Source organism: Tinamus guttatus, unplaced genomic scaffold (assembly GCF_059628265.1).
Source record: "Tinamus guttatus ecotype Peru unplaced genomic scaffold, ASM5962826v1 Tinamus_guttatus_pri_ptg000150l, whole genome shotgun sequence".
In the NCBI taxonomy this organism is placed as follows: domain Eukaryota; kingdom Metazoa; phylum Chordata; class Aves; order Tinamiformes; family Tinamidae; genus Tinamus; species Tinamus guttatus.
Genome location: NW_028288684.1, coordinates 1,880,942 through 2,457,657, shown reverse-complemented (window position 1 = coordinate 2,457,657; position 576,716 = coordinate 1,880,942). Strand labels below are relative to the sequence as shown.

General features: G+C 39.7%; 6 protein-coding genes across 7 annotated transcripts; 3 read left to right on the top strand and 3 right to left on the bottom strand.

The window, feature by feature from the left end:
* Window positions 1–114,459: 114,459 nt before the first annotated feature.
* Window positions 114,460–231,967, top strand: FREM2 (FRAS1 related extracellular matrix 2). The gene is made up of 24 exons (XM_088522143.1): window positions 114,460–119,596; window positions 126,831–126,920; window positions 182,192–182,338; window positions 184,726–184,956; window positions 187,998–188,123; window positions 189,007–189,258; window positions 202,239–202,388; window positions 203,871–204,080; window positions 204,264–204,461; window positions 204,812–204,976; window positions 205,062–205,244; window positions 207,226–207,356; window positions 208,573–208,731; window positions 209,793–210,096; window positions 211,050–211,181; window positions 212,367–212,698; window positions 221,699–221,891; window positions 224,003–224,107; window positions 225,244–225,371; window positions 225,469–225,603; window positions 227,828–227,954; window positions 229,303–229,490; window positions 230,369–230,515; window positions 231,406–231,967. Exons 1-24 carry the CDS (start codon window positions 114,460–114,462, stop codon window positions 231,916–231,918), a joined length of 9,483 nt encoding a protein of 3,160 aa, XP_088378269.1. The 3' UTR covers window positions 231,919–231,967.
* An 18,879-nt stretch (window positions 231,968–250,846) lies between these two features.
* On the top strand, window positions 250,847–288,184 carry LOC104570586 (complement C4). The gene is made up of 41 exons (XM_088522296.1): window positions 250,847–250,965; window positions 251,537–251,729; window positions 252,722–252,905; window positions 253,738–253,808; window positions 254,250–254,335; window positions 255,122–255,204; window positions 255,991–256,078; window positions 259,367–259,472; window positions 259,660–259,783; window positions 260,400–260,515; window positions 261,262–261,429; window positions 262,085–262,282; window positions 262,686–262,877; window positions 263,845–263,994; window positions 264,347–264,473; window positions 264,830–264,901; window positions 265,816–266,019; window positions 266,435–266,549; window positions 266,760–266,830; window positions 267,216–267,355; window positions 268,111–268,323; window positions 269,476–269,527; window positions 270,016–270,096; window positions 271,073–271,276; window positions 272,667–272,742; window positions 273,189–273,345; window positions 273,780–273,878; window positions 275,014–275,182; window positions 276,216–276,382; window positions 276,805–276,963; window positions 277,565–277,624; window positions 278,095–278,188; window positions 278,965–279,127; window positions 280,798–280,885; window positions 281,407–281,481; window positions 282,356–282,464; window positions 283,313–283,402; window positions 283,790–283,882; window positions 284,654–284,737; window positions 286,938–287,070; window positions 288,006–288,184. The coding sequence occupies exons 1-41, from the start codon at window positions 250,901–250,903 to the stop codon at window positions 288,142–288,144; spliced, it is 5,058 nt and encodes a 1,685-aa protein (XP_088378422.1). The 5' UTR covers window positions 250,847–250,900; the 3' UTR covers window positions 288,145–288,184.
* A 1,820-nt stretch (window positions 288,185–290,004) lies between these two features.
* Window positions 290,005–296,527, bottom strand: STOML3 (stomatin like 3). Its single transcript, XM_088522158.1, has 7 exons — window positions 296,434–296,527; window positions 294,143–294,246; window positions 293,259–293,331; window positions 292,383–292,465; window positions 291,090–291,293; window positions 290,345–290,479; window positions 290,005–290,207 (listed from the first exon to the last, which is right to left on the bottom strand). The coding sequence occupies exons 1-7, from the start codon at window positions 296,525–296,527 to the stop codon at window positions 290,007–290,009; spliced, it is 894 nt and encodes a 297-aa protein (XP_088378284.1). The 3' UTR covers window positions 290,005–290,006.
* A 3,761-nt stretch (window positions 296,528–300,288) lies between these two features.
* On the bottom strand, window positions 300,289–414,166 carry PROSER1 (proline and serine rich 1). 2 transcript variants are annotated; one of them, XM_088522221.1, is made up of 13 exons: window positions 414,142–414,166; window positions 315,635–315,773; window positions 315,019–315,087; window positions 314,430–314,524; window positions 312,427–312,520; window positions 311,787–311,897; window positions 311,049–311,132; window positions 310,040–310,118; window positions 307,574–307,669; window positions 307,377–307,421; window positions 303,463–305,227; window positions 302,688–302,835; window positions 300,289–301,933 (listed from the first exon to the last, which is right to left on the bottom strand). In XM_088522221.1, the coding sequence occupies exons 4-13, from the start codon at window positions 314,495–314,497 to the stop codon at window positions 301,811–301,813; spliced, it is 2,613 nt and encodes an 870-aa protein (XP_088378347.1). In that variant the 5' UTR covers window positions 314,498–314,524; window positions 315,019–315,087; window positions 315,635–315,773; window positions 414,142–414,166; the 3' UTR covers window positions 300,289–301,810. The 2 variants fall into 2 exon arrangements, with proteins under 2 accessions (XP_088378347.1, XP_010215907.2); XM_010217605.2 differs by lacking the exon at window positions 414,142–414,166 and adding an exon at window positions 318,931–319,018 and having other exon boundaries at window positions 315,635–315,700.
* NHLRC3 (NHL repeat containing 3) lies at window positions 319,755–325,643 on the top strand. The gene is made up of 7 exons (XM_088522183.1): window positions 319,755–319,805; window positions 320,547–320,690; window positions 321,571–321,718; window positions 322,288–322,488; window positions 323,661–323,752; window positions 324,738–324,850; window positions 325,349–325,643. The coding sequence occupies exons 1-7, from the start codon at window positions 319,755–319,757 to the stop codon at window positions 325,575–325,577; spliced, it is 978 nt and encodes a 325-aa protein (XP_088378309.1). The 3' UTR covers window positions 325,578–325,643.
* Window positions 414,167–425,595: 11,429 nt separating the features above from the next.
* LHFPL6 (LHFPL tetraspan subfamily member 6) lies at window positions 425,596–565,001 on the bottom strand. Its single transcript, XM_088522289.1, has 3 exons — window positions 564,427–565,001; window positions 440,597–440,695; window positions 425,596–425,810 (listed from the first exon to the last, which is right to left on the bottom strand). The coding sequence occupies exons 1-3, from the start codon at window positions 564,809–564,811 to the stop codon at window positions 425,692–425,694; spliced, it is 603 nt and encodes a 200-aa protein (XP_088378415.1). The 5' UTR covers window positions 564,812–565,001; the 3' UTR covers window positions 425,596–425,691.
* Window positions 565,002–576,716: the final 11,715 nt, after the last annotated feature.

Sequence of the window (576,716 nt, the reverse complement as noted above, 5' to 3'; positions counted from 1 at the left end):
ATTTCAAAGTCTCATTCCCTATATAATATATGCATTGTAGAAAAAAGGTAAAATGCTACAGAAAGACATGCATTTACCAGTCCATTGCAAAATGGATCACCATTTGAAAAAGATCTTGCACATTCATATGAAAAAAAGAAATGGCAGCTGGGATGGAGGTGGATATAACTTTATGTGAAAGATGGAAACACTATAGAGGAAAAGAGCTATTTAAAGTCAAAGACAATGTTGGTACAAGAAGAAATGGCTACAAAATTGCCTTGACTAAATTTAAGTTGGGATTTAGAAGAAGGCTTCTAATCTCTATGTTAGAAAAAAACAGTTGTGGAACAAACTTGTGACAGGAACCCAAGTAGTTGAAGCTTTGAGCTAAATCTTTTTAGACCTCGTTCTGATTGATCCCCAAGAAAGGCTGAAGAGCTTTTAAACTCAAAAAAGCCAACTCAAAGACACTAAGTAAAACATAATAATAATAATAACAATGACATTAATAATAAAAGCTGCACGCACAACTTTTCCTTGTTTGTGGCATCCTGTTGTGACAGGCCTTTGTTTCCAAACAGCTCAGTGGTGTTCTGAGTTGTAGAATATCCATCCCTGTCCATCGCTCTGTTCTCAGGGAAGCTTTCCCAGGTTTCTGAATAGATGCCTGAACCAACTTAATTGCTAAAGTTCCAGAGGAAACCTGTTTGTACTCAGTTTATCCCGTTAGATAATAGTTTAGCCCGTTATCTGCCACTGCTTTGACTTAGTAATGAAAAGGACTAGGACATGTATGAGGAAAATGTAAAGACTACCTCATAGCATATATGCAAAAAGGAGTAAAGAAGTCTCGTAGGAAGCCTCACTTTTAGCGTTTCATAAGTTGGCTTTACTATATTAATCTTAACATTATGTTTTCAGTGTAGCCTAATGCAGATAAAATACCCTATCTTTACTGATTATGGAGGTGTGCAATACTGATGTAATAAAGCTTCCATACAAGCAAATATTTTTGAAAGTAAACTCTTTCGGACAGGAAATTTTTATTTTCTTATTTTTAAAATTTCATTAAAATTTGCTTCATGTCTTCATGTCCACATTTGTTTTTTTGTTTTTGTTTTTGTTTTTTTTTTCCTGTAGTGTAGCTTTGTCTGCCCTGTGTTGGCCTCTGCCCTGTCCCATCTCCATCGTCACAGAAGGGTCCAATAGCTGGAACTGAAGCTGTCGCCTGCTCCCCCAACCTGCACTGGTGCCGCAGAGGGACGAACACCCTGGGATGGACCAAGGTTTCAAAGCCCCCCCAGCTGCTTCCAGCTCCCCATCCCTAGGGAACAGCCGGCCCTTGCTGCTCCCTGACAAAATCTTCATAGGCTTGAGTCTACCCCAGAGATTGAAAATTCTGCAAATATTATGTATATATATATTTAGTTATTGGAAATGTTTTCATACATGAATTAGTTTATACTGCTGTGGAATTCTGTTGACTTGCTGCAGTTCTTAGGATATGCTTCAGATTTAAGCTAGTAACAGTAAGGAATTTAAATCAATATACATATGATATTTCAAAAGTAGCACTAAGCTATTTCCAAATGTTATACTGTATGTTTTTTCATTATAAATATAATTCTATTATTGCCTCGTGGGAATCTATTCAGTGGAGAAGGTACTAATAATTAATTATAAATCCACATGTATCTAGATTTGTTATGCTGGTCAGATTGTTGAATAACTCAGAATCTAAAATATTTACAAGTTTTTTTTCTCTTTCAAAAGGATCCAAAGTTTGATTGATATTCTTCAGTTATGTATAGCTATTTTTATTTTTTCTATGACTTCTGTACTTGTGAAATGTGCCAAAGCAATAAAAGTGGATAAAGAATGCTTTCATTTATTTTCCATTTACTATAACTGTCGACGTCACAGTGTTTGAAGCTAGAAAGGACCAAGTCATGCAGTCTGTCGAATACAGATCATATTAAAAATACAAACTTATATGGTTTGAGAAAATCTTCTGCTAGGACAACTGACTTAGCTTAAAAAAAAACAAAGCAGCTTTCAGGTATATGACTGCTTCGCCAGATTTGTCATATAATTGTATTCATTTTTCTCATGGAATTGAAATAAACTACCAAAGAAAGAAAGAAGGATTGGAATTTTAAAAGAGCACTGCAGACAGGCCTTGACACTTAGATGATTCAGCTACCACTGCCACAGCTTGCCCAGATCAGGGGAAATGGTTGTTCTCTTAGAGTCAGTACAGTTCAGTATTCAGTTCCCATTTGTAGCTCGTGAAAGAGGATCCTAAAGGGTGTTATGCTTGCTAACAGGTTTTTTGCATTTGATATTCTCAGATGACTTCTGACCAGTTTATATTTCTAACACCTGAACATTTCTTTTGAGCTTTTTGGGGTGACTCTGTATAACATAAACATACAGTTGTTATTCTCATGATTTCTAATACCATTTTTCTTCAAAACATTTCTTTTGTAACTCTGTCTCTATATCGGGCAGCTTTTTACCATTTCCGTCCTTTTTTTTTTTTAATTTATTTGTCAGAAGAAAATTGCAATTTAGAAAGCATGATTTACTTTTTAGGACCGTCTGCTTTCCACAAGAAAGGAGGTGTCTTAACTGGTCATTTAGGTCTTAACTGAAAAACTTAAGTTGCTAAATTGGTTGATTGAAAGTTAGATAAAAATTTAAGATTGTTAAAGAGTCAAATACGAGCAGCGTACATTTTAGATGACACAAATGTAGAATGTTATTAGATGTTTGTAGCTACATTTTTTCCCATCTTTGGGAATAAATTTCTAACAGACTTTGTCTGGTTTGGCCTTGATACAACTGTTTCTGATCTCTTCTTTCGCTTGTCTTCTCACTGTATCTTTATTATTATTATTATTTTGATAAGAAAGAGTCTCACATACACTGACATTTTGATCTGCAACACCAACATACCAGTTCCAAATGAAGTCTTTTCATACTTACCCACAATGAGATCTGTAATTTCTAGGACATAGAGCTGGTCATGCATGCCACTATGCATTTCCCATCATGATCTAATTGTATGATTAGAGAGAAAATAAAGGATAATTTCTTGTTTGGTGTTCTTTTTGTTGGAACTAGAGAATCAATAGTAGTTAAGGCTTGTATAACATATAACATAATAGAGGAGAGCCTCCTGTTCACTGCAGTCGAGTAAGGAAAAAAACCCTGTGGTCTTCAATGGTGTGGACATTTGGTCATTTTGTGTTTTAAACATCAGCACACAAGGGAAGATTTCAGCAAATGAGAAGAAACTGCCATGTAAACAGACACTGATCTCTGTCTTGTACAACACTGAAAAAGTCATGTATTTACCCCTCCCTTGTCTAAGAACCTGCACAAGATAAGTTATTTTTGAACTAAGATTGTATGTTAGGTTTTATAGGTAGTTGTAAATCTCATGTTTTATGTCCATGGGTTTCTATTAAGGATTTTCTGTGCTTGCGCCTTGGCTCAACATGTTGTGTCAAGCAAAAGACAGGTTGGTATGAACTTAAGGTATTTCAAGATACTCTAATGATAACATTAAACACTGCAATTTGCTAAAACCTCTTCTCTCTTTATCGGTTCACATTTGTAGTAAAACACTTGGAAAATGCAGAGCCATATACTTGAAGACACTTTTGAAAATGGCTGGTTTACAACCTTTAGAAGTTACCTAGAATATTAATGTATTCTTGGCATCTGCTTTGTTGAGGGGGGTTCTCTTTATATTTTGAGGATGATTTTATTACATTTTCTGCATGCATTTTGAGGCATGTAAGAGATGAGTGAAAAAAACAAGAAGTATTTTTAAGTAGTACTGCAAGAATTAATGAAAAGTAGTGGAATTCTGAATTACTGAAAAACCTGAAGGGAGAAGAGATAATCGGGCAGTTTATATTCATATGTAATATTAGTAAATCACTAAAATAATATAAGTGTCACTGTAAGGCTTTACCACAAAATTAAAAACAAGACGGAGCCATTGAATCTGCCTGAAGGAGGCCAAAGGAATGACAGTAAAATTCCTTGAAGAGTACGTTTTTTATTGCAATTATAGAAAAACAAATGAAGAAGCTTATTAACTTCTATGGGCTAGGTATGTCCTGTGACCTCATTTACTGCTACTCACAGCCTCTCTGCCTTCGTCTCTTCTTCTTCTTCTTCCTCTCCCTAGTGCTCCTGCTCCAGCTCCCATCTTGTCCTACCTGCATCCCCAGGCATTTTTTCAGGGCTGATAGTGGTTGTGGGATAGCTATGAATCAGTCCTGGGAATTGAATTACAAAGGGAAAACTATAGGGTGATGCGAATTGTGTGGAAACTACAACATAAGTGCTGTGAATGGGGAAATCAGTGTTGTGTGGCAATTGTGGAAACACTACACTGTGTGGAATGGACTGTTTGGAACAATTTTGTGAAAATGTATATTAATGTGAAACTCGTCAAAAGCATCTGAGTGTCACTTGTAATGTCTCACCAAACACTTGCCCTCAGAAAAAAAGAAAAAGTATATTCCTCTGAATCAGGGGAAATCTCGAGGAGAGAATTTGAAAAAGCATTTTGATTGTAGCAACAAAAAGCAAGAGTTAGAAGCCAGAGAAAAATAATTGGATATTTTAAAATACAGTATGAAAATTATGCTTTCTTGGTAAAGTGCTTTGAGATCAGGAAGCAAGAAGTGTTAGAAAACCACTATCTTATATTCAGCTATAAATATGCTTCCTGGAAAAAGCTTTAAGTGTCTGTCATGTTACAAATAATTGTTCTTGCATATTTATTCCTGAGGAGAAAAAGGGAAGAGTCAAGATCCACTTAAAATTAATTATTTTAAGCCTTAAAATGAAGCTTCACCTTCTGAATTTGAAACTAGTGAAAACTGAAGCTAATTTCAAGCAAATGTTATTTAGACCTTCTCCTGCAGTCACTTTCAGTGGTTCAGAAATGCATGGTTTCTATGTTAGTTTATGTAATTTGGGATTCGCTGTGTTATACCATCGGTTCAATAGAAACATTGTGAACATGATAATGTTAGCAGAAGTCTCATTCCAGTTGTCCAACTGATGATATTTATGGAGGGTGACAAAAGTACCATATAAGCTTACTGAGAACAGAACAGGACCCAATGTGCACATGGTAAAGAGAAAGAGATCTGTGACTCAGAATGAGCTGTGGAGCTCAGCAGGGCTCAGAAGTAATTTCTTTCAAAGCTAATGTCCTGCAAATGAGAAGTATTTCCATATTGAGGCTAAGATAGGATGAAGGAACAACGTGTCCTTGTTTTTGTGCCAAATACATTTCTCTTTCCTCTGACCACTCCGAAGCATAGAGGTACTAAGGTCAATATGTGCTTACAGAGGTCTCCTTGTACTTGTAAGGACATCAGAAATGGAAAGGAAAACCCTCTCTGTCATTCATTCCATGACCCATAATGTCCATGCTTACTATGACCTCAGTTATTCCCTTGGCACTGCTGCATATTTCTAGATGAATCAGGAAAGGCGACAAGTAAGTTCTAGGAGGTTCATTATAGTCACTATATTCTTTGTAATTTTCTTTTTCTTTGTGATACCGATCAATAGGGTCCAAATCTCAGACTCTGTCAACCAGAGAATGGTTCTATTTTATCAGGTAGATACTGCTCCCAAACTGAATTCATTTTCTATTATTTTTCCTTATTTTCAAAAGCATTTCCACACCCACGTCTTACCACCTGCTTTTTGTTGTTTGAATTTAAAAACTAATTTTCATTATTTGTATTATGTGATAAAACAGCAGCTAATAAAAACAAAATCGTGAAATCACAATAGGTATTATTCCAGAAATCCACAGAGTTCGGGAAGACTTTTCATACGTTTTAATTCGTTAAACATTACTATATTGAAAGATATGATTTCTTTCTTGTTAATACATTTTTGTCAGTACTTTTTCCTGCTTTATCTTATCATTTCTTTTATCATTTTACTCACAATCAGAGGATTATGGATTTTCAGAGAGGTCAGAAGGCTTTTAACTTTTATCCTGCTCTAAGAGGCCAACCTTGTCACTGTAAACACCATTTTATCCACTGATTGTATGGATAGCTAATATTCATCTCCCAAAGACAGCATGTTTTTTGAATCATTCATTTATCTGCTGAGTCACTCACAACTCCTAAATTACACACCTGCAGTCTGGTAGTGTGACAAAGCCCCAAGTATTTAATACATTTAGAGGCCAGTGAGAAATTATTAACATGGAAGTCTACAATTTTGAATCAGAATTAGAAAATTTAGAATTTGCTGCTGCAATATTCCTAAAGTGATTGTATCACAGCCTCCTTTTCGCATTATTGAGTCTCGCCTTGGCTCCATGTTGAATGGTTGTTCTTGAAGTAACTTAGAGAGAATGTAATCTGATTAAAGATAAATCACTTTTTAACATGAGATTAGTTACCTTCTGAGCTCTGTTGAGTATAAAAGTTAGACACCTAGGACTATGGGAGACTTTAGTAAGCTGCAACAGGAAGCCTGATTGATAGGATGTCTCACAGCATCTCAAATGATACCATACCAATTAAATTCTGCCCTGCCTCTCCACTGATTACAGGAGGTGCTTACGCATCCTATCTACACCTATATATTAGCAGATTAGTCAAGAGGAATCTACATCCGCCTGTAGTTATAAGATGCACCAGAGGAATGCATTAGGGAAGGTGGCATATCCAAAGGTTCATGACCAGCATATTGTATGTAGCTCCATTTTCCAAATACCACCACTAGTTTCTTTGCTGACCCAAATGACTGAAACTAAACACATTAATTTACAGACACTAATAGATGTCATAAAATAAAGGTAGGGATAGAAGCTCTTGCTCTTTCAATATATTACATTAATCTGTCTAGTTTAAAATGGCCTTTCTTGAACTATTCTCTCTTTTCAGCTGTTGAACCTTCTGGTGCTTCTCCATATCTCAGATAATCTAGATTCTCTCCCTCTTTCTGATGAATGAGTGAACTGCTAATACAAGAAAACAAGCGAAGGTGGAGGTTATGACTACTTTCAAGGTCATACTTACAATACAGTCCATGTAGATCCTGTTTGAAGGATTATGTTGCTGTAGAAACCTTCCATGCAAAATGTATGCTATTATATTTTTATTATAGAGAAAGCCAAATTATTATTTATTTTATAAAAGTACATTAGCATTTGCCAATTTTATTTTCAGTATGTGTGCATAGCAAAAGTTGTTTGCTCATTAAACCTACAAATGATTTTTAATCGGGCTTTTTCTCATCTCAGATAACAGCAAAATTCTTTCCTGTGTTTTTTTCAGGTAAATGAAATTAAAAACTCTGGGTAGATATAAATGATTTATTTACAATGCCTCATCACTATGGTTGAGATCCATGTCCGCTAAATTTAGTCAGCTGCAACACAAAACATCTGAATCGCTTTTCCTACTTTATAGGCAGTGGAGAAAAAGAGACACTTTTAGAAATGCATGTTTATTATTTCCCTTGATTATAAATGGACCTTGCAGTGACTAGCTCAGATATATGCATTGGCATCATGTCAAGCACGGCTTCCTCGAAGCTCAGGATCGGTGCATTCCTATAAGAAAGAAGTCAAGCAAGGTGGTCGGGAGACCTGCGTGGATGGACAAGGAGCTGTTGGGTAAACTCGATGAGAAAAAGAATATGTACGTAATGTGGAAGAAGGGCCAGGCCACATGGGAAGAATATAGAACATTGTCAGAGAATGCAGGGATGCAATAAGGCAGGCCAAGGGCTGTTTGGAATTACAGTTAGCAAGAGATTATCAGGGGCAACAGGAAGGGCTTCTATAAATACATCAGCGGCAAGAAGAAGGCTAAGGAAAATGTTAGTCAGCTGCTGAATGGAGGTGATTAGGAGTCATGTTTGATGAACCTGATAGGCTCAATGGATGATGGGAGAGCTGTGGATGTTGTCTACCTTGATTTCAGCAAGGCTTTCAACACTGTCTCCTATAACATCCTCATGGGGAAGCTCAGGAAGTGTGGACAGGACGAGTAGACAGTGAGGCGGATTGAGGAGTAGCTGAACGGCAGAGCCCAGAGGGTGGTGATAAATGGGGCCGAGTCCAGTTGCAGGCCTGTGGCCACTGGTATCCTGCAAGGGTCAGTGCTGGACCCGATGCTCTTTAACTTGTTCATCAATTACTTGGATGAGGGCACAGAGTGTAGCCTCAGCGAGTTTGAAGATGATACCAAAATGGGAGGAGCGGCTGACACTCCTGAGGGCTGCGCTGCCATTCAGAGATACCTAGACAGGATGGAGAGTTGGGCAGAGAGGAACCTCATGAGGTTCAACAAGGACAAGTGCAGGGTCCTGCACCTGGGGAGGAATAACCCCAGGCACCAGGACAGATTAGGGGTCGACTTGCTGGAAAGCAGCTCCGCAGGGAGGGATTTGAGAGTCCTGGTTGACAAGTTAACCATGAGGCAGCAATGTGCCCTTGTGGCCAAGAAGGCCAATGGGATCCTGGCCTGCATCAGGAGGAGCGTTGCCAGCAGGTCGAGGGAGGGGATCCTGCCGCTCTGCTCAGCTCTGGGGAGGCCGCACCTGGAGTATTGGGTGCAGTTCTGGGCTCCCCAGTACAAGAGGGATATTGAGCTTCTAGAGAGGGTTCAGCCGAGAGTGACAAAGATGATTAAGGGAGTGGAACATCTATCTTATGAGGAAAGACTAAGTGAGCTGGGCCTGTTTAGCCTGGAGAAGCGAAGGCTGAGAGGAAACTGGGTCAACATGTTCATGCACCTGAGGGGCGACTGTAGGGAGGATGGGGCCAGGCTCTTCTCTGTGGTGGCCAGTGAGAGGATGAGGGGTAACGGGTGTAAGCTGAAACACAGGAAGTTCCATCTCCATGTGAAGGGGAACTTCTTTACTGCGAGGGTGACAGAGCCCTGGAACAGGCTGCCCAGAGAGGTTGTGGAGTCTCCTTCTCTGGAGATCTTCCAAACCCACCTGGATGCCACCCTGTGCCACGTGCTCTAGGTGTCCCTGCTGGAGCAGGGGGTTGGACTAGATGATCTCTAGAGGTCCCTTCCAACCTTAACCATTCTGTGATTCTGTGATCATAAACATCTAACATGTTTGTTGCCAGCAAGGCAGATTGCCACAGGGTCTAGGCACCTTTAGGAAAACCTCAGTATGCTTGAAGAAAATTGAATATATTAGGAATTCAGTCAGCATACATATTCTTCCTTGATGTTGTTCTAGGATCATGGGGCTATTCTGTCAAGGCAAAAGGTCATTTCTTTGGGCTCATCCAGGATATATAGCAGATGCTCTTGAACTCCCATAAGTCTGGAGATCAAAGTTTCACACAGGATGGTTCTGTTTCACTGTGATTGATCAAGAAGCCTGGGGAGCATGCCAGAGAGCTGTCTAAGCTTTACTGTATTTATGGTCATGAAGGTAAAGTTGCTTTTCCTCTGTCTCCAGTAGGGTTTTCCACAGTGATAACTAGCCTGAATTAGCTTTTTTAAAGGCAATGTGTGTTTTCATCTACTGATGACAGAGATTAAATACAAGGTGACAGCTTTATGTACTCAGACAAGTTGTATGCATTAATAATACTTTTACCATTAGCAGATAGCACATGCACTCTCTAAGGCCTGCATGAGTGATCTGACTACAGTAATAGCTGTTTTGTTGTGACAAAAAAGTCTTGATTTTTAAATTATTTAATAATATCTAAGTAAACTGACTTTCATAGTTAATGTGTTTCTGATGTTCGTGACCTATATTTTCTGCTTCATGAAGTGAAATCATGGAGGAGACGACCAGTTCTCCTCTTAATTTGATACATGTGAACATGAAATAACTCCATATTCAAATCAGTGCAGCTGCATGTAAAAAATGGGAACAAGATAAGGAGGCCATAAGTATACATCTCAATATCCAGCTGCTTTCTATATCCGAAGTGTGCACAAAGGATTCCAGCTTTACATCTTGAGATGAAATTAAGAAATGCAGCATAGTTATTCCTAATCTAAAAATGTTTTAAAGGCAATTTTGACTTCATGTAATGATTTACATTTTTAAATTAATTTCAGTATTTAGGAATATGATGAGAAATAAATGATTTAAACAAAAAAAAAAAAAAGAAAAATCATAGGCACTGTTTTCTTTTGGGTGCAATGTTAACTGGGCATAGTTGGGATTCATACAATATGCACATACAATAAAACTGTTAACAGAAAACTTTGATATATATCATTCATTAAGAGTACAAACTTTGCAGTCTGCCTACTTGACTTAAGCTGCCTATTTATTTGAAACAAAATCATTTAGTAACATTGAAAGACAGAGCTGATGGAAAATTTTGGATGTTATATAAAAGCTGAAACTGTTCCATGGAGAACTCCTCTAATAACAGTGACAAATTTGAGATTCTGAGGGATTTTTATGGTAAGAACATGGTTTTTGTCATAAAATGAAAACCACACTCCACACGTGATGAAGAGAAACTGATTTTAGGTCCTAAATATCCCAAAAAAGCCATCTTCTTTGGTGTCATCCATCTCAATATTAAACAGACCATCCCTGTAACATCCTTGATATGTGGTATCATCCTTGGCTTTTCTATGATGTTTCCAAGTAGCTCTGGGCAAGTCAGGACTTCATCTATATTTTTATGGAAAGCTACTGACTGCATGTTCCTTTTTTCTGGGCATCTCCAGGATGGTTTGGTATGCATGGACTCTGCTCTTACATGGTTCTCTCGGTAACACAATCATCTGCCCTCCTACCAGCTGCAAAGAGGAGTAACGGAGGGTGGAGCAGAGTGAAGACACCTTGGCCAAACTCTGCTGTGTTCCCTGTGCTGTGCCACTGATATGCTGCACAGTAGCGGTCCAATGGGAAATATATGATAAGATGTCCAGTGCTGAGCCAGCAATGGTGGCAAATCACTCCTTTTGGATGAACTCTGCTTGAACTTTCCTCATTATAATCTCATTATAGTGCCACCACACACCTCCATCCCAAAAGTTACCCGCCTCCAAGGTACGACTGCTCCTCAGAGAGCATGGTCTCTAGATTTTTTGATTGACTATACCTTTCAAATGAAAACCAGAGGCTTTTTCACTAATGAATAACAAAAGTAAGTATGACAACAGTCACTCAAGCTCCACTTAAATATTAAAAAAAAAGTATAAAAGGTGAACTAAGGAGGAAAGAATGAGAAGGGAAGATTCTGTCGTAACTTCTGCAATTTGTTGACGAGCTGAACCCCCTTTCCTCCCCTCAGGTCAGGACACCGCCTGAGGAGACTCCTTGAGGCTGAGAGCCCTCTCTTATCTTCTGGGGTGAGCAGTGATTGCACATTCATACACTAAGTGCTAGCTAAGAATCCCACACTGTACTAGAGAATTTCCCGTAGTGACATCCGAAATCTGCTTTGTAAATATTGCATTCGAATAAATCATACTATTTGTGAACTCAACTACTTGTTTGGAAGGCAATCAGACCTACAGCTGACAGGCTGTTCATGAATCCGATACGGCCAGAGTCGGGCCTATAGCTACCACAGTATTCGATATCTCTATCAAGAGATACGTCCAGCCACCCCTGTCCCTATAACGTCCGAGAAGCAGCTGGAATGCAAGGGGATTCATCTCTGAACAAATTACCCCCCCTTCAAACTGCATCACATAACTTCCAGAGAAGCAAAATAGGGGTTAACATCACCTTTTATGTCTCTGGGATGTTTGAAATATATTGTAGTAGTGCATGCAGCCAGCTACAAAACAGTAAGAAGAAAATAAGAATAACTGTTTATTGAATTGAATATTACAACTATTGACTGTTGTGCAAGATATGAAGGCCTTTTGATAATATGCAGTCGTATATTTGAAGACAAAATTGCTAAAAAGAAAATGCTGGCAGTTTTCATTCTGTCACTTCCCTTCTTTTGCGTGCTAGGCTTTGTGATTCTAATCTTGTTCTTTTGATGTGGGGGTTGGGTTTTGTTCTGCAGCTTCAGCTGCTAAAACAATAGACCCTACTTAGTGCGAAGCCTCTGTTTTCATAGGATGACAAGCAGGAGTTGTGTCATTTTAGGACACGGATTGAGTAAGGGATAAAAAGAGACAAAGGAGTCCTTTTCTGTAGTATCCATGTAGTCCAGATCATCATCTCTGCACTGTCAGAATGAGCGGCTCTTTTTTTTTTTTTTTTTTTTTTTTTCATGTGTGGGAATATAATTTTAACCTCAGAGGACAAATGTTTGTTCTCTCTGTGGTTAAGCGTCTGGTAAGTGACTGGTAAAAGTTCAGCCACATTGCTTCTTTCTTGTTTTTTTCCTCTTATCATAAGCACATGTACAAGCTTGTGGGCATGGTACCTACCATGCATTCTCTCTTTTTTAATACATGATTGTGCTATAATTTATACTATAAAATGTGATCCAAAAAGCAAAATCCAGTACTTTCCTTCTCCAGGAGAGTGTTCCAACCACTGGGGTGCAGCTCAAACTATCCTGTCATTTATTCTGGAGGCCAAAGGGATAGGTTTGAATCCATGGACTAAATTACAATTTCAACTCAAGTCCCCCACTGCTTTGTTGAATGCTAACATAGATTATGATATAAATGATAAGTTTTACATTCTCCATCAGTTTTAAAAGAGGAGGGAATCTGTTACTGCTTTCTCTGCAGAGCTCGATCCTGCTTGTGCATGTAAAGAGTATTTGGAAACTGTTTGGAGAGTTAGGATATTATGGAAACAAGGAGGATTAGGTTTGAAAGCGAGCTAGGACTGAGGCAGGTCCAAACAGACACATAGTCTCACAGGAAGGTCCAAGGAGAGCACAGGTGCCTCCAGCTTTCAGATGAGGCAGATATTTAACATAGATTTAAAATATTGTCAAATTCTCTCCAAGTTTTCCTGTCTCTGCCTACTTTGGATTTATTGGCTACTACCCTCTGCTGTTAATCTGCAGTGTTCCAGGTAGGTAAAATTTCCCAGATATGTCAGCTACAGGTGCAGACTGGAGAAAAAAAAATCGGATCTTGAGCAACCTCTGCTGATTTTGTTGGCTTAGCTAACCTAGGCTGTGTATTTAAGAAGAAGGGATGCTGTAATAGCCTGCAAGCAAAGAATGCTATATCTGTATTAGGTTGCTTTTTGTTTGTTGCTCTCCTTTAGTCTAAGTCACTATAGTTTACAGAACAGATACAACTGGCATTTTTTTCCATCTGTATAGCCATTTAGACTGTGTACTTCATAAAGTATTTCTCTTCCTTACAGTGAGCTTTAGCAAACAGCACACAGGTTAACTATTGACACACTTTCAGAAATTCTGGAGTTTAAAGCAACCTCTTGTAGCTCTTAACCAACATGTTCTTTTGCATATAATAGTAAGGCCTTTTGGTCCACACTTCTTCGTACATGACGTCATTGCACTTGTGACTTGTAGTTTGGATTCAGTAGACTCCTTTGTGAGCAATTGGAATCTATGTGTATACCCACATTAATTTTTAACCTCATTCTGCTTTGGATGGTGAGTTCTTACAGTCACAAGTCACAATATATTGGTATCCTAGATACAAAAGTGGCTTAATGATGTTAATCACAGTTCGTGTTGGATCTTTTCAGCACGAACAGCAAATAAAACCCACACAAACAGCAAATAAAAATCCTATATTCCCCAGGCCCATTTCAGAAATAAAATAGCGATATAATGAAAGTCTGATAAAAAGGTTCCAAAAAATGGAAGCAAAGGCATAATTCCTTAAAATTAATGTCATTCAACTTTGTTCCTTGTGGGGTTTTTTGCCTTTTATTTTTTTAAATTTAACTCTCCAAGAAGTCATGGTACTAAAATTTCAGGTCATTGAGACTCCATTGCTTTCAAATCTGTTAGCTTTGGTCCCACTCACTAACCCCATCAGTCTCAATTATGTTTTAGGTGTAATTAATTTTGAAAAGTGCACTGTGTTGAATAAATCATATGATGCTTTTATAGATAACCATTGTTATTTGTATCTATCTTCCATTCATCCTTTTTTTGCAGTGCAATGTTTTAATCCATCCTAAGGAAAGACGAAAAGGTCAAGAGAAACATCAGTATTATCAGAATGAAATTACCTTGTAAAAATAAAAGGGAGTCACAAGTTACTGGCAGTAATGGGAGTGCTTTGACAGTGGAGCCTGAAAGGGAGAGGTTCAAGCACTTGGGGACATTCCAAGGAAGAGACAGGAGGGAATAAATAAATAAATAAATAAAAAGGCACGAGATCTGAAGTGAGATATTGAATATATGGGTATCCCCATAGGTAGTATATGGGGCATTGGGGCAATATATGCCCCATTCTCCCACCTCTTCTCCAGAGGTGAAGAGCCTGCGGGGAGCAGAAAGGGGTTAGTCCTGTCTGATAGTCCTGTCAAGAGACTGCATCCTGCAAGTCAGCAGCCTAGATTTATTAAAGAAACAAGATCTTATTAAACAACAAATGTTTAATGTAAAAAAAAAAAAGTATTCTTAACATCATGAAGCTTGGCCCTTTCAAGTCTTTGACAAAATATGTCTCACGGCAATGACCCAAACGACATCAAACCCAGAACTTAACAAAAATTGAAAAATACTTGGACTTAATATTCCAGCTCAGGCTCAAGTCTAATTTGACTTCACACAATAACAGTAGCTTTCGGGAAATCTGTATTTTTGTCCCAGATGAACACCATATGGAAAACTGCAGTTCCATGTGATTCTTGGTCAAGGTACAAACTATTTGCCATGGCCCACAGGTTTTCCAGGCCTGTCACCATGGAAAGCATGTGATGGCTCTGTAACACAGCAACATGTCATTACATGTCCCAGACACGGCAGCACAGTGTTAGCAGGGTCTGTGGGTCTTAAAACCATTCAAGTTTTAAATTAACTTAAACCAAAGTTAATTTGCCATGTTCATATAAGGGTTATGGTAATAAGACTTCAAACTGTTCGCTACAAAATCCACCTCCTCACCCAACATACAGAGAGAAATCAACTCCTTCTCAAAAGCATTGCATAAAGTTTGTGACTCACAGAAATTGTCTAGTTTACAGTCATCCTACATAGCTGAAATTTAAACAAGCCTGAAGCCTGCAAATTTATGTATGTCTTTACACACCACTCTGCATTCCACTGAAATTAATGAGATTAAATGCTAAGCCCATGTATAAGGTCTTTGTTATGTCAAAATTGCTCATTTTCTTTTTTAAGAAGTAAAACTTGAAGGTCTAAACTGTTTTTTTCTTTTTTTAACAGGTTTAGAAGGTTTAGAAGGGAGATATTTAAAACTGATCTTGGCTTTGAAATTTGGAATGTCATAAGACTCCTGTATAAATATCTGTAAGGCTTTAAATAAAAGGAAACTCTCTGCTAGGTCCCTGTGAAGTGAAATTGCAGAGCTTTGCAGATCTTGGATGAGGCTTTATCCGAGACTCTAGGTAGTATAAAACAGGATCCTTTTACCCTTGCTGGATAAAAGGATTAAAACAGTGTCCATAGTATATGTTTAGCTAGCAACAAGAATTACTAGATATTATGGGACACAGCTGTAGGAGCATTCTTATGCTCCTACATATACATACACAGCATATCTCATGCCATCCTTGGCATACAACATATCCAGGAGACAGAACTATGATAAGGAAGAGAGGGAATGGAGAGACAAGCCCCAAGACACAAAGCTATGAAGATCCCAGGCAATGCACAAAGGGGATTACTATAATTTATAGGTTGCATATATATTGACCTGACCTACTATCAGGCTTGGAATACTTCCTTATTGCAACATATCCTCACAAATACATGTCCCTAGTGGGTTTAAAAATTGACTGCAGTGTTTGAGTTCCAGCTTCTGGAAATATTGGCCAGCACTTACAGTTACAGGGGAAGCAGCTACACTGGTATCCATCTTGCTCACATGGATGAGGATTCTTGCAAATGGATCCTTGCAAATAACACAGTTTTCCAGTGGTTGAAACTGTTCTACAAGAATATTGTGGACTTTTTCTTTTTTGTTTTTTTCTTTTTTTTTTTTTTTTTTTGCATGTGAGTTTGTTTTCTTACAATAGGTGAGATATGTTTACGTATATTTAACTGTTTCTGTTTTTGCTTGGGAGATCTGATGGCAGATTGAAGGGGACACACAACTGTTAATATCAGAATCCTCCTTGCATTCAGAAAGGAGGTGATTCACAAGGTTTGGAGGCTGGAGAAAGCTGAAGCTTAACAGATTAATGGATAGTCCATGTAGACAGACCCATAGAGGGCTCTACCACCAGCTAAATAATAACAAGATGGGAGTAAGAGGTAAAGCCCAAAGCCCTGGGTCATGTAAAAGCTGAGTTTTAAAGGGATGACAAAGTGGCTTGAAATGTTCATCGGTCCTTTTCCACAGCTGCACAAGTCTCCATGTGGGTCATATTACAAGGCCTCTGCTTTGACATGGCTTAATTTCTGGGAGTATTCTTCTTTTTTCTTTTTTTCTCCAGCTGGACTCATTTTCTAAAGCTCAGAGGTATTTGGTTTTACATACAAGGAAAGAAGCGAGTCTCTGAAAAAAAAATCCAAGAACACTAAACTGAAATTACAGATAATACGTAACTGATTCTTAAAGGATATATTGCAGAAAAAGGCAACATACCTCACATGAATATCTGTCACTATGTCACTAAATGTCACTATAGACATTTTCAGTCTGATGATGCACTTAGCTGTGCACTTAGCTGTGTTAGTTCATGTCCCTCTTTCTTGAATGTAAGACTGTCTACAAAGGACCCATCAGAACTGACATTACTGCATCTAATTATTTAAGTTACAATTACTAGTGTTACAGCTACTAGTTGGGTAATGTCATTATAGGTGTTTGGGGCTGAACCTATTCTGAGGACAAGCAATTTAAAAGAACTGACGAAAGGTCACTATTTCTGGGTAAGAATGCAACAGCAGAAAAAAAAAAGAGAGAGAGAGAGTGAAGAAAAAAAACAAAAAAGATTGGTCAACATTTTTAAACCATTCTGGAGGCAGGAATAAGTAATAGAGAGGAAAAGAGCTGTTCCAAGGGGATTTTTGTCAGTAAAATGCTGCACAGATCAATGATATTTAAAACATAGGTGAGCTGTATTGAGAGAACTGTTTGCACAGAAATTCTCCCAAAGAAAATATCTCTACTTTTCTTATTAATCCAATTTAAATTGTTGTATTTAGAGGGAAATACGTGGTTTCTAAAGCTGCTGCTGCTGTGTCAGTCACAATGTCGCTAGAGACTCTCTCTGCCGCATAATCCCACTGCAGCCTTGCTCTCTTACAGAAATCTTTGCCTAAGAGCTGCAGTAGTGACATTGTTTTATATTTCTTTAAGAAAAATCACCTCTACAAACATCTGGGCAAGCAATATCTTCTCAGCTGTGTAACTAATAAGCCATTTGCCATTGTTAACAATTCTTTTTACCGCTTTTAAACTCAGATAACTAAATTAAGTACAGGTCTCCAAAAATTAAATCTGTTATTGTACAGTTAAATGCCAAAGAAACACAATCTGTTCATAAAAAAACAATGAAGAGAGAACAGTTTTGAACCTTGCAAACACATCATATATTCCAGTGTATATTTACACAGCCTTAGTTTCAAAGGCCCAAGCATCTGACATGATGGGAAGAGCATATCTTCAAGAGAGATACGGAGCAGATCAAAAGCAGGAGGATTTGGAAGTTTAGTATCCTGAGGTTTTGTGGCCCATGGTTGCAATACCCAGTACCTAAATAAATGTAAGTTCCTATCATATCTGCTCCTGACACTGGGTTATCTAATGTCTAATAAAGTAGTTTAACTGACACTGCAGTATTTCTTTAGTAAGATAAAGCCTTTCTCTTCTGCTTTGCTGTTTATCTCATGAACCTCAGTGTCTAGTGCCATTATTCAGAGCTGTCCTATTTGGCTGAAACTAGTCAACAATTTCAACAGGAATTATTAGTGGGAGGCAAATAGACAGTTTCATGGAATGACTGCATATATGCGATTTTCTTGGCAAAATGTCAATTTTCCTGACCTGAAATGGGATTCAGGATCAATCTGCTGTTAGACTTCTAATTTTTAGTATCAAGATGAATGTATCTCTACAAACTAAGAAGACAGATTTTAATAAAATGAATAACAATAATAAAAACATTGACTTTTTTTTTTCTTGATATTTCTTAATTTCATTTTGAAAGTTACACAAATGTGGACTTAGAGGTAATTTATTCCTTTGCATTATAAAGATGTTTAATCAAGAATTCTTTGTGAGATAATTTATATATTTTCTTAGATGATTAAAAAAGTGTGACTGGTTTCTTGTGGAGCACAAATCAATTGTTAAGTAAGTGACTTGTCAGATATAATATGCCACTAAAGGAGTTTTTAATGCATCTTTAGCTAGACAAACTAAATTATGTCTGTCCTCTATCCTCAAAATAACTCAAAAAAAAGCTTTTCTTCAGGAGCACATGTTCCCTTTCATTGGTTATTCACACCAAATTTCTTAGATGTTTCCATGTATTATCTTTTCAACTTTGTGGTCAGACATTACCTACGCTCGATCTTTAGCTACTCTCTCCCTATCGTTTCACAGACATGTTCTGCCCAATAAGCATAAGAATTATTAGTCTCTCTTTTTCAGGGATTTCCCACAGGCTACTAGCTTCCTAAACCCAGGAGTAATTCACTGGTGTTTTATCCCAGGACTTTGTTCTTTGAAGATATTCAGCAGTCTTTTTCCTTCTTCATAGATATCTAGGTCTTAGTCCTGCACAAAACAGACTTTATTGTTCAGGCACTGAATTCTAAGGTTTGTTGTACCCTTTGCAGAACAGAAAACAATTCAGCATAGACTTGGTTCACGAACTTCAAGCACATTTATTGTTTTATTGATCTCTGTAAAAGCTCTCAGGAAGCAGCCAAATATAGCACTGAAACAGAGCTGTGGATAGCATGTCAATTAAATAAAAAACAAAATGCTTTATAACAAAGCATTTAATTCTCAGGTTCCTCTAAGGACTCATTGTTGAAGGTACACACTGATCTTTTGCAGCCGCTCTTTCTCTTCATTATCCACCTGATCTCTATTTGAAATGTCTCCACTAGTAGCAGCTAGTCCTACTGCCATCTGCCCAGTACACACAACGGTGGAAGTATCAAGAAAATCCTAATCCAAAGCAGTAACCATAAGCAGCCCTGTTTCTAATAACTGTTTCTCATATGCTGCATAAAGTGATGAATGTGCAAATGGAGCCTGCTGTAAAAGGAAGCAATTGCAGAATTGATGCTTGAGGAAGAAACAAGGCAGATGATAGGGATTGAGGCAGGGGATCAGACACTGGCATGAAGGAGGGATAAGAAGTGGTTGAGTTGGCTACTGAGCATCGGGAGGTTGAAGGCATATTTCCTTGTATTAAGCTTTAAGTGAATATTTGAAAGATTATGAGAGCAAAGCCAAAAATTGATCCAAAGTCAAATGTCCATATCCCCCATGCTTATCCATGGATAAAGGCTTTAGCCAGTATAGCAATAGGCTTCCAAGAAATGCTCAATAGGAAATGACAGATAGGCTGGCTCAAATCTATTCTCACTTTTGCATGAGATCAGTCAAATATCAAGAGAGAAAATATAATGCCCAGTTTGGAGTTATCTCTTACCATGAAGTATATAACAAACATTTAAGCTTCAGAAGAAATTATTCTAAAACGTGTTATGAGTACATGGGAACAGAGTCATTTAAAAAAGTAATAGACATGTCAAATTTAAATTTTAAGGATTCATGTACATCTACAATATATGAAATTTGTTGGGGAATTCAATTCAAATGCTGTTAGAGTGCCATCTGCTGAAAAGCAGCTGATATTAAAAAGTCATTGGTAATTCTTGCTAAGAGCTCTTTAAATTCTTTGTCCATCCGGGGTGCTTTTCAGTCTTTAATGCCCTACATTATCACAACACTATCTGTAGCCCTGATACATGAGGAGTTTCAAACACTGCATTTAGTTGTCAACGTTATATCAAAGATTTGTTTGAAGGGTGAGCACATACCTAAGTATTCCAAATAAGAACACATTGGTGATGCTTAAGGCTCCAACCAGCTTACGTATATTCATGGAAACAAACAAGTATCTATGAATGTATAGGCACAGCTAAAGATTTTGACCCTCTCTCAAGTTGGCTCTGATAAAGCAGCACAGGTCTAAACTCATTAAATACTATTAACTCTAATATTTAAGAAATTGTCAACTAAAATGTGTTACCTAATACATTTTTAAATGCACTCCAATTTGCAGTTTTAGAATAGCTTCTCAGGCATGGGAATAAGCCCTTTAAAATGAGCAAGACAGACTGTATGGATTAAGGTAAGCTTTGATAACAGCCTCAATTTGGAGTATGAATCAGCAGTGATAGCATCCCCAAAAGGTCCTTTCCCACCTATCTGAACTCTTTTTTTTTTTTCCCTTTCTTCTATTTTAAAATCAGAAGTTGTTCTGAAGTTCAGGTTGGTTTTTAATTACAGCTGAACACTTTTTGTGCTCCCTGCTTTGTTAAGGGTATCCATCTTTCGTTCTTTTCATGCTTGTTTATAAATTCCTCTGGTATGTGATTAAAAACAGACTGCTGGCTTCTCAGTCCACATTTTATCAAATAGGTCTAATCTAAGATCTGGTCAGTAAGTTCAAAGAAGTAATGTGCTTGCATCGCCATCAGAATTTCACTGGTTATTTGGTAAAAACGTTTGTACTATATCCTGTCAGTGAAAATTAGATTTTTTTTTCCACCTCAGAGTGACATTTAGAAATGCACTGAATTTGGCATTTTTCTCCTGCTTGAAAAAATTGCAGTGGTCATTCTGAGAAGAGTAGTAACAAAAGCTATTCAAGCAATAAATAACAAGCTACATACTGACACAGTGGCCATTTCATAAATAACCCAAAGGCTGAGATTCATTTGCATAAGTTCTTCGATGAATAATTTAAGCATGTAAAAGCAAAGTCAATCAGTACCTCACTGAAAATGAAAGAGGCTGAATTTCAATTGACACAGTCAACCAGCGTGACTAATTCTACCCATAGTTAACCTATGTAGAACATGCAGATGTTTTGCTCCTAAATCGTGAATGCTGTCTCAGGATCTGACAGGTAAGGATGCTCAAAGGTGCTTATAAAGGCACGTGTGGGCCTTTTCACTAGTAAGTGATACTGGGTCTGAACTGCCCAAGCTCACCAGAATTAAGTAGGTGTTTTTCAGGGTTTAAGTTCACATGTAACTTCACCTGTTAACTGGGTTCAGAGACCTGAGCTAAATTGCTATATTCCGTCTCTGATTATTGTAGTAAGTCACAGGACTTCACAGGGTGAGTCAGACCTGAACTTCAACTCCATGACTGAGCTATGTTCTGAAAAGCCTCTCACTGTTCTTTTCCCTCTCTTTGTTACAGAGGAAGTGTGGGTAGATTAACTTCTGGAGGCTAAATGTTAGGCATTCTGAATGTCCTTTCACACTCCTCCCTCTCATATGTTTTCCCTGCTTAAAGCCCTAATAAGTAGTGTAATGATAAATAGCACAAAGTGCTTTAGTAAATGTACCTTATTTAACTCATAACAGACTCTTCCAGTAGCTGCCTACTGCCATATTGAAAAATCACAACCAGCTTGGGGCAAGACAATCGAGATGCACACAGATATCAGGAAGTTTTTGAAAAACGTGACAGATGCCTGTGTCTGAAGTCATCTACTTATTCAGAAAATTGAACCCAGATTTCAAAAACAAACCCAATCCTGAGTCAAGAGGAAATATTGACCATTTTGCTGAACAGAGTACTACCTTTAATAGGTAGAAAGATATCATCAAAGCAACTTTGTGTGACATTAATCTGTTGGCTGGACATGATGAGTCCCAAAGGTCCTCATTATAGGTTTATGGCAATTGAGTATTTTTATTAATCATATCCTGAAAGAAGGCTGCTTGGCTACAAAGCAAGTAGTTAATTGACAACCGCTGTATATTCTAGGAGCTTTCTAAGGACTGTGAATTGACTATACTCTTGCAGCCAGACTGATCTTTCTTTGGCTGTTTGTAAAAATGGATTATGTCCAATGGGCACCATTTTGAAAAATGCTTTAATTTTGGTATTGTCCTAATAAGAATAATGAAAGCAAGTCTGACTGCATATTTTGTCTCAGAGAAACAACAGAAATATAAATGAAGCTGATGGAGAAAAAGGAGTATTATTCCAGCAAATTCTGAAATCTCCTGGAACACTGTAATATCTAAAAAGGGGAAAAAAAAAAAAAACCTTCTGTATCATGACCATTGCTTAATATGGTGTCTGAGCCATATGTTTGATTTCATTTAGATTCAATAACTTTCACACAATTTTAGGACAGGATCTAAAATTTACTGAAATTCTTTGGACCAGTTCATTTTCTACCCAACATTACCCTACTTTACAGGGATCAAAAACATCAGTATTTTGCTGTGGGCAAAGTAGCAACAAAATAACTGGAAATCTTGATTCTGAGTGCCTATTATAAGATATTTTGGAATTTGATTTTCATCCAACAATCATCTGAGAGAAGAGATATCAGGTACTTAAGACATAGCTTTGAGATTCTACGGACCTGAGTTCACTGCTGCTTTCTCCATGAGGGTCCTTGCTTAATTTGTTCAACTCACACTCTATAAAAATGTTACTTATTATAAAATCTTTTGAGTCTAAGGTGGAAAATTTGATGGGAAATTCAGTGTACCTTACATATAAGTATATATAATAGCTGTGTTGCTTGGAACATACAGATCGTTAGTGTCTAAAAGGCCACTGAAGGTCAGTGGAGATTTTTGCGTATCACTTAGCTGGAGAATTTCTTCATTCCTTCTTCAAATGGAATTAATAGTCTTCACTGCCTCAAAAAATAAAATAAAAGTTGTGCCCCCAAATGCAATAGAACTTTTGCCTCAAATATTCTTTGTTAGATAAACAGTCCCAAACTGTCTTATAGGTTGATGCAGCTCTATGGAAACGTCAGGCTTTCATTTTGTCTTGTCAGAATTTGTTGTTTTAAAAAGACAACTGACAATTTTATAAAGATATCCTTTATGAAGCACCCTGAAGATACTCCTTTTAAAGGGAGCAAGTCAAGTCAGTTTCATCTGTATAGGTTGCAGACTTCCTGTATTGGCAATCAATTCTAGAAGCACATGCCAGAGCCCAGACATTGCATGTGATTTCCACCAGCTCTCAGGAATTCTCCATGTTCTTAGACAGCTGCTATTCTGCATTATGTTATCTACAACCTTGCTATCTTTAAGGAGATAAAGACTCAGGGTTAAAATTTCCTTGTCACTTTTCAGAAAGGCTACTTTAATCCACAACTCTGAGTCTAGGGCATTTGCACTCCATCCAGCAATTTTAGAAAAAACATACTATTCAATACTTAATCAAATCATCTTCCCCCTCTGTTTTAGGCTAAAGGTCAGGAAAATAGAGTCCTTAAAAAAAAAAAAAAAAGTAATTCACTAATTACCCAAGAGACATTCCAGATTATGGTTAAGAATCAGAGCTCTTTTACTGTTCTAAATATCACTACTGCAGACTTTATCATTACTGTTGTTGTTGTTGTTGTTGTTTTCTTGTTGTTTTGCAGCAATGTGCAAAGTAATCAGAAGCTCGACAAAAATGGGAGAAATTCTTCCTCTCAGGTCTTCTCCAGAAGGCTGCATGCTGTGTTGTGCAGTTAGCCTATGCAGCAGATCAATGTGCCAGAGAGGAAAAGTCCAAATGAAACATACTTTCAGCTTCAACTTCAAGGCTATGGTGTGCTCCCTTTGGAGTGAGAAGTGAACACCTGCAAGCTTTACAGCCATCCTTGTAAAGCACTGTTTTCCCCTCATCTTAAACTCCTTCCTATTTGTCTTTCCAATAAGACCTTCCTGATGTTTGCCTCAGGCAAAGTTTGCCAGGAACAGTAATATCTTTTTGAACACAAATAACATAATTGGGCTCTGAGGATCACAAGTCCTTCTTTGACACAGAAACCTATCTATCAGAAGACCCTTGTGTTAAATGGAAGTTTTTATTTAATCATGTTTTCCTTTGGCTTAATAGAGGAAAGAATCATTACCAGAGGAAGGGGAAGCAGAGGTTTTTACAATCTGGCTCTTTAGGAACATTTGCATTGTTTTTGTTCTAACAAATTAGATCCATTAAAATTTGTCTGCTCATTAGTAAACATAGATTTATAGCAAGCTGCTAAATAGGAGATATCTGAGGACTCTGGGCTTTCATCTTGGCAGAAATCAAGAATTTTATTGGCCTGTGATCCAGCTGGGCTTTGGAAAAACTTGTGGCGCTCTCTCATACAGAACTGTGAAAGTACTAAGGAATCAGGTATGGAAAGTCCAAGAGGACTGGAATTGGATCTTTTACTTGATGTTTGTGAACTTTAAAAAAATACAAACTCCTTTTTTTTTTCTTTTATTTCTTTTTTTTTCTTTTTTAATGCAACAGTTACTTAGATGAAGATTTGCTGGGAGTCTCAATAGATTTTAGCCTTCCCTTTAACAGCCAACCTGCTATGTCCTCCCTCTCAATGTGCTGAGGTTGCAGCCTTAGACTCTATCTTTTCTTGGTCATTCATATCGATCTTACACAACATGCAAGTATAGCATGCCTAAATAAAATACTGCTTTATGTTCCAGTGCAAAAAGGGCAAAATTTAAGTATTTTGTAGAATTATTTTTTTAATTATCTTTCAATCTTAAAATCTAGATCTCTATTAAGATATTAAGGATAACACTACTTTTTATATTCCTGTAGAGAGTAGGCAGAGTATTCACATCAGGCCTCATTACTGGCTGGCTGGCAGTATTAGCTGAAGAATTTGCAAAATGGACTCACTGATAAGTTACAAATGATCACTGGCATAATGAGTTGTATGAAGAGCAACTTTCTCCAACCCTGCTTGTACTTACTTTGATATAATCTAGTGATAAAAAAAAAAAAAGCAAAACCATGCATGTTAAGCATATCTTGCATTTTACACTACATTTTACTCCCCGTATTAACCTGAAGAGATAGGTATGAATAGAAAGCAAAGGATAAGATCCAATCAGTGTTAGTGCATGAGACTTGAATTGGAATAATGGCTGTATGAGGTAAGCTCTAACCGTTTGTTGCTAATCATCTAAATGAATGAAATTATTAGAAAAATACGCTAGCATGTATGCTTTCAAAGCTTTCCAAAATAGTGTATTTTTCTACTTAGTTTTTTGAAATTCTCTCTCTGTGTGTGGTCCAGGTCCTCACACATTTTCATAACAGTAATATTTAACCCTATGATAACATTTTATATTTTCCTAGCTGCATGCAAACAGTTACCGATCTGCATCATATTGACACAAATTAGGCCCACATGTGGCTTTATCATGCACATCTCTGTCATTTAATCTCAGTCCTAAATGACAATTTTGGAATTTTCAGCCTCTCTAAATCTGCATTTCTCATTGAATTTAAATGGATCTCAAATCTATAAATAACTACATCAACCCTGAATATTGCATTCAATTACTTAGAGTTTGCTGCTGTTCGCATGGCACTCATGTCGGGCTTTCATACTGTTTGCATCAGCAAATCTCTTCTTTCTAAAATAACCTTCTGTATTCATGATTAACAACGCAATCCAAGATTGATTTTTTTCAAGCCTTTTCTCTAACATGTCTAATAGAGTCACTTTTCAAAAAGGTATCAGTGGTGGCCTGTAGTTTTAGCTTGGCAACTGTTCTCTTAAACAAGAGTTTATCTGGAGATATAATGGTTAGAACCAGTCTTGAACGCATAATGTTGGACTGCTTAGCAGAAAGGAAATTGAAAGGTAGCACAGAATTATAGTGAGAATAATAGCGGCTTGTAACAGGCAGCCAATGCATGCAGGTGCACGGTAAGAGAGGGTCAGATTGTGAAATGCTGGTTTCAGACGATTGCTGCTTCCCACTGGGAACAAAACTGGTCTCACTGGTTATGCCTACACTGCTGGAGTATGGAGTGGCCCTGATCTGGGAACCAGTAGGAATTTGCTGGTTTTGATTGTAGCAGCACCCTCACGGCTGGTTATGAGGTTCTCTTGGTGTTTCTGCTTCAAGAATCTCTCCCGGTGCTGACTGTACACAAGAAAAGGTGCCTCTCACCACCATGGGGCTGCATGGTAGTACCTTGTCCTTAAGCAAGGAGACTATCTATGCTGTTTGGTCTAGCAAAACAGGCCACATGCTCAAGGAGCCATCATTCTGGGGGGAGAGTGCTGCTTAGCAGCTTCTCACCATTATCTTCATCTACTGCTAGAGAGAATACGTTTTGTTTAGATTGCTTATATCATTGTGCATGTGTGGAGCCTGGTCTTCACGGTGCCCAATGTTTCAGGTCAAGGAAAACCTGTGGGTCATTCCTGGAAACACATTACAACTACCAGCAGCAAATAGGATAAAATAAGAATAAAATCATATTAAAATTAGAAATAAAACCATATTTAAATTAGGACAGAATGATTTTTCTCACCCACTATATTTTAAGAAGCATATATTGTCTTATAAAAAACAACGGGGCATCCAGAATGAAGTATGAAGACTTTAACTGGCTCTCCAAAGTTTCTTTCCTCTCCTCTTTTTCTCACCACCTCATTTGTGCGCAAATTTCCTTTTTGTTATATGTGGGCATGTAACCCTAGGTACACGGTGGTAGTTAACGCAAACAAAGAAGTCATTTATTTTTCAAGACAGTGTAGAAATAATAATCAAATAAAACCACACTGTGACTAGGTGAGACAGGGAGAGAGACTTTCATTTTTTCAGGGAGCTGCTTTCATTTTTCAGCGTCAGGTTTGTTTGGGCAAGTGTTCCAGTGTTCTTCCTAAAAGGCACACCAGCTTGTTGGTAGCTACGAGAGACATGCCAAAGACTCATATCCTCTTTGTGATCCACTTCAGATCTTCTTTAAGAGTGCTAATGGGGCCTAGACCTACCACTAGCGCTCTTCCCTTTCAGTGAAATTCACTTCAGTGCAAAGAAGGGCAAACATGGCCTAAGTCAAAAAAAAAAATCCTTTCCTCTGAGCCCCAAGCAAAAATCAAATAATTGTGCTATGAGGAGAATGCTTCTCAAGGCGCCGTTCCCATAATGATTTATAAACAACTGCCTAATATAAGCCAAGTGTGCTATGAGACCGCTAAAAATATTTAAAACATACCCTTGCTGTTATGGTAATTAAACATGCATGAGATGGAAAATAACAAAAACACAAAAATAGTCATGGTTGCCACAGATGACTAATAAATATCGTAAAGAAAGAGCTGCATTTAATAAGTAAACCAAAATAATATGGTGACAGTGGGGCAAGAACATAAAGTCTGCAGAAAATAATGTGCTGTAAAGAGCAACAAAAACTTAAGTCTAAAGGGCACAAAATAATGATGAATAACAGTGGATGAGAAAATAAAATATTGGTGAGCAAGCAACTTGAAATGCTCAAGGCTGCATGAACAGCGTGATTATCCACTTTTTTTAATAAATCTTCATTGTGATTATCCATACATCTTCTTATAAATCTTCACAATGCCAGCAGCATTTAATTCCTTTCTAAGAAAGACTAACAGAGCATTACATAGGAAGAATGATTAGCAAAGGCTTTAGATAGACTTAAGAGGTTTGCATCACTTTCAGATATTTTTCCTCCAGTAATTGTGTCATAGAAATAAAGCTGAGCAGGGATTTGTCTCCAGTACAGACTTTCAGGAAGAATGGGAGGGAATCCTAAAGAAGTCCCTGAAATAAAATCTCTCCTAACATATCAGTCCTATTTTAGAAAGTCTAGGTCTTTCTTTTTATTTATAGACACTTTTTACACTTTTTAAAGGGTTATTTCTTTCTTGCCAAATGTGAATTTCTGTCTATAAGGAATAACCTCTTCCTATTCCCCAGTGTGGTGAAATTATTTCCTTCCACTTAGCATGCAGTATTAAAAAATGGGGGGAGAGGGTATGTAGCTTTGTTTTGTGTGACAGAAGAATTAATAGGCCAAACTTCAGATGCCTGAGAGACTGTTAAACAGTGAGCAAAAAGCAAACTCAAGAGGTCTTACAGACTTATCCCTTTACCCTGGGTAATTTCAAGGTTCTTATGCCTTTTTTTTTTTTATGCTTCTGGAAGATAACTTACTTACGTAATAAAAACCTTCAAAATGACCAAGAAAAATAGCACTTATACCGCTCAGTGATTTCCATCGTCTTGGTTTTCTTTTTTTAGTATATCTATGTACATGTAAGAACATACATACAAGTATGCTTGTATATAAGAATACCCAACCCCAGGTGTACTTTTACATAAGTGTGTAAAAGTATATATAAGAACTTTAGTTGAGATAATCAATAAGTAAAGTCAGAGGACAAGACAAATGAATCCTCAAGTTGTTTCTCCTTCCCTGCTTGAGCTTCATAACTATTGTTATTAACACAGAAGTTAATTGTTTTATTCCAGGCACAGATCTACATAGATAAAATATTACTTGTCATAGCATTCTGGTATCACCAGACAGTGACCACGCACACACACTGTGTGAGAATTCATTTCCGTATTTAAAAGTCCTCAGTTCCTTAATTTCATCAATCTGTGTTGGAATAGACAGATTTGGTCTATCTTGCTTTCATGCTGGGAGCAAGAAAAACATCCCAAACTATCTTGGCTTGCTGATTCAAAATAACCTCAGCAGAATTAGTCCAGAAATCCTCTTGAACACAGCAGAAAGTTTGAGGAATGCTGTTGAAAAAGTGGAAGCTTTAGCTTTGCAGAGATTCATGTTACTGCTTGCTTGAGTTACGTGTGACAAGCCTTCATTTCATTGTCAATTGAAATGGATACTGAATTCCCATGGAGTTCATTGCTACCATCTTCCTCCTGAAATCTTCTCAAATGGCTTTGGCACTTGTTTTCACTTCCAGTGAAATTTCTTAGAATCATAGAATCATAGAATGCTTAGGGTTGGAAGGGACCTCTAGAGATCATCTAGTCCAACCCCCCTGCACACGCAGGGACACCTAGAGCACGTGGCACAGGACTGCATCCAAGCGGGTTTTGAAGATCTCCAGAGAAGGAGACTCTACAACCTCTCTGGGCAGCCTGTTCCAGTGCTCTGTCACCCTCACTGTTAAGAAATTTTTCCTTAAGTTCCTATGGAATGTTTGATGTTTCAGTTTCCGGCCATTTTCTCTAGTCCTATCAGTGGCCACCACTGAAAAGAGACCATCCCCGTCCTCTGCACTCCCTCCCTTGAGGTATTTATATACACTGATTAGATCCCCTCTCAGCCTTCTCTTCTCCAGGCTGAACAGGCCCAGCTCCCTCAGCCTCTCCTCACAGGGCAGATGTTCCAGGCCCCTGATCATCCTTGTGGCCCTGCGCTGGACTCTCTCCAGCAGCTCCACATCCCTCTTGTACTGTGGAGCCCAGAACTGGACACAATACTCCAGATGCGGCCTCACCAGGGCTGAGTAGAGGGGCAGGATCACCTCCCTCGACCTGCTAGAGATGCTCTTCTTAATGCAGCCCAGGATTCCATTGGCCTTCTTGGCCACGAGGGCACACTGCTGCCTCATGGTCAACTTATCATCCACCATGACACCCAGGTCTTTCTCTGCAGAGCTGCTCTCCACAAGGTCGGTCCCCAGCCTGTACTGGTGTCTGGGGTTATTCCTCCCCAGGTGCAGGACCTTGCACTTGGCCTTGTTGAATTGCATGAGGTTTTTCACCGTCTTGTTTTTTGCTGAGAGAATGCGACGAGACTTAGAGGGAAAGAGAGAGACAGACAGGCTCTTGACGTGCTGGTCAATCTGTTGGTCATAGTCTACTAAGGACACACACCATACGGAATAGGAGACAAGGAGCAAAGCTCAGGCAGGGTCCCAAAAGGGTGGCACTGGTGGCCCACAGCATTGCCCGGGGAGGCACGACTGCTACAGAGGTCAGAGAAGTTGAGAAGGCAGCCCTGGGAGGAAGCGTAGCTTGGGATTTGGGGAACACTAGCACAGTCTCAGGGATGGAGCACGGCCTGGTGGCAAGGAACAATTTACCACAAGCATGGGGAGCAAAATGCTCTACAGCAGGATAGGACAGAGGGGAGACCTTGGCAAGGACTGGAAGAAAGGAGAAGGAAGCAACACCAAGAATTCTCCAACCATGGTCGACAGCTACTAAAGTCAGGTTTTCACATGGAATATGGAAAAGAAAGGGTTGAATCTTGCTCAGGATCCCAACAGGAAGATACTAGATCTCTAACTTCCCACTTCAGTGTCCCACTTGGCCAACCTGGTTCCAAATGGGTATCTTTCACTGCAATGGATACATGCCTGGAAATGTTTTTTATTATTATTTATTATTTTAACAGTTCTGCATTTAAATTATCCCACTCAGTTCTAGAATATGGCTGGTTTCAGTAAATAGCTACCATCTGCCCAGACTTGCTCAGGGCTGTTTCCAGCTTTGCATGAGATTTTAAAAGCTTTTTTGAGTAACCTGCCCCAAATATAGATTTTGTAACTTTTACTCTATGGTGCTTAGCTCAAGTTTGATGGTTATGTTACTCTACTAGTTTAGTAGAGTTAAAGCAAAATAAAATGGAGTAACAAATAAAATAAACATTTCTAACAACACTTTAAGGGTTTAAAACAATGACACAAAAAACACAGTTCATAACCCTTTTAAAAGGGTGTATTTATCCATGGATTGCAAAGTTGGCTGCAGGAAGAGCTTGTTATCTGAAGGACACAGGATTTCCCAAGTCCCATGCCAGAGTGCACATGCAGTGGAAAGAATCCAGACTTGCGGTGGAAGTAGTTTAAGATTCAACAAAGCGGAGAAAAACATTGTGGTTTTTTGGACAGATCAAAAATGCACTATTTCAAAAGATACCCGCTAGCTAAACCCATTTTGACAGACTTAAATTATCTGGCATATTTAGTGTTCATGCAGTAAACTAGTTCAAATTACATATATATAATGCGTTGCAACAACTGAATGAGGAAATTTCAAATAGAGAATTCTTAGCAAAATACATTGTCTTCAAAAAAGAAACATAGGAATACTTGGAATATTTAAGTTTTACTCAAAACTGACAAAGGTAATATGCATTATTCACTAATTCAGTTTGCTGTGTTAATATTAAATTAAAACTTAGTTTCTCATACAAATCCTGGTTTATGGGACAATATATCTAGTAGAAAACTTTTGCATTCAGATAAGGCTCTTAGCAACACAGCAGTTTCATCTGTATTCTCTGAAGACCAGGACCAGAACAAATCTCTCCTCAGCCACTTTTCTGTTTCTAGGACTAATTGAAAGTGTATATATCTACAAGCTTTGACACTAAAAGTGGCCAGGTCAGAACTGCAACGTGTTACGTGTGGGCTATATTTTCTTATGTTGTGCTTAAGCATAATGTCTATCCATGCCTTTAATATATGCTCCTGCCCAGTACTCCTGTCATTAAATAAAAGCCAAAAGAACAGTAGCTGGCCTACAAGCAAGAAACAGCAAAACTGATAAAATGGATGGATAAAGGTCATGGTTCAGAAGTTTGGGCTGGTATACAGCAATATTTAGAAACAGACTGACTTCAGAGTACATCAAAGATTCAGAGATGAAAGGGGAGAAACTGCAAGAGACTAAGTTTGGGCGTAGTGCTTGGAGGAGTGGAAAGTGGGAATCAAGGGACATTTTCACTCTAGTTTCCAAATATGAAGTGCAATAAAACAGAGACAGTAAGCTAGAATAAGAAATGAAATTCTTCATAACCTCTGGAGGAAGGAGGTACTACTGTATCTGTGAGTTCCTCTGAGTAACTCACCTTTTCTACCGATGTAATTATTCCTAGAGATTTCCGTAGTAAGTGGTGAGAACAAGTTCTACAATACACATACTGGTACTAGTATGTAGAAAGGAAAAAATAAATAAATAAATAATGCAATGTACTTTTGAGCCTTAGTGGTAAGGCTGACACTTCAGAATATTCTTGTAATACAGATCAGGGTTTCAGTGACTGCATGCAATAGCACCTCCCAACTTATCTTTGGGGAAAAAAAAAAACAATCACATTCAATGCTGTTTCAAACACAAAAGCTTTCTAATGATCATGATAACCCTTTCCATGGCATAAAGAGATTAAAGAGATCTGAGTAGCTTTGTGCAATGGCACCATGGGCTAAAGTTCTTGTTTGCTATTATTCAGGGGACATGAACATTAACAAGGGCAAAAATCTTTCCTGCCTGCCTAACCTTTCCTCGTTAAAAACAGGTGGACAGAAGATGTCAGGTTAGCCCCAAAATATTACAGCTGATTTCAAATGTGCTAGGGAAGGGAGGGAGGAAGTATCACAGATTTCTGCTGGTGAAGGCCACTACCAAGCTATCTGCCTCCTGAAGAACAGGAGGAGAACAACGTGACTCCTAACCTGAAGACTTCCCATCTCCAGGGAGTTGTCCACATGGGATTTGTGCTGAGGAGGTTGGCTATCCCTCACACACAACCTTCCTCAAAATGATGTGAAGTATTGTTATCTGATGTATGGTTATCTGATGTTTGCATGTGCTGAAAAGGGACTGGGGTTCTGTTCCTCATTGGGCCTTGACTCAGGATGATGCCAGATGACCAGAGCGGCTGTAGGCAAGGTTCACTCATCCACTATAGCGGGCAAGTAATTTGCCACCTTAATTTCCCCCTCCATAAACCATTTGGTGATGCTGCTGTAGAGACAACATAATATCCCCTCATCTTTTATTACGTCATCAAGTTTTGAATAATTCTTATTTATAAAATCCTTTAGATAAGAGAATAGCCATAAATCTGAAATAATAAATACTTTATTCAGCATATATTATTTTTCTTCCTCTGTTCTGCAGCTAGAAAAATACTGAGGAAAAAAATACTGGAAAGCACCCATTTCTCACAAGCCTGAGACAAGGGTATTACTCTACTCTTCCCTATTTTGGGTGCCTTCATCTGTCAGCCATGCAAAATTGTGTTTGCCTGTTTCCCCTCAGCAGCACAACATAGCTGCATGGGTCACCACAGAAGCAGGATAAATCATTTCACACTGAGCCCCTTGATGCCATAGTTCAAATGTTAATTGCACCCAAGCTCCTTATTTCTAGCTCTGCCTATAGTTCTGAATACCTATACCTGAATACCCCATGAAACCGGGCTGCTCTTTGGTCTTCGAGGAAAGTGCTATAGCACACTTATGAATAAACTATGAATAAAAATACAGTTGAAAACAGAATTTTCCTTTATCACTCTTTGTGCATTGTGGTTTCACACTGGCTACAGAAAAGGTTCTGTACAATGTTGATTTTCTAAAGCAGATGGCAAACAATGATTAACCAGTTCCTTCCAACTGCTCATTAATGAGCAGAAACCAAGTTACAAAATATATGAACAAAGTTTTGTCCCAAAAAGTAGTCTGGTTGTTACATGAGCAAGATGTACAATAAGATATAAGCAAATAAAATCTGGATTCTACCAGTAGTATGTCACAATGTTTCAATAGTAATAGCATACACTGGTGTTCTTCTGCACTATACAGTCTTGAACTGGAAAAGCTTTAATGATAATTTAGGTTTTGGGTTTTTTTTTTTTAATTCAAATATCTATGTCATGATCACTTCACTAAAAGATTTTTTTGTATTATTATTAGTTGGGAATCCCTACAGAAGCTGAAATATAAATGGAAAAAAAAGTTCAGACAACTTATTTCACTTTTAGGATGTCTTTATGTTGCTAAGAACCTCTGCTTACCTTAGCATTCAGGACCACCATATGACACTTCAGTTTACCAAGGATAAGTATTTTAACCTGCTAGATATCCTTAGCACTGTATTCAGCATCTGGACAATGAAAACAACTGTGGCATCATTAATACTATAGAGTAAAATACATTAAAAACTCATAGAATGTGAAATTTGATCATGAAAATTGGTGAGAACCTAGAGCTTTCAGCAATGATATGCATAGATGTTCTGTTTTCTTAGTCTTACCTATATTGGTAAGGATTACATTGTTTTCTGCAGAAAATTACTTTTTACATTTAATAACCTAATTACACATTTTACATTGTTCTCAGTTCTGGTGAACTATTAATAATTAAATGTTTCCAGTTGCTCTTACTAAATTCAGTGGAATTTACTGGAAGTAAAGGATATTCCTAATATTACTTTGGAATTTTCTTCCTTTAAACATCCTAATTAAAAAAAAAAAAAAAAGTGCTGTTTTTAATGGTGGAATAATATCTTGTACTGTGGTCAACCTGTGCTCATATAAGGAAAGTTACACATACTTCTCATGACACAGGACATAAAATTCATGAGATCTTTGGGTAAACCAGATAATCTCAACTAAAAGTCTGCAAAATTCTGCAAAATATGTCTGTGAAATTGATGGAATTTATGCTAAAACTGCACTGTGAACAAAGAAGGACTTGCAGTTCTATCTGTTTGGCATTTTGTGTGCTTTCCATAAACGCTTAAAAATCCTTTAATACCTAGTTCAAATGGCTATAGATTTTTAAATGTATCGTCATGACTGTTCCATGAACATATATTTGGGCTTAATCTTAAACCAGTACAACTTCCTTCATGCTGAAATACATTAGTATCTGCCAGCCATAATCAGTTTTGGCCTCTCTGTGGGGTATTTGCTGGAAACGAGCTCTTTGCAGATTTTGCAGCTGCCTTCCTTGAGTGCCAGATTGGAGGCTGCCCGGGTAGCAATCTATCAGTACTTTGTCATCCGAAGGACCATGTTCAGAGGAGTTAGAGAAAAGCAAGACTTTACCCACTACTCTCATGGAATGCAAGTGTGTCAGGTCTTCAGAGCACTTTTTCATCTGAGATATGATTGTCATAGATATTTTTATATACTGTATCATCTAAGGGTTATAGAATTTGGTTTTCCACCAGCTCTGCAGATGACTGTTTTAAACCCTAGGGTGAAATATTGACCTTGGTAGGTGTTTCACCCCTGGGATTTTAACCATAGGCACTAGATGAGAAAAGTCTCCGTTAAGTAATAAAATATGCCTTGTAACTTCAAGAGTATACTTTCTAATTTTATTATTTATCAAATAAGTTTTAGAAGCATTAAGTGAAAGGATATGTATTGGTAGTTCCCCTCCCCCCCACACCCTGCTTTTTATTTTTATTTTTTGTCAAACTATTTTATAATTTTCTTCTTCTTGCTCTTGGCTGTAAAACCATGTACCAAGGAAGATCCTTCCTCACTTTCAAATGCTCGTCCCTTATCTCCTATTTACCATTGCTATCTATACTTGACACTCTGTTGTCTTCATTGCCTGAAATCCCAGCAACTCACCAATGCTTAGAATGAATGCAATGGTTCAGAATGTCAGGTGATGTAAATTAACCTTAATCTCAGGAAAACTATGTGTTTTTAACACAGATGAATCAAAAGACCCCAGTTTTCCCCAATGATCAAAATCACAACCTAATAGAAATTTCAAAACACTTGCAAATTTCATTAAAAATTATATTGGGGTTTGAGGAAAGTTTGAAAATTAAATCATTTATAGAAATATAAAATGCTGCATGAGAAAATAGCTATAGATGTTTATCTTTTATGATTATATCACTATAAAATCATACCCGATCTACTGCCCACCATCATCTTCTGATCCTTTTTGTTAATACATATTTTAACCCATTTTATTATTTATTTTATCATCCATTAAAATAATGTCTTGTTTAATTCAATACAGTAGAATTGTACTCTTGAATAGAAAGCATAGTAAAATTATACTAATTTCTTTACAGAATTCTGCTCATTTAGAAAATTGGTTACCCAATTTCTCTTGGCAAATATTTAATGTTTTCTCTTTGAAAATAGACATTATACATGATTCCTGTGAAAATCACCATGGGAACTCTTCATTACTGTATATCTGTGACAGTTTGAAGGGCCAGTTTGATGGCTGGCCATCAAAGTATAGCTGAATATTACCGAATTTTAAGTGCTGTAAAATTCTCTTTTATTATGTCAAAATGTAAAATTCCGATCTGATTTTAAAATAAATTATACATTTTTCTTCATAATAACTCTAAGGAAGTGAATAAAAAAATAGAAATGTGGTATGGGGAAGATAGCTAGTTGCTTAACAATGAAAGCTAACTGAAGCAAACCAAAGTGCATTTAATGTATAAAAACTTTTGACATATGTTGTATAGAAAAAAATACATATGGATCAAATTTTTATTGTATCACTGACCTTGCTAAACTCCTTTTCTGATGAAATGCTGAAAATATATAATCTCTAAAGCTATGACATACAATATGTTTTTGTACATTCAGTATTAACTCTGTTAGATTAATATATACAATATTCTAATATATATAATATTCCAAGTTGTTATGACGATACTGTACTTCAAGTAAGTACATTTCTGTTGTCAAATTCTCTATATGTGTACTATCTATCAGACATATGGAGCCCATTTCTACTTTAACAGGAAACAAAATCCTGCAGTGAAGTTACAGGAAAGTAAAAGTGAATCTGATGTGTTAGATATTTTATTTATCATACAGAGTCTGGGCCTGTTTCTCTTCCGTCCTGCAACTTGAATAGTTGTTTATAGCTTTGAAATAGCTGTAAAATATTAACAAACTGAGAACATTAGTTCCAGTTCTTAACTTTGGGATGTGTGAATTAGAGACGTGTGACTGATAGCCTGTGATACTAGGCAATGATGAAGCTGGTGTATCTACAAACAGCTGCCTTCTAAAAAATGGTGTTTCCTGATGTCATCAAAACAGACAGGTTCAGTATTACATTTGCTAGCTCTCTTAAGATGCTCTTTTCTTTGCAAAGGATTTTATGTTACCATGGTTTGACTCACTTAGAAACTGCCTGAAGAAATACCTTTATAGTACTTATGTCCTGGACATTTACAAATTACATCCGAAAAAAGTTACTAAAATTCACACTGACAGCCCTCAGCAGCATCTATGTCTGTCTATCTGTCTCTCTACCTATTCTATATTCTTGCTAGTGAATACAATAATTACAATGAAAATTTTAAGGCTTCAAAAATACAACAAAAAAAGTTCTCTCTGAGTTATTTATCTAATAATACTCCATTATAACTGGTCCTAGGCCTTCCTTTTGATTCCTGTTGGTTACTCCAAAACAGCATCAGAGATTTTCATTTCCAAAGAACAGAGCCTAAGCAAACTGCCACATAAGCACGGTTTTCAGAAGTTTGGTATGCTCTGATTCCTCAAAGCACATTGAATTAAAGACTGGCTGTGGGTGTATCCTACAGAAGGATGCAGAACCTAATTCTGATCGGAATCTTTTTGTTCCAGAGCAATGGAAAAAACTCTGCAGTAGTTTTTGTTTTCTTCTTTGCTTTTTAACGTCAAGGGCTGGTTGATTTGTTTCCTCTTTATTTATTTATTTATTTATTTTTGTATAATTATCCTTTCCCCATTTCTTTGAAAGAGCTGCTTTCAAATTAGACTTACATCATCCCATGTCTTTTGTTCCTTCTCATCAAAATGAGCTCTTTCCACAAATGGTTTCTCTGGTCTCCTATCACATTCTTCTAAATGCTTTACACCGTTAAATAACACTGGTCTTTGCCATCCATACCTAATTGGTAGTCTTTCATAGTAAAGATTCACAGCCTCAGAAAACAGGCGTCTGCCTACAGAAGGAAGAAAAGGCTCTCTTTCCCTCCCCATATGGAGTCGTGTGAAATGTAGGTGCTGTTGAGATTTGAGTTGAGAGAGCTGAGATTTAAACACGGGGAAGGTTGCTGTAAAAAAATGGATGGGAAATAAGAGCTAATAATGTAAAATGACTGGAGTGCTCATTTGTTGACTATTAGGCCAAATCAGTTTTTTCATGTGCATATAATTGGGCTTTAGCATTGTTATCTATGAGACTGTGGGCACAACAAAAAGGAGGGCTTCAGAATGGCTGGTGTCTGAGAGAGAAAGTGGTGGGATTTAATGTGATCAGAGATTTGTGCTTGCACTGAGCCTGAACTCAAAACCACAAGTGTTCTCTCTGCCACAGCAAATACAGTTTCAGAGTTCAAAAACCTTCAGCCTCTGGGAAGATAGAAAATAAATGTTGAGCTTGAGCTGCAAAACTGGATAACGGCAGAGTGAATCCACTCAACTGGTTGGGAGCACTTTTATGCATTGCTCAGACATACCTTGTTACTCTTGAGTTGAGAAGTTTTGCCTGTCTACCAAACGCGGAACAATCTAAATTGTGCTTTTTGTTTTTGTGTCATAAAGTGTAGGTTAGGCACCATACATGCATTTTAAATGCTCTCTTTCACTGCAGCACAATAAGTTTCTGTAGCTCCTTGGTAGGAGCAGTCAATATTTTACCTCCTCCTGCTGAATACTTATACTGGCCATTGAAAAGGAATTTCTCACATAATGTTAAGATAGGAGGACCATGCTCCGCCCTCATGCATCTAAGGGTGAGAGAAGAGACAGGGTGCAAAATATTATGGCTATATCCATGATGCTAAATAAATACACTTTAATAAGTGATTACTGCACATAATATTAAGTGACGTGAATGACCGCCCCTTCTTGAGTAAAATGGCCATGTCACTCTACAAAGGACTTGGCTTTAGACGTGCACTGAATCTCATTTGGTGCTCCTTTGCCTTAAGAAGTGTGTGCATGACTTTTATTCAGAACATCTTATATAATACAAGGGATGTGCTGCAACTTGTCAAGATGGTGTTTTTACAGCACAAAGTAGATGATTCTCAATGCAATACCCTGATGTATGCTATGACATGAGTAGGTGTTTCTGGAGGCCAATGCTTTTGTGGCCATGTCAAAAGACACTGCAGGAGTCTCTGCAAGGGGTGCCAAGCCTCCAGGTGCAGAGAGGGCTCATGAGCTTGTAGCCCTTGGTGTGTTTCTGTGCTTTTGTGAACATTCAATGACACCAGCAAAGTCTGAGAGACAGTATCTACCCCAGCTGGCCTCACAGCAGTGCCGTATGACTGTGACTAGTTGGACAAAGTGGTGCTCCACGCCAAAACCTTAATACTGTTTTTTTTTTTCCAAAAACAGCTGATGAAAAAGTAATCTGTATCTGATGGGGGAGACTTTTAAGTATGCCACGAAACTGGTACCATGCCATTTCTGTGTTCATTATCACAAATAAAGATCTCAGTAACCCTGTTATATCTCTAACATTAATAGAAAACCTGGGTGCGGTCACTTGTTAGGCCAGCTACCAGCCACCTCCTCAAACTCTTTACCTTTGTGGGCAGAGATACGAATAAGGACGATAGCAATAACAGACGGTGCTTATGCATTCTGAGTCCTAGATTCTGGAAAAGTGAAAAATAAGATATTAGTCCACCAACCTGCCTCTCTTTTTTTTGTTAATTATGTGGACTCATATGTCCAGTCACAGTGAAGCAATTACAATGGGACAGATGCACTGTCGCACGTCTGCCCCTTCCAACATATTTGATCATCCTGAAATGTGGAATCCTCTGTGCCTCAGAAAAGTACATGGGGCTTTGGTTAGAACTAGAAAGCAGTGTTTCTTTCTGTCATTTTTTTCACAGCTACAGGGGGAGAATTAAAACTAGCTGGGGAAACAGCTGGCATGAAGATTCCTGATGGAAGATGGAAGAGTCTGAAATAAATTGCCCACCAACGACTGAGCAAGCATGAGAAGAGTGTTTTGGCAATAAGCCTTTGCAAAAGGAAATTGATAAAAAGCTTTTCAGTTTATCTCATTTTTAAGTAGAGCTTTCCTTTACAATGCATGCAGATGCAAACTTCTGCAGTGCTCACAGAAAAGGATCTAATCATATTTACTACAATTAGATGAAAGATACTGTATGTTTATGGCTTCCAGAGTCTTACTGATTAGTAAGACTGAGATTCTTAATCGAAAATTATTACCAATTTAGACTGCTTGTCTCTCTCAGAAAATAGTTTTTGATATATTTTGAATGACCTTACAGAAGCAGAGATATTTCCTGTATGTTTGCCAAGCTCTCTTCAGACTTCATTTCCCTTGTCAATTCAGTATTATTTGACCTTCATTGGGCAAATAAATCCCTCTCTTGATTTTTTCTGTATCACATGTCTTTGAAGAACCCATCTTTAGTAGCTACAACATTCTGTTTTGATTTTCAGCTTCAAGCCACATTTTCTTAAAAAAAATAAAAGCCTGAAAATGAATTTTAAAAATTTTAAACATGTTTTCTTGTCAGGTCTGTTTTTTGAATATTTTACTGAAAATTGAATTTTCTCAGTATTTAAGAATTTTAGAAATACTGCCAATATTGAATAAATATTAAAGAAAGAACTCATCTTAGGCAAATGACTAATATTTTTAACATGTTAATCTAGGAAGAAATTGTCCCAGCTGTCTAAATAAGAGCTCTCATTTATCAGGCCAATGAAGGCAAAAGTCTTTTCCTTCCATCATTGCTGTTTCTAGTGAGAAATGGAAAATCGGCTCTTATTTTCCCCTGTTGCTAGATGAAGGGGTCAGGCAGAATATGCTCCTGAACACAGCAAGTGCTTCATAAGTCAAACTGGTTGGCAGTGTACATTACAAACTGATCCTTATGACAACCTGTTACAGCTGAAACCGTTAAATCTGTTGGTAGCTGTGACAACAATAGCAACAACCCAATTCAAGCTCTGCTTGGTTATAGAAAGAAAAATAATGCTTCCATTTACAAAAACTTATGACTGACTAAGTGTTACTGTTGCACAATATTTTCCTGTTTGTTGAGACTGTGCAAAGTTAAAATAGAATTATTAAAAAGAGAAGAATAAATCAGTTGGGGAAATCAAGCATTTGACTGCATAAATCTAGCATTTACTGAATTCTTGTTATTAGAGACAGGAGTGCAACTTTAAAATGAAAATCCTTGGAAATTGACTTCTGCTTATTTTTATTTCATTCATGAATGTGTATATAGTTGTAGGAAGGTATGTTTTTAGCAAACCATCTCCTTTATAGTTTTTAAAACCTAGCTCAAAATGTTGAGGTCTCCTCATCGCTGAGAATGAGACTTGAATGAACTAAAGCAGTAGAAGATCTCTATCTTCAAAATTCATAGGTCATTTGCAAGGTCTTTTCCTTTTTTGAACTGCTTTTCTGAGGCAATTTCTGAGTGGTTTGCTTTTCAAAAATATCTTCAACTAGGAAAACACCAATATATCACAGATCACCCTTTAAAAATGCAACCTGAATTAGAAGATCTGCTGACAAGCAAGCGAACACTTACAGAGAGTTGTTGGTTCCAGTATGTTCTTATAATTATACTAAAAGGGGTAGGATGAGGGATTTTCAAATAAATTTTGATGAAATCTCTTTCAGTGCTCAGAGGATTTAGAGTTTCTTGCAAAGACATTTATGCTATTACTATGCCAGGCATGTCTGTTCTCATTTAGAGCAAGGAATGTCTAAAGATATTTGATGATAATTAATGCAGAATGGTAATATTTATAGCATGAGTTTGTTTTTAATGATGGTGGATTCAGAAATTAACCACATCAGGTAGCAAGATCTCCAAAAATCCCATATCAACTTTCACTAGAACGCATTTTTAACCTGTTGAACATAATTTTCAGTTATTATAAATTGCTCAGAGAGGGAGGGAGATAGGGGAGGAGGGAAAGAACTGTTTTTCTGTAGTGCAGGGACAAATATGTCACCTCCTTTTTTCTTCATCTGGTTTTGTTTTGTAATGAAAATGATTTGATATCTTTCATTCTTTCTGTTGAGCTCAGTTCACCCAGATGCCCTAGACATGCTCAGAGCACATGTTCTGTATTATCACCTTGAGGGAGGTAAGCATAGTTTAATTGCCGTATTGCAAAAAGCATTGGGAGGACCTCAGAACAAAATACTTCCGCATAAACACAGAAATTTTAGTCTTTAGGGATTTTTCAGGTCTGTATACATTTAGACCAAAACAAGCAGCTGCTAGCTGATGAGATTTTGGGATTACTTTTTCAGATCTAGGCACCTAATTCCTCTCAAATCTGGTTTTATTAAACAGTACAGCTATAAAGTACTATCAAGTAGCCAGTATCCATCTAGGTCACTAAATAGGTATCACTATAAAATTAATGACAGTAAAAAATGACTGCTGATTGAATCCGTAATGAATTTTATCCATGTAGCAACTTTCAGAGCTACAGTAGTATCCTTATGCTAGAGGTGGTGGTTTGAGGCATGGAATAAATTATTTCCTTGAAGGATTTTCTGCCTACCCATATCAGCACTCCACAAGCAGAGCTCTCTGAGCTATTTCCTGCACTTCTGTGCATCTGAGTTCCTTGCATTTGCTATGGGCATCTGACGATAACAGGATTCTGTGCCACTGAGCTGTAATTTCGCACAGGACGACTGCAACTGAAGTAGCAAACAAAGTCCAAGTTCTGTGACCTTAACGCTAAAGTGTCTCCCAGGGAATATAACACTTCCTGGCTTTCAAATATGTTTCTCCACATTTTCCTGTAAAAAAAAAAAAATATTCAGGCCTTATGGCTCCAGATGTGTGAAATGTCAAAACAAAATATGCCATAATACTGGCCTATATTGAGTAGATCTTTACTTTATGTTTTTTATTCAGAGAGCACTTCTGCCTAGTTAGTTGACTTGCAGATGCTACAAAAAATCATATTCCATACTGGAAACCGGTAGCTTACCATAACATTACTCATGGTACTAGAATTGCAAACACTGCAGCTCTGGACATAAAGTAAGAGTTGCTCTGTGCTTTGGTTTAGTTAGTGTTCCAGAGGAAAATGAGCTATAAAGACACGGTTTTACTGATTTCAAACAAAATAAGAAGATTAAAATTCTGTTGTTGAGGAATATATGAGATCTGAGAAATCAAAAATTCACATGTAAATGTTTTTCTTGTTTGTTCCACGCATTATTCTAAGCACAGGCTTGGGGATAGCAAAGGTTCTGCTCTGGAATTTGGAGATATGTGCCTGTATGTGTGTTGAAACTTGGCATTGAAATCACAGGCTCAGCTGTGCCTTTATCTTCTTCTAATAAAAGACACTTGCAACTGGGTAGCCTTTTTTTCCTTCTCCATCATTAAGAATGATGAGGATTAAAAAAGGAGTTTGGAAATAGCTCCCTACAAGCAGAAGAGGAGCTTTAGCTATAAAGCATCATCAGGGACAGAAGTAGCTCAGGAACAAGGGACGGAGTCATGGACACATTAGTCTTTGTTCTCCATGCCCTGCCTATCAGCATAGCAGCGCAGAGGGAGACACCACCTAGAGCTCATTCAAATTAAGTTAATGTCAGATGAAAAAGGGAGCCTAATGCCACTGCCAGCAACTTGGCATTTGGACGTTTGTACCCAATTGTGCTGGCTCTAATGCTAAAAATTAGCTGTGATCTTTGGGAATCCATCCTGCACTTATGCAAATACAGTTCTCATTGGCAAAAAAAATCAAAGCTACAGCAACCTTTGCACTACTCAGCACTGTGGTGCTTGTCCATCCAAATTACCTAGTAAGGGACTACTAGTTGCTAGAATTGCTTTCTGCAAGGGTACCACAACAGGAGAGATCTGTACAAGCCCAGCTTTCAACAAGCCTCCTCCAGGCCCCATAGACTCAGTTCATAGTATTTCTCTGCAAATATAGTGACATGTCCAAGATGATGGTGGAGTTAATCACCGGGTCATAGCTCCATACCTTCATCAACACAGAAAGAGCTTAGAAGATGCCTTGCTTACAGCTCTTAAATCCCAACTTTCTGGGTGGATATTTACCTCCCACTGTTCTCACGCAGAATTCCCTGTCTTCCTCCATGTAGTAAGCTAGGAAGATGCTTGTTTCTTCTGGAGATTTTATATATCACTGTGAAACTTGAGAGAGAAAGGGGCTTCTGTGGTTAATTATTTTAAAAAAGAGGAACGATTTCAAGTACAAAAGAACTATACTCAGCTTCAGCTCTCACAGTGCACGAGCACACTCTGTTGGATTGTCCTGATAATGACTGTGCTCAGGAAATGGAAATATTATTTAAAAGAATTGAAACCTTTGTTTACAAGAAAGATGTGAGAAGTCTAAAGTAGACCTGTAATTAAATATATTCCAAATTAAAAGTTCTGAAACCAAGCTCTGGAATTATTAAATGCAGACAGAGAACATGGATTGCTATTAGTAGAGAAGACATCAAAAAAGAGTATTTTCGGTACTAGCCAAAAGTCACATTGTTGTGAATGCCAGAAAACTTTAATAGTTTCATTGCATTTCAAAGTCTCTATTGATTTATATATAATGAAAAATATTTTTCACAATGGGTTCAAGTTGATAAAAAAAATGATTTGCTATAGCAAACATATTTCCTTTTTTTCTTCCACAGGGCTAAAATCTGTGGAGATGCGTATGTTGTAAGAGCAGACTACAGATCTAATTTACCCTAATGTCTTCCTAATTTATTATATGGGGAAATGGGAACAGGGCATATTCATTTAAAGGCTAGACGATGAACTTGCGATTTGTTCCAGTGAATGTACAAATGTCCCCAGTGAGGTCATGCCCAGATTTCACGTCTCTCGTCATTCCTTCTTACTCACTTCAGGATAGGACTTGTGGGAGCAAAAATGGTAACAGCCCCTATGGGCTAGCATTTGGCCTTGCAAACACAAATGTTTTGCTGAATAAGGATAGGGTTAAAATTCATCACATCCGTAAGCACTTACAGGGCTTTAATGGAACCAAGGAGATCTAGTAAGTCTTAAGGTGAAATTAGACACTGATATTGCAATACAGGTGTAGTATCCAATTGCTACATCCTGTAATTGCAGAATACTTGCTATTGAGTATCTTTACTTGAATTAAGGGTAATGAAGTTTGGAAAAAAAATCCAGCATGCACTTTTCTTAAGCACTTCAGTCTCAGTAATTAATATAATCAAAAAACAAGTAGAGAGAGCACCATATTTTTTCTTTAAAAGAATAATAATAATTACTTAATGAATTCAATGCATTGCTCAAATCAATGCATCTAATTTAATTTTAAAATCATATTACATATGATTCAGTATAGCAGGTCAGTACTGTAGTCAAGATGATGCAGTACAGCCCTGTAACAAGACAGCCATGCTCGTATGCAGCTATGCAGAGATAATATTTGAACATTTTTGTATTAATGATTGGTGCTTTTTTTTTTTTTAATCTGGAGTGAGAGAAACAAATCCAGGGTGTCTGATCCAGATATCCAGACCTGAATATCCTTCCAAAATCCCCTTACCACTTAGCTTACAATCTGTAAGAATAAATGAGTACTGGCAGTTTGATTTAAAATCCATTTGCTCTCTCCTGTTTTATTTTAACTATTAAACAATATTTCATTTCAAAATGTTGGCTGCTCTATTCCTTATCATAAAAAAGGGCTTTTCCATTTGTAAACACCCTGACCCTATCCAGTCTCCAGATGAGAGACTGTTAATGAAGTACACTGGTCTCTGTCAAAGAAGTGGTGAACTGTGAGATTTGACCCAGAATAGGAAAGGACAAGAGATACAGTGGATGTGTGAATTCACACTAATACAATAGTCATGACACCAGGGCGGAGCTAGGTTCCCATCTCACCTGAGGCCATCAGCCTTCTTTGTTTCCCTTCATTTCCAACAAAATGCAAGACCTCGATTCAGACTTTGGAGGGAATGCATGGAAAACAAGCTGAAAATACCATACTTCATTTTAACACCACAGATGCAAGGCTGGACATGCTTCTCAGCAGAGACAGCACACAGCAGAGAAGCATTCTGACTTTTCCCTGAAAGCATTTCCCACTTTTCCCTGAAAGCATTTCCCACTTTTCCTGGTTGCCCCTGCAGAAGATTGCTTTCAGCCTGGAGAGATTGAAAACAGTAAGATAGATGAAAAACAGATGTGGGAGAACATACTGCAAAATGGATATTATACCCAACACCTGATTAGACCATCGTGTATTTTTAAGCTAGAGCAAAATGAAGAGGAACTCATTTTATATGGGTTTAGTCCAGAGATGCTTATTCCCATCCCAGCAGATGTTCTCTGGGTTCTTCTGTCACATAAGCACTCTCAACTCTTCTATGATGGTCCTCCTGAGAGAGCCAGACCAACGCCAACTCTGCGCACTACCAGTCCCAGTTCTACAAAACGGGATTTTTACAGGCCTGGCGACTAGTCTTGTGTCCGGGCCTCGCTGCCTCCTCTGAGCTTTACACCCTTGCTACGCAGAGGGGCTGCTAAGGTTTCGTTATGGACTGACTCCAGTCTATAATGTTTGCCGAGTCTGCCCCGTGTAATTTTGTGAGTCAGAATCAAAAAGAAGGCATATGCTGTTGCCTCTATCTAACTAACTGGCTGCCATAGACACTTTTGTCTTGTTTTCTTTAATCTAAAATAACAGTAATTTTGCCTGAAAATATATGGTTCTAGGGAAGAACACAGGAAAGCTGTTATCTTTCAGATAACATTCTAAATATATTTCTTTGTAAGTTTGTACAGCTATATATTTAGATAAATAGTTAAGGTCTGCAACAACTCTAGTTTTATTAAAAAAGAACAAGAAAAGCCTTGCTATTCACCTTGAATGAGGATTTAATCTTCAAAGATTTTAACTTGGAATACATTAATATTTTACAAAGCCATAAAACACTCTTTCTTTGAAAAAATAACATTTTTATTAATCATAAATAGAATTATACATGTACATTCATAATGCTGGTCATTGTCTCTTAATTAAAAAAAGGAAAAGGAAGATTTGCACTGTCCTTCCGAAAGATATATTGGCATGGAGATTACTGTCTGGGCTAAGTCTGGAGTCTTAGGAGAAATGTGCAGCAGTTGAAACTGTTCCTTAAAAGGCATAGATTCATCTCACAGTTCACCCAGTAAATTTTTCACAGCTGACTTCAATAGTAGTTGGACCCATTTCTAAGTAAGTAGACTGTGCAGAAATCTGAACTGTCATGGGCTCTGTGTTTGCTTTAATTTTAAACAGCAAGAGATCAACCATGTTTTAAAATGTATTAATCGTTATAAATACATAAGAAGTGAGCGATGTTTGAAACACATTTATCTTTCCTAATTAACCACTTATCTGTAATAGCCTCAGCTGTTTGATTTCCTTACTGCAATTACGATGAAGCCCGTACTGACAGATGTCAGTCATTTCAATTTCAACTGACAGGAGTGTAATTAAAATTCATGTTAAATTCAGTGATTTTAAAATGATAAGTATCATAATGAGGATTTTTTCCAGTAATCATTACAAAGTAATTATAATTATGCACGTTGTTTACCTAGATATACTACTTCGGATTGAACTTTAGTTCATATATGTTATGTTCTAAGTCAATTTGACTGATATGTCTTCCTTACCATGGTTGGGTTAACAAAATTTATACTGCTTACAGAACTAATGAAAAATCAGATTTCCATGGGCTAGCAAAGAAGCATTTTCCATATCCACCTGAAAGGATGGATTAAAGCTAAATATAGTCTATCTTGGAAGAAGAAAAATCAGTATTTGCCATATTCTTTTCCCAGGGAGAAGGTGTATTAACCTGCCAGCACAGAGAAAAAAAAATACCTGACCTTGATACATTATCAATAGGAATCAGGAAATTTCATAACATAGAATCAACATAAATCTATTACTTTAAAAGTCAATTTGATTTTTTTTTCATGAGATTCCTGTTCTTGTCATTAGACCAGGATGGCACTTGAATGCTGCCAGTATATGGACTAGAGTATTCAGAGCATAAAACTCTGAGGATCATTTTTACAAGACAGAGTAAAACTGGGTGGCAGAGGAGACTCAGGATTCCTGACCGTTAATCGACAAGTTTGATAGAAGTACAAAGTGTAGCTGGGACCTACATAAGATGAGCAAACACAACCGTAATATCAATCAAGTCAGTAACCTTTCAAATCCTGGGCTGAGTTTAGCAGGACTAATTTTTTAAAGTATATTGTTAATCTGGAAGGTACAGAGATCTGCTAATGCTCCATTTTCATGCTGTGACTGTATATAAATGAAAGTGATTATTTCTCTGTTTAGAAAGCAGCTTTTAAAATGTGTCTTTTGGTATATTTATCTAGAAGTAAACATTTTATTCTGTTGGTGTTTAGGTTCATTTTAATGTGATTCTGTTTTAAACCTAATACGTTAGTAAAAGCAATTATAAGGAAAAAGGAAGACATTGAGAGATTGCTGTTGCTATGTTTGTCTAGGCAGTTTTAAGATTTCTCTTCCTTTTTACTTCTCATATTTCCAAGTCTGCCAAGATTTTCAAAGACTTCTTTCAAGAGGTCTTAAGCAGTCTTCCTCCCTCCTGCTTGAAAATAAAGCCTTTTTGGATAACATAGAACATTTTAAATGTAGATAATAAAATTTTGATTCATGCTAGAAAATCTTGGCTCCTTTCAATGAAACCATTCACACATCTTACTGAAGGATGATGACATCACTGAAATCTCCTATATCCTCAGATTAATACTATCTAAAATTAACGTAGAACTGAGACCCAAATACAAACCTTAATACAAGCAAAGCTGCCACTGGGATTAAAACAAGGCTGCTATCACTGCCCAAATCATGCACAACCTCTACATGCACAATATGTATAGCCATGAGGTAAAGTCTTCTCTACTCAAGAAAGCTGTGAGCGATATCCCCAGATACAACCGGCATGATTTGCATTTGCAGACAGCACAAAGTCTTAGGAGAGAAAAAAAAAAAAAAACAGATTTTAAATCTGAGAAACACTATTTATATGGATATTTAGGGTCTAGGAGTTTCTGATAGATTTTACTAGTGTTGAAAATAATGCCGATAGTGAAGATATTTCCTGAAAACAAATAATGTTAGATCAAGTGTGTCAGTTCGAGAATAGGAGGATTTAATGCTAATTTTCTAAGAAGGAATGAACTTGAAGTTATATCTGCAAAGCTGATTTTAACCCAGGATTCCAAGATCTATCTCGGATAGGTCAGTCATAGATTAATGCAGCAGCTTCTGTCCCAGCCTTCAATACTCAACATCCTCTGCATGCAGTGATGCGCAGGCACATATAACTGAGACTACCAAAGGCAATTTATTGCCCGTGACTTCCACATTCTTTTGTTCTGTAAGGTGAACTGAACATAGGATTCAGGAAAACCTGGATGAGCAGGGAGCCACTGGCAAATGCTGAAAGGGACACCTAACCCTTAGGTGAAAGAAATCACTGACTTTCTCTTAAAATTCTCAGCCATTCACAGTACTGAACCCTCACCTAGAGATAGATATCTAAATATGAGACCAGATCAGTCTCTTGCAAAAACCTAAGAAGATAGACATGTCCAGTTTTATCTCCTGGTTTGTAACCAGAACTTGTCTATATGCACCATGTGTCTATAATGCACCACAGTAAAATACCAAGAATAGGGCTGTCTTCAGATAGGAACATCACTGTATCCTTTGGAGCTGTGTTAAAACTGCACTGGCTCAGAGCTTGGAGCTGGGGTTGCTTGCATTCCTGCTGTTAGGAAAAATCAAAGCAAGTAGTGGTTTATTTGAATGGAGCTTGATTTTGATTTATGAAAGGGACTGAAACTCTTTCATAAATGGTTTAAACAATTAGTTCTCATGCCAGGATGCAGGATGTATTACTCAGTAATACAAGGATCCCATCTGTTCCCTCTTACAGTGACTTCAGAAGGCTCACTGAAAGATTGTTTTCTTTTTACCCAACGCATACACCAATATTTTATACCAAACAGAACAGCTTCAACAAGAGACATAGGAAGAGGGTTTTTGCTCTTGATTTCTGCACACTCAGTGTAACATACAGAATGTCTTGTAGGAAAGATAGCCTCAGATCTCTATTCCAAAGAGCAGACAGATATGAACCTGCTCCTCTCCTCTCCCAGCTGTAAACTCTAATCCCTATCTTATCAGCAAACTCACAGTTTAGCTGTCCTATTTGTCTGAAAAAAAAATTACTCTTTTTCTTTTTATATATAACTTGCATTTCTCAGTGCAAAAGCAGAGCCTGTGTTCAACAGTAACTATTATTACCCTTCTCTCTTTAATTACTCAGAAGTATCTTCACAGTACTTTTATACTTTTTTCACATCTCTGTAAGTACAGTACAATACATCAGAAATGTACTGATTGCTAAGTTTTAATGTACACCCTTCATTAACATAGCAATGTGAATTATTGCTTCCACAGCCTTGAGTTACTTAATTGGTGCCATTTAATAGAATTAGCAGTAGAGAAGCCATTTTATAGCAACAATTCATCTTCTGGATAAACCATGCAGCAACAGAAAGGACTCTTCCCAAACACTTTTTCTCACAAACACGTCAAATAACTGATGTAACTTCCAAATCTTCCTCTTTACTGTCTCTGCTGTCTAGGCTGTACCAGATGTCACTCTCTGTTAAAAAGTTTGCAGGCAATTTTCTACTATTTGACTCAGTGGAGGTTATTAGATAAGTCCAGATGACAAGTTTTTCAGTTATATTTTGGATTTCTTTGCTAAAAATGAAATATTTCAAGACACTGGTCCTAGTCTATCATTGAGTTATTGGAGAAGAAATTGAGAAGTGTAGTTGTTTCAAATAACATTTATCTTTTTTCAACAACAGGTTTACCCTCCAATTCAGCAATTCTTTCTAGTCAGTAGGAATACTACATAAAAACACCCTTCACTTCCTCTGAAAACTTATGAAGTAGGGATGGCCAGCCTTCTGCATACATATGGCCAGGTACAAAAAGACATGTGCTAGTCATCTTAGGGACTCTGGAGCAAAAGGAGTTCTCAGAGTGATTCCCAAATGGGAGGTGACTCTTAGGCCAGGAATCAGAGGGCACTTCTGAGCTCCATGGACATGGGCATGCCATCTTCCACCCTCCATATCTGTATGAAGCCCATATGGACATCTGTTGGCTGTTTTTCCAACCTTGGGCTTTGAAGAAAGAGAACAAGATCAAGTTTCAAAGCCTGACAAGTAGGAAATTGAACTTCAGTGCATGCTGCCATAGACCCTTTACTGCCATCACATACTTCCCAAGGGCATGATCTTGCCATGATAAGGGATCCAGGAGTAACCTCACACCATGAGCTTCAGCAGCTCCTGGTCAAGGGCATCCTTTCAAGCCAGGAATTCATATTGCCTGATAGGCAAGTATGGTGCAGCAGCACCATACTTCCAGCCATGTGACATAACACCACACTGGGAGCCGCATTTCGACAGCTCTTGAACCTAAGTCATCTCAGGACACACAGGCTGGTTGCCTTTAGGTGAAGGTGCAAGCTAGCTTCCCCAAAAACCCCTCAGACAAGGCCCTGATGTCCTATGGGCCTGTACTGATTCACCAAATGATTTAGGCATCTAAATAGGGACTCACTTGGGATGGAAATATCATTAGGGTCTTAAATACAAGCACAAAGCTGTGATCTTCAAAATTCCTCTTGAGCTTCCCTAGAACTCAGAAATTCCTCCTTCTTTGATGCTGCTGTTGGAGAGGCATTGCTATTGCATGTCTGGGCACTTCTAGAAGCACCTCTGTCTCTGACAGAGGCTAAAGTGCCCAGGTCTATCTCTGAAATATATATGAGACTTTGCTTCAATTTTGAAAAGAAGAATTTGTACAATCCTCTTCTGAACATGCGATTCAAATGTAATTTTCTAGCTCGCAAGGAGATATGTAAGCCCAGAAGGATGATGGCATTTGACTCAACCTCTGACTGCTGCTACTCCCTTAGTGAGTGTTACTCCCCACTGTGTCTGCTCCTAGTTCGAGCTATCTTAATCTTCTCAATGACCTCCCGAGGTCTGGGTCCAAACACTCAAGCCATTTTGTGGCCCTGAGTGTGCCAACAGGCTCTGCAATCTCTTCCATTTCTCCGTGCTTTGATTGTGGTTGCTCAAGGCCAGGGTAGGCACGTTGTGGCTATAACCTTGGGTCAGGCGGCTGGGAAAGAACCACGTGTGGAAGAGTTGTGATAAACCTCATCTGAGGTCCTCCCTAGGCACAATTACTGCTCACTGGTATTTTTCAAATGTTAAGTTCCAAACGAATACAAACAGGCTTAAATATAGTCCTTAAATAGCACTATAGGCTATTTATAGGCACAATCTAGGCTTATATAATTTGCATATTCGATACTGATTTCACAGAATCACAGAGTCACAGAATGGTTGAGGTTGGAAGGGATCTCTAGAGATCATCTAGTCCAACCCCCTGCTCCAGCAGGGACACCTAGAGCACGTGGCACAGGGTGGCGTCCAGGCGGGTTTGGAAGATTTCCAAGGAAGGAGATTCCCCAGCCCATTGCTGACAACAGCATGTGAGAAGCAATTCACATTTAGTTTTCAAGTAGACTGATCAAAGCCATTTCAGCTTCCAGGAAGTTATCATATCTCAAACGTTGCAGTTACAAAACAGAATCTATGTGGGAATGTGCAAATGCTAATCAGTTTTAACAGGAAAAGGTGATAATTAAATCTGGTTTCAACTTTCCTTCTATATTTTATATTCTTTCTATGCTTCTAGGTTCTTCCCATAGAAAGAAAAAAGGCACAGAGTGGTCTTGGTATTCTTTAATGAAAAGTGATGACAAGTGCTAGCTAATTTACAAATTTAGTTTCCAGAGTTGTTCTTGTCATGTACACTTTTTTTTTTTTTTTTTTTTTTTTACATTTTTAAATAATGTCTTTTATTCTCCTTTGATGTCTTCTTTTTTCATTAACAGAAAAAAAATCACATGCTGAAGTTTTAATGTATGATTGTAAATACGGGTGTACAAATTCCCATGTTGTATGTTTTAAAGAAAGTCAAGTTAAAGCTACATTCTAGCAAATTGCAGACTTAGAACTCTAATCCAAAATGTTATTTGTTATAAGCGACATGGACCTATGCCTTTACAACACTGACATTTCAGCCTATGTGTTAAGAATTGGTATCATCTGCTCTAACAAGCAGCAAATTCAGGGCATCCTGCCCTCTGAGGGCAAATGTCTCTACTGAGATCATGCTAGTGTCTTAAGTTTGAATTAGGTATTATTTTCAGAAATGAAACAAAAAACTACTTGATGCATAAAATAAAGCTAGATGATAGGTATCTGACTGATAGATTGTTCTATTTCTTATGTAACAAAGAGATATTTTGCCTTTTCTGTATCAGAGATGGAGATTTTTTTCAACACAAATTTCAGAATTCAGATCATTCAGTAACAAACCTGTTGAATCTCACAGCTAAATTGATAATGTTGTCTTCAGCAATGCACAGTTAATTTCAACAGCTATATATATTTACAGCTGTGACATACCATACAAATTCCTTTTGCTTCACTGTCTTGGTTTTCTCTTTCAGTCAATAGGCAGCACATCAAATAACTCCATTAATCACAATCTTTTTAGAGTCCTACCATTCTTTGAGACTTTGCAGCACAGATTGTAGTGCCTGTAAAGAGGGTTAGCTCACCCCCAGTGAGCCTGGTACTTTTGTTGGCACAAATTCTAAGCAGGTGTTAGTGCATTTAAAACAAAAAGCCCTTTTACTCCTTTTTCCTTTCTGGACCTTCATTATCTAGAGACCTTCAACCTATGTCTTTACTTACATTAGTAAGTTTACATTAATAAGAGAAGTGACAGCTATTTATATATGTGTATGACCTATGTATTAGAGAACTTTAGCATCAATCATGTATTTTTCCAGAACAAAACAAAACAAAACAAAAAAACATTGTACTGTTATTCATCAGACACTAAGCGTTAGTCTGGTAGGCCTGAACTAAAATAGCACAAAGCAACCTCATCAGCAAAAGTCTATTGAGAAAACTTATCTGCCTACACTGTAACCACACAATTTTAATTGGTATCCAGACATGCCTCACTTTAAAAATGTTATTATTTCAAACACGTTTCAATGCCTGTCTAGATATTTAATTTGGGCAGTGCTCATGCAGCTACTTGTTCAAAGCTTGTTTTTCTGCCTAGGATGTTTATCACTCTGAAACTTGTTTGTATCTATGGAGAGGGCCAGAACACTTGCATTTTGTGCTGACATTGACATATGATAGACATTCTGTGAAGGACACGAAACATGCTTAGTGCAGCTCTCCATATCTTAAGAATGGTGCTGGCAACTAAATTCTAAGCTAATCTTATGTGATGGCATCGCTCAAGCGATGCAATCCAAACTTTGCCCCATGGGAAGGATGAGCTGGATTGCACAGAAGTTGGTTGATGAACAGATACTGGATTTTTATCATGGTATCAAGAGATTGGTTTGAAAAAATCTTACAGAAATGAACTTTCTATAGGAATTTCAATTATTGTATGAAGTGCTAAAGTGTGAAAGTAATTCTTTATTGGTATAAAATTCTTTGAATATCTATCATTTCTATTAAGGTCTAGATGGCACTGCTATAGAGTGTAATAGAATATACCTCATTTAATTGATTGTTTTCACTTCTTTATTTTGGCTGCCAGGTACCTAAATTGTTCCTGGATAATTGCTCGTACCTAATTGTTCATACCTAAATCCTTCTGAATATTCTATAAAGTAAAAGTAAGGAGTCTAAATATAATTATAACTAAATATAATTATAAAAACATTGCAAGAACAGAAAAAAAATGTTACTGCAAATAGCCCTAAGAATTTGCCTACTTTTATAATGTAAGAATGAAAGTAGTTTCTTTATGTATTCATTGCCATTTGGAACTATTCTTGAAATGTAAATTACAATACTTCTGGGTATATCCCCATAAAGTTCCCCTTTTTATATATCTTTTGCAGCCTCCTAGATCTTGATAAATCAAAAGGAATAGAGAACATCTTTTAAAAATTTATGAGGAGGATCTGTCATATGCAAGGATTTGGAGAAGAAGCTGAGGTTTTCAAAGAGATTCCTCTCCTGCATTTGTTTCTAATATGCTGAGCAGAATCTATGGAATTAAATGTCACATTTTGATTCACTTGAAAACATCAAGAGCAGAAATGTGGAAGATGGCAACCGGGTGAGGACAGCCTAACACTTGACAAACTGTTCATAATCAATACAAAATCCTGCAACACTTGCTAATAACAGTCAAATGTTGCATTAGAATGTTGACACTACCAAACCAGGTGTCATAGGTAGAGCTAGTTTTATTCTCATGGAAGGTCCCTTGAATAACTTTGTGCTGTCTTTTCTGTCTCTCTTTGCCATTTACAGATCCACAGTATGTTTCACAAAAGAAAGTTGTTGAACAAACACTGCTGTCTGTAGAAAGGATTTGAAATGTGGGTTGAATTTGATTCCTGCACTGCTAAAGCCAGTTCTTATGTATCCTGCAAACTAGGTTTTTCACTGTCTATCAGCTGAAATGTGGAACTCTCATGTACTCTTACCTTCTCATTTCTGAAAATATCATGCCACTTTCTTGGCATGATGATCACTCTCCTGACCCAAGAAGAAGGAGGCATTTTTTGGGTACAGGATTCTTGAGATATTATGTTTTGCTGTGGCCCATCCAATGCATTTTCTGTTCAGATCTGTAAGGAGTGAGACCTGAAAGATCCAAAAGATAAATTCCAGGCTATAGTCATAGATTTCATGCACTTCTATTTCAGTGGCCTTTCTTCTAGGTCCCTCTTTTCCATATATGCACAACTGCAGAGTTCTTTTAGGAGTAAGTGGCAAGCGTAGCGCCAGTGCACTGACATGGAAAATTGTACATAATTCCAAGCAGTCTTGTGGCCACATAGGCTTTTACAAAGATGATAGGAATAAATATATAAACTGAAGGAGAAGTGTTTGATATGGAATTTGCTGGGTAATAAAGTGGGAAAAAATTATCAGTCACCTCTAGTGACAATTCTTTAATTTGAAGCTCTTCTTTCTTCTTTTCCTCTCTTGTAAAACTAATTCCAAACATTAGCTAACATCCTCCTTTCAATTTTTGTGGAGATATTTTGAGTGAATTGTTTGTTGTTGTTCTTGTTGTTTCTTTGCTTTCTTTCTTTCCTGAGGTCACTGTTATGCTTAGAAGAAACAGTTTTCTCCAGTAGTTAAAATATCATATATTTTATCTATTCTGATGCTTATAGAGAATATGTCAAGAACAGAAAAGAGCAACCATATAAGCCACTGTGTAGTTAACTGATGTTATCAGGTAACATAAGATAAGGAAATTGGGATGATTAAGAGTTTACAATTAAGATAACCCTACTTTAATCTAGTTAGAGCAAAAAATAGGAAACCCTGAATATTTATACAGCCATAAACAGTCACAAAAGGTGAAGGTGAATGTATTTACTGTTCAAGAGCAAGTGAGAACCTGATTTCTAATGTGATTGCATTAAATGATTATAGTTTCTGGATAGAATCAATCTGTGGGGAGGAAAATCCGTAAGGATCTATCGCAACTGCAACTCAGCTTTTCTAGTAACTTGAGAACTGGGTGTGATACTGAAATGAGAAATAGAGAAATGAGAAATGAAAAGCTTTTTCTGGGTATAGTATAATGAAGCAAACTTTGAATTCTAGATACAATACAATAAAATAGAGTCACTTTTTTTTTTTCCCTTGGAAGAACTCCTAGATAATATTGTAATAAATATAAAAGCAATAGTGAAGATAGATGACTATACTAGTGTTTGAATTTCTGAAGCAGTGATGATCAACCTGAACACCAACAACTTATAGGTACATTGGACTGCCTGTATAATCTGCATCAAACAAAATGTCTAATTCTCTTCTGATGCCTGGCTATTCCTTTCATCAGTGGAGCATAGCATAAATTGTTCAAACATTTGTAGCTGCTCTACAAAATGTTTAGTAATAAAAGTTCTCGAACACTCATGAAAAATGTAAATCCTATACTGCATCAAATTCCCTAGTGAATCTACATAAATACAGCCTTTAAGAAACAAACTGGCAGTATAGAAAGAACAACACATTGCTAAATGGCTTACTAAATAAACTGGAGATCAAAGGAGAATACCTTGGTAGTCCTTCCAGCTCATGAAGAACAAGTAGTCCAAATGCAGCCCAGCAACACATCTTCCTCAGGTCTTTGTGATATGTCTTAGAAAATAGTAATCTTGACCATAGAGGTTTATCCTTCTGAGGGAAATCTAAAGTCATCCTTAAGTTTGCTACCAGCGATGTAAACCTATGACCTATCATAACCTATCAGTAATATTCCTATGAGTCTGAAATACGTGGCGTGGCTGACCATCAGCTAAAGTATTGGGAGCTATAGGATAGTGCTTACACTGCCTAACTGAGCTGTTCACTTATAACACCTAATGCAGAGAGTCTGGTTCCTTATACAATAACACGGAAAAGTGAATGTTTCCAGAGTATAATCTGGATCAGTAAAATTGAATATACAAAGTTACCTAGTGTGATTATCTGCCCGAAACCTGCAGGACCAAGCACAAAGGATGATCACATACACTTTAAAAATCATTTTGCCTGAAGAGGACATTGTTTTCTACAGATGACCAGCAGAGGGAAGTATTTATCTATTTTTTGAACTCATGGCCTCTGAGAAAGTTGGGATAGTCTAAGCTCACAGTCTTAAAAGAAGCTACTGCACAGCTGAAATAAAATTGATTTAAGAAAGCAAGCTGAAAGAGCTCCAGTAGTGTTTGCTTTGCTATGGGGCCTCTGTGGTGACAGGACATTGCTTATATAATTCGAGGTTCACATACTTTAAAATTTCACAGGATAGCATGGGAAAAATTCTCTCTAGAGAGGGAAATAGCTGGATATAAAGTCAAACTTCTTGGAACACTGTGATTCAAACATTTCACCTGATTGTTATGTATGACTGTGAGGAAAAAAAAAATGCATGGCATATGATCATCTGGCTTCTTCCACAGTATATTTCTTTGGGCAGGAAAGATACTGGAAGAAAGACACAGAGGGAACTACTTTTCCAAGGCAAAGCTTTTCTTTGGTCTGAGGTAGTAACATACATGTGATGGTGACTCCTTATCATTGTCCATGACTTTGCCTTCCTCATGGCATCTGGACATGAGCTTCGTGCCCTGTCTGCAGACATCTGTGAGAGGGAGTAGGAACACTCCTGTGGCCTGGTTTGGAAAGACAAAAGCATTGCCTCTTTTCCTGTCATTGGTTGGAAGTACTACTCATAGACCACTCATTTGAAATGACAGTCAGCCTACCAAAAATTTGTTAACCACTCCCCCAGCAGTGCTTCTGGTAGTGACTCAGAAGGGAAGATACTGCTCACTGAAGAGACCAGGTTTTGTTTCTGTTGCAACCTAGCAGGAAAACTGCTGTCAAGATCTGTTATACCTACTCCATCCCAGTTGTGGTAATGCATGTGATCTTAGGCTAGGGAACATTTCAATGGCTGGTACTTAATGAGGAACACTTTGGTGAGAAGTACTCTTTGCTTCCATACATAAAATAATAAAGATATTCTATGACTGGAACTCAACTGCCCAGAAGGCAGGTGCTGATCATCAACAGGGAATGGCAGAGAATTATATATTCTTCCTACACATTGACTGATCATAAATGAATAATTTCTCTATTCTTTTAATGTATCATGGATCAAGACTTTTAATGTATCATGTGAAATCCATAGCCAAACTTCTTTTTTTAGAGGATCAAAATGTTTATTTCTGGTAAAGACTCCTTACTAAGAAAAAAAGATTTGTAACAGCCTTATATAGAGCATGCATCAGTGACCCTTTCTTATTGCTGCTTGGTTGTACCATTATCTTTATCTGTAAGTCATACACTTCTCTGAATCAAAGGAATGGAGCCCTATTTAACTTGAAGGGGATGATATTTAGTAATCTTACGCTTACAGGAATAATTAATTAACAGTTCTTATAATATTATAAAGTTATGAACTATGCTTCTGGAAGCTCAGGTCATCAGCAGCAACCAGCAGCAAAGTGAGGCTTAAATTGTCACTCATCAAAAAGATAATGATGCTTTGGCAAGACTCCATCACTTGATCACTAGTCCTGGTATTAGTTCTGCTAAGTACTTCTTTGGCCAAGTGTCAGGTTTAGCAAACACTGTGTAATTTAAACCTTCCAAGTAGATTGTACAGGAATGCACACCAAATAATCAGTGCTGGGGAGAAGAAAGAGAGAGACAAAAAAACGACTTGGTGTTGGATTTCACTCATGTATTACTATCACTTACAGAGTCTTTGTCTGTGAATGAGGAGTATTTGCATAGGCTGCATCTAAAAACTGGGCTGTTTATCACAGCTAGATCTTGCTGCTCCATTTCTTTTGATAGAATGTCTGCTTTCACATCTCAAGGGCCAGTCTTCCAATGCTTGGTTTCATGGCTGATTTATGGACAGTTTTACTAGGTTGCAAAGGAGGTCATATGTCAAGAAAAAGTCTGAGAAGACTGCCAGAGAAGATGAGTTCCAAAGGCAGGAGATTAATAAATGAAAGCTTTTAAAGAGGACCTGAGTTTCAGAGATAAGTCTGAGCATGAACCTTGGACTTATTTACCTCTCCTGCTTGTGATTTAAACAAAGTATTTTCACAAAGATATACCTAAGATGTCATACCTAAACCAGACCTTCATGGGCACAGGCACTGGTTCTCTGGTAACTACAGAAGAATTGGTGTTTGTACATATATATATATACAAAAGAATGTATTAAACAGACATAATTCAAGGCACTAGGAAAAGTAGAGACCATTACAGTAGTTAGGGATAACTGGCTGCAAAGATATTCTGAGTGCAAATGGGAGTGTTGCACAAAATGAACTGTCCTTGCTCTGGGCCTGCACAGTGTTGCCCTTCATCATGGACAACGCTTTTGAGTGTGTCAAAGACTCTGAACCGCCCAAAGCATTCCTCCCCTTTAGAAATATCCTTACTAGGGAAAAGAGACATGACCCCTGGATGGTTTGATTTGTTTTTCTCCAGCCAGAAAAAAAAAAAAAAATGATGCAGTGCAGACTTCTCCAGTGTTTATAGCAAATATTTATCCTTAAAAAAGCTGTATTTTAAAGCTTCTTAAATCCTTACTGACTAATGTAAACCTTCCAAATCATTCATTCCTGAGACCATGGATTAGAGACTATGTTCTCTAATCTCTAGGAAGAATACTTACTTTTCTGAAGGCAAAATGCAGTGCGAACAGTAGCTCTTGTTCTTTCAGTTCCTGTCAAACATGAAGCCACTCTATTTTGTAAGTAAGTGCTATGTTTCTCTTCCTGAGATTCATAGTTTATTCTTTACTGTGTGACTACCTAACTTCTTGGGCTTTTCAGGTGTCACCACAGTGCAAGTGTTACCCAACATAGCCAAGACAGGCCAGGCTGGCACCTTGCATTAGCATTGCAGGGCCTGGCAGAGCTTCTAAATGTTAGGGAAGATTTTCTCTAAGGAGACTAGCTTGGAAAAACTTTTAGAAGAAGCTTCCAGAAGTTTTCTGAGATGGGTATCTGTGTTATGAGTAACTGCTTAGCTCTGAAGCAAAAGATAGTCTTGTTCCTTTTCCTTCATTACAATGAAGCTAGTTTTGAGGCTCATTATATGCAGTTTCTGTGCAATTTTATTTCTTCTGCACCTATATTGGTAGGAGATAAGCTTTACAGACTTACCTTTGCAAACAGAGTAGTGGAGATGAGATAGTGGTGTTTGAGCCAGGACAATGGAGGTGGATGTTCTATTTCTACATCTCAGTCAAGTGAGGAGGCTCATGTTAGTGACAAGCTCTGCCAGGTAGCACTGTGGAGGTGCTAAACTACATCCTAAATTAAAATTTACATGATTTCTGGATTTCACAGATACATATCACACCTTTTTCTAGCATCTTAGACATGCATACTCATTGCTACCTAAGTCTTCAGAGCTTTTCTAAGTCTAGGTCTTAAGGATGAAGCCCTAATAAGTCTGGAGATGTCAGATTATGTTAGTCACGTCATACATCTGAGATGGAGGACCATGGTGCTCCTGCAAGGAGCTGTCCTGCCCCAGGCTGTGTTTTGCTGTTGACTCCTTTGCACTAGCATTAGTGATGGAACTGCCGTGTGGCAAACTAGATCAGACCACTGCTCAGACTGAAAAGATGCCTGGTGAGGAAAGCAAGCAAATTAGCCAGCTGCTCAGCCATAATACTGCTCCTGTCGGGGTGGGAAAGTTGGAAACACATAGCAGAAGAGAGGCAGGAAGGGAAACCTTTACACTGACCTTGTAGTCTTTGACCAACTTGCACTGGTCATGATCTTGTACCTAGAGACCCATGTGCCTGTATCCCAGCTCTGACTTGAGTTACTTCTTTATGTGAAAAGCAGCTCCTACTAAAAGCACAAGACAACCGATAAAAAGGAATGTCAGCTTGTTAACCACTACCATAGATCTATTTGGAAATAAGAGGTAGTAAAGCTGGCGGGGGGGGGGGGGGGGGGGCAGTTGTTTGTTTTGTTCTGTTTTTGAAACCAGCATGAGGCGAATACTTGAAAATTATGTCTTGATTTCAATTACAGCATCAAGAAAAACCTCCAGCTAAACACACTGATTTCCATAAATGAGTATGTCATTGTTTCTTTCTCCAGAACAAGACACCCAGGGACCAAGAAGACCAAATGTGAAGTCACAGAATCACAGAATGGTTAACGTTGGAAGGAACCTCTAGAGATCATCTAGTCCAACCCCCCTGCTCCAACAGGGACACCTAGAGCACGTGGCACAGGGTGGCATCCAGGTGGATTTGGAAGATCTCCAGAGAAGGAGACTCCACAGCCTCTCTGGGCAGCCTGTTCCAGGGCTCTGTCACCCTCACAGGAAAGAAGTTCTTCCTCATATGGAGGTGGAACTTCCTGTGTTTCAACTTACACCCATTACCCCTTGTCCTGTCACCGGCCACAACGGAGAAGAGCCAGGCCCCATCCATGTACAATTATCTCTCAGGTACTTGAACATGTCCCCATGAGGATGTTATGAGGGACCTTGCTGAAGTCCAAATAAAGGTCACAGTTTTGTTGCAAAGATTACTGAGTTATTTCTCAATAACTAGGTAGGGCATTTCCTCTGTGCTAGGGTTCTCTGTGTTCTCTCTTTTTTGAGACTTGAAGAAATACATACTCCTTTTCAGAAGCATCTTGTTTAATTCAGTATGTCACTACCAGCTTCTCTGAAAGTGTCAAGGTGAGGTCAGTTCATACCACTGCAAGGTATATTTAGTTTTTAAATCAGTTTAGCATAATAGCATGTATTGAATTGCTACTAAAAGCCACTTACAGCATTTAATTCTTTCCTTTCGTCTAAATTCAATAGAATGTTTTTAAAAGGGTAAAATTACATCAAGGTAGATATGCCAAAGATTTCACTGTAAAGGGAACAAAACTGCAAAATGAATGCTTTAGAGAAAATCATGGAAGTGTCAGTTAGTGAAAATTAATATCTTGCAAAGGTGCCAAGATTTACTTTGGTTTCAGCTTGCATTTATTTCAGAATATACATTATAGTGAGCTAGATGAGTGGCTTTTTTGTAAGTATTCATACATACACAGTAGTGTCCAAGCCATTTATTGTTTTACAGGTATGGTCAAAATGAGTTATTTTTTGATTATGGATATTTCCAGGAAATCATTTAGTTCATGCGTTAAATTGACAAAAATGTTCAATATTTAACAGAGAAGAGGTAAACTCCTTTATCTAACCCATTCCATTTCTAAGTAAAGACTTTGTCAGAAATGATGAACAGTAATTGCAAGATATTCCTATTTTATATCATCTCCCTTTCCTGAATATAATTTCTATCATATGTACAACTTTTTGAATTAGATATTCTTCCTTCAAGAAGAACATGACTCCTGAGACATCATTATGCCTGTTTCAGATGTATTGGGTGCAGAGGAATTAGGGATGTTCAGGTTTATATTATTATTAAAATATTAGATAATGATATAAAAATAATCTTGATGAACACAGCACAGGGATGTCCCATTTTTATAGGATGTATGAGGAAGCAACAGCCTGTCTACATAGTTCTTTCTATAAGAGATTCTTCCCATCTGCTTTTTTTATGTCCTCTTCTTCGCATTCTCTTTTTCATTCTTCTGTAATAACTCAGATGTAACTAAAATCTCAAATGTCTCTGGATTTTAAATCTCTGAATTTTTTTCTTTCCTGGCTTCTTCTATGACTTCTTTCATATTTTGACTCTCCCTAAATAATTCCTCATCTTGCTGCCTCCTGGTCCTTCATCCTGCTTTGTTTTCATCCACCCTTACCCTACCCTTGATCTGAATATTTCTTTCCACCAGATAGTTAGAACTTGGATTGTTTACATGGTTGTGCAGAAAAAGGAACTTCGCTATCTTAGGGTCTAGCTTACTAAAATAAAGACAATTCTTATCTGAAAGCCTGGACAAAAGCCTGAATATACTTGGATTCAATGAGCAGCAGGTCCACTACTGATCTCTGCTCTTCTATAAAGTTCATGATTTGGTCACAGCTTCAGCTCTCTGAAAGCTATGAAAAGGTAAAAAAGAAAAAAAAAATGCTTCCTCAAGAATGAAACAGGCTGGGGCTATCAATGTAAAGGGAAAATTAAGAGGAAAAAGGAAGAGGTTTTGCAGAAATAGCAGGATGAAAGACAGTCTAGAGAAAGATGACTTTGAAGCTTCTTTGGAGGATTAAAAAAACAAAAAGGAAGAAAAAAAAATGAGTAACAGCTGTTGCTGAAAGAGCATATGCTCCACTAAACAGTAGCTGTTGTCCCATGGGTCACAGCCACATTTTGGCAGCATCCAGCCCAGGATCTTGGAAGTCTGACACACTAAAAAAGTCAAGAAAGCCATGTCATTAGATCTCAGAAAACAATTTTCTATCCCAAATACTTCTTAGTGTGCTATGCCCAGATCCTATCACTTGCTAGGGATCATTGTGGACATCAGTATCAAAACAGTCTGCCATCTGCGCAGCATGGAGGGAAGGCAGAGGAGTCCAGGTCTACCTGCAGTGCCCATGGAAAGGATGCTGTCATCCTTAAAGCACCAGGAGCTGTGCTGAACCCTCCTTTGCATTTGCATGCCTACCTTCCCATGGCTTCAGCCAGAAGTGAGTGCTATTTCTGACCTCAGCTGAAAGGGCTGATCAGCCTAATACATAAGGAAGCGTCAGGTCAGACGTAGTTAGAAAATGAAGATTTACTCAGACAACGCTGTCATAAGGCTGTTCCCATTTGTTTGCCATCACTGTTTTGCAGGAAGTTCTATCTCGACCAATACCCAGATTTGATAGTCAAACCTGAGAGCTGTTAAAAGTATCAGAAGAAAAAATCAAGTTATTGAGTTTTAATCTCATGTAGATATTGACAAATGCAAAGTAAGCTGCAGCGTCAAATGCTTTACAGTGGAAGTAAAGCAATTAACCCACATGCAGTCTATCTTCTTTAGTAAACTGTCACAGGCTTTGTGTGTTGGGATATGATTCTGCATTTGGACGAGTATCAGCTTTAGTAGACAATGAAAAAATTTCCAATAGGGTCATATTCCTTCTTTCCACATGACTGCTCTTAAATCTTGAATATCTGTTTGTCTGACTAGAGGAAGCTAGAGAAAGGGTAACCAGTTATTGCTGGTGCAAGTGCACCCAACTCCATTTGTTCCAGGGACATTTTTGACCCTTCAATTGTATGAAAATCAAGTTATGACATGTATATTGCACTTTTGATTCATGGGTTTTTATCAAGGGATCTTCTCTTTCAATAATGCCTTTAAGGAGGCCAGCCGATATCAAAGTGCAGATATTAAAAAATAAAATATAAAACTGTAGATATAAAGTGAGATAATTTAAACACATCTGCCTTTTATAAGAGTTTCATCGAAGAAAGCAAAATATTTCACAGAAGCTCTACCTGAAAAACTGAGTAAAAAAATTAAACAATAAATTGTTGTAAATTACATGGCTGTGGGGAAAAAAGAAACCTGCCTATGTGAGTTACCATTTTTTTCAATAATACATTAACTCCCTCAGTTAATTTTGGGGCTTCTTGATCTATAATTTATCTGGATGGGTTAGGCTATATCATGTTTTATCTCTAGGCTTTAAAGCTCCCAAACATTTTGGTGAAAAGCAATAAAACAGTGACAGTAAGAGTTTACACTTATGTTATCATGGTGTGACCTCTTAAGCCCATGCAACGAAGAATTCAGTCTTGCTGGAAATACTCCCCTAGCCCTCCCACAGCATACCTGGGAAATCAAAGGAACTGAGAGCCAGTAATAGAAACATTGGGCAATTTGATGTGTAGTTGCTGCCTCCCACAACTCCACCATTCTTTGATATATTATTATTATGCAGGTGTTTTTGGAGGAGTTAGAGCCTACAGTGAAATACTTTTCTTTTTTTCTTTTTCTATTTTTATTTCCTATAATTTTTGTTGCTTTTATGTTCAGTGCTCAGGAATGCCAGAAAATGTATTCTTGGGCAAACAACTTTGCTGAAAGGAGAAAATGCCTCATAGGAAAAGACATTTCTTATAATAATGTGCACAGTTCTGTGTGATGTATGGCAGAGAGCACTTTGCAAGCCTCATTTTGTGGGCGTCAGCAATGCAGCTCTGCATGTCTCCTCCTTAGGCAGGCATTTCCACAGGCAGTTTCTGTGGCCACCTGTTTTTTGCTCTTGCTATTTAGAAAACTATTTTCATTTGGGAAGCATTGTATACTCATTTTGCACAGTTAGACGTTGCTTCACAAGGTGAAAAACACAGTGGCATCAGACCCTTAGTATTTGAAGTTTCCAAAAATTACTTGGTGTTACTTTTTGAAAAAGTTAGAAACTGAATCATCTATGCATATCATGGAGAGATGGATAAGCAATTAGCTTAAATTGTGTTATTCAATTATGAAGTAGAATCCAAATTTTAAGGAAAAAAATGCTTCAAGTGAATGCTTTTACAGATTTTCACCTGAACTTTCTTCTCCCGCAAATAATAGATGTTAACGCAAGGCTTGTTAAGATCAAATAATAATATTAGCAAATAATTAGAAGTCAAACCTGAAGGCCATATTCCACTCCTGGTGTGGCAAATGTGTAGAAGTGGAAGACTGTACAAACTCACCTCTCTGTTCCTTTACTTGGACATGTCTTTCTGAGCTGATAGGTAGGGAGAGACTATATGAGAATCACCTGTGCACTCTCTGAGCAATCACCAAGCCTTGGACCTGTAACATCACAACAGGAGCCAGCTCCTGATTTCAGCAAGTGGCTTTTCCTTGTAACTGTCATTCCATGTGCATGGTTGATCCATGGTGGCACAAATTCTATTCAGTGACTGCTTGTCTCTTTCAGGAGCCATTCACATGTCTTGGCAGTGCTTGGAAGCTAGGAAGCTTTGTTTGAAAGCTATCAGTCCTGTTTAAGGTTATAGAGGATGGTGGTTTCTGTTGTTCTTCAGTCGTCATGTCGGCTAAAGACTCACTTGGAGGCTTCTGTGGGCCCAAAAGGAGAGAAAAAAAAAAAAAAAAAGAGCATTGGACATCCTGTTCTGCACTACCAAGAGCTTCTCAGCCTCTCCTCGTGATAATGACAACTCTTCAGCTATTTCCCCATGAAATTCTACAACTGGGGTCTGGTGGCTCATTTCTTTCCCAAGAAGTCAACTGTTGGAACTGGCTAGTGGAAAAGGGAGCTGCCAGCCTTCTATATACTGTTTCTATTTCTGACATCCCTTTCATTACTGAGTTATGTTTTAGCCCCAAAAGTGTTAGCCAATGCTTTTATACATCCCTCCTGTAGACTAAGAAGCTTACATCATGGCTGCTGGTAACTCACCTGCCCCAGCTCAGCTTTTAAGTTCCTGGACAAGAATTTCCAGAGACTCTGCCATCTGGCTTTCCAGCTCTTCTTTCTTTAGAGGATATCAGGATCCTCTGTCATAACACTGTATGAAAAGTCATCTAACATTAGCACATGTTTAATGTATTGTACTACATGATGGATCAGATTTTTACTCACGATGTTGCAGAAAAGGTGTGCTGTGTTACGGAGAGACTGTTCTCCCTGTCTCATGAACTCTCTCTCTCATTAGCTCTAGACAGCTCTCAAAGCCCTCTCCTCTTCGTGGCATATAGAAAAGAGAAACTCATTTTCACAATCCTCAGAAAAGCAAACAGAAACAAAGAGAAGGAGGTCTATGTTATACAAAGCTTCCTTGTAATATGAGAGATGTTTTTAATATTACATGCTTGTCCATAAAGAAACTCAGTTTAAGCAAGGAGTTTAAAAGAGTTTTCGAAAGCTACAGGATAAAAGGATTTGCACAGAATTTGTAAAAATGAAGGAATTAAATTTTGTTTTCATTCCTTCTTCTAGTCTTGTTTTCTAATGAACATCATGATGTCAATCTGGGCTAGTTTAGAGCTAGCATGTGGCTTCAGCATTCTTTTCCCCGTCTAGACTATGTGTGCAGACTAGAACATTTTCTTGGTTTTCCACTTATACTGCAGACCAGTCAAAAATTCTGTTCAAACAGGCCAGTTAGTCAGCCTGAGTGATGCTCAGTGAATACTCTGTTCACAATAGCTCCACCAGACTTAGGCAGTGAGAACTAAATTTTCTGAAAACAGTACAGGCTCAGCTCTGGAATAATCAGTGTACCCATAATAAAACCTGTGACGTTATGAAGAACCTGCATCCTAATGTTATAATGACACATGCTAGCAACATTGGGCTTGTATAGGACACAGGAGAAGATACTAATATTTGAGACGTGAGGGATGCTGGTTAGAAATACCACAATTCCAATAATAAGGGAACCAGAAATATCAATATAATAAAGGTAGACACGCACACACAAAAAAAAAAAAAAAAAAAAAAAAAACTGCTGCAGGAGTGGGCAAATCCTTCCAGACTGAGGTTGACTGGAGTTGTGTTTCATTTGAAAGAGTTAGTGCAGCTCAGAAAGGTCTGAGTTTGAACTAGCTCGGCTTTATCTTGTCTAAATCTCATTACAAACCTGAAATAAGATTCAGAATTAAGGAAGTTTGCTTCATTGCTGAAACCTCAATGAAAATTAGTACTCTGCCTTGCAGATTAAAATATTCAGAAACAAGGTGACTGGGGCTTTTGCATAGATAAGAAACTGTCCTGGAGAAAATGAGCAGAAACACTCTTATTGTTTTCTGGTATTAACTCCTGGGACTAAATATGTAGCCATGTTATTTCCTTGTTCTGTGACTGTCTTTCTGCATATTTAACACTGATGCAGTATGCCTGAACATAGCCTTTAAAAATAAAGTAAGAGGGGAAAGATTCCACAAAAGCATGGAAACAAACAAACAAACAAAAGATAGACATTTAACTAGCTTGGTATTATGGCTTTATTCTGATTTACCACCTATTCTTTCATGTAATCTTGATTTATAATGTGTATTCTCTTATTCTCTACTATGTAATTAAAGTTTGTCTAGTTTAACAAACAAACAAAAAAATAGAGTCCTGTATGTAAAGAAGAACTATCAGGCCTTAAATTAAAAAAAAAAAAGGCTGCATTTCACATTCTCTAACCCTAGCCCGCTATAAACTAGATGCCTAAGGTAAGTTTGCAGTACTGCAGACTTCTGCAGTAGTTGTCATAACAAGTGGTAACATTGCTCTCTGGGCATGTATTTTAGAATGAAATAAATTGTCCTTTAGAGGTGTCTCTCTCTCTCTTGGCACTAAAGACTAAGCATAAAGACTAAGATATCTAAAATGATTTGGGTTAAATGATCTAGACTCTTTTTAAGTATACACTAATTTTAGTGAGGCATGAGAACTTAAAAATTGTTGCCTAACTTGTTTTATAGTTCTATACTATGTGCCTTGAATCCCACACTTTTAACTCTAAGAAATCATAGAATTGCTACGGTTGGAAGGAACCTCTAGAGATCATCTAGTCCAACTCCACTGCACACCCAGGGTGACCTGTGCATGTGGCATAGGATTGCATCCAAGCGGGTTTTGAAGATCTCCAGAGAAGGAGACTCCACAACCTCTCTGGGCAGCCTGTTCCAGCGCTCTGTCACCGTCACTGTCAAGAATGTTTTCCTTAAGTTCCTTGGAACTTTTGGTGCTTCAGTTTGTGGCCATTTCCTCTAGTTCTGTCAGTGGTCACCACTGAAAAGAAGCTGACCCCATCCTCCTCACTACCTCCCTTGAGGTACTCATAGACACTGATCAGATCCCCTCTCAGCCTTCTCTTCTCCAGGCTGAACAGGCCCAGCTCCCTCAGCCTCTCCTCATAGGGCAGATGTTCCAGGCCCCTGATCATCCTTGTAGCCCTGGGCTAGACTCTCTCCAGTAGTTCCACATCCCCCTTGTAATGGGGAGCCCAGAACTGGACACAATACTTGAGATGTGGCCTCACCAGGGCTGAGTAGAGGGGCAGGATCACCTCCCTCAACCTGCTGGAGATGCTCTTCTTAACGCACCCCAGGATCCCATTGGCCTTCTTGGCCACGAGGGCACCCTGCTGCCTCATGGTCAACTTGTCCACCACGATGCCCAGGTCCTTCTCTGCAGAGCTGCTCTCCAGAAGGTCAGTCCTCAGCCTGTCCTGGTGTCTGGGATTATTCCTCCCCAGGTGCAGAACCTTGCACTTGGCCTTGTTGAACTTCATGAGGTTTCCCACCACTCAGTGGTCCAGGCTGTCCAGATCCCTCTGGATGGCAGCGCAGCCCTCTGTGGTATCTGCTACTCCTCCCAGTACCTTGTCATCAGCAAACTTGCTGAGGGAGCACTCTGTGCCTTCATCCAGGCCATTGATGAATAAATTGAACAGAACTGGGCAGAGGACTGACCCCTGGAGGACACCGCTGTCCACAGCCTTCCAACTAGACTCTGCGGCACTGGTCACAACCCTCTGAGCTCTGCCATCCAACCAGTTGTCAATCCACCTCACCATTCACTCATCTAACCCACTCTTTAGGAGCTTGTCCAAGAGGATGCTGTGGTTGTTTTCATTTGGTCTGTGTGAAATTATGTGGAGAATTTGTTCTGTGTTTATGTTCTGCATAAGAGGCAAACCCCTAAAACCAAACCCAAAACCAAAAAAAAAAAAAAAAAGATTATTCTGTAGTGTTGTAACACTGATGACTCTATATCATTTCTGAGAAAAGCAAATATTAGCTGCACTGCTTGGAGAAAGCCCAGGTGGACAACAGAAAGGACTTGCTTTTTAATCTGTTGATGAAATTTTTAGTAGTACTTCTCTGACCTATGGAAGCATACTAGTAACTAAGTGGCAAAATGGTAATAATATCAACACAGCTTTTAAGGACTCAAGACTGGCTTGTTTTTCCAGGTGAATGGTAGCACCTGTAACTGCTCTTTTCAGGAAATCTGCGGGTTAGGAATTAATAGATTTGGTGTGATGTCACATTGACACAGCAGTGGATGCGGAGCAGCACTCTCCTTCCAGTCCTTCAGAAACACATCATAAGTCTTGAAGCAAGAGGACAGGAAACAATGCAATACATCAGGAACTCAAAATTCTTGTCCTTTCAAACCTTATCATTGCTCAGATCAGTGAAGGTTTAAATTAGCACAACACGTCACTTGTTGGTGTGAGAGCACATTCTTCAGCTGGGTAAAGAAGAGATATATTTTATTAGAAGTTTGTATTTTGGCATAAGGAGAAAGAAGATAAAGTTCAAAACGTATGTGCTACCTACTAAATTTATTGATGTAGCTGGAATTACTGAAGTAGCTACTGACCAGCGTCCAGATCAATGACTTCCAGAGTTGTGAGATGTCTCTGCAACATGTTACTGCTTCTGTCATTCAGTTGAATAAGTAAATTTTTGTTTAGCTTCTTATCTGATAAAATTTATCTTCAAACAAAGTCCGGATAGAGAAATTTGTGTTAATATGTACACATGCAAAAAGAGTGCTTCTAGACAGTTGTTTCAAATGCATGTAAATGCTTCTCTGCAGCAACCACAGCTTTTGTCATGCAGATGTATTTCAGAGTTTAGTTAGCCACGTTCAAATTCTTTCTTCATATGTTCTGTCTTTGTATGTTTTGTATACACAGCTAAGGTATAAAGTCATGGCTCTTTATCTCACGTTGCTTGTGTTTGCTATGTGAAAAAGCTATTTACTGTCGTGAGGGGCCAGGGGTGACAAAAAAAAAAAAAAAAAAAGGAAGCAGGTAGAAAACTACTGCTGCATTATATGCACATCAGATGTGTGGAAATTTGGTAAGGAGATTTGTATGCATGTCAGATTGACAGCTACAGTGTGTGGCCCAGCTAGTGTGGGCTATGCATAATATTTACTAAGCCAGAAGGTGGCATCAAAGACTGTCTCACATCAGCAATACAAAGATCTGAAATGGCTCAGCATAGGAGCACACAGTAGAAAAAACTTCTATTTAAACTAAAATATGATAAAATCATATGAGCATGGAGCATGACTGTCCTTTATTTCTCACTCTTAGGACTATGCAGACTACTAGGCAGACTATGCTTCTGAAAAACTCCCTGGAGATAGTATCTCAAGTATTATGATTTACTGAACCCAGATGAATTTATTTTTTGTGAATCATTACAAAAAAGTCAGTTTATTGAGTATTAGTAAATGGAAAATTATTTCCTACTGTTGGTAAAAATATTTATTATTTACAAGAGTTCAATTAATTCTATGAGCAAACATAACAGTGTAGACTTTACCTAGGCACATTATCTATCAGTCATTTAAACTGGATTTTATCACTCTTCAGATGGATTATCTTCTCTGAGGCCTGGATAATGCAAAAGGACAAAGCATGCTATTGGATGTGTGTTGCAAATACACTTTCATACTTTTGTAACAGAAGCATTGAGAAAGTCAATAATAAATGTCTCTCTGAATTTTTCAATGTACTTTCTGATAAAATTAATTTAATGCTTAAGTTTTAAAGAAAATTCTTTTTTCCAAAAAAAAGAGAAACTTTTCTAAGGTATTGTTTTGCATAGTAAACAAAATTATATTTTTTAAAATAAAATTCGCATTTTTAATATCAGCTTCCTTCCACATCTAGGTAGTCTGATAATTCATTTTTCTGTTGTACTTAAAATGTTCATATCATCTAACTATTGAAAGAATATTCTTTACTGGAAGCTTTGCAGCAATGTTGGCAAAAAATATGGTCTCCAGGCAATATCATTGTGTTCAACAATTCTCTGGCCAAAGTATTTAAAATTCCAACTTTCTCACATTGATGATTTGCTACTATCCAATAAAAATATTTAAATATGTTTGGAAAAACTAGTTAAGATAGTATTTAAGTTTTCCTCCAAGTGTCCTTTGAGGTACAGTAACCTATTCATTTTCTATATTACAACTATTACTTTTGAAACACCCTACAGAATCATTCTCCTCTGGTAGCTTACTTGGCTGGTCTTCAACCATCCTCCCAGCAGAAGCTGTGATTAATCCAGTTTTCCTTCCACTAAAGCTCTTCAAGAGATCATCTTCCACTAACAGGCATAAGTAATCCTAAATTTGCCTTTGTGGACAGGACTTCCCTATGTTCTTCAGTCTTGTGTTTTCTGGTGCTCATACATCACTGAACTCAAATATAATGTCAATTAATTTTAACCTGTATTTGAGGTAATACCTTAACTAGTCTCTTACTTCTCCACTACTTCCTCTTTTGGCTACTGTGGAAATCAAAGCTACAAGGTTTGCCTCTTCCTACTTCAATTTCAGGTAAAAAATGACATAATCCACCCATGATAATCCTGACACATTATCCACCATGTTATTTATTCTCTGAAATTTAAATCTTATTTTTGATTTATTAAAGAAAGATCTATCCCATGTCTCCATGTTTCTATGTCTTTGTGTCATCTTCTGGTGGACTTACTGTCTTGAATTTTGAGCTTGTGCTAGCATAATTTCATAAACTTAAAATGGAAAGTTTATTGGTATATAAGATGTACAGTGCATATTTTAAGGTGTATAATTTCCTTTTTTTCTCTCTCTCTTCTCCTTAGAACAAAATTTGAAGTGCTGGTAGACGATTTTACAATCTGAAGAATTTACAAATTAAATAAAATTTGCAGAGTATGCTTTTAACTCCGTTTTTGTGGTTTGTATCACTGGCCTGGGAATACTGAAAAAAAATAAAAAGCTCTTAGCAAAACTTACTAACAACAATTCTAAAACACACAAGAATATAGCCTTTATCTTCCTTTTTCTAAGTTAATCTTTTTACTTTATCTTCTATACTCATTTAGTAATATACTCACACTTCTATGTTTTTAAATTCAAATATTTTGAGTTGTTAAACACCTGCTACTTTTAGTCAATTCTTAGCCAAACTACATAGGTTTCTTTTAGTGTTCTGTGATAAATCATCTGTGTCTCTTCATCATTTTTATTCTGCTCCTCTAAAATACCTTGAGCCGCGCAGGATCTTTCTAGTAAAGTGATGTTCAGGAACAGAGACTCATAATTCTAGGATTTTCTGGTATTAACTGCATGGTTACTTAGGGCAGTGTATTTTGTCTGCTCTGTTTTGCATGAAACTGTGTAAAGAGATGAAATGCAAGGATTAGAGGGCTGCAGTCTGTCAGGGGGAAGGCAAAGAGACCCATCTGCATTCCTTTCCTAGCAGGCACATGGAGAGAGCTCGTTGAGACAAGTACGTGTTTACCGTGCACTAGGCACCACACTAGCATGTCAGTTATTAAGGATATCATCAGATAATAATATATGGTAAAGCATGCTTTTTGCAATTATTTCAGAACAAGCATGAAATGATGAGGTAGTGAAATGTAATATTGGCTATGAAGTCATTATTTGGAAACTTTTCAAGAAATATTGAAGGAGCTTTATTGTCAATTTTAGTGTTAAAAGTCTGAGTTTGGTAATATGGTCTAAAAAACATTTGCTTCAAATCTGTTAAAACAGCTTTCTTGAATTGCTGGTTTTCCCCTACTGTAGTGTAGTTTTCTGAAATCATTTGTCAGCAAAAAGGCAATCCAATGATCTTCCTGAATTTTCCTTAGATTTCACAAGTATATAAGAATTATTGTCATTAAAGAACCGACATTCTCCTAATTAACAGAACTACAGTAGTGTCTGAAAGAATATTTCTTCTTCACGTAGATGAGGTTGTCCAAGATCTGATAGCAGTGTGAGGCTACTATAGGTAAATACTGACTTGCTTATTTTGGCCACATCAAAGGAAAAAAGCAACCGAGATTCTAAAAGTGTTTCTCTGATGGTACCACGATGGGTTTTAATAATGCTATCAAGCGTATGTGTGTGTGTGGTGGGGGGGAGTGCACCAAAGAAATCTATATCATAGTAATTTCTGTGAACTTCTTGAGTTCAAATTAGCCATCTAGCTTAAACTACTTGTTAAGTCAGCCTCTAAAGTTAATAGAGACTTGTAGCTCTACAGAGCACTTTATCCTATCTGAAGATAAACATCCAAGGAAAACTCTTCAGAGATACTCTGTCTCTCTTCACATTTACTGAGTACTTTAGACTAAGAACTTGACCTCTAGGCAGACAAAGTTAGGTGATTTGAATAGATCTGTAAATATTTAAGCCTTTTTATTTTAAGAAGAAATCAGATATAGATACACTTTGTTTCTAACACAAAAAGCAAAATCAAAGAAAATTGGGGACATCAAAATTGCTGATATTCTAGGAACTGATCTCCTTACTCATGAAGTTCTTCAGAAAAAAATGAACCACCTTCTTTGAGGTTGATTAATTAACAAAAACAGATTAACTTTATTGGTAATATGGAAACAATCAGGAGCTCAAGTTATGTGCTGGAAATAGAGTAGGAACTAGCAGTACATGAAAATAAAGAACTGACCAGCCCAGCAGGAAGACAAAATTGATGCTGCTTTCTGAGTGTGACATATTATTATTAAGACATTGTATATCACATGCAGAAAGAGGCTTACCTCTTGTTTTAAATGATTATGTCTTGAGATCACTGATTTTAGCAGCACAAGAACCTTTTATTAGAAACCTTTTATTAGATGGTTTGCTTATGTTCGATGCTGGTCAACGAGAACTTTTTCATTTCAGAATGAAGTGACAGCACCATACCAGAAGATAAATTCAGATTTCATGATATTCAGATATCATTTTTATCATTTTCCAAGTTCTTTGGTAGAACCAAAAAAAAAAAAAAAAAAGGACTTATTTAACCCAGTCTGGTTTTCTATTTGTTCATTCCTTATTCCCTGAAAAGCATCTCCTGTACTTTTTAACTTAAAATTCAATGTAACACAAAATTTTTGAGTGAGTTGTGGAAAAATGTATTTCGTGTTTTGCACTTTTATCAGTTAAAAAACAAAGCAGCTTTTGCTTTCATCAAGCTCAAAATAGCTATTAGTTTTTTAGGAAAAAAGGGAAAAAAAGAAAGAAAGGAAAGAAGTTGCTAAACTTTGTAGATGCAGAGAAAATCTTGATAGTGTGGGAGAAGATTGCCCTAACGGCTTCATAATCAGCGAGCAGCTAATACAATTTCAGAATGCTTTAATAAAAACCTGCTGAATTTAAAATGTGTTGCCCACAAGCAACACATTGTGTGTCCCAAGCACTTCAGTCCTTGCACCAGCACAGCCGGGCACCCGACTCATTGAGCGTTTTCTGAAAGCAAAGGTCCCTGAACAATTTCACAAACCTGCACCCAGGTCACGCACCAGCTGTCTGCATGCACTGGCCATGTCTCTGTGCTGCAGTAGGATCACTTCTCCCTTGAGCATACAGATGCTATAGGCATTTGCTTCCTTCTTTTCTGGTTTCCCCATTCTCTTCAGAGGACAGTATAGGTGAGCAAAAGGCTATCATGGAAGGAACTATCTTTTTAAAAGGCAGGACTAGATGAAAGAGAGGAAAAAGAAAGAGAGAGCAAAGATAGGGTAGGTGAAGAATATAGCCAGGTGAATTTTTTAGTTATCAGATTATCTGAGAGACAGCAGTGCTTTCGTTATGCCCTCAAATCCTTTCCATGGAAGTCTGCCACACAAAATGAGTGTTTTCTTTCTCTCCACATCCCACTATTGATGAGGTTTTAAGCAAAAGTCTGTAGAGCTTGGCTTAAATAAAGAGGTTTTCCATGAATTCCTGGGAGGCAGAAATCTATATTTCTGTCTGTCTCTATTTCTCTGTTCTGCTGTGCCTGCACAGGGAAAGGGGAGCAAGGCAGAAGAACAGGACTGGAGAACAGTGGATTGAGACAGCGAGAAAGTGAAAGCTTTCCTTCCAAGGTTTCCACAAGTCTTGAAGAGCTGATATGTAAACTACGTTACATATGATTTAGGGGAATACAGCAATGGAAATTATGACAATCATCTTAGGTGGACCTGAAGCACACCTGGACATACTTCAGCTTGCTTTCACTGAGCTCTTATACTATATTACTGAAAAGTCTGGCATCACACAGACTTCAACCCAGACTAGTTGCATAAGGAAGGGCCCAGGGTACTGAACGAATTTGTGCATGTTGGCTTGAGCAAATCTCTCGCAGTTACGATGCACTCCAGCTGTCTGCAGGATGATGGATTGGATAGTTCTCTGAGTGCTCTTCCCTTTCATCTAAGGCTACTAAATTTAGTTCAAGTGGCACCAGGACCCAGTCCTTGACAACCTGCTCTAGCTGATCCTGCTTGAGAGGTTGGACCAAACAATCTCCAGAGGTTCCTGCCAACCCCAACTATTCTGTGACCTACTCTGAATTGCTGGTGGTAATGGGGACCAGAAGGTATGTAAGCCACATAGTTAATACCTTATATTTATATTGTTTCTTGTTGCTGTACTCACAAACGACTATATTCAGTCTCATATCCCACAGCTCAGTGAACAGCTGACATAGTAGCAGTTAGGAGCTTCTCTTTTCAGATGACAAATGTTTATTACAGTTCAATAAGCTCAGTTCGAAGAATGTATCCTAGTAAATGGCTGTTTGCAAAACAGAGAATCCTGTTTTCTAAGATTTTCATACGTAACATTTTTGCCCAGAGTGTTTACCACCGGTCTCCCCTGCTTTCCTCTGTGCCTTTGTGAAGTCCTCAGCATAAATAAAATTTCACTAAAAGCAGAGGGCCTTTGTCTTCTGTACTTTAGACGCTGTTGTGTCTGCACAGTCATAGACAGTTTCAGTTGAAAAGGGAGAAATTAACTGTTTAATGGATTTTTGGGGGCCAGGAGCTTTTTCCCCACTTTCTCTCCTTGGATTCTGTAGAAGTATTTAAAAAAAAAAAAAAAAAAGAGATTCTCTTCAAGGAAAAAGCATACAGAAAGCTAACAGACAACTAATAAATGAACCAGAAAGTGTGTTTCAATATATATCTTCTCATTTCTTGTCTCCACCTTAAACACACTCCTTTTGCAGATTTTTTTTGTGAGAGATTTGTCCCAAAACATATCCCAAATAAGTGAATTATGTGATTAAAACCATTGATATTTTTGCTTGTGACTTGTTTGCAATTCTGTGGAATGTAAGTATTTTATTGAATAAGCCTAATTGTTGTGTTTAGGTGCCAACTCTCTGTAATGTGGTGCAAAGCCTTTAAATGGCAAACTGTAGCTGAGCTGTCAGATGATAATAAAAACATTTAAGTGTATTGAAAACTGGGGAGGAAAAGGCTTTCCTTTCTCACTTGACGTGTTCTGAAGTGCATTCGTAGAAGTCATTCAAGTCTGAGCATTCATGCATGCACACTGAGCTCAAGATCCACAATTAATTCCAATTTCCACCTCCCCCACGACCAGGGCTATGTGTTGTGTTTGTGCAGCTCAATATTGGTTCATAGCCTCTATGTTGCTTAGTGCCCCCAAGCTACATCTGCAGCTTCTGCACCTTATTCAGCAGCCCTCTGTGACAAGTTGGGCACAGAGACGTGGAGAGGGCTTTGGCACTGTGCTGGAGCCTGCAGCTCTGCGACATCGCTTTGCTCCATGCTCAGAGGACCCCATCAGTGACAGCCAACCACTCTTCAAAAATGGCACCTGGATCATGATTTCAAATGCAGAATGAAGATGATTGAAAGGCCTCAATAAGATATGTGCCTCACTCTGGTCAATTTTTCTTTCATACAAACTATAAATAACTTACTTGCTCTATATTTATTCCAGTCTATTGACACCTCTAGTCACAGGACTAAATGTGCCAGAAGTGTTCTGTGTTTTCTGACCTATGGCAGTGCTGCCCTACATGTCAGAAGAAACTCAGCATCTTTCACACACTGACTACTGAAATCTTAAGTTGAAGTCCATATGCATTTTGTAACAAATTGGTAGAGTCCGTACAATGTTGAATTTTGAATTTTGGCATTGGGGAAAAAAAAACAAAAGGAATAATTGGAAACATTTTAAATCAGTGCAGAGGCATAAAGTCCATATTTATTCCAGGCATTGGGAATTTTAAGGAGTTTCCACTGACTTGAAGTTATATCCTTTTTCTATAATATAGCTCTGATTCCTATGCTAGGAAAGTGTATCTGCAGAAACTGTGCCCAAAGACAGAGCTGAACCTAATGTAGCCTCTCCCATTTTCAGCTTTGCTGAATTTGGCCTTCAAACCATCTGCATAAATATCAGTAAAATGCCCCACAAACAAACCTTTAGGGGGAACTGAAAATTGCCTGCTCATGGCAGATCACAGCTTGTCTTTGTTCCCATTCAAAGAGAAATTTATTAACAAAATGATCATGCAATACAGAAAAAAGAAATCCACTTCATGTTTTATGTCCTTCTTGTTGTTTTTATGGCCAAAGGTCTTGGGAACAGGAATTCTTTATCCAGAAATATAAAGCTGATGTAAGATATTTGTCCTTCGGACAGACATCCTCCTTCAACCCATTCTAAGAAATTTATCTGAGTTGCTAAGATGCCAAACACTGGGTTTGCCATAGGTCACACTCCTAAACTGGGAGTCTCATCAAAAGTTCTTTGAAGTTAATAGGATTTCTTTTCTACTGGATACTGGCTCAGACCAATATTATGGAAGACACTGAGTCTCCATCAGCAAAACTTATTTCAGGATAGGAGAACCTGAGTGGTCTTGCTGTTTCTCATTCTCAGAATCAAGGACATCAGGGAAGTAGCTCCCATTCTCAAACATGTAGGGATGTTATAACTTAATAATTTCTGAATTCCACTTGGGTGGATCAGAGTAACTTCACGCAGGTCTATGGATGTATATGAGTCATCTATTGTGATTTTGCCCATCTTCAAGTTAAAACTGCTCGTGGAAATCAGCTTGCAGAATAGGATAAATAAGTGCTTGTGAATAGGATAAATAAGTGCCTGAAGAGTTATGTATCTAAGCTTCCCATACAGGTATAGAAGACCTATCTGCTCTAGTCACTGAAGCCTACAGAGGGATTCAGCTGAGTTGTCACTATGTTAGTGTGAATTTACTTGTTTCCTAGTTTTCAATGATATTGTTGACTAGATTGTCCTTAACTGTAATCAGAGCTTAGTCTCCAAGAACACATACGTTATAATATGTTGACACCAAAAGTAAGTGTTTTGGCTTATGAGCTAGTGCCACTCCTAGCCTAAGCTAGTCACCTTGGCCTTTTCTCCAGTAAACAAAGACAGAGAAACTCCTCTTGATGTTAACTCAATCTGTCTTAAGACGATAGGGATGAATTGGTTCTACTGATTACAAAGGAAACTTAAGCTTAGCCGAGACAGCTGATCTTTAAGAATTGGTGATTAGGAGAGCTGAATTCTAACCCCACATACTTGCGTAAGTTTTGGAAACTGGAGTCATGAGAGCAAGCAGAACTAAGAAAAGTATGCCCTAATGACAACAAGCAGGTCGTCCAGTGGCCATTCTATTTTATCAGAGGGGATTCCACAACCAGCTATGAGTGTGTCCATTCACTCCAAGCCATTACTATGGCTCTGTCCCCTACCTTCAAGGCAGCCGAGGGCTAGTGTGAATCCCCCTGGCATGGGTCAGACAGCCGCTGCATTGCCCCATCCCAGAGGCTAGTATGGCACTTCTAAGATTTGTTTCTCTGAGAGAGCCCAGGCTCTTGCACCTCCCACCCCCAGGCTGCCTGCTGTCTTCTGCCATGCTGGATGTGGTGGCAGCTGTGATCAGTGGTGTGTGGTCAGCCAAATGCAGCACATCATAAGCATGGAGATCACTCAAGCAAAGCTGGCAGCTCTTGCCATCCAGAAACTGCCAGTTGCGTGCACATGTTTTTCTTACTGATTTATCAGTCTGTGTTCTCTAACTCAGGCTCTGCAGTGTTTTTCTGCACTTTATCATGTAAAAAGAAAGTCTCTCATTATATTGTAATGGGAAAACTTCTCTTCTGCTGTACCCTAAGGGTGTGATTGACAACAGTTCTATGCCGTGCTATTTCTGGCACTTTTTGCTAAGACTGTACTGTTATATGTGATTTACAGGCAATAAAGGCAATAAATGACTTCTGGCTTATACCTGACTTTATCAGTGGATAATATATCAAAGATTTTCAGGGCATATATAAATAATATAATAATATTACCAATATCAAAGAGCTGTTTGAGATTTTAACCACTGGCAGCAATACAAAAATATCTTACAAGTGAATGTTAGGAATGAGTCTTATGCTTGCTCTCAAAAGATTTTGAATATTGCTTAAAAAACAAAATTCTGAGAACAAGTGCAAATCCAGTCTTTGCTAAGTATCCTTTCAGTGCTGACACCATTTAAAACAGTAGTGCTCAAACTTGTTCCTTCAGAGTGGTGAAACCACTGGTGTAAAAGGAAACAGAATTTTGGTTTGCTGAACTTTACATATCTTGGGTAGATTCTCAGCCTCTTCTAGCTTAATAACTTTTACTCCTTTTTTTATTACCAATATCAAAGGATATTTGATAACAAATATCAAAAGGGGTTAAAAAATGCCATTTCTTACTATGATAGCAAAAAAGCTAGTCTTTTCTCAGCTATCTCAGTGTAATGAAGTGCAGGCCTTCCGCCTTGCATCTGAGTCATTCATAACTTTTACAAAAGTTATCCATCTTCAGAGAGGACTGTGTTGAATTTTAGCAATAGGACTATGTAAAAAAAGGGGCCAAATTCACCTCATTCCCACTATGTAGCCTGGCTTTACTAGGATATCGCTGCCTATTTCCATCTCTTACTTTCATGGTTTCCCTCCAGAACTAACGTTGAAAGTTAAATGACTGCAAGATGGGCTCTCTTGGAGATGTCCTATGAGACAAGAGTTTGGATGAGCTAGCAGATCCTAGTGCCTGGTCGGTCTGTGGTAGTTACTTTACTGTTGCTGCTAGACATAGAGCCTGAACCGTCCTTCTGGGGCATCATTCTGTATATTAAAATACAAAGCTAGCCAAGCATGGAAGACCTTGAGAGTAGCAGGGATGATGGCTGCCACCACATGCCACAGAGGATATTATACTCCAACATGCCACTCATACAAAAGTACAAACAAATTTGTTAACTGCTCATTCTTTGGAGATGACGGCATTCTGGAGTCTTATCAGTCTACTAGCTGAGAGATAAGCAGAATCTATCCCATTCCTCAGAGAAGGCTTTTTGTTATGCTTTTAAATTCACCACTTCAGGTGGAGGATAGGACGTCCAGATTTGCTATTATTTTTTCTGCCTTTCCTGATATGTACCATTTCTGCTTTTCCTTTAGTAGGAAGTGGCTTTTGCAGCGTGTAACCAGGTCGAGCTGTATGCGTGAGCTCCAGGGACCTCCTAGAGGTGGTTCTCTCCCAGTCCTTCCACAACCACAGCAAAAGAGGGATCTCAGTCTAATGAAGTCCCACCAACACTTCCTGCCCTAAATACAGAAAAGCCTCTGAAAACTATTTCACAACTTTGTGCTGAATTCCAGAGGGCTATTCTTCACAGGTGGATGAATGCCATCTTGCTGCTGTGTAAAAAGGTAAGGAACATCCTATGAAACAGCCTTTTAGTTTACTTTACACTTTTCAGGGGCAATGTGCATAAATGCTACTACCCTTCACTAAGCAACATGAAGCTGAACTGTAAGGGTAGGAAAAATTCAGTTAAATCTTGCATTTTTCTCTCAAGCTCTTTCAAAGAAAATAAAGGACTCGAGGATAGGGAAAAACAACTTCCCATTAATGATGGCAATGACAAGCCATTACTGCAGATGAGCTCAGTGTGGAAGTGGAGCGAAAGGGCCTGGCTGCTCATCAGTCTGAAGGTACAAGGCATTAAAGAGGATTAAACCAGTGCAGTCTTTGCCAGCCTAATCCATTTGGCACCAATGAGCTGTAGGGAGGCCTGGATGCTTTGTGCTTATGGCATTTATAAGGAGGCTTAAAAGAAAAGAACTAGTCAGTTTAGTTGCTATGGAGGTTTTTGGTGGTAATTGACTTTTGTGACCCTCTTCCCTCTTCTCTCTCCCAATCTTCTCTCTCTTTTTTCTTTTTTTTTTTCTTTTTTTTTTTTTTGGTAATTGCTGATTAGAAACTATGCTGCACTCCAGTGTAATGTCCACAAGGCAAAATAAACCTTTATTTCACAGTAAGGAATCAGAGTTTAAGGACAGAAGGAAGTCTTGTCATATGCTGGGTATAGTCAGAGTATTGCTGTAGCTCTTTGTTCTGCATCCACTAAAGCAGGTTCAGCTCCATTAATTGGTGAAAATACTCCATGAAGCTCAGTGAGACTGCAATTGGAGCCCCACAGCCTTCCGCAGTACCCAGAGCACAATATATGACAATCTCAGGACTGCAGCTTTGAGAAATGCTGTGTGTACCACAAGGATGAAGGAGCAGCAAGAGAAGAAGGTATTTTCCATGGTGATTTTGCTGGTTATGGAGGTATTTTCTATTCTGGCTGCAGGTGATCTGATCCCATTCACATGTTTCACACTGGACCACAAAATGAAAGGCTGTTTGTGTTGAAGAAGAAAAATAAACCAAAATTCTGTATAATCTATGCATAGAAACACGCTCCTTCCAGAAATGAGTAGAGGAGGAGACTGGCTTTAGGTGTTTCACTTACCCCAGGTAGAACTATCTCTCTCCAATGACTCTGAACGGTTACATTGACATTACTAGTAGGGGGTGCCCTGAGCAGTGTCTCCAAGGAGAAACATAAAAGAAATGATTTTTTTTTTCAAATGAAAATTACATAGTGTTCTAGCTACTGAACAGCAGTTGATTGTAGACCAAATCAGAGGACTGCATATTTGGTTATCATATTTTCTCTACTTCTTCACCGCAGAAACCTAAGGGGTGGCACATTTCAAACTCACTGCAGCAAGTAATATGACATGCTGACATTAATTAAGCTGTCGCACAGATCTGAAATCGGCGTGACAGTGGGGAAAGGCCTGGAGCAGTAAAGTATTTGCTAAAAGCTAATTTTTAGGGATTACTACTACAAGGACACTGAAGACCTTTCCTCTTTTTATTTTGACTTCAGGTGTTTTCTGTCTGAACAGAGTTTTCTGATTAATTTTTTGAAGAATGCAACACAAAATCAGTACACTACACCCCGGAAAAGAAAACTTCATTTAGAATAAGAAACTTTAAAAAAACCACTGCATAAATTTATTTGTTGAGCTGAGGAGAAAAGAGAAATACAGCACAAGAAAAAAAAAAAGAAAGTCTTTTTATAGAAGCAAAGACATTTGGAAGGCTTTCATATATATATATATATTTTTTTTACTTTTGGAGTGACCACTAGGCATGTGAAGATAAAAGATTGTTAGACCAACATCAGTATGTGACAGAGAGGCTGCTCTTCTGTAGCACATCAAGCATGCAATAACTCAACTGAAATTCCCACAGAGGTTAAACAATAGTCTCCTGTTTGTAGCTGCCTCCGGTTCATTTGGTAGAAAATGTATAACCCAAGTTTTATCAGATCCAGTTATAAAGAAGAGGTGCTTGATATTTCCTGTGCTAAGTGGAGTTCTTTGATCCATTATCCTGCTAATTACCAAATGGGTTGACCTCTTCCTGGATTTAACTACTCTTGCCCATTTTTTTCTGGCTCCCTGTATTTGCTTAATTAGACACAGCCATGAATGCCCCCACAGTGCACTGCATCCTAGAGCACTTAGGCTTGTTTGTGCAGATCCTCCACCCTCTGAGTAGAGAGTCCGACCTGCTCAAGAACTAGAATTCAAAGGCCGGGGAAGTCAAGGGGAGTCTTTAAGTCACTCTCAAATGGCCAGGCCCTAGCCTGGTAAACAAAACCCAGCAAGAGTCCACAGAATGTAACTGGAGCCAGGCCAGCTTGTACGAGGGGAGGATTCGCCCCAAAGCTTTACTGTCTAATCTCCAGTTTATAGAAGCAGTGACTAGGAGACATAATGGACGTAGGAGAGGCAGAATGCAGTCCTGTGTGAGCACTACATACATGACATGCTAAAGAAGAAAAATGTTTCACTGTTTTCACATGATATATGCATGAGTCTTTGTAGGAGACCTGATTTTTCAGAGTATTTATGACTGCTTTTTATTTTTTTGTGTACTTGTTGACAGGCCAGGAAGGGACCTTGAAAGGTATTCTTCTTCCTTCCCCAACCCCAAAGAAAGTGCAGTTCTAATTGTGTCATTACTGACATGTATTTATCTACCCCACTGTTAAAAACATGATTTTGATATAATATAATTTATAATATAGATATTATACTTTTCCCATTCTCCTTTAGCAATCTCTTTCTGTGCTTTCCCTTGCTAGTAGTTTTCTCTTTTTGCTAACATCTGTCTCCACAGCTGCAATGTAAGCATATTAATAATTGTCTTCCCACTGTATTTGGAGAAAGATTTATTCCTTTTTTTTTTTCTTTTTTTTTTGGTAGTATCCCGTTATATGCTTGAAAATGATTTTCTTCTCTTCCTATATTCTTCTCTTTCTAGACTAAACAAACTGTTCTCTGGGTCATCTTCACTGCTATCTAGCCAGGCAATGTAGAGGACAGATTTTTTCAGATCTTGGTGAACCAGAGCTTGCGCTGTGCTCAATCTGGGAAGTGCAAAGGCCCTGTCACCTGTGGGAAGCAGAATGATCTTTTACTTCACAGTAAAAGCTGAATCTGGCCGCCCACAGTTATTGCTTACCTGAACTGGCCACCTGGCCAGCAGATTTTGCTGATAGTTACAGAGGAAACAGGGCGCTTTCACCTCTTAAACCCCTTTACAGTCCCTGGGCATCGTGAAGGCTGCAGAAAGGCAGAGTGAGTTCTTCATAATCAGTTTGCAGACCCTTAGGCAAGGGGCAGGCAGCACCGAGTACCTCTTTTATGAGATTTTATTTTCTGTGTGATTATATCCGAGCTAGGATAACTACTTTTCTCTGTGAGAATAATGCATAGACTGTCTATTATAGAACAGCTCTTCCTCCTTTCATTAAAGATAAAACATTATGTTTCATTATGGTTATGTTTCATTAGGTTTTCCCACTGCTGGCAAAATCAGGTGTGGATATTCAATCTGTTTACAATTTTGTGTGTGAACTTTTGTTAGAGAAAAACTTTTCATAAAGCTTGGGATATCTCAAAGACGTTTTTGAGATAGCCACAGGGTTAAAAATGGAGTGTTTTGGCATCTTCAGAGCGCTTCTCTGGTTTATTGTCTCTACAGTATCTTAGGCTTGAAGCATAGACTGTTCATATTTGGCCTCAGTTAGGATAATGTGTTTTTTTTCCACTGACTAGAGTGCATTTCCCACTGGGTAAGTTTATGTTTTATCTATATTTATGGATATATGTTCAATTTATTTAGAGTTTAGAGTTTATGCATAGTTCAGAGAATCTGCATTGCTTTGTTGTATCACAGGTCAGAGTTTTCTTTAGGAAGCGGCGCATGCTCTTGTGAGCTTTCCAAAGTCTGTAAAGAATTACTGGAAAGCAAAAACCTTGTGTACGTTTTTACTGTGTGCTAATCAAAATCCCTGAAAGACTTGCTAAGACACAGAACTCAGAGGATGACTCACTTCTACAAGCAGCTTCTACATATATATATTTCTGATCCACAAATCACAGTGCTTATAAATACAAGCCATTCCATTATAACTCTCTGATTTTTTAATTTCTATTTCAGAAGAGGACTATGTGCCATCATGCATGTGTTTACAAAAATATAGGCAAATACTGGGCAAATTTCAAAGGGGCAGTATAAAGCTATATGGTACGAAAGTCAGTATTGACTTCTGAGTTCTTCTGTTTCCAGAATTTTTCCTGTCTCAGGCAATTTTGAATCTCAGATATGGCTAACTCTTAGATTTCAGAAAGTGTAACATTAGCTTACTATCATTTTTAAAATTTAAGCATTATAGTCCTTATGGAACTACTTGTTCCATGTCTTTCCGTGGATCACAGGTGCACCATGAAATCACTGCTCCAGACAGCATTTTCCTCTGCTGATCATGATTCTGTGAAACATAATTGTCTTTGTGAAAAGCTGTTTCGTGCATTTAAAATACACTTATATGAGTCATTAGCACTTAGGGAAGATGTGAGATTCTTACCTTTTCATGGATGAGAAAATTATTATTCAGAGAGATTACGTCTGAATCCAGACGCTGCTATATTAGTCATGGCTTCTGATGCATTTTTGATATCTGATATTTAGTCAGTATTCAGTAGAGGCTGCCTCCTGTCCTGCCATTATGTTGTCTTCCCTGCAAAAAATGTAAGCTCTCCAGCACACTTTTCTAGATAGAGTCCATCTGCTGCACCGTTCTTCTTTATAGTTTGTGTATTAAGTGCCCACACTCCAACCAGTATCCATGGTATTTTTAGGAAAAGATTGAATGAGTAAAATGTGGGATTACAGGGAGCACACCATTTAAAATTGGAGTTATCTTTTCCTGAGGCAAGGACAATAGAGGAGCAAGTTATCCTCAGTGTTCATTCATCACAGGTCTAGCAGATATGCACATATGTCTGGGGCATGCCAATCACACAGGAGAACAGTGCAACTAAGTTGTTCATTTGTTTCTAGTATCTATCTGAGATAGCATTGTGGGAGACTTCAAGCTGAAAGATAATGCTGAAGAGTCTGATGTTGTTAATAATGCAACATCCATGGAATTTTCAAAACATGGAGATGACAGTTTCCTAATTGGAAAGTCCTACAGCCAAGACAGGGGAACGCTGAGCCAGGGTTCTTCCCCACAGATAAGGAGGCAGTGGTTACCAGGTGAATGTGAGCATTGTTTGGTTATTTTCAGCTGTGAAAAAAGTAGAGCCACAGTCATTATGATTTACAATGAATATTGCTCACAAAGCTAAGAATGATCATAACTAATATGAGGTTTAGAAGACAAAAAAAAATATTTCTTGAAAAGTATTACAACTTTTTATTTGATGTTCTGAAAGTAAAAGTTGGAAAAGCAAGCAAGAGACAATCCTTAAAAAAAAGGAGAAAGACAAGCCCAACAACTTGCCTCAGGCTGAAGTGGAATTATCGGTTGTGTAAGACAAATGCAAACACATAAAAGTGAAAAAAAAAAAAAGGAGAGAGAAAGCTGATAGTCATGAACACAAATTAGAAACTAGTAACTGTGGGAACCAACAAAGAGAAACAAAAACAGATGAGTATGAATAGATTGTCAGTGTACTTATGTACCGTAAAAATGATTTGAATTATTTTTAGTTATATCTGAATTAAAAGGAACCCTAGTAGTAGTTTTCATTAAAATGGAAAGGAGGAAGTTATCAGTACGATGGAAACAGCAGAAGTATTGAAATATTCTGTTCTTAATCTCGCAAAAAAGCACAACATATTCTTTCAACATGTAAATACTCTCCATTCAAACAAAAAGTGATGAGAACATAGCTTAAATCACAGAATCACAGAATGGTTAAGTCTGGAAGGGACCTCTACAGATCATCTAGTCCAACCCCCCTGCTCCAGCAGGGACACCTAGAGCACAGGGCACATAGTGGCATCCAGGCAGGTTTTGAAGATCTCCAGAGAAGGAGACTCCACGACCTCTCTGGGCAGCCTGTGCCAGGGCTCTGCCACCCTCACAGGAAAGAAGTTCTTCCTCACATGGAGATGGAACTTCCTGTGTTTTAGTTTATACCCATTACCCCTTGTCCTGTCACTGGCCACCATAGAGAAGATTTTGCCCCCATTCTCTTTAGATTCTCTCCTCAGATATTTGTACATGTTGATCAGATCCCCTCTCAATCTTCTCTTCTCCAGACTAAACAGGCCCAGCTCACTTAGTCTTTCCTCATATGATAGATCCTCCAGTCCCTTAATCATCTTTGTGGTTGGACCCTCTCCATAAGCCCCATGTCCTTCTTGTACTGGGCAGGCTAGAACTGCACCCAATACTCCAGGTGCGGCCTCACCAGAGCTGAGCTGAGGGGCAGGATCCCCTCCCTCCACCTGCTGGCAACGCTCCTCCTGATGCAGCCAGGATCCCATTGGCCTTCTTGGCCACGAGGGCACATTGCTGCCTTGTGGTTAACCTGTTGTCAACCAGGACTCCCAAATCCCTCCCTGCGGAGCTGCTTTCCAGCAGGTCAACCCCTAATCTGTCCGGTGCCTGGAGTTATTCCTCCGCAGGTGCAGGATCCTGCACTTGTCCTTGTTGAATCTCATGAGGTTCCTTTCTGTCCAACTCTCCAACCTGTCTATGACCCTCTGAATTGCAGCGCAGCCCTCTGGAGTGTCGGCCACTCCTCACAGTTTGGTGTCATCTGCAAACTTGCTGAATTGATTTGCTCTTCGTTCCCTACATTCTCTCCATGGGACTGAAGAGCTACATTATTCATTCTATTATGTGCATCACTCTCACAGTCCAGACCACTCGTAAGCATTCCTAGAAAAAGACTGCCACTTGGGTACGATACCAAATATATACAGTAGCATACATGTAATGTATTACTGTGGAACAGATACATCTCAGTCCATTCAGTCCACCTAGGAATAATTTGTGGTTGTAAGACCAGCAAATACTTGTACCATATTAAAATGAGGAAAGTTGTAATTGAATTTGGTCTTATTATATTATAATGATATTCATTATAATTATTATTATAATTATATTTTTAATTATATTATTATAATTAATTATATTTTAATTATATTATATTTTAATATAATATAATAATATTATATAATATATATAATAATATAATATAATAATAATATTATAATTATATTTTAATTATATTATTATAATTATTATTATAATGACATTTATAGCAAAAATCAAAATCATTTGAATAAAAATGCTACTTTGATATTCATTGTCTTATTTCAGTAAAGGATCTTACCTTGCAGAGTGAGGGGATAACCTTTCTAAAAAGTGATAAAATGCAAAAATGCTTCAAAAGACTTGGTAAATTTCAGATTTGTGATTTTTACCTCATGTATTTGGAACATTAACTTCTTTGTTCAGAAATAGTGTAAGGACCAATATACACACTGCATCATTTAAAGAGCAATTTGCTTTTGGCCTGAGAAACATGCTTTATAAAGAATATGCTCTGGAATACCAGAAGTACGTCCTGTTCAAAGTCCGTAGTAATAACAGTGATATGCTGGAGCTCTCTCAGCAGCTGGGTGGTTGTTATAGGATATGCTTTGCACCCCCTGTAATGTGGCAGGACATAGATAGGTTTTTCACTAAAACCTCCTGATGTTTAGCTCCTCATGCAAAACTATCTGCAAAACCAAGCCCAGCTGCACCTTGGAGACATCTAGTCTGAGTAGTCCAATATAGAGCCAGAGAGTGAATTAACAGCTTTGTAAAAGACAAGATGCAACAGCATGCAAGTTCATTGATACTCTTGTTTTTTGAGAAGCATAAACTGACAAAAGATCAGCTAGTTTGCAACCATCTCAAATCTCTTATACCCCTTAGAGTCATTAAATTAATTGCTGTTGGTCTTTCAGTATTAGGTACTGGTTAACATACAGTTTGATGGGTGGCTGATAACTCAGCGTAGTCTTCTTGCCATGAGTTAAGCAATGATGAAGTTCATTAGTATCCTTGTCAAACATTTCAACTAACAGACAAATGATTTATTGGCCATTAAGGATGATTTTCTATCTTCTCTAAGGTGTCTTCCACATCTTCCCATCTAGGTGGAAAAGAGGTGGTATTACCAGATGCTATAGCCTGTACTATTGCTGATTTACCCAAAAGTAGAGAGGGAATTTTTGTCTTTCTGTGATCATTAAACATGCACTTTATAATGCTTAACTACAAAGTATCCTATTTTCTCTTTCTAATTTCTTTTTAAACATTGTGCTCAAACCTGTGTTTTCTGGCATCACCCTATGGGCCTGAGAACAGACTCTGTGTGGTACACATAGCAAGGCAGCTGACAAAATGTTTGCTAATCATATCATGTTATGAACTTCTGAAGAGTTCTAAAGTATGTGAGACTGTTAAGCTTGGGCAGCAGTATTATTTGCCCCTCCAGTCTAAATAAAGCAGTTATGAAAGATCAAAATAAGAGCTCCCAGTTTCGACTGCAATGTAATATTGCATTAAACATTTGCTTGTCTTTAAGTCTTGGGAACACAGTCTTTTGCTTCCACTCAGGTCTTCTATTCTCATGCATGGAGTTCATGGGGTTCACCTGTCAGTTCATACTCCCTCGCACTCTTATCGATATGTCATTGATATACTTCAGCTCTTGTAGTGTGGATGCTCTTCTTGCCTCCACAATCATATCAAAATCAAACATCAATGAAAGATATTTATAAGGCTGTTTCTCTTTAGAAAGCACATGGATGAGATTTTTACTCTGAAAGGTTTACAGTAAAATTCATATAGATTTGAGAGTATGGATGGCAAACAATAACTCAACAGAGGAAAGTTAAGCAACAATTTGAATAACTTTTGATGTAGTAGGAATGAAAGCTGATAAGAATGCAGTTGGGATCAGAATGGCTGTAAAACATCTACAGGAAGTGCACAAGTGCTGGCTTTAAAACAAAAGCATAGGAGATGATAGAATAGAATTTTGAGGTGGGATACATCTCACATAATGTTGATCATCTAGAGGTGATATAGGACATCTAGGCACATTGTGCAGATTGATCTTATTCTAAAAAAAAAAAATCTAAAGAAGGAAGGGTAAGTCACTGACTCTGTGAGTACCTGTTTCCGCTGGGAGAGGCAAGATGTTTAACTGTGTCTAAGTGCTTAGTTTTGGGGCAGTGAAAAATGGGCGAAAGAAATATATCTTGCCTTCAGGCTACAGATGCACCTAAATGTAGCGAGGGCTTCTTCTCTCTTCCATGATAAATTTATTCTTTTGCATATTCATAAAGTCCTGATTCAGCAATATATTCTGTTTTAGAGAAAATCATGAGATACCACTGCTTATGTAGGACCATATCTTAGAGACCGCAGTCATAGGATCCATTCAGCTAATTGTGTGTGTCTGTGTCTGATATATTTAATGTCCTAATATAGTCAGGGGAGAGCTAGTAAATGGAGTGAGATTTGTCTACCCAAATGCAGGCATCTACTTTAATAGGAGATGACTCCTGTTCATGATGGACTTGATCTCCATTGACCAACAAGAAATCTGCACAACAGGTTTGGATATTGGCTACCTGCAGTGCAGAAACCCACACCTAAACAGAACAGATCCCACCTTTAATATGTTAACACACTTTTACTACTTGCAGGAATATCCACAGTAAAGAAGAACATTTGCAATACCAAATAAGCACTTTCTTCCTGAATATAAACTGTCAGTAACTTCATTATTTGCTGGTGAGATGAGGTAAAAAATCTCTGGCAACAGATGATTCCTTTTTGAAAGTAAAATAAAGAACTCACCAAAATCAACCAGTAAAAATACTTTCTGTCTTTACTGAAAGACAAAGATCTAATCCTGCACAGTGCTAACTCCCAGTTCTCAGGGACTCAGCATTTGCTATTCTCTTCAATGAGGATTGTACGTGCTGAATCATTGCCAAGAAGATATTTAACTTAAATGTTCCAAGGACCTTGTATTCTAGGCTAAAAGTATCAAGACGCAGAAAGCTTGTTCACTATAGAGCCTGAATGCCAAGCCATTAATTCAAATAAGCTTCAGTGACTTAGAAACTTTGAATAGGAAAATGTCATTTTGCCCAGGAAATTGGGCCTCCCAATTTATAACCTTGTTAAATATTTAATAACAAATTAACAATGTGTAATGCCACACTCTAAAACATTCCATTTGAGCTCGGAGATCAGAGAGCAGAAAGTTTATTTGAGTCCTACTTGACAAGATTTGTAGCACACATTAATAAGGCCAGTTGGTATATTCACAAAGGCATGAAAAGCTTCTTCCTCATGCAGAGATACACATCCCATCCATCTTATGATGCCTTTTAATTCTAGTATTTTCAGAAATATATGACCTGATGCCAAAACGTGCTTGAAGAACACTACTAGAAATACAGACATGAGAAAAAAGTCCCTAAAAAAAATGAGGTTTAGTTTATCATCACTTTCAAAAAAATGGCTTTTGGTAATTTGAGCAATATGTTTTAATTATTAAAACACATCCATCAGAGATTGTGACAGTAGTGTTTTTGGAGCTATGTATATTCATCCAAGGATACTCCTGAGTGAAACAAAAAAAAAACAAACAAAAAAAAAGAGCTGAAATAAAGTTATCACCTGTAAACATTTTATTAATTTCCTATTGTTATCTTGGATGAATTAATGCCTGGTCTGTATACAAGATTGTTCTGTGGGAATATGGGCAACCTACCATATAGACCTCTTGTGGGTTGGCCAAAGGTTTTTCCCACTATCTAGGGGCAGAAGGAACCTGTCTGCCTTTGAGTACATAGGCAGGTGGCAGGATAAGGAGAGGTTTCTTCTCCTCTGCTGCAAAAAGCAACCTTCATCTTGGGATTTCCTTACTAATGAATGCTTGACTTTGCAGATTTATTCTTCTATTAATCTAACGATAGAAGGAGAAGGGGGAGGAAAATGTTAATGGAAAAATCTTAGGTTCTTAGAAAAGGAAACTGACCTCCTCCAGGAAATCCATTATGTATCATCACAATGACCCATGTGGTTCATCTCAGAATTTAAGTCTTTGAATCCATTTGAGTTAATGTAGTACATTTGTCAACTTCTCCATAAATCAAGAGGAAGGAAAAGAGACATATCTTGCCAGCAGTTTTAAAGTTGACAATGCTGAGCAATGCTGAAGCTCAGGAATCCTGAATCAGTTCCAGACTCTGTTTGTTATAGACCCTTCTGACCATGGACATATTTTGTTGCTCTTCCTCCTTTATCCAGACAGGATGGAAAGCTATTCTTTCCACATTTCTCTTTTATTCTGGTCACCCTCAGGCAATATTTGCTCTCCTCTCAGCCCGCATCACTTTCTACCTCAGTCATTTTGTTTCTGCCTTTTATCTAGTAGCAGGACCGACACAGCCTTCTCAGTTGTGGTGCCCGAGAGCTCTTAGCAACCAGGGAATGAAATGTCCTTTCCATTCTATACTTGAACCTCTCCTTCCCCTCCAAGCAACATACTTGGAAGAGGCTTTTGTTTGCTTTTCTTGTGTTTCACCCTGCCACTCTGTGCACCCCCAAGAAATACCTAGCTTGGGACAAGCATTCAAATCACCTTGGGATAAAGGTTTTCTACACTAAGTCATGCTGCTATGAAGATTGTTTTCTAACAGGAGGGACCTTAACTCCAGCCATTACTCACAGAATCAGAGGATCACAGAATGCTTAAGGTTGGAATGGACCTCTAGAGATCATCTAGTCCAACTCGCCTGCTCCAACAGGGACACATAGAGCAAGTGGCACAGGGTGGCATCCAAGTGGCTTTGGAAGATCTCCAGAGAAGGAGACTCTACAATCTCTCTGGGCAGCCTGTTCCAGGGCTCTGCCACCCTCACAGGAAATAAGTTCTTCCTCATATGGAGGTGGAACTCCCTGTGTTTCAACTTAACACCCGTTACCCCTCGTCCTGTCACCGGCCACCACGGAGAAGAGCCTGGCTCCATTCTCCCAGCAATCAGCCCTCAGGTACTTGAACACGTTAATCAAATCTCCTTTCAGCCTTCTTTTCTCCAGACTAAACAGGCCCAGCTCGCTTAGTCTTTCCTCATATGACAAATACTCCACTCTCTTAATCATCTTTGTGGCTCTCCACTGGACCCTCTCTAGCTCAATGTCCTTCTTATACTGGGGAACCCAGAACTGCACCCAATACTCCAGCTGTGGCCTCACCAGAGCTGAGCAGAGGGGCAGGATCCCCTCCCTCCACCTGCTGGCAACGCTCCTCCTGCTGCAGCCAGGATCCCATTGGCCTCCTTGGCCACGAGGGCACACTGCTGCCTCATGGTTAACCTGTTGTCAACCAAGACTCCCAAATCCCTCTCTGCGGAGCTGCTTTCCAGCAGGTCAACACCTAATCTGTCCTGGTGCCTGGGGTTATTCCTCCCCAAGTGCACTTGTCCTTGTTGAACATAATGGTTACTACCATAGCTGTCTAGAACAAAATAGTTAAACATTTATATTATTGACAATAGACTCAATTTGTGGGATATCATTAACAAGTATGTGTATATATATTTTTTCTATTAACTAAAATTAGGGACCAGTGTTTCCCATATTCAGAATTCACAATTTAAGATAAATCATGATTTTCTGTGCGCATAAGCTCAAAAGAGACTGTTTCTCTCTTCTGTGAATGACATGCACTTCTATCTTCCGAGGAAAGACTAAGCAAGCTGGGCCTGTTTAGTCTGGAGAAGAGAAGGCTGAGAGGGGATCTGGTCAACATGTTCAAGTACCTGAGGGGTGATTGTAGGGAGGATGGGGCCAGGCCCGTCTACGTGGTGGTTGGTGACAGGGGGAGCGGTAACGGGTGTAAGTTGAAACACAGGAAGTTCCGCTTCCATATGAGGAAGCACTTCTTTCCTGTGAGGAAGACAGAGCCCTGGAACAGGCTGCCCAGAGAGGTTGTGGAGTCTCCTTCTCTGGAGATCTTCCAAACACGCCTGGATGCCACCCTGTGCCACGTGCTCTATGTGTCCCTGCTGGAGCAGGGGGTTGGACTAGATGATCTCTAGAGGTCCCTTCCAACCTCAACCCTTCTGTGATTTATACTGTGACTGTAGATAATGATTTTTCCAAATATGAGTGAGATTGTCTTTTTTTTTTGCCAGATATAAAAGTTAAGAAAGGCTTATATTGCCAGTATTAATTTTAAAACATTCTTTTAGTAAATTACCCTTATCGTATACCAGATTAAAAAAAAAAAAAAAAAGAGTTGTCTGGAATTTTGTTGGTTTAAAATGAGAAAAATAAATAAGCCATCAAATGCATTTGGACTTAAATGTCCAAAAGAGAGGCATATCTAAGCCTTTGTATTGCACATTCAATTTCTGTTAAGTAAATTAGGCCAGTCCCTTGCTTGTTCCATATCTGAACAAATCTGCAATAAGTCTAGTGAAATTAGTGCTTGTTTTAGAATTATAGCTTAATAGATGAGATCATATTTGGGACAATTAGCTCCTAGAATTATTTCTTATTTCCCCTGTTGCCAAGAATATTACATATTATCATGACATCATTTAGTGATCCTAATGTTGAAGCTAATGAGTTGCACCCTTTAATTAGTTTAATAAGAAATGAGCTCAGCAATTTCTGGGCTTTGGGTGGTAAAATTTGCCATATATATTTTAACAAATGAGAAGCAGAGCCAGTATACTAAAGTCAAGGTATAACAACCTGCGCATATTGTTGCTGCCAACACAGCTGGGGAAAAAAAAAAAAAGGTTTTATCTGAGACAAGGGATACAAAGGAGAGATCCTTGAATTAGCACTGTGATTTGAATGAATCCCTTTTAATTTGGGGTACCTCAGTTAAGAGAATAAACTTAACTTGAATCTCTCCATAAACAGAAGAGTTGGGCTTTTCCAAAGATCCAAACAATGAAGTTAAGACCAGAATTGCTTTCTATTGGTGTTTGCTCCTTTCCAGCTCAAAAAACATTGACTCCTTGAATAGACACAGAGAGAAATCATTGCAATGGCTAAGACAGGCACCTGTCTTAGCTTATCTGTAGAAGCTTTTCTGGAAAAGAAAAAAAAAAAGGGATTCCCTTTACCCATCTAAAAACTTAGATTTTCAGTCTAAGTTTGATGCACAGGTTCCTCTACAGTTAATAAAGAAGGATGAGGACTTTCAAAAAGCAATTAATCCCATCCTAAGACATGTATTTAAGGCAGTTGGAATGAATTGCCCTCTAGAGGTATCAATCTTCCTCCTTCATTGTAGAAGAGCTGAAGATGATTGTGTTCTTAATTCAATCACCTTAAGTAATGGCTAAGTTTCAGTGGAATGAATCCTAATCACAGCATGCTAGTTTGTAGCACAGAGTGATGTGGGTATGCTAAATCACGTCCCAAAGCACTATTAATGTTTTAATGTGACAAGGCAAATAAAGCCTGCAATGCAGCTGAGAGAATTCGCAGTGCTTCATGGCATGCAGATATGACCATAGGGAAGCCACTGTGCTGTGCCTGTTCTTGAGACTGCAATTGCAATAGCATGTGTAACTCTGAGCTGCTCCCTTCTGCATGACATAGAAGTGTATTAAGGATTAAGACACACTCTCCTGATTACTTTGTGGTGACAGGAATAGGGCAAGGAGAAGCGATGCTGCTCTTGACATTACATGACATTCCTGTACACTGGTGCCACACATCAGAAAGCACCTGACAGTTTCCTGTCTTCTCCATCTGCTCAGGGAAAAGGAAGGAAGCTACTTACAGAATGATGCCATGAGATTGGATTCCACAAGATCCACAAGTATGGTTAGTTATCTGTCTATGTTCCTCTGTATTGCTGGTCCATAGCAACAAACTTTGGCTCACATAAACTGTGTGCAAACTGGATAGCTTCAGGGTTAATGCTTTTAAATATTAAAATTTAACTAACATATACATAAGTTACAAACCCTCTTAATCAAAACCACTGAACAATGTGAAAAGACATGGTTCCAACTCCAAAAGATGAATATATAGTCTAAAAAAGGCATTATAATCTTGTAGGATCACAATCAGATGGCTTTCTGAAGGTTGTCTGTTCTCTCTAAAATTGAACAAAAAAGCTCTGAAAGTCTGTCTCAGTTCAATGCTGTCATTGTCACTGGATCGCTGTGTGTGTGTGCACATTAAAATGTCTATATGTTAACAGCTGGTTGCAAGCTAGCATGTGTGCACATAAAAAAGAACAGAGCTTCACTCTAAAGGCACTGATAAGGTTATCAGGCTTCCCACTTATTCTTGTAACTATATATGGGCCTCTTAGTTACTGTACAATCCACACCACTAAACAAATTTTGAAGAGGATACTCTGGAGTAATAAGTTGGGAAGGAACAACCAAGTTATTTGGCCAAATTAGTTTAAAGCACTAAAACATGACATCTAGGATTGCTAATGCTTTTTTTTCCATCAAATTATGCTTAATGAGAAGTTTCTGTTGGCTTTGCTTGGCCTGGATATTTAAGCACAAAAGAAAACATAAGTGCTCTACCTCAATTACGAGATATAACAGCCATAGTCCCTGTTATGTTTAAAAGGACGCAGACACCTTCATTTTTTCATTGTAACAGTTGTTCTTGAGCCCTCTGCTGGTCTTTCTGTAATAGATATAAGAGGAAAAGAGTGGAAGAAACAAACCATCTATACATCTATCTTAAGTATGATTCAAATTGTAATCTCATATTACCTCTGCTGTAACTCCTGTGTCAGAAAAAGTGCTGCTTTCTATTGTTTTTTTAGCTATCCTTAGCCATTTTTTCCTCCTATTTTGAAAACCTATCAACATTTTGTAGGCAAGCCTAAGAGCATCATGAACTGTTAACACTCGAGGTACCCGGTCCTGCTTTCCATTCTCCACTTCCACTTTCCCTGCTATTTCTCCTTCTGCCTCCTCCTGTTGACTCTGTTTATGCAAACCTTAAGCTATATATGTTATATTTATACAACTGACTCCAGCATGCAAAAGTTTCCTCTGTGTCCTCCTGACTGCTGATCTTGGCTGGCTGACTCCAAGGAACAGACTGATATTGGACTGAGTAAAGAAATCCCTGTACTTTTTATTTATGAGCTTCTTTCAGTAGGTCGTACTTACAGCTCTTAGATAGCTGTGCTGAAACTGTAGCAGAGTAGTTGACTCTCATCATGGTGTAAGAGTGAAGAACAGAAGGAAGAACAGAACAACAGTTACTTGTAGGAGGAAAAGGAGACAGAGCTGTAGGGCAAAGTGGGAGCTCACCCGTTTCTTTAGTTAGAAAAGGTAAAAGGAGACTCCTTAAAGAGTTTTTTATAACAAACCAGTGCAGGAGGAATCAGGTTTTCCTGAGATCAGACAATTGCTGATCTTGTTGTCTCCTAAATTTAGCAAAAGTGGAGAAGAGAGGACTTGAGTCTCTGGCCTGAATTTTGCTAATGAACGTTCCCCAAGTGAAGAGAGTTGGCTTGTCTGTGTTTTGGCAAGTACTCATAAACCACGCAGGAAAGGGAGATCTGAGACAATATGAAGGACTAAGATTTGAAAGCCTAAAAATGCTCCATTACTTTATTTTAGATGCCTTTATGTATTCTTTCTCCTGGCTGCTGCTCCAAAAAGCTCTTCCAGAGGTCCCACTTACCACCATCATCCCAGTGTGTTGCCTTAGATAGTGTAGGACACTTAATTAACACTGGACACCTGTGCTTAGGTGCTTCAATCACTCTAAAGGTTTCTATGCCACAAGTCTAGGCAAGAAAGAACATGGAGCCAAGATAAGAAGTACTAAATAATTGATTTTCCATCATTTTTACTTTATTTTTTTTAAAGTAAACTAGACTTTATATCATCATTTCCTGAGAGGTTGTATATTATCAGTACGGCATGTAGCACAAGTATTTTCAAAAGTCTAACAAATAGACAGACCCAGCCCTGAGAGATAATTGAGGGTGGTCAGAGCAGCCATCATTCCCTCCAGAAATGTATGGCTTGAAGTAAAAGTAGACCACATTGGCGAGGCTAGGTGTTTATATGTATGTATGCTTATGTGACAAGAAAAAAGGAAAGGAATTTGGTGTTTTACCTCCTGATTCCTATAAATCTTCTGATGCAGTTGGATCTGGGTTCTGAGATTCTTCCAGTAATAATAGAAACTTTTGCTCAAGATTAAGGTGGTGAGGTGTATGTGGTGGGGAGGTAGGTATTCACTAGAAATCTTGGGTTCAGCAAACAAATCTATTTTTCAGATTATCAGCTCTTTCCCAGACATACTCTTTACCTATGGAAACAAGATGAACTGCATTAACAACTGCCTTAACAACCTCTGAGGTCACTGAGAAATCAGTCTTACGACATGAGTGTGCATATGTTCAGGCTGGTATACAACCAGGCAAAAGAAAAAGCAAGTTTATGCCTTTTGACCAAATGCTGGGCACAATTTGGATGCTCTGTGAGAAGGTAGGACAGTAGAGACCTGGAACTATCCCAGGATGGTCTATACACCCCCTCCAGCCACAAAACAGGATGTCATGATAATTGGAATGTAATGCATGAGGCTAGAAAGGACTGCAAAGATATATATCTAAGAGCTTTAAACAGCATTTCTGAAATACAGCTTTGAATCACATATTTGCACTGAAGCTGAGCAAGATTAGGCTACCTTTGTTTATGTTTTATCTCTAGAGCTGTTTTTTTGGGGGAAACACTGATATAGTGAAATTAATTTAGAATTTGAAGTTAAAAATAACAAAACTCTACTTGTCAATGAATCCATACCTACGTACATAATAAGTTCTGTATATATAGCAATAGATTGCTATGAAATAGCAATTTCATACAAAATAGATTTATTCTGTGTTTTGTTTCCTGTTTAGAAAGTAATGATGGTGAATATGAAATTTTGCAAATGGGAAAGCATATCAATCACTAGAAGCAGCAATAACCAAAATCCTAGGAAAACAATTCAACCAATGGGAACATATATGTCTTGTGCTTTCTGCAAAGTCCATTTAGAGGCTGACCTTGATCCTTCATGCACGCATACAATGTCGGGATATAAAAGGATCCACTTCCAATGCAACAGATTTTTCATTAGCTTTCTTTTTTTCTTCAGAAGGATATACTATTTTAAAAGGAGGAAGAGAACATCCTTTTTCACCATGACTTTATTTCTTATATAGATAGATGTCCTTTAAAACAGTTCTGAGTAGAAATTTGATTTAGCGTAGGCAGCGTTCTGTATCACTGCCATCTCTTCTGTAGCACCACAAGGCATGTCGTACAGATCTGTTTTTATCAAAGAGCATTACTGACATCTCAGCCTTTACACTGTATCTTTAGGGATCTCTGAGATTTAAGTTGTCCCTCCTCGAGTGCAAAATGTGTGCGTGGTTGCTTGGAGGCAAAGTGAGAGATTTTGATCTGCACTGTCTCTATGATTGACTAGCAGAGATTGCATGACTTCCCCAGGCAATTTCTTTTGTTGGCTTAGAGAAATAGGTATTTGGCCTAGGTTGAGTTAATCCCACCCTGGGGCAGGGAGGTGGACTACTTGACCACTTAACATCCTTTTTAGGCCTATTTTTTTCCTATGATCTTGTGATCCTTTCCTGATAAGCATGCTTCTGAGCTCTCCGCAGGGTAAAGCATTGGAAAGTGAAGATGAATAAACACTGATCATGCAACCAAAAAATTTAGAACCTTAAACTTCATTTATTTCTATAGAAGTTGTGTTCCTAATTATTTCTGTAGACTACAGGCCAAGACCAAACTGGAAATCAGTTTATACTGGGCAAATCAATAGAGACAATGACACAGAAAACACCTTTGTCTTTAGGATCTCTTAGCTCTTCAAAAAGATTTGCAAAACCTCTTCCTAGAGATGTTCATCCGTTACCAAATTAATTGATTGCTCAATATCCTATCAATGAGATCCATCTGTAGATAGTCACTGTGTCAGGATTCATCCAGGTTTTATTGAAACAAAAATTTCATTTTCTACTGAAGTAAAATCTTTAAGCTCACGAACATTATGTAGGCCAAGCCACATATCACTCTTTTAAGCTTAAATTTCATAAATTCTTGCATTAAGCATCTATATCTTGTCTCTTGTAGCTCTTAGTTTATCTCCTACCTTTTAATAGCTATTTCTTTTTGCAGGTCAAAAATGTAATCCTTTTAGGAACCTAACGCGTGGTCATCATACGCTTCCTTTCAGTAGATTACTTTCCCAGAAACATCTCATATTTAGGATGTTTTTCTGCATATTTTCAAAAAAAAAATCTTATTATTAATTAATATTTACTGATAACTTCCACTCCTCAATGACACTTGTCTTCTATTCTCTGTAAATGGGTTTATATTTTAGCCCATTTTCCCAAATGTTAGTCAATAAATTGCTCTTTTAGTACTTCCCTATGAAATATTGACTATATTCTATACTCCCAGAATATAGAATTTTCTTTCGTCATTTTTCTTTAGGCAAAATGATACCACAATTTGCAAAAAGATGGAAAACCTCAAATATCTGGCCACCCAGTTACAAGCGATGAATAAAATATGAAGGAGAGAGGAAAAAATTAAAAAAAAAAAAAGATCTTGAACTCAATAAGAAAGGCTGCAGCATGCTGGGATCTCAGGGACAAAGAATATGTGTGCATGCAGCACAATTCTTTAATCCTGGATTCAGGAGCTGATTACCTAGGAAAGAAAAGGTTTGGTTTTTTGCACTGAAAAACAAGCGTGGTATGTGATCCTACATGACAACAGGTTATTCTGGCCACATATCTTGAAGTCTTTCTATGTAGTCAGACTGATTCTGTGTCCTGTGTCTCGTGCAGATTGGTATAAATGGATTAAAACAATAAATACTTTTTTTTTTTTTTTGAAGTAGACCTATCTGAAAGTCACCTGGACTGAGAGAATGCCAACTCAGCCACATGAATTGCATCTGGAGTGATTCAATGTCAGTAAAACTACCCTTCAGAAACTCTCATCATATCTTTTAGACCAACATCACTGGAAAATTGAAATTTTTCAGTAAAGTGTTATTATTTCCAAATACATTTTGCTTATGGAATTTCTTTTCGAAGAAATTTCACACAGTGCTTTCCTACAGCACCCTAGGACTAAAGAATGTTTTCATTTGAAGTAGAAATCTTGAGCTTTGACTAGGTCTTTGGAAGTTTTTCTCTAAACCGATCTATTTATAGACCCACTATGGAGTTGGTTATGATCTAACTACAGCTTTGCAGTATCTCTTCTATTTCGTTGTATTTTTTGTACTTCATTATAGCCAAGAAAAGTTTAGACATTCCTTTCTCAAATAACATCTTCATATATTCAGTTTCTCCCTGAGACTTGCTATTGTTCTGTTTCAAGCTCCCTTTACCAATGATGCTAAGTCTCTGCATAGTCTCCAAGTATACCTAAGCTGCAGTCAATGAAACAGTCAGAAATTGCCAAGCAATCTATAGTTCCAGTAGCATTAAAGCTGTAGAAGCAGAGAGAGATTATTATCTAAATTGCTTAAGAAGAATCGCAAATTATTTTCTGTTAAGCTCCACATTGTTGCAGTTTTCAGGTAATAAAATAACTCCCATAAAGTATAATGCAGCTTGCAATGCAAGAATACTCACAAATAAGTATAAAGGAAACACAATCTATCTTCTGACAAATGACAGGATGTAATCTCAAAGCAGTTTCAGTAATACTGTAGATAAAGATTAACTGGGACCATTGCACTTTTATACATGGCAAGACAGTCAAGCATCCCGGTTAAACTAGACAGACAGGCTTCAGCTCTGCCATTTCAGTTATTATCTTGTTCCTGTTAATTAAGTCCATTATTTACAGTTTGTTAAATTTCCTTTCATTACATTATTTGTTGTTGATCTAAAGTAGATACTATTAATGCTGACATACCTTTAGCTTTCATTCTAACAGACGAGTAGATTTGTTAAACTACATGGCTGTGTAAACACCAGAAATCGGCCAACACAATTAACCTGCTTCACTTTTGTACAGTCTCTGAGTTTATTTCCTTAAGGTATGATAAGGCAAAATAAATGTATGTACAAACATGAAATGGGCAAAAAATCACATTCAGTCATCATGCATCAAATCATGAATATTAAAAAATGGAAGAAAAACAATGATATGAAATGTAGTGTGGTGCAATAGAAGAAATTTACCCTGTGAAATTCAACACTGATTTGCTTCTCTTGAGAAATATTTGCTGTGATTACTGCAATTTCTGAGCTCTTCAGAGTCTTCCAAATTTTACCTCTCTTCAGAGTGCTATTTTTTCCCATTTTATAGCAGATAGCAGAACAGATAAGCATATTAATAACTTTAGACACATAAGAGTTAGGCATCTGATGTAAAAATTAGGCATCTGATGTAAGTGATGTTGTTAAACTCTCTACTGTAAATAGCTGAACACAGCTAAAGGGCCATGCAGTCTGAAGGTCATCGATCCCATCTTTTAAGCTGGAAGGGATCCTCTTTTAGAGTTGTCTGTCTATTTTCAATCCCTATGTTGCATCTGACCTTCTCACTCACTTCTGCTGATGTCAGTAGAGATAGAGATGCTTTCAGAACATTATTATCTTCTTCTTAAGAAGACATCTAAGGCAGAGCAGAGGAATCACAATTGAAAGCACCTTTTCTTGCCATTGATAATGAAAGGATCCTGGAGCAATGAGCACATAAAAAAGCATCTTAACTGTAGGCCTCTGACGTTAGGTGACATGAGGTTTCCAATCCCTTCAGGGGAGGCCTGGAAGTGTACTCTGCTGCAGAGGATTGGTATGGGGAGGAACGGTTTAAAACCTGCCTGGCTGTGAAAGCCTAGAATCCATCTCTATGGCAGTCTGAGTGGGAATGCTATCCACTAGTTTGTTTGCATGTATCACCTGATTTATCTCTTCCAAACAAATATGTAGACAAAAAAATATTGGTATTCATCTTTGTGACATGTCACTTACCATCTGTTTCTGGCAGCTTTATATAAAATCAATAACAACAATAAAGTCAGAGTTCTAGAGTGAAGAGAGATCTGTAGGTTTTTTTTTTAATCTGTATATATGTTCTGGGATCATTTTGATTTATTTTGGCGCTGTCTATTTATTTTATTACTTCTGTCATTATACTATATTCTGGGCTGACTAGTTGCAGATCTGAGAAAGATTAGGTTTGCCGATCAGGTTTGCATCTCAGCTTAAAAGTTCATAACTGAAGCTGAGAACTCCTACTGTAGTCAGGGGAAAAAAAAAGCAGAAATATAGGAAAAGTTCATGCCCTAGAGGGTTACAGGTTTAAAAACTATAACAGGTTGAAGATACAGGATAGGTGAATATACATGGTATGACAGAAGGAATTCAATTTTCAAAAACCTGAAATATATCATTAGATGATATAATGCATTTTTTGGAGCATTTAAATGGCTTTTGAACTGAGAATGACCACTCAGAGTATGTATTGTGTTCATTGGTACAATGTTCATCTGACTACAAACACTTATTTAGCTATCTAAAGCAACTGGCAAGATGTCTGTAGATGTATAGCCCAGTGGGGATCTTGCTTTACCTACCTAACTGCAGGTGTATGTGCAAGAGTAATGTTTATGGTGGACCAGGTACTGGAGACCTCTGACCCTACCCGTCCTTATTTGGTACATGTACATTTGCTAACTGAACTGTTAATGGGAAACTACTTTTTTTTTTTTTTTACATAGTTTTTTTAAAGCTAACTGATTTTAAGAGTGGGGAACAGAGCTGCACATTTTGTGTGTTCTGTCAGTAAGTGGTCCAGAAGCAGACATTCACTGCAAAATACTGTTTGCTCCCTCTATGAAGTGCCTATTGGCCAAGCATAGCCCTTGTAGGGAACCTTTGATTTCAGTGGGCTTGTGTCAGGGATGAATATGGCTTTCCAAGTCACGTAACACAGGGACATTACAATGGTTGGCAGCATTTTGAAACTGATTGTTAACTTTTTTTTTTACATTCTTGTAAACAAGCCACTCAGAAATCTCAAAGGTCACAGTACCAGCCTTGGAACGTGCTGCAGCATCTATGCTTTGGATTCCTTTCCATGTCAGAGCAGTAAAGGGAACCTCCTCACACGCAAGCCTGGGGGTGCTCACGAAATTTGGCTGTTCCAGGAATATGCGTACATATGAAACGGTAGTTTGGGAAAATGCATTTGTAAAAATGATAAAATAGAAAATAGAAACCCTGGAGCAAATACTCTTAGGGTTTTTTTTTTAGTCTATGTTAATCTGGAGTGGCATTATTGCACCTAATTTCAAAACTGAGAAGATAAATAGGCATCTGGTCTAAGCCAAGCATTTAAGCTTCCCAATACTCAGGATGGATGCAGGAATGCAGGCAGCTCTCAAATAATCTTTTATAAGACGAGGTGTATCCAACCTTCACCTCCCTCGCTGATTATAAGAGTATCTATGGTGTGGTGTCTATCTGATAGTTGTAAAAATTTCATCATTTCTAATGTTATGTAAGCACTAAATGATTCAGATCTGTTGTGGCTGCTTGGACCCTCACTTACCGTAATGTCAATGGAGGGGAGAGGAGACATCTAATTTAGACAATTAAAATAAATGTTTGGAATATGTCCTTGGAGACCAAATTGGTGATGAGTGCCACAGAACACTGGATTCAGAGGAGGTTATTGAATATATTTCGATAACTGTCTCCTTCCAGAAATTCCAGCAACTCATTTTCCTCCAATATTTAGATTAAAAAGAAGAGTCGAATCAAAGGCTCTTTCAGTGTGGGAGGTCACATTCTACCACTCACAATCTACTCAGACGTGTTGAGATGGGAAACCTGAAAATGTCTCGCTCAAGTTTTGGGGTTGTGCTTAAGGACAGCCAGGACAGTGTCTGTGTCCCAGCTCAGTAAAATACAAGGATGCATGCTGAATCCTTCCTCAGTGATTGGTAGATCTGGAGATGATGCAAATATCTAGGAACAAGTCCCAGCTGTTCTTAGACTTTCAGTTAAGGTTCATGTCCCTCTAAAGATGACGTTAGGCACTAAGTAATTACCTTTCCCTTAATTTTTTTCTGCTGAAATAAGATTTGCAACATAAAATCAGGATTATTATTTCTTAACTGTAAGGTTTTTGTCTGTAGTGAATACTTTTGTGTTACTAGAAAAGTAATATCAGTTCGATCCAGGGATTCTACAGTCACCAGAATGGCTCCTATTTCACAGCATATATTGACACTAAGTGGTGACTCATCCAAATATGAATAAAAGTCTGGAGGATGGGTTTGAAGCAGATTTACAGAATGGCCTGGAGTTCAGCTTACAACATTTTGAATGTCTCATTGTAATAGGCCTGTAAGTCCAACAGATATCCACATCCTCATGAGTCTCACGCATCAACAAAATCCTCGACGGTCATGTTTAGGGCTGCCTGTGATTCTTATCTGGGCAAAACTTCTCAAAGACAATATATGCTTTGTTTAAGTAGAAAGCAAAGAATCAGACCCAAAAGGTTAAGACTTTTCTGTATTCATCCCAGTTGTGTATATAATAAGAGTAAAGTTAACATTGGCCAATTTAAGGAAATCTCTGTGGAAAAAGGAAACACAGTAAGTGGTTAACATCATTACCTTGATGTGAGAAGGAAGGGTGCTGTTTCTTGTCTTCTTCACAGTCTTAAGCTTTAGCTCTCATTCATTTTCTGGGATTTGGCTGCCTAACGCAATGGCTGGTAGTTTATAGTCTCAGGAAAATGTGTGTGCATTTGGCAGCCATACTGTTTGCATTATAATACGATGAAACAGCCTGTGTGGGGTGGGTTTGTTATGACAACTGCAGCTACAAAGATTAGGTAAAATTTATCTTGGGAAGCAGGAGAGGGAAAATTACAGTGAAGGGTGCTGTAAGTGCTTAAACAATAGTTTCTTCAGCTTTTGATATGCAATTTTAATAGTTATCCAAGGTCAGCACAGAGACAGCAGGATCATCCTTCAAAAGAAATTGTTTCTTTTTATGGCACATACCATAGTGCCCAGAATCATTAAAAGCATTCAGTCTGGGAATACCTGACAGTTTGTTTGAGGGAAGTTCCGGACCTAGTTTAACAATCTTTGTCAAAGAACATGACTGTATACTTAATAAAATGCATATATGTCGTGTATATAACATGACTGTGTATAAAAAATACTTAGTTGATAAAAAGAAAGCTCTCTTAATAGGCAAAAATCAACATCATTCAAATAATTTCAAATTCTAAATTCTAATTCTAAATATTATTACTAAACATAATGTGCTGTCAGATGTAGAATTACTGCAATGTTATCAACAATTCAATGTATTCACTTATGGGCAAACATGTCTACCTGTATAAAACCAGCAGCCAACCAAAACACATCAAAAAGACAGCAGTGTGCCTCTCGGGACTGCTGCATTTGCTTTGAGAAGAACAGCAACAATATATATCCTATTAAACACGTCCTTGCTCTCAACCAACAAGATCACTATTCTATAGAAAAATGGATTGCGTCTTAGAATGGGCTGCAATTACGGTCCAGTTATACATGACCGTATAACTTGGTGCAATACTATCTCTTCCCACCATTCATCATTCAACTAAAGCTGGAACACATGTAGAAAATCATTAACCATCATAACCCATACTGGAGGAAGATCATCCTTTTCAGTATCCTACACTTTCATATTTTTCTTTTTTTTTTCTTTTTCTTTTTTTTTTTTTTTAATTTCACTTGGCTGACCAGCTTCTTTTTTCTCAAATTGATTAATGGAGCTATTATAAGAAAGTTATTTTTGAGCAAATATTCTCAATTTGCTCTTTCTGACTCAGGCCAGGAGATAAGATAGGCTTGTCAAAGGCTCTTCCATTTCTCTCTCCAGTAATTTCTATTAATACTATTAGACAAAAATTTTATGCAGAAGTTTTATTATGATTTAAAGAGATCACCTTAAATCATCACAGCCAAAATAGCACTAGTCAAAGACACTGATCTAAAGTCAATGGCAAGAGAGACAGACAACTTAAAAAAGTTTCATCTCAGCCATCTTTAACATCATCACAATGAAACTAATCTTTTTGCAGCTGGCCATAACGGGGACTCAGGAAACAACCTTACATTAGATTTCTAGTTCCTAGTCAGCTCACTTCATTACTTTGTGTTTGAAGAGGAAGATTTAGTTAATGCATCTTTCTGCAGTGTGATTTTGTACAGTGGCTGTGAGTTTAAGACAGAAAGGAGTAATTTAAAGACTGTGAAAGCTAATGCAGAGTAGGTGTTTGGACAAGGTGAAGTTGATCCCCAAATGCTAATTTCTGGCCTTTCTCAAGTTTAGTTTTTTATAGCATATGGTATCTAGACTTAAAAAGCCTTAGCTCAACTTCAGTTATGATAAATTTTGTTTCCCTTTCAGTAGTAAATACATTTTTGTATAATTGAACATTTACTGAAACATAATTTTTAAGGTTTTGTTCTCTGTGTGTGTGTAGACAGAAGACATCAGAAGATTTCTGCATATTGGAATTTTCTTATATTGGAATTTCAATGACCTGTGAATAAAACGGGACAATATAAATTAGAGTTGATTACCAATAGAGACAGTTTCAAGCTTTTTAAAGAATACTGGCACTTCAAATAAACCTACAAAATGGAGGCTGTAACTGTGTTGACATCCACCAGCTATTAGGTATCAACCTACAACTAAATACGTTGTATAGATGTTTAATAAATATACTGATTTATGGCAATGGTAATTGCCATGAATAAGCTACAACACAATACATACCCATACCAACACATACCTATTCTGATTTGCATGCTGAAATGAACTTATCAGTGTCAGTGCTGATAGAATTTGATCTGTTCCACAAAGAACTTTTCCATTCATTCACCGATTTCACCCAAAGGAAATCTGAGACATCTCCAAGAGACTACTTCCCTAACTATATTATTAGAATAGTTTTTGGTTAGAGTGACCTTACAGTTGCCTTCAATAGACATCAAAGAGTCTGTGTGTGTGTGTGTGTGTATGTACATACAGAAGAAACATTATAAATTCCACAATCACAGTAAAAAACTTCAAAGAGTCCAAACACAAAACATAAACTGTAGGTAAGGAAGCTTGATGGAACTACTTATTTAATCTAGCTAATTACCAAGTCTTTGCTTATTGTTAATAGGAGATCAAGAAGTTTTATTTTGGCTTTGAAACAAAAGCAGTAAGAGTGATCAAAAGGCCTAGGAAAAATGAAAAGGAAAACAAACAAACCAAAAAGCCGATGGTGAGATCTAAAATGGGAAGGAGCTCGAAGAAAGTTGCCCTGAAAAGCAGATTTTTAAAAAGACTAGGCTGCAATGAGCACTGGGGACAGGGAGGGTGGGCAGAGTGCCAATGCTAGGCAGGTGAGAGCAATCAGTGAGGGAGTCTGGGGAGAAACATCATGCAGTACAAAAACAAGAGTCTAAGAAGGGCTTTAGAAGTGAAGAGGGTGATTTTGGATTGGGTTTGGAATGAACATAGACTTGGACATGTGGTCCCATTTGCTGTATGTACATGAGAATGCAGAAATACTGCAGAAATACTTGTACTAGCATCAACACTATAAGGTTTTGAGAATGGATTGTGAAAGCATTTCAATAATAGAGGAATTCAATTTTATCCTAACAGAAGCCAGTGACATTTTTTCACGCTACTACTGAACCCCTTTGCCTGTTGCAAGGGGACAAATAGGTATCCAAGATTTAGTGGGTTTGGACTTTAATGAACATCTCTGCCTAAAGGGCAACAGATCTGTTGCCCTTTAGGCAGAGATGTTCATTAAAGATTGTAGCAGAAATCACGGAAGAAATGAAGGTCAGGTTACAGAAAACACCACATTTGTAATGAGTGAGGGAAAAGAAGAGATTTCAGGAGGAAGAAAGGGGATTCTTGAGAGTTGGAAATCCGTTTCTTTAGATTCTCAACGAAAAAAAAAAAAGAATACGTGAAAGTTATGGCTTAAAGATAATCTTGTTTATATCCAGGTAAATGAGAAGACCCAATAATTTATAAATAGCCACTTGAATCATAGTTTGTCTCGATAACTGCAAGAAGAAGTAAAAGTGAGATGCTGGTAAATGCTGGTAAAGAAGAGCAGCTATACCCAGGGAATTTAGAAGCTTTCTCACTGGGCTCATTTAACATCTTCAAATCTTCGTTCTGTTATAGCAGTCTATACATATGGGATTGCTCTTTGATCTTTGTTGACAAAATCAACTATCATATGTACTGTGGAGGACAAAAAACTTTCTCTGTGTCACAGTAAGTACACAGTAAGTAAGTACTGAAAAATCCTTTATGCCTTGGTCTTACATATGAAGCAATTAAACATGAGTTCATGGAGTTTCTCCAGCTCTCAGAGAGGAAGACAAAGATGGGAGAACGAAGAGTGGCATTTCAAAGCTGAACGGTAACAGCAAAAATACTTATATTATCAGTAAGCATTCAAACGTCCCTTGAATATCATTTGCTGATCCCATCCTCTCCTTGGCAAGATAATTAATATATACCAACAAGAAACTTTGTGTTTTTTTCGTGTTTGTAGACACCTGATTCAAAAACCTGATGTTATCTACTTAAAAATTCCTTAAAAAAAAAAAAAAAAAAAAACTCTGGATGTTATATTTGGTCTCTTTCCTTCCCTTCCCAGTACTTAATAATCACAATTACTTTGTTTTTGCTAATTTATTTTAAGAGAATTTCTGAAATTAATTCTGTAACTGATTACTAAACTCCCATGAAAAGTACTGTAATATTAAAAAACATGCTTGGCAGCAATTAACATGTTAAGAGTATTCCGCATCAACAGAGGGCAGACTTTGATAACTAAACATTTTTATTCAAATTAGTGGGCAGTAAAATTCTGAATCTCTTACATAGGAACTGGGAGTTGTAACTTCAGTAAGGAATATAAATCTACGATCCATCATCAGAAGCCAGATACCCTCAGAAATTATTCTATTTAAAAGAACGGATTTCCCAGAATTGGAATGGTCAAGGTTGGAAGAGACCTTTAGAGCCCATCTAGTCCAAGCCCCCTGCTCAAGCAGGGACACCTAGATTTATATTCTTTTGTAAAATAAATGTCTGAGACTATAGAGGACTCATTGATTTATCGTGATGGACTTCACAGGTAATTTATTTAGAAGGAAATGTTCCTCAGTAGAGTTCCATGAGCACCCTGTTAAATGAGCAGTTCTTTTTTGTTTTAAAGCTTTGTTTACATTCAGAAATATATTTTAAAAGATTACTCAGTGTGGTAGAGCTACAAGCATTCTAAAAGCCTCCATCCTTCCATGCCTCCCTAGTCAAATACCAATCATTTTATTCATCAACAACTTATGTTAGAGATCAATGGAGCTGTCACTAGACCCAGCTTTGATTCAAGGTCCTTTGGACTGATTTGTTACACTGACTTCGGTGACAATTGATTAGACACTTTGGATTTACAGCTGCGTAATTGGAAGAGAATTCAGCCCACATGAATTTTCTTCAAGGAGGATTTGCACACCAGTTTTGGCACAAAAAAATCAGCCAGCCATCAAGGCAAGAAAAAGCTCTTCAAAATTCTAATAAACTCTGTAAGTTGAGAGACTTAAAAAAAAAAAAAAAAAACTTGGACTGTGCCTCAAGAGCTCATTGACTTGTTTGACAAGACAACGATTGCTAAAAATAAAGAGGACTGTTCCTGTTTGCATGGAGATTTACTACTTGATGATGGAGAGGATGGAGATCAAAGAACCTGACTCTGTATCCACTAAATTCCAGTAAAATTAGAAATTTCTGTATCAGAAACTGCTGGTGAATTATATCAGAAGGATCAATCCCATTCCCTCACCTTTTTTTTTTCTTTTTTCTTTAATTAAGAATTTGAGAGACAGCTTTTTAATTAATTTGTTTAAAATGCCCTTTTTCCCTTAGCTTCCGCATAAGTACTTCAAAATGTGTTCTTCAAGCATCAATCACATTTCACAACTCTCTTTACCAACTGAAAAGAGATGCCCTAGGTACGATCTTTAGAGAAACCACAACAAATATTGTGCTGACTGGGAAATAGAAGAGACCACTCTATTACAAATATAATTCAAAGACATCACCATTAAAAAGCAAATATTTTAAAGATACATCTTTACCTGTTATCCCTAGCACTGTAAGACTATTTAAAAAAATGCACCTTTCCAAAGAGGCCTTGTTTCTTGACAGTAAAAAGTTAAACGATTTTTTTTTTGTAAATGATTTATTACTCATTTTCACTTTCTAACTATCTAGATACACATGCACATATTCCACAGATACACACATGATTTGAGTTGGAAACTATACAAAATAGAGCTTCTTGAAAGAAAAGGATAATCTGATTTGAAAATAATAAAACATTTTTACTGAACATATTTTTATAACTTTGTTTTACCACAGCCTAAATTTGGAATCAGATTTATATAATACATACTTCTTTAACAAGAACATATGAATGTATTAGTCATATATTTAATATATCCATGCTGATGAAGGTGGATACTCCTTTAAATTACACTAGTGCTATCGCCTGTCTCTATACTAGTTAGCTTATGAGAGTTTGGGGAGTTTTATCTTTAAAGGGAAGCCAAAACTTGTCACTAGATCATTGCACCTGGGTAATTCCAATCATACTGCCTAGCAGAGATACTAACACCATGATCATGAGACGCTCCCAGGCTCTAGGATTTTTTTTTTGTTTTTTAAATTGAATTAACTCTCCTTGATTCTCAGGAAGAAGACATTTAACTTCCAAAACACAATGTGAATCCCATATAGGGATGTGTAAATTGGTATTACTGCTGCTGAACTTACTAGCTAGCTCTCTTAGTCCTACTACTACCTTTGCAGCAGTATTCAAGTTCAGGGTAACTTGTGTAACACTAGTTTCTGCAGCTTTCTGCAGGCATTTCAATACAGAACCTCCCCCCCCCCCCCCCCCCCAAAAAAAAAATACTGGGATTAAAGTAATCTGTATGAGAAGATGCCCATTATCCCAAGTCAAGTTGAATCATTCATGGGTATTAAGAGCTAGATGCAGGCAGGATTGACCATGTCTACACCTCATCTTCTAACTTTGGCTTCTCCATGCAGCGAAGAGGACTGCATGTTATAGTCGTGTTTTTGCTCTTCTAAACCAAATGCATCACAGCTTCCCACAAAGTAATTTCCAAGCAGCCTTCTTGGTCCTTGAATCTGCCCATCCTTAGCAGTTCTGTTTTTCTGCTATTGGAAACCTTTTTAAAACAAACAAACAAACAACAACAAAACAGGTTATGCATCACATTTCACTAAGAAGGAAATGCAGATTTAGCAGCTGAGGAGGATGAATAAAAGTCAGTGCATGCCATCAGGAATTTTAAAGGCAGGCAGTTCTTCCATGCTCAAAACTATAATCGTAGTGTTTCTAACTGCAAGCACAAGAGGGCAAAAATATTGTAAAGCTTTTATTTTCCCCACCGTTCTGACTAGTCACCTGCGAGGAATGAAACTGGATATTGGCTAATGTGTTTTGCCCGGGAGATATTTATCAGCGCTCTTCCTGACGCGAAGAGACGAGACGCCGAGAGGCACCGCGGCGGCGGGCCCGGGGCGCTGCTCCCACCCGCGCCCTCCTTCCCTGCCCGGCGAGGGAGGAAAACCGGCGGCCGTTACCCTCGAGGGGCGGCCGTTACCCTCGAGGGGCGGCCGTTACCCGCCGCCCCGCTCGGCCGAGGGATCCCCGCTGCCTCCCGCAGCGGCGCCTCGGGGACGCCCCCACCCAGCTCCGCCCCGGGGACGGCCCGGAGAGGCTGAGGTGAGCGCGGCGGCGGCGAGGAGGGGCGCTGCGCTGCGCTCCCGCCGCCCCGGGCTGAGGAGCGGTGCGGGACGCGGGGCAGGCAGCGCCGCCCTCTCCTCCGCCGGGGGCTCCGGGCGGTCGCTGCTGCCGCCAGGGAGAGCCCCGCAGCCGGCGCTCGCCTCCCCGTCCCTCCCGCTGCGGCGCGGCGGGCGCCGCTCCCCGCGCGCCTTCCCCCCGCAACCTGCAGTACAGCGGGGGGGGGGGGCGGCTTTCGGTGTGCAGATTGACAGGTGCCGCTGCCCAATCCCGGCGCGGCAGGGGCGCTCCCGCGGGTGCTCATTGGCCGCGCGGGGGGCAGGGGGCGGGCGGGCGGTGGGCGCCTCTCGGCGCGGGCGCGCCCCCCGGCAGAGCGCAGCGTGCGCGCGGGCTGAGCGGTCGCCGCTGGCCGCCCGCAGCAGGAGCAGCGCGGAGGAGAGGCCGCTCCCGGCGCTTCGCTCAGTCCCGTCCCGCCAGCGGGGATCATGCCGGCTCTCCCCGCCGTTCTGCGGCGGCTGCTGCTGCCCGGCTTGTTGCTGCTGCTGCCCGGCTGCGCAGGGGCGCAGGCGCCGCAGCCCCCGCCGGGCAGCGCCGCCGCTTCGCCGTGGTCGTCGGAGTTGGCGCCCATCGTGGTGGCGAACCGCGGGCTGCGGGTGCCCCTGGGCCGCTCCGCCTGGCTGGACCCCGCGCACGACCTGGTGCTGCGCGTGCAGCCGGGGGACCGCTGCCACCTCACCGTGCTGGACGAGGACCCGCTGTGGCAGCGGCCGGGCCGCCTGAGCCCGCGGCGCTTCGCGTGCGACTTCGGCGCGGGCGAGGTGCGTTACTCGCACCTGGGCGGCCGCAGCCCCGCGCGGGACCGCGTCCGCCTGCAGCTGCGCTACGACTCGCCGAGCCGCGCCGTGCTGCTGCCCCTGGTGCTGGAGGTGGAGGTGCTCTTCACGCAGCTGGAGATCGTCACGCGCAACGTGCCCCTCACCGTGGAGCGCCTGCGGGGCACCAGCAACCCTCTGGACGCCCGCAGCCTGGAGTTCGCCTTCGAGCCGGGCCGGCAGCGCTGCCGCGTGGGCCTGCTGCCAGCGCTGGCCGGGCTGCCGCGCTACGGCGAGATCCTCAACTACCCGGCCACGGCTGGGCAGGAGCTGGCAGGCGACGGCAGCCCCGTGCCCGCCGCGCTGTGGGACTGCGAGGAGTTCCTGCGGCTGGGGCTGCGCTACCGGCACACGGCGGCTGGCGGCTCCCCCAACCGCGACCTGGTGCCGCTGGTGGCCGAGCTGCGGGATGTGGCAGGCGACGGGGCGCTCCTGAAGCGCGAGTTCTTCCAGGTGTTGGTACGGATCCGGGCCGGCGCTGAGAATGTGGCTCCCAAGCCCAGCTTTATGGCCATGCTCATGATGGAGGTGGACCAGTTTGTCCTCACTGCCGTCACGCCTGACATGTTGGCGGCTGAGGATGCTGAGTCGCCCCCAGACTTACTGCTCTTCAACATCACCTCGCCCTTCGGCCCTGGCCAGGGGTACATGGTCAGCACCGATGACCGGAGCTTGCCCATTTCCTCCTTCAGCCAGCAGGATGTGAGGGAGCTGCGCATTGCCTACCAGCCACCCGCGGAGGACTCGGATCGGGAGCGGCTCTTTGAGCTTGAGCTGGAGGTGTTGGACCCTGAGGGTGCTGCCTCAGAGCCCTTTGCCTTTGTGATTGTGGTGAAGCCCATGAACACCCTGGCGCCTGTGGTGACTCGCAACACCGGCCTTGTGCTCTATGAAGGGCAGTCACGGCCTCTCTCAGGCCCTGGTCCCAGCCCCAACCTGGTTATCAGTGATGAGGATGACTTGGAGCAGGTGAAGGTGAGCGTGGTGGCAGGGCTCAGGCATGGTCACCTCACTCTGCTGGAGGATGCGCCGTTGTCTGCTGTCCCTCGTAAACACTTCACAGTGGCTGAACTGGCAGCCGGACGGGTCATTTACCAGCATGATGGCAGTGAGTCTCCTCTCAGTGACAACCTAGTGCTGCGACTGGAAGATGGTGGCTCCCGCCACCGTGTTGAGTTTCTTTTCCCCATTACCCTGATACCCACTGATGACCAGCCACCACTACTCAATGCTAACACGGGGCTGGTCGTGGCTGAGGGTGAAACGGTGCCCATCACCACTCGTGCTCTTAGTGCTACTGACATAGACTCACTGGATGCTGTCCTGCTCTTCACAGTGGAGTCTGGCCCAACTGCAGGGCAACTACTCCTCCGTCAAGCCCAGCCACCTCCTGATTGGGAGACGGAGGAGGAAGAAGATAAGGCTTTTTCCTGGAGGAGGGTGCCAGGTTTAACAGGGAGCTCCCTAGTCTATGAAAAGACAGTGAGGGAATGGCTGCAGCAGGACATTGTGGAAGGGCGACTTTATTACCGCCACCTAGGACCTCACAGCCCTGGACCTGGAGTTGTGTTGGACCAGTTCATCTTTAGGGTCCAGGATGACAATGATCCACCGAACCGCTCGGGCCCACAAACTTTTGTGATCCGAGTTCACCCCATAGACCGATTAGCCCCAGAGCTACATAGTGGCAGCAGTCTGCACTTAATCGTTGCAGAACAGCAGGTGACCCCACTGCGGAGGAAGCACTTGTGCTACACAGATCAGGATTCAGGGGACCGTGAGTTGCGCTACAGAATCATCCAGCCCCCCACTGACACTAACCACCCTCCAGATGTACTTGGATCCCGCCTTGGATCCCTCGTGCTGACTGAGGATCACTCTGTGGAAGTGTCCCGCTTCACCCAGGCCCAGATCAATCATCACAAGATCTCCTATCGTCCTCCGCAGGAGGAATTGGGGGTGGCCCCTCACTTGGTTCAGTTCCAGTATCAGGTAGAGGATGCAGCTGGCAATGCAGCTGAAGGGACTTTTACCATTTACCTGCAGCCTGTGGATAACCAGCCTCCTGAAATCACGAATACTGGCTTTACTGTGCCTGAGGGAGGCAGCCACGTGCTTAGTCAGGCAGAGTTGGATGCCAGTGATACAGATACTGAACTCGCCCATCTCCGCTTCATTCTGACCCAGGCTCCCCAGTATGGCCAGTTGCAGCTCTCTGGGTATGGTTTGATTCTAGGAACTGCCTTTGGCCTGGAGGATATCAGGCAAGGGAGGGTGGTATATGTACACAGCGGAGCAGAGGCCAACAGTGATACTTGCAGTCTCGATGTGAGCGATGGGGTTCACGTTGTGCCCATCACATTGAAAGTGAATGTGCAGCCCGTTGATGATGAGGTTCCTACCTTACGGTTGCCCCCAGGCACTGTTGGTTCCTACTTGGATGTGCTGGAGAATGGTGCCGCTGAAATCACTGCTAACGTCATCCAGGGCACAGATGAGGATACAGATGACTTAATGTTGACCTTCATTGTAGAGGATCCTCCTCAGCATGGGGACATCCTGGTGCAAGGGGTGCCTGCAGAGAGGTTTTCCCAGAGAGATCTGTTGGATGGGGCTGTGGTATATGCTCATACTGGTGGTGAAATAGGCCTTCTACCCAAAGAAGATGCTTTCAATCTTACCTTGTCTGACCTGTCAGAGCAGTGGAGCATCAGAGGCAATGTTGTTCAGGGAGTCTCTGTCTTGGTGACTATTCTCCCTGTTGACAGTCAAGCTCCAGAGATTTTTGTGGGGCAGCAGTTCATGGTAACGGAAGGAGACAAACAGCTCATTACTCCTGCTCACCTAAGGGTTGAGGATGTGGATACTCCCTATGATGATATACTCTGTACCATTGTTGCTCAGCCCACGTCTGGATATGTAGAGAACATTTCTCCAGCCCCAGGCTCTGAAAGGTCCAGAGCAGGTACGGCTATAAGTGCGTTTACCTTGAAAGACCTCCGTCAAGGTCATATTTTTTACGTCCAAAGCATACATAGAGGTGTGGAGCCTGTTGAAGACAGATTCACTTTCCGCTGTTCTGATGGCATTAACTTTTCTCAGAGGCACTTCTTCCCCATTGTCATTACTCCATCCAATGATGAAGAGCCTGAAATCTTTATGCGTGAGTTTGTTGTGATGGAAGGCATGAGCCTCGTTATTGATACCCCTATCCTCAATGCTGTTGATGGGGACGTTCCTGCTGATAACTTAATGTTCACAATCACCAGGTTTCCCAGGCATGGCCACATTGTGAACCAGCTGGTCAATGGAACTGTCCTAGTGGAGAGCTTCTCCGTGGATCAGATAACGGAGAGCTCTAGCATCCTTTATGAACACGATGACTCTGAGACAAAGGAGGATGTTTTTGACGTGAAACTCACAGATGGTAAATACAGCGTAATGAAAAGGATATTCATCATGATTATTCCTGTAGATGATGAGACACCCAGAATGGCCATCAATGACGGTTTGGAGATCGAAATAGGGGAAACTAGAACTATTCATAACAGAATATTGAAGGCTACTGACTTAGACTCTGAAGACAAAACTTTGACATACATCATAAGATACGGGCCAGGACATGGCCTCTTACAGAGAATAAAACCTTCAGGAGGAGTTGAGAATATCACAGTGGGGATGAATTTCACCCAGGATGAGGTGGATAGAAACTTCATTCAGTATATGCATTTTGGACGAGAAGGAGTTCGTGACCTTATCAAATTTGATGTGACAGATGGAATAAATCCTCTCATTGACCGCTACTTTTATGTGACTGTAAGTAGCATTGACATTGTCTTCCCAGATGTAATCAGCAAAGGGGTTTCCTTGAAGGAAGGAGGTAAGGTAACCCTTACTACTGATTTGCTTAGCACGAGTGACTTGAATAGTCCAGATGAGAACTTAGTTTTCACCATTACCAGAGCACCTGTTCGTGGTCATCTTGAATGTACAGATCAGCCTGGGATGCCCATCTCCACTTTCACTCAGCTTTTGTTAGCAGGTAATAAAATTTACTACATTCACACTTCAGAAGATGAGGTGAAAATGGACAGCTTTGAGTTCGAGGTGACTGATGGCTATAACCCTGTTTTTCGTACTTTCAGAATTTCAATTAGTGACGTGGACAATAAGAAACCTGTGGTCACAGTGCATAAGCTGGTGGTGAGTGAAAATGAAAACAAACTGATAACCCCTTTTGAACTGACAGTAGAGGACAGAGATACACCTGATGCATTTCTAAAATTCATCATCACTCAAGTACCAGTTCATGGTCAAATCATGTTCAATAACTCCAAACCAGTCACCACCTTCACGAAACAAGATCTGAATGAAAATCTAATCAGCTACACCCATGATGGCACAGAATCAGTCGAGGATAGTTTCTCTTTCACTGTTACAGATGGCACTCATACTGATTTCTATGTCTTTCCCAACACTGTTTTTGAGACAAGGAAACCTCAGACTATGAAGATTCAGATAATGGCTGTGGACAACAATGTGCCTCAAATTGTAATAAACAAGGGTGCACTAACCCTCCGTGTTCTGGCCACAGGTCACACAGGGTTTCTGATCACCAACAAGGTACTCAAAGTAGAAGACAGAGACAGTTTACACAATGCTCTCAAGATCAGAATCACAGAGGGTCCTCGCCATGGCTTCCTGATCCACCTGGGGAAAGGCAACCATAGCATCAGCCAGTTCACCCAAGGTATTGCAATACCACATGCTTTCTTTAGGTCACTGGAAACATTTTTGGTCGTGTTACACTCCTTAACAATTTATGGGAGAACACTTCCAAAAAGCAAGTACAACAGAAAGGATTTTCTTTTAATTCTCTTTATGTATGTATGTGTTGTGTTTATGATTGCATAGGCAGGAAGGAGGGTCCACTGGATAAATGGTGTAAAGAAACGTCTTTGCTCTGGAGAGTTTACAGACCAAAGAACTTGGAAGCCCTTAACTTGTATTGAGCACTTAGTGATACAAATGCAAGTAACCAAATTGGGCTGTACATGATACTGAATCTTTAGAGGCCAAGGGTTTTCTTTAAAAGTTTTATTTAGGAAATGCTACAGGAGTGACCATGCTATTCTTAACTAGTGATCATACCATGGCTAGGATATCAGCTGCTGTACAGTCTGAGTGCACTTAGCTTTAAAAGAAAAATCATTTCCCAGGCAGAGGGTGATAATATATCATGACTGCATTTGTTGCCTTAATTACACAAGCCTTAACCACAAAGTGTTTGTGGTAAATTAAGTAATGTAAATATTTCAAAATTATGTCAGTGGTACTAACTTTTTACATGGAACTAAGATACTGGGTGGTATAAATAGGATGAAAACCACGTGTGCTCTATACACTGAAATAGAGCCTTAAAACAAGGCTATGCAGTAACTTTCTTTAAATGAAAGGAAAGCATTAGCTATTCTCCAGAGAAAATTCTGTTACTTTGTAATGAGTTAATAGCTGGCTAATTAAAAGTGAAATGAAGTTTCGTGGTGCCTGCTCCAGCTGCGGAGCGTGCAGGCAGCACAGCTGCATGGAGAATCAAAAGCAAAGAGGCACGGGCGCGTGGGCTGGGTAGGTGGCAGGAGTGGACAGGAACGCTTTGCAGTCGGCTGCGCTTCGTTTCACAGAGCCCACAGTGGTCGGTGATCCCCGTTACGGTCTTGGTTGTAGTGATGTTCTTGGCAGAGACATGAGATCTTGTGAACAGGCCTGAAGGACCTTTGAATGGTGGGTATGCGCTAACTGTTGCTCTGTTAGTGATGCACTAGGAAAAACAAAGAGAGGGTGAGGAGAGACCAAGCAATGTTTAAGCTTTGGGAGTCAACAGCCCCTTTAAGTGTAAAGCCTCAGTAATGAACTGCTAGCTGTATTATGAGTGTCATTGAAAGTGTACATGAGAAACAAAAGAGAATAGGGGTGAGTAAATAGATTATGATTTCTTTCTCAAGGGATATTTTCCTCTTGCATTGGAGAACAGAATTACTGATTCCTTCAAAACTGACCACGGCACAGCATAGTGATAATGATAACCCCCATCTCTCTTTGGGGTACTCACGACAGGTACATCTCATCTCTTTTTATGCCATGTGGCCACATGTTTTTCTGCCAGATGATCAGGTGCTTTCTGGTCTCTGGTTGGCAGCTCTGCCACATGGATAGAAACCTCCAGAGCTGGTGAGAGAGCATTCTGGTCATATGAAAACCAAAGTAGGAATGTCCAGGCTCCTGGGAAGTGGTGGGGGCAAGATAAACCTGCAGGTCTTGTGGCAGGCTAGGCCTGAGCCACAGGCAGGGCTGGTATCCCAAATTTCCTGGGAGCTGGTGTTTACACCATGTTGCTTGCTCTCTCTCCACTACTTTGCATTGAAAGTACTTGGCTGTGTCCCAGAAGACTGGGAGTGGAGAGGATTTGTGAGAAATGAGGCCAAGACATATACTTTGAGAAGTCTGATTTGGACCTTTGTAGCAACTACTTTCATACTAGGTCTAGTGATGGAAACAAGGCTGTAAGCAGGTATTTACATGAAGGACGATACCAGAGTGGATCAATGTAAACTTATTTTTGATCAGCAAATAGGAAGACTTTTGTAATTAACTTTATCTTATTTGATGTTTATGCTCTATGTTACTTTCCTGCAATACGTTTTTCCTGCAATACGTTGATGCTACTGTGCTGGACAAGAACTTTTGGTCAACCCTTCCCCCTATATCCTCGCCCCTGCAATGTGATCAAGAAATAACAGCCTCTTCATAGTTGCTGCTATGATATGCTGCTATGATATGCTGACATATCTTTATTTGGAAAATCTAGTAGCCACCTAATGTCTCTGCAAATGTCTGTGAGACCTCCCAGCTTACATTAGATGGCTATTAGTTTTTCCAAATAAAGATATGTCCTCAGCATCAACTATGAAGAGGCTGTTATTTCTCTCACCAACTTCTGTAATTTCTTGGGGCAATCTGAGCTGGATGAAAAGCTTGCAACCTGAGAGAAAGTTCATCTTAAACCTAGTGGGGGTCCTGAGACAGTCCTGTAACTTCACAAGTTCTCTGATGGTATCAGCACAAGGTTGTGTTGAACTGGGGAGTGTTTTTAAGAAATAGACACTATTCTAGTATTTCTTCTTTGACCTCTGTAAACAAATAATCCTGAGCATCTAAATTATGTCTGTGGTCTCTCTTTTCTACTGCCTGAAGACTTTTTAAAATGCTTTATATTTTAGAAAACAAACACAAAGAACTGTTCTGTGAATGCAGCCCAACCACTTGAGGGAGAAAGTGAGGTGATTGGAAAGGCAATGTGAAAGCTAGAAAACACTAGGCCCAAATGTGGATAATACATCTGTTAAGGGTAGGGAAAGAGAAGTTATTGGAGGTCACATAGCTAGGGAGTCAGAGTCCTGGGTGAAAGGGTGCTCTCTTTTTCTTTCCTTTCCCCTCAGATGCCCTCCGTAGCTGTTTTGGATATGGGAGAGGTTGTGAGTGGCAGAAAGACACAAATTCTTGGCTGGATCTCGAAGGCTACAGTTTTTCAAAGTAATATGAGATGCTGAGGTCTTATGTAGACCAAGCAGCGTACTCAAAACTCTGCCTGGAGTTCACTGTTGTTCCTTATATGCCACTCCAATTAATATGAAAACATTGTCCAATTTGAGGTAGTTAATTCATGCATATTTTATGCTCATGCTGAACTGAAACAATTATCTAATGCTCAGGGCAGGAGTAAATAAGACCTTTTTTTTTTTTTTTTTTTTGTCTGTGTTCTTAATGAGTTTTTGGAAAATGGAGGTTCTGTAGCCAGCCATGGATGGTTTTGACTTTGGGATGTTCCTCTGCTGACTATCAAGCCCACTTGTATGCCATCTTTTCCAGTTTTCATCTTTTTCCAGTGTAAAGGCCCCATCCTGCATTGTGGAACAAGCTCTTATGAAAATACTGAATGTGTTCTGAATTCATTGACAAGTGTGGGTCCTAATGGAGCTTGTAAAGCATCTTCACAATCTTACAAAGAATTATAAAATAATTTAGGTTGGAGAGGATGTCTGGAAGTCATTGGGTTTAACCACTGGGCCAGCTGGGCTGTCTCTGAAGTCAAGTCAAGGTCATACACAGTTGAACTTTGAGAGTTACCAGTAATGTGGGATCTGTCCTAATATTCTTCCACCTCATGTCCCCATTCCTGGTATTCAGGCCATCTTTGTATGAACAGATAGGCTGACTGCATTGAACCGAGGTAACACGGATTGAAAAAAGAGTCATTGTGAGAGCAGCTTGAGCAGACTGTCTGATCTGATTACCTACAACTGAAAGAGGGGGCAGACAGAATGTTTGACAAACAGCCTTGTCCTTTATGTTCAAGATTGCTTTTCAGTATCTTATCAAGTGCTAGAAAGGAAATTAGCCTAGCTCACAAGATGAACTGAAAGGCTCCAGTGAAAACGTGGCTGTGCAGAATGCAGTATGTCTAGGAGATTTGTTCCCTGTTGTGTATCTTGTTCAGGCACAATCAGTATGGGGATCTCTGAATAGTATACATGAAATACTCCTGCCAGAAGTACGGTGGGTAATCTGTAGCTCATGAGGCTCATAGACTTAACTAGGATTATTCAAACGGTTTGTCAGTGTAGCACAATTAAGTCCTCATTTTTATTTTATTTTTTTTAAGTCCCCCATACTCTCCAAATATCTGATGCTGCTTTCTATCTTTTTATACATAGATATTAAATTGATCTGAATAAGAAAGACACAAGTAACAGTAACAAGATAAAATATTCTTAAAATATATTAAGGAGATTCTAAGTTTATTCAAGTACTAATGCTTCATATTACACCTGAAAGCAGCATTTTCAATTCATTACTACTTCCTTGTGCTGCATATTCAAAATGTAGTAAACACAGAAAAGATTAAAGAAAAACACTTGCCACATTGTAATTTCTAGTTTCTATGTTGTCCTAGTATAAAAATATATATAAAGGCAAATATATACGCACAACTGTACTACACTTGCAGAGGCAAGTCACATCTGGAATTAGTTCATAGCAAATATTCATTAAGGTTAGAGAATTTTTTTTCGAAAAAAGGAGAAAAATCTACTAATGGCTGAGTCTTTCTCATTCAAAATTCAGTGGTATGTAACAAATAGATATTTAGTGTTTGGATATACTTTTTTGAGTGCACCAAATGTGATGAAGTTGCTGAGTGTTATTTAGAGAGTCTCCAGCGGTCAGGTTTGTGAATAAGGACTGGGCTGCATCCCTTGGCTTTGCAGGGGTACTGAGGGGCTGGAAAAAAAGGGAAAGGGATAGAGGAGAGTAAGAATCTGCTTTGGCAATAAAAAAGCTTAAATAAAATCTTGGTGCTCAGTGTGTCCTCCTGAGGCCAAAGATACATAAGTGGCTATTCCAGCCAAATATTCAACACTTGTGAACCAAGATTTTACTCAGACTTCATTCCTGACAGTGGGTTTCATCTTCCTTTTCTGGCAAGTGTTTTCAGACAGATGAGTGAATTATATTTTCTAGTGCACTTAAAGTCTATATATTTATAGGAGAATAAAGAAGACTTTAATAGCGAAATCAATTTTGGATAGTTTTGCTTGGAAAAGCCATGTCCTAATATAGTATAAATAAATTATTATTATTATTGTAATAGGAGAAATCTGCAGGATTTCTAATGACAGGAGAATTGCAATGTCCTTGTGAATGCTTAGCAGGCATTGCAGTTACACAGTAATGAATTGTGCTTGCAAGTGAGGAAGAGTTAATATAGACTTAGTCAACTATGGCAGGAAAGTGTAACATTCCTTAAGTGCCTCTAAACGTGTTCTAATGAACAGGAAAAAAAAAAACAAAAAAAAAAAAAAAAGAAAAGAAGAAAGAAAGAAAAAACAAAAGAATGTCATTCTTCTGTGATTCTTTTGATTAAAAATAAAGTTTTTGGATGACAGGTGGCTTTTTTCATGGGGTGGTCCTGCAAACATTGACTCAAGTGGAAGCATTGATTTTGATAAGGCTGCTCACATGGGCACAGCTAAGTACTTGCATAAGTGTTTGCAGGAAGAAAGATTTATTTGCTACACTGGCATAAAAAGGTATTTGTTTGCATCCTCTTTACAGCCCTATTAATTTTTGATCTTTAACTTTCTTTCAAACATTATAGAAGAGATTCTTTAGTGACATATACCTACTGATAATGTTCTTTACTTGTTTGCCCTTGATGTCTGGCTACTTTTGGAACTGTAGATTTTGAGGAGCTCTAATAAAAGAGCTTTTGGGTTCTTTTTACTAATGTACCTGCCCTTATGTGGAAGGAGATTTTCTGTAGTACTTGGGTTCTACTTTAATGGTATGCATTTCCCCAAATTTCCCTTAAAATCAAATAAAATAATTTGCCCCATGCCGTTTGAAGCATGGGAAATGGATTTTTACCAAGTCATCCTTTCATTCAAGGAAAGTGACAAAAATAACTTTTAATGTATTACAATGCTCAAGGAAACAAGTTTGCCTTTTGCTTGTTTTCTTTATAGAAATTGATGATTTAGAAGTATGAATTGAAACTTTTGTTGTGGAAGTCTGGTGTGTCTGCTTTAATAGCATCTGTGTGGGCTCTTAAAGCAGAGCGCCTTGCTGTAGTGTTTGAGCATGACTTACGATGCCACAGTGATGCAGATTATATGCCAGGTCCTTTGCAAAGATGCTGATAGGAAAGATGGTCTGGTAGAGAGGGCACGTCGACAATTTAAGAGATAGTTATCTCCTTACTACAGAATGTGTGGATATATCTAAGACTACTTTAAATAAGCTAGGTCACATGCCAGCAGCAGTCTAGCTGTAGAAGCAGGGGGGATGTGTGGGCTAATTTTTCATGCCTCTTGAATGGACGGTAGAATCAATGGAGAAAATACCATGTATTTTCCTCTCATTGCAGACAGAGATTGTGACCTCTGACAAGTCCCTTGGGGTAGAAGGCTTCATACTTCATGTCAGAAAGGGTAGATATCTGCCTCTGAACCTAGTGCCAAGAGTCTTTCTCTAGTTAATATAGATGGATTAGCCTTTTTAGAGTGCAATTGGTCTGGCTCATTTTAGACATCCACATTAGGATGAAATAGGCAGAGATTTCTCTGATCAAATTAGTCCCTCTCTGAGTCCTATTTTATTTCACTTCTGCACTTGTAAAATACTCTTTTATATTCTGCTTTGAGGATACTGTTTCATAATGTCAGTTTGAGTGCCTTAGATACTCAGTTACTTTAGTGGTGAATGGGCCATAGTATCAAGAGTTTATTTGCCTCACAACAGAATGGAATATGGCTATTGTTTTTCTTTAACACATACATGTATTAGAAGACAAAGTGATAAAAATATAAGTGCATTCTTTATTTCCTCCTTTTTATTTGCTGGTTTGTATGTGTGGGAAAGCTGTGGAATGTAAAGATTTCTTAGCAGCATTTTCTTAGGTCAATACCATGCAACTCATTGGGCATCCCCACGTAGCCTAGAACAGGCTGCAGTAATTGTCGGGATGAAGGACAGCGGCTGAGCCAGTGCCTCAGTGAGGATAGTTCTGTTTAAGAAAATGCACACAAAAAAGACGTGAAACAGCTCTCACTGTTGAATCTGTGTTCTGGCATTTCCTTTAGGTTCTGTTTATCAATACATTCAAGAAGGGCGTACTTCTTACTTACTAGGGAAGTAAGTAAGGGAAGGTAATGAATGATATTACTTACTAGGGAAGGTAATGAATGATATTTGCTAAACTTTGAACTCTGCTAGAACTGAAATTCTTGAGCTATGCTGGAGAATCTTGACTGCTCCATGTTGAAATTAATCTATTTGAGACAATTACTTACATATATATATATATACCAGTAGTTTCTTAGCTGTGATGTTTAAAGTGAAATATATTTTCTCTTTGTTTTTTTTTCCAGCTGATATTGATGATATGAAAATATGCTATGTTTTACGAGCAGGTGACAATGCCACCAGTGACATTTTCCATTTTATGGTTGAAGATAGTGGTGAGTACTCATTTATAGGAATTTTGCTTTTGTTGTTCTTGAAAGAGAAAAATTTTAAGTATAAAAGTACTGAATTTGATTAACAATAATCCGTGTTAACTGCTGGACTGCAGATTACTTTTTTTCTTTTGAATATTGTGAACTGTGTTTCTGGTGACTATAAGGAGATGTTTTGAAGAAACATCTATCAGTAAAAAAATGCTTAACCTACTCTCACAGGTGTCTGGGCTTTGCATCTTTACCTATGTCTTCTCTACCCAGACTCTATACACATTAGTATCTGTAAACATGGTATGATGAATGTTTCCATATTTTGATATGCAGTTATAGTTGCTTGCCTTTTTTAAAAGGTCCAGCTGTAAAGCTGCTTTTCCTATGTCCATCTGGGCTCACTATATTTGGCATACTTGTGCAAGTCTAAGCTCTGCTTCTATTTCTGACATGCCAGTGCTGTTTTTTTATATTAAAGATCTTCATTGAGGGACTGATGAATTCGTGTCACTGATAATATTTTGGAGGGTTCTGGAAGACGCAAGAGGGGGATCTTTAATATCTCATTTAAATACATGCTACATAGCTCTAAGAATAGCTGGTGATGTGATTTATTAGTTACTAGTTGATTTTGATTTATTCACTTTAGAATGATGAGTATATTAATCATCTTATTGGTTGATGTAATAATAATGTTAGGAAAAAAAATGCCAGTTTCACGCCAGCTAGTTTACAGCTCTTGTATACTCAGCTTGTATTTTTTTCACAAGAAGTACAGCTGACTGCAGTATTAAGCTCAATGCATACAGATCTATCCTATCGCTTATAGATTGCAATTATTCATTGCTGCAAGAGGAGACTGTATCTCTAGAGAGCATTGAAAATGTGTTTGGAAATCTCTGCTAGCTCAGAATAGTAGTGAAATAAGTTTGCAACACAGTCTGTTTTTCCTTAAATATTTTAACCGAAACACAGGTTAGAGAAATTGAAAGCTAAGGATAAAGCAACAAAGACAGAAGTACTTTCATCATAATACCATCCTTTCTCCATGACAGATGTGAACACATGGTGACATTGCACATAATTTTCAAGTTGTTCTTTTAGTAGGTGAACAAATACTCAACCTTGATGTTTCAAAGATTCATGAGAGGAGCAATTCAAGTAGAGCAAAGTTTACTCTCGGGAAACCGTCTGTTGACATCAGTTCTTAAGGCAGAGTTGCTCCTTGAAGATCTAACATTTGTAATGGTTCCCTTGCTTTTATATGAACACTTTCCAGTGGCAAGTATGTAGTTAAAATAAATAGCACTTAGTATATTCAGACGCTACTGACAATTTTTCTTTACTGGAAAGCTGACCTACTATGTGACATGTCTGCTGCTGCAGTGTGTTTACAGCATCTCATTGCTTATAATACATAGAATCATTATGACAATGAAGTACTTGCTGACATTTTTAAGAGCCTTTGGAAGCTATGAAGCCATTGTCAACTCACGCAGTACATAGCTAGATGATAAGATGGTACTTGAGTACTCCTGAGTCTGTTCAATGACACAATGAAAAATGCTGAGTTATGTTGAGTTTCAGAATATTTCATAAGATTTGCTTAACTGAATATGATAAACTTATATTTAAAAGGGATAAAATTGTGATCAACACTTTGATGTTTGTCTGCTTGAAATGACTCAGTCTTGTTAGCAGTGTCTTCAGAATTTAGAACAGCATGAAAAATCCACCAAGTTCTTTGTTTTTCTGCCCTCCTCAGAAAAACATCAAAGCCAATGTTCTGTAACTCACATATGTTTTGGCAGAATGGTGATGGCATCAAGAGTATTGTTTTAATTTGCTTGATTTTAAGCCAGATCCTTCTAAGAGAATATATACGAGATCAGGGCGAAAGATTCAGCACAAAGTACCAGCACCTACTACAGTAGAGTTGTGTGTTTCAGAGTTCTTCCACTTCCTGTATTAGGAATTTTGCAGGAGTAAGCAAATTTGTGCTGGTCTTTAATGCTGTAAATGAAACAAATCAGATTTCACTTACGAAATATGGCACAGTTAAGCTTAAGTCATCCAACTGAAACCAGAAGAGGTTTTGGAATTCCTGATGAATGAGCATTGGTTCACATTATTCAGCTAATGTTACTTTGAATACGTAAAGAAATCTTAAGGCACATTCGATGACCTAAGCATTTCATATATTCCAGTTTTCTTGTGTCTCAACCAGTGGAGCCTACAATACCAGTCTCATCTGTCTCCAAGTAACATGAATTAGGATACTGTTTTGCCCCTTACCTCTGGAGCCACCCGGAGCTGCCGTAAAGCACTGTTGTGTATTGCAATATTAGTTTGTGGTCTGTGAATAGGACAAGCAGATCCTCTCTAAATCCATCTTCTGATGGCTGATCTGCCCCACTTACACAGTGACTTATTTGTCAAGGTGGAAGCTGTTTCCTCAGTCTCTTTTAAATGGTAATAGTCTGAGGCTGTTATCTCAGCCTACTATATGGAGATAGGCCAAGTACAAGGAAATATTAAACTGCTCTGGTGTGAAGTTCTTCTTGGATCTGGGATTTTGTTTATCCTATTAAATGTGTCCATCATTTGTGTTTAGCAAGTTAAGGCCACAGTAGAACAGGTGGATATGCTTATTTAGAGTAGAATATTTAGAATATGTGTTTGCTCCTCCTCTTCCTCCTGTCTGTCAGATGAAGCTTTTGCAGTAGTGAACCGTAACCATCCATAACATTACGTAGCTCTGCTTTTTGCTGCAAGAGGCTGGTGTCACAGTGTGTCTTGCATTATAGATTGAGCCCCATAACATGTCCCATTTGAGGGGGAAAAACAATTTTTTTAGCTGCTAACCCTGATTTGGGACAAGAACTTTTTTTAAAAAAAAGTGGTGGAACCAGTTTTCTGTGTAGCCTTAATTTGAATCGTAATCTGTCCATCTCTTATCTAACTGCATTCTGTGATCAATGAATAGTGTATTCCTCTGAACTGCTGTTTTCTTAGACTGCTAAATGATATCTTGTAGTATAGTGTCTTAAGAGTAGAATGATTTCAAGGGGAAATAGTGACAGAGCTTTCCTTCCTTTGGGAAGGAAAATACTTTCTTTTAGTGCTCTTTAGAGCACTCTTTGGGGTTCAAGCCAAAGTATTTCAACATCAAGACTCACAAAAGGGTGATTTACATTATTGGCTAAATCTCATTTAAACTTTTTGTTACAGATCTGTAAATACCTTAGCACAGTACTGCATTTTCCTGTACTAATGTTTACTTAAATCCTCATCAAAATAAGAATATTTCAAAAACAATTCCCTGAGGTAAACCTTTAATTTCTGAGAAAACTTCAAAGACTTTTTACAAGTATGTTTGTGCAAGAAATTATGCTTGTTAAAGGAACACTCTTTGGCTGTTTAGAACAATCTTCCATTAAGTTTGTGAAATATAATTATTTCATCTCTGTAACTCCTTATTTTACTAACTGTAGAACATACTTCTTAGGGATTTCACTATACTAGTATGCTTTGTTCTTTTGTAAGAGAAGGATATGATGCTCCTGAGTATAATTATAGAGCTAAAACAGGTGTCTGTGCCATTTTTCAAAGTTGTAACACTGATGTTTTCCAGGATGAACTATAATAATAGTGGAGGGGCAAGCATTTGGAGTTCAGTATCTGTCAGTTCTTGAAGAAGCAGACTACTAAAATACGGCTGGGAATTACTTGCAGGATCCTTCCCTGGCCCGACATGCGGCTTTCGGGCACATCAGTCTTGGCAAGAAACTTCAATTGCATTCATCTTTGGCTTAAAAATGGGGGCATGGCATATTTGGCAGTACTTTCAATCATTTACCAGCTACAGAATAGGAATGTGATCTGTTGCCAGGCTTGTTGCTGCTGTTTTAATATACTCTAGTCTGGAGTCCAAACAATTTTCCACATGTCACAGTTCTTACTGTAAATATTACAGGAGGATTTAAATAGTAGTTTGACGCTACAGTTAACAACAACAACAAAAAGGTCTTCCTGTAAATAAATGATTTGTTCATTAGTTCATCACTCTGTTGCTGCACAGCTTGGCAAAATGAAGATCTAAGCTTGGCAAAATGAAGATCTAAGCAGGACAGCTTAGAGTCTTTAGGAGTAGCTAGGCATTTTGACAAAGCTGATTAAATGGGGCATGTAAAGTTCTTATGCAGGTCCTACAGAAGATAAGGAAAGCCTTTGCATTGACTCCAGTATCAGATGGATTGGTTTCTTTGTACTAGCATGCTAGCTGGTGGAAATAAATGAATGTTCAGGTTGTTCCTTGAACCTTATTTTCCAAATATATGCATAGAAAATAAGGTCTCTGTTTTTTTTTTTTCCCCTCAGCTAAAGTAAAATGCTTTTTGAGGATGAGGAGGAGAAAAAAAAAAGTAATTGCTTGTCAAAGTCTTGACAAAGTTTTTTTGTTGTTTATTTTTAATTATTACTGTTTGGGTTCAAAAGTTGATTTTAGCCAAAAGCAAAGCTTTTCCTCCACCAACTCCCCCACCTGACTACTGGTTACTTTTAATAAAAACAAAACACTACAAATGAAGGAGTAGATTCTGAGTGCTGCGGCAATTGTGTTGTGATTTCCTTTTGCACAGCAGTTAGGGCACTTTGATCTTGCGTGAAAGGCTCAAATGCAGTTCTCACCTGCCTCTCAGAGGATTTGAACCCATATTCTAGAGTTCTTGAATAATGTTCCCCCACTTATATTCTGGGCAGCTTTGTTTTCATTTTATGTTTGCCTCCCTTTTATTTACAATTTTAAACAGTCTTTAGAACATGTCTTGGGCCATGATAAGCCGTATTCCGAATGAGTATTTTGGAACAGAACTACCAATTTTTTTTTCTCTCTCTCTCTTCTCTTTTTTCTTTCTTTTTTTCCTTTCTTTTTTTTCTTTTTCTTTCTTTTTTTTTTACTCCTCTTCTTTTTATTCCTTTTCTGCTAGCATCAAATATGTTCCACAAAATAAAAGAGCTTGAACAAGCAGATTCAGAGCAGTGCATTCCAGAACAACCTTTAGACAGATGGTTTAGATCACTACTTTGTCCAGGGAGAATTTTGGTTCCAGTTCTCTTGAAATCAGGGTCAGTAGCCTTGTCTTCCATGTAGAGTGTCTTCACACCTTCTCCTTGTAATAGACACTTCCATAACTTTGAGCCGAGATCACTTGATAAATAACCACATTTCTAGAGAAAAATATCAGAGCAACTAGAAAGAAATTACCAGGTCTGCTCTTGTAACTGAATCCTGCTTGCTTTATCCAGCTGAAAAGTCAACTTGATTTAATTTGACCTGTTCAGGTGAGAGGCAGGGAAGATTGTTTGCTAGATAGCACTCTTAAGTTCTTAGCAGACTTTTTATTTCAAATAATAATATAAAAGCTTAGTTGTTCATTATGTTACATAGCAAGGCCTAGCTAGCAACAAAAGGAGAACACCAACAAGCAGTTAAATTAGATCAAAATGCAAGTATTAAAGAAATGAAGGAGGCACATGAGGCCTAAGTGGAAAAATGAAACTATTTCCAAGAACCCTTGGAAATAATACTGAATGCTAGTTACATGAGAACATACAGAAAGACATGAATTCATAAAGAAAGTTATAATAAACTTATAATAAACTTATGAAATAATATTGTCTGGTTGAAAATATTTTTGGCTGGGAGAGGCTAAACAGTTCTGTGGAAAAATGAAGTGACATAAGCTGCTGTCAATAGGCAGTGCTCACAGCAGCTCAGCCTGTTTGGTTTCACATGCTGTTTTCACCAAGGGATTCAAACTTGCCTTCAGGATGACTCTTAGCATTTATCACTTCACTTATCATTAGCAGTGTGTAGTCTCTGGAGTTTCCATAATAGTTAATCTGGTAAGTAGATGTGTCTGGAAAGTTTCCTGATTTTTCTAAAAATCAGATTACCTTTTATTCAAGAGGGACAAACACATCTATAAGTAACTGCAGTTTTGTGAACAGCTTTCAATCAAGCAAAGTCAGTGAGTCTTAAACTATGAATATACACTAGATCTAGCTAAATTCAAAACGGAGAAAATCTAATGGCAGCATCCGTTGTAATTAAACTGTTGCAATTTGTGCATCTTAAATTAAGTCATTCCCGCTGTTTTAAGAAACACTTTCCATGGAAGCCCAACTTGCATATCAGTAAAAGCATGGCAGATTTTATTGTCTCTTTAGAATCTTAAATCAAAAGCTTATTTGTATTATATTATGTAATTAACTAACTTCTGCCAAATCTTCTCTGTGGGCCGACCAGGCATTGGGAATGTGCCGAAGCTGAAACTTTATATAACCATTGAGTGATGGGGGATTAGCAGCCTCCTTGAAGAAAAGGGATCCAATCTGTGTACCTAGGATTTCCTGTACCAAACCACGGGTATGATGAAAGCCCCTATTGCGAAGGGTTTGATGTTTGCTAATTTAACATTACTGCAACAGAACAATGGAGCTAATTCAAGATAATGAATCTTATTCAGAGTTTTTTGAACTCTGCAAAAGTTTTTAGAGAAATTCTTTTAAGAAATACAATGCACTTGGAGGCCTCTCTTCTGATCTGGTCTTGCAAAGTACAACACGTAACGCTGTGGGCTGAGAAGGGATTCTGCTGGGAAAGGAGTTGTAAGGACTAGTACTTTCATGTATTGTGTTTGCATTGCTGAATCATTTCAACATAAGGACCACTCTTGCCTTATCATTCTCTTCTGGCAAAAGGAAGACATTAATTTGACATTATAAAAACATGCTGTGTTTGGATGTTGTTCAGGTTTTGACTATATGACTTTTCTTCCTCTTAAATACTTCAATGCCAATTATATATAAAAAAGTTAAGAGCCAGGAGTAATACAAGCAGACTGAAAATCCTCTTAGAGTAAATTAATGAATGAATTTGACATGTGTTGGTTTTTGTTTGGGTTTTGTCTAGATGAGAATTTCGTAAGTCAGTATATCGTGGCTTGATTTCCATGGGATTTTCTTCAGTTAATCTGTCCTTTACAGACTTAAGTAATTAGATTTTAGTGTTAGTAATAGCATGTATTTCATTTATCTGTAAGCCCTTAGGAAGCTCTTTAAGAAGAAGGATTTCAGCTTGTTTAAGATCAAGTCATTAGTAAAATATTAATTCATTCAACTTGATACAGCATTTCCCTGAATGTTTGCCAGGATTCCAAACTCAGTAACTTTTAACTTAAGTACCAACACAGCACTTCTGTTGCTTGGATGTGTGAGAGGTGTATTTTCCTCAGTACTATAGGAATGCTATTGCCACACACCTTGCTGCCTTTTCAAAGCTTTGTTACTTGGATTGAACATAATAATTAATAAGGAAATTGTAAAGATACCATTAAAGACACATTTGAAGCCTGATTTAAAGCCCAGTTCTTCCAATAAGGCTCTTCGTGCCTAAAGGCATGTGGTTTGATGCTGCATTAGCAAAACTATAAGAATTTTTTCACCAGCTTTGGTGATTTTTCAGGAGTGTGTCAAATCAGAAAACTGATTTACACTCAAAAGACTTTTATTCCAGGGCCCCCAAAGCATTGGATTTCTTATTCCAATAAAGAAGGTAGAGCTTTTGAATTCAAGAGCTTGAGCCACTGTAATCAGTTCTTAATTATATATAGATTTTAGAGTTCACTATATATATTACATGGGATTTGTGGAGTATTAATTCACTATCTACCCTTAATAACCTCAGGAGTGCACGCTGGGCTGACTCTTCATTATGAAGAGGACTTCCAGTATCATGTGCTCCAGTACATGTCTCCTGAGAGGACTGTATTGAGAACGGTTTGGATAGAGATGCAAGAGCCTCTTGAAGAGAAAGCTGATTGTTACTCTTAAATGTTCTTGCAGCTGTGTGAAAGGCTGAGGACTGAAATGCTCTGAAGTCTCCTTCTCAGGGATAGGTGATAGACCACTGTGCATTTTGAAAAGATAAAGCAATCAAAATAACCCAGATCCTGCATGGCTGCAGATTGAAACAGCAGAGCTTCTCTAGTGGACACTTTGAGCAAGATTATGTCCCGGATTCTTTCTACTTAACTGTAGGCCCTTAAGCCCTTATAAATTTGGATTTCCTCCATGATCAGTATCAGACACCTCTAGAGCATGATTAGATTTAGATGTAGTGTAGGAACAATTGCTCTGAATTCTAATTCACTTCTGCCCATAATTCCTTTTTCACATGAATATAGGATTGTGTGAGTCATCTTAGTATTAAACAAGCTAGATTTAAACTCTAGCAAGGTTTATAGGTCACCTGAGCAGGTAGACATGCTGGCTGTTTTGGGCTTTATGCAAAATACAAAAAGAGATGATTGCTACTGTCCTGCTTTTACCTAATAGCTCACTGCTTATTGCAGTCATACTCATCCTTAAGGCTTGTGCTCAATTTTCTTCTCTGCCCTGGGGAACTTAAAGTATTTCATATACAACTGCTTTAGTCTGTGGGCTGTAGGAAGTGTGAGGTGAATCTCTCTTATTGAAGCTGTTTCATTTTGCGTGGAATACATATATGAAACACAGTTAGGGTTCCCTGTCTCTTTCATCAAATTCAGGCCCTCTGATTTTTGAGCTTCTACTCAACTCAACTCAACGAATTCTCTGCTCCCTCCAGCCCAGTAGAAAACGCTCTTCTTTCCTCTGAGTCTTCCCTCATATGGGAGCCCAGCTCCCTGGTTTCCTTGCCCAGCTTTCCCCTCCCCAGGGGCTTCCACTACCTTTGTGTGAAGGGATTTCCCAGGTAAAGGCTTGGCTCTCTGTCCTCCAAGTTTCTATCTCAGCAACCTTCTTCCTTCCTCTGCCCCTTTCCCGCCTCCTCTTTGTTGCTGTAGCTTAGCTGTACCAAGAATCAGTGGTGGCTAATCAGGCGGCTGGCAGGTGAATAAGATCTGGGGACAGAGGGGAAGGAAGCTTTTCCTAGCAAGCACTGGGGAAAGCTAAGTTGTCCTGTGCTCCAGCACAGTATTTGCTGGGAGCCACTTGCTAGTCTGAATGGGGCAAGGCAAGCGATTGCTTTCAGCACTGGTGCACACTCCTGCAGCACTGGGTAGGGGAAAGGCTAAGGCTCATGTGCGTGCAATTAGTATGTACCTTGTGCTTCCTTTCAAATATATTGCTTCAGGTGCATAGAATTGTCTCCTCCTTATCTGGAGGACAATTGGATTCAAATAAGGAGGACAATTTTCACCAGCCAGTGGTTCTGCCTGAAGCAATATGATTTGTTAATACTTGGAGTTTAGGATTTCAAAAAGTTAAGAAACAAATCACAATAGAAAAATGTATTTACTAGAAAATAGTTCTTTTTAAGTAGTCTTTTTTCTTTAGAGAAAAAAAAGCCTCAATACTCATTCACTTCCTCCATCTAAAATCTGTTATCTACTGTACGTGTACTTGCTGCCCTTCACTGACCTATATCTTACACTTCACGGAAGAAGACCTGCACTCACTCCTGTCTTGGGTCACAGCCCTGAATTGCACTAATGCTTACTCTCCTTTTCTGAAATTTTGGGTTCATAGCGCTTGTAAACTTGGGATAATATGTTTTATTTTGACTCTAGATAAACCCATGACATAATTCACATGGAAGATTTTTTTTTTTTTGGAAAAACAACACAGAAAATTAGCTTTACATCATACCCAATTAATGACCAAGCATGTTTTATCAACATTTTAGAAGAGAGGACAAGAAAGGGAAGAGAAACATTTTTTCATGAGGTCAGTCTGGTTTTTTTTTTTCCCCTCTCTGAATCTCCCTGTTGTTTCCCCTGAAACAGCCTCCACTTAACTAATCCTCCTTTTCTATCATCCCAGGGAATTAAGTTTCTGTGAAAATGCTCCTTGCTACTCTTGGATTATGTAGAAATTGAAAAAGGTCTCAAAAGAATGTATATTTAAGAAATACAAATCAGTTTAATTAAATTTTTCATCTTAATGATGTAGTAATTGTGACATACTAAGCAATAAGCAAATGTGGTTTTAGTCTACTAGTTTCCATATAGTTACTGCTATTGTTTGAAGTTATAATATCTTCATAGAAAGGCTGGGTCTCATGATAATGTTAAGTGAAAATCATTGCTGGTGTGTTCTGTGATGAAATTCTTTCCTCTTCGCGATTGCTACTACTATTCCCTACTGAAACAAATATTTCTAAATATGTAATTTATTTTCCTTTTTACCCTGTTAACATTATCGGACTTTATTTCTACTTCCATCATATACCAATGTAAATAAAACCTTACTGACTATCTTGAAGTTCCAGTCTCTGAGGGGACTAAGTTACTGGGTAGGCAGCACTGAAGCACTCTCCAATTAGTGAATTGTTCAGACCTCAGGTGACCACATCTGGAGCTCTTTGGCTCTAGGGACACTTCTCTCAACTCAAGTACCTTATGGTTTACTCCTATGTGGGGTGGATCTGTTCTTTCTTGACTAGGTAAAATTCACTGTAGTTTGTCCCTTGGCTTCCACAACTGAAAGAGAATAGATCTGTTTTTCCTGTGGGTTTGTCTATATTTGGGGTAAGTGTGTGTGTGTGTGTGTGTGTAAGCTCTTTGGGACAGGGCTGCATTTCTTCACAAGAATGTCTTTGCAAATGCATATATGCCTTGATTTTTGCTCCACATGCCTTTGCTTGATGATCCTGTTGTTGATAGACAATGTATTATTTTAGTCAAAAATACATATTCTGTGCATTTTTTTTCTGCATCGCTTCTACTCACTCCTTGTGTTGAACAGATGCATTAGACTAGATGTAGTGGAATGCTTTAGTTAAAGATATACACCAAGAGTTCCCATAGAGTTTTTTTACAGCATTTAACACAGATAAGTTTTGTGGTATATTTCTGAAACTTTCAGGCAAAAATGAGTTATATTTTAAAAATGTGACAGTATTTGACGATTATAATTCTGTCAAACAGAGTCTGAGTAGTGACTCTGCTGCTGACAGTTCCTTGAATGCTAGATTTCTAAATTTCACCTACAGCAGGATGTGGCATAGCCATGGTTGGAAGCTGAATGCATACTGACCTACCCTGAGAACTCTGCAGAAGTAATTAAGTGGTGAATTCTCCATCTCTTGCTGTACAGAATGAATGAAAATGAAATGCTTAATGAAAAATATAGTCCAACTACAGCCAACACAGATATACTGGCTGACATTTTATATTCTTTTAATATGGAAGATCAAGCTGAAGAATTAGAAATGTTTCTCTGGGCCTTGAAATCTATGGGGAAAGAACTCGCAGAAACTCAGCTTTTACTGCTTTTATATTCAACTAGGATCAGCAGCAAAGCTTGCTTGAAGTTCAGTGAGGAAAATAGAACATACTGCTTGCAAAGTATGCTGTTTTTCCAAATTCCATATTTAAAATACAAAAAGTACTACTTCCTCCCTACCGGTATCCTCAAGGAACTTCAGAAATGGTTGTATGAGTTGAATAGAAGGACATTTAAATAACAGAGCTGGGGAATCGAGAGTTAGAAGACAAAAATCTGAATGGTACAGCCTTCAAAATCTCAGAATTGTTATGTATATTCATATAGCCTCTAGTGATGTTTTGCCTAGTATGTTTTTAAACAACTTAATCTTCACTCACCCACCCACACACATTCTTGTAAAGTATATCTTATTAGTGTTACCTTAACATTTTTTCGCACCAGTAACTTTTATAAGAAATTCTAAAAATAAGCAGTTCTTAAAAAAACCAAAAACTTTTACCAGTCTTGCTAATTTTAAAGAAGCAAGTTTTTGTATTTCACAATTAAAGAACGTTCAGATTTGCAAAATTGTTGATCACATGCCAGTTTCATTAAATAATATCACATATAAACATAATTATATACAATATAATTTATATATCTATAGATTACATATTTTAAGGAATTCCATGGTTTATTCTGTTCTGCTTATTTGAATCAGGGTTAGGCTAATACAATAAAATGAAATAAGAAGTTCTATTCTTATATAAGTGGAAGTAGAACAAGCTAAGCCAGCTTTTCTTTTTTCCCCCCTACAAAATTACTCCCACAGAGTTTATCCAACATGCCTGATTAGTGTTGCTCAGAACAGTTCAGCAGATCAGAATACAATTTCACCTTCATCATACTGCTGGCTTCCCTGCTCACACACTGTTGCATGATACCAAATATGATGAAGTGAATGACTTTATGCTTTGATCAGAACCCTAGAACTTACCCACTCATGTAGCTCTCCTGTGATCTGTGCACAGTTAACGGCACCTTTCCTTAGTTATGCCAACTTGGGCTGATCACCTATAAGCTAAAGGTTTTATAGTCCACCATCAATCCTTTGAACCAGGTAGTTTCTTTGAATTGATACAGCAAATACATTTTAAAATATGATACACACACATATATGTATATTTCTGGTGCACTCCTATTCCTTACAGCATTAAGGTGAGGTAGCTTTAGTAGGCAGTGCGGTTCACAGCTAAGTCTTGAACTTTGAATTCTTGACATGCCTGAACTGGTTTTCTACCTAAAGAAAAGCACGAAAACTCCTTCAGTGTTTAGCTTTGCATAAACAACTCTCTACCCTGACCTTTGCATATAGATATTGTAATCCAGTCAGCCAACTACACTGGAAGGAGACAGAGCATTTCGTTTTAAGCAGAAGTCAATTATAAAATGTGCATACACTGTACATTTGTTCTGTATAGGGAAGAGTGTAAATCTGGTGGAAAAGAACTATTTGGTGAAAATATAAAGACATCAGGAGATAGTTTCATACTTTCAAGGAATACTTTTTGGATCAACATTTAACTTTCACTGTTCACAATATCTGAAACTAGAACTCTCAAGCCGAACCCACCGCTTCACTGTAGAACTGATAAGAGATCATCAAGAAGCTGATAAACACAAGCTGAGAGATTAAGAGGAAAATGAAATATTTAGGGTGGGTTTTCAGTGCCAAGTGGTACCCATGAATAAATTTGGGACTGTTCTTTTACATACTCTTTTTTGGTCTTTTTATTTTTTTTTAATCTTTTAATTAATTATTCTGCATTTAGTAGTACTTGCCTTATTCTTTGCTAACATGAAAAATCTCTTCTTCCTTTCATCTCCAAAAGCATGAGAATTCCCTCTGGGCAATGTTGTTCAGCTCTTTTCCAAAGTACAGGGCTGTGTTAAATGCCATTGAATTAGGATACATAAGAGTAACAAATGTATGATTAATAATACATGTTAACCTACTTGTTTTACTTCAAACTGTTGCATAGTTTAAAAGGGGAAGCAGAAGGCATGGCATAAATTTTAGCATATGTTAATGCAAGCATAGATGCTCTGGAGATTCTGGATGCACATGCTAAATAAATAGCCAGCACTGACCAAATCCAGGTTACAGTCAGTTCACTGCTCATGCTTGGGTACTAATGAGGTCAAGGTAGCACAAAGATTTATTTTTTATTTATTTTTTTTAACTTTTTTTTCTAACATTTTTTTTTAACACAGAGAGTCATTACTTAAATAGGCAAATATATTTCAGTAGTCTGTCCATTTGTTATAGCAGAATTATTTATAGCAGAGAAGGCCTGTCCTCAATGTACAACAAAATTTTGCTCTTTGAAATTCAGACATAAACCAAGATGGATGAGAGAGATTTATTTTAGCTTAGGTGTCCAAAAATTGTGCTTCTAAATCTAATGCGAATTTGAGGGATTACTTTATAGGCAATGGAGTTCTTCATCTGATTTATTAAGGTGATTTATATCAGTCTTAAGATTTAAAAACGATCAACTGAATTTCTCTCTTGAACTGCTTGTTTCTCCATTTACCCTAAGGAGAGCCAAGGATAACTAGAACAGATTTAGACATCTACAGATAAGCAAATGAATCCTACTCCTCAGCAATTTTATTGGTGAAGGCAGACTGTTAAAAATAACATTTAAAAATAGTTTTTAAAATATCATCTGAATTTGGATTAAAATATCATAGTTGCATAAGCTATTTTTTATTTTTAACTATGGGGTATAAATATTTGGAGCTGTTTATGTTTAAATCTTTCAAGTACAGTAACAAAACAGTGCAAAATCTCTTGGAGTATAAAGAGTATCCCCTTAGTGATTTCCTTTACTAAACATTTTATTGTTAGACAAGTACCTGAATACATTGATATCAGTGTGACCTTTTGATAGAATCCTAGCTGCCACAGCAATGTTTGTCATCTTGCCTTCTAATACATTCATTTTTTTTTCCTTAACTGGTTTTAGAATCAGTTAATGTCTTTGGGCATTGACATTATGACTTTATAATTCTGCAGTCTGGCGCTCCCTTTCTCGTGCTCTAGAACTATGTATGATACATAGAGAATAGTAGAGAAAAGCTTTTAACTCTTACTCGGGCAAAGTGTTACTAATGGGGATGCTACATTCTTTTCATGTAGAGCTTATGGTATTGGAGGCAGTCTGTAAGCTTGAATGAGCGGCAAGGAGGTGTCTTTACAGATGACAAAACACCGAGAGTCTAGAAAATCAAGGAACTCCAAAGGCCTGGGGGAAAAGAGATGGTTGGTATAGTTCACTTATGATGTCTTCAGGTCTGTTATGTGTCTTATTTATATCCATTAAAGTGCGAGATTGAAATTCTCTTTAAAACAAGGAATATAACTGGATAGAGCTAATAGTAGACAAGGCAAACTTGTCTAATTTTGGCACTAAGTTAGAATTGCATATGCAATATACCTGGAAGTATAATATATAAGTATATATATAAATATATGCAATATAGCTGGAATATTTCTGTGAGTATTTCTATAATCTTTTCCTAGCTAAGAAAACCACAGTACTTTTAATCTTCATGGTATTTTTATAATGGTGCTCTCTCAATTTCAGAGCCCATCAGACATGTCTGTTTACCAGTTTTATCAAAGACTGAACACTAACCAGTTAATTTAATGAGTTTTTTAAATTGCTATCCTAGCTAATCTGTTTAAATAGTAATTTAGGTGCATTTATGTACAGTTTATGTGTGTAGTGTACATAAACATTTGGGTTCTGTTTTTCACCTGTTTTGGGAACTGGAGATTGTCCTGGTTCCACTTTACTGCTCTAAAAAGATAATTGCTGCAACGTGTGCTGTAGGTACTGAGAACAGATTTAATGAGCTGATGGAATTAATGGGTGCAAGATTGCGTTATCTTTTATTTTTCACTGTAAATTTGACAAACCATTTTCATAGGCACTGACCATCCTTTTTATCTAAATACTTGGGAAAGAATACAGAGATAATTGCTAGTGAAGTAAAATACCAAGAAGTTAAGATTCAGATAAAATAAAATGCTTAGAGAGGCAAGTAAAATTTTTATCTACTGCATATAATCCTTTAATATACAAAAGATTAGAGGAAATAGGGAGTTGAGCATTGAAGATTACAGAATTGAAAGTAAAATACTGCAAACACTTCTTCATAAATATTTTGCTACATTTCTGTTAAGTGCTGGTGTAGTATGGAATGCCTTGATAATGTAACTATGTGTGCATGTATGTACAAGAAGTGCAAGAATACTAAAAGTTATTAAGTTAGGGCAAAGATACTACGGTTATATTGAATAGTCTCAGTTTTAGGTGCAAATAAATAATATGATTGGAAAATAATACAATGTTTTCCTAGTCTTTTTGTGTCTCTAAATGGAGAAAAGTGGCTTCGTGATGAAGTTTTTTGAATGATGTTTTGTCCCTGGTTTTTCAGACTATATGGCCGCAAGTAAGCCATACATTGACATAATAGTCACGGATGGAAGGGGCCTCTAGAGATCATCTAGTCTAACCTCCCTCCTCAAAGCAGGGCTAAAGAAGGTTGCTCAGAGCTGTGCCTGGTTGACTTCTGAATATCCTCAAGGATGGAGATTCCACAGCTGCTCTGGGCAGCCTGTTCCTGGGTTCAACCACCCTCATATTAAAAAACAAACAAAACAAAAGCTCCATTTAAATAGAATTACTTTTGTTTCAGTTTGTGCTCATTGGCTCTTGTTGTGTCAGTGGGCATCACTGAGAAGAATTTAATTCCATCATCTTTAGTACTTAGCATGACTAGTAACTGCTAATTATAAGGAGAGGCATCTTATGCATCTTACAGTAGCATTGGTAGAAAGTTCATAAAAGGCTGCTTCAGCAGCTCGCGTGATTTATTAGTGTTTAACACCCTGGCTCATGGTGTAGCAGCTACACACTTTTTTCCTCTCTCCCTTTTGTATGAAATGAGTATTACGTGCTTGAACATAGACATGCTTATGTACAGCAGTGGGTTAAATTAGAAGAATCACAGAGCTAGCAGGAAAAGTAGATTTTTTTTTTTAATTTAGCTATCTAGGGGGGCATCAAAATAATCATTCTCAAGGAGCATGGAATAGTATTGTGAAAATGTATAAACTGTGATAAAAGTGTGCTGCTTTACGGTTGGAATGAATTCCATCCCTATTTTTTAATTTAGTTTAATGAATCAGATGTTGATCAACACCAGGGAATGAGGAGTGGAGTGGAGGGAGCCCATGGGGCCATGGCGGCTGGAGTGGGGAGTTTGTAGGCCACGACACCTCGCTCTCAACACCTCAGTGTGATGCCTCCAGGGCTTTGTCATCTTAGGGAACCTACCTACCTTTAGACAGCCTTTCAGATGGGACTTCCTAGGTTAGGTGAGTGCTGGGACTTGAACCAGGGGGCTGACAACAGCAGGGTGCAACTGGAGATGGGGGAACAGAGGTGGTGGGATGGAAGTGAGGTGGCTTTGAGGTGTTAGATGGGCTCTGCTTAGCTTTCCATCCACGCTGTTTTTGAGCTTCAGTTCAGGTGGGGTTTGCAGAGTGCTGCCTTCAGCAGGGGAGGTCCCACAGCCTCCGTGTGTCCGGCTGCAATTTCCTTCTCTCCGCTGGCGCTGGCGACGGTGCCGCCACACACAGAGGCAGGGCTGTCCCTACCTACATCATGCAGTAGTTAGTTAAACAAAAAACAGCTCTCAAACTGCTGTTATGAATGCTTTACTAGAGATTTTACTGACAAGTAACAGTATAGAAAAAGTGTAGTAAAAGATTATTTTTTTAAATGTTCTGAGTCCTTTACTGTGGAGAAGGTCTTGCAGGATAACATCTCCTTTATCTCTTAGAAGGATTTCTGTGGGAGGTTGGAGAGTGCCATACAAGATAGCATATTTTTAGATAATAATATAAAATTTAAAAAGAATAAAATAATAAAAAGAAGCGTGAAAAATTACACAGCTTGTGTATATATAGCCTTATACACATTATAAAATATAATAGATATTGTTTTTTCTTTGTATTCTGTAGAAGCTTTAAAGCATCAATGTAGATGATGGATTAAGATGTGGTTTCAACAAATGATGAGATATAACATACTTACTCTTGTGGGAGGAACATAGTGTTACATACTGGTTAGGTTTTATTCATGGTAGCAAAAGTGAATTAAATATCTTAAGAAGAAATCTAATTCATTTTGAGATAAAAGTTTTTTGAATTCCAGAATGCTTATACGTTTTCTATTGAGACATGCTTTAAAACCAGCGTGTAAGTAATTATCCGTATTGTGGAAGGCAAAAGAAGGAGCAACATGTGTAGCAGCGTGTTAGTGCATCAGTATCGTTTTAGTGCTGGGGATGAAGTCAGGAGTCCTCACTGCTAGGCCTGTGCCCAGGGGCTCCTGCAGAAAACTGCAGAGAGGACCCTGCTTCTGCCCTGAGCCTGTCCCGAAGAGCCTTCCTCTCCCTGCACAGACTTCAAGGAAAGTTAGGGAGACTGCTCTCCTAATCGTGCACCTGAAATTTGCTGATAAAATTAGACTGTGCAAATAGACCCACAAAACTGGGGGTCTACTCCTGTCCTAGAGGTTCAGCTATCCTGCGTTAAGGAAATCAGTGTTATCCACCTCTATCAAAACATGTTTTTCTTTTAAAGTACAGAGTTCAGTGTGCAAGGAAAGCTTGGGATATTCTCTGCACAAATTGTTGTTCTTGTGTTGCTTCTTTTTCAGTTGGTAACTACCTTGCGACATTGCCCTTTCTGAAACTACTAGGTCCACTACAAAGATTTTGCTATAATAAAAGAAGAAACTGCAGCATGTTTGTTCAGACAGGCATCTGTAGTGATGCCAACCTGCTTTGCCATTTTGCTATCCATTTTACTTAACAAACAAAATGTTGCCTCTGGATTTTCTTTCTGCAAACACCTTTGTTTAGAGAGCACACGTGCATGCAGAGTTTCCTGTTTGTGTTTGCTTTGAGGTTGTGATTTTTCAAGTCTAACACAATGTCCCGTGATGTTCAGCAATCACAGCACAGCACAATATCGCAGCAGTGATGAGATGTTTCCAGTTTCCCAAACAGTGCAGTGATGAGGCATCGTAAGGATTACCGAAGATGAACAGAGCATCTGAAAAGAATACGTCACAGTTAACCTAAGTTGATTTCCCATGGAAATAAAGTGTAACCTTTCTGCAGTTCTAGATAATATGATCTGCTGAGTTGACTTGTAATGCCATTTTGAATGACATACATTAAGATTCTCGGCTGCATCAGATGTTCCTTAAAGCCCCTAGTCATGATGAAAGCTGTAGATAAATTATAGCAGGCTCATTGCAAGGCAGAGTAGTGATTACAAAGACCTGAGGCCAGTTGACTAACTGGCCCAAGTACTGATAACATTTTAGCCTGACATTCAGCTTGATCCACAAATGTGCTCTGGAGAGTCCTGGAGTAGTTGTTTGTGCTGAACTTTGCATTACTACTGCCAAAGGCTCTTTAACTATCTGGTTTAAAGCTAAGTGCAGTTTTATCTGTATTTGCTGCGGTTGCCTAATTGGGTTGCAGTACATGACACCAATGCACGGTACCAAAAATGGACCAAAAAACTACACTTCCTCTGTGGTGTGAGAGGGTTCTGCTCTGGTGGAGACACTGGGACATGAGTAAGGAAAGGGAGAAGACAAAGATCTGGCCATTATTGGTTAATTAGCCCCCCCCCCTTTTTTTTTTTTTTTTGTTTACAAGCTGATATTTTTGTCTTTAATCAAATATGTCTACTTGCTGGTGCCACTTACGAGTTTTGCCCCTAAGCTCTTCTCAGAGATGTTGGGGGTTTGCTGAAGTTTGCTCAACACAGTTTGCTGACTGTGTTTTTTAAAAAGAGCAGTTTTGACAGTCATTCACTGCAGAACAGGCGTGGTGGTTTAATGTGTTACTAAATCCCCCTGCGCGAGAGGTAGGTGCCGTGCAGCAGAGTCAGCAGAGTGGAATGCACATGGGAACCCGCCGGTGCTCACGGCAGCCTTGCAGCAGTTTAAGGTGCCGAGCTAGGAGCTGGGATGGTAGAGGCACAAACACATACTCCACACCACTGATTCTGCTAAAGCTCTGCCGATAGCGTGGCAAGGAGGTGGGCAACGGGGAGGTGGTGTCTTAAAACTGCTACTGCTCCGGCTGTCTGAAAATGTTACGAGGTCCGGATCTGGATCAAAGCATACACTATGGTGCAATACATTAATAACCTGATTAATCGATCATTTAAGAATATGTTTGCACGTATGGGCCTGTCCACGTTGTTACCTGCTGTGTAGGAGTCTGCTATCCACGTGACGCACAAATTTAAAACACTATCCTGACAGCCTAGGTGTCATTGAATCCAACAACTGCTAAATTAATTGGGGCATTTCTGCATTTTTCATTGCAATTATGGTAGTTTGCATGTTAGTACAGTACACATCATGAATAACATGTTAGGAAAAGCACTGCTGTGATTTAGCAGACAGAGAACTTATTTGGACATAGGGGCCAGCAAGTACAATTGTGAGGTGAACTGAAAATACTGTATAGAGTAACATATAGCATAAAATAAGACTTGATGAGTTGTGAGCCAGTGGTTTGGAGAAAAAGGGAAGATTTATTAGTACAGATGCAATTGTACATGTAAAAAAAGATTGTAATTCAATTTCCAATTATGGTAGACAAAGAAGAAGGACAAAAAAGGGTATTAGAAAGAAAGAGAGGCTGAAAAGAAGGTGTCATACACCCAGAGACCCCTTAGAAAAGCTGGCATTTTGGAATTGTTATGAAATTAATTTAAAGAAGTCATTTTCCTTGGAGGAACACCAAATTGCAGGGCTTTCTGTGGTAGTGATAATAAGGGTAATGATTTAAGAAGTGTTCTCATAATATTCTTTCTTTGCTATTTGGAGTTTCAATGCATATGTACTTAAAGATAGTGTGGAGATTCTAATCTCTTCCATGACATAGATTATGTACTAAAATGCACATTTTTTTTTCCTTTAAAAACAAAGATGTAGTGTGAAATATCAGAGTGAAATATCACTTTTAATGTTTTGCTTACATTTTACATATTTCTTTCTTTTCTCTTCCTGTGTTTTAATGAGAGATTTTTGAGATCTGGCAGAATTATGTTCCTGACAGTTTGACTTTAAAAGGAAAAATGTTTCTTTATGGAGTCTTTGAAGCAAATCCGTTTAATGTGTAACTGAGAAGATCCTTTGGCTTGTATTTTCCTCACTAGAAATATAATACACTCCATTCCAGCAATGCCAGTGTCTAACACTGTCTGGTGAGTACTTTCTGCTTTTGACCACCTTGTTACTGTAGCTAGAAGGGCACAGAGACTTCATGATATGGCATCCTCAGAAAGTGAAATAAATTTTGGCATGGTGATCATGTAGCTTGAGTGCAGAAGAGGCAAAGACTGACAGTTCTCTAGACGTAGAGGTGAGCTTCTAATGCACGTTGCAAAACTGATATTTTTGACAAGTTTCATATTGACTTTCTTCTTGAATAGTACTGTGAAGCAACATATCACACTGAAATTATTTAAGCTTTGCATGTACTTGGGTGGGTAGCTGCTTAACCCCACCAGTTCCCTGAACTGTCTTTGCTTGTTATCAAGTGATTGCAGTATTAGGCATCCCTAGAACAAACAAACCATGATAATTAGGAATTGTACATAAGGAAGTAGATTTAACTAGAATTTTTCGAGCGTCTACCATGAATGTTTGTTTATACTAGTCTGCAAATCATAATATCAGCATCTAAAAAAAAAGGCATTTTGGACAGGGTTGGGGGACTTGTGAGGTGTTTGCTATTTTTGTTGCTGTTGTCTGTGGCATATGCTGTAGTCATTGCAAAGCCTAGAGCTTTTATTACACACTGACAAAGACTCTGCTGATTTCTTTGACCAGTATGAAGGGTCTCCTGACAGGTACTGTGGTCGTTGCTTTACACAAAAGCAAGGAAGTTTTTACATCTTTGCATGGCAGGAGAAGTAGAAGCTGCCTGTGTAGGTGCTCTTGGCTTATGGGACTAGAATAAATGATGATAATTCGTGAAAATTTTGGCTACAAAACCTCGTGTTTCTTTTCTCAGCTCATGTCCATAAAATAAGCAACCCAAAGAAACAAACAAATAAAAAATAAAAGTAGAAATAAAACCTTGAAATAGTGCATGTCTTGCAAGATAGCGGGAGTTCTTCGTTTTTCTAGGCAGATACAGCATCTTTTTATTTTCATGCCATTTGCTCAAAGCAGTTGCCTCTGTGCTTTATAAGGTTGAACTGGCACCTAGCTATAGTAGGAAGGGAGAAGTTAAGAAAGGAATTCAGTATTAATTATATAAACCAACTCTCCACTATTTGTATGCCAAACTAATTGCTCCCACTCTGCTAAATTTGACCCCATGCCCTATGAAGTGGCTTGCCTATAACCACATCATCCTCCCCAGCATGTCTCATAATAATGTTATTTTCCCTTTTTCTGGGCTTTCCCAGGCCCCTTAACCTTAAACCATGGATGGCACAGAGATAACTGTAATTTTGTAGTAGAAGGACTGCATTTTAAAATACATAAAAGGGAATATGATGCAGGTTGTCCAGTCCGAAGTCCTAAACCTTTATACTACCTGATTTTTCTCCAGGTGACAGAAATGTCACCAAGCTGGTCTTTTGTCACAGGGTAGATACAGTTATATGGATATCTAGTGTGTATGTTGTAGAATAGGATTTTTTCAGTGAGCTGATTAAGAAGTTATTTAAAAAAAGCATTAAAAGCTTAATATGAAATGGATCCTACTTTAGGCAGTTGAAATCAAAATAATTTATTTGGAGAAATGAATCTTCTCAAGTTGCTTAAATGTGGTCACAGAGACAAGTATCAAAAATATAACTCAAAAGTTTTATGAAATAACTATCTTTCAGGAAGGGATTTTATTTCTTATAACTCAGAAGTTTATTTTGTTTTAGTTATCTATTTTGAGCTGAAGTGACTCCTATCCTTTTTCTCTGTTGACTGCAAAGAGAGCTTTAATCAACTGAATTATAATGTTTACACTGTAGATTTCTACCTGTCTTCACAACTTAGTATGTCCTAGAGCATCACGATAGATCTAGAATAAAATTATTTGACTTCCAGTTATTATTAACAAACCTCACCAATGGAGGCAGATAGCATGTGCACATTCCATGTTTATATGAATAGGAAGATGCAACTTTTTGAAGTTTTCCTAGGACTTTCTGGATATGCAGGGATAAAATAATATGATGGGAGGAAAAGATCCAGAAGTTTATCGAAAATTTAGGATAACGTTCTTCAGTGTGTAGCCTGTTAGAAGTGCTAAGCTTCACATTTTGACCAGAGCACTGGGTTAAGTCTTCAGTGTCCGTTTTGTACCTGATCAATGACTTGTACCAGACCTGCTGGTTCCGACTGTATCTGATGTTTACCCAGGGCAAGAGCAGGCCGTGCCCTCTGCATACAAGAAAGGAAAGAATCGTAAAAGGTCAAAAGCCCAAGGCTGTGTGGAAGCTGGCGACTGTGGTACTGCCTTTTATGATCTTATCACAGTCTTGCATGTGGAGCTGGTGGAGGGGAGGTCTGGGCAGGGGGGTTGAATCTTAAAGCTCCTCTGTTGGAACGAAGAGGTGATGAGAAAATCTGAGCTTCCCGTTTAAGTGCAGAAATGCATAAAGTAGAGGTGGAGGATGTAGGGAGTAGAAAAGGAAGACTTAAAGCTCAGAAGAGATATGAAAATGCAAATTAAAAGTGCATTTTGTGTACAAAATGACATGTCTTTTATTTCTGAAAATCCAATTTTAAATTCAGGCTTCTGATTTTATTTGTATCATAAATTCATGTATTTAAAAAGAAATATAAGGAGCTGCCAGTCTTGATACAGCCTTTGGGAGGAAAAAAAAAAAAACTGAGAACTGATTTGATGGACTGTTTGGAAAGCTGCTGTTTACTATCCAGCGAGGGAAGCAGAGGTGGCCATGGCAAGCAGAAGGGCAACACAGAAGGTTCAGACGAGATGCCCCCAGCGCAGTGAGGTCTGTATGGGACATCCCCAGAATGTGCTTTACTGAGGGGACTTATGCGTGGCTTTGAGCCAGGAAACCTCACCTTTGGATGGCTGCGCTGGACCAGAACGGTGCTGGGAATGCTTGTTTGATTTGCTTAGTGAAACTCAAGGGCTGTGGTGGACACACTTGTGCCATATCTTACTGGCAGGCCTGGTCAAGGGCTTCTCATTTTGAGTGGAACTCATTTTGGGGAACTGCCAGAGGGTTTAAACCTTGCTGAATGCCAAGGTGTGAGGAGCCCTGAGCACTCAGGGAGATCTCTTAGTCTGGCCATGTCCCATCACTTGGTGGGACCTGTCAAGTCCAAGGATAAGAGATGGGCTGTGACACTAAGATGTTGCTGGAGAGCACATGTTTTAGTAGGGCTGCTTTGTTCATGGCTCACTAGTAGGTTGTACCCCTGTGACTGGAGCAACCTCCCTCTTACTCTGGCAAAACGAGCAAAATTCGGTCACTGACTGAAGGTCCCATGGTGCTGTTGAGCAGAGAGAAGAGCCAGGACAAAGTCCTGCAGGTGTTTAAGGTACAGGGTCAGCCTTGGGGATAGTGCAGTGGGATCTGAGTATATTTGCCTTCTGCCTGCTTGAGAAGGTCTGCACTCAGAGTAAAGCCAAAGCTTCCCAAAGAGCTAGGATGCTCCTGGTGGCCTCTTAAACTGAGGCTGCAGTGTACCCAAGTGTGCTATTTTTGCGTAATTGCACATTGACTGACATTTTGTACTGTGTCCTCTTTTCCTCCTTTTCTGTTTTATTGGGTGTATATACTCATGGCCATTGGAAAATATAACTCTAAACTCAGAGCATTGTCCAGTATTCAGAATCTAATATGTGGTGTTTACCATTTTTGGGCCAGGTTTTTGGGCAACTAGGCCAAATGAAGGAGATAATGTCTGGATTTTTAAAAACCTGAGCATGGCCACCTGTTTTTCTGAGTCAGAATCACAGAGGGAATGTTCTGAAACACAAAATTACATGTTTTTTTTTTTTTTGGCTTTGTAATTAAAATCATGCTTAAAAATCCTCCCAGAAGCTTCATGAGGATAAAAGAATTTCTTTTTCTAGGTAATGCCATTAGCATGAACATCAAAAATATTTGTAAGCAAACCAACAGATGCTTTGTGAATGACACCATTTCACACATTCCTTGTGAAGAACACAGCTTAAACATACAACAAGCAGCAGTTTTAATTTTACTCTCCTGCCCCCCAACTCCCCTTTCTGACATAAGGTGCATAAACAAACCTTGAAAGATAATTTTTAACCTAGGAGTTACCCATTCATTAGCAAAGCCGAAAGCAGGATACATTAAGTGGTTATTTCCTGAGCCGGGAGAGAAGCACCGGTGCTTTCAGATCTGTGTCCAGTAATTGGTTCTACCTAGGGGGAAAAAAAGAAGAATGAAACTACCCAAACAGGCTGAATGACCACTGAAGGGTGCTCCAGCATAATAGCCAGCTTCTGGCAATGCTCCTGTTCATTTGACAGAGCTTGAAATAGCTTTTATGTTGCCAAGGAATGTCTCCTACCTTCAGTCTTTAAAAGGTCATCGTTGAAAACCGGGAATAATAATTAGTTGGTGGCTGAATCTTTAATGGTTGTGTTCCTGTTGCTGCCAATAAATGAAAACTTGGTGGGGAAGATTTAATTTTCTGAACTTTAACATCTGCAGGTGCACCAAACAGCTGATAGCAAACTCTACTCTTCAATTACAGGAAAGCTACTTTTTCTGCAAGTTAGGACGCTCAACCTGCATTTAGTTTGCGTCTTGCCTATATACAAAATCTGCTAACTTGAGCAGGTTAGTGCTTTCACCTTGAGCTGCCTGGCTTGGCAGAGAAGCACATTCCAGCTCCATTTAGTGCAGCTCATCAGCCACTAACACAATGTCTTTGTCCTCCAGGAATCTTTCTAGAGCTCCTTTGTTTTTGTCCACTTTCATTTGGTCTAAACCGACTTGAATGGAATGAACCCGATTATAATGTGAATGACATGTCAAGGGAAGAATAACACTGTAACTGTAAGGAATGCATGATGGTTTGGGAAGGTTTAATATATATTTTAAAAGGAATGCTTGAGAGGTGCTTTCAGTTGCATTCTTATATTGCTGCTGTAGCGTTAAACTCTGAGATAAGTAAACATGAGGGCATTTTAAAATTCTTCACTGATTTTTTTCCCACTTCATGTAGTTTTGTTTGTATTTTATACTTCATGTAGCTTGATTAACAAAACTAGACATTTTTCCTGAGCTAGGACTTGCGTGTACCAAGAGTGTGAGCAGGCTGCGCTTTCTGTTTGTTCAACTGGGCAGCGAGGAGAGGGCAGATTTGCTGTGAGAGCCCAAGCTGCAACAAGCTGCATTGTGGAGGAAGAGACAGTTTCTCCCTTTGTGCAGAGGATCCAAGGCCCAAGGATCCAGTATAGGCAAGGAAAGACCCTGATGATGTTTTGGATGGAGCAGCTTTGTTCAAGGTGCAAGTAGGAAGCAGGTGCTGCAAGCAACACATGCTGGGAGCCAAGATGCAAAGTTGTGGAGTTGGAGGGGAAGATTGGCTAGACTGTGGAAAGGGTGGCTTCATTGTGGTGGACGGGAACTTTGAAAGAAAAGAAATATGTAGGTACACAGCTCCTAGAGAGGGGAGGGGAGTTTGGCTTGTATACTTTCAGCAGGCTAGAGAGGGAGGTTAATACACAATGGTCATGGAAAGGGGCAACGACAGACGCTTTGCATAGTGTTCACGCTTGCAGAACAGGCGAAAATAGGACTGAAAAAAGGCAAAACTGGAAAAGTGCTAAAATAAGCAAATCTTTGTCAGCAACACATCCCCAAAATAGGCCCACACACCTCTTTTGCATCTTTACTGTATGGAAGAAGACAAGATATATAGTCAAAAGAAGCTTCAGAAGCAGAGGGAAGAATGAATTTGTCTAGATTTGCCTAGAACTTATGCTACTTTCTTTGTTGTTATACATCTTCCCTCTGAGTGTGGATGTGTCACATCCGTGAAACACCGAGAAATGGAGAATGTTGGATCAAGCTTCCCTGGAAGTGGGTTGGTACCTTTCTGGTTAGCCAGTAGATGTCATCACACGACTGAGCTGCCTCCTCATCGCGGTGCAGCGCAGCGCCCTTTACTCCTTCCTCACACCTTTGGCTGCTTGTGGCTCCCACAGGCTGCAGGGCAGCGCTGGAGGTCGCCTGGACACGCTGGTTCCAAGTGGAAGTTCCTGCTGCGGGAGAAGTGCCACTCCCTGAGGCACAAAGAAGTGATTTTCATGGTGCTACCTCCAGCGCACAAGAACTGTTTGCATGACCATTTTCAACAGAGGAAGGTATCAGTGATGCCTGTGGGAATTGGATAGTGGTCATCACTACATACTCACTAAGGGCTCACAGAATCACACAGAATGGTTGAGGTTGGCAGAGACCTCTAGAGATCATCTAGTCCAACCCCCCTGCTCCAGCAGGGACACCTAGAGCATGTGGCACAGGGTGACATCCAGGTGGGTTTGGAAGATCTCCAGAGAAGGAGACTCCACAACCCCTCTGGGCAACCTGTTCTAGTGCTCTGTCACCCTCACAGTAGAGAAGTTCTTCCTCATTTGAAGATGAAACTTCCTGTGTTTTAATTTGTACCCATTACCCCTTGTCCTATCACTGGCCACCACCAAGAAGAGTTTAGCCCCATCTTTACATTCTTCCTCCAGGTATTTATATATAACGATCAGATCTCCTCTCAGCCTTCTCTTCTCTAGGCTGAACAGACCCAGCTCCTTTCCTTATAAGATAGATGCTCCAGTCCCTTAATCATCTTTGTGGCTCTAGGCTGGACCCTCTCCAGAAGCTCCACGTCCCCCTTGTACTGGGGAACCCAGAACTGCACCCAGTACTCCAGATGTGGCCTCACCAGAGCTGAGCAGAGGGGCAGGATCCCCTCCCTCGACCTGCTGGCAACGCTCCTCCTGATGCAGGCCAGGATCCCATTGGCCTTCTTGACCATGAGGGCACATTGCTGCCTCCTGGTTAGCCTGTTGTCAACCAAGACTCCCAAATCCCTCTCTGCAGAGCTGCTTTCCAGCAGGTCAACCCCTAATCTGTGCTGGTGCCTGGGGTTATTCCTCCCGAGCTGCAGGACCCTGCACTTGCCCTTGTTGAACCTCATGAGGTTCCTCTCTGCCCAACTCTCCATCCTGTGTAGGTCCCTCGGAATGGCAGCACAGCCCTCTTCCCAGTTTGATGTCATCTGCAAACTCGTGTCTTTCTATGCAATGCAATTCATGAATCCACAGCCACAGAGTGCAGCCTGTGTGCAGCACTCCTGAGAGGAAAGGCGGCCCCTTCAAGAGTGTCTATCAAGAGCATAGTTCTGGCCATGCTGAATAGTGATAAGAATTTTTCTCTTGATTTCACTAGAAGAAAAAAATAAAAAACTCATTTTCCTGCTTCATTTTTGTAAAGGCCTACAAAGAAAAAAAAAAGTGCTTTAGAAACAAGACTGCACCTATGAGTAGAGATCTGTGAGGGAGCTCCTGGCCTGCAGCTGCCTCTCTGGAGCAGGGCAGGTTTTACATAGCTCCCACGTCATGTCTGCCAGCCTGCACAAATGTTTGGTACCCATAGGCATCTTCATTGCACTAGATGCCACTTTAGGCATCTGAATCCCACCAATAAGATTATTTTTTTCTTTCTGAGCCTGCAAGCATGCTGAAGCAGTTGGCACGAAATGTGTGACCTGCCCCATGTATGCACTTCTGTAAGTTAACACTGAGGCCCTCTCAGACAATCATTGCAGAAGCAGCTGTGGTGGCTTAAAATATTATTGTCCTTCAGCTGTTCACTACTAAACTTCTGCTACAAGCTGCAGCGTTATAGAAAAGACAACAACAGCTTGTCTTCATCTGCTTCAGTATAATGTCATCTTGCTGACGAAAGGGATTTAAACTAATTTGGTCAGTTTGGGCTGGAATAGATGATGGGAGTTCATGAGAATTTTTTATTTGATTTCCTAGAGGGATGACAGCCCCAAGCAGAGACAGAAATACGCAGCCAAGGTATATTAGCTTCTAATACCATCTCAGCCATCTCTCTAGTGGATGTTTTATTGCAGCATAACACTAAAAATAGCAGTTTAAATAGCTACAGTGGTTTGGCTAATCTCCTTCATATGCTCGTTCTGGTATTTTACAGTATTGTCTTCATCCAAGATCAAGTGGACACCAAAATCTCTATTTGCGTATCTCAGCACTTCCTGCTGCCCCTGTCTAATAAGTGCAGGTATACTGCATGTGTACAGTGTTACTTAAGTGCCTTGAAACCAAAAACTGTGGAAGTGACATAAAATATTCCACAGTTGGCATCATAGCCTTATAAAACAGGAATTTCTTGTAATTATTTTTACCAGAGTTCATCAGAACTCAGTAATCCCTTGCAGTTCTTTACATGCAGCTGCATCCAATAGATTGTACCTGGGGCTGCAATATTTAGGGTTTTTCCTACAGAATCTAAATCATGCTGCCTTGCAGCATGTAGCATTTTGCTGACCGACCTTTGTCCATGCCGTGCAAAGCAGCAGCGCCCGTAGAGATTCCGGCTCGAGAGAGAGTCCTTCTTTGCTCTGCGGTGCCAGTTATTCCCTTAATGGGGGGGCAAAGACTTTCTTCAAGCCCTTCTAGGCTATCTCATAGAAAAATCTTATGTTACAATTCTGCTGTAATTTTTTTTTTTACATGGACATAATTTGAATTACCAGAGAGCAATCCTGACATCTTTACTAGGTAAAGATTTAATTTAGAGTTTGATAGACAATTTGGTAAAAGACTGTAGAATTTGGTCCTAAATGCACAGACTTTACCAGCAAGTTCTTTAAAGTGCAGCTTATTGCTATTGAAACTGTCAGTTTGAGAAATGTTATGAGATTACAAGGTGAATTATGACAAATATTTTGTTAAATGAAAACATATGCAACACAATAAAGCATTCAGCAAGAAGTTTTATTTTTGTTTGTTCAGCATGTAAAATAACTTCGTGACCATTTTGCAAGACACGGAGCATTTTCACACTGTATTTAGTTTCATTCATCCATCAAATCAAGTCAACTGGTCTCTTTCTTTTCTCTTATTTTATGCCTGCAGTCGGATAAGGAGTACACAGATGTTCCTTGTGATAAAACATGCAATTGTCAGCATAAGGCCAGTTAGACTGACACTAGAGAATACACACTATCCTTTAAGATCATTTTTCTGGCACAGGATTAATACAATAATCTATTTCTAAATAGGGATGAGTATTTTAACAAATTTTTACAGATTACAGGAATTTGAAACCCTATCAAAAGCATTAAATTGATTTACATATGAACAGATGTTCCATATAGTAGTCAGCTGGCTTGAAATTAGAATGAAAGAACTGATAAAACCACAGAAATGTATTCCAGAGTAAGAAACATAGCAGAAAAACTGTAGATGGCTAATAGAAAGTTCATGTGGAAATTTGGGGATCTTTATGTTTAAGATTAAGCGTATTGATAATACACTTTACTGTCAGTATTTAGATTTTTTGTTTATTAAGAGTCAAGCCTGATTTTTTGCAGTGTTGCTAGGTTTATGAAGGTGCCTTGATGGATAAGCTGTCAAGTTAATTTACTTAAGATGTGAGCTTGTCGAGATGGCAAAAAAAATGTGTTCTTGATAAAGCATGGAGAAGGGCCTCGGGGCAGGGAAGCAGTTCTCGGAGCCGTGTCAGAACATGAGTGATGGTTGGGGCTATTCTCTCTGTGCTGGTTCTTGCTGCACTCTCCCCACCCCATTCTTGCTGTATCCAAACACCTCTCAGTAGTACATGAACTAACATGATTAGCATCTGTCACAAAATGTTCTTTTGCTCATCCTCTCCTGGGGGCTGAGCTGTGTGTACAGGGTGCTTTGTTTTTTAATGTATATGCTGTGTATTTGTTAAAGACAATTCAAAGGTGTGTACTCTGACTCAGTTTGGAAGATTTGCGCTAGTTTTTCGTTGCTGGGGGGAGTCATTTCACAAACCCAGGCCAGCTCCCAAGCAAGGTCTGTCACCTGCACAGACAGGTTTTATCTTCAGGAGGAAAAAAAAAAAAAAAAAAAAAAAAACGTGCCTGAGGAGTGTTGCATTGCCCACTGAATTGAAACTTTGAGCAATATTTTAAATGCGCTGGGTCCAGAATAATAAGCCCGTTGAAGATAAGAGAGTTTTTTTTATTTTATTTGAACTTGAGTCAAAGTTCAATGGAAAGGCAGCAAAAAGAATATAGGGTAGATAGACCCATAAAAGACAGTTCTCAACAGATGAATGGCAGTGTTTAGTACCATTTGGTATTTCCTCTAGGCTGAAGGCAGCTTGGTAGAGATAGATACATCACTGCAAGCAATGATGTCATCATTCCATGGCCAAAAAAATGCACTGGTCTGGTAGAACCTGTGCTAGCCAGCCCTTCCTGGCATTATCTCATCAAATCTTCTTTAGATTAATATTGGAGAGAGATCTGAAATTTCTTTACCAGGCAAAGTGGAGAGCAGTAATAGTTCCAGAAGAGCTATTACTTACTATTGCTTACTACTATTACTATTACTTACTATTACTATTATTCCATTGAAGATACAGAGATTGTGCACAGTGGTTTCTGATATCATTCTTCTCTACCATACTTGAGCATTTCGCCATTTTAATCAAATTTTTATTGTTAAAAAAACTACGATAACCTAAATGACACAGGATTCCAATATTCGTATATAATAACAAGAACTTCAAAGCAAACAATCTTCTCATTAGAACTTAGCTTTCTTCTTTGACTTTCTCTAAAGTTTGAGAGTAAAAGCTAGCTTAGCAACATGGTCTTCATGAACTTGTAGAACAGATAATTCCTCATCATATCCAACCTGTAATTCTGTAATTCAGGAAGAATGATTCAGGTTTTGCTTTGAAACTCTTATTTAGCATTGGGAATGTGACATAACTAAATACCACATCTCATAAGAGAAAAACCCCGCAGAAACTTAGAGGCTTGTCTTGCCTTTACATTTCTGAATTTTGATTTGGTCTTCATTTGTTGCTGTAAACAAAATATGATTTGCCTGTTTAATTCCTGATATTTCAACAGATTTGTTTAACCAAGGAGATGCAAAATATAGGGAAACAGGTGATTCTAAAATGGTCAGGTAGCTAAAAATTGGCAAAGGAAGGACATTCAGAAGTATAAATACTCAGAGCTGCCTGGATTAATTTTTGAATCATTATTAATATTTGCTATCACACACAGAATCACAGAATGGTTAAGGTTGGAAGGGACCTCTAGAGATCATCTGGTCCAACCCCCCTGCTCTCTTTCCCACTTAGTCATTTTTAATATGACAAAGATGGCCATGTGTGAAGATGGCATCTCTTGCTAGGTTTGAAGCTATTAGTAATATAACTAGAAGAAACAGATTGACTTCTGCAGGTTACAGAGGGCATTCTTCAGATCTGTTGCTTTGTGTGCCTAGAAATCTGCCACTTGATTCAATTGTTTCTAATCAGTTCTGTTAGATCCAGTAAAAATACTACTCACTATTGCTCACTATTCTTGCCGTGTGTAAACATCAAGAAATGTACAGATACAGCAACTTTGTCAAAGTCTACGTTGAAGACAAATACATTTTGCTGCTCAATTAATATTAGTCAAGAATGATTATGCATTAAAAGGAAGGCTAAAAAATCACAGAAAGAAATTGGGCTCTATTGTGTAGCAAATTACTCTGTACAATATACAATATAATCTAGATAAAAATTGAGAGTTTAAATGGAGGCTGTTTTTGGTTCTATGTTAGGTTTCAGTTCCTAACTCATTTCCATGTGAAATAATAATTACATGTTAAACACTGTGCAGCCTGCAGAGTGTTTCTTCACAGATATGTAACTAAGGTGAAATGCTTTTTAATTCTGCTTTTTAATTTTGGTCCTTTGCATTTAGAAGGTGTCTACATTTCCATGTCATGGCAATTAGATTAATTTCAAGGAATATCCTGATTAAACATTGTAAAATTTGTATCAAACACTAAACTTCTTTATAAGAGCTTCGCTATACTGTCCAAACCCTATACAAAATATACCATATAAAAACCTAAAATGTATATTATATTGTTTTGTAGTTTGTCAAGTATTAGAAGTGAAATATTAGAATATTTTATAGTTCTTAAAATATATTCTACATCTCTGATCAAACTTCTCTGTATTAACATCTGTCATATTGCTTATAGTAAAAAAATTGACATCTCAATTTTTAAGCCTGTAATGTGACTTCAGTATATAAACCTTACATTTAGCTACTTATGTGGTATTTTACGAATAAAAGGAAATGGACTGTATGAACATGAAGAGTTAGGTTGTCCTGTTTGCTTCACTCAGTGATTCGGCAGTAGCAAGATGAGCAAAATGGATCCTTATGTGCTGTGTTATGTCAGCACTGGTTACTGCATCATCCAGGGTTGGATTAATCTATGTAAAGTATCTAAAAGCTAGTCATTTAGTCTAAGTGCTCGGTGCATGCTAGGGTAATTTTCTAAGACAAGTCAAACACGATAAATTGTTCTCTGTTTTCTTGTTCTCTTAAAAGATTTATTGTCCACCTCAGTGTCCACTTCTGTAGTCCATACTTTAGTTTATCAATAAGATTGTCATGACAGACAGCATTAAAAAACTTACTAGGGTTGCTCTCCCCTCATCCACCAAGCTAGTCATTCTACTGGAGAAGGCTGTCAGCCTTGTTAGCATTATTTCCTCTTCACAGATCTATTCTGACTACTTCCTATCCTCATCTTTGTAACATACTTGGAACTATTTCCAATATTTGCTCCATCACCTTCCAAGGGATCAGTGGGAGGCTGGCTGCTTGCAGTTCTCAGAGCCTCCCCCTTGCTTTTCTTGAAAGTAGGAGTGACTTGATACTGTAGACAGAGTTGATCACAGTCTTGGAACCTGACTATGTTGGTAAGGATTGTGGAATTATGCCTGAAGATTTATTAAACGATTTAGAAATGCAGGAAAGCTGCAGCCATAGTACTTAATATTGTTAATCTCAGAAAGCATGTAATGACACTGCAGCAAAGATTGTCTTGACTTCTTACCGTAAGGTTAACATTAATGTTATTGACTCTGATCTTCAAGCTCTAATTTGCCAATGATTTTGAGGTCCTGCTCAGTGCAGAACTAGCCATCTTTCTTCCCTGAAGCATTTTAACATCTGAAATTGGTGAGTTTTGTGTTAGTTACATGAAACTAGAGCTCCTGGGTTGATGGAAGAAAGGTGCTTTAATTCTCTCTCCATCATCGTTCTGGGGAAATCTGAAATTCCAGGATTTTTTACTCCACAGTCTTTACTTTACTCCTTATGTTGTTGCATAAGGACACGTGCCAGAAGCAAACAGAAAATTCCTAATTTAAAGTAGAGGAGTCTTTTCAGAATGGTTGGCCTTGTTTAGCTGGTTATACTGTGTTTACTATTTCTATAACTGAATCCAGAAAAAAAAATCATAGGATTGCTTGCATTTTAAAATACAAACTAATTCATTTTCATTTGTATGTAAGAAATCAAAAACCTAAAAATGGTACTGCAAGCCAGTATGCCAGGTTTGATAAAATGAACCTGTAATGAGCTAATATATAAATTGATAAATATCCGATAAAGTTCTTGCAAGCAAAGCAACTAGGAAGGTGACTTGATAAAATAATAAGGTCTGTGATCTAGATGTTGGTCATCTCTTTACTGTGCAGCACTGAAGCATCATTCTGAGGTCCTATATCTCATACATGCATAAATATCCTTCAATTTTTATTGGCTTTTTTTCCCTCATTCACAGAGCTATTTTCCTGTGTGTCTGGAATGATTATCATCACCTTTTGTGTGCAGACTGTACATGTTTTAAAGATGGATTTTTATGTGCCCCTGCTGTTATTGTGTAAGCAGGAAGCAAGCCTTGCTTTATTGTAGGCTCAGATTAGTGTAAAAAACAGTGAAATTGAGTCAGATCTGAGATTGTTTCCATACCCTCCATGACCTTCCTGCAAGAGAATATGGTGATTCTCTTGCATGCACTGTCATGTACTATTAAAACATCACCGCACTTAAAACGAACTTGAGCAAACATGAAATGCCAAGATAGTTTAATTGGTGCCAGAGGTTAATATTGTGTGTATATGTGTTAGTTGCATTTACTGTAACAAGACCAAGAGGAACAAAGAAAACTAAAGAACACATTCAGATTCTTACTCAAATGGAGACTGCAGCCTCTTCACTGCTTTTCCCCTGATATCTGTCGCATTGATGTGTTTATTCTCTAGCATGTAAGTAAACGATGAAAGTATTTTCCAGCAGTCAGCCACATACAGCCATTACCTATATGAATAGACTCGGTATCAGTGAGAATACTACACCACTTGTGTGTTTTCAGAGTTAGCCTGGATATAAGGGGCCCTTATTTGAAATATTACAGAAGAGAGCAGCTAAAACCTTGGTTTACATATGAGCTCCACATTCTTCATCTTTCATTTTGTATGGCAGCTCAAGATGCTGAATGGGTTAGTAAATGTTATACAATTACAGACACATTAAGCAGTGGCTGCTTTAACACATTTCACAGGCCAATGGGGTCTGCAAAAACAGAGTATATTTTGTATATTCTAACGCTTATCTGGATTTTGATCCTTAGCAGGTTGTTTTCAATGGCACATCATTAATCAAAGAGAAATTCCCTTTTTTTTTTTCTGTCTCCTGCAGAGAAATTGAAACTGGACTTTCTGTTCCTTTCTCTTCATGTTTTAATCTTGCACACATTGTAGACAATTCTTATAGGTGTTGTGGTGATTGTACTTGTGGGTGTTACATGTGTGTGTGTTACAGGTAAGTGTCTGTGGGTATGTATGAAAGCATAAAGTTTAAGGGAATTAATTTTTAAAGTCTTAAGTTTTGACAGGAAGAGGTTTTGTTTTGTTTTGTTCTGTTTTGTTTTGTTTTGTTTTTCCTCCTGCTAGGACATTGAATTCTCGCTTTCTGAATTGTGTTCTTGTCTATAAAGTGGGTGGCTGCTGCGCTACATCAGTTAGATGCCTCAAAAATCAAGCTGCAAGATTTCAGGAATGGCCAATGGACCTGATGGAAGGGAAGTCCTGTAGAGAAATGCTGTGCTGAGAATCTGCACTGTGCTGGGAATCTGCACTGTGCTGAGAATCTGCACAGTGCAGACTCTCAGCACAGTGCAGACTCTCAGCACAGTGCAGATTCTCAGCACAGTGCAGATTCTCAGCACAGCATTTCTCTACAAACTCCAATGAAATTTCTGCAGGATAAACTTTTTTCTCAGTGGAATTAATATGAAAAAATACAATCTTAGACATAATGGCTAGATTTGCAATTTTACTGATTTATACAAACAAAAATGATTGTGAAAGAGTATTTTTCAGCACCTACCATTGCTGCCAGCAGCAAAGCTCTGCTTTCATAAGCAACGCTTAGTTTATGGTTGTTGAAATCATACCCGAAGCTATGTCTGAAGGCTGCAGTTTACCTGTCAGTTTAGGCCAATCTGAGACTAACACCAAAACTGGATAGCACTCGTTTTGCTTCTCTCTCGGTGGCGTGTTCCTGTGTTGTCCTTCAGGCTGCCTATTAGACACAGACAAACAATCAGACCTTCTGGTTAAAGCTATGGAGCAGGGATGTAGCATTTGCTAGGGCTTGCAAATCTTTCTTCTAGCAGTAGAGCCGGCTTCCATGTAGCATGAGATTTATTCTTCCATCTCCCTCCCTCTGTCCCAGAGAAAAAAAAAAAAGAAGGTTTAAATGTGAAGTGTACAAGTTTGTGCTGCATTGAAGATGCCTTAAGTTAGGTATCTAAATGCAAGTATCTGAATGTGCTTAAATGTTTAAGGTCACACTAGAGGTCACACATGAAGATGTAGTTAATACAGTCAGGGGAATTACAGGACTATTCAGCTGACGAAATGCGTCTGCTTTATGGTGAGCTGGGTACTCCTGTGGACAGCATGGGGTGGGATCCAGTTGCCTCAGGATTGAGTGCATTTTGATCAGCTCCAGGCAGCCTGCCTGAGCTCCGTCTGCCCCTGCAGGAGGACATGGTTTTTTGGTCAGTCCTGTCATGTCTGCCAGCCCTGGGCAGATGTCCCAGATACCCGGAAGGGTCTCAGCGTCTCATTAAGTACCTATCTTTAGGCAAAAAAATTCTAATACATTCACTGAACCTTCACTGACTACAGTGGATCCTTAGGATGACTAGCTTAGGATACTGCTATCTACAGTGTCTAAAGTTAGGTGAAAGGGATCCCAGAAATATCTTCTCATAAAACCCTGTAAAACATGGGTTGACTGTACATGGCTGTAATTCAAAGTAATAATGTTGCAGAGAGAGTTCTAGAGAGAAGGTGGGATAAAACTTCCAGCTGCTGCTGCTAGCAAAGAACAGACCAGGAGCTGCAACTAGCAGGTCTACAAACTAGATCACTTGTAAAAGGGTAATGATTTCGGCTGTGGTTACAATTATGAGCTACTCATACTTGCCCAACAAAGGCCTCTGCTGTGAAATATAAGTCTTGTCACCCCAGAAAAGGGTTGCATGAGTATGTATGTTTAAAGGAAAAAAATGAATGCCATATGTACTCAGTAGGGTTTTAAACTTGTGTTGAAATTTGCACGAAGAACCACTGTTTTTTTTCTTTTTTTTTTTTGCCAGAACATGGTCCTCTGAAAGATTTATTTATTTTTTATTTTTTTTGTTGAGATGTTTCTAGCAAGGAGCATGTCAAGCTGTGTAGAACCAGCAAAGGCTTAGTACTTTTCAGCCTAAAGACTTAACATTTTCCACGTGAAAATATGAGTAATGGAAGATGACAGCTCAGTGTGTTATATCAATCTAAACTGCATTATGGAAGGCAGGAGAGATTGTCTGACATTAATGTATTGGGAAGGGAGCAGTAGAAATTTCTCAAACAAGAACAGAGTACTTGCTCACAGAAGGGAAAATTATAAATGTGTGTTATGGGAATCTATATGAGGTGGTTTCCTCTGTGTGGGTCGTAGGAGCCTGTAGCAACCTTAGGTAAGGATTACCAGGGTATTGGAAACACACACGGGTATTAGACCAGTGAGAGGCAGATAGAAAGGAACCTGATAGCATGGGACATGATTCAGATTGCCTGTAGTTTTCCTCACTTTGCTGTTGACAAATTGTGTTGCCAGGTAAAGGAGTCACAGGATGAAGTCAGTAAGCTGCATAGCATCCGAGAAGATCAGCAGATAGGGTATTCTCAGAGACCATGCAGCTCCAGGTGTCCTAACCCACCACAGTAGTGGAGTTGCTGGAGAGCTCTGTGCCGTGTGACACGGTACGTCATAACACTGGTCACTTCTCATAGGAGGAGAAAGGCTCTCACTCCTCCTGACAACCTGCAGTTGATGAACAGGTTTAGTGCTCTCCAAGCTGGGGAAGAATTGGGCATGGCTCCAAGGGAAGGAACTGGGCCAGCAGAACCTGTGCCATGCAGGAACACCTGGAAGAAGGGGGAGCGATTGTTGTGGGTGACTCCCTGCTGCAGGGGATGGAAGCACCAATCTGCCAACCTGATCTCTTGTCTAGAGAAGTTTATTGCCTGCCAGCAGCTCAAATATGAAATGTCATGGAAAGACTTCCAAGACTTATCCATGCGTCAGACTATTACCCTCTACTGTTTTTCCACATGGACACTAATGATACCAATGGCAGCTTGAGAACCATCAAACAGGATTTCAGATCTCTGAGGAAAGTGATCAGGGGTCTGGAGCCCAGATCATTTTCTCCTCAATCCTGCCAATAAGGAGGAAGAATGGGAGGAGGAGGAGGGAGATTTTCCAAGTTGACAACTGGCTGTGCCACTGGTGTTGGCAACAGGGTTTTGGTTTCTACAACCATGGGACCATGTTTGAAGATCGACCACTCATAGGAAGAGATGGGATCCACCTCACTAAGAGAGGGGTACATGTGTCTTTGCCAGCATGTTGGCCAGTGCAGTAAGGAGCACTTTAATAAGAAAGATGGGAAAAGGGGAGAATTATAGTGTAGTCAGCAAAACATTGCTCAAGTTGGGATGCCTGCAGCAGGTGCATGCAGCCAAGGAAGTATGCACAAGATATCACTATGGAAGATCCTCTTGTACTCCCCTGGAAAGGAAAACCTGCGGGCCCAGTTACCTCCCTGAAATGCCTGTACACCATTTCACATGCACGGGGAATAAACAGGAAGAATTAGAGATTTGCATGCAGCCACAGTGCCATGATCTCACTGCGCTTACAGAGACTTAGTGGGTTAGGTCACATGACTGGAATGCTGCCATGGATGACTACGTGCTTTCTAGGAAAGACAGGCCAGGAAGGCAAGGTGGTGGAGTTGCTCTTTATGTGAGAGAGCAACTGGAATGTATGGAGTTCAGTTGAGGGGTGGATAAAGAGCGAGTCAAGAGTTTGTGGGTAAAGATTAAAAGACAGACCAAAATAGGTGACACTGTTACGGGTGTTTAGTACACCTGATCAGGAAGAAAAAGTCAATGAGACTTTCTACAGACAGCTGTAAGTATTCTCACAAGCACAAGCCCTGGTTCTCATGGGCAACTTCAACAAATAGGCCAGGAGGTCCCTGCAGAGCATTGATGCTAACTTTTTGACACAGGTGATGGAGAGGTCAATTAGGAGAGATGAACTGCTGGTATTAACAAACAAAGAAGGAGTGGTTGGAGACTTGAAGATTGGGGGCAGCCTTGGCTGCAGTGACCTTGAAAAAAAGCTCTGGGAGATTTTTCCTAAAACTTAATGGAAAAATGTAAATCTGCATGAACTGAATGTTTACATCTGTCATTTGTATATACCAGGTGTGAAGTTGTTTAGCATTAATAGTATTTTCCATGTTCCACACAAGCTCCACAGTGTTAACATTGACAGTCATATTGCATGTTTATTGATAATTGCATTTCTCACTGCCTATCAAGTAGATTCAAGCCACAGATGTGAAAGGTGAACTTCAGTTCACTGTTGGTGTTAGAAAAAGAGTATGCTGAAATTCTAAGTATGGAGAGAATTGTGGAAATTATACTCACTGGAAACATAAATGTTTATAATTTTTCATCTCCTGTACCTGACAAAGGTTAAAGCATTATAAATATTAGTTTTACTACAGTCGGAAGATTTATACCTTTTTGGGTATGTCTCTTAAAGAGTTCTAAGTACTGTAAGCTGTTTGCTTGACATATCATTTAGATTTTCTAGGAAGATAATGAAAGTTTTCACATACTGTTCTCGTATTGACCCCAGTGCTCTAAATTGCTTGACAGTGTAGGATCTAAACTCTTTCAATTTTTATCCTCTATAATGACACAAATAAAATTTTCCTAAATAACCTTTGGAATCAAATCTTGCAGCATGGTGAAGGATACTGTAGCAAATTCCCTCACAGGATGTCTCACACTCCCCATCCCTCATGTTGTGTATTTATTGGTGTCTGTTTTGTTTCATGGTTTTAGGTTACGAAAAGGCACATGATATTTTTCCTATGGTAAGAAGTTTGATCATTTTGCCATTTTGGATTCAATATATTTAATAAATGATGCTGTGCCCCTAGATTTCAAATTTCCTATGAAAGTCTCTGAGATTTATGAGAGAACATTACAAAAAATGTTATAAGTACCAGAAGCCATAAACTAAGTAATCACTATTTTTGAACATGATGCTCATTGGTTAAGCTCTTTCACAGATTCACGATGCTTACCCAAAATAAATACCCACTGTTACTTAATACGTGTTTGGGGAGATCTAATGCTCTTTTGGAGAATTCAGTAACAGTATGTTTGTTTTTTATTACTTTTATATTTATTTTGATTTCAAAAAGACTTCAGTTTTTTGTTCATACTTTATAAAAATGCAATATTCAAAGCATCATTAAAATGTATTCTTTTTTATTTCACTATCCTATCAGATTTAGTTGTCTTTCCGTCACTATATATTATGATTCTTTTCTCTTTACAAAATTTCCACAGGACACTTGATCAGTTATCACTTCATAGGTGGTGAGATTGCAGAGTTCACAGGGACAGGAGATCATAAAAGTTTTTTGATATTTATATTAATATCTGTTTTTCATTTAACTTTTGCAAACAGTGGGTTTACTAGAAAGTTAGGTGAAGGGGTATATTCTGTGATGAAATTTGGTCTAAATAATTTAGATCTGGAAAATAAATGTATTTGTTACACTTTCTTCTTTTCTTTTGATACCATGCTCATATAGGAAACCATTATTTTAATTCCTGTTCAAACTTATTCGTTTTTTTATGTTTTTCTTTTCTCCCTTAATACTCTTGTGTCACATTTTATTGAGATTTACTGCTTCAAGAGATGGATTTTCTGGTATCCTACTGAAAGGTACTGAAGAGGCTGTATTTTAAAACAAACCCAGATCAACTGAAGCAGATAGATTGACACTAAATTCTAATTATGGAGCAAAGTGAAATTAAGTTTCAGTTTGGTTATAAAACAAATCTATCAAGAGTATTAAGACTGTAATTATGATACAATATTTGTATAAAAGAGATGAATGGTTTAGAGTCCTTTTCTACTAAGACTCCCTTGCAGGGCAGTTGTTTTATTTTGGAAAATGTCAGGGAAGATCATCTGTGGGAATAAAACATTTTCAAGGTAATATGCCTTCTTAGGGAAACAGAACAGAGAGAACATATACTTTAGGATTTTCAAGGAACAAACAGTGCAGTGATACTCTCTTGCTAAAATGAACTTCCTACTTTCCAGATATTGGATATTAAATAGTTACTCAATTAAATAGTTGCCTAATTAAAAAAAAAGATGAAAAATCATATATATGTCAACAGAAGTGCTAGTGAAATTCCTTTTATTCTGGATTTTGGTTTCACCATAAAATCTGACCACATATATCAGCATAAAAGATAACATAGGTGGCAGAATCACCAAAGAAATAGGAGTTCTCTGCCAATAAATTCTGGCCTACTTGCATAAGGACTTGCTCATGCCAAGTCTGTCCTTAGATGTTATATCTACAGAATACTCTTCTCCAGACATCCTAGGCTTTTTTCTCACGTAAAGCTTTTATGATCAGTTGTTGTATCAGTCCTCAAAAAGTGGAGAGTTAATGTTACAAAGCCAGCCTTGATAAGCTCTTCATGGTTTAAGAGGAGATCACATTTGCTTTAAAGTTGAAATATAACATAGCTATTAATGGATATATTCAAACTTCTTCTGGAATATTACCAGAATTATAAGAATCTCTCTAAGAAATATCTACATGCAGTGAAAATCAAAACATCATCCTGTGGATCTTCAATGTGCTTATGCATAACATTTTTTATTCAGAATACGTTGTATATTTGATAAGGGAGCAAAATATTAGCCTTAAAGGCTGTAACTTTCTCAGGTAATACACTGTGTGAATCTCATTATCCAGCAGTGTTTGAGTAGCTGTGTTCTGAGATGCCTTAGGGAGAAAAAGATCAATCATAGTCCAAATGAGACCGTTCTGTGGCAGTGGAATGAAGGTTTCCATCCCATTCTGCAGTACTTTTAAATAGGCTTCTGTTCTGTTTATCAAAAAGTGATTCAGAGGAAGTGGTGTTCTGTGAGGATGCTCCCTAGTGTGAAAATTGGCTGTAAATTTGTCTGACAAATTCCTCAAACCTGTACTTGTCTCTAGTTATTGAACAGTGCCAAATGAAAACTTCAAAATAACTGGAAGTCTTGGCCAATATATCCATAAGCAGTTATGAATTTACAACAAGAAGGCCATGGCAGACCAGACGGAAGGTGTTTTTTATGGTCACGGATGGGTAGAAAAGAGAAGAATTTAACCATCAAGCTGTAGAGCACACTGTGGAAAAATACTGAGAGAATCCAAGATAAAAACTGTCCAACTCATTTGTTTCCTAGTAGCCAAAATAAAACTTTTCGATCTATAGAGCAGCACAATCCTTGCTGAGTTGTTCTGGGTAGATCTTAATCTAGTCTACCTAGTTGCTCAGGAGTTGGCAATCAGCAGGGCTGGAGCAGAGCACTGAACTGGAGAGGTTCCGTGTTGCTTTTGGCAGGACCTGAGCTTTGTGGCATTCCACTCTGTGCCACGTAGACATACCAGCTCAACTGGAGACAGCTTGTGCATCTCTAGAATGACGCAGCACTCTATCTTGTCCCCATTTTCATGTACCAAATTACAGCAAGTGTGTCTTCATTGAACAGGTAGTTTTTGAGACAGTACACTCTCAGGTTTCATCTCACCCCTCCCTCCTATGTTCTTTAACATAAGGACTTTTATCAGACTTACCCTGAAAGTTGCCTATTAACTAAAGGAAGTGAAAATAAGGTGTTTTCCCACGATCATGTTATGCTATTACTCTTACTAACTTTACAAGAAGCTACTGTGTTAGTAGGTGAAGAGGTGAAGAACAGAGCTCACATTCTGGCAGTTGAGGATTTTGCAACATATATGAGCTTTAATAATAGAAGATCAGAATCATGCCCATAGGATTACTTAGACAAAGACTTTCCAAGATCAGATTATGTTCTCTTGACATTCTTGAGTCAGGATATTTGGAAAAAAAAGTGTGAGACATCCTCTGGACTGCAGTGCCCAATTTTAGTTACTACTTTTTGAAGAGCTGTTCAAACTGTACGAGTTGGAGAGAAGGGCAAGAAGTCTCTGCCTTGCCGAGCTGGAAATTGATGAGCTTGTGACGAGCAAGAGGATTTTCATTCTGGCTGTCTTTGGCCATTGCGGGAAAGATCTACGTGATCCTAGACAGTGATCTAAGAAATCTTTCAGTTCAGAGGTAAACATCAGAATAGAGATCGCAGATTGTTACTGGAATGATTGCTAGAGATGACAAGTGAGTTTGGACTTAGAGGGCAAAGGCTATGTATGGTTGCAAACCTATATGGGTATGTGTAATGTTGCCTTCTTTTCTGATGTGAAAAATAGCTAAAAATAACTGGAATAATTAACAGATTAATGGTTATATAAGAACAGGTGGAACCCTCCTCTCAATAACATAAACTGATCAGCACTTTTATACTGATACAGCTGCACGTGCTGGGGCAGAGAGAGTGAAGGAAGTGCCATTTAAAAATAATAGCCAGATTTTATGTATTCAGATTTTATATACTGTTTGCATTCATTGCGCTTTTCAAACAAAAGGCCTAACAGGCCTAGGTAGACAAATAATAAACAAGCAAACTCCTTTTAAAAAGTTATGTCATAGGTGGGAGTTTGGAAAACTAGTAACACTAGAATCCAGTCTCCAATTGGCAAAATAGTATTCTGACCATATTGATTCTTTGAAAGGGTTAAGGTAGGAACATTTTTTCTAGCATAGACAAAGCTATAGCAGATAGAAAATCGATTAGCAAGGATGTGGGCATTTGTATGACTTTAACTTGCATGTGTGAATATTGAAAATATTGAAACTTCATTATATACTACATATTGTTTCAGATTTTTCTCTAAAAAGATAGGAAGTCATAGCCATATGACTTGCTTTAATATGTATGCATCTAGAGTAGATTATTTTGTACAGAAGGGAAGCTGTGGATTGTTTAACCAGCTGACCAGCTGGTTATCCATAGATGATCTCAGAATTTCATTTTCCTTGTATGTCACACAGTGGCCCCACCATCAGTGGCATTTTATGACACACACAAGTAGCTGTGTGAAGAGCAGACTCTTCCACAGTCTGGTCTGCTGATATTAAACTAACTGACAACCATGCCTGTTCAGGCCTATTAAACAGAGCAAGAAACCCAATCTAAGTTAAGTGTTTAAGTTTTACACACTTCTAATGAAACAATCCTATAAATAAGTGCCTAATTTTCTTCTCTAATCAAAGGGCGAAGGAAGAGAAGTGCCTTTGCAGTCATCCAAGGGAGAGAAGCCAACAGTTACTTGGAAGGATTTGAGTAGTCCCCTAAAATTATCTGGCAGAAAGGCTGCTGAGACTGATTGTCTGAGTTGCCCTTTGAATCTGCTTGTGCAGATGAGCTTCATCGTCATGTCTCCTGGGCCTTGTGTGCCCATCTTGGTTGTACCACAGTTCTTCACTGCCTGGCACTTGTGGGCATTTTCCTGGTGTTCCCAATGGGATGAGTCTCCCGAGGCCCATGGCTGCATCTCCTGCATGGTGCTGCCTACTACAAGTAATAGCTATCCAAATAAGTAGCAAAGATACTATCTTTCTTTTTTGGCGGGGGGAGGAGGATGTATAAATGTTTTGAATGGCCATGAAAGAATTTTAAAATCACAAGTTTAACATGGCCAACCAAGAGGAGGATAAGCGGGGTCTGAGAGCTCAGCCCCAGGAGCTTTCCTAGGCACAGCATGGGCGCCCTGGTTGCACTGCGAGGAGGGAGCGCTCGGCTCTACATGACAGCCATGACGCCGGCGCTGATGGACGACGTTCAGGAGGCTGCGGTCACGTCCCGACAGGACTGTGCTGCTCCCCTTCAAACATGTGGCAACACCTTCTTCCATAATGCGAGACATTTGTGCTAGTTGGCACGTTAGAACTCCTGTGGTCACACCTCCCCACGTCTCTGTACAAAAGCTGAGGGGAAATATGTAAACTTGGGACCGCAGATCAACCCAGGCCTTTAGCTGCCTGCGTGTGATAGCCAGCACTCTCAGTGGGAGTCGGACTTGGCTGCTGGTGGAAACTTGTTCCCTTGCCTTTGGGAAAAAGCTGAAGGATTTTAATTTCTGAAAACATGTAGGAGGATGGTCTCAGAAATCTTGATCAAGGACTTCCCAAAAGCCCGAGTGATGCCAAGTTTATTTCAGCTTGGCTTGTGAAAAAACTTACATTGGTTATTTAAGGTCAATATGTAATTTTATTAAAAAAGAATTTTACCAAATGTAATATGATTTTAGGCTCTTGTCAGTTATCAAGATGTTGCAGTATTTTGTGCTATTTTACAAGTATTTGAAGACATACAACAGTACTTGAACCTGCCATCCCCTTTAAAGCTGAGTAAAATGTGAAGAGTTTAAAATTAAATTCAATGGTATTGTCACTGAAATGGTTCTATGTTTTAAATTTTATTAATTTATTTAAAATCTCTTCACATTTAATTTTTTAAAAATTTAATTTTAAAGATGGAGTTTTTCTATTGACAGCTTTCATTCGATTGCTTAACTGTCTCAAATCTTCGAGAGATGATGTAGAGAGATTGAAAGAATGTGTTCTTTCAATCCAGAATTCACATTGAGTTGTCATAATTTCACTGTCACTTCTGTCCCCCGTCCCTCTGAAGTATTTGGGTTGAGCCTGGGCTGTTATCTTGGGAAACTCCCAATGATCATGCAGATTCTGCAGTTAGTTCAGAATTTCTTTCTTTTCTCTACTTAATTTTGGTATTTAGACAGACCTCTTTATACTTGGATGTGAATCTTTGAAGGAATTTGGGGTTACTCCCAAATTTTATTTATATATACTGTGTCTACAGCATTAGGAACATGAGAATATAGGATAATATAAGAATGGAGGAATGCAGTTGAAGTAATTTATTGAACTCATATCTACCTCCTTTGCAAGGCATGTTTTAAGGCAAAGTTATAAATGTTTAGAAAGGAACCTGTTATTGTCTTTGTAACGGTAATGGCTGTTTTATTTTTTATGTTTTGATGTTTTCACTTTGTCCTTCCTGAGTAGGGTTAAATCACTGTAAGGTTAAAGGATTGGCATAGCTTAAAAGAGATCAAAACCACCACAAAGGAGTTTCTCCAGTCAAATAAAATTTAAAGTCAAGTATTCAAGATTACCCAGTACAATTAATCTGAAATGAATTAAAAGTAAAAGTTAAGTGAACTGCCTGGCACTTGTTCTCCTCTAGTCAGTCAGGCATTTTATTTGTTGCATTGCCAGAACAGAAAGTTCCAAAATACAAATCTGTAGAAGTAAATTCTTAATAAAACACTAGTTCAATCACTTTGACATGGAGTTAAAGGAGTAGTTTTCCTATAGGTGCTCATTCATTTACAACAAGAATGCTGCCCAGAAATCAAATTGTTTAAATGGAGAAGCTATTCCAATTTATTTATAGTAGGTTTTGCAAATAACAACAATGTCTTTAATGCATCTCATACATTTTTTGTTAAGACTGTAAATCTGAGATTTATGAGTCTGGATTGTCATCTGAAATGGAAAGGAATTCTCCGCAAAGACATCATTTAACATTCAGAGTTAAAAAGTTCAACTAGCAGACAAGTTTGCCAGTTATTTTGCCACAAATACTTATTTCAAATTCATTATGAAAAATTAAGGACCTCAGGTTCAGGTGGCACCCACTCATATACTCAGTACTCAGAAGCATTGAAATATTAGGCACTCACACAACAGAGTTTGCTGGAATAGGGCCTGAATGAAGGAAGTGTGATTTCAAAAAAGGAAAATCTTCTTCGACCAGGCTACTTACTGACGGTAATTTCTTTGTGAACTACTGTGTGTGCATGATACTACTCTATAGGTATAAACAAATGAAAGTCCCATATAAAGCAGTACCTAAGCAAGCAGCTCTCTTTTCTGATAGAAACATGCTAGTAAACCCACTATTTTCTGATAGAATAAATCAAATCTTGCTCAATTCAGCTGGAGTCCGCTGTTTGGGAGTCGTCTGGCGCCGCAAGAGGAATTAGCGAACAGAAACCTGAAAACTACTAAGTTTATTTTAAGAATGTGTTGCCAGAGATCTAATAAATTTACTTACCGCTGCAGGCCATGCATTCATGCAGTCTTACTGATCCAGGTGGTGTTTTTTTTTTTTTTTTTCCTTTTAGAGGGAGGCACAGGGTGTGGATCCTTAGGAAAACAGGTATTCTGCTTTAGGTAACAGGGGTATTGTTTAATGATAGACATGACAGCCTGAAGGGATGTTTGGGTTTTCACTACTACTACCCAACAGAGAGCTTAAATTATTTTTCTACTGTGAAGTTAGTTACACAAAACAGTTATCAGTTTAATGGCAGCACAGAAATAGTTATTTAATGAATCAATAATTCCTCCAAATCAAATATGTATATTAACATATATCTATAAAAATATTTGGAAGATGAATTTTAAAGTGTTTGAATTTACAATCTGCAGATTTATCAGTTCAGGACTGGTTGTATCTTTGAGCTTTCTCAGGACTCTTTGTGCACCCATGAAAATCACAGTTTTATGTATCTGAATGTAAGCTGTCTGCCTGGCTCTGTAATCTCCTTTCCTAATCAGCAGAGTGAGCCAGATCCTTCCAGGGGGCAATCCACTTCATCCTATTAGAATTAAATATAACTACATTTCCTGGAGAGGCTTTGCTTTCAATTGGTTGTGCCTGGACAGCTAGCTTTAATTATCTGTCTTTTAAATGATAAAACTAGATTAAACTAATCCTAGCCTTAGTGACCGGTCTCATCTTTACCTGTTCTGGAACAGAAGCCAGTTATTAGATTCCTCTACCTGGGACCTGGCCAAAAATACATTGCTTATTGGATGTGACTATTCAGTGGGAACTATTGAATTTAGCCGCTCTGATTTTTTTTTTCTGTAGAGAGGCAGTGGTCATCAAGTACAGAATACATTTCAAAAACACCATTTCAAAATACAGAGTTATCACAGCTGTACAGCAAGAGCAACTGCTGAGTGCAACTAATACAGCAGTCTGCAGACAGCTCTGCTTCCTAATGTCTTCCGTCTTCTGTGTCAGGAGGGACACTGTTGTTCCCTGTCCCCTTTCAGAAGTTTCCTTTGCTACCCGTCCCCTGTTTTGGGGTTTGTCCTGCTTCTTTTGAACTTAATTACATGAGCTGGGTCTCTAGAAAGGAGGACAGGTTCCCAAGCAGTTGAGGCTTTCTGTTCTTTTTCCTTTAGTACTGTCAAATCAAGGCTATTAGAAGTGCTCACTACTTGCTGATTAGTTAAATTGATCTCTAATAACTGGCTAACAAACAGAGGAATATCAATCAAGAGACAGATAGCATATTTTTATTTTCTATTTTGTCTCCTGTTCATCAGTTCAGAAGCAGTAACGGGACAGAATAAAGGTTTTCTTCATTTTTTGTGTCCTGGTATCAGCGGAGTGTTCAATACAGCATGAACTTTGGCATGTGCTTGCCAGTTTCTTTAAGGTCTGTCATCCAAATAGCAGCCTGTCAAGGACTGTTTGACCTCAAATACTGGGTAGGGGCAGGTTCATTCAGTACAGCGTAACTCCAAGCTTTCACAGTATATATTCATGCTGTGTGTTATTTGTAGTATGTCCTTATCCCATAATACGCTCACTTTCATCCCTTTAGATGTCTCCTTATGTTTTCCTTTTTGTTTTTCCAATATTAAATGCCTTCTGATGGATCAGAGTTTCATTACGAATTGTTTTGAGCACATTCTATTATGACCATGCCACTCCTCTCAATATTCAGTGAGACAAAGTATTTCTTGAAAGAAATACTTGTGAGTTCTGATTTTTCATGAGAACAGATTTGTAATTATTAGTAAGTCTGCCTTCCCTGGCAATTTCCAAAGAAATCTTTGCATATAAACTGGATGATGATCTGTCCATTATGTCAATGAGATTTAGATCAGACTTTTTTTCATTGTTGTCTTCACAATAACCTGTGTGGCTGCACTGTGTACGTTGCAGTGTTTTAAAGTGATGTAATATTTTCTTCTTGGTATGCGCAAACACCAAATATTGTATCAATTCCTTTCTGAAATTGCCAATTTGTATTTTCTGTGAAATGGCTAATAAATGTTTGTGTCTAATGAGCTGACAGTGCTTTACATGCAGTTTGCTTTTAATTTCACTTAAACTCTTTGCCCTCTTACAAGAAAATCTAGGCTGCCTCTGACCTAGTTTAAATGTCCATCTCAAAATAAGATGAATCAAATTCTAGAGTGTGACTGTCTGAGGAAGTTATCGTCTAAGGTGATCCTGTGAATACTGTTATATACATCTCCCCCAGCTATACATTTTGGACACTTACTAAGTATCTGAATGGAGAGAAGCAATTTTCTCATCCTGTGAAAAGCTTCTGAGATATTTTTATCTTGAATTACATCAAAAAATCAAAATTCTTATAATATTCTGCAGAATAATTGAGCAGATTACAATGAGAATAAACTGATTGCAATATTAATATGAAAAGCTATATACACCTAAAAAACTCAGACTATTTAAAACAATGAAATTCAAATTTCATTTCAAGCAGTACTTTAGGTGAAGAGAGTAATCAAAGTCAGTCTTTCTTTTTGTGAACAGTTTGTTTTTTGATGGATTGGTAGAAGATTGGTAGAAGAAGAAATAATATTTGTCCTGTTCTAGTTTGTTTAGTCTTGCTAAGAACTTTCAGGGTTGCCTGACGTCTTGCATTTCATTAAGGACACTTTCTGCAGCGCACATAAGTGTATGCACAAGGATTTCAGCAGTACCTCTGAATCCATGAAATTATTGCATAGTCACCAGCCTGAAGTGGAGCTGTAGAAATGGGAAGTTTACAGAAAAAATAAATTAATAATAAAACCACTAGTGATCTTTTCGATTCCCTTGGAATCAGATACAAAGCTAGCCACTTAGTAGCTCTGCAGGCTTCAACTACGTGTACTGCTCTAGCATCTGTCTTTGGTGATTCAGCCAGGGTTGATAATGAATTTTCCCTACTCATTTGTCTGTTTTGCTCTTTTCTTTGCTCCTCTCTTTGAAGAGAGGCTCCACAGCCTCTCCGTGCAGCCAAGAGGATGAAGGTAGCCTGCCTCTTGGTAAACTAATTTATACTGAGGTTGATTTAAACTGAACTTGCTGTAAAGCTGGGAAATGCTGGGTGAATAGTAACTGAAGAGCTATCGCATGTTTGCCTCCACAGTTTCTGCTAATGAGAACCTGGTTAATCTCTTAATCCCAAACTGGTTGGTCTCCATCAGAAGAACAGGACATAAACTCCAATTGGGAATTCCTAAAATTAACCCAGCATGAATCTCAGCCTGCGCTTGGATACCTCCTTAGTTACGCTTAGCTGAATTTTACAGGATCAGAATTTAATATGCACTGTCTAGCTTTTCCATTCATGTCTCTTTTCTCACTTCCTCATCTGTTGTTCTCATAAAGCAACCACACAGTATTCTTCAAATATTTTTTCTACTATGTTACTTGAAGCATTTGTTTACTCAAAGCAGCCTTTCCAACTTGTTTCTTGGGGTAGACATGAAACAGGAGCAAAAAAAGGTTACAGAAACTACTGAAAGACGGAAACTGTCTGCAGTTCATTGGATACCAGCAATTACACTCCAGGCAAGCCAATTCCATAGCGCTGGGAAGTGTGTGTTTTCTCATGAGAAGTCAGAGAAACCATTGTTTTAGTTCCTAATCACTAGGGGCTATTTTGGGGGCTTGGGTTTGGTTGTTCTGCAAATATATTGAGTTACAGTGGCAGACAGAGTGCAGAAGGGTGCAGAGTTCACTAAGTTATTACAGTGATTGGATTCCATTACGGTACATTTGAGAAAGACTTGTAAAGATGAAGCATTTTAATGTGTTTCTAATTGGATACAATTATTAGGTTAACTTACACATGGCTGAAGTCAATTCAAAGTATTTTAATAAAAGTTTCTACATGCAGGTCTTGTTTGTATTTCGCTTCTGCAAATCATTTTTCTAAATGAAATTAGGCAGTTTTACAAGATATAAAGGCAGTTTTACAAGATGTGTTATTTCTCAAGATTTTTTATAGCAGAGAAAACAGTGCATAATGTGTTGTCCAATGCATTGAATAAAGATTATTTATGATCTATTTTCTACATTTTTATACAAACTATTAATTGTGACTATCAAATAGTGTGGGAATCAAAAAACATAGGAATTGCTGATGGTGAAAACAGGGAGCTTCATGGCTAAATGGGGAATCATATTTGAGACGTTGGAGACAGGTTTCTACATTTCATATCAGATTCTACTTCTAATAAGACTGTTGAAGTAACTTTATCCTTGTACTTAGTAACTAGCTTGGCTTGACAGTGAAGGAAGTGGCAAATGGAGGTTGAAAAAAATGAGAGAGATGTTTAAAGATGGAAGATTTCCTTTCTGTTCTCTGTCTCTGAAAATTTGTTTGCATTGAAGGCTGAGTTCAAGTTCAGGAGTGGATTTTCATTTTCAGATACTTCATATACCTGCTACATTGAGGAGATCCATAGCAAGGAAAAGGAGAGAGTATCACAGAATCACAGCATCACAGAATGGTTGAGGTTGGAAGGGACCTCTAGAGATCACCTAGTCCAACCAGCCATGCTTAAGCAGGGACACCTAGAGCACGTGGCACTGGGTCGCACAGAGTAGTGACAATTTTGGTAACCCTGACTGGAACATCCAGTGGGGTCAGATATTCTGAGCCAAAAAGGAAAAGCTGCAGGTCTGTGGCAAAGAATGGACAAACAGTGACAGGAATTGGAAAGAGATGGGGGAATAGGGAAGAAGTACATCATATGTTAAGATGTCCTGCTATAGTCTTAGTTACGCTATACAATGATTCCTGAACTATATAGGTGGGGTAATGCTGTATTTTGCTACTACAAGGCATCTGCTTTGATGCTCCCAGGCAATTGCAGCAATTAAGATATGCTGGTCATCCACTCCTTTCCAGAAAGCCCTTGGACGCTATTCTGAGGTACCATAACTTGCCATATACTTCAGTATTTTGAGCTGATAAGGCATGTAGTTAACTGCAAATATAGATCAGTTCAGGTTTGAACTATTTGAGACACTAAAGCTGAAATGTGTGTGAGTTGTAGATTGTGTGCTTGTGTCCACCACATATTTAAACCAGTAGTTCTTTGCGCAATGGAACAACTGATCCCAGATTTCCTTTGCTTTTTGTCCTGTGGTTGGAATCTCTTCTGTCTCCACCAATGCAAACTCTGATAGATGCTTTTTCTTCAGGCATTTATTCAGATATTTATATTTTTTCTTCATTGATATTCTCATTTATGATATGAAATGAACTCATGAAGCAGCATCCTTTTTTTTTTTCTCGGTAGTGATAGAAATTGGTTTTCTATCTTCTAGTGGTCAGACAATTTTCTTCACTTCTGTATCTTAGAAGCCTTTGTCAAATTAGATTTAAATAGGCCAGGGTGCTCACATATTTTTTTTTTCTCAGTAGATAAACAGACAAAAATTATTCTTGTACATTTGTCCCAAGAAGCTAATTTGAAGAGAGATACTTATGGAGGTAATACAATATGGTTAAGGTAAAGTAAGTACAGCTTTAGCTAACACTGTGGTTAGTGGTTTTTTAGTGGCAGTGCTCACCACAGGTTTTGGTCTGTGAACTTGTGGGCCTCCCTTTTCTCTGCAACAATAGAGATCAAAAGAGCAGAAAGAAGCAGGGCAGGGAGTGAAGTATAACACTCTGATAACCATTCCCCTCCTTTCACTTACATTGCCTTTAAGTTGGAGAGATTATACAAGTAAGTAAGTCCCATGAAGAAATAGAGAGGCTAGTCTTGGAAGCAGAGTAGAAGTAAATGAAAAAGTTGCCTATTTGTTCAAGGGAATAAAATGGAAGAAACTGGAAAGAGAAAAGCGACCTTCCATTTGCCCCTTCCTACAATAGCTCAGCTATGAATGAACTGAAATACTTAGATATATTTCTCTGCTATTCAGTTATATTTTTCTCTGGCTTGTGTGCAAAGGTCTTAAATTCTGAAGAGATTTATTTGTACATTTCTGATAATACCTGAACAAATCTTGTTCTGTAGCAGCACCTTGTGGGAAGGGAAGGGAATCAGATTACATCCTTTCACACAAACCAGCATTCACAAACGATAGTTGCTAAAAAAAACCTTATGTCTTCCATGAGCTAAGCAATTTATTTTATTCTTGCTGTGGAAATGGTAGCATTTTCCTGACCAAAGGCAAACACATCCCATGGAATGATACTCAGGACTTGACTGCTCCCTCTGCTACTATCCGTGGCATCCAGAGTTCCTGCACTAACAAGAAGTGCCTTTTTGCTGTGCAAAACTAGTAAGCAGCTGGTAATAAAGTACACACGAGAACGTAAAGTTGTGCTATACTTTGTCAGAGATGTGCTAATCTGATTTGCTGTTCTCCGTACAAATACTTGGTTTAGGTGAAATGGGTGAAATGGGTGCTACCTCTTTCAGCTCTTATTTTACACACTGGGAAAAAAGTGGCTTTTCCAGCCAGGTCTTCAACCATATGTTTACCTTAGTTGTTTCTGTAATATTTTTTTTTTTAGACTAAGATAAACACTATATATTCTGTCATTTGAATAAGCACTTATTACTGTTTTATGGTTGTATGAGTAGTATTAAATGTAAACACAGAAGCTTCATCTCTGCTGGGGGCAAAAGATTAAGCTGAGACATGCTCAGTTTGCAGGCAAGTGCTGTGTTTTGCTGGAGTAAGTGGCTTCCAAATCAACTCCAAAACCTGCTGCATTGCTTGGGCTTCAAAAATGAGCCAGCTTCCGATGATGATTATACAGATATTTTTGTTTGAGAAGAAGCACTGTGAAGGTTCTTTCCATCATTTGGATATGAAATTTGATCTTCCACTTTATGGGAAAGCCATCATCCGGAGCCCATGGCACATGTTAATCATTCAGTTTCCTCAGCAGTGTAGTGCTTTAGTGAGTTTTCAACTTCAGTTGAGTACACAAAAACTATCCATCTCAGTGAGCCTGCAGGAAAGCTGTTGTGAAATGGCTGAACTAGAGACCTGGGGAAGGATCCCTGGAGTTCACTTTCTTCCCAGGACTGTGGTACTACAGGTGTGTTCGGGGGAAAAAAAAGGTTAAGGACTCATTTTGATCTGTTTGAAAATTTCCCTTGCAAAATGCTCAGCAGCTCAATTAGTTTGAGGCACTCATGGTGCCATGAAGACAGGTTGTTGCAAGGAGAATGCTAAAAAGGGATCGTTTCTCTCCAAATCTCTTTACTGACACAGATGATCACGCTTGTGTGATTAACCCAACGGTTACAAGCATGTGAGCTTAGGAGGGCAGATGCCTTAGCTGTAAACTGTGACATGTATCAGGAAAGACTTAATCTTGCAGAAACCATTTCCTATTAAGTTTATGAAAGCTATGTCATAAATGTGTTATATCATGCAAAGTTGATATATAATTTATAAACTAACAAGAAAAGGAGTTGATGGCTTTGGTGAACAAAATACTTGGTTTTAGAGTCAGGCCGTTTGGGTAAATGGGTTAATTTCATACATGGCAGGAATTAATTCTGTTTGCAGCTTTGAAAGAAAATCTCATAGAAAATTGCTTTTACAGACCAAAAGATGATAGATACCATCTCTGATCTTTCAGGATATTAAGGGCCTTCTTGTGCTTCAAGCAATCTAATAATATCTAGGAAGTTCCACATGTGGCCTTGTGGAACATGTCTTTTGGAAATACAAAGACAGTTGTGCAGAACCATGGATCAGCCTCAATTTTTGTAATTTTTTAGAAAAGGGATCCCAAATATGTTTTCACAAACTCATAGAAAACTAACATACTTTGGCCTAAATGCAACTGAGATAAAGTTCTAAGAGAAAATGTATTCCTATGGGTACCAAATACCAATACAAGAACTTTGAATACTAGTTACTACTTAGTTTTAAACCTTTGCCATGCTTGGATTTTAATGGCCAGTTAGGATGTGTATCTCATCTAGGATACAAGGTATGTTAATCTCAAAAGAAAAAAACAGTATTTGACAAAAAGGGAAAATAAATAAATTATTTTATCGTTTTGTTTTACAGGAGGCAATAAGCTGAAGAATCAACATTTTCGCCTAAACTGGGCTTGGATCTCCTTAGAAAAGGAATATTATTTAGTGAATGAAGACTCCAAATATCTGGATGTTGTTCTTAAACGAAGAGGTTACCTGGGAGAAACCTCTTTTATAAGTAAGTTCAGTTCTAGTCTTATCAGTCACTTCTATACTAGGCTGGCAAGCAAATTCTTGAAATGCATCAATGCAGCTATATCCTTTTACTGATGTATACCAAATAATTTGAATTAGTTACCTAGAACGTTGCTTCTCCTAAAATAACTTCATTAGTTAAGTTGAATCTTTAAAAATATTTAAATCATGTAAATAATATTTACTGAATATAATATAAAAATAATAAAAATGAATGCATAAAATTTATGATGTTAAAATGATGTTAAAATAAGAATAGTGCATCAAATTGTCCTTTTATAAATAAAAAAGTAAATCTTCAAAGTGTTCAGAAATCATGAACAGTCATGATGCAGTCATAGAAAATTTTCTTGCCAAGAGGGATTGTGAAAGGACTGAATATCCCCTTTGAAAACTGTGTGTATACAAACCCACACATCTAGAGCTCTAGCACACAGATTTATTAAAAGACCAGTACAAACCTTAACTAATATTATAAATAAAATGAAAAGTTTTAATGAGAAGCAGTGTTAATTCATTGCCTGTACAGTTTGGAATTATTTTATGAGCAGATACCTAGGTCTGGTACCAGTATTGTATATTTTTCACAGATCCTTTCTGGATTTTTTTTCTCTCTAATAAGAAAACATATGTATAGCAACTTGGTAGCAATCGTGATACTTTTTCTTTTTGGAATGCTGTTGTGAGCTGGTCTGATTAAGCAGTGACCAGCAAGTGCGCGAGCAGTAAGCTCATTTTCTTCAGTCAATGTTGGCAGCCAATTGAGGCTGATACAGGAGGTGTTGAAAGCTGCTTGCAGTGTCTGGAGACTGAAAAGGTGAAAAAAGATTGTGTTATCACATTCTGCAACCTTACACCTATCTCTGGCTTCTGGATCTGCTTCCATTCTGTTCCTTCTCCATCCATACTGTTGATGCATTTGGACCAGCAAAGATTATTCTTGAATAATTTCAGGTTAAAACTCCTGGTGGGCTCATACTGCTTAGAAAAAGCTCTCAGTTTGAGGCTGATTTTAGGCAAGTATGTAAGCATTTACCTGACGTGAAGCATAGACTCTTCCTTAGAAATGGGGCTTCTGTTATAGGCTCTTTGTGAATTACAATTTCAGTTTCAAGTACTGAGATATAGTTGGGCCACCTAGCTAGTTAGGAAATTTACAGGAACTAGGTATTAATTAAATGAATCTAACTTGAAAGACTCTGTTTTGAACAGTTAGTTAACTTTGATAATGTTTGTATGAAATAAAGTAAAAGAATGATAGAGATAAGGAAAAAAGTTAAGGATGTGTGGTTTAAATTAATTACTGATATTGGTTAACAAAAACTGATATGACTTCTGACTTTCAAAAAATAGTGTTTACATTTTTTTTTTCTGAATTCAGCAGACTTGAACTCCAAAAAGAGAACTGACAAACAAGGGTAACAAATTTGAATAATTTGTCTTTGGTTGACGACCTTAGTCATGCAAAATGGATAGGACAAGAGAAAATAGCCTCAAGTTGCACCAGGAGAGGTTCAGGTCAGATATTAGGAAAAATTTCTACACAGAAAGAGTCGTCAAGGATGAGAACACGCTGCCCAAGGAAGTGGTGGAGTCACCATCCCTGGCAGTGTTCAAGAAACGTGTAGATGAGGCATTAGGGACATGGTGTAGTAGGCATGGTGTCGTGGTGGGTTTGCTGTTGGACTTGATGATCCTGAACATCTTTTCCAACAATAATGATTCTACAAAAAGAACATAGAAGATATTGAGTAAGATACTTACTAGCCTTTCTGATCCATACACAGGGCTGAGGGGCCTGAAGGGATATAGAGGTTAAATAAAAGATTGGTATGATGAAGGAGGAGAGCAAGCAGGAAGTGAGAAAGGCAAATTTGTAGGGAGAGGTGGTAACTTTTAGTATATTAAATGGTACAGTTGGAAGAAGTGGAGAAGGGATGAGGTAAGTTTTTGAATTCTTCTGAGAACCTTTGACATTTGGGTGGTGCTGTGGCATTGGAACAGAAGCCAGATGCATGAGTTGGAGACAGTTCTAAAGGACTGATTTGCACAAAGGACTTTCAGACAGCCTTGAACCAGGGGAGAAATGTCAATTAAAAGCTGTTTTAGAAAAGTAAACTTGCCAGTCAGCTCAGAGAATGGAGAGCTTTTCTAGCATTTTGCCTTTAGTTAAAATAATTTGTCTGTTTTCATCTTTATTTGTGACACTCGTATAGAATTGATCAAGAGGAACACGGTTAGCTTGAGCAGTCTTAAGTTGGGAAAATTGTATTTTTCTAAGTTTTCTTTCTTTAAAAAAAAAGCTTTTTGAAGTAATGAGAGGAAAATACAACTGATGTTTTTAATTATCTAAATTTCTGTTTTTGGCAGGTATTAGTACTAAAGATGGTACTGCCAAGAAAGATAGAGACTTCAGAGGAAAAGCCCAGAAACAGGTGCAGTTTAATCCTGGCCAAACTTTAGCTACGTGGCGAGTACGGATTTTAAGTGACGGTGAACATGAACAGTCAGAGTCCTTTCAAATTGTTCTTTCTGAGCCTGTAATGGCAGTCCTTGAGTTCCCTGATGTGGCCACTGTGGAGATTATTGATCCAGGAGATGGTAAGAACCTTTTCAGTAATGTATTGTTAATGTATGCATATACCAAAGGAATTAAAGAGTCAACAGTGAAACTGCTGTTTCCAGCTCCAAAACCATCCAGTATGCTTGCAAACATAGAGCATATCAACATAGATGACAGGAGGCTACTTAATTTACTCTTCTATGATAATTCATGTGAGAGAGAGTGGTACAGGAAAGAAGGCTAATTGACCGCAAATCACTTCAGGTGCAGATGCAGACTAGTTGTGTCAGTTAGGCCTTAATATCAAGCTGAGAATCTGCCAAAGCAGAGTTCAATGGACCAAGCACACCTCCAGGCTAGGGACAGTAGACGAGATCAAGACATGAGTTTCTACAGCTATGTGGTACTTTATTACATTATGAGCACTTACTGTATTTCTAGTGGAACAAGGTCTTTGCACCACATTATTTCACTGAGTGCATGGCTGCTGTCTCCCACAAGCTGCCTTTGACAGCTGAGGAGAGGAGCTACATACACCAAATATTTTTTGCAGGTGATGAACAGGCAGAGATACTGTCCTACATAACTGCTCTCCCACCTCCCAATACACAGGCTTAAAAATAAGTGATACCTACAAAATTAGCCTCAGTTTTCTGGCTGCCCTCTTCCCAGCAATCTGCAACAGTTACTATGGCCCTTGCCATAGTATAGGAAGAGAAAAGGCAGGAAGTGTGCATGTCCAAATAGTTTTCATTCAGAATAACATTTAACAGCTGAGGTGTCAAGCAGATATAAAATGACAGTTAAATGTAGGTGAAGAATGAACTGATAACAAAAAAGAAAAAAAAAAAAGTGCTCTGGTTGCAATCCGTTGGCTTTGCTTTTCAGCTGCAGCCAGACACTTGAACCTGTGGGTCATGATCACACAAAAACATCATTAAGGAATCCTGCAGGAGATAGAAGACCGTAGCAGCTTGTTCTATATAGTCTTTTCTAGTTAACATCTGAAGAGAACTGAGCAGGAGAACTGTCAGATTTTTTTTTAGTACCAATACAAGTTAAATCAAAGGTTATCTGACAGTCATATTTAGTCACTGAGACAAGGCGTGCTGAAAATGAAATGTAGAATGTGTGAGACAGAAATGGCTTGAAAATATATCAGATCTATTTATATATATCTCTATGTATTTATAATACCTTTGATCCATGAAAAGAAGAAAAACTGGGATAGTCTGGGGTTTCCTAATGCCAGCAATAAATTTGCCTATTTCATGGATCGAGATAAAATATTTATAGTTCCAGAAAACTTGCAGTAATCTATTTGCAGTAGTTTTATAAACAAACTAGTAAATTACATAGGAAAAATCAAGTGCATAATCAAGTAATATCTACCAGGAAATTATAAATAGCCCTTTGAGGGAAAGGATTTGGTTTCTCAATGATCTTTTACAAAGATGAATAAGCAAGTTCAGATGCTAACTGAATAGGAACTGTCAAGAGTTTTATCCTCTTTCCAATGAAGCTGACTTTTAAACTCACTGATTTGAGTAGTGCAGTCCTAGTACCAAAACATGGGAACCTGTACCAGCCCTTTGGTGCATAGGAAATTAATTAATGCTTTATGCCATAAAAAGATTTCACAAGGATGTATTTTTATATGCCAGCTGAGAAGAATGGAGATTAAGCCTTGATTTTTAAATCAGTGGTATAGATTGTTCTTCTCTTATTCTTTATGTTAGTCATAAGGTCTGTTAAACTTATGGAATGTGATTTTATTCCTAATTGAATAATTATGATAGAAACAGGAAGCACAGAACAAATCTCATTTCTGTATTTATTCGAAAGATAAAGTCAACTTAACTGTAAAGGGAAAAATAAAAGGACAAGTGAATTCTTTAATGTTACCCTCTGCTTTTAACTTAAAACAAGAAGATCAAGTTTATTTGTTTTTTTTTGTATTGATTTTTTGACTTCCTGAAATAGTAGAAATGTGTAGATCTTATCATACCTGAATTACAGCATTTTTAAGGCAGGATTTTGACATTCAGTCATGCTAGTAGTATCTTCCACTTTGAGAAATAAAACCTGGAATATCCCTTCAGAGAGATCACAATTTTTTTTCAGAAAAATTGTTTGCAAATTACTCTGAAATAATTAAATATTTTCTGCAGTCAGTAAATGCTGTTTGGTGTGATATTTTGCAGAATTACATTGAGTATTAAAGCAGACTTAATTAGATTGCAGTTGTGCTATTAGAATTGTAAATGTGCTCCCTATATAACTGTTCTTTGTTCCTGAGATTTTAAGGAATCAAGAACAAAATGGATCCTGAATGCCAGCGACATGATAAAGCATAGTCATCTGCTTGTATGAGTATAAAATAATGAGTTGAAAAATAGGATCCTGAAAATTAGTATCTGGCATTCTTGGGCCTGATTTTTAGGAGACAATTAATCTGCAGGCTCCACTGACTGGATAGATCTGCAGATGTGGCTAGATCTGAGTAAAATAGAAGTGTAAACACTTAGCCAACTGAAGTCAGAAAGCCGAGTCAGGATTTGAATCTCATCCTTATCATCATCCTCAATGCTGTACCAACACATTCCCTCAAAATAAGAAGCAAGTGCTACATCTGTCTTTATAAGTATCCTCAGTACCAAATGATTGCCATGGTTGTCAGCATGTAGTAAGTTAGAGATTAACTGTACCACTGCCTGTGTGTGATAAATTTTGTGATTAATAGCTCATGAAATAACATGGAAATAATCATAGGCTAACCCTGGTGAATCAGTCTTCCAAACATTTCTTGCCTGATTGACCCTAACTAAGTAAATTAATAACATAAAGGACTACTTTGTAAGAAGTTGTGAGATCAGACCTCATGATCTGGCATTATTTTTATTTCTGAGTCAAAAAGACTGTTTCTCTCACCCTCCAACTTTTTATTAATGTTAACTCTATTACTGATACATTCAAGTTATTTGTTGCATTTAACATATTTTAAGATGCTTCTAGCTATTTCACTTGTGTCTTTCTGAGGCCATAGCACAGCATAAACAAATGTGTCTGATCTCTGCAGAATCAACTGTCTTTATTCCTCAAGCCACCTATACCATTGAAGAAGTTGTTGGTGAATTGTTTATACCAGTCAGAAGAAGTGGAGATGTGAGCCAGGAACTGATGGTTATCTGCTACACACAACAAGGTAGTAGAATCAAAAACAGGAAAAAAAAAAGTGAAAATGGAATGAATTGTTCCATCTATTGCATAATGTTTATACATCTGATAATGATTTTTTTTTTATCTAAAGATCTTCAGTTTCAGTTCCATATATAATCATCTTCACAATCTGCCGTAAAATCTTATTCAATACAGCCAAAAGTTATCAGGTTCCAAATTGCTGCTTCTTGCTAGGAGGTGATATCATCTATGTTCTTTATCATTTTTCAGTACTTTTGTATACACCTTCTACTATCTGAAAGTAATTTAATTTGAAAACACTGCAGTTGTTGCCCATGGTAGCCTGTATCTGTTTCTATCTTTAAAAAAAATGGTTATAGAATAATACTACTTAATATCTATCATTTTCCTTCCTCTCCCCACCAGTCTTCCATTAATTACACCCATATGGAATTTTTCTAACCACATATGTTGTATGCTGTTCTCTCATTACTTTGCATTTGTATAAATAAGCAACATTTTTGATGAGGTGATCTTGAATTAAAATAATTTCTTTTTATCAAATTGTATCTAGATATAATTAATTTCTTGTCCACTAGCAACCTCCACTGATAAAATACACTGAAGAAGTTAATTTGTAGGCCTTTGTCAGTGTATGTCTCCTGTGATAAACTATAAAATTCCTTCCAGATGAAATGCTGCAGATGAAATTGAGGAGTCATATGTCTTCTGTAGACATTTTATACAGTAGAACTAGTTTTCCAGAGAGTTCAGAAATGTAGCCTGGTCAGAGATCTCAGCCCATCTTATCAAATAAATTTAAAAGATAATGAAAATAAAATTCATCCTCTGTGAGGAGATCATTATAATTGCTCTGTCTATGATGACTGTTACCTTTTATGCCACAGGAACTGCATCTGGCACTGCCCCAAGCTCTGTACTGTCTTACTCTGACTATATATCCAGACCTGAGGATCACAACAGCGTTCTACGTTTTGACAAAGATGAACGAGAAAAAATGTGTCGTATAGTCATCATAGATGATTCCTTGTATGAAGAGGCTGAAACCTTTGATGTTTTGCTAAGCATGCCAATGGGTGGAAGAATTGGTGCAGAATTCCCAGGAACTCGGGTTACCATTCTACCTGACAAGGACGATGGTAAGGCTTTTTGTAACAAGGTGATATTCCCAGTGCAAGGCAGAAGCTCCAAGCATAATCACACTAAAACTGCCATGTAGAAGTTGATTTCTGTATTTCCCTGGTAGTAAACATCAAAAGATAGGAAAATATTGTTAGAAAACTATGTGATTTTTTTAAGTATATAGTATAGACAGTTTAAAATTTGAGCAAGTAACATGAGCAAATTGGGAGTTAGGGAATGTATCTTTTCATTCTACCATAGTTAACAGGTGTAATCCAAAATGTCATGCTCCGTGGGAATCCTTCTATGTAAGATTTTGAGACTGTGTCCACAACATGTTCAGGTTCGTTGATCACTGTTCTCTCAGTGGTCAGCCAAGAGCTAATGATGGACCAGAAACTATGGAGCAGTTGCTAAGTGGAAGACTATGTTCGTTCTCATTTGATGTTGCGTTTGCAAGTATCCGGGTGTGGTTTCTATGTCCTTCTAATAAATCAAGTAATCGAAAGATTGGAATGCTTTAGAAATCCCCATCAGGGAGGGATTGTTAACAAAATTTTGTCCTTTTTAAATGTTATTACTTTGAAAAAAAAATCTAGCAATGAATTAGGAGTTTGTAACCGAGGAAGAGTAGGACGAGTGCAAAATATATTACCATTTGCTTTGAAAAGTACATATCATCACCATTACAGCCTCAAGGCTCTTCTTCATTTCTGCTAGCACTGATGGAGTAAAACTGTTTCAAGGAGTGTCAGCAAAAAGGTATCCTGGTGCAGTTGCCTTCATTTATGCATGGAGCTGGTGGAAGTCGGAGGCTAATCCTTCGACTATAAAATGAGGGAAAGGCATGATGAGCTTTTATTCCCCTCCATGAGGCTTTAAACCACTGACTGTGAAGCTGTCGTATTTCCGGAGGACTGACATGGGGAATTACATAGTATGGCACTCTTTGGAAGTCTAACGCCAAGATAGACTGTTATTATGAATACACAGTGATTTCTCCCTAATTAAGGATATGAAAAAGTAGCTTTTAGAGGCTGGAAGTTGGCACCCATGTAATTGCATCATAAATACTTGGTCTACCTGAAGGGTAATTCCTGCGACAGAGGTGACTGTGTTTTCTCTGTGAACATTTGAGTAAGCGGATAGAGAATTAATGAGGTGCAGCAATTTGAAACACTGCTTCTTGTAAAGTTAAAGAAAATGTTTCAAAATATAAATGCCACGTTTATGTGACTTTGTTGTCATGTTTATCCCAGCAGTTTTCATATAATAACTTGATTTTTGAATAATTTTGTTGAATTCATAAACTTCACAATTTTCACATCACAGAGCATAAAATATCAAGAGGGTATTATGGACATATAAAATATGCCCATGAGTAAGCTGTTTGCCCAGATTTGAAGATGTCCTTCCCATTTAAAAATATATTGAAAGTTTCATGGATTGGTAGGAGATTTTTTCCGCAAGAGGCTGTGAAAAATAATAGAGTTGTGATCAGGGCATCTCCCATCTTAACGCAGACCTTACTGTCAGTGACAGAACAGTTTTAGATACTGCTTTATCATCTAGATTAAAATGTTATTACTCCTAGGTTTCCACACTCATTTTAATGGTAACCCAGACTGACTTTGAATAAGAAATGATAACAATTAATGAATCAGAACATAGTACATTTTACTGAATTCTATAGTCCCTGTTAGTCTCTTTATTCCATATTTATTGCTGTATTCTTCTTATTATTTCTTCGTTTAAATTCATTTTCTACTTAGAAAAGTTTATTTGGACAAATATGCCACCATGTCATTAAACTGTGATTTCTGCAAACACTGTGACTGAATTAGCATCATGTATCACCTTCTTCAGGCACCAAGATGCAATCAGCAAAGGTCAAAGTTTAATAACACTGCATCAGGTGTTTCCTATGGAAGCCGTCAGCATTATCAATCAGCATCACATTAGTTCCACTAGCACTGGATGCAATTTAATTAGGAAACATTCACCTTTGATACCTATCATCGAAGTCTTTCTCCTTTTATTTCTAGCAAAGGCCCCTAGGGTCAACTACTATAGCTGAGTTGCTATGTAATCATCACAGTAAACAGAAAATAAGAGAGGTACTCAACTTGCTAGGGGAACCAAAGTATGTTAAAGAAATTCCAAGGAACAGAATGCTTTAATTAGGACTTACACAGTTGTGCTGTGCTGACAAATAAAGCTTTGAAAAAAAGAAATCATAGTATGTAGAACAAGCCCAGGTATATTTAGAAACTGAGAAAGGTAATTTTAAAATCCACAAGAGAGCTTTCCTTTATAGTAATATATTTTTAATGTAACTATTCAGTAAGAGATTTGATAGTGGGTATATAAAGTAATTTTAGGTTTTGGAATAAGGAATAAGTAACTTTAGGTTTTGGAACAAGGCTTAATTCAGTGAAGTAGAAAGATACAATTGTTTAAGGAGAAAATCTAAAGAAATAAATACTGAAAGAATGATTCAGAAGGTACTTAGATGCTCAAAATAAATTCCAAAAACAAACAAGCCTGACCATTGTCTATACAAATACGACTTGTGCTAATGCATCTACCCAGAACTGACAGATTGAGCTCCTCGTCTTCATGCCTCTCAAGGGTTTAGGGAGTGAATAGAAATCCCTAAACAGGATTCAGTTTAGGTCTGTTGATGAGATCAAGATGTGCCTATCCCACATAGAGAGTACAGAGCTCACCATAAAGCTCATTTGGGGAAGGCAATTAATAGATTAATATTATGCATCCAGGAAAAGGGAGATGACGATGCTGTGCACTTTTCATTCATGTTGGAGTGAGGAGTCCTAGGATTTAGTCTCAGAACCTGAAAATCATCAATCTGCAATCTTCTATAGTAATGCCTTAGTCCCCAGGCACTTGGCTAAGCAAGACCAGGCTGGAAGCTCTCTGTTTTTCTTACTGCAGCTGTGACTCTGATGGCATTTCACATAACTGAAGAAAAAAATCAGACTAAATTCTGTTGCTAGTGTTCATTTTGGAGCCTGTGATTTGGTTCTGACATGTAGTAGTGCTGAGACACTGTGTACAACAAGTCTGATACAAATACATGAGTAGTCCCTACAGAGAGTCCTGCAGCGATAGCTCTGCATTCTACCAGTCAAAAACCTTGATTGCTGTGCTACTGATTTGCACTCTTTCTTGCTTGTTTTGTTGTGTGTATTCAGTGCAAATTTAAAACTGTTAGTTTGTAATCACATTCAGAAGTCATAAGAGACGCGATGTGATGAATGCAGGATTGGAAGTTTGCAGATGAGAGGTGAATGTTTACATTTATTTTGTGTGTATCAAGTTTTTGTGAGCCACTATCTCCCCAAGTGATTTTAATTCCATGCTCTTAGTATCTAGTGTTGCCATGAAAGCACACTGCCTTACTGCAGGGCTGGCAAATATTCTTCTTGCCTTAGAGGAATTGTTGAAGCCTCATGCTGTTCACAGCAGGAAGTACATTAAATACATTTGTTCCACTTCATTCATATTAGATAGGCAAGCAGCCATTCAGACTTCTGCATCCCCTCCTTGCTTCTGAAATTTTAACATCAAAGCTGGGAAGGCAAGAGACTCAGGTTTACACTGGAGGTTTTTTACCTTATTCTTTATATTTCCTCAGCAGAATACATCACTCACATCCTTTTACAGATAATTAAACTATGTGATCATATGATCTGGTCATGCTAATTCAGAAAAGCAGTGTTAGAGGTCAAATGGAACAAATGAATTCTTGAGTCTTCTCAGGATTTCTTCAAAACACTTCCTATCACTCACCCTGCAGATAAGTGAACTGTGGAAATCCTTAGGCCATGTTGCAGAAATCAGTAGCCACTAGAATTTGTCCAACTTGCTTGGAGTAGTAAAGGGTGCCATATGGACATTTTCTGTCAATAGCCTGAAAGGATGCAGAAAATCAGCAGTGCAATGCTAGATTGTAAATACATGCTTTACATTAAACCTCCCAATAGGCAAACAGAATTAACGAACTTTCAGTGGGCACATTGAGCCAAATTTTGAGCTGCTGATAATTAAATATTCTGTTAGTAGGATGGTTCATGAGAAGAACATCCTTGTCTCACAAGGCTACCTGGCATCTCTTTTATTCTACTGCCTCTGGGAAAGGTGATCCAACATGACCTTTCCTTTTTGAGATTGGGTGCGCCACAACTTTAAACTGAATGGGTGATTGGTTGATCTTGACAGCTGAATTCGTATCTGCTAGTCTATTTGTCCAATTTTAATTATAACCCAAACCATCTAGGCAAAGCATGTCCAATGTTATATCAGAGACTACAATCAAAATTTCGCCAAATACCCTTCACCCTTTTCTGGAAAGAATCAAAACAAACTAGCCATTCTTTCATCCTCTGTATAGACATTGTATTTCTCCCTTTTCCACTTTTACAAATTGCTGTGATTCTCATTGTTCCAGCACTTATAACTCTGTATAGCTTTTAACATTTTATTTGTCCTGTTTTTAGGTAAAATCTGCACATGACCCCTCCCCTTTCCCCAGTCTGTGGCAGGTGGCCACAGGGGGAAAAAGTGGATGATGGTCATTTTATGGCACATTCCTAGTTTTCTTTATTTTTTCTTACTATTGTCAGTTCAACAGAATAAAAAATGTTCGGTTTATAATGATAACCTTAAAAATTTTGGAAAGTCCCTGTTTGCTGTCTGTCACAGAAATAAATTGATGTCAGATCTTATGGTAGGACATTCTGTAGGGACAACCAGATGCATTTATGATTTGAGTTTCTATTATCCATTACTGTCAGTTATATATGTGTATACATGTACACACACACTATATACGTATAAACTACAAGTGTTAGATCAATCTCATCTTCACTTTAGCCACTTAACAGTTAGGCATGTAGTCTAATCTTACAATCTCCCTTGATATTGAAGGGAAGAGAGAGTATGACCTCTAAACAGTGCTTTATCACATCTATTTCATATGACTCCTTTAAGATAGATGACTCAGCTGCTGAAATGGCATGTCAGAAGCCTTAACTATTGCAAATTCTTAAATTATCTGATTATATCAGTTTTATGTGCATTATAGTACTCTTTTCAGAAGGGTATTTAAGTATGGAGAACCAGTTCTGAGTTTTTTACTCAAAGCGCATAAAAATAGTTAATAAGCAGAAGATAAGAAATTACAGGAACTGTAGAGAATTAGTATTTCCTGTTAAATCTAGAATAATTTAAGTGAGATTGTACTTTTATATGTACTGATGTCATTTGCCAGAGGCTACCATTAGCCTCATATGAGAGGCTAAGTGGGTTGTGAGAGTTCACTGAAGAGAACATTGAAAACATTGAAAATGCACAGTCATTCAAAATTAAGAATGTTCTTATCTGTCTTGTTTTACAGGAGCTTTTATTTTTGTGGCTTTGATCTTTGTATAATAGTTCTTGTTTTTATTAATAATGTTTGAAAATGAATGCCTTGCAAACAGCTCTAATTGTTCTTAGTTGCTTATGACTGTTGGGAATGGGTCTAGTGATGTAGTTCTTTCAAGTCTTTGCTGTGTTTAAAGTTTGGTAACTCTAGGATGAATTGGTGCATTCAGTTTTCTTCATGTTTTTTTCCATATCGTTTTGCTTCTCCTGAAGCTGCTTATATTGAGATTTTGCCGTTTTGCTGATCACCCTTTGAGGCCTCAAAGCATTCTTGAAATAAGAAAGTAACCAGTGCACCTCAATGGTGCTTTAATGGGTTAGTTCTCTTTTAGAACGTGTAAATCCTCAAAAGTTATTATCTCATATTACTGTCTGACAGGTAGTACTATACACTACTTTCTCCTCCCTCCAACCAGAAGAGGGGTCAGAAGTCTAAAGGAGAGAGCTCAAGAACTTTTAAAATTCAGCAGAATGTATTTCCTCTCCTTCCATTTCTGCTTTGCTGAAATAATAAGGGTATTAAGGGTAATAACTCAGGGTATTTATTCCATGTCCATTTCTGTTTTTCTGCTGAGAAGGTTAGCTCCTCAAGGTTATGAACAGTGTGGAAGATCTCTTACATATTTTTCTTGCCAAACAGCAGTGGGATAACTGCATTCTCAGTGCATCTGGAGGGAAAATCCTATGGATTTTTTTCTCTGCCAGCAAGCTCAGTATAATAAGCATCATGACTGAATAGTAAATACGCAAAATTCTAAGACAAAATTGGCATATTGACTTTATCATACTGTCTTATAATGCAGTCAATCTAGAAAAAGCTCTGTATCCCTAAAAGCAGAAGAACAAATTTAATAATTATCCCATCCATAAGAATAGAACTGAATGAATTAACTAAATGTACCCAATGAAACCAAACACATTTGCTCTTTTAAGAGAAATGCTGTGTTAGATATTTTAAAAGAACAACAACTTGGATAAGATTCAGTTTTTTAATTCATTTGGTTAAAAAATAGTCTCAGAAAAGGCACAGTTCAGGCTTTATTTTGGTTGATAGAATATTAGTATGATGTTTTCCGCAATATATGATGGCTTTCACTGTATAGGAACCTTACCCATTTTTAGCAAGTACTCACTTTTACAAAAGTCAGAGAATTCTGGTTTTGCCATCAAATGTCCATGATTTTCTCCCCATCAGCTCTCATTTCCAACCAATAAAGCACAGGTATGTCATTCAAAAGGATTACTATTACTGCTTGCTATTCAGTAAAAATCTCAGCAGGAGAGAAAAGGTTCATCCCTAATGATCTTGGGCTTTACAATAGTGAAGATCATAGTTAAAATTTAGATGAGTGTTGTTACAAGATATTATAAAGAAAGCATTCACAGAATGAGCCATGGTGATTTTGTAGTTATGTTTCTTGATTTGATCAGCAGACTGATTACAGAATTAAAATAAAAGCAAAAAAACACATTTTACTAAGAAATGGTTACATACTACAGCTCTATGGAACCTTATTTATAAAATAGCACTCAGCTTCTCCTACCGCTGTTTGTACGAGTTCCAAATAGTTATCTTGTGTGTGAGTCACAGATGGAGCTCCTTGATGCTTGGCCTACTTGTGAGGTGCCTTGTGTGTGGTATCTTTAAACACTACTGCCAAACCATCTCATTTATCTACTTTCCTCTGTTTCATCAGTTTGTTGAGAATTTGCTGCTGATGCCATTTCCTGAACCACTTCTATAAAAACAATCTCATTCTTTTTTAAAATAGAATATTTAGAATATTCTGAATTGGTTTCGTGTACTGTGGGAGGTCTAGCCAAGAGGAAAGTACTACGTGAACGAGATAGTTGCTGCAGGCAAATCCATCACATTTGGGTGTATCTCCAAATTCCAAAGGGCTTATTTCTTCAGCTATTAGTCTTTATCTTTTTGTTCATATTGGTAAAGGAAATAATTCTCCGGATGCTTGCAGACATTCATGGTGATGTGCAGAAAAGGGACAGCAAGGAACATTTTCCTGAGACTCAGCTGTCTTTCCTGTCCCTGCTTCAGACATGACTCTATAGCCTATCTAATTATTACCAAACCATTATGAACTGCAACCTGATATGAAAGAAAATTAAAATTACCTCAGTTCTTCAGGCTGTGAAGTAGGCTGCAGGCTGTCCTCTGCAGCAAGATGGAACTGCCAAAAAAGAAGGAAGACTAGAGAAGCAAAGAGTGGGTAGAAGTACAGCTGTCTTAACTGCAGCTCTCCGAGTTAGGGCTCTAGTCTCCTTCCTCCTCTGCGCTGCTCTGCTCACCTTTGATTTTAACTGCTTCATGTGTCAGGGGGGTTAGATGTGGATTCCAGGCCTGCTGGGGCATTAAGGCAGTCTTGTGATGGCACTGTGTGTCAAAGAGATGAAGCATGGGTGCACTTCAACAAGGGATTTAAAATGTAAAGATCTGTACTGAAATGATATACAATATGAATTGTTTAAAAGTGAATATAACATATAAGTGAGTGTAACAGCTGTTTACAGCAGTTGTAGGTCTAGAATCACACTGTTACTCTACTGAAATAATGAGTTAAGCTGCATAGAATGAACGTACTGTTGTGATGAAGCAGACTAATAAGTGTATGCATTTGCCTCTGGCTTGCAAAATTCAGTACATTTTTCTTACAAACAGAACTGGATTTGGGAAAGATTGTGTTTTAAGTTTGTGCTTTTACATATTAAAGTATTACAGTACCCTTTAAAAATTATGTTATGATACAGAACAGAAATGGGTTGTTGACACAAATAGAAATGCAGGCATTATTTGCTTGAGATAGTACAGTCTCAAGTGTGACAATTTGGCTGTAACTAATGATTTTGATTCTAAGGTAAATTTCTTTTTTGATTGAAAAAGTTGTGACAACAGTGCTAAAGGTGAAAGCTGTTAACATTTACAAAGTACAAATTTGAAAAGTAACTTGATTTGACCACGTTAAATAAAAAGCTATTGGCATTTTCACAGAAGGTACCTTCTGCTGAATTGAGCTCTGACTGTAATCTTGACCCTGGCTCATATAGCACTTAATAAAAATAAATGACTTGGCAAATTAAATTTGCTGTGGTAATTGCTCGTTTGCTTGCATAGCTTCCAGTATGTATAGTCACAGAATGGTACTACCTCGTTTCCAATGTAAAAGTCATTTTTGATAATTTAATAATATAAACTTTTTGTAATGAACTGGATTTTGTCAGTTTTTCCTTTGTTCCTATTGACATGTATGGGAGATATTACAGTTTGATCTTTGCTACTATTAAGCAATTAAATGCACATATCTTCCCAAATATAATGGAACTCTTGTTCTTAACTAACCTATCTACAACCCACCTACTTATTCCATGTTCTGAAGAGTGGAGTCTCCTGTATTATATATGGACTGACTCCAACTCAGTCATTTAATTCTAGCTGAGATACTGAAATGCAAGTGAGCTTGGTGTAAGGATACATGTGCTGCCTGGGTACGAGCCAGGACAAGCCCGGAGGAAATCTGGCCATGACTGTGTTGTCATAACCAAGGTAATTAGCTGTATTAGCAATCAGGGCTCATTACTCTGGACTCAGTGTTGCACTAGCTTGTCTGGACTGTACCAGAACGAGCTGGTAAGCTTCCAGACCTTGCAGTTTTGCACCTTTTGTGTTACCACAACGGAATTATGCTAGCTTTGACAGCTCATCCTGTTCACATCGTAGCCTTGCTTGTACTATGCATGGAAGCGAGGGAGGAAAAAACATGGTCTAAACCCACACACATACACACACACTCATACACAGACACAAACATATATATATATGCACATATATGTTTGTGAAGATAGAGGTGCTTGTGTCTATGTGTATGTGTGTATGTATATATGTGTGTCTGTAAATATATATGTATTGCTGAAAACGTATATCACTGAAAATCACTTTCCCATTAAGACCTGCCCAGGGCCAGCACACTTCACTTAGATTGCAGGGGATTTAGGGTGGGAAGGAGAGTCTCTTTTAACGTCTGTCCTGACTATCCTGCCTTATCTACTGTTTGCACTGCTAGCTGGAACTAATGGTGACACCTTTTCTCTCCTACAAATGCCTTACTCTTTTAACATGTCTCTCTAAAGTAGTTTGTGAGGATACCATTTTAAAAACATAGGCCTCCGTGGAAAATAAATCTTTTTGTGCTGATTGATTTCCTGATATATGTTCAAAGATGGCACTTTTTCTAACAGCATGAGAAGTGTTTTTGTTTTCCTGTTTGAATACTGACTAGTGCAGAAGCTGATACACACTCTTAAGGAGGTAGGTGGAAAGGCAGAACAAAGATGTCATTTCTGTGCCAAGAAACCTGCAACTAGAGCTCCTTCCTTTTCTCCTGTGATTACTGTAGCTTCAACCAAAAACTCGTCACAAACTTCCTCTTATTTCTGAAAGAGGAATAATTAAATTTGCAGCAGTCTCTTTCCAGAGTGATTACTAGATTAAAGAGCTGCTGTAATTGAGCCCACAGCCATCGAGCAGTGTTTGCCAGCAGCACCTGAGAAGGACAAGGCTTCCCCTGTTTGTAACTTGGCTTCATTGCTGCCCCTGGGGAGCTTCTAGCATGGCTTGCACAAAATGAACTTGCAAAACATCAATAAGGATTTGTTTCCTAGGATGAGTGCAGAAGGTATCTTTTATTGAAGATACATGACTCCAGAAGTGTGAAAAACTCGTTCTGGAATACAAGGCCGCCTAACTTTGGGCTTAGGCAGTTCTGTGTTTGGCTGTGACTTGTGGGCAGGAACGAGCAGCGCATGGGGGTTCTTTTCCAGCAGGGGTAAAGCTGGCGTTAGGATATGTTACAAGAAACCAACAGCATTTTATGTCTTCCATCTAGTTTAAGGTAGGTCTAAGCTCCTTGTATAATCAGTGGGTAGAAGTGAATGCTTCCAGACCTCCTCAGATTTTATTCACTGCAGTAGGGAATCCATCTCACCTTTCATTATGTTATGCCAGTTATACTGGAAAACCTTTTGGAGTTGCCTCTACCTGTCTTTCGATTCCTGAGAGCAAGCTGGCTGTGCATGTGAGTACCTCTCACTGAAGTGCCTAGAGGTAGATGGAACTGAATGCAGGTTAGATTCCATTCATCAGTACAGAGAGACCAGGGTTATGAGAACAAGATTAAGCTTGGGAAAGTGTGCTAACCTTCAAATACAGTTGTTTAAAAGAAACATGTATTGGTTTTGATAATATTTTTATCTATCTTTAACTGTTAGCACATTCATAACTGGTTCTAGTAGGTATTATGTGTTTTAACTTCTAGAGGTTGGACGAGTCTTTGTCCACCTTGAGAATTTTAGAAGACCAATATATGTTTGAATCTGCACATTTCTTTGCAGATCTAATATTCAGTCCTGCAGTCCCCCCAAAAGTAGAACTCTCATCAAAGTTATGAGATGCATAATGTTATAAAGTTATGCGTAAAGATGCATAAAGTTATGTATGCACATTTTAATAAATGAATAAAATTTTTGAAGTGGAACTGAAAGCCTCTCCATCTACCAAAGACAGACATTTGGCAAATTTGTCTTTCATCCTGCCAAGGTTAAGACCTTGAGAATGCCCAAATCAGTATATGGATCTGCATTATTGTTCAGTAAATACATTCTGTTCAATCGGTTTTTTGGAAAATAGGATTTTAGTTTTAGTAGGTTAAGTAAGGAGTTAGCTGTTTTCACCGGTGTGGAATATTAAGAGGTTTTGGCTGCTTGTTTGTTTTTAATCATTTATTTTGTCAGTTGTGAAATATAGAAAAAAATCTTGAAACCAGAAGAAAAAAAATCTGTTTTACAAAACTTCAGCAGTAAGTCCTGTACGTATGCCAAATTCCAAAATACATAGGAACTGATGCCTTTTTCCGTCAGGTGAAGTTTTGTCTGAGTAGCAATTCAGTAACTATTTTATATTACTCCTGGCTAGTATTAAATAAAATCTTGTTTCACGATATTCAGTTTTCTACAAAAATAAATAAGCAGTCTAGCAGAGGGGAAATCATGGTTATACACTGTGTCATCAGGCAGATTGACCTCTAGTCATTCAGAAAAGCCATTTATTATGCAAACCTCTCCAAATCCTCTATAACACAGTTGCTTCATAATATTTGTTTTTACTCAGTTGTAGTCAGAAGCAGGTTCTTCAGTTCCAAAATAGTAAGTGTATTGTAACAGAAGTCATAGATTTTGCAGTATACGTATTATTTTAGCAGAATTGGACTGTATCATGAAGACATTGGGCCCAACTTGAATTTACCTTTAACAAAGCTTTGTATCTCCTCTTTCATGTAACCTATACCTCTTCTATATGCTAAGCATAGCTCTGTAGCACCATAAACTTTTGAAGTCATTTGAATTTGCCCATGCATTCTGGTGAAAGGGAAAAATTCACAGCACCACTGATAGAGCAGAGCTAATTCCTATGGTCTTTGGACCTAAACCTAGCTGACCGTATGCTCTGTGGTCTTTTCAAGCATGTTTTTGATATTTTAACATTATGACTATAATAGATTCATATCATGCAACTTAAGAAAAATCTAAAGAGAAGGAAAGAGGACGGTAGATAGCTACCTTGAGGAAGGTAGGTATCATTTCTACTGCACAGTGGGAAAACTGAGGCACTGCCAGTGGTCACATAGGTGTGTTTACATTTATGTCCAAAACAGGGAGGGAAAGGAGAGCAATGGGGAGCTCTTACACTCTCAGGCTATATCTAGGCTATGTGTTCAAGCGTTCTTTACTTTGCAAAATTGCCAAGGATAGAAAAGCTGAAAGGAGGGAGGAAAAAATAAGATAAAATTTTGTCTGTATGTGGAATATCACTTATCTTCCTTTGCTTTTTGCTCCTTTTTTTTTTCCTTATAAGCTGTTGGACTTTAATAATAAGATAAAAGACTGCTCACATTCCACTGAAATGAACTAAGATTGATTTTGTTTTAAAAGTTGGATGTAGGTAACTACAATTAAGTCTTTGCCCCTTTGGTTAGCTAGGAAAACCTTTGAAAAAGCAGCTCCAGTTATGTATCATGTTCCAGTCTGGTTTCAACAGCGGCAATCTGTGAGAACATTCTATTTAAGGTTTCATTATCTATGTTCACCTTTGTCTGTTTGCACTGAAGTGAAAAATGCAAGGAATTTTCTGCCTTGTGCATAGGACCCAGCTCAAATGAGTTTAATGAGATAACACACTTGTTTTTGCACACACACTCATACCTACTGACACACAAAGTTCAAAGTGCAGGAGGCAAGGAAAAGAGCATGATGCAGGTAAAACAACCACTGCCCAAAATAAGCCAACAAATCCTCAAAATGTAGCCTTGTGTTAAGTTGAGAATCATAAGTAAAAATTCTAACGCTTTTTTTTCTAAGTTTTATTTTACTCGCTGAAAAGAATGAAAGGCTTTCCACTCTCTAATGTGAATATTATGCTTTTTTTTTTTACTTCGAACATAAGATAAAGAACCATTAATGGACATTATTCCCCTTTCCCCAGAACCAACATTCTACTTTGGCGATGATGAATACTATGTTGATGAGAGCGCTGGCTATGTCGAGGTCCGTGTCTGGAGGACAGGAACTGATCTCTCTAAAGCTGCCTCTGTTACAGTGAGGTCTCGCAAATCTGAACCCGTAACTGCAGAGGGTAAGTTACTGTTTCACTCTAGTTTCATAACACACCTCCACCACAAATGCTAGGATATTTGATCACACTTGGATATAGGTTCAACAGCGTGAGATGGAATTCCTACACTTACGCTGAATATAAGCAGACAGGAGAGTTCATCTGCTCAGCTTATTTTCAGATAGGCCAAGTTGTGTACAACTTTATTGTTACAGCAGTGTCCTGGGAAATCTAAACATCTGCCTATAGCACATCATTCTACATTTGTATGCTTTATCTTGAAAAAGGAAACTTAGAGAGAAAGTACATGATGACTTAATTTTTGAACCTTTACAGGGCTTTTTATTATGTGTGTTCAAGTCTTTATGTCATCCTAACTCTTGAATTTATTTTATTTCTGTGGGGGGAAAAAAAAACAAAACAAACAAAAACAAAAAACAAGCACACTGTCATGCAATCGGAATCTCGATTTATTGTGCCAGGATTTTAGCCTGGCCCTGGAGCAGGGAACCAAACTTCACAGCTGACATGGCTCCCAGGCTCTAGTCTGTTGGTCACAGCCTGGAAGCTCTGATGTGCCTGTCACTTCCAAAAGCTGTGAAGCTGCTTCTCAGTCTTGATAAGTGCCCATCAAATGATGGCCTTGCTCTAACCAACTTTTGTCAAATTCACAGAATTCCAGAAAAAAATATTTAAATTTCTGTGAATCTTTATTCCCTCCAAAGATTTGTTTCCAACAGCTCTGCTGCTGCTTAATCTCCCTGAAAATGTACATTAAAACTCATTCTTCCACTGGAGACCCAGAACCTGTACAGATTTGATTCCTGGACACGGTGTTGTGTCCTAATCAATATATGTCCGTTTGCTTGCTTCTCATTGGTTTGTTTTAGGTTGGCTTGGTTTGCTTAAAAAACAAAGCAAAAACAAACAAACAAGCAAAAGCAAACCAAACCTAGATAAAACTGTCTTTAATGGCAGAACGCACTAAATCCCACCTGACAAGGTCAGGGAAGAATCTGATTCTTTTGGTTTCCATTCGTACTTGTTACACAATTCCTCTGAACAGTTAGCTCACTTTGTGCTTCCCTTTCTACATTAATTGCAAAATTTGCAGCTTCATTACAGAATAATTTTATTTTTATGCTTTATTTCCAGATTCTCTCTCAAGGCTTTATGCTTAGTTTCTGTTCTCACAACAAACTTTACTAATTTCACCTGAGTAATTTTGGATTAACACAGAAAAAAATCAGGCCTGTTTATATGACTTATATCACTAAACTAAAAAATGACCTAATCCTATTTTTTTTATTTTGTAGTCCATCTTATATTGTCAAGAGATATTTTTGCTTACACGAATTCTAAAATTTGGCAATTTTAAAAAATTATATTTAGAGAAAAAAGAAATGTACCTTTTGTTAAAGTTAGCTGTCTAATCAGAGATATTTGTATACTGTATTGCATGCAGTGAAATCTGATAATGTTCCATCTGGTTTCTCTTGGTAGCTGGGGTAGATTATGTGGGCATCAGTCGTAATTTGGATTTTGCCCCTGGAGTCAATATGCAGACATTTCGCATTGTTATTTTGGATGATCTTGGACAGCCGGTGTTAGAAGGAACTGAGAAGTTTGAGCTTGTGCTAAGAATGCCCATGAATGCTGCCCTCGGGGACCCAAGCAAGGCTACCATCTTCATTAATGACTCAGTCTCTGATTGTGAGTATTAATTATTTGTACCGTTTAGCATTTATTTTACAATGTATTTCCATGCAGGAAGTGGAAGTCCGCTGTGATTTTATATCTGATGCAATATAGCACAATAAAATTTAAAATAATACATGGAAGATGTGATAACTTTTGCAGTCATATTTTATACATTTTTTATGTTTTTCTGCCCAGTGCCTAACATGCAGTTTAAAGAACCCGTATATACAGGCAATGAAAATGATGGAGAGATTTCTGCCATGATATACAGGAGTGGGGATATCCAATACACATCCACTGTGAGATGCTATACAAGACAAGGTTCTGCTCAGGTAATGATGGACTTTGAAGAACGGCCTAATACTGACAGTTCCATCATCACATTCCTTCCTGGTAAGCTCTTGTTATTTTAGAAGCTTGTTGTTTTAGAAATATTTTATTTTTGTTGTTTGTAAATCTATGCCATTCATTTTGTCAGGGGTGTAGGAATCATCCTTTTGGTGATGAGACTGCTAAGCATAACATTGGGATCCAGATACTCTATATATTACATAAAACTTTTGTTTGCCTTGTAGAAGGCATAAGACAAGTCTCTCATTCCCAGGGTCTCCAAACATTCAGTGTGCACACACACATACGCACGTAAGTGTGTTCATTTGGACCAGAAGCAGCCTGTCCTTGAACTTGGAGAGATGTGCTGTAGTACAGCAAGGTACATGATATTACCTTCATACTAATTGCAGGTGAGACGGAGAAGCCTTGCACACTTGTGCTTATGGATGATACTTACCATGAAGAAGAGGAAGAACTACGTCTAGTTCTTGGTACTCCAAGAAGTGATTCTTCCTTTGGTGCCTCTGTTGGTGAACAGAATGAGACCCTGATAAAGATTCGTGATGATGCAGACAGTAAGAAATCATTTTGTTACTATAGAATTGGTGTCTGGGAGTCCATTTGTGTACTTCTCTAAAAACATTTTTCCTCTAATTACAGAAGCTATTATTAAGTTTGGTGAGACCAAATTTAGTGTGAGTGAACCAAAGGACAGTAGGCAAGTAGCAGTGGTAAAAATCCCAGTGCTTCGTTTGGGAGACAGTTCCAAGGTTTCCATTGTGAGAGTTCATACAAAAGATGGGTCTGCTACTTCTGGAGAAGACTATCACCCTATATCAGAAGGTAAGAAAAAGCCCCTGCATTTACTCCAGTGAGTTTCATATCTTACCTTTTTTTTTTTTTTTATTCATGACTATTGTGTGATGTCTCAAGAATTAAATAATTTTGTAAATAAAATACCACAGCCACTAATATATTTTTCTATTCAAATTCAAAAGGCCATAGGAATAAGATGCTATTCCTTTCAGACTGAATTTGCAAAATACAGGTGTGCAATGTTCTGTCTGTAATTAAAAGTGGAGTCTTATTGTATCTTGTGCAACCGCTATACTAATAAATGATATAATGATTTGAAATGCACTCCACTGTTTTCGTAAAACTTCTAAACTGAAATTTGAAAAAGAGATTGTATTCATAGAATCCAATAAACAGTGGTTAATTAACCCAATAATTCCAATCTGTAGTAAAGTAACATTTGAGAGAGAGAAGGTAAAGCAAAATATAGGAATTATAAGAGTAAGATCTGTGTAGGACAGAATTGTCAGTAAGTAATGAGAAATGTATTTTGCAGTAAAGAAAAAAATGACTACACGCAACAAGAAGAAAGGCTAGAAAAGACTACCTAAGCTAGTGAAATGTGTTTCATGTGGGTCTTGCAAATGAGCTCCTCAGTTGGGCTCACACCTGCTAGGTCTGTCATATTTATATGTGTATGGCTGTAGTGATAGTGTAACTCCACTCCATGCACATATTTGTATGTGTATGGCTGTAGTGATAGTGTAACTCCACTCCATGCACAAATTCAAGAAACCTGACGCTATCAACTCATCCCATCTTAACAAGAGATGACTGCAGAATAATTTGCGTGCATCTCTGATAAAGGCATTTGATGGGATCTGAACCATCAGTCTTCTGGAAAATGTTCCAGTTGTTCTGTTATGCTTTCGTGATCTCTGTAACAGATCCTGGATTACAGCTCCAGCTCATATGCTATAGGGTAAAGCATTCCCTGAGTTTCCTGCAGGTACTTCCCTACTGAGCCCAATAACCTTTGGTTAGAGAGAACAAATGTTTCAGAATAGGCATCCAGTCTGGATTTCAAAGTACTGGAAGATTATAAATTTGTCTTAGTGTTTTATTTCATTGGTCAGGCCCTATCATTCTTTATAATAAAATTGGTGCCTTCTTTCCTATTTAAATGTATATAATTCAGTTCCCATCCACTACTGCTTATTATACCTCACTCTTTAGAGGGCAGAGCTCATTAATATTTGCTTATTAGTATTTTTTCTCTATGTTGGTGTTTACATATACAAATCAGCCTGTCACTTTTTGTAAGGATTTTTTTTCCTTTGGTCCTGATATAATTTTTATTTGTTCTTTCTGTGCCATCTGCAGTTACATTGCATTCTTTTAAAAATGCATCTGTTGTTTTTGTATCACTCTCACCCATTCTACAGAGAAATGTTAGTGGTTTCCCATTTTTTTTAGTAGCTAGTACATTCAAGAATAACAGTGCCCTTATAATACTGTTAGCTAAGATTGAATTTTTCTTCCACCATCACCTCAGAGGTCTTTTCAGCAATAATGCTTTTCAAAATATAGTACCTCTTTTTATAACTTTGGGTTTGTGCCTTATTTTTTGGTATATAGTGTTGGTATATAGTGTCTATAGTTTGGTATATAGTGTCTAAACCCCAACAACACTATTTATTTACTATTCTATAAACTTACAGTCATTCACATATGTTACCAATAATGATTTAATAATTAGTCATATATCACTTTCAAAATATTCAGTTCCCTTAAATGAAATCCTAGTCATGGCAAATCTCTTTTATGGTGATGAGGTTACTCCATTTGCAGTGATTTTTGTGTGTGACTATTATTTTTAGCATCAATAAGAATAAACTAAATGAACTCATATGAACATTTGAAATTTGAAAAGTAAGTATTAACTGTGATATTTTATGGCTGAACCTAGAATTACACCAGACTGTTTTCATTAGAAGTTTTATTTTTAAGTATGTAATTACCTTTTTAGAAATTGAATTTAAGGAGGGAGAAACACAGCACTTCGTGGAGATTGAAGTTCTCTTTGATGGAGTTAGAGAGATGAGAGAAGCCTTCACTGTGCACCTGAAGCCTGATGAGAACATGGTTGCAGAAATACAGGTAAATAATTGATGCAAAATTTTCAACAGCAAAATCTAGTAAACAGATCTCTTTTTGTTTTTCAGCTCAAAGCTTTATTGTTCCTATAAAGTTTATATATGCCATAGCTTCAAAGCCAAAGCAGATCATCCCAGCTGACACTGTGGCACCCGAAGTATTTTGTTCACATGTCAATAGGGTTCACTGAATGATAGAAACAATGAGAGTGTATATAGAACAGAACTCTTCAAGATATTCTTCCCGATAAATTTTCTTCATCAAATAAGTCCTAAAAACAAATGTCCTCTTGGACACACTGGCTATTCATAAGGTATAACCTCTAGGCTGCTAATTCAGCAATCATGTGAAATATACCAGTGTCAAAACAGTGTTAATGTAATGCATGTTGTGTAAACTGAAATAACCACACAATCTTATAATCTGGAATTATATCATACATACTTTTAACACAAAAATATTTTCTTCTGGTTCTCCACAAAATATCCTTCAGACTTTTTGGCCCCTCCATCAGGATCTCACTTCAAGAGGTCTGCCTCCAAGGTAGCCAGACAGAAAAGATACATCCCTTATTAATGATAAAAACACATTTCCACCAGTAAGTTTAATATAGTACAAATCAGAGTTCAACAATAGTACTTAAGTAATTCAATAATTCTGAGTCACAAGAAGTTAAATGGTCTGTTATCTTCGGTTGTCTGAATAGAAAAAGTTACTTTTAAGGCTTGCATTTATCATCTGCAAAATGCTTTCAAATCTATATGTATACCCACGCACATATATATATATATATTTGTATGCACAGACATACGGGTGTGAGTGTATATAATACATATATATGTATATATACATACACCCCCATATGTACATCTGTATACACATACACACATGTATAAATATATATGTGTGCATATATAAATACATACATATGTACATAAATATATATATACATGTATGTATGTATATTTATGCAAACACACTTCCCTGCTATTTGACCTTGCTTTGGGCAGGGCTGGGGGACCAGTAGATGTCCACAGGCCATTTCCAATCTCAGCTATTCTCCGATCCCAAAGACTCAATCATTGTTCAATTGCTCGGCAGTCTGAGTTTTATACCTTGTCTTTGGGACACTGTTTCAAAGACTAGACGTGTTCTGATCAAAGTTCGGCTAGAATATTTAAATGTTCCTAAAGATCTGTTTATGCCTCTTCGTTATCAGTCAGCCAAGGCCATTGTGTACATTGAAGAAATGAACAGCATGGCAGATGTCACCTTTCCCTCAGTCCCTCAAGTCGCTTCCCTTTTGATATATGATGATACTTCAAGAGCTAAAGACAGAACCAGTCCCATAGCAGGCTACCCTGTCATCTGTATCACAGTGAGTAACTGTGTAAAGATGGTATAAGATCAGGATGTGGATATGGATTTGTCTGATGGAGAAATGTGTGTGTTTTTTTTATTATCTGGAGCGATTCATATGGGAATTGCTGTTCATAGGAACAATGGGCTTATATATTGCCTATGAGATGTGGTAAAGGACTATTTCAAAGTAGGACACTTTCTTCATATAGTATTTTTCTCTATAGAGCTGAAAATAAACAGTTCTGCGTCTCTCATAAAGCAAATGCTTTTTTTGACCAGGATAGAGTTGTTCCTTATAAAAGTATGTGCCATGAGAACTGTGTGATGCCATTTATTTTTTTACTTTACACAAAATATTCATGTAAGCAATATGTAAAATAAAATGGTATCTGATTTAAAACTATTTCCATCTGTCATTGCCTCATAAAAGGAAAAGCTTGCTTTTAATTTATCAAATAAGTTTAAGAAGTTACCCTTTCACAGTGAATAATTGGAAAACAAGCAAATCAATAAATGCCAAATATAGCCTCAAATCTTGTTTGTGTTCATTACAGGTCCAGGTTAATAATACACTCATATTCCAACAGCTAAAACTATAAAAATGTTTTAATGGGGCCATATCATTAAAAGTTGTGCTGAAATAGGGAGTCTTTGAGCTACTGCAGTATAATCATCGATTCACATATTTTTCTTACTGGAACAGAAAAGTACACGTGAGTTTAAAGTAGAACTGGTCTAAGACCTAATATGATTTGTTTGAATAATAAATCAATTTTCAGGATACAGAAAGCAGAAAAGTATGTTTCACCTGTCTATTATCAAGAATAGTCACGTGGTGTCTATGATTATATGACCACTATTTCCTGGATTGCCTTGACTTAATTAAGATGTAATTTATACTGTTAAAATCACTGGAGATAACAAATGAGCCACAGTTTTCAGTTCAGAAAAGGTGTTTTCTTAAGAGATTTTGCTGAAGTTATCGGTTCCGTGTTGCTGAGTTTCCTGATTCTAGATAAATTAAAATACTTTTGCCATGAAGCAAGTACAATGTTACACATCTGCCTTGTTTTACAGGCTTGCAATCCTAAATATGAAGACTTTGACAAGACTGGTTCAATATGTGCCAGCGAAAACATCAATAATACTCTTACACAGTACCGGTGGCTTGTGAGTGCACCCACTGGTCCTGATGGTGTCACGAGCCCGATGAAGGAGATTGACTTTGATACCTTCTTCACTTCTTCCAAGATGATCACTCTAGACTCCATTTATTTTCAAGCTGGCTCTCGAGTCCAGTGTGCAGCTCGTGCTGTGAATTCAGATGGGAATGAAGGCCTTGAACTTATGAGCCCTATTGTAACTATAAGCGTGTCAGAAGGTAGGACATCATCACCTGCTGCATACCTCCTAGACTGCTTTTTGATTTCGAATTCCATCCTAAAAAATTCTGGTGATTTGGCAAGAAGTTTTAATGTCACAGGCTTACCTCTTCTGTATTTGTTCATAGAGATAGGTTTCCAGATTCAGAAAAAAAAATAACTTTGATTGCTAAAGAAGAAAAATATCCTTGTAGGCATAGAGAAAGCAGGAAGTGATGCAAAATATGTTTTCTCAATACACAGAGAATACACAGTGTGTTCTGGAGGACAGTATTCAGTATGCTGACAGTATGCTTTGGAATTAATGAATCCTTCCTTCTGTTGGCTTTGGAGCTCTAGTAATGTTGCAGTATGATGTCGTATCTTATTAAGCACTGGAGAGTCCACATGGGAGTCCACTAGCTAGAAGAAAAGGCTTCATTTGGCATTCATACCTGTAAAGTGAATTAGAATCAGAGATTAACTTTGATTTGATTTGGTCCTATTATTGGAAACAACTGTTATCCAATAACAGGATGAGACCCTGCGCTCCTCCTTTCTCATAACTCCTCAAGTGGGCAAAGAGCACATAGACTAAGAGAACTGTTCTGAAGTTTCACTTTTGGTAGCTTCTCTTAAAGGTCTTTGAGATCCTTTAGCCATCCCATGACAGCATACCTGCCACTTACCTTGCAAGTATAGTGACATGTGTAACTTGCAAGTACAGTGTCATCACCTGGTTTTAAAAGTATGATCCAATTGACGAAGTAATGGTTTCTATTTGAATCATCATTTGCAGAAATTCCCTTTCAAACCTGTGGTAAATGCTGCCCAAAACATTTATGTGTCATTCCAGGAAACTGTCTGTGTTTTCAAAATCCATATGGTGGAAAAACTGCTTCCAAAATCAATGCATTGTAAAGTGTGGATTATTGTGTCTGAATATAAAATTGCTTCTACTCTTTTCCATTAGGTCTTTGTCAACCTCGAATGTCAGGAGTAGTTGGAGCAGAACCATTCTCTGCCAAATTGCGTTATACTGGCCCAGAAGACCCAGACTACGTCAATCTCATCAAACTGACAGTCACGATGCCGCATATTGATGGTAGGATAAAATTGGATGTGAAGCATATAACAAGCTATTTAAGCTTTAGTTATTTTATTAGTCATGTTATTTTAAATAGCCAGGCATAACCTAATCTTTTCACATGTGCATCTAGAGAAATGAACAAATGTCATGAACAAATAAGTCTAGTTTGCAGCAAGGTACATAAGATACTGTATTGATACATATTCTTTGATCTGAGGATTAAGTGTTTTCAGATTACTTGTATAGTTTACATAAATTGGGCTAGACCTACACTTCGTAGAACACCTTTGAAGTGCATAGAGTTATACCAAGGAAGAATTTATCGTGTGTAGTACTACGTGTCCTTAGACTTGCAGACGTCTAAATATTGCTGCCCTTCAGAGAACAGATTGATATAAGCTTAGGAGTAATGCTTATACAAGCTGTAAATGTCCCCTTAATAGCTGGGCATGTATAGTATGCCCTCTCAACAGAGACAACTAAAGCTCTCCCATGCAAAAATATATGGATCACTGCCTGTTTGACTTGGAAATAATTGTTTATCATGGTCATATATGTATAAGTTAAATATATTTGTGCTCATTCAATTCACTGGGTTTTAAAGTAATTCTATTTATTATTTATAAATTGTTTTGTCAAGTTGCACTAGACACAGTATAAACTCACTAAGTTGCAATAACTTCGGGGAAATCAAAGCAAAATAATTAAAAAAAAAAAGACTTTTGCATAAGGAAATGTACTTATTTTAGCAACTATTGTTCAGTTTTAATTAGTTGAGAACCATCTTTTATGTCCTGTCAGTAAACTACACTGTATTTGGGTCTGGCATGAAAGAATGTAATCTAAAATAATATTTCTGAAAATGGACCACCAGTAAAGTTATCTTTAAAAAATAAATAAAGCTTTTTAATCACTTATATGCTTCTGAAAACTTCACACCATCCCTATTGAAAAAATATCTTGGTAGATCTATAAGTTTTTAGATCCTTTATTGTAATATAAAGACACAATTATTGTGGATAACATTCTCATATACACTTAAAGTATCTTTATTTGAATTCTAAAGTACATTAATTACTACAAGTTCAAAATACAGAAATACTTAATGACATGCTTGGTGGTTGGCAAACTATGAGGTAAATCGGAGAGCTATGGCCATTGCAATTTTGCAATAGTGCTGTAATTTAATCTTTTTTTTAGGAATGCTGCCTGTTATTTCTACAAGGGAGCTCTCCAACTTTGAACTGACACTTAGTCCTGATGGAACTAGAGTTGGAAACCATAAATGCTCTAATCTGTTGGACTACACAGAAGTGAAGACTCACCATGGTTTCTTGACTGATGCTACAAAAAATCCAGATGTGATTGGAGAAACCATTCCCTATCAATACAGCCCAACAATCAGAGGCTCCAATACCTTACGTTTCTACCGCAATCTGAATCTGGAAGCCTGTTTATGGGAATTTGTTAGCTATTATGACATGTCTGAGCTCCTCACGGATTGTGGAGGCACCATTGGGACAGATGGACAGGTACAAAATTGTTACTTGGTTCTTTAATGTGTTCGTAAAATTTAAGACTTACATTTTAATGTACCTATGCTAGGAATTAGTGATTTTAGTATTAATTCAGTCTTAAAAGTGTTCTCTTTTTCTTTATAAAATATAGCATTCCCCTACGTCCATATTATTTCTTAAAGGTATGAATATCCATTAAGTACATGTAGACTCTGTGTGATACCTTGGTCCAATTGAAATTAAAGAAATGACATCTCTTAACTTAAACTTCATAGGATTTTCACTCAATGTAATTTTACAGTATATTAGGACAAACATCCCATTTCTACTGTATTGTAAAACACCTTACTCTTTTAAGACTTTGCTGTTAGATCATTGATAGAACTGGACTACTCTAGTATACTATTTAGTATCAGCCCTGATGTAAATATCTTAAAACAGAGGGTTTTTTTTGTTTTTGTTTTGTTTTGTTTTGTTTTAAAAAGGAAGGTAAAGAGCCTTCCTCTTAATAGCAATGGACTGTACTGTCCTACCATCCTACCGTTAGCCTCGTCCTGTTAATCTCTTGCTCCCTGTGAAACAAAACCTGTCAGTGCCAACAGCACTGTGGTGTCTCATTACCCAGTAGAAAATTGCTTAGGCACAGAGCAAAAAGAAGGTTCCAGTATGGTGGGATGGCTAAAGAAAAGAGATGTGAAAGTGGTTTGAGGATTGAAACAAGGAAATTAGAGAGATATTCAGGTGCCCCTTGGAAAATGCTTAGAAATCTGTAGTAACATGAAATCAGAAGGATGTAGCATTTCCTCTGCTGCAGTGACAGCAAAGTTTGTTCCCTGTCTTCCCTGTACAATCACTTGCTTCATAAGATTGTTTGGAGACTTCACAGTCTCCAGAGTACCGAAACTCTATGAAGATCAGTACTATATGGCACAGGAAAATTCCTTTGGGCAATAATCCTACAAGTGAAAGAAAGATTGGAAATGAAGTACCTTATTTCAGAAATGCTCATCCACACCAGGATGGCTGTGTGGCAAGGCTAGTTCACTCTCCTAGGAACATCTCATCTGGAGATCCACTATGGAAGAGATGGGCCCGTGTGTGAAATGGCCCCACCTGCTGTGCTTTTTAAAGGGTATTCATCTTGCCCATGACCCATGTGCTTATCACTAGGTTAAAATGGATAAATTTATCCGTCCCAAACGGCATGGGGCTTTACACATGAGAACAGTGTCGTGTTGCCCAAAGAATCGTATGAGCAAGTACAGCAGGCATAGCTGTTTTATTGCTAACAACATAGGTGCCAATGGACATTTAGATAGCCACTCGCATAGTCCAATTTTTCTCTTCTTTTTATACTGACATGCCTAAATTTTACCTTATTCTGTGGGTTCCCATTTTTCTTCCTTTTCTTCCTGTTTTCTCTAGAGACTGTATACTCTGTAAAAAATAAGACCAGAACAACACAGAACTTGTCCACTCCTTAGATACAAAGACCTTCATGACTATCTCATTTCAATGCTTTCTTCTCTGTACTGGCTCCTTTTCTGTTAGAGAGACCAGGGTACTCTTCCTGATGTTTGAAGCTCCCTGCTGGTGCATCTCCTCGGGCCTGCCTCTCTGCTGCAGGCACCTCCTCCGACAGGTACATTCCACTGGAACCATGACCCTGTCAGAGCAGGGGAGGCCTGCGAGTGGGGGATGCAAACCTTCCACATTCCCACGAGATAAAAATGACAGCAGTCTTCCCAGTTCTCAGAATGATTTCATTTCTTCAACTCATCGTTCTTTTGGTTATCTCTTTATGCCCAAGAAGACATACAGTATTTGGCCGCACACTCTTGTTTCCCACACGACACGATCTCAAGCACACAGAGCTGCCAGCTGGTCCTGTCAGCTCTGCAGGCCACCTCTCCCACAGTGTAAGGAAGGAAGACATGTTTCTAATCCTTCCCATTTTGAGTTCTTTTGTGAAGAAAAAAAAAAGAGAGAAAAGACAAAAGGCTGAGTAGGTGTTTAGACAGATGTGAGGCTAAATAAAACCTACATATGTCTAAATGGTTATGGCAGAGGAGAAAATAAGAAGCATTCCCATATTTTAGTGAATGAAAAAAATATATATATTGATCTGTGGGGGAACGTACAGTGGTAGAGTGACCTAGGAGCAGAGATTCACTCGCTTTAAGCTCCAGAAGCTTTATTTATCTTAGGTAAGATCCTCCTCTTAACCAGGGGATGAACATGAGCCACGAGAGCCAAGGACCTGCAGCTGAAGTAATCCCTTAATGCCTCAGAGGATGTGGCTAAAAGGTTATAGCTTGTTGAGTGAAATATCAAGCTGAATTACTTCTTGCAGGCAAGCATCGCCCCACAGCCAGTATGCGCTTCACTGCCTTCCCTATTCCCTCCACCTACTTTTAATTCTTCTCCAAGTTTGGTCTTTATCTTCACATGACCCCTCCAGCTGAGAGGGGAGGCAGTCACTGCCCTGGCTCTGTGGTTGTCACCATTGTTGGTTTTCTCTCCTCCAGTGAACAATTAATAATCCTCCTCTCTGAGAGCAAACCTGGCAGCTAGGGCTTTCCCCGCATTTTTTAGCCCACAAAGGAAACTTAAGATCTACCTTATACACAGAACAGATAAGGAAATAACCAAAACTTTCTTCACCGCATTCTGTTCTCACTGCAAATTTACTAGCTTGGTATCTGAATTTACCAGAGATTTTGACTTTAAGGCAAATTTCTGCCCATCCATGGTAGCTCTCCTGTACCTCTATGGTCAAACAGAGAGACACAACAAAAGCAAGTGGCAAGAGCCTGGCCATGTGGAGCTTCACTTTATAGCCTTCCTCCTATAGCAAGGGAAGGAGATGAGGTTCAATGAACAAGTGAGGTGGCAGACCTGCAGCTGGTTATTTCCTCTAGCAGTGCTCCTTGGGTTTGCTGCAGCTGCTTTAGCTTGTTCCCATGAACTCATGAACTGCTATAATACATTCAGGGCATTCAGAGAAGGTTTTAGTTTTCCTTCTTTTTTTTTAACATGTGATCCATTGTCTTTCTCAATTACTCAGTGCATGAGCAAACCCTGTGTGAGTTACAGGCAGCAATTTTTTTAAGTATATAGCCTGATGCTTAGCTCCTGGGATCTGCCCTTTTTCACTATATTCAAAAATCAGGCATCTATTTATCTAAATACAAGTTTAAACATGCAGCTTAAGCAACATATATTAAAAAATAAACTCCCTAAACTGAGCCAAATCATTTGGATTAAACTTTTTTCTTGTTAAAATTAACGTCAGTCTTGATGATTATCAGCAACATTTTTATTTTACACAACCACCACACTCAGCCTGAAATTCAAGTGAAAGTCACCGGCATGAGAGATTCCTCCCTATGAGGTAGTTGATAGAGGTTAAGCTGTGATTTCTGCTGTCTGGACCTTACATTGTAAGTGTCAAGTACTAAAGGCATCTTGAATTCTCAGACAGAGATGATAAGAAAATGGCAAATATTCTTGAAATAAAATAAAATAAAATAAAATAAAATAAAATAAAATAAAATAAAATAAAATAAAATAAAATAAAATAAAATAAAATACTGGTAAGTGATTTCCTTTAATGAAGCATATATTGAAGTGTTGGCCAGACTTATTTGGTAGAGTGTGAAGTGTTATTTGATCTCATTTCCTATGGTTGTAACTATTTACTCTCTCTAGAAAGTTTGGCATCTAAAGGATTCTGTGTGGTTCTGGCCAAGTATTTATCTGTAGAAGTTACTTTCGTTCCAGTCCATTGCCAGACTTGGCATAGAGACCCAAGGAAATTGCCATTCAAACGAATTTTACAATACCAAACAGTCTTTCAACAACAACTAGTTAAGCAAGTCTTTGCCAGAAACAACAAGATGAAGAATATATAGTGAAGTATTTTAACATACAGCTTGATAGTTACTGTAGTTGAGTACAGCTGAACAGGGTTTTTTTTTTAAACCCTATCGCAAAGTTACTTCTGGCCCAAACTGCAAATGTGTCTCTTCCAGTACGTTCAGTTCCTATTTATGCTATGCTATGTCATTGAAGAGTTTGGAAATCCCATATGAAAATAGATTTTAAAACAAATAATGTATTGCCTCAGTTTATACAAGGAAGTTCATAGAGTTATGCTTTTAATATAGAAACAGTATATTCCCAACTTTACCGAATCTAATTTTAATAAAGTCAGATTTCATGGAGGAAAGTCAGATTTTCTGGAAATCTCACAAGATGGTACAGTTGGACAGAAGTTTCTATTTTCAAATTTTTATGTTCATGTCAGCTGTCACAATCAAGTTTAAGAAAACCCTACAAATCATATTCCTTTGGCATGGAAGCTTACTAACATTTGTGGGTTTTTTTCTTCCGCCAGCTGCAAACAGATGAATTTAGTAAGCACTAAGAGGAAAAAATATATATGTATATATAGTGAAATTATGTACACCGACTGTGTAACAAAGTTGAAAGTTAAACATTTCAAGGAGTTGGCATTTCAGGACTGTATTGCATTCTCACCTACATTCTGATTTCTTTGAACAAACCTGCTTTGCATTTCACTTTTGACCTGCCTAACCATCTGCCTTTTGAGGGGAAAATCTTAGCTTTCCCATATTGTTTGTGTATAAACAGCTGACAACACTGTTAAGGTTGTGTGACTCATCCACAGACACAGTCAGGCTTGGGATAATTTGGAGGACAAAATTGCAGTCCTCGTGAAAGCCAGAGTTCATTAAGAGATACAGTATCAAACATGAAATCGTGTTATTTCTGATTTCTAGTTCTGATTTTATCAGTATTATCAGTATTTATCAGTATATTTTATCAGTGTGGGCCCGAAAACACATGCGAACATACACACTGTCCTTTCTGTTACCGGTCACATTCTGAAGTTACAGGACCATTTTCCTGGTCAGTGTTCTACCCTTCAGAAATCTAAGCCAGATAAATTCAGTACAAGTGCAGAATAGGGTCTGTTCAGCTGAAGGTCGTAACTGAAAATATGTTTTTTTGTTCTATACAGCTTCTTAAACTAGTTATGAAACTAGTTTCACTTGATGAAGTTTGCCAGTTGCCTTATAAAAGGGAACAAACAAAGAATGTAACCCAACCCCAGCAAGGTTTCCGGAGTCTCAAAAGGGAATTGTCATTGTTCAATAATAGGCTTATAGTCTAATAATTTATCTTACAAAAAAGTGTGTGAACCTCTACTGCCGTAACTGAAGTTTGATATAAATCATGTTCTTCCCTCATGCAAACAACTTTTGTGATGAGCTATTTGAATATTTTCTATCAATATTTTAAGGTATTAATTTTAATAGTCTATTCATTGCTTGGAACAATTTTTGCTTTCCATCTGCTTGGTCTCTCTAGACGTGACATTGTCACAGCATATTAAATAATTTTCCTAATTCCATAATCCTTTTGCTTAGGCTCTCGTGCAGCTGGAGGATCAGTATTCTCTAGCATCACAAGGCTGAAAGTCACACCAACTGAGTAATTTTATTTTTATTGTATGGAATCAATGCTAATGAATAAAGGTTCGCTAATACAGCTGCTACAATCTCCTATACACTGAATGCACACATACATAATGCACCTGTTCTGTCTCTCTCTAACAGTTAAGCTGATCCTGCTACTTACATAGCTCTAAGTTACCATTTTGGTTTCATCAGTGTCACATCAAGATAAAATATGAACAGCTGGCTACTTTCATTATGCTTTGTAGGCAGTGCTGGAGAATAAGATAACTCCATGGAAAGAATGTTTTTACATGTTCAGCTAAATGGCATTATTAATAGGATCAGAGAAGTAGAACTTCTCCATCATATAACACATTCCATTGATTCATTTGCAGGGAAGGGTTCTGCTCACTTACTCTGAAACAGTTTTCCTTTACAGTAAATGTCTTCTTCATATTTTAATCATATCAAAAAGATCCTCTGTATTTCCAAAATCTTGAGATATTCCGGTTCTGCCATCTCAAGAGTCATATTCTCCTCATCGTGTGCTACTTTTCATCAAGAAATGAGTTTTAATTTACTCTTAGGATATAACAGATAATGGTTCAGTTAATCTTACTCGCGCTTAGTACTGTAGATTTTTCTCCACACTTCTGAATGAATGCCTGAAAAAGGGCTTGTGTGCATTAAAATTAAACCAGTTCATCTAGCAAGAAATATTTCATGTTCTTATATACCATGAACCACACATAAGAGCAGCTACAGTGATGAAAGCACGTAGACATTCATAAGAACATGAATAAAATTCCAGGGTGGAGCAAGCAACCCTACTGTCCAGACATATGTTATGGGTTTTGCTAAGAGAGAAGAGCCTTTACATTTTTGGGTATCAGCAATGGAGACAATTCTTTGGCTCTATGGTTTCATATTTTCCCACAGAGCGATAGTAATGTATGACAAAGTAGCAATGTTTCAGACAGACTTTCCCCAGAACGAATTCCCAAATGCTGGATTTCCGTAGGTACAAATAGATTGAGCTCACTAAAAATATGCCCCTGTTGAATGGAGGCAAAATAACCCTAAAATGTTGCTTATAATCTCCATTAATGGATTGCCTTATATACTGTGTACCTGAATGATACGAAATACTTGCCATTCAAGAAAAGGTTGGAAAAACAGTGAAAAACCCGAAGGTACACAAGGTACAGAACTGGAGGGGTTTTCTTCACTGTGTCCAGGCCACCATACACAGTCTAACCGTGGGATCAAAGCTGTTCCAGAAAATCTCTCACTGGTGCTCTGTATGATGGCATGAAGGCTTCCAATTTCTACTCCATTCCTTAGTTTATCTTAGGATCATAGCACATGAAACAGGTTGGAAGGTCATATTTATGATGTGATCGACTCACATACCAAAATCTATTTCCTTCTCTATTGTTGCTAAATAATGCCTATCATTTCCAGCAGAAATTCTGGTCATTCAGTTTCTATTACCTTGTACTTTATACTTAAAAAAATTCATCTCAGTTCTATTCTAGTTCTCAAGGTCACTATATTCTCCCTGTCTGATATTCCAGCACTTCTCTACACTTCTCTATCACATGTTTGTTTCTTTTCAAGAGAATAATTGAAATACATCTTATGTTACATCTTCTTCCATCTCTCTTCATTTTTTCTGTCTTTTACTCATAAGCAAAATGAATTTTATATCTTTTACTTTAATATCTAATTCTTAGTGTACAACATGCAGATGTAAACCAAAAACACATTGAGAAAAGCAGCATAGTTTGTCTGGGGTGACTTTTCAATAGTTTGGCATGTTTGTTTTGCAAGCAAACTTATTTGGCCCATGATACCACTTCAGGAAATAACAGATGTCCGAGATTGCTTTTGAATGAAAGGCAAAACTGGATATACTGTGGAGTTGCATCACAGTTGTATTTGTGATGTTAGAACTAAGCATTCCATGTTGTTACTTGGAACAATTTAGCAAGTCCATGTTTAAAGTAACCACATAAGTACCAGTGCAGGTATCCCAAAGATTAACTTGCCCCTCTTTGTGTTCCTTTATTTGGGCCGAGGATGATAGTTCAGGGTAACATCGTTTTCTCATCCAGTACATAGAGGGAGGAAAACTAATTTTTATTTGTTTGTTCCAGAGAAAAATTCTTGATTGTGTTTGTATAAAACCAACTAAGAAGCATTAATATAAGAATACCTGTAACTGCAGTGTCTCCTATTATTTGTGAGGAGGTCTTATTGCATGGTACTTCAGAGATCTTGAATGAAAATTTTGGTGTCTGTGAATAACTGCTTATAGTAATTTGTACTATATAAAATATCTTTCAATTATAAATTGATTTCTAGGGCACATTTTTTAGCCCCAGGAGTTAAAAAAAATGGAATATTGTTTGGTTAAAATATCCTACATGCAACTGACTCAAATGGCCTTTTTGTTGCTCTCTGATTTTAAACACCGACATTTTTAAAGGTTCCTCTCTATAGGAAGATTATTTAAAAAAAAAAGGACAGAAAAAGACTTTCCTTTGCACGTGCTTCCAGACTTTCTGGTATCTAAGTACTATTTGTGTGTGTATGTGTGATTTGTGTAGTTTGTGTAATGATTAAGACAAAAAGAGTTGAAGATGTTTTGGTAGGATAATGTATAGATCAAGGAGTGTCATGTGTGAAAGTTAGATGTTGTAACCACAAATATTTGCCATAACAAGGTCCTTAATTGGTTCAGAGTATTCAGTCAGTGCGGGAGAGTAACTGTTAAATTTGTAGGTTTATGTTACCAGTACGTTTTGTCTAGCATTTGAAAAGGTAAAGCAGCTGTAAGGTAATCGACATTCAGCTCTTTTGACATATCACTAGGTGAATCTACAAACAATGTCTTTAAAATAGCTTGCAAAGTTCTTTAAATGTTCTTGTTTATTATTTTTTAATAGTCCAAAATACTCTTTAAAAGCATTTAAATAATCTCACCAGACTGTGGTAAATAGTGTGATTTGTACGTTTGCATGCAGTGTGTTACATAGGATCCATGAACAGAGAAAGAAACAGTTCTAGAGATGAGAAAGTACAACCCAAGGACTTCATCTTGCAATGACCTCAGGGCAAATTCAGGGTCATGTTGTAGAGCTTGTTACATGATAGTAGTGTGAGAATGTAAGCAACAGAGTTGGTTAAGGGAGAAAGAACAGAAGCAGAAGGATATTTTTAAAAACTTCTAATAGTCTCCCTTTATAATGTAAACCATAATAATGAGTCAAAATTTATGGTTTTTGTGTACCAGAGTGAATATTCCATTTGAAATACAAAGAAGGAACTTGAGAGGTTGTAAGATCACCTGAAATCTATTGAAAAGTGGTGCTTTATTCTTCATCTGTAATTTGGAAAATGCGAGAATTGATTCGGTTGCAGTAGTTCAAGATCTGTTTTGTTTTTCTCTCACATTAAGATTAGCTGTAGAATTCTGCCTTTTGTTGCCACTAACCTAAATAAACCATTTTCTTTTTTTTAATAGGTTCTCAACCTCGTTCAGTCCTATGTAACCCTGAGAGTCCCCTTGTATGTCTCTTATGTCTTCCACTCCCCGGTGGGTGTAGGAGGCTGGCAGCATTTTGACCTTCAGTCCGAGCTCCGGCTGACTTTTGTGTATGACACTGCCATCCTGTGGAAGGATGGGATCGGGAGCCCACCTGAAGCAGAGCTCCAAGGTAGGTGTTGGGTTTTCATGCATCTACTCATTGTTCCATTACTAAGAGTAGTTTGCACACAGCAGGATGATTTTTCAGTCATTCTAATACTACAAGAAGATTTTATATCATTTATTACTAGTTGCAAATAACCTGTCATTGCCGAGCACTCAAAATTCTCTGTTGGAGTGTTGATGTAAACCGTGTTAAGCTGACAGCAGTACTTTTATTTCAAGAAAAGATAACTACCTTGTTAGGTTTCAAGTATATATGCAAAAATTAAAGCATTCCTTCTTTTTTCTTTTACATTACCTCAGTGTACATTATATATTAATATTCTGTTGTCACACAAGATGGTTGTTTCCATTTTAGTGAAAAAAGGAAGCTTTTATGAGATATTTTTATTATTTTCCTTGCCATAAATGTACAATTTCAGAAACTTGCGGTATTTTAAAAATGTTGATTTTGAAAAATTCAAAAGAAGCAGAAATATATAACGCGTATAATCAGTCTCATGTGTTGGAGTAGTAAACTGCAAAAGTAAAATATTCTTTAAGTGTAACAGATACATGTATATAATATATAAATATGTAGTTTTACCTATATACAAATTACAATCACAAATAATAATTTTATCTATATATGTATAAAAATAGGATTTTTCTTTGCCAAAAGATGACATGTTTAAAAAAACCTGTGACATACAGATATTTAGGAAAGATTAAAACGTATAGTTAAAGCTGTAAGACACTTTGTTTTATATATGTGAATCTACTTAGTAGTCCCTAGCACTAATCTTCAGAAATTCCATGTATGTCCCAAGCACATAGAAAATATAGGAGGTAGCTGTGATTATGTATGTATACTTAACAATCCTGGGACTACAGTGTGAATATAAAAGCATTTTTCATTTCTGAAAACTCTGTATCTGAACTACAGAAGTCACTGTGAGACTGTTCCTGTTCTTATGTTAAGAGGAAAAAATGAGGAGTGGCAAGGAGAGTCTGCCCTGCGTTAGAAGATAAGCACATGCCCTACCATGCATAAAGAATAAACCACATGCCACGAATCATCTGACATACTAGTCACTGAATAACAGCCAAGCTAATCCTGGGTCTCAGCAGTTGTGTAGTTCATATATGTCCCCATTTTACTGACTTTAATGCCTTTTTTTTAACTCCCTCTTCTTCTCCTTTTTTTTTCTTTTTCTCAACCCTTGAGGGCCAGCATCAGGAGGTGCTGAACAATAACAGCTCCCTTTGAAAATAGCAGGAACACATGATAAGCATAGTGATATAGTGGAGGATAGACCTCCAACATATCCTGATCTGATTCAGGCAGTATGGAGTTAAAAATTATTCCTTCCATGCCTTGCACAAGGGACAGCTGTTGTTCTGACCAGGGAAGGTCTACTTTTCAGATTATTTCCATAGCACTGGTTACTTAAAATTGGCCTACACAAATTCTATGTAAAATTTTAAAGGAATCAAGGTCTTTAATTTCTAGGGGACCAATATATGAATTTGGCTCAGGTGATTTTAAACAGTTGGCACACATTCACATTGGTGAATGTGTTGGATTTCTAATGCAGCCCTGAAGGAGCATTACTGTTTTCTTCCTGCTCTTACACACAGGACCATGCCACATCACTGGCTCTTTGTAAGGGAGCAGTGAAGGAAATAGCTATAAATTTAGGAACTTTGAACAGTTCAAGAGAAAAAAAAAAGGCCCTGAATGCAAGCTACAGCAATATATCACTTTTGTCATATAAACAAACCTTGTAACCTGAAATTAGGAGTCCGTGTTTTGGGATAGATTCATGCTAGAACTGCTGTGGGCTTCTCCCAGTCTAGCAGAGCATCTGTGTGGATGCTTGATAATATATGTAAAGCATGACTTTGCAGAGAAGATCTGTATGTGCTTTGAAGGACTGAAGCACTAGGAAAACTCTAGGCACCTCTGTGTAACTTGTTGCTTGAGAAGAACATTGAATCAACCCCAAAAATAACAGGAGGGCCCTTTCCACATAGCAGATAAGACAAGGGTAAATGGAAGAGTTTGTATTAGTAAAATTGGGACTTAATTGTCATCTGCAAGTGAAATTATCTGTATGGATTGGCTTCTGCTGGCAGGTTCTCTGTACCCGACCAGCATGCGAATCAGCGACGAGGGGCGCTTGGTTGTCAACTTCAAGACTGAAGCCCGGTTTCATGGTTTGTTTGTGATGTCCCATTCTGGTAAGCTTAATCTACATTTTGGTAGGTGATGTAAAAAAGATATAAAAACCAAGCAATCCCCTAGCATTTTATACTGCTCATTTTTTTTTCTTCTACTGAAATCAGAATTCCTGATGTATTGTGCACTCCAGCTAAGGATTTATTCTGTATTTAAAATTTCTTACTTGCCTCTAATGATAGTGTTCAGACTGGCAAACTTAATGAAATATATCTGAATCTGATGCCAAGTTGAGACTGATTTATGAAAAGTGAAGATCTAGGCCATTCTGTCCCACAGGGATCTATAAACATACAGTTTTAATCCAAAGGCTAGAATTACCTGTCTGTTTATGTTCCCCACTGGACTTAGTTAGAATTAAAATTTCCTTTATAACTTGCAGCCTTTTTATGTTATTTATCCTGTTTCCAAGAGTAAAAAATGCTCTTGTAGGATCATTGTATCATTGTTGAAAAAAGGTGCCATTCAGTTAGTCCTTGCCAAAGACCTGCTCCTGCAATTTAACCCATTTAAACTCCACTGGCTTTGTTCAGAATAATCACAGGTGTAAGACTGTCTATAGACATATGTCTGAGCATGAATGCTGGTATTGGAAAACTTTATCTAAATTAAATTTGCTGAACCATAAAGGGAAGGTAAAAATAATTTTAAGAAATCTCACCTAATTTAACTTGATTTTATTGACCCACAAAACTCCTTCACAGTGATTCCATTTTTTAACAACAGTTTTTTAGCATGTTAGATTTTCCATATGATGCAGAGCTGAAAGAGTTACACTTCTGAGAGAAATTATTTTATGTTCTCTGTGTTCAGATAAGTTCAGATAAGTTAAAAATAGGTGGGATTTTATAGATCTTTGCCATTGCACTCCTGCTATTTTACTTTCTGTTGCATTTAATCTACACACAGTTTGTATTGCCCAGAAGTAACTTTTTCATAGACACCTAAACAAGAGTTAAGGAGATGCGGCTATGTTGATTGCAGTTGGCTTTGTTAGTTTCAGTTAATAAAACCCAGTGGCATGTAAAGGTATTAATATTGAATTTGGTTTATGAATTATTGGGATTTTTTTTTCAGACTCTGGGAATCTGCAGCTAAATATTAAAGCTGACAAACCTGTCTTTTGGCATGTTTCTAGCTTCACCTCTGACTTCAATGGTCCTGTCAGCCGATCACCCAGGCCTGACATTTAGCCTCAGCCTCATCCGAAGTGAGCCAACATACAATCAGCCCAGACAGCAGTGGAGCTTTGTTTCAGATTTTGCGGTAAAACCTCAGTATTCACCTTCTGTGTCTTCTTTTACCCCAGGTTGATATTTAGGATGTTGCTGGAACAGCCATGCCTCTGTCTCTCTCTCTCCAGGTTCGTGACTATTCTGGAACCTACACTGTGAAGCTGATAGCTTGTACCACGGCTCCACATCAGGAGTACAGCCTGCCAGTGATATGCAATCCCCGAGAGGCCATCACATTTGATCTGGATATCCGATTCCAGCAGGTACCATCTCAGTGTTACCTTTGTCATGTTTACTTTTTATTTTAATACTCAGATTGCCCTTGGTGGTCCATATTGATAGTGTTAGAAACTGAATTTGCATGCTCATCAACAAACCTAAGTTCTAATGGATGAGAACTGTACATATTCTCTGTACATATTTTACCAATTTAATCACACTGGAAGGGCTAATGTAGGAGTACCAACATGTTCTGTCCTGTATGCATGGGCAGTCTTTGACCATTCTTCATTGACAGCCAGTGAGGAAGCTCATTGATACCATTTTGGATGTTACTGTAATGTGAACTAATCACTTGCAATTTCAGAATCATTATCAAATTTGCTGTGACGTAGTTTTATTACAGAATAAAGCAAATATAAAGCTGTTATCAGAATGTTTTTATCTTACACAAAGATCAGAGAACAGCTTTTTAATATTAGACTTTTCATTTTCTTGGAAACTTTTCATTCTAACTTCCTTCGCAGCTTTCACTGTATATGAGTGAATGGCCATTTTAAAAAGCAAACATCAGAGGGGTCTCTCCCCTGGAGATTTTGTTTTATCATACCCTTTAACATACATATGCCCATCTCTTTTTTCCTCTGTCTGGCTCCAGAAGAGGGAAGAAACACCAGTGAGTACTGCACTGTCATTGTCCTTGTTCTCAGAAGCTTTGCACATTCACAGCATTCAACCTTGCAGCTCTGCTTTATCTGCTTTATCCCACTCCTTTCAGTGTCTCCTAAATGCCCATAACTATTTCCAGAAGGAAGCAGCTCTATAATCAGGATCTGTGCTGCACAGAGATGGACATACCTCCAGGGCTCTGCTTCTTGAGGTACCATGTATCTCATGCACTATAGTTCTATGGAGGGAGGGATGTCCACCATCAGTGATCTGTATAATCCCTAACTGTCCATATGCAAAATTGATGCCCATAGCAAATAGGTAGAAAGAGTTGACACTCCTCCTCTCACCCAACAAATCCTAATGGGTTATGTTTCCAATAACTCATTTACAATATCTCAATTGTGCATAAAAAATAAATATATTTAAGTACATTGCCACTATGAGTCAGCACTGGTAGCACAGAGGCTCACATATGAAACTGAAATAAAAATAGTAAGTTAAAACAGGATGCCTAAGAGACACATTCACAGGATTTGTGTAATATTTACCCAGGCCACTGCTCTTGCCATTGCTGTAAACAGCATGGCTCAAGTCCAGTGCTCATGGATGAATATGCACTTTTTGCTTCCTCGGTGAGGCCCTGCTTGCCTTTCTTTCAAAACCACATCTGGTAGCCAGCTGTGTCAGTCAGGTGTTTGAAGCTGTGGGACTTGTAATCCAATAGCCTGAATCCAGGCATTTAGAAGGAAGCATTCCAAACAGATTAGAAATGATGATGATGATGATGATTGTTATTTCTGTGAAGAGGCTATGGGCGTAGTGTTCCTCTCTGCAAAGAGAAGCAGTGAGTCTATAAAAATCATTTCAGCTATATATTCGTGGTGCGTAACATTTTTGCTTTATATTTTGGGGACTCTACTATGGAAAATGGATTCAAATAAGCATGACAGGTGAATAACTTTTCGCAGTAGCTTCTGTTGGTCTTGTTATATCTCATTTCATCATTCCCTTATCCATGACTCAGCAAGAATATTTTCCTTTATGTTTCCTTTTCTTTTTACCCACACATATATACCTTTTTATGCATAAACATGTGTATATATATGTCTTTGGAGGCCTCTTGTTCTTGGCTCTGGGCTCTCCCCAGTACTCCTGCCCACTATGTTCTTTCCCTTATGTTCTTTCCTTTAGCTACAGGCTAAATTCTGTGCCTCTGATCATGACATTCAGAGCTCTGCCATCCCGCCAGTTATCAATACATCTCACTGTCCACTTCTCTAGGTCACACTTCCTGAGCTTGCCTAGGAGGATGCTATGGGAAACAGTGTTAAAAGCCCTGCTGAAGTCAAGGAATGCAACATCCACTGCTCTCCCCTCTTCCCTCTCTTCTACCCAACCAATCCTCCCATCATACAAACCTATATACATGAAAAATGTTGAATATATACCAAGTACAAATAATTCTCTTTTATTTAAACTATTATTACATTTAGGTATGCAAAACTGATGAATAGAGCACATGAGTAGAAGACTGTGCTGTATTTTAAGAGTTATTAAAGAATGCACGTTGAAGAGCGTTATGCTACTGTGTTTTAGGTCAGTGACCCTGTGGCTGCTGAGTTCAGCTTGAATACCCAGATGTTTCTCCTTTCCAAGAAGACCCTGTGGCTATCTGATGGCTCAATGGGCTTTGGGCAAGAAAGTGATGTTGCTTTTGCAGAAGGTATAATTGTGCAAGATCATAGATATTTAATGCAGTCCACACTGTCAGGACTTGATGTTTGAGTTCTTTTGTATTTGCGTTTTCTCCTTTGCGTTTTACATAAGAGCTGTTGACCAATTTGCATTCGAACTGTTATGTCTGAAGTTTGCAACACTGGTTCCATTTCTCATGTGCTGAAAACTTCATGAACATTAGTTTCGCTGATGCTAAAAACAGTTGCAGTTGCTAAGTTACTGTTATACAATCTTTTTATTGTGTGTGAGGAAGATAAATTTGCACAACAGAAATCAAAGTCAAAATTGAGATGAATACTCAGAATTTCTTGCTTAATACTGTGTTCAGACTCAGAAGAGGTTGTTTAAAAAAAACAGTGTGAAACAGTGAACCGAAGCCTAGGTTCGGTTGATGCATCTATCAGTGATTTGTTGCTTGACCTTAAACAATCTCTTCAATTCTTGTTTTCTTCATGTGCTTCATTTAGAATGTCAGGACCTTGAATCTATGGTTTTCTTTTGTGACTTGTTTGCCTGGTCCCTTGAACAGCAGAGGCCTGGTCTCTCTCAAAGTCCACAGTTGCTATAAATAGTTGTTAAACTAATGCCTCACTTTTTTTTTCTCAAAATTCTCAGCCTTCCTAACTATTTTCTGTTGTATGTGTTTGACCACAGCACATGGTATCATTTCCTGCCCATGTAGTACTGGTCTAGGTTATTTGTATAGGCCTCGCAAGCATGTTTTTCTTAAATCTTAACAGCCAGCAGAACTTCAAACTCACAGTAAGGACCGAAATCTCAATAAATGTGCCTGTGACCTGTCACTCATGCCATTTGTACTGTATTAAATGTTGCCAATCTGACCAGGTATAACCAAACCTTTATGCTCTCTGAGTAGAGTTCTGTGACATAAATAATTACATCTCTTCAACAAGGCACATTATCAGGAGAACAAAACCTGCATCCTACTCTATTGTAGAGGGCTAGAAAACGTAGTTTTAAGTCAATTTTGATTGAAGCTCCCAATAAAACGCAGAATTTGGTACTGCCTCTGAACTGGCTTAGATTATAGCAACACTGAATGACCATCTACGACTGTCCTGTGACCCAGAGTTTGTGGAAGAGAGTACACTCATGACCTTTGGCAAATCCTTAAAATAGAAGCTTTATAACCAGATGTCACAAGTAGCTTTTGTATATAGCTGTGAGCCCATTTGAGAATCTTCACTTTGGATCTTTGAGATGACCAGAAATTACAGCCGCATTGCTCTGCACTGAGCTTCTTCCCTAGATTAATTAATTTGGCCTTAATACTGTGCTACATATTACAGTGTGTGAACTGTACTTGTTTCCAGGTGATATCATATATGGTCGGGTGATGGTGGATCCAGTGCAGAATCTGGGTGATTCCTTCTACTGTAGCATCGAAAAGGTTTTCCTGTGCACAGGAGCTGATGGATATGTACCCAAGTATAATCCATCCAACACTGAATATGGTTGCCTCGCCGATTCTCCATCCCTTCTGTACAGATTTAAGATTGTGGTAAGTTTTCTAATTCTGAGAAGATGTACCTTTTGGGGTTTTGTTTTGTTTTGTTTTGTTTTAATTTACTTATTTTCTTTGTTATCCACAACCAACTTTTTTTAAAATGTCCTTGACAGCACTAGTCAGAATCAGGGCTAGACCAGTTCTAGTCTAGCATGTGCTGGTAAAGGTAGTACCTTACCTTTCTGCCTCCTTGTTATATTCTTCATCTCTCTGGGGGCTCTCATCATCTAGTATTTGACTTGAATTAGAATCCCCAAATAAACTTTTCCTCTGCATTTCCTGTCTTCATTGATCATAAAGAAAGCCTAAGAATATGAGCCAGTAAAATGGGTGTGTAGGCTAGATGGATTTTGTCTCATCTACCTAAAACTTACTCAAAAAACGAGTGCATAATATAAAGTTAGACTTCCGAGTCAGTAGTCATTTAGAAGCTAGCTTACAATATCTAAGACAGCACAGATGATTTGTTTGATCTGTTTACTACAAATGAAAGGTAAAATCTTTAAACTGGGAAATTAATTTCTGACTTCTATTTCAGACCATATATATATATTTCATTATACAAACATGGCTGTGGCTGTTCTCTAGATTTCTTTTCCTTTTTATTTCTTAAAAAAAAAATCTCCAAGCAAGAGATTTGTTAGAAGTTAGTACAAGTCAGATGTGACCACAGTTGCTTCTCAAATGTTTTTTTTGTTTGTAGTATTACATTGGATTGCAAAATATACCACGTCAATTGCACTCCTAGAAATATATATTTTGTATAAATATTAGAACTTGTTTCCCTGAAAGAAATGAACATGCTTTTTATAATTGTTGATTTTTTGTTTGTTTGTTTGGTTTTGTTTTTTTTTATTTCCACTATCATGCAGGACAAAGCTCAGCCAGAGACACAAGCCACAAGCTTTGGAAATGTGCTTTTTAATGCAAAACTTGCTGTAGATGACCCTGAAGCAATTCCTCTAGTTAAACAACCAGGCTCTGATGGCTTTAAAATGGATTCCACTCCCCTATTTCAGGTAACGTTTCTGTAGGTTAGTGCTTGGAATACTGCACCAAGATCTCTTTCTCCAGAACACTTCCACACAGGAGCTTTAAAAGCTAACTGTCATGTTGAAAACAATAGGAAATTACTTTTGATTTCAGTGGCAGAATCATAAATCCTCTAAGTTTTCTAAGTGTACTTGAAGCACTAGAGAAAGATTCCTACGCAGGTAATAAGCTTTTCTTTCATTGTTTCCATAGTCTAACAAGAAATGATGCAAGTGATGCCTATGCATTTGTTTTAAGGACTTAACTTTTAAGTTTCTTGTTTTTACTGCTTTCCATCTCGCTTGTCAAAGTCCAAAAATAAATTAAAAAATCAATATTTGTAGTGTACTTCACCCAAATTTACTTGATATCCAGCATTTTCTGTGCAAGTATTTTCTCGCAAACTTGTATATCCCAAAACATCTGAGCACTGGAAGCCTAGAAATAGAAAAGTAAAGGGTGAACTTATTTCTAAAATCCATATAATTTCTTATCTGTTTGTTTTCATCCTTTTGATCTATATGACCCAGTCAGTAGTTTCTTTGTCTCTTCAGTGTTTGCAAAACTCAGAATTGCAAATTACGGGAAGAAATACTGAAGACTGTTTATTCCTACTGCAGGCCGTTTCAGTATTGTTAACAGTCTCACTGTAAAGAAAGGAACATTTAAGAGAACAGCCTACTTACCAGCATAAAAAAGATTTCAAAAATTCTCCCTTCTCTTAATCTTAAGTCAGAAAAACTGACTCTTCTGGGAAAGATCTTGAAAATACTGTCCAGGCTATCGATAAGAAGCAATGATTGATTTCCATTGTTTATATTGCTGTCCATATCCTATGTATGATTGTTTTTAGAAACAAAATACTGTGTCTTTCCAGGTATCCCTGGGTAGGGAGTGGTATGTCCACACAATCTACACTGTACGCTCCAAGGAGAATGCTAACCGTGGGATTGGCAAGAGAAGCGTGGAGCACCAGTACCACTCTGTGTCCAGTGCTGGGAGCCCGGGAGCGGCCGCGCGGAGGCGGCAGAAGAGGGATGTTGAAGGAGCTCCAGAGCTTGCGAAAGATATTGGTGCAGAAAAGAAACGAGGAACAAACATACAGCACGTAGCCCTGGACCGCGCCAACAAGAAGCAGGTGCCTCCAAGGGAGGTCGTGGTCAATGGCGTTCTCCCCAGGGAGCTGAGTAACCCAAGCCCGGAGGTCAGCATCGTCACAGTCACTGGTGGCACTGCTGCGGTTTTGCTTGCCATTTGCTTAGTTGCAATCATAATTTTGCTGCTAAAAAGGAGACAAAGTTCTGAGAAGAAAGACGCTACGAAGGAGTCAGGAAGCAGTGAACCAATGATGCTGCCGTATAATTGTCCCAGCGACAGCTCGGAGGTTTGATTCCAAGTCCGTGGGATTCAAGCCAATCTCTAGAGTGCCTCAAACAGAACTGCACTTTGTCAGCAGCAGATCACCATGACTGTTCATACGTGTCTAGGTCTACTTGAATTTTTTTTATCCTGGACTCTTACTGCCGTTGCCAACAAAAGAGGAGGAATCCATGCGGAACCTCCCGCTTTGCACGAGAGGTAATCCTGACATCCTCCTTACAGCATGCACTAATGCTAAGAAGCAATTCAAGGAAGTGCGTTGTGAGGGAGAGGTTTTTATTTTGTTTTTGTAACTTCTTTCTTACATTTCAAAAAAGAAGAAACTATCCAAAGGTGCTATTGACCTTGTCTGTAAAAAAATGAAGTCTTTTTCTTCTAAAATGGAGAATACTTGAGAAATGCTTACACTCCTCAGTTAAATTTTGTACTGTTTCTCACAAAGAACTCAATGTTTGCAATTAATCTGAAAGGTGATAAAATGCCTCAGTCTTGACTCCTCACTCTGTTAAGCTTTCGATTTCTCATAAAATATACTAGTGCTTTGCTTTTTTTTTCATTTATGCTTAACTGAACTTTTCCAAAAGACAGTCAGATTAGACAGTGCAACAGGATAATCAGATGCATGTAACAGGATGCAATACATGCTCTTTGCCACAGATTCTTACTCAACTATTCAATGGGAGTTTTTTTTTTTCCTTATTTTTCTCTTATTTATGTCTATATAAAGCCAAAGAATACAACAAATCCTGGAGAAATCTTGTTTTTCACAGAAACTGGGTAGTTATGTCTTCTTAAGTTTATGATGCATCACAGAAATTTTGTAAGGTAAATTATATTTGCCAGTGCATACTCACAGCTGGGAAATACGAGTATTAGTATTTCAGTATGTAGGGAAGAGGATAGAGTTAGATTCAGAATAGAGAGGACGAAGTTCTGCCTGAACTGAGCCTAGGAGTCATGATCCTGGATCCAGCATGTGATGTCAGTTATCATATTAAATGGCAGCAAAGTAAAAAAAAAAAAACAGAATTGGAATCAGGTAGTATTTTTTATGGTGTAATTACAGTACCTGACGACAAACATGCTGGGTGACTATAGGGCTTTTTCAGTTAATAATTGCTTTTGAAGGAGTTATTCTGATTTTCTGTTTTGACTTAGGTAATATGATAAAATGATATTCTACAGAAGTTCGTAGCAGAGGTGCTCCGTGTCAGATCTTACCCAGACAGGACCTATTCTCTCCCCAAAATACCCTGCCAAATGCTTGCCCACAAAAGCTGTGTAATCTTCAAGATTGTCCCGTTTGTCATGCTAGAATTATGTGTAAGTCCCTTCAATTCCAGGAGTTAAACCATATGAACGATACAGAATCTGAGTCAGGCTGCTGAGCCCGTTGCTAACACGCTGTTTCCTTCCACCACCCGTGGTGCTGGGGTCAGGCAGGCCCTAAACTATCTGCAGCTGCAGCTCAGCATTTGGCAGGCTGAGGACCATGATGCAAAGACCTGAGTTAGCTGGACACAAGCCACCTTGGAAGCACTGTAGCCATCCACGCAATGCTGCATCTGAACTAAAAAGTCCAGCCAAAAGACTTAGTAGCCTGATTGTAAAATGCTGACCTTGTAATTCTGCACAACTGTCAATAGAGGTCAGAAATGTTGGGCTTTACTAGCTTGGGAATGTCTGTGCTACAGTTCCTGGTAAAGCATGAATATATCCACAGAGGGATGTGTTCTGATAACCTTTTGTTCTGGGTTTGTATAGTTGTGATGTCATCCATTTCGTTAGATTTCATCAGTTTTCCACCACATGAATCGGGTTAGAATCTATCCTCTCTTTTCTGTGTTCTCTCTAATTGGGCCTGCTTAACTGAAAGATGTTTTCAATAGTCAAATTTCATTGCAATCATGCAGTTATGCACGCCATCATCTTTTATTTTAATTAACCTGAGTTCTATGATGAAACAATTTTCTGCAAGATGTGCCAATACATTAGGCTTTTTCCATGGTCAGCTGACATTAATATGTTCTTTTAATGAAGTTCCTGCTGTTGTGATCCATGTGTTATGTGTGCAAGGTTGATGAAAGAGTTAATCCACAGATATTTTTATATTAAGTTGAAGGTCAGAACTAGGTAAATTGCAATTGTAACCTAGCATGCAATTTGCCTTTGTGCCTTTATTCCAAATCATTGTGATTATGAGAAATGCATTTGTCTCCTAGAACCTGCGTATTTAGATAAGAGCAGTTAAAGATTCTACAGTAAAATGGGACACATGTAAATAATAGAACATTTTAATATTTATAAAATTCCTGTTTTGTATAAGCAGAGAAGATCTTTTAAAAATATATATATAATAAGTACAGAAATTAGGTGTTTATCAGTAGAGATATTTTTCTGCTTTTAAAATGTAATTAACTGAAATAACCACAAAGTTACTTGCAGGTATCTTTTTTTTTTTCTTATGAAATCACATCAAAACCCATGTGTTCTACAAACCAAATTTTGAGCCCACTAGACAAATTGATAACTGCTTTGAATAGCATGTGATTATACCTCTGGAAAATACTTAGGCTGATGGGGGATTATCAGACGAATATTTTTCGAAGGTTTATATCAAATAATAGTATAATGTTATGATCACAAAGATAACGACAAAATGAACATTGAAAAACTAGAGAAGAATAAGTGAGATTCATGGGTGCATTCCTGTGTCTGGGGTAAAACATAGCAATGTTTTCAGTAAGACCTGCTGGATTTGTCCTGTTCTTAAGCAACTTTTTTTATATATGTAATTCAGTGAATATAAATGCATCTGTAACTGCATGCCTTTTGTATTGTGGCTTCAAGGTTTGGGATTTCAGCAAAATGTTTTGAAGGCTTATTAACATTTTCCTTTCTACTTAACAAGTGGCCTTGTTTATACTAACCTGAATAAGTGCCTTGTTCCCAGTTATGTGCACAAATATGTTAATATTTATCCATTAAATAAACTGAATATGTTATATTTAATCTCCTTCCAGATTATGTTTTCAATCCTGCTTTCCCTGGAGATGCTTATTCCGGTGGCAGTAATACCCTTTGTGAAGCCCTTTAAACAGGAATTACGATGTTTAAATTTATTATCAAGCTGTGAGAGATCTTTCCACAAATATTTATTTGGAACAATTTCTTCCTTATGTCTATGACTATGGTATTTGGTATTTGCATCAGAGAAAAAAAAATAAACTACTTTCTTCTGGAATGGTTAGTAATGAAATGTTATGAAAAACTAATGAATGAAAGGGCAAACCTGCTGTGTCTGCAGTAAATCTCTCTACTTTGTTCCTGACATTATTGTTTTCTACTCATTAAGTGTTCCAGGCACAGGTTGCTTTTTATTGCCCTTATGACACAGAACAGAATTCTTCATGCAATTACAGAATGTCAGAAATCTCTAGAACTTGTAGGTATCACCCGTGAGTCTGCAAATCCTTTCTAGCTTTTATTTTCGTGTTGCTGTGAGCTGGCAGGGCTGACTGTACTTTACTCATTGACAAGAAGGCTGTTCCCTTGCTTCTACAGCACGGATGTTATTATCAGTCATTTCTTGTGCCAAATTATGGGATTTCCTTCCCAGTGGCAAATATAACAGGTCAGAAATATCTGACATGTAGATACTTAGGACTAATCTGTTAGATACACTATAATGCAAATGGAAATAGCTCTGAACCTTTCTCCTCTCATCCCATCCCATGTAAAGTGGTCAACACTGGTATCTGACTGCTGTCTGAACAGAAGAATTCAAGAATTCTTATTAGTGCCATTTCTGTCACTGTCAAAGAGGACACAGCATGTGGGTACAAGGCAACAGCACAAGACAACACTTAAGAGTATGTCTAATACCTGCTAAAAATAAGATTAAATTACCAGGGAGTGATTCCTGCTTTGCCAGGTTTGTTTCTTATGACCTAAACCTGCTCATATAAATTATACTCTTACCAGTTCCTCAAACTAAATTGAATCGTTTACTTTAACATCTGTAAGCTACACATCACAATTTATGCCAGCACGAGTCAGGATGGAAGTGTTTCTTACTCCAATATAAATGACTATGTAAATTTTAAATCAAAAATCTGATCACAAGAATCTGTCAATAAATCAAATAGCATTAATTTACCAGTCTGAGGTTGTCCAAGTAGTTAAGTCATGTTCACGTTCATTTTGACACTTAGTAGAATTCGAATACTACCAGGAGTCCAAGCATGTTTCATCAGATCCAAGCTGGCTTTTTCTTTACAGGCCACATTACAGGAGTTTATATTTTTAATGCATCCTCCCAGTCTTCTGAAAGAAAGGCTCCTTAAATTCAGCTCTTTCTTACCACTGAATGCGTTAATTTTGAGAGCTGTTACATAAATTGCTCTCAAGTGATTAGCTTTTCTGAGTTTTGCTTTTCTCATCATGTATCTCACAAGATTGCCTTCCACTGCTGTTGCTTTGCGAAGTGAGCATTGATTTCCAATAGAAATGGATGAACTGGATGGAAGATTCCAAAATGATGCAGCTGGTTTTATCTGTGGACAGTGCTTGAGAATGTACTGGATAATTGCTATTTTAACTTGCATTTTCATGGTAGATAGCTAAGCTTTCCTATAATTTACCATAGTGTAAAGCATGAATTTGCAGCTGCACAAGTTAAACTGCTCCAGTTAAACTAATGGTGCTGGGAGATCAGGTGTAATGGTTCTCATCTGTAATGTCTATTTGTCCATCTGTGTGCAAAGTATCAGTGGCCATGGAAAAGGAGAGGAAGCATTTGGCAAAAATGCCTGGTGCAGCCACTTCTGCAATAAGGAATTAATTTCTGCTTCTCTCCCTCCCATTCCCATCCGAAAGAAGCATTTAATGGAATTAAACAGGACACAAAGAATGATAACAAAAATAATAAAAGGTATGAATATCTTACTGATAAAAAAATATTAAATAGGCAAGGTTCTTTTCCACTCTTTAGCACAGAAAAGAAGTGCCCGTGAGGGAATGTTGCAGAGGTGCATTTGATCCTGAAGGTTATGGAGACAGTGAGCGGGGAACAACGATTTGCTATTTCTCCTACCTAAAGAGAGAGGTCCCAGACAGCAGTTTTTCTCTGGCTAGAAGGATGAAACAGAGTAGGCAGGCAGAGCCTTGTCACTGTCGTACAATAATGTGGATGCCAGACTACGGTTGGGTAAAAAAGTAGTGAGCAAAACCCGTGTAGAAAGGTACCATCAAGGCAGGAATTTGTTTCAACAGGTAGTTCAGCAAGTCCCACCTAGAAAAGGCTGAGAGGGCTGACGAGAAGGATCAGACTGTTAATCTTCTCTCTCGTAGTCCTTCTGTGTAACACTACCTCTGGGCACTGCAAGGGGCAGATACCCGGGCCGAAAAGGCTGCACTCTTGCTCCAGCAGTCATGAGCACAGAGAACTAGCAGGCCCAAGCTTGGAGTTAACAGTATGAAGCACAAAAAATCTATTTTTTTTCCCTGGCGTGAGAGGGACTGAAAGTTTTCGTTTGTCAGCACCCTAATGTTTCTGAGAGCTGGTTCACCCCTACCTCACATCTGCCTAGAGCTCCTGCTCAGGACTGCTTGAAATGCTGTGAGGAGCTGCTGGCCGTTTCCTTGCGCATATCCGATGAAGACATACGATCTAAATAGGATGAGGTAAAGAATCAGGGGAGAGGAAGGCAGGAGGAGAGGTAAAAGACACTGCTGGTGATTTTATTTACCTTATAAAAAAGCTCCTTTTATTCTCTGCTATTTGTAACAGAAGGTTAAAAGAGTATTTCTGAGGCTATCAAGTATTTCTGAGGCTATCAAGTGTCTCTTTCACGGATGTATTTTTTCTTTTGTTTCTAATGGCACCAAAATGGTCCTGGTAAGAGAGAAATGTAAATAGCAAGTTCTGTAAACTTAGTAGCTCATGGGGATGTGGCTGAAGTTTTCTTGGCAAGAGATTGGCTTCTGCTTGGAACGCCCCAAGCCTCTGCATTTGAGGAAAAGCTAACTGTGATATGTCGGCATGTGGACTTCATAGAAAGCGGATGTGTCTTTCCTTGTCCGTATCGCAAAGCGGAACACATCACAGAACAGGGCCACGGGCCAGCCCATCAAAGCTGCACCTGATATAGTCTCTTGGAGACACAGTTAATTCCCAGCTTCACGAAGATTCTTCACATCTTCAAATCATCTTTGCAAATGTGGCTTCGGGAGCCCTTGCCACGGCCAGTAGAAATGAGCCTTTACTGTGGAAGGAAGAGAAGGGTTTGTATCCCAGCCTCCACCCTCAAAGACCATCAGCTGGAGATAAAGATTTGTAAAGGATTTCTGGGCATCATAGCTGTCCATGTCACGTCAGAGCAATTCTAATGTGTAGAGGACTGTGCAGCCCTACCACATAATGCCCCAAATCTCCTTGCAGCCCTAGTGCACTGCCTGGAGGGAGCACCGGTGCCCCTGGGGCTCCTCTGCACCCTCAGAAACCTCCTCCATCCCAGAGTGTGATATCACCTGCCATGGTGCTCAGGGATAACCCTGTTTTTTCTAGGTTGCCAAAGACCTCAGGGGCATAAGTTACAGCAGGCCTGGTTCATATCTGTTGAACACCCCTAAACACCTAAAATCCTAACTTTGATGAACTTCAGGTACCAGACTCCAGAAGGAAAGGTTTGTGCACTATTGCAATGGATACGGAAACTCAAAAGTTAGGCATAAACAGTGGCCACAATGTCCACGCTGATCAGGTATCTACATCCCTTATTTGCTACCAGGGAAAATCCTGATTCCTACAACTTGCAGACTGTGCACTGGGTCATAAACCGCCTTGAAACTGTTCCTGTTCTGCCTTCAACTTTTATGACCAGATTGGCTTCTCCAAAATGATAGGCTTCAAAAGCAGAACCTACTTTCTGTCTTTATGTAGCTAGGCAAAGCACAGGCAATTCAAAAGCTCTCAATGTCAGCACTTTGTGTACTAGCCTTGATGCTAGAAAGCTTGCCCAGGTAATTCAGATTGTGTTACCACATATTAGGCTGAGGAGTTGGCAGCTAGACTCAAGAAGAGTTGGAATAAAATAAAGTATATAAAATAAAACTTTAAGTAGAAGCCTCTAGAAGTGAATACAATAAGGCGACACTTCTCCTTAAGCTACAGTCTCCTCAGTGGTACTCTCAGTTGAGTTTTCTCTCAGTTGACATGGTTTCTGTACCCTGCATCACCTTGCTTTAGAAAACAGCATCTCTAATAACAGTTTCTATCTATCATCTGAGCTGTTTTGGCTTCTTGCAGTGCAGCTTGGAGTTTTATTCTGTCCAAATAGCTCTCAGAATGAAGTTGCTGGGGAGATACTTTTCCCTCAGAAAATTTTTGTTTCCGCAGGATCTGTGCACTAGATCTCCATAACAGCATTGTGAAGGCTAGCAGGGATGCCAAGAACTCAAAGAAATGCTTGCAGCTTTTAGGCATTGCCTGCAATTCCCATCTGGAGCTGTCAAGTGTGACAATATGCATTATCCCAGGCTTCTTGAGAAACAAACAAGAATTTTTATTCTTTCACAAAATGATTGGTTTCAAAATATGACTTCAAAAAATCACACACACACAGCCTGTTTTTTATTGTATAAGTAGTCCGTAATATATACAAGTATATTTAAGAGTTTACATATTGTTACATTTAATATTTATTTGTGAATACTACATGATTATAATGGATATAAATATACTAGAAATGGTATATATTTTGTGTGGGGAGGTTATCTTTTTTGCATTATATAATACACTTTTTTATTTATACGTAATTCCTTGGAATAATGTCACAAGATTGAGGTGGTTTGAGCTAGAATTCAGAATTCCAGGTGCCTAGGAAGGGGTTGTAGCAGCTAGAGCTTTGGCCAAAAGCTGAGCAGGCACCTGCCAGGTCCCAGGGTCAGGGACACAGGTTTGATCTGCTCTGCTTAAGTTAGAAGCAGGCAAAGCAGGGGCCGTTCAGGACTGTCTTCCAGATGGCAACGCGAGCAGCCATCCCTCCGGGACCAGCAGCTGCTGTCCCTGCTTCCAGCTGGAGTCCTTCCGTCACGGCCAGCTGCAGCGTGCGAGCGTGGCAGGGCCATCCAAAGGGCTGGTGCTCGGAGAGCCGCAGCAAACCGCAAGGAAGCTCTCGCACAAGTCAAATGACGCAGGTTCTCTGCAAGTCCCTGCTTTGGTGCTTGTTCTGTCCGTTTTGTGTCACCACGCTGCAGCAGCAGCATTTCCAGCCACCTTGCACCCACAGCCTGGGGGCTGGAAATCATCAGCGGGAGCAACAGCTTCTCCTTGGGTGGCTGCTGCTGCCTCCGCTGCCATTCCCCAGCTCTGTGCTCTGTGCACTGCTCATTAACGCAGTGGCCTGAAAATGCCCCCATTTTCAGGGCAAGGCAGCAAGCTCAGACCTGCTGCCGGCATCCGAGCTGCCTGCGTCCCTTCTCCCAATGCCTCGGGCATTTTATTAGAGCCTCCTTCATTGGGCGAAAGTATGAAGTTAAAATCTCATCAGCTTCCCAGGGACCCAGTGAATTGAAACAGAGAAGAGCCGTCTGCTGTAGGGCCAAGTCCAAGACCCCTCGAAGGGACAGCAACGGTGCAGCTTTATTCCTGAAAGCCACGTGAACGTAGCCTTAACTCTCCAACAGCTCATGGCACCCCCTGGAAAGGCAGAGGTTGTTTTGGTCTGGCTCAGAGCAGCCCTGCAGGGCTAGGACACCTGAATTCAACGTTCAGAAAAAGAGAGAGACACAAGGAGCATCCTGGTGAGTCACAAACATTTGTGGCAAATGGGGGTTTTTTTCACGCTGCTGTCACTCAGTCTGTGGCCAAACTGCTGTTTAAAGCAGATCAATAGGAAAGGAGAGAAATGTTTCCTTTAAAGAAAAGTAGACCGACCAAAAGGACACCTGCAGGTTAAAAGCACTTGTTTAAGGTAATGATTTTGCAAAGCCACTTTGACTGTCCAGAATGATCATAATTTAGTTACTTAAATATAAACAGTTCCATCATCGTCTTCAATCTGTTTCTTTGATATTTTCACTTCTTAATTTTCTGGGAAGAAAGAGGGAAAAAAACGGAAAAATCACAAAAATAGGGAAAATAGTCTTCAATGTTAATAAGATTGGTAAGTGCAGAGATTTATCAAGTTGGATATCATCTGAACATAGCTCTTTCTTTTTATATTCTTTTACTGTTTTTCATGCCTGTATTTCCTTTCTGTACGTTTTTGGCTGAGTGAAAATGTGGAAAACATGCCACCTCCTGTTCTTTTCAGCTATTGCACAGTCCCAAGGAAACTCTTGTAACCTCCAGGAATCTGTGCAATGCACAGATCCGTGCATGTGTGGGCACACGGATGTATGCAGGCACATGTGGATTTGAATGCAGACATTTGTAGTCACTCATTTCTTAACTTCCTGTAAACTATCAACTTCTCTCTCACCAGTTTTTCTTCAGTGATGCCATTCGCTCCCGAGCTGTTACAATAAACACTCTCTGAAAGGTTTCCAAGGAAACTGGAAAGTAGGGCAGCACTGACCACTGGCCCTGAGCAGAGAAGCGGGAGGATGAAGGTGATACTTCATCCAGTATCTCTTTAAAAGAGGCCTTACAGAGCGCTGCACCTGCTTTACTTCCTACCCACCCTGGGCTCCCTCATCTCCACATACACTAACCCATAAATCCCTCTCTCTAGAGATGCTTTGGGAAAATCTCCATCACCTCCTGGCACCGATGCAGAGATGCTGATGAGATGCTCTGGTCGTCCCTACTCACACACTACCACAAGAAAGGGGAAGATCCAAACACAAGCCCAGTCCCAAAGCTTCACCTTTTTTATAACTTTTAACCAGAGTTTCTATATTGCTGATGCTTCCTTTCCCTTAAAAGAGCATCAGAGGTATTTATTATGCCATTACTGCCTCCACAGGTTAATCCCATGATCTTAGTCTTCTATTGCCCTAAATCAAGGGGAACATTTTAGATACGAGCAGACCTCTCTGCACAGATTTTCCTACCTATATTTCCTCTATTGCCATTCAAGGAGCCACCAAAACTTCATGTAAACATGGAATTTGGCAGTCTGCCTGGATGGTTTACATATGAGGAAAGATTTATTTTCCTTTCTCTGACTGCTAATGATGAGTGGCATGCCTTTTTCTAAGAAGCTACGGCTGTCCTCAGTGGCCTTTTAGTTTCTTTTCATCGAATTCTTTGCAGTGGAAGACAACGTGAGCAGGACAGATTTCTGCTCTATATGATAGGCGCTAAGAATAGTACATTGAAATCTGCTTTTCTAATGATTTAACAAAAGTGAGTACAACAGTAAAACCTCTCCAGGGCGAACCCAGAACATAGTTGCACCATCTATGCACTCCTGTTACTTGCCAAGCCAAGCAATGAATGAGGTGGGGGATCTATATAGCCACACAAGAAGTGTTTGTGGGTTGCTTGGTGGAAGACAGGACATGGTCGGGGGTACCTCTCCCGGGGTTACAGCAAAGGCAGTAGTACAGCTAAGCCAGTCTTCGCGCCTGCTACAAAAACCCTTCACAGAATCCCAGAATCTGCAGAACTCAAAGAGGAATAAGTAATAAGAGTGAGATAAATATCCTTAATAACTATGTTTTTTCTCTATGTTCTAGTAACTTAAGAGACAGGTGTTATGATAAGAGAACCAAAGACATTCTCTGCCTATTCCTGTGTACCAGAAAGGTGTTAGCATTCCTAAATAACTGATCTTATTTCACAATACCTTCAGGTGCTTTAATTTGTATTGGAAGTCAAACTAGCCCCCTGCTTACCATGAAATATGAGGAGCTTATGGTGATTTAAAGTAATATTCTCCCCTCCATTCTAGTTGGAGGGGAGAATTTAGCTGGAACAGAGAAAAGGTGCCCCACATTTCCAAGTCATCTGTTTTCACCAATAAGCTCTTGAATCCCAGGCAGTAGGAAGAGAAGAGCGTGTTGTAGTAAATCAGAAGGTCCGTAAGTCTTGGAGTGGAATCAGGTGATAACTGCTTCAGAAGGACACAAATGAAGTAAGCCCCATTCTTGGCAAAAATCTGTGGTGGTCTCAGCACAAACCATTTCATCTTGCCCTCCAGCATCTAACACCACGAAACAGATATCGTTGGGGAGCACATGATGCTTCTGACTGACTCTGAACTGCTCTGCCAACAGAGAGCACATTGGCTTTATAAAAAATTACCTTCAAAATATACCTTGAACACTACTGCTTTATCTAGTGCTTTTTTTTTTTTTTTTTTTTTTTTTTTTTTTTTGAAAAATAAGAGACTGGACAGCAGACTACAAAGCTGGACAGAAACCAGAACTTGTAGCCAGGCAAGTTTATTCCAAAGGCAGATGAATTAAGGTAATGGAAAAGTCTGATGCCAAGAGCTGAGTCCTTCCCAGTGTCCTGAAGTGAATTCTGCCAGAAGTGTCTCAGAAGATAACGTGTGTTTGACTCTGAGTTGCCAATGGGTTGGACCACATTTTGAGGTTTTGCTTGCTTTCCTTTCTTTTTTGGGCGGAGGGGGTGGGGGTATTTTTTGTTATTTTTTTCTTCCTTTTTTTTTTTCCCCCATGCAAATGTTTAAGCAATCCTTTGAGCAGACCAAAATAGGTGCCTCTTTTAGGGTAACACGAATTGTTTTTCAGACAACACTTGCTGTTGTTATTTGTCATGAGAGCTCAAACACTTGAGTCGTTCATAAGGAGACTGCACTGCAGGCAGCTCTACCTGGGCATATGGATCTGGCGTGAACTCCATGTCCTGCCAACGGCATGAGCTGCAGGAAGGGCTCTCAGAAAGCAGGACGGGCAGTTTCACAAATGCTTGGGAGAATTTGCTGATGTGGTGGAGTACACGGCTGCCCGCTGGATGGCACCAGGACTCCATACGTACATCAGGGCCGGAGGCATCCACCTCCCCTCCTGGCCTCACCGGGCTCTTCGGTGGTGCTTCACAAGCAGGCACAAAGAGATCCCTGGAAGGGAAAGGACAGACAGAAAGCACAGATGAGGAAGCCAGCACAGAAGATGACAAATGTTGCCTAGAGGATATTGTAAGAGGACAAACCCATTTATGCACATGCTGCAGCATTTTACAAAGATGGGATTATTCTGTAAAATATTTGAGTTGTTGGCCTTTCCATACAGGCTTCAGTTTATGAGTGCACAAAGAGCATACTCTGTATTTTGAGCCTTTTCTAGCAATATAATAGAGGGGGAAAAATATTTTTGGACTGAACTGCTCTAAAGATTCTTTGATGCTGTTAATGACAGCAACAGACACACACTGTAAGATTTAACAAATTATAGTTAGTTGAGAGATTCTTTGTCTCACAGCATATTCACATTGCAGATATGAGCCAGGTCAGAGGCACTGATGCTGACACAGTGAGCTAAAATGTTTCTGTATTTCAGTGGAGAGCAAATGCAGCAAAGCCATGACAGATATTTACAGGGTAATTTGGAAGTAAATCCAATTAGTCAGTGAGGTATCTCCAAAGTAACTGAAGCTGGGCATAGTCTTAAATATTAAGCGCTGTTAATTACCAAAGCCAACAAACTACCAAAGCCATCAAAGAAAAAGGAGGTGTTTGGAAATTTAGGGTTACTTTACATTACTTTGTTATACTTTCACTGATGACTGTTTATTTATTTTTAATTGCTCAAGCAGAGATGTAAATGTCCGTGAAATGGGAGATGACCCCAAATTAAATTACAAAATCTTCCAGTAGCTGCAAGGAACAATAAAAAAGCCTGTAAGTCAGAGCGGAACAGCCCAAGACTGAGCTGCTCGATACAAACTAGGCTTAATTCCCTCTTGCTGCCCATGATCTTGAGGAGGAAACTGCCTCACTGATCAGCCTTGGAGCTGATGGGCTTTGAATGAGGGATGAGATGATGCCCAAGCAGCCCAGGAACAGCATGAATGGAAGGTGAGTTAGGTCTATACGAGTCATTGCCATCTTTGCCGTGGGAAGAAGGCCCCTCAGGCCTGCAGTTTTCCTCCATCACCTCTTCTTCCAGCACACCGAGCAGAAGGCAGACACAAATGGGCAGCCCCCAGCACATACAGAAGAAGGAGAGCCAAGGGATGTGTCCAAGAGCTCTGCTGTGCCAACAGCGATGGCAGGAGACCTCCAGGCCCACTTTTCTCAGCAGGGAGGGCTCATGCAACCATTGCAGACATGGTTGATGCCAATGATACCATCATTGGTATCTGCTGCTGGCAGGGCCACAGATGCAGTGTTATTTTCAACATCACTGGATCACAGCATCTTCATTTAGGAGATAAGTAAAAATCCAGCACTTAATGGCCTGGAAATGTAACCCCCACGTTATCATGGCCAGATCCTGCCTCCCTTCAAGATGTGTTGACCAAATAAATGAAAACATCATTTGTGTTCACATTTTATTATATTTTCACTTTTTTTTTTTTTTTTTCCTGTGGAAACAATGAGTAAAGCAGTATAATTTAGCTGGAACATGTCTGACCATGGCCCCCCAAATACCATTACTAGGGTTTTGGGTATATCCAGCCCATCTTCTGAGGACATCAATAATTCCCTCTGCACCAGCACCACTGAATCTTTTGCATCATTTTGCTGGAGATGGTTTTCTTCAAAACTGGGTTATTGAAAAGAGAAGATTTCTGTTCTACTTGCCATATCTGGGCTGAATATGGCACTTAAGATTATTCTTCCAAGTAGCTACCTGGTGGCTGCAAGGGATCTGAGTTGCCTGAGTAACTGTCCCACTGAGCTGCTACAAAAGTAGTTCGGATTTAACTCTATTATAGCAGGACGGTAAATGTTCTTCCTACACCCCAGGAGACGCTGCAGCACTGAAATGTGCTACAACGGAGCAGCTTCTCATTTACGATAAAAATAAAACTCTCCTGCCAGTCATAGTCTTTTTGAATCTTACCCTTGAATGTTAACATCAAGGGATTAAAACAAGTAGGACAGCTTTTGATCTGACACTAGAGCTGATTGCCGCATACTCTAGTGCGACGGAGTTCAGAGCAGAGCTTGGCTTGGCTCTGAACTCTTAGGAGAAGTGAAGAGTCTCCCTGTGTCTGGCGTGTGGAGCTACTGAGGGAAACAAAAGTTTTAAACTTAATTCAGAGATCAGAATAAGGGGAGGAAAAAAAGAGAGGAAAAAAAAAAAGCTGCCTGTGGCAGATAGAGACACGACTAGCAGTTCCTTGGGATTTTATGCAACTTTCTTCCCTTTTTGTTGTGAAACATTTTGGAGTGTAATTGTGAAAATGTCAAAAAGTTAGAGTATCTCCATTGAACAGTTAATTGGGAAATGCAGGGAATAAGGGTCAGGAATATTTATAAATTACATCTTCTAAATTCTGCACTGGATTTACTTGATTTCATGCTGTGCTCCCAAATCCACAGCACTGCATGTGTGATACTTATTGGCTGGCTGAAATCTCTTTTTTTTTTCTGCTAATATTACATGTTCGGGATGTTTTCCTCTTTTTGCTTTTGCTTACTTTTTTCCTCCCTCCCCAAAAAAGAGAATAAAGAAATCCCAGTAAGAGACAACTAATTTTAATTAAAGTTTGGAAAACTGGAGAAAGGAGGAAAGTTCAAAATATTTGGAGTATGTCAATTCTGTAGGTAATATGGTTTTGTTATCATTGCTATGGAGGAAAAAATGGGTTTCTTTTGACCTTTTTGATGGAACTTGCAGCAACAACAAAAAAAAGTGGATTGGTGACTAACACTGCCCTTGCCTCGTGATGTTTGAGTGTAATGGTAATACCACACATCCCTGGACATGACGATCATGGCCAAGCTGTTTTCTTTCTCAGCTCCTGTAGTTTTCTGCTTTCTCCTGACTGAGAACCCATGAGAAAAAAATGATTTTTTTTTGCATGATCTGCCCCCAACACACATGCACAAACAAACCCAGGCTCCTCAGTGAATGCACTGGCATTCTTCTTTTAAAGAGAATATATGTGTTTTTTGAAGCAAATAGGAAATCTAAAACACAGAACAAATATTGGTGAATATAGCCATTCTTCAAAGCAAAAGCAACTAGGAACCTAGATTAACTTTTTACTATATTGTCGAGATTACAGTTAAGAAGAAAACGAGTAATTTTAATCTACATCAGTGTTAAGCTAAAGTTGTCCTGCCTTTACGAGGGCTTTTTTGAATTACACCCTCATGGTCTGCTGTTGGAAAAAGATTTCAAAAATCTACTCTTCTGAAGTACCAGGAGTGCAATACTGAGTTTTGCATGTGTTGCAATTTGTATTTTAGCAAAGAGGATATCACTGCAAAGCTTATTTGTAAATGTGCTTTGTGAAGTTGTCCTTTGTACCCTCCGACCAGGCAGAGGTGAAAGACTAGAGCTAGAAACCGAAAGCAGACTTTGATCCTATTAACATTCAGGCCAAGGAAGGGGGAAAGTCACCTTGGAAGGGCTTCAAGCTGGAGAACCAAAACTGTTGCTGGTGTTTGAAACGCAGTGAAAACCTGCAAAGTTGAAAATGAATTTTTGAAAGGAAAGATAGCATATATTCAAAGTAAATCCAGCCAGTCTTGCTGAGCTAGGGCTTCACTAGTTCCTTTTTACACATACCTAAACCCCAGACAGCGCTTTCCACACACTGTGTTGAACTGAGGGTCAAATCAAGAATCAATATTGTACTTGACAAAAAAAAAGTTGATGAATAAATATGAAGGGACTTCGACTTTAGAAAAAGACAGGTCACTTTGTTTAGGGATTTTTTTTTCGGTTTTGCTCTTACATCGATATGCTGGATACTTTCAAATGGCAGAATTTTATTATATTAACATTTAATGTGAAATAAAGTGAATAATGTGAAAATACATTTAATCGCAAAAAATATAAATGTGAAAATAGACTTACATTTATATTAATTATCTGTACCTATTATGTGACCTCCAAATGAAATATTATATTTTGTGATATATTAGAAATTACAGCCAGCCTGAAAGGATCTGCAGTGCAAAACTACTCATGCCATGATCATTTTATACAAATTCAGAGCTGGACAAATAACAGCCTAAGAAATTCTAAATTTAGTTGTATAAATAATTACTGGACTAAATAAATTTTCATGTTGGTGAACGAGATTGAGAGAATCCTTATTTCATTACAGTTATAGTTTGATATTTTGAAGAAAAAAAAGCTATCACCAGCATTAACGGTTACCAGTTTTGCAAACTGTATCTGCAGACAGCCTTTACTTGCGTACATCTGTATGCGTCATCTTAATACTCCACCATCTCTCAGCATTCCTCACAAGGAAGCAACAGTGTGTAAATCTAATTAAAAACAAATAATAAAAATAAAAATAAACAGCTTTTGCAATGTCCACATGATAAGTGATCCACAAGAAGGTCTCTCTGTGAGTTCACAGGTTACAGAGCTTAACACACTCTTAACTCAAACACTTAACAGACTCCAACCCATTCATGTAGCCACATAAGCAGATCTCACTCCCCTGACCAACAAGCGAGACCAACAAAGGAAATACCCTGTCCTGTCCTCTAAAAGGAGAGGGAAAAGACTGAGGTTTTGGTGTGACCCAAGTACAACGTTTCCTGTCCTTTGCCTTCAGGATAGCACATCGCAGAACCCCCAAATGCCACCAGCACTCGGGTCAACTTTCCTTTGGCAGAGCTCAGAAAGATTTCTTCCAGGAAAGGGCCATGAGTGTGGGGTGCAGGTTGTGCTTTTTTGTTTGTTTTTTCATTTGCCTGGAGCAAAACAAAACAAAATAAAACATTTTGTTTTTCCACTGTAAGCGAGCTCTATTAGTCCTGTAGCTGATGCCTCCTGAGAAAGCCAAATCCATGAGTATCACGGGCAAGCCCAGGTATCACTTGCTGGTCTCCTTACAATTCTTTCCCAGCTGGATTCTCTCCTTCATTCAATACCATGAGACTATTCAAATGATCCAAACCATAATCTGGGCAATAGATTTATAAGATTTACTATTTATATTAAGCCTAGTTTTAGAGATAGTAGCAAATAGAACAGATCAATAGTAATGCCACTTGCATGGGTCTAGTGTCTGCCTCCCACAAACAATAGGGAGGAAGAGCTTTAAGGCCTGGAGAATGCAAAGAGCTGCCTGGACCCGGATTTTTCTTGCCAGATTCTCTGCAACTCCCTAACATCAAGAAAAAAAAAAAAAAAGTAATTACATCCAGCTACTTCTGACAGGCGTCTCTTTTGCACCTGGAATTACCTTAGGCTGGGATGGGAAGCCAGGCACCAGAGTCAGTGCCTTAATGACACGTCTCCATTGTCATCTTCACATCGTCATGGCCGACATTTCAGTGGGTCCACGATTCCATTGGCTATTTGAAGTTGGTCATCTTTGTCCTTTGGCTTGGTACTTATATAATTTGGTAACATCAAGAAATTAACTTAATTCACATAATTAAAAAAATGTAATTCTAAGCACACAGAAAATAATATTTTCATACAATATTCTACATATTTTATTTTGATAGGCATGGTAACTCCTGCCTTTCTCAACTGTGGCATAATTCCTGCCCCTCCACAACATACTAATTTTACCACCTGAAGCTGTAAGAAGCCTTTGACCTAATTTGTCCAGGTGCCAGAGCTGTTCTGGTCAATTTTTAGGCTCTTGGAAGAAATCCATGGCTACAGTGGACAAAGTAAAACAACCTGTGATGTTCTGAGTTTGAAGCCAGAAATACACTTCCCTTGTCTACCAATACGCAGGAAGCCGTCACTGTCCATCTGTGTTTTTCCTGACCTTCAGCCAGGGCCCATGTTGTGCCTTGGAGTTCACCTTACAGATAGGCTTGCTGGTTGTCCATATAGTTTGCTTTAAGGCATTTGTTTCTAATGATTAAGGACACCGGCTTAAATGCACCATACCAACTGGCAGTTTATCACTAGAGCTGTCGGACAGCTTTGTGATCACTTCTGGGATTTGAGCTGTAGATCAGATGGGCATTTTTCCATTTTCATGAGTCAACAGAACTATGTTTGGGAGGGTAAATCTGGCAAAGGTTTGAAAAATGAGTCCTGACTAGAGTTTCAGTTTGTTCCTTCCTTGCCTCTAGTAAAAACTGATTCCTGTACAAACAGCTCTTCTTCAGACATGTATAAATATATGTTCTTATTTTTGAATAACCTGCTTTTTAGGGTGTTTTGCGCCTTTTGGTGCAGCTGGGAAATCCTGCTGCTGTGGAATCATCTCATACATTTATATTAAGATGAGACTCACTACCCTCTGGGAAAGCCCTCTGTCTCAGCCATAAGGGAAACCTGGGTAGATCAGCTCACCCACAAGCATCCGTTTCCTCAAATATTTATGTTAAAGCAGATGAGCTCCCCTGTAGCACTACAGACTCGCACAGGCAGATTTCCACTGCAGCTCCTTTTGTGCTACCTAAACCAGAGGGTTTTCCTTCACTCTTGCTGGACTAAAAGACATATCTGGAGCTAGTAATGTCATAGAGTGTCATAGAACAGGGACATATTTTTCACACGTGTCCCCATTATGAATTGCTTTAGAGCCACTGCTTTAGCTGTGGTGTCGTGCGTGATTTTAGGATTGTCTTTTCTGTACTCTGAAAACTTCTCTGTGCGCATGATTTTAAATTACTAACATGTGGAAATACTGCAGCTTGAAAGAGAATGAAGGAATAATCAAACGCAGAATTCTGGCAGTCTCTAGCATGAATCTCCCTCAGGCCATGAATCTCCCTTTGTATGTCGCTAGCATGTCAACCATTATTGGTTGCATCGTTTTGCAAATTATTAATAAATAACCCAGAGAGGTAATGCTCTTTGCTACCATGTGCCACCAGCCCATTTCCTACAATCTGAATCTCAAGGGTGGATTGAGAGGGGCTTTTTGATATTTCTGTTTTACAGCACCAGTGCTGTAGAGGCTTCCAATGGAAAGGCTAATATTTTTGATGAGCTTTTGTTCGCTATTATCCAACACACTGCAAGCACCATCGTAAGTACATTTTTAAAAATTAATTTTTCACTCCTAAAAAAAATCTATTGAAACAGAAAGTAGGAAGAGTTTGTGTACTTGACAGGTAATCAGCAATATCCTTTTCCTGGGACTCTGAAAATTTGTAAAGCCTTAAAGAGGTAAAAAGTCTCTATAAAAAGTAAAATGTTTTTCCAAGGAGAAAGCTCTCCACTCAATAAGGTATAATCAAAAATGTTCTATTAAAGCATGATGTACATGCTTTTATTTTGGCTTGTTTATCTCTAGCATTCTGACGGTTACTAGAGGATCAACAAATCTTGGAAAAGAATCACTGACCTTTCTGTAACTGATTAAATACATTGCAGAAAGCAAAGTTTTTCTATCTTTGGGGTTATGATGTGCCTCTTCTCTGTTTTAGTGAAGATTTTTATGTGTTAGTTCATCTAATTGGACAGTTACCTTTGGGGAGAAAATAAACATTATAAACTTTCTCTAAAACTTGTATTTTCTGGACATCTGTGTGAAAATCTGCCAACATATTGGTCAATGTATCCCAGATGATAGTACATGTATTTCTATGTGGTTTTAGATTTCTTATTACTGCCCCAAATGTGGTGCACTTGGGCATACCTGAGACAGTAACAGTTCAAGTTCACGGAGCCCAGAGCCCTGTCGAAGTTACAGCATACTTCAAAGATGAGACAAAAAACAAGCTCCTATCAGCAAGGACCATCTTTAACCTTAACCACGGGAACAACTACCAGCAGATCAAAAAAATAACGGTGAGTTGGCCATTTTAATAATGTAAATCATAATCTTAAACCAATCAAATAATCTGGGAATATATTGGAACAGAGAAAATAGGTATTGTTAGAGGAAGATAACAAAACACCAATCCCAGTGGAAGCAGCTCTCTATTCACCAAAGCCGATATTCACTGATAAAATAATGAACAACAGGGAGTGCTCTTTTATACCCAACAAGCAAGTCCAAGGTTTTTACATTTAATTTTTGGATCTGATTTCTTGTTTTTACCATTTCTCTGGCTCTTATAATGCATTCATATCCATTGCATGCTGGCTATTTCACAAAATAGAGAAAACCTTAAAAAATGCACAGTCTCTCAATCCACAGCTTGTGAATTTTATGTAACCTTGTAACTTGATTAACTGACTCTACTTTACACTCCAATTTGCACAATTTGCATCTTTTTTTTTTTTTTGACCTTATTCTTTGAAATCTTAGAGTATTTGGTATGGTTTAGTTTGATTTGGGCTATTGAAGTCAAAAGAAAAAAGTACACAGCAAGTGCCTGTTTAGCTCTGACTAGTCCCAAAGCGAGAGCTGAAGGATGGAATCAGGTTTCTTTTGCACAGGATGTTTTCAGACATCCTTGCCAGGAGGCAAGGATCTAATTTCATGATGAAGATTTTAGCAAATGAAGGATTATGGGAGGCTGCTACAGCTGCCAAATGGCATGGTAACCAGAATATAACATACCCGTAGAATGAAGAAAAAGTCACTGGGCTTGATTTATTGTCATTGGAAAGGAAAAGGTGTCGTTTTCCATAGTTCCACATCATAAAATGGGGAAGGAAATAATATTTTGCTGACAAAGAAATATTTGCCCAATAGAAAGACATAATTGATTATCCTTCTGTAGAACAGTACTATTAAAAGATATAAGTACTTTACCTGTTGCTTGGCCTCTCGGTTGACATACCTCCAAGTTATCTACCTGATTCTACAGGGTTTTTTCTCTCATTGTTTTCAGATCAATCCGGAAAATGCGAATACTGATATGTTCAAGAGGACAAGGCTGCCCTATGTTCTGCTGGTCACCGAAAGCAGGCACCTTTTCAGGGAGGCCGTTCAAACTATTCGCATCCTCCTGTCTTCCAAGAAAGGCTACATTTTTATTCAAACAGATAAACCTATATACACGCCAACTTCCAAAGGTTAACACACAAACGCTGCATTTCAGATATTGAAAATAGATATAACAAAAGCATAATTGTAAAAAGCAATAATAGGTTGATTTTTCCAAAATAGGCCGCAGATATTTATGTGTACACCACACTAAATCTTAAACCCATGTTTTGTGGCCAGGGCTTCTGCAGGCTCTGCACTGCCCATCATGGCACCCTCACGTCACGAAGTACCAAGGCAGTGGAGGAGTCTTTCTATATTTCTTTCTTTCAAGAGCCAGAGTAAATCTTTTTCCTGAAAAACAAACAAACAACAAAAAAAACCCAACAACAACAACAACAAAAAGACCATAATCATGATGTTCCTCAAGAAAACAAGATAAAATGGAAGATTTTCCCACCCTCTCCCCCCAAAAAAAATTTCCTTTGTTTTGCAGTTCCTGACATAACATATTTTGCAACTTGCGGTCACAAATGTTTTACTGCTTTTAACAATTATATAGGTAAAAACACTAGAAGGTCAAAATTTAACAAACTTTACCTTTAAAGTCAAAAAAAGCAGTTGAGTTTGGCTGCAGTCCTTGATCACAGAAGAAGTACAGCACTGAGGTGATATTTGCCATATATTTTTCAGAAGTTGCTTCAAAAGGCCTAATGTATGTGGTCACTCATGTAATGCTCAAAGCTTATGTAAGAATGCAAGTTCTGTCATTGAAATTTCTCACATTTCATTTCTTGAAGAGAAGGCGTTTTGTCCGAAATTCAGAAACTGAGTTAAAAGCATGCAATAATTACTATCTAGAAAGAGAATAGAGAGGCTATAAATGAATATTACAATGCATTTTATTCTTCTGTTACACAGTAAAATACAGGGTCTTCGTTTTGGACAATGCTATGAGGCCAATAACTGACTCCATTCAAGTTGCTGTGGTAGTGAGTATGCAAAGAGCAGTTTTATCGAGTGCTTCTTTACCATATTCACCATTAGGAAGCTCTACTAGATCCAAAAGTGGGACTATAATCACGACTCCTCTCCACATTGCTCTTATTTTGCCCTCGCATTGTGAAAAATATTTCACCGAACCAGCTCCATGGGCAGCTTTGCCTCCGCTTCCCCTCCCCGAGGCATAGAAGAACAGTACTGGTTTATTGGACAGTTGTTCTTCCTTTTTAAATAAGGAGTGGCATTTGCATATTATGTATTTACATATTTCTAGTGATTTTGGCCAACATCAAGAGTAGAGAGGGAGGGGTGAATAACTGGGTAAGAATATAATAGACCACTCTCTCGTGGTCTCATGGGCTTGAGTTTTTGGCCATGAATGTTTGGCACCTTCTGTATAAATTTGTATTTGCTTGTTCTCTCCTCAACAGAACTCAAAAGGAATGGTGGTTCAAAAGTCTGAACGGAGAGTAAAAACAGTGCTTAACGAACGTTTTGAAATACCTGATATTGCTGAGTATGTTCCTGTGCCTTGCTTACGAAAAAAGTCCTATGGCAAAATGCCTCTTTGCAGCAAAACTTTCTTCAGGCTAAAAATGGTTTCCAGGACAATTCAGGGACACTGTTTTATTTCATTTATTTTATACGTATTAGCACTTTTTTGGAGCAGCAGAGAAATACCAAGTACATTAGAGCAGCTAATTTTGCTCTGATCGCTTGTGAGAGCAGCTGTGGTGTGGAATTAGAGCCAGTGGTGGCTGCTAGATATCTGCCTTGATCATACGACTCCATTCAAGGAGTACCTACAAATTCCACTCGGGAAGCCTATCTGTAAGGGTTCCAAGTGTAATTAAATGACAAAAGAATTAAGCCTTTACTTAGTATTCAGTGTTCAATTGTGAGCTAGAATAAAACTGATCTCATAGCGTAGATAATTAAAAGCCAGTATAGAATGAGCTCTCTCTTTCTGTGGGCTTTTCAGAGGTATAGCATGTTAAATGCAGTCTCAAGCTATGCTACCTTGCTGTTTCTCATAAATGCTTGGATAATGGTATCCACTATATTTGTTAATACTTTGTTAATGTTAATAATTTGTTAATGCTTGCTCTCTCAAGCAAAGCAAAATTTGTTAATAAATTGGTTTTGTATATGATCAAAGCAAGCAAAATACTAGTATTCAACTTACTGGGGAATTTTCAATTTATTGGGGGTTTATTTTTCATATTTAGAGATAATTTAAATATATTAGTAAAATACAATATCTGAGAAGTCTTAATTGTTTTATGCAAAATCTGAACTTTAGGCCTGGAACCTGGAAAATCACGGCCCGGTTTCAAGATTATGAAATGTCAAATGCTTCAGCTGAATTTGAAGTTAAAAAATATGGTAAGAGAATATTGACTCTGGAATATAAATTTATAAAACCACCACTACTTGTTAGAAGATATACTGCAGTGATTGTAAGTGGTTCTATTTAGGTACTACAGGTGTGATTCAAGGAGTTCCAGTTCATCATTGCTAAGTCTGACTGATGGAATAATGACTTTTAAATCTGACAGCTTAAATTTGCTACAAGACTTATTTCTATATAAATTTAGTAACTTCAATATTTTTTGGCAGTGCTTTCCTAGTGCAGAAAAAAAATGCAGAATATCTGTGAAAACATGTTTCCAATAAAAATTGGAATAATAGAAAAGTGATGATGAGTTTCTTAGCAGTAGACTGCAGTTGCTACATTGGCTGAAGCTGTTGCCACATTCCAGTGGAGATTTTTGTAGGGAAAAGAAAAGAGCATTATGTAAACAGTCTAAGTGTAGAAATTCAAAAAAAGTGGAAATAATTACTTGATTTCTTTGTGCTGAATTAATGTTTTATTTTAAAATTCGGTCAGTTTTCCTTTGAGACAAGAATTATAAGAAAATTGTATTTTTACAAAACAAAGATTTTGCTTTAGCAAAATCTGGTGAGAGACCAGTAGAAACTACTGCAAGTTGTCTGTGCTCAAGAGCAAGCATCTCTCTGGCTACCTTTATAGCAGCAAGTAGTGTAGCTTAGTAAGAGCACATTTGCAGAATGACACAGCTGCTGCTGAGGACCCTATGTCCACACTAAATATATTTTGGGATGGAGGGGGATATTTCAGACTGGTTCTGTTTCTTTTTTTCTCTGCAGAGCTACCATCTTTTGATGTCAAACTCATCCCACTCCAGCCATACTACCACATTTGGAACCAAAGCTTTGTCTTTGATATTGAGGCAAAGTAAGTGTACTCAAAGCAAGGCCATTTTAGGAGGTACATGGACAAACATATAATAAACCCTGCTTCTTCTTCCTGTCTTGGTCATTAATAGTTAACTAGTTTCTGGTTTTACTTGAATCTTACTTTCGACTCTTAGACTATCTGTTTCTACTTTGCTACTAATTTGGGACAATAGTGTAAAATGCTATATAAATCCAAGTGGTGGTGATCAAAATTATACCAGATTTTCTGATTATTTTAGGTTATTAGTAAAACAATGATGAGTTAGAATTCTTTTGGCAGATGCATCTAGTGGTAGATGAGACTCTAGAGATAGGAACATTTTTTTTTATCCATTTTACTTTAAACATTTCAAAACATTCTAGAGCTTCAGATGTTGCTTAATGTAATTCAGACAGAGGCAGTCCAAGTTTGGAAATGAAATTTCTTCAAAGTCCAGTGAAGTTTGGCTATAACAGGCAAGTTTTTAATTGAGATTAATGTTGTTGTTGTTTTTAAGAAATACTATCAGTTGAATAAAATAGTTAGTCTCACATAGTTTGTGAGATCTTTGCTGTAAAATGTGCCTTACTGCATTGACCTGTATAAGACAAGGTTTCACAGCTCCCAGATTGGCCAAGCCAATTCTACTCTGTACAGCATAAACCTCATCCCATATCTAAATTAGGATGTCATCAATATTCAGTATCTGATTACTTCAAAAGACACTCAGTGTCAATTTAACCTATCAAAATATTCTGAATACCTCTGAAGATTCACATTGAATCTGTACTGAATCATTATTTTATGTTGTGAAGTTCTATTATTTCTGAGCCCACACTGACAGACCTAAATCTAGTTTTACAACACGATCTAGCAATATTTCACACATGTATCAGGCCTCCCTGGCAGTGGAGTTTTCAAGGCTCTTAATAGTGCAAATACTAAGTAACTGCATGTTTGGAGCATGGTCTTGCTTTATTTAGTGCCCAGCTGGAATCAGAAGGAATTGGAAATATCTTGGCCAACTTCTGTATTGGAAAGAGGGAGAGAGAAATTAAATAGTTTTCTGGGGACACAGTGATGTATTTTGTGTTTATTAAAGCAATTATTCTTGTAACTGGACTTGATGATTTTGGTAGGATTTATTTATATGAGATTTGCAAGTCCAGGATTTATAAGCAGGTCATTTAAGCCAAGTGGTTCAGTGTTGCATTAATTCAGATATTTTATATCAGATTTAAAGAACCTCTGTGTAAGTAGTTGGGAGAAAGAATTAACGAATTGTTGTCTCTCTGGTGATTAAAGTAGAAGATGAATAAATTGTATGAAAGGAGCTCAAGTAGCTGGCCTTCTTTCATACTTGGGAGAAATTTTTTCAGCTTCAAAGGAATGAGGAGACTGTCCATCCTCTTGCTCACCTATTTGTTTTCTTAGCTTCTATGTATACTTAATTTTTGAAGATCATAATACTAGCAAGTATTATCATACTGGGTCCTTTTTTTTAGGATATTGCCAAACATACCATAGCAATGATATAGAAGAGATACATATCCTGAAATCAGATACTTTGAATTATCTAAGTAACACTAAAATAGTTATTCTGGTTAACTCTCTGTATCTAGATAAAATCTCAGATTTATTCCAAGGCAATTTTGATATGTCAACAGACAGCTGAACATGCAGTATCAGTAAGAAATGCCAGATCCCCACTCAGAACAACTCCTAAGAAATAAGTCTTCATGGCTTTTTGAGGTTGATTCATCCATTTGAGTCCTTATGAGTCCTTAACAGGAAAACAGCAACTCAGTCATACAGAGTTATTTTAGTTAAGGTTAATACTGTAGTTAATGTTAATATTAGATAGTTGGCAAATTTTCTTGTATTACAGTGATACTGCGACCCTGTGCCACGTGCTCTAGATGTCCCTGCGTGTGCAGGGGGGTTGGACTAGATGATCTCTAGAGGTCCCTTCCAACCACAGCCATTCTGTGATACCCATGACAGTAGAAAGAGAACTGTGTACTTTTTATTAAATAGTCAATTTTCATAGTTGAAATCCGATAAAGCTTATAGTATCCACTTACTTTCAGGATTCTGATTTTTTTAATGATTTACAATTATGTTTTGTATTATATCTGAATAATAACTATATATATATGTAGATACCCGTAACATTTTATGTATAGGAAATATTATTGAATAGTGTACATATAAGTAAGTTATTTATAGGTCACTCTTGCATAGTATCTTTTATCTAGTCTGTTTTATATTGGGCTCTGTATCTGATGGGCACGACAGGGAGGAAAATGTTAATACAGAAGGGAAAAAGATCCTTGCATAAAATCTGAACTTACCTTTATGAACTTGCCATGCAAGTAATCATTAATTATTGGATTTGTTGACTGTTGCTTCTGTAGTTGCTAGAGAAATTTTGCCATTTTAAACAGCTTCCAAAAGAATTGTCTCTCAGTCCTTCAAATGTTCACTGGTAAACATCAGTACAAACTGATGAAGTCAGTTCATAAGAGACTTTGTCCAAACAAAAAAAAATCCATTATAAAATTGAGATGAAGCAGGATTTCCCCAAGCAACAATCACCACATGGCTGTGGCACGCCAGTGGTTTGGTGCTACCTGCTCTGCTGCAGGAGGATGTCACCTCCAGGGTTTATTCAAGAAACGAGCCTGCCAGATGCAGTGTCATGTCCTGTTATCGCTCTCCATGATGGGCCTTGAAGACTCATCTGCTATGTAGAGCAGAGCAATCTGATGGCCAGGTGCATACGTTGCACATGGCATCGTGGCAGGATGCTGTCTTTGGAGGTCTGCAGGGCATCAGCTGCATCAAATAGCTCTCTCATGGGATTCTTCAGTCCGTTATTTTAAACTCTGCATGAGGTAACCAACCAAAAGGAATTATCTGTATGTCTGAATTAAGCAGAGTAGATGTCTTCTCCTGTTCCTGGGGAAGGGGATGATTTGTGGGAGATCTCGCATATCTGTGAATCTGAAGTTCTCTTTGATCTATAGCATTTTTGACAGAAGATGTTTCCATGTATGATTCCTACAAAGTAATTTTCTCCATACATTTTTCTGTATTTGGAATTACTGTCTTGTATATGGAACTGCAAAATTCTTCATATTCGTTTTATTAGTGGTGGGGACTATTTTTCATTCTCAAATCATTAGTTAAAAAGACACAATGCCCGTTAATATCTATATTTTATGTTCATCATAAAACAAATAGTTTAATTTATGTTTAGTCTTTATTAATGTGGTGATCATCTCACTTTTCTTCCTTGCAAAGACACTCTTATGGAAAAGGGATTGACGGTATTGCATATGTGCGATTTGGCATAGTGGATGAAACTGAGAAAAAAATCTTTCTTACAGGCCTGGAACAGCAGCTCTCAGTAAGTACCAGAGTCTAATGAAATTGACTTATCCGAGGAGGACCGAATGTTATCAAAAGTTGTTAAAATATGAATCACTGTCCATGTCCAACTATTTCCTAGTTTTGCTATGAGCAACATTTTTTCTAAACTGTAGAGTCAAGAGAGCAGAAAAGGGAATCATTTTTTTCAACTTTTTTTTTTTTAGATCCAAAAAGGAAAAGGACGAGTGACTTTAAGTACGCCCATTCTGGAAGAGAAATTAAAAAAGAATATTTCCGCTCTCGAAGGGTTTCATTTATATATCGCTGTTACAACTGTAGAAACTGCAAGTGAGTACACTACGGTTTGGCTGATAAACCCTATAATATTTACATAGATCTTTCTCTAATGTAATCCTTCACATGGGAAAACTTGGCTCATTGGACAAATCTTCCCTGCAAAGCTTGCTCATGCTGCATCATAGTGCACCATATTCTCTATTCTCTGATTCCTTTCCAAACACTCATATGAATATCTGCCTGTTCCAATGCTAAGCACCTTGGAAAGGTCATCACATACCTTAGCACTACCTCCAAGGGTGCTGAGTTGAACTGAATGCAGCAATCAAGGGGCTACTGAGTTGTTACAGGTGCTATTATTACTCATATGAAGCTAACATGAGAGCTGTTACTTGAGTGTTGATCACTGAAGTTAAGTCTGCCATGAAGCTGACCCTTCAAACATGGCCAAGATCTTTCCTATTGCTGTCTAATAGAAACTGGTCCCCCATCTGTCTATATCCAGCTTTTCCTTTTTGTACAACTGAAACTTTTTGAGTGAGGGTCATCTTTTAGTTGCCCTACATTGCTTAAAATGCAATTCATCTTGAAATTAGAAAGCAGGGATGCTATATGCAGGCATGTAATTGTGGCGCTCATGGAAAAACATGCTGCTTGATATTAACAGGTGGTGAGATCAGGGAGGAAGAACTCAGTAATGTGAAGTTTGTGAAATCTCCTTATGTTGTTGATCTGTCCAACACCAAAAAATATTTTGTGCCTGGAGCCCCCTTCTCTGTTTTGGTATGTATTATTTAGCCAACTGTGTCTGCTTTCCTCTGTACAAAGAGATTTACATCTGCTCAGGCTACGAAACCTTTATTAAAACCTGTTTAGGAGAAATACCTGAAGAAGTAGTTCCAACATGGAGCTAGTGTTTTGTATTTCTGTTTTGTCTCCTTCTCTACACACAGAACCCTCAGAGGGAAAGGAAGCCTGAAAATACTGTGGTTCTTTTCTGGAAACTATGCATAAACTGTTGGGGTTTGTTAGCCTTGTAGCAGCCTCTTCTTCACTTCCATATCAAAAGACTGGAATAATAACATTGTAGATTAACCCTATATCAAATTAAATTTCTGAAACTAAAATACATAACATTGATTTTTTAAAATGTCACTGAAGTTTTTGAGTTTTCAGACTTCCATGTTTTCAGACTTTTCTACAAAGAAGTTTTATACAAAAAATTAAGAACAGATTTTTACCTAAAAAGCAGTTGAAGACTGAAGTAGCTGGGAGCTGCTAGGGTCTAATGCATGCTAAATGAGGATGTGGGGCAGCTGTCAATCTACACTCACAGATTTTCATGTTGGAGTCCAGACTGTATCAGCTGCTACCCCTTGTCTCAAAGCACAAATTTTTGCATGGTCATATGTGTAGTTCCATATTTCCTCTTGGTTTATAAAAATATTTTCTCTCATTTGGGGGCCTTTTTTAAAAAAAAAATGCAGGCATTTTCTTGAAGTAACTGAAAGGACTTTTTTTTCCATTAGGCATCCGTCACTCTGACTGATGGGTCTCCTGCTGCCTCTCTGCCTGTCACTGCTACTGTTACCTCATCTGGAACCTCCCCAATGAAAAATACTGCACTTTCTAATAAAGAGGGTCTGGTTCCCTTCACATTCAACATCCCTGGAAATGCACAGATGCTTCAAATAAAGGTAAAAAAATAATAATTTTTAAAAATATATTGTTGAGAAGAGTTCATAAAACAATTACAAATGAAATGTTCCATTTTCATTAAATTAGCATATAGAGTAGAAAATAATTTCTTATAATATCTGCAAAGCTTTCTCAAACCTGTATAAAGTATGCTGTACAAGTGCATTAAGGAGTACTTGCATGGGTGGTGATACCTTCTTGTTTTTTTCAGATGTGTATTTTCTAGGTATGTAGTATAGGAATCATGCTATCCAGGATATAACCATGAGGAAGCACAGAAAAGGATAAGAAAAGAATGAAGCAAAAGTTCCCAAGCAATATAGACTGAAGGCTACATCTGAACACTCAGATGGTTCACTTATGTGCATAACAGAGAGAAAAAAAAAAAAGCTGTCGTAATACCCCTTAGTGATTTGGAGCCTTTGATTTTGATTAAGAAAAAACCATCCCTGGAAACTATCAAACACACATGCAGAAATAGACAAAGTAGGGTGAGAGAATAAAGCAAAGAAAATCATGGTTTTATGATGCCAGGTTCTGCCAATGAAGTCTCAGTGGTGATTCAACTCAGATCCCAGCACTTGGAGAGAGATGAATTATGAGTGAAGCCTTATATTGCCTCTTGAGTGACCTTGTACTTGTCTTCCATCACAGGTAAAGGCTGAAGAGGGAAAAGAAAAATTAGAATCACCTGAAGCCAGCATCCGAGCTGAAAGATACAGGTCTGATACTCGCAACTACCTCAGCATCAGTGTCCCACATACAGTCTTGGCACCTGGAGATACTTTACGTGTTTCCCTGAATGCTGTTCATCCATCTGGCAGGGGAAAGATTGACTATTTCTATTATATGGTAAATAGGTTATTAGCATATTAATAGTTTGAGGGTTTTTTTTTTTTTTTTTTTTTTTTTTGTTGTTGAAAAGATGTATCTATATCCTGCTGGGGCTGAAGACATACAGAAGATGGAAGTAGTTATGCCTATGATAGTCTCAAGCCTGGGCTGCAAGACTGGTGCTACAGAGACTTACCTGCATGCTACTGTCTGAGCGGTGCTGCATGCTAGCAGCATGCAGCATGCAGCACCGTACGGATATACAGTTCATTCAGCCAGCGAGTTAATATTGCTAGATGCTATTAAAAATAAAGTGGCCTGAAAATATTTTATATATGAATACAAAATTATGCAATATACTACACAGCCAAGTGCACATTCACAGTATTTGATGTGCTGTGTGCTTGTTTCTGCCCTGCAGGTTGTGGTAAAGGGGCAAACTGAGCTTTTGGGAAGGATTCCCTACTCAAACAAAATAATAAACCTACAAATCACAGAGAAGATGGTGCCTGCCTTTCGCTTGGTAGCTTACTACTTCGTTGAGAACGGTGGTCGTAAGGAGATCATTGCTGATTCTGTATGGGCAGACCTTGTGGATGTCTGTGAAGGAAAGGTACAGAGTCTTGTCTTTTGTTATTGCTGTTTGTTATTATTGTTATGTATACTTCTGTTATTATATTCTAAAATAATTTTTAAAAAGGGTATCTGTGAGCAGGTGAATGCAGTTATGCTTCAGTTTGGAGTTATAAAGCATCAGAAATGTTGGAAAATTTCATTTTTATTGAAAAATGAAGTCCTTAGCATTCTTTGCTAGAAAAGCATATCTAAGAAAGTTTCCAAAGAATGATGGCAGAGACTATGTCCTTCTGTAGGACATATTGTACTTGAAAAAGACAGAAAATATGGTTTTAGTGAGTTAAATTTCTCCCTTCAAATATTTAGATAATAAAAAGCTAATCTCTAATTGTCAAAATAGCCCTTTCTTAACTTATCAAATAACAAAACGCCATTTAAATCAGGTTAGCATTTTTATTAATGGTTCTGCTAAGTGGAAAAACACCGCGGTTATTTCAACCAAAACTACAGAAGCGTCTACATCAGGTACGCACCCAATCTGAAAACATCATGTCAAAAAATTAAAACGGGACATGTAAAGGAGACAATCCTATTACAAACTGTATTAAGTCAATTCTTTTATATATTAATGGATTGTTTTTTCCCGCATCTATTTTATGGTGATTTTGTTTCCATCAGAGAATAAGAGTATGATGTTGAAGGCCATAGTTCAGCAGAGCTCTTATGCATAATTTTAATCCCCATTGATGCTTAAGTTCTTTTGAAACATAGGACTGAATATCCCACACAGACACACAAGTTTTTGAGCCTTCTCTTACTTGCCCCAGTGGGAGATGCCTGTATCTATATTTCTCAAAAGGCAGGATCCCAAGCAGAAACTCTGTGAAACACAATGTCCCCCAGTCTCCAACCACTGACAGCCACAGTTGAAAGTATTCCCTGGCCCAAAAGTATTTGCATTTATTAACAAATATGACATTTTTGTTTACATATTCTCTCTTTAGGTTAAAGTGAGAACAGAACGTGAGAGATATGAACCAACAGACAACATCAATTTACTGATTGAAACAGACCATGAAGGAATAGTTGCCTTAGCCGTGGTTGACAAAGCAGTTTTTATTCTGAACAAGCGAAATAAGCTTACATCCAGAAAAGTAAGAAAAGTATTAACTGTATAATCAAAGTTTTGATAATCTTATCAAGGTTTTTATTCTTGCAATTTGCAACATATTTAAGACCAGCTACATGGGGGATTTCAATTCTGTGACAGAGTGTTTATAAATTAACATAAATTAACTGAAATTATTCCCCAGCTAAAACTTTCCTCAGCTTTCCTCTCAATATTTAAGTGTAGCTTGTACCACTACCTCTTCTACTTTGTCTTTTCTCTATAGGAAACTGCCCAGTATATTACAATATTGTTTTTATACAGACAGAAAAAAAAAGAGAGAGAGAGAGAAAAAATTTACAAACAAGCGTCATCCACCTGTGCTTTTTATTTGGCAGGTCTTTAATGCCATGAATTCCTACGATCTTGGGTGTTCTGCGGGTGGTGGTGCAGATAGTGCTCAAGTTTTTACTGATGTTGGTCTTGCCTACTTATCAGACACAATTAAATCCAGTCTGCGGGATGGTAGGTGCAATTTGTCCTTTATTTTAGACATTAGTACAAGATCACAGCCTATCATCTGGGGTGGGTTGACTGTTTAAAATTTAATTTACAAAATTTTTTATTATTGTACTGTTGTGAGACTTCTGTGTGGCTGTTTCTTTTTCTGCTCTTCCACCGAATGCCACCAGTTCAGGTAGCTCAGCTCTTGGCTGTTTGTCCTTTGGCACCTAGTTCAGGTAGGGCAATCAGGGCTATAATGTAACTCTGCTCACTGTAGGTGTTTTGTGGATGATCTGAGATGGGTCTGCTCTGACTTACCTGGTCAGACACTTAATATGATAGTATCATAACCAAAGCTTTCTATTCTGCCTTCCCAGGCTATAAATGCCCCCAGAATACCAGAAGGCAGAAGAGATCACTGGATTTCCAGAAGATAACTTCAGGAATTTGTATGTCCATGTAGGGAAGTGGCAAAGGGAAGTGGCTGGGATTTAGCTGGCAAGAAGTGATGGGATTGTGTGGGACACCAAGATACTCATAGCCTCAGTTCTTGTGTTACATGATATAACCTCATACAAAGGTGTATAAAATTCCCTGTAACCTGATGCATTTATCAAAAAAAAAAAAATCAAACAGAACCAACAAAAAAATGGTCTATCTGTAAATGGAAACTCATTCACCATCTCCTAAGTCCAAATGCAAAGTTCTACTAGATATCGTGTCATAGAATGAGATGGCTTTATAATCTTCAAGATCTGTATTTAAGAGGAAGGTTATTTTTTGAGAATTATTTTTATGGCTAGAATTTGTTTTCTAGGTCCCATTTTTCTGTGACATTCTGCCTCCAAAATTGTTCCAGCTTTGTCACTTAGCACTCCATCTTAAAAAAATTAATTAATTAAAATGAAAAATAAATGAAATTAATATAATGGAATTAAATGCATTTTTAAAAAGCTTTCTCTTAGATCAGTTTGCACAAATTGATATTTTCTCATCAAAAGACACTGCACTTGAAGGCAGCTCTTCTGAATTTTGAAACTGATCACTTTCTTCAACAACAGTGCTATGACTGTTACCATCAAGATATCTAATTCTAATGCATTAAGAAGACATTTTTAATTCACAGTCTCCATGTGAAAAAAAAAAAACTTAAACTGCAATCTCTAGGACAGGGTAAAAGTCCAGATTTTGCTCTTGTGTTCAGGTTTTATTTTTTAGGATTAACACAGGTCCCCAACTGCAGCTAAACTACTGCAATACTAGTCAACATTAACTGCAGGGAATGATAGGAATAAATACGATGAACACCTTTCTCTCTACTGCTGATTCCACAGCACTAATCCTGGGCTAAATTATGTTGCAGATAACAAATATGAAGACCCTGCTCTACGAAAATGTTGCCGCGATGGAATGAGATTAAATCCCATGAAGTTTACTTGTGATAAAAGGCTAACGAGAATTGCTGGTTCTGCTGAATGCCAAAAGGCTTTCAAGTTCTGTTGTGAGAAGGCTACAGAACTCAGGAAGGAGCTGGTGGCGCGAAGAACTCGAGTTGGATTGGCACGAAGTAAAGATTGGTGAAATGCCACTATCGAAGGAAAATATCCTTCCTTCCAGGGGCAGGGGAGAGCTAAATGGGGATTAAATGCTGAAAGAGAGGGAAGAAGTTCTCATATGAGGGTCTGGTCATTTCCACGTGCCCCTCTCTAGTTGTGTCAGTACAACGGAAAGGACAGCAGACATTGAAGGTGAGAGAGGATGACTTCTTGGAGTAAGAAAAGGCAGAATTGCTTTAGCAGCCTTTGACACCAGAACTGTTTCATCATGGAGCTATTGGACTCTGCCCATACCCTGAGGGTGCAAATGGCTGAGCAGAGAAATGGGGTGATCTCTGCTCACGACGCTGAGCAACTTTGTCTTTCTTGAGTGTTTTACTAGTTTTCTTTTTTACAGATTTTCTAATTCTAGTTTCTGTTTTACAGATTTTGATCTTCATGAAGATGAAGTGTTTGATGAAACTTCCATTATCTTGCGTAGTTATTTTCCAGAGAGCTGGTGGTGGAATTTAAAAGAATTGAAACATCCTGGGAACCATAGGTAATCACCTGAATAGATCAATCTACCTTTATTTGTATAATAAAATCTATACTTACATCAGTTTTACATATTATCTGGTACAAAGAATTCAGAAAATTTGCAACAATTTTGTTTCCACTACTGAGGGAATACTTTTTACTTTATAATCCTCAAATATTTGGTTAACATTTCATGCGTTCTTTTTAACACATTTTATTTTGTGCTTCTTAGCATAAGAAGTGTTGTTCCTGACTCTATAACTACTTGGGAAATTCAGGCAATAAGTATATCTCCTCAAAAAGGTAAAATATTATTACTGTTATTTTATTGGTTTGCTTTGTACTGATAAGTAGAGAATATTTATTATTTAAAACATGCAGATGCAGTGCTAATCTGACAGAGCTTGACAGAGTGTCTATATTGCCAAATGCAAGGTCTTTTGACCAGGTTATTTAATCCTGGATATATGCCATATCAAAACTCAACTACAAGTTAAGAGCTACATATATACGTATATAAAGAAAACAAGGTGAAGGCGCTTTTGGGAGATACCTGTCTCCTGCACGTGACCTTAGAGAAACCCTAACATTGAGCTTTGACTGGACACCTGATTTTCTAACAACTACTGGTGTGTTTGTCAGCTCTGTCTTTTTTTTTCTTTCTTTCTTTCTTTCTTTCTTATCCCAGGTTTTTGTATAGCTGACCCTCACACTTTTGAGGTTTTCAAAGACTTTTTTATATCCCTGAGATTACCATACTCGGTTAAAAGACATGAACAACTAGAAATAAAAGCAGTGATTTACAACTATCTGCCTGAAGATCTCCAGGTAGTATTGCCACTGACTACTGTGCTATACAGATCTAGCTAGCTATATAACTATCAGGATAATAAAAATGACCTGACTGCCATTCCTTGCCCTCCTAAAACCTGAACACCATGCTCTTGTTTTGAAAGTTTCAGCCAGATAGGGTCCAGGTCTGCTTGTCGGTCATACTTGCTGTATACGACAGATTTCATTTACTGTATTACGCAGCCAAATTCCATGTCTTCTGGACACACATTCTCCCACACATTATTGAAACAACAAGCTGCTCTTTTGCTATTTGCCAGTCTTGGCAGCACACAGCTACCGCTGTGCTCAGGGCTCCCAGGTTCCTTGGGCTGATTCTGCTTCTTTTACCTCAGGCCCAGCTGGCTGGCATCTTCTTCTGAACTGTGTTGAAAGGAGCAGACCGAGAAGAGCATACTATCCTTCTTACTTCCCTGTAAGATCCCGTCAGGGATCTTTCAAAACTGTGTTGCATATTCCATGCAATGGATACATATTAGCTAATTTACCTTCACAGCCCGCCTCAGTGTTGATGTATGTTAATAGGCCATAGGATTGTAGGAGAATTCGGGTTGGAGGGACCTCTGGAAGCCTGCTAGGGGAGGGTGCAGGCTGCTCGTGGCCTTGCCTAGTCAAAGAAAGGTGGAGAATAAGAAATCTGAGGGAGCTAAGCGGAACGCAATTTCTGTCTTGCAGAATTTCTGTCTTGCTCTTTCTGTCTCGCTTTCTGAGCTCAAGCCATGTGTCTGCAGGTCACAGTGAAGATGGCTGCAGAGAAGGGGCTGTGCACGGCAGAGACAACAGAAAAGTCTGTACAGCTGAAGCTGACGGTTGTAGGGAACTCGGCGACACCGGCCTATTTCTCAGTTGTTCCTCTGACTGTGGGAGAAATTCCAATTACCATCACTGCTTTTGACCCAATTTCTGGGCACAGTGATAGCATTAGGAAGATCCTCAATGTTGTGGTAAGTATAAGCAGCAGAGGGCAGGCACATCATTAATACCAAATAAGATTATGTCTTATGTGCAAAGATCTTGTGAAGAGAATGAAGTCCCAGAAACATAAGGTTGGGTGCAATCATCTCAAGCAATCTAATTCTCATCAAGGAGTGAGAGGATGCTATAGCACAGGGAAGAAATTTCACCCTGGGGTGGGCTTGTGACTACTGCATATGGAAAAAAATATGCCACAAGGCAAAAAAAAAAAAAAAAACAAAAAAACAGTTGTTACATCTCTCTTTTTTTTTCATGCAGACAATGGTTCTTGCTTATCTGTATGGTCTTTAGCTTCTGTATGCTTCATCAATACTTAAAAAAGGCCTTTTTTTCCCTTATGAACCCAAGCTTGAAGTTGTTCATCTGCTGATATTTTGAGAGGAAGATAGTTTCTGCTGATCATAGTATTTAACTCTGTTGCATAGGTGGAGAACATAAAGGCAAAGAATGGTGCTGTATTATTTATTTAATCTTCCTGCTCTCTTTTTAAGTAATGAAAATGAGATGTCACTTTCATAAGTCAGGGCTGAGCAGCAGAGACTCATTGCAGCACATCAGAAGTACACTGAGGGCCACATTTAAATTACACAAAAACAGAAGTATATGTCTCATGCACCATTAATGTGAAGGAACAGTATCACCAGTAAGGATAAGGCTAAGAGTGTTGGGAAGCTGTTGTTACAAACCATAGCTTTTCTAGAGATCGACACAGTCTCAGAATTTGGTGCTATACCAGTACAAAGTCAGATCTTGATGAACTTCATAGAAGAGCAGTGTATAAATGAAATCCTGCTGATAACTTGACTTGCATGGTACACTGAGTCGAAAATAAACTTTAAGGTTTCATTCTTCTGGGTTATTTTCGGTTTGCTGTATTTCGTCCAGAGAAATGTGTCAACAATAACAAAAAAAGTCAGTAAAGTTCATTAGCATTTCATGTGGGAGACTGAAATTCTGATTTCAAGTTTCAGTTTTACCTGGGAAGAAATCTCACTCCAAAACAAACTATATCTGCCATCTGTTGGTTAGTAAGGACTGGGACCTTGTTTTCACGTAGCTTATTTTCAGGCGTGAAAGCCTACAAGAGATTTGACTTTTTTTTTTTCCCCTCAATTTTACAGGCTGAAGGTGTTTTACAGAGAGAAGAGCAGACCATTTGCATTAATAATGACTGTAAGTTACATAGAAAAGTGAGATACAGATGAGGTTTGGAATAGGGAGCAGTTTTTCTACGGCTTTGTGTGAACATTCAACAAGTGTGAAGTATTCCTTAACACAAAAAGGTTGCTTTGGGTTGACAGAAACCTGTCACAAATCTCTTTTCCCATAAAATGTCAAAGCCAAATCATTTAATTCTAAATTTTTAGAATAGATTTGTATTATTTCTGTGTTTCAGTGTATCATTCTTTTATTATTATAGCATCTTAATCAAATGGTTAAAAAATGAAATTAAATTCCTCATGTTGCTCCAACAAACACTGTGGATGTCTGAAAATTAAATAAACATATGCAAGATAAATATCTTTTTTTTTCATAAATTTCCATGTAACTTTTTTTTAATGTTTCTATCATAACTGCAGTCAATTGTAAGACATTTCATGAAAAGCCTATTCCCAAATTACAATGTTATTTTCATTCAACCAGATATTATTTATCCACAGTTAAATCCCATACTCTGGACCTGAAAAAACCAGCTAATATGGTACCAGATTCTGACAGTCATGTATTTATTAGCCTGAAAGGTAAGTGCACTTTAATTCTACTGACTCCTGAACTCTTCGTAGCTATTCTTTCTTAGGTTTTCTGCCATGATCCAAGTATCTTGTGCTATGTGTCTAAGTCATAGATAAAGACAACCGCAAAACTGCTCCAATGCTTTACCCTTTCTAATTACTCCTCACCCCTGGAAGTAGATAATAGCTTCATGCAGTCCATTCTGCCTCCCTGTGCCCAAATTAACTATGCCAGAGCCAGAGAATGAGGAAGGTATTCATCTACTTAACCCTATTAACCCTACACAACAAATAGTCCTTTTGACACTCCACTGAATTCTTCAGAAATAAAGATGTCAGATTCTGATCTATAAATTCTGGAAAGGTCTGTTTTTTAAATGAAAAATATCTATAATCATATATTCCTTTGATCAAATACATATATACATGCATACATTTATTAATGAAATCTGGCATCAAATATACATATTAATTTTAAAACAAAATTCCCTAGGAACTATAATATAAAGGCTGTCTACTTCCAATCCCCATTCCAATCCCCATTCTAAAGTCCCATACTCTAAAGAGGGATGCTTGAGCTCATCAAATAATAAAATAATAGAAAAAGATGCTCCAAATGTCTGACATGTTTAGGGCCATATTCTTTGTGCCCTGTGGGAGGAACAAATCTGGTTTGACAAGAATTACCCAGTCTGAACCTGAGGCACCAGCCTTTCTCCCTCTTCTTGCTTCTCTGCCTCCAGTAGCCCCAGGACTTTCTCTCTTGTGCTCCTTCCTTGCCTCCTTCCTCCAGCATTCCAAGGACCTGTTCTCTCACTCTTGCTCTTCTCTAGCCTTACAGAGTGATAACTAGCTGAAAATAGTGTTTTGTAATTGGAAGTGTAGGCCTTGCTAGAGTGTCAACCTAAAGTAAGTATCGCATTTTATTCATTCTGCAACAGACAGCTTTAAGTAGCAGTATTTTGGCATATGTCTTTTACTACAGGGGGCATTATGGGTGACTCCACGGAGAATTGTCTTACTGCTGATGGAATTGATAAGCTTATCCAGTTGCCAAAAGGCTGTGCAGAGCAAACAATGATGAAAATGGCCCCTACAGTCTTCGCTATTGAGTACTTGGATGTAAGTGGCCAGTGGGTGAACCTTAATCCTGAACGGAAGGATGAAGCCATTAGGATGATTGAACAAGGTATGCAAGGGGAAAAAAAATCATAAAGCAGCCTATACTGGCTTGTTATTCTTTGCATTGAATATTATGCCTTGTTCCTTGAGAAAGGACTGAGCATTACCTTAATACAGCCATGCAAAAGTACCATAAGTACTACTGACAATCTGTAGACAGACACAAAAAATAAGATTTAGGTGTCTAACTTCTTACATGTGACATTCCAGTAGTATTGGCAGTCACAGTCACCTCTCTCTCCTGACTAATTTAGAAGCAGGATTCCTTGGATCAAAGGAAGAGCTGAACTGATCACTGTCATCTCTCTTCATAGTTACGAAACAGAAAAGGGCAGTTGCAAAGCGTGAATCATTTCATCCTGATATATAGCTGCAAAATGGGCCATGTCCTAAAAACACCTGGTTCTCCCCTGCGCTGCAGAAAGTGCTTAGCATGACCAGCTTAAATGCACATGGCCCTGCTGCAGGTGTCTATCTTTGGCCAGAAAACCATCACTAAGGAAAGTCCCAATGGGAGAGACAACTGCTCTTACAGTCATCCATATTTACCGCATGCGCGAGAACGGCTCTAACAACAGCCTTGGATCAAACCAGGGATGGAGTTTCCTTCAGGAGAAGGCAACTGTAACGCTGCTTCTTGAAGAGCATTAAACATTGCAAGTCCATCCACAAATGGTGTTTTATACACCACAAAGCCAGGGTCATAGCACATGGAAGTGGAGATGTTCCAGGCAGGAACATCTGATATAGCAGGTACAGCTGATCTTTCCAAATTATAACGGTGTGCATATGGCTTAAAGCAATATAATGCACCTATGAGCTTCAGATCCTATGCAATACAGAATTCATCAATGAAGAGTAAGGATAAAAATACAGATGAAAAGCGCACGCCAACAGTTACAGTGTAGAGGCCTTTAGTCATTTGCCTAAGGTTGCCTAAAGCAAAATAAGATCCTGCTGATGAATATTGTTATTATCAACTGTATTCAGTCCCTACATTATCTTTTAATGACACTTACTAAAGAAGTTCACTGGGACAGAAAAAGAGTTTTATAGAAACTATAGAGACTTTCCCATACAGATTGTATGGGAATAAGTTCTCCAAGATTCACCATGCAGAAAATGGCTTGGTAATCACATACCTACAACTGTCTGCAGTTTTCAGGTTCTTCTCGTAGCTCGCCTTAGAACAAACAGCATCTGCTGGGCTTAGATTTTCATCTGTTTAAAAAGTCAGCTAACCCAGTCATTTCTTCTTTACCGTACTAGAGAACAGCTTCATGTACTTTTCCGCTGGTCAATACTTCATGTCTTCTTGTTAAGACAAATGCTGTATGGAAATGCCTGACAAATGTTCGTGTTCTCTGAACAGTATATACGCTGTCCTGTTCATACAGGTTATACTAGGGTGCTTGAGTTTCAAAAAGACGATGGTTCCTATGGAGCATTTAAATCAATCCCCAGCAGTGTGTGGTAAGTGTATTTTTCACAGTTAGCCTTTTTATTCCTTTATTTTAAAATATAATTTTATGTATCAAAATATATAAATATTTTATATTTATATAAATAAATATTTATATTTATATAAATAAATATAACTTGATGTATCAGAAGTTTTGTTTGAGGGATTTGGACTTGATTTTCAGAATCTGGTGGGCATGGTATTGCCTATGTATTTTTGTCACAGATGGTCAGCCATGTAAATCTCTAAGCAGGTTTAGTCCTTGATAACAGAGGCGTATATATAGCCATGGATTAATTTGCATGTGGGACAGGTAGGAGGGCTTGCACTGTCATGGCAGCTATGATGGTGCATGGGTTCCCAGGAGCTCACTAGGTTGCATTTGAGTCTATGTACAGAATATGGTCATCCAGACATGTCAACACAAGTTTGTAACTTTTTTTTTTATTTCATGTAGGTTAACTGCATTCATTGTTAGAGTATTCGCAAGATGCAGAGAATACATTAGTGTGGAAGACAGTCACATGCGCAAATCTATTACCTACTTGCTTAATAATCAACAGGCAGATGATTCATTTCACGATCCTCACCCAGTACTTGACAGGAATATGCAGGTGGGTCTTCAGGGGTTTGAAAAATTCATTGCACATTTAGGGTTCTTCGGGATAGAAGGGAATATTCTTGTTTGTTAAGTACCAACTAATTTATCCAAAATAAAAGAAATCAGTAACTTAAGTACAAAACCAGTAATCAGTGATGCAATGCTCTAATAAAGATACAGTATGTCAGAGAAGCATAGCTAGCACTTTAATGCCTGTATTTTTTGATTCAGTCCTGGGTAATTGTACACTTGACCTTGGCCTCCTTAGGCAGATAAAAGTTATTGAGCAAAATGAAAAGGGGAACGCAGGACCTATAGTCAGACAGTGTAACAAGAGAAGCTTTAAGTCCATGAAGAGTGATTTTTCTAGCTTAAAAGTGTTTATGATCACATTAATAAGCACGTGCATGTATGTTTAATTTTTCCTTTACATGTGTCATCTTTTAGGGTGGCATTAAGACAGCAGAAGAGGATCTGGCTTTGACAGCCTTCGTAATCATTGCATTGCAACAGTCTGTACCTGTTTACGATGAGCCAGCGGCTGTGGTAAGAAGAATGACTTTTTGTGCTTAAGCCTGAAAGCCATTGAACAATGGCACATCCACCCTCCTCTTAAAAGTATTGCGAGAGTGTAAAGAGTACTTAAAGTACTGCAAGTGGAAAGGGAATAGTCTGTTTACTGCATCAGAAATGGGCAAGAACAGATACTGAACAGACTTAAGGGCAAGTGCAAGGTCCTGCACCTGGGGAGGAATAACCCCAGACACCAGTACAGGCTGGGGACCGACCTTCTGGAGAGCAGCTCTGCAGAGAGGGACCTGGATGTCATGGTGGATGAGTTGACCACGAGGCAGCAGTGTGCCCTCGTGGTCAAGAAGGCCAATGGGATCCTGGGGTGCGTTAAGAAGAGCGTCTCCAGCAGATCGAGGGAGGTGATCCTGCCCCTCTACTCAGCCCTAGTGAGGCCACATCTGGAGTATTGTGCCCAGTTCTGGGCTCCACAATACAAGAGGGATGTGGAGCTGCTGGAGAGAGTCCAGCGCAGGGCTACAAGGATGATCAGGGGCCTGGAACATCTGCCCTATGAGGAGAGGCTGAGGGAGCTGGGCCTGTTCAGCCTGGAGAAGAGAAGGCTGAGGGGGGCCTGATCAGTGTCTATAAGTACCTCAAGGGAGGCAGTGAGGACGATGGGGCTGGCCTCTTTTCAGCGGTGGCCAGTGATAGGACAAGAGAAAACGTCCACAAATTGAGGCACCAGAAGTTCCACAGGAGTTTAAGGAAAAATTTCTTGACAGTGAGGGTGACAGAGTACTGGAACAGGTTGCCAAGAGAAGTTGTGGAGTTTCCTTTTCTGGAGATCTTCAAAACCTGCTTGGGACACAATCCTGTGCCACATACTTGAAGTGACCTTGTATGTGCAGGGGGATTGGACTAGATGATCTCTAAAGTTCCCTTCCAACCTTAACGATTCTATGATTCTATGACACAGTAGCCTAACATACAGCAAGGTGTTTTGAGTTAGGCACTCCATTTTTAATGGTTTTAATCACAATGTAAAAATTATTAAACTTATCTCAAATACGGTCACACTGAATTATTCTGATTTCCTAGTATTCATATCAGCATTATTGCTTACTAGCTTTGAACCACTTTTTCAAATGGTTCCCTTCTGTTTTCACAGATGGACGTGATTACAAAATCTGTGGCTTACATGAAAAACCATCTTTCAAGAAACCTGAATTTCTATTCTACAGCCATCACTGCTTATGCTCTGACACTTGTTCAGTCCTATAGTGAGGAAGCCAAATGGGCTACAGAAAAATTAAGAGGGTGTTCTTCTTTTGATGAAGGTACTAGTAACTTTTCTTAAAAATTAAACTTGTAAAAAGGTCTTCCTAATTAAAACACTTACTACACACTCTGCTACATGAATAATGCAAATTCAAGTAAACAAAAGCCATTTAATGTCATAAAGTGTATATGTATTTGTGTAGTATACTCAATTGTAGAAACCACATAATCACATATTTTGATTTTTTAAATCAATATGCTTGAAATATGCTTGACATCACTTTAAAGTAACAGCTTAGGAATCTGAATTTTGTGTTGCAATCTCACCTGATACTAGAGTTGGAAGAAAACCATAGTAAATAATCAGATGTTTCGTGCTTCATCATCTCCATTTCCTCATTGCCTACCAAAGTTTCCACTCCCTGGAACTGCAGCAGGAAAAACACTCATATTGAGCTTTTCATCTGAGAAAGATGAATCCTTTGGTGGCAGCAGGATTGAGCAACTACATGTGGGAGAAGTCTTATGACAGATTTGCCAACAAGGGCGAACATGTCTGTTCCAGTCCACCTGCTTCCAAAATCTCCCTCCAGTCCTAAGTGCTTTGCTCCCACCCCACAGAGGTGTCACTTCTTTCCATCTGGTACGCAGCTGCGGTCAAGGCTGAGCTGCTTCGTTTTGTGGGTGCATAGCAAAACTATCCATTTCTCAAAATGCCTTTGGTAAATCTATCATGGTTTAATAGCCATAGTTTAAGCATAGGGCATATGCCTCCCTTAATCAAGCCCGGACTTACAGAGATAATTATAATATTTTTGGTACCGTCTGAGACAACATTACCGCTTAGTTGGATGGACACTTCTCTACAATGGGAACAACAGTCTGTGATCATTAGATAAGACAGAATTGAAAACTTAATGTGTTTATCCTTTTCTATTCTCTCTGCTTCCAAACTGATTTGTTGCTCTCATGATAGAATCTATGATTTCCGGTTTATCACTTCTGTCACACAAAATATCTTTTGTGCAAAATCGTAGTAATTTTTTGCAAATGTCTTTGCCAACTGGATTGAAGCTTGAATTACTCTTGCAGAAAAGCAGCAACGCTACTGGGGAAATGGCAGAGACACAATCTCAGTGGAAGCCACTGCCTATGCATTGCTTCAAACATTGCTCCTGAGGGACATGGACTATGCAAGGCCTATTGCTGCGTGGCTGACAGAAAGGAGGAACTACGGTGGAGGATTCTGCTCCACACAGGTACCTGACCATAAGCCCGTAGAATTTGAGAGGGTGAAAGAAAAGGGAGATTCCATAAAGATTTTATCATTTTCATTCAAAAGCATTTTAAAAAAAATAATGATCTTGAATTTCTTTGGATTTCCTCAGCATGTGAGGCACCAAAGATTTTGGACCTGTAATAAAAGATTTTAGGAGCTAAAGGAGATTCCTCGTCTTTATGAAGATATAATAATTGTTCAGGCCTGCAGTGTTTATAGGATTTTAATAAGGAAAGAAGAGGGTGGAAATTTAAATGAATAGTCTGTGCAGACAGGAACAAACAAAAATAGGAAAATTTCAAAGCAGGAAAAATATGAAACAGAGGAATATCCTCAGGTGATTGATCTTGTCTATTTTTGCAATAATGCATATATATTTTTTTCCATTCCTGTCTCACCTAGGACACAGTGGTAGCCCTGGAGGCTCTGTCAGCATATAGCATACAAACATTGGAAACTTCTTCAACCAGCCTGAATGTTAGAGTAGAAACACCTGGAAGGCAAAAACGTTACCTGATTGCTTTGACTGATAGGGATGAAGAGATTCAGAAGGAGTTAGAGGTACACAACCATCCATTGCTCTGTGATTTTCTTTTCCTCAAACAGGAAAATACTGGCTCATCTCAGCTTGCTTTCCTACTATGAAGCAATCATGATGTAGTTGGGTAATATTTTTCAATAGTTTAAGCTGTAAAGAATCGGTATTTCTAAAGATTTTAAAAAAACCCACACACACACACAGGTGTTTAGCTGCAAATTCATTGTATTTATAGGGTCTTTTCATGTCAGTGTCCTGAATTTTCCCCTGTAGTGAAGAAAAATCCCTTCAAAGTCTTCCTTGAGAATGAGCTAAAAGGAAGCAGGGGAATTGTCTGACATACAGGGTGTTAGGATCAGTGAAAATACCCAGTCTTGGCTGAAAAGGAGAGAGTAATATTGGGGAAACATCTCCTGAGCACTGCAATAACCAAGTAAAATGTTCCAACCCTGGAAATGCAGTCTTCTAACTCCTTCCATAGCTTTGAGCAAAGTACAGATTTCTCATACCCCAGTTCTGTTGGGCAGAGGCAAGAAAGACTGTCAAGACAGGAAAAAAAATAGCTTATATGCTGAGTACACACTAAATCTCTATTTTGTTTTTTTTTTTAACTTTCATTTGCAGTTTGATCTTGGGGGCCAACTTCATGTGTCTGTGGAAGGGAGAGGAAATGGGACTATGAGCGTAAGATGTGTTTCAGAAATTCATAACCTACTTGGACTTTTTACCTTTTGAAAACAGACCAAAAATAATTCCCATAGCCTCATCCTTTGTGTTCCTACCCTCAAAACTCTAAAATTTAGAAACTGTCCAGATATGGTCAATTTTACTACTTAATTTCAGAAGGTACCCATTGAGAATAGCCCATTGGTAGAGGTGGCTGGAACTTGAAAGATCCCTTTGCATTGGGAAGGGGAGATTTATCTCAAAGGGCCTGAGCCATTTGGGACCGTGGGAACATAGGGGTTCTATATCCATGAAAGTCCTCTGAAAACAGCCTGCGCCTCTGAGAGTATGAAGAGGAAGTGCAGTATGTGTTCCTCTTCATACTCCCATGTCCTATCAGCAATTTCCTAAATAAAAGTCCTAACTGAGTAAAATCCTTGTCATTTAAATGATATTTTTAGGGGGTTACTGTTGTGTTTTTGTGTTAGATATTAAAAATGTACCAGTCTTCTGAGCTGAAGGAAAGCAAATGCGATGATTTGATTTTGACAGTAGAAATGGAAGGAGTCGTCAAATATGCTGGTGAGTAAAAAGGGCAAGTGGTCTCAAAGGTGCAGGCTCTGTCAACTGCTAATAACACCTGATGGGTTTCTGACCTTGTGGAGTGGGAATAAATGAAGCAAGGAAGCAAGGAAATAGAGAAGCCCTGAAACCTGCACAACTATTGATTTTTTTGTTACATTCAGTTTATTAATAATTTTGAATGGTTTAACAGCTCTCTGGACAACTGCAGATGCAGAGTTTACCTAATAGATTTATCAATAGTAATAGCAACTCCTCCCAGTTGCTTCTGGGAGGAGAGCTAGGTCATCTCTCTTGATCCTGACTACCACACAGGGAAAGCTCAGCTTGGCTCCCTGACTGATAAGGGGCTTGCTTTGTGTCCTTAAAAATTATTTGGTATGTTATTGATATTGATATGTTATTGGTATTTTTTATATTGATGAGAATGTCTTTTCCCTTTCTTTAAACATGGCATCATCTGCCTACATCCGCATTTACTTTTCTGTTGGAATCATCAGCTCTTTGAGGAAGGGTTTGTCTTTTATATACTTATGATTGGCCCCATTCTTAGCTAGATCTGTTGGTATTAACCAACAGATAATAACAGATAATAATGCCATAATCACCTCTAAGGTTTTAACTTTAAAGGTATTAGAAATAATGTAATGAAGAACAGCAAGTCCATGGAGATAGCATGACTTCCTCCCCTGCCTCGCTGTCCTTACCATTATACAGGAAAAGGAGACAAACTAGCAGCTGAGGCTAATTAGGCTGATTGTGTCTATCGCCTCCAGATGCTGAATATGAAAACTATGATTATGAGGAATTCTCTGTTAAAGAACACAGCCCGGATGAGCCACTGCTTGATATAGAGTGGTTTGATATCCACAGCAGAAGGAAAAGGGATGTGGTCTCTTCCAAGAAAACAGAGGCCCTACGCTACAAAGTCTGTGTCAGGTAGGTCTGCAGATTGGAAGACTTTATTAGAAAATGCATTCATTTTTGTAGGGAATTTGAAAGGTCACACTCTTCAATTCAATAAGCTGGGCATCCAACTTGCAAGTACATACAACATTGAATCAACATTTTCTCTTCCATGGCAAGAGAGCCAATTTCCATGCAAGGTACGAGATTTAGTCTGTTTGCACAGATCATGAACAGCCAATTCCAGATTCTGCCCCATCTAGCTCACAGGTGATGTCTGGCTCTCTGAAATGCCTGATTAGCTAATCATTTGAAAGAAGTCCTCTGTCAAATAAATGAGATATAATAGGGATACACTAATGACACATTTACAATTTGACTGCTTCTGGGGGATAGGTTGACACTTAGAGGCTGCAATTTGCCATCTTTGTGGTCCTAATTTGGCCTCATGAAATAGGAATTGTCTATTACTATTTGCAGGGAGGAGATGACTGAGGAAGGCAGGTATGAAATCCTTTTATTGTGGTAATCAAGACATCAGCAAAAGCAGAGATGGTGAGAAAGAAATCCTCTCATGCTGAGTAACATTCACATCCACTTTTGTTCCCTTCCATAGTGGCAGGGCCTGCAGAAACCTGCAATGATGGCATTCACTCACAGGAAAATCCATTTTCTGCTGGCTTTTGACAGAGCTGCAGAAGTGTTTGTTTTTTTTTTTTTCACCTTCACAGATACCAGCAAGAACAATAGCAATTGGAGGGCAAGAATTACCATTAATTCAAGGATTTGCTCTCCCTAATTAATCTCCCTAATCTCATTTGTCTTCACTGAATTCTGCCCCCTGATTGAGGCAAATTTTTCCTCATTTGTTACTATGAGAATTTTATCAATAATCAAATCCATTGTTCTGCGGATCATTGCTGAGTGCCAGGATGAGGCTTCTCATTGCTGTGAAGCTCCCATTGCTGTAGTTACGACAAACTCAAGACACTGACTACATCACCACAGCTATAGAGCTTCTCTGCACTACACTACATCCCTTACAGGGAATAGAGGGTGTCAAAGGAAAAATTGCTGAAATACCACTGTGTACCATGGCAAGATAACCTATGTGAGTGCATAATGCCCTCATTACCCAGCAGTGACAAAATAATCTGATATTTGAAAAGATGGAAATAGAAAAAGACTATATTTAAATGTAAATATGTATATATATTTATATATATAAATGCATAACAGATAGTTAGGGCAAGGAAGATTTGGGCCTAGAACATCAAAGGTAGGAGTAGTTTATATAGTTTCATCCATTAAGAATTAGGACAAGCAAGTTTATTGGCCTCCCCTCTAGGTATAAAATAAGAAATAGATGTTTTGCAAATGCCACTTATCCTCCGTATCTTCAACAGTGTTTTATTGTAGGTTGAACTGTGCTTTGAAGGTGATTGTTTCTGTCTATCATCTACATTGCTGACAAGGCAGGACATCTTGGCTTTAGATGACTAGCTGACTGGTTTAGATAACTAATTTTGCTTTGTAACTGTTTATTAGTCAAGGAGCTAAGTTTCAAATTATAATCTGCTAAAGAAAGCTAAATTGAACAGGACCCTTTGCTTCATCATTAGCAAAGCTGAAGAGCTAAATTCTTCAGACCAGGACTAGCTGTTCAGTGTAAATGTCCACTGATGACAGTCTCCTTTATAAAGGTCTGCAAGTGCCAATGTGCCAAAGATGTCTCTTGTTGATCTCTCTCTATTAAGTGGCTTGGAGCCTGACACACAGGATCTTGAACAGGTGAGAAACATGCTTTTCTGTGCAATCTTTTATATCCCTTTCTATACAAATTTCACCTGGAAAGCTTCCCAAAGTCCACAGAATAACAAAAGGAAAACTGAGGTTTTGAATAGACATATTTTCACTGTTCTTGTATTGACTGAAAAAAAAAAAGGAAGAAAAAAAAAAGCTGAATAAGCTGAATATATGCACGAAAAGATGAGGCGAAGATGTAATTTTGGTAGAGTCCAGCCTTCTTAGGGGATTTCTTGTAATAGAAACGAGGACAAGGCTCAGGAGGACATGTAAATATGTGCATAGGTTTACATATATTACTGTCCTCACTGATTTAAAACACTTCTTCACCATATTTACTTAGGTTCTGTATCCGAATAAGATTCTTAGGGACTGTTTCCTGTGGGGAAAAATAAACAAGGAAGCACCAGTTAGAACAAAGCAAATCACTATATAATGGATGATGGCAATGGCATTTCTGTTCTCACAGGATTTTTTTGTTTTGTTTTTTGTTTGCATTACTGCAGTTGGTAACGTCTTCAGACAAATATATTCAGCACTTTGAGCACAAGGAAGGAAAGGTTTTGCTTTATTTTGGAGAGGTAAGCAAAGTCAATGCTTTTTTTCAACCTCTGACAGTTCCGATGATAGCATATACACAATGCAGCCCACATTTGAGATTTGGGCTTTCGACAAAAAATGTAAGGAACCCTTTCTAGTCAGAACAGTTGCTAAAATACAGCAGGTCCTTATGTCCCTGATTACCAAAGTATTAACTCATGGTCCTGTAAATTCCATAGGGATACCTTGCATGCAAAGCTCAACATTTCTGGATCAAGATCCATACAGTAACAAACAAGTGGAGTCATCAAGCTCCCCAATATATATTTCTCCATATTTTGGATTATGGTTTTGGATTATACCGTTTTGCGATGCTCCACTGCTGTAGCCAATAGTAGGTGATCCCTGCTGAAGGCTTACACTGCTCTTTTAAAGATAAGACAACAGACAAAGGAATAATTTAAAACGTTATTTCTGCTAAGACTGCCCTAGAGAAGCTGTGTAGATCAAAAATTCTGTTAAGTAGGTCTGGTTAGGTCACCCTGACCTTACCATTGTTTGGAAAGTGTGGAAAAAGCACATAATGACACAAAACACAGTACAGGATGGGCTTTGACCATATATTTAACCTGTACCTGTTCAAGTAAACTTCAAATTAGTGATGATCTGAGGCAGGATCAGCAGCTGTGCTGCACATATCCCAGAAAACTGCCTTTTCCAGACTTGGCTCACCCCAGAGATCTCCCAATAATCCTCCAATGGGAGGAAAAAAACAAAAGGTTGTAAGGATGAAGCAACAGCTGCTAGAGTTGACTCACCTCCACCATCAGGAACAATCGTTCAGCAGCTTGTACAGGCACAAGTGGAAGAATCCATTTATTTACTCATTGCAGCTTTCGTTCCTTTTCCCTCCAGATCACAACCGGACCAGAACCTGACTGCATAGCATTTGAAGCAAAGCAAATCAATCCCATGGGCCTTGTTCAGCCAGCAAATGCCATCCTTTATGATTTTTACAGTCCTGGTATGCTAACTTAAGGGAACAGAAAAGCAAATATGCCAGTGTTTAGAAAGAGAGACCTTCAGGAATCAAATCCAGTGCTTTTAATGGAAAGGTGAAAGGTGCTTTTAATGCAGTAAATGAAACAAGGTGACTTTTTTTCCAGTGGAAAAGAACCTGTCCTGAATATCTTCTAGAACAACAGTGGTGTCAGCTCCAACATGGACACCATTTTCGGAAAGGTCCATCATTGCAAATATATTGAAAATATGTACCTTTACATTCATGATTTTTTTTTAATTAGGTTTCTCGACTTCCTGCTTGTCATGGTGTTTTTAGGGATGTTCCATTTACATTATCTTTCATATCACATATCCATATCACATTATGTATCAGTCTGTCTATGCATCTAAGAACATCAGAGGTTTGGCTTAAGTGTTTCTGGGGAATCAACATCATCCACTATTCAAGGAAGATTAGATTCAAACTTTCCTCATTTTCCATAATCATGGAAATAATACAGTGAAACCTTTACTTTGACTGAAGCTGAGAGATTCCTGACAGTGTATACCACCCACAGCTTGGTTCATGTTGACTTTTCTCTCCGATGGCTAAGAGTACCAAGTGCAAGACACTGATGCTGAGCCCATTTCCTCCTTCTAAAATGGTGAAGGACCCACAGCAATCCTATGGTCTACAGAGGCTTTTTAGATGGGTACTGCAGTTCTTTGTAGACTGTTGATGTACATCTAATTCCTTGGTGCTCTGAATTCTCTGGACCAGGGATAAGTCTGGCTTCTGAGGTAGTTTCTGCTGCTTAATCTCTTCCACTAGAACTTTCTAAGACAAGTTATTCTGTTTCTTTTCTATAGAAAGGAAGTGCAGCGTATTCTATAGTGCACCCCAGCACAGTGCAATGCTTTCAAAGATGTGCAACGCAGATGTTTGCCAGTGTGCAGAAGGTAATGACTTCCCAAATAAGTCAATCTAAAAGAAGATGGCTACTCCTGAAAACCATTAATATGTGATTTGTTAAGTCTGAAATGAACAATCATGATCTCTAAATTTAAGTCAATGCATAACACATGACACAGAGCTTGTATGCTACACACTAGTATGCTTGGTAGCACATTCATAACTGTTATTTTACAGATATTCAGGATCTATATGATACTTACATATAATGTGTATATACATACATATGTAAAAACTCTCCATCATAGTCCTAAAAAAGCTGTTCTGTTTTATTATACTCGCTGTTATAATGTTCAGTGGGTACGTGTGTGTTGCATCTGTCTAAATATCTATACCTACAGAGATAAATACATAATTTATATTGTTCACTCTAGGTCCCTGTCCAAGACAAAGATCGACTTTCAGTAAAGGTGTAACAACAAGCGCACGTGTGAGCTTTGTGTGCTACAACCCTACTGTGGATTATGGTAAGGCATGAAAGACAAATGTCAATATATTTAAAACGTATTGCTTTTTAAGGATAAGGATAAATAACAAGTTTCAGGTCTTATATGCAGAGACCTTCCCTGAAAAAAAAAAAAAAAAAACAACAACAACAACACAGATTCTCTATCTGGCCTGGTGGTTGAGGAGATGAAGACATGTGCTACAGCATCCCTCTGGGGAGGAAAAGGGTAAAGGAATAGTCTCTGAAAGATTACATTACAGGTGTTAGAAAAGACCAGTGAGTACCACCATCCCCATGATCTCTATGTTTACTTGAGGGCCATAAGCACTAGGTTGCAGTATATCTCATAGCTCTGTAGCTTCTTCTGCTACTATTTTCTCCTTTGTTAATTTACCTTTTTGGCCTCTTCCTTGAGTGAAAATTTGGAAGAGTTGCTGATAGAAGACTGACTCAGCAGCTTTGGTGAGCTAGATACTGACAGAAGGATATAGAAAAAAAGCAGCTTTCTCTGTACAAGTGGAAACCTACACATAGAGTAGCTGCCCCTAAAAGAAAGTGACAAAGGGAATACAAATTCTAGGGGCTGTTGATTAGTTCCCATCTTTCTGAAAGTGTAGTAGGTACACTAAAATACTATCCTATTGGCTTTTTTTCCTTTTATTCCCAGGACTGGTGAATAGGTTTTTACCTATGGGACTGTACTGATAATGGTGAAAGTGTACTTATTTTTTCAGCTTTGGACATAACTTCATATTTTCATCTGGCCTCACACAATTGTTGTCTGTTGCAGTGTATGAAGTAGAGCTCCTCAACAGCACACAAAAGAATGTTTTTGATTACTATGAGGCCAGAATCCAGAGAATCCTTAAAGCCAGTAAGTATCAAATGCTTGGGCACTTGCATTAACCTATAGCAAAACTCTATTAATCAGCATGACAACAATCCTGAGACATGTAGATTCCATTTGCTGGAGAAAATAGGGTCAGAATCTCTTATATAATAAGCTTTCAAGAAGACTTATTTATTGAAAGATTTGCTGGATGAGCCTTGTTGGGTTTAGCTCAACTCAGGGGTAGGCTGACCCCTTACCATACTCTGGTTCACTTTGTGCAGCAGTACCAGTGCATCCCTTCAGACTAAGCTGAACCAGAAAGCACCTTCTGGCTGTTAATGGGACATTCATAACAGGACAGGGGATCCAGCTGGAACTAGTCTAAAATAAACTCTCTGAAAATGTGCATAATGTGGATATTATGTCCTTAGCACTAAGTATTTTACTCCATAAACCTCTGTAACCAATCCACTCTTTTCCTGATGTAGATGTACCCAATGACCTCTATTTTGATGCTGAATGAAGATTTGAAGAGCTCATTACTCAAATACTTAGTAAGGACTAAGCACTTGTGCTTAGGCGTGTGACCGTTGTGGAGCAGGCTGAGAGTTCTCACACTGACTTGCTTGAAGCCAGTGAATACAGGAAAACTTCCGAAACTTTGATTTAATATTTGTGATAAAAACAAACAAACAAAAGACCTTTTTCTGTTCCTTTGCTTATCCCGTGAAAACTGGCACTGTTCGCAGGCAGTGTCCTTTTGCAGGCCCACCACCCCAGCTGTGCCAGGATGAACTTTATTTTACAGGCAGCATCAGTGAACACTGACATTCTTCAAGTGTCAGTAATTTCTGAAGAAGCTGGGAGATGACATTTCAAGCTTCAACCACCATGGTATCATGTGGCGGTCTGGAGACTGCCTTTAAAGAAAGTTCCCAAATTTTCCATGCCTTAACTAGAATAATTATCTCACTCTTTGATCTCTGCCCAGAGGACTGGTGATGTCACCACATACTTTATGGTAGAGAACTTGTGATTCTTACCCAAAGGCCAGTTACTGTGGGAAGATCAAATCCAGACTTTATTAGTCCAGAGATGCATGAGTAGCAGCCAGTGCTTTCTGTATGCAGAGAAAATGATAATGTACCAAGTGAGCATCTCTGGGAGATTACAGTACCTTGATAGAAAGATTCACGAATCTCTCCAGAAAACCTAAGTTCTAAGAAGTTATAGCTCTGTGTCTCATGGTTTTTATTCTTACAATTCACAAGCAATCATTGGAATGATTTTTTTTAAGTGAGAATGGCACTTTGTACCTCAACTTTCACTAAAAAAATGACACTAAATACTTTCCCTATTCCAGCTCATACCTTTCCTAGAAATAAAGGTATGGTCTCTGGTTAGCTAGCTAAAGTCAAGTCCTACCATCCAGGCTGTAGTTTCTCTCGGAGTTATTGGAACAAACTAAATGGTGATAGCGGGGAGCAGAGTAAGGTATTTTGGCGACATTTTGCTGGCACCAAAAGCAGATGAGAATTAGTTGGGCGACATCTTGTTTTGTGGACCCCTAGTATTATTTCAGTATCAATCCTTGGGAAGACAACACTGGTTCAGGAGAGATATGGAAAAACTTATTTGTGCTTAGGAGTTATCAAAAGAGAATTTTGGGCATGTACACCCCTCAGATTATTCTGATTATTATAAGAACTGGTATGTGTGTTTTGAATTAATGTTTATGCTGTCCTATGAATCTGTTAGAAGAATATTGTAGCCCTTGTAATATAGCACAAAATCAGTTTTATATTTCTTATTATCAATTCCAGGACCTGAAAGAATTATTCCAATTTAATTCTTGTATAGTTTGGATCATTATGGTAATTTACATTTATCTTTGTTTTAAAGAAGAAAATCTATTTTCTATTTGAAGAGTCTATTATACTATTCTATACAATTATATTATTATTTTTTCTGGTGCCTCATGCTTTAGAAGGGATTCTTTCCCCAGTAACAATCAAGGAGGCCAAGACAACCAGATAAGATTTACTTTTAATTAGGTAATGTTGAGGGCATAATATCCTACCACAGGATTGCCATTTACTCTCACGTCAAGCAGCAACTCTTGAGTGAAATGTTACCTTTCGTTGGAAGCATTGTGCAGAATCATATGGGGTTGTCCTGTGGGTGATGGTCCTATTCTTTATTAGAAAATGGGTTTATGGAGCTTCCTTTTTTCATGCCACAGCTGCTGATGAAAGCATCAACGTGGGTGCCCAACGGCAGTTTCTAAAGCGCTCCTCTTGCAATTTAAAAATGGAAACGGGCAAACGGTACCTCCTGATGGGAAAGGATGGGCAAACAGTTGACTACAACAACAGGCAAGTGCAGTGTTTTCTGAGCTGTGGCTGCTGCCACAGCTAGTGTATCTAAAGCGTACCCAAACTGTTGCAATGCCTCCAGGAAGCAAAGGGAGGGCCAAATTTCTTAGAGATTGATCCTACTGGCTTTACCGAAGTGCTCAGAATACCACTGTGTATAGGCAGACGGTAAACAAAAGGGTAGCTGCCCTTGCTCTGTGGGGAACAGCATGGCTAGCCAATCTACCAGCACATCTGAGCATGCAGAGGTTGGTTCCCACACTTCTCAGCATCAAAATCTGGCTGTTGTTTTACTGGGGTAAAATGTCTCACCATCTCTCTAAAAAAAAAAAAGGCCAAAAAAAAAAAAGCATATTGGAAGCAGACCTTCTCTGTAGATATTTAAGCCTTAAGGGTTCCCTCTCTCCACCTCTGTTTGAAAACCACATGAGTACTTAAGTTAGGAAGACTGTATGAGCAGATGCCTGCTAAGGTCCTGACACTTTTTCAGGAGCCTTTGAGGCTTTCTTCAGTCCGATTAGAAAATATCAGAAGCGGCATGGCTTCTCACCACATAAAATATGTAACATTTTGAAAAAATAGGAAAAATCTTGAGATGCTCTGTTGAAATACATGCTCCTTCACTCTGTCTCATTGTTGATGATTGTGGATTTTTATGACTTTCCACAGAATTCTAACAAATTTAGCCCAAACTTGCCTGGTGTCACCCTCCAAACACAAGCACACCCAAGCTTGTCATGGACCTTTCCTAAACTTTTTTCAAAGCTCAGTTAACCTGAAGATGAAACTAGATCCAGGTTTCAGGCAGGTCTCTTGGCCAGTGCAGCACCTTCACCTCAGAGATGGCTCAGTGGAAGGACACAACATCATGGGCCTCACGCTCTCCAGTTGCTCAGTAATGAATCACCTCCTTTATCTTTTCCGTTTTTACTTAGGCTCCAATACTTCCTCGATTCACAAACCTGGGTGGAGAAAATTCCAGGAAACAACATGTGCCAAGCAACCCTTCAGCGGCAAGCCTGCATCCAGCTGCAGGACTTCATAAACAGGCATGACTCCCTGTGCCACTTCTGAAAAACTGCGCGGCTCCCCAAATCCAATACGTGTTTCTGCAGTTCAGCTCCTCCTCCTGCTTCTCTTGCAAAGCCTGTAGATGATAGAGACACCTAAAATGTGACAGAGCTGCTTTTGTTGCTACCTGTCTTTGACAGAATGGAATTGTTGAATGGAATACCTTCCTGTTAATGTATATGTACATGAATACCTTGTCAAAAAAAATGGTTATTCTACTAATTATTGTGTTTATTGTCTCTGCTACTGATGGAGAACAATTCCTGTCTCCCTGACCATTATTCAACAATGCAGTTACGAGGGATCAAGTGAAAAGGAGGGTTTTTTATCAGGATTTTGGTAACTGCCCCTGTCATTGGCATACTAGAGGCCAATAAATTTGCATAGCTTGGAAAGAATGCTGGTCATTTGTGAGCTTATCATGTACACCTTGTGTGAAAATACTCCTGAAAGAAAAGTGACACTAACACTCATGCTTCAGCATGTGAATTCTTTTCTAATTTTAATAGTGGGACAAATACCCGACTTGTACCTGCAGTACAAGTGCACTTCTGAAGCAGCTGAAACTGGAAGTGGCTCAACATCACGGACAGAGAACTGGGCAGGATGTGTCCTGTATCAGACCCAGGAGCCCTGCACAGGCCAGTTAGTGCTAGTAGCTCACCAAGGGCACAAAATACTTCTTAATTACTCTCTGTATTCTGATCTTTCAAGTTTTTCTTTTCTTTAGAATTTGCATTATATTAAAAAAAAAATGAAGCAATCCATGGCTGTGTGGGCTCAAAAGCAATGCTGCTTCTGTGGGAGGCAGGGAGCACTCATGGAGATGTAACATTTGTCAACAGGTGGGGAGTTTTGATACCACAGTTACAAAGGCTTCCACAAATAACATATTAAGATGCCATCGAAAACCCCCAAACCTTTCTTTTCCTAGAACAGCAGTGTCCATTAGAAAAATGCATTGATGCATATGGTAGGATGACAAGTGGATGTAGGTTTTACTTGGAGTCCTGCCCCAAGTGTATGAGATGGTCATGCATGAGACAGAGACAAATGGCAGGGACAAGTTGTGTTGGTGGAACAAGCTACCATCTTCAGATGCTAACACCACTCCTCCTTCCGCTGGCTACTGTGTCCACAAATTTGTCACCTGGACTGCTGGTGTTATTCTGTAGTTAAAATAAGGTACTTTTGTGCAATACCTGAATTGATAGGTCAAAGTTAATCTGGCAATCTGATGATCCTACCGTGTAGGAGGGGACAGTGGTGGGCCATCTGAGGATGAGACACAGAGCAACCAAACCACAAAAGCATGCAGATTCATTTGCAGACCACCCAACAGCATATCAGAAATGTGAGCTGCCCAGCCATTTTTGAAGGCTGTGAACTCAGATGTTACCAGCATCCCCTACTCAACTGCCAGCATAGCACAGGTGAAGGATGGGGAAGTCTCACACTATGAAAACCAACTTGTACCATCATGTTATAACAGCTGCAAGAAGGATAAGAAAACTCCTGTGGGACAGAACAAAAGATACTTAGATTAACATAGGGCAATTCAATTCCCTCAAGGTTGGCTGTTTTCAAAAGTTTAAGAAATGTGACTGTAATACACAGACATATATTCTCTTCCTTTTATTACAGAGCAGATGGAAAGTTCAGTGATATGGCAAAGAGCATATAAAGCAAACTCTTGATTCTTACACAAGCAAAACTCTGTTGAAGCCAGTAAAGCAACTGCTATATATTACTTATGTATGATAAAGAATTGGCTGTTTTGGTCACATGCAAATTATTCAATAATTCTGCTAGTATTTCTGGAATAATATCTCTAAGCTTAGGGGACAACTAGCATGAAACAGTGTTTATCCCCCTCTATTTTTCTGCCCCAAGCCCTCAAGCATATTTATAGGCAAAGGGAAGACAATGGTGGAATTGTTTTCTGCTGCCAGCGTAGTTAATGTTTGCAGGTAGCGCAGCTGCAGACCTGCTGGAGACTCGGTCAGCACCATGGAGGCCTGCTTGAGGGCTTTGGAAGCATTCATCTCTCCTTCTGCTGCCACAACCTGCAGAGCAAGAGAAATGGAGACAACACTGTGATGCTCAACAGTAGGGAAAAGACACCTTTAGGATGGAGAGAAAACAAACAGGCACCTGGATGCCCAGGACAAAAATATATGGTGAATATTGCCACAGGCCTCACCTTAGCTCTTGCCTCTCGTGCGGCCTCGGCTTCAGCTGCCATCGCCCTCTGCATTGCCACTGGAATCCTGACATCTTTGATTTCCACACGGGCTACTTTGATCCCCCAGTGGTCCGTGGCACTGTCAAGGATAGTCTTAGAGACAAACAAACAACCCAACAGTAGCAGTGACGCAGAGAGAAAAACGTGTGATTTACCCTGCCTCTTAGCTGGGAATGCAGAGGGCAAATCTACCCAACAGAAACACAGAGCACATCTGGGGAAGGAACATCAGAGGTGGTGTGAGCATGGCAGGTAACGCAGCCCTGTTCTTTATGGCTCTCTTGTTGGGTGGTATCTGTGTCCAGGACTGGGAGAGGGCAACTCAACTTTCTCCTTTAACAAGAAAATGTATCAGGACACCTTCCTGTGTGGCTTCTCTAATAACAATTTAAACTTCAATCAAAGACCATCTCAAGGTAGAGCTTCTATAAGCAATAGGTTTCTCTCACATCACTCAAAGACTACTTAGAGTTTCATACAATTCACTGGCTAAATTCAAAATCTTCATTATTTTTTGACAGGAAATAACTCTTCTACAAGAATCTGGGAAAATTATTTCTTATTTTAAGAAATGAGATATATATATAAGAAGACTTGAATACTTTTTAACCAATATTAAATTAAAAAAGAGGGATAATTTCTAAGATCCTGCCCCCTGTAACAAATTCCCATGCCTGTCAGTGATCTCAAGAGCTAAATTTACCTGGATATTGTGTGCAATCTCTTCACGACCTGCCAAGAGCTGAGCCAAGCTCTTTGTACCCAGGACATTTCTCAAGGTTGTCTGTGCCAAGAGGAAGGTGGCTGAGTGGACATCAGTGACGTTAGCGACAGCACTGACAGCGCTGTGGATCCTATAGTACACCACCCCATCAACTTGGGTAGTAACAGCATCTTTCGTGAGAATCTGCATTGGAGAAATGTACAGAACTAGAAAAGAAGCCAACAACCCTTGCCACAGAAGGGGAAACTTTTCTTTTAGGGAGGGATGGGCCTCAATAACTAAAAGAAACTAAGAATTTCTTTTGGTTTCTTTATCATTCCCCTGCAAAATAGCTTCAGGGAGGCCTCTCTGGAGATGATGATGCTCCTCCACAGCATCTTTGGCCTACAATTAGGTGCTGTGCAGAAAAACTGCAAACAGCTGCTAAGCCTAAATGCCCAAGTGCTTTAACCACCTTCCTCTCTACTTTCCATTCTGAGGGTACCACTTTTTATTTTGCAACATGTCCTCTACAAACTACATTGTCAGCTTCTTTAATAAAAATGCTTTTTGTGATTAAGAAAGGAGAACAGTAGAAGAAACCACTCCTGGAGAACACAAGAGAGGCTCAGGGATCTTGGCCACTCTGCTCTTCCCTTTGCTTAAGTAAGGGGACAGCAATGCCAATTCCCCAAGCAGAAAACATTGCACCATACTGGGGTCAGAGTCTCATGCTCAGGGACTGGTTCTTTAGGTTAAATTATTAAATTAAATCAGTTCTTTTCTACAAAAAATGCTTAAAGATAAGCCTCTCCATTTTTACTAGGATAAGAGTTTTTAGAGGCCTATGAATTACTTTAGGTTTAAAGTGATGTATTACATATATATAATTTGCTTTTAGGACATATATAGAATGTATATACAAGCAGTGATAACGACCTCAGTGAAAGCTTTCCGGAAAGGTTAGTTGCCAGATCCAGTTTTATCAGCACATCAATTTCTTCTTACACGAGTTTATTACTTCATGTACATGTGTGTGATATAATGCAATTAGAAATTTTTGAAGTTCCTTCCCTGTTCTTCTTTATGTTTTATCGCACAGTTCTGAATGTCAGCATGAGGAGGCTGACATCATTGCTTGGCCTGCAATGATTTTTCAGAGTCAGAAGATACAGCAAATAAGCTAAATTCAATATAGGAGAGCAGCTGCAAGAATACAAAATACCTGTATTATCCTTGATCATGCCAGAAAGCAGTACTATGTTTTATTTGCATTAAAAGGCTGCTAGTTACCTCTTGTGGAGGAATTTCACAGGTGACAGTTCTGAGATCAACCTTAATAAAAATATCTGTACAGGGAAGTATCAGGATCAAACCTGAAAAATAAGAATACATAAGATAAGCACATTGTGGTAAGTCTGGATTTCCCTGAGAAGGAGTCCCCACTATCTCCATTCCCTGGAGAGGCAGAGTTGGCATGACCACGTTTCTAAGCTAGGCACTTGCTTAAGTTCCCAGGGCCAGGCAGAACTGCTCCACACTGCCCTGCCTCCTCTCTGGACCACGTGGCCCTTAAGGAAGGCGAGTATCGCATTTTCTCCTCACTTGCACTTCCAGTTTGCACAGTTTCACTGAGCAGAGGTGGTAACCACACGGATGCAAATACCTCATGCTTTTGGTTTTGATTTGTAATTGCAATTTGTAACCTGATCCTAGGCAACTGCTCCAAGTCCTGGATAGAGGCAGAATACAGGGAAGTCCCTGCCCTTGAAACACTTAACTATTTGCAAGGCAGAAGACAGCTAAACAGTAGCCAAAAGCAGTGTTGGAATTACAGAGCAGTCCCAGTCACTCCGGAAAAACTGGTGGCAGAGTTAAAGGCAGAATTTAAACCTTCTAGGTCACACTTTAGCACAACTATATCTAGTATCAAGGTTTTCTATTTTTTTTATGTTGTGTGGTGATAAGAGGATGGCATCATCACCTAACCAGGAAAACAAACAGCACAACCACAGGCTTGTAGGTAAAGGAATCACAGCAGTGAGGTCCTTTTCATCTGCCCATGCTATGAAGGATCTTACAGGTCTTTGCAATTCTCTGTAAAATAAGAGCATCTTAGTAGAATAAAACCCAGCATTATCTTAATAGAATAAAACTTCTTGCATTTACCTGGTCCCTTTGCTTTCTTAGACAGTATGCGTCCCAGCCGAAATACAACAGCACGCTCATATTCTTTGATGACCTTGAGGAATACTTTAAAATTAGAATTCAGTAACTAATTCTATACTTGCTTTCTTGCCTGACTTATTTTTAATCTTTGACGTACATTTTAAAGGTGATAATAAATACTCTTAGTAAAGAAACCAAAAAAATCTAGAAGTTTAAACATTTTACATCTTCTTCTCACCTCATTCTTTGCTGGGAAAAGTCAAGCCCTGTCCCTGCAAATAGTTACAAGCCAGACCAAATACACAATAATTGCCCCTGATCTAATGGAGCTACTCATGGCTTTGCTTCAAAGCCATGAGGAGGTGTAGGCAAAGTAAAATATCTCTCACATCATATAATTTACCCACCTATTTCAGTCAGGATAATCACCCTAGAAGCTCAGCTCTAAAAGATTACTTTAAATTAATCATATTATGCCCATGTGTTGGACTGTAGCCTTAAGTCAAACAGGCTCTGAAGACAGGGACTTGCTCCTGTTTTCATCAGTACTTGCGTTTATCACTGTTGCTGGCAGCATGAAATCAGTGTTCTCTGGAAAACTTTGTAGATTTAGTCAAGCAGTATTGTTGTACAGCAGGGAAGTCTAACTGGTAATGGAAGCTGAGATGAGGAGAAATTAAACAACCAAGTAGTGGTGATACAGGAAGTCTGTGGAAGAACTTGAAGCTCTTTGCCTCAAACACACAACTTCAGTGTAATATCTTAAGATTTCCAGAAAACAAATGTGAAATACTTCCTTTTAACAAAGTAAATAAATCATAACGTATAAGTTACAATGATGATTATAGAGCATTCTTTATGTTCTCCAAATCCTTATAGCATACCTTGATACAGGTCCAGATGGAAATAGGGAAGGTAATAAGCACGAACAGGAAAGAAAGGGAAACCAGGATCCATCCACAGATACCAAGTCCTTCCCGCCTGTCAGCTACAGAAAAGTGAAAAACAAATACAAATTTTGAGATGAATTATCTGAGGGACACAGATGTAGCTTGCTGCAATAAGGAGAAGCTGCAGTGTCCAAAGGCTCACTCCTGCTTTCCTACATGCACAAAAAGCCATAAAGCACTGAAATAGACATCCAGACAGATGCGCAAAGGGCTAAAAGGTTCAAAGAGTACATTTTACAACAGGAAAGGAAGACAAAAAGTGAAAAGCATTGCCAAGACTGTGAGGATTAGGAGAAATAAATCAAGTAAAATATCCATGGACATGAGTAACTGTCAGCGCGCCAGGTCAGTACTAAGCAGGAAATAGAGAGAATGGGAGGAACTCCTGCTATCTTTAGATGAGGAAGACTGAGGGACCAGTTCATCCTCTGGAAGACAAGCTTCCAAATCAGCTCTTACCAAAATGCACACTCATGCTTCAGCCAGTCCTTTCACCTTGTTCAAACTCTTCTCATCCCCAAATATTAACTGTTTTATTTCAGTGTCTGGAGCGAGAGCAGTGCCGAGTTCTTCAAGTACTACAAGCTTAGAAGGGTCTTTTGTAGGGCACAGGGGATCAAGGAGCTGCCATTCAGAAAGGGAAGAGCAGCTGGAGCTGCTGAAGCCCTCATGAAAGAGGTCTGGAAAAGGGACAGGAGTGAAACAGGACAGTCCTGCCACAGAGTCCTGTGGCAGAGTGCTGAAAAGCCATATATGTGTGTGCATATATATATATATATGTATATATATGCCTAGGATTGCTAGAGCTGCTATGAAAAAAGCCAAGGAACAAGCTCGTGCACTGGGCATAGCACACTTGGGGAGGCCTGCCATTATGTTCATGGGAGCCCCCATACAAGACTGTTTCCTTTCTTGTGTCTGCTTTTGTTACGAATAAGCAGTCAAAAATTCTTGGTGGTTTTGGATATGCTACTTCCGAAAAAAAAATTGGAATTTCTGACATTATAGCAAAATCAGATATAGATGGAAACGGTTAAATAAAAAGGTCGAAGCACTTCATAGTTTTTGAGAAGTACTTGTCATCCTGTGAGACAGCATGAGGATATCTGGTGTGTGAGGCTAGGTCGAAGAGGAGAGGCCCCTGGGGAGCACCAGCAGAGCTGGACTGACCGGTTTGTCTGGGTATGCCGGCAATCCCGGAAGGTGAGACACCAAATCCTCCTTCTCCAGCACCTTCCTCTCAGTTGACTTGTGCCTAGCTGCAAGGTCGCTGCAAGAGCCCTGCACTCCTTGTAGATTCTCCCTTGGTACCTCTGAGGTTCCCACTCCCCATTTAATCACTCACATATAAATAAGCTTCTGCTCAAAAGGGCCAATTTCAGGCCTTCCTAAGAATGCTTTCCATGAGAGCTGGGGGCGTAACTGTTGTCCTAGGAGTCTGACTTTGGTCCTGACTTTTTCCAACAAGCAACAATTTGAAGTCCGTGTTTCTTTACTGAGCTACCAACAACGCTTCTGTAGTCGCGCACAGGAATGAGCAGTTCACTTGAGTAAATTGCCACACAAACCTTAAGGCCATATATTTGAAGACAAGACTTAAGATTCCGTGTGCAAACGTCACACTTTGACAGCTATTTGACACCCTGATCTTTACTAGTGGTGTGTTAGGCTGCAGCAGTACCTGAATTACAGCAAGTACAAGCATCTGAATAGCTCTTCATCAGTAGAAAACAATCAAAGAAAACCACAGAATAACAATTATGAATAATAACATCATTTATAATTACTAATGCAAAAAAATAGTAATCACAAAGGGGTGCTTTGAGCACCAGAACACCATGTTCTGTGCTATTTCACCTAAGCTACTAGTATACAGAAAAATGTTTGGAAGTCTTGTTCTGCGGTGCCAGACTCATCACCCAGATGATCCACAGTAATTTTGGATTTTAGCATCATGTACCAACATCCACCTGATCATATTGTGAAGATCCCTGATCCACAATAGAGATAACACTACCCTGGGGAAGAAATACACATCCAAAGCTTGACAAAAAAACAACTGAATCACTCTCCATAAAGGCTGCCCTAGAGTTCCCAATCTCACCACTGAAAACTTCAGTTCCCGTGAGAAAAGCAGGATATGAAATATCCTTCTAAATAGAGAAGTTGGGCCTAGGCCTTCAAAGACCACCACAAGTATGCTCTGATTAGCCCCAAAGCTTTACCTTTTACCACAAAATAACGGAATAATCTAGAAAAACGCTTACCAATGAAATGCTCTGTGCTGCTTTTCTTGGGTGCCTCTCTCTTGGGATCCATCTTAGCGCGGGCAGGCCTGGTCCCCTCACAGCTGAGAGGGCAGCGTACCCGCAAGCAGCATGGTGCTCACGCACGGCCTGGAGACAGGGGCTGGAGAGATCCCCGCTCACACGGCTGCCCTCGGGGACTTAGTTGCCCTGGCGAGGAGATGTTTACAAAAACAATGTCACGAGACGGTTGTGTCTGATGTAACTCTCTGGTCCTCTGTGGCCTCCAGTCAAGAGTGAATTTGGTCCGCTTGGCTTTGCCCCTGGCAATATACAAACTGAAGATGATTTTTTTTTTTTATAAAGAAAAGAGAAACAGAGAGAGAGAGAGAGAGAGAAAGTACTGTTCCTCTGCCTAATATTATGGGGTTTAGTTGCAGCTCCAATCCCAAAGAAGGCGAAGTCTCTATGGTGCACTAGTTAACTCACGAGAGTATTTTACATCGCAATAGGACTTAAAGACCCACCAGGTTGAACTCCATCATGCAATTCAAAAGCCCTGGAAGCATGTCAGCTCCAAATCTTCAAATTTTCAAAGAAATAAGAACATGCATCATCTCTCAAACATCTTTTCTTTCAACATTGAGCTCAAATCCATCAATATTAAAGCACTAACATTTCTGAGTCATTTATGCAAATCACAGCAGGGGAGGGCAGCCTTGGCAAAAAACGCAAAACTATGGCACTCTATTTGAGAGACGTTTTTTCATATGTAATTTACAGCTGTGACATATAGTGGCCTTAATGATACAGATATGGTTTCTGGGGGCATTCACCATGTAGAGTATCCTGGAAGATCTGGATCCAGCTTCATTTCCCTCAAGTCTCCATCCTCCTCCATAATCATACTGGTCCCCGAGGAGTCATTCAAAGCTGCCTGCTCCCTAGAGGATCCTCTTCTGAGCTTTACAAAGAGAGGAAACTAAACCACTGAACAGATGCTTTTAATCACAAGGAAAACCACAAGCTGCTTGCAAAAGGGGAGCTCATGTGCTGATGTCAGTATCTTCCTCCACATGTCACAAATTCTAAAGTTACCTCCTGCATTTTTCCAATTATTTGATCTCTTGTGCTTAGCTGTATGACCAAACCCCTTCCTGACATATGCTTAGTAAATGGGCAATATTTGTGTACAGTTAGAAGAAAAACCTGCTTTTAAGCATATCCAGAAAATGAAAACAATTTGCAAAACTATCGTAATCTTTTATTTTCTGTTTTTAGAGTAACTCGGTTTTATTGAAAATCATTTCGTTTACTACAAGCCATTTGGATGCTGCAGCCTACATAGATGCTTACACCATCAGATAGATGAGGAAACAAATTGAAAATCTAACAGAAAAACATGTTCTCCTGCTGTTTATTGAGAATTCTTTAGGGTGCTTGTAAATATATCCCTTGGAAGAACAAAAAGTGTTTTTGTTTTACCTTCAGGAAAATAGAAAAAAGCCATACAAATGTTAATTTCAGATGCATTTTTATTTTGTCTTTACTCCAAATATTGAAAGTCAAAGGCACTGCAATGTCAATCCATTCTCCCAGGGATATGCTGGAACATGTGGATAACAGAGTAACTACATCTCACATCTTCAAGTGCCAAAAAACACTCCAAGAAGGAAATACGCAAGCACTCAGGACCAAAACAGTCTCCAGGCTGCAAGTTCACAGCCTGGTGCAGCTCTGGGGCACAGAGCAGTGCTACGAAGAAAACCAGAATAATCCAAATAATAATCCAACAGCCCCTTCAGCAGGACTAGACACCTTGGGTGCAGCCAGCTGCCTGCGGCACCTTGCCTGCAGCAAGACTCAAGTAGGGCAGGATGGCCAGGAAGCTGCATACGGGCACCAACCAGCCCAAACATACAAAACATGACCACCTCTTCACAGTGTCCCTTCTACTCTGCTACCACTCATCCCATCACTCCGTTGCAGAGATCTAACCCTGTAGACCAAGCACCCACTGCATGACTCCTTGTTAAAAATCACTGAGAACAGTGACTCACACGCAGGGCTATTTCTTAGCAGCGCTGACCGACCCCAAAGATCCCAGGAAAGTCATCAGTCAGTCCTCACATGAGATTTGTGGGTAACTTTTGGGTTCAGTCGGTTCAGTCTTTTTTTGGGCCATCTGCATTGCATGAGGGCTGCGGCTCCCCCAAGGAAAAGGCTGTTCTTTCCCTGGCACTGAGTTCTACCCCCGGAATATACACCAATGCATTTGCTCTGGGCTCCTCATTCCCCTCCTCCAGACTGAAATGTAGAAGAACCAGGACAGGGAAGATTAACATTTACATCCTATTACTTGCAGGAATGTCCCCTATATTTTTTTGTTCCTCATCTCAGGTGAAAATGGCATTAGCTGGTAGTAGCAGAAGATGGAGGAGACAAGTTAGGGCTTCTTTTGGGCTACACTTTCCCAGAATATGGCTATAGAGGAGAAAATCTGCCAAAAGGCAGCCAGAAAGAGAGACAGTTTGCAAGAAAATAGGAAATGTCAAAACAATAAGTCTTTTTCCAGGCCTGTAGTACAGAACACAGACTTTACTGCTGAGGAGGGACAGGAGGGAATTAGAAAAGTGATTTTACAGTGAGAGAGATCTTAAATGGAATTTTGTCTTAATCCCAATAAATAGAAAGTTTAATCCTTTTCAATATGATTTACCAAAACATAAAGAAACAAAGATTATTTTGGAGAATAATTGCTGAAAGTTATGCTGCTCCTTGCCCTGTTTGTTCACTTCTGAGTTTGAAAATAAAGGTTTATCTAAAAGTACCTCAGCTGTACATGTAATATACTTTTTGATAAAGGACATTTCCCAGAGGTAGGCACCAGTGTCATTCATAAAGTATAGTTTCAGGAGAATAGTGTTTAATACAGTGGACATTGACTACTCCTCACTTGACTTCATTTGGGAAAGCAAGGCTTCACCTTCTTAGATATCTTTCAGTTGTCCAAAGTTAATTTAAATATAAATAAATACATCTAAGCAATCAGATATGTGACCATGCAATGCATGCTTTAAGAATAAGAAACAAACTGTTTACTTCTGGATAAATGACTGCCCAGCAGATGATGTGCAGTACTTGACTTTGACCACAGTAATTCTAGAGCAATCTGAGTTAGCTTAGCCATTTTCGATTGCTTTATGGGGTAATCAAGGCTCAGAGACCAAATTCAGCACCTCAGTAAGTTTACAAAATGCTTACTGATTTTGAACTACACATATATTCAAGTCTAACTACACATATAGTCAAGCCTAAGACGCAAACACCAATTTCCTTTTGACAAGAATATTTTCATTTGCCCCCTCTTCAACTGTTCTACAAACCTACAAAAAATAGCTCATTAAAAGAAAGAGTAGAAAAGTGTCATGAAAAACAGTACAGATTTTGTGCATGTATTTCTTAGTGTGAATCTTTAAGGCACTGCTGTAAAAGCAGTTCCAAGGGAGAATCATTATAATTTAACAGCTTCTACAAAATAAAAAATTGCAAAAGTGCATTACATTTTTACTTCTGTGTTTCATTATTAAAATACATGACTACCCATGGGTTGGCAAACTAAATAGGGCACTGTTTACATTTTCTAAATACTTCTATCAAAACACTTCAACATTTCTATTTATCACTCTTTAGGGAATCTATTTTACAACTTAGTATATAAGTTTGCATGATTAAAAAAGAAAAACAAGATCAAACATTAGAAGGCATCTTAGTAAAAAGAAATTTATTCATCCGTTATATAAGCAAATAGGTAAATAGTCAGCAAAGCCTCTGTGCCATGACTGTAAACTTTTTATTTAAAAAAATTGTGTTAAAAAGCAATACAGGAATTTCCATTAATGTTCTAAAAAAGTTTGTTCACATCTTGAAAGAAAATACATTAGCAACATCTCCCAGCAGAATTCGTTTTTAAAAAAGTAAAGCTCTAGGTGCAGAGCTGTTCTACAGTATATTATCCTCTACATTTTAATTTAATCACAGGATTGAATATCACTCATCTCTATTGTCTCCAGAACATGACCCAAGAGCTTATCTTAAATAGATGATATTCAATGATGTGTTTACACATTGCCACAGGTACTAACATTATTAAAAGAGTGCACAACTGAACTTTACTAACAAAGCAAGACCTTTTTATATACTGCGTCATAACCTTTCCTAACCAATACAGTTAACTTAGATATCTGCCTTTAAAATCATGTACGTTTTCCAAGGAAAAATACTAAAAAAAAAAAATCCCATGGTCCAAATTCTGCTCCCCCTTATATTCACAGGATAACATAAGCACCATCAAGTTGAGGATTAGAGCCAAAAAGCTTAAAGAGAATCGGTGGTTTTGTGAATATAAGAGAGAGAACAACTTGACCCATGTCTGTAAACATTCACAAAAGTCTGCAGTCAAAAGTGCCAGATAGGCAACCTACCCGCAGGAGAATTATTTTATTCACAGAGAAGTACAGGGGCAGGGAGGATGTTATGGAACATTATCTTAGAGATGAATTAAAAGGCTTTTACGTGCTTCAGAAAGACATATTACCAGCTAGCTAAACCATACTCCAATAAGACATAATCCACTTCTATCCACATATAGTACAGCCTCATTTCCTAGCTCTCCTGTTCAGATTCCGACAGTGGAGTACTCAATTCAGCAGCGAGCCCGTGACAGTACTTCAATGCATAAGAAACCCCCCAAGCACCTCTGATCTAAGTCTCCTCTTGACATACTAGCAATGCTAACAGGAGATCCTCACGCACGTGAAAGGATCCTAAGAACCATAAATTGATCTTGATCCATGCACACACAGAAGGTGTGCATCTAGACTAAAGATCACCAACTTTAGCTTGAAGTATCTAATTCCACTCTAGACCTCATTCTACATTAACCACATATACCATACAAAACATAACAGAAGAATAGGCAGGTATACACACTATTGAGTATACTTGTTCTCCCCATTCAGTTTGACAGCCAATTGCTCTATTTACATATATATCTGTTTGAACCGTCCCAATCCCGTAAAAATAAAAAAGCAAACACTGAACTCAAACTATGCAGAGAGTCAAGGATGCTCAGCAATTCACAGGATCAGACCTTAAATCAGTTAAAAGCAATCATAACATGGTTTGCAGTCTGACACAAACCATTTCCCAGAAGCTTTTTATCCTCACGTTTCCCCTTCTTTCCCCCATCCAGATCATGCTCCAACTGAAGCGGAGTGCAATTATGTCAGCCTTCAAAGTAAGCAGGATCAGGCTCTGTCAAGAAACTACTGCAGTCTCTAAAAATAGCTGGTATTTATTGCCATCCACTCTGGGGTAGACTTGTCTGCAAAGAAAATGGTGTTCCTGGTGTTGATGAATAGTTAGCAAAACCTTCAGGCTGAGCTGTATAGTTCTCCAGAGCAGAAGCAGAATGTGCCTTAAGGAGAAGAAAAAAAAAAAGTTAGGCAACGACACTGGTAAACAAAATAAAGTAAAACTGCAGACAGAATACTAGTCCTACTCAAAAGGTAGATTAAATCTATCTAAAATACTAAATACAAGCTCTGATGATAGCTTCAAATAACCTACATAGGTCAAGGACTGAAACAAGTTGTTCCATGAACAAGAGACATGCTGAAACTACACATTTAAAGCCCCCTTTATCCTTTAAAGCCCCACATCTAAAGCCCCCTCAAACTTGCATAACAACTACAGTACCTGTGGAAACTATCAAAGTAAAGGCACAACCCCAGCATAAACAAATTCAAGGAAATCTGAATTTTGTGTGCAGGAGACATGTGACCTACGGTAAAAGAAAACTCCTTTAAATATTCAAATCTCAGATTGGAACTAGGTCCAGATTTTGCAACTAGATGGTCAGTTCACTAAATTTATAAGAAACCCAACACTAGCTCTACTTCTCCTTTTTTCTTTAAAACGCTCACTGCTTTACCAAGAATTTTCAAGAAGGGCTTCATGACACTAATAACCTCCAGAAGCACTGTACAATCATCGGTCATCCTTCAGCAGAAATTGAACCCAAGTTGTTCCTTATCAATAACCAGTAATCAGTTCTCAAACAAGCCAGGGATGCTATTCATTTAAAGGAATCTCCAAAAGTTAACACCCAAATAATAAGCTCAAATAATTGCTGAAAGCAGAACAGTGTTAACAAATCGATAGCGTGTTACCTGTAGTAGTGCTGACTGTGCGGCCGCACTGTGCTGCAGCTCCTGTAGGGAAGATTGTGCGGCACTTTGGGGAAAGCCAGGGATACCAGGGAGAGATAAAAGACCAGGAAATACTGTGTTTCCTGGCGTCTGAAGTCCAGAAGATAAGCTGAAAGAATGAGCCAAGATATAGCTGTTATTAGGAACATCTGTATCTCATTTTATCCTATGTTTCTGTCTACATAAGCTTGTATCTACATAAATTAAAAATCTGTTTTTCTAAACCTCAGAAAGGCTAGAATTTCTAAATAGCCTCTAGCCACCTAGAAGTTAGTCGTGCACATAGAAGCTAAGACTATCTGGAATACACATGCACCTGAGAAAAGAAGTCAGAAGCCATAGGTACTTGGCTGTACCTATTGTTTGTATACAAAATTTAAGGCTCCCTAAAATCATAGTAACATCTAGCATGTTGTCTGCTGTGATCTGACGGTGTCAATGGATGCCCACATGGGATCCATTCTTGTAAAATACTGGGGGGTGCCATCTGGGAAATAAGGTCACTCAGCACCTCCCTGGATTAGACTCTGTGAAAACTGGGACTACTGAGAAAGATAATTTAGTCAGTAGCTATTAAGTTTCTAAAGACAGGTGGAAATCTACTGGTAAATTAAGTTTAAAAATTAATTCTACTTGCTAACTACAACTGAAATTAAAGTCTATGCCTAAAGATAAATGAGTGTTTTGCTTGGAGAGAAAGAAAAGATTCTGAGCTCCTTCAGAAACAGAAACATACCCAGCCTGTGCCACCAGTGCAGAGTTGAAGTTTGAGCTAAAGGCCGAGGCAAACCCTGGCAGGACCGGAGCCGGAGATGGGGCTGTGGCAGCTGCCGGCAACGGTGCAACTGCTGCTACTGCAGAAGATGCCTGGAGGCCAGGGAAAGAAGGGAGAGCAGGAGTGACAGAGGGTGTGTTAGAGACAGGAAAACCAGGGAAGGATGGGTTTGATGATCCCAGAGGTCCCTGGGCGACAGAAAAAAGGGAAGGGACGGCACTGGACAAGTTCAGCGAAAAGGGTGGAGCAGAGACTGTTGCTGAGGCGGCGAGTCCCGAGAGTACAGCTGCTGTGGTGTTCACATGAGGGGCGGACACAGCTGAAGCGGTTGTAGACGGAGTAGCTAACAGAGACCCGGGGAGAGTGACAGGGGGCGTAAGTGCTGGGTTACCAGTAAAAGCAAAGTTACTGGTTAGCGACGTAAAAGGAGGAAGCCCATTAAATACGGGGGCAATGGGAGCGGGGGAGCCATGGGGGGCAAGGGAAATGGAAGCCAGAGAAGTGGGGTTGTTTAAAGGAGCGCTCAAAGAGGAGAGACCTGACAGCGCCGGATTCAGGGAGCTGGGTAAGCTGCCCGGCGCCGAAGCTGCCGACGTGTACGCGCGCCCGAGCGCCGACAGGCCTAGCGTGCCGTGAGAAGGGCCGGCCGAATGAGAAGGGCCTTTGAAGGCTGAAAGGGTAGGACTCATGGGTTCCGTTTTGACCAGAACTGTGGGGATACCTGTGGCAGCTGGGGCTGAGGAGAGCTGCTGATCAGGATTAGTAGGGCTTGTGCCATGCAAGAGGGAGGCTGAGGAGCCACAGTTGACTGGCAGAATAGACGGTGAAGTGGTTAGAGGCGACTGTGCAGGCAATGTCGGAGGAGTGGAACTAGAATTGGCCACGGATGGGGATGGAAGACCTGGAAAAATGGCCAGCCCGGGTGTGGAGGAGCGCTGTGGGGTGGGGGTGGCTGATGGAGTATAACATTTGTTGACAGAGGAAGCAGGAGGGTCGGAGCTTTGGTTAGCAAGGGCGGACAAAGAAGCAAGCTCACTTGACATAGCAGAAGATAAAGCAGATGAATTGATTAATGAAGTGTCATTTGATGTCAGAAATCCCTTTAAAACGGACAGAATCGGGTTAGGCAAACTAAGTGAACCAGGAATGGTAGTGGCAGGGGAATTAGCGACTGTAGAAGGCACAGGACTAGAAATGCCTTGGGGATTGGGTGGCAGGGACAACGGGAGGCCAGCAAAAACTGATGACAATGGAGCGGGATTATTAGCTGAAGCAACTGAAGAGGCTGCAGAAAAAGGGACACTAGCAAATGGTGTGGAAGCAGATGCAAAAGCTTCATTAGGTGCAGGTGTGGCACATGGTGTGGAAGACCCTTGCGGCGCTGGCGTCGCAGTGGGTATAGAAGCCAGCCCAGAGAAGACTGCAGGGACAGGGGTAGAGGTTGCGCTGTGGACAGATGTGACAGGAACACCAGGCAATGAAAGCGACTTGATGACAGTAGGGGTTGGGGTTGATGGCTGAGATGTATGGATGGAAGAGGAGACCTGTCCTGGGAAAACAGGAAGGACAGGGGTAGATATGTTCATCCCAGGGATGAGTGGAGTTGCAGGTGCTAATGGATGGCTTATTGCCTTGACAGGTGATGGGGTAGGGACTGGAGTAGCAGCAGGTGTTGAAGGATTAGAACCATGAGGAGTAAAGAGCTGATTCGCTTGTGCAGAAAAAGCTGCAAAGAAACAAAACTGGTGAGAATACTTGAAACTGTCAGAAATGCTTGAAATCAACACAAACACATTTTATACAGTATTTCAAGATATGATACATAGGCAATACACACAATGTCTGTATATAAGCAACCCACACTGGAGCCTATGAAGGCAAAATAAAAGGGGAGGTACAAAGATGTAACAGAAGCTGTACATTGTGCGGGTTACAACTTCTCTTCAGAATTCTTCATGGAATCTGTTACCTTTTCATGGTCTCATGCAAGATACCCAAATAGACTTGGTAATAATCTCTAAGTGATACAGATATACCCCTTTTCTCTAACCCCTAACATCTAGCTATACCCAAACTAGATCTAACATTCTAGCAGCCTCATGGGGCCCCCTCTTCATTCACTTTCTCTGAAGGTCAGGATTTTCTTCAGAACCACCCATACCATGATTTCGGAGTTTCATCAACAACTAAAGAAAGATAATTTCAAGTGACAGTGCTTTTCTTCTGTCAAAATTGGGTCATTCTCATCACTATTTTCTTCACACTTTAATTCTAAAAGGTGCACTTTTAAATTCATGCTTCACAATACAATAGTAAGGTCAAGTGCCAGTGGTAGCTTATAAGTTTTAAGGTATCTGTAACAGAGGCAAGCACCTGCCACTACAAATAGGGTCTATGTCAACCCTACAAAGAGATACCAAGCTGTAGGAGACCCGGAAGGCACACTACTAACGGGGACATAGGGGTTAATGGAGAAAAGCTGCACTTGTGAACCCTAGCACGTCAAGCTTTGATATCTTTACATGTAGTTCCCTAGAACTGAATTTGAAGAATATTAATGTTTTAATCATTCCTCTCAAACAACTCATTTATTTTACTTTGGCAATAATCTGCTCAAGTGCAAACAAATCACTGATCCAACTAGCCAACATAGTATACCTATGTGCAGTAAACTGGATTTACCTCCTGCTCAACACATGCACATGCCCCTAAAACAAAAACAGAATTTTTAAACACTGAACTCTAAGCTGATATGACAAAGTTTTTTTTTTTTTTTTTCCCCATCTTAAAACTATAATATCAGTCAGTTTGTAAAAAACTTCCTTTTAAATATTCCTTTTCAAAAAGTTGAATCCAGACTGCTCTGGACTTTTCTCTACCTCATCCCATTTCCAAACTGAAGAATCTCCGAATGATCACAGTTCTTAACCCTGACAGCAACACTAGCTACTGTAATATGTAATGAAATGCAACTGTAATAGAACCTAGAGCTATTACTGAATTTTTCTCAGACTTTGTCTTGCACTTTATGGATTTACTTCTCTAAGCTATCTTGTAAATACATGCATATGCACTTAAAGGACATAGATGCATGAAACAAGTCTTTAAAATGTGGAGCAAAGACAAAACAAAAATCCCCTCCTCAGTCTTCGCCCCTCCCCACATATTTACAGAATTTAAACTTAACATAGTCATTGGGTATTTGCTAGAATGCCTGACTTAATACACATAGTAGTCCTCAGTTTCTATTTCTCAAAACTAACAAAGTCTTATCAAAGTAAATATATGTAGTTTGGAACAGGATTTAATTATTGTTTGTATAACTAACACCCCCAAACCAAAACCCAGTATACTAAGTACTACTCAAATATGGACCAAAATAAATTAGAAAAACACTGTTATGCAAAAAGAGTTATAGCTATAAGGGAATGCAGAACCATGCTGCTAGATGTAACAGTCTGCAGTATTTATATTGCAAGTTTTCCATTGCAATTTGTGTATGAAAGAAATGTGAGTGGGTTTTCAAATAGACTGAAGTTCAGTGTTTTAACACCTTCAGATACTAATGAAATGCTTCAGTGCTTTACACTTCCAAATATATTTTGATTTAGCTTTTACGTGATTTCTCAAATGTATATATAGATGCTCAAGAACAGAAAAAAAAAAATCAATGCAGTAACTCAAATGGCCAGATTTTAGTGTTTCAAAACCTCCAAGTGCCAAATGCCTGAGATGACTTTTTCCTTAACTCTGAAGGGATCTTACTCCAATAAGCAGTTAAATACTTAGATGCTTATGAAAATCCCACCAAGGAAAAACTATTTACATTTTCTGAACAAAGTTAAAGTCTACACACAATCGCCCTTGCAATTTACCTTGATTTTGGGAAGGTTTTGCCTGACTGGAAAGGTCCTCATTTTCTAAATAAAGAACAGCAGAGAGTTATTTATAAGATGGAACCCCAGCAGAAAAAATGGTCCTTTTACAATAATGGAGGGGAAAATAAAAAAAAAATACAAAAAAAAAATCAAAAAATCATCAGTAACATTTTTAAAGGCCTACAATACCTTACCTGATGTAACTTGATTAGCAGTGTATGGTGGAGGAGCTGGTAAGCCTGGAGCTATGACATTAGCCATTGGAACTAAGCCAGCATTGTTGTAAGCACCTAAAAACAAATGCAACGTGCAGCTTGCTATCAAAAGAACACACCTGAATAAACTCAAAAGTATCTTTCATTAAAAGCATATATTCAAAGTTGTAAAATATCCCTCCAGAAAAAAAAAAGTCAGAGTTTATTATCCAGACTGTTGTCAAAGCCAGCCCAAACGACATGCACTGTGATACAAGTTTTAGTAAGGACAGTTCCCTAACTATTTTTTAGTAACAGAACCAAGCAAGAACTAAAATGTACTTTCTGCTCCTTTAAATAGCCTGAAAAAGCCAGGCTTCTGTTGCTTTCAGTGCCATGTTGACTGAAAAACTGGGGGGGAAAGGAGTGGAGTGTCTGCAGCAGTATTTGGTCTGTTTCCTGTTCCTAATTTAGTCTGTGCAACTCTTCCTTTAAATGTTAAAGCCTTTAGAAATCAAGATGCAAATGCAAAGCAGTGATCATCTGCCAATCTTTCAGTACTAGTCAGAAAATTAAGAGAAAATGTCCCAATACTGTGCACATTGAATACTTAGCCCATCATCCTTCAATATCTTGTTAAATATTAAAAATCTTAAGTAGGATAGCAGATAACTTTGATACAAAACAATTTTTTGGGGGGGGGGGGGACTCAAACTGCAGTCCTATAGCTATGACATATGGTTCTGAAGAACTTCATCAGAATTTAAACAGGAATGCATATGGTACAACGACCCTGAACAAACATTTTAAACATATGCAAATTTATGCTTCCTGAACATGAACAATATTCAGAATGCAGTAAGATGCCATACAAAACTCCTTCCTGATGCAACACTTTTACAGCAGATCTATCTAAAGTTAGATTTTTGCCATGACAACTCATGATTCAAATTCAAAAAAGTATTAACAATAACTGTGCTGCTCTGGTAGATGTCCATGTTTATGGGGAAGAGAAAAAAAATCCATTGTTTTTGACCATTATTTAAAAACAGTCAAGTTGTACTTAAGAACACTCTCTCTCCACATACAAAGTAACATGCATGCAATAGTCAAAAGCAATAGAAATTAATCTGTTCCCACTTTGAAATACACTTTTAATTTCCTAAGGAAACATAACTCTCAAGAGCCAGATTCAAGTAAACCATTAGTTCCCCATTAACAAGGGCCCTTTCTTTACAAGAAAAAAAATTACAGCCTAATAAGGCACCAAGAGCTCATATGTTATTTCATATTCTAAAAACTGATATTTATGTCTACTCAGAAGCCAAATTTTGTGCTCTAACTTAATTTTGATAGGACTAATCTAATATAAATTCGAGTCTACAGTCTAACAAACCAAAAGATCTCTCAACATATTTTAGTCACCAGCAGTTTCCATTTTTCTGAACTGATGATAACAAAGGGATCTGTAAACATCAGGCTGGTGAAATGACTCACCCTTCAAAAGCCACACTATTACCATCTCAAACCAGCTCTAGCACACCCTATTATCACGCATCTGGAAAGCTCCCTGAAGCCTCTAGCACCATGAAAAGCCTCTAAAGCAGCGCACTCTTTGTTATGTAACACAGAATGGCATGGTCCCAAATCGCTTTCAAGGACTGCACAGAAAGCTCAGAGCCTGATTATGTTATGTACTCCAACCTATTCTTCTAGGTAAGTGGCAACTCAATAGCACTGCCAGGAAAACCCCTGTCCCAGTATTTAAGTAGCCAGATTCAGCTGCATTTCAGTTGCAGATGAGAGATGTGCTGCTAAGCACCCTTGCTCTCTTCCACAAATGTCTGGAATCAAACACCTGATGTAGCAAAGCAAAGGCAAAAGACACTTTGGCAAAAAAAAAAAAAAAAGCCAAGTCTTGCCTGAGGCACAAGGCTAGGAGGAGTCAGAATCAAACACTGCACACTGCAACCACTACCTCCCTTCTGAGATTGATGTAAACATTTTTTTTTTTTTTGGATAAAAGGAGCTGTGTTCCACTATGATGGGGAGAAAGTAAGACAATTTACTGTAGATAATTGAGGAACAGATTAGGTGTGCCTGACCACATCCTAAATCTGACACAAGAGCAACAGACTTGACAAGCCAAAGCCCCAGATTTGGTCAAATGTTAGTGAAACCCTGCCTAGTCTTACATGCATAATGCCTCCCATACATTAAATATTTTATTGTTAGAACAGGATTATTAGTTTTCTCAATGATGCGGATGTTGGAAAAAGCAGCCCTCACTTTATTAACTCTGTAATCATGACAGGAAGAGGCAAAGACTAGTACCCAGAGCATGCTTAGGGAGCCCAAGCCAATTTCAGATATGATCATGGTCAGAGAAACTGCACTAGACACTCTTTACTTAAAAGGAAAATGGATGAAACAATAGCATCAAGCTAAAACATAATAGAAGCTTACTTGGTGCAATAGTTGCATGTGGCCGACATGGTGGGATGGGGTATGGAACTGGTTTGTGTGGATTGTAGGTTGATGGAGCCTACATAAAACAAAACAAACAAAAAAAAAGCAAGAAGCAATAGTGAAAGCATTAGGCAATGTTTCTCACACAGAAATTTAACATTCAGATGCTGCACAGGTCACTTCATGAGAAAAGCATTATGATACTAAATTTTAGGATAATCGCTACAGTGGCTATAAATGTTTCATACCTTCCGAAGAGAAGGAAGCACACCCCTTTATACCTTTAGATTTTATCAAATGTAAGCAGGAAGAAGGAACTCATTCCTGCCTTGTAGTCTTCACATCCCACAGTCTTTGTGCTAAATATTTAGTACATTTTAAAATAATTATGAAGTTATCTATCCTTTCAACATATTATGGTTCAGTGGGGAACACTTCAGAAAAGTGCAAATAAAATATCTGGACAATACTTCATAACTCACAGTAGAACTCGTATCAAATTCAGTGAATGTTTGTTCTACATGCTTAAAATGTTAGAAATACAGATCAGCTGTGCTGTCAAGAAACAAAAACTTCCTCATAAGGCACCCCCTTAATTCACACTTTCAAGATGCATGCACTTCACTTGTTATAACTCAGTATCAAAGAGTCTCCCACATTTGCATGAATTTGTATCTAAAACTTCCACTAGCTCATGATGGGCTCCCCAAATTGCTCTTAGTTTTCTCTTCTGCTACTGTGATTTAAAATCTGCCCTTGAATGACAGCATATTGTATCCATTAGAGATTCATATTCCCTAAGGATATACAATAAAACTTGACTCCTCTCAAGTTACATACAGAAATACCATGTCATTTAAAATTATTTTTTAGATATTAAGCTTTCTTCAAATTGCTATTCTGCATTCTTCCTGTAACATAACAGCCTTCATAAAAAGCCTTATGAATTTGGTTGATGATTGCACTTTTTTTCTTCATGTTTCCTGTATTCATTTATTAGACGTACTGGTTTGGATGGTCCGAGTATACGGGCTGCTATTCCCTTTCCTTCATTAGTACACTCTTCTGTATCCTTTTTGATAGGAGTTCCCTGGAGAAAAAAAAAAAAGCTATTAAGCATTAAAAGCGAAATTTGCTACAGATTTCTTTTTGCATATTTATTTCTAAATTACAGTCAAATTTCTGGATATTCTGAATATGATAATTGATCATGCTTATTCAGAATCAAAGTGTGTTCTATGCTTGTAAAATGTTAAGAAAGAGCATTCCTGAAGTTTGATTTATAACACTGGACTTCTGTAAAGTGATGCATATTAAACAGTCCATGTTTTACCACAGGTTGTATTTTGTCTCTCAGTGATCATAAGAAATATTTAACATAGTTATTCAAGATTAACATTAGGATTAACAGTATTACAGTAGTGAGTATATTAGGTCATCTCACCTACCTACTATTAGGGATATTTAAACCTCTAGTTCCTTCATTCTGCTAAATATACCTGTAGTTTACAATCTTTTCCATACATGAATCTTATGCAGTAGTCTTCACACAAATCAAAACAAAAAGAATGTGCAAATAAAAACACTGCAGGTTGACTAAGAACCCAATAATGGAGTAATTTCAGAAAGCAACAACATGGCTTTTAATTCCATTCTTCCATCCATGTATATAAATCCTGGTTTGATTACAACAAATCCCAAATCAAGGATGCTATGAAAAGCCCAAGGAAATGATCATGCTTACTGGGAAAATTCCATTTATGCGGCTTGGTTTGCCCTTGGGATAAGGATTGCCTGGAATCATGCCACAGGATGATATCATAGCATGAGGAGCCTTGCAACCTGTTTTTGAAGCCTGCGAAATAATCAAAGAAAATATATTATCTGCTATAAATTTCCATGTTTTAACAAAATGAATTACTATTCCATGACATTTCGACTGAATTAATCCATCTCTGCAGTACAATACAAAGTTCTGTCTCTCCTGGATGTTGGGTCTTCTTCCCACATAATCTTCCCTTCTGAGATTCTGCCAAAGACCCTTGTTTTGAATAACTCAACCCTCCTCTGCTTCTACAAAGCTTAGGTGCAAACACTTGGTGTTCTTTAAAGCAAACTCAGAGTATGTCCTTAAGAACTGGCTACATGTCCATGCCCCTTTTCCCATCTGATCCTGATACTGGACCACACCCTTCCCCCCTCCTTTTTTTATTTTTTCACACATGCATTACATGGTTCTTCTTTTTGCAAATGCTACTTTCAGGTTGTCTCCAGTGAGCAGTTTCTAGCAACTCTTATGGTAAAAGACTTCATCCCACCATGACCATAGGATGGAAACAATACTTTATTTTAAAGAATCAAGAAAACTAAAGCATCTTAAATACCTGCTCAAGAATTCTCCTGCATCTTTTTTTCTCTGACATATTAATTCTGAACAGATCCTCAATAAGGCGATAATTCTGAGCATCAACAATGTTGCTAAAAAGGAAGATATTTACAAACAATTACTATTATTTCATATGCTTACCAGAAATAATGCACTACAGAAAAAAGGAACACTTATTCAAACAGTATGCAACACAGAATAATAAGTTCAAATCATAACATTATCAATATTAAAGTAAAAACCTCAGGCTTAATTAAATATGCATCTCATACATGCAAGTGAAACATGGTATTAGGATTATTTATCAGTCATTTGATTAGGACTACTTATTAATCACTACTTACCAAAGTAATGGACAGTGATTAAGCTTTATAGCAAAAATAACCATATTGACAAAATGACTTTTGCATCATAGCAGTTTGTTAGAAAGCTTTAATTGCTACTAGCAAACAATTCCCATCACAGAAAAAAAAAAAAAGCAGCCACAAGGTTTACTGTCTATTTACTTTGAATGAAAGAGATGAAGTCCTTGAGATTCTCATGTCCTGCAATGCTAATAAAACTCTTTAGATAGCTCGAAAAAGTAGCTTCCCTTCTCTTTGCTCTTCTCCCCAAAATAATGCCAGTTGCATATAAGAGAATAAACAAACAAAAAAAATCTGCAAACACAGTAGACAGCCTAATGTCTGATTGTACACACCTGCTTCGACCTGACCACAGCACCTTCAGTGCTGCCCAATGTCCTGTCTGCCCCCACCCAAGCTGCAGGAACTGCAGCACAGCCCCTTAAAGGAAGGCTTCTCAATGGTGGAAAATATTAAAAGAAATTGAATTATCAGGATGTTGAACAAAGACATGTCAAATACCTTAAAGAATGGTATTAAGATGTGAATGTACTTTTGCTCTCTTCTCTAGCTTTATTTAGAAAGTAAATTCAAAGACCTTGGCTGGGATTTTTATTTCACAATGACTCCCTTCTGTTCTTGCACTGCAGAAGCTCAACACTTTAAATAGTTGCCATATGCACCGCCCCCACCAGCTAAAGAACAGCCACTAATCAGCCCTAATCCCATTTCAAGGAAAATAAAACAGGTTAGTTTAATGTACTGCTGAAATTTCTTCAGGAATTTACTTGATTTCCTTCCGACAAACAGATTTGGAGCATCACACAGCTTCCTACAGATCAAATCCAAAGGCAAGACCATGCCTACATCCTCAGTCTTATTTATTTACATAAATTTATATCGAGAATTTGTAAGAAAATGTTTGAGCTAGCTGTGATAAACAGTAGCTCATATGCAGGGCAGACATGCTTTATAAAAAAAAAAAAAAAAGGCAAAACAAAAACATCAACACACAGAACAATTGTTCACCAATCATATTGATTCATATGATAAATCAGAAGCTTTCTAATGTAAACAGATGTAAATGCCAGATCCTTTCAAGCAGCTATGTTCAACAGAAGAAATCTTGTTGCACAAGTTTACACTTAAAATAAAAAACTAATGTCTATATAAATTTTCCAGGTAAGTCAAATGAGCCAAGTTAAAGCAGGTATTTAGTTAATGTTCACAAATATATATTTTTACAGAGGTTTTCAAGTGCAAAAGTGTTAGTGAACAGACTGCACAGCTACACCTCTACTCACTCTGTTCCCAAGCCTTTTGCATTTCATTGAACAGAAATAAGCATAAGGACCTCTTAATTATTCTAAAAACTTTGGAGTCTACTTTGAATACAGTGGTGAAGTGGCAGATTTCCAGCTGGCAGAAGCCTGCATAGCACGATGTTCAAAACTCAGATGAATTTGAGAATTTTACACATAATTCTTATTCTTTTTACAGCCCCAATAGTAATGAATTTGCAATTTGAGTAAAGAGTTGTCCTTTACCTGAACTAGTCATAGTGTTTCCTTCTAGAAGTATCTTAAGTTTTACACACTCCAACTTGATTAAAGATAACAATTACATCTTAAGGAAATACAACACAAGAGGTACTTACGAAGCTAAGATTTCTAGGGCAATAAGCTTGTCCTTACTGAACGTGAAACAGTTGAGAATATTAACCATTTTTGATGCTGGAACAGCTACTATTTTCTGTTGAGTAAGCAAGAAAAAAGTTTACATAGCATAAGGCAGTACAATTGCTTTAAATTCATAATGCAAGATGGTAGCTGCTTTGTATCATGTACTGCAATGTATGTTTTACAGTTGGACTCGATCTTGAAGGTCTTTTCCAACCATAATGATTCTATGTTTAATATTTTCTCCTTTTCACTGGGAAGAATATACGTGCTAAATGCTGAGCAAACAACTCTGAAAAGCACTTGCCCAAAACAAAGAAGACACAAAAGTTGTTAACAGTTAAAACAGGTAACAGCTGTTCTTGTGATAAGAGAGGAAGGTGAAAGTTCAGTAAGAAGAGATGCCCTGTTTAGAAGTCTGACACCTCTTATTATGATCCCTTTGAAAAAGAAAGGGGAAAACAGAAGCTTGAAGAGGAAAGGGTGGACACATCAGTTGGATAAGTATACATAACAATTAAAGGCAGATTAGGGAGGCAAATACAAGGTTATACTACTAAAACTTACATGCTGCAAAGCCTTTATCGCCTTGAGCTGTGGTTCAGCCCAGGAAAAGTATCTCAGTAACTCAACAACCTGCAACAGAAAGGACTTCAATTAATCCTTTATGTTGATTCAAAATTTATGCTAATGTATGCTAAAACATGTCCATCTGTGATATCGGACTACCTCAACGCAATCAAAGGAGTTAATACGCTTTTTGTTTAAAGTAAGTTCTTAAAAAAACTGCCTTTTGAGATTTTTTTTTTTACAAAAATATTTAAAATAGATCCTTGCGGAAGTAATCTATTACAGTTATTAAAATGCCTTCTCACAAAAGCTTAGAAATATTCACTACCTCAAACAATATGACAACAATACACAAATAAATCCACACAGTGACAAAATAACAATTGGCTGTTTAGAAACTACATCCAAAGTAACTGCTAATCCATGACACTTAATTTTCCTACATCTGAGAAACTAAAAATGTAATAGTTACTAATATAACAATGTAGATTTAAGTCACTTCAGTTAATAAAAAAAAAGCAAACATGAGTATGATTAAAGAAAATGTATTTGTGTACTACTGGATATGCAAAACCAAGAATTCCCTTGAGCTCAAGTTCATGTTGACTTTTACCTGTTCACTTGAAAAGTATCCATGAACATATTCAATAGCTTTTAACTTGTACTCAGTCAATACAGCCTAAAAGAGAAAAGAGACACATAAGTAGCCTCTCAAAAATTATAGCACAGTCATCTGCTAGACAAATGCATTACTAAAAAAAAAAAAGTCTGATCCTACAAAAAATTATACTGAAATATTTCTAAGAATTGTCTAAGGATATGCCATAGACCACTAAGCAAACAATGAAAGACAGAGAGGACATCTAATTCTTCTGTTCACGAAGCCACTCATTTATTTGCTTCATTTCACATTTTTTGACTTAAAATTGTACTGAAAGATAATCATCATTCCCTTTGCTTCCAAAGCTTACACTAACTTTATTTTAAATGAGATAATACAGGTCATTATTTATACAGCATTTGCAAATGTTTCCTTTAATAGAATTAGCAGAGTATCTTATTTCAGCACATTTATGAAAAGGCTACATCAGCAGCTGATGCTGAGCTTATTCAATCACACAAACCAAAGGAATCAGAGGGGTCTAATGTAGCACTGGCCACCACTTCTGACTTAGCAGCAGGACACAGTTCCAATGGCATGTGGGCCATGCAAGAGCCAGGCCTTCCCCCTTCTCCTCACACTGAGGACACTGGCACAAATAAAGAGCATTAAAAAAGGGGCAGGAATTCACCTGGGACCATCCTAGCTGGCACACACTCCCTTCTTCACGTACGGCCCTCCTCCACTGGTAGCTCTCATACTAACCACTCTCAAAACACCCTTCTCTCCCCTTCACCCACCACACCTGTTTCCATCTTCTTCCCAGCTATTCTGCATGGGCCTAAATCCCATCTCTGTTCTCTTGCTTCCCCCACGCCACCACTCCACCCTGACAGCCTTGCTGTTCTCTCACTGCAATCCAATTATAAATAGCATAGGTGCACAGAAAACCATCTGCACGCTCTGCTTGGCAACCCTCTTCCTTTCTGCGTCTCATTGCAAGATTGAGACCACCAGAAATGCTCAAGTTACAGGGCAAAATTACCACTTCTCTCTTCACACTCTTTTTCTTCTCCCCGTTTCTTCTTTTCATATATTTAGGAGGGGGAAAAAAAAAAGTCTAGTATCTCATATAGCAACTCCTTTATCAAAACTAAAATTTTTCTTACTCCTTAAATTAACAACTGAATGACTCACACACACAAAAAAAAGCACTGCTATGTGCATTTTGGAAAAAAATATAAATAATCACAAATTAACGTGGGGAAAGATGCAAGTAAGCCTCATACTAAGGTGTTTAATCAATGGTTTTCCTACTAAATGTAGGACTGAAAATTCAGTGTAGTGGCAGGATTACTTGCAAACAACAGAAAAGAGGTTTTACTACAGGGCTAGAAATGAAGTTTAAACGAAGACTGAAAAACAGATACAAAACAAGTGTTTGAAAAAATGAATTTTAAGCAGCAGAAATGTTAGCAGCAGCTAGTATTAACAAAGCACAGTATTAAGAATTAACAGTAAGCTTGGTTTGTAAAAATACAGGAAAAGCATGTAATTGCCTAAAATTACATGTCAAGAAAACCTTTTGTCTGAAAAGTACTTATTAGTCATATGGAGAATTTAAGTGCTGCACTGCAGTACTAGTAACATTTGAAACAGCACTCCCTCCCCCTCCAGTTCTCAGAGAAAATATGTCACATGAAAGCTGTTTCTCAGTTCCCCCTCCCCCAAATTCCCATAAAACATGTGAGGGTGGGAGGAAATAACACACCAGCTCTTTCTCCCGTTTAGGAAATTGTCAGCCTGACCGATCACACAAATGGTGCATCCTTGTTTTATAAAGAAGGATTTCTGATAACGGTCTCATGCAAAATCACTAGTGGGAGCAGTTGGGGTAACAATGGCTCATCCGTGCTTAACATTTGAACTACAGTAAAATCCATAATTGGAGGTTTTTTCCACCTCTCATGTCAGACAGTTAATTCCAGAGGGTCTGAAGGATGCGGACATTTTTACGGCTGCCTTCAGTTTTCCACCTCCTTGGCCATCCCCAGGGGCTGGGAGAACTGCCAGGACAGCTAATTTCCAAGATTCATGTTAAAAACAGACCTCTATGCAGAAGGGCAGGAGAAGATGACCAGGGTCACAATCTCAGCTTCTCACACCAAACAGGTATTTTTTTGAAGGAGTTTTCCAACAAGACAGATCAAACTCCAGGATTTTACATTACATCTAGGATAACGTGGGTCTGGGTTGAGAAATTTGGTTTTTCAGCATGGACAGCTTAGGACTCAGCCCTCCAGTGCCTTAAACATGCGTCTTCTAAACCATTATATATAAAGTGGACACCTCACATTGCAAGTTAACTTCTCTAGTCACATCAAACAAAAAAAGCCAAAAAGCAGTATTTTATTTCATGTTCTCTTCCTCAAAAATGCAGTGATAAATTGGTTACTTCAAACAAGCATTTTCCCTTCACATTTTGTCAGGCAGTGCAAAGAGCTTAGAAAAATCTCAATCTCCTGAGAAAAGGTAAAAAGGTTTGAGCCAAAGACCCACACTCAGAAGCAACACTTCAAGAGAACTTTCAAAGGACAACAAAATAACACACAAAAACAACGACAGGTCAACGTAACCATCTAAATTTCCAGGAGAGCTTTCATCTGAAACTCCTACAGAACCTCCCAGCTGAGCAGAGCCTGATGACCTGGCTTATCACTGCAAAGACTGGACCTGTCTTCACACTCGTCCTGTATATGGGCAATCACCGCAGGGCAAAAGTGACCTTGCAAGCAGGTGCTGTTCAGGAGCATAAAATGCTCTTGAACATGGTATTATTCAGGAGAACTAAAACTAATTACACGATGGAAGGTTAAATGAGACAAGAAAACTGAGGAGTCACCTTTAGCACACAGGGCAAGAGCCAAGAATATGATGCACAACTCCGACCTTTCAACTCTGTGCTTTAATTTTACAGTTATCCAATATGCATTGCAGACTTTCCAATGGTAGTTTAAAACAAGTCATTTTCTTCGTCCTAAAAGGCCTCAAATCTCGTTGCTTGGTTCTTTACGGACTCCAAGAGCTCTGCATCTCACTGCGTGCTCAGCACTCAAGGACAGCGAGCACAGCACAAAGCCTCAGTGCCCCACGCACGAAGGGCAGCGCCGGCGGCATCCCCAGCTGTCCCTCTTCAGGGTCAGAAACAATTTAACACTTGTTCAACTCCCATGCGACCAATAACACCAGAAAACACCTGCACCAGCCCCAACCAGAGGGTCAAACCCACATGCAGAGCGAGCTGTTACCTTTCTGATTTCATCCAGCACCGTTTCAAACGACTTCTTATCCATCTTCACCGGTTCAGTCAACGTAGATATTGAAACAGAAGGAGGAAAAAAACTCCAGGGCAAATACTTTAGGGATTTTTTTTAAAAAAATATGGAATATATATAATCCAAATAGAAAAAAAAAAAGCGGGGGGGGGGAATGGAGCGAGGCGGCCTGGGCTCCCCCCGCGCCGGGGCTTCAGCGGCGGAGACAGGCGCGGAGCGGCAGGCGGGGGAGGGGGTCGCGGGGGCCGGTGGCGCCGCTCAGCGCGGGCCGCCGCCACCCCCCATGTCCCTTTGTTAACGGCGGCGGCGGCCGCGGAGGCCCGGGCCGCCCCGGGCGGGGGCGCGGATGTAGCGGCGGGGGGGAGGAAGGCGCCGCGAGCACCGAGGGAGGCGGTTAAAGGGGGGGGGGTTGGGGGGACCGCCCGAGCCACCACAGGGCGCCCTCGCCGCCGGGCCTGCCTCCCGCTGGGCGCGCCGCGATGACGTAACGGCGCGCGCCCTCCGCACAGGGCCCCTGCCTGCCGGCTGGCCGGCCGCCCACGCCAATGCCTGCACGGAAACGGCGGAAGCTCCAGCCGGACGCGCCCTGCTGCTCCTTCCTTAGAGGCAACCCCAGCGGTGTCCGCTCGGCGCGACCCTTTCCACGCGCCGCCTCTCTGCCGGCCGCCGCTCGCTGCGCGGCAGGCGCTGCCGGGGCGGCCCAGCCGCGGGTGAGGGCGGGGAGGCCCCGGGGGGGGGGGTTGAGGGGCGGGGCCACGGGGCTGCCATGGCAACGCCCGTGGAGCTCGGCGGGCGCCATGGCGGGCGCGGCGCTGGCGCTGGGGCTGGCGCTGCTCGCGGCCGCGCAGGTGCGTGGGGGCCGGGCCCGCTCCCGCCGGGACCGGGACCGGGACCGGGACCGGGACCGGGATCAGGTCCAGGCTAGAGTCCGGCCGCGGCCGCGGCCCCTTCGTTTTCTTTTTCCGGCTCTGTCTTCCGGGATCGCGGCGCGTCGCTTCCCTGTCCCGTTTCTGTGCTTGGGTCTCGCTCTGGTCTTGTGAGAAACCTTCCTCATCTAGAGAAATAATAGGAAATACAGAAGCGAAAGATTTTTTTCACCTTATGCTTAACCACATGGATACATTAACTTCGGTTTTGCTAACCTGAACTTCCTCATTTTTAGGTTGTTTTCCTTGATCTCCATTTTCTTATTGTTTATTTGGTATTTTTTTGTGTGTGTGATTATTCTTTTGAGTTGGGAACCATGTCTGTTTTTTTAATTATTATTATTTCTTGGAACGATGTGCAGATAATTTCAGAATGAAGTTTAGTGTTGTTGTTTTGCCATAGAATTCCAGAGCTTCCCAAATTCATATGACTTCTGTAGATAATTTATTGTCAATTCTTCTGTTTTGCAGGCTAAAACCATAGCTTTAAAGCAGTATCTGTTTATCTCTCCTCTTTGCTTAAACTGGACGAATCAGTGTGTCATCTTCAGCCCGACATTTCTTTTTATCACTGGTTCTTTTGCCCATTCATTTACAGTGGATCGAAATATTTCTTCCTTGTGGAATTCAGCTACTAATGGGTCTTTGTTTTTGTATTTTCAGTTTTTAAAAGCATTCGACTACTCTCCTTGGAATGGTTACTTGTACAAGCTGGATGTAGGATGGCCTAAAGCTCCAGAATACTTCACTGGGCAACCCGTGTGCGTGGCTGTTGACTCACTTCGTGGTTTGGTCTATGTTGCACAAGTGAGTGAGAAAACTTAGACTTCTCTCCTAGCTGATAGAGTGTCTGCTTACATACATATATATATGTATGTATGTATATATATGTAAGTATTAATGTGTCAAAAATAGAGAGTATGGAAATACAAATCTCACTGCTATATATGTTTTTAAAAGTAGTTCTGGGACCATAGCTCTTTAATGCTTTTGAAAGAATTATATTTTGGTGATGTGGACACATGATGTAACCTAATTGAGGTACAGTAGCTCTCTGTCAGCTGAGAAGCCCGGGCTCTGTATTTTCTAACCCTAAGGTAAAATTCAGAGAATATGTTTCTGGGACAACTGGCCAGTCTCCTTCCTTTCTTTCAGCCTTTTTTTTTTTTTTCCATGAAATCAAAAGCATGCAGCTCTTGCAGGCAGTTATAGGAATTACAGTTTTGTGTGCTGGTACTGTTAGAACATGGGTAAGATGTTTCTGTAGCAAGTGGTGGGTTTTGCTTATCAAGATATCCTAAATACTTAGGATATCATGCAGATAACAAGTACAGTTGCAGTCTTTGTGCATCATGCTTGGTGTATCTTTCAGCAAGGGAATAAAAACAGCATTCAAAGTGAAGAATCAAGATTCAAGCTTCAGGAGCTTGATGGCTTTGAAAGTTGAACTAGCTCTGATTCAAGTGGAAAATCTAGAATGAGCAGAAGGTTCTGCATGCTAAACTTAGACTCTTCTCTCTCCTTCCCTTTTGAGATGGAAAAAAATTGAGATCCAGCAGTATATAACAATCTCGGCACTCTTTCATGAGTGATAAAACATTACAAAAACCTTTCAAAGAAGAACTTTCAAGAGTATAATTACTTGGTTAATATATTTTAATAGACCTTTTTCCCCTTGCATTTTCAGAGGGGCGATAACATACCCAAGGTACTTGTGTTCTCAGAAGAAGGCTATTTTCTTTACTCATGGAATGATACAATTGAAATTCCTCACGGTATCTTTGTATTAAGCAACGCAACAGATAGCTCTGTATGGATTACAGATGTTGGAACAGGTATGTATGGTGCAGATGTGAAAAGGCAGGGGAGAAAATGCTAATACTGCAGATACTACTTTAAACAGCTACTTTATTTAAACAGGGCACTCGAGCAGGGCTGAGCCAGTTTTGTGCTGCTCTTACCCTGCACAAGCTGCTCAGGTTCTGCACAAAATAATTTGAAGGCTCCTGAGTTATGTTGTGTTTCTGTTTATAGCCTCTCAACATAGCAAGCATAAATTTAGTTGTTTGTCTGGAAGAAGGGACAGTAAAAAAAAATGTGTTTTTTGTTGTTGTTTTGTTTTTTGTTTGTTTGTTTGCTTGGCTAGACTTGTTCTTTGCCATAGGTTTGGTGACCCTGTTACAACAGATAAATACTGTTACAGCCTTTGGATTTACTCACCCACAATCATATTCTTACTATAGAATATTGTCTGTTGAGTTATTGGTCTCTATTTAAAGTATCGGGACTTTTTATATTTAATCTTTGTAATCTGTTGTATCATTTATTATTTGGCTTTGTTAATGTTAAGAGAGTCTTGTCCTCGTTCCAATTATTTATTTATTTTATTTATTTATTCATTCAGGGAAATATGGGCATACTGTGAAAAAATACAGCCCTTCAGGTAAACTTCTGCAGATCTTGGGCACCCCAGGTAGTGCTGGTTCAAGCTTGTACCCCCTGCAGTTTGATCAGCCGGCCGAGATCTTTGTAGAGGAATCTGGGGATAGCTATGTTGTGGATGGAGACGGAGGGATCAATAACAGATTGCTCAAACTGACCGAAGGTATGGAGCAAGGGAACTTGCACACAGCTGACAACTGTATTTTGACCATTGAACTTTAAATAACACAACTTCAGAAAATTGGTAACTGGGACTGGGTGTGGTTCTCATTTAAAATTAGTCTGAAGAGACTAGATTAGAGACTGGTTTATTACTGGTCGCTTCAGGAGAAATTTTCCTATGGCAAGAGTCTGAGAGAACAGGTTTGTTCAGTCTTGGGAGGGCTAAGAGGAAATGGTGTTGCTATCTTCAAGTTGCTAATGGGAAAGTGTAGAGTAGACCGAGGAGTATAGAGGAGACAGAGCTACACATGGTGAAGAACAAGGGGGCAGTGGGCAAAAGTTGGAGGAAGAGATGGATTCCAGTTGCTTTTTGGGGGAGAAAAAGTCTCGGGGTGGTGATCAAATGTTGGAACAGTTTGAGAGAGTCTGTGGAACTTTCACCCTTGGAGATGCTCAAAACTTGACATGAGCAACCTGATCCAACTACAAGGTTGGATTTCTTATCAAGGTTAGTCCTGCTTCGAGTGGGGGGTTGGACCAGATGAATTCCTTTATGCTGAAATTATCTTGTGATTCCAATTGGTTTGCTCCTGTCCTCCAGTGAGGGACAGTGAGTAGATAGTCAGCTTTGGTTGGGGTAGTGAGTGAGAAGTCCGTGCACATCTGCGCTTAGGGACTAGAAGAGGAGTTGCTCTTACTGCCCTCTTCGTTATATAGCCAGCTAACATACAGTTTGCAAAACAGAACGGAAAATAGACTCCAAATTGTCAAGTAACAAACTTTTTTTTTTTTTTTAAAAAAAAGCTCACAATATACTAAATGAATATCATAATCACTCGGGTGTCTCACAGTGTTTTACACAATACCTGGCATAATAGAGCCTTCAGCTATGCCTCCTGAGTGCTGGCGGTTGCATTTTTGTAACCATAATCCTGAACTACTAATAATAGTGCAACTTTTACCATAGTAATGCTTGTGCTCTCTTGAATTTATGTACCAGGAGTATTGGGTCTAAAAATTTGGGGGTTAAAAACTTTTAAAAATATCTTAAATATATATCTCTTAAATGTAACTCAAAATAGCCTTGCCAAAAATTACTAAAAATCAAAGCCAAACATACTTGTTTCCTTACCATGATTTTTCCTTTTATTTTTCATATCATTCACTATTTAGATTATAAAGAGATGTGGCTGCGTGGACCAAAAGGGACTGGCATTGGTGAGTTCAGGATTCCTCACAGTGTAACAGTGGATTCTTTTGGACGGGTAAAGATTAAAAAGACTTTTTTCTTTTCTTTTTTTTTTCCCTTTTTTTTTTTTTAACTACAGAGTTGTTTACATGTGTTAGAATAATACAAATTTTAATTTCTTAAATCAAACTGTTGAGGTGTGTTATTTTATGTGGCTCTCAATTTGCAGTGTGATAGCAGCCTGAAGTTTCATACAAAAGATCCTACTGAGGAAACTGGGTTCCAGCTTAAGAAGCTGATTCTGATCAGTTACACTGCCTTAATGCCTTAGTGCCTTAATCTGCTTCAGATCTGACTTTCACTGGATAGCTTAGCTAAAAGATATATTACTGACTTGAGCTAATTCTGTTGGTGCTGACAGCTGCTTCTGACAGAACTCAGGCAGGAAGAAATGGAGGGAAATGGTAACTATGAGGTGAAGAGTGAATGTGAGTGCATATATCCACAGACAGCGGTGATGGCCTAAGATCTTACTGCCTGGGTTAGAAACCATTGTCAGTGCCAAAGAAATCTGCAAGAATGCTGTAGTAGTGTAAAAAGTAAGAGTAGTAGAGTGAAAAATAGTGAACTAGACCTGTTTATTCTCTTTCAGGTGATATCCTGAGAAAAGTATAAAGTTTACTTATCTGACTGAGAGGCTGTCAACAGCCAAAGTTTCAATGATTGTAGTAAGTGAGATGTTTTCATTGGTACTGTGCAGTGGTGTTGCCTAGCTTGTTTGTGAACCTAGTTAGCATAGGGTGAGACAGAAAGAAGTCAGTCCCCACCAAGCTGATCAGACAAAACATGCTGAAAGCGCCCTTGGTTTTTAAGCTGCCCAATGTTTGTAGTAAGATTAGGCATTTCATAGTTATTTGCAGATGGAAATCTCATACACCTAGGTCATGAAATGAGACTACTATGTTGAAAAATCGAAATTGTCAGTGGGTGACAAAGTGCTGTTTTTACAATTAAAATTTGTGTTCTTTTGTATGTAACCTCATTTTTTTTGTGCTTAACAGGTATGGGTTGCGGACCGAGACAATAAGAGAATCCAGGTTTTTGATAAAGACACAGGGGAATGGCTGGGGACTTGGAGCAGCTGTTTTGAGGAAGATGGTCCAAGCTCTGTCAGGTATTATTGAACAGTTCTTCTAGAAATACAGTTACACAAGTGTGCACTTTTACTGGGGAAGTGCGAGGTTGGTATATAGTGCCTGATCAGAGAGCCAACCAACTTAAGCTGGGCCCTGATCTTAGGAAAGGGTTTGCATAGGTGAATCCTGTCATGACATGGGAATGCTGACAGCATAACAAGATCCATGGACTGGGAACTTAATTTTGATATTTTTTTTCTGAGTAGGATTTTGTTGTCCCTAGTGTTGCATCCTTAGCAAGAAGAAAACTTATCTTGACTGAATTTTATGTAACATAATCTGACTCAGGGAGTAGCAGCACTTAAAGCAAAGCTTGCAAGTAAATTATTTACTTTTCACCACAGTTAGTTTGTTTAAACCCTTATCTTAAGAAAGTGTTTTTTGGTTTGTTTCATTTAAAAGTTCATGACTTTATGTTAACAAAAGACATCATATGGAGCTCATTATTCAACAGTGTGTTTCTGTCTTTGTCATAGATTTACTCCCAACAACAAGTACCTGATTGTAGCTCACCTGAACGTCAGCCGGTTATCCGTGTTGGCAGCCCCGCCTGTTGGCACTATTGGGAAGTGTGTGATAGTGACCACGATCCAGCTGGCGGATGAAACCAAACCGCACCTGGTGGACGTAGACATGAAGAGCGGAGCAATCTACGTGGCGGAGATTGGAGCCCAGCAAGTGCAAAAATACGTGCCCTTAAACTGATATTTCTCCACAATTCCCGTGGCACAAGCTGTATGGCATGTAAGACCTATGATCACATTCTCTCAAGGTTTCTGTACCTTGTGTTTGCTTAAGACAAGTGCAGAACATTGTGCTCACAGATCTCTAGGGCTCGCAAACTGCCCTTATTTGGAGAAGTACTTGGTCTTTGGGCTGTCACTTGGTTTAGTGACACTCTGTTTTAATGCTTGGATTTGGATAATTTCTTTAATAAGTATCTTTCTTTTATAAAATTTTATAAACACAGCTGTTGTTTTTCAGTGTCTAGAGTTTCATCTTGAGACTCCTGACCCATCCTGTATGCGTTGCAGAGCTGGCTGGGAGAAGTGGTCTAAATAGTTGATTTCCTGGGATTTCCTCATTTTAATATTTCTTCGTATGCTTAGGATCTTTCTGCCAACACTACCCAATACTGAATAAAATGTGAAATTATGTTGAATGAGATGCTGCTGGATATTGATGTCAGTGTTGACACTTGCACTTTTTTAGGTGGTTAATGAAATCAGCATTGAAATCAAAGCTTTTAGCCCCAGCTAAAGCAGTCAAGTTTGTAACAGGTTGAAGTTAAATTGCTATCAGGCACTTCAGACTAAATTCAAAGTATGTGCAGAGCAGCCAAATACCTATTCGTAACGAAATTAATTCTTGATCAGATTTGATTTTTATCAGTGTGAGTTTTCTGTTGCCCAGATTACATAGTGGAACATATTGAAGTTCAAGTCATTTAAATTCCTCCAGATAAACAAAGCAGAGTTTGCTAGGAAACTTACACAGTTTTAGTGACCTGGAGACATATAATATTCTGCTCTACTTACTGTCTTGAGGCTCAGTCAGAAACAGCAATGAGTCTGTTATGGGAAAACTTTGCTGCTTCATGTTCTATCCTTAGATTTCGCTTACCCTATCAGCAACAACTCCATTAAGGTCTTTTAATAAGTTTCTCCTTTTGAAGGAACTTATCCCAATATACTTGCAGATGTCTCCATGCTCTGTTCTGAAAAGGTACAGTCCAGCTCATTTTCAGATTTTGTGCATTTGCATACATATAAATTGCTCATTTTTACATTGCTCACATACAGTTCAGAACTCAAAGTGCACAATTACTTTGCATTTCTCAATAAGAAAACTAGTTCAGAATCCCCCTGGAGTGGGAATAGGAGAGCTCTAACTTTACATGTTGCTGGATGGTTTTAAATTTGTTCATTTCACAGCATAGCAAGAAAATGGGGGTAGGAAAGTGGGGTGGAGGAAAGGACATGCAGGCTAGACTGAGGCAGAAATGTCTCATGGTTAACAAGTGAGTTCCCCTCTAAAGCTGTGGACCCACATCTCTAAAACCATCCTTATTCATCAACTTACAGTGAAAGCTTTTCTAAATGCTTGGGAGGATTTTTGTGTTTCCACACACTTACTCTACCAGAGGGACTATTTCAAATGCCAATTACAGGCTAAGAGGCATTTTATTTTTTTCTGCTTTTCCACTTCCTTAGGTAGGGATATGGGAAATGTAATTACTCTGAGAAATAACCACTTGAGTGAATCTCATCAAAAGCAAATGCGTCTTAATTTGGTGAGTTTCAACGTGTGATCTACAAATTTCTTGGTCAGTAGGTGAGAAAGCTGACCAGGAAAAGCAGATTTATGTATGTTATGGAAAGTAATTTAGCTGTGGAGCTGAGCTTGATGTCCTGATTTCAATGCAACTATAGATTGATTTAGTAGTTACAAACGCTTTGCTATTGCCTATATCCGCAATAACAAAAGTAGATCTAACCTGTCTGCCTTTGTGCCAATCTGAGAACAGGGAGTTCAGGGTTATGCACTAGCAAATGTATTCATGTGGTGCTCACTGGGAGCTTGTAAGCCTGATTTATTAGCTGAAAAGGTAGCAGTACTTCCTCGACAACTAATGGGCTGGCTCCGAACAGTTTTGCAATGTGTTGTGTGGATTTCCTGATTAGGTCTCCACTAGCTCAGGGATCTCTGCCAGGTGTCATGTAGCTACTTCTTACCTACATGATGTGATTAAAATATATATATATATGTTTGAGCATATCTTGGTGGTATAAGGGATCCAGATACACCCACTCTTCCTCAGCACCTCCCCTCCTTATTTATTTGCTGTTTGTCACATCCATTTAAAACTGGGCTAGAAGCTCTCTGGGAACAAGCTTCTCTGTCCAGTAAAGGACTGGCATACTTGTAGATGTCAACAAGTAACATTTAGGTCTGATGCTTTTTATTCACCTGATTGCCTGACTTCACTGAAGTAGACTGTGGTGCCAAAATATCTACGTTACGTGTAGGCACTGGGTGTCTGTGGTAAGAAAGGGAATTCATTAGTGACTCATATGAGACAGACTCCTTTTCATCTCTGTGTATATGAGCAGCCTGAGAAAATGATTGATTTGTGCATTTACTTGCTATTTTTCTGAGGGTTTTTTTGTATATGAACTTGAAACTGATCTCTGGAAAATTACAGTGAAGAACAAATTGGTAAAATAAATTTAGGATTTCCGAAGGTGAAAGTTTTGGGCTCTTTATTTCTGTTCTAATGTCAAGACGTTTTATTGCAATGGATTACTTTTCTAAATATAGGATCTGTAGCACTTGAATTTTAGTATCAGAAATTATTAAATACTAACACCAGATCTAAAATTTGTGTTGTCTTTAGACATTACTATTTCTGGGACCCATCTATTTTGCATCATTCCGATTTATGTATTAAACAATGTACGTAAGTCTCCCTTGCAGATATTTTCCTTGGAGTAGTTAATAAAATAGGATGATGGCTTACATAAGTGCCTGGTAGTTAAATAGTAATGGTAACTTTTTATAATAATAAGGAAATTAAAAGCAAACCAACAAAAACACTCCTTAATATAGAATCAGGATTTATTTCCAGAAGAGTAATTTATTTCAGTTTAAGATCAAGAAGGGACTTGTTTATGGGATAGAAATACTTGCACAAGAAGAAAATGTTCCACTGACCAGTGTTTGCTGAACAAAGAAGAAAACGTAAAACTATGTAATTGCTAGAATCTAACACATTTTAATGTAATTATGAGATGCCAATATTTAAGTTAGACAAGTTATCATTGTTGTTGACAAGTTATTCAGCATGGGTTCACCAAGGGGAAATCATGCTGGACTAACCTGATAGCCTCCTATGATGGAATGACCAGCTGGATAGACGAGGGGAGAGCAGTGGATGTCGTCTATCTCGACTTCACCAAGGCTTTTGGCACCGTCCCTCACAACATCCTCCTGGGCAAGCTCCGGAAGTGTGGGATAGATGAGTGCACAGTGAGGTGGATTAGGAACTGGCTGGATGGCAGGGCCCAGAGAGTGGTGACCAGCGGTGCAGAGTCTAGTTGGAGGCCTGTAGCTAGCGGGGTCCCCCAGGGGTCAGTCCTTGGTCCAGTCCTGTTCAATTTATTCATCAATGACCTGGATGAAGGCACAGAGTGCTCCCTCAGCAAGTTTGCTGATGATACCAAACTGGGAGGAGTAGCCGATACCCCAGAGGGCTGCGCTGCCATCCAGAGGGACCTGGACAGACTGGACAACTGGGCAGTGAAAAACCTCATGCAATTCAACAAGGCCAAGTGCAAGGTCCTGCACCTGGGGAGGAATAACCCCAGACACCAGTACAGGCTGGGGACCGACCTTCTGGAGAGCAGCTCTGCAGAGAAGGACCTGGGTGTCATGGTGGACAACAAGTTGACCATGAGGCAGCAGTGTGCCCTCGTGGCCAAGAAGGCCAATGGGATCCTGGGGTGCATTAAGAAGAGCGTCTCCAGCAGGTCGAGGGAGGTGATCCTGCCCCTCTACTCAGCCCTGGTGAGGCCGCATCTGGAGTATTGTGTCCAGTTCTGGGCTCCACAGTACAAGAGGGATGTGGAGCTGCTGGAGAGAGTCCAGCGCAGGGCTACAAGGATGATCAGGGGCCTGGAACATCTGCCCTATGAGGAGAGGCTGAGGGAGCTGGGCCTGTTCAGCCTGGAGAAGAGAAGGCTGAGAGGGGACCTGATCAGTGTCTATAAGTACCTCAAGGGAGGGAGTGAGGAGGATGGTGCTGGCCTCTTTTCAGTGGTGGCCACTGACAGAACTAGAGGTAATGGCCACAAATGGAAACACCAAGAGTTCCACAGGAACTTAAGGAAAAATTTCTTAACAGTGAGGGTGACAGAGCACTGGAACAGGCTGCCCAGAGAGGCTGTGGAGTCTCCTTCTCTGGAGATCTTCAAAACCCTCTTGGACACAGACCTGTGTCACGTGCTCTAGGTGACCCTGTGTGTGCAGGGGGGTTGGACTAGATGATCTCTAGAGGTCCCTTCCAACCTTGAGCATTCCATGATTCTATGATTCTATGATATTTGACACATCCAAGTGAAGGAAAGTAGAATATTCCAGCTTATGATGTCTCCAAACTTGCATTTTAGTTATTTACTTATTTTCAATTGATCCCTACCTTTAAATATGTACTGCATTGTGAATTGGAATTATGTTCCTCATAAGTCAAACCAGGTCAGATCGTAAGAATTACTAATACAGTTCATCTCTTTTTATATATATATATATATAATATATATATATACATACATATATTTTCCTCAGCGATGGTCACAAATCATTTTTTGCTAGGTATTATGTTATCGTGATCAGGAATTGATTAACTATATCTATTTGGTCAAAATAAAATAAATCTGGTAACTTTTGTGCCAGGAAAGATCAATTAAGTGAGGCTGAACTAGCTCAGTAAAACCTGGAGGGGAAGGTGCATGCAGATAGTTGTGTGTCTGCTCGTTCCTGTGAGTAAAGTCATTTCATTAAAGTGACTTTGCACCTTTTTGATGCATAACACTGTTAGTTTATACTTACTTTCTTAACAATTTGTAACCAGAGGAGCCTTCACGAGTGATCTCTTTGTAGGTGGAGAGTGAGGAAGTTTATGGTCACTGAAGTTGCTTGTTAGAACGTAAGAGGGCACCAAACCCCTGCTCATGTAGGGCATAGTCAGCATAATCATATACTGCTAAATGTAAACAGATGATAATTTCTGAACATTTAATATAAGTCAGCAGTAATAATGAATTGCTCCAGACTTCCTTTCACTTTTCAAAATAGACTGCTTTGAACATAAACAGATAATTGTATTAGAGTCACTTTGGCACCTTGCTACTGGATGTACGTCCATCTTTTATTTATTGCCATTATTTTGCCTAGTTTAAAAAATTGCTAATTCAGTGTCCAGAGACTATTTGGTATGAGAATTGATTCTTCTCTTCCTTTTGCCATTGATTTCAGTGGAATTATTCCTGATATGTAGCTTTGAAAACATGATAATTTAATGTTATAACTGTAGCAGTGCAATTATAGCAAAAGAGCAATGCCAGTTTATTTCCCTGTAGAGATGACCCTGAGTGAGATTAGAGCTAAGCTTAGTGGCTCCGATTCACTAGTTTCATTGTAGCCCTCCTTTTTCAACCTTTGTGTAAACCTTGTTATGGTGTTTTAACATTGTTATTAATTTATCCTACATTTGGGAGGTTTGCATCTGCAAAACTTGTTTTTGCCAATGGTTAGTGCCAGCAAATTTGAATACAGACATATTACATAATGTAAATATTTTAAAATAGGTATTTCAGTGTTCATAAAGCATTTCTTAATGTGATTTTGCTTACATGAAATTTGAAAGTGAGAGCGTATTGGTTTATTCATGCAAGATATTTTGTAACTGTATTAGAAATAAAGTAACACTTGTATAAATGAGACATGAATAAATCTACATCATAAGATCATGAGTTTTGAGGCTTAGAAAACTACATATGTTTGTGAAACTGGATTTGCAAAACAGGAATGAAAGAACCTTGGCCAGTCACCTCAGGAATAAACCCACTGATTTTATCTGAGCAACTCTGATCTCCTACAAGCACATTCAGTCTTCAGAAGTCTAACCCTTTTATAATTATTATTATTTTTTTCCTAATGGTCAATAAACTTTATCACTGTAATGGGAAGCATTTATTTTTCAGTCTGGATTTATCTGGTCTTGAATGTTAAACAAACCTCCTTTCAGCTAGATTAGATACCTAATAAGGGATTTTTAATATTTTTTTCTTATCCTCCATGGAGTCATTTACAGATGATGACAGATGATGACTGGAGTCATCTCTTGCTCTGCTCTTTGGATAAGCTGTCTAGATTGGAAAACTTGCCTGACAGTGGAAAACTAGTAAGTTATTTCTGTTGAAAATGGATCCAAAGGAATTTCTACTGCTTGATAGGAAGCATGGAATTGAGAACCATCTGCACTAGTGTGCTATACAGGGGTAACACTGTAATAGGGAGGTAATACTACCTCCCTATTATTTGTTATTCCTTGAATTTCTTTCTAGCTCTCAGCGCTGTACTGTCTGACAGTTGTCAAAAGATCTGAAGTGACTTTAGTGGTTATGATTTAAAGCAACCTCAAATAAAGAGTAGACTGTAAGAAATGTAAAGTGTTCATCTGTGCTTCCTGGTGAAGAATTCAGCAAAATTTTCAAGTCGTAACACTTTTTGACAGGGTCTTTATCAGAGGATCTGACTGAAATCGAAGTGTCAACAAAAAGACTTATTAAAAAAAAAGTGATAAAGTGCTAGCAGGTGTTTATTTCATTAAGCATTTTCAGAAGATTTACGAAAAACTAACTTCTAGTTAAAAATGCCATGGTGTTGGAGGAACTAAAAATGGCAAATATGGTTTAAAGAAGTAAAAAGGAAATGTGTGAGGATTCTGGGCAAGACCAAAGGAACTGATAGCTCTACTTTCCTAGTTGACATAAATGCAATAAAAGAATACATGTATTATATCCATAACCATGAAATGCTGAAGAAAAGTTCATTTTGCTTTTGAAAGGAGAAACCATGCCTTGCAAATTTGTTGTGAGCTTTTGGAAGAATCTCTGAGCATGTATGTAAGGAGGATCTGGCTGATACAATTTGCTTGAATTTCTGGAAGGCTTTCAAAAGCATCTCTTGCCAAATGTCCATAAATAAACTGTTTGAAATGAGGGGCTAATTATGGATGAATAATTAAGAGATTAGAAATGAAGTATATCAAAAAGTAGTTCTGTGCTGCTCAATATTTTCATAAATATCTAGAAATTGACTTGGGAAGTCTAAGACAGAATTTACTGATCACACCAAATTATTTAGGCTAGCAGAGACAAAAAAAAGCTGCAAAGAATTGCAAAATGATGTCATAAAATTGAATGGACATTAAACTGGCAAAATAAATTTATCATTAACTAATATAAAGTCAGGTACAGTGGGTAGAAACAGACCTAATTTTATGTATGTTATGACATCTTCGATCTAGTATATTTGGAAATGACCCTGGGATCATTAAAGATAGTTTTAAGAAAAGAATCTGGTCAACAAATCTGCCACCCTTTTGCTCTTTAGGGATCTAGAAATGGTACCGAGAGGGGATGAAGAGTCTATTAAGAAACTTTGACTATATCCAACCATCCATGTGCTGTATCGTCATCATTTCATCATTTAAAGCACCTGTGTCAACTTCTCCACTACAGCTGCTGCCCTGAGCTGATTTGGCTTCAAAACTTTGCATGTGAGTGCTACCCGTCAGCATGAAAGGTGGGCAGCATGTGGGCTTAGGTGGGCTTAGGGGCTGGTCGTGTCTACTGTGCAGGACAGAAGGTCCACTGAAAAGGAGGGTAAGTCTTTGCAAATATCCTGATGCTTTAGGGTCGAATACACTTTTTGAACAAACTCTCTAGTCACAAAATCTATCCAGACCCAAAGTAATGAGAATCTCTATACTTGCTCTATCAGCAAAAATTGCAAAGAAGTGGTTTTTGTTTTGTTTTGTTTTTGTTTTGTTTTCTGTAATACAGCATCACCCCTGGACTGACATAAATGTGAGGCAGCACAAATGTAGATGCAGCCCATTCTTGTCAATAGCTGGGAACCAACAAGCACATTGAGATACAAGGGTGCTGCTGCCTCCCAAATGTGGCCTCTTTTTATGTCCCAGGTTCAATACTCATAGTACCGAGTGACTGCTCTTTAAGCCATATTTATCTCTAGAGTGATACTGTAAATAAGCAAAAGAGGAAGATATGATCCCGTTAGGGGAATATGCCTCAACAAACTCTATATCTTACAGTAGAAATACATCTTTAATCAAGGAAAATCCTCAGGGTCAGGGTGAGCAGGGAAGAATGAATCTGCCTCACGTATTCCACAACAACTCTGTAATAAAGCTTGCAACATCTTATTTCATGCCCAGTCTAATTGCAGAGCTCTAAAAAATGGTAGAGAATGTGTGGGAGTGAGAGATTATCCTGTACCTAAGGGTTGCCGTGAAGTCCCTTCAAGGTCTTGCATTAATGGGGCTTTGTGACAGATAATGCTGCCAGACAACACCAGGAGAAAGAAAGTTTGCATCATCTATAAAACAGTTAACTAGCTGGAAGAATACAAAAAAACAGAGATAATTTTTTAAGGTCACATCTTTTGAATTAATTTGAAAAAGATATTCTGTATTGCTTAGGGAAACACAGGGCCCAGCAGAGAGGCTGTGATTTGTGTTCTGTACAGTTCCCTTTTCCCTCGTAGAGGATCAAGTCGGGGGAGACACAGATCACAATCAATATTTAGGAAACACCTTTTACTAGTTAAGCTGTCATTATTAATAGAACCTAGCTGTTATTATTAACAGCAGATAACTAACTATTCACAGTGCATTAACCTACCTGCTCACACAATTCATGTGCATGGTTACGCAGTTGGAGCACCCTCTGGGAGGCCACCCCAACCAACTGTGTGGATGCAGAGGGCCACATCGATGCCACAGAGTCTCTAGGATCAGAAAGTCTCTCATGGGGTCTTACCATCAACCCGTTGTTGGTGGCAATGTGTGGCTGGCAGCCCTGGATGGAAACGATGAGCTCTTGATGGCCTGTGTTTGTCTGTTCATGTGGGTCCAGGCTTATCTCCAGAGCTCACCAGGCCATGGTGAGCTTTCACAGATCACCTCTAAGCATGCACTTCCCTTCTCCACAGCTGTCTGTTTTCTGGTCTGCCCGCACACAGAGGTAGCTATGAGCCACATCCATACAAGATCAGCTTGCAAATAGAGCTTGCTTGCCACCCGCCCCAAGGTCTTCCTCTCCTTGACTTGACCAGAGTGAGGGATGTGGCGTGTTACACTCTGTGAAGTTCTAGCTTCAGAGTTTTGTGACCTGCCAACCCAATATTTAGCAACGTAAAGCTCTTCCTCCCTAAGCACGGGGACCTGGTGCAAGGAAGAGGCGGGTGGACTGTAAGCCAGTACAGTCTCAAAGCAGCTGAGTACCTTATGTTAAAAGAGTCTCTGTTCTTAACCAGAAATCCCAAAGACAGACACAGCATGTCTGAAAAGGCAGACTTGCTTTTAATCTTAGGGAAGCCACATCCAGAACAAACCTGGCTGCCAGCTGGCCTGGGATATTAGGGTAGCCCCGTGCATCTGCATCAAGTTTGTCTCCCTTCTGTGCCCTTCCAGCTCTGCACTGAACCCCAAAACCCTTTAGTCTTAGTGTCCCTGAGCACCATATTTATTCTCCAATGGAGGAAACGACCTTGCTGCTACTATAAAATTCTTACTGATCTGCAGACATGAGCATGACAACATTTGCAAGGGGAAATAATACCTTCCATTAGCCCAACTGTCACAGTTGGAAATTGGAGAAAAGCATTTGGCTCTACAAGCCCTCATGTAATTTCTTTTTACAACTTTCTCACTTGGTCTAATAAAAGATATTACCTCCCCCCGGCAAATCTCAGCTTGCTCCAGAAAGAAGACTCATGTAACAAATTTGAGATTATATATATAGCATCTGCTAAACACATACACATGCTAATACATAAATGTAGCAGGAGGGGGTATATGTAGGAGATAATCTACCATTTAAATATGTATAGATAAATATATACATATATGTGTGCATATATATATATGGAACATGTATTTTTTAAAAATTATTATTTTTTGACATAAGTCTTGGTAACAAAAATTTTGGGAAACAAATACTGTGGACTGGAGCTGTCTAAGCCACCCAGTGCCACCTGTGTTACCTGCGGTCTTGCCCTAGGAGCATGTGGAACACAGTCCTTGGCTTGGAGGATCCATCACCAAAGATATGGAGAGGTGTGAAGAAAAGCAGGATATGATTCACTAAGACAAATGTGCTAATCTGAAATCTCCCTGCTTTCGAAAGGAGGCCCATTTGGGCATGAGGGAGCCATTATATCAGCTCAAGTGTCCTAGAAAGTGCTATTACATTCGTCTTACTCACAGAGTTAATTCCAGTGTTAGAGTTTTAGTGAATTTTATGGCGTTGTCAGTTCTCACTGTTCTGCTTGTGGGAAATGTCACCTGGAGTAAGGGAGGGATAACAGCTGCATGGCTCAAAATCCTTATTGGAAAATAAACTTTTGCAGCTTGATTAAAACACCTCAAAGTTCATTATTTAATTAAAAAAAAAAAAGGTGTTCAGGACTATACAATACATGTGATGAAAGCCTGTAACCTGCTATATCAGCATATCACAGATATGGGAAAATCAACAGGATATTCTGAGTATCTTCTAAAAATAGTATTGCAAACATTCTTGTAAGTCTGCAGAAGGATTTATTTTTCACTGTGATGTGATCAGAGGGAAGTTCAAATGAATGCAGAATTCAAATTTTAAATAGACCTTCAGTTACCTTTAATGAAGGTTTGAGCCCATTGGAGAGGCTGGAAACATCTTTTTTCCTGGACAGCGCTTTACGCAAGCCTGGTCCAATTAAGTGTGATTAACAGGGCATATTTTAAAGAGTGAGGCGGACACTTTCCCCCTGACAGTGATTTCAAGCCCAAAGAGCCCAGAGGCTGCAAATCAAGAATGGCAAGGGGTGATATCTGAATAAACACGAGCGCACCGGGCGGCTCGGGAATCCCCAGCCCGTCGCCCGCTCGGCCTCGTCTCCTCCGCGCGCCAGAAATGGCGAGTGGCAAAGCTGGATGCGTCCTCTGGAGCGAGAGAATTAAATGGGCTGAAATCCGAGCGGATGAGCGCTCGAAATGCAAATGCCACCGCTTTTTATAAATCCGTCGAGGAAGTTATTAGCCTCTTCCACTGATTACGAGACCCACTGGGGTCGCGATGTGGGGCAGAATTAAAAGCACGCCAGCAACCTTGTTTTGCTCTTGCTTCCAGATGAGGGTATTTCAGAGGCTGCAGTTGGTGTAGTTGCCTGGCCTAAGTTTTTGAATGGATGAAAGCAAATGCAGAGTCTTGTGTTGGCCCCTTCCCTTCTGTTTTCCGCCTGGCACCATAAAGTGAGGGAATACACAGGAATGGAAAGGGGGCTCCTGTACCCTGCGGGAATGCAGGGATCCTCCAAACATATGAACTGTGTAAAGCTGAATTGTGTCACCAAGCTGGAAGTCTTCAACACTTGTCCTTCCTGGACACTGGCTGTGTTTGCTTCCAATTCCCCAAGCTGAACTTTCCAAGCTGGAATCATCCATGCCATGGATTTGCTTCAGCTTTTGCTGATATCGGTGACTTTTAAGAAAGTATAGCCATTCCCACACATTTAAAAGACTTATAATACATGGAGAAGCTGTAATGCCTTCTTACTAAATATGGCTTTATATTCAGCAAAGGGCACGGCCTCTGCATGAGATAATTTCCACTTGTTATTCCTGTGGAAAATATGTGTGTCTGGCTGTGCAGTGAGCCTGGAGAGTGCCGGGAATGAGGGGACTGTAGGACGAGCATTCAGCAGAGGACACTGAATGAGACAGGATCCCCTGGGGAAAAAATAAATCACGCAATCTTATTATTAAATACTGTAGCCATGATGCATGTGTGGAAAGGACATATTTAGGGTAACAGAGATAACATTAATTCTGGCACTTTGTAGTTTTTGCCTGCTTGAATTGACAGACCTAATAGGGTTTTTATTGCCTGTACACATATGTAAAATAATATTTTTTTGACCATGTCCTTTTAACATGATAATCCTATTCATAAATCAGAATACCTTGAAATACAGCATAGTTCAAGGAAAATAACTATTGTGTGAAATGAACCCTGAGACCTAATTGAGAAATGTGTAAAATTGCAATGAAGAGAGGGCTTTTGGTATTACTGCAGCAGAAACAGCCAGTAATCAGCATCCGAGGAGATAAGTTTCTTGTTTGCATCATAGTTGCTATTTGCAATTTTTCTTAGTGCACTGTCCGATGATGTTTGCAGTTTATGTGCTGAAGTGCAGGGGGTGAAATCTGTTTACTGGGCACCTCAGTCCACAGTAAAACCTCCTTCACGGTTTATCAGAGAACATTCAGTTACTCATTTTTGTTAATTCTTAAGTCATCTGTATCTTTTGTTCCCTCTTAGGATTAAATTATCCTTCTTCCCTCCTGTCCATACACAGATAGGTATACAACGCAGGTCAGTGTCACCTCTCACAATGTCAGCTTTCATAAATAGCTTTCTAATGAAAGATTCTTCCTGTCTTTTGCCCATAAAGATTGGACTCGGAGCTATGACAAGAATTATTAAACAAATAATATTCTATACTGAGCCATAAAAGGTGTTTTCCTCTTTACACTTCTGTTAATCATTATTTGATGAGCTTTTATATGCTTAGGATGTTTCTCCAGAGCATTTCCCTAGATTCTGGTGATCAGAGTTATGCTCTGGCTGGTCCTTTCATCTCCCTAGCATCTTATTATTTTATGAGTAGTCCCTATCTTGCTAAAATTTGCAAATCAAATTCCTTTTAATTTAAAAGAGGATGATATGATGGTGGTATCTGTTGGGCTCGGTTGAAATAAATCAAAACAGGCTCGCCGCAGCTCAAATGGTCTTGAAAGCAGGGAGGCAGTTGTGCTGTAAATCCGCGGGGGCGGAGGTGATGAATCACACCGTGAAGGGAAACGAAAACCAGATGGCACTTGTGAAACCCCAACACTGCGCTGTTCTGCCGTCCTGTCCATGGAGGTACATGGACCTGCTGCCCAGAGCCCGAGCAGGGGATGAATTTCACCTAGAACCAAAGTGCTGCTGACCTGGGGGTCTTGTATGGCTGAGATGAAGTGAACCCAGGAGCAGAGAGGAGGTGAAGGACGAACGCGGGATAGCAGGAGGTTTGAAGTCCCAGTCTGCAGACTGTGATACCTCCTCACGGACCAGGCACCACTTTATGCTTGAGTCACTTGAAAACCACGACTCGAAACACGCTATGAATCCCAACTTGGCATAAGAGAAAAAAAAAAGTTGCAGGAGAGATTAAAATCCTGACTGCACTGCAGTCGGTAATAAAATTGCCACCGCCTGCTGCAATAGGAACAGGATTTGACCTTTTGCAAATATACCACATTCATGCTAGGTCACCTGGGCACTTCAGGCACAACCAGGACCCTGATGACAAGGACTGTAGCAAACAGCAGCTGGTAAAACCCGAAGATGGAGGAATTAATTCCAGAACAGGGTTATTTCTGCTGCTTCAGAGCACTTGTGGTTTACAAGCTGGGGAAAGGAGCTGGAGGTGAAAGGGAGCTTTTGCGCAGAGAGTTATTGCTTATTAAATGCTGCTCAAATTTCCTTGCAGCTTTAAAGTAGTTTTTCCAATCACCAGATGAGTCATCCTCCTAATCCTCTTTATTTTGTCGACAGACAAGTAAAAAGGCCCAGCTGATATACAGCCTGGCGTATGCCATTTTATGAATCAATTTACTATTATAATTGTTTGTTGTTCGGCTTTGTTTATGTGAAAGTGATGGATTATAATAATTATTTTGCATATTGTATCTATCTTTTAGTCCTTAGATTTAGAAAGGTATTTGGAAAACGTTTCTGTGCAGCTGAACCACAGTAGGAGCATGCCGTTTTTGTTTAGAAATATCTAGTTTAATCTTTATTAGCAACATATGCTTTTAGCAACATTAAGAAAGAAAACCAATTACCAAGAAAATCTTTTTGGACAGTTTTCCATCTATGAAGATAACAACACTACAGGGTTAAAACTTGATCATCTCTACCTGACAATTTTTGCTGCTGTTGCTACAATTTAAAGCATCCTGAAAAATGGCCAAATATGTACTCGATGACTCAATTAGATGTTTTGTAGAAGTTATGTCCCCTTGGGCAGGTTTTAGCACACCCTAAAAGAAAGAATGATGCTGCCATTACCTAGGCATGCTCCCAGAAAGCCCTGCAGATGTTCAAGGTGAGCCTGGGGCGTTTTGTTCATGGCAGCATGTGGCACAAGGACGTGTGCTTGTGTCCTTGTGTCACCTGTGTTGGGAGGGTCAGAGCTCTCTGGTTGGCTCTGGAGGACCATGAAGGACCACCCATGGTGCCCCCTCACCCGGAGTCAGCAGCTCATTTTAGCTGGAAGAGTGTCACCAGTGAGCAGGAAAGGAGTGACAGGAAAGATATCCATCACTCTTTCACTGCCAGGAAGCAGCAGTCCCATGGGATCTAATCCAGAAAAGAAAAAAAAAAAAAAGTCTGTCAGGGAAGCAATCTCTTATCTCTTAAGTTAAAATCCTCTTGGGACTTCTCTCAAGGAACATGGCATGCACCCCAGCTCCTGCTCAAGGTCTCAATCAAGCTTACAGTTTCACTTCATGCCAAATACACTGATCTTTTTTGCACAATATTGAAAATGTATATTGTAGGTGTGGAAGTTGTTCTCTTTCTGACGGGCTCGTCTGCCTGACTAGGAGATAGTCCTTCAAAGGAAAGCTGCCCTCAGCTTGGTTCTTCCACTGCTTCCAGCCCAGCAGAGAGAGAAGGAGACTCTGGCAAAGTCCAGCTCTCCCTGGCAATGCTCAGTGCCATTGAGCAGCATGTAAAGACAATATCATTATTTGTTTATTTATTTACTGACCTACCATCATTAATCTCTGCTGCACTGCTGCCTGCTCTCTCTCCTCACCAGTTTAAAAGGAATGCTACTTTTTTATCCCTCCCTCTTTTTTTTTTTTTTTTTTAATGTCATTAAGGATATATATTGCCAGCTTTCGAATAAAGCGATACAGAGCAATAGCTGGAGATAGCCGAATTTCTTTTTAGGAATGTTTTATTTTCAATTGCTTCTGCCATCCTCCTCTATGTTTTTCTCTTTTAATAATGTTGTCTGCAGTCCTCCAACTCTGTGGTAGTTATCTGTTGTCATCATACTCTGTCTGTCTTAAGGTTAGTTCTCATAATCACTTTTCCCTAGGGATGGCTGGATGGGCTAAAAAGGGGAGGGCAATGGTGAATACAACCAGCAGGGCTACATCTACCAGCAGGATGAAATTCAGCACCATTTTTGGGGTAGACACAAACTCCCCAGATCAGCAAATACATGTATTTAACTGTGAAGCAGCCTGCATCCCAGAGCTGCTGCTGAGTGCAGGTGCTAATTCACTTTTGACACAGCCTGCGCTGTGTTAATATGAAAATGTAATGCTGATTTTGTTTGTTTGTTTGGGGTGAGGAGATTGATGCTAAATTCTCCCTTGTACATCCAAGAGGACTGTTGTGGTTGGAGGTGATTGCACAGCTCAGCAGAGCTGTTAAACTGCAGTTGATCCTGGCACTGCGAGCCCGCCTTCCACGTGCCTCAGGTTCCTCTCCTGAAACCGAGAGCCAGTTTGCTCAGCGATCAATCAGTTATTTATTTATTTAGATGTAAAAGAATCAAGATGTGCTCCTGAGACTCTAGGGGGCCTCCTATAATAAATCATGCCAAAATACGATTAAATTAAACCTCAGCAGGTCAGGCAGCCACCTCCGTTGCCATTTAGAAAGCATGCTGCTACCTCCTCCGAAAACCCTCTCACACAAACGTCTTTTCTAGCTTGCCTGGAAAATCAGCAAATTTGATCTCTTCCAGCAGAAAAGAGGAAAAATCTCCAGAGCCAGCAAATATATCCTGCAAGCTGCCCCAATGCTTTCCCCACTTTCTGAGTCCTATCACTTCAAAAGGAAGGATATTTCTTAGAGTATCAGCATGAGGCCACAAAGGGATTTTTTTATACACACAGATGTTGATGATATGGGGGGTATCTTTATCCAAATTAATCAGCAAAATCAGTAATTGGGAATCAGTAAAACAGCAAGGGAAGATAGTAACTGTATTCTGCCTGCTTTCCCAAGCAGACATCAAGGCACTGACTGCAGCTCGCGAGGCACTGAGGCCATCTATTCCCAAACACGTTTCCTGGATTTCAGACCCTGCTCTGCACGATGTGGACTGCAAACATCTCCTCCCAAGGTAACCATCATATGGTTCATGTTGGCAGCGTTTGTGTCCAAGAGGGAAATCTGTATGCTCTGAACTAGACATATGTGCTGAAAACTGGATGAAAAGCATGCTATCGAAAGAAGCAAAAAAGTTATAAATAGGGTAGGCTTTTAAAGCAGAGAAATTATTTTGATGAGGATTTACTCTGTAAAAGTAACTCCTGTAACTCCCGCTTTGTCCCCCAAAGTCTAATTCCCGGGAATTGCCTAAATAACTTTGCAGCATCTTACTCTTTTTGCCAGTGCTCTGGTACTATGATCAACAGGCACAAAATGACCTGGATCCCTAGAATTATTATTATTTTTGCCTCCGAAACACATAGCCACATCCAATCTTTCTATTAGCACTACTGTTTTACCTGTGCTATCTGGCAGATTGTGCTCAAGAATTGTCTGTAAAAGTGCTTATTGGCCTGGACCAAATGGCACCAATTCTTTGTGACAATTCAGTGAAATTCAGCAAACTTAGTCACCCAAAGCATTTTTCTGCATTCAGTGGAGAGCAACAAGACGTTTTCAGCCACAGACATTACCTACCCTGCAAAGCTCCCATGTTATCAGTCTCAGGCTCTTTGGCTGAATAGGAGCTTTTGGCTCACCTCTTTGGTCACCTCAATTCCCGTGTCTTGAGACAGATTCTAAAAAGAGCCCAGGCAGATGAGGATCCCAGGTAATAAATGGGCACACAGCACGTTTTAACAGAAGGGTAGTGGAAATGTGACTGAATGGACTTTAACCAGATTCCTTAATCCTATTTTTTCCTGATCTGACCGCTATATCTTACAGTGCCACATAAAACTAAGTGTAAACACTTTTAGAAATCAAAAAATTACAAGCTCTTTGGAAACCATCCTCTGCAGGCTTCAGCCAAGGTCACATACAAAATGGGGAGAACTGCTGTGTCTCAGCATCTGTCCTTTAGCTTTCCTGCAAAGAAGCAGTTCCAGGGGAATTTTAAAAATCCTGAGCCAAATATTGCTTATTCTTTCATGCTGAGAGCTCACATACCATTTTCAGTATTTTCCAAATGAAAGATTTCTTATAATGTGGAAACGATGTAGACTGTTTCCACATATTCAAGATTTTCAAAGTCAAAAGCAGGATCATCTGCTTAAACATCCTACTAACAGTGGCTGGATATTGCAGTTTCTAAGGTGGCTTTGTGGAAGCCTCTAAACCAACTCAGCCTTCAAAGCCAGCAAGAGCAGCAAAAGATTATTCAAGGATCAGGGATCACAGTCCAGGGAGATAAAGTAAAAGTGCCTGTAAATGGTTTTGATTAAATTACCTGCATGTGTAGTTAAATCACATGTATACATGCTATAGGTTTCAGCAAAGTTGTTTTTAAGTTGCTTTTCTTCTTGAGAGAGAGGCTTTAAGATAGCTCCATCTTTCCCACCGGTGAATGTAATTTAGATACGCCGGTAGGTAGAGTAGACACAGCAGCTGCAGGTTTAATTAAACGTTTGCCTAACCATGTAAAAAGACAGTGATATATCTTCATAGCATCTGGCAGTTTAACTATTCACTAGTCATCCTATAATTAGCATGCTGGTGAATTTAATAAAAAAGTGTTCTAATGTAGTGCCAGATGGTTCTTCTGACTGACAAGAGGAATGGCAATTTCTGCCATGTTTACTTCAAGGGTAACACAACAGCAAGGAAGATCCCCCTTAGAGCACAATGCTGATGAAATAAGAGGTCATGTTTGCTGTCCCTTGAAAGCGATGGCTTTGAAGGCTGTTATACAGAATAAACATGATTCATGGACTTCCCTCAGAAAGCTTTCCTTAGCTTTCCTTGTTTATTTCTCTTGTTCTACAAGGAAATTAGCCTTCTTGCTAAGTTTGCTGAAGAGCTTTGTGTAAATCACTGTTAGCATCCCAAGGTCCTGTGAGACAGGAGGAGGTGGAGGAAGTAAAAGCAGTGCTGAGTCAGCTCCATTCTGCAGAGAGGCTGGAAGTCAACCCCTGACACTTTCAGTGGAGTTTTAAATTAGCCCAAACACCAGCGATTCTTAGCTACAGCTCCATTCATTGGAGAAATTAACTTTGACTAGGGAACTAGTGAAATGGCAAGGACATTAAAATGAGGAATGTCCATGAAAGAGGAATTTAAAAGACAGAGGACTTTATGTTGTTGATAAATTAAGATAATTATTATACAGCTAATGGAGAATTTCAGTGAAGTTCAGTATCATTGTGGAGTTTATAATGGACTTCCACGGAATTAGTAGTCAGACTACAGCAATCTTGTTATCACAGGATGTCTTGTAACTAAGAGATTCTGGGAGAAGATGCAGAGCATGACGGATAAATTTCTATAGTTCTTTCATTTTGAAGTTGGATGTAGGCTGGTAGGCCAAAGACTCTTTCATGGCTGGTATTGATCAAGTTCCAGCTAAGCTCCAGCTAACATCTTTAACATTAAAACTTACTGACTGTTTTTCATCCAACCCGTCTCTGTTCAATCCCTTTTTCTTAAATAATAAAAGTTTGACTGATCCATCCATCTATTCTGTCAAAATGTCAACATAGGAACTCATTATAGCAGACATTTACCCTATCAGCATGAAAAGCTCATTCCATCCTAATATCCCAAATCCCCCTCTTCAGAGAAGAACTGTTCTTAGTGTGAGGCTCACTCAAAATGTACTCAACTGCTTCTGTTGGATTTTCATATAATTCCCCTTTTTTCAATAGATGATCTGATAATTTAACATCTATATCTGAAGTTTACAGTTAAGAGGCTAGAGATGTTTGTCCCCTAATTGCAGTACTGTTGCATACCAGTTAGTTATTTTGCCTTACTTAAGATGAGAACACCTTGACCTCCTGTGTTGATAGATACCACAGAGGTGGTAGTCAGAATACTGAGAAGCCTTCTTCATTTTTGCCTCCATTTTTGAACAGCCATGTCATGCAATGTGTAAGAACTGATATGAAGCAATTTCCTTCCCTTTATTGCTGTAGCCCTTTGTGAATAAGAGAGCGTATCCCAGCATTGCAGTCCAGTCCAGGCTGATCATTCCTTGGCCTTTCCCACTCTGGAGACAGCTCTCAGGATGTTGCTGTCAGTGCTCTACAGATCACAAAGTCCTCCACCGGTTGAGCTGATAACATCATTCTTTCCTGTAACAGGAGGGTCTTAGGCAAGCAGAAGAGACTAATTTGTTCTTCTCCCTTCCACCTGCAGTGGAGAAGAAACCTAAATAAGCTCCCTTTCAGAGTGGAGTTCATTGTGGAGGTAGGGCATACGTATATATATGTATGTAGCAGGGACAAAAGGGTGCATGTGCTACATGTGAGCGTATTCAAAAATCATATGTTTTTATAGTTGATCTTTCATTCTCAACAGAAAACAGGTATTGCCTAGCTTAATGGGTGTGATGGTTTGAAATTTCCATGCATGGTGTTTCACATTCATTATTGAAGTCAAATGAATTACACAATTAGAAACTGAAGCTGGATCTCACTGGTGCCACAGCCTTCACACAAAAGAATTACAAGACTCATATTCATTACAGTTGCAGAAAATTATGTATTTTGCTATCCTGACAGGAGAAAAAGGCAGCTATAGCCTCAGACAGCCACTTACTGCTATAGCTGAAGGAAGGCTGAGGTAGACTACACCAGCAGCAGTTGCTAGAGTCTGAGGGGCTGAAGACTGAAGGCATCCTGCAACAGCAGCATTTAAGACAAGTGGAGAAGAGATGAAAAGACAGAAGAGGAGGTAAAAATAGGAAGAGGTGGAGTTGAGTAAAACTAGTGTATGGGCCAGATGAGAAGAGTCTGGCCAAATTTACAGGCATAGGTGAGATGTGAAAGAGAAAGTGTAGTCAAACAGTAACGGCGCAGTGAAGCCTGAAGCAAGTTGAGGAATAGCATTATGTTTGAAGGCAGTGCAGCAATCATTCATAAGACTGTTTCTGTCTCTGAAACCTTTTTATGCTGACATTCAGATGGAAAATGCCTCTATATTTACCTTCTGCCTGCCTTGACTCAGCTTGCTTCACTGAACTGTGACTTAAGAGAAAAATAAAGTTCCAGAATGGCATTAATCTGTTCCCCTTACTGTCTTTACTCTTTCCATGGTGAAGATTACATTGAGCAGGAAAAGATGAAAATAACTCAAGCCAAGTAACTCCGTTCTTTGGCTCTTCACCCACTCACCCCTACCCAAAATCATGGAAGTTGTTGAGTGGTTAAATATACTGTCACAGAATGACCTGTGCTGCTTAACGACCAGAGGTCCAGGTCCTCAGTAGTCCCCCTTCTCAACAACCTTAGTTAGTTCAGGGAAGAAGCAAGGACACAGAAGCAGTGTCAAGAAACAGTTGTAATCTTTTTTGTTTCTGGCTTCCTACTCCTCTAGGACACTCTCCTAACTCTGATTTCCTCAGTGAAGTGTTCTGGAAGAAAGGATAGTCTCAGAGCCTGGGATCCAAACTTCATAGCTCAGAGCCAACAGCTATGTGGCTTCCTTGTTCTTTCCTTTTCAGTCCCCTTTGCCTCTTCCCTGTGATGACTTCAATGGAGCCATCCAGAAATGAGGAATCCAGAACTGTCCAAGGAGCACGCACGATCAGGGCAGCAATCATCTGAACAGTAGAAATTACTATTAACATCACCAGTAATCTACTGCAGTGTTTGAAAGAGTACATGGAAAGTCAAGAAAAAAAATACCTATTTAGTATTTGGAATATTTCAAATGGTTTCAAAGATGTTCAAAACACTCTTAGAGATTTTGGGCTGATGTCATGCCCTATTGCCTTAAGTTGATTATTGCTGTGGTGGGCAATAAGATGTCAAATGTGCTGTTTAATTTGCAAACATTTTGTGCTGAGCGATGGAAGTTGCTATAGATATACAAGTTATTAAACTTTGGTAGAACATCAGGCATTAAGTCTCCATGTTGCAGAAAATGGCTTTTTTTTCACTGATATTTTAAATTTCACCTGTTGTTTTCAAGCATCTGTATCTCAGTCTGGTTTAACTCACAACTCTGCTACATCTTTTCTAAGAAACATTCATATAATAGATTAGATTTACTACTATGCTGTGTAGTCGGCAGAGACCATATAACTCTGTTATGATGCTCCACAGAAACATTGCAAATATAATACATTCATAAATTATTTCTTACTGATGTAAAAATCCCATTCCTTTCCACTTGAACTCACCTGTGCTGTGAGAATAGAGTGGGGCACGTATTTCCCTGGTAGCAAATAGCAAAATTGTGCAGCCCACTGAAAGACGTACTGATAAATTAGTTTGCTGAAGAATTAATATTTGCAAACCAGTATTATTTCTCATCATTTTTAAAAACATTCAGTGATTAGAATTTAAAAAAGGACATTCTGTTAAATTTATTTCCCGGACTATATCTATTTCTTCTATCACTTATTTTTTAGCTAAGAAGACAGAAAAAAGAAAATGCTGTATCACTATGCCACCACTCACATAACCTATTTCTATTTGTTGAACCCTCCCTTGGGAAGTCACAAAAGAGACCACTATTCTAATCACTTTTGTTGGCTATAAAAGAACTCAGCTGTGCGAGCCAAAATGAGAAATATCAAAGCAACTTTGATCACTTTATTAGCTGTCAAGCCCCCTCCAAAGCCAGCACTGTCTGCTGTCATGGATTATATTACTTTCAAATGTCATATTTAATGTCTGTTCCTTCAGATCCCTGATACTGTCTGAAGTGCTGACTGTGTAGCATAACACTGAGCACCTTGCAGGTGAGTTTATTAGTGTCCATGTGCTCCTGTTTCTCAACAGTATGTGGTTTAATTGCAGGATTGGTGAAGCAAGGGCATCGCAAGAATCCATCTGCATTTTTCTCTACGTGCACAACCACGAAGGCATACTGCACATTTGGATGAGTTATATGACCATAAAAAATACTTCACTTCACAAGGCCATCAGCTCTTTGTCATGATGTAAAAACACCTGCCAGAAGAGTTCTATTCTTACTTGATAATAACTGCCCAAATAGACATGCATGGGACAAAGACATCATTTAAAGGGATATTTTTAGGCATCAGGGATGTTGCACAGCACCCGAGGTCTAAATTTAGTTTCTAATTAGAAAAACGCTTTTCACAAATGTCATAAATCACCCGACAATCTGAGAACTGTCTCCTCTAAAAAGGCAATATTAAGTCTATTAGTAAAGTAGCTGCCACAGGAACTGACTTCTGTTCTCCAGCAGCTGCAGCAATGAGTCATTATTCATATGGGTATGTTCTTACTCTCCACTGATAAAATTAATTATTTGGTACCCTAGACCAATACAGAAATTTTGCCCTTGGTCAGAAATATCACTGAAGAAATTGTAGCATTCCTAATACATAAGTATCCATCATTATCACAACAATTTATAGAGTTTGTATTTTTATCTCTTTTTTTTCTGTGTTTCATACTGTTAGGACGCAATCAAATATACAATTTCATATTTTCCCTGATAATAACATGAGTCAGAAACTTCCTTCAAATATAAGAGCTAAAAAGCTGTCGTGTTTGTATGGTTCCAGGAGACAGGTCCTTGAGAAGTCACTGTTTATAGCAAGAGCAAAATAGCAAAACTAACACCTAAGACTGTTCTGTGAGGAACAGGATAAAAGTTCTCAATGGTGGGAAAAATAACTTTTTGTGTCATGAAAAAAATCTTAAATTTTCAAATAAGAGAATATCTCAAATATTTCAACTGAGGGAAAAATCCCTTGTGAAATGTCACAGTAGTTATTTATGGGAGCTGTGGTTCAGCGGCCATATGCACCTCATTTTTTTCTTTGAACAGGATCACGTTTCCCAAGGCAATTCATTTTGGGGTGGAAAACAGCACAAGAAACTCATGAAAGATTGCATGGCCATAAGCACATTTTCAAAAATAAAGTGTATCTGGATGTGTGGGAGATGAAAAGGTGTTAGAACATGGAGGCATCTGTTCTGCAATGCCTCTGAGTTGCATTAGTAACAAGTACCCTGAAATACTGAGCTCTTGGCTAACTCTCCAGGCCAAAGTTTCATCTCTCTTTTTTCTTTTTTTCCTTCCAAACCAAAGTATGTCTTTTAATGCGCAAAAACCCTGCCTTATCAGGTAGAAGAAAAACATGGTTTTTTTTGTTTGTTTGTTTGTTTGCTGTTGTGAAAGGGTTTTTTCAACTAGGTTTGGAAAACCTGAATGACATCCTTCAACCAAATCATATCTCTTGCCTTTTATTTTTAAATTTATTTAATTCCAAGCAAATATGTACTATTTTCCAGACATATTATCAGATGTTATTTTAAGAGGAACTTGCTGAAACAAGGATATGGTAAATGACAGGCAAAGGCGATATAGGATTTCTCTTCAGGGTAATAGCAATGGGAAATATTTGTAGACCGAGTCAATCATATTTCTTAGTGAGATGAAAATCCATGGATATATTGAGCATTCAAAATCCCGAATACTTGCATTGGTATTGGTTTAACGACTGTAAGTTAGACAGTCTTAAGTTGTGTAAGTTTCCCTCATCTTTAATGGTGAGAAAAATGGATTCTTAGGGACCCTTTCAAACACCTCTTTTAGGTATCTGAGATGAATAATTTGTCTTCAAAGCCATTCTAATTTCTGATGGGAAACCGTGACCAATTCAACTCACTGTGTGACTGTGCAGGAAACACCTCAGTATTTCCTTGAGTCACAAATGCTTCACTGTTAATGTCCTCCTCACAGAAAAGGTTCCATTTCTGTAGTGTCTCATAATCACAGCTCTCTCCAGGGACACATTCTGTGTGAGCAATTTCTGAACGTGTGATCTGCAAGTCCTGTCCTTTAAGTTTCCATAGATCCACAGTTACATCCTCACCTCATCTACATACACGTATTTAAATTGAAGTAAGCATAGCAGTGCGTACCTACATTTTCTATTTTGGGCTACCTATAAAAGAGTTTTCTCTGACTTTATTTTAGCAGTTTAGAAATAAAATAATCTGTACAAATCTCCCTGATTGCTAGTCTGGGGAGTATTTATGATTGATTTGCTGAAATGTTTTAAACTTTGAAATTGGAGGCATGTTGCTTAACCACAATTGTTCAGGCATGTCCAGCAGTACTTTTCTGTTCCCTTGAGTAGAAGAATATTTCACTAAGTCTCAAGTGTTAAGACATATTTTAGATTCCAAAAACTCACTTTTTATCACTATTTGACTCCACTAATATACCACCTCGGCAAATATTCTGTCTTCTAAGACTGTTTACTAGTGCACTCACTGAAAGCAAATCCAAACTTGAAGAGGACAAGCCATTTCTGTCCTATGAGGTGGCCATTTTATTCCTAGCCCTTTTCATTGTGTTCATGGCTTTCAAGATTCATGGTGTAGTTCCCCTGGGAGCGAGATTCACACAGCAGTTGAATGCAAGAAAGTCAGTTAGAGAACAGAGAGTGGTTTGTCGGCTAATATAAACATAGCTCTCTACACTAAGTTGCACTAAGTTACTGTTCATACGCAGACTCAGGGCATCGTGCAAAAATGCAGACAAAAATTAAGAAACATGACTCCTGAGAGAGGAGTCAAACATGACTCCTGAGAGAGAAAACTACTTCTCATCATTCTCACATTTATCAGAATATAAGAATGTTTATCAAAATAAACATTCATTTATCCAAATAAGATAAAGCTATGACCTGTGTACTTAAATGAACTCACCAGGATATAGGGAGCAGTATAGATTTGTTAATACTGGACTTTATTAGACTAAATAAGAGTAAAGAGCTGGACTAGGTCAGAATTAGCATGGGTATTTCTTCGAGGCATAGCACTTGAAGACTTATGTCTTGTGCATACAGTCAACACCTAAGCTATTTCTGTTCTGGTATTGAGAAGAATTATTAAGAGAGGGTCTAAACCTTAGTATTACTTTCTGAGGAAAGATAGTGCAAAATACTTTAGATTTAATTTGAAAATTTAAAGAAAAAATCAAAACAATTTTTCATTTTTGCCGATCTTGAATTTCTGCCTCCTTTCGTGGATCTGTGTGCTGCTTGGATACCACGACTAGCAATGGCCTGGCCGGATCCAGAGTCTCCCTGAGATGGATTCACTGAGTCTCTCCAGAGTTAGCATTTTCTTCTTTCTAACAGAACTACCACAAAATTTTGCGAAGAGCATCACACTGCAATATAAGCATAAAAGGCAAAAGAAAAAGGCATATTTGATGCATTTGATGATGATGAGGTTTTCTAACCCAGATTAATAATTTTTGTTCTCAGTTTAGCATAGATTAGACAGTTTAGATTAACTCTATTTAGAAAGAAAAAAAAGGAGCAGAAACCTGTCCATTAAGTCATATATGCCTGTCCACAAAAAGCTTTCACCAGTGATTCAATGAATATACTCTGAATACATGCTTACAATATTATGTGCTTTATGTGCTCCGTAAGAAGGTAGGAAATACCCTACTTTTTCTTTCACCAAATGAAGATATGCACCAGTATAAAGAGAGCCCTGATACTGATGTAGAAAAGGCAATAGTGATGAGACAAATCAAAGGAAACTAAGAGGAAACACGGGAAGGGCAGGAGCCTGGAGATTACGGATTAGCAATATTGCTACTCTATTCTATATATTAGAAAAGATAGAAGTATGGAGAATATTAGGTGAGGACCTGATCACACAGGACCTGTGCTTTTTCTTTGTCAAAAATACCAATGCACTGCACAAGATTTGAGAGACGGTTAGTGATAGCCTTTGGCAGGTAACATTTCTCCCATACCTCTCTGTCTGAGGGAAGTACAGTCCATGGAAAAGGGGAATCAGATGTGCTATGTAGAGATGCGTAGAAATGTTGCATAAGGGCTAAAGGGATGACAAGAAAAGATTGGTACGGGGTTTATAATGTGATTAAAATGCTCGTTTCTTAGAAGATGGGTAGAGAAAGCTAGTGACGATTGCCAGGTACTCTGTGGGTGTAGATGCCAGATCAAGCCCAAAAGGAAAGATGTCTAGAACATGTATTAATGTTGACATGGGTGAGCTATGTGGTCTTATCAGAGAGTGGGAATCCTGAGTTGCTGGGGAAAAGTTAGAGTTAGACCTTTATGCTTGATGTGATATTTCTAAGTGAAGGATGAGGTGCAAGGGCACGGTCTTTCTGAATCCCATTGTAGTCATAGTTGTGCTTTTTTGTTTTTATGCCAATCCAAGACAGCAGACACAGACCTCACACAAACCGTCTCCCACCTCCTGATATGGCTTTCCTGGAGACTAGGAGCTATTCTGTAGAACTCAATAGCCTTTCTTGCGTATGGAGCTTTTGCTCCATGATCCTGAGTGCAGATGAGAAGTCCCCTGAGATTCTTTTCTAATAAGCATAGAAAGAGTTGTCAGAAAAAAAAAAAGAAGGAAAAAAAAAAGAAAAAAAGAAAAAAGTGCAGAAAAGGAAAGAAATCCTGCCCAAGGCTGGTCTTCATTATGCATGCAGCTGTGAACAATTACGGTTGCACCCACACACCATAACACACCTAATCATGCCTTGTAGGCATAGCCCACAACAGCCACAAAACACTCTCAAACTATCTTGCAAAAACCATCCCAATTATTATCTAATCAACTAGACCAGCCACGATGAGTACTCAGTCTCCTTCCCAACACCTTCCCCAACAACCCAAATCAATGATGAATATGTGATTTTGGTATCTCTGTATTTCAGACAATGAAGAAGTCTGAGGCTAATAAATGTGAAAAATGCAAATACTGTATCTCCTGCAGAAATCTGTACTCTAAGGGTTGTATATTACCTCTTGCTCTAAACTCTAGGGACTACATGAAGACTAATAGCTGCAGTGACCTAACTGCATACATGTGTCTCCTATTAATTGTGATGAGTTATTCTGACAAACCTGTCTTTCCATATAAACGTTAGATTTAAAAAGATATGATGGTCCAAGGGAATATTCCTAGAACAGGGCATTTTTTGGATCCTGGGTTTTGTTATGTTTTAGCCATATCCCAGTTCAGTTTTGGAGCAAGAACTGAGGAAATGACTCCTCAAACCCTGCATGACTTGATTTCTATGCAAAGGGAATCAGGATACAAGAGCATGACTCAAGAATATGTCATGGTATGTTACAATATGTGATCTCCACACAGCCTTCACTCAGACCACTTATTACAGGCACATAATTCAGGTATTGCAACTACTTTTGAAGTTGTCTGTAAGGCACATTATGATCTGACTGCACTTCCTGGACACTTATTGTTCTTGCTAAAGCTTCTAGAAGCCACTAAAATACGCACTTACGAACAGTTCCTGAAAATAGCTCTGTGAATCTTCCATAAAGATTTAAATGTTCCAAATATGGGTCATAAATACCTAGAGAAGAGGTTTTTTGAACATTATTAATGTGTGGATATTAGCCATGTCATATAGGGTACAATAGTGTGATTTCATCCAGACCTTGCCTTGACGACAGTTGGGGGTCTCTCGTCATAGCCTGGTGTCTTCCAATAGGGAAATTGGACTGACCTGAGATGCCAATCACTAGCACCATTAACTACCGTGATAGTTGGTAAATGTAGTAATCCATGCTCCTGTCTAGCACCAGGGATCATCTGGGATTTAAACTAGACTACTTGTACACCTCCAAAGATGGCCCACCCTGAGCAAAACTGAGGAATACTGGCAAGCCTGTGTGGGAAAGCACCATGAGTGATGAATGCTGTATGGGATTTCAATATTCTTGTGTCAGGCAGAATGTACCTGCACGGTGTGTTTTCACCTGGATTTGAATAAGAAAGCAGCTCTATGGAGGTCAAAATGAAAAGCTGCAAGTAAAAACCAAAGAGGGATTAAATGATAAGCCAGTGCTGGCACTGCCAGCAGTGGCAGCAGATTGAATTTCCGTATTAATGCCAATATTTAATGAGAATACTGTAGTCTTTAAGCTGAAGTAAACAGAATTGATGCATTTCAATGAGATCAAGTGAGGGTAAAATACAGCCTTTGACAGCTAATGTTGGCATGAAATTCTCCATCCTGTCCAGAGTTCCAACTTTTAGAATACAAGTAACACTATAACCCCAGTGCATTATAAGTCACGGATGACCGAAAATGTATTCACGGGAGGTGATATGCAACACAGCAGGCAGCAAAGCAGCTGCTCAATGATTAAAAAAAGCCTATATAATTTCAGAATTAGTGTTCCCTTTACCCCCTCCCCAAAAAAAAGCACTCCTTCCTTCTCACACTGAGGAGTAACTTGGACTTACTGTATTCTTTAGAAAAAAAAAATCCATCTAAATCTGTCTACAGTCATCAGATGAATTCTGAATATACACAATGGAAGATTTTGTTCTTTGATCAATGTAAAATTTGATTGTGTTGACAGAAGGTTATGTCTGATCTCATTTACATCAGGGCATAACTCAGCTCACTTCAGGTAGAGCTACTCTGGATTCACACCAGTTTATGTCTGAATAGAATTTGACCTCTCTCTTCAGCTTCTATAGACAATAGTTCTCAAATAATCTTTCTGCAGGCTACTCACATACTTCTTCCATGCTGGATGATCACTCCCTGACAGCCAAGTCAACACAATCCCTCCTAGACAAGAAAGATCAAGATTCTCTCCTCTTATTTCATTGCTTCTTCACCCATTGCCCAGAGTCAAAGATGAAATATTTTCTGCTATTGTTATGTCCTCTAGTCTCAAACCTCAAGGTGAAACAGGAGAGCTTGCTTGGAGACCTCTCACACCCTTGTTATGTTCCAGCTAGTTAATCAAAAAGGCATCTGACTTCAAAGCTCTCCACCTCCTACCCAATGCTCAGAAGTGGAATATTGTCTGGAATACACCACATCTTCATAGGGTAAGATATCTAAGAAATTACATATTGTCATTGAGAAATGATTAATTCAAGATTTCAACACAGATAGAGAAGCTTCTGGAAGACCTTCTAATTTAACGTCTCTTGGCAATAAGAAAAAGAATTCAGATGTTTTCTTCTGAAGGAGGTATTTTGGTAAATTAAATATGTAAAAAAATGTAATTTTGAGATATTGCATTAAAAAAGGCAATACTTGTTCTTATACATTCTTACACTTGTTCCTGTACATCAGTAACTCAAAATTTAGTAGAATAATACCTGATCTTGTATATATGGCCTGGATCTAGAAGATTTTGTGACTCTGACCAGTCATTGTATCTGTCCTAATGAGGTTTTAAATCTTTGTCAATCAAACATGTCTGTCCTAGGTTTATGTCCTAGTTGGGATATACCTTTGTCCAGATGGAAGGTAGACCATGGCTGTGCTCCTGCTTTTCCACTAGGATATCTGGATCACATCCCTCTCTGGACAATAGCTCATAAATATACTTGTATATGAAAACACATTTTCCTCTATGTTGGTACTTTGAACACTTTATAGGACCTTGAAACTGCTTAGGGACTGAACTGATTTTCCCCAACTGTCAATTGGTTGCCACAGAAAATAGGCCTCTGCCTGGCCCTTCCTAACCTCTCCGTGTATCTCTGCCTCAGTCTGCAGTGGACGCAAAGAATACTACACTGAGTCTTTGGTTCCACCATTGTTCTGATACCTTTCTGATACCTAATTATACCTTTTCATCAATCATTTTTAATTACATATGTTCTAACAGCAGTTACATAGTCAGCCTCTCCAAAAGTGCCTTTGTTTTAGACCTCTTTAATCCCTTCGCTGGACATGCTGCATATGCAGCATAATGCCCCTGCACCCTAGGAAAACAGTGAGGCATTGGAGAGCCTGTGGTCCACAGTCACTCCCCCAGTGATTCTACGCTATCCTCTGCTCTGGCTTGCCTGAGACATCTATCAGTCAACCATTTCACAGCCTGGACACAAAAACCTAGTTCCTGAGGTAAAAAAAAAAAAAAAAGAAAAAGAAAAAGAAAAAAGGCAGACAAGTGAAAAATGTAGTCTGCTCTTGAGCCATTAACAGCTGGAATGCTGTGACTGCATCTGGACCAGGTGCCTTCTTGAATATCTGGGTCAGTAAGCTTAACAGATCATCTGTAAATGTTTTTCTTCTAAAACTAGGGACAGAGCTTACAAAACGCTTCTCAGAAGTAAATACTGCCTGCTTCAGTTACATCCACTAGCTGAAGAGGAAGACAGCAGAAAAGGGAATGGGGCAGAGGGGAAGGAGATATATACAGAGCTGGGCTTTCTGCTCCTGCTGTTGAGGAGCTGGGAGGAGTAGGGTGGTGACCATGGGGTTCACTGCATTGCCTGATGACAGTAGTTACCTGCTACAACCTTTGCAGTCACCGTGGAGGAAGAGTTGCAGCCAGTCCATCTCCCCCATATTCCAACAACCACAATGTTGTCAGCAGTCACAGGTATTTTTCTTCCCCCCAGCAGTCTGCTTCTCTAGGTAGTAACCTACTTTGCCTTTTCCCCGTGGAGCTCTGACACAGGTGATGAGGCTATTGCAGCCATGTTTTACTGCTGGCATGCTCTTGAGTCACCCAAGTTCTATAAAAATTAGTGTCCAAAGAGACATGAGTAAAGTCCTGTGACAGATTAAAAATAAATAAATATATAAAGGTGGGTTTTTCATGGCAGCTTTATATACAATACCGGAAATCATTGGAGCTTCATGGACTAATGAACACTCTTGTATAGTCTTTCTCCTGTACCAAAGCAGAGCACAGTGCAGAATTGAACGTGGCCTTTTTCATAATATGCCTGATGAAAAGCAGATGTTTGTGAAAGGAGATAAGCAAAAAAAAAAAAAAAATTCTGTCTCACTTTCCACTGCAATGTTCTTTTATTAATGGATGAGCTCGAGCAACTCAGTTTCAATGCACCACACCCTAAACTACACACTAAATCAAGTCAGCGAGTCCATGAAATAGACACCCTTTTGAATCCTGAGTTGCAGTTACCATGTACCAGAAAACACCCCTCTTTCGCTGCCTAGGAACATCCAGGTCAAACATGTTGGGAGGGTCAGTAGTCACACTGACCAGTTTTAAGCACCCAGCAAAGCAAGTTAAATGGCCTTGATAGTGTAGACAGACAGGTGCTCCCAGAAAATGGTCTAAAGAAAAAGTCCAGCCATGATTCCATAGATCATACTCTGAAAGAACTCCTTCTGCTCATTGTCCTTCAGGAAAATTAGGGAAATATCTAAAGCAGGTCAGGCAAGTCCTAAGAATTTCTAGGGACTCTAAGGGCAGTCCTAATGACTGTTGGAGAAGAGGTGGGGAGATTAATCCCACCTAGGCACCTAAGACAGACATTTGTGTTTGGTGGCTAAAGTTAAGGCAGAGTGAACAGCATCATTTCTTCCCTGGCATCCCTACTGCGAGGGTCTATTAATCTCTCAGTGACTTGTTACGTAGAGTGCCATAAAGAAAATGTCAGGAAGAGGCTGGCAGTGAAGGAGTTAGTTGGTCACTACTGCAGCTATTATTCATGCTATGAATTCAAAAAAAAAAATTAAGAACAATCTTGAAAATAGTACCAAGTAAGGAGATCTTTTATCATAAGTATTCTCACAATAATGTATGGTTTTGGGGCTTGTTTGTATTTTTCCTGTAAAGCAAAGGGATCCATGCATTGCCATTCCGTGTGCTCACAACAATCTCTGTCTCAAAGATAAGGCAGAATACTAATGCTTAATGCAGCTGAAAAAAAGCTATAAACTTTTAATATGTGTACAAATAGGTGACATTCAATTCTGTAAATATTCTTATCTGTTGGTAGCTCTAGTTTACCTTCACTGGCTCTTCAGGCTATGTATAGACACAAATAGAGATGAAGGAACGGAGATGACCAGTGAATCAAATGATAAAACACTGAGAAGGTCAAAGCAGTAGCATTTACTGCCATCATCTTTCATAGAATATATGAGGCATTAAAATTCTGATACTGTACCATATTCTGGTCACAAAGATTGTAACGAGCACAAGTAATGATATCAAATGAATCTCATCTAATGACAGTAGTGATAACAAGAACAAGAAATGGTGCAAATACAGCCTCTTTCAGTATGATGTTAAATAGATGTTCTTTGTCTTAGTAAATAGGGGCTATGACATCATATTAGTAGAGGCAAGTTGATTAGTTGTTAATTATTGCACAAAAGATACTGTTGATTGCTACTACTAGGTGTTTGATGCTATGCCTTTTTCTCCTAATATAGTCACAAAATTTCTGTTGACAGATATTAAGATTCCCTCACATAATACAAGCGAAGCATAGTGTAAATCTCAGCTGCAAATCCGCAATGATTTCAGAGGAACTGAGTAGGCAATTTAACTTATATCTATCAGCGCTTCTTTAATCATATCATAATCTCATGCAGTACATGGCATCAGCTCAGAAACATGGTGGAGCCAAGGATCTCATCTATCTATAAGCAATGACTCAAAGGTGGAATAAAACTACTTAATTTCATAGCGTCATCAAGAACTTGGGAAGTTCTTGGCATACTTGGCATAGTATTGTGCAGGAATAATTGGCCAAAATCTGGAATTCCTTTTGCAGTTCCCTTTCCCCATAACCTTTGAAGAACGGGACAGTCTGTACTTAGGCAAAGGCTGATCTGCAGATTTCATTGCCTGGCCTTGGCAGAAACAACAATTGCAAAAGAATGCAAGAATATGAGATTACATCTTCTCACTACAATCAAATAAAGTTGTGTTTTCATCATCAGCAAGTAATTAAAGTGCAGTTTATTTTGCTACAAGACTGCCTTACTTGACTGTGATGACATTTGCCATATGGCTGATTGTGGAAAACACTTGAATGTAACCTGAAGTTGGCCATACCTGTTCTGACCAAACTTTCATTTTTTTTATGATTTTCCCACCATTACCTGAAGCCTGATGTTAGAGTACTTTTTAACATAGTAATAAGATTGCCTGTGATATTTATATTTGCTCTATCATGCTGTATTTTAATGTCATTTATTATTCCCTGACCACCCTGAGTCTTTCTTGGCATTATATTTTCTATGCAAAAATGCTTCTCAGATTAGATTATGTATTCCTTGAAAAGAATGCTCACATTCCACCTCCATTTCTAGTTATTATAGAATTCTTCACAAAATAACATTTATAGGCACATCTCATTTATTCATTCCTAGGTCAATCTCTTTTGTTCTCAATTACGTCAGGAAGATACCCTGCAAATTAGAATCTCTTAAGTTATGACCCCAGCTTCACTAGTGGCCTCTACTGTTGTTTTCCAAATTACTTAATATCCTTGACTTGTATGTATAAAAAATTTAAGACCTTACCACAATATAGAACAAGGCAGTGGGGATACACCTGTGATTTTCGGACTTTAATGCATGAGCTGCTATGATTTGCGAAACTCAAGTCAGTTAGTCACAGCTGAGGCAAATTTATCTGTCTTTGGCCAAAGAAATACCAGGAGTACTTGTGAATTACAGAAAAATATTGTCAGTTATGTCCTTTGAAAATTCAGTGGGGACCTTAGTGGGCTATAGTCTATAAATCATTTTGAAAGTGCTCTATGTAATGGCTGTCATTAAAAGTCAACGTTTACCTATAGCTTCAATGTCTGAGGTACCACCGTATGTCTTCTGAAATGAGAATGGAATGTCATACTATCTCAGCACTACAGACTGACATTGATGATTTCATGGCAACCAGCAAAAAGCTAGGACTAAATCACTGTTAGTGACTCTCATTATGTCATTACATGATGGTAACGGTGTCGTAGCCATTCCTGCTCCTGCTTTGCAGTCAGTGAAATGCCATGCAGTGAAGAAGCTGGGGCTGCCATAAGCACCTTCTGCCGCCTGCATTTCCAGTTTGCTGTTACCAACATTGACATGGAGTTGCAGATGGCGAGGTGAACAAGCCCTGTCTGTGAACCTGGCTGCAGACACAGACAGCAGCTATTTGCATTCTCACTTTTGACAAGAAGAGAGATTGCAGCTGCCATGAGTTACAGTTATATTCAGCATGAGAAATGGTTAGTTTGCTTGTCCTGTGGATGTTACCACTGCCTCTGGCACAGACAGATTCTCAGAAGAGTTATGACTGGAAATAGGTAGAAGTGCAGAAAACAGTGTGCTGTCTCCTGATATTGCTTGTATATATATATGTATTGTGATATAATGAGTTCCACAAAATAAAAGATGTCATTCACAAAAAATTTCTACATGGCTGTGCTTGTACTTGATTCCCAACTGCAGCTTGTTTTGATTTCAGTGGGCGTTTGGTGCCTTAACAAAGTTCCTAAACTTCAGACTTTCACAATCTTCCTTTCACAGACCACCCATGCAGCCAGAGAGAAGTTGTAAATTAACAGATTTTACTGTTGGAGGCCATTTCACAGCCCCGCTGATAACCGCTCAATACAGACCATGTACTTCCTGCCTAAGATTTGCTGAGAATATGAGAAGACTAACAAGAGAAGATGGTGGGACAACCCAAGGCCACTTCTGTGTTCCAGCCTACGGCTGGACATTGTGATAGGGAGAAGTATGGATACTGAGCACCCAAATCCTTCTCCTGCTTAACTAGCATATTCCAACATACATCAGTAGGTCTACATGAGTAAGTGGAGGGGAAATATATTCTATTGGCATCTTTCTTTAATCTTTAGAGCAGTTTTAATAGAGGCTTCTGTTATACACTAAAGATTACTCTACGTTAAAAGAATGCTAAAATGAGAGAGGCACTACCAGGATGCAGATAAGGTAAATCTTTTTTGTTTGTTTGCTTTGCTTTGTTTCGTTTTATTTTGTTTGCAAACTTTTAAGGGCAAGGAATTGCCAGAGGTAAGGCTATTGAGTTTAATCAGACACAGCTAATCTAACACCGCTTAAGCATTGGTCACTAAAAAGCATGGTCTCTTGGGTTCCTTTATGCTACACTGCAGGTTTGAAGGGAGCAGAAAGCCTATGAACCATCTGAGCTTTCCCCAGAGCAGCATATTCTTTATTTGGAAGAATAGAAAGTTGCAAGACAAGATGGTATAAACTCATGATACAAGACTGAAAGTTAGAAAGATGCTAGCAAGAAAGATGCCAGACTGGCACAAAGCTCCTACAGATACTTCTTCCAATTTATGACAGCCTTGAAGAGGTTCTATTTCAGGCCAAGGTTCTCATATAGCTAGCTGTGAATTTGAAGGTTACGACCACATTGTCATGCCTTCATTTGTCTTCAAGGGGCGCCCTATTTATGCATTAATTTGGCTGCAGTGGAAGATTTTTACTCATGCCTGTTTTGCTTTGCTTAGCCCAGGTAGCACAAATACATTAGGATTGGACATCTGATAGAAACTTTTGAGGCAATGAGAACTGTGTGTAAAATTTTAAGACTGCACACAACTCTGTCTTGTGCTTTCCTGTGGCTATATTACATACATTTATTGAAATTCAATTTGTAGTTAGGGAACAAGGGGATTTTTTAAGGCAGTTTATTGCTGCAGGTAATAGAAAAGGCATAAATCTCCTACTGCTGAAGTTTCTGGCTGGTGAGACTCTAAGGAGTTGTTACTGGGGGTGTTTCACCAACCATGTGGAATCTTAAACAAATGCTATATAATGTAAGTTTCACAGAGACTCTGAGTCATTGTTCAGGGAAAAAGTAAAATTCTTATCTATTTTTTGCAAGTTTTGTCTTTCTCCAGTCTCCCCTATGTGTCACCAAGACGTCCTAGGTAAGTCATAAGAGCATGTGTTAGGAGAGTTTACTCCAAATAAGAGAGGCTGGGGAGAGATTTTTGGAACCTGCTGCCCAAGATGAAAAATACTGCAGCAGATATTTCCCTGAGTATAGCCCAGAGCAATAACTAATGGAATTTCCCTGCTGTAAGAGAGCTCTCCCAGAGCAGGAGAGAGTAGTGCACTTGCCATATGCAGCCACAGTCCATTTATATTAGCATGCAAAGAGCACTGCATTGCTTTGCCTACAAGCTGCTGCTTTCCCTCATTCATTAGGCAATTAAAAATGTACCCATGTGCACAGAGAAATCATTCAGTACTTCTGTTTAATTCATCCTCCTGCTCATCTTCAGTGTATTACAGCTTCAGCGTTGACCTATCTCCTGGTAATAACTTGTGTGCTTTGATATGCCTTCCCCATGCACTTTGCATCACCAAGAACCAGCCTGGCTCTGCACATCCCTACTCAAGCTGACTGTGCTCACCGGTCATGGATAATGTGACCTCTGACGGACACACTGAAACCCACTGCTTGTTCATGTACAAGACGAAGGATAGGATGCTTGTGAAACAGTAAATTCATCCAGCTATGTGCTCCTTGTATTCTTGCCATGGTCCCCTCTCTCTAGTTGTCCTTCCTGTCCTCTTTTCTTACGCTGTTCTTTGTCCACTTGTTGCATCTTGTCCCTAGTTAACCTGTCGGTTCTTTTAGACAAGGATAATCTTTCCTAAATATTGTACTTACTCAGCGTGACGGAAGCTTAAGAACCTCTGGGCTCTCCTATAATGAACATAATATATAATAATAACAAGTTGTCATTGAAAAATGAGCCTGGTACTGTGTAAAATAATTGAGAATAATGATAGTTTTGAATAGGAGCACTTTTTCTTTTGTTCAAAGATATATGCATTTTGTCAGAAATAACATAATTTTCAGAATATTCAGATTTGCAATTTTCTCCCTTCATTTCTTTTAGCTTATTTTGTTTCATTTTTTCTCTTTCGTGTCATTTTTTTCTTTTTTTTTCAATTTGCCCTCTAAAATGTATAAAATTCAAATGCCAGCATACATTCTTGGATTTAAGTTTTATTAACAAGAAGAGAAATATTTAAATTCCATTTTTATAAACATTTATTTGAATACCATTCTTCAACCAAAATGTTTTAAGGAAAATATTTACATCAGTTCTAACAGAATTTGTTAATATTTCTATTGACTAAAGATAACTGTTTTCCGTTTTCTATCCTTTCTAAGCAGTTAGCCATCTTCTCTCATTTCCTATTTCCTTTCATTGTCTCCTCTCTCTTAATTTTACTTCTACATATAAAACACTCACTGACACATATATTTTGATGGTGCCTTTTTTCTGTGTGCAGTAGAGAGAATAAAGCAGAACCAGGATTTTACATCTCTACATATTCTCCAAGCTCTTGTCCTGCCTCTGAGATGCAGAAAGATCCATGGGAATATAAACATTCCTTTTCATTTCTTTTACATCTCCTGAAAAAAAAAAAGGAAAGAAAAGAAAAAAATCAATCTTTTCTCCTTCTCTGCTTTTTAGAGGTAACAAAGAAGCCATTGTCTTCATCTCTAGCTTGGCAAATTTCAGAGGGAGGGAAAGAAGGAGAAAATCCCTATCTTAAAAAAAAAAAAAAAAACAGAAAAGAAAAGAAAAAAACGATGTAAGTAATTTTCTTATTACAATTTATTGTATCAAGTCAGTACCTCAGAGGCCCTCCTTAGACCTAGGGGCCCCTTTGTGCAGGGACGATACACAAAAGGACTCCAGAAAGCTGCTTTCTTTTCAGGCATTTGCAGTGCTGATTGGGTGCTGATGAAAAGTGCTGGCTGAGCAGCAAGGGAGAGAAATGTTTCCTGTTCGTTGCAGACACTACGAGTTCCCCCTTCCTTCTCCCCTGCTGATCATCAGCCAGGGGCTGCTAGAGCCTCTTAGATTTCTAGGTTGACGGGTAAAGCCCAGTGTGTGGGTTAGAAGGCTGGTTGACAGATTTGAAGATCATTCTGCAAAGTTTCGTCTTCCTTGGGGCATGAAGGTAGTTCGAGCTCAAACCCTAACCTGAGCCCGAGCTTGAAGCAGATCCAGGACTGTGAATAGATCATAAAGCATGCATGTGCGGATGTGTGGGTATGTGGCTGTGTTTAAGCACATATACATAAGGTATAGATCTTTGAGCCCACAAGTCAGTGATTCACTGATTCATCCAAAACTTCATTATCTTTATATCTGTTTTTATAGGGCTCTATATCCTCCAAATTCACATAGTTTTTCTCTGTCTTTTGGAGTCCTGGGAAGGGGCAGAGCACAGCCCTCTCCAGCTCAGACCTAGGCAAAGATCCCCTTGTCATCACAGTGTTCCTTGTGCTCCATGTCACTCTGCATGGCTATTGCGGGCATCCAGGCAGGAGATGTCTGAGGCAGGGAAAGGGGAACACAGCCAGCTCAGAAAAAAATAGTTTCTGCCCCAAATTTCTTTTTGGATTAGTTAGGGCAACTCCAATGAAGCCAATGTACCCAAACTCACTGAAACTAAGGAAGAATTTGCTTTCAATTTCCTTATTAGGGAGACATAGCTTTGAACCTCGGGATGCCAGAACCCAGCTGCCTGCAGGAAAGATACCACAGCAGGGAAGCAGAAAACATGGCAGAGGGATGTGCATCTTTGCTATTGCCTTCGGACATGCGAGGGCTTTGGGCAGAAACTGAGGTATTGCTTCCTTACTTTTTATACCCATAGCTGGAATTCACTCTGGTGCCTTCCTGCTTAGTTAAAGTGGCTCATCCCCGCACAGGGCTCAGGACTACACAGCCTGCGTGTGCTTTCTCTATTTTTTTGCCCCAAAATAGGGCAAAACTTAGGCTTGCAAGAAGCAAAGAACTCTGCAGAAGAAAAAGAGTATAAAATTGTATGAGTCTTTATTTATTTATTTATCTATTATTTATCTATTTATGTATTTTATAACAGCCTTTATTACTCCTAATCTTTCAGTGCCCAGAATTTCTTTTGTTTACATTCCTCTGCTATGAGTATTCCAAACTATTTAGCTCCCGGTTAAATTATGTGGTTTTTAAGTGGAAAATGGGAGCTGAAATCCGGCAGCCATTCATTAATTTCAAATAAACGTAAAGTAATTTTTAATATATGCTTTATTTTAACATAGACCTTAATATACGTATTTTTTTTCTAGAGATGCAGTTTTAGGAATTGAAAGTGTTAAATAAATTAGACGGTCCAGTGAATCTTTTCCAGCCCAGTGTGCTGCTGGGAATTTGGATCTGGTCCATTGCATGTCTTTGAACCTCTTACTGCTTTTATATTTTGTTTTCTCTAATAGCCTACTTAATACAAAGCACATTTCCTTCAGACCCTCTAGTCAGCTCTGCATTTCCCTTGGTTTCTATTTGATCTTTGGACTGTTTCTAATTGATTTCCATTAATAAGGTGCAAAAGTGTTCTTTTCAGATGCAAAAAGAAACAAGTAATATGAAACATAAAGTTTATTTGGATTCCATCCAAACATTTTATTTACGCTTTTTAGTTTATGCCCATTACACCATCATTTCATCAGCAGTTTCTCTTCTTCTGTACTTCTTCAATTAAAACTCTAGCTGCAAAGTGAACTTTGTTGCCTTTTTCATTTTAAAGAGCATCACACTTACTTTGGTAACACTCAAGGTTTATTCTATGAACAGAAATTATGCAGCATTTTGCATTTTGACCATGTTTTCTCCTTCCTGTAAATCATACATGTATGTATTCATTTGAAACGTAGTCCCTGCTAATCTTCTGTTATTTGCATAGCCATAGAATCTTAATTCTATTCTTGATACCATATCATTCTTTTTCTTGACTGATTAGAGGGGAGAGGTAAGAAAGCAGCCATGATCAAAAGCTTTGTTCCTCAGCAAAACCCAATTAGAGCAAACTGAGAAGCATGATATTATATAGAAATGACTGCAAGTATGATGTGTTGTTGCTTACTACAAGTTTTTAAATTGCTGTCAATATCATGCTCTAAAGATTATTTTAGACATAAATACTTCTGGCCTAGCATCTTCAGTAAGCACTTGCAACAGCTAGATTGACTCCAGTTTTATTTCTACTTTGCTCAGGGCTTGCTGGAGAAGAATGAACTTCATTTTGAAAAAATGTATTTAGATAAAATAGATTTTTTTTCCTTGCATAAAATCCTATGTTTGGCTCTGGTAGCATTAGTTTATGCCAGCCTCCTGGATTATTCCTGTTTTAGCTCCTGTATTACATGAGACAGACCTAGTTATGGAAGGGAAAAAATGGGTGTTCCTATCAGTTGGCAGTGAACAAATCCATCTGAATGTGGAGATTTGAGTGTGTTTCCACTACAATGATGTAGCATAGCTTTCTACAGGCAAACCACCCTGGGCTTACCCCAGCATGGCTGTAGATAGCTTCACATCAGGGTTTGCTTGTGTTGGGACCAGGAGCTCAGCAGGGCAGAAGACCAGGATGCAGGATCCCATGCTGCGCTGATCCCTGCAGAGGGAACATGACACTGATTACTGAAAAAAATGGGCATTTTTTTCCTGCTTTGAACACAGTGCACTGCAGATCTCCCCATCTCAGTATCTCCTTTTAGGACACAATGTCCTAAAGACGCCAGTGTCACTGGAAGCGGCATCACCAAACATGACATTCAGCCCCTCTGTGTATCTGTCTGCAGCTGTAGCTCCCCAAAAGAGCAGAAGCGCCCCAGGCCCTGTCCAGGATCAGCTTTGTTTGGCCTATGGAAAGCGATTTATTAGTCTGCTTGTGGAGGGAGATAACTTGGCAGCAGAGCAGCAGCATTGAAAGTGCGCTTGTGGCTGCTCTCTGTGCCTTTTCTTGGAACAGTGGGAGCTGGAAATGAAGCAGATTTCCCCCACACTGGCACAGTATGTCCAACCTGTCTGTTTGCTCTTCAGCGACCTACTTTATCCTCAATAGGCACTTGTATCCGTGAAGCTTGGCTGTTTGAAGCTCCCCACAGCTCTCTGCTAGCCTAGCAGAAAAGCTTGCTTAGCAGACCACAGTGATTTTGAGGTAAGAAAGATTGTTAGTAGGGCCCTCAGCCCTACTAGTCCTTGGGCATTGAATGCCCTGACTATTTCCCTGAGGACCATCCTAACCCATATTTGAGACATACACAACAGTCCACTTGCATTTCTACCTGCCTCTGATGGAGGACAAGGTAGACATACCAGCCTCTGGAAGGATGAAACATAGTTTTTCTCAATGTGCACCTGAGTGTGTCCATTGTCTCTTTTCAGCAGCACCTGCTTCCTTCCTCCTTGACTGTGAAGAAATCTCATGTACAACCCGTGTCCTCTGCTCAAGACCCTCCATTGACTAATATTAACAGTGTGTGTCTGTGGGGATTGCCCTGGTTTTAAAGCTAGGCATATCTTTAAAACAATTAACTTAATGTTTCCAACTGGTAATTTTGTGTTTACAATATTCCTATGACCCTTATGATATATCATTTCACTGCAACCTCACAGCAAGGATGTGTGGGCTTTCCTTCTGAGTGAGTAATTATCTTCGGAGAGGCAAGAGAAACACAAAATGAGGAATTTGAGGACCATGGTCTGCCTGGTGGGTGTAGAGAATCATTTCCTTGTGGGGTCATTAAGATTCATAATTTGGTAACAAGTGGAAAAAATCATGTGTCTGTGGGCTATCTGAAGTTCAACCACAAGCCATGTCCAAATCTTTGAGTCACCTATTCTCTCTTAATGCAGCTGACTGCCAAGCAGCAAACACTGAATGAGTGAATACAGTGTTTGAAACAGATTCACAGAAGAGTTGGGTTTCGAAGGGACCTCTGGAGATCATATAGTCCAACCTCCTCCTCGGGCAGGAACAGAAAGAACATGTCTGCAGCCATGTCCAGTCAGATTTTGAATATCCCCAAGGATAGAGACTCTGTAACCTCTGTAGGCAACCTATTTCACTGTTCAACCACCCTCACATGAAAAAGTGCTTCCTTGTGTTCAGACAGAATTTCCTGTGTTTCAGTTTCTTCCCCTTGCCTCTCATTTAGTCCTGGACAATATTGAAAAGAGTCTGTTTTCATCATCTTTACATCTTCCCATCATATACTTATAAGATTGGTAAGAGTCCCCCTGAACCTTCTTTTCTACCAGCTGAACAGTCTCAGCATTCAGCTTCTTATATGAGAGATGCTTCACGCCCTTAATCATCTCCATAGCATTTTGCTGGGCTTACTAAAGTAAATCTATGTCTCTCTTGTACTGGTAGCCAAGATTAGACACAGTACTTCAGAGCTTTACCAGTGCAGTGCGGAGAGGAAGGATCCCTTCTCCTGACCTGCTGTTGACACTCTTCCTAATGAAGCCTAGGATACCATTGGCCTTCTTTGTCACAAGGGTATACTGCTGGTTCATGGTCAAATTGTCGTCCATCAGGACCCCTGGTCATTCTCTACAAAGCCTCAGACTGTACTGGTTCATGTGGTTATTCCTCCCAGGCAGGCCTATTGAAAGATGATAGGTAAAAGCACTCACTGCTCTCTCCTCATCCTCTAAGCCAGTCATGTCATTACAGAAGTTTATCAGATTGGTTAAACAAGATTTCCCCTTCATAAAGCTCATTCTGACTGTTCTCAAACACCTTCTTGTCCTTCTCATGTCTGGAACTGATATCCAGGATTAGTTGTTCCATCATTTTCCAAGAGACAGGGATGAGGCTGACCAACCTGTAGTACTCCAGATCTTCCTCCTTGCCCTTCCTGAAGAGATTGGTGACTTTTGCTTAATTCCAGTTCTCTAGAAGTAGCCCTTATCACCATGACCTTTCAAAGTCATTCCTTTCAAATCAGGAATGCAATCACATTGACATTCTGCATTCATGGTTGCATGGGATTCTTCTAGGCAGCTCTACTAAGTCCACTCTCATGAAGTCCAGGAGTGTGACTCTGATTTTTGCCCTGCTCTTGCTTGCAGGATCCTGAACTCCACCATCTTAGGGTCACCGCAACCAATGCTGCCCTCAACATTCACATCTCCAATCAGGTCTTCCTTGTTTGCAAATGTGCTTCTCCTCACTTGCTCCTTGATTTTATGTGTTAGGAAGTTGTCATCTATGCACTCCACAAGCCTCCAGGATTGCTTGTGTCCTGTTGTGCTGTTTCTCAGGGTCATTTCAGTCTCTCATGAGGAGCAGGGCCTGCAAAAAGGCTCTGTCCAGTTGTCTGAAGACAACTTGTTGATTTCTCCTTCCAGCCCGCAGCAGACACCCACTGCAATGTCATTCACATCTGTCTGCCCAGTCATATTCTGACAATAATCGTGACCCAGTCAATACTGACAATAGTCAAGACTGAAGGACACAGCTGATGACCTAGAGCAGCCAGTCTCTGTTGTGCTATCCAGATAGAAGACAGATGTTGTCATGAATCTAGCAATTTCATTAGGGATGGGGTATGTTGCAAGCTGCCTTTGGAAAAAAAAATCTATGTTCTGCTGAGAATCTGTCCAGTAATTCTAGATTTTTATCAAATTCTGGAAAATAGGGGAAATTTTCCACATAATCTGTTGTAAAGATTCGAGATTAACCTGAACTCAAAGCTCTTTATTTTACTCTTTGCATAGACTTGTAGATTGTAAATTGTAATTGGCAGCAGAATTGTAAATCACTTGGCAGGGGAGGGCAGGAGAAGATTTTTCATTACATTTTTCATAGTATTTTTCAGAACAGATGTTTTGGAAAATTAGCCATACAGTCATTCAAACAACGTGAATCTTCAAGAGGCAAAATAAAATAAGGGTAGAAAAACACCACTGTTTTGTTTTGTAATTGAAAATCAGTGATGGAGCAGATCACTCCAAAGTATCCAAAAGGATTCCAATTTTTCAAATTCCAAATTTTGCATATCTTGAGAGAATAGAACAGAGTGACTGAGGCAGTTCTGGTGTCAAGGGAAGGAATGGCAGAAAAATATTGTCAGAAGTATAACTTACTATTTTCATAGGCTTTTTGAGATGATACTGGCAATTTGGAGCTGTTTTAACTCATCTGCATGAAATTCCTGCCATCCTTTGTCATGGAAGGCCTTAAAAAAACCCAGATTTAGTTTTGAGTTCTTATATCTATTGATATTCTGACAGAATATTCAGAAATGTGTGTGGGTAGGAAAATATCCATTATTTGCCTCTACCCAAATGGTGTATGGATCTAATAAATAATAGTATCAGTCTAGAAACAGATCTGATCATTAATATTATGTTGTAAAATATGATGCCAGAAAATCCATGCTGCAGGGTTTTCATCATTCATCTACAGGATGCCTAAAAGAAATGGAACTCTTATAGACAATGAACAAAAATAAGGCATTCATCCAGCAAAGAAATGAAGATTTATCAAAAAAAACCCACCAGATCTAACTCCACGTTTTTAGAGGAATTAATATTATCACTTCTGTTTCTGATCCACAAAGTGTGTATTTTAGATATATGGTCAAACTACAATGCTTTTCAAAAGTTTTAAAATCTACCACTCTACTTCTTCCTTGGCTGTTGCTATTGGTAGCTGTCAGAAACCAGGTGTTAGGCCAGATGAACCTGTAAGCTGACAAAGTAGGGTTGTTCATCTGTCATTATGATGCATTCTAGGACCTATGAAACATCTGGCATGGTTTAAGATTAGAAATAAAAATGAGATAGAAGGATGTGTGTGTACAAGCAATCTGCGAAAGGAAGGGAACTCCAAGATGTTATCATTCAAATGTGGTAGGAGGACATCAAAGAGCTACTATCTCTTAATTTTGGCCTAGGTTTTAAATAGTAGTCCAAGCCGAGAGGAGATCTAATTTTACATCAGGGAGGGCAAGACTAAATGGATTCATATAAACTCCTTCACAAGCAGTATCGCCATTGAATAATTTTATGGTAGACATGAATATAGCTGCTATATTTCATACCAGATATGTTAAATATCTAGAAATTATTCACTTATGATACCTAATGAGAAAACAATATAATTAATTTCAGTATTTTCTTGCAATAGAAAAGCTGTCTGGCAAAACATGACACCATCTTCAATATCTCAGCACAGAACTGTGTCGATAATCTGTGTGTTTGTTTCATTCACATTCTTAACCATGGGTGAAGGAAGAAATTAAATGAAAATTTTAAATTGTCTGTGTAATTCTTCTTAATGAGTACAATTTGAAGTACCTTAATGATGATGCAGGTTTATGAAACAGAAATCTGTCTTCCTTTAATAAGAGAGAAGGAAATGATACAGTAATATTGTTTAACTATGGCATACCATTTCACTGTGGATTAAAGGTCCATGCAAGCAGAGATTTAGAAAAGCAAAAAAAGATATAATGCTTAACAGTATATATATTATGAGCAAAGATTAGGGAGAAAAAGTCAAGAAGTGAAAATAAAACCAGTGAAAAATAACAATGATTCCTGTTGTACCAGTACGTCCACTAAAGAATATGTCATGCAAGAATTATGAAATTAATGGGACTGCTCTTCCGACTAAACATAAACTCTTAGAAGTGCTTTGCTAGGTCAAGGGTAGAGGTCTTAGATCTGGCAGAGTCAAATCCATAAAGTGGAAATATGAGAACCAAGTCAATGGGACTCCTCCTATGTATAAAAACAGAGATAAGAATAAGCATGTTTGGAAGACAGGAGATAATATGTTGCAAGGTCTCAATGATAGCATTTTACTCCATTTTGCACATTTGTAGGCAACTGCTTTATGACAGCTTTTTAGCTACTTCCCAACTTTAAGCAAGCAAAGAGCCCATTAACCTTAGGCTTACCTATCAGTATCTTCAGGTTCCTACCTATACGTGTATCCATTAAGTGTATGACCATGTACTCCCATGCTAGCTGTCATGCGTAAGAGAAGTTCTCAGCATTTATCTGTAAACCTTCACCGACTGCTAACTCTCCTCTACCCTGGAGAATATAAGAGAGAGCATGGGCAGGTGCTGAGATTGCTGCTCATCAGACTCATCTCTGCTGGTTCACAGCTTACCTGTCCTCGCCCCCTCATCTCTTGTCCTGTACTTGGATGTCAGGTCTTTGGGAATGGGTTGCTACAGAGCACAGCCCAAAGGGTTAGGGATACTCAAGGTTCAAATACACGAAAAGTAATTGTTTGAGTGTCTTGTTAAGCTTGGGCCTACGTGATCACAGAATTACAGAATCACAGAATGGTTAAGGTTGGAAGTGTCCTCTAAAGATCATCTAGTCCAACCCCCCTGCTCCAGCAGGGACACCTAGAGCACGTGGCACAGGGTGGCATCCAGGTGGGTTTGGAAGATCTCCAGAGAAGAAGACTCCACAACCTCTCTGGGCAGCCTGTTCCAGGGATCTGTCACCCTCACAGGAAAGAAGTTCTTCCTCACATGGAGATGAAACTTCCTATGTTTCAGCTTGCACCTATTACCCTTTGTCCTGTCACTGGCCACCACGGAGAAGAGCCTGGTCCCATCCTCCTTGCATTCACCCCTCAGGTACTTGAACATATTGATCAGATCTCCTCTCAGTCTTCTCTTCTCCAGACCAAACAGGCCCAGCTCGCCTAGTCTTTCCTCATAAGATAGATGCTCCAGTCCTTTAATCATCCTTGTCACTGATGATGATGGTAAGAAGGGAATGAGTGAAGGAGTTTGTTCTTGGGCTTGTTTAAAAGAATGCTTTAAACTAAGACAAATCTCAAAGACCTTTATTAAGAATTTAACATTTGTTCCATCCTTGTTATATATATATAAATACATACATAAATACATACATAAATACATATAAATATATAACACATATATATCATATATATAAATACCTACATAAATCCATTAATATATGTAAATACTTTTAGATATATTCTGGATATTATTTGTGGAAGGGTTTTAGTATAGCTTTCCCCTACGTGCACCTTGGGGGTCTCTGCATTTGGCTCTTCTTCAGTGGGAACTTTGCCACCCAGTTTGCATGAGACTGTCCATCTGCTTAACTGAATTATAACCACATAGTGAAGCATCCACAAGCACAAAACCTAGGCAGAAACACCTTCCACAGAAAGGGCTCCATACTGGAAATCAGTAAGGCTCTTTGGTCTAAAAAAGAGGCAAAGAGAGCAAGAAGGCAAATGAATAAATAATAAAGGGAAAATATTTTGCATAACATCTTCTTTTTTTCCCCCATAGTAGACTATAGGTAGATTTGTGGCCTCCCTGAAGTCAGTAGAAATTTTGCTATTGTTTGTACTGGGATTAGGGTATCCTTTACTGCCAATAATCTGAACATGACTAGGGAAGTAATGTGAGAATGTGGAAAAAAAAAAAAAAGAGTATTCAAAACCTCTTCCTGTGCCCTAGAAGAAATCACTATTATTTTGCTGCAGTTCTCTATTTTTTTTAGGAAGCTGGAATGTAATATTTCAGTGGGGATTAAGTGAGAACAGAGCATAAGGAGATAATCACAAAGCAAGAAGTCATTATGTAATTGTACTTTCTGGAGACATTTATGCTTCCGTAACAAAATAATATATGTATCGTAACTCAAAAACATACGTAATTTTTCAGACATCCAGTAAACATGGATCTTCATTTTTGCTCTCCTCTCAGAAAATTCTCATGGGCTCTTCATGCTCTCCAATAACACAGAAGTGTTAGGGCTGAGTAATCCACACACAACACATGATCACTTGTCTCCTAGTTCTTGCCTCTTCATTTATGCTGGTTTATCACTCTCTTGGGGATGAGCATGACTGCAATAGCCTGTCTCGTGTGCTGTAGTGGCCTCATCATTGCTATGCAGATAGGTATGGGGGGTCCTTGGGAAAGCCACCCTGAAGGTCAATATGCTATTTAAAGATTTCACTGCAACCTGGTGATGGCTGTAAAGCTTGCAGCTGGTTTCAAGCTCTGGCACTGAGCCTAGTTAAAGGGACAACTCCTAGCCCACTCCCTCCTTACAAGTGATGCCATGTCCCACTCTTGCTTGAGGCTTTGCTTGTCAGTCAGCCCTTGAACAGATCAAAGCTACTGCTGACAGGTATAATTTGTATAATTTAGAAATCTGTGTTACTAGTCAGATAAAGTTTTGGGACCCTTTAAAAAAAAAAAAGAAGTGTTTTCTTTATTGCTGACCTGCTGGCGCAGAATTGTTTCCAGAAGGGCAGGGTGTCTTTAGATCTCTTTGATGGAGCAGCAATATGTTTTGTTGAGGTGTGAGCTGACTCCCTGCAGTTTTGGACCATTACTGAATTCTAGCCTATAAAGACTGTGCCCTCTTTTCTTTGCCTGTGAGTCAAATTCTAGTGGGGCTCAGTGAGGCATTCAAGTAATCCCTGACTAAATTAGATCTCTTTGAGCAGAACATTGAAGATGTACCAGATAGATAACACCTCAACAGCTAAATATTCCTTCCTACAAAAAACTTAGGCAGTAAACAAAGGACTATCATAGGACCCTAAGAGGCCAAAGATACTATTACCAATTTTCCACTTGCTTCACTCACACTAGCGACTAGGAGGAACAGCTACCTAGATAATGTAAGTGTAGTTTAGCTAGTGCACCTACAAGATTTGCACTCTGACCAGGCTCCTTATGTGCTCTGTACCACTACAGCACCCAGACTGCTTGCTGAAGCTTGCTCATGCTCAAAGGAAGCAGTTGCTAGTGTTTATGTTCCACATTCTTCCATTGCTCAATATCCAAATATTTCACAATGTAGATCCAGTTTCAGAAGTTCATGTGAAAGAAAATTCTTGTTCCAAGCTGAGTTTCCTGTTGCAGCCTGAATCCCAAAGCAGGTCATGTGCAGCACTTGGCTCGTGATCTCTGGAGATGCTGTACAGCTGATTTTATAAACAATATATAATAGGAAATGGGTTAATATGTTTCTGATTTGAATAAACTAAATCTGGCAAACATAATTCACTCCAACATGAATACCCGTTACTCTTTGTTTCCAGAGTATACTGTGTATCTCTCTATCTGAGGAACGTGGGGACAAATGTGTCTCTGTTCAAGGAAAATTCCCTTACACATGTGCTGGAGCAATGCTGAACTGAGGCAAGCATTTGATCCCGGAGTCTGATTCCCTACAGACCAGAAGCGAACTCTGACCTGAGTAATAGAAAACAGCTCGTGCTTTAAGCAGCCACATTGCCTGACTTATTTTCCTGCTGCATGTTAGGAGCCTCTAGTGTGGTAAGAATATCAAACTTGTGTCCTGACAGAATTGTTGCCTGGCTGGTCTGGTATGCGAGAAGGAGGTGAGGACTGAAGGGCTTGTGCCAGTTCACGGGAGGTTGGCTCCCTGGGACCTTGCAGATTTCAGGGAGGCATCACACAGCCTTGTGGGACAACATGCGTACGTACTTCTGCAAACAGGCCTGCTGGATGCCGGTCCCTGCTCGGTGCAGTTCTCAGGTAGGTGTGGAGTCACTCCAGCCAACAGGCACAGTCTCCAAGGTTTGTTGAGCAAGACCTCTTGCTGGCAGAAGCAACAAGTAAATCACAGTTCAAAGGGCTGTATTCACAAACCTTATCTGGGACCTGAGCACATACAAATCTAAAGCCTAGCTCAAACTGCCTTTTTATTAGTACCACCCAATCCTGAGGATGGTTATATGGCCTGAATCCAATACCAATCATTTGGCACTGACATTTCAGAAGAACATGTTCACTTCATGCCTTTGCTAGACTCTCTGTGTGCTTAAAAGGGCAAGAGGCTTTTTGTTATTACCTAGTCAAAAGAAAAGTGCTTTTTTGTCTTCTATACAGTAGGTCCTGAAGCTCTAGGTCTGCTTCCTCCTTGTCTCCACTTTCCCCATTCTTCTCTGACCCTGTGAATGCTGTTCTCAGGAAGAGGAGAAGCTCTCCCCTCTCCAGGTGCCTCTCTGTCTGCAGGTCTGAACGTCCTCCAGGCACGTGGAAGTTGGGAAATCTCAGCAGGCTGTGGAAGGCCTCAGAATCAAACCTCCCACATTCAAGGCGAGTGCACAGACAACAAAAACTTGAGTGACACCACAACATCATTGCAATGGTGATGCCTTGGGGCAAGCCCAGGAATGCCTGTTGCTCTATCTATTTGATTTTATTTTTTAACTTACTGGTGTCACATTGCTCCACCCTCAATATGTGACCACACTGGAGTGCCTTTAAAAGGGAGTATGACTACTTAGATAGTAAATAAAGAGATGTATGCTTCTGACCACCTTCTTTATAATGGTCTTCTGGAGATTTTCAGGAGAAATTAAGGAGGGAGCTCGTCATGTTTCCAAGTTTAAACTTAACATTGACAATAGTGCATAATGTAAAAAAACACTTGACTGAGACCTGGACATGGCTGTGCTGTGATTAACCCAGCATGGGTTGGTTGAGTATCTTGGATGAATACGTCAGTGCTGCAACTCCAGTGACTCTGAGTGAGATTCTCCTGAAAAAAATGAGTGTAAAGAGATCAAAATGAAGGTGATGTCCTATAGCCACCTTATGTCTCCTGCTACCAATGAGGCCATTCTGTTTAACTCTGCACACATTCTCAGGACTGTCGGTACTTTCCTGACACTTTAGTGACCCAGATACTTTGTTATTAGCTTTGAGGATATTCAGTGAATGGATTCAACTCCTGACACCAAGGAGTGCGCAGAAATCTGGAGCCAGCAACTGTGGAAAGTGAAAGACTTCCCCTTTTGATGGCAGAGTGCTCTTAAAAAAGTTTAGATTTATCATCAAACTGCACATCAGTCTCAGTAGCTCCTGTTGCTTTCTTCTTGTTAGTTTTCTATTTTTAAAATGAGTAATACAAGATGCTTGTGAGTGCTTGTGTGTGTGCGTTGGGGATGGGGTTCTAGCAGTATAGTTTGTACATGCACACACACACGTGCAATGCGAGCCTAATAATATTAATAACCTAATAATTATAATCTCAAGAATACACCCATTCCCCTATCATGAGCCCCACTTCTCTTTTCCTGTCACTAGCAAGATGCCAAAGTAATTCCATTCATTGACTGTGAGTTCAAATAAGCAACAAAAACTTAGAGAGGGCAAAACCAGACACATAGGGTGATTTTTTGAAGACTGTGTGAAATAGATTTTTTTTTAATTAATAATCCAGTTCGTGGCCTTTGAATACTGTAGTCTGTGCAAATGCAATCTCTCTTTTGGGAAATCTAACTCGCAACAACTTTTCCCTATTTTCCAGTGTTATTTGTCTAGGCATTGAATGCTGGAGACTTAAGGATTGAAAAAAAGAGAAGCAGAGAATCCTAGTTAACACAGCCCATTGCCTTATTCATCCAGGGAAGGCTATTGCCTATATAGAGTGGTGGCTTGCAGCCAGTGTTAACACGACCTTTTGACTTACAAGCCTATAGAAAGCTTCTTCTATCTTTCCCAGGAGGTGTCACGATAAAGTATCACTTTATTGAAATACTGTTCACAGGCATACAAGACTCAGTGTATGGGTAAAATCAGCTGCCAGGGATTTGGCATGTCCTTTTTCTGCAGTTTTCTTTAGAATACTGAAAGAATGAGCGGGGCCCTGTTTCCTTTTACTCCTGCTAGCTTCTTATAGGACTTCACTTCTCCACTTTCCCATCTATCTTTTTCCTCTTGAAACTTGAACAAATATGAATAGCCTCTCACCACACACCAGTAGACAGCTAAATGGGGACATGATTGTGATGGAGACACCAATAAGTCCAAGTAGCCACAGCAAAAGGGCCTTTATGTCTGCATCTCCAATGGTTACAAGGCATCCAACTTCACTAAACGAGCAGCATCTTTCTGTAGGAATAACTGAGTCCCCTTTCCACCAGGGAGCAAGGACCTACTTCCCTGTACACAAAAGAACAAGCATGTAACTCTCTGATCCCGTTTTACTTGCTCTAAGTAAGTCTTACATTTGGTTATGGAACTTTCTCTTTTATTTGAATACACCATTGTTTATTTATAATTTTATTTTAGATGTGTGACAGATTTAACATGTGTCACCTAGCTGGGAAACTGTAATAGGTTGGAGAGTTAACAAACATACTGCAGTGAAGCCAGATGGCCTGTTCTCTGAAACACACTTTGTAGCACAGATTTTTTATTTTCTCTGGTGCCCAATATTCATAAACCCATATTACCACCTATAAACGCACTCCCCAAAGCATCATGGGTCTGCGCTCTTCTCTGTCATGTATCTAACACCCACTGTGATCCAAAATATGTAAACTGATGCACTGGTCAGACAAGCAGAGTGTCATACTGTGGCCAGAAGAGGAGTCAATAAATAAAGGTCTCCCAAGCATCCTCTCAGTTTCAGGGTATCAGTGTGCTTGTATCCACCAAGTAGTTTATAGATGACCACAATCTTGATGGGACTCCCTTGTACAACCATTTCCTTCTCTCTGAAGTTCTCAGTGCAGAGCAGAACCCCTGCACAACTTCCCAGAAGCAGCTAATTTGAAAGCAATTTCAAAGTGTGTACTAATAAAGATGATGTTTGCTGGAAGAGTGTGTAGCTGTGCTCATATTTTTTTTTCCAGAGAATCTAACCTCTGAGGTGCCAGAATTTTTTCCTTTTCCAGGATTTCATTAAAAGAGGTTTCATTTTCTTCCTTGCTTGCTCATCTCTTCCTTATTCCAATTCCTAATTGGGATGTTTCCCAGTTTCACTGAGCTGCATGCAGTTTCCTTTGGAACCCATTAGCATCAAAGTCAAGCCTTAGCCAGAGGGGATGACTCAAAAGAACTGGAGGAGAATCCTACTTGCAAGCACTCCTCAGGCTCATGAAAAGATGGAGAAAGATCTAAGATGACAAGATATTTGCAAGATCATTGCATCAGAAAGCTGTTTGGAAGAGATGAACAAACTGACTAATTATACATAATGTTCGTTGTGATTGTCTAGGAAAATGCTGATTTTTGCTGACTAGGAATAATATTAAAGATGGTTGGTTTCTCCGTTCAGCTTTGATTTTCTGTCTGAATGTAAAGGATTAAATACAAGGAAGCTACAAATGGCTTTTTAAAGAACTAAGCAGTCAAGGACAAGTGATTATTTAGATAAGGCAGCATTAATTACACAGCTTTGATGAAGCTTTTGTCATCTTTTTCCCATCTTCACTTGAAAGGAGAAGCTATCCACCCACCTAGCTAGCCTCAATCAGCCTAGAAGGAATTATTTCTCCAAAGGCTGGATATAACCAGCTAAAACTTAAAGCACTATGAGAAAGGAGAGGCTGGAGGAGGCTGAGGCTGCACGGGCTATCCAGTGTACAAACCAGAGAGCCTGACATGAGAAAACTAAGGGTTGCAAGACACACCTTCAGAGTAATGCAAAGATAGTTGAGTTGATTTTAAAGAGTCTAGCAGGTACTTCAAACAGGCAGTTTAGAAATGGAAGTAGCTTTCTCTACCAAAGCTAGCTGGTGTAAAGCTAGCTCAGGGCAGTGCTGGAAGCATTGCACTCTGTGATGCACAGATACTGCGAGCGCTAGGAAAAACTTGCACTTCTTCAGAAATGGGCTTAGAGAGGCCAGAGAAGCACATGCATAAGGAAACCAAGCATTATTAGTCAGTTATTGGCTTTATGATTTGCTTTAAATGCTTTGTACTTTTGAAGAAAGAATAGAGAATGTGTTGCTTTGAAGATGCAGGCTCTTCATCGCCATAGACGGACTGTCCGGAAGGAAATCTATTTGAAGAAAAGGACTGTGTAAATTATTGTTTTTTGGGGTTTTATTCTTGGTGGCGGAAGGAGGGGGTGACAACACAACTGCAATATCTATATGTATCTATATATATTTAGTCAGCCTGACATATTGGGTCAACCCACTTTTAGAAAGGATATCTGGAAGCTGAAACTACTTCCTGGAGGTTGTTTGTGTGTGTGTATTTTTGACTTTTTAAAATAAAGGCAAAGGTTAGATTTAAAAGCAATTTGGTTCTCATGTAGAAGATAAACAAGTAACTATGTCAATACCGAGGAACAGCAAAAGGCAGAGCTAATCCTTATCATCCAGGTTTAGCAGGAAACCTAGGGAGCATGATAGTTACTAAGCTTTTGAATCACACACATACACACACACACACACACACACACACACACACAGAAAAAGGAGTCGGGGAGGAAATTACTCTGGAACCATTCTGAGGGCACAGTGTTGAGAAACAGGAGCTCTTGATACCAAGACCTCCTTGAAGTCAAACACAGAAAAGAATTGAACTCAGATCTTCACATAAACGTCTTAACCACTGAACTATCAAAAACAGAGCTGGAAATGACAAAACAAGTCTCTTCAAGAAAGTAGTATCTCTTTTTTTTTTTTTTTAATTTGATAATTCATTCCAGGTTCCATGGCGATTTTATTTCAATTGAAAGAGAGTTTCAGGATCCAAAATGGATTTCTTTGAGTGGTTAAATTATTTCTTCTTTTCTCTCTTCTTCCACACTCTAAATTGACCAACTCTTCCACAAAATCCAGAGTCCCTGTGGCCTCACAGGTTGCCACTTCGGAATACAGTGATGGGACTGCAACCAAGACCCTGATCCAAGCACAGGGGAGTATATGACTGCATTGTAAGAAAGGAAGATGTGGAGGTCTGAAGAATGTGTGGGAGTAGTCAGTGACAGTTCTATGCAGCTATTCCAGGAAACAATATATCCAGATAACCGCAGGTACAGATCTGTCAGTATGGCTGCAAAGTCACACAGTTGGAATGGATGTCAAGAAATTACCTGGTCCTTTTCTCACCTGAGGGTGATGTCATCCATCCATCCTTCTTTCCTGGCAAAATAAATAAATAAATAGATAGACAGATAAATAAACAAATAACTAAAATTTGTCTAGCTTGTATTTGAAGGCTCTCTCTTTCTGCTAGCAACAGTGACGAGGCAGGCTGTTCTACTCCTCTGTCTCCTCTTCCTCAGAATTAATAAGATTCACTCAAGCAAACTTCCTTGTAGGTCTTGTTTTCTAGACCTTTGATCATCACCAATGTTCTCTGAACACTCTCAATTAGGGTCAAGCTGCACAGCACCCAACACAGACACAGCTGGAATGACAAAAATGGAATATTTCCTGCAGTACTCTATAGCATGCATTCCCACTCCTGCATCCTTGTGTGGTATTTAAGTTCTTTTCATGATATTGGTATCTTGGTTTCAAAGCATTCTGTGACCTCACAGATACCACCTACAGCACAATTTCAAACAACAAACACTTAAGCTTCAAAAGCTAAATGTTAAGGTGCACTTTGAGTCAGATGCCTCTCTTAAAGTGCACACATTAATGTTGATCTGCTTCATGTAGCTGCCAAAGTGTTTTAGAAATGTTTGGAGGACACTTGCCAACATAGGGCCCATTTAGATGGAAATAGCAGTGGATGGTCTCTAAGTGTTTCAACAATATCATCTCTATTTCTGTTTCTCAGTGGGAGTTAGAAATGCAAGAAAATGAGTACAGATGAGGAAAAAAATCAAGTATCTTGTTTTTTTATCACAGGTTTGTGAGCTTGGATAAAAATTCAAAAAAAAAAAAATTTTCTACAGTCAGAACCAGCTGATTCATCTCTAATTTGTCTCAAAAACAGGCCATGGCTAAATGGTAATGAAAAAATAACCTCCTAATGATTCCTTCCTTCCTTCCTCTCTTCCTCCCTCCCTTCCTTCCTTCGTTCCTTCCTCCCTCCCTCCCTTCCTCCCTTCCTTCCTTATATGTGCATGTATAAACACATATATATTAGAGGAAGTGATCTTAGCTGTTCTGAAAAGTTCATGAGCCCATTTAACTGCAACAAGTATTTGGCTCAGAGCACAGACGTATGGAAAGTTTCTCCAACTTCATGCTAGGTAATCGGACAAGCAGTAAATGTTTGACAGGTGCACTGATATGATAAATCACAAGGGTATTCTAGGAGCTACTGCAGTGTTTCAAAATAGTGTTTCAAGCATGAAATAACTTCAGTCTCATTTATTTATCCATATTCTTTCCAGCATAATCGTCTATAGCAGCTCTGAAAAACTGCATTTCTTAGAACCAGAGATCTTCCTAGGAAATATAGAATAAATACTATCCAATCTGTTGATAGTGTCTGTAGCTATATGACTTCAAGTAGTTATTCCACAACAACAGAGTCACAAAATTTCCTGTAGAAAGATAGAAACACAAGACTCTCTGGATCATTAAAATTAATTCACTCTATATACTGATACCTAGCTGTGAGGGAAAAATTGCTTATGACCACTTTTGTTCTGTATTAACTATGCTGTGTTGAAATGACAGAACAAAGGGGTAAACTAGTTGCAGACAGTTATAGTTGCTGTCTAATTTCTCCTTGTTTCTCATGTATTTTTGGAACTGCAGAGGTTCACATTTTTACTAAACATGATGAAATTTCAACTATCATTCAACTGCATCGAATGTGCAGCTTCCTATGTCTGAAAAGCACACAGGGAGAGAATATCCAAAGGACAAGACAGACCACTGCGAAAAGCAGCCTGTACATACATTTGTACATTCACAAATGGACTCTGAAACATGTAGTCAAGTTGGCTCCTTCTTTCTCAAGTCTAATTAGCTGAAGGAGAGATTCTGCAGAGAGCTGGGGTATATGTCTTTACAGCATTTGCAGTGCAAGCAAAGCCATAGAAAGAAATGGCTAAAAGTTTCATTGGTAAGATAAGAAACACTTTTTTTTTTTTTAATCCAAATTGGCATCTACATATCTGTAGTAGTTGATGAAACATAACTTCAGCTGATACTAAAGTTTATGCCATGGAAGATGTACCGTTTAGATGTTCTGTCTTGCAGAACTTATAAAGAAATTAGAGGTTCAGACAAGCAAGAACAACCTGTCTCTCTAATACAGTTGATGCTTACTGGCTTCTCCATGTCTAATGGCAGCCTGATCTTTACACTGAAGCTTATTTTTTGAAAAGAGTTAAATCTTTAATAATTAGGGAAGAGAGATTTGGAGGAGTCAACTGCTTCCCTTTTTTTAGTTGATATTGTCATAGCTGGAATGTCAAGTATAAAGAAAATATATAATTGCTATGGGAGTTTATTACTCTCAGGTCAAGTTTGTCATGAGTGTGGACCGCACTCTCCTCTCTTCCTCTATCTCCTTGTCCCTGATAGGGTATATATACTACACCAGCAAATGATCTTGCTTATACATGGTCAAAGAATCACATTGAATTGTTACTTACCGCAGGGAGCACAAGCACCAAAATGGGAATTTCCAGCCTGGAAATTCTGAATTGCTTATATGCCCCTCTCTGCTTCATTACTCCTCCCCTACCTCCTGGGTCTGGAAAGCATGTTACATGTAGTAAAATCTAGATTGCAGGTCTAAATGGTGTTAGATACCATATGGATATGGCATACGAGCATATATCGGTTTGTCTCATTTCATTTACTCCCTGTAGGTAACATAAAATTATCATGTAGAATTGGGCTACATCTCAACCAGTACCCGGGATGTTATAAGATGTTTTAGCAGATGGTGCAAGAAATCCTCGCAGCAGATCACAGCAGATAGCTGGAAAATAACTGACCCAGGGCAGTTTATTCTTAACCTTCTTTGGTGGGTTCATGTCATTAAGCATGGAAGTCTTCAGCTAAACTCAAAATTTGGAGATGAAGTTGTAGCTCAGTCTAAAGGTGAGGGTCTCTTTTAAATAGGTCACTATTCATTAAGGCATAGTTTCCTATTCTGTCATTGTTCTTCCATTCAAGCCAATCTGTTTCCTTTCCTCTAAAATTTGTATTGAACACAGTACCGAGCTAGCACCAGTGTGTTTTCTACTATATATTTGTGGCAATCCATGGATTTTCCTAAACCCGTCATCTTAAGAAAAAAACCCCTTTTGGTTGACATTTATTCTAAGTACACATGTAATTTTTTTTCTTCCATAAATTTGGAACTATGGTTTCTTATGGTTGGAACAGGGATAGGCAATAACTATTCAATAAAATAATTCCTCTAAAAAATCACTGTCCTTTTCTGATGTTCTGTTCATTCTCTCCACCTGAAGCAGTTCCACTTTTTTTTTTTTTTAATAAAGAATTAAGGAATATTAATTAGATTAGAAAGCAGCTGTCTCTGGAACCTGGAGGTAGAGGCACACATATGGGTTGAGGGAAACATCCTTATGTCTGTGAATATTTAATTGGTTGTGCAAAGTGAAACAAGTCCAAAACACATCAGGAGTCCCTCTGCAGGATGGGAAAAATTCCAAAACAGGAAAATATTAATGAGGTAGGAAATCTGCTTTCTGCATTCCTCGCAGTATGGCTGTTTTCTAATAGCTTTTGAAGATCACAGATGCTTATAAAAATAACCACTTTCTGAACTTGGAACCTGAAAAAAAAATCTTATTTTAGATATAATAGTTACTTTAGAAGTGGTAAATAATGCATATGCAAAAAAGGGTTTATTGCACAGGGCATTTTCTATTTCCATCTCCTAATGTTGTGAACTGAAATAGAAAATATTTATGACCCCTTCAGCAGTTTTAAAAACTGTGACTTACTTTGGACCTCTCCTCTCTACCACAGTCTTCATACTTAATCATCATCTTTACTTGAATGCTATCGCTACACAATATACTAAAGCCATTTTCTGTTCCTCTTGGATGTATGGACTGTAACCTAGTGTTAAGAGTGCAGTGAGTAATCTGAGACTGCAAGTCTGAAGTTCCTACCAGAATACTGCTGGGTGTCACTGGCATTGCCCTGTGCTACCTTGCAACTGGGAAGAAAAAGGTACAGATGAGCTCTTCCACAGGGCAAAAATGCAAATATCACCTTAGTAATTTTCAGTAAGAGAGTTTTTACACCTGCACAGGAAGAAATGAAACGTTATGTTTCTCAGCAAAACAGTGCTTCCTCTCAGGTTATCCTACATATGAAAGGACTTTTCTGGTCTAAACTCTAAACTTTTTTTTTTTTTTTAATGAGCACTGTATCAGTCTGGAGACAGGGTATCTCTGTCTGTCACGTTCAATTTAGGAATGCGGTGCTATTGGGTGATTTTTCAAACTGTTAGCCTCACTAATGCTGCATGAAAGCTACAGTCAGGTTGGATTCCTTCCTGCTTATGCCTAATTGGCCATATGAGACGTGCTGCAGAGAACTCCTGGATGTCTGAGAAACCAGCACTGCTTCATAGCAAGGTAAAATCAAAGAAGAAAACATATAGCTAAAATGTGCACTGAACTTGTGTCTTTCCTTGCCAACCAAACAAGCTTTTATCAATATAATCTGGCAAATGGTACTGTGGCCAGCTTGCCATATAACCAAGACACTGAAGAGACTTAGCATATAATGCTGTGTGCTTGAATAAGACGAGTATTATCAAGAAACAGAGATGGGTTTCTCTAGAGGTCAATTCAGAAGATACTGGTATTCCAAACGACCTAAAGAATCACAGTCCAGTCATCTAGGCATTAGCACTAAGCACTTAAATTTTGGCAGTACGGAAATATTTTCCCCACAGGAAATTGGGCTCCACCCCATGTAAGTAAATGAGATCCTTCCCTGACATTCAAATATAGAGGTACAGCACAGGCAAACACTTCCCATTAGAGATATTAAAAAGTTTAATCCTAGAGGCATTAAAGTCTCTAAGTTAGGGGGATGCTCAGCCCTCTGTAAATGCCTACAACTATTCATGGCCTGGAGACAACACCCAGATAACTACCACAGATAGACACCTAACGTTTACATGGCTAAACAGAAAGGAGATGACTCTCTCTGAAAGACTGCTCTGTTAGGCAGTTCAGTCCAGGTTGACAGCCTACTGAATTCTCAGGTTAAGATAAGGTTTCATTCAGAGAGTGAAAGATGCCTCTTCATTGTAGGATTCACTGTTTCCTTACAAATTACCACTGAAATGTGAGCACTGTGTATGTTTGTCAGAAGATCCACTATGCCTTGGACTTATAAAGATACAAACGTCAGTGGGAAAGGAGTGCTGCCTCTCTAAAGAGAAGGATTTCCTTCTACAGGATTTCCTTCTTGCTTGGGAGCTGAGGACTGACTGTGACTTTGAGGGCATGGTGTGGTCCCAGCATGGAAAGAGCAGGCAAAGACGCAGGCTGCTCCAGTTTCCTTGGGACGTTAGCATTCGTCACCCTACTGCAAACAAGGGCAACCATGCCAACAAAGGGCTGTCTGCTGGACAGTAGAGATCCTGTAGAAGAGGTGGGATTCGAGTGGGCAACCAGAACTAAGGAAAAACACAAAAATGCAATGCCTCAAGGTAAAACTTAAGGACTCAGAAGGCAATTTTATCCCTCTATAGGAGCCTTAAACTATGGCTTCCTACTTATCTCACTGCTCTTTTTAACCCCAAAGTTTTCCAAGGCACTGAGCTTAAACAAGCCCTGCACTCAACATTCAAGAACTGTGATAGGGTATGGGAGTTCCCCTCATCTGTGTTATGGAGAACTGTTCAAGAAGCAATTTCTAAGTATCACTAAATTCCTGATAAGCTGCCATGCTTAGCCCAAGGACAAGAAACTGAACAGACATTTGCATATCAATTTTCTGCCACTAGTTTTAACAATGGGAGCTGGAGTTGGGCAGCCACAGCAGATATTTATAAAGCTTACAGCTGTGTTCACTGATAAGATAAGAGCTTCTTTTGTAGAGACCACAGCAAAAGCTTTGTCGGTGATTGAAATGACACTCTTATCTCATCATGAAAGATGCCCCTTCCAGTGGAAGTCTAGCTGGCATGACGTTATTATTTGAGTTACCTTTTCCTCCAATGGAAATTCAAGAACCTGGCTGATTTATTAAGCAGTCTGACTTTTTATTATTAATATTTTTAACATTAAAATAACATTAACTGCAGCAGAAGGAATTTATATCCAACTATAAACTTGGTTATCAGAATCCCAGTATTATCCAACAAATAAATAAAACAAAATAACTCCAGAGCTTGAAATAGAATATTTAACTGCACAGAGCCACAGTGGAGATGCTCTGGTTACAGCTGAGCAAAACCTTGTATTGCAAAGCTATTTTTTATGATTATTTTGATGCTTCCAGTTTTCTAGAGGGGAAAGTAAAAAACAGCTACATTTGAGCAGAACTTTCCCAGACTTTCTCCAAGCTTGCTGGCACATTCGGGTGTTAATCTGACAAAATTCTATGAACTCTCAATTTCATGATGCCAAAACATCATGAGAAGGAGCGAGAAGTTCTGTAAGTCATCTATTAGATATGATTTTGTATTTTTGACGTACTAAATAAACCTGTTTTCAGCTAGCTTTAACTATCTGCACATTTGACATCTAGTTTAAGCTCCTCATGCAGCCTCTGTCTTATAATAGACATCAAGTTGCCTTAAGAGGGCAACTCATTATATTCATGTTGATGCCTATTTTCCACTCACACTAGAAGTCTCAGTGTTTAACTCGGATGAGCTGGCTAACTTAATAGATAGTTTAAGTTAAATGAGCTGAATTCCCCACAGAATTTTAAAAATAGCTTATGTTTCAGCTGGTAGGGAAAAAGTCCTCTGGTTCTGTCTATCTAATCTATCAAAAAGGAGTCAAACGGTGATATGATCACAGGTTAGATGTGATCTTAGGAGATGTAACCTTTGATGATGCTTACTTCATTCTGTCAGGCAAGCATCTAATGGCTGCAGGGTTCAGCTAAAGCACAACATTTAATTGCAAGTAAGCAATGGAATGACTTACCAAGTGTGGTGATAGGTTCATTCCTAATGGCAATTTTAAATCAAAGTATTTTTTGTTTGCTTGTTTCCTTTTCCTTTTTCTTTTTTCTTTTTCTTTTTTTTTTTTTTAACAGAAACCCAAATTGATGCCAGGAAGTCCTGTAGTCTGTGTTTGCACTCTTTGTTCTAACTTACATCTACCCATCATGCCCTCTTACCTCCTACACCCCATATCAACAGTCAAGTTCCTCTTATCCATCTTTAGTAACTTAAAGGTTGGGTAATCTATAGTAATTATCATCAATGTGGAAAAATTGATATTTCCAGATAGACATTTTGAATATCAGTCTGAACATACACAGTAGAGTAACTGCAAGCACAAGTCATCTGATTGATTGATCTCCAATGATCTGTGCGTAAACAGTAACCCACATGTATAAACTTCTCAATGACTGAGATCCCAAGGAAAATGTTAAAAAGCTTATGGCCATGGAAAGTGCTGGGAGCCATTCCTGGGGCACTTTCATATACGGGCAGACTAGCTGGCCCCCTCTCCTACACTCCTTTCCAAAACTGTGTTTCCTTCCTTCCTTCCTTCCTTCCTTCCTTCCTTCCTTCCTTCCTTCCTTCCTTCCTTCCTTCCTTCCTTCCTCCCTCCCTCCCTCCCTCCCTCCCTTCCTTCCTTCCTTCCTTCCTTCCTTCCTTCCTTCCTTCCTTCCTTCCTTCCTTCCTTCCTTCCTTCCTTCCTTCCTTCCTTCCTTCCTTCCTTCCTTCCTTCCTTCCTTCCTCCCTTCCTCCCTTCCTTCCTTCCTCCCTTCCTTCCTTCCTTCCTTCCTTCCTTCCTTCCTTTTTTAATTCCATGTACGCTTAAAGACAACACTTGTATCTGATACCACAAGACACCATGGCAATCAAAATCAAATTCTATTAGTCTAATTCAGGCAAAATTTCTGCTGAAATTCACATAAGAAACGAAAAAGTAAAGGCTGTGTGCAAAAGCAGCAGTTGCTCCTGATGCACAAATCATGGATTTGAATTACCTTATCCATGTCAATTTATACTCTTGGCAGTATAAAGAATACCTGAAGACTTTAGTCAAATATAAGGACAGACATTAGCGGAACTATGCAACTCTTACTTTCTCTTTAATGAGTTACAAGCATTATTCACCTTGAGATTATCAAACATTACTTTGTCTGAGTGAAAATATAATACTGCAGGCTATGGCACTAGCTATTGTGTAACACAAAAGACAGGTAACAGCGTGCCTCATTATTACCCTCTCACATTCCTTAACAAAGTAATTTGCCAGCTGTGCACTTCTGCTATGGCCCTCACACTGTAGTTAATCTATGCATTAGAGAAGAAACCACACCTCTTGCCTTTTAATTTCAAAATCTCCTAGTTCTGTTCAGGACAGCACCTCAAAGGGTCAACTGCTAAAATTCTGTCCATAGCTATATAGAAAGAAGTCTATCGCTGTAGTCTGTCCAAAAGCATTGCACCATAGGGCATAGATTTGGTCTCCTTTACTTTAGCATTAGAGAGAATTATTCTTCTCAGTTAGATGCGGTGACTATTACTGAGCCCTAGAGTTCACATCTCAGCTAATTAATATTTTCTGGAAATGCTTCTACATGAAATTTCAAAGCTTTCTCTGTTCCTTGGGTAGGTATGCTGTCTTATGTATAAAATACTGCTGCTCAGCACAACATATCAGTGTAATTTCATGTTGTATTTTTATTTTTTCTTGCACAGTCAAATTCCTACAGCCTCTGTTTCAGAAAAACTCCCAGTGATGGCTGTGTGGGAATTTTGCTAGGATAAGAATGCTGAGATGGGCCAGCAACGGGAAAGCACAGCAGAGATGAACTGGAGCTCAACAAAATCAGAAATTCAGTTTCACTGGAAATTTTGATGCTTTCTTTCCTCTCGAATCAGGTCAAAAAGATGAAAAAGTAGAATGAGCTCTGAAAACAGATTTGAAAAATCTCTAAGAAGACACTCATTTTGACATATAAAAATGAAAGGTTCTGCTAAATTGACAAGTTTAATTTAAAGTTCAGGTGACACTGAAGAGCATCTGCCAGAGGAGCCACACTGCAAATTATATGTTGCAATAGCAATGCCTGAGATCCTCATTCTTCTCTTGGATGAACCTATGACAGGCTCACTATGGACTACGATACAACACAGAGCTCAGTTAAAAAGATGCCTTGTACTGTGTTTTAACCTTCAGCTGCTCACATGAAAATTTTTCTGTGCATCCAAGTGTTTTATTTCTGAGTCAAACATATATTGAGTAAGCCCAATATATTTAGCATGTGTGGGATTTTTGTTTTGTTTTGTTTGCTTTTTGTTGTTGTTGTTGTTTTCCTGAAGAAAATTAGGAAGGCAGAAGGTTGTAACAAAGAAAGCCAGGCTTTCCCAGGAAAACAATTATTTTTCTGAAAGAAGCTTCTCTCTAGCAAAATCATTTCTGTGGAAAATTCACAATATTCAGAACCACATAGAATTTCTTGATTTTGTCTTTCCATAAAGAAATGAGAGACTAATTTACTCCCCAGAGAACTGTTGGGATTTGTTGTTTGTTTTGTTTTAAAGGATGTTATGTATTCAGTCCCACGGGAACTGAAGGAACATCTCAGATCTGAATAAAGATGCTTTCCATGAGTTATTGAGAAGAAGGCTTCTGGAGAACTGGCCTCTTCAAGGGCTTGTTACAGCCAGCGCTTTCAACCAATTGCTTTAATAAGGGCTGGATTTACACACAAGCATTTAGAATGCAAATAAATAAACAAATAAGGGAGGCAGAAAAGAACTTCTCAGCATTCAATATAATATTACGAGTTCAGCATTAGAGGAAGCCATGCATCTGTTTTATAGTTAGTTTATATTCTTCCCTTGTGTGTGCATTTTATGCACATAAAAATTAACAACCTTTGACTATCCATTTGTATTTATAACATCTGCAGTACCAAAGGGTGCAGTTTTGGCTTTTCTGTCCCAGGCTTGCTAAGCATCCTAATTTGGAAAGAAAATGCCAGATAACCCTCCAAGGAAAAATTCTGAATGTCAAAATCTCTTGATTCCTAGACATCCTAATTCCAGCAGTGGTGAGGTGTAATGAAGGAAATCCCCTTGGCAGCGAAACAGGGCATAGCTAGAAATGCTGGGCTCTGCTTTTTCTGTTTGAACCAACTGAGGTATAACTAACTGCAGCCCAACATTGGGCTGGTCTTTTCTCTTTGGGGTAAAGAACATTTTTGGAATGTGTACATGTAAAAGATCATTGAACAGGATGAGCTCAGAAAACTATGTTCATGCTCATTCATTTACTGATCCCCCAACCACCCCACTGACAGCGGGGTGGGCATCCATGAATACCTAGACAGTAAATATCACTCTTCTCCACTTTTTTTCTCTGGGGATACTGAACTTCCAGGAAAAATAAATAAATAAATAAATAAATAGTAAATAAAAAGGCCATTGAAGAAACAACTGGTGCAAAACTCTATCTGAATTCAGCCAATAGAACTATTATAACTATTGTTTTTGACAGAGATACAAAGAGAAAATTTTTATCCCCTGCTACAAATTCCTGCAGTGAAAATGCTCCAGGTGGTGTGCATCTGGTTAAGTTCAACTCTTTCCATTTGCAAATAGTCTTTCTAGCTGTGAGGAATTTTCTTGTTATTTTTCTGACAAATTCAAGATTTCTTCAGAGCATGCTGTACCATGGGGGAGCAGGAGAGTGTTTCCAGAGGGAAAATACAGCGTTTTTGATGAGCTGCCTCCAGCAGCATTCACTGAAACTCCATCCTCTTGGGCTTGCTTGCATGGATATTGGGTGTCCATCCTTCCTCATCAGGAATAGACAGAAGTTAGAAGATTTATGACAAAAAAAATTGAAAATACTTGAGGGAAGGTGGTTTACCGAGAAGCACTGGTGGAGAAAGTGCAAGTTCAGGTCAACTGTCCAGGAACAGGAGGACACACCAGTGAGATTACCTTGACTCATACATGCTCACATGAAACCAAATAAAACCTGCATGCAGAGGAGTATCTCTGAAATGAACAAAGCACGTGAGATCCTTCACAGCAATCAACACTGCTTGTGTGGAAAACTAGTGCTCACTGCAACTGTGCTGCTTGTTTTCTTGATCTAAGTCACAGGTCATTATTGACAGGAAAGAAATTAAGAAAGGAAAAAATAAAGGAAAAAATAAAGGAAAAGTATTTCTCTTACAGCAAATGGAAATGACTTGTCTGTGGAAGTTAAGCCTTATATATCGCAACAAACCAGAAAGAAATGTCTATCAAGAGACAGAGACCACAAGTGATATGCTGTTCACAGCTCAACTATCAGGCTGGAGCCCACCTGTGCTTTCCAAGGGCACTCTCACTAACAGCTACCACCTCATTTCACCCACCAAGCCCTCATTCCCTCCTCACACTTCTAACTCATGTCAAGTTAAACTCAGTCTTTTTTTCTTTTTTTCTTTTCCAATGTTAGTTTTAATCTGGAGTTTATTCAGCGACAGAGATGTGGAAATATTTTTTATGCCAATAATAGAAAATTCCATTTTCCCTTATAAAAGGGGAAATGTGTTCCCCTGTGTTTTTTTTTAATGCAACAGAAGTATAGAAGTATATGCATGTAGGATCATTGGTTTCTGACTAGCCCTTAGAAAACAGTAAAGGCATTACTTTAATAATCTTTATGGAGCAAAAGATATTTCTAGAAGATATACATTTAAAAATTATGAATCAGTTAGCAAAAAGAATAATTACTAAAAGTTCTCTATTTTACAATTGGCTACTTAACTTTGGTCAGTGCTTATTAAATAGCACAAGAGAAATTCTCTGCTCTTTTTTATATTTAAGTAAATGAGGCCAAACTGTTCCTGCACCCTCACTATTGTACGATTTGTGTTACAGAATTCTGGGAGTCCTTTTGAGAAAACTTTTCAAACTCAGCAGAAGTGGAACTAGTTAGCACAGATCAGTCACTCTGCCTCCCAAACAAGAGTTTTAATTACACTGCGCTGGAGCAGACTCAGTTAAAGCCTTTGAGCAGACAGATCTCTCATGCTTTGAACAACAGAGGCTCAGCCCACAGGGTGAGGTTTTCCTCAAGCTTCTGTCTAGCATCTTAGTTCCATAACATTTGAAGAAAACTTTTGACATGATATTTCAAAGGTCTCAATTTCAGCAGTGTGTCAGAGGATAGGATCTGTTAAAAAGACTGAGCAGCTCTGGGCACATCTGCAATGGAAGGCTAATTGTAGACTGGGGATTTTTTTGTGTCTTACAAAAGAGATTAAAAGCAGTTATTAAAAATATATAGAAACAAATTTCTGTCAGTCATATTACTGATTAAACTTCAACTTAAATTCACTAGGACTCTCTCAGACCTGTTTTGAAGGGCAACTGCCTGTTTTTTGCTTTCCAGGATTTGTCTCTATTGCCCATGTGTAACTTGTCCTTATTTCAGTCCACCCGTCTTATTTATTTTAGTTTGTTGAACCTATGTGTAAAAAGTTTCTGAGTAATAGTGTCTTTCTCAGCTGTGTAACATCTGCTTTCCATTTCCAGCACTTCTGGGTAGCTAAATTCCTCCTTACCACAAAAGTCTAGTGTTTAGTTAGCTGCCCATAAACTTCCTCCTCCTGGTTTGATGGTATAAAGTAGACATCTGTCACATGCCTCCATCATATTCTTTTCCCTTTCTATCTCTACCTATATACTATATGCCTAACCTTTACCTTCAGATTTTTAGATAAATGAAGCTGCATTTCTTCTTCTCTGCTGCGTGTCTTCGCATTTTATACAGATGTTTCAGTCATGGGTGCAATCCTACCAGATCTCAGTTACATTGACTAAAACATAATCTTGACCATGCATTAATTTTTCCAGAACATCTTCTTCTTTTTCAATATTCCTGGCAATAGGATACAGACATCAGAGCTTGAGGCACTTGAAATGGAGTCACAATTTCAAATTAAGTTAAAATCATAGAGAAGCCAGTCATTCAACATAAAGAGTGAGTGCCGTGTACTTGCAGATGCTTGTGTGTATCCTACAATCCACACTCCTTTCGGAACACTTCAGAGGCTGGGTCACTGATTCCACTCAAGGACAGGGTATACTAAACTTCCCAAGAAAACTGCTTCCTAACAACTTCAGCAAGCAACAGCTGCTGAGAAATACTGCAGAAAAATTTGAGATGAAGATTGACAGCAGGGAGTTTTGAATACCTAATCTTAGTTTTTATATTGACCTTCTAACCATGATCAAGCCTTTAACTATATCTAGACATCTGGCTCACTGACTGTCTGAGAAAGGTGGTTAATGTTATTTACTCAGCATGTCACAGTAGTGCCTCAGGTCTTAATTGTCTGATGCATTGGAAAGGAAAAGCTGTGGTAAATACTCCAAATTGATATGAGTCTTAGTATAGTTCATCCATCTTTGCAAATGGAAAGAAAATTATTCTTATTTCAACTCCTATGACAACTGAACTGTTCTAATCTCACTTTCTTCAGGGAATATCAGCAAGAACACTGAAGAAAATCTTAAATAAAACAAGTATTCACCTCCTTAATATCAGTCAGAACTCAATTCAATCACCCAGTACATAGTACTGCCTCTTTATTCTATTGCCTCAAAACACCATTTCTTTGTTAGTTTTGTCCAGCAGAATTTTAAGCTACTCCTCTCAGTGCACTTGCAAACACAGTGCACTAGACTTTTCTACCACCCTTGGTTTCTGATGAAGAGCATAATTTCACAAATGACAAATCAGGATCTGTCATTGCCTGTTTGGGCTGTTATCAGCTGGTTTGTTAGAACAGTTCTGGTCTTTATTGCATAGTGCTTCATGTTCATAGCTGTTATCAGACATTTATATTAATATCTAAGTATGCTGGGTACTATTGGCAGAGGGTCTATTGTATAATGTATCAAACATATACTGGAAAATTGCTTTGGCAATGTCTCTTTTTCTGATTCATCAATCAATCAGGTTTGCATCGCACTTGTTGCTTTGTATGGACTTGGACTTTAAAATACAGAAAGAGAACCATTCTCAAAATATGAATCCGGTATTACTCCACTGCCCGCTAGGGCTCAGAGTGGGAGTGAGTGTGTCTTATAAATATCTGATATGCCTAAAATATCTGCTGAATCATTTACAGTTTTCATATAAAAATGCTTTAACTGTAGTTCCTTGCATCCTTGCAAATAATACTGAAGAACAACAACACTAAAATTATAGCCATCCCTGCAGCATAGCTAGTACCCAAACAAAAGAAATTCTTGTCCTGTTCCTTCCTCCTCCCTTTGCCCCACTGAGGAAGAGAAGGATAAGTACATAAGTTCACCCTGAATACTATGGACATTTGTGATCACTTTTAGTACAGACTGGCCTCCCCCCACTCAAATCTAGGTGTTCTCCTCTTCATGTCAGGCAACCTTGCCAGAGTCTTAGATGGCAAGACTAGAAAGAACCTAGTAGAAGCCGATGCAGTCAAACCTTCCGAGCAAGGCATGGTGGTCCCCTGCTTACCCTTCTGTGAAGTCCTGTGGCTCATCAGTAAACCCCTACAGCAGAAGAAGGATCAGAGGGAATGGGCAAGTGCGACATGGCCATCAACCTCAGGGATGGATGCATGATGTGACTGCCCACAGCTATTGCAAGGAAAATTGACTTTATCTCTACACAAGTGAGACCAGAGGTTGGCCTTTGTTTTGGATAAACAGCTATGTCAGTTGAGTGACTTAACTGGTGGTGTAAATGTTTCATCATAAATTCAGTGAGAGTGTGAATGTCTCCTTAGGTTAACTCAACCAGCATAAAGAGGAGAGGGAAGTGTGGCTCAGCCCAACACAGCATAAAAACTGAACAACTAACAAAAGAAATTCAAAGAGGGCAATAGTCTTGAGCTGGTTTCAAACCATGTATTTTCTCAGCGACAGGGGATACCCAATGTGGTAACAGTGATCGTATTATAGAGACCAATAATTTGTGATTGAACTGTATATTGCAAATGCTATATCTTGCTAAAAGTGTAACTTACACTTGTATCATGCTTTAGTTTTGCAATATCACTCTGCTAAATCATAAATTCCATGTAACCTCAAATATCTTCAGAGAGGTAAATTTGAGAATAAACGGTACACCCTCCATGCTTGGAATATCTAAAAAATCCTAGCCAGAAAGTACTGAACTCCAAGAAGTCCACCACAAAGGCTTACCTTAAAACAAAACATCCTTGAAGATGTCAGAGAAATGCTTTCATGTTATTTTTTTTCTAGCCGATAATCATTTTTGCTGCTGAAAATTGATTATTTATGCTTGACTTGAATTTGATTGGTACTAACTGATAGATACTGTTTTTTTATCATGTCTTTCTCTGTCAGCTTAAGAAAAACAAAAACTTTTTTTTGTCATAATGGAATGTATGTTTTTTCTGGTGAACAAAGGAATGTCCTTATATCTGTCATTATAAGGCATTTCTCTATTTTTAAAAGTTTTTATCACTATTCTCTGCATTATTTCCAAGTTTTCATAGCTTCTTTAACATATGAGCTAGATATATGGCTACTTTCTTTTGAGAAGCACCATTTGCAACTCAGATTATATTCACTGCTGTTATTATCATCCTCACGGTTGATCAAGGACTGTACTGACTATTTAGCAGTAGGTCAAAAAATTAAAAAATTCAAAGACGTCCTCATCCAGGCTTCCTGGCCTGCACATGACTGATAGAGAGAAGAGGACATCCTCCCACAGGCCTCCACAGTCTCCTGTTCCAACAGGCCAGGCATGCAGGAATAAGTCATTAGTGTTTCTACCCCCAACCTCTGTCCCTCCTGAAAAGCAAAACAGTTTTGGCACCCTGCCCTGCCTGGGAAGGGCAGCAGCCCACATCAGCTGCCACGTGTAAAGGCTGCAGAGTCATAAACTGATACCACGAAAGACTGGTACCCACCTGGATCAAGAAATTACAAACAATCACGCTTGTTTTCTGTGAATTGCCCATTAAAAAAGGCAGATTGTATCAGCACAATGTGGCTTTATACCTTAGATGACAAAAAGGCAAAGACAAAACATTCAAAATATTCTACTAAGTGGTCTCTCAAGCACCGCACTAGTACTTTGCCTCTCCATTGCCCTATATCTTCCATTTCTTTGCAACATTAATATCTTGTGCCTATTTTAAATTCTAGCTGCAAAGTCTTTGGGAGAAGCGTTACATACATCTTTGTAGAAAAGCTAGTAGATCTGTCTGATCTAAATAAGGCCTTTGAGTGATACTGCAAGACTCATGAATACTGATTATAGTTTCCTATCACTAGAGAACTCAACAGATTTTTCAGACAAGTTGACCTATTTAATTGTATATCCAGACAGTGCTTTACTGCATTTAATCAAATTGCAGTAATAAACAGAGATAGGAAAGCAGAAGAAAACTGGCTCTCCTACAGGTCAAGATGTGTACCAAGAAAAGAGGGCTTGCAATTACACTGCACTGTGCTGCACCGGGTTTGTGCAGAGACACATCACTAAGAGCTCAGGACTATCCGTATGACAGCTGATGGACAACGTGCAAAGTCCTGACACTGGATCATGTGCCAAAACAGTGACTGTTTTGATGGACTAAAATATATTGGAACTTGACTATTCATAGTATGTCTAGCTTGTCAAACATTGTTAACGTGACCCAGATCTAGCACAGGCTGTTACTTTGACAGGGGTTTGGCTTTTGCTGAGTGTTTTTCTGATCCTCTGTCATTTTATCCAAGGTTTTAGGATGTCAATTCCTCTTCAAGGCCCTGGAAGGAGCTTCCAAGAGTTTTGGAAAAAATTACACAATGGTCTAGATCTAGATTTTTAAAATGCTAACAGAGAGCACATCTGCTTATAGTCTTTCAATCTGCTTTCCTATTCTTAAATCCAGATATATCAGAAGACATGGGAAAAAAAAAGGAAGGATAAATGGCATATCAGTAAAAAGGAGAGATTCTAAAGAATTCTCCCTTTACGAAAGAGGAAAAAATTTAAAGGTATAAATAAAGAACAAGTTAAAAAATAGACACTCGTTTTCCCTCAAAACATAGAATATAGATAAATCATGCTTGTGCATATGTTATATAAACTCAATGTATAAAAGGAGACAGATGTCATATTGAAAAATAAATAACTAGGCTGGTTATCAAAAGTGACAATACTCCTACAGAAAAAAATGGTGCTGCTGTGCTGCAACAGGTATTCGATTGTGTTCCATAAGCAAAAATAATTGTCATGATATTTAATGTTATCAATTTACCACCTCCTACAGAGATGTCAGCAAATATCTACTTAATCCAAAATATTTCACATAAGGAAAAAAAAAGTGAGGAAAAGAAGTATTCAGCCTGATAAGACGTAATGGATAAAATATTGTTAGAGCTCTTGTCTAATGGTTGAACTGAACAAATACATTTATACTTACAGGATGAGATATGTATTACTAGTAAATCAAATAGTGCCATAATTAATCTCTGGCCATGACAACAAGCAGGATGACACAGTTACTGTCCATAGGGCAAAAATCTCTTCCCTTTCCAAACCCAAAAGGTCTCATCAGCTCCAGCTGTTGGGAACAGTCCTTGGGCCATGCTGTTTCCTGAAATGTGCCTCAAAATTGCTTGGGAGAGTCCTAATGGGTAGGGCCAAACTTGGCTGGTGAGTGTGTTATTCATTAACAGCATAGATTTCATATGCCAGCATTCCTGTCCTGGTCCTGTTAACTCTCTTTTTTCAGTCATAACCAAGAACAGGCCACTGTTGTTTGGATTGGTCTCTAGTAGTGATGGCAGCTGGTAAAGTACTACAAGGGTAAAAGCGAAGAGAAGGCCAAATGTGAGATTCACCTCACCAGATTCCAGAGTGTCACTGCTAGCTCCTTAGGTTCCCTTCATAGTCAAAGAAAAGGAGCAGAGCTGCCTCGGCCAGGAGGGCAGATGACTCATGACTCTGATTCATGACCCATTTCTCTGCAGAGATTATACAGAGCATCTAGACAACTAGCTGAGGTGTGTAAGGTAAGCAGTGACAGTAAGCAATATTACCTCTACTCCAAAACATCAGAAAAAAAGAAAATGAACAGAAGACACTTCTGATCATTTGTTTCCAAAATATAGGAAGACCATTGAAAAAATGTCTCTTCAAAGCTTTAAATGTTAAGTGTTAAAAATATCAAAAGTGTACCAAAAATACCAAGCATTCTCCTGGTTAAAGAAGAACTGTGGCAGCTCATGAGCATCATGAAATAAAACGATTTTTTTTTTTTTTGGCAAAGTGGTAAAATTCTAAGTCCCTGGAATAAAAGATAAGTACCTGCAAGGCAAATATGAAACACAAACTTATATGGTTCTGGTAGCAACCCAGACTGCTGGTAAAAATATACTATATGCCCATCTGAGACCTGGGTGCATATTACTGATAAAAAAGGGTAAGTACAGTCCTCCAGGCAGTCAAGGCAGATGTTTGCAGTAGTGATTTTGGTTCTCTCACTTCTTTAGAGACATTAACGGTGTGGGAATTTTAAGGGAAGCTTTGCTCATGAGCAAAAGCATGATAAATGGAACAAGGAAAGTTTTTGTTTCTAAAAAATCTTACTTCGAAGTGAAATGCCTCTCTAATGTGTAACAGGACTGCTGTGTTCCCAAAGTATAATAGAACGACAGACCTATCCTTCTACTTAAGATAATTTGGCAGCATTACATATGTGGTGATATGTCTGAGCAATGTTTTGTTTTCTTACAGAAAAATGGAAAACCATAATCAACACTCATAGAGATGGAAAACAGTAATGTCAGCAAGAGTACAAGCTCAGCAGAAGGGGAATTTTCTGCTTCTAAATATGCAGCTAACAAATTAATCACCCGGGTATGTAGCCTTTGGCCAGTATCCAAGGCTGAAAGATGTTTTGCTTTAGCCAATAGAGGACTTTCCATCCCTCTGGCCATGAGTACTATAGGAAGATGGTGCAGACTTTTCTAAGAGTATTAAAAGCAACACAGCTTTAATAGATTTAACATATACACATGAGCATCCTTAGCACACACCATGTCTTACAGTAAATATTATGGTTTACTTCCAAAAAAGTGATTAAAATATTTAATTACATACAGAGTATTCTTACAAAATAGAAATGATTAATAGTTGGAAACCCAGGGATCTATTTTGCACACAGACAATAAAAGATATGGAAAAATTCCAATAACACTGAAGAGTCTGAATTTGCTTTGACTGCAGTTTATACACTGATGTTGGGAGGCTGAGCTCTGATCTCCTTTGAAAGTGCTCAGTTAGAAGAAATGAGGTTGCTTTGGATTTGCTCCAGATTAAGGTAAAACAGAATCTGGTCCATGAAGTTCCTTAAGGTAATTTATATGAGCTAAAACAAAATTCCAGGAAGACCTCTTTACTTTCTTCTGTGTTACAATAAAATATAATGAGACTGAAAAAAATACACGCAGGTTTTCATCAGGGGCTACAGATTTCAAACAAAGCCTATTCGCTTTTATGTTTTAAAACCCCATGTTCAATTCAATTCAATTTAATTCAATTGTAATTTAATTGTAATTTAATTGTAATTGTGTTTAGGTTTCATTAAACAACAAATCAGAATGAACACTGGTCTGAGAGGTCTCCAGAATTATCTTTCTACTCACAAGAATATGCATTTCCTTCCAGAGACTACAAGGTATAAAGCCAAGCCTATATCTCTATCACCGAGGACAAGCTCAGAAGTCATGACCTTCTGATTAAATTCCCGTGGGTTTGCTTTTAGGCCTTGCTTGAAGGAGCTGAAGGACATGAACCTAATTCTTACCACCCAGCGAGCTACCTAGCTGTTGTTTCTGTTTCTGTCTGGGAACAGGTTTAGGCAGGCCCTGGTTTCCCTAGAAGCAGACTTTCACAGAATCACAGGATGGTCGAGGTTGGAAGGGACCCCTAGAGCTCATCTTAGTCCAACAAGCTCCAGCAGGGACACCTAGAGCACGTGGCACAGGGTGGCATCCATATGGATTTTGAAGATCCCCAGAGAAAGAAACTCCACAGCCTCTCTGGGCAGCCTGTTCCAGGGCTCTGTCACCCTCACAGTAAATAAGTTCTTCCTCATATGGAGATAAAACTTCCTATGTTTCAGTTTGTACCCTCTGATTTGAAAAACCATGCACTTACAGGATCCACTCCTCAATAGCGAGGGGCAGTGGAAGAAAGGAGTATTTTCCTTCTCAAATGCAGATACTAGACTCTCTTGTTCTGCTTACTCATGATGTCTTCTACCCAGGCCAGGAGGGAGGGAGGGATCTTACTGAGTCCCTCATTCACTTGCCTCAGCTAAGGGTAACTGTTACGCCAGTCCAGTTAACCATGGCATCTATCCTAGGAACTGCCTATTAGGATGCTACAGAAAATTTAGAGTTAAACATTTTACACATATTGAACAAATTTGGCTTTTAAATCCTTTTGAAATAGATCTGGATGGAAATACGATGTGACACCATCTGGATTTTTGTCTTGTTTGGACATAGAGTGGGTGGATGCTTTGGCACTGGTTACTAAGAATCTTATCAGAGCAGTCCAATGTTGACACTTCTCCAATGAAGCCAATGCCAAATCTCTTTGGGTAAAATCCTGGCCCTCTTGACATCAACAGGAACCTTGCCAACAACTTCAGGATGACACACATTTTCTTTCTATCTTGAGCTAGCACAAGCTCAGTGAGTCTTATATTTGGAATAACCTCAGAGGGCAGAACCTACGAAGGATGGATCATGATGCAGTTTTCACATGGTTTTCTGGCGCAGATTAAGACAGAAGGAAACATAATTCTATCAAAATACACAGGTATGAATCACTTATTAAAAATAAGCTTATTGTCTAGTCTTGCCAAGCAGCTTATTGTGTATGTGAGCTTCAAAACAATTGCAAATAGTCATAGCTAATGTTCGGGTTAAAGTATTTCATAGCATTGAGTGGGAGGTGGTCAGAAAAAAAAAAAGAAAAGGCACAAAATGCCCATATTTGTCAGGATCACTGACAGAGGGATCTTTTAAAAAGACCAAATTAACAAACACTACTTTGTGCTCTACTTCTCCAGTTACATTTTCTATTTACTCTCTCTATAGCCATTGATGAAGCTGTGACAGAGAAACATAGTGATGAGTAATAGATGCTATGAAAGGTAGTATACATCTGAGCTGTGGAAAATAAACTAAAAATAAATAAATACATACATACATACATACATACATATATAATGGGAAGGTCCTAAGGTCTCATAAAAAAAATAAAAACAGAAATGAAGATTCATGTGGCTTTCAATCTAGTAATAAAGCTGCAGATGTGAAATCTGAATACGTCAGCAGCTAATTAGCTACATCATGGCAGTGCAAAACATGTGCTGCAAAGTAATGAATGGGAAATCTCTTGCTGTATCATGGGAATCGTTAAAAATATATATAGCTTGTAAAAAGGAATACCAGATTTGTGTTCCTTAGTGACTCCTATTGTCGTTAAGAAAGTATGATTGATGCAGGCACAAAAGCAAGCAGAGGAAAAATTTTAAGATTTTTAAAGGAGCTTGTCATTGTAACATCAAACTTTGGACACAAGTTCTTGCACATCATTCTTCACTTTACAGAGCACCTTTCATACTGAAGGATGCAAAATGCTTTTCACATAAAGGCTTAAGCTGCTGCATAAACTCAACAAAGTTTCCTCTAATGCGGAGCTGAAGTTCTGTTTAGGCCAACAAACAGGAGCTTAAATAACAGTAGGTTAAATTGTGAGAGGCAAAGTGAAGTTGAAAGAGAAAATATCTTGTAAGTGCAAAGAGTGCATATCAATTAGAGATAAAACATAAGCAAAAACAAACAGAAATGTAGAATCAATTACTCCAGTGGATAGGAAGGAGTAATTAATTAAAGGATGAGATTGATGAGAATCAAAATGGCTTTCTGCCTCAGTTTTAACTGAGCATTTCGTATCTCTCTCTTCTGATAGCCATGATGAGGTACTCCTATAGAAAGAGGTGACATAAGAACAGGTGCTAGAAGAAACTTGATATTTACATACATCGCCAAGCCCAGATAGTTGATCCCTCCAGTTCCTTTCAACCATGCTCACAAATGAAGTAGCTGAATGGTTGGCTGGATTTGTTTCAAAAAGCAGCCACTTTTCCAGAGGACTGTAAAGTAGTATATATTGCATATATTTTATAATTGGGCTTGGTGATTCAAGCAAGCAATTACTGATATAAAAGTCAATGATCCATATATGAAAATTTGATTGAACGAATCACATACATAGAATGGAAGATCACACACTTACAGATTTAGGCCACAATCCCTCACAAGTACTAGAAAAGAATGCAGATCCCAGCTAACCCCCAAATTATGCCCCAGAACTAGATAAAAAGATAGAGTGCATTGAATGACACTATTTCATGGCTTTTATTTCTACTGCCTTACAAGGCAAAGTCAATCATAGAATCATAGAATGCTTCAGGTTGGAAGGGACCTCTAGAGGTCATCTAGTCCAACCCCCCTGCACATGCAGGGTCACCTAGAGCACGTGGCACAGGACTGCGTCCAAGCGGGTTTGGAAGATCTCCAGAGAAGGAGACTCCACAACCTCTCTGGGCAGCCTGGTCCAGTGCTCTGTCACCCTCACTGTTAAAAAAAATTTCCTTAAGTTCATGTAGAACTTTTGGTGCTTCAGTTTGAGGCCATTACCTCTGTCAGTGGCCATCAGTGAAAGGAGGCCAGCACCATCCTCCTCACTGCCTCACTTGAGGTACTTATAGACACTGATCAGATCCCTTCTCAGCCTTCTCTTCTCCAGGCTGAACAGGCCCAGCTCCCTCAGCCTCTCCTCATAGGGCAGATGTTCCAGGTCCCTGATCATCCTTGTAGCCCTGCGCTGGACTCTCTCCAGCAGCTCCACATCCCTCTTGTCCTGTGGAGCCCAGAACTGGACACAATACTCCAGATTTGGCCTCACCAGGGCTGAGTAGAGGGGCAGGATCACCTCCCTCGACCTGCTGCTCCCTCTTCTTAATGCACCCCAGGATCCCATTGGCCTTCTTGGCCATGAGGGCACACTGCTGCCTCATGGTCAACTTGTCATCCACCATGACACCCAGGTCCCTCTCTGCAGAGCTGCTCTCCAGAAGGTCGGTCCCCAGCCTGTACTGGTGTCTGGGGTTATTCCTCCCCAGGTGCAGGACCTTGCACTTGGCCTTGTTGAATTTCATGAGGTTTTTCACCGCCCAGTTGTCCAGCCTGTCCAGGTCCCTCTGGGTCCCTCTGCAAATAAAATGCAAATAAAAGGTGCAAAATTCAAATATGCTTCTTTGTAATTCATGGAAAAGACCTGCCCTGAGACTTTTCTCAGGCCAATATTCTTGAAAGAATATACCTAGAGAGCAGGAATAGCCAGACCTGACAAATAAATAACATTTAAATAAGTGATTTAAATTCAAACCAATTTAAATCCAAGTAATTTTTAAGAATTTGTAAAGTATATTGATCATCACCCTTCACAACTGAAGCTAATGACTGATCAGTTCATGAGATCCTTGTGAAGGAAGATGATGCTCATTTGCTTGTTTCAAGGATTTTATTCCACCTCCAGAAGTCACCAAATGCCACTTTGAAGCCAAGTCTAGGGATGATCTAGAGAGACTAGTGGTCTGATGCACCATGATGCGCCATCTGTGTATCATAAATATTCAGCACAGAGTGGAAAGCCATCTGGCAGCACCTGCACTCCACATTGCTGAGGATTTGGGCAGTTTAGGTAAGGCCACTAGCTTACCATTTTTCTTAGACAAGCCAGTGACACAATCTGAAAGGCTCCCACACACAGAAATACAGCACGAGTCCCATGCAGCCAGAGGGAATTATTTCATTTGTATTTTTAAGAAACCTAAATACATGAACTATGTTGAGGCTCATAAATGAAATCTGATAGAACCATATCTGAGGCTAAGTGGCCTGGTATGCCCACATCCATACCGGTAAAGTTCTTTGTTTCACTTAGCCTCTGTTAAGACCATTTGAGTCTGTCCACTGGGCATAGTCAAAGAGCCTGCTGGCTGACACACACCAAAATCATGCCACAAAGCCTGCTAAGAAACTGAATGTGCAATCATGTCTTTGACTGTGGCGATATGGCCCGGCCATGTTTTGGTCATGCTTACAGGTGAAAGAGCAGTCACCAGGTGCAGTGTTCAGCTATAACACTGTCATTTAGGTTCCCTTTGTCAGACAGTCAGAGGGAAGACAGAGGGAAATATACACTACCACAGACCATAGATCAGGGGTCATTTCCTTTCAGCCTAAGGTAAGCTCTTCAATTAGAATGAAGTCCTTAGAAAGCCTATTTCTCTTCAAAGGCAAGAAAGAAAATTAGCTCACTCGAACATCTACAACTCAAACGCAGATAAGTGACAAGAATATTACTTCAAGATCTCTGAATCTGATTGTATGAACCAAATGCTTGTAATTTCTAGGCCTGGCTCAAATGCTGATATTTCCTATCACCATAAAAGCTTTTCTTAGTCTACATATAGTCATAGGAAATACTATATCCTTCTATAGGATTGAGTCATTAAGGACTGGTTAGTGCATGTTTTTTAACAGTCGTTTAACAGAGTAAACTATTTCTTAATCAAATCTGACATGTAAAACAATTGTTGCTACTGTGCTTTAACTCTACATACACACGCATTAAGCAACAAAAAGTAAGGATCTGCACATATGCCATCAGCAACTTCCAGCATGCTACACTTGCTCCATATGCCATGTTAGGGCAGAGGTAGCCTCTCATCGATATTAGGATTGTCTCTACCTCTATCATGGGCCTGTGTTTAAAGTTAAGAGTTTATATGGTCATCAGTATTGAACTTCTATGCTTCAGAATTCTGCCTCAAAATGAAGGCACGCACTATTATTAGCCTGACTTCTTCCATCCAAATACTTGTCAGCTATTCTTAATCAACCACTCCATCTTGGCTCAGTGACAATTCAAGAATGCTAGCTCTTAGAATTAGAGAAAAAGATTCTGAAAACATTTAGGAATGATTTCAAAGCAATAAGTTATCTTGGCTGAGCTGGTACAAACCCAGTTAATTTTACAAAAGAACCAAAGAAAAAAAATGCACATATGTAATCAATGATATCTCCAGTTCTTTACATCAAACATTGGATTTAGAGACTTTTTTTCCTAATTATTCTTTGTTTAGTTTCACTTAGGGGTTATTCTGTTTTTTTTTTTCTCAGAACTGGAAAATAATTCTGGCATATTTCTATTTAGGGGGGGAGGTGGGAGAGAGGCTTATTGCCTTTTGCCACATGTGGTCTGAGAAAATGAAAAAGTTGGCAACAGCTGGAAGGAGTGGCAGAGGCCTCACACTTTTCTAAGGCTTATGGAAGATCAATTGCTTGGGCTTGTGTCCCCTCATGAATGCTGCCACTTGTCCAATGGGGATTTCCCTTCCTCTTCAGAAAAGAAAGCAGACAAGAAACAAGCCTAGTTTCAGCCTAGTGAGAAACAGTAGAATTTTGGAAAATGCTTCACAGGGGTAAATCAGAAGATAGATAGCTGCTGTTTTGGAGGCAAGAAAGGCAGAACACTCTGTAAGTGAAATAATTTGCAAACCTTTTTTTTTAAAGCAGCACTAGCAAAATAAGTTATACACACAACTTATCTTGTGTGTATCCACACAAGATTCAGTGTTTTGTTTTGAGCATAGATCAGTCAACTCTCCAGGAGATTCACCTTGTCAAGAAAGGTGACAGTCCTCAATGCAGTCACCACAATGTGGAAAGTGTCTAATACACTACATTATTAAAATGGTGTTTTCCTCTACAGGATGATATGCTGACATAGAGAATCACAGACAAAATGAAGAATCTGAATGTCTGATGTCTTTGAAGAAAAACTGTGATATTTCTGTGCCTTAAAAGATTCTGAAGCCACAAAAAAATCAATATTTTATATAACTAATTTTTAAGCTAAGGATACCTTTATTATCATGCATGTGTAGAGAAGATAAATTTTAATGGATTTATATTCTTTTATCGCTTCATTATTAGTAGGGCTGATTTTTTTTTAATTACTGCTGCTGTGCCATCGTTGTCCTTGTGTCTATTTTAAGCTACAGCCAATATCAGCACTGATGTTTCACCGTCATTTATATAAGTGATTCACAAAATCTACATAATATATTACTGCTGCTACAATACTGTTACATTAGAATTCGCAGGAAGAGAGAACCTTTGTATAGTGAAGGGTTTGTCAGTTACTCCTGGGAAGAAGACCTAGAATAAAATGTGAGCAAACCCCCTTCTCCACAGCAATGTGGTTGCACCAAGGCTTCTTGGGCCAGCTTATCTGTCAAGCCCTTTTACCCAGGCCATTCAGTCATTAAAATGGCTTTGTACTTACACTTGTATTAAAGTAAAAATAATAAGAATAAGAATTAATCATGGCTGCCTGAGCACACACATGTCATATTCGTGCTTAGGCTGTCAGTGACATTAGGGTCATATCAAGAGCTTCACTCTTCTTCGGCACTGGCTGTGAAGTCCCCTTTGAGGTATACCTCAGGGAGGACCCCACTGGCCCAGCTCTAAGCGAGCACTGCGAAGGTTCATAGCTTGGCAATCTCAGTATGGTTATTGCAACAGACTTGTCAAGATTATCTTTCAGTGTGAGCTGCTACATGCACCCAAGGCCTGGTGTCTCAGTAACCTAGGTCAGCACTCTGGCAGAGTCAGCTGTGGCTTCTGTTTGAAGAAGTTAGTTTATTTGGTGCGGAAATTAAAGAACATAGAAGGAGAAGGGCAAGAATGTGCCCATCCTTGCCCCGGTATGGGGTCAAGACACTGCTGGGGCAACTATGTGGAAGGGAAGGCACTGATGAAGCGGAGGCAGCCACTTCAGTACTAACTATTCACCAAAGGCATTCAGATACAGAGCTTCTTCCAGAAGTCCAAATTTCTCTCTGTGAAAGTCAAACCAAAACAAACCACATTACTGTTATTTTGCTGCCAAACCACTGATGCTCATGCACTACTGCATTCTCCTGCATATGAGTTTATAGAAAAAATAAATTTCTTTGGCTCATGGGAGAGGTCAAGATCATGATGGTATTGCAGTCCCTCAGACTCCATGCTAAGGAAAGCAATGAGGGAAAGAACTTGGTTCCAAAACATCATGGCTGTGATACCTGTATTTTAAATGGAAGCGTACAGTAACACCAGCTTTATGTTATATAAACTTAGGTCATACAGAGGCCCTGCATCTGAATCTAAATCCTTTTTAATCCTCAGTGTCATTTTCTTTTTCAAGTCTATGTGGTGGGCTTTGTGGCACTTTCTGCAGTTACCTGCTTCCCTTGGATTAATCTTCTCCTCTGTGCATAGAAAGGTTGACTGAAAAGCCTGAGACAAACCAAAAGGCTGTCACTGACTTCTCAGGGCTGGAGATGAGCCCATCCTGGAACTGAATCCCATCCGCAGCAGGATTTGGCCTTGTGCTGCCACATAGACACCAGTCTCATCTGACTCCAGAGACAGATACAGAATATTGAGCTTGGACCCAAGCATGATCACAGAAGGAGCTCCTGCTGCTCCCTTGGGTGACCAGCAACAAGAATCAGAAAAATGGAGAAGCGACAAGAATGACATAAGAGTATTTGAACAGTTTGCTCTTGACATAGCTCCAGCAAACCTGCTGGAGCACAGCAGGTGTGTGGAGCACAACACACATTGAAGCTGAGGACACAGACTTATATCCTGAGAAATGCAGAGAAAGTATTTAGAGCAAAATCCAATGTCCATCTGGCATACTGGAAATGTTTGACAGGCGTCACCGTCACATCCTTCTGGTTTTGTTGTGAGGCCTTTGCAATGCTGACACTTCATGGGCAGAAATACAGCCTATGTCATAAGACAGCCCTGTAGATTGACAGTCCTCATTCAAGTGACCGCTAAAGGCACTTCATTTGTTAGCCCCTTGGACACTAATCCTAGAGGAGACACCTAAACACTCTGCTAATGGATACATCACCATACTCTTCCCAGGTTCTCAGTTTATATCTCCCAGTTCCTCAGTTCCTCACCAGTCCTTTTCCAGTACCTTCCCCTCACAGATATCAATAAAGATTCTGACAGGGAAGGAAATACCAGGAGATCCACTCTGATGATACAGCTTTGCTGACCTAGAACTGTTCACCTCTATCAGCAGCACAAAAATAGTCAAGAAAATACCTGTAAATCCAATTCAGGCAATTTGGGTCAAGCTAGAGGCAAAGCATTCATTCTTGATAAGGATGGTATGTTGACTTTGACCCTTACCAGACCTGGAGGCAAAGAAACATGATAAACATCAAGGACATGAAGTTAATTAAGCATATCAGCTGGGGATTGATCACAGGGACTTGTCTTCACTTGGGAGCTAGTCACTGGGACTCAGATCTCCATGGACCTTCCTCTCTCCCTTCCTCCCACATGAAGATTAAGAAAAAAAAAAGTCTGTAATATTCATCAACAAACCTTAATCTGTTTGAAACCTGGCTAGACCTGACATGGGCAATATTTGCCAGTCACACCTGAAGGGCAGTTAATTCTGAGCAAAATTATGACCCAAGAAAGGGCTGAAAGTGAACAGAAGGGAGAGAGAAGAAGAATCCTAATCCATGTATTCTCTGGCAACTGAAAAGGCAGCAGACGTCTTCATAAAACAGCTTTCCCTCTCCTGGGTTTACACAGTGCTGTTGGATCCAAAGGGCACAATTGCCAACTGTGCTGCTTGACATGCTTCAGCAGGGAGAAATGTTGTAGCCTGTGTCTGGCTGGGTGATTTGCTGTCAGAGAATTTCATAGCCTTGGGGTGCAATTACCAAAAGCTCTGGTGCCTGCTGTGCTCAATCTGCATCCAGGTACGGTCGATAGGCCACTACCTGGAGGGAAATCAGTTAGAGGCAGGAGAAGAGGGCGGCAAGTGCACAAGACACTCAGTCCTGTGCTGTGCAGGGGCAAAGGACACTGGGACCATATGCAAAAAGGCCAACCTGAAGGTAAAAGAATTGGGTGAGCAGAATAGGGCCTGGCTGCCTTCCAAGGGAAAGGGTTTTAATCTGGGCCTTTCGTTTCATTCAAAGGGCTTTCATCCTCTGGTCAGAAACAGATAAGGATACTTCGAGGGTCCCACGGATCCTACATGGATGGACAGAGCCCTTAGTCCATCCATCCCAGCTGCTGGGCAACACCCACCAGATGAAGCATTGGATGGGAGCTGGAGCTGTTGTTGACCTCAATGGGGATGTCATTCTTTTTTAACCACAACATGGGCCTTGTAAAAATGCCACTATATTGAGCTGGTCAGACACGAATGGTCCACTAAGGTCTTATCTCAGCTACCTGGGCCTTTTGCAGGTGTGGAAACTCCCAGGAAGAAATAAGGACAATGCATTTTCCTTTGCTTTAAACATGTAATAATCTTTGGCATTATTTATTGCCCTGTAAAGGGATCTTATGATAAATGTAATTCTGCTCTGTTTTGTGTTCCCTTTTTTGGGGTCCATTAGGTAAAATAATTTTTAAAATTTTATCAAGTAAAGTATCATTTTTTTTTCTGGTAATTTTTCAGTTCAAAAGTCCTTGTAAAGTAATTTTTTAAAAAGTTCAGCTTTCTCACTTACTTATGAAGTCTCATTAGAGTATTTTTCTGCTGTCTATGCATAGAAAAAGAAACACAGAAACGGCTGAAGACTTGTTTTTTTTTTTTTTTCAGATGTCCTTTACTGAAAAAATCACGTACTGATGAACGATGTTACTAAATATAAAACATAATCCCTACAGTAGCCATATTAACAGATGATAATTATTCTTAGACAAAAGTGTTTGTGCAAAACTACAAAGAGCAGGAGACGGTGGAAATCTTGGAATCAGAGAGAGGTGACCAGCAGGACCATGAGTCAGTAGTCAGAGTATATGAGTCAGAGCCAGCACAATCTGGAAGAACCAAAACAAACACTGCAGTATTTTAGGGAATATTGGCACACATAACCTTACCTGGGCAAGATGAAATGCGGCAGATGGGAAGATGCTGAGGGGGGAAAGAAATTCAAAGGTGGGAAATTAAACCTTGTGGTCTTTGGCAGTGAATCAGCAGCTCATGCTCCAGGAAGTTGAGAAAACTCAGTTGAAACTGTACCAAAACAGCAGCATCTTCCCTCACACATATATACTCCAAAGTCATGTTTCGAGCAGATGCAGCAGTGTGCAGAAACACAGGGGACCAGCCTTAGTGGATCAGTAGCTGCTTGTTCACAGAACTTGCTGGCAGCCTTGGCAAGCATCTCCTCTTCCTTGGCACTGAAAGTCTTCTCCCTGTGAGCTGTGCTTGCTGCAATACAATGAGGAGTTCAAATCCCAAAAAGGACTGGAAGACTTTGGCTTTTTGCAAGAATTAGACCTTCTACCTAAGTTTGCAGGAGTTAGGCAGAATCCTCCTTCCAGAACTGACTCTGGTTGCTTGCAGGTCAAAGCTCTTGATTTAGAAGAGTTCCTGTATACAGTGCTTCTGGAAGGGGCAGAAGTGAGTGAATGGCTATTTCAGCTATTGGTCATTCTTCCAAGTTGTTTCCTCAGTGAAGACAAGCTGATATTAATGCTTAAAAAGCAAGACTCCTGATACTACTCTTAAAAAGCAAAACTTCTGTTGAGAAGAGGGCAAGAAGAACCACAGAACTGATGAAGCCAAGAAACTTTAGAAGAGAAACAAAAAGGAAAAAGAAAAGAAAAAGAAGGGACGGTACTTGTGCCAGATATCCAAAACCATATAGCTAAGGAGGAAAATGAGTAGAGCAGTGTCTATTACACCCTAACGGGCATCCAAGGAGACACTCATCTTCACCCATTATGCCTTTACTCAGTGACATGGAAATGGAAAGACGCAGGCTCTAAAATCCCTAGGAAGGACTCCTGCCTCCTTTATATGCACCCTTCCTCAATTTTCCTGCCCATGCTGAGAGATTAGGGCAAGAAAACTGTCAAAATTTTAGTGGAGGTTTCCCAGAATGAGCAAGCTGAGAAGACTCAGCAGAAAGTTAGCTATTAACATGCAAATCAATGTAGACAAAATGGGGGGAAGTCTGAGTTAATTTCATGTAACAGAGTGGAGAAGTGAGGACCGGAGATGACTAGATTTGTACCTTTGGGGTAAAACGACTGTGAACATTGTGTATGTTTGTGCGATTCCAAATGGCAACAGCGGCAGTAAAAAATATGCCCCTGTGGGCTATAGCATTTGCTAAGGTGACTCCTTTTTCTACATCTCCTTCTTGCTCACCTCCCCACACACGCACAATCGCACACAACACACAATCTGTTAGCCCATTCAGAACTTCAGTTCATATAATTGTATTAATCCTTCAGTAGTCTATTTAATGAGGAAGGTTTATTGAAACTACTTTCAATCAAGAGTCCTTAAGCCACATATTTTGGCCAAGTGATGTTGACTTCCTGATTTTTATGTGAAAGTAGTTTTATTTCAAAGGCAAAACACTGAAATACGTTACCCACACTCTCTTCCCAGCAGCCCAAGCTGTACAGCACTCAAAATCTGTCTCAGACTGAGGTGGGGATTCTTTTTCTGAAAATCTTATGTTAAAATATTGGCAGCACAAATGCCTGTGATGCTTTAAAATCATTGATTCCAAACAAAAGGAGGCACAGACATAAGAAGATTAAAAGACTAAAAACAGAACTCTATTTTGATTTGCCAGGGAATACAAGATATGCAAGAGTTGTGTTTGTAGAGGATTGGCAGGATGAGGATCCACAGAACTGGGAGCAGCTGTCATAGCAACCAGGCACTGAATTGCTGTCAAGTCACATGTCACCTGAAGGGAAATTTCCCAACTCAAAGGAACAATTATTCTAGAAAGAAAACTTTGGAAGTCATTGACTAGAGCACCTCCATGAATCCTGGAGCATGCAAGCAAAGAAATTCCCACCAGAAGGCACTAATGTTTAGTGGGAAGAGCAATGATTTGAGATGGAGCCTTGGCTCATAGATATGGTTCTGCCTCTGGCTTGCACAGGCACTTCTTAGCAGGACTACATGAACTTCTGTCTCATTTTGCCTATTCATCACCCCTGAGACTAGCCAATGAAAAATAAAAAGGATGTATATGCTGACATAAGCACCAGCGAAGATGCTCAAAATTCATTACTAGCTTCTGGTTTTGTAACAGACATCCACTGCAGTGTATTCATCAGGCTGACTTCACCTGGCTTGTGGGATGGCTTTCCTGCAGTTCCTCAATACCATGCAGCACTGAGAGCAGTGCATTGACCATCACTCTGCAACACTCATCCAGACCAAGCCAGCAGAATCCTCTGCCTTGGAATGGAGCAGGCCTGGATATCTCAGTAACTCTGGTGCCACATGATGGGATGAAGCTTTCTTTGAAGTTCCACAAGTGTGCAAAAGGCTGGCATTGGCCTTACCATGTAGAAGCCAGCACCTCATGAGCATGCCTGGATCCTTCAGGAATAAAAGTAGCCCAAAACCACACTGTGTCTCTAGCTGCAGTCACACAAGACCTCACATTTGTGAACACTTCCCTGCCTACTGCTTGTAGCAGTATGTAGACCTTGGCAGTGCTTTGGGGTGTATCAACCTTTACTCACAGAATCACTTTCCACTGTGCGTGCTCTGATTTTCTTGGAATACCAGGGTAGAAGTGCAGATTTAAAAAAAAAAAAAAAAAAAGAGAAGAAAAAAGAACAAAACAAAAACAAGTTCATCAAGTTCAACGAGCTCAGGGGCTAGTAGGAGACAGGTAGAAGGACCTGGGGTCTATGTCTATGTGGAATGAATGGCTCTTAAGACAGAGTAACTAGGTCCAGATGGTGCTTTGTCCAGGCTAGTTTATTCCACTTCTTAGAGGGCACATGCCAAGGGCCATGAGTCACTGTTCCAGATGACTCAGTGTTGTCATTTAGTAAGCACCTTTGTATTAGCATAGTTGAGCATAGAAGATAAACTCCTATAAGAGATATGATTGCTTCCCTTTAAGCTTAAGGCTTTCACACCGAGAACAAAAATTATTGGCACTGTGCTGAACAGTGGGATGCTAAGAATAAGAAGGTATTTTGTCACCAACAGTAACATGATGGAAAGCAATGCAATAAACCAATTCTCTTTTTGCCTCCTTCAGGTTGCACTTCCATCCCAGCACATCCCTTCATCATGTTCAGCTATTTTGGGATACTTTTTCTCCACAGGCAGCTGATCCACAAATCAAACAAAGCTATAGAATCCCAGTGTCATGGAGATTTTTGGGGGTTACTCCTGAACTGAGATCAAATGACAGTTGGGAAATCCTTGACTTTTTTTTTTCATTAGACATGGTTCACCAGAGGGAGCCCATGCTGTGCCCATAATCCAAAGCCTCCTTAAAATCCTCCAGTTCTGTCAAGTTCTAGAAAAGCATCCTCCTCCAAGTTAAGAAATAATAGTACAACAGTGCCTGTCATCCTAACGCCAGGTCTCTTATTCCGTGCAAAAAAGACAGGTTTCTACCAGATTCCTCTCTTCAATACTGGCAAGATGAACAGTTGTATCCTTGAACTTCACTCTTATGTTTAACATGTTTGCAGCAATCTTCTGTTTTCCCTGCATTAATTTTTGATACAGCAGTAAAACAATTAAAAAAAGGAAAAAAAAAAAAAGGCAATTCAATGGAACACTGGCAGTCTGCGAAAGTCATTATGATATCCTTCAGATATTTGCAGTGACATTGTTTTCCCACAAAAAAAATTGCTTATTAGAGACTCCCTTACTCCAGAGACAGCAAATAGTTTCCACAACGCATGCCTCATAGGCATTAAAAAATCTTCAAGATAATTGTCAGCTGAATTTGATTTTAGGCACTTCTTATATGCAAAGAAGTCTAAAGATATGAAGTAAACAAAACAACACATATCTTTTTCTTCATTTTTTTAAAAGATATATATGACTATGGATATGCCACGGTCATATATTATATATCAGTCATTTATCCATATGGATATGTCATTTTGATTTTGCGAAACATTAATTAGACCCCTGAATACTGTCTAATACTCACAAGAATTTTGCAAGTTAACATGCATGGGACTATTCTAAATCCAGCCAATCCATACTGCCTCTGCTGTGAGTCATGGAAAAAGCCTCCACTTAGTAAATAGAAGGAATTTCTGAATATGTCTATACCAAATGCTTCCTTCTCTCTCTTTTTTTTTAATAGTAAGATTTTTTTTTTCCCATGGTCTCAGAGATCACTGGAAACATAAGGGTGTCAGTTGGCTCCCAATGGGCTTCTGGGAAATTAATCTGTGTATCAAGTTCCAGTTTTGTTGGTTTTATTCAATGGATTTACATGGCAATGTCATGGATATGAATATAGAGTTGTTCTCCACTGTTAGAATCTGTCTAGGTGCAAAGATTCCTCTCTAGTCCTACAGCTTTTAAATGTGTTAACAATTTGCTCTGACTTAGTAAGAGGTCGGTGAGGAGTAAACAGATGCAAAATTGGAGGTAAGTGGCCTGGAAAGAAATGGCAATAATTTGGAAAACATCTGGTAGTGGTTTAGAGTATATCAGTCTTTTGCTAAGTTGAGCAAAGTGGTCTACAGTCATGGAGTGCCAGGCAGCTGGCCTCTGTTTGAGCCTATGATGTAAGGGAGAAAGGGATCTCTAACTAACTTAATGCTGTTCCTAAGGTCACTCTCCAGCCCACAATGTTACAGGTGATTAAAGCATCATTGCAAGGTCAGGACAAAGGAGCATTGCTTGTACTGCATAAAACCCTGGACAACCTAAAACCACCTGCCCCAGCAGCTGGGTTGCGAATTGCTGTATTTCTTGAGCAATGCATTTAAAGACTGTCAGCACCTTCACTCTGCAGTGCAGCCACGGTATTGCTATGAAAAGAAATAAACGCTCAAATTGACTGAAATGGCTCCAAGTAGGCTCAGTACATTTCAAAACTGTGCCGCGAGGCAGTTCTGAATGGTCCTGCTGTCTTAGCAGCAATGAAAAAAGAACAACACACTTCGCTGCTAAGTACATTTACTTGTTGACTGTTGAAATCATCTGTCTGAGCTAGGCTCAGACAGTAATGCTTTCTAATTACGAAGGCCAGTGAAGTGCATTGCACTGTGTGCTGCATTCACATGCGTTTTGCTGTGGCTTCCAAAGAAGACCACATACAAACTGAACTGCCGAGGGTTTCTTTGTGTAAAAATCATTTGTTTATTTAAAAACGCCCAATCAGAAATGTCCACCTAGGAAGCAAGAGTATTTATATCAGGGAACAAAACTGTTTCACCCAAAAGCTCAACATATTGCATAAAGATACTGTTACTGAAATTGGGAGTAAACCTTGCTTCTCATAACAATACTGGAGTAGAGTTAGGGGAGAAGAAGTGCAAAGCTTAAAAAACATTTAATTAGACCTCATCTGGCTAATACTGGCTGATATGGAGACAAAACTGGCCTCATTTTCTGGAATAAAAGCTTTGGGAAAACAAGGAACAAGCATCTGCTGTTTATATATACATAGGTGATTTCAATGCAGTGTTGCGACTTTTGGTATCAATGACTTTCAATTTAACTGCATTATCAATATTACTTAAAACATATTTTCAGCTTATCTTTTTCATTGTATATTCTATTATTTTTTCAGGAGTTCTGTCTGTACTAATTTGTTGTCTTTCTCTGATTACTTGATAGCTACAAGCTAAGCACACTATAAGCCACAGGTCAAACAAAATCAGCTCCTGAAAATGTATGCCTCAGTGACCTGACACCATTAGCTAAGCTTCTTCCAGTTCCTCCTTCAGAGGCAGACTGGTCCAGAAAGCTGCCTGATAAGTCACTATAGTAGATGCTGACAGAGGGTACAAGCGTGACAATCTAAGACTGAGGAACCGGACTTAAGAACAATACAAGCAGCCATATTCGGATAATAAAGCATGTTCTGTGATACAAGCCAACTGTGAGTCCTTACCTTGCCCATTGCAGAGGAAGAAAATGAAAAGTGGGTTAGCTAACTTAATGAATGATTCAAAGAACATAAAGTCAAGTCTGTTATATATATGATGTAAGGCTACAACTCTTCATTGATATCAGTAAGCTAGATGGGTCTCAAGGGATTCTTTTCATAGCCACATGGAGAGGATGAAGAACAGAAAGTAGGACATGTGTGGAGAAACCTGTCATTTTCTGAAGACCTGGCTACCGCAGAGTAGAAGAGGCTCAGGCCTTATCACTCACTGTGACTCACAAACTCACTGTGTGAGGCTTTTCAGCTCTCCTTCCTCCATTTTATACCTCCAAAGGTATCAGTAAGATTTCTATTTGCACAGCACCTAGCACTATTATTTCCTGAACTTTCAATTCTGGGCGCTCTTCTAATGTAAACTGACTCCCACTTTAGAGCAAGAGTGGGGTTTAGTTTAAGGTCTTGGGCAAGGGAACACAAAAAGAAAATCTCAGTTAAAACACAAGCTATAATTAGGACAATACACATGAAAGAGTAAAATGCTTCTTGCTTGGAGCTCAGTGGCCGTATTAAGAATTATGAGATACAGACAGCTTATTTGCTTTCAAATAGCTGTCAACATATAATTTGTTTTCTACAGTCTGGGATTAATATCTAATTATAGTGTGCACAGGAATTAAACAGATTGAGTGCATTACTCTGGCTGAAATCAGAGCTCCTCTTGCAAAGGAACTTCAGCTCCGTTTGTGGATTTTGACAGGTCTGTGTGCCTTGCAGCTATCCCAGGGAAAACCTCTCTCTGCTTCTTCTCAAAAACCTGCTGTGAATAGCATATTTAGTGCTGTTCTCCACATCACACTTTGCACCTCTTTGGTAAACTTGCTGCTGCAGGGTACGGCAGATGCTTATGGAAGATTTCAAGCTGTTTCTCAATAATTGATCAGAATACCACACTTCAGGATTATGATAAGCCATTACTAAAAGATGCCAAGACACACTACAGTAAACTGAATGATTCATTTCCAAAGTTGTTTCTATAGTCCACTTTCTCACAGAGAATTCAAAACCATTAATATAGTAGTAGTCACTAATAATTTTCTTCTTTTTTGTTTCTCAGCTCTTGTGGGCAACATATAGCAGTAGAAATCATCCCATAGGGACAGACTCATCTGTGGTTCGAGGAAAGAAGTAACCCTTTTACAAGGCAGCAGGTTGTGAAAAACAGTCCAATAATGTCCAATAAGCAGTGACATACCAAAGAGGGACTATATTAAATATCTATAACCATAATGAAATATTAATCTATCTACATTTGTTGACAACATGCACAAGTAGCGTTTACTTCTCTCTGAAGAGTGACTTTTTATTTTTTGTCAGTTCCTAGTGACAAAAAAATTTAAAAAATCAGGTTTCTGATCTGTGAAGACATAGACCCTAAATAAATCAATACTCTCTGCTATAACTTATGCATTTGCAGGATTATTAATTATCAGAAGCTAAGGAATATTTAGATGAGTGCAAGATCAAGAAAGATATAGAGTTTTTTTGTGTATAAAATGTATATATATATATTTGCATGTGTGTGTGTGTGTGTTCACACGTGCATGTATGGATTTTCTATAGAAATAAAAGTTGGACAATTAACTGGAACATAAAACAAAGCCAAATACAGAATATTTACGGTATTTTACTCTTTTTACTCATTGAATCCAGGCCTGAGTTAAGCCTCTTTTTTTTTTTTTTTTCCAGTTGGCTCCTATGGTAGCTAGAATAGAATCACAAGTTTGGTCCAAGTTCATTGAAGTGTCTGGAATTCTTTACAGAAAACAGAGTACTCACATAACAGTTTGCTTTCAATTTAGCAGCTACTTGCCTTTCAAAAGTCAGGCTTACATAAAACAGTCACATCAGTCACATCTGTCTGAGGTTCTGGGAACACGATAAAATTATTGGGTTCAGGAGTAGAGGAATGTGTAGAAAACCATCCAGTCATGGATCTTTTGCAGGAAGCTGCCTTTCATTACTGGATAAAGCACTAAGTTCTTTAGTGACTAGTTGAAGCAAAAGTCTTTCTCAGCACAACTCTGTTTACTCAGTCCAATAATCTAATGTTCTCAAGTATATTTAAATGCTGATTTTGTGTGAATATGGTCAAAACTGTCTGTACCTCCTGGAGAATTAAAAGAAGAGGAAGACATTCATGAAGGAATGCCATGAAGGATATAGAGAGACAGACTGCATGCATTTTTCAAAAGCTCTTTTACAAACAAGGGGATAATTGGGGATATGCATGTTGAGGACAGCCTTGGCTCAATCTTATCAGTATGAATAAAGACTCAGCAGGGGAGGGAATAAAGATGGAAGCAGACTTTTCTAAGGGGTGGCAAGGGCTACATGAGAGGCAGTGGACACAAACCAAAACACAGGAAACAGATCACAAAGAACTGCCTGAACACTTATGTGAGGGTGGTTCAATGCTGGAACAGGTTGCTTGGAGAAATTGTGGAGTCTCCATTGTCGGAGATATTCAAATGCCATCTGGACAAACACTAAGCAACCTGCTCCAAGTGACCTTCCTTGAGCAGGAGATGTGGACCAGACATCTCCAGAAGTCCTTTCCAAACTCAGCTATGCTGTGATTCTGAGCAAGCTTAAAGCACAGGAACATATAGTTTATCTGCTCATGGACAACTGAGGAAGCAGACAGAAATGAGCTGTGCACTGGTGATATAGTTATGTATAATGAAGCTGTGCCATATTCTCCTTTCAAATTATCATCTTCCTTGTGATGGCTTATTTTAAGATGGTCACCATGATGGATGGAATACTCCTAACACACTGGTATTCTTAGTAGCAAACAATAAGCCCAAGAAGAGTGCCTTATTGTCCATGAAAAGAATCAGATGTTGCCTTATATAGTCAACATGTGCTTATAAATTTAAGTAACCATTTTGTTTCTTGGTGAGGAACATCAGAAAAGGCCACCTATTTAAGTTAACCTAATAGGTGCCCCTCTTGACACTGAGGGAAATTAACTTTAAACTGTGCTTCAAAATTTTCCTGATCCATCTTTATTTAAATAATAACAAAAATACTTGGAAGTTACTAGAAAGCATATATTTAGAATCCCATCTGCTTAAGGGATTGTTCTAAAATGTCTCTTTAAAGAAAAGACATATCTAGTTTCATCATTGTCTTTCTGAAAGGTTAAGTATACAGAGCAGAATTAACACTTACATTGACATACAGATTATCTGCCTTATTATTCAGTTTGATTTTTTTTTCATAGACTATTTCAAACTCTAGAATGACAGATAAATTGCAGTTGTAAATGATTTCTGAATTCTCTATCAGGAAAGAGAAATGCAGGAATTAAACTATCTTAGGGATTAGCTAACTTTCATTTCAGAGTCTAAATATGTAAAAGAACTTTGCTGCTAATAGTTGTTATTTTTCCCCCCACAAATGCAGATTTGCATTTTTGTGGGGAAACAAACTCTATAGCATTCAGTGAAAATGTGAGTCATTTGTAAACATGTAAATCTTGACCTTCTTTTTACACAATCAGCCTAATGCCCTCTCATACTCCAGGAAAGGTCTTCATGTGCCTCGTAGTTATGCAGAAAAGCCTCTATCTAACTTAAAGCTTAAATGAATTCAGACCAGAATTCAGCTTCTTTCTCAAGAAATACTGCATTAGTGCTCAAGACTTGGCAGTGTGTGTGCTGCACAGGTGAAAAAAGACCCCAGAAATCAGGGTTATGGATGGAAGTATTTCCTACGCAAGCTGTGTTCACCTGAACATTCCCAAAGACCAAACTTCTGTAAATAAACTTTTGCACAAACTTTTGCACAAACTCAGTTCACTTGCCTCATGCAGACTTATGTATGAACCAATTTCCCCGCTTCTGAAGATCAGCTTTTCTGGACTGTATACTTCTAGTATTGTTGACAACCTTTTTTTTTTTTTTTCCTTATCTAGGTATGCAAAGCAAAATTTAAACAGACAGACACAACCATATCCCCAAAACTTATTTCTAGTAGTAGTCCCATATAACTTCCCTTTGGCTGGGAACAGCCAGCATGGATTTGCCAATAGTAAATTGTACCTGACCAACCTGATTGCCTTCTATGATAAAATGAGCAGATCTGTGGACAGGGGGAGGGCAGTATATGTTACCTACCTCAAGTTTAGCACGGCTTTTAACACAGTTTGCACAGTATTCTTGTATTCAGGCTGGGACACTATGATCTGGATATATGGACAACCAGACAGGTAAAAACCTGATTGGCTTAGAGGGTCATGTTTAATGAGTTGCCTGTGACAAGTGGGGTACAACTGGCATCAATCCTGACCTGTTTAACAGCTTTATCTGTGACCTAAGGGAGGTGAATAAAATGACTGTGTTCTCATAAGGTTGATAGATGATACTAAACTGACCGGACCAGCTGATACATACCAATGGGGGCTACCATTCTTAGGGCTTGAGACAGCTTAGAGGAATGGACCAACAGGAATGAAACCCAACAAGGGCAAATACAAAGTCCCACCCTTGGGAAGGAAGACACAGGCCAGACATGGCTGGCTCTCAGAAAGGATCTGGGGAACAAGGGGCAGCGAGCTGCATTGGAGGGAGCAGTCTACCTTGCTACCACAGAAGGACAACATCATCCTGGGCTGTATTAACAGAAGCGAAGCCAGTAGTGTGAAGGAAATGATTATGCTCCTGTAATCAGCACTCACCACACCTCATCTAGACACTGTCTGGTTTGGGCTCTCCTAGTACAAGGAAGACATTGACAAACTGGAGGGAGTTCAGGGAAGGCCATTAAGCTGTTTGGGGGCTGGAGCACTTGTCCTGTGAGGATAAGGTGAAGGCGGTGGGGTTATTTAGCCTGTAGAAGAGAAACCTTCAGTGTATATCCTCTCAGCACCTAGGGAGGTTCCAGAGAAGAGACAGAGCCAAACTCTTCACAGTGGTGTGTGGTGAGAAGACACGCATCTCTCTTGTAGCAAGAAATGTTCAGCCAAAATAGAAGAAAAACTTTTTCCACATGAGGGCAGTGGAACAGGTTACACAGATCTCTGTTCTTGAAGGTTTTCAAGATCCAGCTGGGTAAAGTCCTGAGTAAGCTGGTCTGAGCTCATAGCTCACCCTTGCACGGAGCAGAAGGTTGGGGTAGAGACCTCTAGAGGTCACTTCCCAGCTGAATTAACCCCTGTTCCTCATTTTTGATAATACTTGTTTCTCTGTAGTTATTATATTTGCTGAGGGTGTTCTGTGAAACTTGCTGCGCACAGAGTGTTTTTGGAAGCAGATCCATAGTATCCACATTGGTGGTGACCTTCACAATACAATATAAAAGGCAACCTGACATACATTAGAGGGGTTATGTGAATGTACTCTGCTTACAAAATTGCTGACAGTGAGGAAAATAAACTCAGAGATATTTAAAGATTGTGGAAGAACTGCAGCAGAAAGTTATGCAGAAACAGACATCTAAGTTGGTGAAACCAGATCAGGAGAACATGGCTCCTGTGGCATGGCGAACTGAAGGATTACGCAGAAAAGGCTACTGTAATAATATAGCAGGGATTAAGTGCTAAAAATGTAAGAAAACTATTGAAGCTAAGAACAATAATGGAATCATAAAAAGCAGGTATGAACTGCCAGAAAAGCTTGGGCTGGAATATGTAAAGTGCCTAACCACCAAAAAAGTGAGATTTCAGAACAAATTTCCCAATGTAGTTGATGTAGTTGAAGGGGAGGGGAAAGAAAAAAAAAAGATGATTAACTAGTTTTAATATTGAACTTGATAAATGTATGAATATGATTATGTTACATGATTGCCAATAATAGCAGGAACAGAATTCAGTGAACTAGGGTTTCACCCAAGCTTACATCTTGCATTTTGACAGATACAAGGCCAAGCTCCTCATCTTCAAGAATAAATAAATGGTAAATTAACCAGAGTAGCAGAGTAAATATTGTAAATATTTCATTGACAATTTAAACAGTGAAATTGAAAGCAGTCATTTGTCCACCTTGAAGTTATTAGTTTGTAGCTGTGAAGCCAGAGAAATGTGATAACAAATGGCATGTACATTCTAGTGCAAATGGGTATCATAACCAAAATGCACAAATATGGACAAGCCTAATTAAGCTGTGATTGGTTTATTCATATCACAGCAGCTGAAAGCTATATGATAACCAGCTACAGAGCAGGTGCAGTGTATATCATTCACTTGATTACTCAAAATTGCTATTTTATTCAATTCCAAATAATATAAAAAATGATTATAAACAACTTCACAGAAAGTCGGTCATACAGTAATTATATTACATTGTAATATGAAGCTAATTTTCTTCATGAAGTAATTGATATTTCAATTTTGTCATGAAAAATCAAACCAGAATCTGAGCACAGGAAGAACAAAAGTCAAAATATTCTCCATGATGTGCATGGAAAAAGATATAAACTAGAGACAGCTGAATTTAGAATAACAGTAATTAAATTTTTATAGCCAAGTCATTGGAACTTTGAATAACAAACTGCAGTTTCCATGAAAGCACCACTGCAGCACAGTGTATAAAGGCATTTTAGTGAGATATCTGTCAAAGGTTTTACTGGATCTAGGGGGACCACAGTCAAAATTGTATTTATTTCTTGTTTGGTTTTAATAAAACTGAAATCCACAGCTCTAAAGGGCAAAATCATACTTAATGTGAGGGTATGCAAAATGCTACTGGCATCCAGTAGCAGGTTTGAATATGGGCCCAAGCTTTTACATGGAAAGAAATGCCCAGAAAACCTGGAAACACAAAAGGAAGACCACAGAGCAACACGTACTGTTGGTGGCACTGGAAGAGGTGTGCAAGGAAGCAGGTCAGTGGGCTGCCCTGTGTCTCCACAGCATGGCTGATGTGGTTCTCAGCAGAAGTGTGGTCAGACATGATATAGCTATTATGGGCTCATCTGGGAAGGGTAAGGTACAATTTTATTTTCACCACACAGCACCATAAAGTGGATAAATACTGCCTGACCTATAATGAAACTTGACAAAATCCAGTTCAGCAACATCAGAATTGATCACTGTAAACGAACATTGCTATTTCCATGCACCCACACCTTGGAAAATCTATCCAGTGTAATGCAACTGTATGATTTCAGCAGTTACAACAGATGTAAGCATTAATACCCAATAAAATTATAGCTAGAACATACTGCGGATTAGAAATACGCAAGGATGGAAATATCATTTTGGGAAAATGCATTTGAAAGGAAATAGTATCAGTCATTGTAAGGATTAGAAGTTCCTTCCAAATTCCCAAGTCCAAAGGTTTCTCTTAAAGCAAATGAATTCTTCAGGCTTTTTATGTAGAATGCCAGTTCTGCTTGGGAAAGGAGAACTCTCTTAGTAGGTTTGTGATTAGCGTGGATCCTATTAAGAAAGTACTGGCCTGTTTCAGTTGCTGAAATAGACATACCCAGTGAGGTGCTCAGTCTCCAGTTGCCAGTGCAGAATGAGGTTGGTCAACCAGAAGTCCTGCATCATACCTACCAGCATCATACAAAAGTGCAGTATACGCCAAGTCGTCCCAAGTGGCCACAGACCTCTGTGCTCAGGCAAGGGAACTGAAACCTAAAAGTATGCGTTTTAGAGGGAAAAAGGATACAGCATGGTTATCAAAGTCACAATTACTTCTGTGGAGTATTTTAAATCATAGAATCATAGAATGCTTAAGGTTGGAAGGGACCTCCAGAAGTCATCTAGTCCAAACCCCCTGCACACGCAGGGTCACCTAGAGCACGTGGCACAGGACTGCATCCAAGCGGGTTTGGAAGATCCCAGAGAAGGAGACTCCACAACCTCTCTGGGCAGCCTGTTCCAGGGCTCTGTCACCCTCACTGTTAAATTTTTTTTCCTTAAGTTCCTGTGGAACTTTTGGTGCTTCAGTTCCCGGCTGTTTCCTCTGGTTCTGTCGGTGGCCACCACTGAAAAGAGCCCAGCACCATCCTCCTCACTGCCTTCCTTGAGGTGCTTATAGACACTGATGAGGATCTGAGAAAGAAAGGAACTTTTTCATGTAACAACACTGCCCTGCATTGCAAGTATTGATCAAGGAAAAATTTATTTACAGAGATTTTCAAATACAAACATAAAATAGCACATTTATATATACTTTTTTTTTTACAAAAATGAATATTGAAATAATAGACATGGTACAGCACAATACGACATCAATGAGCTAAACATAACAGCGACAAAATCTATGTCTGAAAGGAGTTTCCTGTTAGTCTTACATAACCAACAGAGTTCTACAGTACCGTAAGTGGAATTTTCAATGGACAGAAAAGTGCCCATTTACTGCACTTCATAAAAGTACTATAGGCAAAGGCTACATATGCCAAGTAATTATGTTGCATTTTTGTAATAATGCGGATAACACAGAGGCTTAATAAAAGTTCTATAGGACTGAATAAGCAGTGGCTAAATGTCTGGGGAGAAAAGTGTGTAGAGAATATACAAAATACTGATCAAGTGGCTTATTGGTCCTTGTATTAAGTTTAACGTATTGGTTAAAAAGTGTCGGAACACTGAATCTTAAACCACCAGAAAGGAATATTAAAAAAGAAAAAAAGGAAAGGAAAAGAATCGCACCGAGAAGTTTCCTCTCTGCTTGTTTTGTGCCATGGTCAACAACTGTGTGCGTGTGTGTGTGTGTGTGTATATCTGTGCAGTGTGTGCATACATATGCATGCATGTGTACATGTGCATGCATGCATATGTATGTGTGTATATGCATGTGCATGTGTGTGCGTGCATGTTAATGCACTTGTGTGCATGTGTGTGAGCACGTGTGCATGTTTCTGTGTGCACGTGTGTGTGTGCTTCCAGAATTGTCATGCCAAAGGCATCACAGGGAGCTGCCCTCCAGCACTTCTTGTTCCCAACCTATCGACTCCTGGGTGCCAGTGGATCTTCAGGGTTCGCCGAGCCAGGGCTTCCCTGGCTCACAGAGCTGATGTTTTCCAGAGCCGGCCCTGGGAGGCTGCAGGGAAAGGCCTGCCCATCCCTGCTGCCCTCATTCCTCCCTCTGCCGCCCGCCTCCAGTGAAAGGAGCTAGGATGCTCCAAGTCCCATGTCCGTGGTGGTCGCGTGGCTGCAGGGAGGCTGCGGGTAGGCCCGGCGACATGGCTGCCTCTCAGTACGGGTACTGCTTCTGCTTCTTGCCTGCGAAGCAGGCCAGCCAGGTGCAGATGAGCATGGCCGCTGCGGCCCCCCCGCCGGTGCAGTAGTAGGCCCAGCCGATTTCGCAGGTCCCTGCAATGAAACACCACGTAGTGTTAACTGGGGATGGGGGCAAAGCCAGGCTTCAACCTCCCCTCGAACATCCCCCATGGCTCATGCGGGCAAGGGGGCCTGGTGAGCGCCCAGCGCCTGCTGCATGAGGAAATGGCGGGGGATGCACTGCCAGGGCTGAGCTGGCAGACGGTGACGCGGTATTTGCTCAAGCAGACAGGCCCCCTTGGTGCCACTTTGCCCAGGACTCTCTGCCCTTCCTCAGCCCTAGGATGACAGGAAATCTGTGGCACTAGGATCCTACAAGATACAGGGGGCTGCAGCCTTTTCCCACACCATGTAGGCCAGACTGAGACCAGCACCAGGTGCTGAAGGAAAAGTAGAAGGGCAATACACACAAGTGTATTTATTTATCTATTTGTTATATACTTAGTGTTTCCAAGGGTTCAAGGTGGGAGGCTCTGCCTTATACTGATGCAGTAAAAAATGCTCCTTTAGGTTTTCTGCCTGCTTGCAATACATCCACCTCAGAAAAGGAAACACACAGTGGGAGGAATTAGTTTGCCCAGTGTATTTTTTTTTTCAAATTAGAGAAGCAAAGCTGTTTAAATTGCTCCCCTTCACTTTCCATAATGGTTCATCAGACAAGCCTCCAAGCTCACTTGGTTGGCAAATTGCTGTTTTCAACACAGGGGAAAACTACACTTGACAGTTAAAGTAGAGGTTGCTGGCACTGAAAATATGCTCGTAGTAAAGGAGGAGGCCCCTCTGCCTGCCAAGTCCAAAGAAGGGCTGTAGGGCTGGTTTTCGCAGCAGCTGCACGCAGAAGGGTTTTTTTCTTCCCCTGCTCCCTCTCTCCCTTTTTTTTTTTTTTATTTATTTTTTTTTTCCTTCTTTTCTGCTCTCCAGACAGGTTTTGAGCACTTGTTTTCTTGTTCTGGTAGAGCACTCGATCCTGCTCGGCCCCTGAGCACGTAACTCAGGGCTTAGGCTTGCTTCCTTCACAAGTAGGTGGTGAATCAAATTCTGCTCTTTCCACACTGGGGCTTAAAATTGGACTTTGCTGTAAACTGCTAGCTGATGGTATGGTCAGGATTCAGTTCTAAGGAACCCATTCACATCCCACTCACACAGGCATAAATCCTTACTAGGCCAAGCCAAAATTCCTTCTTTAATTGCTTTATCCCACCAACAATCCCTACATCCAAAACCTTGAGGAAGGAAGGGAGGTTGACGGATAAGGAGGAAAATTTTCTCTCCCTATTTCACCTCCAACAGTTCATATTGGCTGACCTGCATCAAAGCCCTTGACATGGGCTCCCACAGTTGCAGCATATGTTCAGGATGAACAGGCTCCTCCATCCATGTGGTGGAGAAGCCCCTGTCCAAGGACCCACATGAAAGGGAGCTAGGAAAACTGTACCTTCCAAGGAGACTCATTTGGCCTGGTACCTGTAATGGCACAGCTTTATTTGCTGCACAGTGCACCACAACCCTGTGCATTAGGTACAGACAGTAAATCGACAATACGGCAGATATCTGTATCTGGCTGAGCAGGATATGAAGTGGGGGGCTGATCAGGACTTTGACTTTCTAAGAGGTGAAACAGAGACTCCTGTGGCAAAGGAGCATGACGGTGGGTACCAGCTGCATGGGGTCTACCATGGGAATCACAAAGAATCCTAGAACGGTTGAGGTTGGAAGGGACCTCTGGAGATCATCTAGTCCAACCCCCTGTTCAAGCAGGGACACCTACAGCACGGGGCAGAGGGTGGCATCCAGCCTCTCTGGGCAGCCTGTTCCAGGGCTCTGCCACTCTCACAGGAAATAAGTTCTTCCTCACATGAAGTCATCAAATCCAACCTTTTTTATACCTGGACAGTAACATCTGGAGGCAATGATCACACAGTGATGGGAGACAGTAGTGTTCTTTTGATTAATATGATTAATAACAACAGCAAAATGCTGTGGAATTAAACACATTAAGCATGAATCTATGCCATCCTGAATGGCTTAGCCTGACTTCCTCACCTCTACTGACCTGCTGCCCCCATATTTGTGATCTACTTTCTTTTCTGCAGCAAAACTATGGAGTAGAGCAGGGCTGCTTCTCATCCCTGCATGCATGTGTGTATGTAAGGAGTGGTATCTGGGAGGGAGAATTCAACATAGGTTTGTGGGCCACAGAAAGAAAGTATGTGAAGAAAAGGATTGTGTTTGGGAGCCCTGGATTCCAGTACTTCCGCAAGTTGCCATGATGAGCGGCAAAATTCATCAGCAGCATGGGTAAGTTGATAGGAACAGTAGTGGGGAGCCCTATGGTAGTCCAAAGGACCATAAAGGGAACTCTCCCCTTCCAGCCACCACTGCATCTTCAGTAGAGAAGGTGATCAGGAAAGCAGGAGCTATAGCAAAGAGAGGGCATCTTTACAGAGCTCCTAGAAGGAACTGTGTTGATGTTGTTGATGCTCCTCAAGAGCTTACCCTATCTCAAAGGCCATTTTTAATTTGGTTGCATCCATTAATCTTGATCTTGAGTGCTTCAGACTGATTATAACTGAGGTCCTCCTGGTGCCCCCATCAATGGGGACATCTCTCTGCTGTGAGTAATGAGTGCTCTCAGTAAGGCACAAGGAGCAATGCAACACTTCAACAAGCAACAGACCTTCTTCCGCATGAAGGACACATTATCCTTCTAGAAAGAGATCTTAAACTAGATGGAAAGAGGTTGACTCAAGTAGAGACATTTTTATCTGCCATTAAACAGGTGATGGCTTCTTCATACTCTGCCCTAGAAGCATCCTTGGGGACCAGGTTTGCAGATCAGACAGTTAGCAAGTCTGCTAATCCTGCCACTGACACAAGATGTAAGGTGCTCCAGAGTGTCAGTCTGTACATCCAAACATGTCTAGAGTCGGCAAGCCTGAAGACAAACAGCATGTCCATAGACTGTCTGCAGAGTTCCTTCAGGTCATATAGAGACATGAGCAAGAAGCAGAGCTTGTACTCATGACCACTGTGAAGACTTCAGTTTGGCACCACAGCAGCATAATACTTGTTTCATCTTTTCTTCATTATCCACAAAACTTACTAGAAAAAAAAACCCAACAACAAACCCAAAGATTCTAGTATGACCAGATGGATAGGTTAAAGCTTAGGCTTCTGATTATTAGTCTCTCTCCCTAAAATGCTGGAACAAAAAGTTACAAGAATTACTTGTAATCTGGTTACGCTATATAGGCTGACATAATTCTTGATTTTCTTAGAGAAGACCATGCAGTAAGTCTGTCTTTCTACTGAGAAAACCAACAGAAAACACAGAGAGCAATGAAGCAACTGGAAATGTCCTGGATGCTGATCCTTGCACACCATCACAGCAGTCCCAGATGAGACCTGCCTATGGATCTTCCCTTCCTTTCACAGAATCACAGAATGGTTAAGGTTGGAAGGGACCTCTAGAGATATCTAGTCCAACCCCCCTGCTCCAGCAGGGACACCTAGAGCACATGGCACAGGGTGGCATCCAGGCGGCTTTGGAAGATCTCCAGAGAAGGAGACTCCACAACCTCTCTGGACAGCCTCTTCCAGGGCTCTGTTACCCTCACAGGAAAGAGGTTGACAGAGTTTCCTCATGTGGAGATGGAACTTCCTGTGTTTCAACTTGTACCCATTACCCCTTGTTCTGTCACTGGCCACCACCAAGAAGAGTTTGGCCCTCCATACATTCTCCTCTCGGGTACTTATACACGTCAATCAGATCTCCTCTCAGTCTTCTCTTCTGCAGGCCCAGCTCGCTTAGTCTTTCCTCACACGATAGATGCTCCAGTCCCTTAACTATCTTTGTTACTCTTCCTTTGTGCATACACACATGCCAACAGCTTCAGTTGGGATTTTCAAAATGGAATTTAAGCACATAGAAGAGTTGCCAAATTTACTGGATTGCTGTGTAATCAACCATACCATGGAGGAGGTTGCTAAATCATTCCTCGTGATAAGACTCCATCTAACAGTTCTGTTAATTGCTAAGTATTTCTGAAACGTAAATAATTGTGACAGCTTGAAACATTAAATCTTTCTCATCATGATGCTTCCAGGTAGAAAAAAAATTTGAAACACTATATTTTTCAAAGTGTTTAAAGTGTTAGCAGTATTCAAAGCTCCTCAGCTGTGACATAAGCTGGAGTAGAATAAAGGAAATATGACCTCTTACATAGAGTGATTTCAACTCTTGTGCTTTGGAGGAGGAAAGGGAGAGAGTACATACAATGCATATTAGGAAGAGAGAACTGCTAAATCAGTGTCAGAGAAATGCACAAGAAATACCAGCTACACATTTACTCTTGGGTGAGGAGAATCACGGTTATTTCTCCATACTCTGCTCCATTTACCCTAAGGACCACTGCCCTACGTAATGCTCTAAGGCATGGCAGGCAGCGTCTTGATCTAAATGCAATATAATTCACACGTATCAGTTGGGTCAAGATGAACAAATGAAAGAACAGGAAAGTACTGGAGGATGGATGAAAGAGCAGGGAGACTGACCTTAGAGCAATAACAACACAGAGATAAACTTGGTCATTATTTCCGGCCTGTGTCAGGAGCAATGGGAGGCCTTGAATAAAATAGCTTATCTGTTCTTGAATGATGCTGAGGAGAGGAGCTATGGTGCTGAAGAGGAGCCTGTATCTGGGAGGATAGGTGAGTCCAAAGGCTTAGCTATACTTGTTGTAAGTGAAGTCTTAAGTCCACAACTAAGTTTGGCTATGAAGCCTGAGAGACTCACTTTCAAATGTACCTGCTGGAATGAATGATTGACTGCACTGGATAGCCATGTGTCAGCCTGAAATAATACTATCCCTTTTATAATCCTGTATTGCACAAGGGAAAAAAAAGAGTTTATGTTTTTGCTCTGATGTTCTCTTTTTTACTGCATGTATAAGCTATTTTAATCCACTGGACCTACAGAAAGATTGTCGGTTGTCAGAAATTAGGTAATTTAACTGTAATTTAACTTGGAAAATGACACCTACTTCACTTTGATATTAAACTCTCTATTTAAAGAGAAGATAAACCTTTGTAAAGGGCAAGGTTTACAAATGATTAAATATAATGTCAAATCAAACAGAAATACACCTATAGAAAAGTTCTATGTCACAGAAAATAGACTTAGCTTCTTGAATTATATTTTTACAAACATAATAATGAATACCATAGAAGAAGCCTCCTTCATGCCCAACTATAATTGCATTGACGCATCAGTGGGAGTAGTCATGTACTTGAAGCAAATGGTTAGGGCTTTGCAGGACTTGAGCATGAATTCAACTACTAATTATAGCACTTTGTCTTCACAAAGATCATCATATTAAATACTAAAACTGCAATTTTCATCATTGCAGTTTGTCATTTTTATTAATGTCAAAACTCTAAAATGAAGAGCAAGATCACCTAATTACAGTTAAAACAATTAAGTGAAATCATGTTAAAACCCTGATCCCAAACACCCTGCACAAAAGCTGGTATTTTTCTCAGTATGGATATATGCATATGGATATATATATAAAAATGGGTAAAAGTGTGACAGTCTTCTGAGGGGCATGTAGATGTGAGCAAGAATGTGCAGATGTCCTTGGCCTTAGGATTGGTTGGGTCTGCTTTCATGCCAAAGTAATTTTCCCAACAGATGAAGTAACCTTCTAGCTAATATAAATGATATGCGTCACAGCATCTTTCTTCTCTGCTCAGAACTCATGCTGCTTTTTACAAATCACTGTTTACCTGGCAAGTCAGTATAGGAGGAGAAGTTATAGTTTCAGTATTTTGTTAAGTTTTTGTTCCTTGTTTTGTTTGGTAGAGGGAGAGCACTGGAGTTCTTGTCTTTTGGATGCTTAGTGAAGCAAGACTGCCCAAGTCAACTCTAATAAATTTGTAGACAGCCATTAAGACTTTTGTTTTCAGATGTGGTTTACTGGAACTGGCAGTAAGAGTGTCAGGATTCATTCTCAAATCACAGAACCATAGACCATGCATCTATAGGACTAGATGGCCATTTTCCAAGCAACTAAAAGCAAGAAAGAGTGGGAACTTACACTCCTTTACTTGAGGAAAAAGTACAAAGAGCAAGCTGAATGAAGAGAATACTAAAAAAAGATACAGCAGAAAGAAGTTCCATAGAATTTAAGAGAATATTTACTAAAGCAAAAGAAGTCAAAGAATGCAGAGCATGAGTTTTGCAGTGGTGGATGGACTTACTAAAGAACACCCACATGCCTGACTTCTAATGTGATATTCAAAGCCATGGTATGTAGCCCTGTAGTATGTTCAAATATATAAGGCAAATATGTAAGACAAATCTGGAAGTGCATGAACTTTGGCAATAGAAACTCTATGGATAGTTGATCTGCTGTGGAAGTTTGCCAGGATCCCCTTTCAGAAAGAGAATTTTCATAGGCTGTTCATGATATCTTATAAAAATTTATCACATGCAGTCATATAGTTCCTGGAAATAACATATAACATACGATTTTCATCTAAAAGAAGCAATAAATGACACTTATTAAAAAACCCTCTAGTATATGGATTTGTCTTGGATGCAAACCTGCTAATTGCAAGACTTAGTTTCTTAAATATTTGCACCTTACTTAATGTTAAGACTATCCTGGGCTTGAAGCCTAGAGTATTTGGCAGACTAATAATTTAAGTAAAGCCTGGCTTCCCAGATGAAATTTGAGAATTACTTATACTGAAGCACAAAAATTATGTACCCTCAATAATAAAAGCTAAAATTCCTGCTTGCAAAAAGCTGTGGAGAAACTCTAATTAACAGTTTCACATGAGAGTCCAGTACTACAGGAGAATGTGAATTCATGCAGTCAATCAGAGTATTAGAAAAATAATCAGAGAATAAAGTAAAGAGTGTGATGGTAAAGGATATACAGGGATTTGGAGATATGAAAGCCACAAATTAATGTAAGAGATAATCAGGTAATAAATAAGAAGGCATGATTATTTTGAAAAAAAGCCAAGTTAAATTAAAGAACTAAAGACTTTTTTTTCTTGACAGAGTTACACAATGAAAAACAGTCATGTGAAATCAGCTACAAAAGCAGGAAACAAAGTTAAAACTTGGAATGCATCCAAAAAGGATTTAAGTAGCTATGTGAAAAAAGAAAGAAAGCTATATAAGGTAAAATTGCAGCTGAACAAATAGCTTAGGACAAAATAATGAGCTTGGTGAAGATGGCTTCCTTCTCTTTCCTGTATTGCTGTGATTTTCCTCAAGGTGTGTTTTTTTTTTTTTTTTCCTTTAAAAATGTGTACAGATCAAGCTATTTTGAGCTATTTTGATCAAGCTACTTCCTGCTAAGTAAGACAGAGAAATTGTCTGGGTATTTGGTCTGTAATCAGATGTGTGGGCCTTTACTGTGGAGCAAAGGAGGACAAACCAACTCAGCCTGACAACTACAACATTCACATTCCCAAGAGCAGATAGCTTGGGTCCTCTAAAAAGGAGCTCTCCCAACTCCTTCAAAGAAATCAACTGAGAGATCACTTGCTGCAGGAAATGAAATTAACTTCACCTCTCTTTAGATATACACAGTGCAGAGATCCAGACTGAACCACTGCCCCAAACTCCTTTTAGAGACAACAGAGAGATAAGTGACTTACAGAAGATGGCTCATTTCACCTTAGGATAGATGTCTAAAATATGGTGGGTGGACTCTGCTTGAGTAGCACCTGTTTTTCTCCATTTACTTGTGAAAGAATTCTAATTAACAGCCTAGGCATCCTGCTAAAGTACCAAAGAGCAGAGGCACCTGTTCGCAGGTGGTTTGAATTCCCTTCTGAATGTCCCTCCTTGTCTCCATTGATTACAAACAGTCCTTCCATGATTACGGTCTAACTCTGGCATCAAAGGAAAGTGACTTAAGTTAGACAGAGTATACATTGGTTTTGGTATCTTCACTGAAGTCCTACAAGCATTTAAGAATTGACATTTTCTAGGATGCATTGAAAGGGAAGTGTTTCATCAAGAAACACATCCTTTACTAGTGCATAGACCAAGTCGTTCATTTATCTGAAAACCCAGCAGCTGCAGCTCAGGTCTGCTCATAAAAATTATTTCCTGCACTAAGCAAAAAGAAAGCAGGAGGAGGAGCACCAAAACTGCTAAAAACTCTGAGCAGTTTGCAGAGAATGTGTGAACAACAACAACAGAAGTGAGCTTTGTCAGATAGATTGCTCAGAAAAAAAAACACACAGCTTTGAAGCCCTTTCTTTTTAATAGGATTCTAATGAATTGTCCTGCCTTTAAAGTTCTTCATAGTTTTGGCAATGTACGCCAACACTCAACCAGATGCTGAAATGATGTCACCTAAGGCAAATTAACTAGTTGACAAAGCATTTTTTTTTGCACTTTCTGCTTTCTGTGGGGTTTTTTTGTTGTTACTTTAGTAACTGCACTGTTTGCTTTTAAGGATCATTTACTCTAATATTTCTACAGAAAAAAAAAGTAATTATCAAGTCAACAGCTCTAAGAGATTTCAAACCCTTTAAAAGTGGCAGAGAGGAGCCTTAGTAATAAGGATCTGAGGAAAGAAATTCTCCTCAGCAGAGCAGCTTCTGAGAGCTTTTCACAGTTCAGCTGAGCAACTTAGTTCAGGATGGGAACCAGCTTCTTAAGTTGCTCTCCAAACAGCAACTGTGCTCAGGAGAGACCTTAAAGAATGGTTCAAAGAAGGACAACCATGGAGGACCATTGAAGGTGCATTTTTGGAACCATCTGCTTTGGTTGGTGCTGCAAACTGGCCCAAAACGCTGAGATGTCTTTGTGTGTTACTGGTAGCAATGGAGCATGACAGGTGGAGAGCAGCAAACAAACAGGCAGGATCCAAGAGGACTTGCAGAAAAGTAGGGCAGGACATTGTTCCCAGCCTCAAAAGGACTCCCACAATGGCACCAGTTCAAACAAGTGCAGAACACATTCCAGGCTTTGCTGTTTTCAAAGATAAATTAACTCCTCAGTGCTTTCAAGAATAAACTCACTTTGGTGACAAAAATATTGGCTAACCCAGCTTGACTTGTTTTTTTCTGTCACACAGGATGAAATGATGAAGACCATAACATTTATAGCTCGTGAGAACACAGGGGGCACTTCGTGAGGAGAGCTTTCACAAAACTCAATTTTAAGCTTTTAGTTTGGGAAGAACAACAAAAAAATTCATTCACATTAAGTCCTTGGCCATTCTGGGAAAAAAAAATCAGGGAAATCTGGCACACCCTTGGAGCACCAAGCCCCCTCCATTAAATTTCTCACATACAGGATAAACCAATGTCTTGAGTTCAGACACCTCCGTAAGCCCCAGGCAGTAAGTAGCTGTGCTGAGGGTAAGAACCATGTATCTCAGCCTGAGTCCTCATCAGCAATCCATTCTCATCAGCTCCACGTTCTGGCCAATAAATGCAACCCGTGTTCAGTGGCAGCCCCTGCGAGGCAGTGGGTTTGGAACAAGCCCCTTCTCTTTGTGCTCTCCCTGCTTGGCTGCAGCTCGGCGTTTCTGCACTGCTCCCTGTCCAGGTGCAGCCCAGTGCTGTCCCCTGCATGCCCAGATGGCCTGCCAGCACGGCACGCCGTGGGAGCAGGGCGCACGCGGATGCACGGGGCATGGCAGGCCAGCAGCCGCTCCTGACGTGGTGGAAGCTGCTGCTGCCAGGTCTGTGATTTTCACTGCCTTTATTAGCAGTGAATTTATAAAGCGTCACGAAACTCAAAGATGAGCTCTGAAGGCAGATACACACAGCAAACACCAAGCCCATGCTTGTGGGATGCTCTTTAGTGCATATGATCACCCAGCAGAAAAAACAGATCTGAGGTAGGAAATATACAACATAAAAACTAGTCTCTCACAAAAAGGAGAAAAAAAATCTGGAGGATTAAGCACCCAGGCTGAGCTCCAGCTGCCCAAACACTGTATATTTACCCAAAAGGAAGACGACTTTTTTTTTCCCATGTAGTTTAATTTTAAAACTGGATATCAACTTAAAGTTGGGGTCCTTGTTTTCTCAGGTTAATAAAGTAGGTAATTAATAGCATTTCATATAACTGGTGACTTGGCAGCGGCAGCTGGAGGCCAGATGAAATTTCCTAAGGTACTTAAAATGATATGAGACATTATATTTTAACAAATGAATCCCACCTGCAATAACCACTTTGCTGTGCAGACTCTTAGGTATTGGTCTTACATTGCTATTTCTTAGGAATTTCAGTTTGGCAAGATAAGCTGGACATGCTGCATCCTCTCCAGGAACTTATGTGGGACTGAGCTGCCTCCTCGACCATCACAACAGAGTCTCACTGCTTCCCTAGTGCAAGGTACCTCGGAGCACTCAAAGGCTCAGTAGCCTCCAGCTGTGTGTCTGGGGAAATCTATGGCCAAAAACGGAGTCCTTTATTGGTTTTAGTCTTCAAAACGAGCTCCAACATGTGCACCCACATATACACTCACATATTCCTTAAAAAGAAAGTCAGTTCTGAAGAAACTTTCCTCATGAAGTTAAAGTTGTGCAAAATGTGGGTGTTTTTGCAACTGTTTGGTGAAGCCTTCAATTTAAAGCAGACTCCCTCTGATTATTAAAATGTCCTTCTAAGAATTTTGGGTTTTGGCTGTTATTCTTGTGACTATCATTCTTGTGCAGTGCATTTAAAAAATGAAAACAAAACAGGATTTAGTGCTTCTAGCTCGGCAAAACTAAATGTGCGTTATATGATATGCTATAAAGTTACTTTCTATTGGGAAATTGCTTGCTAATTCCTTCTGCAGATCATATTATTGTGCAGATTCCCTTCTTTCAGTCAGCAGCTCTGTGCTGCTGAGCCTAACTTGCCATGTTAGCGCTGTCCTGAATGAGCCTGTGGGCAATTCCAGGGTATAAATAATGCAGTGTAAATGTAGCAGCTTGTGCTGTGACAAGTGATTAAGATGATTTTGATCATTCCGCAGATATGTGGTAAAAGAGTAAGGCAGTTCCCTAGCACATGAGCTGCTGGTTTATGGCTGTAGTCTGTACATCAGGCATTATCCTATGGCCAAACACTAATTAGCTGAAGAACATTTGACTTGGCCACCAAGCAAACTAGGTTGGTTTCAAACATAAACCACCCCAGTGATTTCTTCTGCCCTTTTCCTAGGAGTTACCACCCCAAAAACAGAGGCAGAAGACTCCATAGCTGCTGCTTTGGTGGGAATTCAGTTCCATCAGTGATTTAAGCTGGGATGCCACAATATTTCTGCCTGGTGGACAGTCAGGAAGCCCAAGGAGAGCAGCAGGACCAAGAGCGGGGAACACTGTGGATTTAACCCACCTCAACAAGATATACCACAGCTTAACTGTCAAAGCCCTAATGTATCAGGGCTTTTTTTTTTCATGATGGTAGTAATAGATTAGTAGAGATGAGTAGCATGCTGACCTCTCTACAGATATGCTGTTGACTTATAGCGGTTACTCACCATCCTCATTACCAAAACAGCTAGTCTATTGAGCGCAATGTAATCAGCAACTTAGATTGTCCTTGGTAGGAGATCTTCAACCAAAGAATGATTCCATTTTTTGGAAGATTGAATTACACAAATGATTTCATTTGATTGAAAAAAAAAATAGACCAAGGTTTAAAGAAACAATTTGGATTTAGTTTACTTAAAAAAACACACAAGCAAACAAACAATAAAACTCCAAAACAGAAATAAATATCCAGTGTTAAAGAAATCAGCAACCTACTGGGCATTTCAAGAAGTTAGCTCATTAGCTCAGGAGGGTTTTTTTGATAGCTCTTTTTTTTAATAAAAAAAAGAACACCCAAATCCTCTTACATGTAAATTAAAAGCATGATTATTTTTCCTGCAGCTTTATTAAACATTGCTTTGGAATGTACATGAAGATCTGTAGGGGTAGGGAAGTGTTCTCTCTTCACAATGCGGGCTATCTCAGCAGTATTTGGAGAGCCTTTATTCTGATGCCTTTGTCAGAGTGCCTGAATACATGGAAATGAATTTCTTATCTAGCAAAGCTCCTACGGATTAGGATTTTTATGGGTTTATAATATTGCTATTTATTTTTTTCTATCTAGTTATGAGTATGTTTCAGGGTTTTTCTGTCTTGTTTTGTTAAAGCCGTTTTTACTTAATTGCTAATTCTGGAATATTTCTGGTTAACATAGCATTCCACAATGCAAAATTCAGCTGCTTCTCAAGTTAGTTTTCACAATCCCTCCTCTGTAATCATCCTTTGTCCTTTTCATCCTCCAATAATGTAGATCCAGCTCCTGGTTTCTCTCCTCTACATCCATCCTCAACCTTTTCTTTTCCCTCATCCATTGCAGGTGTAGGACAAATCTGACTTATCACTGAACCCCAGCTTTGCTGGCTCTGTGATCAAAGTTGGCTTACCTGGAACCTCTTTTCCAGATGACACATATGTGTTCCCCATGTCCCATTTCATTCATGCCAGAACAGCATCTCTGGCATCCTTAAGGAGGATGCAGAGTGCTGTCCTGTTCAGCATCCCTGTGAAAGCTCTCTCCTTTGGGAGTAACTGCATAGGCTGGGAATTAGTCTTATAACCCCGTTCTAGCTAGCACACACAGAAGCAGGGAGCTTCTGTGGAAGAAGAGCACTGTCACTGCCTCCATTTCTCACATCAACAAACCAGCCCAGGGCTCATTGCAGTGCAGCTTTTCTGAGGGTACATTTTGAATGCAATGTGTGCATGTGTGGTTCTTGAGGCAACTCATTTCATAGAATTAGGAATAGAAAGCAAAGCATTGCAGATTAATCAAATTATCTATTCAAATGAAAACAATAATTATTCAAATTTGACTTCAGACTTTGAAATTAAGTCTTTGAAACATCATTTTTGGCCTTTAGGCTATAAGGAGTAAACCAGTCTCTAACAACTGAGAAAAGAGAAAAGACTAGAGAGTTTGGTCTATCACTAACCAAGAGTTATTTATCAAAAAAAAGATGATTAACCTAGCTATTAAACTGCCCTTGAAGAGTACCTCATCTTTATTGATGACCTTGGTAGCTCAGCATCAACCAGGCACTGATACTAACTTAAAATCCAAGCCAATTATTTAAATTCACTACCAATATATGTGGAAAAGAGCCGTGTAGTTGCTGAGTTGTCTGGTGAAAATCACTACGGCAAATTTCTCTATAATGTGTTAATTAATGTGTTAACATAGCATTCTAACACACCAGTGAGAACAGCACTCCAGTCAAGTCTAGGCATGCATTAATACGTGCCCAGCATACGCCTGATCCAAAAAATATTGTAGGAATACAGAGCATCACAGAATTAATTTATGTATGTCCCCTGTTCATGGTTCTTATATCCAACTGGAAGAGAAAGTTGTCAGATGAAATCTTTCACAGGAGTCCCGTTACTGACTTCATTGGCAAAATGATTGCAGTTATGCAAATATCTGATTCATGAGTCAAGATTCAGATAGCAAAGGTGGTCTCAAAGATTCTGGTCTTGCTCTGGGGGAAGGAAGGGAGGGAGGGAGGGAGGGAGGGAGGGAGAAGGGGAGGGAGGGAGGGAAGGAAGGAAGGGAGGGAGGAAGGGTCTTTCCTTAGAATTGGGAATCTTATTATCTTAGAATTGGGAATCTGGGGCACTTTTCCTAATAGTTGACTCTACATTACTGCTCTCAATTGTACTTTTTCCTTCCCCCCTTTTTTTTTCTTCTAAGTAGAAAAAAAAAATCATATGAACTTTGTTTATGCCTCAGTGGAAGGAAAAAATATTATTAATAGCACAGAAGATAATAGAGTTCAGAATAACAAAGTAAAGCTTCTAGAGGACGTTACATAACCTGTAGAGGCTGCCAGTAACACCATCAGCAGCAGTGACAGAGATGAGTGCGGTCATTGGCACTGAGAATTTTTGGTCCTATGCCAGAGCAAATACACTTCAACACACCAGGGCAGTAGTGTAAGGAAGGGTAACCTGGAGCATTTCTTCTAAAAGATTTTTTTTTCATCTGCAAATCCTCCCAAGGAGCATTTTGGAGATGGAGAGAAAACTCCTTGCTTTAGGAACCTGACAGAAATATCAGTGTAAAATTAAAAAAAATAATAATGCATTCAGTTTGTGTTTAACCCTAGTAAACTATTTTTGCCCAGTGTTTTTTACAGTAGGATTACTAGCAGGTTACCAGGAATCATGTACACTCAGATATTGTAAGGATTTCTAATGTTAATCATAACATGTTGTTTGCCAAGAATGAGAAGCTGTTCCCATCTGGAAGCTGGAGTTTCATCTGTGGATGGCCTTGATGCTCAGTGTCTCCTGCTCCTTCACAGAGGTTACTGATGCTACTCTTCCTCCAGCAACACAAGACTCTGAGTGCTTACAGGCTGGAGAATGAGGACACAAGTCCTTCTAGCTAAATCAGGACCTGGATGTGCTCACAAATGCCATCCATATTACTTAATGCTTAGCTCCTCATGTTGCTTCTTTTGGATCACCTGATGAGCTCTCTGCAGGAAGCTCTACCGATGTGGGAGTGAGCCTAGCTTGGCCACATCCCTAACTCTCATTTAGGATGTAGAAAACACCAGTTACCCCAGTATGTGAGTAGTCAAAACTCTTTAAACTTCAGTAGGCCATGAGCATGCCAGACTTCCTAGATAGACGACTGCACTGGGGGGAATAAATTGCTCCACCAAGTCTGCCCTCCTTGCCTTTCTCCACTTTTCTGGAGATAGGAGAGAGTCTAATGTAGCTGTGATGCTCTCACATTGACTTACCCAATTCAAATTGGTTCGAAAGGTTATCACAGGTTTGTCTTACTTCTTCACTGTCCCAGCCAAGAGGATAGAGAGCACAACCAGAGCCAATCAGCAAACCTATGGAGAGAAAAAAATACAGGAGTTTACACAAGCAACTGCCAATAGCTTAAACAAGGGCTATTAGTCAAGCTGCCATATCTCAGCAAACCTCAGGGAATCTCAGCAAAAAAATCTCTTCTTGTCCCTAGAAGAACAGCAAGTCATTTTGATCCCTACTACTGCATGGTATTTTCAGAGGATGGTTGGACTGCAGTGTAGAGCTGAGCTGCCTACAGGGCTAGTTACCTGCTTGCAGCTGGCCTAAGTGCTGGAAGAAGCCTCATGCTTTTAAATTGCCATTTTATTGCCAATATGTAGTGCAGAACCACTATATATTCTGTCTGGAAAACTGAATACAGGGTTAAATAGCAGCTGTGCTAATCACAGCATTTATAAGCTGATTGCTTCTGATTAATTAAAACAACAATCAACCAGGGTCTATTATGGTTCCAGCAGGAGAAAGTAAACCAACAGTTGTACTAATTGCTTGCCATTTTTCTTTATTTTTCCACACCTTCAAAAGCCAAGGAAGAGAGATTTCATGTCACCTGATCCATTCATACCTCATGTTGCACAACGTTTTCAAACAATTTCAGCAAAAAACAACTGACCTCTTTAAAATCTGTAGCAGAAAAAAACTACCAGCTACACTTGCTTTTTCGCAGCTGCTGCAATAACAGCTGAGAATGCAATATGATAAAAATGTCACTTCTGCAAAATAATCATGGGGTGATCCCCAGCAAGATATTGTGAAGGGAAAGACTTAGCTAAGACACATTTGGTCTGGACAGCATGAGGATTGGAGAATGGAAAGCATGTTGTGAATGCCAAGCACAATAATAGGTGTAATTTTTTAAAGGATATTATAGAGAACAGTAAAATACATGCTACATTCTTTAAATGTTATCTCCTTTTTGGGGGACTTTTTTGTAAGACTGAAAAATGAATCACTATATAGGTAACAGGTTGGGTGCGCCTGGCACTTTGCAGGCTGAAAGTGCAGACCTCAAAAGCTTGAAATATGGTTTTGCAATGGTACCTTTTACCTATTAGATACCGCACAGGACTGGGACAGGTTTTCAAGATCTGCAGCTGCCCAAGCTGTTCCTTGACTTCACAACACCTCATATCGCTCTTGCAATGAGAATAAAGGTAATGTCATCTGGACATTGCTGCAATTCTTCCAGTGAAGAAAAGCACTGGGTATGGTGACAAAGGCACCATGGAAGTTACACAAGCCCCAAGTGGGATTTCTGATTCGGTCCTGAGGCTGTGTATTTTTGCATCTCCATCCCCATGAAACCTAAGCTTCACACATAAATGATGAACTTGTAAAGTACAGAAATCACTCTGTAATTTTTCTGATATGCTCAAAGACACATCTGAACCAGGCTCTGAAATCCAGAAGTGGAAGTGCATCTTTCCGCGAAAGATATTGGATGCTCTTAGCTCAGCAGTTCCTTTGCTGCTGTTCCAAGCACATCTGTCACTGTTCATGGTCAAATATTTGCCCCTTAGACCTGCCTCCACTAAGTTCAAATTCCTTCTTGCTACTAAATTCTACTTCTTCCTTTTCTGGTTGGGCAATCCCTGCCTACTCCTCTCTTCATATCTATGTTGCTTAATGGAAAAGAAATCCCTGAGACAACCTCCTCTCAGATGGCATATTCTCCCAACAGCTACAAAGGGATAAAAGCAATTAAGGATACATGAATGCTAGATAGTTTTAGTACTTTACATGACCTGGATATGCTTGCTTCTAATGTCTTTGCTAACTGCTTTCACAGTACCTTCTGATTTCCCCGCCCAGGGCTGCAGAGCTAATAGAAGCAGGTAGAATCCATGTAAATGAGAGCTGCTTCTAATTAAATTCTCAGAAAGATGTTTCTCATGCAAGGGAAATTAGGGCAAAACTGGGTCTATGGTTGTTAAAGGCTCTCAAAAATGGCTGAATTTCTTATGAACTGTTAAAGTTAAAAGGACATCGTAAAGCATTAATAGCACTGTCTCCCAAAGCACTAGAACAGCACAACCCTATGGGGCAATGAAGAACTCCACTTTTGGAAACGCGAATAGCGGTGGAAGGGAGAAAGAACCTGCTGAACCTGCCAAAAAATGAACCAGTCTGGCTGGGCTGGCTTCAATGCACTTGGATCTCTGAAGAGACTTCCTGGGAGATTTCAAAATGAGGGGGCAGGAAGAGGTGTGCAGGGGTCTGGAGGAATGCAGGCCTTACACTGCCTACATTGGATCCGCTGAAAGAGCAGCAAGCCCTTAATCACAGATCAGTCCTGCGAAACCTCCTGTCCAGTTCTTCCAGGAGAGCACAAAAGCACCATTGCAAGCAAGGAAAGGGACAGTTCTCATCACGATGCTGCCCATCCCTCAGAAATGCAGCACAAATTCCTCCTCAGCACTTGCCAAATGCCCTTCTCAGACGGCAAGGGTCTAGAGCACACTGCATGCACACAGCACTGCTTGTTTGTAGCTCCCACTAGAGCTTTTGTAGTAACAGGTTGGGTTTGTTGTTGTTTCCCTCCACACATCCCCAAAATATTGCCTAGATAATTTCCCACCCCTTTAGAGCTTGTCCTTTCCAGAAGGTTTTGTACTCACGCTTTCAGCCGCTGATGGTACGCTGGATAAAGTGGCTATAAACATTAGCAATTTCCCTCCTCCCTTCCTTAGCCAGATTTCTCCACCTCCATATCCCACCCTCTTCCCATTTCTGTCAGTTCATCTCTGTAAGTCCAAAAGTCCAATTTCAATGAAAATAAATGGTGTAGGAGTCAGCCTACCTCATTTACTTGGTGTTTTCAAAATACTCCACAAAGTGGAGTGCCTTGGTGTGGATGAAACCTCTAATATTAGTCTAAATTGTACTTATCTGTGATGAGTAAAAATAATAATTATTAAAAATAATCCCAAATATTTTTGAATTTCTTTCACAGAACCAGGAAACTCGAATGGGCCCCACAGAGCCAACACTTGCTAACAGAAGGCTTGCTTATACAAAGAAATGATGTCTAGTCCTAGTCTCTGATGAACTGAGGTAAATCTAGAAAAATTAAATTAGGGAATGTGTAAGACATTTCTGAGAGTGTAAAATCAAGGCCTGTCTTGCACAAAAAGCCCAGTGATGCATTCAAAACACATAAGCAATCCAACAGTGTAGTGTTAAATTGCTCCAAAGGACCTGCTACCTCACTCACACATGGGTGCTTGCCGTTAAAGCCAGTCAATCCTACCTAATAACCAGATCACATCACCTACCTCTGAGCCTTACCATGCCTTCCAGAAATGAATACACTCAATAAGGGCAAAATAGTGTGTTATGACAGGAAAAGTTTGCAGCCCCAAAAGAGCTGGCTCTCCAGTCGACTATGAATTTTAACAGTGCTGAGTTTCTTTGTGAAGCACAAGCCACCATCTGCATTTTCTGTTCTTCTCACAGCTCTCACTGACTGCAAAAATGAGATCAAGTGGGAAACTACCACCTAACTTCAGCCATCCATGGCCCCTTTTTGGAGAGCCAATTTCTTACTAATCTGGAGCAGTCAGGGGCAGGATGCTTTTCATATTTTCCAAGAGTTTCTGACAGATCAAAACAGGATTAGTACTTCTTGGACATCAAGCTTGTGAAGTGACCCTGAAGCGCAAGCAGCAGCATGCTCATGTGCGAAGAACAAGGCAGAAAGCCACAAAACAGCTTCCTGCAGAGCTCACAGGCTCCGTTTAGTGAATACAAAACCCACCAGAGATCAAGGGACGGCCAGGAGCACAGCGCTGTGGTGCCATTGGGCAAAACGGCTCTTACAAATGCTGACCAATTTTGTGGCAGGTACCATATGAATACAACTCCTAAAGCTATTGTTTTGGCATCTCTTTTGACATCACTAGATTTCAGCAGGTTTTGATTCACCTTCGAATATTTCCCTGTGGTGGTGTACATACACCTGTCATGGATTTAGGTCTGTTGGTGAAATGGTAGTTTTCTCATGTAGTTCTTGCATGCAGGTTGCAGGCTAAACTCAAAGAACTGGCTTCAGTGTAAGACTTGCAAGAAGACACAAAGCACATTAGTCAATAGAGAGATTCCCTTTTTCAAATTTCACAAGTTCTGGTTAATGCTGAGGCATGTGTATATCTATAAATAAATATATAGATATGTATGAGCATGTGTGTGCCTGTATGCATAATGGTGTTGATCCTGCCTCACTGCTTTCAGCAGGATCCTGCATGAATACAACAGAGCTGGGTAGGGGCAAGGTCTAAATGAGCAGTGAGGATGGTATATGGGACACCATGAACTGGCTTTAGAGATATTGTATATTATCAGCCAGACTGTGCCTTCCTGGTGTCATTAGGTCTGACACAAAAGCCCTTCATCCCCTTCCTTCCTCCTGATCAATCCATCTTCATGTAAGCAACGATATGTGGGTATCACAGCCTGGGAAAGCAAAAAGTCTACATAGTATAATCTCTAATAATTCATATACATGCCTGTAGCCAATTTGTCTTATCAGAGATTGCAGATCCTGCAGAACAACTACAACCTCCATGTAAAGATCTGAGTTAAATACAAACGCTGCAAGCGCAGTGGAAAAGCTTAAGCCAATTTTGCAGTTTCACTTGAGAGCAGCTACTGGTTTAGTTGAAGAGTGCACATCCTGACCTGCCCTATAGTTGCTGCATTTAGCCAGCTAAACTACGCAGGACACCACACCCATCTTTACAGCTGCTTAAAATGCTTAGGATGCCAGTAACATTCTTCAAAAGAAAGCAGAAAAAAGAACACCAAACCACCCTGCTGTAATTACCATCATCTGTCATCCTCTATTATCCACTACAGTCATTCAAAAAAATAAAAAAGAGAAGGGTATGTGCAGCAAGATGTCCATAAACAGCAGCTTCATGAAAGGAGCTGCAGCTTGGAGATGTGGAGGAGTCAGTAGGATGGAGCTAGCTGGCAATGGAGGCACTTGACTTTCTTTGGGATGACATACTGTATGCCAGTGGAGATGTTGGCACTGTTAGCGAATGGCTCTTCTGGAGCAATTTTGCATTCAGAAATGAATAGGGCTTCTTGCTCTGTGTGAAGCCTGAGGATCTGTTAATCACTGCTGTTGCAGCAAGTGTCACAGCTGGCTTGAAACACTAGCCTGGCGCGTGCAGAGAGAGCCGGAGGGCTTACTTCAACAGAGCCAGCAATGCAGAGCCTGGATTAAACGCCTGGCTTCAACATTTAACTGGGCCATTTAGCCACTAGGCTTCTTGTACAGTCAATGAAGAGAGCTGCATACCTCCAAAAAGTCATCTAAAAAAGCCTACACAGTAAGTGAGGAGCTGCCCAGGCCCTGACAACAAAAAAGCACCTAGAACATGCTGGTCCAACTCAGGCCTTGGTCACATCTACCCACCTGAGGGCACGAACACCTGGTCTGGGAGCAGATTTCCGACTGAGCTGGGCTTATTTTTTTGAAATTCAGCTTGAGAGGGAGCGTGAGTTACCCACTGAGCCATCTGAGCTCCTGGTCCATGATAAAGGAAGCTTGGGTCCAGCTTCTCCCTCAGCCCAATGTTTATATCCATTGTGCTGCATCTTGAGCCACAAAGCCACAAAATACTGCAGGAGGACAAGGTGGGCCTGGAGCCAGAGAGACAAAGCTCCACGGTCGCTGTGACTAAGGGTTAAGGATTGCCTTGCCCTGACTCCAGGCAGATGATTACCACCATCGCTCTGACTGTGCTGCACTCTCTGAGAGTGCATCCTCTTCACAACAAAAGAAACCTTTAAAATCTCCAACACACCTTTTTGTCCATACTGGAGTTGTTTCAACTTTCACTGAGGCTGGAGAAGTCTTGCCACTCCGCTGGGTGACCACACAGCCCTTCTACAAGCAATGCACAACTGCACCTCGCAGATGTGCCGTGCCTACAGCCTAGAGGTTGCACAGCCACAAAGCAGGGTGCCAAGGAGAAGATTACCCAGAGCAATTTCCATCCCTCCGAGGGACAGATGAAATAAACAACAGCCTTCATTAGCACTTTTGCTGCAGGTATAACATGTGATCGTACTGTACAAACACTTAGCATTTAAAAAACAATTGCTGTTTGTCTGGAGCAGAGCTCCTGATTAAAAATAATTGGTTCTGGGTATGGCTGATGCTGCTGGGGGGAGGGGAAAGAGACGGTAGGACAGTAATTACATTAGTGACTTGGCACAACTCTAAGTTCCATCTTTGAAGTGATAAAGACATGATTTGTGGCATGAAGCAATCAGCTTACTCAAAGATGTAAAATATGAACACCTATTAATATCCCCAGAAATAGCCTTGATATAGGCAGGTTTAAAATAATAAATACAGAAAGATTAATAAACCAAACATTAACTAGATTTGGCTAAGGGCTTGTTTACATGGCTGCACTCGGGGAAGCCAAGGCCAAACAGGAACATTAAATGCACAAGAACTGAAGTTTGTACACTCTGTGGTGGGCAGTCCTTGGACTGCCAGTGTGGCTTCAGTGGGAGCCTCTGCCTCAAGATCTGATGTGCTCTATACGACACACATAGGCATTGCACCGTAAATTAATTTTTTGTAATTGTCCTGATCATTAGTTAGCAAGACTCGTCTTACAAACACATCATTCCTGTTGGATTCTCAGCTCATTATTTCACTACCTTCTCAAAAGCCAACCCTTCCCCAGTGTCCTTCCTTCTCCCTTTCATAGGATAAAACTAAGCACATAATTCAGAAAAATCTGATGGGAGAAGAACAAAAACAAAACAACACGTCAATAAAGTAAGGTAGAGATGGCAGTAAGTGAAGCACTTAGCTTTGGACTTAGCCTGAGAGTCTTACAGATAAAAAAAAAAAAGGCGTTTTCAAATAGGAAATAAACCAGTGGTGACTTTCCTTGATTAAGGCCCTTTTAAGAGCTTGCAATGCCTTTTATGAGGGCACTAGGAATTGTATTCCTCTCTGTATAACCCTAACTCCAGCTATACCCTACAAATGCAGTGAATGTGAATGCTCAGGTACCAGAAAGAGCCTCCTTCACCAGCACTAGGAGATGTCCAGCTGTAATCAAGGGCCTGGAAAGTCTCTCTTCAGATGTAAGGAACTCACTCAATGTTACTTTCTAAAAAAAAAAAAAAAAGAAAGAGAGAGAAAAAACAGTCTAAAATTTCACCTAAAAAATAAAAGAAAATGATCAAGCTTTGTTTGTGCGGTACTGAGAGAAAATAAAAAGAGAACTGCACATTTTAGTGAGATAAATCTTCCTTTAATATCTTATTTTTTATTTTTTTCTTCCCTATATTATACCTTTTCCCCTTACATTTTGGACCTTAGCATTTTTTTCATGGGCAACTCTAGTGAACATTGCTCTTCTGATAGAAAATCAGACCATCTGAAGAAGCTGACAAAAATTTTGAAGTCAGTTCTTTCAAGACCATTTTTATGATGATTTTCCTCATCACTTTTTTATCTATAAACCAGTCTGATCTTCAAGGATGATAGAAAGTTTTCACATTTCCATCTGCCATTTGAAGATACAATATTTCTACAAGCAAAACAAAACCAATTTTTAGATGAAGCCCAGACTTTTACTATTTCATATGATTTAGAAACTTTCCTCACGATAATGGCTGTAGAACATTTACCTGCTATAAAAGTGACCCTACAGTGTTCAAGTGAAATTGAGCTAGCGCAGGAAGATCATTGTCAGCCTTAAGATGGATACACCCCAGCCAATAAACAAAGGGCTTAAAAAAGAATTGGCTAAAGCTATGATTTTAGCAGAAATACTGAGCTTCTGAAGGCCCTGATGAGGAACTGCTTCAGGAGCTGCAACCAAACAGCAATGGCAGAGTGATAAAAATGGTTCAGAGCACGTTCAGTCAAACTCCAGGGCCCGGACAAAGGAAAGGGACCCAAAGGAGCAAACAGAGGAGCAAAGGGAGCCAGGCCAGGGCAATCCACAGGCAGACTGATTCCAGCTGCTGTCAAAGTTCAGCCTCAGATTCAATTAGCAAGGAATGGTATTTTTATACTTGTAGCTCTCAGACCTTCACTCAAAAGCCTCTCCTCTCCGAGAGTCACAGTTATAATGCTTTCCTTGATTATCATCTATCCTTTTGTTTCTCTGTTGTTCTTTTATTAGAAAAATGTACTTAAATCCATTCATTCCATTACCACTTATTATCTTTCTCCCACAAAATCCAAGGATAAACCTGAGCCAGGTTTTGCTTAGGCTTAAATATGAGATCTAAACTTTGAGTGACGGTTCTCCATTGATTTAGTAGTCACTCAATACGAGATTTTTATTGGTTCCTTATTTAGCCTGAATTGAAAATGCATATTTTGAAAGAGGGTATAATTGCCTAAATGTGAGTAAATACAATAAATGTTTAATACCTCCTTAATGCTGCTTTCATCTAATCTAAGTACAGCCATTTATACTAGTATCTGTCAGGGGCTGTAAGTCTTGTCTTCTGGCCTTGTATTCAAGAGAGACACAAATATAAAAATAGATCCTAAACTTTTTTTTCTTCTCTATAAATATGAAAATAACAGAGATGTTACTTTCCAAGTGCTCTATCTATCTGCTCTATTTGGCCCCCCGGAGCTTTTAAAATAATACCGAAGGCTCCAAAAAATAGGGTGCATGCAAGAGAAACACAAAAGAAACAAAAAAGAAAGAAAAAAAGAGGAATAAATCACAGAGCTGGCGATAAATGGAAGGGAATTAATAAGAACCATTTGACAAAGGCAACAGCAACAAGGCCGTGGCAGTGACTGCTGTGGAGACCAAAGGTCTAGCACCACTTTCAAAGCATTGCAAAATTGGTGATGTTTCCAAGAAATTCAGGAGCCTGCAGCTTCCTCCACTTCCAATCATCAAAAAACACTCCTGCAGGTATTTTCTATAACCAGATACTGTAAAGCAGCAGTAAAGAGATTTTGTAGTCTGCACAAGTTGGCACTAAATTAATAATAACAATAATAATATATAATAATAATAGTTTAATTCTATTTAATATATATAGTAGGAGGAGTAATATGATCCTCAAAACTAGTTGAATTACAGTGTATACCTAGACAATTAATTTAATTCTCCTTTATTGCTGTTTCTTATATCACACTATTCATATACAGGGGTAATTACAGAAATCCCAAGGAATTGCCCAGGCAATTTCCATGCTATTGTTTAAGGTCAAGTGAGGCTAAAACTGGCCATAAATTCACGGTGTAGGGTACCTTGAGGATGTATGAATTGATCAGAGGCTGCATATTCACTGAAGCAGGAACTCTAGGCTGCCTCTCCTACTTCCCTCTTACATTTCCTTTTACATTTGTATTCCTACAGCTAGTATTTATTACCAAATACAATATCTTTCCAACAGAAGCTCCACATGCGGGGCAATCTTCAAGAGGATGAGAGAAAAGATTTAAATCAGGTAAATACAGGAAGGTCTTCATCATGGCTATTTCTTCCGACTGATGTGTGTTGGGTGCAACATGGAAGGTTCCAGCATCACCAGATTTTTCTCCTTCAGGATTCACATAGCATCTACTGGTTATGCCCCCAAGGATAAAGTAAGTGGGAAAGTACCTAGAATGCAGATCCTTCCGACTTAGACACAAGTCACAAGCAGTAAAAAGTTTGAATAAGTCAAGACTTTCATGCTTTTGTTTGTTAAATTGGAGGTTTGAACCCATTAAAGTCATAACATGGTAGTGTTTGAATGTTGATCCTGCTTCAAGTAGAAGGTAGGACTAGAAGATCTCCTTCTATCTCTTCCAACATGAATGACTTAGGGAAATGTCTTTCCATCATTCAGGACTCCACTGGCATTTAAGCAGGGTATCCCATGTGGTCATCTACTGCTGCTCCAGAGGAGCATGAGTAATTCTTTCTGAGTGACTCAGATGGCATATCAAAAGATGAGCTGTCTCTGCATGGGCAAATAGATTGAAACCCTACTCCTCTCATCCTAAAGTATGCACATACATCAGTCTATTTCTAGAATATATGTAAATCTGCCTAAGTCTAAGATAACAAAGATATTCACAAAGGGCTGACAGACACGAGACAGAGCCAACAAGGAAAGTCAGATGCTCCTGGCCTAGCTGGAAGCATCTCAAAAGGCAGTAGGCAGTCATAGGTAGGCATCTGAATGGTGCTCTTTTGGCAGTATTGACTAGAAGTGGGATTTGACTGCCCACACACAGGCACTTTCTACCAGTTTAAGTTCTGTACAGTCTCTCCCTTGGCCTCCAGCTGCCACTTCAGAATCTTGCAACTCTCTCCTAAGTCCTATGTCCTACCTGCCAGCCCACACAGGGATCTTGCAGACCCCAGGGTGTCTCTAATGGGACAAAACATCTAGATGTAGGCTAATGAGTTTCACCCTACACACTCATTGATCTCAATGTGTTTAGAAGCCTACCCCAAGGGTAAACACCTGTGTTGTAGATACTTTCAATACGTGTATTTATATTGAACTGAAACCTGCCCAGTCGCCTACATTTTATTTTCTCCTTTATCTTCTATCCTCCTGCCCTCATTATGCCCTGAGTCGCCTCAGTTTCTGTTATGAATTCTCCCACCTTTTATGGGAAATGATGTGAATGTTAGGGGAGAAGAGCAAGCCAAGCAGAAGTTGTTTTGTTTCATAGTGTAAACCTGCCCCTATTTTTTTTTAAGTTATTTCTATGAAAAAAAAAGAAAATAGATGTAGCTTCACAATGGTCTTGACATGCCTCAAATGCTACCCCAGAGCTAGACCACTAGACCAGCTTTGGTGAGTCTATGCATCATTCCTAGCAGAGTTTGTCATACTACAAAATGATTGACACTGCTTGTTCTGAAAACGATGAGTCCTGGCTCATTTAAAGGTAGAGTGAAGCCAAAGAGTGGAATTGAAATGCTTGAAGAGCTCCAGAAAACACTCTGGAATTTGACTGTCAGCTCATTTTTGTTTGGCAAGCCATGATCAGTGCTTGTATATTATGAGCCTTATGAAAAAAAGAAAAAAAGTCGGAGAGTTATCACATGCCATCAGACTTCTTTATGTGACAACCCATCTGTGTGCTCACACCATCATTTTGTGGCTCAAAATCAAATGCTTCAAAGAGTCTAGAGCAGCATATGGCACATGACACAGTGTGTTTAAATAGAAATAGCTCCATTAGAAACACAAGGATGCCTACTGTAATTAATAAAAGGTAGTTTAATAACTAACTTCACAAACTACATAATTGTCCATGTAGCCATAGTAGATAAGGCATATTTATTTTCATTAATATGAAATACAGTATCACCTGGAGACTGAACAGAGCCAGCTGGACTCTTTGGAGACGCTCCAAGTCCTTGCTCTGAGGAATTTCCTTTACATAGTCTGATCTCACAGAAAACCACAAGGAGAGGACGAAAGGAATATATCCCCTGTCAGTGTCCTGTAAGGATACCTAATGAAAGGCGATTGGCATCTCTTTAGAATACAGACTGGGTGGACTAAGATTCTTTATAGCACTAAGGAAAAATCTCCAGTGGAAATTCAAGTCTTCTAAGTGCCACTCCACTTATTTTGCCTCTAGATTGTTCAAAAGATTGGAAATATTCAAAAATTGATTAAATCCCAAAGAAATGCTCTGACAAGTATAATCATTCAGTGAACTGTGTGAAAAAATAACAGTTTGCAGATGTTGGATAAAGCAACAAAACTGTCCTGACCAGTTCTTTCATTCCACATCCTTGAGGTGATGAGGAACAGCATGATGCAAAGCATATATCCACCAGGAGATGCTGCATACTCGTGCCTGCTCCCCGCCAATCTGGAGGACTCAGGGTTTTTGATTTACCTTTTTTTGGGGGGGTTTACCTGTCCAGAAACAAAAGACTACTGAAAGATCAACCACTGTACATTTTAGTAAAACATTACCCATATTGAAGGAATAGTAACGCAAAACAGTATTGGTCTGCAGACCCTCTGACAATCTTTGGACTACTTATTGAGCAAGTTTCTACATGCAATCTATACCCATAAAAATCTTTGAATAGGTCTACAGTTCTACTGGGAAGTCTGTAAGACCCCTCAAAACAAAGGAAGTTGGAAACATCTTCTCTGGAAGAGAAATATTATAATGAAATAAATTGCTGTGGTACTCTCAAGTCAGTGCCAGTCACCAAAGCTGAGAATCACTTTTCCCACTACATTGTTTGCATTGGTGCTTCACAGGCTTAAGTCTCCTTCTGCTCTTCAAAGACTTACACAACAGCTTAGCTGCATGAGATCACTGACTATGGAAAATGCCAAAGGCAAGACACTGGTGATATATAGACCCACAGCCATCAAATGCATATCTCACTACAGGGTAGAGCTATCTCTTACTACAGTGTACAGTTCTCTGAAGGATAAGTCACAGAAAGCTCTAGAGTTATAAAATGCATGGGAACAAGTGAAGGAGATGCCAACTTAATTTATTGTTTGCTACTGGAGCTGCAGTATTCTTTAGCAGCCTTTCTGAATGTCTCAGTGTCCATGAGGCTACTGACAGGGCATGCAGTAAGCACATGAATTAATCTGTGCCTGCACAGAATGTATTCAATGTGTGTTGCCTTTGTACTGAAATTACAAAGTAAAATCAAAAGAAATGGTGTTCAATTTAACCAATAATAGGCTCTGTGTACAGTCAGTCGCTTGTACAGCTTCCTCAGTTAAGCTAAAAGTAGTTATTGTCCCATTCTCAGCTATTTTGTTTTCACTAAAGGGGATGATATAGTTTAGCACAGATGAATTTTATGACACTCAGAATAATGTTCCAACTTGTTCCACTGTGTTTGTTTGTTTCTAATGATTTATACATACGCTAAAGTTTGCTTCGTATGGTATACCCAGGAAAGAGAAGTGTTTATTTTTCTTTTTTAAAGCAGATGAAAAATATGGAATTTTCTCTGCTTTCTATCTGAAGTCATCTGAACTTAAAAACTGGCCCAATCTGAAGTGGAGAAAATGCTATATCAAGCTGATTTCCCTCAAATAGGCACCATTTTTCAGTTTGTCAGAAAAAGGGGTAAATCATAGTTTTGGAGAGGATCTGCAGTTTGTTACATGTTGCACATCTGTAGTTCAAAAGAATTTGGCACTGCCACTTAGTCCTCTTCAGAAAGAAGCCATATGGACAACCTTACCAAAATCGCAAGCACATTTAACTCTCTCTGGTAAAAAAGACAGGTGCATGAGAGGTGTGCAAGTCTCCCCTGTTGAACTCAGATCTCAGTTTGAAGTCTTTTGCAATGCCAAAATAAGAACAGAGCAACTCAATAATGAACCATGTTTGATGCATTCAACTGAGGACAAAAAAAAAAAAAAAAGGGCAAGTTAAATCAAGACGTTGAAAGTGATGGACACACTAACTAGCAAAATCCCGAAGCAAAATGTTGGTTCTCAGAGCTCATTGCTATTCCCCCTTCCTACAAGTTTTTAAGAAACGATGCTTTATGATCAGCAAAAGACTCTTCAAGTACATCTTTGCTATAAAGATTGTCCTTGATAAAAGCCTATCACAGCCTTGATGTCATCCCCAGCACTTAATATTTCTACTCCAATTTACAAGATCATTGACTTAATAGATAAATATTTGATGACTGGAGCATGCAATTGCTAGATACAAGAATGCAGTCTCATTTGGACCTAAGAATAGTGAGGGATAAGCAGCAGTAGTAGCATTTGTTGGACCTAAAAGGTTTGAGGCAAAGTGTGAATCAAAGAGAAACAAAAAATAAGCCACAAGATGAGCATTAGCTGGCTGCAGAAGCAACTAATTATGGAGTTCATACTACTGATAAAGCCTTCAGGGAAAAGTAGCCCCATATTTTCATCTATCGTTTCATACTAAGTATTATGTGCTTCGCTTGTTCAGAACTTACTGAATTCTGTGGTAAATACAGCTGCCCACTTACTGCTGATCCTTGCTTAAATCCCTTCAATTTATACTTCAGACCTGAAATGGGCATCCTTGCTAATCGCACCATGTTTATTGTAATGCAAATAAAACGATCCACAAGTGTTCTCAAGACAAAGTTGTTTGACATAGTTCTGCATTTAGCAAAGAGCAAAAAATCTGGAGGTAGGTTTTCAAGTTCCCATCTGCCTTGCCTGTCACTAAGCTACAGAAGTCCAGATACAGCCCCTCCAGCAAACTTGGACATTGCAGCTGGCAGGAGCCTCCTGTGCTTTCACACAACATGAGCCTGCTGGGAAATGTTGCCAGGAGTTTCACTCTTCCTTGGTCCCCTTCCCATCATGTGCCAAATATTTACATGCTGCTTCATCCTACAATGCTGATCCTGTATTAGGATATAGAAGTCTACAGGAGACTGATAACCTAGAGTCTTCAGCCTCAGGTAATTTCCACTGCTTGTTCAAGAACAAGTATATTTTATATGAGAGAATATCTGATCTACCTTGCTTTCCTGCTTGAAACAAGAATAAAATGCAACAGCTGCTGTAAGGCGGGGAATATTCCCTCTGTCCTGGATCTGACAATACTTTCCTTGTCTAACTTCTGTGATTCAGTCTTTTAGCCTATGGACTGTCTGCCTCCCCTGTAGCACAAATTAGCTCTAGAGACAACAGAAAACCTGTGTAAAGAAGTCAAAAACATGGAGATCACTTTCATCACAGCTTTTCTGAAATGTAAATGTTCATTTTAAAATGATACCACTGCAGTTTCTAGGTCCAGCTGTTCATCTTTTCTTTCTTTGTATTTTACTACCACTGACTCCTTCTTCTGAATTATCAGAACAATAATTGTATTCAGGAAAGGGGGGCCAGGCATTCACATCCCCTTGAGAAGGAGAGATAAAAGTTTCATTTCTGATAGCTGATGTGCCAACAGTGGATAGCAGGGAATTGGGATTCCCTTTGCTTAACTCTATGGGAGAGTTCAGCAAAGTTTATTAATAAAAATTTAGATAAACTCCATTTATGCACTATTTGTACAAGTATCTTGGCAACTGCTTATTTGGCATCCTGAACACATCAGGAATTTTAAACAGGAGGACTGAAATCTTGCCTCAGACTGTAAAAGCTGTGACAGAAATGGATCTGGGAAGCAATGAGGATTTTTCTTTGACTGCTTCTCCTTCTTTTTCTTCCTCCAACTAAAAACCATTTTCTAATATCCGTGGCATAACTACTTTAATGAAGCGTAATTTATTTGATCCTTACACAGCCCCCTTAGGATTACTTCTTGCAGATAGCCAATTATAAACTCTTACATACTTTATAGCCCTCATTATGTGTGACAGAGGCACACTAATAAATAATGCAAAACCCCTTTTATACCCAGTCTACCTTGTAAGGAAACAGGGGACTGGTGTGGAGGGAAAAAGCACATTGTGATGCATTCTTATTTTCAAGTGGACTGAAAACCTTTCTAGCTTCAGCTTGCTTCCTCAGGACACCATTTTTTTCCCTTTTTCTCTTTCTTTTTCTTTTTCATTTTAATTTTTTTTCTCTTTTTCTTTTTCTCTTTTTTTTTTTGTTTTCATTTCCTTTTTTTTTTTTTTTTTCCCTGACTGGACTCGTGTGGCTTGATTCATTGCCAGATAAAAATCAAGTTCAAATAGAAGTGGACCATGATATGGAAACTGTCACTGCTCTGCCTTGTAACATCCCATCTTTAGAAAAGAAAGGAGGCTTGGAAGCAAGACTACCAGATTGAATGCAAAATAATTTATATTCGGTTGTATACTTTTCATGGTAATGAAGCAGAAAGGGCCAAGACCAAAGGAACACTCTTTACCCTGCCCACTTTGGCCTCCAGGTTTAGGACACCAGTATTGCTCAAATCAAAGCTGTAGTGGAGTTCAAAGCAGCTCTGACTGCCCTTCAGATGGTAGGACTCACAAAAGCAGAGTCACTAACTCAGAGAAAACATCCTGGTGGACTTTTTGGAAGAGGAATTTGTTTTAGGTTTCACTGATGTGATGCTCTTTTCAAAATAAAACCTCTGAAACTGTAAAGACTGAAAAATGTTCTTAGGATCACTGTAGAGACCTGATGAGTTATAGAGTTTTTAACTTATTCTTGGCCCTGTCAGAGAGTTCTGGGTAACCATTACATTGCTCTCTTGAAATCTTTTTCCTTTTTGAAGAAGAGAGGATAATAATTTCAAAAGGCAGAGGGATTTCATACCTCTAAATAATACCTATAAGGTGCTTGAGACCTTGCAGGGCAGAAGGTAGAAAAAAGAAAGCTGTCACACAGATAGTTTGAATTATTTCAGCCTTGGACAAAACTTGAAGAAGAAGTGGATGAATCAAGGAGTTTTGCTGGAGGGACTGATTCTGGACCCAAACTCATGTCAACTTTCTTTCCTTCTGTAACAGCTTAACATGGAAGGAGAATACTACAAAAAAAGAAAAGAAAAAGAAAAAGAAAAAGAAAAAGAAAAAGAAAAAGAAAAAGAAAAAGAAAAAGAAAAAGAAAAAGAAAAAGAAAAGAAAAGAAAGGAAAAGAAAAGAAAAGAAAAGAAAAGAAAAGAAAAGAAAAGAAAAGAAAAGAAAAGAAAAGAAAAGAAAAGAAAAGAAAAGAGAAAGAGAGAAAAGAAAAGGAAAAGAGAAGAAAAGAGAGGGAAAGGAAAGGAAAGGAAAGGAAAGGAAAGGAAAGGAAAGGAAAGGAAAGGAAAGGAAAGGAAAGGAAAGGAAAGGAAAGGAAAGGAAAGGAAAGGAAAGGAAAGGAAAGGAAAGGAAAGGAAAGGAAAGGAAAGGAAAGGAAAGGGGAAAGGGAAAAGACAAAGCAATTAAACTGGCTCATCCTTTCAAACAAGATAGCCACAGTAGCCTTCTATGGCCACAGCTGATTTTGAGTCTAAGATACTAGTAGAAATCTGCATCCACGGCATCTTCCAGCTCCATGTAACTTAACTCAGATACACAATCAATGCACAGAAAGACAAGGCAGAGGGAGGAGTGGCTGTACAACACAATCACCTTAAATACAGTTAAGTTAAAGCCCTGCTATTCAGTCCTGCTAATTTATGCAATCAAATCAGCAGTCCTCCATAACTGGCCGTGAGGAAGGCAATGAACAGAGACATTGGGCACTGTGCACCACTACAAAGAAACGATCTGTCATGCAACTACAGGGCTTGACTAATGTGCACAGAAGCACTCACATGTGATAGCCATTTAACCTATCAGATCAAGCCGTGATCTGAAAAGGCTAAAATACAGATAAGAGTTCCTCTGGCAGAAGCAGCAGGGGCAGGCTCCTGCCAGAGGTTGTGATAAGCAAGACTAAGCCAGCGGGCTGACAAATCCTACATTTGGAAGAAAGGAATGAAACCCATAGCCAGTATCATCTCTGTTTTGTAAACTCTTATTTATGATGGTCTTGGAGGCCTACTTACCTCAATTCCAATCAGCACATTTCCAGGAAAAGTATCAGTTAAAAAGCTGGTAATTTACCTTAAGGTTCATTCACAAGTGATTAAGTGCATTTTTTGTTTGCTTTCAAATAAAGGAAATAAGCATGAATTCAATATGAGATGCTGTTAGTGGTTTAGAGGAGAGAGCATAAAAAGTTGATAGAATAAATATCTACTCTTTTTAGTTTAAATGTCCCTCAAAGTCAGTTGCTACATGAAAACTGATCAAGACAAGGTTTTGGTGTTTACAGTGTAGGTCTTCATCTGACCCCTAAAATCCACGGTTATAGTGTCAGGATATCTTCACCATGGACAGCAACATGCCCATCTTCCCATCTGGCTGTCACTCACTGCCAGACGGTTCATACACCTTGTCTCTCCTCATCTGCAAATGTTATTGCTCATGCCTGTCCCATCCTTTTTCCTCAGCTGTCCCTAAACTAGTATTTATATAGCTGTTTGGGGAACTAACACAGTTAAAAATAGCATTTTCTTCTTCCTGGGGACAAAGGTGCACCATGTAGTCAGGAAGAAAAAGCTGGCAAGTGATAAATACTTAAATTAGCATAAATTATTGAAAAAAAAAAAAAAAGAAAGTGTACAACTGCATCCTGAAATTACCATATTCCAGGTCTCAGAGTCCAACAATATTCAGCAGAGTTGCAGAAGCTGTAGATGGGAAAGAACAATTTGCATCCTGTTCCTCCTCTAAAGAAGCAAAGTCCATTCCCTAAGGTAGTTCGTGGTACTTTGCTCCCTGAAGCACATTGCTTTCATCTATGCTGAACACCACAGTGGGTCTGGTCTAATTTTAAAACATCCCCAAGCAATAAAGGTTTATGGCTTTCCTGAGGGAACTATTCCACAGTCAAATGGATCACTCTGGTCTGAGTTCAGGGGAGCAGTTAAGTGGAGGATTATATCTATCCCTCTCCAGGAAAACACATTTTGAAAGTTCAGCATGTGCACTTAGAACAATTTTCTTTTCTGAATCTAGCCCCCTGTCAGGAGGTGTTTCATTTCATACTGCCTACATTTCCTGAATGCCTTTCATGGTAAATCAAAGGGTCAGACTGTGAAAATCTTTCTTGCATTAGTTTCTCATTCAACATTTCTCACAGGAAGAACATTTCGAACAGTACCGCGCCCAGAGCAGGGGCAATGCAGACAGTGTTCTCTTGGCCCCTGCAACACTTCCACGTTTAATGGACAAGCACCACTCGCAGCACTTTGGATCTGCTAGCTTCATCAGGGTTTTATCCAAAGACAGCATCAGTTCCCTCCACTAGATGATAATCTTTTGTCTCATCCTATTAACCCTTCATTCCCACTGATGAAATAACTTAGAGCTGTTCAGTCTCAGCTTTCTCCCTGGCATTGGGATCTCCAAGTGCCATCCTGGGAGGATTAGTAGCACATGGCAATGCCAACAGTATCCCCAGGTGCAGGACCCTGTAATGACTCAGCTGCCCGGCTTGCCTGGGGCACAACAGCCCAATGCTGCCTTTGGGAAATGCTTAGTGCCACTCTCTGTGGGCACACGGAGAGATGAAAACTCATGGAGAGATGAAAAACGGTGCTTCTCTCTGAATGGGACTGCCCTCCCTGACACAACTCGTACTTACGCTTAATGAGCCACAGCCTATGACCCTGCAGTGAGTTTCATCTCACAGCTGAGCAGCTCTAGCTGCTGGCATGGGAAGGCTTCTCAATGCATTCCCAGATAAATTTTCTTGACCCTTCATTTAGGTTAACATAGATCAGTTCAGGGAGCTACACTGGAAAAAAATATAGGGTTGTTATTCTTCTGGATTTAACTCTCCAAACTGGTTTACCAGTGGGTGACAAGAATCCCAGGGCAAAGGGGCAGTAGGTAGCCAGGGACAAATGACCAAGCTATGGTCCAGCCAATGACCAAGCCATGTTTTGAGCCCTCTGGGCAGCTGCTAAAAGGACTTAAACAGATCAGGAATCCATTTTGGATAGATGAGGCAAACAGAAGATATCCAGAATGAAACTGCAGCAACTAGCACCAGGATGACACGAGTGTGAGCCCCAAAGGAGTGAGTAGAGCCAAGGGGACTGTGCAGCTCTGTGCCTGGCTGAGACTGGCCAAGGAGAAACAACCACACAAAACGAATTTGGGAGAAGTGACTTTGAGGGATATTCAGAGATAAATGAAATAGCGGGATGAAATCTGAGAGCCCAAGGAGCACAAACTTTCAAGAAGATGGGAATAGCTTCTATATTAAAGGCAGCTAAAAGGCCAAGCAGGAAGAGATTGTGCTAGGAGCCATAAACTGAGATTACTTGCATCAATAAAGGAGAATAAACTGTTGTGTAATATGAAGGAGCCCTCCAGTCAAAAGGCAATTGGTGCTGGGAAGAGGTTTCTTAAGAGATAATCCCTTCTCAGTTCTCTGATATACAGCCTTGCTACTGTATTTCTCACATTTGTTTGTTATAATGATTTGCCTAAATGCCTAATAAGTATCATTCTGTCTGTCATCAGAAAAGGAGTTCGTGACTGCAAAAAAGCTGGGATGCAATTTAGTAAGCCAAAATACCACAGCTCTAATTTATTCATTCGTTTAGTTTTCAGTGGTACAATGACAGCAGCCACAATAGTATTACATGAGGCTGGTTTAAGTATCCAGGAGAGCTCAGGGAGCGTAAAATTCAATTCCCATTGCCATGGTGAGCGATGTATACTACCGACGAGAGCTGAACTCCCAGGGCAAGAAGGGTGGTCTCCCTGCAATATTCCTTTTGAACACAAGCGCTGTACTGACAAAGAACAAAATCAAAATTCAGAGCTCATTATTGTGAGGGTGAAGAATGCCTCCAAATCTCATTCAGATGGAAGATCTTCCCAACTAATGGCAGTACCAAAAATGTGCTGCTGACAATCATGATTTACTTGTATTATGCATAAAAAGTCCTTGGCAAAGCTGTGGAAGGGCAACATTTTCTAACTCTTTATCAACCATCACAAGATGGACCTTCTGAGGACACTTCCCTCATTTCCGTGTCACTCAGCTGACACTAATTCAGCAGATTTTGGATATTTTCCAAAGGCAGAACTGCATAGAAACACTAACAAATTTCATTATTAGCTCTTCACACCACGAAACAGAATTAGGTGGCCAGTTTGCAAGACAAAGCTCCTCACTACCAGCCAGTCTTTGTGGAGCCCTGGTAGAAGGTGCCTTTGGCACCCACCTTGCTGTGCTTGGAGTGAAGCAGCGCCTCAAAGCAGGGAGTGTATGAAGTACCACTTACCACCCGTGCCATGCCCAGGGGCTGTGGTGTTGCAGGTGAGGGAAGGTAGGTGCTTTGGGAAAGGCAGGCTGCATCTAGGCACAGACGTCTTCTAGATGAAATCAAGTATCCACATAAAGCTGCTACTCAGCTGGCCATTTTGCTCATGGGCTCCTTGAATCACACCATTTGGGGCAAATCTAATTTGCAGACATCTCTTTTTTAAGCTCATTTTCAGCCTGATGGGCTAGGAAGTGATTATACAAACTGCTCAGATAGCCCAAGGGGCAGCAACCCCAGCAAGGGAGACAGCCATGTAAGCAGCCGAGCAGACACTGTGACTTCAAGCAACAGGACTGCAGACAAAAGGTGGGAAAAATTACGACGTGCCCCAGCATTTTTAGAATAGAGGGGAGTTGCTTTTTACTTGGCTTTATGTAGCTCATGTCAATCCTATGTACACAAGCCAAGACAATGTTACTCATATAATTATAAAAATAACAGAACCTTACAGATGTTTCCAAGTTCAATTATACATAAGCTTTCCCTAGTGAGTCTGTCTGTCTATTTTGCTTTTCTCTGTCAGTCAAAATGCTTCTTGAATGCAGAAGGTAACTATTACAAATGAATGAAGGTGAATGTCTCCTGTCAGTAAAATTCTCTTGTTAGTAGGGTTTATAAAAAGCTAGAAATAAGAATTTGTGATTTGCATTCTCTTTGATAGGTTTTCCTATCAAAGGAAAGGATGGTATTGCTTGAGTTTGCAACCTGTCCTGGCTAAGAAGCCATTCAGCTTTTATGAATGCTATGCAGCATTTTTCTTCCTCAGACATCTGAAGTCAGGGGCACTCCATCTATTACTATTGTCCAAAGCAAATTCCCCAGCCAGACTGCTTTCCTCAGACAGATGATGCTTTCACAGGCAGAGCCATAATACTGATGTTTTCTGATGATAGTGGAAAGAGAAGGGACTGGCATGATTTTTTTTTCTAAGACAAGTTTGAATTAGACGGTAGGAGGGAACTGATCAGATAAGCTGCCTGATTCCAATGGGAGAGAGAGTAAAAGAAGGTCAAAGCAAGTCAAACTGTTCTACATTTGTGGCAGGTGCAGCGCTCACTGGAGGGTCAGCACAGCTCAGCTGATACGGCGCAACTAGTTAAACCATGTGAATTTAACAGTGTATGTAATTCCTACATGCCATGGGTATTTCCAGTGTGTCCGTTATGCAGTCTCTAGGGCCATCAAAGAGAGTCTGGCTACATGCAGATCCAATGGAGGATGAGCAGTTTCTACACCCCCCTGTTCCAGCTGTGGAACTACCTACTCATTTTTCACTAGCACTCCTCAGCTATTTAAAGAGATGGAAAAATAGATGAGCCTTTTAATACATTTCCCTAGCTGAAAACTCAAGGAAGATATGCCCAGAAACCAGCCCACTCAGTCTCTGCATTTGGGAGTGGGGGAGGAAATCAGCAACCAATGACTGCTACATTTTAGCAATATCAAATTGAATGCTTAAGACTTTTGTTTAATGGAGAGACATGAAAGACCACCATGTTGCTCGGAATAGGAGAAAATCATCAGAAGGTTTATTTCCATAACATGACGTTTTTATTTTAATAAGATTAGCTCCTCCTGTGTTTCAGTAGAGGAAGTTCTTATCTGACACATTTGAGGTCAGCCAGTGTAACTGATTTGATAAAGATCAAAGAAGCTAGGGATGAAGCGCATAAAAAAATAAGACATTAATATACAGTAAATCCTATTTCAGCTCCTGGGAAGAATATTGCTTTCTCCAAAGAGAAAATGAAACGCTTATGTTAGAAAAAAAAAATCCGAAGACTTTTTTATTTGTGGATCTCCTCTTCCATCTTACCCAGCAAAGAAAGAGTTAAAGCTGCTGCATGAAATTAACTTTATAGTTGAGGAGATTAGCATGATCCTATTATGGATGTGGGAGCACAGCAGCACCTTTCCTACAAGGCACAGGTCTGCAGGCAGTGGCGAGGAGCAAGAGAGTTGGAGAGGTCTCTGGGTTGTTAAATTCACAGTAGTCATCTGGCTGACAGAGCTAAATTAGGTCAAAGCATTGCAACAAAGCCAGACAAAGGCTGATTAAGAAAACCAGTGCAGATGAGGAGCAATAAATGTGTGGCTAATCTTAGGGGATGTTACAGTAAGAGGGGGCAAGGATTAGATTTCTGCTGAAACTCTTGGGAGAAATGTGTTATTTACTGGCAGTCTTCATGTGCATTAGGCAATAAGCCTAACATCTTTGTAAAGGTAGAGGAAAAGGTTTGCTCGGTTGACAGCAGAGTGCCCAAGCACAGCCAAGTCTGGCTTGTTCCTCCCAGCATTTGTTAGTGAATGAACTGTCCTAAATGGACCTGTCTCTCTTTCTTCCTCTCCCTCCCCGCTTCCTGTGTTGACCTTCCAGCACAGAATCAAGTCTTTGTTATCACTGAGGACGTTGGTGAACTATAACCCCATCCAGCAGCGCCGTGCACCTGCCTGGGCTGCGCTGCAGCTCGTGGGACAGAGCGGGTTCCGGGATCCGACCCCGCTGCAGAGCCGCCTCGTGCTGCCTTATCTTCCAGGCCTCTTCAGCATAAAAAGGGCTGGGGATCTGCAGTCACTGAGGTCGTATCATTAAAAGATTTCAGGCATTAGTAGGAAGCAGAATGGGATTCACTGACGTTCCTTTGCTTCAAGGCTGCCTCCCTATCGCAGACTGCCAAGGTGATAAGTCGACGCCAAAAATGTGGAAAGAGGCAGAAATATCCCTGGTTCTGTGAGATTGAAGTATCTTTTAATAGAGTTTATTTTTTTCCCTCTGAAAATCTTAAATGCATTAAATGCATTTATCAGATTCTAATTTCCTTTTACCAACTTCAAAAATGCTGTGACAGGCACCTGCTATGAAACACAGCTAAATTACTAACACACCTATGAAGCTTATATGCACAGTTTCAGATACAGCTCAGTTGGATCAAAATGCAGTTTATTAAAGGTATAAGAAGAGCATTGAGTGGGGCCAGTTTTTAGGCTGCAGTACCTCCTGGCAGGGTCAGCGGCCAGAAGCTGCACTACAAGGACAGAGAAGCTTTTGTCAGGTGAATGTATTTTGGATCAGGCTTACATTAAGAAAGATATCCCAAGAGTTCCCATCTGTGGTTGGGAGAACCAGGTGCCAATGTTTGGTTATCTAGGTTTTATTTTCAGAGAGCCTGTAAATCCTCTGCCTTATCAATGCATCTCCATTCTATAATGTGACCGATAGATGTAGGAAGTGGAAACTGCATAATAAAACAAGCAGAAGCTGATATCAGTTTGAATTTCTGATGATTATCCCATGCTTTGAATAACAGACAACTGCGTGTGTCTCATTAAGGTGGGAGCCTTTAAGCCACCATATCACAGCTGTGAGTTTTCCTAAATTTTCCAAATAAAATATCTGGTTTAATCATCAAAACTTCACAGTGTTGCGTTATCTCAGTAAAATTAAACAGCCTTGACTTTTCAGGACTCACTGGCTCCTTTGCATTAACATCAAAGACCCACAAAAGCAAAACCCACTGTGGGATTTATAGCATGCAAATAGTCAAATTAATTCTGGACTCAGTGGGAGATCAACACAAAAGAGCAAAAAGGTGAAAAGCACAATGTAATTAGACCATCATATTCCACAATGACCAGCACATGGATTAAGAAGGTTCAGTTTTATTAAAGTCCTAGGCTGTGCTTATTTTGGTAGAGAGATGGTATTTCCATGTAATATCAAGTTCACTGAATATTAATAATAACTATTACTGTATGGTCCAGAGCCGGTGTGAACAACTTATGCACTGAAGCACCCAAATTTGAAACTTCCAATTCTAAAAAAAAAGTAAGTGAAAACAATCTAGCTAAAGGAAAAGTCAACATTTCTACACAGTGGAGAGAGACAAACACACCTGAACATGACCAGAAGGAGATCTAGTCCTAAATTAGATCAGCTTACATTGGATCTGCACCTAAATTACCATTACTAAATTACTATTATCCAAAAAGTCCAACTGGGATTATCACTCCATGACTGATGGGCAAAGGATTTCATCTTATTTTCTCAGCTGTTTCAGGTTTGTGGGGGTGCTGGGAGCAATCAGTCAGGACAGCTTGTCAAATAGGTTGCCTTGCTGGGTAATTCTAAGAATAAAGCTTTCCTTCAGAATAGCCTAGGCCAAATGTTTCAAAGTAGCAAAAAAACAGGCACAGACAGAAAAGCAGTGCTGGGAACAAAAGCCAAATGCAGAGCTGAAATAGGAATCCATGTAAACTTGGAAATGAAATTTTTGTGAACTAAAAGCCAAGGAGATGTAAGATAATTGCTTTGGACTAGCAAGGCCGTTGAGTAAAAGAGAGTTCAAACAGGAACTTGAAGTGACGACATGGGAGCATGAACAAAGTCTTTACTGAGTAGATAGATGAAGACTCAAGAATGTAAAAAATCATGGATAGTGTATGCTCAGACTGGTAAGTGGAATCCTTTGTTCCAAGGGGGTTTTCACAAGCTTAACTGTACTGTTAATAAAGCCCCATGTCAAGCCCAAATTGCACTGGTGGCTGGTAGTTACTAGCTCAGTATCAGATGTGCTCTGGAGAGATCTCGGGTCTGGCGTTGAGAACGCCAATCCTGAGGGAAGGATGTGGAGGGTCCTCAGCTCAAGTTTGTGTGCTGGACCCCTGCCACACATGCATGTTCCAAGGACCAGGCTGCAAAGTGGCAGAGCTCTCCCATATCCTGCACCTGTCCACAGAGATGGAAACTACCTCATGGGCAATTCTCCACTTTGCTCCCTCCACAAAGCCCTTTTATGTGGACCAGCAAGAAATCAGGCTTCTTGGGGATCCTGAGCATCCAGAAAAAAAAAAAAAAAAAAAGGGTTTCTCATTTCTGTGCTACCCCTAATGTTTCTAGTTCTTGGCCATGGTGGAAAAGCCTATGCTAAAACATCACTGCAGAGGCTGCTACATATACTCCTGCCTTGGGAAGACAGCATCAGACATTTCACTAAAGATCTGTTTTTCTGGGGTCTTCTGCTCTACGCTGAAGCTTCAGGAGGTACAGGCAGTTCAGATTAACCTTTGAAATTCTGAAGGTTGAAATGTTTTCACCACAGACATTGCAATAAGTTTGCTTGGCTCTAGGGGACTGTGTGTCCAGAAGCCAGCACACCCCTTTGCCCAGCTGTGCTGGTTCAGGGGTCACTTTCAGCGATCCTAAAGGCCCTCTTGGCTAACTTGCTGCTCCTTAAATCTGTCAAAATGGTGCAGAGTATTTCTGAAACATGTAAAAATCAGGCCCTGAAGACCCAAAAAACTTAGTTGTCATGAGTAACTCTGTTATGAGTCATTTTATTAAATCAATTAAGCTACTTTTTGTTGATCAAAAACAATTAAAAGCTTCATCAAAGCACTTTCTTTGTATAGGATCAGTTCGTGCACTGAACAGTATTGTATTAAAACAGGAATTAATTTTTTTAGAACATTTTTTCTCGTAGTAGAATATTAACTGCATATATACAATACTGAAGTACATTATTTTTCTGCATGGCTCTGTTTCCAGCCACCTTACTAGCCAGAAAAAAATACCACTTTCAAATGTCAATTCTTAAAAACAGTTCTAAAACACAATATATCATACAGTGATAATGCTTAAAATAGTCCTTTACTGCTTCATTCATGCCCTGGAGCTTGCTGATCGTTACATATAAAACACATGCTTATTCTAATAAAATACATTAAGTTTTTATGGCACAGTGTTTTGAAATCACTCTAGAAACAACCTAGAAATGTCATTAGTGGATGACTGCACTATTTGAATTACAGCTTTTGCCCAGTATATTATTTTATACTCAGAGAAATTTGATCTACTCAAATCATAATTATTTCCATTTTCAGCTGCACGTTAACTCTGCTCAGTCTATGGGTGAGTGACTAACCTGGCTCAAAGTTCATTCCCTTCAGAGATCAGAGCACGTGCCAGCACAGGGGGAAAACAAAGAGCCAGTCTGTTTCATGTTAAGCTGAAAACATCTGGTAAAATAGTTATATTTGGTACACCCTAAATGGCTACCTCCAAATAGCAGGGTGAGCACTAGTTTTTCAGATGAAAAAGGGCAATAATGTGTTATTTTCTCACTTAGCACAGAAAATGCTAAATAAATCATGTGAATTATTCAGCACTGAAGGACACATCATATTTTCTATTTCTGCTCTGTGCTCAGTCTGACATGACTTTAGTACACACAGAAGTGGGGGAAAAAGCCTTTTTTAATCTCTGAAGTGTGGCTTCCTCAATATTCATGGTTTTTTTCTAGTTGAACCTTCAGAATCTGGAGCAGCTGGAGTGACTGTGAGGAGTGACAACACAACGTTAAAGGAGAAATCTTCACTATTTTCCTCCTTTTAATTTCTGCATATCTGAGAATGGTGTGTCGAGATGCACACTTGTGCTAGCAAATCCTTTTTTCTAGGGCTCCCAAGGAGGAGATACTCGAAGATGTTGCAGTGCAGTGGGTGGAGAGGGGCATCCACATGTCGGTGTGAAAATGGGTATTTATGCAGCTCTCCTCCAAGCACAGGTTGCACAAAAGTTATGATACCTGGAAGGACTCTATCAGAATAGCAATAAACATTAACTAATGCAACAGACTGCCTGACTTCCATGAAGTCTTTCTTCACAGGCATTTTAAACAGGGGATTACAACCCCCTTGACGTAATATAAATCCTCAGTGACATGCTGGATGCCATAAATCAAATTCACACTCCAAGAGTTACTCTGAGATGAGCAGTTGGTTCCTGATGTGAAAGGGGAGAGAGGCTTAAGAGGAATGTCATTCCCCTTGCACTACAGGATATGGAGTAGTTAAGGGCAGAGCTTGTTCGGTGGGAGAGCTAAAAGTCTATAAAGCTAATCAGCATCATAAAAACATGATTTCAATGACTCTAACACGTGTGAAGGCAATTTTTGTTATGCTGTCCTGCTAATTTGTCTCAGCTGCTTTCACAGTCAGCCCTCTCCCCACTGTCAGAGACACTAGACCCGTGCTTAGCAGCTCTGCTAAATCCAATCTACGGGGATGTGTTTCCTTCGGGATGGACAACTGCCTGTGACCAGCTGAACCAAATTACAGGCCCTCCACCCGTGCCCTTCCGCCGTGCCCTGACACCATGCCAGGACCAGGATGGGGATGTGCAGCCCCACCTGACCCCTGAGGGCAGCTCGTGGCCACGAGCAGAAGCAGCAGGTCACAGAGGGGAGGCTAATCCCGAAGAAGGTTAGTTATGGGGAATAGGGAGGGAAATATTTTTTCACCGGCCCCTACTCTATCACGTTCCCTAAGTCACGTAGCCACGTTCACAAAGACATAGGTGCTTGTGTCTGGGGTCTAGTCAGATACTAGTGCCTTGGCAATGATTAAAAATCAGAGTTGTTACAGTCTTTGAATGGAAATAATTCCTTGGGCTGGTATGACACAATTAAAAGAGATCTTTGAGAAAGACTGCTTTCCTCCCTCAGCAGCTGGCTGCAGGATCACCCAGATTAAATATTACTTCCTCAAAAACTGATTGAGGAACTGAATGACAGTTTGAATAAGGGCTTCAAGTGAAGTAAAATATCATATTCACACTGTTTCCTAAAACTTTCAGATATTACATGGGCATAATATGCTACCTCCTCATATTGTTTGAAACCATAAAGCTTTATTATGTCAAAGTTTTAGACACTTTTAATGTATTAATTTGCACAATGAGATATAATTCATCAATTTAATTTATTGCCTTGCTTCTACATGATGTTAAAGAGTCCAAAAAGAACCAAAAAGTCTCCTGCAAAACCTCCAAAAATGAGAATTTTCTAAGGAAAAATATAAACAGGAAATGAGTCAGACATGCCTGAGGAAATAAGTAGTCTTAGCTGCTGCTGTAGCATCCCAAATTCAAAAATAGTTTAAGACATAAAAGAAAAATGGTCCCTGCTGATAGATTTATAAAGATGAATATATTGATAGCTATATAGATGCAGATTTCATACTATAAGGTTAAGGGGTGCTTATAACTAGAATAAGCTCAGAGTGACCAAGATGTGAGACTCAATCATAGATGGTGGAATAAGGTACATATTGAACAAAACAGATTCATACAGAGAATTCTCATTTGTCAAAGGAGATTTTTTTTTTGAGAACTTCCATTTCATTAAAAAATGCTTCTTAGAATGAAGGTGATGGCTCTTCCTCTCCACTGTCATGCCGAATGCTATCTGTTTAGAACAAGTGATCTCCAGGCTCTGATAAAAAACATTCATATTTTGTTTCCCAGGGATAAGTGTCCCAGCTGTGAGATTAGGATGCTCTCACCAGCATGATTGCTCTCTTCCTCTCTTTTATCATTGCTTGATCTTTCTGATCCAGAAAGTAAACGACTGACATCACCACCCAGTGCTGACAGCTCACCAGCCTTTCAGTTAACCCAGAGTCTTGCTGGTTTTTAAAACTTTCAGAGATCACACTATTTAAAATATGAGAATTACTCAGAGTTCTCAGAAGTGCAAATAAGGAAAAAATGGGGAAACAACATTGCAAAGCAAGAATCTTTTTTTCCCTAAACTCTTCCTCATTAATATGAGGAAGAATATGAGTAAGAATATGTCTTGACATACCGATGTCAATTTTTTTACATTTTTAACAGACATTTTTTCCTGGGCTTTCTAAAAAAGTCATTTCTTATTATGCCTAAATTTGTTTCCAAACTGACACACAGGTTAATTTGTTAAAATTCTGCTGTTTCCTTATATTTTTGTAGCAAAAGCTCTTTTTTTTCCTTTATTGACCTAGCTACATAAAAGGCAGATGTTTTGTATTTAGCAATCTATAGTCAGATAAAGATAATTGTAAGATAGTTGCAAGATAGTTGCAAGATAGTAAGATGAAGCAGCTTAATAGAATATTCTTCACTATATGAAATCTTAAAAAATGAAACTTAAGCACTTAGAAATATGAATCTGTTCAGACTGTCATGTAAAATCTTTTGCCTTTAACTTCTGTTATATCAAAGTTTCCACTTATATGTAGAGCTACAAAGTCAGATTGATTGCCAATATTAGAAATAGATGTGTCCTAAAAGCTTTTTTTTCTCCTTTAAATCATTCAATGCAGTCTTCAAAGCAATAACATCAGAGATATTAACAGCCCCAAAGGTTTTATTTTAAAAGCCACATAGAAAAAAAGGAAAGATTTTAATATTAACAAGTCTTTAATATAAAACCCCAGTTTGGGAGCAGGGGGAAAGCTCTGCTAAACCTTTTCAAAATATGCAAGCAAGGTTTTGCTGCAAATCCTGGAGCGTCTCAGGCTGGGTGTCAAACTGCATTAGCTACTCTTCCATTACTCCATCCTTGAGAAGAGAATCTGAGGGTATTACCTCTGATGGCACATAGACTGTGACGGCATCACTACAGGAAGGAAAATGCATCAATATACAAAATTAAATATACAAAATTCAAATTGGTTACATTTCTTTGTAACTTTAATAGCTGTTGCCTGACAAACTGAAGCCTTTCAGGTCTAGTTGCACATTCTTGATAGTGCCCGGATGAGGCAGTAGGACCTGCCTTCTACAGACATTACCAATCTCCTGTCAAATCTTTTCCCATCACTTTAGCCTGTTTCAGAAGCAATTCACATAGCTCCACTTCCACTTCTTCACTTATTAGTCACTTAATATCTTATTGCACGCTAACTTCCAATAAGAAATATTTCTCCAGGATCAAACAAACAGCTTCATAGCAGCCAACTTCCAATGCAACAGCTAAGGAAAGATTTCCTGAATGCTCCTTGGACATCTCTTGTATATGATGACCAGTGTTGGGTGAGTTTTGCATTTTCTGAGGTTTGTACATCAGACACAAACATCCAATGATTTCAGATCCTGAATCTGAAATAAGCTTTAATTTAGCAATATTTTCCTTAATAATAGGGTGGCAACTATGATGTAATGGACATTGTGTCCATATTCAAGTATTTTCAGGAAAAAAAGACAGTAAATCAGTAAGGATCAATGCAAACAGTCACTTACATCATTACAGCAGAGTAGAGGAAAATAAAAGGAAAGTTATCCTTATTTAGAATCCAAATCCTACTGATTCTTACTGTCTAATATAGTAATATGCACATTGTATACATCTCAGATGCCATACTGTTTTGGCAATACCAGCACATATAGTTATGTACAAGCACAAATATAGTAACAGATACCAGGATATTGCCCTTAATACCCCTGCCTTGAAAAGGTAGGGTGGAATTCTTCATATGCTTAAGAAAATGTCTGTCAGAAATAGCAGATGTCAAACCACCCTCACTGATTTCAGTTTGATTTAGGGCAATGTGCCCTCAGCTGCTTTATCTGTTCTTATCAGATGCAGGTATAAATTTGCAACAAAAACAAGGTCAGTGCTATGTAGAGGCCTCTCTCATATCTAGATTGAAGGGTCTTCTCACATGCAGAAGGATTATATGGAAATTAACTCACTGCTGCTTGTGGTGCTCTAATCTTATATTACATTTTACCAAGAAATAACAATTAAACAGCATCACACGGGTTTGCCTTAGAGTAGAGCTTCAATATTTCTTGCCTGCTTTTCCTGAGTGAAATCACCACTGTACAGATTTATTTCCCCTGCTCCTTATTTATTATTAGTTTACCTTTCTTGAAAAATGGTTGTTTTCCTTCTCTGAAAGGATAATATCATCTAATGCAAGTTCATATCAGCTACTGAAATATATTTGACATCTCCATAAAGCAGCACGTCTAACTGGACTACAAGTGGAAACTACCTGCTTCGAAATGTTCTCTGAACATGTATGTGAGGACGAGGGCAAAGGATGAAGCCCACGGGGGCCTAGACCTGCAGTGGGTGGGCAATGGGGCAAGGTGGGCAGAGAAACCACTAAGAATTCCTGCTGCAAGACAAGCGCATCTCAATTTATCGCGCATACTCCAAGACCAAATGTGAATGCTTTGCAGTACTCCTTAAGCAAGCCAGACGTTATATGCTCTGAATATAACATTTGCTTTGAACTGCAAGACAAAAACAGAGATATTTGGAAATTTCGCATTTGCATAGCAACACATTGCTTGTCTCTCTCCCTGACTTTTCTTTTTTCTTTTTTTTTAAATTCTACTGCAAAGCCTGAAAAATGCAGGTTTCTTTCCAACAATCCAGCTGCATAGGATGAGCTTCCAGCTCACCATCTTACAGCTGGGCACTGTTGAGCTAAGCTGCTTTGCTTTTCCCTCTCCGTTCAAGGTTTTATTTGTACCAGAGCACCTCACAAAACACCCACAAATCATTTGTGACTAACAATTCTGTAGAAATGCTCAGATATGTTATCCTCTAACAAGTTACCGGATAACTGCTATCACTAGCTGAAGAAAGACAAAAGCATGCCTGCTTCCCCACCATGGATTTTAGGAGTTGCACAGTCCAGGAGTGAGGAGCAGATGTCAGAAAAATCGTGGGAGCTGTGGCCAGGGTGAGTAGAACTATAGAAGTTTCCAAAAGAGGAAAAAAAAAATGTGGTTCACCATTATCTGCCAGGCAAGCTGCAGGTCTTCACAGCCTCTTAAACTGTCCAGATGCAAATCATATTCTTAAAAAGCAAGTCTTGAATGTAATAAGCCTCTATGAACAGCTTAAAACTTAAGATCTACATTTATGACATTTCAAATATGACAGATGGATCCATATAATTAGCACCTTATCTGCATATATCTGTAGATAAGAAAAGAATACCCTTAATGAGCAAATGAGGAGCCTGCATTTTCCTGATGTTCTGCAGTGTTTGGGCCGCAACTCTACTTTTGCACCACTTGTAAAATTTTTACTGGTATCATGAGGAGTGCTGTGGATAGATAACGCCTTAACTCTTTAAAGCTGAAGACGCTTTTTAGATTCCTTGTCCCTCTCACCACCCTACCACGTTATATCTCCATATCAGAATATGAAGGGAAGAACAAGAAACACCCTTCGGAGAGAACCAGCCTTACTTCAGTGTTACAGCAGCTAGAGAGTGCTGTTTAAAACCTCTGCTACTTATATGGTTCCTGTTATGAACCTGGAATACCTATTGCTATTGTAGCCAAAAAAACCCCAACCATTTCCAGAAACGAGAAAACATTTCTACCACATGACAAATGGTCCAAGCACAAGATGTACTAATGACAGATCAGCTTATTTCTCCCTCAGGGGTAAAATCAGTCTTATTAAAAAGGAATAGAAGAAACTTATATGTATAGAGGAGAACTTATCCTTGAATTTTTATTTTTGTGTGTGTGTGCGCATGCTTTAAATAGACTAGAGTTTGTAATACAATAGCAACAGTGCTCATATACTGATTTAAATAAGCCAGTCGTCCATAGATTTACATTTATCCTGGCTTAAACTATTTTAACCACCAAACCAAGGATCGTACAGAGGTAAACAACAAGCCAGACATTCCAATATATCTTGGTAACTGGATTGGTCTTTTTAATTGCTCTTTAAGTAAAAACAAACCCATACTGGAAATTGTGAATTTGATCATTTCTGTTAAACTTGGGAAGCAAAGCCAGGTGTAATGTTCAGTTTTGAGTAACACCACTAGAAAGCTGCTGAGCAGCAGGGAGAAGCACTTACAAACAATGTGCTGAAGATGATAAAGTCTGAAAGATGTATCTGCAGTTTCTGCATGGCAATTCTTTGCTGTTTTCTCAATTCGAAGAAAATTAAAGTAAACACTGTATGGAAGCACAAGGAATAGCACTAGAGTTGTGGCTGAAACACAGAGACAAAAAACTTCTCTTTCTTTTCTTTCCTTCCCTTTTTCTTTCTTCTTTTTTTTCTTCTTCTTTCTTCCTTTTTTTTTCTTATTTTCCTTCCTTTTCTCTCGCTTTCTTCCCTACTCTTGGTCTCACTTTCTCTTTCTTGCTAGCTCCCTCTCCTCTCCTCTCCTCTCCTCTCCTCTCCTCTCCTCTCCTCTCCTCTCCTCTCCTCTCCTCTCCTCTCCTCTCCTCTCCTCTCCTCTCCTCTCCTCTCCTCTCCTCTCCTCTCCTCTCCTCTCCTCTCCTCTCCTCTCCTCTCCTCTCCTCCTTCATTTTTCATCTTTTCTCCTTTCTTTCCTTTTTTCAATCTCTCATTCTCTCTCACTGTCTCTCTCTTGTGCTCTCACTCCCATTCTGCAAAAATTCATGTTAGCTGAGGAATGCTACAAATGGAACAAAAGAGCAAAAGAATCTCGAGCCAAAACAATATCAGTATTTTCAATTTTGATTGATCAAAATTGATTTTCAATAATATCAATTTTGTTACTGATTGGGTAGAACGTGAATCTGTTCAAGTTCAGTAAATATTCCATCTATTCGAATGTTATAGGTTTAACAAACCCAAAACCTTAGGTTGCTTTTTCTCAGTGTTTTTCCTTCTTAATCTTATTTGAAGACATAAATGATAATGGCTATCTTCCAGCTGCCAAATGATTTCATTTTATAGGAGGACCAAACACACTGACAAGGAGAATAAAAAGGAATATTACAAACTACAGCTTATCAGTCACTAGAAACCACTACCAAACTTAATGGAGGTATTTGATAATACATACATACTCAGAATACTGCATGTGTTTAGAGATTAGTGTGCCCCTTCCATATTACACTATCTAACTTAGCAATGCCTTTCAAGTGCAGGCTTGCTGCAAGATGGAGCGAGCATTAAAGGACCACGAACACCTTGGTGATGCTGTCCTAAACGGGGGACCCTTTCCCCCATCCTGCCAAGTGGCCATGCTCACCGCGCTGCGCTTTGCCACTTAAGGAAGTTGGCACCTCTTTTCCAGGCCTGCCTTGGGAAGGATCCCACGCTGGCAGCACGGCAGGGAAAGATCTGGAGGGCACAGGGGGACTGTCTGCTCCTCTGTGCCCGCTTCTGTTGGGAGCTGACGATCAGAGGGCAAGCTGCCTGTCCAGGACCACGAGGAGCACACACCTTCACACACCTGTAGATCCGCACATAATCCTTACCTGCACTTTCTCATGCCTGGCAACAAAAACAAAAAACTGAGTGAATCCACTGAAATTAATTAATGAATTCTCATTCACCCAGTGATTTCAAAATTTCATCCCCAGGGTGGGAATTTCGGGGTAAATATCCATATTAGCTTAGACCTGTTGGCAAAGCACAGCTGGCACAGCTGCCCACCGCTATTCAATGCTTTAGGGTATCTCCCCTACCTTGAGCTGCCACCACAGATGTGCACAGGTCACCTATAGGACCTGTTCCATGTCTGCCAAACTTATGCTGTCTCATATGTCCTATGTGCCCTAAATAGCATTAGCTATTATGTCTATGCAGCTGGACCAACACCATTATTTCAAGGAGACCTTCTGCCTTTAGAAAAAAAAATGAACGAAATTTTTGTGGCTCAGTTCCAAAGAGCAGAATGGACAAAAGCATTCACTGTACTTCTACACATGTGAAATACCTTGTCGGATGCTGTTAATTTTACCATCCGTATTTCAAAGTGCCTTGCAACTAAGGAAAAGATCAAATCTACCTCCTCACCCCCTACTCTAAATACCTATCAACTACTCTTTTTCACAAACAAAATTAAAAAAAGGTAATGAAAAAATAATTTGTATAAAGAGAAAATGTCCCTTTTCAGAAAAATAGCAAAAATCTAGCTAAGGGAAAAATGTCTACAGCTGGCTCTCATTTTGATGTTTCTCCCCACAGGATAAGTTAGAACCTTTCAGCAGGATTCAATGAAACACAAATAATTGTTAGAGGAAAGCAGAGAGTCACTGAATTATTTTGTTTGGTAATAACAGCCGTGTTACACTCCCCAGCGGTAATAAGACATCTGGAGGTTAGCACTGGAAAAAAATACATAGACTCAGCAGCCTTCCAGATGCACAGTAAATCACCTTCCCCTAGAAGCCATGTGCATGGGTTTTACAGTTCCAAAGGGGGCAGAATTGGTGGTAATCTCCCAGGCTGAGGTCCAGCCTCTCTGCATTTGTATAAACAATTCAGTACCCTGAAATCAATACATCTTCACTGCTCAAGCAAAAAGTGTTCCTAGATTGATAAAAGCAGCTTGTTTGTTTGTTTGTTTGTTCCCAGGCTTGTCAAAATAAGTAAATAAACATTGCAAAACCTAAATATGTGAGAAAAAATAGAAATAGTATCACAGAATAATTGTATCATGGAACAGCTGCCAATGTTATTAGTGATATTAACTAAAGATACATGTAACATCTGTATTGCACGCTGTAGGAACTGCTACCCACATCTGGATGTAGTGCACAAGAGCCCACATTGGCAAGCAAAACAAAGTATTTGTCATTTATCACATAACTCATTCCCATGATGGATGTTCAAGTGAGACTCAAGAGCAGACACCTCAAAGACACAGCACTTGTTGCTACCCTACAGCTTCCACCTCTAACCGTTGGATCTACATTTCTTCCCAGATTTCCAATCTCTTGGGCAATAAGGTGAAATAATGCAGAAGGTAAAATGACATCTTGGAAACTTCCTAATAACTGTGTCACTTTGTGACTCTGCTTAGTTCTAGGTTTCCAGGTGCTGCCAGTAATTTCTCCGTGGACATGGGGAAAAAAAGAAGGGCAGGTGACTGCAAGCATCTTGTCTCATTTCCCTGCTCTACATGCCATCACCATTCAGCTTTCCTTCTGGGAATCTTCTGAGGTTCAGGTAAGCCCTGAAACATCTTGCTTTTCCCTCCCATATTCCTTCTAGAGGGAGGGAGATGTCAGAGGGACTTAGTGGAGCTTTTTATTGCAAGAATGGACTTGAAACCCTAAGAGTTGAGCTTATGAGCTCCTACAGTGGACCTACCTGCTTGCGTTACATAGCATCTCCTTCTAGTCTACCTTTTTCACGAGATAAAATGCATTTACTCAAATCTCAGTGGTAGATATTTGCTAGACTTTTGTGGCTTGAACACACAGCATTTTGCCTTTATCCCTATCCTGAGCAGTCCACTACGGTGTCAAAGTCATAATAACTCTTAATTGGATCTAACTATTTGGGGATCCATTTCAGGAGATCCAGTCCCACGAAGGGGCTTCTGATCTTTGTTCCTTCAAACACTGCTCAAAGAATTGAAAAGTGACATAATTAAGCTGAGTCAAAATCAGGCAGGATTTGAATACATACCAAACCTTCCCTTTATTTCATTGACAAGTCTCTGCCCTAATAGTAACTGAATGACTACAGTATTTGCTCAAAATCAACATGATTCATGAAAAGTCCAATATAGAAGAGTTTGCCATTAAAGACAGGTTCCAATCACCTCGTGTTTCATCTAAGACACAGATTTTTTTTTTCAATAATGAATTGCATCTACAAAGGGAGATCTCAATTGAGACACAGCAAGTGGTTTCCAGAGTCTCTATTTTTTCATTCCATTTTCCAGATGGTCTGAGTGAAGTTCAAGAGACACAAATGACTATTCAAAAGGGATCAGACATAAAGGAAACCAGTAACCCAGACATGGCAGAGAAACAACTCCTAGAGAATCTGGGCATTTAACTCTGCTCAGGAAATAAGAAAGATTGGGTAATGAAATATTGATATGAAACTCACAAAAATAAGCAGTATTGCCCAGAATATTTATTTAACAAGTAAAAATTCCCGAAAAGCCAGAGATACTGATGATGTTGTTCAAAATAGTACAGAGAGAGCCTTAGCATTTCCTTGCCAACTGATGTATTTTCCTTTCAGCATTCAGTTTCAAAACATGCTGGAGAGTCATGAAACATCAGGAGATCCTGTTTTTGGAAATGAAGATGTCTGTGTGGGTGTAAGATTAAACCATACTCCATCTTTCAAATGACTTAATGTCTGAAAGAGCTAAATGCAATATTTTGGTTGAAATGCTGCTTAATCCAAGCATCACCATAATTTTAACCATTCATAAACATCTGAAAAAGGGCAAAGTGTGCTATCAGTCGTTATACTGAATTAGGGGAGATTTTATATCCCTTCTGTTCAGTGCTTGCTTCTCTTGGCTGTGTTTTTAAGATTAAGCAAAACAGCACAGACAGCGGGATTTTATAATATCCTTGACATGGCTGTTACCACCTCTAGTTATTATTGGAAAGCTATTTGACTCAAGCAACAATCTATTTAGCAAATGACAGAAACATGAAGTTGGGAGAGAGGAGAGCAGGAGGAATTTTTCAGCACAGAATATGAATTATGTCTGTGGAACTAAATGTTGACATGGCCCCACAAGATTCTATATCCAGTTTTAGGGTGCCTTGTGTCAGAGGAGAAATGCAGTATCTATGTGATATAAAGCACTGAATGCCTAAAAATTCACTTCATCAAAAAAAAAAAAATTAATCCAAAAATGTTGAAAGCCTTACTTCTCCCTTAAAGACTTTGTCTCAAAGGACTTAAAGTGCTCTAACTTCAAGATGGACCACAATGTACTGTTACTCATCAGCAATCACAAAAGTCAGTACGCACCATGACTAATTCAGTAGGAATATGACCACATCTTAATGCCTGCGCTGGACCACCAGGAAAAAGCCAAGCGCTTTGGCAGGTCAAGAATTAATTATCATGTAATGACATCCTGATATCTCTCCCAATAATTAATGAGTGAGCAGCAGAGCTAGATGCTCATGGCTGCTATCCTGGACCATGGCCTGAAACACGGACTGCAGCAGACCGTACTAATGAAATAAGAGGGACTGAGCTCCCTAACATGCTCCAGCTAAGTCTGGCCTTGGCTTTAAGAACTCGTGCTCTGAAATTCATTTCAGATGTCCATCAGTGGTGAGGAAACATAATCACTGATCACTTTTGAAATTGCTGGCTACAGTTTGTACCCTTTGGGTTTCAGGAAAACACCTAGTACTGATCTGCAGTGAGCTTCCCTCAGCAAAACCATTGCAGGTCATTAAGATTACAAGCAGCATGCCTTAGAAACTCACCCTGGTGTTGTTTAATGAATAAAGCGTATTCTATCTATGGTGTGATGCTGATGCCATAGCACCAAGCTCCAGCTACTGGTACCTGCAGTAGGAGACACAGGACTACAGGGCCGGGGGAAAACGTGCCTGGAGTGCAGAAAAGCCTTAAATCTGACTTCTGAAAGACCTCACATGGTAGGTCTGTCAGAACTGAACTGATGGAGGGAGTTGAGGCAACATTACTGCCCTGAAGAGAAGCCCAGGGAGCTGCCACCATCCACATGTAATCTCACGGCCTGTCTCAACCACCTTCTGCACTGAGAGTTATGGGCATGTCGAACTATTTCTGACAAGCCAGATGAATTAGCCACATGCTTAGTGATCACTGAATATTTTAAGGTGTGGGGACACAAGAAATGAACCACAGGGAGTTTGTGTGACAAGGGATCAGCACTGGGGGAAGGAAGCAGGGGCTGGGAGAGGTCCTGCCTATTGGGCAGCTGTGGTGGGTGCAGCTCCCTGGCTGAGTGATGCTGCTCTTTCCCTGCTGCAAATATACTCCAGGTTTCCTCTGAGATGCTGTGGCAAGGCTGTGGGGAGAAAGAGCACTGTCCCACAGACTGAGATGCTTAAAAGTAAGCCACCACATCCATTATGAAAACAATTACGGTTTCTTTTCTCCAGGGAATAAGGCTCTCAAATATTGTATTACCTTTCTTCTAGCAAACTCCATGGTATTTATTTCCAGTTACAAAGTGTATACAATATCTGTATGAATCATTAGTGCTAAACAACATTACGAAATGAGAAAGCAGATGATAGCATTTTTAACAGCATTAAGCTCTGAAATGAAGGCTGCTGTCAAATGAATAAACCAGCAGAGCTGAAATTGAAGCTGTTCAGTAAAGAAATGCAGGGAGGAATAATTACTGAGTAATCCCCTACATAATTTCTGGAGGGCTTATGTCACAATCGGTCCCTGCACCAAAAATGAAAACAAAATTGACTTGAAAAAGAAATCAGACAATAAATAGCCCATCAGTTCACATACACGCCCAGAGCACCTCAGATTCAGATTTGTCCCTTCCCAGACCCCTGAGCCTAATCCACAGTCACCAAAGTCCCAAGGGCTGACTCAGCTCAGCCCCAGTTTTTGGACTTGTCCCACTTTATACAGAATAAATAATTATTCATAGAGTCAAAGAGTGACAGAAACAGTTGGGAAGGGGAATTCCTATTTTTCTGTTCAAGTACAATGAATATTTAAGGGCTTTATACCCATTAAAACAGCTCCCATAAGGAGGAATGCATAAAACAGCTCTCCAGGCAGCACCATGTATCTTGGGTTCATGTGGTACCCAGGAGGGTCTGAATCCCTCAGATGCTTCCCAGGGACCTCCAGGGACTCCTTGCCACCTCCCTTGGCGAATCCAGGCCTGAGAAAGAGTTCTTCAGCAATTTCAGGGCGAGTTTCCAAATGCTTTCAGGATGACTAAAAGCTGTACTTTTCAACATAGAAACTACTCAGCGGAGAGGAATGGGCAGGAGGAGGAATGCTGGCCAGGGTAGTGACTTGCAGGAGTTGAAGCTTTGCAAACCTTGTCTGGTTGCTCTTTGGTTTGTTGGCTGCTGGGGTTTCATTAAGCAAGGGAGAAACACCCTGCACAACTATCTGGAAAACTCCATCTTTTATGACAGTTTGCTCATCATACATGACCCTAAGTGCATAGATCAGAGTATCTAAAGTCAGTTTTAAAAATAGACTTTCAGAAGTAACTTGCGCTGCCAGACATTAGAGGAGTCCCCAGTACTGCATTTTACAAGCAAATCCTTTCCTCTCCCCCACACAGCCTTCCCTGAAATATTTATCCAAATCACTATTATTGTGTTCCTGATAATTCCTCTAGCTATCCAAAAAATGAGAATTTAAATGCTTTTCTATTCACATGAGTTCATCCTTTGAAGCCCATTAAGTCCTACTTGGCTATGCATAACTTACATAAAATAAACTGCTATGCTATAATTCATCATCTCACATCCAGACATGTTTATGAGATGGATATGCACCAAGAATGACTTGGGAAGGATATCAGGACAAATTGGCAAAGAGAAAAAAAATGAAAGCCCTTGTCCACTAACAAGCAGGTGGAAAAAAAGAAAGGATTTTTAAAAATGAAAATGAAATCCAAACTGAACCTCTTCCTATGACTTACAAAATGATATTACTGAACATCCCATTGCTCATTGAAATTGAGTGAAAATGAAAATACATGACAAATATTATTCATATACAGGAATGCACTCAGATACTACAGCAGTGGACACTGTTTGGGAAGGGCAGGGAAGGGAAGGGAAGGGAAGGGAAGGGAAGGGAAGGGAAGGGAAGGGAAGGGAAGGGAAGGGAAGGGAAGGGAAGGGAAGGGAAGGGAAGGGAAGGGAAGGGAAGGAAAGGGAAGGGAAAGGAAGGGAAGGGAAGGGAAGGGAAGGGAAGGGAAGGGAAGGGAAGGGAAGGGAAGGGAAGGGAAGGGAAGGGAAGGGAAGGGAAAGGAAGGGAAGGGAAGGGAAGGGAAGGGAAAGAAAGTGAAAGGAAGTGAAGGGAAGATGATCTATAAGAAAAAAGGACAGTTTCTGTATAGAAAAGGAGAAAATAATATTCAAATATGATTCTGACACTTGAAATGAAGAGTGAATAGCAAACATTAAGATTAGATTCCTCTCCTATGTTTAGAAAAGGATATCTTGGTTTAATAGAACCTTGCTTTTAAATATTCTAGGTCCAAACCAATATCCTTCTAATCTGTTTTGGAATTGCACTTTCCAAGGGAAAACTGCTGCTGTAATAGCTGCTTTTAAAACTTGTATGTGTCTGGAATGGCATATATCTTCCACAAAGTTCCTGTTGTAACTATCTAGCAGGAAAGCCACTGCAGAGTGAGACCATATGGTAAGACAGAAATAGGAAGTTTTCTACAGCTTCTTTTTTTAAATAAAGAACAACTATGGGAAAAGCAGAGAAACTAGCAAAAGGCAAACAGAAAAGGGGACCAAAGATTGGTGGAGAATGAAAGAAGGATATGAAACTCGATATGAGTGTAAGACAATGTTATGCTGTTTCCTCAGATTGAGATGCAGCTGTTTTCAGGCCAAAAAGCCAGGAGGGGTATAAGAAGTCAAATGTAAACCTCCTCTGAAATGCCCCGACCTTGTCTTCTTAAATCTCAGTGGTTTATCCTCTCTTTAGGGAGAGAATGTACAAACCTGAGCCTCTTGTTTTTATAGTTTTTAAATACTGTTCAGCTGCCTCTGGGCACTCAGGACTACCACTAAAATCATCCTGACTGCTAACAGTGTGAATGCAGCAAGGATCAGTTATGGCAGCTAACGGCTCGGTACCTGGCACAACACCAGAATGATTGGTCTTGTGTTGTTAGCTTCACCAAGGGCTTGGGTCTCCATCGGTCGCAGTGTCGCATCAGAGAGTAAAAGCAGATTATCAGGCTCCTGGTTGGTGCCAACCTGTGCCAAAGTGATCTATTCTGCAGGTACTATTCTGAGTACCTGCAATCAGCTTAAATACTACAAAGCAAAGAAGTTAGGAAGCAGACAAGCATCATTCTAATCTCTCCCCCCCGCCTCTTCCTTCATTCATTTCACATTAAGCAATAAATTCCTTAAGTTACTATTGAAATCCTTTCATTGAGCGCCATCACTAATTAATACCCCTGCAAACAGTCAGTAGTGTTCCAGGGGTGCTCCAAATTCGGTCCTTGTCAGCTCACTTGGTAGTATTCAGTTCACATGGCAAAGCCTCCACTTTTTCATCCAATTTGCATCAACGTTTATCCAAATGAAAATTGGATATTAAAACTATACTGGAAATATGTCCAAGAGTCTAAGTAGGAATATGAAGATTACTCTGATCTTATTGATCCTCTTAGCTAGAACTTAGTCCCATGTCACATGTGCAGCTGTTGTATATTATAAAGATGCCTCTTCTTTGCTTCCATCTTCCCCCCAGCAATTGCCTTATTGGCAGTAAACAGACATTGTAAACATGAATCGTATCACACAGCGAATGTCTGTGGCAAAAAGCACAGCCCTCACTGGCCAACCTGTCACAACTTTTAAGAAGTCCCAAGGACAACGGCACTTTGAGGCCAGGAATTGCTAAATGATTAAAACTCAGCCAGATGCACCATGCATCAGTAGCAGCCTCTGAGGAAAATTTGAGAAGGTTATCCTTTGAAAATGCTAATCAAAAGAAAAATGATTTGCTTTCGTACTAGCCACTCTTTAAAATAACAAAGACTGTTCTCATTTGGATTGCAAGACTATTTGGGTAAGGACAGGAAGAACATAGGTTTAGCATAATGATGAGGTCATATTTTCAGAAGTGAGCCCACATGAACGGTCCCCAAGGGGCTATTGGTAGAAGGCAGCAAAAAGAATCAACATGCTGGACTGCAGCCATCATTTGTTACTAGGCAGGCAGCAGCTTTACCCTGAATTAGCAGTAGCTGAAGTGCAGAGGGCTTTTTCATGATTCAGCAGCATGTGTGCTTTTGCACTGGAAAGTTCATACCCTTCTGCTCTAAGGACCACTGATGTTATTGGGTATTAGAGAAAATGAATACTCTGCTTCAACAAAGCAGACTCAACAGCAAGACTCAAAAAAGAGTCTACGTGAGAAAACATCCCAAAATAGAGAAAATATTCTCTTTCTTTTTTAGTAATTCACCAAGAATTTCCCAACTTTCTCCATCCTTGTCTCTTTTGAAGCTGCTACCAATGACTGGAGGAGATAGAAAACCCTACCAGGGTCAGGGCTTGGCCAACCTCTATTACAAATAAGTTGGAAGTAACTTCTGAGTTACTTTTAATACAGAGCTGCTGCCATGAGCCTGTGTCTGAAATTTCTTAGGCTGTACCTTCATAGGCACAAGAGAGACATAGCCAATCTGCACTGATTGTCTGAGAGGACAAGCCAAGTTAAAGTGGAAAAACATTAAAAGGCGTTATTGTAGGTGTATAAATCTTGCTGCAAGGATAAAATTCTCATAAATATACCTCCACAGAGATGGAACAGTTATCTCGGGTTTCAGTTTTCTCAGAGAGGTTGTGGGATCTCGATCCTTAGAGATATTCAAAACCTGACTGCACACAGACCTGGTTTGGCTGGACTGCTTTGAGGAGGTTGGACTCCTCCAAAGATCCCTTCTCAATATGTGATTCTCTGACTCTTACAACAGCTTGGAGCCCAGGCAGAACTAATCTGCAAGGGTCTGTAACTAACATGTAGGTATACAAGAATAGTATGTATGCTATACATACTATTTGATGGGGGAAAAGGAATAGAGAAGAATGTGTCATTTCAAAACAAACAAACAGAAAACCCTCACTGATTAACCTTTCTGATTCCACATCTGCAAGGCAGGTACTAGCTGCATTTTTCAATGCCAGGAACAGAGTCCCAAAAGGATGGACTAATGTACCCAAGCTCTAAACAGTAAATCAATGGATAGTCTTGGGTCCCTGGGCCTTTCAGTTGGTGACCTTGCCCTCCATCCTTTATTGCACACTCTTTCTCAGAAGATGCAGGGATTATCAGAATATGCCAGTTAAACAGAAAAGGGTTCACATTTTGACCTAATTCAAAAGAGATCTTTGAAGTGATTAATTTGTTTGTGCATTGTAATTTCATTCACACACAGTTCAAAGGTGGCACGTTCTCCTTTTATGGAAGCAATTAGAGTCTGTGCCTTTTTCCAATTAAGTGACCCCCTGTCTTCTTCTAGGGGGTTGGAAACCAGAATTAAGATTTTTTTCTAGGAAAAAGAAATCTATAATAGTAATTATACTAGTTGGCCCCAAATGAAGCACTGAGTTCTGATGATAAGGTGAATTCCTCTATCAAAGGGTTTTATTCAGCTGAGGTGTGGGAATACCCTTCGATGATAAAAGCCCATATTAGTCAAGAAATCACTTTCAAGGATGGCTGCTGCCAACCAGTTTAAATCAAGGGCTGCAATTGATTAACTAATTTAAACACTAAAGACGGCTTTGGTTGCCATGGTAATAAAAGGTAGGTCGAAACCCTGATGACCTTGGAAGCTCATGATCCTCTGGAGATTTCAGAAACAAAAGTCTGGAAATGTATTAAAAGATATGATGCTATCCAGATTGCCTTGCAATGGCTTGAATGTTTTGTCAGCTGGGAGAGAGACTTTGCAGTACGTTTCACACTGGTCTCTGGCGTACAGATAGCTCTGACTATTTGGTATCTTTTTAGCTTAAAAAATCATCTGGGACAACCATGAGTCTCAAACATTAAGCTCTGTTGTTGGGCTGCTGCCCTCAAATATCAGTTCTTTTTCCTCGATGAGCATTTTATTAAGTTCCTTTCACCAAGTTAGCTTCCTGGGCAGCTGCCCCTACACTCATTGTGCTTTTTATCCCACCTACTCCTTAGAGATTTGATTTAGAGAATTTTGATGAATTAAAAAAAAAAACGATACTTGGAAGGTGGCAGAAAAGCAGGGTCTGAATCTCCCAAGAGAAACCAACACAGCCCACAGAGTTCAGCAGAGCTCTGCTGATTTACACTGCCTGAAGATGTGCCCAGCGACACTTAAAAAAATAACCAGCCAAATCTTGCTCTCAGCTGCTGTTTATTCCTGACTGCTTTCATCAGGGCATTATTAGGATCCTTCCACTTTCAAGCATCTGGCCCTGAGAGCAGCAGGGAGTTCAGGAACTCTGAGTGGACCAGGATTCAGCTGTCGCATTTTATTTAAACGGGCACCTGTGAGAGGCACCAAAGCTAAGAGGACTGTGTGAACATAACAACCTCGTCGTGCAAAGAAGTTGCCAAAAATGCCCTAAATTTCAATAATTACATAGACCAATCTTTTAGACATTTTGTGAAAATACACTCTTCATTCTGAGGCATAAAGCGTTCAAATGTCTTGTGTTTCAGTACAAAAAAAAGATTTCTTCTGTCAACATATCAGGCAGTTTTCCTGCAAACAAGACTATTTCTGTGTAAAAGGGCTTCAGTGTTTCAAAATAAATGCTGCTTCTAAGGCAAAAAACCTCAGAACATCAAGATTATCTGTTATTCCACACTGAATTCATAAAGATTTAGATTACATTCCAATCTTATTTTCAAGAAAATATCTAAGCATGCTTTCTGCAGTTTTTAATTAAGATGCTTATCTATAATTGACATTACATTAGTATTGTATTATATGTAAACCAGAGTGGCAGCACTGTTTGTTGTTCTACTTAAAAACACAGCAACCAAAATTACAGTTGCAGCAGCAAATTGACAAAAATACCCTCAAATAAATAAAAGAATTCCTGGTCACTTTCATTTATCTCTAGATGTTCAGGGATTTAAAAATATTTTAAAAGTCAATCAATAAATCAGAGGTGCACGCTTCTTTATCCATCAGGGTAAGAAAAATAGTATTTCCTGCCTGAGCACCAGGGAGCAAAGCAAGATAAGACAGGGTCAGGAAGGTCCTTACCAGAGAGTCATAGAATCATTATGGTTGGAAAAGACCTTTAAGATCATCAAGTCCAACCATATGTCAAGTCCTTGGCTTTGGGAAGGGGATAAGACGCAGAAACTGAGGACAGTGCCTGAAGTTACAATGACCTTGGCTCACCTTCACCATTGCCTCTGAGCTACTGCCTTTACACCAAACGACTGAACACCACTTGCTGGCCTGGGACCATGGAAGAGATAACCCTAAAGCCTCCTTTGGCCTGTGACCCTGGTGGCATGAATTACTATATCGGGTTGCACCAGAATGACAGGTATAGGGCATCAGAGCAGATCAAGCCATGAGCCATGCTCAGTTCCAGCATCCCTTCGCTTTGCCAGAGGAAAAGCATCCAGCTTGCTTTTTTTGCTTTTCCTAGCAGAAACACACTCCAGGTGAGCTCCGTAAGACACGAGGCTCATTTGAATAACAAGTAGGTTAATTGTCACACATCTTTATCCTCTCCTTTTTCCTGCCCTGCATCTATGGCAGCTTCTGTGGCAGATGCACAGCTCTTTATTTATGGGTGCCCGGCTTATGGTCCACATGGGAACATCAGTTTTGACAGGCAGCGGTCCCCATGCGTTGCTCCAGCAAGAGCAAAGGGAGTCATCCTCCGGCTATAAAACCAGAGGGTGCAGGGAAGGCTTATAAACTTCACAGCTATCAGCATACCTATAACCCTCCATCTTACTGTACAGCACCGATATATCATAAACCTACACCTTCATTTGATGAGAAAGCTACTGCCACTGAAGGCATTTAGTTTTCTGGGATATCCACACAGACAGGGTTTTGAAGACAGTGCGAAAGACCCCGGCTGCATATGCCCTGCACAGGTCCTGTCTAAAATGTCTTGGTGCTTCTAGCTCAACCCTTCCTTTGGGCTGTGTGCCAGGACACGAGATCTAGGCCTGGCCCTCTCTTTCTAGCAGTCTCTTTTCTTGGTTTCAATGCTGTTGTCCCCAAAATGGCATGTCTAGTGTTAACAGACACGTTCAGGGAAGCAGGATATCATCTTCATGACTGATTCTATCAGCAACATGGGGGAAATAACAATAGAAAAAAAACATAAAAATGAGCAGAGAACTGCCTCTCCATAACATTCCCTTTCCTCTGATTTCCCCATCTACACTATTTTCGCCTCTTGCTTTTGTTCTTCCCTACTGATGGCAGATTATGTCTAGCAACCAGAGCACCACCAAGGGACGATGCATTTATCTTATGGAAAAAATGTGCTTAGTTTCCCTCTCCCCTATTCCCCTCCCTGGGCTATGTAGCACTTGCCCAAGGTTTGCAATGGAAGAATGTTAATAAGAAAACTTTATTGAACCAGACAGACAGTTAGCAGATTTTCCGCTCTCAGCTGCCAGCAGGGTTGAACGTGGAGCCCCTGGAACACGGGCTGTCAATATGGACTCATCGATTGCTGGACACTCTAAATGTTGGATGTTTTATCTTCCTGCAGAAAAGCACGATAGCAGGAAGCAATTGCTGTCACAAAATCTGTGCTTACAGGTGCTTTATGTACGCCCTATGCCTTTTTTATGATTCTGCTATTGTGCACTCTGCATCTTGTGGGCTGTGAAAATGCTATAAAAAGTTTAAATAGCACAATTTTACAAAGTAAAGGGTGAGCTCGTGAACCTTTTATAGCATTATATATATTCTTCAGTCTTTTTCTTAAAATATATTTGATCACTCCAACTCTTAATCTGTAGACTACTATATTTCATAAAGAGACTTTAGTTGCCATTTGATTCTTTTTACCTAATTTCCTGAGGCCTTTCTCCTCCAAAAATTCACACTTAATTCCATGAGTGAACTATGTGAGGGTTGAATCCCGCCTGTGCTTATAATCCCATTTGGCCCAAGATCTTTTCTGTGGTTTTCTTGGTGAGGATAGGCATTGAAATCCGCCAGCTGTGCCTGCACCGGGATAGGTGCTTAAAGAAACTGGCCGCCACATCTCTGTGGCCTGCCAAAGGAAGACCCCAAACTGTCATTTAATCCAAAAGACTTCACATGATGAGACCAGCCAGGGCAGTGAAAGATGAGCTTCTGACTATTCTTTCCTATGGAAGAATCAGTTCAGGAATGAGGAGGACATCTCCAACAGTCCACAGCTGGCAGATTCCCCACACGTCCTTAAACCCCTGGATCTCTCTGCTGGTCTAAATCCAGGGAGTACTGTTACCTCAGAGTTTCCAGTAGGAAAAAGGCAAGAATTCCTGCCTGTGCTTCACAATCATTTCTATGACTAATTTGTATTAAGCTAGGATGAAATGACAGCCATGACAACCAATGAACTGAAAACCAGTCCATATGTTGAACTGGGAGACAAGGAACGTGCTAGGATGAAGAAGGGTGAGGGCAGGTTGTATTTTTGGCTGCAGCTCCAGTCATAAAAAGTCAACTCTTTTTTCTTTTTGTTCCTATTTTTTTTCCTAGTTTTCCTCCCCTCTTTTTCTTTTGTTGCCTGCATGGAAAGGTTAAAAATATCATTTATAACCATGGATCAGCTGAACATATTTATTTGGCAAAAACTGCCTTCTCAAGAAGTCAGTCCCAGGAGGGAATAACAGTTGTTCACAAATGCTTAAAAGAGCCTCTGGTTTGATAAAGGAAATACCAAACCCACAGCCTGCTTTTGCCTGGTACATTCACTCCCTCCCACTAGCAAAGTGGCTCTTGCGGATTATCCTTCACTCCATAATTCCCTGACATGATTTAGTAACTCTATACAAGGGCAACATGTTATAATGCATTACTAGCCCTTTCCCCATCAATTCAAATTGTTATAATCTATCACTCACCCCAGGCAGTCCAAGTTTATCCTTTCTGATATGCAGAAAACCATTCCAGGCCTTGGATTTTTAATGTTTTTGCTCTAGCTTCCCATTTGCAGAATATGTTTGTGCTATATAAATCCAACTGGCATATAAAATCATAATATTAGGACAAAAGTCCTCTTATGGAGTTTGGACACAGGCCAGTTTCTTTAGCAAAATCTGATGTGACTAAGACTTGATTGATGCTCACCACATAAATTCCCCTAGTAATTAACCTGGAGTAATGACTCCCAGCCATGCTTAGGAGACCACCCTCTTGCCCTCCCCAGCTACAGGGCCATCATTTAAGTCAGATGACGACTTAGTGGCTGTTCCTGGCAGGAGGAATGAAAGAACAAACACTTTTGAGAGCCAGAGAAAAAGCGGGGAGGAGGAAATCACACAAGAGCAGGTCCCCAGTTGTTACTTCACTTTTGGAAGGATGTATTGTCTCGTTCATTTTGGTAAGTGAGTAAGGGAAGTCGATGCAAGATATAAAGGGTGAGCTAATGCAGATGATGACGGAGGAACTCCAAGTGACAGAGACAAAAGTGCTGGGGAAGGCTTTAAACTCATCCTCAATCTGCCCACAGGTGTCTAGCAGGCCGGATTCTCCAATATGTTTAAGACCTTTCATCCTACTCCGAAACACTGAAGTGAGTCTAGCTCACTGGTAAGTGCCTGTATTTTCATCAGTTGCAGAATCCAAGACAGAAGAAAAAGCTCAAAGGTATTTAAAACCAGGAGAAATTAACCCCCACCTGTCTACAGAGGATTCCCCCTCCTTATGTCCTTTGCTCTATCTCCTCCTCATCTCCATCCTCTCCAGAAGTAGACACAGTGTAAAGACCATCATGCACATGGATTGAAAATAAGTGTATATATCAGGGCATAAAGAGAGTGTGCTATTCTCCTGCTGCAAAGCCTGTAGAAATATAGGCATAAATTAGAGTGGCTCTGAAGTAGCTATCTTCATATCAGCAGCTGACAGGGTTTTAAATACACCCTGGAAAACACTCAAGGTAGCTTACAATATCTTTACCTCTCCAGGTCTTTCCCTAGCACAGAAACAGACAATTAAGCCCAGTATATTTAGCTCATCAGTAGGTGGCTGTGTTTTTATGACTGGGAGAAAAAGAAAATAATAAGGATAAACATGCACAGAAAGCACTCTGAAGAGGCTGCAGCAATATGAGTGTGCACCCAGATGGTTAAAACAGTAAGCAGCAATATGCATATGGAAGAACATGAAAATCTTTTCAAAGGTTTCAAGTTGACTCTCCTACAGAAAAGTCTTTGGAATAGATGTAGAGAGAACTGAACTATAAGACCATAAGAGCAAATTTACTGGATCAGATCAAAGATCCTTCTAGTTTCCTCTGTTGCCATCTGAAGAAGAAGAGATCAAGCATGTACCCTTCCACAAATCATTCTTCCAGGCTTGCAGGTTTTGCAAGGACCTTCTGAGCCAGAAACAAGGTCCTTGTACTCAACAGCCCTTGAGGAATTTTCCTGCCATGAATTACTCTTACAAAGAGGCGATTCGTCACTTTCACCAATTGCTACAGACATTACTTACTACTTTTGTGGAAAAAAATGGCTTTTGTTTGTTTTGAACTTGCTACTTCCTAGTTTTCTTTGATGCCTTTCAGTTTTTATAATGAAAGGGACAGTCTGCTATTCACCGCTCCTTATAACTCACTATTTTATAAACCTTTGTCAAAGCCCTTTCAGTCATCTCTTTAGCAGACTAAACAGTCCTATCCATTTATTCTTTTTTTTCCTTTTTTTGTGTAGAAGCAATTCTGTACCTTTAGCACCATTGTTAGCATTATAACCCTTTGCTTATCTTTTCTCTTTCTATTGTGTCTTTTTAGGAAAGAGGGAAGAAGGGAACCATCATTACACACTGTATCGAGAATCTGCAGAAGTCTGGAGTCCTACTCCTGGACAAAAACCAGGGCAGGGCCACCCCAACTCTGCAATGTAGCAGTGCTCCCAGAACTCCATAGACTTCACGAAGGAGAGTATCCACAACTTGATTTAATCCATCTCCTTTGGGCTCCAAGAAACTTTCTGGGACCCCTTCCCCACAGGCCTTTGATTCTTCCACTGGTCACTGTCTCCTCACCAAAGCCCAAAAGAGGCCCTCAGAAAGCCTGAATATTTCTCTAGGCTGCAGGGCATGGTTCAGCTCCTGATTAATTATCTATATGGTGCAGTTAAATGCCTTCTCTTGCAGACATAGACTGCCCAGAAAACCTACTCAGCTATAAAGAGGATCCCACTGCTGCCTGCTCCTTGTCCTTCTCTCTCCATTAATTCACTTTGGTGGAATTACTGAGGCAATCTTCTTTATGAATATTTGAATTCCTGTTGAAGCTGTTCCACACTGTTATGGACAATCGGGGATTAATGAAAACACAGAGTGCAATAAAGCAATATAGACAACATAAAAAGAAAGCATTAATGATGGATTTGAGTTAAAATAATTTAAAATTCTCTTCTTCCTAGGTCTGAACTTCGTCAACGTCTCAGTTTGATCAAAGTCGAGTAGTTTACCTGCTGTTTGTGGGGAGTTATTTAAGCTTGCATTTGCCATAGTGCTTGCTTTCAAAAACAGGGATAAAAGCCAGTTGAAGCATTAAGTGTTATTAGTTTTTGCTGTGGCTATACAAGGACATTTGGGTTTGCTAGTATTTTTACATTTAACTGAGATCACAATCACTCCACTTATGTGCAATTGTGATTTCTTGTGAGCAGAAACTGGCTCATTTTTAGGGCTGCAGCTACACAGGGGCTAATGAAAGAAAAATCATCCCATCAGAAAACTGACATTCAAATGAAAGCAAGTTCTGGTATTGCAAGCAATGTGGATTCCACCTTGGTAAATCACCCACCTCCTTTCTCATTGATTTAGTGCTGTAATAAAAGACAATAGGCCTTTTTTCTTTTTTTTCTTCCCCATGTTGTAATGATTTAAAATTGCTTTTTTATTTCCTTTCACACAGTGCCCTGGGGCTACCTCCAACCTTTTCGCCATAACTGCTAAGAATTTGGATCATTCGTTCCAGGAAGAACAATCTAATACTCATCACCAGTTGGTGTTAACTGGCGGGAGGCAGACCGGACATGCGAGAGATTCGTCCATCCCTCCTCACTTTGAAGGCAGGTTTTCTCGCCTGTGTGACAGGCCCTTTGCTCCACGATGCTCAGAATAAAATCCTCTTGCTTCAAAGAGCCTGCTGCTGAAAAGTTTTTTGCAGAAAAAACAGGAGGCACTGGGCAGTGCCATGTAGTAGCTTTCTGCAGGAACCTATAGTCTATTGGTATAGACACTGGGAAGCTAAAAGCCCTTTTTCCACAGGAGCACGATGGCATCAGTGAGGAAAAAGGTTGCTGTAGCTAGGGAAAAAAGTCACTGTGGTCCCTGAAAGGCTCTTCTGAGACCGAGCCTCAAAATGAGCTCCTGCTGCCATGAATTCATAGTGAAATGGCTCTGAAGACACCAACTTCTGAGTTAAGACTGAGGTGTTAGCTTACAATCTAAATGCTTCAAGATATCTGTGAAGCTGAGATGGTACTGGCATAGATACACAGAGACAAAACAGTCTGGACAGCACAGGTAATGTCATTTCCCATATTACAGAAGAACCACTGAAATCAATGTTAAAAATTGCTTTAGGGGTACAAAATTATGAAAGCTACTTGAATGTCAAACCATATATAACCACAAGACACAGTGTTCCCAGTGACTTAAACATGTTTTCAATGCTAACTGTGTTCTTTCTCCTCTCCTCAAGCACCTGCCCAGATGTAACTTTTAGGAAATTTCCATACGATCTATCTAAGCACTAAATAAAGCAAGGCCTAGATTACAGTATCATACCAGACCAGGCAGTAGTAAGTGGTCCCCTTTGTCTACATCAATCCTACTTGTTTCTACCTCCCCATCCTGTCACTCAAGCCAGCAAACCTATCACTGTTAAAAGCCAAAGGCGAATGACATCATGCATTTAATCCCATATTTGATATTCAAATGAAAAAGAACAGATTTTGCAGTAGTGGCAAGAATCTGAGAGTGGTAAATAGATTCTGCAGCTCTGAAACTCAAAGGCTAATGATTCAGGTTTGAGGAAATGGCACATTTGGGATTAAAGATGCCATTCTTCCCAAGCCTATGCAATGGTCTCACTGGGAGGCTCAGTTGAAAAGACTGTGTCCACTTGCATAGGAAAAAGACCTGTAAAGACCAATATGTCTTTGGAGCAGTAAATAATAGCTGTGAATCCTCAAAATCACTCTGTTCATATCAAAAAAAGCCTTTACCTCTATATGAGGGAAGACCATATTTAGCCCTCAAATGACTGAGTGTGCAATTGTTTCATACACACTGAATTTGTAATATTGAAAGCAAGTTAATCTCACGAACAAAAGACAAGGCTACAGGAAAGCAACTCATTCCTGTGCTGTTACTAATGATAAATGTATGTGCTCTCAGCCTTGGCAATACAATGCACTCTCTCCAGATGAGTAATATGCTCAAACAATCAGCCCTGGAGTCTGAAAACAGGACGATTTATTTCATCTTTATTTAACGGTCATTGAACAACATATTAAGAGTCCAGCCACTCCCATCTTCCACGACATGACCAAGGATTTTAATCACAGGGACCTTCCATGGATACACTGGAAAGCAAGAGGGAGGTTTCTACAAAACCTCATTCATAAAAAAAGACTTTCTGAAAATTAGCTACTCTTGACTGTACCAATTTCACACACGTTTTACGCTTTGCTTCCCAAAATTCATTAGAAGAGACACAAGGTGAGCCTTCCTGTGCACAGCTTTGGAGTAGGGATAAAGACTGGGAGAAAGTCCACAAATATGGTCCCTGCATGTATTCCCTGGAGATGATCTTCATGAACTTAGGATGGGATTCATTTCAGTTAACTATCTAAATTTGGATTTCTTGAGCAATACAGGTACCCAAACGTACACACTTAGTGCCATTTTATACGGCTTTTGCCTATCCAAGATAGGCATAGATGCCAGGCACAGGCCTGGCAGGTATGACCTGAGACTTACTCTGTAGAGTTGTCAGACAGAGGCCGAGAATATATTAATACCTATGGTTTTGCACCTGAATTGCTCCCTTCATCTAAGTAAGTTCTCTGTTTAGCCTATAGTCAATGAATAGGTTTGCCTCCAGAAGGTGATTCATCCCATGCTATGAGATACATATCTCAAACATCGATTTTCAATTTTGGCAGTAGTAACATGCAATATTCCTCAACCTTTGTCTTTCCTCCAAAGACTTTACTGCTTCTCTGATGTGCTGGTCAAGCTTTTTGAAGGACATTTTGTGAACCAGATGACAGAATTAGTCTAGCTCAAAAACAAGGGGCAGTCTTCTTGGATTGGGTTACTCTGTCTCATTGCATAGCCCCCAAAACAGCCCATTCAAAGGTGAAACGGGAGCAGGAATGAGCAGCCAAAGTAGGAGCTGATTTAAATTAGTGCTGTGGCCAAGAGAAATATTCAAGGAACTGCAACTTTAGGGTAGATGTTCGATCTTCAAGGAACTGACATCACATGAGATGAACCTCATCCCTCTTGTCAGGAAATCTTGCTCATCCAAATATTTTGGACCATATCACCATTGTTTTACCACTCACAATGAAGGCTTTGCCATTAAACCGAAGGAAAGAAAAGGCCATGTACTAAACACAGCTATTTCTGTGACAATAAGGGGACCAAAGGTTCTCTGAGCCATTTGGTTGGTTATTCTGGAAGAGCAGATTTCTAGTATCATTAGTCATCTAAAGTGTTGAAGTGCAACGCTTAGGCTATGTTGCTATTTTATCAGTGAGGAACGTGAGCTTCCCTGCAGTCATTCTTCAAGAATTCCAATTCTCTCAGCTCTGAACAGGCTGACACAGACCTCCAATGTCTCTTGATTCATAAATTTACAACATTTCATGTTGGGCTCTAGCTACTTCACTTCTTAATAGAAAACACTTCTTTTCCCATTCCATGAAAAGTATTTTTATGCAAAAACATATAACCAGGCATCTAGGACCTAAAATTTTCTCATAAATTACTGAAAGTACAACACTACACTATATCAGACCTGGAACTTCTTTGATTTTACTTTATAAACCTTTAATAAAATGCAAATAAATTTTATTAATCTCCTGTACCACAGTCAACAGTGCCTAAGGGTTGTTTTCTTATGCAGATTAATGATTGGTGAAGCAAATTACATTTCTCACAAAACATTTCGCATGGGAAGTTTACACACAGCAGAGTTATACGCACAGTATTACTATCAAAGAAGTAGATGAAACCTTGATTCTGTTTATATAAATGGGAGCATTGCCAGTGACTTTGGCAGAGCAAAAAATAGATAGGAAAATTCCACTAAAATACTTCTTCCCTCAGAACTGGCTGATTCATCATTTTTAAATGTTTCATAAAGGCAAAGCTTCAGAAAGCTTCAAGGGACTCTACACAGACATGTACAACAAGCTTTTTTTGGTCTTTTTTTTTTTCTCCCTCTGCAGTCTGCCACAAGAACAACTGAGAGATGAGGACTGGGGGCTTCCAGCTTCAACCATAAAAACATATGGAGAGTAGTTAAAACATTCTTTGGATTGTTAGGAGTGGCTGAAGATAGAAAGTCTTGCCTGGAAATATCCAGACTTTTTAAAAGCAGAGAATGCCAGTATTCCAGAAAATGACCTTTTTTCCCCTGATAATGCAAAAGAGATATTCCTTGTGCTTGACTGTTTTTGATAGTGTGTGTTTATTCAAAATGCTACATTTCCAGCACTAGTACAAAAAAGACTGGACCTTAAAAGTTCCTCAAAAATTGAGAAGAGATGCCAATTTTACATGCTCCAATCTCCTGTTTATGAAAAACTCTCAAAATTCATTTAGGTATCAATGCAGTGTAATAGTGGAGGTCTCCTGCACAAAACAAATATGTTGATATTTATAGTACAGAGGAACCTCCAAGCAAACTTCTTTTACACAATACGAAACAGCAAAACATTTGATATCACAAACAAAATTCTCACTTCAGCAGAGTAGATGCTTACATTTCTGATGTCTCCATCTCTCCAAGCCAGTCAGATAAAATCTGGAAGCTATGTTGCCCCATTAGTTTGGCACAGTGCTTGAACTAATTATCTGCAGAGACAAGGTAGTTTTGCAATTTCCACGTACCAATGAACAAATCTTTAGTTGGCTCTAGGCTGCACTTGTAACTTTTCTAGGCATTTGTAAAACACTCAGAAAAAAAAAAGAGGAAAGCGCTGCAATGCATATCAAAAAAATCAGAAAATAATATGTGTTGGAATGGCTGAAAGTTCTTTCTCCACATCCTGTAGAAACTTAAAAGCAAATATCTCACCTGGCAAGGGGACTGCATTTTTTAGACAAATGCTCATAGGAACAACAGACTAAACCTATTTTCCAGGAGTCTAAAGAACAGGCTTGCAGTTTTTTATTTGTCTTTGTGCTTTTAAATGAATAATATCTTCTCCTTTATGTTCTTCCTCCAGACACACACTGATTTTTCTCATTTCCTGAGAGGCTGCTGAACTTCAAGTTTTTCCTACATTTGTTAGGTTAGGATTGCTGCAGACTTATCTCTATAAGAAAAAGCTGACTATTCCCCCACACAAAAAGGTATTGTATACACATGTGCTGCGATTGGAATGTACTGTGGGAAGATTCCTCCTACCTCCTTTCAGATGTCTTCATCTGATCCGCTCACCTTGTCTGCGTTATAGTTGTTCTGAGCCAAAGGAAGACACTTAAAATAGGCCAGATGAGCCACAGTCCAAAAGCTCCTACTTCTTCACTTTGAGCATAAAGTGAGCCCAGACCACTGTATTAGATGTAAACTTTACGTTGAAAGAAATTAAATCCGGGGTGAGGAGTCCGAGCCTTCCATACAATTGCATAACTTACACTGTTTCTAGAGCCATCCGGCACCACAGTTTGACCCTACCACATGATACATTCCCTCTTCCTCCAATATTAGACATACAAAGGGCAAGAAAGCAACCCTACAGGTAGGTTTATCTCATCTGAGCACAAAGCTAGGGCCTAATTCTAACACTCCCTGGGCTTGGCATAAAAGCATAAGAAAGTGTGATTTAGACCCCTATACACAGAAGAAAAAAAAAATCCTCTTTTGGAATCCTCCTTTACTGTGACTCACCACCACATTTTTAGTCTCTTTAAGGAGATCGGGATATCCTGAAGATCATCAGGTTAAGGGATGTGCGGAAACTAGGATCTAGGATCTCCTTAATACAGAATTGCACATACAGTTCTTCCTTAAAGACTTAATGATAGATAGGCTGGCTAGAAGGTAGGTTAGCTACCTTCTGGCCTTCCTCTTATTAAATGCACGTACATCTGAGGATGTAGATGTTTCTCCTTTTGAAAGGTCTTTTGAAATAATCTTTAGAAAGTGGAAGCAACAGACTTAAATTTCTCAGTCACGTTACAGCTTTTTGCAATGGCATCTACCACAGTGCTTTCTTAAGTGCTATCAATAATTAATAGATGACTCATCTCAATGCCTGCATTCTTTTAAATAAGTAAGTGAAGAGGCTCTAAGCATACCAAACTACCACATCATTTGCAATGTCTTAATGGAGTTCCCCCTTAAACGAGCTAGAGACAGGAAAGAGCAGTGATCAGCTAAGGTTTCCAAGCATAATAACAACATTAAAAAAAACAACCCAGGACTGAAATGATTTTAACATATTGTGAAAGATTTTTCGTGAGCCTTCTGAGGCAACATTGACCTACTCTTCTTGACAACTGCATCCAGGGCCTTGAGTAGCGCTGATAAGTTATAACTTACAGTGATACTCTTCTTGCCAAATTTTAGTTGTCTAGAATTTAGCCATTTAGTGCAAGCTACACATCAACACTCCCACTATAATCAGTGAAGTAAAATTGGTACCTTGACAAAATTCCTCCAAACTGTATCAAGGTTGTTCGATGGAGTAAGATGCTGACTGCAGCAGAAAGAATAGTGCAAAATTTTTCATTACGCACCACGCTGAGCCATACTCTCCTGGTCAGTTTGTCACCCGCTCAGTTGTACCGTTATAACTGTGTATGGGGCCAGGCTGTAAGCCCTACCATTGGTCTCATATGCTATACAAAGAGCCTTTGTGGGGACAAACTCTAAAGCACAATGTACCTATCTTTTGCCAATGACTACTTATCTTTTGACCAATGACCAATTTCATAGGTCATTGTCTTTTTGCAATTGTCTTTTTGCAATTTTGCATTGTCTTTTTGCAGTCAATTTGCACTACTGCCAACTGGTCTGGTCCAAACTCGTCCTCATTATTTTCTACCACTCCTACTATTCTAGTTGGTGTAAAAACAGCAAGATCAAGGACATGACATGGCTAAAAAAGTTATCATGGTTGGTAGAGTTCGTTTTACCACTTGATCACTTCCCTGACAAGTGCAACATGCAGGTACAGAAGCATCATGCTGACACAGACAGAGGATGGGAACGTATGTTTGGGCATATAGAGGAGGACCAGACCATTCCATTTAGAAAGGAAGATGACCAAGACCTTTACTTTTCACTGTTAATGGGTCATTTCATCAGCTCACCTGCATGTGAAACCACATCCTTTATTTCCAAGAGTCTCTTGCAAGGTTAAAAATAAGCCAAAGTTATTCAGGTTCCCTCTTCTAGTATAGTCCCATCAACAGCTCTACAAGCACAACTAAAGGAAGATGAGTGCAAATGCAGGAGCAAAAGTTGCTTAATCTAGTTTGCCACTGAAGTCAGGAACTCTGCCATTGAATGTGAGCAAATGAAACCTTTAAGTGCACCTTTTAAAGATACAATCATTTGCCTTCTGAAGGTGCTTTTCTATCTCTACAGCAAGTAAAGACTTAGCCTAGATAAACAACTTGGCTAGCTTGGAGACACCTATAGGCAATTGCGATGAATTCTACTCTTGTGGTCATAGCCTACTGGCAAGAAAGTTTGGGCTTCAAATACTTCTGCATTTCACACATTTAACATGGAGAGGTGAGATACCCTGTCCCTTAACAATCACTAGGGACCATTTATTTAAATTTACAAAAAGCTTTTAACCAAGTCCCTCACTACAGAGACTGTTACAGAAAACGAGTAGTCACGGGATGAGAGTTAACATTTTGTCATGCATTGGAAACTGGCTAAGACCGAGATCAAAGAATGAAAATAGTCAGCTTACTTTTACTGTGGCAAAAGATTAACAGCAGGATGCCAAGAAGTTCCATGCTAGAGATGTTGGTTAGTGTATTTATTAATGATACTGAGGCAAGAGCAGCAGTTGCCAATGAGAAAATTATTTATGTTTAACCTTTCAGCAGCAATCAGGATTTGAGAAGGAAAAACATAAGGGGTTTTGTGTTATAAACATGCTCCTAATTGACATGCTTCTAATTGAAGCAGGTTGAAAAGAGATTTTCTAGCACTAGCATCCTTATGGGATATCCAGAACTGATTTTGGATACATTAACTGTATTACTGGTAAGAGGATATTGGATTGAATTGACTGACAGGATCAAAAATGACATTTATATGCTCCTATATAGTCCCAAAATGGGCCGTTAGACAAAGACAGCTTGGGTTACAGCAACAGCACACAGGAGGGGCCTGTAGGTAGAGTTTTAAAGGTTGGGAGAGCACAAAAGTAGAGGTAATTAACTGTTGCCTTGCATTCCTTGTCTTTCTTTACCATCTCTGTTGTCATTCTGAAAGGGATATCGAAAGAAACTACTCTTCAGGGGTGCTGGAATTTTGTTTTAACTCTTCTCATACAGGGGTAGCTAGATGAGACTCACTGGCACGTTATGGAGGGAGTCATCATAAAAAATGAGAGTAATTTGTTCTAGCCTTAGAATATCTGACCCCTGTCACAAACACTCCATAGGCTCTCATCCAGCTGCCATTAGTATCTATGGTTTAATGGACTATGGTACACTGAAATATTCTTGTGAGGTCCTCTGTGAAAGTCTGACTCCATTGCCAAGCAGTAGGAAAATATCATCTAAGCATCTAATCTAGGTTACTCTCATCTACGTCATTCACTACAGCTGGCACCTTTTTTAACTTTTAGAGTCTCATAAAGTTTATTTGCTATGGGGAAAAATAATTAAGTGCTGCATGTGGTGACATTCATAGGCTAGACTAGTCTCTAAAATGCCCAAGACCCCACGTATGCAGGTTTATAGATGAAATAGACCATAGCTAGGAAGAATTCACATGCAATTCCTGAAGCTGCAGAACCATCACAGTTCACCAATGCCTCATCTACTGCTGAAAAATGGCAGAGTAATAATGCAGGGAATGTTTTCGCCTTTAATGCGGTTGGACACCTATAAAGCTTTCATTTCAGAGGCAAAGACCAAAAGCTGTGGAGTTGCCTATAGGGTATAATTAATACTACATAATATTAAACCACAGGTGCAACAAAGTTGTCCCAGAACCCTGAACAAAAAAAAAATTGCCAAGCTTTTTGAAATACAGTCTGCAGGTGGCTACACAAAACCTTTGCACTAAAATGACAGGGCTTTGCCATCTGAAATGCATAAGCCTATACAAAATCTAACTACCTGCTGTAAATTGAAGCACTATAAAAATAAAATTGAACAATTACCTTTTGAGGGCAGTGTAGATTGAGCCATATATCAGCTTTAACATCACTCCAGAGCAGTACAGTCCCACCTAATGGAGTTGAAAGGGCTCCAGCCAATGCCCTATTTAAACTTTGGGTTTGGGGCTGCAGATGGGGTTCAGGACCAAAAAAAATATTCAGAGTGATTACGGAAGTGACAGGAGGCAAGGAAAGCCATTGTGTGATCAGATCTATTCAAAAGCTTGAAATGAGTGGAAGAGTTCAAAATAAAAAAATCACAGAAAAACTGCAAGTGGTGAGATCCAATTCTGTTATCAGGTATGTGTGTAAGACTCCTACAGATTTCAGTGTCATGGATGAAAGGAAATTAAGTTGTTCATGCTTATAATAGCTCTTTTCTTGCTCATTCCTTTGATATCTCTCCTTAAACTGATAGTGGGCAAAATAATTCATCTTGCGAACAATGTCAGCACTTTAGAAATAGTTAGCTATTGTTGACCAGATCTCCAATAATTCAGAAGAAGGCACCTCAGTTTGTTCTTTATCTCTTTTTTTTTAATTTTACACTGACTATCCTACTCACGTAGCAGCAGTTGTGGCAGGGATTGGTGGAGTGTTAAAGGGATAGGATTTCTGCTTTTGGGCTCCAGGAGTTTCTCTGAGGGAACTCAACTAGTTGACTAAGACTGTTTTGTGACTAGAGGAGGACACATCATCCTGGTCAGTGCTGTGAGATGCAATCCTGTCTAATCATGATGCTTAGTGCATAGCTAACAGACACTTACCTCTGAGCTCCACTACTTGTGTTGTGAGCTGAGCACACTGCTGTCTCCTCTGGTCTGGAAGCCCTTGCAGACACACTGTTAGCCTACTCTGCTAAACCTTCTCTTGAGCCATTGAGTTCATATTCAGAGAATCAAGGCACATTAAGCTCAAACAGAATCTGGTGCTGGGTCGGGTCTACAGATGCTGAAGCCATGCTGCTATCTGGCCAAACCAAGTGAAAACACAGGACCTTGCCTCAGCCTGCCTTTTACATGAAATGTTCCTCCTATCCGCTGAAATCCGATGAGATATACTTAGCCTGAGGAAAGCTTACACACAGGACTAAAGCTTGGCAGAACTAGACCTCATGATGCTGAGGTGGCAGCACCTCTATCGCATGGAATTTCTGCCTCTGCCCTTGTGAACAGTCTACCTACAGCTAGGAAAGCCCCTGATTGCCACAGGACTTTGTCTCAGACAACCATCTCAAAAAAAGCACAGGCTACCACCAATAGTCAGCTGCAGGCAACTTCAGCTTCTGCCTGTGTTTATGAAAATAGTTCCATGCTAAAATATGAAGTAGAGTTTTTTTTATATACCTCCTTATACCTTCTAGCCAAAAATAATCAAGAGGAGGGGGAAAAGAGAAATAAAGCATGTATGTAACCACTTGTCATCTCTTACATGCCTCCCAGCACTTGAAACTCCTCATAGCACTTTAAACTCCCATTCTCCCCGGGCTTTTGACTGTTCAGGATCAGGCTGAACTGGAAAAAGTTTTTCCTTTCCTTAAAAAATTGATTGGATTATTCCCTGACAAAGCATGAAGTATCAGCACCAACCCTGTAAACCCCCTTTCCCCAGAGTTAGCCTCTAAGCCAATTGCGTGTCTTGGCCTTGGTTAGAGGAGTGCAATCAGTGTCTCAGAGTTGTGTGATTCAGATCAAAGTGTGCAGCCAAGCCTCTCAGATCTCATCGTGTTAAAATGAATAGGCATGTTTCCTCAGAAACCCCCAGCCATCCTTGCTTACTATGCCTCACACATCATCATGGGAGCAAACAAATGTTATGACATCCACTTTGTGAGTGAAGCAGCCAAGATGTAAAATTCAAGGTTTAACTTCTTCAGGGTCGTGTCTGGATGTAATGGTTTCACAAACAGCAATGCCAGCACAACGCAGGGGCAACCAAGAGCCAGGGACATGGACTACTCAGTGAAAAAAATGCACATGACCCAGTGACTCTTTGGATTAGAGAGCACTTAGCACAAGGAGGAGGAGTTCAAATGCCTGATTAAGAAGAAAAAAAAATCTATGATAGACTGATTATTTCTCTTATTTCTGAATAGCAGGAGAGACTCTAAAATCCTATAGTTCCATGATTGGCTTAGTGAGTTATTTAGGGGGGTTGATACCATAACTTCCCCAAAGTTAATAAATAGATTAAACCGCGGTAGATTTTATGACATCCTCCCCATCCTCTCACAGAAAAGGATGTTTAATAAAAGTCATCTGAGGTGCTATCTTCTTTGCTTGTTACAGACTGAGGCAGCATTTCATCGATCTGTATAAATACATTCCAGTGATTGCACCTATCGCATTTTCCTTTGAAGATACTTTTACAAGAGTTAGTATGTTTAAATACTACCATGCCTCAAGGTCAGGTTTGAACTTTTTCTCACACGTAGGAATGTAAGACACCTTTATCACACCCCAGCGAGTGAACACATGTTTTTCCCTGCTTAAAAATCTATAATGCCATTAAAAATGAATATGTAGTGTTAAATAAATGTATGAAGCTCGGATTATAATGGTATTTTGCACCCTCTGTCAATTATTCATATTGTCCATAATAGAGATACTAACACCTTGCACAATGGGGAATAAACAGACAAAACAATACAAGCTTTTTCTTAGAACAAAAAGAAATTATTTGCACAGGTTTCACACCCCAGAGGAAGCAATTCTGAAGCACAGAATTGCTCTTGCTCTGCTCAGCACATGACCGAAAAGAATAAATTGCTGCTCAAAGTCTGGTCCCAGAGAATTGTCAAGGATATGGCCTGTCCGTGGGTAAAAACGAAATGTTTGCATCCACAAAGTCAATATGGGAGGAGAAATGTATTTCTGAGGGCAAGAACTTGAGTCAGAAGCTAAGCAATTAACATTGCTTTCATGCCCTTCTGTAATTAGCACAGATCAAAGGACCTGAGACTTGATTTCACTATAAACGAGAGGAGACAGCAGAGTTCACACCAGCACTAGCAGCTCTACAGCAGGAGCAAAAGTGCCTATGGCAGCCACAGGCTGTAACACTAGCACAAAGCACCCAGAAAATAAACTCCAAAATGAAGCAGCAGAATTTTAACGCTCTGAGATCTATCAACGTATTGGCAAGGTATCAAAAACACTGCTGCTTTACAAATGAAACTAGCAAATAGGTTTTATGCTAATGCAACTTGTATTTATTATTCAAAAACATCACTAAGGTGTAAAAAAAAAAAAGTAAGATGATCTTTCTACAGCCAAAGACATTAAATGTAAAAACATGTGTATATTTATAGAGAGGAGGAGGAAGAAGAGACGTTTACAGGCTAATTTTCTTTATTTGCATGTTTCAACTGTATTTGTAGCAGTATTTTGTTTCTGCAAGAAGTAGCACATTTAAATTCAGAAATGATGAGTTTTATGTCTGACACCACCAGGCAAATGTGTTTTGACATTCCATTTGTTTACCCGTGAGAAACCAACAAATAAAGGATGCTTTGCAATTAAGATGCATAAACTCAGAAATGACCTGAAAAAAAAAATCAGGATGTATCACACAGAAGGCATCTAATAAGAAGGAAAGACTAACTCAAGACAGTGAAATGACAGACAATGGCTGCTTTTCTTTAAATAAGAGAATAAGAAGAAACATGTACTTATCTACTACATTACTGCCTTTCCACAATTGTGTTTGAAAAGTGATGCCTGTGTGAGCTACACTCTCAGGTAATATTAAGGGTTATAAAAGTGCCATAACTACAAATCAGCAAATCAGTACATCCAGCAGGATGGAAAATTTCTCAGCAGGGGATAAAGGACAGGAACTGCTTTTGCCTATATTTGGTGTTTGCTGTTGATAAGGTTCCCTGCTGTCACTTTATCTTTCTGCCTTTTTGCTCTGCATGGTGAAATGCTGTTCCATCTATGCTATTTTTGCCCCTGACTCAGCAGAATCATAAAAATGTACTGTTGGAAGAGACCTATACCATCTAGCCTTTATTCTGAGGCAAGGTCAAGCACACTGTTGTAATTTGTGTTAATGCCAGGAAACCTTCGACTGGCAAGTAACTTCTGGAAACCCTCAACTGGAAAGTAACTTCTGGCCTGAACTTTGATTCGATCTTATTGTGTATGACAGGTCCAATATGAATTTTTTGTTTAAATTTTAGAAATTGCTATGCATGTCAACATTGCATTTCTAAGGTTCATTATTATGGCCTAATAATATGGAATTGCATTAGCTGCCCTGTATTTGATGTTGCATCAAGCAATGGGCTTTGCTGGCTTATACTGTTTCCTGAACATCAGCCCGTTGGCTGTATAGACCAGGAAACTAATAAAGGCATCAATACTCAATGAATAATATGTTGCTTGAAAAAAATCCATGCACTTCTATGTGCAATAAATAAATATAATCATAGCAATAAACGATAAAATGGTCAGATTAATTCCATGCTTTGCTCAAGCATCTTACCACAGATAATACTAATAAGCAGAAAAAAAAATCAAAAGATGTTAAAGCCCTTAAAATTACTCCCATTCACTGAGATTTACAAAGGACTGTGATCATTTACAAACTGAATCTTTTATATTTAGATGCCAATAGTCATTGCCTTTTGATCTGACTGCCTACAAATGAATTCAGACCAGCTGAGAGGCTTAAATGGTAATGCTCCTGAAATTTCCACTGAATGTTGCTACAGAATGTTTGTATGTATCTGATCAAAAATTACCATGAATAATTTCTGATGTTTTTATTGAAATTTGGGGCATGGAAAATTGCTAAGTGTACTAGCTTAAAGCAGTTTAAAGCAGAATGTGATTTCTTGTCACAGTTACATAATTCAAGCAACTATTCCAGATAAAAAGACTGGAAAAATTAGACAGTTTTGGAATCAGAGGACAACCAGTGGTGTTGCATAACATCCGTGCTCTTGCCTGCTCTGGGGGCTAAAGACCAGAGCATGGCACTCAATGTCCAATGATTGGTGCTTTAAATATTAAGTGCTCAGCCACTATTTTCTTCATTACTTAGAGCAATGCCACCTCCTTTTATGAAAGCTTGAAAGAGACTTCCTCAGATAACGTGCAACCGGTTCATTTTATATCCCTTGTGAAGGCTACTCAAAGTGGCATTTTTAAGGCTGCAGTAACACAGTCACTTTAACCTAGCATAAATCCAGAGCATTTCAAAGAAACATTCCTGAACTCCCCTGGCTGCTCTTTCCTGCCGTGTCCCAGTTCTGATGTTCATATAGCTGCATGCTGGTCCTCATCTCATACAGTCAGATTAACACTCTTTTTCTTTGTCAAGTTAGTGAGTCTAAAGAAAGTACAGTCTACAGTCCCAGCAACCTGGAGAGCCATCCAGTTGGTGCATGGAGCATTGCTGAAGTGCCTGGAGACCTGTGGAGCTACCATGAGGTGTGGGTCTTGGATCAGAAATGGGACCTAGGAACTCAGGACAGGACAGGAAAAAAATACACTATTTATCTTTGAGTGTAGAGAGGCTGGTTTGTAGAGAAGCTTTGAGGAAAAAGGGTTTAAGAAGCACACAGGTGAGCAAGGAAGGAAGAAGAGTGGCAAAGGAGCACAAAATGATGTATCCAGAAGAGTGTAAGATACGGAATGGAAAAAAAAGAAAAAGCCTAAGAAAATCAAAATGAACATAAAAATAAAAAAAAAAAGCCCCAATGCTTTTAAAAAGCACTCCAGGGAGAGTGCTTTTGCGGTTTTTTGTAAGGAGCACTTGGCGGTTTTTTGTAAGGACATACTACAGCAATGCGGCAGGGTGGATCTGAGAGCAGTAGGGTCTCAGGGAGGGTGGACATCTCACAGAGTCAGTCTCTGTCCAATTTCATGCTCCAGAGAGAGCGAGGAGGTTCAGACCACCTCATTTTCCACCCAACCAGGTCAACCTGATACCCTGCAGCATGAAATTTTCCATGTTGTAGGCATTTATTCCTTTAGCTTGTCACCCCATAACGAATGGGGACCACAGCTAGTCGTCTGCTTATTCAAGGGAGCACTGGGAATCTGACAGCCTGTTAAGCACGCAGAAAATCTAGAGAGGAGTGGAAAAGGTGTGGAAAACAAATGTGAGAGATCTCACAGATAATGTGGAGTGGAGGCAGCTATGTAATTATAACCCTAGCTTGCTTTTCAGTTGGTGGCATGGAAAAGCAAGGTGAGGAGCAGCTTTTAAATGAAACATGACATTCCCTTATTACAGTCTGATTTAGACTTCAGCAGGCTTGCTGCTTTGTATACGTTCCAGTGCTCCCTCACTGCGAGGAGCCAAACAGTAAAAGTTTAATAAAATAAAATAAATTTAAATGGTTATTTCCTGAACAATAAGGACTTGTTTTCTGAGCAAACAGTCCTTTTAGTGTTGTTATCAAAGACGACAGAGCTATCCATGTTGTAAATATGAGGAGGAGAGATATGGTCTCATTTATAGACTTAAAAGTCCTGTTATGCTTCTTTGTTTCCTGAGCAAACAAATCTCTTGTGGGGACTGCATGGAAAAAATCTCGTTATCCACTTATGTGTGGGTTGCCCTGTTTGGAAATGACCACATTGCTCCCTGGTTTACAAAAGCATCATTGTCCAGTGTGGTCCACTGGGGCCAGGGCTGGGGCTGGGATTGAGGCTCAACATTCATAATTCTGGTTTGATCTAAACATCTTCCAGTCAAGCCAAAAAGGAGAACAGTCAGCAGTCATTGTCATGTCTCTTACCCAGCATGAAGGACAACGTAAGCGGAGCATGTACACTAAACAGGACACTTACACTTTGGACAAACTAGCAAACAACTGATCATCCTTTGGGAACACTATTAATACAGCTTTCCAGCATAGAAATTATGGGTATCTCTACCTCATCAGCCAGCCATCACAGTCACGGTTTGGCATAGCAGGATTCAAATCTCCTTGTATTGCAGCTGCCCTCAAGGTAAATGAAGTCAGAACTGGAATTTTCCGACCTGATTTTGTCACTGACTTAACAAAATTGGCAAGCAGCGACCAGTGAATGAGCAGCAATGGCTGCATAACACCTTTAAGGAAACATTTCCTACAATGAGAGCAGCAACAGCAGTGGCCAAGGGTTAAGCAGGTGCTGTTGGGAGGCTTTTCTCACTGACTTTTTCATAGAACCTACTTTACTCAATAAGGCACAGTGGGAGACTGCTCCGTGGTTGCCAAGTCCAATGGAAAATGCGCAAGTGCCATACAACTCAATATTGCAAGCACTGAGGGCCTGGTCCAAAGCCAGCTGAGGCTAATGGAAGAACCGGCATTAACTATTGAGGATTGAGCTTACCTGAAGAGGTGTTCCCAAGCACAAAGCCTTCCAGAAGACTACCAGCTAATGAACAGCAGCACTGGAGAGATGCTCTTTGAAAGGCAACAGTAAGCTTTCAAAATTACTCCCTTTAAAAACACTTTTTTCTTTCAGATTTGCAAATCATCTTCTACCTAAGAAGAACTGTGAGCATTCTTTAATTCTTAAAATCTCTTCAACTAACACACATTTCTAAGGTTGTTATTCTTGATTTCTCCTTGGGGAGATCTTTGGACCATCTCCCAAAACTGCAACGTAGCGAATCCACTACTTTGAAAAAACTCTCAGAGGTCACAAATTTCTGCTTAAGTATTTTAAACCACTTTGTTATTCAATGTTGTGGTAAAAAAGGCAGGATGGTTGCAAAAACTGAGACTATAGCTCAGGTTTTACAAAGAACAAGCCACAGGTGGTCCAACGTCATCTCTCCCAGTGCACCTGTAACTGCACATGCTCTTTGCTCCAAGACAAAGTCCTGAGGTCTGTCACAGTATCCTGGTCTTCAAGGAACAAAACAAGATACCTCAGTGTCCCAGTCTGGTACTGCAGGGACAGGATAGATAAACATCAGTAAGGGACTGAGACCTGCCAAGTTTTCTCTCTGATCGGCCATGGAAAGAACAGAGCAGGAAGGTACGGCAGCAGAAGTGACTCTGTCGGTGGTCCCAATTCCTGCTTGCAAGGTCTTTATCTTTCAAAGCCAGTAGCCTTTTCAGATGTGTAGTTCTCTTCAGAACTGTATGACAAGATGTATGCTACGAGAGGTGGAAACAAATCCATCCAGGCATCACCCCAAAGCTCATCAAAGATCCTTCACTGGTAGGTATCACTTGCTCCTAATCTAAGGGAAAAGATAAGTACATTGATCCAGCAGGATTTAACCAAAAGGTAACCCTTTTCACAGCAAGTGCTTTGAAAATCACAAAGTTAAAGAACTCAGTATGCTGAGAAATGGCAGCTTTTATACAAGTACCCTGATAAGAAGGTGACTTAATATAGATAGGCAGTTGCAACCATTGAATTCTCCTGTGTTCCTCAGGCAACTTGTGTCACACAGCCAAGCAGCTTGAAGTCTTTACACACTAAAGATCTTGAATGCCTCTTACCTGGTGTCTATTTGGATCTTGGCCATGTGTTTCGAGATAAATGCTAGGTGTATGAGTGGGATAGATAGAGGATACATAGATTTTACACTGAGTTTAATGCTGAGTTTCTCCCAGCGAGGAAACAATAATAGAAATCCCATTTTGAATGTCTAAATACCAACATTTACCACAGCTGCTTATGAGAGAAACCCAAGCTCTCCTGAAGAATTTATTTAGTAATACAGACATATGATTTATTATTAATATGGTATACGATGAGGTGATTGCACAGGTGACAAAACCCTCTGTGCAGTACAGTGCAGAAAGGTTGTGCAAGGACTTTGAAGGAGATGGAACAATCATGCTTTCTTCTAACACTGCAACTCAGATTCCCTAAAGCTTCCCTATAAGCTCTAGCATTTCACCCTGCCACCATACCAAGATATGTAGGCCACAAAGATGAAGGTCTTTCCCAGAGAAGCTCACAGGGAATTCCGTTAAGGTGCCAGTGGTGGAGCTGCCAAGACATGAAATGCCTTCCAGTCTCTCCAGCAGACTCAGGTGTTCAGCAGTCCCACATGCAGCATCCTTCTGAATGCTACATCTGCTTTTTGAAGAGGCAGGTCTGGTTTCTCAGAGCTGCAGAGGAAGGAGCTATATGCTCTGCACCTAATAGACTAGCACAGTTTGGGGACAAAAGAGCTATTAATCATTTTCATTGATAAACAGTATCTTTATTAAGAGAAAAAGTGCCAGCAATATCAATTGTTTATACACATGTATAGACATATTCTAAACGAAGAACTGAAACAGACCTTGTAATTTGTATAGCAAATTCTGAAGCATAAGCCTAGTTTTTAACAGGTTTAAAATACTGTTTTATATCACTCTCATTCCCAATTTATCTCTCCCAGGAAGCAAGGCAGCCTCAGAGGTATATGAATGCAGTGATTAACTAGCTAGCTAGCTGATTATCTGTGCATTAACATCAGACCTATGATAGTTTCCCACTGCTGTGCTACATTCAGAGCAGAAAAAAAACGAGCTGCTCATAGACGGTTGAGGGCTGAACTCAACAATAGATGGATTGCATATCTGATGGCTAGAGTAAACTCTTTCCCCACATCTCCCTAGCACATATATTGCAGCATTTGGTGTGATACAGCAGTTCGAACCTTTTTCCTCCTCCACCTGTGGTCAAGCACCACACTCGGGGGCTTTTTCCCAGACATATTCTTCACATTCCAGTAGAGAGTGGGTTACAGGGGGATGGCAGGGACACATATGGGGGCACAGTGGGCAACGTGCCTGCCTCCAAGCCCTTTGACCTCAGCTGCTCCACTCTCTAGAGCCATGCTGAGCAATGTCAATTCCCAACAAATGTTAAAGGCAAGTCAAAACAATAGTTTCAGTTGGTGCTGGCATCACCATAGCTCATGTGGCTGCTTATGATATCAGAGGGCTGATTGGACCTGTGTCACCTTCCATTCCCATAAGAGAGGCAAAACCTTCTCCTTCATGAATGGCAAACAGTATCATGGACTCAGAGAACCATCTCAAGTGGTTAAAATCCTGATTTCAAAATAAAGAAATGCATGTAAAAGTTCCATAATACAGAGGTTCCTGAGGAACTAATTACAAGCCTTATTTTGCTTAGTGTAGGTATTTTTAAATCAAAGTCACACTGATTTTTTCCCCATGTTAACTTACATGCCCCAAAAGCTCAAATTCTTTACAGGCTTAATTACAGTTTCATGCTGTCTAGTCCCTTTGGTGAATCTTCTTGTTAAGCCACACTTAACATATGCTACCAACAAACACAAGGCCCTGCAGCAACAGCAACAACAACAACAACAACAACAGAAGACCCTCAACAGCTATTCTGCACATCTAGGAGCCTCCAGGAAATATAAAACATTACCAGCCAGCTTTCATACCATTAATATGATGTAATTAATTCACAAGCCACCTCACATTCCACTGCTGCTGCCACAGATACAAGGCAGCAGACAACTTATCAGTCCAGCAACACGCTTTGGCTGTGCTGAACTAAGCAAGACTCTTCTCACTGGCATGAGGTTGCGCAGTTAGACATCTGCCATGTGAGGAACCATGTGCTTTGTAAAAATTCCTACCTCTGGATAAAACAAAAGAAAAATACAGTATGTTGAGACAGAGGTTTTTACACTTTACCTTCACAGCACAGCAAGGGCAGCTCATGTGTTAATTCACATATTGAAGCATCCATAATGCCCTTGTGCCTGTTGGGGCTACAGATCTCATCAAAGCTGACACAGTAAGTCCTTCTATGACCTTGACAAAGTCTTCTGACCTCTTAACGCTCAATAAACCAAGCCAGGAAATGAGCTGAAAGAAGGACCTTCCTAAAGAATAATTACCATTTCTAAATTTATCCACACAAGCTTTTTAAAGTAACTTAATCATTTCCACACAAGCGAGAGACTAACATTGCGGTAGAAAAATCACCGCCATAAGGCAGAGGACACACCTTATGACTGCCCTCCCCTTCAGAAGAGATCTCAAAAATCAATATCCTGTTAGACCATTCTCTGTTTTTGGTATCAAGTTGAAGAGGAGGGAAACTTGGTAGTTAAAACAATAACAAAAATGTTTAATAAAAACAGGCAAAAATGACAAGTGCGACCTCAGTAAGGGCCATATTTGGAACATCTGAATATCTTTAAAACTCACAGGGTTGCCCTCCACAGAAAGCTCACAGCAGGGATCTACTGGCACTGGACAGCAAAATCACTCATCACACTCCTACTCTTCAATGACACATTAAGCATCTATAGTAAATAGTATGAATATGGGACACAAAATTTCTCAAAACCTCTAATAAAGTAATAAGGGTCCTTCTCAGCCATTGAAGATGGGATCCTGTCTAAATGGAACAAGAGTCTCATCCCACATTATGATATCTACACTCTAACATGATTTTTGACTAATACAGTTAACATGAATAGCTGCTCTAATTTTTATACACCATCCACCATGGGGATATCAAAGCACTGTAGCTCAAGGGGAGTGAGTAATTCTGAAGTCTCAACGTGAAGTAAGAACTCAGTTTCTTTCCTAGAAAGTTAATTTCAGCAATCCTACAGTGAGGTTAAGGGGATTAGTTCTCCAGATGCCACTGCCTTCGCAAGAATAAAACCAGATGAAGACTGGAGGGGGAAAAGGAGGTGGGAAAGGGAACTGTGACTCTTCAAAACACTAATTAATTGCAGAATCTGCTACTGCTTAAGATGAGACTTGCTGACAGGGAGGAAAATGTATCAAAGTGCAAAAAAAATACATCAAAAATATCAAAATTCAGCGGAATAACTCTCAGAGGATGACAGAGGATCCATTGCTACAAACTCATCTAGAAGGATTTCTCGTCCTGCTTGCATTAAGCAGTCTTTTTTTGTATTTTTTTTGGTCACAATTGGGCCTTTTTCCTACAAAGTGTGAACAGTTCTCAAGGCCCATCATAAACGATTCCATACATACTAGGAGCTTGGACAGGAAGTTAATAATCGATACAGATAAAAATGAAAATGTGATGCTTAGGTAGGTGCATATTCAGTAGGGATGAAAAGTGGCTAATTGCCTACTCTTGGAAGTGTATTTCATTAACCATGACAAATATCATTCAGAAGGCAGCCAGACTTCACAGTCCACAAGCAGTTCCATTAACAATAGGAACATGTCATTCTGCTTCATTTCCTGATCTGTACTCCCTTGAATTTGCCATCCCACACGAGGGCGAGACAGCTATCTCATGAAAACATGCTTTGGAGACCTACTGAAGGGAAAGAGGGGGTGAGAATTTTTCCACAGGGAATTGCTCTTGTCAATGAAGCATGTAGATGATCGCTAGCTGGGAAATTTCCACCAGTTCAAGTGATACTTCCAACAGCCTGAAACAGCTCAATTTCTCTGTGCAGTTATGCTTCAACCTACTCATCAGCAATCAGGAATAATCAATACACTGCATTGGCAACCAACATGCTGTATCTAACCAACATCACAGGACAAACTGTCATTGTTGTGGTGCCTCAGTGGCACTTGAGGTGACAGCAACAAAGAAGCTGAAGGTTGAAAGAAAGATTTGCCCATCTACAGTAACTCCCCAAAAAACTTAATACTTAAAGTTTAACATCTTAGTTTTAAATAAGGATGAGAGTACTGGGCCTGGGGTTGGCTGCAGAAGGACGTTTCTGATATGTCCCTCACTCTATGTTCATCAAAGCTTCATGATCAGGTAAGAATCAGTGCAAAAGGCATCTTGCCCTCAGGAAGAAACTGCATGGAAAAAGCTGGCAGGGAACAGTAATTTCTGGCACAGTGGTTTATCAAAGGGGCTGGTTTCCTCCTAACAGATTCATTTGATTCATGTGGGCAGCAAGTCCCACATTGCACAGTCCCCTAGAGCCCCTGTCTGCACATTGCTCCAGGGATTTCTGTGTATCCTGTATCTGTGTGGTCTTTCCTCTCCATTTAATTCCTCTACCTCAGAATGACCCTGGGAAGATAGTTTGTCACCACCAGCCCAGGCTTCCTGCAAACAGGGTGGAAGCGACAGTTCAGAGACACTGAAGACCATTCAGATATACGCTCAAAGACCCAGAGGTAGCCACTTGGTCCAATTAACAAAAAATGATGGAACATGCATAGGCCATTTGGTTCATCAAAGTTCACTTAGCTTTTCTATTTAACAGTCTATTTCCTTCAAAAAAAAAAGCAGCTTATAATTTACTGGGTAACACCAGCATCTTTCCACCTCAATGGCTTTTGCTTGGAAAGCCAACTGAAAATATATTTTATTCTGTTTGCATGTCCATAGATAATCAGTTTTGTGGTGAAGAGGACCAATACGTACCACCTTTCCTTCCATTCTCTGCCTGTCCATGTTGGTTGCAACCACTAATCTGGGCAATACAGTGTCTTCTTTTGCCATCCTTGGCACCTTCTCCCCACAAACTACTGGCATCTTTCTAAGTTTACATACCAATTTAGAAAACATTTGACATCAAACTAAATGAGAGGAATGCAAAGGTGCATTCCTTGCTCAGCCTCCTCATTAGTGTTGAAATTTGGCATGGAGTGTCCCACCCACTATGAAGAAGTGTCCTGAAGCTACTCCTGAGCTTAAATGCCATGATCTAGAAATGAGGAGGAGAAAGAAAGGATTCACAGGTCTCCATTTAATCTCCTCAGCTTTTTATTCCTACTTTACCGTGCCAAATCTCAAATAGCTTCTTGACCTGTAATTTGTTCATATTAGGGTGTGCGTACAACATCTTTAAGCCTCCCATAGCATACCAGGGAAATCCATCTGCTTAAGACCTGCCATGTTATCTCATCTGGGTTCCTTTGAACAGCAGATAACTTGTACAAGGAGCTGTATGTTCAAGCACTACATTAGCTATTACCAGAATTTTTAAAACAGACCTTTTATAGTTCCCCGAGGACTTTGTAACAGGGTTTCTCCCAAGGTCCCCAGAGCCCTTCTCCCTTGTCCTAACGGACACAAGCTTCTTTGGCTCTTCCAGAAGGAGGATTGAAGGCAAAAGTTTTCCTCACAACTTCAGAAGACTGGCTGCAATAGCAGAATATGAAAATATCTGAGGAAATCGGAGCAGGTCACACATCCTGCTTCTCAGCTTCCTGGGGACCACAACCACCTATGATGAAAACACTGCTCACAAACCAAAAATCCCACTGCTGTGGTCAGGTATCGTAGCAGTTTCCCAGATCTTGATTTGTTGTCTAGAAACTGATTCCTCAAGTGTTCAGTGCCTTTAGTAACCCAGGCAAGTGTAATTCCGAAGGCTTCCTTTGCAAGCTGTTCATATTAGCTCAGTTTATTTCATATTTTTACCTACCATTTCCTTTACATTTTAACAATAAATTCCATTTGCTGTGCACTGACCCAGTTTCACAGTACATCTGACATCCCTTTGATTTCTTTCTGCTGCCTGCTCTGCACTTGCAGGTAAGAGCAAACGTAAGAAGTCTGAGGCTGCTTTCTTTGTGCGGGTCACTGAGATGGATTAAAAGCACTGAAGGAAGCACTAACTCCTCTTCAGGCTTCAATCAATGCTTCCTCCAAGTTTGACACAAGTACTCTCTATTTTTAAGCAAGCCTTTGCAATGTGGTGTGCTCAGACTAAACAGCAACCTGGCAAGTGGTACTTCAGTAGGTTGCTGCAGAACCTAAATATAACGCCATGCCAAGCCCCATCGCTACCCAACCTTCTACTTTATGTATGTGTATATTTGCTTGCCACGACGAAGGCAATAAGAGGGAGAACAAAGCTAGCAGAAGGGAGAGGACGTGTCAAACTGAACTGCTCTTTCACTGGCGGTAACAACTGAACAGCTTCCAGGGGAAATATTTCATTGTGCTCCTTGTGCACGGGCTTCAGTGCCTCTCTGCCTCGACACATTTGCTAAAGTTACCATAGTTAAGTAGATGCATCTGCATATTTATTCATTTCAGCTGAAATGTGCAGGAGCCTCCAGCATGACTGGCAGCTCTGGGGATTCAGAAATATCTATCCAGCCCTCCTGCACTTCCTTTCTGCTGCCTGGGGCGCGTTCGGAGTGGCAGGAGCTGCAGAAGACGATGGTGCAGGTCCAATCACTTCCTCGGCTTGAGGGGGTAGACCCCACATGACAGGATGACCCCAGGCAAATGGGTTGCTCATCACATCTGCTGCAGAAAACCCACTTCTGTTTTCTCTCTACAAAGGGGACATATTCATGGACCTGTTCCCTTGGCTGCTCATTTTCATTCTTTCTCCCAGAATGCAACCAAAGAAACCAGAGGGCTTTAAATTCTTCCGCCCTTTCAGACATTTCCTCGAACCCACAGGCTCCTAGGAATGCACCATCTCTCTCCTCAGTTCCCATGTGATTCACCAGGTTTCCAGAGTGACGCTGGCTTCAGAGCTCATCCAAATGAACCCACAGTGCCATTGACACCGCGCACACAATAAAAGGCAGTTCTGCCTTTCAGACACCTCATGGTTTCCTCCAGGGTTTTTCCCTTGGTTCTTTCAAGACCTCCCATCTCATAAAAACACTATTTTCTTTTTTTTCTCATAGCTCTCTCTCCTCATTTTAATATAAATGCGAGTCAAATTCTGATTTCTGTTACTCCCATCTAGGCCTGGAGCTGCTGAAGAGATCAAGAAAGTTAGGCTAGATGTATATAGGGATAATGAGAGCAAAAACTGGCCCTTTGTCTTCTTGTTTTGAATTCCTCCTGTCATTTTCTTCACTTGTGGCAACGTTATTGTTGTGTTTACTTTGATGTGTCTGCTTGAAATTCATTAATCTACAGCATGCTCTTTAAATTTGTTCTCTACTTAGAATATAAAATTACTCACTTTACAACGTACGTTATAATATTCTAAATTTATGACATTACCATTATCTGAGGAATCTCCATCTATTCATATTTCTCCTTTGTTTCAGGCCCTTCAAAGTTAATACAGATAATTCTCCATTTTCATTTCTTGGCATCAATTGCACATTATACTAAACGCTATTATATTACAGAACCTCATTGCTTTGTTGCTGTTCCTTGAAACTCGCTAGCTGGCTGGGTAAGATTAGATCTGGATATTTTACACAGGTTTTTCTACCAGCTTGGGTTTAAGGTGCAGATAATATATGAACCTTTGGTATGATGGTGTCTTTAAAAGCATTTAATAAATTGCATTAAACCAAATGAAGCCACTTCTAATCAGAATTCTTACCCCTTCTTCACTGATTAGTGCAGCCTGGGCAGATTTACTAAGTATCCGCTAGCTCCAATGCCTGCACCTCATGACATCTTGAGTCAGCATTTCTGAGCAGCGAATGCTAACACTGAGTGAAATGCATAATGTAAATTAGCGTTTAGCAGTAGGATTGAGGCGGTCATTAGCAAATGTTTCCAAATGACCTGTGGCAGCACCACCTCCTAACCAGGCCTGCTTTGGGAAAAAAATGTTAATTATTCCTGGAGGGAAGGACTAAGCGCTTCTTGGTATTCAGGCAGTTTCACAGTTTTAAGGGAATATCAGCCAAGCCTGACCCCCCGTCCCTGGGCCCCGCAGCTCGTTCAGGCTCACGGGAAATAACTCCTCTCTGTAGCTTTGCCCCTGCAAATAAGCAGGGAATGTGCAATAAAAGGTCTCCGTTTCCAGGCTTTTTGGCTTAGCATCTCAGCGTATCGAAGTGTCCTGCAGAAGAGGGAAGTGTAACTACCCTGGCAGTGTAAGGATCTCTTTCCCGGGATAGCTGGATGGAGGCAAGCTGGGCACAGTATCGCACTACCGCATCTCACCGAAGGACCACTCAGCTTCCAGATCAAGCCACATCCATCCTCACTCCGTGAGCTCTGGGAGAGCACGCGGGGGCCCAGGGAGCTGCTCTGCAAGGAGGTCACCTCTACCCATTTCTCCCATCAGGAACATGCTGAAGGACCCTGTATTTCTGTTGTTTCCTTGATCAGTGATGGAATATATTTAGTATAAATTATAATAAATATTATAGTAATTCAGCTATAAATGCGTCACCTAGGTAATTCGTTGTTGTGTTTGGGCTTCTGAGAAGTTTCTCACTAATTTCTCATGTGCATGCCTGCATTTGCCCAGCTCAAAAGTCTTATTTATAACCCAAATGACAAAAGTAATAAAAAGCTGTCTAAAAATCTGTTACCTACAAAGTTATCCCCCCTAGTTTCCTATGCAAAGTGTCATGCAGTGGCTTTCACAGTATGGTTTCCTTTGGAAGGAAAGAAATCACACCATTATACAATTTTTAAAAATACCTTTTGAAATATTTAATGTCAGCAGTGAGCTCATTAACTGTTATTTACTTTGCTTTGCTGGAAAATGATTCAGAAATGCCAGGTAAAGAAAAGAACTATTTTCTGACAAGCAAGCATGGAAAGTAAAGGTTCAGCTAGCCCAGGCCTCTGTCAGATGGGTCAAAAGTGGATGCCAGCAGAAGAACATGACTAAAGAGCCAACACCTAGAAATATTTCTATAGAAAATGTACCCTTATCCTGTAGCAACAGCTGCAATTCAAAGACCTCCTGAGCCAAAGACAGTGGCATAATCTGGCCCACAAACCTACTTCTCTGCTGTGACCTGCGATCTCGTTACGACAGAGAGCAAGACTTACGCCTTCCACCGCTCTAGCAGGCACTAATACTAGGCCAGGATCAGATAGCAAAGGAAATTTCAGCAAGACCATTAATCAGCATGAAGGCTTATGACTATTTTTTGCAGCCTCACCTTCCTCACCCTTGTAGCCCCAAATCACTTTGCCCTTTGGCCAGTGCCACTTGCTGGAAGTGCCCTGCCTGGAAGAGCCGGTGCTGGATAAGATCAGGCCGGGGAGGGTTGGGCCGTGCCGATATGAGAGCAGGCAAGAGGATAAATAAATTGGATTTCTCCCGGGACAAACTAATGCAGACAAGAGTCTCTGCATCGTGTCGGCATCCATCCGAGCCGTTGACAGTTTGGCTCCCATGCGGTGGTGCCGGTTGCTCAAGGGGGATTCTGCCGAGGTTATCAGGAAGGAAAATACGTTGTGTTTCGCTGCTGCTGACAAGCACAGTCGCTTCCCAGCGGTGCCCTCGCCGAAGCTCCAGCGCGGCCCAAAACCAGCCGTGGCCTCTGCAAGGGCAGCAAGCGTGGAGCCCGCCGAGGTGTGAGCGGATGGAGGCCAGTTTCAGTTCTCATGCTGAAAACTTGAACTCCTTGTAGCTGGTATCAGCGCGGGAGCTACTTTTGTCAAGGTTTCTCATTTGCAAGGGTGGAGATAAATGCAGATTTAATTTAAGCAGCTTCACACATAACCTGCATTTGAAGTCAGTGCCAGCCGTGGGGGTGGAAGCCGAACAGACGACAAGCAGTAATTAGGGCTGGATTTTGAGGCAGAGGGATTCCTCGTCTCCCAACTGATGCAGCGTCTCTGCTTTAGCCTAAACACCAAGACTGCATTCCCAGAGCACAGATAAAAGGGCACGTTCCCTTTTCTGAGTTTATTAAACAAAGCCCAAAGGTGGTAAGAGAGGGCTGCTGGCTTAGTGGAAAAGCCAGTATCAGTGAAGAAAGCGATCCTGTTGGGATGGTGCTGCAGGCAACACTAGGGTAAAGAACGTTTGGTTTCACTGTAATTATCACTCCCCGATACCCTAATGTACATTGCAGTTTTGTACGTTGCTTTGGGCTTGCATAGTGATTAGCTTATAGATCGCATACGTTGGAAGGGGCCTTCAGGGTCTTCTGGTGCCATCCCCTGCTCAGAATAGACCTGTTTGGGACAAGTTGTTCCAGGCCACGTCCACTTGAGCTTTGAGCATCTCCCTGGATGGAGATTTGTCACTCTCCCTGTGCAGCCAATGCCAGTGCTTGACCATAAGCTCAGTTAGGGATCCAAGGTGTCACAACTGTCTTTAGGACTCGTGCATGTGCTGAGTGTCGTGCTCCTCTGCCGGCCTGTCTCTCACACTGAGCTGGAGACTCTCTGCCACCCAGTGACACCACGTGGCTCTCCCAACCCGCTGCATGCAGCATGGGGTCCCACCAGGCAGGCGAGTTCAGCAGCAGCCCCCTAAAAGCCATGGTAGCCCTCCCCAAAAGGCTGCTCTCCCTGGAGAGTGGCTCAAGCAGCTTCCCAGGCAGCACCAGGGACCCACCTTTGTGTTGGAGCCTGCAGCATCCGTATCTTTGCTCGAGGCCTCTCCTTTCTCATTAAAAAATAAATAAAGCCCTAGACCAGTTTTTCGAGCCCTGGAAGCTGCCTAATTAAATACATAAATTATATGGAATGATATAAAATGTGTTTGTGCCTTTGAAGGACTATGACAATTCCAGACAGATGGCAAGATAGGAATTAGCACTTCTTTTAGCACCCAACCAGAACAGATGCAAGGCATAATGAGGGTCAGACAGCAATGCACAACATAATTCCCTTTGCTCTCCCAGGAAGCGCAGAAATGCTAAGTCACTATGTCACTACAGATTTTGTTGCTGGAAACATAACGAGTGTCAACTTTCAAGGTAAATTAGTCATGCTGCATAAGCAGAAGCTGAAGGTAGAAAGGGAGCTGTGAAAGAGCCACTTCTAGCAACATGATACTTCTAAGAGCTAGTGTTTCTTCTACTGTATACTTATTTCTCTTTGTTACGGATAAGTGAAGTCCATAACTCCCTCTGAAACACTTGTTTCTTTCAAACAGCTGATAGGAAATATATTGAGTTAATTAAAAATTGCTACAAGGGCAGTGATTCATGAGGTACCTAACTGTACAAGAATAATACACTTACCTTGCTGGCTGTCCTGTTGCCTAGTTCATTTATTTGTTTGTGACAGTATTTTAACTCACAAAATTCTAAAACAGCAGACCAAAGCAATGGAAAGTTACTCTGTGCTTACTTGTCCAAAAATTACATACAGGAAGAAAAAAAAGTGTAGGCATAATTTTTCAGCAGATCTTTGTGAGGCATTATCTATACTCGGGGAAAAAAGTGTTGTTTAATTGGCTGCCCAGTGCCCTCCAGTACTTTAATTTTTCTAAGTGAATTACAGCCTATTCATTCTACAATAAATGTCTATGAGTATGGAAGTATTTCTGTGCATTCATTCAGCAGTTCATTCACAATTTGGAAAAAGCCAGCCAGATGTAAAGTGGGACCCCTGCTTAGGTGGCCATGTTTACCCTTTGGTCATCTTTTAACTGGCAATATTCAAAACCCCAATTTGCATTAGCAAAATTCCTGCTCAGGAAAGCTACCTCACACCTTGGGGTTCTGCTCTGATACTATGGGGTTCTGCCAAATAATTCAAGCAGCTTAAATGGATTTGCAAGGTAGATGCTCAAGTGCAGATTAAAATGTGAATCCACTTCCCAGAAAATCATCTAATTTATAATCTAGGAATCCTCAGACCTTAAAGAAGCCAAAGTAACTTGGCTTTTAAAGAAGATTACTTACAAAAGAGCCTGGCTACCAGTCTGCCCAAGATGAACTGCGTGACTCTTAAAACCCCAGAACAAAAGATCAAAGACTGCCTCTGCGAAGCACAATATTCAGCTGCAGGGTAAATAGCTCCTGCTCTGCAAATAGCATTTCTCCAAATGTCATTTCGTGATTCAGATCTTCTGACAGGTGTAAACACAGGCTGGAAAACTGTGAGAAAACACATCCCATGACCTACCGACTTCCGAGTGATTTGGTAACCTGAGAGCACTCCACAGCTTTGAAAACCAGGAGAGGGGAACCCAAAAGCACGTGTTGAACATGGGCACAGCCTTAACATAAGGTGATGTTAGTAAATGGCAGCACTTCTAAGGCAGGAGCTTTGAAGATTGAGCTGTTGGTGAGGATTCTCCCCATAACAAGGTGGCTCTGCAGGTTTCTCCCCGAGATGGTCCCTCCTCGCAAACAGGCTTGCTGGCCATGGAGGGATATGGCAAGAACCCATTCACCAAAGAGACCTCTCCTCTGAGGTGAGCATGGCCGCTAGAGTGGACAACTTACCCCTAGCTCTTGTTATTTGCAATGGCTGTTGCAGGTACTTTACACTCTCTTCATATTCTCCATGAATTTGGCAGCCTCTGGGGGCAGATTCCCACTATTCTATATTTGTCTACATTTTTTTTTCTGTGTAAAATGAGTGCTGGCTGCGTAAAATGGACTTAAAATGTGAGTTAGGTTATAACAGCTTGGAAGGCATGAGGGGATCAGAACATCTGGCCACTCGTCTTCTTCCGTATCTATCAAGTGCCAAATACAATTATGAGGCTATGTGGTAAACACACAGGAGCAATAAAAGAGGAAGTCAAATCTCTTGGAAGCAGAACATGAGACCCACAGTACCTTCAGCTGCTAAACACTCACATAGTCTAGTAATGAAAAGTCGCATTCGAGAGACTCTGAATCTGTCACTTGTGACTCCTGTTATTAGCTTTGCATGGAGCAGCAACATTTGACAGGGAAAACGATTATTTTCCCAGCAATCATCAACAAATCATTTTGAAAGGGAGCAGAAGGAAACTGAAGAATTTTGACAAAAGAATATTAACCAGAGAGCTAACATACAAAATCTGCAGTGTTGACATAGTCTTCTCACAGCCCTCGGAAAGCGTATTTTAAACTCTGGCTGATTCACAGCATGTCCCAGTTTGAGGATAAGAGACCCAGCATGCCACAGAGAAGCCTGATTTTAAAACAGAGAGCTTCAATACTGACTGGAGAAGTAACATATGTCTCCAGGAGGAGCACACTGGGGCCTTTCTGCACTGTTCTCCTTTCTGCCTTCTGTCCACTAGCGCTCACTGCAGTGATGGGGTCATGTGGGGAAGGAGGAAGAAGATGAAAATAATGAAACGAATGCCAGTCAGCCCTGCGGAGTCAGGATTCAGTTCAGTTCTCACATCTTACCACAAAAACATGAGCTATGGCTCAGAGCAAAGCCATCTGGCCCATTCTACCTGCTAGATCAGGCTTGGTCTGTATCTTTAAAGAGAAAAACAACAAGATTACTTGGAGCATGTTTTATAGTCAGGAATACTGCAGGGTTAAATAATAGTGTAAGATAGTCAACCAATTGCACATTCTATAATGATTTTTCCTGATTTTCTGCCATCATTTGCGATGACTTCCCCAGGGAAATCATTTTATCACCTCTGTGATGATGGGATGAATGAAGACTGACCCTTGCCTAGGAAGCCAATTTATACATGTTAGGTGACTGCATCCATAAAATAAAGATCCATCTTTTGCCAGCATTCTTGCATATCACATTTTTATTGCCTCTTCTTACATAGGTATTTTCCTTTATCACTAGCCTAGTAAATCAATCTGTATTTTAGCTCCCACTAACTGTAAGTCCTCCAAGTCTCTTACTGTAAGTCCTTGCATAAATTTAGCTATATAATTTTTAAGTTTAATCTTCTGTATCTTTCTGGTTGCAAAAACTGTTTTAAAAAACAACCTGAAGCTGTTATAGGCCAAAATCCAAAACCTGCTTTCAATTACTCCTGTGCAAATGCAATGAGCAAAATGTGACTGGACATGCCTGAAAAGACCTTGGTGTGAAATAGCTTTCCTAGGTCCTGCAAGGAACTAGCTACCTTGCTCAGAAAGTGACATTCATTTCAACTAACCATAGTGAGCAAAAGTCTTCCCTAAACAACCCCCTTTGCAGTCAAGGGAGGAAAGTGTGCAGCATCACATAACAATTATCTCTTCTATCCTAGCGTGGAGGTACCCATTTCTGGTTCTTGGTCACCAAGGTAGTCTAAGCATTTAGCTTAAGCAAGATACCTATTTTTATTAGTGACATATATCCCACTACTTCAAGCACATTGTGGAGAGTTAGTACACGGCAGTGACAGTGCTGTAAATTTGCACCTGAGTCTTATCTTACCTGGCCAGACAAAAGCTTTTATTATAACCTCCATTTCAACAGTATGTCTTACGTATAAGCATTAGTCACGCAGCAAAATTGGAAGAATCAATTTTTACAATGATGACAAACTGCAGCACACAATCAAGCATTTGTATGCAGTTTGCCTTTGGGCCATTTTATGATTCACAAATTAGCCCTGACTCTCCTGGATCCAACTTTAAACATTTCACTTCAAATGTTTCTAGTGTTTAAAGTACCCTTTAACATAGCTGCAATTTGATCTGAGTTCCACTAGGTGATTATTTAACATAGCCTTTGAATATGGAAAATGGACATTTCCATGAACACTTTCTTTTAGTTACCATATTCAGAAGTGAAAGACTAGTTTTACTGAATTTCATGGCCATATTTCTTCATTTCTATTCAGATTGAGTAGTCCTTTGCTTTGCAAGTACCTCAGGTAAAATCAAAGGTTGCTTGTCTCTACTATGGCTTAAACAGAAGCACCACATAATCTGAATTATTTTGTTTTCACATATAGCTGTTCCTTCTAACAGTATAATTTGATTCTTCTCATTGTACTAAACAACTTAGTCCAGACCTGTTTATGTTATACTGGAGCTCAAGATATATCATCTTAAATGTTATGCTCTTTGCTGGAAACAAGGTATGTCACTCTGACCTAGTCTTAGGATGCTCTGAGTGCATTTTCGGTAGGTATGAAGCCTCCTTGAAAATAGTGGCAGCTTCTCTGAGCTTCACAATTTGGCAAGGGATAAAGCCATTTACATGGGATGTTTGCCTTTCTTTTAGTGAGACGTGATTTCTTTTCTTTCTCTTTCCTTCACAAGGCTGGGCAAGTGCAAAGAGATTTGTAAAGCACTGTCAAGAAGAAAAGATTATTGAAGATTTTTTTTTGATTTTCCTTAAATATTTTGTTGTCAAGTATACAAACATTTCATTTAGAAGCCTGAAGGCTTGTTCCTGCTCGTTCTTGTTAGGTATGATAATTTTTAACCTTTGGTTCCTAAGTTAGTTCTCTAATCCCGGCTATAGCACACCTCAAGCTGTTCACTTTGAATGAAAAGCTTTTCTAAACTGAAAATTCAATTTACCTCTGCTAGTAACATTAAGATAAGCAGTCCCTTACGGGGTACCAGTGCTTATCTGATACACCGTGTTCTTTGCAGATTCTGGCAGAAATTAAGTGGAGTTTCCTGTAGTCACATTTGGAACATGTGTTCCCTGTTGAACTGGACCTTTCATTTGCACATCAAATGAAGCCTTACGGTAACTCAGTTGAGCCCCATTCAGTTGCTGAGTATCACCTCTATAACAAGAGCCTATGATAATGACATGAAATATATCATAAAGACAAAAGACTGCTGCACTGTAGGAGGTGGCTATCAGTTCATTGCCTATCATCCTTTATAATGAGTTCCTTATTTTAAAAAAAGGATACTTCTCCTATCTTTCTTGACAAACGAGCTCCCCCTTGGAAAGCTTCATTAGATGTCCTTCATAGTCTTCAATCACAATGTTGATATCAGCTACTTGAGTAAATAGTACCTAGGAATTTGGGGTAAGATACTGTGCAAAAGAAACATGCATGCAATATATATGCTTCTGTATATCGTGCCAATGTATGTCTCCTTTCACTTTCCTTCAGTTATCTAACCTGATCCTGTCCTTCTTTTACCTTCATGCTATAAGATGAGTAAGGCTTTGTGGAGACTTTGGTTTAAACCAAAGTCAATCCCCTATGAGGACTTAAATCCTTTTAATGGGAAGCAGTTAGGAAAAATAATACAGGTATTTGACAATCACCATTGAAACTGAAGTCTTTAATCAAATTAAACTTATTTGCAGACACTGTCCTTTAGACTGGAAATGGACTTACTTCCACTTCTTCCAAGAAGAATTACTCTTGGAGGCTAATTTACTACTGGGATGCCAGAAGAACCAGAGAACATTAGACTTGGGAAGGTTTTAAAGGGCTGAACAGGAAATTTTCAATTAGAAAAAAAAAAAGGCACCCGGATTTATGAAATTTATATGTCATTGCTCCAACTCACCTTCCAGATGTATTATTAAAAAAAATAGAAAGTGTTATGAGAAAGATAACATTTTCCTGAGGATTTTTGAACAATCTCCTTGCACTGAATTGAGATTGATGTCAGTCTCATGGCATGATATAAAATACTTAAAAATATCTCTATAAAGGGTAGTTCCATTCCACAAAATAGCTTCTTTACATAGTTTTAAACTATTTATAACCAGTTTAGGAAAGTATTAGCTTCACCATTACAGAAGGCCATAGATGGCTAAAATGGGAAAAAGTCCAATTCTACATAACTGTCCTGTAGTCCTATAACCAAGATAGTACAGAATTCATGACAGTGGTATGGGTAAATGTTCTTTTTAAGTAAGTGGAGAAATGATTGCTGTAGGACTACATAATTTGCACTCACTTGGCCATGGGAAATCTCAGGCTCCCATTCTAGGTGATTTTCACCTGGATCTTAAGATGACTGCTATGGATCATGATCTCTCTCAATGGAAGGATTTCTGAGAGTAATGGAAGGAACACAATAGGTTTCTTCGGTAATCAAGGGGAGAAAGAAATGGCAAAGTGTTGAACCACAGTAAAAGCAACAGAGAAAATGAAATGAGTATTCAAGATTGGCAAGGGATGGATTATTCAAGATTGGCATTGGCTGGACGGCAGAGCTCAGAGGGTGGTGATCAGCGGTGCAGAGTCTAGTTGGAGGCCTGGAGCTAGCGGTGTCCCCCAGGGGTCAGTCCTTGGTCCAGCCCTGCTCAATTTATTCATCAATGACCTGGATGAAGGCACAGAGTGCTCCCTCAGCAAGTTTGCTGATGATACCAAACTGGGAGGAGTAGCTGATACCCCAGAGGGCTGCGCTGCCATCCAGAGGGACCTGGACAGACTGGACAACTGGGCAGTGAAAAACCTCATGCAATTCAACAAGGCCAAGTGCAAGGTCCTGCACCTGGGGAGGAATAACCCCAGACATCAGTACAGGCTGGGGACCGACCTTCTGGAGAGCAGCTCTGCAGAGAGGGACCTGGGTGTCATGGTGGACGACAAGTTGACCATGAGGCAGCAATGTGCCCTCGTGGCCAAGAAGGTCAATGGGATCCTGGGGTGCATTAAGAAGAGCGTCTCCAGCAGGTCGAGGGAGGTGATCCTGCCCCTCTACTCAGCCCTGGTGAGGCCGCATCTGGAGTATTGTGTCCAGTTCTGGGCTCCACAGTACAAGGGGGATGTGGAGCTGCTGGAGAGAGTCCAGCGCAGGGCCACAAGGATGATCAGGGGCCTGGAACATCTGCCCTATGAGGAGAGGCTGAGGGAGCTGGGCCTGTTCAGCCTGGAGAAGAGAAGGCTGAGAGGGGACCTGATCAGTGTCTATGAGTACCTCAAGGGAGGCAGTGAAGAGGATGGTGCTGGCCTCTTTTCACTGGTGGCCACTGATAGAACTAGAGGAAAGGTCTGGAAACTAAAGCATCAAAAGTTCTACAGGAACTTAAGGAAAAAATTCTTGACAGTAAGGGTGACAGAGCACTGGAACAGGCTGCCCAGAGAGGTTGTGGAGTCTCCTTCTCTGGAGATCTTCCAAACCCGCTTGGACGCAGTCCTGTGCCACATGCTCTAGGTGACCCTGGGTGTGCAGAGGGGTTGGACTAGATGATCTCTAGAGATCCCTTCCAACCTTAAGCATTCTATGATTCTATGAAGGATTTTGCAGAATCAGTCAGATTATTATATTTGTTAGATCAAGCTTTATAACACTTGTGATGAGGATCTGTAACAGTCATATACGAAGCATTTCAGTGTTTCTGTTCTATATTTACCTATATTCAGATGCTATGATTCATTTTTCAGCATATCAGAATGTAGTATTTTTTGAAAGAGACGATCAGCCATCCGCAGGGGCTGGTCTGAGATCTTGAATGTGAGACAGTGTGCAAAGATTCTCCTTTTCCAGGGAAGTTAACAACACACACTGCCTCTTTATGATATGAGAGAGGACAAGTTCCTCCTAAAATCAAACCATCACATTGTATTTTCCATAGCCTCCTAAAGAACTATACAAAAGACATCAGTGCCATGACCCTCAGTTTACAGAAAAGGAAGGTGAGGTACTAATCAGTGAAAAGATCTCCAGAAACTTGAGTGGTTCAAGAACATCCAGAAGCTGATTGGAAAAGCAAAAAATCTTGATTTACAGTCTCATCCTTAGTCTCTAATGCTTTGGCTTTACCTCAAACACTGGGCAGTTGAGGGGAAAAAGAAGGGAACGGAAAGCAAGGCAAGGCCAGGGAAATTTCAGTCCACAGCATGTTTTTGAGGATCTCACTTGAATATGTATTATTAGGTACCTCAGCTCACATTTAATACAATAATAGTACCCTAAGAGATCACCCGAAGAGCAGTTTTTGGTGATGGAAATCAGTAGCTTTTCCTCCTTTCAAAAAAAGTTAAGGCTATGTTCAGGATGCCTGGAACAAATTTCAGATTTCCCTCATTTCAGCTTTTCTGTTCACAATTTTGGATTCTAGTTAGTTAATTAGCACTTTATTCAGTAGCCTAAACACTGGCATTTTCTGCCATGTGAGATTTCGAATAGTATCTCAGAAATCTGCACAGGAATGGCAGATTTGACATAAGAGTCTCATGCACTCTCACAGTGGCATCTGGAGGCTCTGTGAGATTCCTTTGGGCATCTCAAATGATGTTAAACACCTATACTAAGGCAACCGAATGGAGTCCTCAGGCTGAAGATAGGCAGTTACCTGCAGATAGTAATTCAACACATTTTAAATCATTATTTGCCATGCAGATGGCCTATTTCTCATCACAGACTACAGAAGACAACTAAAGCAATCACATGCAAAATAAAAAGGTTTCTCAGGTGTTTGCAGGAGGGATGAGACTTAGCCCTTAGTCCTCTGCTGCTTGATGTCTTGTGCACTTCTTGGCTCTTCTGCCAATTGTGTGGAAAATGCTGCCACTGGGATTTGGAAGCACTTTGCAGAAATATAAATAATTATGCAAGGCAGAATCAGGCCTGTTTTCTCTCACCTCATAGAGATATGAGGAAGACACTGTGAAGAGTAAAATAGTTGAGTCGGATTAAATTTACCATGTCTGCAAAATTTTCTATTAAAAGGTTACCTTTGATATAATGCTCCAGCCTGCAGACCTTCGCTTCCCAGCCGTTAAATTCTGTTGTAATAAACTTTTACAATATGCATCATTATAGGAAACTTAAATAGGCTTAGCTCTTGAGTGAGACTCACAAAGACAGTAGTAGAATAGAGGAAATGCAAGGTGTCTGATTTCCTGAATATTTAAGAAAATTATTGTTAAATAATGCATATGAGGAGAGGTATTTTGAATTCTAAATTGCCAAGGTCAGGATGAAAGGAGACATGCCTGGAAAGCCATGAATTCCTGATCTCGGCTCTCTCACTGCCTCTGATGCACTACGGGGCCTTGTAAAAAAAAACAGAGAGAACTAGAGACCTGCTGAGCCCCTTCGTTCGATCTGGGATTGGGCCCTTGTGGCAAACAGGCTGGTAATAGCCACCTCCCTCACAGAAGAGTCATGATATTTGCTCGTTTCAGTCTTACCAGTATTTTCTCACATCTGGGAGGTAAGGCTCGGAAAAATGTAAATGGCTCAGTAGTACTGCAACATGGTTACTGGGTTTTTAAAGGCAAAATTCAGGGTTCCCCTTTAGCTTATAATGAGTTTGCAATGCAGCAGCAGAGAGCCGAAATGACAGGCAGGGAAGATCAGTCTCCTCATTATGCCGATGCGTTAGGAGAGACATCTGGTCTCAGGTATATTCTCTTTCCTATTCTTCTGGTAATTGATTTGTTTAAAGTGTAATATAATGGTCCACAGAGAGCATGCTACCCTCCTTTTTAAAGCTTTAAGTATGCTGGCTTTTTAACAGACTTTCTGTCACAAGTGGATGACATGAAAATGCCTTTCCTACAGAAGAGCGCACTTTGTACATTTGTTTATGAAGTAAGGGGGATTTATATCCTATTTAGTTGTTCATGCACACTCAGAATATCATCAATAAGCTTTAGGATGGCCTGGGAGTATGCATCAGCTAATGTTGCATTTCATGGCCTGGTATATAAGCACAGATAATGGTAGCAGATTTTGAATTAGACAGGGGCTGAAATTTGTCCATACTATTAAAATAACAAATCCTTCGCCCTGTCTACACAAAGAACAGAGCAGAGACACTGCATCACCACCAGAATCCTTTGAGAGGCAGAAAGAGGGATATACTGTGATAGAAAAAAAATAACAAATGCACTCCTTTTCCAGTTATTCTTCTGCCTTTCCACTCCATGGCATACAAAGGCTTGTCTCAGAAAGCAACTCGCCATGTATCCAATTCCTCAGGATCTTCTCTGTTCCTGTTGTTCTACAGGAGATTTCAGACCCAGACAACAGCAAGGAAGTGAGGACACTCCCAGGTGTGCTCCTGATTTGGAAGATATCTTTCCCCTGCAGAGAGATGGCTATTGACTGTTCACATGAGCCAAGGTGAGAAGAACATGTCAGGGCATCTCCTGCCTCACAGGAAACAGCATGAGCTTTTGGATAAAGGATGAGGTTGGCATTTTTAGGGATTTTTCATTAGAAGACAGAAGCATATTCTATGTTGGATCACTGGAGTGGTGAGAGTCAAAAAGAATATCCTGAAACATCAGCTCATGATTTGCATTCCAATGTCATGTGCAATCAACAAGGGACTCCAGTGCCTTCCATTCAAGAATCTGGCTTTCTTCCCAACAGACTCAATAATATACTTAATTCTCACAATGCCCTGACACTGTATTTTATTTTGGCACTGCTTAGTCAAAAGGTCAAAGGCCTTGCTGGCTTTCTAAATCGGCAATGCCATTTTATTTAATTATTTTTAACTCTAGAAGGCACTCCCCTCTTACATCCTGAGGCACTTTTGCAGGGACAAAGAAACTGCAGCCCAAAGGGCAACCTCTGTTAATGACTGCAAACAGAGCAGAGCCTAAGCAAGTCCTTCAGAAACACCACAGTGAACAAATAGACCTGGTTAGGGAACTTAGAGTCAAGGATCCTGCACGTTTCTGCTTGCAAATATTTAGTGTGAGCGATATCTGTTTGGCTTTGGCCCTGATTAAGGAAAAAATGAAAACAAAAAGAAATGTTCATTAAAGACATGACATCAGCGCTTTAAATTCCAAACGTTGCCTATGAGTGGGACAGAAAAGGAGACTCACTGAAAGGCAGAATATACTCTGTCCTTAGATGCATGTGAAGTGCTTCCGCTGAAGTCAACAGAGGCTAGAATTTAATCTTATAAATCTTTTGATGTCCACATGGCACTCTGAGGTACTAAAGTGGCATGTGATTTATGGTGAAGGGAAAACTCTACTGTCCCTTCAGCTTTGGAAAAAGAAGAGAGGTTGGCAGCCTCTGCAGAGATCCACTTGGCCCCAGCGGTGAGGTCCAGAAGACTTTGCTCCATGTCCTTCATTACCTGCATTTATTGCAGGTGTCAGTTTACTCATGATACAGATTCACCAGAAATCTTTCAAATTTTATATACATTGCAAAAACAGCTAATTTAATCTAACGAAAACCTTATTTTATGCAAACAGCCAAATAGGAAAGTTCTGGCTTAGCACAATAGGTGCCACTTTTGCACCTCTGCTATGGCTACGGAAAGCTACCATGAGCAATCGTCTGAAGAGAGAGGCTGGGGATGAAATACCCCTTAATGCAATTTAAAATGTACATCCCCCTATATTGCCAGGTAAAGATCTCCCTGAGTCGCTTTAAGTCACTGTGTCCTCTCCGATTGGCAGCTTTTCCCAGGACTTTTGCTTCCAACTGGAGCACCATCCATTTAGAGCTGCCGTTGTGTGTTGAGTGGGAGAAGAAATGGGAGGCTCCCACATTAAATGCACGGGGAAAACCCAGCCAGGTGGGCAAAAAGTGAGTTCAGTGTTTACCTTTGGCGAGGGAGGAAGGGAAGAGTGTTTGCCAGCCTCTGTTTTAGCACGTTTGCCTTCGTTTGCCTTCCTGGCTGCTGGGAAGTGCAGACTTTGTTCTGACTGTGGGCTGGGCAGTACGTTTCAAAACTGAAGAATGCCTTTCTTCTTGGCCGAATTTGTTGCTTGGAAGCTGGCTGAGGCTGCTGCTGCTATAATTGCTGAGTTTATTGCTGCCTGGAGCAAACGAATGAGTAGGAGGAAAAGTAGGAGGAACAGAAAGTGCCATTAATCTACTCTTTGCTGAGTTTGTGGGAAAAAAAAGGACAAGTGTAATTCCTGTAGGCACTTGGTATGGTGATGAGTGCAGTGAAAGCAGTCGGATATTACATATTAGCATATCTGGATGAAGAGGGCAATTGAGATTTTATGTCTTAGCAGTGCAGGAAGCCTCTCACTAGGCTGCTTGGTGTGGGAGGTCTCATTCGGGATCGCACTGACTTCATGTCGCCCTGCAGACCCTGTGGCAGCACTTGGTCCCACGCTCACTCCATCACCAACCCAGGATGTGGCCCTGACTCCTGGTGAATTTAGAGCTTCTTTCTCTGAAGTATGGGGGATCAGGTCTAAGATATGTACATTAAAAACATAAAATAGTAAAAAATAGAAGCATGTGGGTACCATCTGATCTGTAATGATCTTTGCTTCTAGATGCACTTGCTGGGAAAATATGAGGTATGTTATATTTTCAAACTGTTTTCATAGAAAGGGCAATCTATCAGCATTCCCTGTGGAAGGAGAATGCAAAATGTAGAAATGTATCTATCTTTTCCTATAAAAGACAATGAAAATTATTTTTCAAATTAAGCAAAATTCATAAAAGTAAAAACAGATTTTGAGATCAAAATAACATATGAAAAATTTTAATATGCTCTGGTAGCATTCCTGTTGCACTGGCCATTTCTCAAAATAGTTCTGTTGTGGGATCCAAGAAAGCAGAAGAAAACAAAGGAGTAAAGTATGCAGGAAGAAAGAAAATTTTTTATTAAACCAACTGACCTTGTTGGGGAAATAGACAAGCTTTTGATTACCCAAGTTTTCTTCAAGTCATTTCCAAAAAGAAGCAAAGTACTTAACCCAGTAGGGGAAATGCTACAGGGAAAAAAAAAATGCTGATTAATGTGGAAACAAGGCCACAAGTTAAGTCATCTAGTGATAGAAACAACAAAAGACAACAGTGCCAGTGGTTAATTCTTTTGCTTAAATTGAAGCAAATGATAGGCAGAACCTCCCTAATCTAGCAGATTTCAAACTCCTATCTCTGTGTAACTTGTAATTACATGATTTATTAAGGATTTTTTTCTTGTTTAGGTTGACAGAGGGAGATAAACCAGGTCATTGAAACTCTCCAGCCACCTCACACTCCAGGAGCATATCGGGAGTTGTGGCACAGGAGGCCAGGCAGAGAGAAAGGAGAGGTTATTTGTTTATGTTGTGGCTGATTGAATCTGCTACTGGGATCACCATTTAAAATTGGAAGTGTAGTTAAAGTGGAATTGACTCAATCAAAACATTCCACAAATCCCCAAAGATACGAATGCAGAACAACGGTGGCAAGCTTCCAGCCTACAACTTCCAGCCTATTCAAAATGCTCTGGAAATTAATGACTTCAAGGCTTTAAAAGGATCAGAAAGGACAGTCAAGCCAGAGAGAATTCAGAACCTATTCCTGAGGGCCCCAAATATGCTCAGCTTCAGCTGATTTCTGATAGTGTTAGAGCAACACATCTTTTCAGGACTGGTACATTTAAGAGAAGTATTTGTTTTCCAGAAGAAACACAGAGGTATGGTCTGTACAGGGTAGCAGGACTGCAGAACTGGGAAACAAGATTGCAAAATTTGGAAAGCACTGATTTATTCACTAGCACAGACCCACACAGACCTCTTACTTTTCCTCTGCAGTCAACCAAACCAGAGGGGAAGACATAGCAGCCTCAGGTCTGTGGCTAATATTACTTTGATAAAGTGCAGAGACCTACCAGGACTGTTGCCTTTGTGCAGGAGATAAACATGATTGTCCTTTACTATAGTATTACAGTTTACATGAAGAAATAAGAATGGCCTTATTGGTTCAAAGGGTCCATCAAGCCTAGTTCCTACCACTACCTGTGGTCATAAAGACACGCTCACCGAAAAATAAGAAATGGGCAAGCTACTTTCAGCTGAAGGGATTGTCTAACCTGTTGTGTGCTGTGTCTGTTTAATAATCCTTTGAAAATCTCTCTTCCAAGTACATATTCAGTCTCTCCTTGAATTTTTGCACTCACACTGTTCTTTGGCAGGGCATCCCATAGGTCCACTGCCTATCACACAGAGAACCACCACCACCTCTTGTTTTTTGCAGACTTGGTCTGCAGTCAGCTCTTGCCTGCCTTCTCCAAGCCCAGGATTTGAAGTTTCTCTAGCATATCCCATCTGTGTTGTTTCTGACAGCCTGAAGAGTTCCAGTCTAATACCTTCTCTCCTATTCCTTGACCTTATACCAGTGAGAGCAAATTAATTTGCTCCTGAATCTACCAGACAAGTACAAGGGATGCAAGTGAGCATTAACCTGAAAAGAGGCCACAGTACTGGGCTACTGCAAAGAAAAAGTGATCGATCACAGCACCATGATCAGGGGAGCTCTGTTAAGTGGCACAGGCACCAGCCACCACCTGGCACTCACTGTCCCTGTGTGTCTCCTGCTTCACGACATGGGAGGAAAGGCTGTATCTATGCAATATGACCCAGTCTGACTCTTGCATTGTATGGTTGAAGACCTTTCAGCAGCATGAGTGCTCTGCAGCAGAGCTGGGGGCCCCCTGAGAGGTCTGCAGATGCTGTTTGGATGCCTCACAGTGCGAATGGCGTCTTGTCCCAAAAACTCTACAGTCCAAATAGACAAACAGTGAAGGGCTGTAACTTGCAACTCAATGAACAATGTATACTGTTCACTATGTTTCAATGTATATGATCTATATGAGTTATGAAGTAATATGAGTTATACAAGGTCTTATATATTTCACCTGCTACATTTCACATTGCAGATCTATTCCAAATACTTTTACCCTAGCATAAAGAGCTGCATTTGCCTCTTTCTACATTTTCTTTCCATATTTCTCCAGAAAAATAAATTGAAAACTAATCTTATTGAACAAATCTGCTTTCCACATTAAAAGCAAGGCATGTATTTGCTGTAATACGAGTTTCCAGAATCATTCCATCATTTGTGAAATGACTATACTTGCATTAGACAAGACAAATTATTTAGAGCCCCAGGAAAAATTAATTTCATGGGGATGTGAAAGACTGAAGACCTATTGGTAGAGTATGCTTGGCAGATGTCCACTGCCTCAGGCATGAAATGACCCAACTATTATTTTGTCTGATGATTTAAAAGTAATTGTATACATTGCATACCAACACATACTCACCAGACAAACACCTAGTGATGATAGATATCATTATTGATACAATTCAAATCTAAAAACAGTAATGGCTGGAAAAGCTACTAATTTTAAAAGGCACTGTGTATTCATTAGCTGCAAAGAACACACACAGTTGCATGCAAGGAGTAGGGCTGTGACAGTAATTGCTAAATTGAATATTTTTAAAAAGCCCTTTTGTTCTTACTGGCATCAAAGCTATTGTTGGAATCTGCTGTACTGTCAGCAACATGAATATTAAGGGTTTAGATCCATGCATGCAAAAGATCAAAAGCAATGATGAAGGATTCTGTAATTATTAATAATTGCTTCCCAAGTGACCATTTTTTATAAAGATTCCTTTTAACAAAATGATCACTAAAGACTATGGGTTGAGCTCATATTTTAATAGAAAGAACCTGAGTCCATGGAAATTATTTCACACAATATCATTATAGCTGGAAACTGCTGCTAATAAGAAATATATATGCTACATAAAATTTGGGTATCATAATTATGATTATTACTTATAATTTTAATACAAATTGCAATGTTACTTTTTCAATTAGAAGAATTTAAGGGCTCAAAAAGAGAAGTTGAGTTTTAGCATCAGCGAAGTCTTAGTTTTACTAACTCTGCGTTAAAATATCTTTATTTGGGTAAAATATAAATGGCGTATCACCTGGAACAATCCTTGTGTTGTAAACTATATCTTCTAGGATCAAAACTCACCCTACTTACACAGATATGATTCCTTATGTGGATATATTACTGCAAAAAAAAAATCAAGATAATTACAGCAAACGAAAACAAAGTGCCAAACCTTTTACATATTAACACCCTTCCCTTTGACAAATGAGATCAGATGTGTGGCTTTAGAGCCTCTCTTTAAATACGATCCTAAGGTTTGTCTTGGAAGCTGCTCTTGCTTATTCCAAGGCTAAACTTCTTAGATTAAGTAAATAAAAAATCAACCCCATGTCATGGTTAAAAAATAACGTATACAGGTTATAGGTCTCACTGGAAAACATTCAATACTTTGTGAAATGGTGGCATTCTACTTTCCACTGTAACCTTTACTGAGGATGGAGCATCTTCTTCTTCTGAGTTCATGGCCTGTGCAATAACCATGTCTCAGTCAAGACACACTTCCATAGGAAAATGCTCCACCATGAGGTTGTTACTCCTCTACACTTTCTAGTGAGGTTTTTTTTTGAATGTACAATTACTGGCTGTACAGCCTTGTGACTTCTCCCTTCCCAGACTTCAAAGTCCAAATGCAAAACATCAAGAGATTCTCAAGTATATAAAATGCAGACCGGGTAAAGAAGGAGTTTGGACATTTTGTGTCACATTCCACAGGTTTGCAGGTGCCATTGTTCATCCCTTCCTTGGCATCTGACTACAGAAACAACATGTGCTTTATTTTAAGTGGATGAAATGTCCTGTTAAAATCATTGTTAGGGCTAATTACACCCTGATACTTCTCAGGGCAAAAAATGTTATTTCATCTGCCTGCAAAGTGCCTGTTTGGATGCTATACAAATTAATAAAGAATAATAATGGTGCTTGCATAAAAAGCCAGACCTTATGAATTGATCCTTTCTACTGAAACCAACAGGATTCTTGTTCACAACTTAGAACCCTCCATTAAACTGCTAAAAGCATGACTCCATATGTGGCTTGTTTATGGCCTCTGAAGAAAAACACACAGAAAATCCCTTCAAGCTATCCTTGCATGTGGCCCAGTTCTTTATACTTGTTTTAGTTAAGTAGCTTTGTTCAATATTGTAAAGTGCACTAGTGAAGACAGCATGTGCCACTGCTATTGCTTATAATAAAGCCTGTTGTGCTCTATAATAAAACCTCCTTTACCATTGAAAATGCCTTAATTCCCTTTGATTTTCCTTTCTGTCATGGTTCGGTCTCCCATCTCACTCTTAAGAAGACATGTGGATACCACACTATATACATCTGCTCCAGGATAAATACTAATTTGTCACACCATGGGGGTAGAAGCTATGCCCTGAAGTACACCAGGTTGTAACAGGGGACCTTATGCAGTGAGCCCAGTAACTTCATTATTCTCCAAAGAGTCCTGGAATATCATCTCTCAAAATAAGGCCATTTTTCTTCATTTTCATCAGTGCAAATCCGGAGTAATACCACTGAATTCAGTGTTTCACTTCTGAAAAGGAAGAGTCGGGGCTAATACCTCCTATTCATGAGGTAACAGGGGAAACAAATCATGTCACTGTTTTATTTATGTTCCATCTAATTATTCATAGCACAGCTTGCATTCATCCTCCTTAGTAAATGTCTGCATTCAACACATCCCTGTTGCAGCTTATCCATTTTTCAGTATGGATTTTGATATCTGGTTAATGTACTGTGACTTGCACCACGTTTTCCCTGCACGTTGCTTATTCTGTGCTGGGGGTGAGGGTAGACGGCAAGTCTCAGAGGAGAAGCGCTGAGAAACCCCACCAGGATGACTTATGAGATGACAAGAAACACTGAGGCCCGTTCTCCTTTCAACACACGGGAGATTTACACACGCAGCTCCCATTACCATTAATGGTAGTTACGCATGTAATTTGTCCTCTTGCTTTGAGAGGAAAATAAACTCAAGAGAGGAGAAATAGAGGGTGTTCAAGGAGAAAATATTTAATATGTAAAGCCTGTGGCTGCCAGTTGGTAATGAATGTGGCAGTCATAATAATGGTAATAACAGAAAAAGACACCTACATCTTGAGCCCAGGTTATTGCAATACTGCACACATATAGAGAAAGAAACCATTAAGCAAACTACTAAATATTATTTCAAGAGGAGACAGCAAGAAAATATACTCAAAACTGACGGGAAAATATAAAGGAAATCAAAAGCAGAATTGGAACAAGGCCAGCAAAGACAGTAGAGAAACCAGGGTGTTCTCTTCTAAGGCAGTCACGACTATCTATACAAATATCATCAGGAATGGGGAAAGGGTAAAAATAGCAGCCCCTACAACATAAGGCAGAAGGCACAAAGGTATTCCCATCCAGAAGACAAAAGCAAACACATTCAGAAGGAACTGGATTATGGTCTAGAAATAATCACAGAAGCTAAACTTACAAATCAGTACTAAAGGGGAGTCTGGGGCAGCAGATCCTAGTCATTCAAATATTCTGCTGGCTCAGAGAGCAGGAACCAAAGCCAGAGATATTGCATTTTCCAAGCAGACAATATACAAAACTGTACCTCATAATGTACAACCTTCCTCTTCGTTAGATGGAATTAGCAACCCTCCAGCTGATGAACCCTCTTCTCTTTGACTGGAGAGGGAGCCCACCTGAGCACCTTAAGACGCATTTCTCACTTCTATGTGAATAAATTGCACGGTGGATGACTTTTAGTCAAGATAACAGGGGAAATCTCTGACATAGCTGGAAACTGAACCCTGCTCTAGGCAACTACCTGCTGCCCTGTTCTGCCTCGGAACAGATAAAAGCCTGTCTGAAAGCAATGGGGCTTCATCAGTTTTAAGAAGGAACTTGGCCTATTGCATGCAAAACAGAATGTAAATTGGGAATGATTTTTCTGGCACAAAATGGAGACCCCATTGAAAAATTATTACTGAGTTTAAGGCTTTAGCTCAGGAAGGGCATAGTAAATTCAGATTTTATGAAACATAAATTATGAGGAAATGCTGATCAAATTTTGCCTCTATAAATAAAAACAGCTCATTAATTCTCATTTAGTTAATCCCCACATATTTAAAGAATTCACTGACCCCTTCACCCCCAAGGAGGCTCATTCTACTTCTCAGCAGAGGTATAACTTATGCTAGCAGTAAGGTCTCATATTCGTAATACTTTGTTACTTTTAGAAAACCTATTACAGTATGTGTATTGGCAAGCTAGAGGGTATTATCATAAATAATTGAAACTCAACTACACTTGTCCAAGAAGTTAACAAAATACATTGGCAAAGCGTCAGACTTGAGTCTTTTTTTTTTTTTTTTAAGCATATCTCTTCATTCATGGGACAATTTCATTCCTATGGACTGGGTCCCCAAACTCCAGAACAAGAGTTAAATCTGCATGTGTTTAGCAAGGCTCATTGTGCAGACAGGAGTTTCAAATTTAATGGCTAACCTTAAGTAGTGGACAAAAGATGCTGTTGCTACTTACGTGAGCCAATGCAATTTCATAAGGTCTCTCATTATTTGAATACACAGACATGTGGTCATACAGTGAAGACTTGGAATCCTAAATGAGAAAATTAGTAATGCAGGCCCTGATGCTGAGTAAGGCACAACTTGTAGTGTTAGAATTAGCATTCATCAGGCAGAATACTCTCATACGGGATGATCTGAGCTGTGAAAAGCAGCAGGATAATCAATCACGGGAACAGGCCTTCTACATGGAGACCAGGCAACCACTTCCTTCCAGAGCTGTCCCATGGGAAGCACTCAGTGCAGCAGAGCATAACCTGTGATAAAGGATTATGCCACAGTGTCATTGAACTGGTCCTAAAAAAAGATTGTGAGGTGTTTTCATGCCCTACAAACCTAGCTTGAAGGAGGAGAACCACATCAATATGTCACACAGATGTCATTACAAACTCATTAATCATCCTCTTCAGTCTCACACAAAAATGACTGGTACCAAAAAAGGTTGTTCAGAGAGGGTAGGATTTGCCTCACTAAACCTTAGCCATCTAAATGTTAACCATCTTGTATGACTTAATAGTCCTGTCTCTTTCCATAGCAACCAGAGAGAGGCACCTCAATAGACTATTTATCCTGTCTTAATGTAGGTGGGATCTAAGACAGGTAGCACCATCCACCCACTGGAGGTCAAAATCTTCCTTCACTGCATGTAGAAAGGAACCTAGACAGATGGCTGAAGCCATGCACCTAAAGAGCTAAGTCTGCCAAAATCAGAAACAGGAGCAACAAGATTGTGTGTAACTTTGTGACAAGGACTATTTGGATGAGGCAGAGGGCTATATTTTAATTTGTTTTTTAATACCAATTTGTACAAAAACAAATACATATTTGTTTTTGAGCTATTGATATAGCTGTCTATATAAATATATTCCAGCAACTGATGCCAGAGAGAGGAAAGAGCTATTTAAGCTAAGGGTCGGTGCTGGTCCAAGAACAAAAAAATATGTACTAACAATACATAAATTCACTCTGGAGATTAGAAGATCACTTCTAACCATCCAAGGACTGAGGGGCTGGAACACACTTTGAGAGTAGTGAGGTCTCCTATTTCGGGAATGTCATGTTTGCAGAGAAGCTGCTCTGCTGTGTTTATGGCATGCTCAAAAACGTTATCATGAAGCATTTAAAACTGCTTGTGTCCAGTGTGTCAGGACTGAAGCAGATCAGTCAGGTTGTAACCCTGGTTAAAGTACAGGATGCACAAAAACTAGATAACTATTTGGAACCAACAAATGACCCACTTCAATGTGAGAAACTGTGCATGTGTCAAAAAACAGCTCCCCATTTCATCCTAAGTGTTTAAATAATTTGGCATGGAGTTCTAAAGTTGGACTCTTTATGTTTGGCTGCCAAGTTTCCACCCCAGCTTTCTTGCGTATCAGGATCCAACTCTGCATTGTTATCTCTGTCACCGGGATCACGAGTTTCCCCTCGTGCTCCACTGCTTCCATAGAAAAAGCAAGTGGTCATGGGCACTGGTTTCCCGACGGGCAGCCATGCGGTAGAAGCTAACTTCAGCAGCCCACTGCAAATTAGAGACAGGAGGAGAAGGTTAAAATAGCACACACTGACCGTCAGCTACAATTTTGGTCTTGTGGTTGAGATATTTAGGTTCTTGTTAAAATTATATAGTGAGCTGGCACTATCAGACTGGACCTGAAGCCAGCCAACATACAGTAGACTGAAGGGAGAGATGTGTAAATTAATTACAGTGCAATGAGCCTTAGAGAGAGATCTGAAATTCACTGGGTCGCTGGAAGGGGGGAGTCATGTTTGTAGACGCTGGGAGAGCAGTGATCCTAACTGGTAGCACAGAGTAATATATGTTCTGTGCATTCAGTTCTGTCTGGGACACCAACGAAATTCACTATAACTTGGTAATGTTTCTGCAGACTCTGCCAGCTCCTGCTCCACTGCTTGGGAACACAAAACTTCCAGTGAATCTAAGTCACTGGGAACACAGACAAATCTGCAGTTCTCCCTTTTGCAAATAACAGATCTTCAACACTGCAGTCCTCAGTAAACTCATTGTTTTACAGCCACAAATTTAATATGGTTACATTTGGAGGACCACATCTTAAAATTTCAGTTTAAAATGCCACATGAATACAAGGCAGATTAAGTAGAGAAGCTGCTAACATGACATGATGGATCAGTTTGGGGTGGCGTGTAAGGAGGATGCTAACAGCATCATAAAGCAGCCAAGCGTACTAACAAACGCACTTCAGCTGACAATGCTCTGAAAAACACTTTCTTTAGAAGTGCCTGCTTTGCAGAGAAAAAGCCTCAATTTTCACAACCTGGTTGCAGGCGTTAAATAAAAGTCAGATCTCAGATAAAAGTGCTGTGATGTATTATGGCATTAGGTCTTGTAGAGGAAGCCAGTCTGTATTGTGATTACATGCAAAATTAAGTCTGAAGAACTGCATTAGAAATATCCATGACTTTGAATTTTTAATCTATTTTCTCTCCTCCATAAAGTATTGTTTAAACGCTAGGTGCAGGAATCCCACTGGCAAGCAGTCATGAGTAAGAGTTCGAAACCATCCTTGGAAAGAAACAATACAACTGCTTCACTACTTGCACTCATTAAATATACGGTGCATAAACTCTGGCTTTGGAAACCTCAGCAGGAGATTTCTTTCTTTTTTTTTCTCTCCTTTTTTTTTTTTTTCCTTAGGGATTACTGAAATCTCTGCATTATCCACTGAATAATGACAATGCTTTGCAGCCTTGAGCAGTGACTGAGGATTTGGTCAGAGATGGTAAAAGGCAAGGAGCCTAGAGGCTGCCTTTGCAAAAAATGCATTATAACATAAGTTATTTTCCTTCTAAACAATTAAACATCCAACCATGCTTATTCTAAGCACTTCTGACTTGCAATGAGTACTCAGAAAAATCTGACTATGGGACAAAACTTACTGTTTTTGTGATGGAAGTGTTATGCTCACTAACAAAAAAAAAAAAAAAGAGAGAGAGAGAGAGAAAAAAAACTCACAAAATTACCATTTCTTTCTAGGTCTCTCTCTGTGCTTCTCAGATCATTCTGGCTTCCTCACCTGATTGCAAATGTTCACTTTTCACATTTCATCATCATATGCACTTATATCTAGTATTACTCTTAAATTTCAGTCCTTTTAGGACCCCACAAACATTCCCACTGACTTCAGTGGTTTGGTCAGGCCTTTTGGCTGAGAGTACATAGGCCTTTTTTGGTAAGGCATTAATACAGACCCTGGCTTTCTCCTCATGTCCACGACAACTAATTCCCACTCCCACAGTATCCTTTCAATAGTGCCAGCCCAAACATTTGTGCAGGCATGCTGAGAATCAGATCAGGGAACTGATCTAGCTAAAAATAGCTTTTCTTTTGCAATTCCAGGTCATTTTTCAGAGTAGTTCATGATGCAGCCACAGGAACTGTGTGGTGAAAGACCGATGTTCAAGGAGTGCGTCTGGGGGCACCACTGCCTAGTTATGCTGGTTTAAACTGACTGTGACATAAGATGCAGGATTTCAGGTGAGCATCACTGTCCTGAGTAGTAACATGGTTCTCAAGCCTGTTTGCCAGCGGCAATTTTGTGCTGTGCCGAAGCCATGCTGAGTTACTAACCATACGCACAGAACACAGGCAAACATTGAATCTGGTGGATGTCCTCAGGTCTGGTGCTGGCATCGCATATAGCTCCATGTGGCAGGGCCACATCTGGCATCGTCCTGTGAAGCACAGGGGCTCATGACTGGTCTGCTGCATGGGAGATGAGACACTCCTGAAACCCGCTTGAAGCACAGACCTTGGTACCCGCAGTGGTGTGGTGATACTTGGGTTTCTCTCCCATGTCAGGCACCCAGGCGTGTTAGATTCTGTTAGATTCATTTTCCTATTTATTGCACTGGCCTTTCAAACAATAAGTGGCTTGAACGAAAAAAAAAAATAAATAAGTGAGAAGAGCTGCTAGAAGACCATTTTTGTATTCTGAAGCACTGTGAAGCATGCTAAGACACACAAGCCTGGCCTGGGGTACATACATCTTAAACAAGACAGAAAATGACTAAACATGCTATAAACCGGAGAACACAATACAAAAATAGGTTACATTGCTGACCACTGAGGGTACAGGGATAGAAATGGTGTCAAAGAGAAGTTGTATTTAAGCCTCTTGGTTTAATTGAGGAGAAACATCAGAAGAAGAGAAGCCAGTGGGTGACAGGTAGGAGAAGTAGAATGAAAGTGAACGAAGGTATCAAGACAGCAGTCAGCAGAGTTGCAGGTTTTGGAAATGGCCCTGTGGATAGTGGGATTTGAGGCCAGGTAAAGCAGATGCAGTGAGGATGAGTTTTAGGGCTCATCCTTAAAGATAGTCACTAAGCAATGTTCAAAGAAAACCAGAAATCTATTAATATGCTTTTAGTTTTATGCCTTTAGTAAAAGAATGTTACAGTGCTATGAGATGATCCACTGCATCAGCAACAGGAAAAGAAGGTGTCTGGGAAAAAAGTTGTCTGTAGTGTGGGAACTTGAACTTGATAAGAAATATTCCAAATGAAAGAAGCACCACAAATGAGGTGTATGTGAATGTGGCAATGAGAAAGAAATCATTCACAGTGCAATGTTTTGCCTAATACAGAAAGGTGTATCAAAATGTCATTCTGGGAACCCTTTCACTACTTGTACACATCCATGGTTTCAACTAATTGTTTGGGCTACTCCTCCCGGAACTATTACTCCTCACGGCCAAAATTAAGCTTTTAACTTGGAAAGATGAGTAATTAAGCCTCCAAGCAAGTTTGGAATATGAAATTACTCAGAGTGAAACCAAGTTCCTTCCCGCTCTTTTAAAATATGGACTGAAATGACCCTTGGTGCTCTCTTCCCTGCAGAACCAGATTGCTGGCTGGCCAACGTGGATTTCTGTAGACAGTCCTACAAGGGTATCTGAGTTTCATTTACTTTTGAGTAGCCCTCTGTCTGTTTTCCTATCAGCCTACTTCTCTGTAGAGAGAAGCAGGACAAAACCATACTTCTGCATACATGCCTCACAGCCATGGGTTTGCCATTTCAGCATATTTTAGCTGGGCCTGAAACCAGTTTGTGCTGCCATGTGCCCAGTCCAGCATCCATCTGCAAGACGATGGAATGTTAGAAGAGGACACTGATGGTCCAGGTGTGAGGGGCTCAAACCACATGTCCTGAAGGTCTTTCACTTTCGCATGATCCTGCATCAACGAGACACCATGCCATCTGGCCAAACCTTAGGGACTGTCCAATGGTCTCCTCAGAGGGATGCCTCTCTCCTGCTGTTGAAGAGATGTCCCAGCCCTCTGCCCTGAGTCAGGTTTCTCAGTAGAAAAAAAAAAAGAAAAAGAAAAAATCAAAGTTCCAAAAAATTGTAGCGTCTCCTTCACTGTTCCCCTATCTTCCTTCACACAGTGAGATTTGTCATCTTTCCCTCTGGGAGCTGCCATCTTAATGATAGCGCCTGGTATTTCCCAGTGGGTAACTGAGTGTTGTGATGCAGATTAAGCCAGACCAGACTGAAGTCAGATTAGAAATCAGCGAGAAATCAGGCAGGTTCTTCATTGTCTCCAGGTAAAATCTAGTTTTGTTTTGTTTTGTTTTCCAATGTTTTGAGTTAAATGACCAGAGAGTTTACCTGCTGTTAAATTAATTAAAATGTTTAAATGACAAACAGGGCACATTTCTGGAAGTGTTTATTGGCTCAAAATCACAGCACTGATTTTAAGGACGTTGCTTATAGAGAAAGGCATTGCTCAGTAAATATATAGAGAGATGTATGCATATGTACATATAAACATGATATAGTAGGGACTCTTCCATGTAGGAATATAGGAATTTAAAATGAATTTACCAAGTGTTTCAAAACACAGCAACATCATTCTCAAAATCATTTAGGCTCCCTTCCAAATCTTGTCCATACAGATTGTCACTTTAAATCAAAATACACAGGATATCTGTCAATTCACTGTGTAAGCAAATTGACTGACTGTTACCTTTGTGGACATGCAATATAGACAAATTCAGTGATAAAACTTCCAATTCGCAATTTAATATTTTAGTTCCATTGAGCTTTAAAACTCTGTAGATCCAAGCCATGCCTGTGAAAAGTTAGAATTTAAACAAGTCTGAGAAAAAAAAAAAAAAAGATATTTGCGGGTTAAATTGCTCCCTTTTTACAAGAATGGAGTTGTGCTTGTGCATGACAAAAAGCAGGCTGGCGTATATCTGAATTTCAGTTGCACTAGGAGTGAACCTGGAGAAATCCCACTGGAATCAAAGACATTGTCCTGGCAGTAAACAGGTGTGGAAGAGAGTGTAATTTAAGCTGACAGGAGTACAGACTCCAGTCACTCCACTGCTGTTTATATCACCAAAAAGGTTGTATTAAATAAAGTAGCATGATAAGAAATGCCTTTATTGCCTTGAAAACCTTGCCTTAGAGAGCAAGAGGAAAGCACTCCTGAATTTTAAGCAGTAGTGTCTTTAATGTGAAGTACTCTCTGGCAACTGTTGAAAAGGTTGAAGAAGACATTCACAAATAAATGTCTGAAATCCCGGAAACTTGACATGAAACTGAACAAGAATGCTAAAAGCACCTGGAAATTCTGTAATTCTGTCCTTTTCATACAGCCAGGGAGAGTCTGCCACCCATGTGAGAACCAAGCTACATCACCACATCACCAGGTACCTGATATAATACCATCCCCCATGAATATATGAGACAAAAATCTACATCATTTAATTGTCAGATGTCAACCCAACTCATTACAAAATGTGCAAGCCCTCTGTGCAACAGATGAACCTGAAGAGGCTTATCTCTATGACTGCTGTCTATACAGTCATAATTAAATCGAAGTGGGTGGAAGAGGAACGGAATAATTATGATTTGAAGATAAATAAAATGCTGGATAAGTAACTGCAAAAGTCTAATTTAAGCATCCTGCATAAATAAAAAGTATCAGCACCTTCTGTGACATGTTTTCACACTGAGGTAGTGCAGAAAATTAAAATAATCAAGAAAACAAGAAGGTGAAGTATTTAATTAAAAATATCAAATGTGTGTGACACATGCATAGCAGACAACAGCTAGAAAAGCACTCACTCTCTGCATATGCAAATGCAAACCACATCAATGTGTGCCCTTTGCTAACTGTACATATAAATTAACCTTGCAGTCACATTACCACAAAACTCTTTTGGCACTTTTTCATATTTGGTAGCACATAAACTGCCCCAGGTTTCAGGAGGACCCTCCTGTAGGCCCCTCATCACTAGGACATGCCATCACACTTCAGCTGTGCCCGACGGGCTCGGCCAGACCAGATATCCTGCGATTCTTTCTCTGTGGCATCTCGCTTGCCTTGGTTCTTCCTCAGGTAACAGACACAGATACAAGTCACCATGTCACACTGTGTATCGAGGTCCCACTCCCACAGGTGGCAAAATTCCCATCAGCATCCAGGCACTGCTCCTCCCTGACCACCTGCCCTAGTGCAGGCATTGGTACACGGCAGTACAGAAAAAACAAGAAAAACCTCAAACAAGAAACTCCTGAGAGGTGCCGAGGCTGCCACCAGGGCTGCCGTTCCCTCCTTTCCAACTGGCAGAGGGATAGGGAGGTACAGTTCAGTAAATCTGTTCATCCTCTGCTGAGATAGCCAGCTGGGCATCCCCACTCTGAAGTGAAAGATATGGAAAACAAAACAAATAGAACAAACACATAAAAAAAAAACCCCAAACCTCTAGGATTTCTGCAACTTGAAAACTAAAATGCGAAAGTATATGGGTGGAAAACTTTTGTGCAATGTTTTGTTTATGTTCCCTTAACAGATGCCTTGAGAGTAGCTGGGATGTGTAGAGCTTGAGGTTGATGTGAAGCCAACCTAAAAATCACGTTCCGTCCACAGATGGTTTTAAATGCTTCTTTCTCAGTGAATATTATAGAGTGTGGCTTGCTGCAAGGTGCTGTTTGTTCAGAGACATGTAATCTGCGGAGCTATTAATTGCTTGCGCAAAGATCCAGTTTGAAAGTGTGGCTGAACATGATCTTGTTATTCTGCACCCTAATAACTTTTTTGAAAAGGATACGTAATCCACATTTAATTAATCTTCTAAATACATATTTGCACAACAGATTAAAAGTGCAGGAATTATATATTTTACATATGCAAAAGAAGTCCCATAATAGCTCCAAGTGCTACTGTGGTCCACGAGATCTTTTTAAAAGCCTCTTTCTGATCTGTATGGCAGGTCTATTCCTTGCTTTCTCTTTCAGTCAGAAACACAGAATTTTTGTTCTTTACACATAGAGAGAATAGAATGACCTTAGCACTCATCAATGCAACAACAAAAAAGTCTTATCAGTTGAAAAAAATCACTGTCTTACAACGGTCTTGCAGTGGTTTTCAGCTTGTGATCCAAGAACCTAAGAGGTGTCATGGAAAGGGTCCACGAAAGGAAACTAAGCAAAACAAGCTTAGCTATGCCATTCAGCAGCCTAGGAGATCCAGGAATCAACCAGTCAAGAAGCATTGAAAACCTCTAATCTAAACAAGCATACATAAGCTTTCTACATAAAAGAAGCTATGACCTCTTTTGAACTACGGGATACCATTTATTATTGCAAAAAGAGCTTCACAAAGCAAAAGGAAAGAAAATTAGTCTTTATTTCAGTTAGGACATGCCATCTGCATAACTAGAGTAAAAATGGCATTTAATTATGGCACTAAGGAGCTCAGCAGAGTAAATTGCCTTGAGAAATCATGTGTGTTAGCTTGTGATCAACCCAGTACTCGACAGTCTCCCATCAGCTTGGGCTGCACGTGATGCAACTTTCAGCCTGCCTCAAAATACCAGGCAGACAGCTCTGTAGTCAGAATTTAATGTAAAGAAGAGGTACATTAGTACACCTATGTATTTTAACAGTGTTTCCATATGAGAGCTGGTTCAATGGCTTGGAAGACCTGCATTTGCTAAACACTTGAGCATAAATTTTATATGCTACTTCAAATAAGTTTCTAGCCTCCTATCTGTAAAATGGAAATAATATTCTTTTTATGTGTGCTAAAAGACATTATGAAGATAAAGATTTTATGGGAAGGTGCTTATATAACTTACGTAGAGTGCATACTGATTTCTGTCATTCAACTTTACAATAGTGACATCAAATTGTATGCCCAAATGGTGGAGAAAATAAGTAATTGCATGCAGTTTTAAGTTCCTCCAAATCTTATTTTTTCAGCCATCCTGTTCTGCCCTCATTATCCATGTGAAGGACTAATTTGCTTTGTTACAGATGCACCTGCTTTCTTGGATACTTGCGGATATTTGGAGACAGGCTGCAATGAAAAAGAACCTCATTGTAACTGGTGAATTTGCATTTAAACCTGTTGGGACAGCAGGCATGTGTCAACATTTGCTTTTCATTCTGGTTTATTCACTGGGCAAGCTTACTGAAAACTATACCGCTTCTCCCTTTAGTTTACAGCAGTATAGCTCTATTTTCAAAGCAAAACAGTATTCCAAGATCTCAAGGCAACATTTGCTCCCACCTGTTTGCAAGAGAGAAGATTCTAGGTTGTCCTTTTATCTTTGGAAGTTAAGAAAAAAAAGGACATTTTAAAGAGAATCTGAGCAGTCTGGAATTAAATTGGAGCAACCACTAGCATAATAATTAAAGGTTTGCCTGATACAGAAAAAAGTAAAAAAGTATATTAAAAAATGTCCTGGAAAGAAAGGGGGAAAATGTGAGAAGGAATCAAAGTGAGTTTATGAGAGAAACACTAATGATTTCCAGACATAAGATCAAATCCAGGTCTCTGTGTCAATGGTTCAATATTTAGCTCATAAGGTACCACATTCAGAGATAAGTGGAAATAGTAGGTGCTTTTATACTCTGGCCAAAAGCCTAAACTGGAACAACTTTCAAACCAAGTAAACTCAAAAAAATATAAAAAATTAAGTAAGATAGGAGAAAGAAACTAATACAGCCTGACCTTTCTTCTATCCCAAATTCTTGCCTTCCTTGTTTTTCCCTAGCTACCTTTATTTCAGCATTTGGATGGGGTGGCAGTTGATTCTGCAGATCCTCTTTATTTACTTCCACTCCATTCACTAGGTGGTCTCCTCCAATCCAAAGACACAACAAAACATTTGGAGCTCCAAAACTATCTTAGCATTTGGCTTATGTTCCCTCTCTGCCCAAAACTGCTGGTCAGCTTCACTGAACCACACCTAGAAGGACAAAATAACATTTCAGTTGGGAAAATTAAGATTCATCTACAGAAAACACACTCTATCTCGTATAGATACAAGGTGTTATAAAACTGTTCATTCCTGCTTTAGGTTTTTATTTTACTGAATGAATAAAAGTATGATTTCCTAAAAGGCTTGTGTATTAGATCTGATGCTTTTCAAGCTGGATCTTAACAGCTGAATTAATAGTCTTTTGAAATGTATGAAGACTGTAACTGACCTATTTAAAGCAAAGAAAAACAACATAAACATGACATTGACTCCTGTTTCCTATTTCTACTACAGAGACAGCCATACAGCCTAAAGTCACAACAACCAAATATAAATTTGGTTGCCAAGCTTCATTGACTGCAAACATCTTGTGCACATACTTTTAAAAATGGTGCTTATCTGAACTGTTTCAAGAGATTAGTTTACATATTTAATAAGTTAATATTTCACAAGCAAGACGACTTCCAAGCAACATATTGCAGGACACAGCTCAGCAAAGTCCTGAGTCACTTCAGTAAGAGCCTTTATAGGAAATATCAACCACACCATTGCACACCACCTAAGAATATATGTCTGTGGGAGAAAGACCTTTTTTCATAGATTCTCTTCCCAAAGCCAAGCTCTGTTCTGTCTTGCAGCAGGTTATTTCTCCATCGTTTCTATCTTCACTGTCACCAACGTGTCAGCAACACTGCATATCTTCAAGCTCAGATTAATTTTACCTTGACACTATTGAAATGTCAAGTATGAACTTTTAACTTAGGTTCAGAAATGTTAATCAGTTTTGAAATAGCTATAGATTGCATATATATCAAGGCACCATAATTACTTAGAGGAGCCTGTCAGAATCCATATATCGTTAGCAGTTCTGTTTCATTCTAGCTGAAGAGCCACAAAGTCTTCAGGTATTCATCAGCACTGATAATGGAATGTATCATCTTGAAACAATAGGCTGCAGTCTCATATTGAAGTCTTTTAAGATGTAAGAGATGAAGATATAACTCTTCTAGGATTTATACTAGCTTACTTGCATTTTCAAATAATCTTTTGATTATTTACTTTTTCAGACTGCCACAGATGACACAGGTAAACCATTTTTATAAATATTGATGTCTATTGTGGTCCTGTCCATTGAATAACTGCATAATTAGATCATAACCATACTATGATGGTTGCAGTTTAAACTTCTAGCATTATGCTAGATACAAATTTTAAAGGCATCTACAGACTTTAAACTTGGATATTTCATATTGATTCTGTGAAATAGCAAGAAACTTCTCCCAGTGCTATTTTACTGCTTAACGGTCTCTTGTCTGCTAGTAGGTCTGCTACTCACATTGAAGCATTTGGGACACAAGAGAAATGACCCTGAACATCATGCACTTATATTAAGATGAAGGAATAACAATATCTATAGTCCTACATTGGAGTTAGCAAGAAAAAAAAAAAGTTATTAATTAGCTGTACCCTCATTCATAAACCAATGTGCTCAGCTAACTTGGAAGAACAAGCAAGATTTCACTCTTAGTTAAAGGTCCATGTACTGAAGCCCTGCTTTGGAAAGATGCTTGGCAGCCTCCATCAGCAGAAGAAAGAGTGAGGCCACATCTTTGACCAGTTGCGAGCCACCAAGGACTTCTCCCACCCTGTCCAGTTTACCCACATGGTGTTTCCCTGTTCAGAAGTGGCACCTGGAGCTCAGAGCACTCACAGTCCAGCATCCACTGCCATCCAGAGATGCAGGGGGACGTTTAAAGTCTCCCCTGCTTTTGGGCACAGATGAGCATGTCCTCTGCCTGCAAACTGCACTCACTGACTGCAGCGTAAGCTACAGTGAGCTTTTCCACCAAAAAGATGTGACAGATGTGTCTGCATGGAATTGACTCATCCTGTTTTCTGGGAGAACATTGAGGGGCTCCTGAGGAAAGCTATCCATGGATTTTCTCTCTTCCAGCTCCTACTAGGATCTGCAGAGTGGTGTCCTGGGAGATGGGGAACTGCCTGTGAACTCCACCTGGCTCATACTGCCATGCAAACTTGGAAGCACTTTGTCTACAACGGAAAGTAGACAACAGAAGAAAGTAAGATGCTTCATTAGTTGAATGAAAAGTGCTTGCACTAATTCCTAAAGGACCTAATGAAAAGTTTCATCCATCAAAATTCTCAATTAGAAAATGATTCCAGTCCCAAAGCCTTGCTGCCCTTGTCTTGCAGTGAGATGTGGGTCTGTACATCTCTAAATTATTCCTCAGTGCAGGGATAATTTAATAAGTGCACTTTTAAGTACTTTCAAGCCTCACTTTTAAATTAGCTTTTAATAACTATTTTTTAAAATTTTAATGAGACCCATGACATACGATTTTTAGGTGTTCTGGTTATCCTGGCAACCTAAAAAAGGGGCCGGAGCACTCCACAAATGAAGGCGTTTTGGTGTGTACCTCAAAACCACTTACAGCTTACACAAATGCAGGCCCAGCATCTTCTCCTCAGACCCACACCTACGGAAATGCTGCTCTGGGTCAGAGAGGAGGTAGCAATGATGCGAGTGACAGATGCCAGGTCTGCACCAGGATACTAATATTTTCTTACCCCACCTCCCAGGCGCAAGTATTGGATATGGAAAGGAAGACAGCTACATCAGCCCTCTGCATTCCCACTTTCCTAATAAACCAGCCTTTGCATCTCTTGCTGGAAAGAAAACTTACACAAACTTGTTGCACAGCTATATGTCTTCTCCAGAGCCACCAAAAGCTTGTCTCTCAACCCTGGCTCATCAATCCAGCAGCACACCCTAGCTCTGTTTTTAAAAATAAAACTGTGATGAGTCTGAAGGAACTAAGAATTTGCTTCTTTCCACAAGTTTGCTAACTGCAGTTTTGACAGTCTGCAAAGATACCAACTGAAGAGGAAGGAAAGCAGCTTCTCTTTATTGTCAGCACATGTGACAAACACTCTCAAGCTGAGCTGTCTTCCCATATATTAATTTTCTACACAGATTTGCAATGGTATCTGAATCGTCTCCCTTCACCTGCTCTGCCAAATTATTATGGTACAAGCGCTCCACAAAAAAAGCACAATTGCTTGAAATTACACTAGAGTCAAATGTTGATAAAAAGGTGTCACAGAGGGAACGAAAACTAACTGCTGTGAAATTTAATGAAACCCACTGAGTGCCAAGGGCACAGCAGCCAAATTGAATTTAAAAAGGTGCCAAGTAGGGAAGCTTGTAATCAGACTAGCCACTCTGTTAGATGAGATAAGCAGAATGACTTTTCTCTATCATGAGATCAAAACAGACTGCAATTCTTATGCATGAGATGAAAAGTTACAGTATTTATCCTCTCAGCTTCCTGTGATCTTAGCACCGGATCTCCTGCTTAGTGGCCTGAAATGGAATTTGCCATCTCCAGCATAAGGTTTGTCCCAGCCCTTGCAGGTCACTGGATATTACACAAAAGAGCTCTTTCCTGACATGTTCTTTATTGCAAATTGTTATGGGAAAAAAAAAAAAAAAGAATGAGCTAAACAGAGCTCTTAATGGCTCAGCATAAGTTATCTACAGGCATGGTGTCCCTTTCCAGTTTGGGGAATGAATTGAAGCTACTGTAGGAAAGTAAGAAATAAAATATAAAGCTAAAATAAGAGAGGTGGGAAGCAACAGACTCTGTTCAACAGATGGCTCAGCGCTCACAAGCAGAATGGTTTCCAAAGCATCACTTCAGTGTAGGATGTTAGGAAATCATTTTATTCCTTAAGTATCGTACAGCAGCATTTTGAAACACTGTTAAGAGAGAGCCTCGTCTTGCAGACAGAATGGTACTTACATTCCCTCACAGGAGCCATCCCTCAGGATCTGGGAGCACAAGGGACGAGCGAGCTGTGCAGCCCTGGTGCACACAGCTTGGAGTGCATGATTCGGGGGCTCAGGGAGCCCCTGGTAATTTAAGGGATTGATGGGAATCACACACTGACCCCCCAGGCCATGCAGAGAGGCTCGAGGTCCAGGACTTGCCTTGCTCACCCACAGCCTGCTCCAACTTGCAGCCTGCCCCAAACAGCCAGGGTCTGCTCTCGCGGCTCGATGTGCCACTCTGAAAAGCTTTGCAAAGAGAAAAACTCCATCAAGAAACGAGATTTCAGGCACTAAGCAAAGCTTTCCAAAGCACTGTGATTCTTTAGCCCTCTCCGCCAGCGCTAACCAGGCATCTACCACCCCAGTTGATTACTTCTCTGAGGATTTATTTCAAGCAAAAGAGCTTTTAGAAGGGTTGAAAGAAGTGACTTGACTCAGGAAAATCATACCATTTATCACTGGTTAGTCAGCCAGGCATGCAGAGAGCATCTTTCACCTGCTCATCTGCAAAATGCACATGAAATTCCTTAACATCTGCATTTATCATGTTAAAAAAAAGAAGAAAAAAAATGCAGTTAACTCAAAGCACCACCAATTTCCTGATCCGATTTTGCTTGTTTCAGCTGAAATTTCTGTGGAGCCGCAACTGTCTGTGTCTCTTCCCCCCGTGGTTTGTACAATGGATTTCCAGAATTTCCTCTGCTGTAACGAGAACAATCGTAACAACGGCAGCGCTGTATAGCTGAGGATGCTTGCACAGATTTGCCAGGCTGATGCAGAAAATCCCCAAATGTCATTTCAAGCTTGTCGTCATCCAGCAGCACTTGGGACACAGCTGGTTAAAGGCAAGTTTGAAACAAAGTACAAGGAAATTGCACAGTCTCACAAAGGGCCCTTAACATCCTGCTGCCCACATTTGCTACAGATTCTCAAAACTAAGCGCTTTTTAATAAGCCCTGGTAACCCTTCCTAATAACTGGCATTCAGCTATCTTGAGCCTGACTTGAGTTGGTTGTGATGCTCTGACTATCAAACTTATTCTGATGGAGGAAAAAAAAAAACAAAAAAGGATTGATAAATAGGCTGTCAGTGAGTTGCAGATTCAGACAAAAGCCTGAACTTGTGAAGCAGGCAGGAAGCACACTCCTCAGAAGCCTTAAGGCTATTGCTTACACTCCACTGTGTGAGGGGGTTTCATATCCCTTTAAAGGGTGCTGTTTTCAGAAGCAGCTTTTGTTATTCCAGATTGATCATTCATGGCTTTTTTTTTTTCTTTCTGAAATCCTTTCTCCTCAAAGCAAGGGACAAACTCCATAGCCCTTTGCGTGCAGAAGAAAACCATTCTTCTCAAATCAACAATACCACATTATATTACAATATATTATCTTTATTGCGGGACAGCTGAACTGTTGGACTGCAAGGGAAAGGGTCGGATCTTTACATAACTACAGAAGTGATACAGTTTTCATCACAGCACTGTTCATTTTCTGCTGCATTCAGAAAGTTCTCTCCAGGGCCTTTTGAATCATTTACAAGATAAAAATAACAGTAATCTGCAATATACAATTGTTTACATTTTTTAAAATTAACATTTTTGTTAAAATCCTACAAACTACTACCAAACTCACTTAGAAGTCTTTGCTACTCCATCAGCAAATGGTTTTATCCACAAATCCATCCCAAATAGTCAGTATTCCTGAAAGACAGAGGTTTACGAGGCGTATGCCTCCAGCCCACAGTGCAGCAAGCTCCCCAAGAACCAGATGTATTTTAAGGCATCAGTCCCACGGCAATTAACACTCCGTACCCAGGGATACAGCTAGGACCTGGCATCCTGCCACATTCTCTGCACTTGACAACACCAACCTCCCCCAGCTGAAGGCTCCATGAGTGGCAACGGTGCTTGGGATGAGGCGCCCCAGCTCCTGCCCTCCCTCCTTGCTCCCATGGAGAGCTATCCCTGTTGTTTCCAACAGGTGAGGTTCTACGGAACGGCAAATCTGGAGGGGGGTGGAAGGCCTGCGCCTGTTCTCAGTCGTACCTGTGACATCAGGGGACTGACACTGGAGCAAACAATGCGAACGAGATCTAATCGCGCCCGGGGAATCAGCCGCATCACCAGCATTGTCAGGGTGCAGTGACCATGCCCCGTTTTTCATGCCCGAGAAGGCCCAGGACAGTGACTAGAAGGGATCTGTCAAATGCAATATTGCCCCTCTGGCCTGTGATGCCTTGTGGAAGCAGAATCATCGCGGGAGCAAGGAGAGGATGTCCTCTGTGGCCCTCTGTGACTCAGAGCCACCTCCACGTGGCCTCCATGCCAGGACTTTGCACTTGGACAACAGAGAAATCTTGATGTTTCTCAAGTCACCTGAGGTGTTTTGGAGAGCAGAAGGGAATACCTGAGCAGGGAGACAGACAGCAAGGCCACAGTGAAGATGTGGCTGTGGTGGGGCACGGATTGTACCTGTATGTCCATGTCTCTTAATTAGGTCACGCTCCTTCCTATTTGCTCACTGAACGGAAACAAAACCTTGGTTGCCCTGGAGTGCTACGCCTGACTTCATCCTAATGATAAAGGAGAGTGAAAATTGTCTTATCACTCTTTAGAGAGCCAAAGTTAAATGGCTCAAATGGTTAAAAGTGCATTAGAGAAGTAAAAGGATGCGAGCAAAGAAAAAAATGGAGGCTGAGTATCAGGAAGAAAATTCCAAATGGAATACGTAGTAAGCTGTGTCTCCTAAAAGAAGTGAAAAAGCCCCATTACATAGGCATTTAAAGCCAGATTGGACAAAATTCTGGAAAATACGCCACTGGGAACAATCCTGGCCTGTCTATGGGGCATGACCTCATCCGCTTTGGAAAACATTGCAACTTTTTGACGCCTAAATTAAGTTCCCAGCATATATTCGAATAGCTCTTGGAGTTCAGGAAACAAAACAAGCCAGATCTCTAAATGCAGAAAGAAAATGACTAACAGGTTCTGCTCTAACCAACATAAATGCAGAGGACCTGAAGTAAAGTAACTCTGAATTTACACTTTGTCCCGTTAAAACTGGTTAAAACTGGTTAAAACTGCTCCCCTGTCTTACATTTCCTAAAGTTTCATTAGCTTATGCAAGCAGAGCCCTTTGAAATGAAAGGTATCACAGAAGTGCTGATCATCATTGTTTCTTTCCAAAAAAGAGGGCAAAAAAAGCAAAGAGCCTGAACTTCATTTCAGAGATAAATAAAACAGCACTCCAGGACTTCTTTAGATCAAAAATTCTGTTCATAATGCAAAATTCTGCTTAAACCTAACACAGCTGCAGCAATATTCAAAACATCACTTTTATATTCAACATCAATAGCAAAGCAAAGAGAAGTAAAGTGACTCTTCCTAACTTTTTAGCAACATCCTTTTTCTTATACATCAGCATTTGAATTTTAAATGTGCTTTCATGAAGCCTAAAATCGTAGTTCCAAAATTTGCTCTGGGCTGAAACTTTTTTTTTGGGGGGGGGTTGATTTTAGGCTTTTTTTCCTTGTATTTAAGTGAAATTACACTAGGAATAAATATAATTGAGAAAATAAAAATGAATGCCTCTTTCAACACACAATTTACTGAAAACAAGATAATTCACATGGGTAATTTTTGTACAAAAATACTCTCAGTGTCATTTGTCTTCTGGTTGCATCTCCACTACCCAAAGAGCGTTACGACTCCCTGCTTGTTCCATGGTGCTCGAAACCTTGCTCTGGAGTGATGGCCTCCTTGCAGCTGCTGATCCTGCAGTCTGTGACCAGTAATATCATAATGATTCTTACTTGCTAACTAACACTCAGGTCTCCTTCAGTGGATTTCATTAGGAAATCATCACACGAAAAGCTGGGCTGGCAGTTCTGTTGGGGCAGCAACCTTAGCAGGACCACACTAAGAACATTGGCAACCAAAAGGAAAGCCTGACTGCTGAGATGTGGTCAATCTCTGAAAAATATAGAGAATCTGTGAAGAATATAGACAATCTAAGTCTGTTCCTTTTTTTTTTTTTGACCTACCACATAAAATTAATAAAATTATGCACCAACTTTTGACTCTTCTCCAGTCATATTTGGTGATCCATGGAGAGAAGAAAGATTCAAGCAACAGAGGTTACATAAAATTAAGAGAGTGGGAGGAAAATCTGAGTAATGTCACTTGTAAATTGAGAGCAGCAGAGGACATAAATTGTATAAGTTTAGGTTCAGTCTCGAATTTGCCCCATATTTTAACTTCTCTCTTCTGTTTGAATGCAGCAGAGAGCTAGCTAATTATTCAGTAGAACATATGCTGCAAAATCTGCTAAAGACAACTTCCAAATTCCCTTGTTCTCATCATCTTCCTACAATAACACTCTGATCATCTTCCTACAATAACACTCCGCTGCCTTATTCAGTTTAACCAAAATCCACAGCTTTGATTCTGCCCTGTATCACCATATATGAAGGCACCTTGTAGTGCTGGGAAGTGGATACTGAGCACCAGCACGAGCAATCCCAGGAACCAGCTCAGCAGGTCAAAATTAAGCACAGTCCACTATGCATTGAACTTTATCCCTTGGTGGATGCACATAGGAAACCAGAGTAATAGCTGCAGTGAAATACAGCAGCCATGAAGCTGTTTTGGTTATAAAACTAGAATACAGAAACTACAACTTCAGTGGCAATCCATTGAAGACTAACTGCTCGATCTTAGAGGACAACTATAATAAACCTCAAGCAAATATGGTTTTAGTAGGTTTTTCTGCAATGATCTGTTCTTGGTGCTACACTGTTTAACATTTGCATAAAAAGAGATTTCTAAGAAAAGGACTCAGGGTAATTCATCACTGGAACAAATTATAACGAACCTTTACTGGAAGTAATTAAATTGAGACTAGAAGTTTTTTTTTTTTTTCTCAGACATATACTCTTGTTCAAACAGGAATTATATGAGGGCTGTCCTACAATCTGTGCTACACCAGACATCAGAATAAATAGTCCCAGGACTCTTCTTATTCCTCCTGAATGTATGAGCTGATGACATATAATCACTTCATAACCACATTTAATGGTGTCGTGTTCTTTGTTTGCTCTTCTGTTACCTCCTGGGGAGGCATCTGTTCCTTTCATATGCCCCTCTTGCAGGGCCTTCATATGCACGTGTATATGTTGGATTAACACCAGCCACACAGCTTAAGTCACTCTTTTGAAAAATACTTTGAGGCCAAAGAGGACAAAAAGGATATTTTTGATGGGGTTATGCTTTAAAATTTCTTTTTTCAGGTACAAATTTCAGGAACAGTTGGGAGGAAGCCGTAGAGATAGAGGAAATGGATGAGATGTTTGGCAGAACTACAGAAGAGTTTGGCAACAGTTTGCACCTTGGAAGTCCCTTGACAGTCTCAGCTCCTCCCTGTCACCAGCAAGGCTCCTCTCAGTTGTGTTTGCACCCTGTGGACAGAAGGTGACACTGACCTTAGTCTTCTTGGCAGAAGTCAGGAAGCCTCCGTCCAGCTGACAGACAAAATAATGGTTACCAGTCGCTGCCTGCAGCTCCTTTCCTCCGTGCCACACAGCCTTTCCCAGGACAGCTTCCATTCCCTGTAGTCAATGGGAACTACTCTCATCAAAGCCTTGAATAACTTCTTCTCAGCTGTTTTCCGAACCAAGACAGCCCTCATTCGCTTGGATACCACAAGTTTTTGACCATCAGCTACGTCTTCTCAAATGTAGTTGTCCCTTAGACTCAGTACCTCCATTTCTTTGAAGAACTCCTCTTTTTTAACTGTTCACTGTGCATGTCCATTGAGAGACAGCATCTCTACATTGTCCCACTGTCCTATGACTTTAGTTTCCTTCCTTTCTCTTCTCCCTATATTTTAGACATTGATTATCTCAACTGCGAAGTCAGATTCGGCCACTAGTAAGCTAAAAACCTGAAAATGTCCTTTGGATCTGTCTTAAAATTTCCAGCCTAAAATCTCAAAGCGTTCCTCTGATATGACTCTACAGGTAACACAAAACTGTCACCCTTCACCCCATATTCTCATCTCAGTGGAGCTCCTTATTCCTCTGCCCTCCACATCCAGCAAGCACTCTTCCCAATCCGGATAGGGGTGGTGGAAACTACTATGGCCATTATTGGGATAGCACAGTTGGAGAAGCATTTTACAGTGATTTTGTATGATGCTGAGGGCTTTTAGCAGCAGACTATATATATATATTTTTTTCAGATGGAATCAGAAGTTACTGGGACGTGCATCCCCTTTTACTCAAATAATTGAATGCTCCTTTCACCATTCGACATTTCAAGAGCTCTCCAGATTTTCTAATCAGCATTACAAGGACCATCATTTCAGGGGCTTCAGTACTCTAAGATACAAGGAAAACAAGAGAGAGCACTAAGGAGAGGAAAAGGAAGTGCTGCTGCAAAGCTTGCTTCTTTGCTGAAGAGAGCAGCAAAACTCAGCTTGAGTACAAACTTAGTGAGGATGCTAAGGAAGACAGTACAAACCACGTGGCTGCACCAGAATTAAGAGGGCTCATTTCTCACGTTCTTGTCAGAATCAGGGTCAAATTGTCAGATCCGGAGAGGTGTCTAAGCCAGCAGGTTATTTCATGCTCTGTTCCCTTACATTCATAACCCTCTCAGCTTGCCTTCGTGATCCTACAGAGATAAAGGGAGTTTGGAGCAAGTGCAGTCTTCATCTATATTTCCTGCGTGCTGACCATTTTAATGGAAAGCTTCACCTCACTAGCATAATGTGCTTTAAATTGACCATCCTTACAATCCTTGTAGCTTTTGATCCACTGCCTCTCATGAAATGGGCTAACCTTTAAGTTCATTATGTTCTTAAAATTATTGCTCTGCATTCAGAGCGTGAAACTATTCCCCAAATTAGTATGTCATATCTGAGCCACATACCTGCAAATTTTTAGTATCCCCATTTAAGTGGAATTGACTTGCCAAGGCACAGTAGAAAGAAGATCAATAATTACAGAGTCCAATTTGCCATAGATTTGTTAAACTTCACTTCCTGCCATCATGCCCTCAATAGCTACGGTCGAAGATACATCCTTGCAATCTGTTCCAGCTGCATTATATATGCCTCAGTCTTCCAAACATTGAAAGCAAACCAGCTGGAAACACTGCACTTATTGTTATCAGTGGAGACTTTATCCATCTACATAACTGTGCCCTCAAGAGGTTACAGACAGCATAACTTTCACATCGGTTGTCAGTTCTTTGAAATAATCCAACAGAAACGTTTGTGAAGTACGTCCCGAGATACTGCAGCAGCGGTTGGTGGGCTATGGTCTGCAGACCTCTGACAGTCACCAAAGAAAAGTCAGGCCCTAGGGTGTTGCTTACTTTTTGTTGCCTGCTGCCAAACTGGCTGAGAAGATGACAAAAATAACATTGCTTCTTCATGTAAACAGCTGCTATAATAGCTGCAGAGCTGTCACATGATCATACATGGGAAAGGAAGTGGTTCAGATAATTGTAAATGGGAGGACAAGTCTACAGTGCAATCTTTCTATTAGAAACAAAAACTCAGTACACATCATACCAGAGTCATCTCAAAAATATATATGTACCATACTCAGGATTAGCTGAAACAGTCAATGTAGACTAAATATGTAAGATCAGCCTGCATCTAAGCATCTCTCCTGACTCTGCATGGATCTGCAGCTTCTTGCAGCTCCTGGCATTCAATTTTTATAAGAAGAGCAGATTTATGGTATAAGTGCTCATGAATAATTCACTCACATCAGTTGCCACATACAACTTGGGGAAATCCCAGCTGTAAAAACTTGGCACCATTCAGCTAGTGCAAGCTACACTCCTTTTATACAGGTGTTATTCCACTGACCTACTTGGAGTTACTCCTCCTTTCCACTACTAGAAGAGGAGGATCGGGCTGTTTGCTTACCTCTTCTCTGCCACCTATTAACAGCAGTAAAAATACTCCTAGTATTGGAGTAAGTTATTTTTAGCAAGCTTAGCGTTTCACCTCACCTCAGCCACAGGAGAGTCTACATCTCACCAAACCTGGGGTCTCTCATGACAAGCCACTGTCAATTGGCTAAGTTCCTAATTAAGGCCATGTTTCAAAATCATGTTAAGAAAATTACTGAGACTAATGGAACACCACTGAAACTGTAAACTAGCTACACCCAGAGTGTTCTTAGGCTGGTTTCTAACTGCAAGAGAAACACAGTTTCTTTCAAACATTAATTCCTACTGCAGGAACCACAGCACTGTGCTCGTAAGGTGACTCAGATGAGAAAGAAACAGAAAGTGAAACTGTCCTCCCTCTCCTTGCCCAGCCAAAGAGAAAGGCACAGAGGATGATCAATGGCATCACTCAGTTGCTTACCTTTTCCCTGGATTTTTTTATTCATAATAAAATAAAATGACAATCATCACCACTGTGCCACTGACCTTATTCAAAGCACACCCAGTGGGCAGCATAAGCAAACTTAAACCTACTGCATAGGGAACTAAGACCCAATGCCCCTAGATAGTAGGAGATAGTAAGAGTAGTAGATCTGAACAGCTCGTGGCTATCTTGACAAAAAGCAACCTAGCAATTATACTGCCTAAATTAGGCATTCGAATAAATGCAGTCATGTCATTTAAGCAATCAAGCTATATTGATTTATAGCAGGTAAAGATTTTATTAAGGATGTAAGGAACTTCTTAAGGATGTAAGCATCTGATCTTTACCTTAATATGTCCCTTCAGTGAATCCACATTACTGGCTTGCACCACCTGGCCTCCCCTAATGCCCCCACAGTTCACTTTTAGGCAGGTCGAAGAAGGATGGTTTCTCACTTTGTTCATTTCTTACACACTTCCAGCAGTGCTGAGTGAAATGAGAGACAACCATAAAGCCCAGTAGAGGGGAAAATTAGACATGCTGTGTAAATAATTTCTGAGCTGTAAGTAAAGTCTTTGGCAGTTTTAGTTTCATATCACAAGTTCACACATCTTTTGAATTGTCACCTGCAGCAGATAAGCCCTAAATGCTCATGACCCCTCCTGGATGCAGTGTGCTCATGTGGGACTAGCTCCCACCAGGCATGGGCCGAGGCGGCCGCTCTGCTCGATTCACCATCCACGTGTCCTCCACACACGATTCACCATCCACGTGTCCTCCAGCCCATGAGGGCATCACAAAGGGGACGCGAGTCCCAATACGTCCCACCGCCCCGGCTCAGCAGACAGAGCGGGGAGCACGACCACGAAAATGGGACCGAACACAAACGCAAACCAGGTGAGCAGATCTGGCATTTGGAGTGGCATGTGGGGTGCTTAAAGCCACGTGGGGACTGCAACAGCTCTGAGTGGAAACAGCCAGACTGGGCAGGCTCACAGAGGTCCTTCTTGTTTTGAATTTCCCAGGATGATTTCAAAACGGAGGTGGCTTCAAGAAGCAGCAATTTCCAGGAGAGCTAACTCTGGAGCAGCCGCCACATTTTCCAATTGCCCACGCAATTAAAGGCAGGAATGCGGGCAGGTTGCGGGCCTGCGGGAAGGGTGAGGGGACAGGGTCACTGTACTCGACGACCAGTAACCACTCACGGGGTCGGAGCCGGGGAGCTGCGCTGGCCTACTCAGGACGGAGGGCTCATCAGGCTGCAATCAGGAGCCCAGAGCCTCCTGCGATCTCCCAGGCTGCCAGGGAGAACATCCCCCCTTGAAACCTGGCTGCATCCCGCTGCCAGCTCCACACACCTGCGGAGAGCAGGGGCGGACGCGGCCGTGCGGACGGTGGGAGGGGAGGGAGAAAGGGAAAGGCCGGGGTTGTTTGCACAGTAACACGGTCTCTGCCGTGCTCCTGGGGGCTCTGCAGCCCCCACGCTTCCCCAGGTAAATCAATCTCAGACGAGCTCTGCCAAGATCTACAGCCTGGCAAAACATGACAAAGAGAGCAGCCACAGAAGTCAGCCTTTGCCACAGAGAGCGGTGCTCAGCCATCTGGATCTGGCATGCAACTCCCAAAGATTATACAGGACTTAAGTGCAGGAGAGTGACCCTAGGTCATGACAAGTCTTTGGGCCACGCTCAGACACACAGGCAGCCCCACCAATGGTCAAGGGAGCCAAGCCACCCTTGCTAGCAGAAAGTTTCAGCAACTCCCTCTTCTTCCCAGATCGACAGAGGCGTCTCCAGACCTGTAAACCTACCACCCGAATGTGCCTCCATGTCCTCGCGCAGCACAAGCATGGAGAATGTAGCACTTACCCCCCAGGAACTGGATGCCTCCTGCCATCCTGCCCACGTTCCTGGAGATGAGCTCAGACACACAGCAGCCCATGAGTGCCGTCAGGGCCACCAGGAGGAGCAGCCCGCAGCCCAGCCCCGTCACCACCGTGCAGATCCTCCACTCGGTGCTGGGGATGGCCTGGAAGGAGGCATAGCGGCCGCACTGCTCCACCATCACGGTCGTCTGGAGGCTCTCGTCCCGCACAGGGTATGAACACCTCCGGAAAGTGCCAAAGGAAACCGACTTCTCCAGCTGAGACCCCAAGAGCCAGTAGGGCATGAAGAACCCCACGCAGGAGGCAGCAGCGCAGAGGAAGGAGAGGAAGGCCCAGATCATGCCAGCACAGGTGAGGCTGGATGCCATCTTGGTATCTGCACTCAGGACCACTCACAACGGGGGGAGAGGGAGCTGCCTACGTATTTCACAGAAGGTTTAAGGATAATCCAGAGTCTCTCAGCCTTGATAAATCCTCGCTCCAGGAGAAACACGGATCTTAACAGCCATGCTGATGTTTTCTCCCATCATGAAGACAAAGGTCCCTGAGTAAAGAACAAAAAAAGAGAAAACGTTCAGTTCAATTAAAAAGAAATGTGTATCTGCCACAGTGTTTTTTGTTCCTTCAGCATTTTTCATTAAGGCATCACACTCCTGTCTCATTACTGCAAGCAGCCACTAAAATTGCTGTCAGTGGCAGTGCCTACTTTGCAGGTAGGAAGGAGCTTTGGGGCTCCCACTTTCAGGGGCTCCCTAAGCTCTTGCCTGGTCACCTTTCTCCGTGGTATGTCTTAATCTGTCCCATAACAACAGGGAAAAAAAAAAAAAAGGCTTCGTTTGTCCATAGGCAGCTGGGTCTTCGTCCTGCAACGCCCTAGGAACCTTCTTTACATACACAGATCCTCAACTTCAGCACAAAACTGTTTGCAGTACCTGAGGTTTTTCAGAATCAGGCCCTTGTGAAGAGGGGTGGCACTTTCCCCAGCTTTCCCCTAATTTGTTGGCTTCTCCATGGGCCAAAAGCAGCCAAATATTGTTTGATGGTTAAACATGCCAAGAACCCACAGCTCCAGACGGGCTTCTGGCAGGTGAAGGCTTTCAAGTTCATGCCCAACTAACCTCAATCAGCATATGCTTAAAATACAGGTCTCTCTTGCTATTCCTGCTTGCACTCAGCCCAGTTCCTTCTCTTTCTTCTTTGTCTCTTCCCAGGCCAAACCCAGACTTCCCAACTCCTCTGCCTCCTTTCCTGGTAGCTCTGGGACATCTCAGTCCTGGAGCTACCAAGCAGTTCTGGCTACTATAGAAACCAGAGGTTAAGCTTTTATTTCTTGTTAAATCCAAGCTGGATCATTAAGTGTAAATCTAACTGCATTTGTAAATTTATGATCATTTCTCACAGTTGCTGCCAAATTAATTCTGATAGCTATTTACAGGGGTTTTTTTTTTCTAAGCATGATTAGACGCCATTAAGTGGATTTAGTTCTTGTACAGTGATAAAATTAATACCAAATCTGTGGAAGGAGGGAACATAGGTAAAAAGTCCATGAGTGAAATTAAACCTGTACACCATACAAAAGTTTCGTTTACTTTTAAAACACTAAGAACAAGAAGGCTCTTCTATAAGGTTAGAAAAGGCCCTGCTGCTTCTCAAGAAGCACATGCTGGGCTGTTTGCAGCCACAGCCCATCTGTAGACCTTCTAACCTGCAAAGAACCAAATCCCCCCAGGACAGAAAGTTGGAAGGGGGCATCGGGTGCATCCATCCCTGCAGAGGCATCTTTGGAAGAGGATCTGCCCATCTTGGCGTAGCACCAAGTGCCTAAGAAGCAGCAGGGCTCAGCACTTAAGAGAGGGTCCTTCCCTGAATCATTAGATCAGAAAGGGCTGGGAAGAGGGGACAACGTGGAAGGTCCCAAAAGCTGGTCCGTGCCACCCCCACCACCCCAAACGGAGCCCCAGGAGGCTGGACAGGGAGGGAGACAGAGGCACCAGGCAGGGGACCGGGCTGGTGGGCAGAGGAGAAAGGGAAGAGAAGGGGCCCGGAAAGGGAATGGGGTTCAGAAGAAAAGGAGTATCCGGAAAGAAAGGTCTGAGAGGGCGAGGGGTCTGGGAGGGGACAGGGGTCCAGGAGAGGAGAACCCCTACCTTCCTGCCCCGGGAAGGGGGATTGGAAGAGGGAAGGTATGGGAGAGCAGGGAATGAGACAGGGCAGGGGCATCGAGGCGAGAAGGAGCCTGTGGGTCCGGCAGGGCAGGGAAGATGGGAAAGGAGCCGGGGAGCAGGAAGGGAGATCGGGGAAGGGAAGATCTGTCAGGGCAGGGAGGTCCAGGACGGGAGTGGGGTCCAGGAAGGGGGATCGGGGAAGGTCTGGCAGCAGGATAGGGGGATCCGGCAGGGGAAGGGGAGCCGGGAGACAAGAGGGAGCCGGGCGAGAAGAGGGTCCGGGAGGGGAAGCAGCTCGGGAGGGGAAGGGGATCTGGGAGAGAAGGAGCTCCTGGAGAGAAAGGATTCGGCGAGGGAAGGCGCTCCGGGCGGGCAGGGGCATCGCGGAGGGGCAGCTCCGCGGGGGCGGGCGCGGGTGCCGGCGGCGGGGCCGCCGCTCACTCACCGGCTGGGCGCGGGCGTCCGCGCGGCTCCGCGGAGCGCACGGGCGCGGGGCCGCTGGCTCCGCTGCCGGCGCGGAGGCGACGCGCGCGCTCCGGGGCGGGACCCGGGACGCTCCCCAGCCCGGCCCCGGCCCTCCCTCCTTTCCCTCCTCCTCGCCTTTCCCTCTATCCCCGTGCGAGTCCTCGCTCGGGAGCAGCGCGCTCCCCCGCCCCCTCCTCTCCCCCCGCGCTCCGCCCGCCTCCCCGGGCGGGACCGGGGGCAGGAAAAGGGGGGCGAGGAAGACGCCGGGGATGCCGAGGGGAGGAAGAGCCGGGGGTGCCGATGCAGCGTTTCGGTCACAAGAGTTCGGGAGCTGCCGTGCGCCGATGTGACCCGCGTACCGAGCAGCTCATCCCGCCCGCGCCCGGCGCAGCGAGGAGGCGCGAGCGCCGGGGCTTGCCCCAAACGGGGAGCTTTGGGCATGGGCTGCTCCCCTCTCCTGCCGCCTCCTCTCCGGCAACCCGGGCATGGGCTAAATCCCTGCGGGCAGAAGGGATTAAATGATGTCTGCGCCAGACGCTCTTCGGTAATGTTTCTTCTACAGTCCTGGAACATGGCGTGTGATTTAAGTGCTGATCATTAATATTATTAATGTTAAATGGAAGGGAGTTTTATTGCACTCAGCCTGTGTTTACAACATGTAATAGTAGCAACAGTCATATTCAGAATTAAATTACAAAGACACTTTATTTTCTTAATAAGACTCTTATTTCTCCCCCATAATGCAAAGTCTTAAAACCAGAACACTACCTAAAATGTGTATTTTCTCAAGGGATAAAAAATGGATTGGAAAGTTATCTAGCAAGATCTAGCTCTCCATCTTAACATTTAAAACATATTCTTCAAGGAAAAGTGCTTCGAACAGAAGTAGAGAAGTAGGTTAAATATAGGCTCAATGTGAAGGTGTCTGCAGGGATGTGGTTCACAGAGGAGGCAATGCAGGAATCCCCCCGGAATAGCCATCCTCCCACGGCTGCATCCAGGCTACGTCTATATATGCGAGTAACGTGCCTCACTCTGATCAGATCTGTGCAGCAAATCAGTTTGTGCTCAGCACTAGACCAATATTCACATGTTTCCAGAGGTTTCATTTCAGATTCAGCCCTGAATGCTCATCAGCGCTCAGAGCTCACTCGGTCCCTCCTACTCCCACAGCATCTTTTTCTGGGGTAGTTTCATCTGAAAAGAGGCCACTTCGTGCTCTCCTCCCCACAGTAAAGCACAGCAAGGAAGGTGAGGATGAGGAGGAGTTTCACTCCAAAAGCATGCCCTTGATCCACACTGAAATATGAACATAGATGTGCCTGGAGGGGTGACTTACAGCAGGGGAGCCGGGATGGCTTTCCCAAAGCGCAGAGCTGCAGCCTGCTCTGCAGCATACCATTCCCGCACCCTCCCCTCAAATCGTTTGCCAAGCCTCCACCCCGAAAGTACACGGGCTCTCACATTCCCCTCGTGCACAGCGCTGTGGGCCTCGGGATAATCACAGACCTCCTTCAGCTCCTGCTCTCCTGCCCTCTGCCAGCACTTGCCTCACTCAGGTGCTTTACCTCCTGCTGCTTCATTTTACCTACATGCGACGTGACAGGGATCCCAGGCTGCTGTTGTGACACTTGAACTGTGCTCTTTGCACAAGGGAAGGGAGAAAGGGAGGGCTGCTGCCGAATACGACGTTCTCTGAAGACTTGCTCTGCCATGCTCTCCTCTAGCCAAAGGGTTAGAATAAAACAGTGATAAATGGCTCTAAAATAGGAATGTGTTGGGATTACACGCTGGTAGAAATTACTTGGCCTTATAATAACTATGGAAAAAAACTTCTGTTCCACACGTGTAAACAGTCGCTCGGTTAAAACTGACTTTGCAAACCTAGAGCGAAGCAAAAACGTATGAATTTATTCATGCAATTTCTCTCTTCAGTGGTATATGCCAAGGTCCCCAAGTCAGTGCTTGCTTTGCTAATGGCATCTCTACAGCAGTACATTTGCTTCCCTTATATGGCCTTTACATTCGCTCCTTGAGCTGCTGCCATTCTGCATTCCCTTCATAGGAACTACACACTCCAGTCTGCATCGCTCCCGGAGCATCTCCGCTTGCCAACTGTCTCCCAGTGCCCCCACAAGCTGCTTGCCTGACATACACCCTTGGAGGGAAATAGGCTTTATTTCACAATCCGGTTTCTGTCAAAGAAGCAGGAGCTTTGTTTTGATTAGGAACAAATTAAACACATACACATATAAGTTAATATCCAAATTCCTGCCTCCTCTTCTTTTTTTTTTTTTTTTTTTTTTAATTATGGTTAAAACTCAACATTCTTCGATTACATCAACATTTGCTGCCTCTTTCTGGGAACGCTGAGCTTAGACATATTTCTACTGGGGAAATTAGTCAAAATATATCAATCCTTATCTAACCTGGCTGGAAGGAGAGACTTATTACACGGTGCTTCAGGACCCATACTATCTGCTGTAACCACAAAGGAAGAGAGGCTGCCTTAGAGCAGAGTGATAACAAAAGTCGTGGTCTCCAGGGTCTTGTCTATACTGAAGAACAAGATGGTTTTAAAATTGGTTCTGGTGTTTTGAAATTTAACAGAATCCTTCACTTTTGAGAAGCTTCAGAGTTGGTAAAGGGAGCCTGAAAGACGGAATTCCCACTGCTGGGATCATCTGAAGTCAGACTGGATAAAACATCCATGGAAATAACTGTCAGAAAACTTCTGCAGCAGGGAGCGGGGCGAACACACTCACAGATTGTAATCTCTGTCTTCTTCCTGATCCATCGTCTAAGACACCGTTACACGTAGGAGGGCCCTGCAGCCTCGCTGGAGCTGATCAGCATAGCTGACTATGGTGAGAAAATGCTGTCACGGTACCCAAAGCAATCCCAGCCAGTATACATAGCAGCCACTTTCAGTAAGTCATCTACCACGTCAGACTGTCATATATAATGCCATAGGAGAGCATATGTGTCCCTGAGCTCTGAGAAAAATGAGATGTCCAGAAAAGCTCTTCAGCCTTTAACAGAGAAAAGGAACATGAATTTCTTCTTTGACAGGCCACCACCTGGTTTTCTCCTGTGTGGTCGTTAGAGAGTGATAGTGCCTACACAGGTCCGAGGATCCTACAAGGCTGGATCTTCAGGTCCTGTCTGTACTCGAGTCTAAATGAAAAAGAAAGGTGTAGGCACAACAGTAGACTTGGGGCTATGCACGGGGAAGCAGCAGAAAGTCAACCCAGTTATTCAAATATAGACACTAAAAACTAAACAGACAGGTATTACTAGGGAGGATATCTGATAATTTATACATTTACCTTAAATTATGTCCAATCCACAGCAGTAAGAAAAAAAAAAAAAAAAGCAGCAGCTAAACAAACAAAAACACAGGATCCCAAGTCTAATGTTTGCAAATTGCTCAGCCAGAAGAAGGTAAGAAAACAGATTCAGATCACCAGGTCCTCATACATACATATGGTGTCTTTTCCAAGCCAAATGCATTGCACATTTTCCACTGTGGGTGGAACTAGACTCCAGAGATTTTGGGCTGTCACATCTGAATCTGAGTCCTAGCCTAAAAACCTTAACTCTAAACAAAACATCCATCTTCATTTCCATTCCAAGATTATCTTATGGTTAAGATTCATTTAAGATTCATAGCGGCAAATTTTACAAATTGCATTATTGAAAATTAATATGCAAAACAACATATTTCTCAAGGACAGCTGTTTTACTGCAAATAATATTTTTGTTGCTAATGTCAATCCTCGGACACATGAAAATAATATACCATTGAAAAGTAAAACGGAAAGTATCTTTTACTATTTGCTGCAAACCCTGCTCATGTCACTTTATCTTTTAAAAGCTATTACTTAGAATGCATTTAAAAGCCACCAAGCGCCCTGCATTTTGCAAAGCTTCAGGACAGCAGAGACAAGAAATCAAGCTGTTCGTCATCTCTTTTGCTGTTGTCCTGTTTTTGCTGTCGTCCTGTTGCTGACGAGGCTGGTGGCTGTTGCAGGGACAGAGCTCCAGCAGGACGGGCTGCAGACAGGTCTTCCTCTGACAGTGAATAAGCTCAGTCCTGCATGAACTAAGGAAAACCGTGTGGATAATATTCATCTTAAATTTCCACTGTTCCCAAATGGGTTTAGAAAAATAAGGAATGTCTGGATTATGGATGAGCAAAGTCTTGGTGAGAAATGTTTATTTACTGACAGCCTGTCATCTGAGCATATAGGCCCAGTACAAGTAACTTAATCACAGCATCTAATATACCAGGGGAACATCTGTCTCTCTCACCTAGGCGTTGTTGACGCAGTGTTGCAGACAGACTCGGGGACTGCACAAAGTGCGGGTCTCTCCACAGTGTTTTCCTGTGTTTTGTGGCGTGCCTATTTGGAGAAATGAGATTTTTAATGACTTGCATAACATAATGAAGATCCTTTTGTAATTTAAAGCTTCAGTTAGTGCTTTGTTGTCAGCTGGGAGTGGGATTTTAAAATCACAGCCTGGGCCGCCCCAGTCCCCAGGCTATTACAGCCTTTGCGGGACCGTGTTTCGTTCAACGGGGGCAGAACGTGCAGTTCAGGTTTGTGCTGCTCAACAGCGACGCTTGCCGGGCAACCTGCCATTCCTCTGCTAGTCAGAACACACCGAAACGGGGGACGGGGGCGATGGCGGGGGGCAAGGGCAAGGGAAGAAAAGGCCACTCGGCAAGCACAAGGCAGACATCCTGCCTCCCAGGAATGATCCCAGCAGACATCCTGCCTCCCAGGTGCTTGCGGGAATGATCCCAGCTTGGTTGTTGCCACTGAAAAGCTGCATCTCCACATTTTGTGTGGGCTCCAGAAGGGAGTGTGTGTGTATGTCTCCACAGGGGGAGGTGGGGATAGAGTTCAGAGCTTGCTTGTGTTTTCCACACCATTTATCTGATTCATAACACCTTGTTACATTATTTTGAGGTCCATGAGCTGCACCTACAGAACATGCAGCGTTGACTTTAGAGGCTTATTTTGCATAAAACGTTTATATCTGTGAACGTGAGGGATGCAAGGCATCTCCATGTTCTTCCCTCCCAGCCATTTGCTGCAGAACGAAGCTGAGCTGCCTCTTCCCTTGAGCCATAGCAATCATTTGCATCTAGGTCACCATACTACATATCGCATTCACAAGGAAGAGGCTAATGATTTCTGGGGATTTGGGAAAAGAAAACTGAAAATCCTCTTGTTGGGGACAAAAGTCAATTCGTTTTACAAGAGGAAGCTCATTTCCTCCAGTTCATTCCCTGAGGTCCATGTAGACTGCAGGCACTTTGTGAAGCTGGAACCTCTGAAATCTCTCATGGTATCATTTCTTCCTTCATGGGAAAAAAGAAAAAGTAACGATTCAGCTCTGTGAGCTGAAGTACCCACTTTCTGATGCATCGGCTTCCAAAATAGGGGTTGTTTTCAGGTGGGGAAGACCCAAGCCTGGTTTCTGTAAAGGTCTCTAAAAATCTCTTCAATAGAACATCCAATCTGTAAATCGGATTCGCATAACTACATGTGCATGTATTTATGTGTTTTATATATATATATATATATAATGTTCCACATGGAGCACCTGAGGACAGATTCATTCTGTGCAGCTGAGCCTCCAGACCACCTCACTTGACGGTGAATGACAAGGGATGGGTACTTACACACCCATAGTGGGCTCAGTCGTGTGCTGAAGCAAACTGAGGACAAACGACGCTTGGTCTGTGTGTCTGCCTTGATCCTTCTGTGTGTCTGCTTAATTTTTGGGCTTTGGGCCTGTGTTGTTATTCCAAACTACAAGTCATTCCATGTCATTCAAACACGTTCCTCTCTGTTTCCCTCAAAAGTTGCATGCTCCAGAAAGAGCTTTTACCTCTGTGTAGAAGAACCCTTCCATATTATATTGTTGAAGAACCTTTCCGTATTATATTGTTGTAAAATCACCTAGTCATGGATTGTACTTCTGCAATATAATTACATATTTCAATATTCCTTTTCCCAATGAAAAAGCTAATTAGCTAGGTCGTTACAGTTGCCACTTATAAAGGGGAAGATAGTAATTCCATTAATGTGCTCACAGGAACTTCATTTATATTACCTCTTAACCTTTAAAAGGATATTATCATTTCAATAATTAATTGCTTTTTGCCATTTAATTTGCAGTTTACCATTTTCAGGGGAAATTACCTATTAAAATGAGGACTCTCTAAAAAAATCTTCACTCAAATACACATCATCAGCCTTTCTTACAACAGCCAGATACTTCCTAAGCCACCTTCCCAGGTTTATTTGAGGAGAGAGGACTTTATGGTAGCTCTGCATATTAAAGAACTGCCCACCTCTCAGGCATTTAACACCCTGGAGCAAAAGGAGACACCAACAGGGCTGAGGCCATGATGAGGGAGGAATTAATTCCCTCTCTTCCTCTGAATTTGGGAAGACAGTGCTTCCCTTCTCTTTCAATGATGCCGTGAGAGCTGTCTTTCCTCTTCCTTCACAACCATCCTGTTTCTTCAGCTGAATTTAATCTATGCTGCAATATCCATGAATGCTTCTGTTAACTTCAGTAACCAAAAAAAAAAAATAAATAAAGGATTTTTGGCTCACTCCAATAGAGCAGTGAAACTCAGGCCATGAATCACCAAGCACTTAACCACATCTTCAGGTGCAGTCCAGTGCTCAATAGTGAAGAATGGAGCTCAACACACTTAATCTTACTGAAGTCTCTGGTAAAACAACTGTTCATTTCAATGAATCAGACACATCTGTATCCCTGTGGTGTTGTGCTGACATATGTCACATTATCTCCATTGCTGCTAACAAAAATTGCATCCAAAAGTCACCATGCTGAAAGAAAAATGAATCAATATTGGTATCTGAGAAGGTGAGTAATGCATTCCAAGTAGGCATATCTCTGATAGAGTGAAACCCATACCTCAGAGAGATGGATTTGGATGGGAAGATGGAGAGGAGAAGAGGTGACGAAGTGAGTAAAAGAAGAGGAAACAGAATAAGCCGGTATAAACTAGATTGTGCCATTGATTTATGAATGAAAATCTAGAAGTATTTCTGATTCAGGTGCAAAAATTAAACCAGCCCTTGAGCAGTTCTACCTGTGCAACTGACAGGTCTATGACATGTCACCCAAGATGATATGCATCTGAATGATATGTCACATGCCTACGGCACCAAGTTGATCATTTTTTTTTTCTGTGAAAATGAGACATTTTGTTTATTGAAATGCAAGATGAAGCGTCCTGGTTTTTTTTAAAGCTCCCTTCCCCATGAATATGCAAGATTCAAACATGGCATTTCATTCCCACTACACACTGAAGATAACCCTTAGTATTATTTGTAGAGCAGCCAAAAGTCACTATCAGATCTGCAGGGGTAAAGAAATTAGGTGTCTAGTGAATGGCCCATCATACAAGTTTGCTGTGCAGCCAGTGGAGATGGCTGGATGTCAGCCATAGGAATGATGAACAGCCCTCTGAAATAGCCTTTCTTTCATTCCACTTGTAGGCAAGAGGCCTGTCTGTTGACATCATGTCTAACTTCTAGATGGTGGGAAGCTGGTGATATGTGTCCTATTATAGCTATTTAATTTTGTCTTCAAGTCTTCAAGCATCTGAGTTCAAGAAGTGAAAGAGATTCAGACCACTCACTATTCAGAGTCTCTGTCGCAGCAGCGGACCAGCAATCACAACCATTAATACATGGTCTGCTCTTGATCAGTGGAAGGCAGGTCTAGCTCCACACCAGTATCAGCATTTCCACAGTGGGCACAAACAAATGCTGCCTGAAATCAGGCTGCTAATTCCCACCAGTTAGCTCTGAGAGCTGCGGCTTCTTGAAGCACTTGAGGCTTCTGTGTTTAAGGCAATACCCTGCCTGCATTAGTTAGGGTCTGAACGTGGTCGTATAATGCGCCATTTATGGGAGAAGGATAGAAATAGGCCACTATCCATCACAATTTACAATAAAATACACTTTGAAATCCTCTAGATTGGCAATTCACTCAACCTGACCTTTCGCTTTTTGAAAGACATGTGCTCTGCATACACATCTGAATGTTTTAAAATGTCACTGGCTAAGCCAAGCTGTTGATGATGTGTGAGCTATAAACAGAACGATGTTATTCTGAAGACAGCTCTGCTTGCATGGACAAGATAGTCTTTGCTATTCTGCATGAAAAAGGAAGTTTTGGGTCCGTTCTGGGGAACCTGGTAGTCTCCTGCAATTAATACCCTAACTGGAGGTGTTGGAAATGCTCCTTGAGCTCCTGCCAGAGAATGTGTTTCACTAAGGTGTTGATGATGTACTAAACACCAGTCTAACCAACCTTCTCAACTGCTGCAGATGCTTACATGGAAACCCTAAGTTTTTCATAACTCTCATGGGAGCAGTAAACTGTACAACGCCTTTTCCTTCATAAGTAATCAGAGTGACATCAAAACTATACAGCCAGCCGACAACTGCCTTATCCCGGGTAGCAAGGCTTAGCAGTCCTCCCTTGCATTTGAAAACACGGACTCCACCAACACGCTCCTGCCCCACAGACGCACTGCAAGGACTGGGCCAGATTGCTACCGCTTTGGCCATTCTTGGCTGAGTCACCCAGTCTCATTCCAGCCTCGCTCTTTCAGACCACAAATGTATAGGTATGTGAAACCATTCCTCTATATGTATGTGCCAGGAATGCTGTAGTTTAAAAGGAGTGTTTTTTCCGGGAACCTCTGCCATTCCCTAGGGACATAATTATTGGCTTCCAGTGTGCCATAGAGGTCACAGGGATGCCAGCCCTATAATAATGCAGTAAGGCATAAATGACCACCAGCAAGGGATGGCACACAATTTTAGCAGGAAGCTGCAGGCTTAAACATATTCTTCTGGGGGTGAACAGATCTTTACAGAGAAATTGTTTGCAATCCGTCTGCACCGACTGAGACCAGTGTCAGCCCTTAAATAATAAGGTATTTTTATCTAGTGCAGCTTTCCAGCATCTCTGATGGCATCTGGCCAAGGCTTTGGAAGGGCTGTTTGAGTTTATACACAAAGATGAATGGCTGAGGCAAGCCCAACACTTGACACTTCTGAGTCAACTTTACAGAGAGAATCAAACCCTCATACACCTGGTTTTCCATGATGAAGTTACTGGAAAGGTTTTTTTTTTCACGCCTGACAGATGTCCCAGAGTGTGACTTCTGGCACACTCTGGACTTCTGGACTTTTACTTTCCTTGGAGTCACCCAAACAGAACTGTTACGAATACTAAAGAAACCGTTCATGTAAACCTCTAAATTTAGGCTGATGTTGGATAGCTGCTAAGAAAATTGCTGTCCTTTTGAATACTTTTATGTGACTTGCATTAGCAACATCGTTAAGGTGCAGTGCTGGTTAAACTGCCCCACTTTTGCTAACATCTCACACCACTAATTGTCCCCTCAAGATTTCCTGTTCCCTCAAGGATCTGGACTCAGTTTGGTTGACAGAGCTGCCGTTTAAAAGGGAGGTCTCATCCCTCTGCCATCCCAGACCATATGCTCGTACCTCCCCTGTGCTAGTGCCAACATTTGTGCAGGATGTGCAAGATTAGCAGGGTGAGAAATCTA

Excerpts from the sequence above, each read along its gene's own strand:
- PROSER1 (XM_010217605.2), bottom strand. The coding sequence starts at position 318,975 with ATGGATAAGAAGTCGTTTGAAACGGTGCTGGATGAAATCAGAAAG. Across the intron at positions 307,670-310,039 it reads ACATGCAACTATTGCACCAA|GTGCTTACAACAATGCTGGC; the intron begins GTAAGCTTCTAT and ends ATTTGTTTTTAG. Across the intron at positions 301,934-302,687 it reads CACAGTCAGCACTACTACAG|GCACATTCTGCTTCTGCTCT; the intron begins GTAACACGCTAT and ends CTTCTCCTTAAG.
- LHFPL6 (XM_088522289.1), bottom strand. The coding sequence starts at position 564,811 with ATGGCATCCAGCCTCACCTGTGCTGGCATGATCTGGGCCTTCCTCTCC. Across the intron at positions 440,696-564,426 it reads AGGCATCCAGTTCCTGGGGG|GTTTGCTGATTGGCTCTGGT; the intron begins GTAAGTGCTACA and ends TTCTCTCCATAG. Across the intron at positions 425,811-440,596 it reads TTCGAACCAATTTGAATTGG|GGACCTGCGAAATCGGCTGG; the intron begins GTAAGTCAATGT and ends GTTTCATTGCAG.
- FREM2 (XM_088522143.1), top strand. The coding sequence starts at position 114,460 with ATGCCGGCTCTCCCCGCCGTTCTGCGGCGGCTGCTGCTGCCCGGCTTG. Across the intron at positions 188,124-189,006 it reads TATCTGCTACACACAACAAG|GAACTGCATCTGGCACTGCC; the intron begins GTAGTAGAATCA and ends TTTATGCCACAG. Across the intron at positions 227,955-229,302 it reads TGATGTTGCTTTTGCAGAAG|GTGATATCATATATGGTCGG; the intron begins GTATAATTGTGC and ends ACTTGTTTCCAG.
- STOML3 (XM_088522158.1), bottom strand. The coding sequence starts at position 296,527 with ATGGATCCCAAGAGAGAGGCACCCAAGAAAAGCAGCACAGAGCATTTC. Across the intron at positions 291,294-292,382 it reads GTGAAATTCCTCCACAAGAG|ATTCTCACGAAAGATGCTGT; the intron begins GTAACTAGCAGC and ends TCTCCAATGCAG. Across the intron at positions 290,480-291,089 it reads AGATTGCACACAATATCCAG|ACTATCCTTGACAGTGCCAC; the intron begins GTAAATTTAGCT and ends TTTGTCTCTAAG.
- LOC104570586 (XM_088522296.1), top strand. The coding sequence starts at position 250,901 with ATGGAAAGGCTAATATTTTTGATGAGCTTTTGTTCGCTATTATCCAAC. Across the intron at positions 251,730-252,721 it reads AGCAGATCAAAAAAATAACG|ATCAATCCGGAAAATGCGAA; the intron begins GTGAGTTGGCCA and ends CATTGTTTTCAG. Across the intron at positions 254,336-255,121 it reads GAAATACCTGATATTGCTGA|GCCTGGAACCTGGAAAATCA; the intron begins GTATGTTCCTGT and ends TCTGAACTTTAG.
- NHLRC3 (XM_088522183.1), top strand. The coding sequence starts at position 319,755 with ATGGCGGGCGCGGCGCTGGCGCTGGGGCTGGCGCTGCTCGCGGCCGCG. Across the intron at positions 319,806-320,546 it reads CGCTGCTCGCGGCCGCGCAG|TTTTTAAAAGCATTCGACTA; the intron begins GTGCGTGGGGGC and ends TTGTATTTTCAG. Across the intron at positions 323,753-324,737 it reads CAGTGGATTCTTTTGGACGG|GTATGGGTTGCGGACCGAGA; the intron begins GTAAAGATTAAA and ends TGTGCTTAACAG.